This window comes from Mustelus asterias, chromosome 12 (assembly GCF_964213995.1).
Source record: "Mustelus asterias chromosome 12, sMusAst1.hap1.1, whole genome shotgun sequence".
Lineage (NCBI taxonomy): Eukaryota > Metazoa > Chordata > Chondrichthyes > Carcharhiniformes > Triakidae > Mustelus > Mustelus asterias.
This window is the reverse complement of record NC_135812.1, coordinates 74,992,544-75,516,716: the sequence shown is the minus strand read 5'-3', so window position 1 is coordinate 75,516,716 and position 524,173 is coordinate 74,992,544. Positions and strand designations below refer to the sequence as shown.

Sequence of the window (524,173 nt, the reverse complement as noted above, 5' to 3'; positions counted from 1 at the left end):
TGCCAATTAAATCCCGTTGACATGTTGGAAACACCTATGCACAGCAAGATCCCATAGCAGCAGTGTGATAATAACCTGGCAGTTTTTAGTGATGTTAGCTGGGGCCTCTTTGCTCGGGATATTTTACATCCATCTACAAGAGCAGCAGGGGACTTGCCTTAACGTCTCACCCGAAAGATGACAGCTCTGACAGTGTGGCACTGCCTCAGTGCTGCACCAAAGTGTCAGGCTACATTATTGGGCAACTCTATGAAGTGGAGCATCAGCCCCACAATCTGCGAATCAAGTGAGAATTCTACAACTGATATTGCTGACAATGGAGGTTGTTTTCCTTTGGGGATTGGGAACCCAATATCAGGACAATATCGGGTCCCAATTCTGCAACAAGTTACATTAACTGCCTGACAAAAGATTTTTCAGTGCCAAGCCATGCACGACCAGAGGGCACGCTCACTGTTCAGTTAAGGATGATGGACGGGCTCCTGGGACAGGAGAGTCAATAGCATGTCCTTCAGCAATGACACCTAAACAGCCCCACCATCTGAGGTTTGGGCTGCCATTGTATATAGAAGATAGAGAGGACACTTCCATCTTGAGGCACATCCTGAACAATTAAAAATATGGAAATAGAAAGAGGTCACAGAAGCCGGACTGTCTTCATGGAGAGGGAACGTGTAGACCGGGTCGTCTCGTGACTATGTGATGTCTAGTGTCACGTGGCAGAGGTGCACCAGATTTCCCCAGGACCTTGGACAGAGCACAAGTGTTAACTTACAGATTTAGTCAAATAAATTTATTGTCACTACAGTCCTTGTTGCAGTCTGCACATGATGTTAAAGTTACATTGCTGTAATATCAGAGTTGAATACAATTGCAGAAAGGAACTCTGGCTGATGCCCTCTCCAGAGCTTTCCTACTCACTATGAACCAGGCTGAATGCAATGTGGATGTGGACATAATGGAAACAGATGTGTTGTCCTTTCGTTGCTACCAGGAGCCTAAGCAGGCTTTATGAGCGGACATCACGTGCATACGACTGCATGAAATAATGAAAGGTTGACCAGAATCCTCCAGGGAGCTTCCTCATGAACTCCCCATATTATTTACCTTCAGAGAAGAACTAACCATACAAATTGACCTAATCTTGAGTGGCCAATGATTTGTTATTCTGAGCTCCAGCATTAACACACCCAACGGCTGCAACAAAGGTCACCCTGGGTTTGGAGCAATTAAAGCCTGGGCCAAGAATCACTGTACTGGCTCTCTATGTATGCTGATATAGACAGAGAAGTCTCAAGATACCTTGTAATGCACTAAGCCCGTACCAAGCAAAGGAACTGCTACATCTGCATGAGGTCCCGGATCTCCCTTGGGCATTCACAGTGGCTGATATTTTTCAGTGGAATGACAAACAGCACTTGGTCCTCACTGACTCATATTCCGGGTGGTTTGAACTTGACTACCTTCCGAACGCAGCCAGCAGTTTGATGATCATCAAGCTCAAGGAACACTTTGCTACATGTGGCATCCTGCAGAGACTCATGATGGACAATACTCGACAGCTTGTCTCTGCAAAGTTTCAAAATGTTGTACACACCTGGGACTTTGAGCACATCACAAGCAACAGCTCCCCCCTACCACCCCCCCCCCCCCCCCCCCCCCATCATTCACAGTCAAATGGGCCAGCAGAAAAAGTGGTACACTCAGCCAAACACCTCTTGGAAAAATGTGCATGGGACCACAATGATTACTATGCTGTGTTGATTAGCCTGCGGAATCTTCCATGACAGAGTTTGCCAGGTGTACTAGGATCATGATTCGCACTACCAAGACTCTGTTGCAGCCCAAACTTGAATCTAATGTACAAAGCGCGCTGTTGTAACACAGGCTGAGTAACAAGGCGCATTACAATCGATGTGCTCACAGCCTTAGCCCCCAAGCACCAGGCCAAATGATCCAGTTCCAGACCACGTTTGGCCATGACCAATTGGTGGTCAACAGCTATGCTCTGCAACCCAACAGTTATATGGTAGCTTCCAACGACAATCAGTACATACACAATCACCATCAGCTCCTGACAGTTTCAGAGCCATCGCTGACAGCTGACACTGCGACTCAGACATCTTGCTTTGACCACAGGCCTCCACACCCACTTTCATGTAGACTCTGATGCCGTGGGTCCCACATCTGTACAACACACACACAGATGACGTGTCTCATGAGTCCAGCAAAATGGACACGTGCCATAGAACAGTCTCCCCTCCACCTATTGAAGTTATCACAGGCTCTGGGTGTCTGAGCAGACCCAACGCATGATATTGGATTTCACCACCATTTGGGCTGCTTGGACTGGCAAATGTTTTATTTTGTCTTCCCTGTTGTTCCCTCCCATCACATGCTGAACGGGGGTGAAGTGTGCACAATGGGCTATGCACCAAGTTGCAAGCTTCCAACTGTGTTTCATTGTTTACACAAACCATTGTACACTGTTAAATAGCTAACTGCTTTTGTACACACGTGTCTGTACATTGTTGTCATTATGTACAATGTCACACCTCATATCACTGGGGGCCCAAACTAACAGGGCGGGGGGTCGGGGGAATGTAGACTGGGTCATCACGCGACGATGTGATGGCGTGGTTAACTGGTGGGAGTGTGCCAGACTTCCCAGGATCTCGGGTTGAGCACAATTGTTTTCTCACAGCTGCAGAGTTGTGAAATAAACTTACTGTTACTGCAGTCCTTGCTGCAGTCAGTGTTACAACGAACCACGGAAAATTACAGCACCCTTTTACAAGCCCCTTTCCTTCAGTCCTGCAGCCACAGCTGTAAACATTGTGGTATGGAAGCAGTGTGAGTTGAGGGGGGCGGTGGGGGGAGGGGGGGGGGGGGTGAGGATTAAAAAGCCCACTGGAGCAGAGGCCTACTGGTCTGCAGTGGGACAGCTGCCCACCTCACTGGCTGCGATTCAGCCACTGCAGCGGCCCGCATGCTGATTCAATAATTCCAGCTGGCACGGGAGTGAAATCTTAATAGGCTGTTTAATTACTTTTATTGGCTACCGGGCACAGGCTAACCTTCCACCAGTGACCCAATCTTTTCAAAAGTGTCTTGGGGTTGGAATAGTGTCAGCAAACTGGCAAGCCAGGCAGCAGTGGGAAAATCCAGACCCACCCATTTCTGGTCTCACCCCCGGCGGACTTCAAAACTCCAGCTACATACGCTATCTTTCTGTGGTGTAAGAATGGGAGCAGCAAGACTGCGGAATCAGTCAAGGATTTAACTTCTGAAGAACGTGGAAAGATTCAACATGAAAACAGCAGCACAGACTGATAACTGAGGAATATCCATGCAGTTCAGTGAAGATTGTCTGATTGTTTGGCTCATCTTTGCATTAGGATCAGCAAGGTCAGTGAATGCTGCGGGTGCTGCCATCTGTTGTGCTGGTTTCCACCTTCCTGGAGGTGATGAAGACACTTGCAATATAAGCATTAACAACTTTTATTCTACAGTATATAAGTTATATGTGCTCTTGCGTGATTACAAAAGGAATAATAATGCCTTTGTTCTAAAGTACTAACCAAATTCACCCTAAAATCAAAACAACCTTAATTTTCATTCAATTTGAGCACTGTGGTGAAGTTGTGAAATTCTGTTAACTTTAATTCTGTCCATCAATGTTTTAAGTTTAAAGTTTATTTATTAGCGTCATAAGTAGGCTTACGTTAACACTGCAATGAAGTTACTGTGAAAATCCCCTAGCCGCTACACTCTGGCACCTGTTCGGGTACACTGAGGGAGAATTTAGCAAGACCAATGCACCTAATCAGCACGTCTTTCGGACTGGGGGAGGAAACCAGAGCACCCAGAGGAAACCCACGCAGACATAGGGAGAACATGCAGATTCCACACAGTGACCCAAGCCGAGAATCAAACCTGGTGCTGATGTATGTGTGACTAAAAACAATCCAATCTGACATCAGCCTCTTCATTCACGACAAATAAACTTGCAGGGCTACGGGAATGGGACCAACCAGATTGTTCTGCAGAGGACCGACATGGACTTGATGGGCCGTATGGCCTCCTTCTGTACTGGAATAACTTGTGACTTAATGCCACATATATTTTACAGTGCTGTGGCTGACAGCTTTGGGGTAGTGTGATAAACTAAACTGTGTTACAGCCTCAGTAAAATATTCATCAAAAGGGGCCATTGGATAGGACTTGTCCCCAGGGCAGTGGCATCCCAGCAACAATATAAACTCTGGTACAAGTCAGCCATGATTTGTAGCTGGTGGACTACATGGTTTTGTATGTCCATCCAGGGCATAAGAAACACAAGGACCTGAGGAACAGGAGCAGGAATAGACCACGTGCCCATCGAACCTGCTTCACCACCCATTACCGTCTTGGCTGATCTTTGGCCATTTTCCTGCCCACACCTGTATCCCTTAATTCCCAGAGAGACCAAAAATCTATCCCATCCTTAAGTGTATGTGGGGCAGTTTACAAGCCAGTGAGGAGGACTTTGCAGGGTCAACCGTGCTGGGTGGTCCATTCAGTTTCATACCTTTTGTTAGGCTTCATAGCAGCTGATGCAGCTTGATTTGCTGTGCCACAACCACTGGAAGGGTCTGGAGTCACATGTAAACAAGGCCATGCAAGGATGGCAGATTTTCTACCTGAAAGGGAGGACATTAGTGAACCAGGTGGGTTTTTATAGTCATCATTACAATGGTGGCTTTCAATTCTAGGTTTCTTAATTTAAATTTCACCAGCTGCCCTGGTGGGATTTGAACCCATGTCTCCAGCACATTAGCCTGGGTCAGTAGTCCAGTGACATTACCACTACGCCACCGCCTTCCCTGGCCTCAACTCCACTTTCCTGCCTGTTTCTCATAAGCCTATAATTCAGGAATCTATTTATCTTAGCTTCGAATATACATACTCTCTTCCACTTCTTCCATTGGGAAAAAGATGCAAAAGTCTGAGGTCACGTACCAATTGATTCAAGAACAGCTTCTTCCCTGCTGCCATCAGACTTTTGAATGGACTTACCTTATATCAAGTTGATCTTTCTCTACACCCTGGCTATGACTGGAACACTACATTCTGCACTCTCTCGTTTCCTTCTCTATGAACGGTATACTTTGTCTGTATAGCGAGCAAGAAACAATACCTTTCACTGTATGTTAATAAATGTGACAATAATAAATCAAATCAAATCAAAAATATTCAGTGACTCAGCCTGTGTGGTGCAGAATCCCAAAGATTCAAAGATTAAACTGACACACAAAAGCAAATTTGCACAAATTTGAAATAGCTGAGCATATTTTACACTGGCATTAATGTGGAGCAGTCTGCTACCTGCATATATAATGCAATTTAGCTTCAAATCTGATCTGAGAATGATTATAAGGTTTAGCCATTAGCACTACATCATCCTTCAGTCACATCGTTGTTGTTTACAGGAATGTGTCACCTCATCTTCGATTGAGGGATTAGTGAATCCACAATGCTTCTCTTGGTCTGGTTACTTGGTTATAGATTTAAAAAAGTCTTGTATATCTATCGCACCTTTCACCACCTCAGGCTGACCCAAAGCTCTTTATATCTAATGGAAAACTTTTTGAATGCTGGCATTGTTCTAAAGTAGGAAATGCCTATTTACCAATTTTCACACAGCAAGGAACTACAAAATGATCAGATAATTTGTTTTAGTGATGACAAATGAAAATAATGAATAATGAAATCATGAATAATTTCCACTTCCAAAGTCAGACAACCCTGCCCTGGTTGATACATTGGGTTGAATGTTTAGACGTTGATGGGTGCAGGAACAGAATGATATGTTGCTAGCTGGCAGGCTGATTTCCCAGCTCCATTCCACCCCAGTCATTTTGCTCCAGGTGGGATAGGGTTGGAAGAATTACCCACATATAAATGGCGGGAAATCAATTGACATAATTTATGGCCGATTGAAGGTCTATTGTTGGAGGCCCGCTGAGTGGGGGCTTGGGTAAGAACAGTTACCGTACTTCATTGTGTGAAGCACAATTACCGTACTTCACTGTGTAAAGCACAGTCACCGTACTTCATTGTGTAAAGCACAGTTACCGTACTTCATTGTGTAAAGCACAGTTACCATACTTCACTGTGTAAAGCACAGTTACCGTACTTCATTGTGTAAAGCACAATTACCGTACTTCATTGTGTAAAGCCCAGTTACCGTACTTCACTGTGTAAAGCACAGTTACTGTACTTCATTGTGTAAAGCACAATTACCGTACTTCATTGTGTAAAGCACAGTTACCGTACTTCATTGTGTAAAGCGCAGTTACCGTACTTCACTGTGTAAAGCATAGTTACCGTACTTCATTGTGTAAAGCAGTTACCGTACTTCACTGTGTAAAGCACAGTTACCATACTTCACTGTGTAAAGCACAGTTACCATACTTCACTGTGTAAAGCACAGTTTTACCATACTTCATTGTGTAAAGCACATTGTAAAGGCACAGTTGCCGTACTTCACAGTGTAAAGCAGTTTTTTTATTTCAAAAATATACTTTATTCATAAAAAAAACCTCTCAAATAAAACATTGCAAAATGACAGATCCAAAAGTTACAAACAGTGCAAAAAAAGAATCATTTTTACAGTACAATACAGTGCTTATTTACAAAACATTACAATCATTACATTTCATTACTTAAAACTATGTACATACATCAGAGTTTACTATGTGCTGTTATTTTTCAGATTGGCACACAGTTACGCAGGCCGAGAGTATTCTGCAGTTGCCGAGCCCTCGGTCTGCCTCGGTTGAGACGCTTTACACGGTGGTCTTTCCCCATTGTGCCCAAGCTTGAGCGCGTCCCTCAGCACGTAGTCCTGGACCTTGGAATGTGCCAGTCTGCAACACTCGGTCGAGGACAATTCTTTCAGCTGGAAGATCAGCAGATTTCGGGTGGACCAAAGCGCGTCCTTCACCGAGTTGATGACCCTCCAGCAGCAGTTGATATTTGTCTCGGTGTGCGTCCCCGGAAACAGCCCGTAGAGCACAGAGTCCTGCGTCACCGAGCTGCCCGGGATGAACCGCGACAAATACCACTGCATCTTACTCCAGACCTTCTTTGCAAAGGCACATTCCACAAGGAGGTGTGCGACCATCTCATCACCCCCGCAGCCGCTTCAAGGGCAGCGTGCAGTGAGGTTGAGACCTCGGGCGTGCATAAAGGATCTGACGGGGAGTGCCCTTCTCACCACCAGCCAAGCCAGGTCTTGGTGCTTGTTTGTGAGTTCTGGTGATGAGGCATTCTGCCAGATGACACTGACAGTCTGCTCAGGGAACCATCCAACAGGATCCACCATCTCCTTTTCTCTCAGAGCCTCAAGGACATTACGTGCTGACCACTGCTTGATCGCCATGTGGTCAAAGGTGTGTTTCCGGAAAAATTTCTCCACGAAAGACAGGTGCTGCGGTGCGGTCCAACTCCTTGGAGCGTTCCGCGGCAATGTGGCCAGACCCATCCTCCGCAACACTTGGGACAGGTAGAACCTCAAAAAATAGTGGCATTTGTTGTTAGTGTACCGAGGATCTACACACAGCTTGATGCAGCCGCACACAAAGGTGGCCATCAGGATGAGGGCGGCGTTGGGAACGTTTTTCCCTCCGTTCTCTGGAGATTTGTGCATCGCCTCCCTCCGGACATGATCCATCTTTGATCTCCAGATAAATTTGAAGATGGCCTGGGTCACTGCTGTTGTAAGAAGTCTCACAACACCAGGTTAAAGTCCAACAGGTTTATTTGGTAGCAAATACCATAAGCTTTCGGAGCGCTGCTCCTTCGTCAGATGGAGTGGCAATGTGCTCTCAAACAGTGCACAGAGACACAAAAAATCAAGTTACAGAATACTGATTAGAATGCGAATCCCTACAACCAGCCAGAGAGGGAGCGTTGCTCCCACAATCCCAATTTTTGTCTGGCTTTGGCGATGCGCTCCTCCCAGTTTTTGGTGCATGCCCCTGCCGCTCCAAACCATATCCCCAGCACCTTGAGGTAGTCGGCCCTGACGGTGAAGGGGACAAAGGATGTGTCAGGCCAGTTCCCAAAGAACATGGCCTCACTCTTACCCTGGTTGACTTTGGCCCCCGAGGCCAGCTCGAACTGCTCACAGACTTGGAGGAGCCTGCGAACAGACGAGGGGTCCGAGCAGAAAACAGTCACGTTATCCATGTACAGGGAGGCTTTGACTTGCGTCCCTCCGCTGCCTGGGATTGTAACCCCTTTGATGCCTGTGTCGCTTCTGAGGGCCTTGGCAAAGGGTTCAATGCAACACACAAAAAGGACGGAGGAGAGAGGGCAGCCCTGCCTGACTCCAGACCTGATTTGAAACATATCTGATTCCCACCCCTTGATTGAAACTGCGCTACTGATGTCTGTGTAGAGCAGTTAGATCCAATTGCGGATTCCCTCCCCAAAGCCCATTTTGGAAAGCACATCCATCATGTAGCTGTGCGATATTCTGTCAAACGCCTTCTCCTGGTCTAGACTGATGATGTGGAGATGCCGGCGTTGGACTGGGGTAAACACAGTAAGAAGTTTAACAACACCAGGTTAAAGTCCAACAGGTTTATTTGGTAGCAAAAGCCACACAAGCTTTCGAGGCTCTAAGCCCCTTCTTCAGGTGAGTGGGAATTCTGTTCACAATTCTGTTTGTGAACAGAATTCCCACTCACCTGAAGAAGGGGCTTAGAGCCTCGAAAGCTTGTGTGGCTTTTGCTACCAAATAAACCTATTGGACTTTAACCTGGTGTTGTTAAACTTCTTACTAGACTGATGAGGCAGGTGTCCACCCGCCTGTCCTGCACGTAGGCGATCGTATCCCTGAGTAGCGCGAGGCTATCAGAGATCTTCCTGCCGGGTACAGCACAGGTTTGATCAGGATGGATCACCGACCCCAGAGCAGACTTGACCCGGTTGGCAATGACCTTGGCCAGAATTTTATAGTCCACGTTCAATAGTGAAATGGGTCGCCAATTTCTCATTTCTTCCCTTTCCCCCTTCTGCTTGTAGATGAGGGTAATGATGCCTTTCCTCATGGATTCTGACATGCTGCCTTCCAGAAGCATACTCTCGTACACTTCCAGGAGGTCCGGGCCCGTCAAGTCCCACAACGCCGAGTAAAACTCAGCCGGTAAGCCCTCGCTTCCGGGAGTTTTACCCTTCTCAAGGGATGCGACGGCCTTTGTCAGCTCATCCAGAGCTACCGGTCTGTCCAGGCTCTCCCGCTCGGCGTTGTCTAAGACTGAGTGATAGACGACAGGAAAGACTGGGAGGCCGTGCTGTCTGTTGGCTTCAGGTCATACAGTCCGGCATAGAAGGATTTGCAGATCCTCAGAATGTCAGACTGCGATGACCTTACAGAGCCACCTTCTTCCTTCAGGCTGCTGATCACAGAGGTTTCTCTGTGCACCTTCTGGAAGAAGAAATGCGAGCACGTTTCGTCCTGCTCCACGGAACGGATCCTGGACCAGAAGATAACCTTGGAGGCCTCCAAGGCAAAGAGCTTCCCTCCGGACATGATCCAACTTTGATCTCCAGATAAATTTGAAGATGGCCTGGGTCACTGCTGCTAATGTGGAGATGCCGGCGTTGGACTGGGGTGAACACAGTAAGAGTTTTAACAACACCAGGTTAAAGTCCAACAGGTTTATTTGGTAGCAAATACCATAAGTATTGTGGTATTGGTATTGGAGACAATACACATCTCTTTAACCTGTGTTTAATGCTCCCTCCACCCACATTGTCTGTATCTTTAAGACCTGGCTGGCTGTAGGGATTCGCATTCTAATCAGTATTTTGTAACTTGATTTTGTGTCTCTGTGCGCTGCTTGAGAACACATTTCCACTCCATCTGACGAAGGAGCAGCGCTCCGAAAGCTTATGGTATTTGCTACCAAATAAACCTGTTGGACTTTAACCTGGTGTTGTTAAAACTCTTACTGTGTTCACTGCTGCTGCACAGGATTTGGGGATTGGCACTTCACTGTGTAAAGCACAGTTACCGTACTTCATTGTATAAAGCACAATGGGGATTTTTATTGGACTGCCAGTTGCTCCAGTCCAGTTTGATGATTCCTATCACACTTGTTGTGCCAATGGGAAATTGGGAATATCATTGTCAGATATTAGCAAAAATGAGTTCATGATGAGGGAGTGTTCACAAATTTGCCATTTTTGGCTATCAGTAAATTATTGCTGTATACTATAGAAAAGAATGAGAATGATGGCCCTTGTAATCACATGGCAGTGGTTAGCATCATCTGACTCAGTGATGGGTCCCCATCGAGTGTAAGCATCCATGAATTCAGGAGGTTCCCCTTGTCACTCAGTACCCATCCATGAGGGTGTTCAAAGAACAAAGAAAAGTACAGCACAGGAACAGGCCCTTTGGCCCTCCAAGCCTATGCCAATTATGATGCCCTAACTACACAAAAAGAACCTTCTGCTCTTACTCGGTCCGTATCCCTCTATTCCCTCCCTATTCATGTACCCATCCAGATGCCTCTTAAATGTCGCTAATGTGCCTGCTTCCACCACCACCTCTGGCAGCGCGTTCCAAACACCCACCACTCTGCATGAAAAACTTCCTCCGCGCATCTCCCTAAACATTCCCCTTCTCACCTTGAACCTGTGCCCCCTTGTGACAGACACGGCCACCCTAGGAAAAATCCTCTGACTATCCACCTTGTCTCTGCCTCGCGTAATTTTGTGGACCTCTATCAGGTCTCCCCTCAGTCTCTGTCTTTCCAGTGAAAACAATCCTAGTTTATTCAACCTCTCCTCATAGCCAACACCCACGAGGCCAGACAACATCCTGCTGAACTTTCTTTGCACTCTCTCCAAAGCTTGCGCATCCATCTGGTATTGTGGTGACCAGGACTGCATGCAATATTCCAAATGTAGCCTAAGCAAGGTTTTATATAGCTTATTTGGCCTGAAGATTTGGGATGCCTGTTTGGCATTGCAACTTTTTTCAATGGGCTGCAACCTCCAGCCAAAACTCATCTGCAGAAGTCTCACCTCCTTTGAACAGATGAGACACTTATGTTCTGTCAAATCCATGAAAAATTTAAAATCCACTTCAGAATTACTCTCAATTTGCTGCTTAACAGCCTGGTTTGCCGCCCACTGCTGTCCTGCCTGTTCCCGATCTTGCTGCTCGACTACCCAGGGGAAACTTGCCTTTCGGCAGGAAGAGGTTGGAGTTCGACTCCAATAAGTTCCCCTGCCATTTTACCACCTCTAAGCCCATCGCCATGGAGCTGGTAAAACTCTGCCCACCACGCTTAATCAATATAAATGGAGAATTTGTTTCAAGTTACTGAGCTATTTTTAATCAAAAAGAAAGCGTCTGCTCAACATAAGAAATGTAGTATTGGCATATTTGTTGCTTTACGTAATTATAACTCGCTGTTCTCTGTATATAAATGAAGCAGGCAGCATGGGAATTATACCCATACAGGGAGCCAACAGAAAATTTGAATGTGTGTTCTTTTCTGTTTGCTTAGTAGGTTGCTAAGCTACTGGGATTGTTATACTACCTTCATTAAAACACTAACTTGGGCAAAAGTATCTCATTTCAGATATGCAAAGGATTCGAATTTTCTTTGCACAATTGAAAAGACAATGGGCGGGATTTTACAGCCTAGCTCGTGCGAGACCGGAAATTCTCACCTGAGGTCAACGAAGATTTCTGTTGTCGGACCCTCGCCCGCTCCGATTAAGTGGCAAGCGAGGTGATAGACTTCCGGCGAATAACTTGCATTCATATAGCATCTTTAGAGTAGTAAAACACCCCAAGGTGCTTCACAGGACAGGTAATCAACACAATTTCCCACTGAATCACGTAAAGAAATTTCAGGAAACGTTACAAACATTTCGAAAGAGGTTGGTTTTGAGAAACATCTTTGATGAGGTACAGGGGCAGAATGGTAAGAGGCAGGGAGGAGGGGGCAACTCCAGAGCAGAGACCTGATGGGAACTGAGGACAATGATGCAGTGATTAAAATCAGGGGCTTAAAAGAGGTTAGACTTGGAGCAACACCGAGACCCTCAGACGGTTGTATGGCTGAAGGAGGTCAAAAATGGGGGTGAGGCCAGAGAGAAATGTAAGAAAACCAGGGAGAATTTTCAAATCGAGGTTTTGCTGGACCAGGTATGAATGGAGAACAGCAAGTGTGCAAGGGCGATGGGAGAATGGGACTTAATGCAAATTAGGAAACATTTTGATTTGGCTGGGCTCAACTTGGCAGAGTGCAAGGTAGGAGGCAACTAATTGAGCTTTGAAATGATCCAGAGAAAGCAAAAGCATGGGTGAGAGTTTCAGTAGCAGATGAGCTGAGGTGGTGCAATGATGAACAATGATACACCAGTGAAATTAGGCCGTCTTGGTGGTGGAATGGATATTAGCTTGAAGCATCTTTCAGTCAGGATACCAAGGTGATGAATAGATTAGTTCTGCCTCAGATACTGACTGGAAGATAAATAAATATTAATAGTCCATGAAAATGAATAATTTTGACACAGAATATAGAACCATTGGAAAGGATAAAGGAAATACTACCGCCAAAATCTCACTGGCGTTTACGCTGGTGGGATCTTATGGTCCCACTGACAGTTTCTTGACAGCGTGGGATGTGTTCAATGGGAAACCCTGTTGACTACAGCGGGACTGTAAGATCCCGCCTCCAGCAAGCGCCACTGAGAAGGAGGAGGAAAATCCCGCCCATGATCTCAATGCAAAAATGTAGATAGTAATTTAGGTTGATTATCATTCAACATGCCATGCCTCTCATACCACAGGGTTTCTAAGACTTGCTGGTCTGCCCTTGCTTCCTTCATTTTCTTTTCATGCCTCATGAAAGCTGACGGTCTAATTGTTTTCGAATTGTGATAAGCCAATAACCTGCCAGTTATTGCAGCCCACACTGACGATAGAGTTACCTGGCCGCAAGCTGGTTGCACTGCACATATCTGTCTCCTTAAGTAGTGTTTGAAAGCTTCCCACCGGGACACCTTACAGATTCTTTGTCCCCCCTTCCCATCTTGCAAGTTTATCCCTTTGGCACTAATATTGGAGCCCTCATTATGCCCCGTTGAAGATGATCCCTGTCCCCTGCACCGTAGCGGCAACCCCCCCCACTCCGCCTCCGTATGATTTTGCAAAGGAACACAGGGAGAAGAAGGTTCTCAAGCCCTTTCTGTCACCCAATCAGATGATGGGCACACATACCGTGACTTCAATTACCTGCCTTTGATCCAGACTCTTTGAGACTCTGACCCAGCAGCAGTCTATCTACCTCGGTGCTGAAAATTTGAATTGACCTACACCCTTTTGGGGAGAGAGTTCCAGATTGTCATTATACTTTTTGAGACCACGGTTCCAGATTTGGCACAGCAGTTAGCACTGCTGCCTCACGGTGTCAGGGACCCGGGTTCGATTCCTGGCTTGGGTCACTGTATGTGTGGAGTCTATGTGCTCTCCCTGTGTCTGCGTGGGTTTCCTCTGGGTGCTCCGGTTTCCTCCCACAGTCCAAACGACGTGCTAGTTCAGTGCACTGGCCATGCTAAATTTTCCCTCAGTGTACCCGAACTGGCGCTGGAATGTGGTGACTAGGGGATTTTAACAGTAACTTTGTTGCAGTGTTAATGTAAGCCAGTTTGTGACTAATAATTAAACTTTACTTTTTAATGGCCTTGCTCTGACCTGAAGATTGCAATTTCTCATTCTGGATTCTTCTACCAAAGGAAATATAAGCCCAGGTCTCCCGAGCAATGTAATAAGCGTCAGAATGTCACTTCGCCACAATAATTCCCCAACTTGTCGCTGCTGTGCATTTCTAGTGACACCTTCCGAGTCCGACTTTCGCACGGTGGCACAGTGGTTAGCACTGTTGCCTCACATTACCAGGGATCCGGGTTCAATTCCCAGCTTGGGTCACTGTCTGTGTGGAGTCTGCACATTTTCCCCCGGTCTGTGTAAGTTTCCTCCGGGTGCTCCGGTTTCCTCCCACATTCCAAAAGACATGCTGGTTAGGTGCATTGGCCATGCTAAATTCCCCCTCAGTGAACCCGAACACGCGGCGGAGTGTGGCGACTAGGGGATTTTCACAATAACTTCATTGCAGTGTTAATGTAAGCCTTACTTGTGATACTAATAACCAAACTATAAAACTTTAAACAAAATCAACCTGAGGGAATTCCATCAGAGAGGAGTAAGATCGGAGGAAGATGGGACACATCCCATTTTTAAGGCACTAGCTGCCATGTAGTAAGTTCAAGTCTATGAATGGATAGTGAATGGATAAGTGGGTGAGTGACTGAATGTCTGGCTGGGTAGACGGTTGAAGTGAGCAAGATAGGTAAGTTGGGTAACATGGGTGATGTGGCTGATGTGGGTTAGGAGGGTGAGGTGGGTAGGAGGGTGAGGTAGGATAGGTGGGTGAGGTGGCAGGCACGTCGCTGGTAGTCAGTTCTGGTCCAGGGGAGGTAGTTGGGTGGTCAGGGGTAGTTAGGTCACATTAGGAGGGTAATCAGGTTGAAGGGAATAATTTGGGGGGTCATTTCTTTAGTTATCCAGATGTTACACTAGCTTTTTTCCTGAAATTTCCTGGGTTACTATCCAGGTTAGTACTGTGGAACTGTCCAAAGTCTCTGACTCTAGCTAAGAATCAGAGATATTTGCAGAGGGGCCTATGGAGCAGGGGAATTATTTATCGGAAGTTGAAACCTCCCAGGCAATTCCAATGTAGGTTCTCACATCAAGACATCTGCAGAGTCCCAATGCACAACTTCAATCATACACCCAGTCTCAGACCATCTGGAGACCGGAAAGATTTAGTCCAATATATAGCCTATTGAATACGTTTAATATTTAATTACATCGCTGTTCAACCCTTTAAACATAAGCAAATGCAAGAGAGTTACTGCAAGTTTTCTCATAATTTAATCCCTTAAGCCTTGATAAATCTGTGTTGTTTCCAGTTCAAGACCAATGCAACATTCCTCATGTGTGGTGCCCAAAATTGAACGTGGTTCTTCAGGTGGGGTCTGACCAAGATCCAGAAAATTGAAGCAAACTTCCTCCGGACCACCTTCCTAGTTCTTGCTATCGTTACCAAAGTTCTATAGAAGAGGATTAAAGTTTGACAACTACAAGTCTGAAAGTCGTAGAATTCACTGAAAATGAAAGAGGGTGGGTGGGAAGGAAGGGATGGGAAGAAGGGGGGGGGGGGGGTCTTCATTATCACTCAATTTCTTGAAGAGAATTCAGGACACGACATTTGGGTCGACGTCACATTTCCAGAGAATACATCGTTACTTGATTGAGATAAAGAGCAGCATTCCATTGATTAAGATTATTTCCTGTAACTATATGCTACTTTTTAGTGAGTATAGTGTTCCCGTGGACCCAAATCACTTTGCTCCTTTTATTTCCTTGTCTCCTGTGTTAAGAAAATATTCCAATTTGTTTTTACATAGAAACATACATAGAAGATAGGAACAGGAGGAGGCCATTTGGCCCTTCGAGTCTGCTCTGCCATTCATCACGATCGTGGTTGATCGTCCAATTCAATAGCCTAATCCTGCTTTCTCCCCATAACGTTTGATCCTATTTGCCCCAAGTAGATTGAAAACGCCATTTGTACCAAAGGGTCCTGATTCAGACATGGAGCCTTTATCAACGTCGATAAATGCTGCCAGCTTTAATTCCTTCTGCTGAATGAAGTCAGACTCGAACACAATGTGGTGTTGGGCAAAATTCTGACAAGGATGCTTGTTCTGCAGAATTGAACTCTGTGGCACCTGTTACAAAACCAGAAAATCTGCAAAGTTCATACCAATTTCTACTCAAATAAACTAAATAAGCTGGTTGATACAAACGTTATTAGTTTATCAGAAATTCACATCAAAATATTGGTGTTGAATTTAATGCACACTTGATTTGATTCGATTGGATTTATTATTGTCACATGTACTGGGATACAGTGAAAAGTATTGCTTCTAGCACGCTATACAGACGAAACATATCGTTCATAGAGTACATAGGGGAGAAGGAAAGAACAGAGTGCAGAATGTCGTGTTACAGTCACAGCTAGCGTGTAGAGAAACATCAGTTTAATATAAGGTAGGTCTATTCATGGCAGCTGGGACGAAGCTGTCCTTGAGTCAGTTGGTACATGACCTCAGACTTTTGTATCCTTTTCCCGACAGAAGAAGGCAGAAGAGAGTATGTCCAGGGTGTGTGGGGTCCTTGATTACGCTGGCTGCTTTTCTGAGGCAGCGGCAAGTGTACACAGAGTCAATGAATGGGAGGCTTGGGAATATTATGAGTTGCTTCATACCAATTACATTTCCAATTCAGTTTGGTTAATACTGTAAATAGAAGTTGTCAGATAAATATGATAAAAAAATCAGGAATATCATTCACTTAAAATAGGCACATAAAATAATGAAGTTTAATTTTTAATTTCTATTCAATTAGTATCAATATTTTAAGGTAGAAACAACTTTTATGAAATATAAAATTATATTTTATGCAAAATGACTATTAATCGATTATGTTAAAAAGCAAAAGTATTTACATTTGGTAACAGTAATTAAAAATGAAATTGTCTATGACAAGCTATTTCTGTCCTAACCTGTTTTACCTGCAGATGGCAAACATGTACCACATTCTAATGGTGGCTGTTTCATATTAAAATGATTACTGTAGAAGTGTAACAAATTATTTTTAAACTCTGGCAATGGTCTTAAACGGTGCATACAGTTATTAGTCTGGTGCGTGACTGGACTTCCTAATACTGGCCCTCACCTTGTGCTCTCTGTGACCATTCAGGCTTCGTAAGTTGGGGACAGAAAGCAGACATCTAAACACACACAACATGCATCACAGCTAAATGAGTTCTATTGCCAACATGTGCTGAAAATACGACTTGTATTTCACAAAATTGTAAAATTGTAATGTGTTTGCAAATCACATGCACAGTCTACAAGTATAAACTGCTGACATTATTGTTGTTGCTATGAATGAACTAAGTGACCTCCCCTAGTGTGGGACCACATGATGACAACTGAATTCCTGGATTCACTGCGGCCACATTTCATTTGGGCAATAATATACAATGAGTGGTGGCGAAATGGCCAGCAGGATTTATCTCGCTCCATCTATTTATTCCAATCGAATGCTAATTCGCTTTGGATATGTTATACCATCACAAAAAAGCTAAAATCTACCTCCATTTAGTTCAGAAAAGCTCCGCACATGAGCAACATTTTACTAAAATTCTGTGTGGAAGGTTTCAAAATCAAAGGTGTTGGAAAAGATGTCAAAGGCATTAAAACTGCAAGAGAAGTGAATGTAAACATTAAGCAAATGCTACTGAAAATAATTTGGCTTGAACAGTGAAATTAAATTTTAGCATACGATCCTGTGTGCTATTTCGGGGTTTATATGTAAGGTTTGAAATATGTACTTGGACTCTGCAAAACACTTGGCTACTTTTCACATGCCAGAAACATAGCTTAATGTTAGTGGGATCAGTTGGAATTGCATGTAGCGATAAAGAGAAGATTCCACCACATTCATTTTATTACCATTTCTGGTATTTAATGAAAATGCAAAAGTTGATTTCAAAATCTGGGCAAACTGCTTAATTTAATCTCTTGATCTATCCAATCACGGCGGTTGCTTTGGCTTCTTTCCTATTCAAGTTGCACCTCACTTGGATCAAATGAGTTCAATAATGTTCGAGACACTGGCTAGAATTCTCCGACCTCGCCCACGGCTGAGATTCTCCAGTCCTGCTGCTGTGAATAGAGATTTGGCCGAGTGCCAAATTCTCCATCCTAGCTAGCAGCGGTAGCTGGGCATATAAAATGGGAGAATTCCAGCCAATATTGTTTGCCAGGGAATGAATGAATGGGGTGGCACGGTGGCACAGTGGTTAGCACTGCTGCCTCACAGCGCCAGGGACCCGGGTTCGATTCCTGGCTTGGATCACTGTCTGTGTGGAGTTTGCACATTCTCCCCGTGTCTGTGTGGGTTTCCTCCCATAGTCCAAAGATGTGAGGGTTAGGTGGATTGGCCATGCTAACTTGCCTCTTAGTGTCAGGGGGACTAGCTAGGGTAAATTCATGGGGTTATGGAGATAGGGCCTGGGTGGGATTGTGGTCGGTGCAGACTCGATGGGCCGAATGGCCTCCTTCTGCACTATAGGATTCTATGATTCTATGAACTCGAAGTATAGAAATGCCACTTTAGTCAAGACTGATACCAGGATCAGATACCGAAGTTTCCACCTCCTTGTATCAAAGGGAACATTCCATGCGAGCAACGTCCATTGAAATTTCATGATCGCACTCCTCTCAATTTTTCACCCATTTGCCTCAACAGTGGCCTCCAGTGTGGACACGTAAAATACCCTGTGAGGTGTCGTGAGGTTTGTAGGAAATGAACCATCCACAATCAAGCAAGAAGTAGAGTTTTTGGCTGGTTTTCCATGCATTGGAGTTCTTGAGTTGCAATCTCAATGAATCCCAATGAATCGAACACTATCTCTTGGATGCGTTGCATGATATAAATCTTCCGGCAGCTTGGGGTGAACTCAACACCTTCAACCAAAGAAAATAATTTAGAGCTAAACAGATCTCGGCCCCGGGGGGAGGCAGCGGCATAGTGGTATTGTCGCTGGACTAGTGATCCAGAGACCCCAGGGTAAAGCTCTGGGGACCTGGGTTTGAATCACACCATGGTAGATGGTGGAATTTCAATTCAATAAAGTTCTGGAATTAAAACTTGAATGGTAACCATGTCATAAAAACCTATCTGGTTCACTAATGTCCTTTAGGAAAGGAAATCTGCCACCCTTACAAGGTCTGGCCTACCTGTGACCCCTGACCCACAGCGATGTAGTTGACTCTTAAATGCCTCTGAAACAGTCTAGCTCAAGAACAATTAGTGGTGGACAACAAATGCTGGTCTTGCCAGCAGTGACTATGTCACATGAAACATTAAAGGGAAACTTCCCACTTGCAAAGTTCCTGATCTAACTTACATCACCAAGGAATTGAACTGGTTTGGTGATTTTCTGCAAACAGGTACAACAGGTTTGTCCTTGCCTGAGAACCTTCCACAGCGCAAGCTTAAACTAAAAAGGGGAGGAGAAGCTCCTTAAAATTACTGAATATGTCTGTAAGTGGATTATTTAATGGTTACCCTGGGGTGGATTTTGTATGTTTAACAAATTCAAAAATTCAAGTTATGTAAATTGCAATGCAGACAGCAAATCAATGGCTGCTAAAATGTCTCAAGAGCCAGAAATAATATTGCCAGACTGATGGGATAAAAGTTTACTTTCGCTGACATTTAAGGTTCCATGCCTATAATATTTGAATTTGGAGAAGTAAAGCATTCTATTTCTGTCACTATCACATTAAAATGGCTGGCATATGAATTCACTTAGGACAGAGGGAGGTGCTTTTCTGAACATGGGGTTAGAGTACATTTTTGAGAGTGAGTATAGGAGATTTATTCAGTATCTAAGTTAAAAGTTAAAGATAATTTATTAGTCACAAGTAAGGCTTACATTAACACTGTGTGGTGAACCATCGTTGGTTCCCATTGGATAGTACTGAGCCAGGGTCTGGCCAGTACTACAAGGATGTACATATGTTACTGTTGGGTTAGGGATGGGTTGTTCTACTTGTTGCTGTTGGGGTTAGGGTGGGGTTGTTACACCTTTGTATTGTAGTATTGTGGTACATCCCAGTCGGGCTCCACCTCCTGGGAGAGGTATAAAGGTCCCTGCTCTGGCTGGGACCCCTCAGTCTGGGATCGTGTATACAATTGGTAGCTGCCTTGTTACAGCAAATAAAAGCCTTTATTTCCTGAGCATCAAGCCTCGTGTATGATAACGCGCATCAATTTTATTTGCTGTAAATAAACTCTCGTCGAAGAAGAAAAAAAAAGAGAGTATGGAGCAGATACTGAAGCCTGAACGCCTTACACTAGATCCACGTGCGGTGGGCGCCTCTAACACCTTCGACCACTGGCTGAAGTGTTTCGAGGACTACCTGGCAGCCTCCGCAGCGGTCACCACAGATGATGACAGACTCCGGGTCCTCCATGCGAGGGTAAGCGACACTGTCTACCTCGCGATCCGTGCGGCCACCGATTACACAAAGGCCCTCGAGCTTCTGAAGAAGCGTTATATCAAACCGCCCAACGAAATACACGCTCGTTATCTCTTAGCCACTCGACGACAGCAGTCTGGCGAAACGATGGAGGAATACGCGAACGAGCTTCTACAGCTAGCCAGGGGCTGTAACTGCAAAGCTGTGTCGGCTGAGCAGAGTATGAACGACCTCACCCGAGATGCGTTTGTGGCGGGAGTCGGATCGTCGTACATTCGACTCAAACTACTGGAGAAAGGTAACCTTGACCTTACCCAGGCAATAGAACTAGCGGAGATGCTGGAGACGGCCTCCAAAAGCCTAGTATTGTATCCTGAAGACCACGTGGAGACAACGTGGCAGGAGCAGTCGCCAATCCCTCCTCGTCCCTCAGGTTCGAAATGCTGCGTAATGGCGTGCTCACACTCGGGCCAGACGACGGCAGCAGCTCCGGGCGGCCCGCGGTGTTACTTCTGTGGGGGAGCGAAGCATACTCGGCAACGGTGTCCCGCTAAAGCTGTGTTGGGCTCCGCCTGCGGTAAGAAGGGGCACTATTCGAAAGTGTGCCGATCTAAATCTAGGAACAGCAGTGCGGCCTGCGATTCCTCAGAGCCCGGATCTTCGTCGTCGAAATCGTCGAGGGTTTCGTCCACGTGCGAGGCCAGGACGACGCCATTACGGTCGACGGAATCGGAGATATGTGACCACCAGGGGTCGCTGAGTTTGGCGCCATCACCCACGTGCGACCTATGGGAGTGGCCATGTTGGTCGGCACCGACCGCGAACGACCAGCAGGGGTCATCCTCGTCAATTTCAGCTGCCTGCAGTGGCGCTCATGAACCAATGGTGGCATCGATCATCCTGGACCAGGCCAAGCCTCATAGACTTGACAAATCTATGATGGACATTCAGGTAAATGACCACTTGATTTATTGTCTGTTTGACAGCGGGAGCACTGAGAGCTTTATCCACCCAGACGCTGTGAAGCGGTGTGGACTCTGGATTCAACCTGTCAAACAGACAATTTCTATGGCATCAAGGTCCTGGTCTGTCACCGTGCTAGGGAGTTGCGTGGTGACTTTAACGGTGCAAGGCACAGTTTACGAGCGTTTCAAGCTCCTAGTGTTGCCGCACCTTCTCGGACTTAACTTCATGTTCCACTTGAGGAGTGTAACCCTACAGTACGGTGGGCCACTCCCTTCACTTTCAGTGGGAGAACAGCAGCCTCCAAATTGCCCAACGCCTGTAGCCTCTTGATGCTGAAGATCACCACACCCTCCCTGTTCCAGAATCTTGTGCCAGGCTGCAAGCCCATTGCGACTAAGAGTAGGCGTTACAGCGCTGAGGATCGGATCTTCATTCGATCTGAGGTTCAGCGGCTCCTCAAAGAAAGGATCGTACAACCCAGCGCTAGTCCGTGGAGAGCGCAGGTCGTGGTGGTCAAGAGCGGGAACAAACCCCGGATGGTCATTGACTATAGTCAGACCATTAATCGATACACGCAGCTGGATGCGTATCCCCTCCCGCGCATATCTGACATGGTCAATCAGATTGCGCAGTACCGGGTGTTCTCCACCATAGACCTCAAGTCTGCCTACCACCAACTCCCCATTCGCCCAGAGGACCGACAATACACGGCTTTTGAGGTGGATGGTCGCTTGTATCACTTTCTCAGGGTTCCCTTTGGTGTCACCAATGGGGTCTCGGTCTTCCAGCGTGCTATGGACCGAATGGTGGACCAGAATGGGCTGCGGGCTACCTTCCCGTACCCGGATAATGTCACCATCTGCAGCCATGACCAGCAGGACCAAGACACGAATCTCCTGAATTTCCTACGCACTGCATCTCGCCTGAACCTGACCTACAACAGGGAGAAGTGTGTGTTTCGTACGCGCCGTTTAGCCATCCTAGGATACATGGTGGAAAACGGGGTCATTGGCCCTGATCCAGACCGTATGCGCCCCCTTTCTGAACTTCCCCTGCCCACTAGTGCAAAAGCACTGAGAAGATGCTTAGGCTTCTTCTCTTATTATGCGCAGTGGGTTCCCAACTACGCGGACAAAGCCCGTCCACTCATTAAGTCCACTACTTTTCCCCTAACGCCTGAGGCCCGATTGGCCTTTGATAAATTGAAAGCCGACATCGCGAAAGCCACGATGCACGCGGTAGACGAGTCCATCCCCTTTCAGGTGGAGAGCGATGCATCTGATTTCGCCCTGGCTGCCACACTTAACCAGGTGGGCAGGCCCGTCGCATTTTTTTCCCGCACCCTCCAAGGCCCCGAAATTCGGCATTCAGCGGTGGAAAAGGAGGCCCAGGCCATTGTGGAGGCCGTCAGGCACTGGCGCCATTACTTGGCGGGAAAACGGTTCACCCTGATCACGGGCCAGCGGTCCGTGGCGTTCATGTTTAATAACACGCAGAGGGGCAAGATCAAGAATGACAAGATCTTGCGGTGGAGAATTGAACTCTCCACCTATAACTATGACATCATGTATCGTCCAGGGAAACTCAATGAGCCCTCGGATGCCCTCTCGCGTGGAACATGCGCCAATATACAGGAGGACCGTTTGCAGGCTCTCCATAATGACCTATGCCATCCTGGGGTCACTCGGCTCTACCACTTTATAAAAGCCCGCAATCTGCCCTACTCAGTGGAGGACGTCAGGTCCATAACAAGAAGCTGTCGGGTATGCGTGGAATGCAAACCGCACTTTTACCGACCTGACAGGGCACATTTAGTCAAGGCCACTCATCCCTTCGAGAGACTGAGTGTCGATTTTAAGGGCCCCCTTCCCTCAACAGATCGGAATGTGTACTTCCTCAACATCATTGATGAGTACTCTAGATTCCCTTTTGTTGTTCCCTGCTCTAATACATCCGCTGCCACGGTTATGAAGGCATTCCGTGATCTTTTTACCCTGTTCGGGTACCCCGGCTACATTCACAGCGACAGGGGCTCGTCGTTCATGAGCGATGACTTGAGGCAATACCTGCTCTCATACGGGATTGCCTCTCGTAGAACCACGAGCTACAACCCTAGGGGTAACGGACAGGTGGAACGTGAGAATGCTACAGTCTGGAAGGCTGTCTTACTGGCGTTGAAGTCAAAAAGCCTTCCAGTCTCCCGTTGGCAAGAGGTGCTCCCTGATGCGCTCCATTCTATTCGCTCACTCCTGTGTACGGCAACCAACGCTACTCCCCATGAGAGGATGTTTTCATTCCCTCGGAAGTCTTCCTCGGGGACCTCATTACCGTCTTGGTTGACGTACTCAGGACCTGTCCTCCTGCAGCGACATGTAAGGGCCCGCAAGTCCGACCTGTTGGTCGAACAGGTCCATTTCCTCCACGCCAACCCTCAGTATGCCTATGTGGCATACCCTGACGGGCGAGAGGACACGGTCTCGATCCGAGACCTGGCGCCAGCAGGGGACGTAGCAACCCTTATCGCTCCCATACCCCCTGTTACAAACCCCATAACTTTTGTTTCCCCCCCGGATACGGCGCGGGCAGCATCGGGACCATTGCTTAACCCTTTTACTCCCGTGTACAGCTTGCCTGAGTCCAGAGGATGGTCGCCACTTCAGGGCGTGTCGGGACTCCATGGATTACCGTCACCTCAGGGTCAACCGGCCCGTGAGTCTGTGGAGGAACAGCTGGACATCGCCTTGGGGAGAACGCCACCGCGAGTGCCTACTCCGGTGTCATCGCCGGTATTGAGGAGGTCACAACGACGGTGCGGTCCCCCTGACCGTCTGAACTTATAGACTGATGACAAATTATTCTGTTTTTGTACCCCGCCGGCCTTTGTTTTCAAAGGAGGGGTGAATGTGGTGAACCATCGTTGGTTCCCACTAGATAGTACTGAGCCAGGGTCTGGCCAGTACTACAAGTATGTACATATGTTGCTGTTGGGTTAGGGATGGGTTGTTCTACTTGTTGCTGTTGGGGTTAGGGTGGGGTTGTTACACCTTTGTATTGTAGTATTGTGGTACATCCCAGTCGGGCTCCGCCTCCTGGGAGAGGTATAAAGGTCCCTGCTCTGGCTGGGACCCCTCAGTCTGGGATCGTGTATACAATTGGTAGCTGCCTTGTTACAGCAAATAAAAGCCTTTATTTCCTGAGCATCAAGCCTCGTGTATGATAACGCGCATCACACTGCAATGAACTTACTGTAAAAAATCCCCTAGTCGCCACACTTCGGCACCTGTTCGGGTATACTGAGGGAGAATTTAGCATGGCCAATGCACCTAACCAGCACGTCTTTCGGACTGTGAGAGGAAATCGGAGCACCCAGAGGAAACCCACACAGACACAGGGAGAACGTTCAGACTCTGCACAGACAGTAATCCAAAGCGAGAATTGAACCTGGGTCCCAGGTGCTGTGAGGCAGAAATGCTAACCACTGCCCTTATTATACTTCAACTCGCTCTTTGCTTTCCAATTGCACTGTTTGATGTCGGTAGGACATCTTCGACCATTGGCCAGTTCCTGTCTTTGTCAAGTGGGCAGCTCTTAGCAAGGCTGCAAGCATCAAATCAAAGGTGACTGTCAAGTGGCTGACAGCTTCTGTGCTATAAGCGATTGGGCCAAGGTACTCAGTCACAAATGGGTTATTTGTGACCACATAGTCTCAGCTCGTTCTGTGTGACTACCACTCGATTACCTTCAACTGCAGATAATGTGGGCAAAAATTTCCACGTTTCAATAGCTGAAGTCATGTGTAACTGAACCTTTTTTTATTCATTCATGGGATGTGGGCATTGCTGATTAAGCCAGCATTTATTGCCCATCGCTAATTGAGAAGTTGGTGCTGAATTGACTTCTTGAACCACTGCAGTCCATGTAAAGTAGGTGAACCCACAGTGCTGTTAGGGAGGAAGTTCCCGGATTTTGATCCAGTGACAGTGAAGGGATGGTGATATATTTCCAAGTCAGGATGGTGAGTGAATTGGAGGGAATCTTCCAGTTGGTGGTGTTCCCAGGTATCTGCTGCCCTTCTCCTTCTAGATTGTAGTGGGTTTGGAAGGTGCTGTCAAAGGAGCCTTGGGGAGTTGAATCTTGTAGATGGTACACTGCTGCCACTGTGCATCAGTGGTGGAGAGAGTGCATGTTTGTGGAAAGGGTAGCAATCAAACAGGCTGCTTTGTCCGGGTGTTGAGTGTTGTTGGAGCTGCACTCACCCAGGCAAGTGAAGAGTATTCCCTTATATTCCTGAATTGTGCCTTGTAGATGGTGGACAGGCTTTGGGAATCAGTTGGTGAGTTACTCACCATAGAATTCCTAGCTTCTGACCTGTCTTGTTGCCAGAGTATTTGTATGACCAGTCCAGTTTACGTTCTGGTCAATGGTAATCCCCTGGATTTGACTACTTGTACCTCATTTACTAAAGCCCCCAGTTAAAGTGAGAACAAAGGGAAAAAGGTCAACATAGCAGCAAAGGAAAGAGGCCAGGAAAAAGAACCAACTAGTTCGTCTGCAACTTCCTGACAGCGACAGCAAAGATGGTGAATCATTGCATGAATATCCCTGCGTGAGTTCATACAAAATGGAACGTTTACACATTCATTAAGAGATTGGATTTTCAACATTCTTATTAATGTTAGTGAGGAAGGAAAAATGACTCGGCAGGAGATGGGTGAGGACATTTTGGTCAGTTATCAATAACACCCAAGATAGATTCTACAATCCTAAAGTTGTTTTAGTTGAAAGTTTTAAATGGTAATGGAGGCAAAATAATTAATTTATTTGCATGTCCGTGGCCGTATAAATGTTAACGAATTAGAACGGTTCGTGTGAATAAAATCTTTTCAGCGAAACAATGAGAATGTTTCACATCAATTGGCACTGGGAAATTTTGCATTCGCTGGTCTCAAGTTGCAGAACATGTGTTGAAGCTATAGTTTATCAGTTTGAGCAGTCCCAGTGAGAATCAACCCAACTGTTTGCTCACTCAGCCTGCTTCCCTCTGGCGAGAGAGAGAATGCAGTGCACTGAGCTCTCTTGGTATACATGGGGAAAACAAAATGGGGCTGGAGTGAGGCGACTTCTTGCAAGTTGTCCCCAGCAGCACACCCTCTAATTCTATCTTTTATTCTCATTCTATGCTTTTAAAACTTTACTCTAACTCCTTTAAACTTCCTAATAATGTTATATTAAGCTGACCTTTCTCTACACTGTAGCTGTGACTATGACACTATAATCTGCACCTTCTCCTTTCCTTCTCCCCGATGTACTATGTCATGGTTTGTCTGTATAGCGCGCAAGAAACACTACTTTTCACTGTATCCCAATACATATGACAAGAGTAAATGAAATGAAATGAAATCAAATCAAATCAGTGATCTCTCTAATGCAAAAGCAGACAGTGAACTGAGAAATGTTGCAACTATCACCCACTCCAGTCCAGAAGGAACAAAATGCTTAAAAGTTTCAGACTACTGTCACCTTCACAGCCATTCGCAACATTATCCTTATCCTGCTCTGACACTGCAATCTGTAGCTGGGGAGCAGGTGAGGACCACCCAGTGAAGCAGACATCTAATACACTGATTCAGGCCTTACAGAGGTGGCCCCATCCACTGTCCGGAATTTATTTATTTAATTTATTTATTAGTGTCACAAGTAGGCTTATATTCACACTGCAATTAAATTACTGTGAAAACCCCCTTGTTGCCACACTCCGGTGCCTGTTTGGGTACACTGAGGAAGAATTTAGCACGGCCAAAGCACCTAACCAGCACGTCTTTCGGACTGTGGAAGGAAACCGGAGCACCCGGAGGAAGCCCATGCTGACACGGGGAGAACGTGCAGACTCCACACAGACAGTGACCCAAGCCGGGAATCGAACCCGGGTCCCTGGCGCTGTGAGGCAGCAGTGCTAACCACTGTGCCATGAGAATGACGAGGGCAACCCTGTTTCAGCCGGTTAGGGAGGCCCCATCTGGATTTAATGATTCTCAGGCAATCTAAGGGAGGATGTCCCATTTCCAAGAGCTTCTAGTCAATCGGTAGGAGGAATGGCAGCTCTCCAGTCCCAGCTGCACCAATGGGAGTGGGTGGTCATTGATGGAACTGCAGCAGGCCCAGACCAACTACCATGGAAGATGCCCCAGAATTAAATAAAGTGAGTTTGTGGTGCTTTCCAGGGCCAGAAAGGCAGGCCTTGGTGAGGAGGGGCTGACATGAGGATGGGGCGGGGGAGGAAGTCTCTTAGTGGGTCAGCCCTTGATGTGCCCAATGAGGAGGGCCTCCCTCAGGAGCCCAGAGGGAGTCTGCCAGGGGGTTACCTGGCACCTGATGGTCACCCCATGTGGTGAAGTGCCCACACCTGCTGCTAAAGTACTTAATTGGCCACTTAACAGCCTCAATTGGTCTCTGGGCAGATAGGCAGTCTGCCAACTTCCCTCCCATTGGTAAAGTGCCAGGGGTGGTGAAAGGGTGACAGGCACACCCCTCCCCCCTCCCCCCCCCCCCCCCTCGCCATCCCGCCTGATTTTATAACCCGTCCACCATCCAGCCAGTTCCCTGGGACCAAGTCAAATCTCGGCCGCTGTTCCTGACTGTTGTTTAGGTGAGAACTGCTCCCTCATCACTCTGAGTGGATTTGGCCATTGCCTGAAAGTCCTTCGCCACAACCTCCTCCTTCCTTCAGCAGCTTGTCCTGCTCTGTGCTGCCTCTTCTCATTCTCCCCATCATGCTGTGGTCCAAGGGTGATGCAAACTACTGCACCCTTCTCTGGGTGCAGGCGATCTGTGCAAAATCCTTGAAGTGAAGACAAAGTACAGCAGCACATACGGCACCATTCCCTGAAGACTTCAGAAACTTTAAACAACCCTGGGAACAGTTCCATAATAACAGAAACAGCCAATGGAAATCAATCAATAACTTAGAATCATACGGTGCCGAAGAGGCCCTTCGGCCATTGAGTCTGCACTGACACATGCGAAACACCTGACCTCCCACCTAATGCCATTTACCAGCACTTGGCCTCGCCTGATGACGGAGCAGAGCTCCGAAAGCTCGTGATCCCAAATAAACCTGTTGGACTTTAACCTGGTGTTGTGAGACTTCTTACTGAAGGTAGTTGATGATTCCTTTTAATGAGAGCCGGTGGGGATTCTTTCTGCTGCTGAATGCATCTTTAAGAGAGGGGATTATCTGGGGCCTATACTGTACATTCCCAATGGAGATTTCTTGCCCACATCTTAATGTCCTCAACAAAATGGCGTCCGTGTGGGAAGCACCAGAAATATGAACGCACCACAGACGCTATTTTAAAGACACAATCGCACCAGTAATGCCGCAAAATAAGGTGCTGTGCACCAGAATTCTGTGGCCACAGTGATCTTAATCCATGCACATATGAAGCTGCAGAAGAGGTTATAATGTTTCTAGAAATGCGCAAGATAAAGCTTTGAATAGCAACTTGGTTGATTCTGAGCTTATGATACCACAATTCATTGATAATAGTCATCGTGGCAAAGAAACACTGGTGAGGCCTCAAACAATGAAGCAAACTGACAAGGTGGGATGAATTTAGTTTTCCAGACACAGGTCCCGATTCCCGGTTGGAAAGCCGGCGGGAGGCCCACAGCACCTGGGTGGGAGAAATCTGACCCGATTAAGTCAAACACTGCAGTGTCCGGCATAGGGCCTTCCACAGGATTTAGGACCCGGGCAGCAGAAATCCCACACCCTCAACAACTGCCGGCAGCTGCCCAATGCCTGCCTGTCAGCGCTGCTGCTAACGGACCCACCAGAGACCCAGCATCACTGAGGGACCCAGTCCACAGGTGAGTTATGGCAGGATGGGGATCGCAGGGAGGGGGGGTCAAATGCAAGGGCCGGGCGTGGGGGAAGGGGAGGTAACTCTGGGCAGGGACCTTTAATCGGCCACTGTGTTCCTCTCCAGCAGGCCGCAGGCCAACCTGACAGGGTTTGCTGGGTGACCTTCAGGAGGCCTGGGAAACCTATGAGAATTCAGGAGAACTCCTGAGGCAGCATTTAACGCTGGTGGACTGGGGAAAAGTGACCTGTAAGTAGCACACTAAAGAAGCTAATTGGCTAGAGGGTGGGCCCATTCCTGCTGCTGACAATGGGGGGGCCAGTTCTTCCACCGTCGGGAATGGAGAGCATCGCAGCTTCCACCACGGCTATGTGGGCCCACCCAGGGCCCCATTAAGTCCCACCCAATGTTCCAAAATTACATTAATAGATGTCAGCAAAGTGTATATTTTAATAAAAACAATTGTTAAGCTTCAGCCGCAGATTTAATATAGAGCCAAACTAGATTTTTTGTCCAAAATATGTCAAAGCCTACAGAAACAAAGCCTGCAGAAACAATCGCTGCATTAGATACCCCAATCCAAAACAATGTTGAGTTGCTCAATTGGTTGGAGATTGTATTTATATTATAGAGAGTGCGTGAGTGCTTCCCTTTAAGGGGCGAGCTCTCTGTGGGTCATGTGACCCAGTCATCTAATTGGGCCAGCGCACGTGGTTCCAAGGATGGAGTGTGAGGGTTTCCCTGGTGGTTAGGAGTCTGGAGTTGTGGAGCATGGTAGCCTTTTCATCACTCTCTGTGTATAGTTACTTACCTTAATAAACCGTTTATTCATTAATCTACCTGGTGGTCACCCGTCTTTGTAAGATACGACATTTGGTGATGAGGATCAATTCTTCATTCTGCCACAGAAATCAGGAGAGCAGGCTTCGTGTGGAAGCCTTTTTGAAGCAAAGTCGTTCAGTCAGTGAGTGCCAAAATGTCCCTTTTTGGTAAACTGGAACCTTCGACCCTAACACAGAACAGCGTGGACCGTATGCCAACCACCTATGTTATTTCTTTAAGACTAATTAAACTGGGCGGGCGGGAATAAAAGCAGCAGGTTTTCCTACTAACAGCCTGCGGGGCTCTAACTTGTAACTTGATAAGGAGTCTGACTTCCCCAGATGCCCTCGACTCCAAAACCTTTGAGGAGCTTGTGCAATTAGTTAAGGAACATTATCATCTGAAGTCCTCAGTGATAATACAATGATACAAATTAAATTCAACAGCAAGAGCCCCAGGGGTGCCAATGGTGGCATTTGTAGCAGACCTAAGACAAACAGTTGAGCAGTGCAAGTTTGGGCCTGCACTCAACGACATGTTGAGAGATAGGCTACTCTGCGTTGTTAACAACACGGCCATTGCAGTGTTAATATAAGCCTATTTGTGACATCAAAAAATAAACTTTAAAATCCAAATTCTCATCTCCAGCACTGCTAGATACGACCGCACCATCAGAGTAAATGCGGGCGATGTGAGCCAAAACAATTGTTGGAACATTAGTACAACTTACACCAGGTAAGAGGCAATTAAAATTGACCATCATGGCTGTCTTTTCCACAATTATCCTTCAGACTAACACTGCACCAACATTTTGTTTCAAAATGTCAAACTAGTCAAGTTACACATTTCATTCTGCACTTGCACTCCTGACAATGATATGCCCTACAGGAATGTTACAAATGAATGGTATGAAAACGAGGCCTGAACCTCAACGCAGCTCAACCCGCAGCCTGACAAAAGAATAAAACTGGGCACATGCCACCTCTCCATCCATTTTCTGCTACATTGATCCCAAGTTGTTCGAATCTGCTGTCGGAAGTTTTTTTATTCTACCTCAGTGTAACTTATTTTTGTGTCAGAGAGGCAAAATATCACGTATACTCTTCCATATTTAATTTAATCACTTTTTACATGTTTAATTCAATTAACACAGGTTGGGCTTGCTGGGCTTTGTTCCTATTCCATTGGTTTATCCAATGCACGGTGGCACAGTGGCGAGCACTGCTGCCTCACAGCGCCAGGGATCCAGGTTCAATTCCTGGCTTGGGTCACGGTCTGCAGAGTCTGCAAGTTTTCCCTGTGTCAGCGTGGGTTTCCTCTGGGTGCTCCGGTTTCCTCCCACAGTACGAAAGACATGCTGGTTAGGTGCATTGGCCATGCTAAATTCTCCCTCAGTGTACCCGAACAGGCAACTAAGGGGATTTTCACAGTAGCTTCATTGCAGTAAGCCTACTTGTGACACTAATAAATAAACTAATTTCATTCGGTGAAAGTAAAATGCACTCAGCACATAGCTTACTTTTTTCAGGGCTCCCAGACTTGGAGATGGGTTGTCTTCTGCTTTATTAGGACAGTGCAGAGGCATAAAATGGGACATTTCATCATACTGCTGAATCTCTCCAACCACAATCCAAATACAGAATTCTGATGCCCAAATCTTGCATGCTCTGTTCTATTTAAATGAGGTAAGAGTTTTAACAACACCAGGTTAAAGTCCAACAGGTTTATTTGGTAGCAAATCCGAAAGCTAATGGCATTTGCTACCAAATAAACCTGTTGGACTTTAACCTGCTGTTGTTAAAACTCTTGCTGTGTTTACGCCAGTCCAATGCCGGCATCTCCACATCATGATTATTTAAATGATACACAGTAAGAGTTTTAACAACACCAGGTTAAAGTCCAACAGGTTTATTTGGTAGCAAATGCCATTAGCTTTTGGAGCGCTGCTCCTTTGTCAGATGGAGTGGATATCTGCTTGGTTTGTGAGCAGATTTCCACTCCACCTGACGAAGGAGCAGGGCTCCGAAAGCTAATGGCATTTGCTACCAAATAAACCTGTTGGACTTTAACCTGGTGTTGTTAAAACTCTTACTGTGTTTACCCCAGTCCAACGCCGGCATCTCCACATCTATTTAAATGATGACAGAGAAGATGGCACAGGAAACTGGCTGATATTCCTACCTTAAACCCAAAGCACCAGCAACACCAACCCTTGGCAGGAGAAGAGTGTGATAGGGCAATGGTGGATGGCCCATTAATTGCATAGTGGGAGGAATAGAGTCTAGCAGTGAGGGTTTGTCAAGCTCTTTTGCTCCCATACCTGTTCCAATAAAGCCTAAGACTCATGGAGATCCTTCCTTGTAAAATTTTGGGACACATTAATGGATCCTCCTGCTCTCCCTGCATTGCTGCCGAGATGTTTCCTTGTGATGTGGCAGGTTCCTTGTGTGGTGTCCTTCATTCCAGTTGCTTTCCTAATCCGAAGGCACAAGGCAGAAGCAGTAAATGATCTGAACTGGTTTTCTTTTTTACTACCTGGACGTGCTACAAGTTTTACCTAGGTATTTGGGCAGAGTTTAAACACCCTGGGGCATGGGAACCCCGGGGCTCTTTTGAGAGCAGTTTTGAAACATGTCTAGTCTGGAATATCTTGATTTTAAAGCAAGTAAAGGTGATAACAAATGGAAACATCTCTCCCCCAACACTTCGCTGAAAATGCTGGCAAAGCTAAATTGATTTAGTTGCACTTTTTATTTCAGAGTATAAATATCCTTTTGCATTATGGTGCCTTTGTTAAAGTGTTGAGCAACATTGTGGATGGAAAAGAAATGACTACAACAATGATTTTAACAACAATAATGTCAATATTGGCTTTAAAGAGCAATTCTGACTGAGAGTTAAGCATGCTGGGTTTTTAGGTCAATTTATAATTAAAAACAGATGCAGGTCGTAAAGTTGCTGCAAGCTGTGATCTGGTCTGTGGACTGTGACCTGACACTTCCTGTGTTGGTCACACATGGGAGAACGTTTGGATAACGCGAGACTCTATTGTGCCAAGATTTCCTGCCATGCCCATATATGGGTTAAGGCAATGTGACCTACATGACATTTGAACTAAGCGTTATGGAGTTGTTTGTGAGTAACTCCATTGGCCTGGTCAAGCAATATGTTCACTTTCTGGTTATACCAATGGCTGGGCATCACAGAACTTTCTGGAAGGGTAGGACAGTATGGGAATAAGGACACATGTTCCAGCCCTTTGTTTCCAGTGATAACTCGGAGACCCACCATCGCAAGAGTGCCCTGAAGAACATCTTCAGAGAAAGACCATGATGGAAGGTTCTACATCAGGAAGGGACCTGGCCATTTCATTCCAAATGGGGTAGTATCTGTTTTCAGTGGAAGAATTAGACATAATGTTCAGTTAAACGGCTAATGTTCAGTGATGAGTTAATGTTCTGTTAAGAGTTAAAGTTCAGTAAAAGAGTTCAAGTGTTGTCGCTATTGTAAGATTGAGTTTGATACCTAAAGTGTTAAATAAAGGGAAGATTGTTAAAAGAATTCGATTTGACTCCTGTCCTTGGTTTGTGAATAACAACCTGCATGAAGACAACATTTTTTAACCACTGTATAATGAACAATTTTAGGAACTTGATTTAATGGCCTATAAACAGCTCGGGTCGTTTGATCTTAATTGCAGACATTTTTGATAGTGCGCCAACAAATAACATGTTTTTCTTTAATATATTCATCCAGTCAAATGAATAATTCACACTCACTGAAGTATTCTCTGTGATTCGAGATGCTTGGAGTCTTTCATTTGTCTGGGGAGCATGAAAACCTATTTACACGGATCAAGTCATTTATTTCTAGTTGTTAAAGTGTTCAAGTTTGGTAACTTCAAAAACCAGCTACTGGATTGGTTAGCATGCCCCAGCAGTCTGTTAGAAGGCAGTGAACTGATAAACTGTTCTTTTTATTCTGGAATTGAGAAGTAAATTCCAGAGACCCTGCACCTTTGCTAGTTTATATTCCACCAGGTGGTAACCGGTGATCAGGTCATGTCATTCAATGTGACAAAACTTAAATGACTCAACCCTGAAGCTTCAGTTGCTAAAATCAATGCATGACAGAGCAAAACTGAAAATGAGCCCCACATTTGCAAAGGGCAGTGGTGTAATGGGGAGGGACGTCCACTGTTGCTTTTCTAAGCCATTGATCCAATTCCAAAATCTGGGAGACGGGATATTAATCATCTGGATGAGGTAGACCTCATCATGAGGCAGCACGGTGGCACAGTGGTTAGCACTGCTGCCTCACAGCGTCAGGGACCCGGGTTCGATTCCCGGCTTGGGTCACTGTCTGTTCGGAGTATGCATGTTCTCCCCATGTCTGCGTGGGTTTCCTCTGGGTGCTCCGGTTTCCTCCCACAAAGACATGCTGGTTAGGTGCATTGGCCATGCTAAATTCTCCCTCAGTGTACCCGAACAGACTGGAGTGTGGTGACTAGGGGATTTTCACAGTAACTTCATTGCAGTGTTAATGTAAGCCTACTTGTGACACTAATAAATAAATCTGAGCCTTTCATGCCCGTAGAGGTTCAGCAGCGGCACCTGCTCCACTATGCCAGTGCAGGAGCCTGGAGAAAGAGTTCAAAACACCAAGTGGTCAGATATTTAAGTGAATAAAAAAACTTATTTCCCTGCAAGAAAAGGTGAAACAATTGTCAAAAGGTCATTGATCCTTCTTCCATTCTTACCTTTTAGCATCAGCTCTGGCTCACTGCTATTTGTCTGAAATTGTGGGTTTAGGTCCCACTCAAGACTTGACATTTCAGTGGAGCGCTGAGCTCCACTGCATTGTCGGAGGTTCTGTTCTTCATGGAGAATGTTAAACTGAAGCTTGGGAGGGTGAGCTGTGAAGGCCCTGCAGAGATCCATTAGTGTGATTTGGACAAGTTAAGTGAATGGGCAAATGATTGGCAGACACAGTATAATGTGGATAAATGTGAGGTTAACCATTTTGGTAGCAAAAATGGCAAGGCAGATTACAAACTGAATGGCTATAAATTAAAGAGGGGAATGTGCAACGAGACCTGAAGGTAAACACCCAGGTGCAGCAGGCAGTTAAAAATGGTATGCTGGCCTTCACAGCAAGAGGATTCGAGTACAGGAACAGGGATGTCTTGAAGCATTTATACAGGACCTTAGTGAGGCCACACCTGGAATATTGTGTGCTGTTTTGGTTTCCTTATCTGAGGAAGGATGTTCTTGCTCTAGAGGGAGTGCAGAGAAGGTTTACCAGATTGATTCCTGAGATGGCGGGATTGATGTAACACGAGAGATTGAGTTGGAATGTTATAGGTTAGGAATGTAATAGCTGGACTTCAGAAGAATGAATGTGGATCTCATAGGAACCCATAAAATCCTAACAGGAATAGACAGGGTAACTGCATGAAGGATATTCCCGATGGCAGGGGTGTCCAGAGCTGGGGTCACAGTCTGAGCATACAGGGTAGATGGTTTAGGACAGAGATGAGGAGTAATTCAGTCACCTGGAGAGTGGTCAGCCTGTGGAATTTGCTACCACAGAAAGTAGTTGAGGCCAAAACATTGAATGTTTTCAAGAAGCAGTTAGATATAGCACTTGAGGCGAAAGGGATCAAAGAATATGGGGAGAAAGGGGGGATCAGGCTATTGAGTTGGATGATCAGCGATGATCATACTGAAATGGTGCAGCAGGCTCAAAGGGCCAAATGACCTTCTCCTGCTCATATTGTTTATGTTTCTCAGGTTCCTAATTCTGTACTCAATTCTGTGCACTATTTGAATAACGCAGGAAAGTTCTCCCTGGTATTCTGGCTAATATTTATCCTTTAAACAGTAGATCGCCTGATCACAATCTCAGTGCTCTTTGTGGCTGCCGTGTTTCCTGCATTACAACAATGACGACACTTCACTTTGTTGGCTACTCAGAAATTTGGGATGTCCTGAGGTTGAAAAGGCGCGATATAAATGCCAATTCTTCTTTTATCATTTTCAGGTCCTTCCATCCGTCCAAAGGCATGGGGATTGCTGGGTCTAGGGAAGTCAATACTTGCTGGAGAAAGAAATTAGATTATTAGAAGAAATGAATAGATAATGCCAATGGATCAGCAATTCTCCTTTTCTTCAATTAATGTTCCATGGTTACTGTTAGTTATTAATCAGATCACCTTAGAACTTTGACAATTTTAGGGGAGATACTTCTAGATCCACTTTTTAAAAAAATTAACAATCCTTTCTTGGAGTTACAAAGCCAATGTGCAGAGTGGACGGGGCAAACCCCTAATCCATCACCTTGCTTGCTCTGAAAAAACAATTCAAATTCAAATTGAATCCAATTCATGGTCTCCACAAGAGAGACATACAAGATCCAAGCTGACAAGAATGGGCATTACACCTGATCTTACGTCTGATTCTACACTTGATCTTAGCCAAAAGGCTGGGTCTGCGTTTGGGTATAATGAATATCATCATCAAAAGTTAAATAAAAAGTAAAATATATTTATTAGTCACAAGTAAGGCTTACATTAACACTGCATTGAAGTTACTGTGAAATTCCCCTAGTCGCCTCACCCCAGTGCCTGTTCGGGTCAATGCACCTAACCAGCATGTCTTTCAGACTGTGGGAGGAAACCGGAGCACTTGGAGGAAACCCACGCAGATACGGGGAGAACATGCAAACTCCACGCAGACAATGACCCAAGCCAGGAATCGAACCTAGGTCCCTGGCGCAGTGAGGCAGCAGTGCTAACCACTGTGCCACCGTGCCACCCATCAGGTGAGTCCATGAGCATATCTGTAAAGAAAATCCACCCCATTTCCTTTCTTAGGCTTTAAGGTATGCTGAATATACTCATGAGATGTGTTTGGACTTGAACTAGGAAAATAGTACCGAATTCTATTGCCATAAAACTGATTAATATTCATCTGTTTATTATCTTTTAGAACAGCAGATAAAGCAATTTGATTAAAATACATCAAATGTTCATAGAATAATACCACACAGGGTTATTTCCAGGCTTGCATCTTTTCAGTCAAGATTAGCAACTAAATCAGAGCAAAACTGGAATCAATGGGAATCACGGGAAAACTCTCCACTGGCTGGAATCATACCTAGCACAAAAGAAGATGATTGTGGTTGTTGGAAGACAACAATCATCCCAGTTCCAGGACATGTCTGCAGGAGCTCTTCAGGGAAGTGTCCTAGGCCCAACCATCTTCAGCTACTTCATCAATGATCTTCCTTCCATCATAAGTTCTGAAGTGGGGACGTTCGCTGATGATTGCACAATATTCGGTATCATTCGCAACTCCTCATATACTGAAGCAGTCTGTGTCCATAATGCAGCAAGATCAAGACAATATCCAGGCTTGGGCTAACAAGTGGCGAGTAACATTTGTGCCACACAAGTGCCAGGCAATGACCATCTCGAACAACATAGAATCTAATCATCTCCCCATGACGTCCAATGGCATTGCCACCACTGAATCCCTCACTATCAATATCCGAGGAGTTACCATTGACCAGAAATTGAACTGGACGAGCTGTATAAACAAACTGGCTACAAGAGCAGGTCAGAGGTTGGGAACCCTGTGCAGAGTAACTCACCTCCTGCCTCCACAAAGCCTACCCACCATCTACAGGGCACAAGTCAGGAGTGTGATGGAACACTCTCCATCTGTTTGGATGAGTGCAGCTCCAACAACTCTCAAGAGGTTTGGTACCATCCAGGTCAAAGCAGCCCCATTCATCATCTTCAACATTCACTTCCTCTACCACTGATGCACTGTGGCAGCAGCGTTTACCATCTACAAGATGCACTGCAGCAACTCATCAAGTATACTTAGACAGGAGCTTTCAAACCCATGACCTCTACCATCTAGGAATAGAAGGACAGCAGACACAGGAATACCATCACCTGCAAGTTCTCCTCCAATCCATGCACCATCCTGATTTGGAAATATATCACCATTCCTTTACTGTCACTGGGTCAGGATCCTGGAACTCCCTTCCTAACAGCACTGTGGATGTATCTACACCATATGGACCGCAGCAGTTCAAGAAGTCAGCTCACCATCACCTTCTCAAGGGCAATGAGGGATAGGAAAGAAGTGCTGGCCTAGCCAGTGATGCCCACATCCCATGAAAACAAAATTAGCAATTCTAACTGAAGTGTGTTTTTGCAGAAATATTCAATATGTATACCTTGAACACCATTTGGACCTAATCTGGTCCTTGATGGATAAAAATACTGGAGCATTATCACATTTACGGGTTAAATTATCAGGCTCTGTATCCAGGAACAATGCAGTTAACATAATTGTAACCCATTCAGTGGTTGATTTAAACCTGCCCAAATTGATGCTGATGACTTCTAAATGGTGGCCATGAACCTTTAGCCCACTGTAAACTTGCCAGTTTTGGGGCATTCAAAGTGCCTGCATCAATATACAATTCATGGTTCTATTATGTACCAAGCATGATGATTACTATTTCAAGACAGAACTGGTCGGAGTATGTGCCGTGTACTCTCCAACTAATTCCACTGGCATTAGAACTGAACAGGTCTTGGAAAGGTAACTGTTCCACTGGGCCAAGACATTCCATTCTTCTTATACATGCAGTACTTCACCATATCATTAAAAAGATGCAGTTCAAATACTTCGATAGATGAGTTGGAACAAAACTGCTTCAATTGGAAGAAAACATAGAAATAAATATTTCTAACATTCATTTCATTAAGTCAACTAATGAGGAACTTAAACCTCACTGAGATAAATGTTATGGAGTATAAACTAATTACTCCTAGGTGGGGTAGTGGACACAGTACAAACTGGGTTAATCTATTCCAGTGAAGAGTTCGAGCATTGAACAGTCATTACGGTCAGGCAGATATTAACATTGCAGCCTGGGACACAGACATGTATAGTTCAGTAAGTGTGTATGTGTGGTCTGTTTGTTGCAGTTTTTCTTGGATAGCGAGCTATCTAAAAGGTCATTCAAAATGTTTAGCACAAATCAAAGAGACAAGGCATTCATTGGGGGGAATTTTATCATTTTGAGTCTAAGTGCCGAATCTGGGCGTCAAATAGATCCGCGCCTGGAATCCTCTTTCCAGCGCGCCCATACGCGTTTTGCCGGCTCCGGTCCGATTCGCGCTGCGGGCGGGGCTTAGCGCTGGCGGACCGATCGGAGCTCTGAACTGCGCATGCGCAGTTCGAAAAAAATCTGACGGAGCGCGCCCGGGCTCGAAAAAAACCCAGAAAGCGGAGAGAGCGGCTCTCTGATGTTCATCCTCTGGTCGGGGGCAGGGTGGGGGGGGAGGGGGTGTGACCGATAATCCCCTGGGGTGGGGGGGGAGAGGGGGTGTGATGTATCATCCCCTGGGGGGGAGGGGGAGGAGAGAGGGGGTGTGACGTATCATCCCCTGGGGTGAGGGGAGGGGGGGGGGGGAGAGGGGGTGTGACATATCATCCCCTGGGGGGGTGGGGGGGGGGGGGGGTGGTGGGGGGTGGGGGGGGGGGGGGGGTTGGCGTCTCATCCTCTGGTCGGGGGGGTGCCGCTGCCTGTCTGCCGGAGTGGACGTGCGGCCATGCCATCCCACAAAACCTTCAGGATGAAGCGATTCCTCGCTAAGAAGATGAAGCAGAACCGGCCGATACCACAGTGTAAAGGGATACACCATCACTGGTACACTACCAGCCACAGCCATCTCTCCCGTTCTCTTGCCCCTGCAGGGAAGAGTAATCTGTGGCTGGTAGTGTACCAGTGATGGTGCCAGGAGGGATCGGCCGCAGACTGGAAGCCGACACCCCCCGACCAGAGGATGAGACGTCACACCCCCTCTCCTCCCCACCACCCCCCCCCCAGGAGATGAGACGTCACACCCCCTCCCCTCTCACCCCCACCCCTCAGAGGATGAGACGTCACACCCCCTCTCCTCCCCGCCCCCCAGGGGATGAGACGTCACACCCCCTCCCCTCTCACCCCCACCCCCCAGAGGATGAGATGTCACACTCCCTCTCCTCCTCCCCCCCCCAGGGGATGAGATGTCACAACCCCTCTCCTCCTCCCACCACCTCCCGCCCCGACCAGAGGATGACCTGGGCCAGAGAGCCGTTGCAGTCTCTGACCCTGCTCTTCAGAAGCTGCAGCGGCGACTTCAGACTTTTATTCGGCTGGTCGGTAACAGCGCGGACGTGGGTTGGGCCAGAAGACGGTAAAGTGGTATTTGGTGGTAGAGTTGGGCGCGCGGTTCATTAAGTCAATTTAAATGCATGCGATCTGCTCGGATTCAGGTGCAGATCGCGTTAAAGGCCCGACGCCCAACTTTACCGCGATTTGGTAAAATCAGGCCCATTGAGTTGAACAGAGGAGCATAGCGACGTATGAACAGGCATGGGCCATTTAGCCCATCGAGTCTGCTCTACTATTCAAGACAATCATGGCTGATGATCTACTTCAATGCCTTTTTCCCCATATTAAGTTCTCCCTGTATCTGCGTGGGTTTCCTTCGGGTGCTCTGGTTTCCTCCCAGAGTCCAAATATGTGCAGGTTAGGTCGATTAGCCATTCTAAATTGCCCCTTAGTGTCCAAAGATTTATAGGTTAGGTGGATTAGCCATGCTAAATGAGCAGGGTTACAGGGATAGGTCCTGGGCAGAATGCTCTTTCGGAGAGTCAGTCCAGACTCAGTGGGCCAGATGGCCTCTTTCTGCCCTGTGCGATTCTATGGTAAAGTGTAATTGTCCCCCCTCGTACTACACCCCGCAACCAGGGAGAATATCTTATCTGTGCCTACACTGTCTAGTCCTTTCAGTATTTTGTAGGAGTCAATGAGATTGCCTTTCATTCCTTGAAACGCTAGGGAATACAGGACCAGTTTCACCAATCTGTTTTCATAGGACAATCCCGCCATCCCCAAAATAAGTCTGGTGAATCTTCATTGCACTCTCTGTATGCTTTCTGAGGTAAAGGGACCAAAACTGCACACAGTACTCCATGTGGGGTCTAACCAAGCTCCTGTACGATTGAAGCAAGACTTTGCTCCTCTTGTACTCAAATTCTCTCGCGATAGTGACTAACATATCACTGACCTTCCTGATTGCTTGCTGCACCTGCATGTTAGCCTTCAGTAAATGAGGACATCCAGGTCCCTTTGTGCTTCTACCCTTTCTAATCCCTTACCATTTAAGAAATTCTCTCCATATCTGTTCCTCCTACCAAAGTGGATAACCTCACATTTTTCCACATCATATTCCATCATGTTCTTGCCCATTAGTTTTACATGGCTGGAGTGGGCATGTATCCGACCCACTAGGGATCCTGCAGCTGGTGTGGTTTGCTCATCTATGGAAGGAAGGCACAACATCAGTGAATTCAATCTTCATCGTTACTTTACAAGCTAGGTGGCCTGCAGAGACAATGGAGAGATGCTGCATGCTGCATTGGAGCTTCATTAAGCACTTTGGCTGGGACTGCCCACTCTCTGATAAGAGGAGCCATTGAACTCTCCCGTACCCGTGGCACCTGGGATCTATACACCTAGCTTCATCCTCGACCCCCGTCTCACCAGGGCCAGAGGAGTGAGCTGGCTGGTGATATGCCAACTCCAGGGCATAACCCACGTCCTAGTCAGGACCAGCAGACTGCAGATGCCCTCATTGGTTCAGTGGTACCCTGCAGCATTGTAACTTGGCTTCTCCTGATAGGTAACAATAGAAAGGTTCATTAATATTCCATCTTGCTTGAGGACCAGCCTAGATGCCCCCCCTCCCCCCCGCACCCCCACATGGCCATTTAACAGGTCACTTCACTGTGGCACACCTCTCCCTGCAATGCACTGCGGCCTATTGTGCTGACATTCCAGCCTTGGCAGGGCAAGCTACTGTGCCAGTTTGCAGACACATTCAGACCCCTGAGCACACAACGGAACGGACACCCAACTACACCTCCCTGCACAGGTCCATGCTATCTCTACACTCACCCTTGCTGACCACAGAGGATCTCATTGAAGCAAATAGGATTCTTAAGAGGCTTGACAGGGTAAATGCTGAGACGATGTCCCCCCTCATGGGAGGGTCTAGGACCAGAGGTCATAGTCTCAAAATAGGGGTGAGGTTGAGATGAGGAGGAATTACTTCTCTGAGTGTTGTGAGTCTTTGGAACACCTTGGAGAGAGCTGTGGGAGCAGAGTCCTTGTGTATGTTTATAGCTGAAATAGATAGATTTTTGATCAGTAAAGGAATCAAGGGTTATGGGGAAAGGGCTGAAAGTGAACATGAGGAATGTTGGATCAGCCGTGATCCCATTGAAAGGCAGAGCAGGCTCAAGGGGCTGAACAGCCTACACCTATTCCTATTTCTTATGGTCTTATTGAACTACCTCACTTCCAAACAGAATGTAAAATTTTATAACATGATCACTTGTCTCTACAGGTTCTTTTACAACAAGATTATTAATTAACCCTTTTTCATGACAGAATACTAGATCTAAAATAGCTCTCTCAAACATATTGCTCTAGAAAACCATTCCGAACGCACTACAACACCAGCAGCTGCTCCAACACCAGCAGGTCCAACACCAGCAGCAGCTCCAACACCAGCAGCAACTCCAACACCAGCAGCTCTAACACCAGCAGCAGTTTCAACACCAGCAGCTCCAACACCAGCAGCAGCACCAATACCAGCAGTAGTTCCAACACCAGCAGCAGCTCCAACACCAACAGCTCCAACACCAGCAGCAGCTCCAACACCAGCAGCAACACCAGCAACTCCAACACCAGGAGCAGCTCCAATGCCAGCAGAAACTCCAACACCAGCAGCTCCAACACTAGCAGCTCCAACACCAGCAGCAGTTCCAACACTAGCAGCAGCTCTAACACCAGCAACAGCTCCAACACCAGCAGCCCCAACACTAGCAGCAGCTCCAACACCACCAGCAGCTCCAACACCAGCAGCAGCTCCAACACCAGCAGCAACAACATCAGCAGCATCAACATCTGCATCTCCAACACCAGCAGCAGCTCCAATACCAGCAGCAGATCCAATACCAGCAGCTCCAACACCAACAGCTCCAACACCAGCAGTAGCACCAACACCAGCAGCTCCAACACCAGCAGCAGCCCCAACACAAGCAGCAGCTCCAACATCAGCTGCTCCAACACCAGCAGCAGTTCCAACACTAGCAGCTCCAACACCAGCAGCTCCAACACCAGCAGCAGCTCCAACACAAGCAGCAGCTCCAACATCAGCTGCTCCAACACCACCAGCAGCTTCAACACCAGCAGCTCCAACACCAGCAGCAGCTCCAACACCAACAGCAGTTCCAACACCAGCAGCAGCTCCAACACCAACAGCTCCAACACCAGCAGCAGCTCCAACACCAGCAGCAACTCCAACACCAGCAGCTCCAACATCAGGAGCAGCTCCAACGCCAGCAGAAACTCCAACACCAGCAGCTCCAACAACAGCAGCAGCTCCAACAACAGCAGCAGTTCCAACACTAGCAGCAGCTCCAACACCAGCAGCAGCTCCAACACCAGCAGCCCCAACACTAGCAGCAGCTCCAACACCAGCAGCAGCTCCAACACCTGCAGCAACTCCAACACCAACTGCTGCAACACCAGCAGCAGCTCCAACACCACCAGCTCAAACACCAGCAACAGCTCCAACACCAGCAGCAGTTCCAACACTAGCAGCAGCTCCAACACCAGCAGCAGCTCCAACACCAGCAGTTCCAACACCAGAAGCTCCAACACCAGCAGCAGCTCCAACACCAGAAGCTCCAACACCAACAGCTCCAACACCAGCAGCAGCTCCAACACCAACAGCAGCTCCAACACCACCAGCAGCTCCAACAACAGCAACAGCTCCAACACCAGCATCAGTTCCAACACTAGCAGCAGCTCCAACACCAGCAGCAGCTCCAACACCAGCAGTTCCAACACCAGAAGCTCCAACACCAGCAGCAGCTCCAACACCAGAAGCTCCAACACCAACAGCTCCAACACCAGCAGCAGCTCCAACACCAGCAGCAGCTCCAACACCAGCAGCAGCTCCAACACCAGCTGCTCCAACATCAGCAGCAGTTCCAACACCAGCAGTGCCAACACCAGCAGCAGCTCCAACACCAGCAGCTGCTCCAACACCAGCAGCAGCTCCAACACTAGCAGCTCCAACACCAGCAGCAGCTGCAACACCAGCAACTCCAACACCGGCAGTTCCAACACCAGCAGCAGCTCCAACACCAGTAGCTTCAACACCAGCAGCTCCAACACCAGCAGCTCCAACACCAGCTCCAACACCAGCAGCAACTCCAACACCAGCACCTCCAACACCAGCGGCAGCTCCAACACCAGCAGCAGCTTCAATGCTAGCAGCTCCAAAATGAGCAGCAGCTCCAACACCAGCAGCAATGCCAACACCAGCAGTTCCAACACCAGCAGCTCCAACACCAGCAGCAGCTCAAAAACCAGCAGCTCCAACACCAGTAGCAGCTCCAACAGCAGCAGCTCTAACACCGGCAGCAGTTCCAACACCAGCAGCAGATCCAACAGCAGCAGCAGCTCCAACAGCAGCAGCTCCAACACCAGCAGCTCGAACACCAGCAGCTCCAACACCAGCTTCAGCTCCAACACCAGCAGAAGCCGCAACACCAGCAGCAGCTCTAACACCAGCAGCTCCAACACCAGTGGCTCCAACACCACCAGCGGCTCCAACACCAGCTGCTCCAACACCATCAGCCCCAACAACACCAGCAGCAGCTCCAACACCAGCAGCAGCTCCAACACCAGCTGTTCCAACACCAGCAGCAGCTCAAACACCAGCAGCTGTAACACCAGCAGCTCCAACACCAGCAGCAGCTGCAACACCAGCAGCAGCTCTAACACCAGCAGCTCCAACACCAGTGGCTCCAACACCACCAGCTGCTCCAACACCAGCTGCTCCAACATCATCAGCTCCAACAACACCAGCAGCAGCTGCAACACCAGCAGCAGCTCCAACACCAGCAGCTCCAACACCACCAGCAGCTCCAACACCAGCAGCAGATCCAGCACCTGCAGCTACTCCAACACCAACTGCTCCAATGCCAGCAGCAGCTCCAACACCACCAGCTCCTACACCAGCAGCAGCTCCAACACCAGCAGCAGCTCCAACACCAGCAGCAGCTCCAACAGCAGCAGCTCTAACACCGGCAGCAGTTCCAACACCAGCAGCAGATCCAACAGCAACAGCAGCTCCAACAGCAGCAGCTCGAACACCAGCAGCTCCAACACCAGCATCAGCTCCAACACCAGCAGCAGCCGCAACACCAGCAGCAGCTCTAACACCAGCAGCTCCAACACCAGTGGCTCCAACACCACCAGCTGCTCCAACACCAGCTGCTCCAACACCATCAGCCCCAACAACACCAGCAGCAGCTCCAACACCAGCAGCAGCTCCAATACCAGCAGCAGCTCCAACACCAGCAGCTCCAACACCAGTGGCTCCAACACCACCAGCTGCTCCAACACCAGCTGCTCCAACATCATCAGCTCCAACTACACCAGCAGCAGCTCCAACACCAGCAGCAGCTCCAACACCAGCAACAGCAGCTCTAACACCAGCAGCAGCTCCAACACCAGCAGCTCCAACACCAGCAGCAGTTCCAACACCAGCAGGCCCAACACCAGCAGCTCCAAGACCAGCAACTCCAACACGAGCAGGTCCAACACCAGCAGCAGCTCCAACACCAGTAGCAGCTCCAAAACCTGCAGCAACCCCAACATCAGTTGCTCCAACAACACCAGCTGCTTCAACACCAGCAGCAGCTCCAACACCAGCAGCAACTCCAACACCAGCAGCTCAAACACCAGCAGCAGCTCCAACACCAGCAGCAGTTACAACACCAACAGATCCAACACCAGCAGCATCTACAACACTAGCAGCTCCAACACCAGCAGCAGCTCCAACATCAGCAGCAGCTCCAACACCAGCAGCTCCAACACCAACAGCTCCAACTTCAGCAGCACCAACATCAACAGCTCCATCACCAGCAGCTCCAACACCAGCAGCAGCTCCAACACCAGCAGCAGCTCCAATACCAGCAGCTCCAACACCAACAGATCCAACACCAGCAGCTCCAACACCAGCAGCAGCCCCAACACATGCAGCAGATCCAAAACAAGCAGCTCCAACACCAGTGGTAGTTCCAACACCAGCAGCTCCAACACCAGCAGCAGCTCTAACACCAGCAGAAGCTCCAACACAAGCAGCAGCTCCAGCACCAGCTGCTCCAACACCACCAGCAGCTCCAACACCAGCAGCAGCTCCAACATCAGCAGCAGCTCCAACACCAGCAGCCCCAACACCAACAGCTCCAACACCAACAGCTCCAACTTCAGCAGCACCAACATCAACAGCTCCATCACCAGCAGCTCCAACACCAGCAGCAGCTCCAACACCAGCAGCAGCTCCAATACCAGCAGCTCCAACACCAACAGCTCCAACACCAGCAGCTCCAACACCAGCAGCAGCCCCAACACATGCAGCAGCTCCAAAACAAGCAGCTCCAACACCAGTGGTAGTTCCAACACCAGCAGCTCCAACACCAGCAGCAGCTCCAACACCAGCAGCTCCAACACCAGCAGCAGCTCCAACACAAGCAGCAGCTCCAGCACCAGCTGCTCCAACACCACCAGCGGCTCCAACACCAGCAGCAGCTCCAACACCAGCAGCTCCAACACCAGCAGCTCCAACACCAACAGCTCCAACATTAGCAGCATCAACATCCGCATCTCCAACACCAGCAGCAGCTCCAACTCCAGCAGCAGATCCAATACCAGCAGCTCCAACACCAGCAGCAGCTCCAACACCAGCAGTAGATCCAATACCAGCAGCTCCAACACCAACAGCTCCAACACCAGCAGTAGCACCATCACCAGCAGCAGCCCCAACACAAGCAGCAGCTCCAACACAAGCAGCTCCAACACCAGCAGCTCCAACACCAGCAGCATCTCCAACACAAGCAGCAGCTCCAACATCAGCTGCTCCAACACCACCAGCAGCTGCAATACCAGCATCTCTAACACCAGCAGCAGTTTCAACACCGGCAGCTCCAACACCAGCAGCAGCTCCAATACCAGCAGCAGTTCCAACACCAGCAGCTCCAACACCAGCAGCAGCTCCAACACCAGCAGCTCCAACACCAACAGCTCCAACACCAACAGCTCCATCACCAGCAGCTCCAACACCAGCAGCAGCTCCAACACAAGCAGCAGCTCCAACACCAGCTGCTCCAACACCACCAACAGCTCCAACACCAGCAGCAGCTCCAACACCAGCAGCTCCAACACCAGCTGCTCCAACACCAACAGCTCCAACATCAGCAGCATCAACATCTGCATCTCCAACACCAGCAGCTCCAACACCAGCAGCAGCTCCAACACCAGCAGCAGATCCAATACCAGCAGCTCCAACACCAACAGCTCCAACACCAACAGCTCCAACACCAGCAGTAGCACCAACACCAGCAGTTCCAACACCAGCAGCATCCCCAACACAAGCAGCAGCTCCAACACCAGCAGCTGTTCCAACACTAGCAGCTCCAACACCAGCAGCTCCAACACCAGCAGCAGCTCCAACACAAGCAGCAGCTCCAACATCAGCTGCTCCAACACCACCAGCAGCTCCAACACCAGCAGCTCTAACACCAGCAGCAGTTTCAACACTAGCAGCTCCAACACCAGCAGCAGCTCCAACACCAGCAGCAGCTCCAACACCAGCAGCAGCTCCAACACCAACAGCTCCAACACAAGCAGCAGCTCCAACATCAGCTGCTCTAACACCACCAGCAGCTCCAACACCAGCAGCTCTAACACCAGCAGCAGTTTCAACACCAGCAGCTCCAACACCAGCAGCAGCTCCAACACCAGCAGCTCCAACACCAGCAGCTCCAACATCAGTAGCACCAACATCAGCAGCTCCAACACCAGCAACTCCAACACAAGCAGCAGTTCGAACATCAGCTGCTCCAACACCACCAGCAGCAGTTTCAACACCAGCAGCTCCAACACCAGCTGCAGCTCCAACACCAGCAGCAACTCCAACACCAGCAGCAGTTCCAACACCAGCAGCAGCTCCAGCAGCAGCTCCAACACCAGCAGCAACTCCAACACCAGCAGTGCCAGCACCAGAAGCAGCTCCAACACCAGCAGCTGCTCCAACACCAGCAGCTCCAACACCAGCAGCTTGAATACCAGCAGCTGCTCCAATGCCAGGAGCTCCAACCGGAGCAGCACAGCTTTAGCACAGCTACAACACCAGCAGCAGCAGCCAGTTCTCGACAGGCGAACCGGATGAGCACAGAGCTCCAGCTTTCAGGAGGTGAGCCTCCTCACACAGGATTTACAGAGGATTAGCTTCCTGGACATGACCAAGCAGCTGTGAATCAGGCGGCTCAGGCTGTCCTGTTTGGTAATCTCAAGCATTTGCAACCTCTAGAATAAGACTTCCTGCCAAGCGTACCAGGGTGGGCACATACTGCTAGTGGCACCAAAGTCACTCCATCCCTTAATCTTTCTGCCTCTGACTCCTTCCCGGGATCTTGTGGGGGATATTTGCAAAATACCGCAATCTGCTGCTGACGGATAACCAATGACATGATTGTCAGGACTGAGGACTGGCTGCGATTCTCAGCCAGGTAGAATGAGCTGCCTCCCACCTGGGGATCAAGGTGACCCAGATCAGCCCGGTGTCTTTTTTAACAGGAAGGGATTCCACTTCCATCAACGTTCAGCTCATTTGTAATCACTGAAAGATCATCATGAATGTACGTGAACGATCCTTAGGGAGCTGCGATGCTTTCATCCCCCCAGCCCCAGTCATGCCTCCCTGAGATAACACACTTCATAGCAGAGTTAGTGAATGCAGAAGGTGTAGCTCAGTTGGCTGGACAGCTGGTGCATGATGAAAAGGGATGCCAACAGCGTGGGTTCAATTCCTGTACCAACTGAGGTCATTTATGAATTCCCCACTTTTGCAACCTTGCCCCTTGCCTGAGGTGTGGTGATCCTCAGGTTAAATCACCGCCAGTCAGCTCTCCCCCTCAAAGGGGACAGCAGCCTATGGCTACCTGGGACTATGGAGACTTTACCTTATTATCTGTGGTTAGTCGGGCTATGAAAAGATTTGTAAAATAAGTGCATTTATTTAGTGCCTTACATGATATCAGGATGTCATGATATCATGATACCAGGGTCCTGGGTTCGATGCCCAACTTGGGCCACTGTCTGTGTGGAGTTTGCACATTCTCCCTGTGTCTGTGTGGGTTTCCTCCGGGTGCTCTGGTTTCCTCCCACAGTCCAAAGATGTGTGGGTTAGGTTGATTGGCCAGGTTAAAAATTGCCCCTTAGTGTCAGGGGGGCTAGCTAGGGTAAATGCATGGGATTATGGGGATAGGGCCTGGGTGGGATTGTAGTCGGTGCAGACTCGATGGGCCGAATGGTTTCCTTCTGCACTGTAGGATTCTATGGATGTGCCAAAGCACACAGCCAATAAAGGACTTTTGAAGTTACCTTACAATGTAAGGAAACATGGCAGCCAACAGTCAGAGTTCACAAACAGCAATGAAATAATGACCCGATCGATACCTGGCCATTTTGGTGTAAGTGGAGGGATAAATATTGACACTGGGAGATTGCCTCTGCTCTTTTTTAATGTGATGAGATTTTTACATTCATCTAGAGGGCGCAGCAATTTAACATGTCACCCAGAAGTCAGCATTTCCAACAGTGCAGCAATGCCTTGGTACCGCACTGAGGATTAAGTGCACAACTCTCTAGAGTGGGGCTTGATTGTGTGACCTTTTGGCTCTGAGACAAGAGTGCTAGCACTGAGCCAATTAATGTCGACACCAGGCACAAAAGCCAAGATTATCCACACCGCGGTCTAATAATGAATGTGTTTCACAGAAAACATCATATATACAAGGGGTTTGCTTTCAATTATAACACTGAGCTCTGTTCCCCACTCCCACCACCCCCCACGATCGCCTCTCCCCCAAAAGAAAAGGCTTCCAATGGAGAATTGCTGCAGCTGGAACCAGAATAAGGCTTGCCCACAGTCGAAGACAGTCAGGACAAGAATACAAGTACACTTTTTCAGTTTGTGCTTTTTTTTGGCAAAGGTTGTCGAATTTGGTGGTGTGCATGCAAATTGCCCCGCAGAAAATAACGACATTATGATGTGATGAATGCACCATTCACTTGTGGCCAAAAAGGGAGCACATTGTGTAAGCTGGAGCACATATCCAAAGAAACCCAATTATTTGGTCCCCGAATGAACACTCAGTATGATCAGATTTCAGAAATAAGCTCTCTCGATAGAAACTGAAGTGTCGATCTGCTGAAATACAAAAAAAAAGTTGAAAGAAATCCAGGGCACAGCAAAAGGCTGAATTCTCACCAAAATCCTGCACTGAGAGAAATATTGATGACAGCGAACAAACACAATTTGTAGGCAGCACGGTGGCACAGTGGTTAGCACTGCTGCCTCACAGCACCAGGGACCTGGGGTCGATTCCCGGCTTAGGTCACTGTCTGTGCGGAGTCTGCACGTTCTCCTCTTGTCTGCGTGGGTTTCCTCCGGGTGCTCCGGTTTCCTCCCACAGTCCAAAAGATGTGCTCCCTCATTCAATGTTCTGTTTACCCACAGAACACTAACTGATGCTTGATATTGTGTGTGCAATGATGTGGAGTTGCCGGCGTTGGACTGGGGTAGGCACAGTAAGTACTCTCACAACACCAGGTTAAAGTCCAACAGGTTTATTTGGGAGCACGAGCTTTTGGAGCGCTGCTCCTTCATCAGGTGAGCTACCAAATAAACCTGTTGGATTTTAACCTGGTGTTGTGAGACTACCTATTGTGTGTACAAGTGAGGGAAGTTGGAGTCTATGGAGAGACAATAAAATTTTATCTGGCATTTTTGCAATCTATAGACAATCAATGTTGTTGAAATAAATACCACCTGTCCAACATTGGTCAATGTTTCTAAATTTTATGATCAAAATGAAAAGCTCCATGAAAGTTATTAAGATTATTAGAACATAAGAACATACAAACTGGAGCAGGAGGAGGCAATTCACCCCTCCTGATCTTGTTATGACCTCAAGTCCACTTTCCTGCTCATTCTCCATAACCCTTCAACCCATTACTAATTAAAAATCTGTCCATCTCCTCCTTAAATTTACTCAGTGTCCCGGTATCCACCGTACTCTGAAGTAGTGAATTCCACAGATTCATGATCCTTTGAGAGAAATCATTTCTCCTCATCTCTGTCCTAAATCTGCTACCCGTTATCCTAAAACTATGACCTCTTGTTTCAGATTTCCCCACAAGAGGAAACATCCTCTCTGCGTTAACCCTGCCAATTTCCTTTAGTATCTTATATACCTTAATTAGATCTCATGTCATTCTTCTAAACTCTATGGGGCGAATTTTCCCATTCCGCCAGCCACGGGAATCGTAGTGGTCAAGGGGCAGACCATGGAAAGGTCAGTTGACCTCAGGCGAGATTTTCCTGTTTTGGGGCAAGCGTGGAAAATCCCGCCCTATAAAATATAGGCCTAACTGCTCAATCTCTCTTCATAAAACAAACCCCTCACTCTGGATTCAATCTTGTGAACCTCCTCTGAGCTGCCTCCAAGGCAACTACATATCGATAATTTTTTCTATCAAACTTGAGCTGTTTGTAACTACAAATGTATTAGACAGGAACAATGCAGAGCACAGAAGTAGCCAAGAATCCATATACCGACTGGGATATTATTGTCTATCTGAGGAGATACTACAGTCTCCTACCATTCAGTGCAGCATCTTTATCAAATTAAACTCAATGTAGTCTGTCCTGCAGGCTGTACAAACTTCGACATTCCCATAGAATTTCTAACTTGTACTTTGCAAACATTTAAGTAGAACAAGTTTTGTGACAAAGATCTACTTCCTTAAAAATAATAATTGTAGGATAGGCAGTACTTTTCCTCTTTTGTGTAAGGTGAAGGAAAAACATCAAAATAAGCAGAAACAGTTGGAAGAATAATAATCTCAACAATCTCTTCATCTCCTCTGATTATGATGGGGAACCTAAATTTCAGGGACTCGATTACCTCTGCCACTGAAAGTGGGCAGAAGTAATGTTTTCACTTCTGTTAGCCTGTTTGATGGCAAACAATGTATTTCAAAAATGCAGTTCAACAAGATTCAGCACACGGATAGGATATAGCCTAAGGAAGAACTGATCGATTTGTGGCAAAGATGTGGATCTGGATCCGGATCCAGATTGTGATCTTTTCAACCTCCTCTCCTTACCTGCAGGCCACAACAGCGTGCAAATTTTAAAAAATCCATTCTCGCTCCATGGACACCAATATCAACTCATTGCTTTGAACCCTCTTTCAATTTGCCATCAGTTTCACTTAACTCACACACTCATACTATTTACCTAGCTAAATATGAGCAGCAAGGTGGCACACTGCTTACTTGTGACACTAATAAATAAACTTTAACTTTTTAAATCAGCAAAATGTATCTGGTTTCTGCCGGATAGCTCTCAATAAGGATATCACTGAGAACAGAAATCTGTGTCTTCTTTGTTGTCAAGTTGCTGAAAGTGTGAGGTGCTAATGGCTCATTGAGGGATACCAGGGATCTGACTGAACCAGATGAACAACTAGGTATCTCCTCAACCAATCAAGTTGAAGGACTGTGACAATAATGTCATTTTCCAGCATTTTCTGTTTTTGTTTCAGTCTGAGACTTGGCCCCAGTTCTGCACCATCTTATTGGCTCTGAATGTTCCAAGGGCAACTCGGGATGGGCAATAAACACTTCTGTGCTCACAACCCAACAACAATTAGAGATAAAAAATGTCAATTTGATTTTTTAGATCTTTCAAGAAAAAAGTACTCCTGAACTGTTCTGTTCATTTGTATTATTGAATTGTAGGATTTTTGAATGAGTAGGAGTGGAGTGTAATCACACCATCTTTAAAATAATCCCGGTTTAGTAAATTTGCCCCATGTTTAAGGTGTTAGAATTGTGGTCATTTGTAGCACATAGAGGAGCTATGTGTCCCATTGAGTCCCATTTTCTGAATGTCCACCCACATTGTCTGTACCTTTAAGACCTGGCTGGCTGTAGAGATTTGCATTCTAATTAGTATTCTGTAACTTGATTTCTGTGTCTGTGCACTGTTGGAGAACAGATATCCACTCCATCTGACGAAGGAGCTGTGCTCCGAAAGCTTATGGTATTTGCTACCAAATAAACCTGTTGGACTTTAACCTGGTGTTGTGAGACTTCTTACAATAATGTCACAGAGACCAAGCAGGTGTAACTAGGAATCAGTGAATACGGTGTCAAATCATAGAATCCCTACAATGCAGAAAGAGGCCATTCAGCCCATCAAGCCTGCACTGATAATGATCGCACACAGGCCCTATCCCTGTAACCCCAAGTATTTACCCTTCTAATCTCCCTGACATTAAGGGGCAATTGAGCATGCCCAATCAACCTAATCCGCACATCTTTGGACCGTGGGAGAAAGCCAGAGCACCCGGAGGAAACCAATGCAGGCAGGAGGAGAATGTGCAAACCCCACCCAGACAGTCAGAAAGGCACAGAAAGAGACATAGACAGAGATTGGATTAAGAAAGAATAAAAGATAGAAAGGCAAAAAACAAATGTTAATTTTAAATCTGGCATTCTTAAAACCTCTTGACACTAATTAAAACCTGAAGGCATGATACTCCACACTTGTAATAGTTAATTTTCAGCAAGAGAGAAGTTGATTGGCAGTAATTAACACGATCACATCATTAAAAGGGTTCTTAGATTAGAATGAACAATACTTACCTTTCTGTGGTAGTTCAGTTTATACCTCCCAAGCAATCACAACAACTTCACACCATTCACTGTGTTTCAGTGATGTGGCAGGCAATGAGATGCCATTTTCATGAAGTCAGCGGAATACTTGGGTCAGTGACATTTGGATATTTAAGTTTACTTATTAGTCACAAGTAGGCTTACATTAACACCACAATGAAGTCACTGTGAAAATCCCCTAGTCGCCACACTCCGGCACCTGTTAGGGTACACTGAGGGAGAATTTAGCATGGCCAATGCACCTAACCAGCACGTCATTAGGACTGTGGGAGGAAACCGGGGCACCCAGAGGAAACCCATGCAGACACGGGGAGAATGTGCAGACTCCACACAGACAGTGACCCAAGTCAGGAATCAAACCTGGGTCCCTGGCGCTGTGAGGCAGCAGTGCTAACCGCTGTGCCACTGTGCTGCCATTTGATATTTGAGATTATCCCCGCATCTACTCCTTGTTAAAGTTTATTTATTTAAAGTTAATTTATTAGTCACAAGTAAGGCTTACATTAACGCAGCAATGAAGTTACTGTGAAAATCCCCGAGTTGCCACACTCCGGCGCCTGTTCGGGTACACTGAGGGAGAATTTTTATCATGGCCAATTCACCTAACTGCACATCTTTAGACTGTGGGAGGAAACCGGAGCACTCGGAGGAAACCCATGCAGACATGGAGAAAATATGTAAACGCCATACAGACGGTGACCCAAGACGGGAATCGAACCCAAGTCCTTAGCGCTGTGAGGTAGCAGTGCTAACCACTGTGCCACTGACCACTGGCTGGAGCTGCAGCATCCTTTGTCTATAAACAACATTATGCACATCCTTTGACCTTCTAAGTTTGGGTAAACGATTTGCATGGTGTGTTTGGGGTAGATCTTATGTAAATGTGCACTTGGTGCTGGGCTTGGAGCATTGAAGAGAGCACATTGACGAATCTGGTTCAAAGGTCAGCAGGCTCCACTCGATCTTTATTAAGTGCTAGTTTGTTAAATCCATCCTGCAGCCCTTATACTGAAATAAAATCAGTAAAATATAGTAACTTATACGCAGGTATCATTTACACCTAGGAGTTTATGGTAGTATTTAAGTTTGAACATTAATCTCCAGACTCCATCATATTAAATGAATTGCTTATCCCTGCAAACCTTTGGAAGAGTCAAGTGATTCTGCTTCCAAGCCATAAAGGGCTCCTTCTAACTCGTAAAATTTATCCACTTTTATTGTCCAATTGCAGTCACATTCTGAAGGAGACATGCCTAATTCAAGACTGATCGTGCAGTAGACTGGCTGTTCCACTTGTTGATGCTTTGCATTCCAACAGAACTCCTTGGGAGCAACATCAGTCAGCAAGATGGCACTAATCCCAGTTAGACTCCTGCACTCCTGGAATTTAATTTTGTATCTTGGACCAGTATGTCTTTTAAAAATGTATGTGTCACAATTTGTTTTGCTTTCAAGTTCTTTCAGTTTAAGATTTGTTACACTTCCTTACCACACCCTAGAACAGACCATTGCATTGTCTGAAGGAAAGGTAGATGTTATCATTTTAAAACAGATGAAGGTGTGAGGTAATAGAAAAGACTCAGGGGGCAGTGAGAATAGTTTCACATTACTCTAACGGAACCAGCAGACTCAATGGGACACATAGCTCCTCTATGTGCTACAAATGACCACAATTCTAACACCTTAAACATGGGGCAAATTTACTAAACCGGGATTATTTTAAAGATGGTGTGATTACACTCCACTCCTACTCATTCAAAAATCCTACAATTCAATAATACAAATGAACAGAACAGTTCAGGAGTACTTTTTTCTTGAAAGATCTAAAAAATCAAATTGACATTTTTTATCTCTAATTGTTGTTGGGTTGTGAGCACAGAAGTGTTTATTGCCCATCCCGAGTTGCCCTTGGAACATTCAGAGCCAATAAGATGGTGCAGAACTGGGGCCAAGTCTCAGACTGAAACAAAAACAGAAAATGCTGGAAAATGTCAGCGATTCCGACAGCATCTGTGGAGAGAGAATAGAGCCAACATTTTGAGTCCGAATGACCTTCATTGAGCTCTAATGATTTGATTGGATTTGATTTATTATCATCACTGTATAAGTATACAGTGAAAAGTATTGTTTCTTGCGTGCTCTACAAATGTACATAGAGAAAGAAAGGAGAGGGTCCAGAATGTAGTGTTACAGTCATTGCTAGGGTGTCGAGAAAGATCAACTTAATATATGGTTTACAGAGTTTAAAAGAGTTAGAGTTTTAAAAGCATAGAATAAGAGTAAAAGATAGAATTAGAGGGTATGCTGGGCACAGCTTGCAAGAAGTCGCCACCCTCCAGTGCCATCTTATTTCAGTGGACTAGTAATCAGGGTCATCTGGACTTGAAACATTGGGTGGAATTTTACCCACCCGAGTTTCATATGATCCCGCCCGAGGGCCAAAGGAGAATGCTGTCCTCCGAGCCTTGCCCGCCCCCAGAATTAGGGCGGGCGCGCCGGTAAAATTCCAGCCGTTGGCTCTATTCTCTCTCCACAGACGCTGCCAGACTTGCAGAGATTTTCCAGTATTTTCTGTTTTTTGTTTTAGATTCACAGTAACTTCACTGCAGTGTTAATGTGAGCCTACTCGTGACTCTAATAAATAAACTTTAAACCTTAAAGATTCCAGCATCTGCAGTATTTTGCCTTTATCTTCAATTAGACTGAGCCCCCTTTCGAAAGAACATTAGATAGGCAGCTAGATTCATACACCAGTGTCTGGGATTTTTTGTGGTCACTTTAACCACAAGAGGTGAGCGGAATTCAGTATCACAATTCACCTAAAGGTTTGGCATGGTTTAGTGGTGGCATTTGAACACACACCCTCTGGGCTGCTGGGCCATAACAATACAGGCCACTGTGCCCTTCCATCATTGAAATGAAATCATGTCAATTAATAGCAGACTCTGTGCTACGTATTCTGAGTCGCTGCTTCAACTTTTTCCCTGTCACTGGAACAGAATTGCAGCCAAACTGGCATCAGTTCCAGGAGATTTCAAAATGTTAGATCCACTTTTTTAAAGAGTTCACAACTTGTTTTTTTTTTAAAGAAAGGTAAAAGTTCTGCTTGCTCCTTTTAAAATGACTTTTAAAACATCAACACGAGGGTGACTGACTCAAGTGTGGGTCAGTTGGGAGATTCTGTTGCCAGTCTGTGTTGGAGGAGTGACGCTGAGGGATCTACTTTCCCGACTGGGAAAGTGCGGTAAAACGGTCAGGAAATCAGTACTCAGTTCATTTGTTGCAACCACAGTGAACCGGACCGTGCAGTATTACCGTAACATTGAAGATCTGAACTGTCACAGTCTCCAGAGAGAGAGACCAAGTTTTGGTCTGATGTCCTTTCTTTCCCAACGACACTGGATGGGAACAACCACAAATGTTTGGCAAGTCAGCAACTCAAAGACAATTTCACATTTCAGCATTGAAATAACATTTGTCAGATCCAAAAAAACAAGGCATTTGACTCATTCTGCCGCGGCTCCGAAAAGAGACAGTGGAAAACAAAACGTCAAGAGCTGCTGAATTCGTCTGATGTGAGGCTATATTTTGTGTGTTTTAGTCGCAGCTCGGGCTCGACACAATACGGTATGTGCTAGATTCCAGCACACTTCCTCAAACAGAAAAAAAAAGCCTTCACTCCGGAGAGGTGGCTGAAAATGGGCTGGTGGCTGAACAAGTTGAAGCAGCCTGCGGTTCTGATCAGCTGCCAGCGGCCGGGCAAAGCCCAACGAGCTGCCCAGGGAGTCCGGAGTGTGGCAGCCAGTAATATCCCAGGAGTGGAGTCCTGACAAAGAGAGAGTCTCAAACACGCTGCAAAAGTCCACATCTCTGGGTGGGATTTTCAAACCCCTCTCCCCTCTCTCCCCGGGGACAGTGGGCTAGAGAAGCCCCTGGGGAGGGAGACAGGATGTCGGAGGAGGGAGGCTGCGAGTGCCCGGTCTGCTACGAGAGGGTGTCTCGCCAGAACCAGTCGCTGAGGACACTGAGCTGCAACCACATCTTCTGCCACGACTGCCTGGTCAAGACGGTGCTGAATCAGGACAGCGAGCCCAACAAGTTGGTGTGCCCGGTCTGCAGGCATGTTACCTTCCTGAGCAAGAGAGGTGTGCTCTGGAGTGCCCGGGGCAGAGAGGGCAAGCAGACGCTGGAGATCCCGCTGCCTCCCCCTGCCCCGGAGCTGCCCCTTCCTCCCCCTCCTCCTCCCCCTCCTCCTCGCTCCTTCCTCCACCGCCTGCTGGCCAGCTGCCCCCGGACTCTCAGCTCCGCCCGCCAGCCCGCACCGGCCCCCCGCCAGGTATTCGTGATCAGCGGCCGGGGCAGACCCATGAGCGAGGAGGAACTGCGAGCCGCGCCCGGGGAGGACGGGCTGATCCTGGAGCACCGGCGCTGCAGGCTGCGCTGGGTGCTGGTGCTGCTGTGCTTCATCATCATCGGGGCAGTGGTGGCTGCCATCCTGCCCTGGGTCACCTCCTTCAGATAGACAGCGCTTGGGGAATGAAGGCAGTGGACACCCCCTGGGGAGGGTGACAGACAGACAATTCACAAAGAGACACCCAGACACTTCACAAAGAGACGCCCAGACAGCACAGCCTAGATTTGGACCTTTCACCTGCTACACTTCGAGTTCATTCTCCAGGAATGTACGGTTGGCGACTCCCCATAGGGATGGGCCAGTTGCAGAAAATACTAATTGCACTTGTACAGAAATCCTTTTTGCAATTTTTTTTATATTGTAATTATTAAAATTGTGATCGGTTGTCAACTCTTTAAGACCAATTAATGATCTTATTGGCAAGTTGTTTGTTATAAATATTTGGGAAATAATGTAGCCCTGTATTATGAGTTGCATCAGTAGATTTGTCAAATTGTTATTTAACACTGGTAAATTAATCAGAACTGCATTCCTGGCTTCTGCAGTAGTTGTTATGTTCGCACATCACCCAGGATACATCTTTAAAAGGGTATAAACTCTGTTTAGCTGCACAATTACATTTTATTTATTAGTGTGGCAAGTAGGCTTCCATTAACACTGCAATGAAGTTACTGTAAAAATCCCCTAGTCGCCACTCTCTGGCACCTGTTCGGGTACACTGAGGGAGAATTTAGCAGGGCCAATGCATCTAACCAGCACTTCTTTTGGACTGTGGGAGGAAACCGGAACACCCGGAGGAACTCCGCACAGTCATGGGGAGAATATGCAGACTCCGCACAAACGGTGACCCAAGCCGGGAATTGAACCCAGGTCCCTGGCGCTGTGAGGCAGCAGCGCTAACCACTGTGTCACCATGCCGCCCATTGGCATTGTGGGACAGCCAATAGCATTCTCACCTTTGATTTGGAAAGCACTTGAGCTCATTGTCTAGGCACCTACACTGCTACAGGAATGCTACATGTGCCAATGGTTCCCCTTGGTTGGCTTAGAGCCAAGGACCTGTCTGCCTGCTCCCCTTATTCAGATGTGAGTTATTCATGATGATATTCGAAGAGGAGCTGTGGGAGTTCTAATTTTTTTTTTAGCCAATGTTCTTCACTCAATTGACACCACCCAGAAATTCTAGATTAAGAGGTTATTCTTCTGCTGTTTGGGGGAGAGTGTTACTGCTCAGTGGATGCTACTGTTGGCTGCATAAAACACTCAGTGTATTTCAGAGCAATTCATTGTATGTAAGCGTCTCTGAGAAATTTGATAAAGTGCTTTATATACAAATGCAGGTATTGTATATTGTATCAGACACAACGCTAGGAAAACACTAGCAATATATTGAAGTATCCATCAAAAGGAACATTCTGATTCCGAGTATGAGGACGATGATCTCAAGATTTAACAAAAAATGTATTCATGTGGGTGCGTAAAGCCAGCATTTGTTATACATTGCTAATTGTCACTGAGAAGATGGTGGTGAGCTGTCTTCTGGCATTGCTGCAGTCTCTGTACTGAAAGTGCCCCCATAATGTTGCTCAGTAGGGAGTTGCAGATTTTTGACCCAGGGACCATGAAGGAATGATGATACATGACCACGTTGGGATAGTGTGTGACTTGGAGGGGAACTTGGTGTTATGGTGCTCCTATGCACCTGTTCTAATTGGATGATGTTGTTCGCTTGGGAGATGCTATCAAACAATTAGCAATTTGCAGCAATGCACCTTGTAGATAATTCACAATTCAGTCACTATGCACCAGTGCTGTAGGGGCTAGATATTTTAAACAGAAAGTTGGGTACTAATGCTTTGTCCTGGATGTTGCAGAGCTTCTTGAACGTTGTTGCATCTGCGGTCATCTGGGAAGTGGGGTATATTCTATCGTGCCCTTGACTTGTGTCTTGAAGGGCGTGGAGAGGCTTCAGAGAGTCTGGAATGAAACCACTCACCATAAAAAACTCGGACTCTGACCTGCTCCAAAAGGTTTTGTGGCTGGTCCAGTTGCTTTTCAGTGGTGACCCCAGGAGGTTGATGGTCAGGGTTTCAGGAATGGTAGTTCCATTCAATGTCAAAGCAAGGTGATTAGACTCTCTTGTGGGAGATTGTTATTTCCTGGTACTTGTCTGGTGTGACTGTTACTTGTTGCTTATCAATCCAAGGCTGGACATTCTGATCCAGTTTTTGCTGTATATGGACATGGACAGCTTTATTATCTGAGCAGTTGCAAATTGAGCTGAATCGTGTGCAGTCACATGTGTGTAACTTCAATTCTGACCTTATGATAGAAGAAGGTCATTGATGAAACAGCTGAAAATTGTTGGGCCTCGGACACACTTTGAGGAACTCCTGCAGAGTTTTCCTTGGGCTGGGTTGAATGACCTCCAACAACCACAACAGCCTTCCTTTTTGCTAGGCATATCCACCACTACTGATTCCCACTGCTGTCAGTTTTAATTGGATTCTTTGGGGAGCACTCAATCAGATATTGTCTTGATAACAAGGACAGTTACTCTCAACTCAACTCTGGAATTGAGGGCTTTTCTCCATTGCTGATAAAAAGAGACATGCTGTCAAAGCTTTTCATCTTGCACTCATCAGGACAAAATCGCAAGAATACCAAATCTCAAAGGGAGCAACAATTTATATACGACATGCATAAAAGGGTGCTGAATGGTTGGTGAATCTGATTAGTAGAGGTGTTCCCAAGGAGAAAGCGCCAGGGAACAGTTATCTCCAAGCTTTCAATTCAAACCAGGCAAGTCAACTCTGATTGGTTGAGGCATTGTCATGGGAAATGCATCAGTGAACGGTTGTCCCCCAAGCTTCTGTTTAGTTGCATGGCAACTTTTTTCATGTTTGCAAAGGACAGGGTCTTGCATATGAATGTACCAATATACATGTTGGGATTCCTACAGCTCCATATGCTATAAGCTTGGCCCTTTTTGAAACTTATAAATAGGGCCCAAGCCATTTGCCCAGTCTATCTCAAATTACCTTGGAATGATAAGTTGTCTCAAAAATGTAAGCAACTGGTGAAGCTAGCTGTCTCACACTGCTCCTATGTAGTAGCAACATGAGGGTTGCTCTGCCAACAGGATGCTGCCATCAAGCCAAAAAGATGTTCTCCCTATCACACAAATGAATGGTGGGGTATATGAATTTCAGTGCTAGTGTGATGCCAGGTATGGAGGCCATACATCCCAAGGCCTGGTGGTTTTGTATCAAACAGCACATCCCTACAGCCCTTCACAACAGGCAGAATACTGACCATACTGAACTAGTCCATGCTTGCAAACCTCAAAACATAGTGTTCAACATTAGGTGTGATTCCACGATTGGACAAGAATTACTAAATAATCCCGATTGTGCTGAGAATTTCACTGAAAATCAATTGAAGGTTAACAGTCGGGCTCACAATGTGGCTCACTTACACATGTTAGAAGCCACATATATTCATACGCAGGGCCCTGCGCTTTACATAAAAAAAGAATTAATTCAGGCATTGCACCTTTTTCAATTAGACAAAAGCCTGGGGATAACTATTCCCTGGTTCATTCCCCATGGCAATGCTTCAATCAATTAAAGTTGACTTGCCTAGTTTGAATTTAAAAAAAGCATGGCAGTTAACTGTTCCTTGGTGCATTCTCCATGGCAACACCTCGACCTGCAAACAAATCAGCACCTTTTCTATTGCAGTATACACTGTTATCCCATTTGAGATTTGGTATTCTTATGACTCAGACACAGCATGTCTCCTTTTCCAGCAGAATTGAGGTTCTGTGCTGCCAAGTGGCTATATTTGTCCATGTTTGAAACCAAGGATTTAATGAGTTGTGTGGTTCTGGCAGAACCCAAGTTGAGCATTGCTGACCAGGTTAATGTTGAGCAAGTGCCACTTGACAACACTGTTGATAACTTCTTCCATTACTTTGAGGATGATTGAGAGCAGTCTGAAAAGATGGGTGGATTTGGCCTATTTATTGCGGACTTGACATACCTGGACTATTTTCCACCTTGGCGTTCAGTGTCATAAATGTACTGGAAATCCTTAGCTAATGACACGGCTAGTTGTGAAACACAGATCTTTAGCACTGTAGCTAGAATGTTGTCAGGCCAGTAACTTCTACTGGATCCAATAGACTTGAGCATTTCCTGATATTACGTGAAGTGAATCGAATTTGCTGAAGACTGGTGGCTACGTTGGGAATCACAAGAGGAGAACAGGGAGGGTTATCCACTTGACACTTCTACCTGAAGAAAGCATGGTGGCACAGCGGTTAGCACCGCAGCCTCACCGCGCCAGAGACCCGGGTTCAATTCTGGCCTTGGGTCACTGTCTGTGTGGAGTTTGGACATTCTCCCCATGTCTGCATCGGTTTCCTCCGGGTGCTCCGGTTTCCTCCCACAGTCCAAAGATGTGCGGGTTAGGTTGATTGACCATATTAAATTGACCCTAGTGTCAGGGGGATTAGCAGGGTAAATATGTGGGGTTACAGGAATAGGGCCTGGGTGGAATTGTGGTCGGTGCAGACTCGATCTGGCTCCTTCTGCACTGTAGGGATTCTATGTGTGGGTTAGGTGGATTGGCCATGCTAAATTGCCCCTTAGTGTCAGGGGGAATAGCTGGGGTAAATGCATGGTGTTGTAGGGATGGGGCCTGGGTGGGATTGTGTTCAGTGCAGATTCGATGGGCTGAATGGCCTCCTTCTGCACTGTAGGATTCTATGATTCTATGAATGTTGTGAATGGTTTTGCACTCACATGCTGCATTCTGCCATCATTGAGGATGAAGAATTTCATAGTAATTCCCCATGCAATTAGATGCTCAATTGTCCACCACAATGTGTATAAATGGAAGACCTGATACCAAGGGACTGACTAGGAAACTGTTTGTTAGTATGGAAACATTTTGTAATTGTGTGTCTATTGTTCCACTGCTAAGAAGCAAGAATTTCTGGAATTTGCATGGACATTCATGGAATTAGGAGTGATAATTTTTCATCTAGGAGATTAATGTGTCCAATGTGTTTAAATAATAACTGTGAGGTGCTCGCTGAGATTGTGAGCTGGCAAGTGACGGATTACTTCAGAGACTTGGATTTGACTCCAATTTAGAAATTTGGATTGAAGTTTTCTTTCTCTGTTGGGTGTAAGTCAAATGTGGAAAATCTTAACTCCATTCCCAAAGGTTGCTGCCTCCAAGCATAAAAATATGACTATTTCGTTCAACTCACAATGATAATCTGGAAGTTTTACTATTGTGGAAAGTATCACATTGTTGCGGTGGTTTTGATCCCTTATTCATTACAGGGGGCTCTTAAAAAGTGTCTTATTGAGAGAAAGAAAGACTTTCATTGAGAAATAACTCAAAAGGTGGTTTCGCAGAATGCATCCAAACTCCAGGGTATTGGAATAAACGCGCACAACCAATACTGCCAGTGACAGAAGGGTTAGATATACCACATTGAGCCCAACTGTTAGCAAGCTGCACAGTGGCACAGTGGTTAGCATTGTTGCCTCATAGCGCCAGGGACCTGGGTTTGATTCCTGGCTTGGGTCACTGTGTGGAGTTTGCACGTCCTCCCTGTGACTGCGTGGATTTCCTCCGGGTCCTCTGGTTTCCTCCGGGTCCTCTGGTTTCCTCCCACAGTTCAAAGACATGCTGGTTAGATGCATTGGTCATGCTAAATTCTCCCTCAGTGTACCCAAACAGGGGCCAGAGTGTGGCGACTAGGGGGTTTTGCAGTGTGAATGTAAGCCTACTTGTGGCAATAATAAATTTTAAAACTTTTTAAAACTTTAAGCTGATCTCCAGCTCCCTCTGTTCATAACTTCTCTTGACATTGACAGGTGAGGTACCAGAGAAGACATAAGACTTACAAGTGTTCCTTTAAAGTCACAATCTGGGCTTCAGCGCAACTCTGAGTACATAAAATTCACAGATGCTGCTATCTGCTGTTGCCTAGCCTGTCCTATCAATAGATCAGACTCTCCAATAAGGAAACAGTTCTGGATTCCAAATGAGGTTTGAACTATTGTACTCATGACATCTGTTCTACTGTATCCAACCCACCTTAAAATGCACAGCAAGATATAAACTGAATATTACCTGATAGAGATGTTGGAAACAAGTAAGTACTACTTGGTCTAATAAACCCATTTATTTTGATTGATCTCAGACCAACCTCCCCACCATGCCTCTCTATCCTTTCTCTCTCCAGAAACACATTTAACTGCCTCTTGAATTGTACCACTTTAAATGTAAACCCTTAGAAGTCTGAAATAAAGGACAAATTGGGGAGGGGAATTAGAAATGTCTTTATGCTACAACTTCAAAATAATTGCAAAATCATAGAATACTACAGTGCAGGAGAATGCCATACAACCCCTCAAGTCTGCACCGAGCACAATCCCACTCAGGCCCTATCCCTATAACTCCATGCATTTACCCTAGCCAGTCCCCCTGACACTAAGGGGCAATTTAGCATGGCCAATCCATCTAAACTGCACATCGTTGGACAGTGGGAGGAAACTGGAACAACCAGAGGAAACCCACGCAGACACGGGGAGAACGTGCAAACTCCACACAGACAGTGAACCAAACCAGGAATCAAACCCAGGACCCTGGTGCTGTGAGACAGCAGTGCTAACCACTCTGCCGCACTTCACTAAACTATCGTGCAGTAACAGAGTTGGCACTCAGTGGCCGAAATTTTACCGGCACGCCCGCCCGATTCGGGGGGCGGGCAAGGCTTGGGGAACAGCGTTCTCCATTGGCCTCGGGCGGGATCGTACGAACCTTGGGCGGAGGTGCCGGAAAAATACTGCCCAATGGATCTGTGAAATCCAGCTCTGTGAGACACTGCAGAAGACAGTGTCACACCAGTTGCTTTTGTCACTGCAACACTTACAACAGTAGCACAGTGTCAAATCTGTTCATTTTTAAAGAGAGTTAGAACATAGAACAGTACAGCACAGAACAGGCCCTTCGGCCCACGATGTTGTGCCGAGCTTTATCTGAAACCAAGATCAAGCTATCCCACTCCCTATCATCCTGGTGTGCTCCATGTGCCTATCCAATAACCGCTTAAATGTTCCTAGAGTGTCTGACTCCACTATCACTGCAGGCAGTCCATTCCACACCCCAACCACTCTCTGCGTAAAGAACCTACCTCTGATATCCTTCCTGTATCTCCCACCACGAACCCTATAGTTATGCCCCCTTGTAATAGCTCCATCCACCCGAGGAAATAGTCTTTGAACGTTCACTCTATCTATCCCCTTCATCATTTTATAAACCTCTATTAAGTCTCCCCTCAGCCTCCTCCGCTCCAGAGAGAACAGCCCTAGCTCCCTCAACCTTTCCTCATAAGACCTATCCTCCAAACCAGACAGCATCCTGGTAAATCTTCTCCGCACTCTTTCCAGCGCTTCCACATCCTTCTTATAGTGAGGTGACCAGAACTGCACACAATATTCCAAATGTGGTCTCACCAAGGTCCTGTACAGTTGCAGCATAACCCCACGGCTCTTAAACCCCAACCCCCTGTTAATAAAAGCTAACACACTATAGGCCTTCTTCACAGCTCTATCCACTTGAGTGGCAACCTTTAGAGATCTGTGGATATGGACCCCAAGATCTCTCTGTTCCTCCACAGTCTTCAGAACCCTACCTTTGACCCTGTAATCCACATTTAAATTAGTCCTACCAAAATGAATCACCTCACATTTATCAGGGTTAAACTCCATTTGCCATTTTTCAGCACAGCTTTGCATCCTATCTATGTCTCTTTGCAGCCTACAACAGCCCTCCACCTCATCCACTACTCCACCAATCTTGGTGTCATCAGCAAATTTACTGATCCACCCTTCAGCCCCCTCCTCTAAGTCATTAATAAAAATCACAAAGAGCAGAGGACCAAGCACTGATCCCTGCGGCACTCCGCTAGCAACCTGCCTCCAGTCCGAAAATTTTCCATCCACCACCACCCTCTGTCTTCGATCAGACAGCCAGTTACCTATCCAATCGGCCAACTTTCCCTCTATCCCACACCTCCTCACTTTCATCATAAGCCGACCATGAGGGACCTTATCAAACGCCTTCCTAAAATCCATGTATATGACATCAACTGCCCTACCTTCAACACACTTAGTTACCTCCTCAAAAAATTCTATCAAATTTGTGAGGCACGACCTGCCCTTCACGAATCCCTGCTGACTATCCCGGATTAATCCGCATCTTTCTAAATGGTCGTATATCCCATCCCTAAGGACCTTTTCCATCAATTTACCAACCACCGAAGTAAGACTAACCGGTCTATAATTACCAGGGTCATTTCTATTCCCTTTCTTAAACAGAGGACAACATTCGCCATTCTCCAGTCCTCTGGCACCATCCCCGTGGACAGCGAGGACCCAAAGATCAAAGCCAAAGGCTCTGCAATCTCATCCCTTGCCTCCCAAAGAATCCTCGGATATATTTCATCAGGCCCAGGGGACTTATCGACCTTCAGTTTATTCAAAACTGCCAGGACATCCTCCCTCCGAACATCTATTTCCTCCAGCCTATTAGCCTGTAACACCTTCTCTTCCTCAAAAACATGGCCCCTCTCCTTGGTGAACACTGAAGAAAAGTATTCATTCATCACCTCGCCTATCTCTACTGACTCCATACACAAGTTCCCACAACTGTCCTTGGACTGAGCACATTTTAGAAGCTTACCTAATTAATTTAAATGTTTTTAAAAAGGGACACTTTTATCCTTGATCTGCAAACATTAAAAATGTACTGGCTGAGAGGGGAGTTCTGTGTGTCTGTACGAGCAGGAAATCAGAAGTCCAATTGGTTCTAAGAAATCTAAGTCAGGAACTGCCTGGAATGGAAGTTTCAGACTAGTAGCTGTAATGTCAATGAACTATTTAAATGGAATTGAAACAATGCCACCCATGGTTATTGGAGATTGGCTGTAGAATCTTTTAAAAAATCAGTATGAGTTGCACAAACAGGGAATCGTTTCCCACCTTCTGCTGAAAAAAAAAGAATTCTGATCAACATCTAGCAATCCTTTGATTTTTTTCTTTATATTTTCTTTCATAGAAATCATACAGTACAGAAAGAGGCCATTCGGCCCATCAAGTCTGCACCGACCACAATCCCACCCAGGCCTTACCCCCATATCCCTACATATTTTACCCACTAATCCCTCTAACCTACACATCTCAGGACACCAAGGGCAATTTTTAGCATGGCCAATCAACCTAACCCACACATCTTTGGACTGTGGGAGGAAACCGGAGCACCCGGAGAAAACCCACGCAGACACGAGGAGAATGTGCAAACTCCACACAGACAGTGACCCAAGCCAGGAATCGAACCCAGGTCCCTGGAGCTGTGAAGCAGCAGTGCTAACCACTGTGCTACCGTGCCACCCTGGAGTATTTAAACAGCGACTGTTCATAGCAGCATTAGGAAGGGCTGAAAATTAGACTGGGAAGACGCACCCTCATTTAATGTAGAGGCGCGGTAGCCCATCGCCACTGATGGCTTGGGTGAAAAGATATAATTGGCCTCAGTGCCCCAAGGATAAAGAGAGGGATAGCAAAAACAGCCATGATTCTGAAAACTGATGATTATTTAGTGGTTTCAATTGAAATATTTGCACAAGTAGATGCCAAATGAGAGTAGGATTAGGTTGGACTGCGTTGCCATTCATGAAGTAATGATGCTCTCTTTCCAGACTCACAGCTGAAGAATTGCCATTTGATTCAGGTACAAGCAGGTGGACGATGGTGTGATTATACCTGTCCCCTTAAGAAGAAGGAAGGAACTGCAGGGGTCAGGTGGAGGACAACAAGGATCCTTAGAGCCAACAAAGAAATGTCCTTAAGATAACCAGTCTATAATGGAACCAACAGACTAAAGGAGAGTTTTATTGCGAAGAAATGCATACCTTTTGTCCATGCCATAGGACCATTAATTAGAGGCTTGAGATATTTATCAACCTCATCTAAGTTAACAGTTCATACCTACAATGTCATAATTCTAGCTTATGGAAGTGCTGGGATGAATAGCTTCTAGCTATTTGTTGATGGATGGATACATGCTGGATCTAGGTACTGTAGGAAGTTCTGTAGGTGTTGGGGGATTGGACTTGTGATTGACAAGTGATGTTTAACCTAGGCAAGTGCAATTTTATGCAGGTGGGCAAGTAATATGTGTAACATATTTACATTCTTCAGGGAAAAGAAACAAAGCTAGTGTAGAGGGAAATAAAATTTTTACCTTTAAGGGTTCATGACCAATGCCATGCAGCTATAGTTGAAATGCTGAGATCTATTTTCAGAACACTGCATTATAAATCAAAATGCAAAATGAGTTGGCCTCAGTTATAATGGTGTTCAGTTTTAATCTCTTCACATAAGAGCATTAAAAATAGGAGGGGGAGTCTGTTGGTCTCTTTGATTCTGCTTCACCATTCGACAAGATCAGGGCTGTTCTCCTATCTCACCGATACCTTCCCATACCCTCCCCATGTTCCTTAATTCCATGAGTATCCAAAAATCTGTAGCTCTCTCTTGAATACACAGTGCTTGAGCATGCACAGATCCCTGGGGTAGAGAATTCCAAAGCTTTGAGTGAAGAAATTTCTTCTCAATCCGAAATGGCCAACTCCTTATTCTGGGATTGTGACTCCTGGGGGGGCGATTCTCCCATTCCGCTGTGCTAATTTTTTAGCGCAGCGGACTGGGTGAATCCCATGGTGGGCAATGCGTGGGATTCGCGCATGCGTTCCCGTCACGATAGCGACTCCCAGTGCTGGATTTCCCACGGCGTCTGCTCTGCACTGGAAATCTCAGCACTGACAGATCGGCGCATGCGCAGTGGCCCACTCAGCGCACTGGTTTCGGCCTCTCCAGCGGGAATAGGCCCGCCCCTGAGATTTTTAGTATTCACGCTGGTGCCCTCTGCAGTGCACAGAGAGCCCGATTTTACCATTTGGAGTCTAAGGGCCGGATCCGGGCGTAATGCAGATCCGAGCCCGGAATCCTCTTTGCAGCGCGCCCATACGCTTTTTGCCGGCTCCAGTCCGATCCGTGCAGTGGGTGGGGCTTAGCGCTGCCGGAACGATCGGAGCTCTGAACTGCGCATGCGCAGTTCGAAAAAAAATCTGAAGCAGCGCACCCGGGTGCGAAAGGAAAAAACAACAGAGAGCAGAGAGGGGGGGGGGGGGGGGAGGATGGACTTGGGAGAACCTTTCAAACTGAAAATAATGTAGCATCTTCTTTGTGCTGCCTAATTATCTATGGGAAAGATAATTACACTACAGTGTCCTGGTGAGCAGTTAGTGACCTGTATAATACATTTGTGATCTGTAACTGGATTGTTGATGTCCCTGTAGCCATGAGCCAGGTGCTCAAGGAGATTTCTAAATCTGGGAAATCAACCGTAGTGAAAAGAAGCTAGTATTGGCAACTCTTCTCTCACATTCCATGGCAGATGTGCCCCTACTTATGAATGTGATTTGCATGGGCAACGTTGGGTGCAGCTAATCTGCCTCTGGAGCAGCCTTGGACCCTTTCTTTCATCTTGTTTTCATCTGAACATTGTACGGAATTAGAGGAATTCCCTTTGGAAGATAATGTCAAAATTATAATCGCAGGAACTAAAAACCTGACAGTCAAAAATTTGGGAAAATATTTCAAAATATAGATGGGGGGATATATGCACAAGGATCATGCACAAGGACAGGCAGCACCTTCTGAACACCAACATTTCTCAGCCTCACATCTTTTATAAAATTCTGCTTTTCTATGTTTCGTATCAAAGTGGAAAATTTCACATTTTCCCAATTTCTGCCACATTCTTGCCCTTGTCTACATCTCTTTACAATCCCTTTGCATCCTCTTCACAGTTTGCTTCCCCATCTTACTCAGATTCATCGGCAAAATTGTGTACGTTACACTCAGTCCCCTCATTTAACTAATTGACCGTAAATATCGAAGACCTAAACATTGACCCTTCCACTAGTTACAGCCTGCCAACTTGGAAATGACCCATTTATTCCTACTCCCTGCTCTCTCTCCATTCCATAATATACGGATGGAACATTAAACCAAGGGTAGATGTGAAAGATCCCGTGACACCATTTTGAAGAAGAGTAGGAGATTTAAACCTGGTGTCCGAGCCAATATGTATCCCTGAGTTAATTTCACAAGAAACAGATTATCTAACTATTAATGCTGCTGGTGGGAGTGGTGAGTGAAATTTAGTGACCATTTTTCCTACATTGCAACAGTGACCACACTTTAAAAAGTAGTTAATTGGGTGTACAGTGCTTTGAGTCAACCAATGGTCAGGAAAAATATAAATTGCTATATAAATGCAAGTCTTTTTCTTTCATATCACCCCCAATCCCATGGACACTAATTTTGTGCAATAACTTCTTGTGTGGCATCTTATTGAATGCTTGAAAATCCAAATACACAACATCCATTGGCTCCTTTTTATCATCCTTACTAATCATATAGTCATAAAACTCTACCCGAATGTCAAATACAACCACTCTTTCAGAATTCTATGTTGACCTTGTCCAATCATATTCTGTTTTTTTTTAAAGTGCCCTGCTACCACTCCCTTAGCTATAGGGATTTGGTAACAGTGTTCCCATCCCTGCTGGGTAATATTGAAGTGTCAGGAAAGGTTCAAAGCTGGGCCATACATTGCCTAGATAGGCTCCACCAATCACATCTCTATAATTTAGAGAAGTACACAACAGGCGGCACATTGGCACAGCGGTTAGCACTGCTGCCTCACAGCGCCAGGGTCCCAGGTTCGATTCCGGCCTCGGGTGACTGTGTGGAGTTTGCATGTTCTCCCCGTGTCTGTGTGGGTTTCCTCCAAGTGCTCCAGTTTCCTCCCACACTCCAAAGATGTTAGGTTGGGTGGATTAGCCATGCTAAATTGCCCCTTAATACCAGGGGAATTAGCAGGGTAAATACGTGGGGTTACAGGGATACAGCCTGAGTGGGATTGTTGGCGATGCAGCCTCGATGGGCCAAATGGCCTCCTTCTGCACTGTAGGGATTCTATGAAGTATGATTATTGAGATGTGTAAGATGATAAGGGGAGTGTGTTAGTGTAGGCCAATTCCTCCAATGAGGAGGATCAGGGAATCATCCTTACAAGTTATGCAAGGCTAAAACCAGGCTGGATGTACAGAAGTTCTTTTCCCCAATGATAGTGAACCTGTGGAGCAAACTTGCAGTATTCAGCTGACCACTGATATGAGAATTGGACTTGTTTCTTGCTGGGCTGGGACCTCATAATGGAAATCAGTGGTCTTCTGGACTAGTTTTGAAGGATGAAAGAATGGATGGAATTCTCCGGCTGTTTACGCCCCGCTGCCAGCGAGGATGGACAAGTTGATGCTCATCCAATTCTCCGTTCACTGCAGTGGGACCAGAGAACCCTGCTGGCATGAATGGCTGGAGAACCCCCCCAATGATTTATAAAGCACTTCTCACGAACATTGAACACCTCACAGTACAGCCAGATAAGAATTGTACGTTTGAAGTGCAGTCAGTTTGGAATGTAGAAAAGATGGCAGCCAATTTGTACACAGCAAGCTCCCACAAACTGCATAGTGTTAACAACCAGATCATTTGTTTTTGTCATGTTGGCTGAGGGATTGATACTGGCCATGATACCAAGGATAGCTTCCCTTCTCTTCTTCAGAATAGTGTCATGTGATCTTTAACATCCACCTGAGCATACAGGGAGGGCCTCAGTTTAATGCCACCTCTGAAAGACAGCGACTCTGACAATGCAGCACTCGTGCAGTGCGGTACTGGAGTGTCTGCCTTGATTTCTGTACTCAAGCCCTGGAGTGTGACTTGAATTTGATTTCACTTTGTAGGGAGACAGGGGGCTAGTCATCCAGATGTACAGACTAATGCTCTGGGGACATGGGTTCAAATCCCACCATGGTAGCTGTTGGAATTTGAATTCAATGAGTCAATCTGGAATATAAAGCTAGTCTCAGTAATGGTGACCATGACAGCTATCATCAATTGTTGTAAACCCTATCTGGTTCACTAATGCCCTTTTGGGAAGGAAATCCTGACCTGGCCTGACCTATGTATAACTCCAGATCCACAACAAGGATGGTGAATCCGTGGAATTCGCTACCCAAAGTGCGGTGGATGCTGGGACAGTGAGTAAAATTAAGGAGGAGATAGACAGATTTTTGATTGGGTAATGGGTTAAAGGGTTATGGGGAGAAGGCAGGAAAATGGGAATGAGGAGCATATCAGCCATGATCGAATGGCGGAGCGGACTCGATGGGCCGAATGGCCTAATTCTGCTCCTATATCTTATGAACTTATGAACAATGTTCTTGGCTCTTAACTGTCCTCTGGATTGGCCTAGCAAGCCACTCATTTCAATTGCCAATTAGAGAGGGGTAATAATTGCCGGCTTTACTAGTGACACCTGCATCCCTTGATGAATGATATAAACAGAAAGGAGTTGAGAAGATTTTGGGCGGAATTCTCCAGCCATTCAGGTCGGCGGGATTTTCTGGTCCTGCTGCAGTGAACGGAGATTTGGCTGAAGCGGCAGCGAGGCGTGCACGGCTGGTAAGATTGCGCCCTTTTTATCACTATCACCCTGGGCTTTTTAGATCTGGTTTCCTGTCCTTTGCAGGAGGTCTCATGGCTCCAGGTGGGGTGAAGAATTTGTGTGTTGTGTTGCGACAGGGACCACATCAGTATGAGCAGGCTGAATGCCCATCCTAACAACTTAGGGAACTTAATATAAGTTTTAAACTTCCTAAAATTCTATTTGTGAAAAGACAAGAAGCTCAAGATGAAAATAAGTAAACTAACAAAATAGCTCCTGTGAAGAAGAGTCGTCCAGACTCAAGGCATTAACAGATGCTGCCAGATGTGCTGGGCTTTTCCAGCATTTTCTGCTTTTATTTGGAGAAAGGAAATCTCTGATGAAAGGTCACAGACCTGAAGCATTAAACTCTCCACAGATGCTGCCAGACTGGCTGAGTGTTTCCAGCATTTTCTTTTTCGATTTCAGATTTCCAGCATCCACAGTATTTTGCTTTTAAAACAGCAGGTGGACCAGACAATGGAAATCGAAATTCTAAAATGTGTGGGTATCTAAATAAACTCCCAAACAGAGGTAACCCAGTTGAAAGAGCAAAAACGCTCAAAGGCAAAGATCTAGGCCTCTAGGTCTAGGCCTCCACTGCTGCTATACTTTGCCAGCCTGGAAAACAGACAGGTACATTCGCAGAGCACAATTGATTTGATTTATTATTGTCATGTGTACTGGATACAGTGAAAAGGATTGTTTCTTGCGCGCTATACAGTCAAAACATACCGTTCATAGAGTGCATAGGGGAGAAGGAAAGGAGAGGGTGCAGAATATAGTGTTGCAGTTACAGATAGGGTGAAGAGAAAGATCAGCTTAATATGTGATAGGACCATTCAAATCTGATGGCAGCAGGGAAGAAACTGTTCCTGATTCGGTTAGTATGTGACCTCAGACTTTTGTATCTTTTTCCTGACGGAAGAAGGTGGAACTGGGTATGTCCAGGATATGTGGGGTCCTTAATTATGCTGGCTGATTTCCCGAGGCAGCGGGAAGTGTATACAGAGTCAGTGGATGGGAGGCTGATTTGCGTGATGGATTGGGCTACATTCAGAACCCTTTGTAATTTCTTGCGGTCTTGGTCAGAGCAGGAGACATACCAAGCTGTGCTACATCTGGAAAGGATGCTTCCTATGGTGCATCTGTAAAGATTGGTGAGAGTCGTGGTGGACATGCCAAATTTCCTTAGCCTTCTGAGAAAGGAGAGGCGTTTGTGGTCTTTCTTAAATATAGCATTGCTGTAGAGGACCAGGACATTCTGTTGGTGATCTGGACACCTAGAAACTTGAAGCTCTCAACCATTTCCACCTCATCACACTTGATGTATGTATCTCCAATATTACAGTCCTATTGACTTTAGTGACTCTAATGAAACTATTGCTTGACCCAGGGAATTTCCAGAAATCTCAACTGCCAGAAAAAGGATTGTTCAATCCCAATGCAGAGTAGGTGCAAGAAATGGACAATAAGATGTCTATATGTATGGCATTGGACATTCCCAAAAATAGAATCCCTACAGTGCAGAAGGAGGCCATTTGGGTCATCAAGTCTGCACTGACCACAATCCCACCCAGGTCCTATCCACATAAGCCCATGCATTTTACTCTAGCTTTACTTTAGCTTTTATTAACAGGGGGTTGGAGTTTAAGAGCCGTGGGGTTATGCTGCAACTGTACAGGACCTTGGTGAGACCACATTTGGAATATCGTGTGCAGTTCTGGTCACCTCACTATAAGAAGGATGTGGAAGCGCTGGAAAGAGTGCAGAGGAGATTTACCAGGATGCTGCCTGGTTTGGAGGGTAGGTCTTATGAGGAAAGGTTGAGGGGGCGAGGGCTGTTCTCTCTGGAGTGGAGGAGGCTGAGGGGAGACTTAATAGAGGTTTATAAAATGATGAAGGGGATAGATAGAGTGAACGTTCAAAGACTATTTCCTCGGGTGGATGGAGCTATTAGAAGGGGGCATAACTATAGGGTTCATGGTGGGAGATATCGAAAGGATATCAGAGGTAGGTTCTTTACGCAGAGAGTGGTTGGGGTGTGGAATGGACTGCCTGCAGTGATAGTGGAGTCAGACACTTTAGGAACATTTAAGCGGTTATTGGATAGGCACATGGAGCACACCAGGATGATAGGGAGTGGGATAGCTTGATCTTGGTTTCAGATAAAGCTCGGCACAACATCGTGGGCCGAAGGGCCTGTTCTGTGCTGTACTGTTCTATGTTCTATGTTCTAATCCCCCTGACGCTAAGGGGCAATTTTGCATGGCCAATCCACCTAACCTGCACATATTTTAACTGTGGGAGGAAACCCACGCAGACTCAGGGAGAACGTGCAAACTCCGCAAAGACAGTGACCCAAGCCAGGAATCGAACCCAGGTCCCTGATGCTGTGAGGCAGCAGTGCTAAACACTGTGCCACCTTGCTGCTGAAACAAATCAACAGGATATGAAGCATAAAGGCTTTGGATTCATGGAACAAATGTTGTGCTGCTTATCAGATTATACCAGTGTTGACAAACACCCTGACAGGTAGCATGACAAGGTTTCAGAAATGATCACAGTTGAAAACTGAGTAGGTGTCTTCAGGGTGGAGATAGTAAATGTCTGAATGAGAGTTTGTAATTGTTTAAACATTTGTCAAGCTGCATCATTCACAGGAGTGGAAAGGAGTTAGTCATTGTTTATAGAGTTCAGGTAGAATTAGGAGCAATCACTGAGAGCTAAAATTAGTAAAATATTACGCCCACAGGAATTGTAAAAATGCCTTAAATGTCAGAGAGACAGATTGAGTATCTAATAAAATAGGAATGTGGTAGAGCGGCTAAATGACAACCAGAGGGAGAGAGAAGGGCAGTTCCACCATCCAGCTGAATTTAATGAATTGGAGGATTAATGTTTAACATTTAACTGTTTAAAATAACCTTTGTAACTAAATACTTCAACCATTTTGTTTTGACCTTTGGAAAGATATTAAACTGAGTAGACTCAATGGATTCTCATTAAAGCAATAAGCTTTGGCCTCTTGTCCTCTTTGACCCTAAAAGCAGGGTTCAAAGCAATTAAATTATGACAATGTGAAGAAGTCAGAAGTGTGAGATTATGGGTGGTGTTAAAGGATCAATGTAATCTTGCAGCGTTATTAATTCAATGGCTAATAATCAGCTAGTACTATAATCTGTGATATTTATCCAGTTATTCATTTATTAGTGTCACAAGTAGGCTTACATTAACACTGCAATGAAGTTACTGTGAAAATCCCCTAGTCGCCACACTCCGTTTGGGTACATTGAGGGAAAGTTTAGCATGACCAATACAACTAACCAGCATATTTTTCGGACTGTAGGAGGAAACCAGAGCATCTGGAGGAAACCCACGCAGACATGGGGAGAACGTGCAGACTCCGCACAAATAGTGACCTGAGTCGGGAATCGAACCCGGGTCCCTGGTGCTGTGAGGGAGCAGTGCTAACCACTGTGCCACTGTGCTGCCCTAGAAGGGACAATCTTTTGATCAGCTGGTGAGCAGGTGCACAACTGCCACAGAGGCCACCAGGAAGCAAAGGGAAGCCCCACATTAATGTCTCACTGGGCTGCAATTTTGCATTCTGGTGAATTTTAGATACGGAAGGTCTTATGCATGTTTTGGGGTGCTGAAAAAAATGTTAGGATCTTCATGGAATATGATCCTAAAATTATCCAGGCACTAATTTTAATGCACATAGAGTCAGTCATGGGACCCACTCCCAAATTCCTGCTATTGTTACGATCCCAGCTGATGTCATTTCCGAGCAGTCAGGTCCCAGAGTGGAATGTCAGCTCGATAGATCGTAACTTTTATTTGTTGTTTAGAGATGTGGATGAACAGAGTCACAGGACTGCCGATTAACTTTTAACAAAAGGATAAAATGTTTATTAAACAAGAAAAAAATAATTATAATGCACTACGCCTTGACCCCAGCTACACCTTCACAGTTATATACGGATTTGTAAGGATAACACAAGTTACAGAATCTATATAATACTCAGTAAGTGCACAGTCCATATTAACCAAAGTGCACAAGTTGCGGAATCTATATTATACTCTGACGTTCTCAGTAAGTGCACAGTCCATGCAAACCAAGGTGCAAAATGTGGTCAGACACACACATTCTGAAACCAAGTGACTGATGCCACCCAAAACAATCTCTGTGGATTTCACACCAAATCCCCCCAGAAGCTTGTCACCCTGCAAACCAACTGGTCTCAATGGAACTCTGGCTTAGAATCATAGGATCCCTGTAATGCAGAAGGAGACCATTTGGCCCATTGAGCCTGCACCGACAACAATCCCACCCAGACCCTATTCCCGTAACCCCATGCATTTACCCTCCTAGTCCCCCTGACACTAAGGGGCAGTTTAGTATGCCCAATCCAGCTAACCTACACATCTTTGGACTGTGGGAGGAAATTGGAGCACCCGGAGGAAACTCACACAGACATGGGGAGAATGTGCAAACTCCACACAGACAGTCACCCGAGGTAAGAATTGAACCCGGGTCCTTGGTGCTGTGAGGCAGCAGTGCTAACCACTGTGCCACTGTGCCACTTGTGTTTCCTCACAAGGGTTTCTAATCACAATTCTCGAAGAACACACTTGGAAATCTTCTCCCACATGAGGCTTTCTTTCAGGTGCCTGGAGCAAGGATCCACATCTAGGATTTCAACTTCTCCTTTCAGCATTCTTCTATTCTGGGTTGCCATGTACATTCAAGCTTCCATGCAATCTCTCAGGTACCCAGACATGCCAACAGAATACCACTACTTTACAGGCTGTATTAAGGTGTCGCCAACCTAGGGTTACTTCAGATGTCTGTTTTCTTGCTAGCTGACTTTACCAGGTCTGCACCTTGCAGCACTGCCTTTAACCTAAAGCCTCTCTCTGCCCCTTTCTTTAACATCAATAAACAGTATCTTGTTCAGAGTTCGGTTCTTTTCCCATTGACTTCAGTCTTCCAAGGACTCTCCTTTCTTCATCTCCTGGTTGCTGGAATGATCTGTTCTTTAGCTTCTAGAACTTGCTTTCTGCTCCTTAATCTATTGTCTTGTCTGCGCCGGCAGCTTCTGTAAAAAGCATCTTGCTTCTGGGTGACCTGGTTCCAGACTGAAAGCAATTGCTTCTGTTTTTCAGTGTGAACATCTGATTGCTAAGCAACAGCATTTATCCCTGTAATTGCTTTTACACCTTAAACCCTTAACTACAACACAGGCAAAGTTTAAAGTGAAACTAAAATCTATAAGCACGCAGGCACCTTTGTTTAACATGAAGCTAACTGACGTTTTAACCCTTTCTTAGCACACCAATGCAGATATAAATTAAGCCTAAACTTATACCTTATTCCTAATACCCATGAATACAAATATGAATTATTTAAACTATTTCTATTTTCCTAGCAATATGCATTCTCCACGCATAAAGTTCTGTGCTGAGAAATTTTGAAGATATAAATGTATCTTGTTATATTTCAGCATCATGATCATATGCAAAACTATTTAAGTGAAACTTGGACAATTCTGTAGCTTTTACATTCATTTGTTATTGATTCCTTTTGTGACCATTTGCAATGGGAGCAAAGGAACCTTCTTAATTGAAGAAACTATTAAATTACCTCTGGCATTGTATCTTTTTATATTTCTACAAGGTTCACAGTACTTTTGAATACTTCTAAGTTTTCTGAACATTTTATTATATATTTTCAGACTTATTTATTAGCTAACTTACAATAGATACTATATATACCCACAAATATAGTATTTCATGGTTGCACTGGTACATGGTGACAGAGGGCATTTCAATGACTGAGAAAAGAAAATGATTTTGACTGTCACTGGACCATTTGGACATCAAGAACACTGAAAGCTTTACATTGTACATGCAGCATTGAAAGTGGTTAGCAAAGTTAGAGGTTTGGCCCATACTGAAATATCAGCTAATGTGTTGTCTGTGCATGTAACTGATGCATCTTGTAATTCATTTTCCAATAGAGTCATAGAGTCATTGAGATTTACAACATGGAAACAGGCCCTTTAGCCCAACTTGTCCATGCCACCCCTTTTTTTTAACCACTAAGCTCGTCCCAACTGCCCGCTTTTGGCCCATATCTCTCTATACTCACCTTACCCATGTAACTGTCTAAATGCTTTTTAAAAGACAAAATTGTACCGCTTCTACTACTACCTCTGGCAGCTTGTTCCAGACACTCAACACTCTCAGTGTGAAAAAATTGCCCCTCTCGACCCTTTTGTATCTCTCCCCTCTCACCTTAAACCTATGCCCTCTAGTTTTAGACTCCCCTACCTTTGGGAAAAGATGTTGACCATCCAGCTGATCTATGCCCCTCATCATTTTATAGACCTCCATAAGATCACCCAAAAGCCTCCTGTGCTTCAGGGGAAAAAAAATCCCAATTTATCCAGCCTCTCCTTATAACTTAAACCATCACGTCCCGGTAGCATCCTAGTAAATCCTTTCTGCAGTCTTTCTAGTTTAATAATATCCTTTCTATAATAATAATAGTAATAATCTATACCAATGATGGCCGTGGCTTAACTATACAAAATTACCACAATGATGCCTTTCCCAAAGGGCAGGTGGGTCATCGATGGAAACCATGGACCCATGAAACTGATACCAAATATTTGTTCATGACCATATTTGTCTTATAATGGTTTGATATATGAAGCCCTTGTAAGTTGTGAATATCTTTTTAAATAAACCTTTCACCCTATCTATGTATCCACTGATATATGGAATTGAATGAAAAGCTGTGAGCTAGACGGGAGGTTGTATGAGGGCCCGGCATTTAAAGTAAATGTGAATTTCATTGTAGTGTTAAACGAGGTACCAGATATTTGAGTTGGATAGTCTTACATTGATATGGCCTTTAAAGTGTATAAACCAGATCTGTACTCAAGCTTTTCAGGTATTTTAGTGAACCTCACTGACACTAGCTCCCAAATAAAAACAGAAAATGCTGGAAAAACCCAGCAGGTCTGGCAGCATCTGTGGAGAGAGAAACAGAGACTGGAATTCTCAAGCTGTTCATGCCAGCAGGATGCTCTGGTCCCACCAGCAGGGCACCCCTACCCTGGGGGCTTCCCGGTAGTGCGGGGTGGCTTCAGTGGGAAATCCCATTGACGTCAGCGAGATCAGAGAATCCTGCTGCCAGCGAACAGCACGCCACCGACAAACACGCGGCTGGGTGGCCGGAGAATCCCGCCCAATACCCTTCTATAAGGGTCATTTGGACTCAGAATGTTAACTCTGTTTCTCTCTCCACAGATGCTGCCAGACCTACTGAGCTTATCCAGCATTTTCTGTTTTTATTTCAGATTTCCAGCATCCGCAGTATTTTGGATTTTTTTAATGACAATCCTCCGAGTCATGGTGCCTTGCTGTTGTTTGGGGATGTTGTCCCAATGGGGAAAATCTCTTTGTACCAAATGGTACAAAGCCAAAAGGCAAAATACCCACTGCCTTCAAACTCAGCTTCCCATGGTAGGCGAGTGCAAAGTAATCCAGGAATATTTATTCCCAGTTACTCCTGTAACTAACCTTTTATTCCCCATGGGGCAACAGATGTGCCTGGCATTAGAAAAATTGCTACTTTATTTATTTTAGCAAGCTCATTAGCATATCTTACCATATCATTATCATATTTTAGGGTGGCACGGTGGCACAGTGGTTAGGACTGCTGCCTCACAGTGCCAGGGACCCGGCTTGAGTCACTGTCCAGGTGGAGCTTGCACATTCTCCCCGCGTTTGCGTCGGTTTCCTCCGGGTGCTCGGGTTTCCTCCCATAGTCCAAAGAAGTGCAGGTTGCATGGATTGGCCATGCTAGATTGGCCCTTAGTGTCAGGGGGACTAGGAGGGTAAATACATGGGGTTATGGGGATAGGGCCTGGGTGGGCAGTGTGGTCTGTGCAGACTCAATGGGCCGAATGGCCTCCTTCTGCACTGTAAGGATTCTATGTTTCATCTGTTACATTATCTAACTTGGCAAAATTTCACATTTTGAAGTTTCTGGTAACCATTAATCAATAATTTAACAAGACTTGAAAAAGAAACAGGAAGTGTCTACCAAGATTGATTTCTATGAGGTCAGCTAAGATAAAGTCTTTTTAGTGAAGCACTGATGTGATGCTGACATTTCAAAGGAGCTTTGGGTTGAAAGCAAAGATCTTTCCAAATCTATATTTAATGATTTTTAATTTCTTTTAGCTGATATATGGTGCAATATCTGACAAGCTTTAATTTTCAACATTTTAACGTTACAGGTCAGAAATATAAATTGACAGCTTACTGATTTTATTACCAAGTCTTTCTTTAGATTTTATACTTGGATTTTTTGAATTTTCAGAATTTTTAGTTAAATGCCTAGAATCAGAATTGGTTATTTCAACAAGCTGGATATCCAAGATTCTTTTCTCATTAGGAGTTCGTTGTAATGAAATTCTGAAATCTTTCCTAAATTTAAACCTTCTCCATGTGCAATGGGTTGCTGTTTTCCATTTCTACTATTTCCAGGGCCACTTCCTTAAGTATCCTGGGATGAAGATGATCAGGCCCTGTAGGTTTATCCAATTTCAATCCCACTAATTTCCCCCAAACCATTTCTCTACTAATACCGACACTGGAATTCTACCGCCATGCCCACCACAGGAATTGAAGCAGGTGAAGGGCGGACAATGGGAAGGTCCATTGACCTCTGGCGGGATTTTCCGGTCTTGGGTCGAGCGAGGCAGTAAATTCCCACCTTGTGTTGAAGCAAAGTACAAATTTAGTTCCTTAGCCATTTCTTTGTTCCCCATTATGAATTCCCCCGTTTCTGACTTTTGTCAATCTTTTTCTCTTTATACACCTATAGAAACTTTTACAGTCAGTTTTTATGTTCCCTGCCTTCTTACTTTCATACTCTATTTTCCCCTTCTTAATCAATCCCTTTGTCCGCCTTTGCTGAATTTTAAACTGTTCCCAATCCTCAAGTCTATTTCTATTTTGCCGGAGTGTGGCAACTAGGGGATTTTCACAGTAACTTCATTGCAGTGTTAATGTAAGGCTACTTGTGACATAATAAATAAACTTTACAATGAAATAAAGGAGCAGGTTCTAGGAGAGGGTTGACGTTGTTGTTTCACTGCTGACTGTGGAGTCTGGGCTAGTCTGTTTTGGTGACATTATTTGGGGAACAAAAGTTGGCCTGGACTGCAGGAGGACTTCCCTACTCTTCAGATCATTGCCTCGCTAACGTCTTTGTTAACTGTTGAGGGCAGACAGTTCTTTGATTTTAACAAACCACCAAAAGGTGACACCTGTAGTGATCCAATTACTTCGCTAATTATCATTTGATTCCGTTTTTTGGGTTGGTACTTGAACTCACAACCATCTACTAACCAGGTCAGACTACTACTTCAGAACTAATGGGGCGGTCATGAGCCAACTCGATCATTGAGTGTATTTAAGACAGAGATAGATACGTTCTTGATCGGTAAAGGGATCAAAGGTTACAGGGAAAAGGTGGGAGAATGGGGTAGAGAAACTCATCAGCCATGATTGAATGGTGGAGCAGACTCGATGGACCGAATGGCCTAATTCTGCTCCTATATCTTATGCTGTCAGTATTCAGCTGAGCGATGACATCGCTGGGATAATCCAATGAGAGTCAAAATGAGCGATATTTTAACACATTTGAAACTCAACTAAGAGACGAGGTGGAGATGCCGGCATTGGACTGGGGTAAGCACAGTAAGAAGTCTCACAACACCAGGTTAAAATCCATCAGGTTTATTTGGAATCACGAGCTTTCGGAACACTGCTCCTTCAGGTGAGTCAAATAAGAGAGTGAGATTAATTTTAATCTCTATCCTGTGATTTACTGAAAGATATTCACTGCAGGAAGGGAGTTCAGTTCCCCATTATTCTTAAATACTCTGCCAATACTCACAGGAGAGAGGTCCCAGAGAATCGCTGATGCTTTTGGTCTCCGGCAAAGGGGGAAACAAGATGCATAAAATTAAAAATAATCTATGCCCAAAACGTAACATTTTAGGTGTGATAGTGTGAACACAATGCATCCTGAAGTTTCCCTTTAATGAACACAACTTGGCGAGTATGGAGTGGCGAGTCCTATTTGCTACAGACACAGTTGCCGGGTAACCAACACAAACATTGTTAACCATGGCGTCCAAAACCAAGCGGCGGATACGAAGTTTCCGGGTTGAAATTGACGATATGACCTACGAGGCTGGGCTCTCGCTGCTAATGCTACTGCAAGCCAAGCGCAGAGAAAAGAGAAAGGTTTGTCCATCCGTCTTTCACCGTCACGCACAAATCAATACATTTTGCTGCACTTGTGATATCATCGATCTGCTTCCAATCACAATATTTTCCTTTTCACGAATTGCAAAATGATCATGCCTTTCGATTACTGCAACTCGGCCGGGAATACAACATTGAAATTAACTCGTTAATTTAAAGCGGCCACACTGAAGTTACTCAGCACCCCACATCCTGAATTGCACTGACAGAGTGCCCCATCTCTCCTCAGCAACTGAGGGGAGTTTGCTGCCTAAAATATACACACGTTAGCTTGTTCATCTTGGAGTGACTTTTGCAACAGCTGAAAAGAAACCCCACTATTATTTACTATGGTATCTACAAAACGCAAACTCTCCAATTGCACTAAACATTTAAAAAACCCCAGCAACATGCACCATCCAAATCTTGTGACAATTTAACCCTTGCGAGTGCGAAGAGGAAATTCCAAGTTGGAACTGCACTGAAGGAGGGACCAGTCTTACATCATGTCTAGACGAAAGCTAAACAGTTTAGACTGTGAGACTGTGCCATAAATAGCCACCCTCACTGATAGGCGATCTTTCTCATCCCCTCTAGTTTTCCAGAATTAAGTGGGAATTTCCTGGATTTCTCAAACAGCACTGCCCTCCTCCCTCCTGCAAATATTTGATCTGATTTGATTTATTATTGTCACATACAGTGAAAAGTATTGGTTCTTGCGCGCTATACAGACAAAGCATACCGTACATATAGGAGGAAAGGAGAAAGTGAAGGATGTAGTGTTACAGTCATAGCTAGGGTTTAGAGAAGGATGAATATTCCCATCGCTGAATCAAACTGCATGCACACAGGCGTTTTCCTATCTTTTCTTTTTAAACGGGGAACAATTTATTGATCTCAGAAATCTTATCTCGTGGTTTACCGTCATTCCAGACAAAAAGCAACACTTCCCTAAACTCTGGAAAGATTAAATTATGAAGCGTGTATGGTTTGAGCATTCATCTGATACTTCCCTGATTACAGGGATCAGTTGACTGTGGCGGGTTGTCCTGGGAGGACGGAGGGATGGAGGGAGGGAAGTATTTTGGATAGAATGAAGGCAATGCCCGGGGTTTGGAATGATTTTCCAAGCCCGGTGATTGGAGTCGATGTGAACACTTCAGAGTGACACACGACCCCTCTCGCCAGGGATGGGGGGAATTCTGATACAGCCAAAGGGTTATTCAACTGGGGGGCGGGGGGGAAGAAACAAAAGTTAATCCGTTTCCTAAGCAACTGTCTCCTTCTGCCAAAACTATCAACAGAAAATTCAGAATGCCAGAACACAGAGAGAAAAAAGATCTGTTGACAAGGGAATGAATGAAAGGAGGCAGAAAAAGGAGGCAGAACCCCGGCTTATGCTACCTGGACTACCGACTCTCTGTGTAAACCAAAACAGTTTTTGTCTTAGCCGGGTTGTGTGCATCAGGGACTGTGTTAACCAGCCACGGGCTTGTGTGTGTGGGGAGGGGACCCGAGGTGCAGAATAGGGGCGGATTTGTGTGTGGGAGTGTTAACCCAGAGAGGGACAAATCGAATGAAAATGTCCTCAGCGGGGGAAAGTGTTGGAAAAATCAAAGGCTCAAAGGGTTTGCTGGGGAACGGTAGAAGCAGCATGTTTCAGCATCTCCTGGAGAAGAGAATAGGTCCAAACGCTAAAGAGGAAATGGTTAGTTTACTTACAACCGCTGGACGAGGCGTCGTTGTTTCTTTTTAACGGTGATTGTAACTAGTTTGTCAATTTCTGCCGCCCTATAGAAATGCCTCCTGCACAGACTGATCTTCCTGGCTAGAGTAACCCCCGAGCTGGCTGACAAAAGGGATCTGGGAGGTAAGAGTCACTTTAATTTAAAAAAAGAGGGAAGGGAAGCGGAAGGAGTGTTTGTGAGTGAGAGCCGTGACTGAGAAAAAGAGATAAGTGCAAGAGTACAATGTGACCTGGAATGCATCTCTGAGGATCTCAGCAGCAATAAAACAACCACAGAGAATAAAGGACGCACCCCTTCCAAATACCTCTTCAAATAGTTCAGAAAGGCCTTCCACAATGAGTGTTTCCCCAGCGCCAACATGCTGCATTTTCTCTGGTTTTAGAATATTTTCACATAATACACAGCAGTACAATCAGCAAGAATAGGCAATGATTATAAGGCTGGATATAAATTAATCATCCCTAGTGTTACAGTTTACAACTGCGTAAGTAGGTGATTAATGCCTGTCTCCCCCCCATGCCAGAACAGGATCATGAATGGGCTGCTTCCAACAGCCATTCCGGCCCAAATCTGAGGAATTTCCATCCTGAACACCATCATCCACAGCAATTGTGGAGGATGGTGCAGAAGGCACTGCTGGTGGGGCATGATGAAGCTTAATAAAATACCAAGGTCTATGGTAAGATTTACAATGCCAACGGTGGCACAGTGGTTAGCACTGCTGTCTCAAATACCAGGGTCCTGGGTTCAATTCCGGCCTTGGGTGGAGTTTGCACATTCTCCCTGTGTCTGCGTGGGTTTCCTCCGGGTGCTCTGGTTTCCTCCCACAGTCCAAAGATGTGCGGGTTAGGTTGATTGGACACGTTAAATTGACCCTAGTGTCAGGGGGGTTAGCAGGGTAAAATACATGGGATTACGGGAATAGGGCCTGGGTGGAATTGTGGTTGGTGCAGACTCGATGGGCAGAATGACCTCCTTCTGCACTGTAGGGATTCTAAGATTATATGACACTATGCACACCATAACTACCAAGTTGTGCACAGTAAGAAGTCTAACCAGGTTAATGTCCAATAGGTTTATTTGGAATCATGAGCTTTTGGAGTGCGGCTGAGTCGCCTGATGAAGGAGCAACGCTCTGAAAGCTCGTGATTCCAAATAAACCTGTTGGACTTTAACCTGGTGTTGTGAGACTTCTTATTGTGCCCACCCCAGTCCAATGCCAGCATCTCCACATCATAACCGGGTTGTGACCAGTCTACCCGACCTAGATCTAACCATATTTCAAATGGGAATTGAAACATTTTTTCCACTCTGTAGCATTGACTAGAGTTCTCACTGTGTGTATTGCAGTCAATGGCAGAGCAATGGCACTTGCAATCAGAATGCCAGACGACCGACCATAAAGACCTAGTTATCTCTCAGGTGTGGATTTCCCGATGTCAATTTAAATTTGGTCCCAACTCAAGGGGATGTCCAGGCCTCCAGCAATGGCATGGTGGCACATTGCTGACTCACAGCGTCAGGGACCCAGGTTCAATTCCAGCCTTGGGTGATTGACTGCCTTCTGTGTGGAATTTGCACGGGTTTTGTCCGGGTGCCCTGGTTTCCTCCCACACTCCAAAGATGTGCGGGTTAAGCTGATTGGCCATGCTAAATTGCCCCTTAGAGTCAGGGGGATTAGTAGAGTATATACTTGGGGTTAGAGGGATATGGCCTGGGTGGAATTGTTGTTGCTGCAGGCTCAATGGGCTGAATAGCCTCCTTCTGCACTGTAGGGATTCTATGAACTGCAATATCCTCAAGCAGGGTAAGTAGCTTGAGGTATTCTTTTTAAAAATTCTTTCATGGGATGAGTGTTGCTGGCTGGGCCAGCATTTATTGCCCATCCCTAACTGTCCTTGAGCTGAGTGGCTTGCTAGGCCACTTTAGAGGACAGTTAAGAGACATAAAATCATAGAATACCTACTGTGCAGAAAAGGCCATTCAGTACATGCAGTACTCCACTGGTGGCTTAACCAGCATTATATACAGATGTCCTCACTGTTTTGAAAGACCAATTCGGCTGAATCTTGCAGCAGTTGTGTCTTCAAACAGCTGCAGGAACTGCTGGAAGGAGGCTATGAAGAGATTTGGTAGAGGCATTCATGAGGGGGCTGGGCAGAGCAGATGGGGAAAACTGTGCCCCCACACTAACAGGTCGAGAATGGGAGGGCACAGATTTAAAGTGATTTGCAAAAGAAGCAAACGTGATGTGAGAAAAGAATCTTTTCAAACAATGAATGGTTCGGATCTGGAATGCACTGCCTGGAAGTGTAGTGGAGGCACATTCAATCAAGGCATTCAAAAGGGTATTAGATGATTATTTGAATAGAAACAATGTGCAGGCGTATGGGGAAAAGGCAGGGGACTAGCACTGAGTCATGATCCTCGTTTGGAGAGCTGGTGCAGACATGATGGGCCAAATGGCCTCCTTCTGCGCCGTAACAATTCTGTGATTCTGTGAAGGGCTAGATATTGCCGACATCTTTGTTTTATTTAAAACGATGCACAGTTTTCATTTCTGAAAAGACATAGATTTTGTTTGTCATTAGTGCTACCTTTATAAGCAGGAAATTAAGCGTTTAGCTATACTGGGCGCGATCTTACCACCCGTTCATGCCACGCTCCCGCTGCAGCAAAGATGGAGAATTTGCTGACAAGCAAAATCTCCATTCACTCAGCGGGATGGAAAAATCGTGAAACTCAGGCCATAGCCTGCCTGTTCAGGGAGTTATATACAAGCTGTAGAACTGTTTGAGTGCAGTACTGAGGGAGCGCTGCATAGTTGGTGGTGCCCACTTTTGGATGAGATGTCTTTTAGATGGATCTTTTGTCACATTCAGACGATTAACATCACTGCCCTGTATAACATTAGTGTTTTTGAGATCTTGTATACAATTTGACGGCTGCATTTTCTACCTTACAAGTTCAAAAGCACTTTGGGACATCCTGAGGTCTTGAAAGAATCATAGGATCGCTACAGTGCAGAAGGTGGCCATTCAGCCCATCAAATCTGCACCGACAACAATCCCACTCAGGTCCTATCCCCGAAACCCCACATATTTACTCTGCTAATCCCTCTAACATACACATCCTGGGACACTAAGGGGCAATTTAGCATGGCCAGTTAACCTGACCTGCACATCTTTGGACTATATAAATGCAAGTCTTTTCTTTCTTTACTTAGAAGCATGGCAAATTCCCTTGGTCATCTCACCAACATTCCTCTATCATTCATCACCAATAAGAACATTTGTTCGTTACTCAATTGATAAGACCATAAAATGTGGGAGCAGAAGTAGGTCGTTCAGCTCATCGAGTCTGCTCTGCCATTCAATGAGATCACGACTGATCTGATATGATAATCCTCAACTCCTCTCTCCGCCTTATCCCTATAACCCTTGATTCCCTTACTGATTAAAAAGGTCTATCTTGAACATACTTAATGATCCAGCCTCTATAGCCTTCTATGGTAAAGAATTCTACAGATTCACTACCCTCTGAGAGAAGAATTTCCTCCTCATCTCTGTCTTAAATGGGTGACTTCTTATTTTAAGATTATGCCTTCTGGTCCTAAACCAAGGGGAAACAACATCTCAGCATCTACTCTGTCAACCGTCCTGAGAATCCTATATATCTCAATAAGGTCTCCTCTCATTCTTCTAAACTCCAATGAGAACAGACCCAATCTACTCAACCTCTCCTCATAAGATTTTCATGGGAATTTACTGTGCATAAATTGGTTGCTGCAACTTGGCTCCAGAACAGCAGTAATAACACCTCAAAAAGTCATTGATTGGAACACAATTTGGACCTAAGGATGTGATTAAGTACTGTGTAAATGTGAGTTCTCTCTTTATCATCACAGCATCAATGGCAATTAGCTTTATATGAAAGATCCAAACCGAAGCTGCTTTAGTACTTCTAAGATACTGCAGTAACACAGTAGGATATGAGTTCTTCTTTCTTCCTGCTGCATTCTGAATTGTTTCATCTGGCAATGAATTCAGCACAAAACTTAATTCAAAAATGTTATTGTTATTGCTTGGACCTTGGTTCACGTTCGGCTTCGACTGATGGGATGAATGTGACCCCACTCTCACTTAACATTAAGAAATTTCAATAGATCAAGTTTGAAAAGACCCAATAAGTAGAATGTGAATGCAGAATAATAAAGTTAAACTAAAAGACAATTAAAGTGATTGGTGTGCAAAATGGAAATGTCACACAATGGGATAAAGACTTGAATTATGTAATTCTGAATTTATTCCTATCTAAGGTAGGAATATTTATTGCTGACCGCAACTGTAATAAAAATGTTTTATCTGTAAACAACAACCTTACACATCCTAAACAAATTTATCATTTTATTTTTGAAACTGTTGAATTTTTGCCCCTACAATGGCAGAGGTTTTTTTTAGTCAACCTTCGTTTCATTTACTTTGGGAAAATATTTTTTGAAAGTTTCACCACCTGTAGCCTTGCCTCTCCCAGGGTGGGAAATTAAAAAGGAAGCATACATTGCTGTAATGACTCAGTGTGCTATCCCTTCTAGAGACAGAGGGAGGAATGCCCACTTGCTCATCTCTGGTATGGAGACTCGTCCCAAGTTTCAACATTATCTGCTGCAATTGCCACCAAGCGAAGATCAAAACAAAAAGGAATTTGGATTGCCAACATTTGTTTGGTGAATGACCACAGTTATATTCTACTTTCCAACTTGGGATGTCAAGACGAAAGGAGACTGTATCAAATAGGGAATGTGGGAGTAGGGAAATTACAAAGTGCAACTACTGTAGGCATCATGCCATTGAACAAGTCCATCCTCCACAAAACATTGCTTGAAATACAAATAGAAAATGTTGAAATTAACACATTAGGTAACATTCTGTGGAAAGCGAAAGAGTTAATGTTTCTGGTCTGTGACCTTTCGTAAGAACTGTCCAAATAAAAACAGAAAATGCTGTGTCCTTTTTCCACTTTGTGGGGTTAAAGTAAGAAAAGTAATAATGTATTCCTGACAATGGGGAAGTGTGGTGAACCATCGTTGGTTACCACTGTGGGGTTATGCCAATGTTACTGTTGGGTTAGGGGGTTGCCACTGTGGGGGTTGTTATAGTGTTGTTGGGTTAGGGTGTTTACACTGTGGGATTAATATACCTGTGGTGGATGTTGTTATGGCACATCCCGGTCGGGCCCCGCCTCCTGGGGAGAGGTATAAGACCCTCTGCTCAGGCGGGACCCCTCCAGTCTGGATTGGTGTACTCGTGTTAGATAGTTCCATTGTTTGTCAATAAAAGCCTTCAATCGCTGAAGCCTTGTACCTCGTGCTTGATTGTCGCGCATCAATTTTATTGACAAACACAAAACTCTCGACAGTAAAGAGAGTATGGAGCAAATGCTGAAACCAGAGCGTCTGACGCTGGACCCACGTGCGGTCGGTGCCTCTAACACCTTCGACCACTGGTTGAAGTGTTTCGAGGACTACCTGGCGGCCTCTGCAGCAGTTACTACGGACGACGACAAACTCCAGGTCCTCCACGCGAGGGTAAGCGACATGGTCTATCTTGCGATTCGTGCGGCCACCACTTACCCGAGGGCCATCGAGCTCTTGAAGAAACGATACACCAGACCACCCAACGAGATTCACGCTCGTTACCTCCTCGCTACACGACGTCGGCAGTCGGGCGAAACCATGGAGGACTACGCCAATGAGCTCTTGCAGCTTGCCAGGGGCTGCGACTGCAAAGCTGTGTCGGCCGAGCAGTATATGTACGACCTCGCCCGAGATGCGTTCGTAGCAGGGGTAGGGTCCTCGTACATCCGGCTTAAGCTATTGGAGAAAGGGAACCTCAACTTGACCCAAGCGATGGAGATGGCTGAGATGCTGGAGGCAGCGTCGAAAAGCTTGGCTCTGTACCCCGAAGACCACGTGGAGACAACGTGGCAGGAGCAAGCACAAATCCCTCCTCGCCCCACGGGCTCGCGCTCCCATATCAACCCGACGACGGCGGCAGCTCCAGGCGGCCAGCGATGCTATTTTTGCGGAGGAGCCAAGCATCCACGGCAAGTGTCCAGCAAAAACGGCGATCTGCAGTCAGTGCGGTAAAAAGGGGCACTATGCTAAAGCCTGCAGGTCGAAGCCCAAGAACGGCAGTGCAGCCTGTGACCCTCCAGAGCAGAGACAATCTCCTTCAGCGTCGCAGTACCCGCGAGGCCCGACCACGTGCGAATCCAGAATGGCGCCATCGTGGCTGACGGAGGAGGAGGATGACCACCAGGAGTCGCTACGCTTGGCGCCCTCACCCACGTGCGATTCATGGGGGCGGCCATCATGGTCGACGACGACCAGGAGCGACCAGCAGGGGTCCTCAGTATCAACCTCGGCTGCATGCAGTGACGCCCTGGGGCCAACGGTGGCGTCGATCTCTCTGGACCAGACAAAGCATCACAGGCTTGACTGTTCGATGATGAACATCAAGGTAAATGGTCGTACTGTGTATTGTCTGTTTGACAGTGGGAGCACCGAGAGTTTTATTCACCCTGACACTGCAAAAAGGTGTGGACTCCGGGTTCTACCTGCCAAACAGACAATTTCTATGGCATCACGGTCCCGGTCTGTACCGATCCAAGGACGTTGTATGGTAACCCTAGAGGTGCAGGGCACAATTTACGAGCGATACAGGCTCCTTGTGTTGCCGCACCTTTGCGCGCCAATTCTCCTCGGACTAAACTTTATGGTCCACATGAAGAGTGTGATCCTACAGTACGGTGGGCCACTCCCTTCGCTGGCAGTAGGGAATCAGCCGCAGCCTCCAAATTGCCCAAAGCGCCCCGCATGCAATCTTTCCACACTAAAGATCACCACACCTTCTTTATTTAAGAATCTGGTACCAGGCTGCAAGCCCATCGCTACTAAAAGTAGGCGTTACAGCTCTGAAGACCGGATCTTTATCAGATCTGAGGTTCAGCGGCTCCTCAAAGAAGGGATCATACAGCCCAGTGCTAGTCCGTGGAGAGCGCAGGTCGTGGTGGTTAAAAGCGGGAACAAACCCCGGATGGTCATCGACTACAGTCAGACCATTAACCGTTATACGCAGCTGGATGCGTATCCTCTCCCGCGGATATCTGATATGGTCAATCAGATTGCGCAGTACCGGGTGTTCTCCACCATAGACCTTAAATCTGCCTACCACCAACTCCCCATCCGCCCAGAGGACCGACAATACACGGCTTTTGAGGCGGATGGTCGTCTATATCAGTTTCTTAGGGTTCCATTTGGTGTCACCAATGGGGTCTCGGTCTTCCAGCGTGCTATGGACCGAATGGTGGACCAGAACAGGTTGCGGGCTACCTTCCCGTACTTGGATAACGTCACCATCTGCGGCCATGACCAGCAGGACCATGACACGAATCTCCAGAACTTTCTGCGCACTGCATCTCGCCTGAATCTGACCTATAACAGGGAGAAGTGTGTATTCCGTACGCGCAGGTTAGCTATCCTTGGATACGTGGTGGAAAACGGGGTCATCGGCCCTGATCCAGACCGTATGCGCCCCCTTACTGAACTTCCCTTGCCCGCTAGTACAAAAGCACTGAGGAGATGCCTCGGCTTCTTTTCTTATTATGCGCAGTGGGTCCCAAACTACGCGGACAAAGTCCGTCCGCTCATCAAGTCCACGACCTTCCCACTCACGCCGGAGGCCCAATTGGCCTTTAAGGCCTTGAAAAGCGACATTGCGAAAGCCACGATGCACGCGGTGGATGAATCCATCCCTTTTCAGGTGGAAAGTGATGCATCGGATTTCGCCCTGGCCGCCACACTAAACCAGGCAGGCAGGCCCGTCGCGTTTTTTTCCCGCACCCTTCAAGGTCCCGAAATTCGGCATTCAGCGGTGGAGAAGGAGGCTCAGGCCATTGTGGAGGCCGTCAGACACTGGCGCCATTACCTGGCGGGGAAGCGGTTCACCCTGATCACGGATCAACGATCCGTGGCGTTTATGTTCAGTAATACGCAGAGGGGCAAGATCAAGAATGATAAGATCTTGCGGTGGAGAATTGAACTCTCCACCTATAATTACGATATTATGTATCGTCCAGGGAAGCTCAATGAGCCCTCGGATGCCCTCTCGCGCGGAACATGCGCTATCATGCAGGAGGACCGCTTGAAGGCCCTCCACAATGACCTGTGCCATCCTGGAGTCACTCGGCTCTACCACTTCATAAAAGCCCGCAACCTGCCCTACTCGGTGGAGGATGTCAGGTCAGTAACGAGAAGCTGTCGGATTTGCGCGGAATGCAAACCGCACTTTTATCGACCGGACCGGGCACAATTGGTCAAGGCCACTCGCCCCTTCGAGAGGCTGAGTGTGGATTTTAAGGGCCCCCTTCCCTCAACGGACCGGAATGTCTATTTTCTCAATATCATAGATGAATACTCCCGGTTCCCGTTTGTTGTCCCCTGTGCGGACACGTCGACTGCCACAGTGATTAAGGCATTCAGTGATCTTTTTACCCTGTTCGGGTACCCCTGCTACATACATAGCGACAGGGGCTCGTCGTTCATGAGTAACGACTTGAGGCAATTCCTGCTCTCATACGGGATTGCCTCTAGTAGAACCACGAGCTACAACCCTAGGGGTGACGGACAGGTGGAGAGGGAGAATGCTACAGTCTGGAAGGCTGTCCTATTGGCGCTGAAGTCCAGGGGCCTTCCAGTCTCCCGTTGGCAGGAGGTCCTTCCAAATGCGCTTCATTCCATTCACTCCCTCCTGTGTACGGCAACCAATGCTACTCCCCACGAGAGGATGTTCTCATTCCCTCGGAAGTCGTCCTCGGGGATCTCCTTACCAGCCTGGTTGACGTACCCAGGACCCGTCCTTCTGCGGCGACATGTGAGGGCCCGCAAGTCCGACCCCTTGGTCGAACCGGTCCAACTCCTCCACGCCAACCCTCAGTATGCCTATGTGGCATATCCTGACGGGCGAGAGGACACAGTCTCGATTCGAGACCTGGCGCCCGCAGGGGACGTAGCAACTCCTGTCGCTCCTATACCCCCTGTCACGAATCCCCTATCACTTCTTTCTTCCCCAGACGTAGCGCGGTCAGCACCGGGACCAGTGCATAACAGTTATACTCCCATGTACAGCTTGCCTGAGACTCGGAGATCGGCGCCACCCCAGAAGGTTCCAGGATCCCCTGCACCACCGCCTCACCAGGGTCAACCGGCCCGGGAGTCCTCGAGGGGACAGCCGGACGCTGTTTTGGAGAGAACGCCACCGCAAGCACCTGCTCTGGTGTCGCAACCGGCGTTGAGGAGATCACAGCGACGGTGCGGTCCTCCAGACCGTCTGGACTTGTGAATTTTGTATATATGTGACCTGTTTTCGCACCCCGCCGGCCTTTGTTTTTAAAGGAGGGGTGAATGTGGTGAACCATCGTTGGTTACCACTGTGGGGTTATTCCAATGTTACTGTTGGGTTAGGGGGTTGCCACTGTGGGGGTTGTTATAATGTTGTTGGGTTAGGGTGTTTACACTGTGGGATTAATATACCTGTGGTGGATGTTGTTATGGCACATCCCGGTCGGGCCCCGCCTCCTGGGGAGAGGTATAAGACCCTCTGCTCAGGCGGGACCCCTCCAGTCTGGATTGGTGTACTCGTGTTAGATAGTTCCATTGTTTGTCAATAAAAGCCTTCAATCGCTGAAGCCTTGTACCTCGTGCTTGATTGTCGGGCATCAGGAAGCGATCTCGATTCCTCTCCTTACTGCGAGGCCCTGCCCCCGACCACTTGGGGGGCTTCACTGGGGTCCGTTCCCACCGTCGAGGCCATCACCTCTGGTCTCTGTTGCTGGGGACCATATGTGATCCTCGCCGATGAGGAGCTCGACCGGTGAAGGGGTAAGTACAAGTGAGCCCGGACGATACTTAAATTAGGGCATAAATATTGAAATGGGCTTTGGGCTCCTTCTGGGCGCGAAGCCAGTTTCGCCGGCAAAAGAGGGCCGGTAACATCGCAAGAGGTGAAAAACTGGGCAAAACCTGAGTTTTCACCTCTTGTCCAATCTTACCAGCTCGCCACGCTGATTGACCAGTGGGACAAGCCGGTAAGATCGCCACCAGATCACTTTCTGTCCTCTGTGAGGAAACAAATGGTTACAGTTTGGTTATGAGCTATCGTCATTTGTAAGCTGATAACCCCAGTTGCCAATTTTGCTGCTTTTTCTCCTTATAAACAAATAAGAAATCTTACATAAGCTTCAGAATTCTAATTTGAGCACTTTCGTAGTTAATTTCTGCACTCTCTTTGCTTCCTAATGTATTTTTATAACGTTTTCTTACTGTGTTACGTCATACTTCCTAACGCATTTTGCAGTTTGGTCTTATACTTTCCACTCCCCCCTCTTGTTACCTCATTCATTTCTGTTCCCTGGTCTGTGGATGCCATTGTCTTCTGGCCAGGCTTAAACTCATTGGAAAGATAATGAGGAGATACTAGAAAAGATTACATCAACTTCTTCTTGATTTCCTTCATAAAACTCTCATTTGTTTGCTGATACATTTTGCAATCACCTACAGGAAGGTATGTGTGACACTGTGACAGAGGAGCAAAGCTAACACCAGCTATTTTCCTTCTGAGCAGCCAAGGGTTTGCCAAACACTTTACTTTCCCATGAAGGCAGGACCCCTATAAACAAACACTTGACGCCACCTTGGCCCACATAAACACTGTGCAAGCAGGTCACCTACACCTTGGCACAGCACCAGGATTAGCTGTTCAATGGCACAATTACATTGAAATGCTCAGAAAGGTTGTGCATAACTGAAGCTGAAAGGTTCAGTTGGAAAACCTGAAGAAGTTTGATTTCTCATTGTCTGCCTGAAATGGGGTTTTACAAAGGAGACCACAGTTTAAAACGGGCTGGGATGCTTCCCAAAAAATTCTAAATTCCCAACATGCAGGGAAATGGGAGTAAATACCACCAGTTTTTCCGTGTGATTTCCAAAAAGAACCACTGACACTCTGTGCATCACAGAGTGCCTCAGCAGGATTCACTCTGAAAATCGGGGAGGGGGGGTTGGGGGCTTTTCGCGCCTGAGAGCCAGCAGCATAGTGCTGAGCGGGCCACTGCGCATGCGCCGATTTGTCATAGCGGAGATCGGCTCATGCGCAGTGCCACCCCATTGCCGGCCTCCAGATCGCTGGCCAGCCCGATCGCTGGCCAGCTCTGTAAGCCCCCCATTGCTGGCTTACCGAACCCCCGAGCCCCTGATTACTGGCCTCTCGGATCTCCCGAGGCCAGTCCATATGTCCCCCCACACACTGGCCAGCCCCGATCTCCCTGACTCCCTCCACCCAGGACAGTCCCAAATACCCCGCGATCCCGATGACCATCCCCGATCACCTTCACTCCCTCCCTTCCTCGCCGATCCTTTTGCAGACTGGCAGAGAGTGCCCAGCGCAGTGATCACACCCTCCAATAAGCCCTGCCCCCTTGGAAGTGCCAAAGTGCCCCTTGGGCAGTGCCAGTTTGCCCCTTGGGCAGTGCTAGGGTGTCAGGCTGGCACTGGAAGCATTAAAGGGATGATAAGGCACTCATTTATGATATCAGCATGTAGGCAGTGTTTGTACCACGCTCTTGTCTGGCACCTTTTCAAAATAATTTTGACTGTTTCCATCACATAATTCAATTTGCAACAACAACCTGCATTTTTATAGCACCTCTAAAATCCCAAGGCACTTCACAGGAACACAAGCAGACAAAAAGTGCACTGAACCGAAGAAAGATAGCTTGGTCCAAGAGAGAGTTTTTAAGAACTGTTTTAAAGTTGGAGAGAAGAGGCGATTGTTTGGGAGGGAATTGCTGAGGGTCTAGTCAGTTGAAACCAGGGTCGCCAGCAGTGGCCCAAAGAAAACTGGGAATGCACGACCACCAGAGTTTGAGGTACTCAGAATTCCCAAGGGATTGTAGGGTAGGTGGAGATTAGGGGATAGGGCAATGATATGGAAGGATTTGTAAACAAGGGTGGGAATTTGAAAATCGAGTGAGTTCTGCCTTTTCCTCCCTCTCTCTACCTCTTGGGCTTCAAGTTAAAACAAATCTGTCCTAATATTCTCATATGTGGCTTGGTGTCAAATTTTGCTTAAGGATCACTCCTGTGAAACGCTTTGGCATAATTCAGTGTGCCAAAGGTGCCACATAAAGGCAAGTTGTTGAGCAGGTGATATTGGAAAGGTCTATTCAATCATTTTTCAAATTAACTCAATTTTCTTGTCGCCCTTGAACCTTTAATTTGGCAATAGATTACTTTTGGCGTTGGGAAATTGTCAGTTTTATAAAATACCACTGGCCTCTGAGGTTTGTAGAATGATTTTTTTTCAATTAAAACACATAGAATCATGGAAAAGTTATTGCACAGAAAGAGGCCATTTGGCCCATCTTACCCATGCCATCCCGAGAACACCCAGACGTCCTTTCTAATCCCACCTTCCTGCAGCCGGCCCATAGCAATGTAGTTTACAATGCTTGAAATGCATAGAGGCTGAACCAATGCTGGAGGAAATAAATTCATGAAATAAATACTTATGTCAGATTAGTTAGATATTGGTAGCTATTACAATTCTTGATTACTTGATAATTGAGTTTATAAGGCTGTTGCACCATAAATCAATATCTATAATTTTGTTTCTGTAAGATTAAATTTACAAATGGAAATGAAAATCCCTTGACATTGATCGGGAAAGGAGTAACTTCAGGTTGCATTGTGTTATACTGCAGGATACTATGAAGGCTTTTTGCAGAAACTCCAGCGCACTCATCAAGAAGGGATCACAGGGCTCCTGCTGCTGTATCCGAACTATGTTATTCATGTACTAGAGGTAAGAGCAACAACTACTGGAAATGGCCAAATAGTGGGGGAGGGGGGAATATTTTACATTGAATTCTTGAGCGTAAGCTTTTGATGAGTTGGTATAGGCTCATGTGTCATTAACGCAGAGAAAGGTTTGGGGTGGACACAACAAAATAACTTAAATATGAGAACACAGTGCTCTCACCACACACTTTTATTCATTGATACTGTTATATGTTCAAAAGGGCACGAATGCTTTAAGTGTTGATCCCATGACTTGATGGTGATGTCATTAGGGTGTTGCCACAGGCTGTTGTTTTACTTTCAGTTCTGGATAGGCTAGAGCTCTTAAATTAAACGTTGTTGTTGTTGGTGCAAACCATGTTCTTTTCTTTGTGTTAAGACCCACAACCCCTAAAATAGTTAGGATGTGCAGATACCAAATATGTCAATTTGCACAACTGAGCTACAAGAAAGGAGCACAGATTGTTCTACATTAGTTGTGTATCTTCTTGGCTGCAGTGAAGATGTCCTGTCTCCTGCACGTCTGACTTTTATTGAATTAACTCAACCTGTCTTTTATCTACTTGTATGATAGCATAAACTAGCGTAGGAACAACAAAACCCCTTTTGACCTGAACTGGATGTCCATGTCCTTTGAGGGTGTATTTCTTTAATCTATGCAAAGGTGGATCATGTTCACCTTAGACAGGGTGACATTTGGTTTGAACCGTAAATGTGGTTTCTCCAGTCTAAGGTACCTGAACAATCGGGTGGCACTACGGTTAGCACTGCGGCTTCACAGCGCCAGGGACCGGGGTTCAATTCCGGCCTCGGTTAATTGTCTGTGTGGAGTTTGCACATTCTCCCCGTGACTGCATGGGTTTCCTCTGGGTGCTCCGGTTTCTTCCCACAGTCCAAAGCAAAATGTGCGGGTTAGGTGGATTGACCATGCTAAATTGCCCCTTGGTGTCAGGGTGATTAGTAGGCTAAATACTTGGGGTTACGGGGATAGGGGCTGGGTGGGATTGTTGTTGGAGCAGACTCAATGGGCCAAGTGGCCTTTTTCTGCACTGTAGGGATGCTATGATTCTATGATATGATAGATTCACTTAATTCAACGTAGAGTTGTGTAACAATAGGAAAATGGTTCTCTCTCAATCCAATGGGCCATCTTACTAAACCGAAGTTGAACATTCTTTCATGCACCCAACAAGCCAAAAATAAGTTAAAATGTCAGTGAATTCTGTACTTCCTCCTGCATCAGAGAACACCCTGGTTCCAGAAGCAGCTTTTCCATTACTAACACCAGCTAACCTTTTGTACTGAGTGAGATTTTATCAATACGCTGTCAATCCATTTCAATTATTTCCATTGTAATTGGTTATGTTTGGTTGCAAAATCGTCAGCCAAAGCAGTACAAAGCAATCTGTGGGGGTGATGAATAATTTCACAAGCTGACATTTTGAAATGTGTCACCACGGAAATTAATCAGAAGCCGATGAGTGCTCTTAAGTAGGACTTGCTTCAACTCAACTCACCTTTGACTGGAAAGCAATCAACAAAAAGGCTGGTCTTCAAGATGTCTGGTATTTATTAGGGAATCTCTCAACAATATAGCTGAATGTGTTTAATACATCACACAGTTGTTATTTCAACACTGCTGAAATGGAATGGACTGCTTCCACTCAGTGAAAATTGTACTCCTTGCGAGCCTTGGCCTATCCTAACAACGGATGTTCTGTTTGGCCAAGCCATGTCAGTTTCACTTTCTATTTCAAGAATGGGGGATGCTGGAAAAACTCAGCAGGTCTGGCAGCGTCTGGAAGGAGGGAAAGCAGAGTTAACATTTTGAGTTCTTTTGGCTCTTCGTCAGGACTGAGAGGGAGAATGTGTTAGATATTGAAGTGTAGCTGTGAGAGATTGCAACAAAATGTAGCAAACCTAAGAACAAAAGCCTGGTGTGTGCAGGGGAAAGTAAAAAAAAAGTTTATTTATTAGTCACAAGTAAGGTTTACATTAACATTGCAGTGAAGTTACTGTGAAATTCCCCTAGTCACCACACTTCAGCGCCTGTTCGGGTCAATACACCTAACCAACACATCTTTCGGACTGTGGGAGGAAACCGGAGTATCCGGAGGAAACCCATGCAGACACGGGGAGAATATGCAAACTCCACACAGTGATCCCAGCTGGGAATCAAACCCGGGTCCCTGGCGCTGTGAGGCAGCAGTGCTAACCACTGTGCCACCGTGTCGCCCCAGGAGGGAGGGGTGGGGAGGGAGTTGTTGCATTGAGGCAATACATGCCTGAGATATTTTTTTAAAGATATTTAAGATGTAGGAGAAAGGTCACAATCTAAAGCTGCCAAACTCAACGCTGAGTCCTGAAGGCTGCAATCTGCCCAACTAGGAGATGAGGCGCTGCTCCACCAGCTTACGCCAGCTCCAGATTTTAAAAAAATTGGTGTAACAGCATCTAATTGCACATTGAGCATGTAAAAATGTTAAAGGTGCAATGGAAGTGAAGTTGTTGTTGAAGTGGTATCATGGAAGGAAGGTGAACTGAAATATAGAAAGCAGCCAGTAAGAATAAATGGTTACTTATCTGATTGGCAAGATGGTGTTCGCCAGGGATCTGACTGGGACTCCTCTTATTCTCCATGTACATAAATGATTTGGATTCAGACATAGAGGGACTGATAGCAAAATTTACTGGTGGCACCAAATTCTAGGCTAGGTGATTGTGAGGAAGATAGGAGATTACGGGAAAAGCGGTCAGGGGAATAATGAGATGGAGGGAAATTGAAGATTAATTTTTTTAAATGTATTTGACAAAGTAGTACGGGAATATACCAGGAGCAATAACATTCTGAGTGTCTGTGTGGAGTTTGCACATTCTCCTCGTGTCTGCGTGGGTTTCCTCCGGGTGCTCCGGTTTCCTCCCACAGTCCAAAGATGTGCGGGTTAGGTTGATTGGCCAGGTTAAAAAATTGCCCCTTAGAGTCCTGGGATGTGTAGGTTAGAGGGATTAGCGGGTAAAATATGTGGGGGTAGGGCCTCGGTGGGATTGTGGTCGGTGCAGACTCGATGGGCCGAATGGCCTCCTTCTGCACTGTAGGGTTTCTATGATTCTATGATTCTATGATTCTATGAGTGGTGTGCAGGATATAGAGGTGCATGTGGTGGAGGTACGCAAGATATTTAAAAACTGGGTTACAAAAATGCAGAAAAAGGACAAATGGAATTTTGGGTTTTGTATGTAGGACATTGAACGTACAGGCAAAGGAGTGATGAGAAATCTCCATGAGATGTTGGTTAGGCCTCAGTTAGAGTACTGCGTGCAGTCTTCTACAATCCTACAGGGGACATGGTGGCACAGTGGTTAGCACTGCTGCCTCACAGCGCCTGGGACCCAGATTCAATTCCTGGTTTGGGTGACCGTGTCGAGTTTGCACATTGCGTGGGTTTCCTCCGAGTGCTTCGATTTCCTCCCATAGTCCGAAAGACGTGCTGGTTAGGTGCATTGGTCATGCTAAATTCTCCCTCAGTGCACCCGAACAGGTGCCAGACTGTGGCAACTGGGGATTTTCACAGTAACTTCATTGCAGTGTTAATGTCAGCCTACACTAATAAATACACTTCTAAACCCACAGGTAAAATGGTGTTGGAAACAAGGAAATGATGTAACATAGACTTGCTAGAATGATGCCAGGAGTGAAACAATATCACTAGAAAATACAGGGTACAGTTTCTGCTCTGGGTGCAATCCATGATCAGGTATAAACTACACCCACATCTGTGTTGATTTTCAGAAGTAGTTTCCCCCCCCGTCTCAAATTTGCACTCAAACTTAATTGTATATCACCAAACATCAAATCTGCCATGAACAATGGAATTAGGAAGCGTTTCAGAAAGTATTTATTAAAAAAGACTATTCACTTTAAAACATATTCCTTGATATATTTAAAACTGGTAATGTGATGTGGTTTGATTAATCCAGCTGTGAAGAGTTTATCACAAAAAATAAACTTCAATCAGTAAGTTTGGTCCACCAGCTGTGAGTAAGCCTGATTAAAAATAGCCAAAAATTACTTTGAAAAAAAGATACAGAAGCGTTCCCTAGTTACGTGTGTATGTTTAAAATGTTCTCGCACTGCTCTTCACCTTTGCAAAAAAAAGGTTTAATTTTAAGATCCGCCTCAATGGGCCCACGATTTGCAGATACTTGCAATCAGTTCTAATTCGATCTGGGGATCTGACCAATTCTGAGGATGGGGGCGAACTTCCAGCACAATGTTTTTTTTCAGCTAGCACAAAAGATGGCGGAAATTCGGTGCATGTTGAGTGCAATTTACTCTTTATGCTGTGGCCTTTTGTGGAGGCTTGATCAATTTTGAATAAATTGTGCTGGAAATAACAGCACCACGCAGCAGAAATTGTATCCCGAGAGATTGCTCTCTATTTCTGCTGTTGCCCATTGTGCCAATTTGTGAAAGCTCTAAAGTCCATCGGGGAGGTGATGGCCTAGTGGTATTATCGCTAGACTATTCATCCAGAAACTCAGCTAATGTTCTGGGGGCCTGGGTTCGAATCTCGCCACGGCAGATGGTGGAATTTGAATTCAATTTAAAAAGAAAATCTGGAACTAAGGATCTACTGATGACCATGAAACCATTGTTGATTGTCGTAAAATCCCATCTGGTTCACTAATGTCCTTTAGGGAAGGAAATCTGTCGTCCTTACCTGGTCTGACTTACATGTGACTTCAGACCCATTGCAATGTGGTTGACTCTTAACTGCCCTCTAAACAAGGGCAATAAATGTTGGCCAGTCCATATCCCACAAATGAATAAAAAAAATGCAAGGAAGAAATGCAAGAACTGAGTTACATGAAGAAAACCATTGCTTTTCTATGGATGGCCAAGGAGGCAAGGGAAGGGATTAATGGGCAAAGTGGCGCATGAAAAGTAAATAATCTTCCATCATAAATTCAAGGCCTGTACCATTCAGACTGGTGTGGAGATGCCGGCGTTGGACTGGGGTAAACACAGTAAGAAGTTTAACAACACCAGGTTAAAGTCCAACAGGTTTATTTGGTAGCAAAAGCCACACAAGCTTTCGGAGCTCTAAGCCCCTTCTTCAGGTGAGTGGGAATTCTGTTCACAAACAGAGCTTATAAAGACACAGACTCAATTTACATGAATAATGGTTGGAATGCGAATACTTACAACTAATCAAGTCTTTAAGAAACAAAACAATGTGAATGGAGAGAGCATCAAGACAGGCTAAAAAGATGTGTATTGTCTCCAGACAAGACAGCCAGTGAAACTCTGCAGGTCCACGCAACTGTGGGAGTTACAAATAGTGTGACATGAACCCAATATCCCGGTTGAGGCCGTCCTCGTGTGTGCGGAACTTGGCTATCAGTTTCTGCTCAGCGACTCTGCGCTGTCGTGTGTCGCGAAGGCCGCCTTGGAGAACGCTTACCCGAATATCAGAGGCCGAATGCCCGTGACCGCTGAAGTGCTCCCCATTCAGACTGGCACAGGGCACATCAGTGATAGTTCCATACCCCTGTAATTATTTTTATTACTGCGGATCAGAGAGAAAGCAAGCTTCATTTGAATTTATTCAGTAGCTGTTAGTCTGGAAGAGAGGTGGCCTATTCATTTTGGATGAACTGGACTGTTTGCCAATGACAACCTGTTGAACCAGGTACTGTCACCCTGGGAAAGTTGACCATGGCAATTTGATTCTACCATGGCAGATTAGGTCATTTCTTGGAGTAAATTGATTTACAAAAGAACTATTCCATACCTTCCATCCATATAACATGTGGCGCGGTGGCACAGTGGATGGCACCACTGCCTCACAGTGCCTGGGACTTGGGTTCGATTCCTGGCTTGGGTCACTGTCTGTGCAGAGTCTGCACGTTCTCCCCGTGTCTGCATGGGTTTCCTCCGGGTGCTCCGGTTTCCTCTCACAGTCTGAAAGACGTGCTGGTTAGGCGGATTAGCCATACTAACTTCTCCCTCAGTGTACCCGAACAGACGCCAGAGTGCAGTGACTAGGGGATTTTCACAGTAACTTCATTGCAGTGTTAATGTAAGCCTACTTGTGACACTAATAAATAAACTTTTAAAAAGGTATGTTTTTCTGGAAAGAAAGTCAGCACCTGGAATGCAAAATCCATTTCATTTCCCACTTTCCTTTTCCCCCGCAGTCTTCCAGTGACGTGCTGTTTTCAGTGATCCAGGATCTAAGAGACATGCAACAGCAGCAAGAAAGGTAAACCTATGGAAAGAATCTAGATGTGTGAGGTCTGAGTCATATCCTTTCCTGCTTTCTCTGCTTCCTGAGTGAATTGTTTTCTCTCTGACAACTTGATTCACTCTTTCACCACCTCCGCCCCTCCCCTGGGATCTTCCTGTGCAACATTCAGCCCGTTACCCACTTCCAGACCATTATCTAAAACCTCAAACATTTTTTTCCCTTTGAATCAGTGATTTATGTGCACTTCACACAATCTGATATACTGGCCAGAATTTTACCAGCACCGATTCCGGGGGCTGATGAGGCTCGGAGAACGGCATTCTCCGTTGGCCTCAGGTGGGATCGTACGAACCTCGGACGGACGTGCCGGTAAAATTCCACCCGAGTTCGCTACTCATGGTGCCATCTCTGTTCAACTGGAAAACCAAATGCAGATGAGATGACTTCTTTGCTGAAGTAACGATCTCCACAACTACTTGTCAAGGCCCCACTTCAAATGAATCCCAGTTTCTCTTCAGCAGGGTGTGTTGGTAAAGGGGGATGGGGTGTCATTGTTACCCAAGGGGTCGGTACTTGGACTTTTTCACGCAGTGAGTGGTAAGATTTGGAATGTGCTGCCTGCGAGTACGGTGGAGACAAGTTCAATCGAGACATTCAAGAGGGAATTCAATTTTTATCTGAAATCGAAGAATGTCCAGGGGTTTTAGGAATTTCTTTTATGGGACGTGAGCGTCATTGGCAGGGCCAGCATTTATTGCCCATCTGTCCATTTCAGAGGGCAGTTGAGAGTCAACCACATTGCCGTGGACCTGGAGTTACATGTAGGCCAGACCAGGTAAGGATGGCAGATTAATGAACCAGATGGGATTTTACAACAATCGGCAATGGTTTCATCGTCAACATTGAATTCTGGATTTTTATTTAATTCAAATTTCACCATCTGCCATGCTGGATTTGAATCCGGGTCCCCAGAGTATTACCCTGGGTCTCGTGACAATGCTACTGCACCACTGCCTCCCCTTACACATTACCGGAGTAAGGCAGGGAGTGGCTGAAGGTGAACTGTTCCTTCAGAAAACCTACACAGAAACAACAGGCTGGATGGCCACCTCCTGTGTTCCTGTGATTTTATTTTCTTAGCTTCCGGGGGCCTTCTCTGCTTCGATAGCTTAGCATGCTTCCATTGCCACTTATTATGTCTCCCATTTCCTAACTTACACAGTTCAGTGTTTCAAAAATTGCTTTAATTTTTTTTTGCTGCCCTCTTTGGTCTCATGCTGATTAATATAATTTCTGCCATTTAACAATCTCCTGTGTTATCCGATTGGAATACTTAAACCTTGCTCCCAGATATTTTCCCCTCATGTGATCAACCAAACTACAGAGCGTTGACTCGGAATTCACTTAAACAAAACCTTTCTCTTTATTTGATATATAAGGTACCAATACTTCACCCACATTAATTGCAACACTTATTTTAACTCATTTAACTTTAATCCTTTTAACGCTAGGTTAACTTTAACTCTAACTTTAAATTTTGACTGCAAACAAATACTACCCACTTGAGCAAACTGGCCAGGTTTACTCTTCGGTATGAATTTTCCTTGTGGTTTCTTTGTTCTTCTCTGAAGATGTCTTCCAGGGACACATTGCGAATGTGATTGTCGAGTTTCTGCTGAGGGCAAAGGCTCAAAGCACATCTTTTACGCTAAACTTTGCACATTCTTCCAGAAAGTTCACTGGCACTCAGCCAATGATACCACCAGAATCTGATCACAATGTTCGATTATAGCAAATGGAGTTACTTGTAAACAACTCCCAGATGTTTATAATAAAAGCAAAATACCGTGGATGCTGGAATCTGAAACAAAAACGGAAAATGCTGGAAAATCTCAGCAGGTCTGACAGCATCTGTGGGGAGAGAATAGAGCCAACATTTTGAGTCTAGATGACACTTCATCAAATGTTTATACCAACTTGCACGGAAGTCACGTAGTCTCACCATATATGGAATAAGATGGGAATAAATGGTGCTGGGTTGTTTGGCACTCGTCCAAACAACCATCTTATTTGGTCAACACAGGAAGTGTCAGGTCACATCGTATAGGACAAGTCATGACTTGCTGCAGCTTTCTCTGATCTGCACCTATGTTTAACATAATATGGCTAAAATTCCCAGTATGCTTAATTCTCATTGTCGCTGTTACCATCACTGTTGCCATTGACCATCCGACCACAGTCCCTCCTCTTGATCCTGGAGCATGAAGCAAATTGGATCACAAATCATGACCAAGTTCCTTCTCACAGGTAAGTATTACAATTTCAGTTAAGATGACTTTTAACGTATTATTGCATCCTTACAATTAACTAAATTCTCGCCTACGTAACAGCAATTCCATATTCAACTAACGCATTATCTCCCTTTTCCATATAACAAACTAAATTGTAAATAATATCAAATAAGTTAAACAATATTATTAACTCTGCAACATGTGACATAAGAAGAATCCATGGGTGAATTTGCACATTTGTATCCCAGTCTCATAAATCGTCCCACCAATTAGTTACTTTGATAGTTTTAATGCCCCTTATAATCTCTTCAGTTCTTTGAACCACTTTAAAAAAGTTGATGGGTTTAGCTAACTTTGTTTTATTTGTCTCAGATTCTCTGGCAAAAGTTCAATAGTGGTGTCATATTGTTCAAAGTAATTACCCAAAATCTCTTTAATGTCATCTGTAATGTTAAAAGAAACTTTGTATCTCTTGTGTACATCAATTAATTCTATATAGCCTATTCTAGCAAGTATCTGAGGTTTAAAGCAAAAGGTTTTTTTGTGTTTGTCCATGGCATGTGGACGTCCCTGTTGGGCCAGCATTTGTTGCCCATCCCTGAGGGCATTTAAGAGTCAACCTCATTGCTGTGGATCTGGAGCCACATGTAGGCCAGAACATGTAAGGGCGGCAGATTTCCTTCCCTAAAGGATATCAGTGAACCAGATGGGTTTTTCATAAAAATCAACAATGGTTTCATGGTCATCATTAGACTTTTAATTCTATTTTTCTTTTAATTGAATTCACATTTCACCATCTGCCAAGGTGGAATTTGAATCATGGTCCCCAGAACATTACCCTGGGTCTCTGGATTACTAGTCCATTGACAATACCACTATGACACCACCTTTCCTGGTATTGGTAATATATATTAACATACCATTCCTTCAGTGAGGTAGTAACACAATATTCTCCCTCACTCTTATAAGCTAGCTTTGTAATAACCATATCAAGACTTTTAGCTTCTTTGTACAATTTAAATTCACATCTTTTTAAAACCACACAAAGTCTGTTCATTAGAATATATTGGCTAAGAACAAATAATTATTTCAACTGCTTATTCAGATTAGTACCTACTAATCCACCCCTCTTCTCAACCACATAAGATAAGATATCATTATATCCTAACCTCATGTACTTTTCAATATCTCCTATAATCTCTACTTCAGAAATCTTTAACTCAACCTCATCCATTGGAATTATTGGATCCCCAATATCATTCCAAAGGCTTTTCATGCAGTTGCTCCACAATTGTTCTCAAACCAAACTCTACTCAACTGTTGAAGTTGACAACTCGATATAGTCGGATGTCTCTCTCCATGCATCAAATATTCTAATTGTACAATGCTAATCCAAGATGGAACCTTTCCCTGGTTTGCTCGTTCAAGGTTCTCCCAAAGCTCTTCTATCTTCCAATGACCATAAATACTACATAGAGCCCTGTTCTATCTACCATCATCTGTTATTTTCCCTTTTAATAATTTGATTTATAGTCTTAGCATATCCTTCCAATATTGTAACCACTAGTTATCGGCTTGATTTTCAACTAACTCCCCTTTAGTGTTCAATTGGTCATTAGCATTTATGTTAGTTAAAACCTGTTTGGCTTTTTGTGTTAAAATTCTAAGTTTATTATCCAAATTGGCTGGATCAAGTATATTAACAGTGGACATACCCACACCATAGGCTGTCGCGCCATCTTAGAATCCTACAGTGCAGAAGGAGGCAATTCAGCTCATTGAGTCTGCACCGACCACAATCTCACCCAGGCCCAATCCCCATAACCCCATGCATTTACCCTAGCTAGTCCTCCTGACTCTAAGGGACAATTTAGCATGGCCAATCAACTGAACCCGCACATCTTTGGACTGTGGGAGGAAACCAGAGCACCCGGAGGAAACCCACGCAGACACGGGGAGAATGTGCAAACTCCACACAGACAGTGACCCATGCCAGGAATCGAATCCGGGTCCCTGATGTTGTGAGGCAGCAGTGCTAGCCGCTAAGCCACCATGCTGCCTCTCATTGAGCAAGTCCATTTTTTGTCAACTATTCAAGAGTAAACTGACTTCCCTTTCACTATTCCCTGTCTCTTGCTCCAACAACTTTGGAATCAAATGAAAATACAGATCCCTAATTTGAGAAAGGAACCATTTTGGTAGTTGCACCCCAGTTACATCCAACACCACAGGTATTAACTTGTGATGGATGTATAGAATTAATCGTATAGAATTTTACTAGTTCCCTTCAAAACTAACCAATTTTGTGGTCCTGAGGTTACCTTCGGACAAATATCCTCTACAGGTGTAGTCCTGTTGTACGAGCTACATTAGGTTTATGAGTGGTAGGTTCAAGTTTCCTCGATGATCTTTTTGAGGAAAATCCCTTGCAAATATCCCTGTCTTCACTATCATAAGGAATATCCTGAATTCTCTTTAAAACCACCCCTCTCATCTTGAGGTATATAGGTTGCACATAGAATTGTGAAATGTAAACAAAATGGAGCCAACAAGACAAAATAATTTTGATTTGGGTCAGGTTGGACTTGAATCAGGTCACAATAAAACCCATTGTACCAGCTAACAAAAGAACCCCCCCACAAATTGATATTCACACCCGAACATTATTAATGCATTAAATCCAACCCATAAATGTCCATTTTCACAATATCCTGCACTTTGTGGAGTAAACCACTGATCTCCCATCTGATCTTCAGTATGTTCACCTTGGAACACTGCTTCCCACGATAATGCATTGATCACCAAACCAAGAAGAATGATTTCCATGAAGAACTTCATCTTCAATTGCACTATAACAGAATCAAGATAGGACCTGCTATTAAGTACGGTTTACATTCTGTTCCTCATTTGAACTATCCAGAAACGGATGATATACTACCTTTACCAATATATGGAGATATAAATAATTAGGATGACAACACCCCTGATGATATGAGATTTACATAAAGACTAACCTAGAAGCTAAACCTTAGAAGACTAATTAGTGAGCCACATATCATAAGAACATAAGAACATAAGAAATAGGAGCAGGAGTAGGCCATCTAGCCCCTCGAGCCTGCCCCGCCATTCAATAAGATCATGGCTGATCTGACGTGGATCAGTACCACTTACCCGCCTGATCCCCATAACCCTTAATTCCCTTACCGATCAGGAATCCATCCATCTGCGCTTTAAACATATTCAGCGAGGTAGCCTCCACCACCTCAGTGGGCAGAGAATTCCAGAGATTCACCACCCTCTGGGAGAAGAAGTTCCTCCTCAACTCTGTCTTAAACCGACCCCCCTTTATTTTGAGGCTGTGTCCTCTAGTTTTAACTTCCTTACTAAGTGGAAAGAATCTCTCCGCCTCCACCCTATCCAGCCCCCGCATTATCTTATAAGTCTCCATAAGATCCCCCCTCATCCTTCTAAACTCCAACGAGTACAAACCCAATCTCCTCAGCCTCTCCTCATAATCCAAACCCCTCATCTCAGGTATCAACCTGGTGAACCTTCTCTGCACTCCCTCCAATGCCAATATATCCTTCCTCATATAAGGGGACCAATACTGCACACAGTATTCCAGCTGCGGCCTCACCAATGCCCTGTACAGGTGCATCAAGACATCCCTGCTTTTATATTCTATCCCCTTCGCAATATAGGCCAACATCCCATTTGCCTTCTTGATCACCTGTTGTACCTGCAGACTGGGCTTTTGCGTCTCATGCACAAGGACCCCCAGGTCCCTTTGCACGGTAGCATGTTTTAATTTGTTTCCATTGAGATAGTAATCCCATTTGTTATTATTTCCTCCAAAGTGTATAACCTCGCATTTCTCAACGTTATACTCCATTTGCCATATCCTCGCCCACTCACTCAGCCTGTCCAAATCTCTCTGCAGATCTTCTCCGTCCTCCACATGATTCACTTTTCCACTTATCAACAGCGAGAGTAAATACACCTTTGTCAAAATTCGCAGAGATCCGCACACGGGAGATGAACCAAACTTTCAAGTTAGATCAAACAATAAAAATATTGGGAAGACATCAACAAGTTACCCCCAACAATAAAAGTATAGATAAGACGTTGAAACCAATACTTCACATATGTAAGACGATGATGGCTATCAACCCAAAACCAGTAAAAATGAAAATCAGTTCTTGGGCATCAGAAACAATTAATCCTGAACACTCTGGTGAACAGGAATTGTCTCATCATTTAACCTTGCTCAACAACTTACTCAACAACTTACTCAATCACTTTCTCACCCGTATCATTCTCAACCAGATTGTCCTCGTTCCCAATTTCTATAATCTGACTGTCGATTGCCTCATCACTCGTTCCCTTCATTCTCTTCGAGGATTCTGACTCATTTTGCTCACCTTGTACCCAACCTCGCTTCACTGATCCCTGTGATTGGTTTGATGAAGTCACTGACCAGCTATCTGACGGACTGTGATAGACAATATGGAACCTTTAGTTGACCTCAAATAGGGTCATGACCTCCTGCAGTACTTGAGCTGTAAAATGAGTGCCTTTATCTGATTTGATATTATGTGGGAGTCCCCAACTAGTAAACACTTGTTGTCCCAGGATATTAGCTGTCACTTTAGCTGTATTACTTTGGGTGGGGAATGCTTCAACCCATTTACTGAAAGTGTCAATTATTACTGGGATATATCTATATCCTCCCTGACATGGTGGTAAAGGACCAACGTAATCTATCTGCAAATTAGCCCATGGTCCTTCAACTGGTCTTGTATGCCTCAATTCCCCTTTACTTGTTCTTTGGGAACATTTGTTGCCAAAATTTGACACTCATGAGGGTCACCATTGTAATTTAGATAATCACTTAAGAAAGTGGGCAATTTAGTCCATTTAACTGCAATGATTCGACCCTGAAGCGTTAAAGCCCAAAATGCTATGCGAATTTGACTAATTGTACCATCTTTAATTCGCCCATTTAATAACGACTGAATGGGAGTGTGTTCTGTCAGTATGGTCAAAGGATTAAGCCCAATTATATTGGAAAAATGCTGCACTCTCCAGAAAATTACGAGAAGATGTCTTTCACACATTGTAAACCCTTTCTCTACTGGGGTCAAGAGCCTGGAGGCATAAGTCACCGGTCTGAGTCTCCCATGGTGTCCCTGCAGAAGCATCACTGCAATAGCTGTGCCTTTTGCAGCAACCTCCAGTGCAAAGGGGAGTTCTTGCAGTGCTGGAGCCATGGCTAGAACCTGTTTTAATTCTGAAATAGCCTGTGTGTGTGTGTTGCTCAGTCCACTGTCATGGAGCATTCTTCTTCAAAAACTCTGATAATGGGGAGGCTTTAGTAGCAAAACCATCAATATGATTTCTACAATACCCCACTGATCACAAAAAAAGTTCTAAGCGAATTCATATCTTTTGGAAGGAGCAACTCCACAATTGATTCAATGTGCTTCTGTTCAATTTCACACTTTTCCTGTGGGTTACCATAGTTCCCAAATACACCACCTGGGACTTCATAATTTGCATCTTCTTGGGATTTATATTAAGTACTAACAAAATGAGGAGGGTTAATAATTTGTCCAGTAATTGAAGTTGTTCCTCTCTAGTGTCAGTTTGGAGAAGATTGTTGACATATTGGGTTAAACAGCCAGGTCATGAAAAGTTCTCCAACCCTTAGCCAATCTTCGATGGAAGATTGATGGAGAGTTCTCACTGGAACGACGGAGGTTGAGGGGCGACCTGATGGAAGTCTACAAGATTATGAGGGGCATGGACAGAGTGGATAGTCAGAAGCTTTTTCCCAGGGTGGAAGAGTCAATTACGAGGGGGCATAGGTTTAAGATGCGAGGGGTAAGATTTAAAGGAGATGTACGAGGCAAGTTTTTTACACCGAGGGTGGTGGGTGCCTGGAATTCACTGCTGGGGGAGGTAGTGGAAGCAGATACGATAGTGAGTTTTAAGGGGCGTCTGGACAAATACATGAATAGGATGGGAATAGGGGATATTGACCCTGGAAGGGTAGGAGGTTTTAGTTCAGTCGGGCAGCATGGTTGGTGCAGGCTTGGAGGGCCGAAGGGCCTGGTTCTGTGCTGTAAGTTTCTTTGTTCTTTGTTAGTTGTGGAACCCTTGGGGTAAACAAGTCCATGTATACTTAAACATAAAGGCAAACTTATACTGACATTACTGATTTAAAGGAATAGACCAGAACCCATTACTAGTATCTAGGACAGTAAAATATCTTGCTTATGGATCCTGTTTCATCATTATCTGAGGACATCATCATTATCTGGTGCTGTTAATGGAGTCATTTTATTTAATTCTCTGAAATTGTCAGTCTCCAAAGAGCTGTCTGGTTTCCTAACTTGGAAAATTGGTGAATTGTTGGTGGAAGCTACAAGTCGTAAAGCTCCCTGTTGCAAGCAGACTTGTAATTGCTTTTGCAATGCAATCTCTCCTTCCGGGAAACCGTGCTGCTGTTGAGGTTTTTGGTCAGAGAACCTTCTACATTTACTTTTCCTCTCATTCTCCCACAGTCATGCTTACACATTGCAAATGCAGCTGCATGCCGAGCAATCATCTTCTGTATTGTTAAATTATCAGACATATCGGCAGGTTTAAGTCAAAATTCCCCAACTGTACAGACTCTGTCTGCATAAGTCACCATGTCCAAAACACTAGATACGGACTCTGGGAATTTCCTTGACGATTCTCCTCCTCGACCAGCGTGACTTTGGTAAATATCCGGGATAAATGTATTAACAAGATACCAGCATGCATTAGTATGCATATTTCTCACTCACTCTCTTTCTCTCTCTCTTGCATGCACACACACACATTTCCATCAGAGAAAATATAATGTTGTGGATGAATTCTGTGACAAATCTCCTACTTATCTGCCATAACCGAGTTGATGCTATTTTTTCCTGGAATTTTTACCAAAGTTATCGGGCAGCATTTTATGTTGACCTGTCAGGAGGTTTTCAGTTTTCGGGGGGGTGGGGGGCCTGAAATATTCTCGGATGGCCTTCTTGCCGCCCTCTGACTCACCCCTAACTCTCCAAGTTTTAATGGCGGGATATGCAACGCCTAGATCGGCCTGCATGCCCTCTCCCCAGTTGAGGACCTTATGTGGTCACATTTCCAGGCGGGTGGGAGAAATCTAGCAGCAGGGGACAGTCAAAAAGATGTTAACTGTATATAATGTACACAGAGATTTCTGTGAGATTGTCATTAACTTGTCATCTTTAGCTGGTTTCCATGGGTTTCTGTGAATTTTACACATTTCCTCAGTTCTGAATTTTAAACAATAGTTGGGGCAGGGGCGGTATGATAAGAACATGCTCGAATGTAATTTCAGAAATGACTTAAACTTCCTCCTGCTGATAAATTCAGAACAGCACAAGAAGGACACGCATAGGCCAAACTTTTCTGGCCTGTGGGATCTTCTGGTCCCAGCAACAACGCGCCCTCCCCCCACCATGGGTACCGTGGCAACAGAGGGTGGGAACAATGGGAAAGCCCATTGACAGTGACAGGAGCGCCAGCCAATGGGTGGAGGTATGGGAGGGATAATCCCACCTTGGTGTGAAAATGCATATAGTGAAGATACTTAAGGTTTAATGGTGGTATTTCTATCAGTTATAGAAACATAGAAACATGAAGCAGGAGTAGGTCGTTCGGCCCTTTGAGCCTGCTCCGCCATTTATCTTGACCATGGCTGATGATTGAATGTAATATCCTGATTCCTCCCTTCCTCCCATATCCCTTATCTCTTTAGCCCCTAGAGCTATATCTAATTTCTTCTTGAAATTAGACAAAATTTTGGTCTCAACTACATTCTGTGGTAGTGAATTCCACACATTCTCCACCCTCTGGTTGAAGAAATTTTTCCTCGCCTCAGTTCTAAAAGGTTTACTCATTATCCTCAAACTATGACCCCCAGTTCTGGATTCCCCCACCATTGGGAACATTCTTTCTGAATCTACCCTGTCTAACCCTGTCAGAATTTTATAAGTTTCTATGAGATCCCCTCTCACTCTTCTGAACTCCAGTGAATATAATCCTAACCGACTTAGTCTCATATGACAGACCTGCCATCCCAGGAATCAGCCTGGTAAACCTTCGCTGTACTCCCTCTATAGCAAGGACATCCTTCCTCAGATAAGGACACCAAAACTGCACACGTGCTGCACATAGAAACATAGAAAATAGGAGCAGGAGGAGGCCATTCGGCCCTTTGAGCCTGCTCCACCATTCATCACAATCATGGCTAATCGTCCAACTCAATAGCCTAATCCTGCTTTTTCCCCATAACCTTTGATCCCTTTCGCCCCAAGTGCTATATCTAGCTGTGTCTTGAATACATTCAATATATTGAATGTTACACAGAAATGGAAAAGTCTATTAAGAGGACTTTGCACAGAAGCTTCAATGGAAATTGCTGACTAATTATACAAAAGTCAATCTAAAGTCAAATCTGATGGCACACACACATTCAGAAGAACATTTTTAAGGAGGTGAGAATATTGAGGTGGCAGTTGGGAATGTTTCTGATTACCATCTCTTTAATGAGGTCATTGCCCATTGTAACTGCTGAGTAACTGGTGTGACTCTTTTAGAATGACAGGAAAACATCTCTGTGTTGTTTGTCCAAGAGTTTTTGGTGAAGTTATGGCTGGAGAGTGGAAGCGGAAGAGTGACAATCTCTGTTCAAATTCAGGGCCTTGGATTTTTAAAATGCTTGTCTGCTTCAAAACTGTTGAATTTTTGTTAAAATTCCAGATTTCCTGTTGAACTTTGTTTCAGAGCTTTACTCCTGGAGCCCAAAATCCTGGTGTTGTCACACAACATTCCCAGCAGACTGTTCCAGCACTGGGAATATATCCTGCTCAACATTACTGCTAAACGACTGGATGATACTTTAAAAGGGGAACCAATGGAGAAGATCATCAGCGAATGCGTCACTGTGCTACTTAAGCTGGGAATGCATATTCAAAAAGTTTCCAAGGTAGCCAGAGATTCTCTTAACCAAGTTTGCTTTTTAAAAATTAAGATGTTGCTTAGTTCCACAGCTATTTAATGTTTAAAGGTTTATTTATTAATGTCAGAAGTAGGCTTACACTGCAATGGAGTTACTGTGAAAATCCCCTAGTTGCCACACTCTGGTGCCAGAGTGTTCAGGTACATTGAGGGAGAATTTAGCATGGCCAATGCACCTAACCAGCTTGTCTTTCGGACTGTGGGAGGAAACCGGAGCACCCAGAGGAAACCCATGCAGACACAGGGAGAACGTGCAGACTCCACACAGAGAGTGACCCAAGCCGGGAATCGAACCCATGTCCCTGATACTGAGAGGCAGTAGTGCTAACCACTGTGCCACCATGCCCACATCCCTGCTGCCCCCTTCAGTGATGGCTCTGAAACTACGCACGAAGATACTAATTACGGATAATTAACAAACATGTTTTAGCTGAAATGACTTTTATTTTAAATGGGTTAATGCTTCATTTAAAGATAATAGAAAAGAATTGCAAACAAACACACTCAGCTTTTGTTTCCGAGTAAATCATGGTGCAAGTTGTTTTTCTACCTTTGTAAAACACTTAGAAGTTTTTGTAAGTTAAAGATGCTACATGGATGCAACTTATTGTTGTATGATATCTTTGATTAGTGGCTCACTCGCTCAGTAATTTACTGCTCAACTCTCTCCCCCCACCCCCCTTATTTTAGCAAAAAGCTTTTACTAATCATACTGACCATTGAACTGGTACAAAACAGCTTGGTTAGATTGCTGATGTGGATGTAGCAGCTAGACTTTGATTTGATTTGATTTATTACTGTCACATGTATCAAAATGCAGTGAGAAGTATTGTTTCTTGCATGCTATACAGACAAAACATACCGTTCATAGAGAAGGAAAGGAGAGAGTGCAGAAGGGCGGCACGGTAGCACAGTGGTTAGCACTGCTGCTTCACAGCTCCAGGGTCCCGAGTTCGATTCCCGGCTCGGGTCACTGTCTGTGTGGAGTTTGCACATTCTCCTCGTGTCTGCGTGGGTTTCCTCCGGGTACTCCGGTTTCCTCCCACAGTCCAAAGATGTGCGGGTTAGGTTGATTGGCCAGGTTAAAAATTGCCCCTTAGAGTCCTGGGATGTGTAGATTAGTGGGTAAATATGTGGGGGTAGGGCCTGGGTGGGATTGTGGTCGGTGCAGACTCGATGGGCCGAATGGCCTCCTTCTGCACTGTAGGGTTTCTATGATTTCTATGAGAATGTAGTTTTACAGTCATAGCTAGGATGTAGAGAAAGATCAACTTAATGCAAGGTAGGTGCATTCAAAAGCCTGACAACAGCAGGGAAGAACATAATAATAATCCCAAAACATCATGCTCTATATTATAGAACAGTATAATCACATTTCAACCTCTAGCTATGAAATATCGATGAAATTTAAAAAGTGATTTCTTTTCAGTGGTACTTGAACACAAACTGAAACAATCTTATTAAAGTTAAGTTAATATAGAATGAGAAACTGTAGAAAGGAGTTCTGAGATAAACTTTTAAAAAATTATTAATTTCGTTGACATTGGGTGGAATTTTCTGTTCCCCCTCCCCCCTTGGTGTGTTTGTTTGTGACAGCGGAGCATCCCGCCATTGGCCGGCAGCTAGATCTTCCAGCCCCGCCAATGCCAACACCTTTTCCCATAGCTGTCGCCCTCCGCCGCTGGGGAACCCGCAGTGGTGAGTTACCATCGGTGGGGCTGGAAGATCCCACTGGGGGGAGAGCCAGAAAACATTGGCCTTTGTTGATAAATACTGACTGTAAAAAATTCTATAGGTACATAAAGAGAAAAAGATTGACGAAAACAAGTGTAGGCCCCTTGCAGTCAGAAACGGGAGAATTCATAATGGGGAATAAAGAAATGGCCGAGGGATTAATTTTGTAATTTGCTTCAGTCTTCACAAAGGAAGACATGAGTAATATACCAGAAATGCTGAGAGAAACATGTTTTAGTGAGGAGCTGAAGGAAATCAGCATTAGTAGAGAAATGGTTTTGGGGAAATTGATGGGATTGAAGGTGGATAGATCTCCAGATCCTGATAATCTTTATCCCAGAGTACTTAAGGAAGCAGAAATAGTAGATCCATTGGTGGTCATTTTCCAAAATTCTTAATTCTCTGGACTGGTTCCCACAGATTGGAGGGCAGCTAATGTAGGCCCACTATTCAAAAAGGGAGGTAGAGAGAAAACAGGGAACTAGAGACCAGTGAGCCTAACGTTGGTACTGGGGAAGTTGCTAGAGTCGATTATCAAGGATTTCATAACTCAGCACTTGGAAGGCAGTGGTATAATCAGACAAAATCAGCATGGATTTACAAAAGGGAAACCATGCTTGATAAATCTATTGAAATTTTTTGAGGATGTAACTAGTAGAGTTGACTGAGGAGAACCACTGGATGTTGTTTATTTAGACTTTCAGAAGGCTTTTGACAAGGTCTCACATAACAGATTATTATGTAAAGTTAAAGCACATGGGATTGCAGGTGATGTCTTGAGATGGATAGAGAGCCGGTTAGCAGATAGGAAGCAAAGAGGTGGCATAAATGGGTCTTCTTCTGATTGGCAGTCAGTGAATAGTGGGGTTCTGCAGGGATCTGTGCTAGAACCCCAACTGTTCACATTATATATTAATGATTTAGAAGAGGGAACTGAATGAATTATCTCCAAATTTGCAGATGATACAAAGTTGGGTGGGAGGGCGAACTGTGAGGAGGATGCAGAGATTTGGAGAGGCTGTGTGTGTGTGAGTGTGGGCATATGCATGGCAGATGCAGTATAATATGGATAAATATGAGGTTATCCATTTCGGTAGCAATAATAGGAAGACAGATTATTACTTGAGTGGGTATAAATTGAGAGAGGTGGATACTCAGGAGACTTTGGTGTCCTCGTGCATCAGTCTCTGAAAGTAAGTGTGCAGCTACAGCAGGCAGTAAAGAAGGCAAATGATATGTTGGCCTTCATAGTGAGAGGATTTCAGTATAGGGATAGGGATGTTGTGCTGCAATTGTATAGGGCGTTGGTGAGGTCATACCTGGAGTATTGTGTGCAGTTTTGCTGTCCTTATCTGAGGAAGGATGTTCTTACTATAGAGTGAATGCAGCAAAAGTTTACCAGGCTGATTTCTGGGATGGCAGGTCTGTCATATGAGGAGAGACTAAATTGGTTAGAATTATATTCACTGGAGTTTAGAAGGGTGAGAGGGGATCTCATAGAAACTTATAAAATTCTAACACGGTTAGACAGGGTAGATTCAGAAAGAATGTTCCCAATGGTGGGGGAGTCTAGAACTAGGGGTCATAGTTTGATGAGAAGGGGTGAACCTTTTAGAACTGAGGTGAGGAGAAATTACTTCACCCACAGGATGCCGGATGTGTGGAATCCACTATCACAGAATGTAGTTGAGGCCAAAATATTGCCTGATTTCAAGAAGAAATTAGATATAGCTCTTGAGGCTAAAGGGATAATGGGATATGGGGGGAAGAAGGGATCGGGATATTAAATTCGATGATCAGCCATGATCAAAATGAATGGTGGAGCAGACTCGAAGGGCTGAATGGCCTACTCCTGCTTCTAGTTTCTATATTTCTATGTTAATGTATATGTAAAAAGCATGCAAACATGATGTAATATTAAATGTAAAGACTGTATCATTAAATAAGAATTTGGGTATACACAAGTTTGTTGCAATTTAATCACTAGTTGAACATGTTAGATCTAAACAAGTCTGCAGTCAAACCAAATCCAAGTGGCATTCAGCTGGGGCAGAATTTTCAGTTCCGGAGACTTAAATCCGGTGTCGGAAATGGAAGTTGGAGTGACTTCTGCTGGGGAGCAGGGAGGCTGAACACGTGAGATTTTGTGTTATTCAGTTCATTAATTGTGTAGCTGTGAGGAGCATGTCGAAACTCGGGGTGAGGCAGGCAGGAGGTGACCTGCCCCATCATCAGGAAGTGGTCTGCCCCGCTGTCAGGAATCACCACCAGAAAAAACGCATTGGGAAGCTGGAAACTCCTGTCCTATTCGATTACTCCATTGCTAGTCCTTACTTGCTCTGAACAATGTGGCCTAGTTTTCTTCTTGTTTCCATTCTCTGTCTCTTTCCATAGGAATTACCGCACAGACCAGCTGATTCCGTGCTAGGCAATGTGCCGGAACTGATTGTTCCCGAGGATCTGATTCGACGGCTCCTGAGATCCAATGAACTTTTAACTCCTGCCCAATTCCTGTGCATTTACAATGCTTCAGTAAGCGTAATTATGGATTCAGGTAGGTTAGGGTAATTCTCTAATGAATGTAAAGAACACAGAGAAGCACACAGGATAATGAAACATGTAGAAATTTGAATGGTGAAGAAAAATGATCTGTGCAAAATCTGCTTTTGGTTAAGCCTTGAAATGCTATTTAATCATTTCACAAGAATCATTGCTGCATTAATCCTTCTGTGAACTGGGTTTGGTTGGATATTTTATATATTGGCTCCAGTGGTTGGTTCTATTTTTAAACATTCATTTTTGGGATGAGGGCCTGAACTTTCTGTCCATTCACGTCAACCGGATCTTCTGGTCCTGCCGCAGGATCCACACCTGTGAGGGGTACATTCAACAGGAAAGTATGTTGACAGTGGCGGGGCCAGAAGATGCCACTGCTGGCCAATGGCGGGCCACCTCTGTTGCTGCTAAATACGCAGCGGGTTGAGTGGTAAATTCCGGCCAGGGTATTGCTAGCAAGACCAACATTTATTGTCTATATCTGATTGCCTTTGAGAAGGTGGTGATGAGCTACCTTCTTTAACCACTGCAGTCCCTATCTTGAAGATACTTCCATATTGCTGTTAGGTGGCGAGTTTCAGAATTTCAACCCAGCAACAATGAAGGAGCAGTAATATATGTCCAAGTTAGAATGGCATGTGACTTGGTGGAGAACTTGCTAGTGACTGTGTTTCCTGATGCACTATCAATCAAGCAAAGACTAGTTTGTATGCTAGAACAAATAGGCTTTTATTAGCAAAAGACTTGGAGCACACCCATGCCGATGAACTGGTCCAGAGACTGAGGCAGGGGGTGGGGAGCAGTCACCTTTATACCTGGACCAGGGGGGAGGAGTCCCAGGCCGGGCCGGCAGGGGCATGTCCAGGCATGTCACACACACACAGGCAATAAGCTAACAGTGGTTTACCACATTTCCATTCCCTATTCTGCCCCTCGTTCTTCTAGGTAGATAGAGGTTGCTTGCTTGAAGTGCTATTGGAGAAGTCTTGATGTGCTGCAGTAGTACAACCTGTAGCTACACTGCAGTACAGTGCACTGATAGTGGAGGAAGTGGAGGATTAAGGTGACAGATGGGTTGCTGATGGGTTGTCCTGGATGGTGTCAAGTTTCTTGAGTGTTGTTGGAGATGCACAGATCCAGGCAATGGAAGATGTTTTATTATGCTCCAGACTTGCACCCTTTAGGTGGTGGAGAGGCTTTGGCGAGTGAGAAGGTGAGCCAACTGCCACATAATGCCCAGTTTCTGTGGTCACCTTCACTAAGTTTTAGGTAAATAGTCAATTGGTAACTGGATCTGCTGCAGAGTAAAGTCATCTGACAGGAGGTAGCCAGCAATGTGTAGGATCGAGGCTCTGAACTAGAACTCTCTGACTCACTGGGGTGCGTTAGGGCAAAAAGATGATGCCTGTGACCCAGAGAACCAGGAAACATTGCAATGGGTAATCACATGAATGTAGGGAACCACAATTTGTATATAAGATTAATCATGCTCATGTTTACTTAAGTACAGGTGGGGGTGAGGAGTGATAAAGAGTTTGTGCAGAGGAGTGAATGGGCAGTTTTATCCTGTGACTGCCTCTTGTTACCTTGTCTCCTCTTTAAGCTTTCCTTGTTTTAAACATAAACAGACACAAATATGTAAATATAAAAAAATTGAACGTGTTCACTTTTTTGGGGTTACTCTCCTAGAATTCCACATCAAAGGAATTCGTAGCAAATGAGAAAATCCCACTTCTGCTTACAAAGCCAGGAAGCTGCCTGACTAAAAAGAGTAATTAGTACTGGGGATAAGAGGGAATGGAATAAGATTCCTCTTCAAAAGAAAGAAATGTGCAGACTTGTCTTTGTCAGAGTGAATGCGATATTTGAAAATGATCTTTGTCAGAGTGAATGCGATATTTGAAAATGATCTTCTCCCGATTTAAAATTAGATGAAATGTGATAATAGTTTAAAAAAGGAAATGAATCCTTTCGTCTCCAAACTGTCTTAACACTTGTAGCTGTGGGAATGTCCTACTGCTCATTCTTGAGAAATCACACACAGGATGCATCAAGGTTTGAATTTTAACTATTTAACTTGAAGTACAAAATGAAAACCATGGCATGATGAAACCATTGGGTTCATTCCATTGATTACCACATTCTCAGGAAGGTACACAGCTTTGAACAATTGGAATTACAATGTTTTTACCCTATTCCTTTAGAGCACAGAGGTGGAGATGCTTCACTATAGAACACATTCTTGAATTCCTCTGACCTCCTTCTCTTCACAGGAATCCTTTTCAACCTTAATTTAACCTAATTTTGGAACCACTGATGTGAAGCATCACGAAATTCTAGGTTAGAATTTTTCCGTGGCCCCAATTTGGCAGGAATGCAAAAATTATTTTCAATTTGGCGTGAATTTCCAGGCAGGATCTTCCTCTGCTGCCCGCAGTGGATCAGGAACCTGCTGGTGGCCGGTGTGAATCTGATTTACATCCCGCTAATGGGATGCAGATGAAGGCCTGACCATAATCCTCTCCTCTTGCCCAATTCTCCATGGCGTCAGTGAGAAAACATGCTTGTCCAGAACACATCTGGAACAATGTGCCATGCAGATGTAGGGACTCAGCTGAACAATGCCTGGAGATGCCTCCAGAGTTCAGGATGGGGGCTGCTGGCAAGCCTGGACCCCAGAATACCACAGCATTAAGTGCCTTGCCACAGAATACAGTGCAAAAGATTCAGTTGCATTATTAATGCAGCATTTACAAATGGATCTCACAATGTGGTATCATCGAGGAGGTTTATCTACCAACTTTAGAATGTTCCTGGACGTCCAACTTCTTTCTCAGGACGTCCATATTCCAGCTTCGGAGTCCTCCCGGAGTTCCATCTTCATTTTCAGGAGGTCCATCTTCTTTTTTGAATAGTAGATCAGTGATGATGAGCCCATTTTTAACATGGCGCCTGGATACAATGATAGACTATGTGCTATTATGCCTGCCTTGCCACAGAATGCAGTGCAAAAGATTCAGTTGCATTATTAATGCAGTCAAGGCCAGAAGATACGGCATGGTTTCCCACCAGCCTCCGCAGTGGGAAACAGTCCACATTCCTACCCTTGCCACTGGGCTCAATCCCAGATGGGAGAATTCCACCCCTAGTCCTCTCTCTAATTTGATGTTCAAACCATCGCTTATTAACTGATGGTTGTGAATCATTGGGAAGTTCAAATTCTCGTAATCTCGCAAAGATCATAATTTTAAGATTTCTGTTAGGTTCCTGATTGCAGTTTGATGGATCTTAATTTTCTTTTTTTTAAATTCATTTGTGGGGCATGGGCATCGCTGGCTGGCCAGCATTTTTTGCCCATCCCTAGTTGCCCAAGGGCAGTTGAGAGTCAGCCACATTGCTGTGGCTCTGGAGTCACATGTAGGCCAGACCAGGGTAAGGACAGCAGAGTTCCTTCACTAAAGGACGTTAGTGAACCAGATGGGTTTTTCCGACAATCGACAATGATTCCATGGTCATCAGTAGATTCTTAATTCCAAGTATTTTTTATGGAATTCAAATTCCACCATCTGCCATGGTGGGATTCGAACCCGGGTCCCAGAACATTAGCTGAGTTTCGGGATTAATAGTCTAGCAATAATACCACTAGGCCATCACCTCCCCATTTCTGAGTGGATTCTAAGGTTTAAATTGTCGTTCCCACACTCCAACCCACTAAAAGTAAACTTCCCTGTAATTTCTGCCTGATTACATAATGTAGGAAACACTATCTGCTCCTTAGAAAATCAGGGAAACCTCAATGATGGAGGTCTGGCATTGTTCCGGTGAACATGGATACTGTTTATTTGAATGAATTTTGTCCTTAAAAGCTTGCTTCTAAATTGATATATACAAATGGTCTTAGTATAAACAGACCATAGATAAAACACCCAATATGTTTGGATGGTTGAATCATGCTTAAGAATTGTGAACTAGTAAAACACTTTTGAAACTATTGATTAATTTACTTTGGGCTTGTGCAGTCCATTTTCACATTTGACATTGAATGTTACTGTCCTTCCTAGATTATTGAATCAATTGACATTTTCGAATTTGCCTCCATTTACTGTGATGTTGCGTATCGGAACATCCTTTTCTTTGTCATTACCATGATGGACGTTTTCTTGTAGTTGAGTGTAAACCCATATCTACCGCTTTCTTCTATGACTGTGTCAATCAATTTTGTTTAAACTTAGATGAGTCAAAACCTAGTAAAATTATTTATCAGCAAAACTGAAGTTACCTTCTTCAGTTCCTGTTGGCACTGCAATAATGTCCTTCACCCAGCAGCCCCAGACTGATTCCAAAGTTGCTCAGTTCTGATTCAGCCTCTTCTCCAATACCCATTCCAGTTTGCTTTCTTTCGCCTGTAAAAAATAAAAGTTCACTTGTGTCCATCTTTCCCCTTTTGATGCCAATCACTTAATATATGTTTAACCCTTGAGGCTGAATATGTTTAATATTGTCTGTGGCAGTCTTCTCATTTCCAACATCCATAAACTACAGATTGACTGGAATGTCAAGGTTCACGCCTTTTTTTATTCATTTGTGGGTCATGGATGTCGCATCAGCATTTATTGCCCACCCCTAGTTGCCCGAGGGCAGTTGAGAGTCAACCGCGTTGCTGTGACTCTGGAGTTACATATAGGCCAGACCAGGTAAGGATAGCAGATTTCCTTCCCTAAAGGACGTTAGTGAACCAGATGGGTTTTTCCAACAATTGACAATGGCTTCATGGTCACCAGTAAATTCTTAATTCCAGATATTTTTTATTGAATTCAAATCCCACCACCTGCTGTGGCGGGATTTAAACCCGGGTCCCCAGAACATTAGCTGGCTTTCTGGATTAAAAGTCCAGCAATAATACTACTAGGCCATCGCCTCTCCATAATACCATTATGCCCAGCTTTACCAAGCTCTACTGCACCCTGTGTTCTGGAGAATTCACTTTTATCTTCAAATTCATGGCTTCCTCACCTTCTAGTCTTCCCCATCGGCTTTGTCCTTCCTGAGCCTTGCAATCTCCTCTGGCCACATATTCCTTCACACATTCTCCAATCCTCTTACATCTCATTTTTTCTCCTTCATTGATGATTGATCCTTGAGCCACTAAGCCTCTAAGCTCCAGAACTCCCTCCCTGTTTTCTTTAGCCTCCGAAGAGCTATTATCTTCAACTTTGTCCACCGTTCCCCTCTCTTTTACCTTTCCTCCTCTTATTAAGTTTCTAATTGTTACCCGTCGCCAATCAAATGTACGTGTTGACAAACTCCTACAGAAATGCAAACTGTTGAGAATCGGCCTGCAGAGAGGAGGCCATTCAATTTTCATTCATTCAAAAAACTGTAGCCAGCTTCAGCGCTCAGCCTGCACGTTGATTGGTAGCCAGTCTAAAGTACGTACTGTTGCACTGTTGTGTTTTTGTTTTATTACATGCTTGCTTTTTTATATTGGTTAAAGGGCATATTTTTGGAAGCACCAACATAACAACTGTTTAGAGTGTTCTCTGACAGAAGGTATGGTATTGTCAGACATCACAAGTACACACATAGCCCATTTGCACGGTTTAAAATTAAGAGTGCTTCCATTAACTTACTTCATTGAAACGACTGTGCCTTAACCTGCATGAAACATGTTATATATTAACTGCATGCCAGTCTTCACCTTTGAGTAATATCTTGAATGCAGCATTAAGTAGCTAATGTAGCTGGTCATTTAGTTGTGCTGATACAGTATCGATGTTTACTCATACTCACTGCGTCCTCCGCATCCCATTAAGAGTACATCCCATTAAGAGTATAATAATGTATGCTTGAAAGATTTGATTTGATTTATTATTGTCACATGTATTAACATACAGTGAAAAGTATTGTTTCTTGTGTGCTATACAGACAAAGCATACCATTCATTGATAAGGAAAGGAGAGAGTGCAGAATGTAGTGTTACAGTCATAGCTAGGGTGTAGAGAAAGATCAACTTAATGCAAGGTAGGTCCATTCAAAAGTCTGATGACAGCAGAGAAGAAGCTGTTCTTGAGATGGTTGGTACGTGACCTCAGACTTTTGTATCTTTTTCCTGACGGAAGGAGATGGAAGGGAGAATGTCCAGAGTGCATGGGGTCCTTGATTATGCTGGCTGCTTTTCCGAGGCAGCGGGAAGTGTAGACAGGGTCAGTGGATGGGAGGCTGATTTGCCTTTTGTGGTTTCTTGTGGTCTTGGGCAGAGCAGGAGCCATACCAAGCTGTGATACAACCATAGAACATAGAACATAGAACATTACAGCGCAGTACAGGCCCTTCAGCCCTCGATGTTGCGCCGACCAGTGGTACCAATCTAAAGCCCCTCTAATCTACACTATTCCAATATCATCCATATGTTTATCCAATAACCATTTGAATGCTCTTAATGTTGACGAGATAGAACATAGAACATTACAGCGCAGAAAGGATGCTTTCTATGGTGTATCTGTAAAAGCTGGTGAGAGACGTAGCTGACATGCCAAACCAACAAATGTTTTGATTCCATATACATCTGCTAGAAGTTCAAACAATTCATGAAGGTGTTTTTTTTTGCCTATTGAAATAACTTAGTCTTATTAAGGAGAATAATAAGGTTTAACAAAAATACCAAGCCGCACTAGAGTTCAACTATTTATTTATTGGGAGGATTGTGTCCAATTTAAACTAAGTACGAGTTACGTATGTAACTAGATTTATACAGCACTAGATTTTCACGGTCACGCTCCCAGCTCAAGTGACTTTCAAGGCTGCAGATTGAGCTTTGCTGCTCTATTAAATGTTCCATTAGTTCTTGGGGAAAGATCCCGAGACAATGGAATACCCCGCAGGTTGGCAAGGAAAGGAAATGGGCAAAAAGCCCCAACACTTGCAGCTGCTGTGTCTCCATCTGCAGCGAGACACCAGCATTGACTGCAGCCAAGGTATAATCAACAGCCCTGGACTGTCCCGGCAGGAAGGGGGCAGAGTGAGTGGAAGGCGGCAATGAAACAGGGATAATAGTGATTTGCTTTAAAAGGTTTAATAGAAGATTCGGGGCTGCCTACTTGCCAGGCAGCTGCCACAAGCCGGAGGCCCTCATTTAGAGCATTACAATTCAAGAACTCCAATGTTTAGCTATAATAATGTGGGGACTCATTGAACGTGAGTGATTACAGGCTAGAAGAGAGTGTTGCTTTATTCACTGCCTCAGGGTGTCTTTTCAAAATTTGCTTTTTCAAATGGCTTCTTTCTTACAGAGCTGAAATATTATTGTGGGGCACAGCTGACAACATTTACGGATCGTGATTACGTATTCCATTCATTTCAGCTGCACCGTATTGAGGATTTGTTCCTCTCTGTTAAAAAGGGGCAATTTTTGTGTCAATTTTCTGTAGCAGGCAATCAAAACACTGCCTTGCATTCAACTAATTTTTATCTAATGGTGTGGCAACATGTGAAAAAAATCAACTTGATGACTTTTACATTTTAAAACTGGATTAGAACTCGACAATGTATAAATAATAGCAAAGCCAGCAAAGGGTTCTAAAATCTGTTGTCCCTGCTGTTTCGATAATTGGAAATCACTGGGAGGCTATTCAAATACATCAAATTATTATCATAAAAAGTTTTGATCACAAACATTAATTGAAAAGGATAGAAATTATACTAGAAGATTTTATTTTAAGAACTGCAAACTATTCATGTTACAAAATGCAGCAGCAATGAAGTATGTTATTGATTTTAAAATGCATTAAATATACAACAAGGGCGGCATGGTGGAACAATGGTTGACACTATTGCCTCACAGCGCTAGCAAACTGGGTTCGATTCCCAGCTTGGGTCACTGTCTGTGTGGAGTTTGCACGTTCTCCCCGTGTCTGCGTGGGTTTCCTTTGGGTGCTCCGATTTTCTCCCACAGTCCAAAGACATGCAGGTTTGGTGGATTGGCCATGCTAAATTACCCCTCAGCATCCCAAGATGTGTAGGTTATGGGGATTAGCGGGGTAAATATGTCGGGTTGCGGGGATAGGGCCTGGGTAAGATGAAGGCTCGATGGGGGCAAATGGCCTTCTTCTGCACTGTAGGGATTCTATGATTCTGTGAACTTGCTGCATTCGAGTTGTTTCTGCAGCTAAAGACAAACCATCTGTTTCCAACCTCCTTTCAATGCAAACTTACAAGTCACAATCAACAATAGCACAGGCTATTCACCTCCAGATTTTTCTTTCCTGCTAGGATGTGGCATGCAGCCACATGGCACTGATTTTGTCTCTATCTCTCCCCTTACTAAGTCCTGGAACTTCAGCAGTAGAGAACCATATTTAGAAATGGGGATTGGGGTGGGTGAGTGTTAGTTGCCACGACTTTAAATTTATCCATTCTTCCATTCTTGGCTCCGAGACTGTTGGCTCCTGGCCAGACACTAATCAATGTGGTTACATTTCTAGGAGCGAGTGGGAGGTGTTCTTTATGGGAAAGGAGAGCTGGAAGAACCAAATCCTCTCTCGAGAGAGGCACATCAATAAGCTATAGACAACAAAGTCTGCAGCCCAATCCATCTAATTCCCCAACTGAAGGCAATCTTTTAAACTGTTTTCCTCTTCAGTTTTTTGTTATCCGGTGCTCATATCAAATTCATTCAACATCCAGTAGGATGAGGCAGCTTAGAGATGGTTTCACAATGTTCGCTATGTGATATGTGTATGTGGTCAGTTGTGGATGTTTTCTAATATAAATGTGCTCTTTTACAGAACTTGTATGGCCTAAGCCGGAACATTTATTGCCCGAGAGTAGAAAAGGTGCTTGTTAAACATGGGCTTGGTTTGGTCCACGTATACATGCTGAGAACTCATCAGTGAAGAAGATTGTATAGTTTGCTTCAGAATTGAAAGTGCCGTGATTGCCAAGAATTATTAATGGAAAAACTGGAATGTGTAAAGTGAACACACACGTACTTCCACAGAAAAATAAATGAATGGTGCTATCATGCATATTGGACTGCTTTTTACTGTTATGACAATATATTTTTATGGTTTAAAAGTTTATTTATTAGTGTCACAAGTAGGCTTACATTAACATTGCAATGAAGTTACTGTGAAAATCCTCTAGTTGTCACATTCCGGCGCCTGTTCGGGTACACTGAGGGAAAATTTAGCATGGCCATTTCACCTAACCAGTATATCTTTTGGACTGTGGAAGGAAACTGGAGCACCTGGAGGAAACCCAAGCAGACATGGGGAGAACATGCAGACTCAGTGAAGCCCAAGTGTAGCAGTTGAGGCTATCTCATTGAATGTTTTTAAGGCAAGGATAGATACATTTTTGAACAGTAAAGGAATTAAGGGTTATGGTGAGCGGACGGGTAAGTGGAGCTGAGTCCAAAATAAAAGATCAGCCATGATCTTATTGAATGGCGGAGCAGACTCGAGCGGCCAGATGGCCTACTCCTGCTCCTACTTCTTATGTTCTTATTACTCCGCACAGACAATGACCCAAGCCGGGAATCGAACCCGGGCCCCTGGGGCTGTGGGGCAGCAGTGCTAACCACTGTGCGTCTTATGTGCAAGAAATCACCAATTCTTCAAGAGGTCAAAGAGAAATTTTGGGGAAATAAGTCCACATGTCAACAAAATAAATTTTAGTAAGTGTATACATTGGATTGTCCAACCAGTTCAGTGTTTGCAGTGAGTAACGTGATGAATACATTTATGTCCAGCTTCAAATCCAACGCAGGCTAATAGGATGAATTCTGGTTGTGGCAGTCCACAATGATTCAGATAATGTTTCCTCTAAGCTGCACATGCACTCAGTAACCTGGAAGTTACCATGCAGACAACTTACAACCTTCCCATTTACGATAATGTACGTGTGAGCCCAAGGGAAAAAAAATAAAGATAACATGCATTCAAATGAACAGGCTACACACAGAGTAAAAGATTTCGATGGGACATTGATCTCAACGCATGTCCTAATAAACATGAGTTTCCAATGTGAAACTGGCCCACAAGGTTGACTGACGTGGAATTAGAATTCGAGGGCACAACATGACGATGAAGTTGAAAACTGGGCACGATCTTACCACCCGGTCATGCCACGCTCCCACTGCAGCAAAACTGGAGATTTTGGCGCCAAGCCAAACCTCAATTCCCTGGAGTGGGATGGGGAAAATCCCACTGGCGTGAATGGTCAGAAAATTCCGGCAATAAGTCACATGTTATATTAAAACTTTTCTCTCTACCAAAGATTCCGAGATGAATTTCCCAACTTAACCCCTGGGCAAACAATGGTGACCAGTTGTGGGTCAGGAATGTGAATGGTGAAGGAACAGGGGTTTGCAGAGCCTGTTTAACTGAACCAGGGCTTAATATCCCACCTTGGTGTTCCCCATTTGATCAGGGAGGCTGGGTGGAGTGCTGTGCTGGATCTATTAAGAACATTAGAACATAAGAACTAGGAGCAGGAGTAGGCCATCTCGCCCCTCGAGCCTACTCCACCATTCAATAGGATCACAGCTGAGTTTTTCGTAGATTCAACTCCACTTATCCACCAAGGAAGGATTGAAGGAAGGATTTCTAATTAATAAGACTATAACACATTGGGTTATTGAACTCATCAGCATTTGGACTGCTGAGGCTGAAGCAACCACAGGAATGGAGAGGAGACCTGGGAAGACTCTCTGAATGCTCGTGATTTCAGACTGTTCAGGTCTCTCTCTCTCTTACCTGGAGGTTCTGCTGGGGTAATCTGCAGGGCTGCAGTGAGGTGAGTTCTCCCAAGAGAAAGGACCACCTCTTCAATCCAGTAGATGTGGATGGAAATGGCTGAGGAAGTGAGCAGCAGAGGTGTGTTCCCTCCAAGCTGGAGACAGTGCACCGAGAGTTTCCCGGACCTCAGGGGGATGACAGGTGAGCAGTGGAACCCTTACAGCTGCTAGGCCCCACACTCTGATTTTCCCAGCATTCTGCTGGAACACCACTCCTCAGGTAAACACATGGTTCGGCTCCACTCATTCCTCCCTTCCCAGGCACCTTACATCCCCATCTGAACAGCCAACACTCCCTTTCATTCTCAGCCCATTACCCTTTTGTATGCTGCCTCTCAGACACCTTTCACAAATGTCCTCTCCTCTCCATGTTCACTCATACCTCTTTGCTTTCTCTCCTTGCAGGAGAGTGCACACAACCTAGTGAGATGTGGAGACCTGGGGAGCGAGGGTTGTGGGAGGGGGGAGAGTGGCCCTCCAGTGACAGGCACCTTGTAGGCTGCTAATTTCCTGTTCCACTGGGTCCTGTTCCAGATGTCAGCAATGAGCTGCCATGAGAGGCTGAGCCACCTGAGGCACTGCTTTTGGGACATGTCGAGAGAGATGATCCTCTGCCAGATGTGGATTTTGCCTCCTTCCAGGTTGGTATTGGTGTCCAAACACTTTAGGTGCAATCTTACTGGCCATTCACACCACGGTCCTGCTGCAGTGAAGCTGGAGAATTTGGCGCCCAGCCAAATCTCTGTTCACTGCCGTGGAATGAGAAAATCCCGCTGATGTGAACGACCAAAACATTCCAGCCTTTGCCTTTTGGAGAGGTATCTGGTCGAGGAGAAGGCCACTGGTGCTGTTGATGGGTGTTGTGCCTTCTGGTGATGTTGGTGGTGGTGTTTTTCCTCACCTGGGGTATAAGGTGGAGCTGCCTAAGTTGCTCCCATGCTGTGTTGAATGCTGGCAACATGGAAATGCAGCTGAAGGTGAGTGAAGTGCTAGACAGGGGAAGTGACTTCCAAGAGGTTGACAATCACTTACTGAGCAGTGAAAGCATTTGCTGAGAGAAGGAGTCCTGTGACCAGTGCTATGCCCCTGACCTGGCCATGGCTGCAGCTCTTCAGTTTCACTAATCAGATACTTCCCTATCTGTCAGTTTCACTGAAGAAGCACTGGCTGCTGTGCACTGCCTCAGTGACCCTGGCAAATAGCTGACAGGTTGGGAAACAGGTCTGCTCCCTGTTAAATCCAGAACCGAGAGTTCAAACTTAATGAGTCACTTGATATTTTTAATTAAGCATTTGCCAGCTGCACAGGGATTTTCCATTCATTTTCAATCCTGCCTGGGTGACACTTGGAAGAGGGCAGGATGATGTTGGCATGCTTTTAGGCAATTCACCTCTCTACCAGTGCCCAAATCTGCCTGCCCTTGCCTGGGAAAATTTCCACCTACTCATTTTTTCTCTCCGTACATGATGCAAAAAGATCCAGGGGTACATGTTCATAGCTCCATTAAAGTGGAGTCACAGGTGGACAGAGTGGTGAAGAAGGCATTCGGCATGCTTGGTTTCATTGGTCAGAGCATTGAATACAGGAGTTGGGATGTCTTGTTGAAGTCGTACAAGACATTGGTAAGGCCACACTTGGAATACTGTGTGCAATTCTGGTCACCCTATTATAGAAAGGATATTATTAAACTAGAAAGAGTGCAGAAAAGATTTACTAGGATGCTACCGGGACTTGATGGATTGAGTTTTAAGGAGAGGCTGAATAGACTGGGACTTTTTTCTCTGGAGTGTAGGAGGCTGAGGGGTGATCTTATAGAGGTCTATAAAATAATGAGGGGCACAGAGCCGCTAGATAGTCAATATCTTTTCCCAAGGGTAGGGGAGTCTAAAACTAGAGGGCGTAGGTTTAAGGTGAGAGGGGAGAGATACAAAAGTGTCCAGAGGCGCAATTTTTTCACACAGAGGGTGGTGAGTGTCTGGAACAAGTTGCCAGAGGTAGTAATAGAGGCGGGTACAATTCTGTCTTTTAAAAAGCATTTAGATAGTTACATGGGTACGATGGGTATAGAGGGATATGGGCCAAATGCGGGCAATTGGGATTAGCTTAGGGGTTCAAAAAAAAGGGCGGCATGGACAAGTTGGGCCGAAGGGCCTGTTTCCATGCTGTAAACCTCTATGACTCTATGACATGATGCTGCCACTGAGTATTGCCAGCATTTTCTATTTCTATTTTAGATTTGCTAACATCGACAGGGTTTTGCTTCAGTTTAACACTGCTTCAAAAGAGCAGGTGACCCTAGCTCAGTAACATACTGGTTGTGTGTGGTCAGCATTAATGTCATAGAATAGAATCGAATCGAATCATAGAATCTCTACAGTGCAGAAAAAGGCTATTTGGCTCATTGAGTTTGCACCAACAACAATCCCACCCAGGACCCATTCTTGTAACCCCACATAATCCCCCTGACACTAAGGGGCAATCCCACCCAGATCTGTTCCCATAACCCCGAGTATTTACCCCACTAATCCCCCTAACCTACACATCTTGGGACACTAAGGGACAATTTAGCATGGCCAATCCACCTAACCTGCACATCTTTGGACTGTGGGAGGAAACAGGAGCACCCAAAGGAAACCCACGCAGACACGGGGAGGATGTGTAACTTTTAGGCAGGATACTGACTTACAGTCATTCAGTCATAATCCCACGGATGGTGGCTTCGCATCAATGGCTTCTCAGCCAAGCACATAGACCAAATGTCTGAACCTGCGGCTCCTCTCGTACTGAGCAGGATTACTATTGCAACAACACTTTGTAATCATCAGTAGGGTAAAACTAACGTGTCTCATGACGGTCGACACAGACAGTAACAAGAGGCTGGAATTAAACCCGGGTCCCTGGCACTATGAGGCAGCAATGCTAACCACTGTGCCACCGTGCCGCCAAGATGTGGGACAGGAATCTGTTCAAAGTCATGCGTGATTTTGTTAGAGTAAATAAGGAGAAACTGTTTCCAGTGTGAGGAGGGACAGTGACCAGAGGGTTACTGGTTTAAGGTAACTGAGAAATGAATCTGAGATCCAACATGAGGAACTTTTATTTTAAGAGCGTGCGATCTGGATTTTTGTTGCAGAGTCAGGTTTGCTAAGCCGGAGAGTTCCTGGCTTGGCAAACCCAACCTTTAAAAATGTCCTCCTGCAGGTTGGATTTTCGGTCAGGGATGGAGGATGGTCAAATCATTGGAGACGGGCGACTCTGGAAATGGGGAGGGTTCAGATGCGGCCCTTTGTGGGTCAGGCACCTCGGCTACATATAAAAAGTGACCCTTCGGATATCAGTCCTAGTGGCTGGGACACGTCAGGGGCCTTGGAGGAGAGTTGTGCATCGATCAGGTGAGTGTCAAAGCTCTAAATGTTGGCCACGATCTGAGAGCAGATTGTCCATCATGGGCTTTCCCTATGGGAGAATTGTTATTGCCATCGCCAAATGGAAGTGCGCTGAGCTAAACCACTGAGTGTTCAGACACCGCCATGGAGATAACATTGTCGTGTCATCACTGCCTGTTACAGAGAGTGGGCACTAATTTAGTGAGCGGGTTCGGTAGGTGAACGAACAACATTGCCACACTCATTACCCCATCCACTTGCCCCATTGCTGAGCGCAAAATTCTCCATCCTCCCTCGCAGTGACAGCAGAGCATGAACGGCTGGAAGATTCCCCCCTTTGTTATTTCATCTCCTCTGCTCCCCACCCTATCACAGAGCTTCCCTTTTGTCCTTCCTGTCCCCGCCCCACTTTGGCCGGCTTATAAAAACTCTATAAAAACTATAAAAACGGTGGCCCAGTGGTTAGCACCTGCTGCCTCACAGCGCCAGGGACCCAGGTTCGATTCTGGCTTGGGTCACTGTCTGTGTGGAGTTTGCATGTTCTCTCCGTGTCTGTGTGGGTTTCCTCCGGTTTCCTACCACAGTCTGAAAGACATGCTGGTTAGATGCATTGACTTGAACAGACGGTGGAGTGTGGCGACTAGGGGAATTTCACAGTAACTTCATTGCAGTGTTAATGTAAACCTTACTTGCGGCTAATAAATAAACTTTACTTTTACTTTTTTTTCTATCTTCCTTCTGTTGTGAGGAAAGGTCACCTCCACCAAAACAAGTAGCTCTGTTTCCCCAGATGCTGCCTGACCTGCTAAGCATTTCCAGCATTTTCTGTTTCAGATTTCAAGCATTTTGTTCCAGTATTACAACTGAAAGTTTTGTGATCCCATTAAAATAAGAGGAAATACAACCATTTACAGAAGTAATTAAAAGTGTACAAACATGTTGAAAAGCTGATTGTTTCCAGCCTTCTAAACTAATTGACTGTATCATTATATTAACACGCAACTGTTGACAGAATTTCACATTCCATTTACAGAACAAACACCACCATCTGTTGGCTAGTTTGATGATAGCAAGTCAAACCTCTCATTCCCAATGTCTTGCTGGCATATTGTGCCGAATGAGCAAATCAGAATTTTCCTTCCTTTTGTAAAGAATCTGAGCCTAAATATGACCCAATGGGCTGGATCTTGCGGAAGGCTTTTTTTACCCCTCCTAATGGCCGCCTCCGCATAAAATGCCCTGTGGCCCCTCGATGTTGCAGGCCTAGTCAGGGGTCTATACGGCCCCGGAGTGTCAGCCATCCCATCGCCAGAGATGAGTGTTGATGAGGCTGGTTTGGGACTCAGCATGGAGGTGCCCTCGCTAGCCTGCACTGCAATGCAGAAATGAACAAGGTACAATATCCACCAATCCAATTCCCAACGGGAGTTTGTCAGAGAACCGTCCCAATGTGCCTGTCGTCATGGGGTTGGGGTAATTCGGCCCATCAGCTGATATCACAAACAGTGGAAGTATCTCAGCATTCTGTCCAAGTCTACAAAGCTGGCTACCATTTCATTTCTAGAAAAATGAATAGTGAATAAATTACCATTTTTTGTAACAAATACATAGGAAATAGGAGCAAGAGGAGGCCATTTGGCCCTTCGAGCCTGCTCCACTATTCATTATGATCATGGCTGATCATCCAACTCAATAGCCCAATCTCACCCTCCACCCCCCAAAATTAGGCCATTCGGCACATCAAGTCTGCTCCGCCATTCGATCATGGCTGATATGCTCTTCATCCCCATTTTCCTGCCTTCCCCCCATAACCTTTCAACCCATTATCCAATTAAGAATCTGTCTAACTCCTCCTTAAGTTTACTCACTGCCCCAGCATCCACTGCATTTTGGGGTAGTGCATTCCACAGATTTACAACCCTTTGGGAGAAGTAGTTTCTCCTCAACTCTGTTTTAAATTTGCTACCCCTTATCCTAAGACCTAGAATGCCCCCTCCACATCTACTTTATCCATACCTTCTACTATCTTGAATACCTCAATTTGATCTCCCCTCATTTGTCTAAATTCCAGAGAGTATAGGCCTAAAAGTGCTATATCTAACTGCTTCTTGAAAACATCTAAGATTTTGGCTGTAACAACTTTCTGTGGTGGTGAGTTCCACAAGCTGAGCACTCTCTGGACGAAGAAATTTCTCCTCATCTCTGTCCTAAACAGTCTACTCTGTATCCTCAGACTGTGGCCCCTGGTTCTGGACACACCTCTCATTGGGAGCATCCTTCTTGCAAATACCCTACCTAGTCATAGAATCCCTACAGTGCAGAAGAAGGCCATTCGGCCCATCGAGTCTACACCAATCACAATCCCACCCAGGCCCTATTACCGTAACCCTACATATTTACCCTGATAATGCCCCTGACACTAAGGGACAATTTAGCATGGCCAATCAACCTAACCCACACATCTTTGGACTGTGGGAGGAAACCGGAGCACCCGGAGGAAACCCACGGAGACACGCGGAGAACGTGCAGACTCCACACAGACTGTGACCCGAGGCCAGAATTGAACCCGGATCCCTGGCGCTGTGAGGCAGCAGTGCTAACCACTGTGCCACCGTACAGCCCTATCCTGGCCCTGTCAGAATTTTATAGGTTTCACTGAGATGTAATGGTACAACATTCTGCACATATGACATGTAAATGTTCCACAGGCATTGCCCAGTTCAAGATAACTGATCCCATAGTATAAAATGTAAAGGTGCAATCCTTGTTAGCAGATAATTACTTTATCAGTGTGTTCAGCTGCACAGCCCGAGATGAAATTGTTATGACCCCTGCTGATGTTGCATTGATGTGGAGATGCCGGCGTTGGAATGGGGTGAACACAGTAAGAGTTTTAACAACACCAGGTTAAAGTCCAACAGGTTTATTTGGTAGCAAACACCATTAGCTTTCGGAGCGCTGCTCCTTCGTCAGATGGAGTGGAAATGTCAATTTCCACAATTTCCACTCCATCTGACGAAGGAGCAACGCTCCGAAAGCTAATGGTGTTTGCGACCAAATAAACCTGTTGGACTTTAACCTGGCGTTGTTAAAACTCTTACGATGTTGCATTGCACAGGTTTCCCAAAACCCAGAAGGATAACTAGGAACACCGGTTTGGAGTGGTATATGTGCTTTTTTGGTATAATGTGATGAACGATGTATAACCCAGTGAGGAGCAGTCCAGTCCTTATGTAAACAATTAATAAAGAATATTTATTAACTTAAAAGGAAAATAAAAACACACATGACAAGAAGAACTATAATACAATATAACACTTAAGTAAACTGATGACTATACAGACACAAATTATCCCTTGGTCCCGAACTACCTAGTTACCTGAAACTCTGAGACGTCCCTTTTCCCAAACAACCTCCAATATTAAGTAACACAGTGAGCTAAATCCAGCAAATAATTACCACATACAGGTTAAGGTAGCCACGTCTGGGAAACAGTCTTCCGGTTCAGTGAAGGCGGAAATTCAGGAGCCTCTATCTGCAATTGCTGTAGTTCTGATGTTAGCTGTGTTGTTCTCCCTCCTAGTTAGTGCTCAGCAGTTATTCCATTTCTTTCCCTTTGATGTTATCCACCCTGTTGAGTTGGCTTTTGGCAGATCTGTCAATTTCTTTATCTCTTCACTTTGGAGTTAGCCCTTCTATAGCCCCATTGTTTTCCCTAGACACATAACCCTAGGGCTGTACGGTGTTTTTCCATGGATAGGCTATTTTGCATGATCTTTTAACGCTTGTTTGATTTTGTTTTTAAGTTTCCCCAATTCTTAACAAAATTGACATTGATATATTATACCTTATGGAAGTAAGTAGAACAGCCAACAGGATTGGGCATTCAAGTGGTGCCAAGGTTAAAGGGAAGGGAAGATGGACAGTTGCTACCATCAGGCTTTGGTTCTAGGTAGGATGCAGAGTCACTTACTGGCCTGGAGCTGGAAGGATATTTGTAACATCACTATATGTTGTGGGCATCAAATTGAATTTCAGCATGTGGCAGACAGTATGGATTCTACAAGAAGTACCCTTTCCTGTGCCATTTGCTGACGTTATGCTATTTTGTGTTAAACCAATTAAACTGAATTAAACAAACCGAGGGACAAATCAAAAAGCAGCCACTTAAAGGGATGCTGCATCAATCAAAAACAAATTGCAAAGGAAACTTTAAACATCAAACCCAAAATGTGATGAAAGGGGTCAGTAAAACACCCCAGTCCCTACGGTGCCCACCAGACACAGAAAGCCTCAATGGTGCCGGCAGACACACTGCCCACATTATATATCACATGGAATAAAGTTTTGTAAAGTTTATTTACTAATGTCACAAGTAGGCTCAAATTAACACTGCAATGAAGTTACTGTGAAAATCCCATAGTTGCACCTGTTCGGGTGCACTGAGAGAGAATTTAGCATTGCCAATGCACCTAACCAGCCCGTCTTTCAGACTGTGGGACTAAACAAGAGCACCCAGAGGAAGCTCAGGCACAGACGGGAAGAACGTGCAGACTCCACAGTTACCCAAGCCGGGAATCAAACCCAGGTCCCTGGCTTTATCAGACAGCAGTGCTAACCATCATGCCACCATACTGACTTGGGTTCGATATAGAATGGATGGATGAATCAATACTGTGAAACACTGTGACAATTTACCACTCTGGCTGAAGAAGGAGCACCGATGTGTGTGTCCGTTCAAATCTAAATTAACTGGCTGAACTATTTCAATTTGCAAATTTCAGCAGCATGCCTTCATTAATCCACAATGGTTGATGCTATATTTTTAATTACACATCTTTATAACTTGTAGATTATTCATACATTGAACAGCTTCATAAAAGAACTGTACATTTTCAACACAAATGGTAAAGCGGAATTGCAGAATCACCCCGACAAACTGAAAATGTCATCATTCACTCCTCTTAAAATTGTAATGGTCATTTGTGACTCAAAACCCTTTGACAGAGTGCTGGGTGGACAGACTGATCCATGAGCCTCTCTAACTCCATTCATATCACGCTCAGTTTTTGGATGTTGGGGCTTCAGCCAGGGTTCTTGTTCTTCAATTAAAAGAAATCAGTGATGCGAATCTGCATGGCTCTCTCAGCCTTAGTGTGGTAAGTGACAGGTCCATGTTGTTACAACGTAACCAATGACAACATGCTGTGGTGGTCAGCTAACCACCTGACTCGATAGAAATAGGAAGCAGAAGGGGATTGGGGCGAAACACTTGTGGTCCAGGGCATGGCATGGTACCGAAGAATCTTTATTAAACCTATACTTTGGATTGACTTTGTGAAGTTGGTTTTTTTGTTTATTGTTGCTTGCTACTAGAGTCTCCTTACTGCTGGACAAACAATGTAATACATGAGTTTTGGGTCCAGTGGTTCTAAGGTAAATTTAGTTCCCTGGGAAATGCCTGACTTCCAGTCAGTAATTGTTGACAGGACAACGGTTGAAATCGAGAGGTCAGTATGTGAGAAATTGGGCACAAAATGCTGAATTACCGAGAAAAGCCCAATAACCAGACTTTGACCCAAAATAAAAAGTAAAATCAATCTAGAGTCAGAAGTGAAATTTTTAATGTATCAAAAAAGGCTTTGAACTGCTCCTGTTTTCTCAAAGTGTTGGAAGTACCAGGTTTGGAGAGTTGCTGATGAGTGTTAAGCAAAGGGTGCACAGCAATGATTCCACTGTGAATCTCAATGTGGAGTTTTATTTCCTCTACTCATTCGACTGATGGAAAATCTAGATCTAGACTCACAGGTAATTAGAGGTGAGCAATAGCTGAAGATGCGGCCACATTCTGTGGAGGAATTAAAAAATAATCCAGCCACAACAATTGATCCTCACCAGAGAATAAGACAACTGTGTGTTTTGGGCACGTCAACAAAAACTGAGGAGTTACCTCAGGGCCAGTAAGTCAGCAGTTTTATTTATTGTTCACTTTCTAAAGAACAAGGACTAAAGCTACCTTAGATCTCAGGAATATCAATCATTTCATTAAGGAGAATATATTAGTCACCATACAATGAAAGAAATTGGCCCAGAGACCCTCAGCCATCAGCTTGAAAAAATCACTGTTGTGTGTCCTATTGCAAGGCATTCAGCATTTTCCTATGATTTGGGCTGGAATTCTCTGACCATTCTAGATTCCCGGCTTGGGTCACTGTCTGTGTGGAGTCTGCACGTTCTCCCCGTGTCTGCATGGGTTTCCTCCGGGTGCTCCGGTTTCCTCCCACAGTCCAAAGATGTAAGGGTTAGGTGGATTGGTTATGCTAAATTGGCCCTTAGTGTCTTGGGATGCGTAGATTAGAGGGAATAGCGGGGTAAATATGCGGGGTTACGGGGATAGGGCCTGGGTGGGATTGTTGTCAGTGCAGAATCGATGGGCTGAATGGCCTCCTTCTGCACTGTAGGTGATCCTATGATCCTTGCTCCGCCATCGCTGCCAGCGAGAACAGGTAATTTGGCACTCAGCCAAATCTCCGTTCACTGCAGCGGGACCGGAGAATCCCAGCTGCGGGCGAAGTCGGAGAATCCAGTCCTTGAAGTTTCTGTGAGGGCAGAGCTGAAATCTAGTTCCATCGTAATGCACACAGCAACACAACAGCTATCTCTGCTTCCACCTTGTGGTAGAAGGGTTGTCCTGGATAATGACACCCATCAATTTTCAGACTGATGAAAGGGTTTGCCCTTTACAGTATTAATCTCTGGAATAGCCCTGGGTCCTACAAGGGATCATCGCCTTAGAAAAATAAAACTGTATCCATTGTCACCCATAACACATAGCCACACATTTACATAATGACGGGAATGTTTCATATTTTGTCAAAATGTGTACATTTTATTTTTTTGCTGATATGAAACTGTAACATTTTTTTCTATGACACACCAAGTCTGCTCTACATTTTGTAATATTTCATTTATTTTCAGTTCAGTTTTTCTCCAGGTTTTAGACAAGAGACCACAGATGAGGGAGTCAGCACTAGTTTATTTCTCAGACATAGCCACTAAACCCTCTAATTTCAAGGAGTGTTTATCTTAAAGCACTATAATTATAATATATTTTCAAGTGAAACATAATGCATGAAACAAGTGTTTATATAACAGATATATTATGTTCTCCCATAACTCTACACTCTATGATCATTTAAAATAGGTCACTGCACGGGGCAATGTTTTCGGTCCTGTACATTACGAAGACAATAGCCACATAACTAGTCGCCAGTCTCGCCCTTTTCCCTTAAATACACAGTATATTTTAATACAACATTTACAGAGACATTAATTAAATTCTATTCATACAAGGTATTCTGGCATGATAACAAGTAAGATTTTACAGCCACAACAATCCATTGTAATAGTCACCATCCACAAACAGACTTTTTTGTTTTAAAAAAAGTACAATACTGACAACTTTCGTCCCTTTTTTTCTGGCTAAACTTTCAGAAGGATTGGCAATTGCCAGACTCTTGTGTGCATGTATCATACGAATTGAAACGATATCACTGTGTTTAGCACATTTCTCCTCTGAACTGTATAAACAGACAAGTACAAGGATGTGTACAATGGAACGCAAAATTATATTTTCTATGATCACTTATATTACATTGGAAATATAGTCTGGGTTTTCATTTTGTGAACAGCTACTTTAGAATTGGATTTAGTTTGCGATTCTGTAAAACTCTAGGGGGTCAAAATCTTTGACTGGTTGTTGCCACGGGTACACATTAGAACGGTTACACCAACAGTGCTTGTCGACTTAATCCTGAGTTCACCTTCTCCATCTGTCGGACAATGAAGATTTTCTTTTGATAATTTCCATACTGTACGTTAATCTACATTTTTCTTTTTGGCCCACCTTTCTGCTTACTCTAAGGATGAGCTCATTCCAGTGTCTAACAGAAAGGGCGCTCCTTCTGTCAACGGGAAGGTTTGCAAATACAAGACTCTGACCTCCTAGTTGTGGAAATCCATTCTCACTGAAGAATCAGAAGTTTCGCCAGATACAGAAACTCAAATCACTGTCCCAGAAAGACCATCTCCTTGTAAAGAAGATACATAAACGCTGATTTTCATGTGGGTGTGAAAATATCATTGTACGATATGCCATTATTATATATTATGAAAATATATAAATCAAATTAAGTAGTAGGTTGAAAGGCCAAGTTCTTTATTGAAAAAATCATTTTGGCAAGGCTAAATAAAAAGTTAAAAAAAATTGATTCACAAACAACAGAACAGTGTTTTAAAGGGCTGACCAACCACACTCAAACCAAAGCAACATTTTTCTCTTATAGAATTCCATTCCCGTCATCAAGGGAAGCAGCTTTCTTTGCGGCTATGTGGAGAGATGCCCACTTATCTACCATCCTGTAGATGTAATATATGTACAGCTTGAGCCACACAAATGGGAGTGTTCATTCGTCATAGGACAGTACTTTCTGACTCCCCATCAGAATCTGCTCTTATTCTACAGTCTGCCCCAGAGTTTGTGCAAATTTGGTCTGAAGATTCAGTGTAGAGTGCGTCATGAAGCTCCACTGACTGTACAAAAGAGGGATCTGGATTGTCAATATCTGCAAGCAGTGAAAGGAAATGATTCATTAGCAATGATACAATTTCACCATTATAGCACACACAAATATATATACTTTAAAAAAATGTCATTCCATCAAACATCCTTGTTAGTGCCATTAGCTTGTGACAAATAATAGGGATGCCACAATATGGTTATCTGACGACTGATTCTTGGTTCTTTTCGCATTTTGTCCCTGGCTTTAGATCCTGCCAATTCTGTCCCTTTGCTGCTACGTAGCTGAGAAAGTTTAATGTAGATAAATATTATTTTGCTCTTCTCTGTATGTCAGCTTACGGTGCAATGTCTCAGCTATATACAGTCCTATTGTGTGCACAGCATCTCAACCATTAAGGAAGGTGGGCTTAAGTTGGATTGTGACCTAGGCAATGTTTTCAAGTAGGAACCAGGTCCCATTAGATCCTGCTACGCCCCTGCAGATTGACCATCGCTGGATTTTCATGTCCCCATTGAAATCTGTTAACTGTACCTTTAACAAACTTAGTGAAATGTAGAAACTCTCGCTATATTTTTCACCAGCATTCTTTAAATAGTTTTCTAAAATCCTAGAAATATAAAATCTTACTACACAGGAGAGTATTTGGCCCGTCACGCCTTGTGTTGACACTTTGAAAGTTATCCAATTAGCCTAGCTGACCTTTTCCTCATATCCTTGCAAAATATTATCATGTTCTAGTACTTATCCAATTACCCGTTGAATGTGACAATTTAATCTGCTTCCACCGCCTTTTCAGGTAGCGGAATCCAGGTCAGAATAACTGATTGATATTAGTTAACTAATAAATATAAATTTCTGCAACTCACCTCCAGCTCTTTTGCTAATTCCTTTAAATCTGTGTCCTCTGCTGACTAACCTTTAGGCCGGTGGGAACAGTTTTCCCTTATTATTCTAATAAAACCCTTCATGATTTTGAACATCTCTCTTGAATTTCCCCTTACTGTTCTCAACTCGAAGGTGAACAGCCTGGGCTTCTCCAGTCTAGTAAGAAGTCTCACAACACCAGGTTAAAGTCCAACAGGTTTATTTGGTAGCACAAGCTTTTGGAGTATCGCTCCTTCTTCAGGTGAGTGAAGAGTTGTGTTCACAAACAGGGCATACATAGACACAGACTCAATTTACAAGATAATGGTTGGAATGTGAGTCTTTAGAGGTAATCAAGTTTTTACAAGTACAGACAGTGTGAATGGAGAGAGGGTTAAGCACAGGTTAAAGAGATGTGAATTGTCTCCAGCCAGGACAGTTAGTGAGATTTTGCAAGCCAGGCAAGTCTTGGGGGTTACAGATAGTGTGACATGAACTCAAGATCCCGGTTGAGGCCGTCCTCATGTATGCGGAACTTGGCTATCAGTCTCTGCTCAGCGATTCTGCGTGGTCGTGTGTCCTGGCTGGAGACAATTCACACCTCTTTAACCTGTGCTTAACCCTCTCTCCACTCACATTGTCTGTACCTGTAAAGACTCGATTATCTGTAAAGACTCACATTCTAACCATTATCTTGTAAATTGAGTCTGTGTCTATGTATGCCCTGTTTGTGAACACAACTCTTCACTCACCTGAAGAAGGAGCGACACTCTGAAAGCTTGTGCTACCAAATAAACCTGCTGGACTTTAACCTGGTGTTGTGAGACTTCTTACTGTGCCCACCCCAGTCCAATGCCGGCATCTCCACATCATGGCTTCTCCAGCCCCTCAAGGTAATTGAAGTTCTCTCATCCCTGGTTCCCATTCTAGATATTCTCCTCTGCACCTTCGCCAAAGAGTTGAAAGTGTCATGCCCAGAATATGACACAGTACTCCAGCTTAGGGCTAACGGGCAATTTACAAAGGGTTAGTCCAAATTCCTTGGCTTTGCATTCTGTTGCCCTATTTAGAAATCCATGGACCTGAAGCCTTCATTAACCAGCTGAAATAAACACAGGAAAGCTGGAAATTGCCCAGCAGGTCAATCAGTCGCTGAAAGAAATTAACAGGTTAATATTCAGGATTGGTCTTTTCTCAGAACTAAGGAATTCTGATGGAGTGCCACGCCTGAAACATTAACCTTTCTCTTTCAAGTACTGATCAACTTTTTTTTATCCGTTCGTGGGACATGGGCATCACTGGCTGGCCAGCATTTATTGCCCATCCCTAGTTGCCCTTGAGAAGGTGGTGGTGAGCTGCCTTCTTGTTGTGCACCTCTGGCATCTTGTTCCAGCCTTTGCTTGTTTTCTGGTCAATTCTGTTTAACACAATATACTGTTGCTTGGTGGGGATGGCACATTAGTAAGGGGTGGCACGTTGGCACAGTGGTTAGCACTGTTACCTCACAGTGCCAGGGACCCGGGTTCAATTCCAGCTCTGGGTGACTGTCTGTGTGGGGTTTGCGCATGCTCCCCGTGTCTGTGTGGGTTTCCCCCGGGTGCTCCAGTTTCCTCCCACAGTCCAAAGATGTGCAGGTTAGGTGGATTGCCCATGCTAAACTGACCCTTAGTGTCCAAAGATGTGCAGGTTAGGTGGATTGCCCATGCTAAACTGACCCTTAGTGTCCAAAGATGTGCAGGTTAGGTGGATTGCCCATGCCAAATTGACCCTGAGTGTCCAAAGACATGTAGATTATGTGGATTAACCATGGGTAAATGCATGGAGTTATGGGGATAGGGCAGGGTTGTGGGCCTGGGCGAGTTGCTCTATTGAAGAGTCGGTGCAGGCTCAATAGGCTGAATGGCCTCCTTCTGCACTGCAGGGATTCTATGGTTCTACCTAAGCCACAGTCCACATTTCACCATGTGACTCTAGTCTTTGAACTTCCTTCCTGCCTTGAGATCTCCTTTCAGATCTGTAACTGGAGAAAATGGCTAGGCAACTTGATTTGCTGTGTATCACTAGATTTATTTTACTTATTTCAATTCTTGCACTCAAACACACACAACAAAACACAAATGCTCCTATCAGCAACAAAATAAAAGCTAAATTGGTAACATAATTGGATTTAAAAGTGTAATCTGCATTTTACATGTTAATATGTAACCTCCTTGCTGAATGACTCCTGTAGTCATTGGCACCATCTTAAGTTTGTGAACTCTTCATTATCTCTGTATCTTTAGTGTACAATGATACTGCACAGCAAAGAACAGTGAAATGAAGAAGAAACTACAAACAACAGCTACAGAATATAATGTCACGGTGCCTCGTAAAATGATCAGCTGTGCTGTACGGAATACATAACTTAGTTGTTAACAGATGTTTTATATTAAAAATTGATTAAATGTTAGTTATTTCAACATAGATTGTGTTTGCACCAAACTTGGTGTTCATTTTTAAAGTGTGTCTGTGTAAGTGCATCTGGTGATGCCATTGCAATTGTTGAGAGATCCTATTAAGTCTCAATGTAAGCACAGTCTCCAATGTCAATGAAGGCTGAAGTTTAAACTTCTGAGCACGGGGAGCTTGTTTTTTGCCACCCACTTACTTTCCGAGTTGGTGAGCGTACAAACAGTAAACTCTGGCCAGAGTATGCAATTCTAGCCCTAAACAGAGCCAAAATTGTTTGGTCAGGCATGTCCTTTTTATAACCCTGCTTTGTGTTAAGATAATTAACCACTTTCATTTCTTCTTTTGTGTTTTGGTTCAAATATGTAGGGTTTAAATTTCTCTGCAGGGAGGATGCGAGCTTTGGTAAACTTGAAATCCTGTTCAGAATATGGAGAATACACAATGTCACGGTGGCTTGCTGGATAGTGTGGGATATTATCCTCACACTGGAATATCATGACATCCCTTAAAAATAATAATAATGAAATGGAAGAGGGCAAATATTTCATACAAATAAAGCAAGTTACACTGAATTGCTGAAGCCATGGGATCAAAAAGATTCATTCAAGTACATTACATGGTTATAAAGGGCAGACAATAAGGACATTTAAAAAAAAGAGCAAGAGTCACGAATTAAACATTTGTGAATTCGGTGCCAACATCAAGCCATGCAACTTTGCTTCAGTCTCATGCAAAGGCCAGTTCAGATGAGTTAGTGGTGATATACAAATAGCAACTGAAGGAGTTCCAGAGTTAGCTGAAGTGCCAGAGGGGAGGTTGTTGCTCCAGCTTACCCTAAATTCCCCCTCACACTTAGCCAATACAGACTCATTCTGGTCAAACAGCTGCAAGTATGAAACATAGGCACCCAAAAGGGAAAAAAAAAAGAACATCATAGAAAAATTGTTCAGAGTTTTGAAAACGATAATCAGAGAAATTCCACTTGAAAAGAATATTTATATCAATCACACAAAGTTGAAATGTAACACACGCAAGAAATTAACTGTCCATTTAGGTAAGAAACATATAAACTACAGTCAAATTAAAATGGAATAATGAAATGCAATAACTGAAAAAAATAAAACATAGTATACATGTAAAAGCTTGTGTGAAATGCTATCAACTAAAAAAGATTCATATTTTCCAATTTATCCTTCAATTTTAAAGATCATATGCAAATGTTTCTGATCTACTTGCTGCCCCCCCCCCCCCCCCCCCCCCCCCCCCACTTCCAGACTGACAGTGCTGCCTCTCGTTGGGTTACGATCTAATGCATGTTGGGGCCCACTGGTGCCGTTCCCAAGTGGGAACTCTAATGTAAGAAAAGACAATTAACGCTGACAGGCTGCTCAGTCAGGGAGTTCCGCTTGCATCGTGCCAGCAACGATTTAGGGGGAGAGGTTTGTTCTACCTATTCAATACTATTTTCGTAATGCACTTGACACAGTGATGACACTACCGCAATCGATTAGAGATCACCTTAAAAAAAGATGGCGCCGGAGCAGGTGACTTCTTGTGAGCTGTCCCCAGCATACCCTCTAATTTCATTTTTTATAATGTTCTGCACTTCTAAAACTGAATTCTAAGTCTTTTAAATTGCCCCTTTTGCACCCTACCTGTAACTACACACTATATTCTGCACCCTATCCCTTTCCCCTATGTATTTTATCAACAGTATGTTTTGCCTGTATAGCACGCGAGGAACAATGTTTTTCACTGTATCCCAGTGCATGTGACAATAATAAATCAAGTCAAACAGAACAATACTCTCTGCCTCCCTCACATTTCCCTAATTCCATTGGCATTTTACTCTTGCATGTCAAATGGCAACACTCTTAAAAGACTCTAAACTGGATGCCAATGCAAGTCATAATAACATAGCTTACTGTCCATGTGAAAGCTGAGATCAAGTTCAAATTTGCCTAATGTTAGATTGAATTTACGCTCTTCAATCGCACGTTCATGGGTTAACTGCGTTCGGGATCCATCTTTTCTATCCCATTCATCATTTTATGCATCTTTGCTATCTATCAAGTCACATGATTCATTAGTTAGCCACTGCTGAAGTTAAATCAGACTGGTCGTGAACGTAGACCCAGTAAAGAATCAGAGACACGAGCCAATCATTTTTGCCTGTCTGTGGGTTATTAAAATTATAACTTATTTTGCAGCCACAGTTGTGAACAGCATGGATATACTGGAAATGCCACTGCTGTTCGACTTGCTTGGAAGGAGTAAAGGGAACAATGCAAGTGTCTCTAGAGGCTTTAAAAATGGATAACTGATAAACGCTCAACTGGACTCAACTTTTCTATTTAACAACATGATAGGGGCAGAAAACTGAAGCCATGATTAAAAATGGCTTCAGCTTCTTAAATTTAGTAAAAATCAAGGCACCTAAAACAAAAGCACAGCCGCTTGGAACAGGTCACTGTTTATTGATGTGAAAAGTTCCATCGATCGACTGGTATAATCTGATTTTCCAGGTAACAATTCTCCATGAACCTTTTCCTCTTTGATAATTCCATTTGGACTGATCAGTCTAAGATTAGGCAAATTGCTGCAACGCAGAAATGGGAAACATAATCTGGGAATGACCGACAAGGACAATCTCAATTGTGCTCCCGAAGACAGAGAACATGTGTTTGGCAGCGACTGAGGAGACAGGCTAATTTCAGAGAACAAGCTAGGGCCACATTGACCAATTAGAGGGCCAGTTAGCACTGGCCAATCAGGGAGCAGCACTGGCCAATTAGACAATTGCACTGGCCAATTAGAGAACAGTGCTGGCCAATTAGGAGGCACAGTGGTGAGCACTGCTGCCTCACAGTGTCAGGGACCCGGGTTCAATTCCCGGTTTGGGTCACTGTCTGTGCAGAGTCTGTACATTCTCTTTGTGTCTGCGTGGGTATCCTCCGGACGCTCCGGTGAATCTGTGGAATTCCCTGCCCAGTGAAGCAGTTGAGGCTACCTCATTGAATGTTTTTAAGGCAAGGATAGATAAATTTTTGAACAGTAAAGGAATTAAGGGTTGTGGTGAGCGGCCGGTAAGTGGAGCTGAGTCCACGAAAAGATCAGCCATGATCTTATTGAATGGCTGGTAGAGCAGGCTCGAGGGGCCAGATGGCCTACTCCTGCTCCTAGTTCTTATGTTCCCTCCCACAATCCAAAGATGTGCGGGTTAGGTGGATTGGCCATGTTAAATTGCCCCTTAGTGTCAGGGGGACTAGCTAGAGTAAATGTATGGGGTTATGGGGATAGGACCTAGGTGGGATTGTGGTCGGTGCAGACTCGATGGGCTGAATGGCCTCCTTCTGCACCATAGGATTCTATGTTTCTATGATACTATGAATTAGAGAACTGCACTGGCGACACGGTGGCACAGTGGTTAGCACAGTGCCAGGGGCACGGGTTCAATTCCGGCCTCGGGTGACTGTCTGTGCAGAGTTTGCACGTTCTCCTTTTGTGGGTTTCCTCCCACACTCCAAAGATGTGCAGGTTAGGTTGATTGGCCATGGTAAATTGCCCCTTAGTGTCAGGGGGATTTGGAGGGTAGATAAGTGGAGTTATAGGGATAGGGCCTAGGTGGGATTGTGGTCGGTGCAGACTCGATGGGCCGAATGGCCTCCTTCTGCACTGTAGGATTCTATGATTCTATAATTAGAGAACAGCACTGGCTAATTAGAGAATTGCATTGGCCAATTAGAGAACTGCACTGGCTAATTAGAGAATTAAACTGGCCAATTAGAGAACTGCACTGGCTACTTAGAGAGCAGCACGGCCCATTAGAGAACTGCACTGGCCAATCAAAACTGGCTAATTAGAGAACCTGATGAAGGGGCAGCGCTCTGAAAGCTAGTGGCTTGTGCTACCAAATAAACCTGTTGGACTTCAACCTGGCGTTGTGAGACTTCTTACTGTGCCTACCCCAGTCCAATGCCGGCATCTCCACATCATAATTAGAGAACAGCACTGGCCAATTAGAGAACTGCACAGGGCAATGAGAGAATTGCACTGGCTAATCAGAGAGCTCTACTGGCTCAAGAGCAGTACTCCCCTTGTTGACGTAGGGACCTAAAGAAGAGAAATAATTATTTTTTAAAATAAAGTCTATCAATAAAGAAGAGAGGGAATAATTCGGGACAAAAGCCCTTGTTGGCAAACTACTAAATTCCATTCATGAAAATGAGGTTGCAAATTGCATCGTATTTAAACCCTGAACAGCCTTGAGGCTAACTGGTACCCTGCTGCGTCTTGTTGCTTTGGTATCACTGTCAAAAATAATTACAAACTGGGTGAGGAAGGGAAATCAATGGGGCGAGGTGAAATAAACTGGAATGGTTTGGAAACATTTGCATATAATCTTGGGCACGGTGCTGAACTTCAACTTTAAAATTGAGATCATTATGACAGTACAAAACATTTCAACAGAAACAAACTACCACAAGATCAGTGAATGAGTGTTCCATTAAAATGATGACTATCAGAAGCTTTATCAATGCTTTCACACATCCATATCATTTTGAGGAGACTGGAATTAAATCAGCGAGCAAACTGATTTGTGAACAAGTTGTATTAATTTACTCAAATTTCACTTTTAGTGGGACGCTTGCCATTTCGTGGCAGGTAAATTAACACCTTCTGTGTGTCCTGCAATCTTCTGACTTGTGAATCGGGCAGTAATCTCTCAAGTGCAGGGTGAAACATTGAGCTAATCACGCCATAGCAATTCTGACAGATGTAAAATTGGTAAAGCTGGTTAAATTATTTGGCTTTTAAGTGACTTGTCAGGAGTTAACGGATCTGCAACAAAACTAGAATTCCTCCTCTTTCCGGCGGGGGAAAAAAAGTTTCATTTATTTACATGTACTGATTCTCATAGAGTCCTGATCCTCCCAATCTCTTTAAAACGTCAAATCAGATTCCAATGTAAAATGTGGGCTGGAATTTTACTGTCCTGCCTACCAAGGGAATTGGAGCGGGTGAGGGGCAGACCATGGGAAGGTCTGTTGACCTTGGGTGGGATTTTACGGTTCCGGGATGAGCGAGGCCGGAAAACCCCGCCCCATGTGCTTTTAATCACTATCTGGCTGTCCACTCCACCAAAATAGAGTTGGCATTTTTTGGGGCATCAAAAGAGAATTGACCTGGTGTAAATATCTTTTGAAACTGTTAATTGTAATATTAATATTCTTCCAACCCAGAAGGAAAGAACTGCTAAAAACTGGGAAATAAGAATACTGGTTCAAAGTGTTCTTTTTCTTATTGGGAAATTGCTTAATTGTCTCCAATTTCTTACAATTGAATTTCAAAGAATGATATCTGGTAACCATGCATCTTATTCTTGCAGTACTGATGATTGAATTTTGGGACAAGTTGGTCTATGACAATCAGTTGGTTGAATGGGGCATCAGATCCATCAGGTGCTTTAACCAAAGGGATGTTCAGCCCCATTATCGGAGTCGTGTTAAGTACTTTATAGTATATTAGTGCTGCATCTCTGACACCTCGTATTCCAACTGATCAGAAATACACACTTCACGGTCATCGGCGAAGGCTGTTATCAGTGGGTAGAAGAAGCATTCTTCCTCAAAAATCAAAGAACAGTGACATGTGAAAGAGATGCTTAGCCTTCCAATTGTATTTTCACCGGTTTCATCATATTTTTCACCAATTGCTTCTCAAAAAGCTGAACCAGCGGTGTTTGAAATGGATTTGTCGCTGGAACGAATCAATAACGGCAATCAGTGACGTATCAGCCAATTAAAGAAAGACACTGCCTTGCGATGCATCTTAAAGGGTCTCGTTTTCCCCAACTTTCTCTCTTCACCGGAAAAGTTTTCTGAAATTGCCAGTATTCATTATGGCACATTTACATTGCTAAGTGAGCCATTGGCAAGATGTAATTATTTCGCATGGCAGTGAATTTAGCGGGCAGTGACTGGCAACATGGTGTCGCCTCAACACTGAGGTTGCCCTTTAATGATGAGCAAGGTCATCTCTGCAAGTGTCCCAGGACGTAATGTTGGTCAGCCGTCCCAGGTGGCAGTGTAATCAGAAACTGGGCTTGCTTTTGGAAATGATCTTGCTTTTGGAAGTGATCTATGGATCCACCCTCCATGGATACCAACAATATGGACTCTGGTTCATTGTTTTTTAAAATCTTTTTCAGCTATTGAGGAAGGTATGGTGACGAGGGAATTGGACTCTGATGAATAACTGAAGATGCATAAGCCTGTGAAAGTGAAAATGTGCCCTACAATGTAAATCAGAGAGCTCCCCAGTCACCTTGGACGTGGGTTGAAATTCCTGACCCATTATTTTTTGAGGTAGCTCTTTAATTCCAGTAGAGCATAAAACAGGTTATGGAAATAAAGTAATTGTGAGAGATTCACTATGTGGACTGTTCAATGAAAAGTGCTGTGTTTCTCGAGGGCAATATCCAACCATTAAACTTTGCTTATTTTAAGATTACGTGGCCAAATATGACCATGGTTCAAATCATGCATTTGAATTCTTGTTTCATCCTTTTATACCACAATATTGTAACAGTGAGAACTGGTAGAAATACACACTCTGAAGTTTGATTTTAATCTTTTTAAAAAAAATTCATTTAAATTCATATTTTCCTTCAAATTGTGCCATGAAATTTGGTCATTGGTCAAAGATATTTTCTATGCTTGGGAGATTAGGCCATCAGATGGAGCTACTTTACAATGGCCGCCAGTATTGATCCAGTCAGCCAGTACAAAGCTCATTAGAGGAACACAAGTTGCACCAGTTTTTTTTTTAACATGGTTGTACAACATTTGATTATCATCAGAGGTTTTGTCTGGCAACCTGTCTGAAAATGGACTCTGATCGATTTGGGTGTTATTAGATAGTATCAGGGAGCAAATTAATCTGGCCATATGTTGAACTACCACGTATTGCAATGTAGTGGTTACATTATGGACCGACATGGGGTGGGGGCACGGTGGCACAGTGGTTAGCACTGCTGCTTCACAATTCCAGGGACCCGGGTTCGATTCCCGGCTTGTGTCACTGTCTGTGTGGAGTCTGCACGTTCTCCCCCTGTCTGCGTGGGTTTCCTCCGGGTGCTCCGGTTTCCTCCCACAGTCTGAAAGACGTGCTGGTTAAGTGTGTTGACCATGCTAAATTCTCCCTCAGTGTACCCGAACAGGCGCCGGAGTGTGGCGACAAGGGAATTGTCACAGTAACTTCACTACAGTGTTAATGTGAGCCTCCTTGTGACACTGATAAATAAACTTAAAACTTTTAATAATCCAGAGAAATTGAGTTCAAAGCCTATTGCAGCAATTTGAGGAACTTATATTCAGGTTTTTTTAAAAATGGAGAAAAAAATATAATCAGTTAAAAATTACTGTAATTGTCATAACGACCCAAAGAATTCTCCAATGTCTTTTAGGGGAAGAATGCTGCTCTCTTTGGCCACTCTGGCAGTCTGCCCTCGGAAGTGGCTGAGCAAGTTATACAGCTGCACCAAACCACAAGGAGTGGTCCAAAAGAGGATCCGTCATTGCCTTCTCAGGGCAACACTTGATAAGTGATAAATGCCAGATTTCCAGTGACGTCTACATTCTGGGAGTGAATTAAAGAAAGATTCTCATTCTGAAATAATGCGAAATTGTATGATTTCGAATCCGCAGAATATTTTAAACAACTTGTAAAACAAGAATTCAAATTCATTTCACTGATCTTATAATTCCAAACTGAATAATTTAATAATACTTAAATCCATTGATTTACAATGCAATGCAACATGTTAGCATTACTCTGTATCGTCCTCTGTAACGATTGGTAAATTAAGGCAAGCTCCTACCTGTAGACATGCTTTCTCCAGCTGAGAGGTTGTCTAAAATTGTATGGTCCAGAGGCTGTGGACTAGACCCAGAAAGGCCTGTTGTAGGAGGCTGTGGAGGTGGGAGGGTGGGTCTTTGTCTAGGCTTGAGTGTGGGTCGAGACTTAGTTAAAGTGCTTGTTTGGGATGGGGGAGATGACAGGGATGGTGCAGCTGGGGGTGTTTGGCTTGATGGCAAGGTGTAGGATTGAGGATAGTTTGCAGCATATGGTGAGGGAGTGCTCGGAGGTGTGGGAGAAAGGCTTGCAGGGGAAGGCTGGCCAGTTGACTGGTCAAACGGGATTTTGGGCGCTATGGGGGCCACCTTCTTTGCAGCTGTAAAGGAAAGAAACGAAATTTTTAGCTTGCGTGTGGATGTTTTTTAAGGCACATTTGGCATGACAAAATATCACTTCAAAAAGAACAGCTGACCAGCAAAATAGAAGCCCGAAGATCAAAACAAAAATATATTTTATCGCAGCAGGGCGCTCTTTAAACTGCTCAGCGGCACACTCCAGAGGATAATCTGAGCATTGCACTGCAGGATAGAAGTTGTGCAGTGTATTGAAGAGGAACACACTGCTGAAGAAGGGCAGAACAGCATACCAGTGAGGAACACATTGTCGGCCCAGGCTGTGCAGTGCATTGAAGAGGGGACGCCGTACCATACACTGGAGAAGAGAGCTTGAGAAATGGCTGATAGCTGCTCTTTAAAACATTAGTAAGTGTTGCAAAACCATTTAACACAAGAGCAAGTTCTGTAGGTGCCAGAAACTGGAAACAAAACACACAAAAAACACTAGAAATACTCAGCAGTATAGGCAGCATCAATGGAGAGAACATAGAATAATAGAAACCCGACAGTGCAGAAGGAGGCCATTCGGCCCATCGAGTCTGCATCAACCACAATCCCACCCAGGCTCTATCCTCATAACCTCACTTATTTACCCTGCTAACCCCCTAACACGCACATCTTTGGAGGAAACCGGAGCACCCGTAGGAAACGCACACAGACACGGGGAGAATGTGCAAACTCCAACAGTCACACGAGGCTGGAATTGAACCCCTGTCCCTGGCGCTTGAGGCAGCAGTGCTAACCACTGTGCCACCGTGCCTCCAACATGGTGCACAATCTTAGTTACCATTCAAGACATGCTCCCGCTGCAGCGAGATCGGAGAATTTAGCGGGCGGTCAAATCTCCCTTCACTGCGGCAGGATGGGAAAATCCCACCGGCGTGAACGTTGGAAGGTTCCGGCCATTGTTTCCGGTCGGAGAACTTTCACCATGTTCAGATGCGAAGTCAGTGTTGTGTAACATTAATTCTCCGCAGATGCTGCCTGACTTGTTGAATGTTGCCAGGATTTTCTGCTTTTGTTTCAACTGTTTAATAAGTGCCCACCAGCCCTTAGAAAAGCTAGCTCAAAATGCCAATCCAGATACACAGCAGAATATTGTGCCCTCCTCCTGGGCAGGTTTGGTGGGGGGGTGGCGGATAGAGACCCTGTCAGCTTTCCGCTTCCACCTCAGTTAAATCTATGGCAGGAAGGCCTATTGATATCCCTCCCGCTCAGTCACAACTGAGGCCCAGCACTGGTTAGGGGGCTAGCCATGCAGGGTACCACCACAACCGAACCCTGGCATGTTTGCTCACTGGCTCCTGGGAATGGAAGCTCCCTCGTTCAAAGGTACTCAGTGCCTGGGAGGGTCCCAGCATCAGGAAGGGGGGTTGGTGATAGCTGTCGGGAGGCATCAAAGCTGCCCTTGCTGCCAAACCCTCCTCCCCAGTGACCCAGCCACCACCACACCACCCCCCCAACCCTGTCATCACTCACCTGTGCCTGAGTCCCTGCTTGATCCCAGGCCTCAGGTGGGTGTCAAACTGGCAGCGGTTACTCCGCCCCAATGACTCTGCTGAGTACAGAAGAATGTTATGGCTTATTTATTGAGAGGGGAATAGATTACTAAAGTAGGAAGATTGTGCAGGGCATTCGTGAGACCACATGTGGAGTATTGTGTACAGCACTGGTCTCCTTATCTGAGGAAAGATGTAAATACGTTAGAGGCAGTTCAGAGAAGGTTTCAGAGACTAACATCGGGAACGGGTGGGTTGACTTATGAGGAAAGGTTATAGAGATTAGGTTTATATCCACTAGAGGTTAGAAGGGAAAAGGTGACTTGTTTGAAACCTTTAAGATTCTGGGGGGTATTGGCAGAATGGATATAGAGAGAATGTTTCCTCTTGTCAGAGAATCCAGAACTAGGGATCATTGTTTAAAAAAAAGAAGTCGCTCATTTAAGATGTAGGTGAAGATAATTATTTTCTGTTTGTTTTTATTCATTCCTGGGCCAGCATTTGTTGCCCATTATTAATTACCCTTGAACTGAGTAGCTTATAGGCCACTTCAGAGGCAAACACATTGCTGTGGATCTGGGGTCACATGTAGGCCAGACCAGGTAAGGATGGCAGATTTCCTTCCCGAAAGGACATTCGTGAACCAGATGGGTTTTTACAACAATCGACAAAGGTTTCATGGTCATCATTAAACTTTTACTTCCAGATTTTTTATCGAATTCAAATTTCACCATCTGCCATGGTGGGATTCGAACCCTGATCCCCAGAGCATTACCTGGGTTCCTACTCCAGTGACAATACCACTATGTTATCACCTCCTCTTGAGGGAGGGTTGAGAGTCTCTAGAACTCTCCTCTTCAAGAGGCAGTGGAAGTAGAATCTTTGAATATTTTTAAGGTAGAACTAGATAGATTCTTGATTAACAAGGGAGGGGGCGAAAGGTTATTGGTGGTAGGGCAGAAATGTGGAATTGAGGTTACAATCAGATCAGCCATGATCTTATTGAATGGTAGAGCAAGCTTGAGGGGCCAAATGGCCTACTCCTGCTCCTGATTCATATGTATGTTCGTACACTGGCCTTCGATTGGCTGGCACACTTAGCCGGGACCTCTGCCCCCAGGGTCCTTGATCCCAGAGGAAGACCCGCCTCTGGCCTAGATGGAGCAGACCTTCACTAAAAGAGGTGATACTGGGTCTGATTGGCCCTCTGTCGTCTCCTTATGATTCCATCCACAGTCTGGCTTTAGACATTCCAGAGGAACTTCTGACATGGTATTTGCTGCCAGACAAATCCAAGAAAAATATCAGGAACAACTGCAAGAACTTTTCCTTGCAGTCATTGACCTTGATTAAAGCAAGTGACTCAATATGGTGAGGCTCAGGCTCCAAAGATTTGAACGTCCAAGGAACTTCACCACAATTCTGCAATTGCTTCATAATGATATGACTACAATTGTCTCGAGTGTCTCGAATTGCTCCAGACTGGGATCAAGGAAGGCTGTGTGATCACCCCCATACCATTTACAAACGACCTGACACTGCCTATTCACCTCAAAGATCACTGCCCTCTGGTGTCAGTGTTAAATGCTGTTTAGATAAAAATCCCTTTAACCTCAGTCATTCCTATGCCAATATTAAATTGTGGACGACTCCAGTGTCATTTCTACTCTGCACCCAATTAATTATTAAACTACTCTTGATCTCTTCAATTCTGTATGCAGAAAACTCTTCCAGCTTTTGAATGTTGTCAAAGCAAAACCCACATTAACCAGACCTGGGCAGCCAAATATGTTGAATATATTGAAGGAGAGCCTCTGGAATATATTTCCCACACCTTGGCACCAATCTTTCTCAAAGTCCACACTGATGAGGGAATGTAACACTGCTTCAGCTATGCCAACTCAGCCTTCTACAAACAATGGCAATGAGTCATAATCATAGAGTCATCGAGGCTTACAGCATGGAAACAGGCCCTTTGGCCCAACTTGTCCATCCCGCCCTTTTTTTTTTAACCACTAAGCTGGTCCCAATTGTCCGCATTTGGCCCATATTCTTCGATACCCATCTTACCCATGTAACTGTCTAAATGTTTTTTAAAAGACAAAATTGTACTCACCTCTACTACTACTTCTGGCAGCTTGTTCCAGACACTCACCACCCTCTGTGTGAAAAAATTGCCCCTCTGGACCCTTTTGTATCTCTCCCCTCTTACCTTAAACCTATGCCCTCTAGTTTTAAACTCCCCTACCTTTGGGAAAAGATGTTGACTATCTGGCTGATCTATGCCCCTCATTATTTTATAGACCTCTATAAGATCACCCCTAAGCCGCCTACGCTCCAGAGAAAAAAGTCCCAGTCTATGCAGGCTCTTCTTATAATTCAATCCATCAAGTCCCAGTAGCATCCTAGTAAATCTTTTCTGCACTCTTTCTAGTTTAATAATATCCTTTCTATAATTGGGTGACCAGATATATTCCAAGTGTGGCCTTACCAATGTCTTGTACAACTGCAACAAGACGTCCCAACTCCTGTATTCAATGTTCTGAGTGTTAGACAACAGGGGTTTCAACAAGTCAACAAACGTCCGAGTGTACAGGGCAGTTGTCATCACTCTTGCACTGCAGTGAGACTTGGATTGTGTATCAGTCACACATAAGAGTGTTAAAGAAATTCTATCAGCAATGTTTCTGTTGGATCCTCTGGATTCAATGGGAGGACTGTCAGACAAATGTTCATGTCCTTCATGAAGGCATCTCCACAGCATTCAGGCAAAACTCCTGCAAAATCTACTTCAATGGACTGGACACCATGTTTGGAAGCCAAAAAGCATCAGGTTCTGTTTTCTCAAATGTCCAACGTTCCGGGGGGAGGACAGAGAAAACTCTTCGCAGACTGGGAAGAGCTTGATACCCATCGCTCAAAATGGCGACAACTTGTCCACAAAGCTGCATCATGCTTTGAGTCACAATGATGAGGTGGAGAGGCAGACAAGCAAAGAAAATGAAGCAAATCCTGCCCTCTGGATCTCCCTGCCTCGCCATGTGCCCAAAGATTGATGGGCCGAGAATTGGCCTGTTCAGTCACATGATAACCCATGGCATAAACTCACCGCTGAGTAGATGTTATCCCCCAATCGAAGGACAGCTGCTGTCACTGACATCGATGGATGGTCAACGTTCTGAAATACTGGGGGGGGTTTACTTGACTTTTATGGAGCTAGAATCATAGAATCCCTATGGTGCAGAAGAGGCCATTCAGCCCATCGAGTCTGCACCGACCATAATCCCATCCAGGCTCTATTCCCGTAACCCCGCATATTTACCCTGCTAATCCCCCTGACACTAGGGTCAATTTAGCATGGCCAATCAACCTAACCCGCACATCTTGGGACTGTGGGAGGAAACCAGAGCACCCGGAGGGAACCCAGCTGTCTCTAGTTTCCTTTGAACTTCAATGCTCCAATCCACATGCAGTAAGTACTGTTCCCGGTAAACGGGGAGTGATATTTGAGACAGGATTTTGCCATTTTTTGGCAAAATGTCATCCTGCCACATCTTGCCCAACCAACAACTTAGACTCTTAAAAGATCAGAATGCCCTGATGTAAATGAGTAAAAGGTGAATCACCCAAACACTCAACACCCCCCCTTACCCCCACCATGCTACTACATCAGCGAGATGTCGTGGGATCTGTCCCTTTCCTTTTTTCTGTCACAGTGTCTAAAAATAGAGCAGCTGGCGATCTACCCTCTGCTTCTCCCACCCGCAATGACGCTTTGCCAAAAAAAAGCAACATTTCGCCCCAAGTATCAGTAGGAACAGTGGAGCCCTCACCTCCTCCCATCCATCCAATTCCCCCCCCCCCCACCAACACTTCTTACACAGCACTCCACCCCCTCCACTGCTGCTACTCCATCCTCCCAGGCCCCCACGCACCACGTCCCCAGGCACCACCCCCCCACCCACCCCATCCAACTCCCCCCCCCAGACACTTCTCACACAGCACTCTGCCCCTCCCCAAACCTCTCACACAACACCCACCCCACCCAATGCAGCACCCCCTGAGCAGTGCCAAGGGGTAGTGCCAGGGTACTGCCCAGTATGACCTTTTTCCCCCTGGGGACTGTACTCACCGGTGCGCCTCTGGTGTGTTCTGCTTGCCAGGTGCACATCGTAGGGACCGGTTGTGATTTATGTCGATGTGAGTGAGTGGACAAATTTTGGGACTCCCGCATGGTTTTCTGCCCCCTCCCCTGCTGTTCCTGCCCCCCACCCCCCCCCCCAAAAAATGGGAGTGGAAAATCCCCTCCCCTTGGAGTTTTGGAGGAAACCAGACTTCTTCATCCACCCTTGCTGAAATCTGTTTACCAATCATTCTGTAGGAGATACATCCTTGTTATTGTATTACGAGGTGAATGTACGTCATGGTTCTGTGTCCCCGTGATGTTATATTGCAAGTGGACACAAAATAAATCTACAGTCAGATTACCAAAGCCCAGCTGGCAATGGCATTAGGGCATAAATGTTTCAAATTTGCCATGTTGTGCTATGAATTTATGAATTGTTGGGGGCGTATTTGGTTTAGATTTGCAACACCAAACAGCATTCCTTACAGGGACTGGACCTGCGAATTGCTAGTGTGGATGCTCTCAACATCAGTTTGCTAACTTAACCCAACAAGACACAATAGTTAGCAAACAGTCGATAAAAGGCAAAGGGCTTACCTTTCCTCAGCGTGTGGGGACTATGTTCACTGGGCAGTTGACTGGCGGCAATGCTTTGCTGGAGACTGCTTGAGGAAGTCACATGGTCAGAAACAGGTCTGCCTTTCTGTCCAATCACAGGTGAAAGTTCTTTGCCTTTCATAGCACTGAAGAGGAAAGATTTGGATTATTTGCATACAGATATTCCTTCAGGTTATGCATGTCAAAATACAGCAGATACACACTCTTACAAAGCCTTATCCATCAAACTTGGTTAACTCACTTACTAATAAAACGCAGATACTAGACATATACATATGCCCCGCACACATTTTTCTATTCATCTCCCACGAGTTACTTTATCTCAATACAAGTCCAAATGATTTCCACACACAACGTTTCAGAGATACTCAGAGCATCGAGGCTTGAATTCTAAATATTTACCTAGTCAGCCTGGTTCCTTTGTCTCTGGTACAGGCACAGCCGACCCATGGGGCAGAGGCTGACATGGAAGGGTTAAAGGGGGTGCCACAAGGGTCGTGCTTGGTTAGGAGTAAAGGGGTTTTGATGTAGACAGGTGAGGCGTTAGTTTCAGGTGCATGCGAGTCAGTGAGGGGGCTTTGCTTGGGGAGGTGCAAGGAGCACGGCTTAGGGTTAGAGTTGACATCAAGCTGCTGGGGGGAAGGAGGCTGAGTGAGCAAGGTTGGGCTGTACCCGGACCACCTTTGAGGGGAGGAGGTTTGGGGTATGCCCTCAGGCCGAGCAGATGGCTGAGCCCTGTGGTACAAATGGTGGGCAGGCTGGTAGCAAGGAGGATAAGGAGAAGGTTTGTCATTCTCTGGGGAAGGGTAAGAGTAACAGGAATCCGACCAATTGGAAGACAACTCGTCTGTGCTGTAAACACATTTAAGGAGCAACATTTGTTTGGGGAGGTACAAACAAAAAGGGAGGGGAGAAAATCAACAGGGAAAAAAAAATACAAGGTTTAGTAACTCAGACACTGCATGAAAACACACAACAGACATTTTCTGTAAAGCGACAGAGCAATGGCAATAAGGTGGGGAGGGGGCGGGGGGGTGACTGCACAACACACAGCGGACACTAAGGGCTGAGCAGTGCCATGCTGAATGTGAAATCTGTTGTAAAGCTTTGCGTTTCTATGCGTCAGAAGCGAAAACACAGAGTGAGCATGCACACACTGCACTCAGCAACATGCCAGTGGCTTCTCAACCAGCTCCTTCCTAATTTTACTGCATGTCTTTTGTTATCCTGCAGGATGCTAACATTTCTGATTTGAAAAAGAAATCAGAGGAACAAATGCTGCAATAGGAGATTTACCGGAACAAATTAATTTCTGAACTTTAAGGTACATCTTGTGACTCAGGCCCTTTAATACAGAACGGCATAGTGGCACAGTGGGGGTTAGCACTGCTGCCTCACAGCGCTAGGGACCCGGGTTCAATTCCGGCCTCGGGTCACTGTCTGTGTGGAGTTTGCACGTTCTCCTCGTGTCTGCGTGGGTTGCCTCCGAGTGCTCCGGTTTCCTCCCACTGTCCAAAGGGTTAGGTTGATTGGCCATGTTAAAGTGACCCTAGTGTCAGGAGATTAGCAGGGTAAATATGTGGGGTTACGGGAACAGGGCCTGGGTGACACTGTGGTCGGTGCAGACTCGATGGGCCGAATGGCCTCCTTCTGCACTAGAGGGATTCTATGATTCTAAGAAGTGGTCCTTTAATACTCTATGAAGTGGTCTATCAGTCACTCTGTTCCATTACTAATGCCTATTATCATCATCTCAGGGCGACTCGGGATAGTTAATAATGAAGGGGTACTCTTGGCTTAGGATGATGTTGCAAAACTGGTGATTTAGTAGCAAGTTACCAATCTCTCTGGATCTAAATGCCAGTTTGGAGAGATTTATAATGATCAACGATGCCCAATTTACACTATCATTCAAAGTCAAAATGTCTGTCCCTGTGGGTTTGCCAGATTCACCCATGCGCAATAATATTTTTTTAAAAATGCAGTATTAGCAGCTTTATGCCTTATCTTTCTATACTTGGATTGGGTTGTCAGCTTCGATTTGCAAACATCAAGTGGCCATTTATGATTTATACGATGTCATAGTTTTAAGCAGATCATGCTCATAATTTGTGAGACTATTTTTAGCATCAGTGGTAACATGAAGGTGATGGTAAAAGTGCACCACAGTCAACTGTTTGAATTTTATAATTACTAATAAACCCTGATTTAACCTTCCCATAGACGCTGCCATTACCAGTGAGGACAATCAATGTTGGTTTATCCTAATTGGCACAGTGTGGTTAGCACTGCTGCCTCACAGCGCCAGGGTTCGATTGCTGGCTTGGGTCACAGAGTCTGCACATTCTCCCCGTGTCTGCGTGGGTTTCCTCCGGGTGCTCCCCCGCACAGTCCGAAAGACATGCTGGTTAGGTGCATTGGCCATGCTAAATTCTCCCTCGGTGTATCCGAACAGGCGCCGGAGTGTGGCGACTCGGGGATTGTCACAGTAACTTCATTGCAGTGTTAATGAAAGTCTACTTGTGACACGAATAAATAAACCTAAACATGCCTGAATCACAATTATGGGATAGGGCATCAGTCACAGTTGTTGAAGGATTTTGTTCTTTGCAAAATGAATGAGACTAAAAAAATGTACATGTGAAGCAGCCAAGTTAAGCGGGCATCACAATATGTGAAGTCCACTCAGTGAGCACTACTCTGCTTAAATATATGGGACAAAGCTGATGGGTCTGCAATGGATTTCCAGCTGATATATCTGATAGTGAATCCACCATCTCCCAATCTGAGAAATGACTGCCTCTGAAATCTAATAGGAAACTGCCGTTCTTCCTTTCCAAAGTTTGACAGCTTGCGAAAGCAGAAATGATTAGTTCTGGAGTTAATTAATGAACAGCAAGACATACTGAAGAGGTATCAATTCCCAAGTTGTACCTAAGTCAAATGGTGTAATTTGAGGAGCACCAAATTCCATGCAGAAAATTAGAAGTTGATTTGATGAGTTATTTTTAAAAAAACCAAAGACAGTAACATTTCAGTACTATTGCAGAAGAACAGAAGCATTTGAAGAATTCCATTTGACTGCTAATGACCACTCTGCTACCTTCAGATTGTATAGTATTTCACAGTTTAGATAGACTAGTCACTGGATGAAATTTCATCAGAAATTGATGATGTTATACGTCAATAATATTTAATAAAAATGAATCCTTCTGAGGGACAACCAGGGACGGGCAATAAATGGTAGCCTAGCCACATCCTGTAAAAGGGTTTTAAAAAACCTAATTAGCTCAGTCCCAGGCTCACAGCGATGGTGGATCAAATCTGGATTATGTACTGGTGATTCAATTAGAGATTTTTGTTTCAGCTCTGACGAAGGGTCACCCAGACTCGAAACGTTGGCTCGATTCTCTCACCACAGATGCTGTCAGACCCATTGAGAATTTCCAGCATTTTCTGTTTTTTGTTTCAGATTCCAGCATCCGCAGCAATTTGCTTAAAATCTTAAAGAGATTTTCTTTTTTGTTGCAATCTTCAGATATGATGTGAATGATCGGTGCTGAGCTTAATTTGTCGGGCGAGTTAAGCCACTTCATAACTTTGGTTTGCAAAATATCTAACTGGAAAAGGATCATTAACATTTCAAAGAAAAAAGATTCTTGTGTTTAAGTGCTCAAATACAATCCTGAATGAAATAAAAACAATTTTGTGCCTTTTACCGTGGTGATTTGAGGTGTAATTTGCAAGTAAATGCGGCAATTAACCAAATCTGTCACTTGCTTTATTTTGAAATACAGCACAGCAACTAGCCCATTGTAAACAAGACTAAAGTAGTGGACACGGGCTTCCGAATGGAGCCATTATACCCCAAGGATTCAATATTTCATACAACTATCGAAATTAGCTGAGTGATTAGTCTGTTTACAAAAATGCCAATATGTTTGCAGATTGACCTCTAGTGATTACTAAATGAAATCACAGAGAAAAAAAGCATAAAGCATTGATTACTGTAATTTTGTGCCTTTGTGTCTTAATTACATAGACGTTAACAATCTCTTCCCCAAGGGTATAATAGAGTAAATAGCGACTGATTATTATCTGGCAGCAGAACTAGAAAGACTGCACCTTTATCCTTCTTACAGATATAACTTCTATAGTACAATGACACTCGGAATGTGAGGAATATAGAGACAGGAGTTGGGCCTTTATCCTTTTCTGCTTTTCACTTGGATCACGTCTGATTTCTATTTCAATTCAATTTTCTAGCCCCTTGTGCCTTATTTCTTGTCTAATTAAAATCTAGCCATTTCCTAGTTTTGAAAGTCTTGATTTGATTTAGACTCAATAGGGTTTAGGGGGGAGAGTTGCAGATTTCCACTGCCCCCTGTGTGGAGAGGTCCTTTCTAACATCAGCCCTGAACAGCCTAGATTTCATTTTAGTGTTATGCCCTCTTGTTCAGGAATTTACAGCCAGAAAAATAAGTTCCCTCTATCTGCCCTCTCAAATTCCTTAAACGTCTAAATTAGATCACCCCTTAATCTGAAGAGAATGCATGTGTAGTCTAAGAACCGTTACAATTTATCCCTTTTAGTGTCAGAATCATTCTAGGCAATCTACACTGCAGCTCTTCCAAGTCTAAGAGTACCCAGAATGGAAAGCGGTATTCCAGATGTAGTCTAACCAAAGCATAAAAGAACTGTGGGATGATTTACAGCTCTTTGCATTCCTGTCAACTTGAACTGAAGACCAATGTTCTATTTGCCTGTTTTATTATTTTTGTACCTGTCCACTAGTTTTTGGCAATTCCCATCAGTCCCTCCATGGTTCCCAATTTCTCATCGTTTAGATAAGACTCAGATCTATCTTTCTTAGCTCCACAGTGGATGAACCCCTACTTCTCTTATGGAATACCATCTGCTAGAGTTTGACCTCTCACTTAATCTAGCAATGCCACTTCGCAACTTCCAGCTCCTGTTTACTTATTGGGGTGAATTTCACCATCCCGCCCATCAATTGGAGCGGGCGAGGGGCGAACCATGGAAAGGTCCGTTGACCTCAGGCGGGATTTTCCGGTTTTGGGGCCAGCATGGCTGGAAAATTCTGCCCATGTGTCATTTAACGTATTGTCTTCCACAAATTCAGATGGATGATTCTTTAATTCCCTATATTACTGCCCTAAAGGGTTTTTTGTGATTGTCAAAGCAGTGCAGTGTTTTCATACTACTGCCCTTAAGAACAGTCACCATTTATGTGATGTTCTAGTTTTGCATACTACCCAAACAAATGCAATAGTGCATTATGCCTTCATAATGCACAACATTAGGTCCAGCAGGCAGGACACCTTTCAGACCAGAATGTATTCACTAGTCTGTCTAGCTATATCGATGCACACCATTGGCTGATCCAGCTTGCTCCATGTGCTAGAAGCTCAGGTCGCAGTCAAACAGAAGTGTGAGGAGTGCGAGGAGAGGAAAGGAAAGTTCCAGAAGCTGGCTGACACAGACACAGCAGCCGCGACACACTCTTACCTTGCTCGTTCAGCCCCAGGTAGTGGGCCGCTAGGAGGAGGAGTGGGGGAGGGAGAAGAGGAAGTTTCTACAGACTGCTCGGGAATTGGCGACTGACACGAAGCAGCAAGTTCGGCGGGCGGAGTAGGGGGCTGAGTGCCAGGCAGGGTAGAGGATGTTTTTCGGACTACGGAGGAGCCTCTGCGGGCCACCCAGGATGTGTCCATTACCCTCACACCCATGCTACAGGAACACAGAGACACCATCAACACTTTTGAAGAAGAAAAGCACACTAGGCTTCAAAATAAAATAGCTTCAGTGGCAGACAGAGAATTCTTTTCAAAGTACATTTAATTACAGTAAAGAAAAGGACAGCTTAACAGTAATTACTTCTACTCTCGAGTTACAATATGACAACCTCGCTTTCCCATGATAAATAATGTTGGATTAACAAATTTTGTGGAGATTATAACCTGTGAATGCTAGGTTCAAAGCCTGGCCTTGCTGTTCGTGACTACTAAACGTGGCCTGCATGTTTTTAAGGAAGTGATAATGATTTTTGCTGAATAACAACCATTGCTGTGCCAGTTTAAAACTAGTGCATTTGTTATACCTTTGTGGACATCTTTTCATGTCCTGTGAATTTAGGGCTGGTATCTGCACATTAACTGGAATTGTAACAACAATAACATTTGTAACACGGGTGAATGCCCTGCACAATGATGACACGTGAATTATACAGCAGATTTTAACCACTGACTTTGAGGTTTTACGAAATATGTTTGCACAGCAAAATAGTAACACCAGAAAATCAAAAGCTTGAGATAAGATGGTTTATCTTTCCTGAAAAGTAATTTATAATGTGATTATATATACGATACACATGCAATTCTAGTAGATCTCTCTGTGCAGAGAAAAACAGAAGAACTCTTTTTTTTCCTAAAGTTAGGAGTAACACGCCATTTTACTGTTGCTAAAATTTAGATGCATGTCCCTGTCAGGTCAGAAGGTTCAATTGCTCTTTGAATTCACGGAAGTGCTGATTGTTTGAGCAGATTCTCAGTTCAATTCCAGATCAAGCTGACGTTCTATTCTTTAAAAAAATATTTTATTTCAAATGTGGATGGTAAAGTCAATTCAAGGCTGGAGACATTCTGACTTCCAGGTATTTTCTATCATTGAGGAGGTTTCAATGTTGTGGATCATTGTCTCTTTATTTCTATTTGGGGCCAATCAAAATATCACTTACTGATTGTTCAGTGAACTGGGTAGCTTGCCAAATCTTTGTATGTTTAAATTACTGCCTTACTTCATCCTTGTTTTAAAGGGGTTATTTTGCATCTATGGTATCTGATGTGTGATGAACAAAATCAAAACGGATGATTGGCACACCCATGTGTATGTTAGAATGTAACTGGTGATGACTTTGTATTGGATGTAATGTGACCAATGGTAACAAGCTGTAAGAGTCAGCTGACCCAGTAAACCATGGAACCAATTGCAGAATGATGTGATGGTCAGCTGACCAGCTGATTCACTATAAATAAGAACCTGTTGGGAATTGTGGGAAACTTGGACTGGCCCAGGGTGAGGCCCCAAGTTTGGAGTAATGAAGTTTCTTTATTAAACCCTTTCTTTCATTTGTAAGTTGGAGTAAGTTGTATGTTTATTGTCTGCATTTGAAGACTTCCTTCTGAAGAAGCAGTGCACACATATCTTACACACATTCATACACGTATATACCCTTACGTAAGTATGCTGATACACATGCCTGCACACACATACATGCGTGCAGGAAACAGCATTTATTTAAATAACACAAATCATTTTTGGCAGCTGCACATATGACAGTGGACTATAGTTTCAGCAATGCTGCTCGTTACATTTTAAATTTGTTGCCTAGTGATCCACATTAAGCTAGAATTTGGATCCAGTGCGATTTCAGCACAAGTGAATGAACAAGTACCTCAACATTATTGAAGGCTGAATTATAAAGTAGCTCTCACTGTATATACCACTACAATAATAGCCTGAGAGCAGCTGGTGACAATTTCTACTTCTTTATCTCAGAGAGCTTATTTACCATTATTAAAAGAAAATTTTACCTTTTAAGCCAATATTTAAGGAGATGTCACTCTCTGGCATCCAGAGTTCAGAATAAGGAGTGAGTAATTATAAGGTAACATCAAACAACTAAAGTTACAATACCCAAAGTTAGCAATTCTAATTCCACATTGCAAAGATATAACTCTTGACTTGTGCCCCTTATATACTTACTCAAATGTTTAGATGGCACTATTAGGGCATTTAACTTCAATTATGGATACCCAACAATGTAATACTCCAACACTGAATATACTAACATTATGGTTGTTTAATTCCCGCATTCTGCTTACCAAGTCTATCAATGTTAAAGCAGATTGTAGACCTGAAAGTAGACCTGAAATATTCTATAAGCCCATTGCTATCCAGTGTTAACGACAACTAGGGACCATTGCTGACCAGAACCAGAACCCTTAGTTAACCAGTGCTAACCACAACCAGAACCCATAGCTACCCAATGCTAACCATAACCAGAACCGATAGTCACCCAGTGCTAACCACAACCAGAGCCAATAGCTAACCAGTGCTAATTATAACCAGAGCCAATAGCTAACCAGTGCTAACCACAACCAGAACCCACTGCTACCCAGTGCTAACCACAGCCAGAACCCATAGTTGACCAGTGCTAACCACAACCAGAGCCCATAGCTACCCAGTGCTAACCACAACCAGAGCCCATAGCTCCAGTGCTAACCACAACCAGAGCCAATAGTTCCCAGTGCTAACCATAACTAGAACCCATAGCTAACCAGTGCTAACCATAACCAGAACCAATAGTTAACCAGTGCTAATTATAACCAGAGCCTATAGCTAACAAGTGCTAACCACAACCAGAACCCATGGCTAACCAGTGCTAACCACAACCAGAACCCATGGCTAACCAGTGCTAACCATAACTAGAACCCATAGTTACCCAGTGCTAACCACAACCAGAACCCATAGCTAACCAGTGCTAACCATAACCAGAACCAATAGTTAACCAGTGCTAACCACAACCAGATCCTATTGCTAACTAGTGCTAATCATAGCCAGAGACTATAGCTAACCAGTGCTAACCATAACCAGAGCCCATGGTAAACCAGCACTAACCATAACCAGAGCCCATAGTTAACCAGTCCTCTATGTGAAAGAGGTGTTACTTGGTGCACTATTTAAAATGGGTCTGTGGTTTCGATATATTGTTCATCGAAAGATTTTGTTCAAATACTGAATGCCACAATGTTATCAATGGAAACAGCTACTTGGATCAGTTAGTGTGCTGGACAGTGAAACATTTATGAGTTCATGATTATGTGATGAAATTCATTTAGCTTTGCTGGACTAAATTTGAACTTTCTGATCTGCGTGCAGAGGGATGCCCGGCAGAATTTCGGGAATTTGGATGTTTCAGGAGTGTGGCTGCCAAGTGGCTCCTGGCATTTCCCAGTTTCCCAACCAATTAGAGGGGGCAGGAGTGATGGACTCATTATTTAATGGGACCCTGTGCTGGTCAGAATGGGAGCACTGTTAATGTGTCAAAAAAGAGGCAGCAAATTGATAGATGGAGTGTCAACATGGAAAGGCAGCAATGACATTTCAGGCATGTCTTGAACATCATGCTGATGGTTGTAAGGGAGATTCTGCTCCCTGTGGAGAGGAGAGAGAAACCTATAGCAGAGAACAAGTGGAGGTGGTTGGAGATTCCTAAGGTGCTCAGCAGCAGGAGTGTAGTATCTTGCTCTTGAATAGTGCTACAAGAGGTTTCATAACCATATTAAGGGAGGAAAGGTCAGTGACAAGTTACTCAAAGTACAGACTCCCTTGTCTCTGCCTTTGCCAACCTTCACCTGCACAATACTCCTCAGACCAACAAACTTCATAAGTGCATCCATTCCTCTCTCGAGTGGTTTCCTCACATCCCCAACTGACCAGCCAGCAATAACACTTACCCTCATCATGATGCAATGTCACACCCATCTATCTCAACTGTCAATCTCTCTACTGCAGTGTTAATATTTTAGACTCCTAAAATGTTGTGTATTTGTATTATTTTGCATTCCAGTATATTTTACCTAAGTTGTGTGTGCCTCAATTATGTGTGCAAAGAATAGCAAGAAATCTGTTACACATTTGCAAGGAGTGCATTATTTTCTGTTTATATTCTAGTCTTTCTGTGTGTTATTGAGTAAATGGGATAAAAATCATTGGACATTAGTTTTGGCCTTGAACATAGTGGGATTGAGATTTCATATCTTTCCACTAGTTTTATGCCCAGCTTCCAACACATTCAGTTGAACCAACCCGAAAGTTCAGGAAATTTTAAACGTAAAGTGACTTACACCCAAAATCATTTAGATCTCACATTTTGGGGGTGGCACAGTGGTTAGCACTGCTGCCTCACAGCGCTAGGGACCTGGGTTCGATTCCTGTCTGTGCACAGTCTGTACATTCTCTCCGTGCCTGTGAGAGTTTCCTCCGGGTGCTCTGGTTTCCTCCCACCGTCCAAATGACGTGCTGGTTAGGTGCATTGGCCGTGCTAAACTCTCCCCCAGCGTACCCAAACAGGCGCCGGAGTGTGGCGACTAGGGGATTTTCACAGTAACTTTATTGCAGTGTTAATGTAAGTCTACTTCTGGCACTAATAAGTAAACGTATATGCTGATTAATTGTGAAAATCTGCTCACTTTAGTGGATCAGGAAGGTTCTCAGTACAGGTACTTGTACTTGTTAAAGGTTTATCGTATCAAAAATATTTAACTTGCCAAGTGCAAACTAGTGTACACCAATGAAACTATTAAATGCTTAAGAATAGGTTTTTCTTTTATAATTTTCAGTGATTTTAAATCATGTCACTCACATGTCACTCACATGTCACTCACAGGCCCATAACCTCCTTGGAGTGGCAGTTAGTGGTGGGATTGTTGCTCCGTATTAACTTACTATTGCTTGAAATCCAAAGGCCCAGTTTTGCCCGACCTTCCTGACTCAGGCTGAGGGAGATTGATGCAGTGAACCAGCTTGGACTCCATCAGCAAGGTGTGAAAGGAGTGCAGTGAAGAAGGATAAGCCCTCTTTTTATGGCACTAGCTGCCATAAAGCAGGTGGGTTTAAGTGGACCATTGAAAGGGAGAAGGTTACGTTTGAAAGGAGAGTGAATGGGGTGTGTGGGTGGAGGTTCAGACATCGGCGGAGGGGTTTGTTGTGTCCGGTCTGGCTGGGTGGGTGATTTGGGGGGGTGGTGTGGGGGTGGTTGGGTCGACTCTGGGCATAGAGGGTGGTGTCAGGTTGAGTTGGGTGGGGGGCTGGGTCGGGGTGTGGTTAGGATGCCTCTGGACATGGCAATGGGCGGGGAAGGTGGAGGTGTCAGGTCAGGTGAGGGGAGGGTGGGTGTTGGGTCTGGACATTGGGGGTTCCAGGTCTGGTTCAGATATGGGTGGGGTGGGGGTGGGGGGGCTCATTTGTGTCGAGGGGCAGGGAGGAAGAAAAATCGAGCCTGGTCAGGTCGGGGGCTTGGGTGGGGGGGGGGGGGGAGGGGGTGGGGGTACATGGTTGGGGTGGGTCCTCTGGGCCTTTGGGGGTGTCCTGTGTGGGGCTCGGCCTGGGTCTTTAAAACAGTTACTCTGGAGTGAGAAGTGGTTTTATCCTCCTAACTCTTTCAGAGTAACCATCAGGGTAAAACTGGCAGAACCATCTGAAATTAGTGATTCAAATAGCTTTGTCGGATGGTTCCCAGCCCAGTGCAATTGTCCAGGGGAAGTTTGCCCTTCTGGACAATGTCGGGTAAACCCTTACTTGCGAATTTCCAAGAGGAATTCCCCAGCTCATCATTGGAGTAGCCACCCCACCCCCACCCCCAAATGTGACACTGGGGAGCCAGGAAGTCATGGCCCATTAAAAATACTTTTTTTGATGATAAGCCCATTTCCAACTATATGATTAAAACTGCAGCAGTTTACCACTCTCAAATACATCAAGGAACATTTTGAAATAGAAAAAAGATAATTAAGTTCTATTAGGCTGCTCAATTACTCTGGTCTATCGAATAATTCGGCTCGAATTTTCACTCCAAGTTCGGGAGTGTAGAGTCGGGACAATTCCTGGTTCCACAAAACCGACTTGGGGAAAAATGTCCTGGAATTTTGATGTGATGAATTCTCTATATCAAATAAAACACTTATTGATAAAACCCAATTTTGCTACATTTAAATTCCATCAACCACTTAATCCCATATGATAACAATCATTAGTATTCATGGTCCCACTTCAAAGACTCGATAAGAACATGGAACTGTCAATTAAACTCTGAACTGACAGGCATCCCGCTGTGATAATAATAGGTTATGAAATTAGCCATGTAGCACCAACTGTACAATGACAGATTTGTGTCAACAGACAGATTGAAATAGCGAGAACTGACTTTTTTTTTACCAACAGTGCAATTTGTTTTGCAAGACATTCAAATGTCTTGGCAGCTTGACAGTTCCTTTGGTCGTTCCAATTCGTTTTTTTCACTTTTTATGTACATTTGTGTCGAAGTTTATCAATCCCAAAGGGCACCTGGCTTCTCCCGAAGGATCCCAGGGTCATATCCAAATGTGTACCTTACCACTCCAAAGAAGGCCGTCAGTTTTAGACTTTCTACTACCAGGTCTAAAGGGCACATGTTGTGTTTTGGACATCTGACCAGCCAAGATCAGATCTGATTGAGGAAACTTCACTTTAACATGTGCAGTTGCCTCTGTGAACCCAGATGTGCACATTGAAACCCACCCCCATACTCTGCCCTGCAAAACTGGCGGAGACCGGGTTCAGCAGTGGGATTTCCAGATCTGGGCCTCTTCTGCCATTTTCGCTAAGAGGGAGAGCCTCTTAATCTGCCCGGAAATTCTGATCTTTATCTCTGTGATTGTGTAAAATAATTTTTGCAAAATCCTGAACTGGAAAACTAACCAGAACAATTTAAAACACCTTGTTAGTGCAATTTCCTCTGACTGTGCCCAGATCAGAAATTCCACCCCCAATGTACGAAATTCATCTTAAATGGGCTTAATTTGGAGAGGGGTGTGGGAAATCAAGATTAAATTCACTGCTGTTCCTTACTAGTGAACAATAAGTCAGGTACTGTATTTTTATTTGAGAAATGGATCTTACAAAGACAGGAATAGAAATGCAGAAATAAACAATGTTCTGGAAAGAGGGCAAAGGTTGAAATGCAGATGGGAAGAATACAAATGAAAAACTGTGAGCTATGAACTGAGATAATTTGTTTCACTTTTGTCATGGAGTGACCAAATTTTAATCTGGATTGTGAATATGCTGCAGTATCAATTTTCATGGTCAGAGCTTCATGCCTTATTTCAATATCAGGTTCAATTTCAATATCACCTCTGCCTCCTCACTACACTGACATATTTACTCCAGCGTGCATCTCACACAGCACACCAAGAATCAGAACTTGTTAAAGGTATGGCACAGATAACATCTGAATAACCGACTGGACAGATTTTCATGGCTGCGAGATAGAGCAGGGGAGTGGGATGAATTGGGTAGCCCTTCCACAGACCTAGTGCAGGCACAACGAGAAAACTGTCCCCAACCTACCCCACCTCCACTGGTGCATTCTAAACAGATTTAACTTACTTCACGACAACCCCAGCTCAGTCAAACAATTCAATCTCCAAGTGACTGCTAATTCCATGAACCTTTTCCACTTGGGCGGCACGGTGGCACAGTGGTTAGCACTGCTGCCTCACAGCACCAGGGACCCAGGTTCGATTCCCAGCTTGGGTCACTGTCTGTGCGGAGTTTGCATGTTGTCCCCGTGTCTGTGTGGGTTTCCTCCGAGTTCCCTCCCACAGTCCAAAGATGTGTGGGTTAGGTGGATTGGCCATGCTAAATTGACCCTAGTGTCAGTGGATTAGCAGGGTAAATATGTGGGGTTATGGGAATAAGCCCTGGGTGGGATTGTGGTCAGTGTAGGCTCGATGGGCCAAATGGCCTCTTTCTGCACCATAGGGATTCTATGATTAACTTTACACACCAAATATCCTCACTGGGAAATGTAAGATCTTGTTTTGGGTGGAGTGTGGGGAGGAAGAGTCTGTATGGGAATTGCATACATGCTGGTTATACCAGCTACAGGATGGGAAAGGAGACTGAAAGTCTACAGAAGTAGTTAAAAACTCTCCATCCCTCTAACATTCAGAATTCCATGTTCATCCATATTGCAAACATACACTTCATCAGTGTCTTCTATCAACATGGGATGAAATCTTAGGTCAAAGTTCCTTCCGACTGCTTAATTCACAGTCCAGTACACACACATTGCCAGCTTTAGAATATTTACCATCTTACTCTTCAATGCTATTTCAATTCTTAAAATACATTCACGCACAAAATCAGGAACTGGCATATCAGAGAGGTAGAAATTTTTAGACGTGAATTATGGTAATTTCTGTTTTCTATTTATAAATGTTGTTAGCCTTCCTATCTCAGTGACTGTCCCTCTCTCATCTTATTATCAACAGCCAGTCACACAGATGCATTGAATACAGTACCTTTGGATTTTCCTAAGGCTGCGATAGCAGAAATAGAACAATACTATTTAGAACATAACATAAAGGATTAAATGAATCAAAGAGCAGTCATTGCAAAGGTAGCAGATTCCTGTTAAGCAAAACAAGTGAATTTGACAAAGAAAATATTGATTTAGCAGGAACTTTTAACAGAAGTTTTCACAGGAAGTGCCTGTCACACTTTAATTGAGTGGTGAGAAGACACATATTTTGACAGGCTACTTGCTGTACTGTAAACTTCCATTACTGGTTCCTGATGACTGGGAAATTAATCGGGAAAAATATACACTGGCATGTTGTGCGGCAGCTCACAACCACAGAGGTGATGTAATGCTGGGGCAGTTAGGTTCACTGACAGGGTGTCCCATGGGCTGATACAGCCTGGGCAAAGAACAGCGTGGCACAACTCTGGAGGCAGGCTGGCTTCTCCACCCTCTTGCTGAGAAGTGGCGAGGCGAGGATCTGGAAAGCAATTTTTAAATGGGACATGGCGAATAGAAAAAGGAGTTGAAATTATGTGTCACCTTTATCAAGTCCTCCGGAGACCTTGCTGAATTACTTTTAGGATTGCTGTCACTGTGAAGATGTAGAGAAGTATATGTGTAGTAAATTTCCACAAGCAGCAAGTAATCTACTTCTGGTGGCAGTTGAAGGAAGGAATGTTGGCCAGGATTCCTGGAACACTTGCTGTTTTTTTCCAATAGTGTTATGAGGCAGGGCCTCAGTTTAGCATCATTACCAGGCTCCCTCAGTACAGCACTGAAGTGTCAGCCTAGACGGTGTACAAAAGTGGGGCTGGAAACCACAACTGGCTCAGCTGGAAGGAACCGAGGCAATGTGGCAGCACTTTAAGTTATAATTATTGGGCACAAAATGTTGTCATTTAAATATTTCATTACCCTCAGTGCTTCCACAATAAATAAAAACATTACGAAATAAAAAAAACACTGCAAATTCAAAAACATTCGAAGTATTTTTTTTAGAAAAATGTTAGATAATTAATTGGAGTAAATGTACTAAAGACACATTGGAAAAAGAAAGTCACTTTCCTTTAGATACATTTAATAAACTTCACAGTACCACCCCCCCTCCCCCCTGTCCTCGCCCCAGAGTCTATGTGGAGATATGCAAATGTATAACAAATTCAGTATCAGGTTAAAATGTTCCACAGCAGAGTGCGGACTGTAAATTAAACACAGACTCTGGCAAACAATTAACTGGAATGAAAAGATTTACAAAACACTAAAAGATTATTTTACGCTGATAATTTTAACGTGCTGTATTTTGGTGGAAAGTCAAAAATTTGCTTACCGCAGTAGCCACGTTGGACAAGATGCAGAACGTGATCTCATGTAATTTGGGCTGTGAACATGGTAAAATGTGGAGTCTGGGCAAAGAGTACTCAACTGACACGAACTTACAGCTAAAAGTATTCAGTTAACAGGAATGTAAAGAAAACAAACAGAACAGCAAGGATGAGAAAGCAACACAACCACATTCCTAAGTGGGCAAAGGGTGAACAGAAAAAAAAACACAGAAAATTAAGGTGAAGCTAGTTTGAAATGCCTGGACAATTGACGTCACAACACAATTGGAAGCCACACGGAAACATCCACATTAGCACACAGCAGCCTTACTGTATGCATGCAGCAAAAGTTATAAAATTCTGAAAACTTATCCGGCAAACACTTACAGCTTAAGAACTTGAGGAAAGAAAATGAGAATATACCAAAAACACATCATTCTCTTTCATCGGTTTGCTTCTCCACTTCCCTCCTCTGCTCTTGTGGGAAATGGTTCCGGAGGGGGACAAGACAACCTCAAGCACTTTGCCCAAGTGGTCTTTACTCTTATGTGAGAGCCTTGGTAGGCTATGCAAAAGAGGTTCACATCGTAACCAAGTCGACAGTAACTGGCCGCACACCCACCCATTTCCAGCAGAGGTCTGTGCAGGGATGGGAACCTTGGCTGATTTCCCCCCTCCCTAACCCCTACCAGGATCACTGGGATCTATTGCAACTCTCCCATTGTTGTCTCAAGCCAGCTCAGCACAGAGCAGGAATTGTACCTGGCGACTTGCTGGCTTGACCAGCTGAGTGACTCCTTTGGATGGCCCATAAAAGCCAACTGGGGAAGCCATTTTTAACCTAGGCCGCAGGCCACCACATTGCTGCTCAAGTCTACTGCTGACAGAACAGTACACGCGCCAATATTTAACATTCATATTCATTGTTGATGAGCTGACCCTAAGTGAACCAAACTGGACAGATGCAGTGTAAAACTGAAATTTTTACTTCTACAAACTGGACAGTTTACATCCTCCCCTTCCCCCTTTTTGTAGACCCATGAAATAATTTATCATGAGCTTGTTCAGTTCCATTCACTGCAAGGTTCACTCACCCCCATACTAAACATTTACCTCATGAATACATTTTTTCCACTGTAATAAGCACTGGCAAATTGTCTTTTAAATGTACCAAAACATAGTGACATTCTGATGGAGTGTTATAGACGCTTTACTCTGTAGGTGCTTCACCGTAAAAAATCATGGGCCAAAGAACCACAATGAGGAATTCACATCTTGCAAAATAACCCAAAGTGCAGGTCTGTTTATTCATTCACGATTATACAGCAGATGAGATTATCCAGGTCGGGATAATTCTGGAAACTGACCAATGGATAATGCCACTGTAGCTCCATTATGAGGTTGAGCCTTTTTCTGCTAAATACTCTGACAATTTGTGAGCAACGAAAGATGGGCCATCGTGCTTCCTGCTCAAGAGAAAGATAAAAACAATTCCTTGCGCACAACTGGGCAGTGCAGTGGCGAGCATTGCTGCCTCACAGTGCCAGGGAAACTGGGTTCAATTCCCAGCTTGGGTCATTGTCTGTGCGGAGTTTTCACCTTCTCCCCAAGTCTGCACGGGTTTCTTCCGGGTGCTCTGGTTCCCTCCCACAGTATGAAAGATGTGCTGCTTCGATGCATTGGCCGTGCTAAATTCTCCCTCAGTGTACCCGAACAGGTGTTGGAGTGTGGTGACTAGGGGGTTTTCACAGTAACTTCATTGCAGTGTTAATGTAAGCCTACCTGTGACACTGATAAATAAACTAAACTGCCATGTGTCCCGTATTGCACAGTCTTGATATCACCTGTGTTTCAAACCCCTCTCATTCAATTACTCACTAAACACACAACTGAACATGCACACACATACATGTATTTAACTGATATAAAATGCTCACATTCAGAATATTGCAGGTGCCTGACACAATTAAACTTGCACTGTTGACCCTGTACCAATGCAGGCACGTTGTGATACTGATACTTTTAGCACAGGCTGACGTGATAATACTACGTTAATATTAGGACCAATCGGGTTACATAATATAAAACATTTCTGCCGAATATTATGCTGATAGAGAAAAGAACATTTTATCCCTAATTATTATAATTATTTTCCGGAAAAGTAGAAGTGACTAATCCTAGAAGATAATTGTATCAATCTCAATTCAGATTATTTATAAAGTGTGTTTGCATACCATCCCCATGTATATCGTTTCACTCCAGTTCTCTCAATCACCATTAACAGTTTTATTTTATATGAAGCAAACATTGCTCTTCAGAAAGTTGTTATGAAAGCAGGGCAATAGCCAGTACCTACCCATCCTTTTTATAAAACTCCAGCATCATGTTGTCAGTAGCAACGCTGAGAGGCCGCCTGCCTTGGTCGTGTTGCTTGCGGTCAGAGTGATCGATATCCGGAGATGGCATCGAGTTGTAATTTGCGTTGTGGTTGATATGCACTGGGCTGCCATAACTTCCAGTCACATTAAATTCGATATCTGTTTTCAAAAGAGATACAGCTCACCGTACATTACCGCAAGAGTCCAATATCCACAAATGTCTTTCACCCCCATTCACTCCAGCTTTGGTCGTCTCCCTTTTTTTAATCAACATCTCAATTTTCTCTATAAACTCTCCTCCCTTGTTCCTAGGATGCTGCTAATATGTTTCCCCTGCAAATATGCGTCGCCTCCACACTGTTCCTCTCCCCTACATCTCATTCTACTGAAGTCAAAGTCCAATTCTGGCCAGGTGCCTTTACAAAAACCCACAGCCCACTCCCAGCGTGCAAATAGTTTTGAGTCATAGAGATATACAGCACGGAAATAGGCCTCTTGGCCCAACTCGTCCATGCCGACCAGGTTTCCTAAACTAAATGAGTCCCATTTGACTACGTTTGGCCCATATCCCTCTAAACCTTTCCCATCCATGTACCTGTCCAGATGTCTTTTAAATGTTATAATTGTACTGCCTCTACCACCTATGTGCCTGAGGTCAGGGGGGGGTAAACACTTAGTCAAAGAAAGAACAAAGAACAAAGAAAAGTACAGCACAGGAACAGGCCCTTCGGCCCAAGTTTGTGCCGACACTGATGCCTCTCTATACTAATATTTTCTTGCCTCTGTGTGGTCCATATCCCTATTTCCTGCCTATTCATGTATCTATCTAGTTGCCTCTCGAATCTCTACAGTACAAAAGGAGGCCATTTGGCCCATCGAGTCTGCACCGACCACAATCCCAGTCAGTGGAAATTCTGCAGTCACTTTGAGCCAGAAATCTGTATCTTGTAAATCTAACCTACAATGAAAAATACTGAACTAACTTCCATTCCATGAGCCACAGACAAGGAATTGGTTGAAAACCGTTTTGGTGGCCAGGGTTACTCAATCTTGCGTTGGTGACCTTTACTAAATTCTTTGACCTGTGTTGTGGCATCTTCACATTTTGCACGACAGACAGAGGTCCTAAAATTATATTTGGTGTGCCTTTTTGTTTTAATCAATCATTTCCAACAATTTTTACTTTCCAATTCCCTGGAATTTTCCACCTAAGTAGGATTGAAATTCTTTTGGCCAAAGTGGATGCGGATCTGGAAATCTGCCAGGGCTAGCCCCTTGGGTTTCATTTCCCTTTCAACAGAAACAATAGGAATACCCGAGGCAGCAATTTCAAATTGATTTAACCAGATTAAAGATTAAGCAATGCTAAATACTCTGTGAAGAAGCCTTTACGTTGCCTTCAGTGTGTTCATCATTAACTTTGAAAATGAAAATGATCGGCATGCTGCATCATTTTTCCTGAATCATCTATTACGATTTCCTTCAGGTGGCGGGCTACCTCAAAGAATAAAGAACAGTACAGCACAGGAACAGGCCCTTCGGCCCTCCAAGCCTGCGCCGATCACGTTTACCTATCGAACCAACCGCTTATATCCCTCTATTCCCCGTTTGTTCACATGCCTATCAAGATAAGTCTTAAATGTGGCTAACGTAACTGCCTCAACCACCTCACTTGGCAGTGCATTCCAGGCCCCCACCACCCTCTGTGTAAAAAAACTTCCCCCGCACATCTCCACTGAACCTTTCCCCCCCTTATCTTGAACTTGTGCCCCCCTTGTAATTGTCATTTCTGCCCTGGGAAAAAGCTTCCAACTGTTCACCCTATCTATACCTCTCATAATTTTACAACCCTCCTTGTAACTGCTTCCCTGTCAAACAGAGCAATGGGCAGTAACAGCGAGGTGCTGTCTTACTCCACAGCAGACAATGGGAGAAGGACATTTGAGGAAGGAATGAGGTTTCACACTATACAATAGCCAATCTAGCAGCTATTTGCATTGCTACCTGCAGGCAGCCTGCATTTCAAAGCCAGCCACTCACATTAAAATGCACAGCTAAACATACCGGGGCACTTTGTAGTCTACACAACAGTCAAAAGCGAGAGCCTGATATATGTATTTAAACACTTCAGGGAGGAATTGTCCCGATTGGGGAATTGAATGTTTGCATTCAGCACGCATTGAACAGAATCATAAAATCATTGAATCATACTTGTGTCATTCCTCAGATAAGGACACCAAAACTGCACACAATACTCTAGATGTGGCCTCACCCATGCCCTATACAATTGCAGCAAAACATTCCTATCCCTATACTCAAATCCTCTTGCTATGAAGGTCAACATACCATTTGCCTTCTTTACTGCCTGCCGTACCTGCGCACTTTTAGTAACTGATGCACAAGGACACCAAGGTCTCACTGAGTATGCACCTCTCTCAATTTATACACATTCGAGTAATAATTTGCCTTCCTATTATTGCTGCCAAAGTGAATAATCTCATATTTATCCACATTATATTGCATCTGCCATGCAGATGCCCACTTACTCAGCCTGTCCAAATCACGTTGAAGCATCTCTGCATCCTCCTCACAGCTCACCTACCCACCCAACTTTGTATCATCTGAAAATTTGGAGACAATACATTCAGTTCTCTCTTCCAAATCATTAATATATAATGTGAACAATTGGGGTCATAGCACATGCACTCCAAGGTCTTACCCCAATTTAGAACTTTATCTCCTGTTCTGTCTTTGTCCTTTTCCTTAATTATGTTAAAACTAACTGAATTATGATCACTTCTACCAAAATGCTCTTCCACTGCCACTCCTTCCACCTGCCCAGCCTCATTTCCTAAAACTAATTCCTGAATCGCACTCTCTTTCATTGCACACAGGTCAAAAAGGGTCTCCTGAATGAACCTTAAGAATTCTGTTCCTTCCATTCCTTTTACACTAAAACTATCCCAGTTAATATTGGGGTGATGAAAATCCTTTCCTATTACTGCTCTATTGCTTTTGTACTTCTTAGAGATATGCCTATATATTTGTTCTACGATTGCCCTCTGACTGTAAGGTGGTCTATAGTACACTCCCAATCATGTCACTGCCCCTTTCTTGTTCCTTAGCTCAATCCAGGTGGCCTCCGTTGATGATTCTACTAATATACCATCCCTCCCCACAGCTGTAATTATTCCTTTGACCAAAAGTGCCATCCCTCTACCCTCCTTTTTAATATCCCTCTCTCTATCTGGTCTGGAAACCCGGTAATCGGGAATGTTGAGTTGCCATTCCTGTCCCTCTTTAAGCCATGTTTCTGAAGCAGCTGCAGTGTCATACCACCATGTTTCAATCTGTGCCCTCAGCCCATCTACTTCATTTGCTGCACTCCTTGCACTGAAGTCTATACCCTCGAGCGCTGTTGCATTCTTTCTTTCATTTTCTAACCCTCGTTTCCTCTGCCTTCCAGAATGATTCACTAACCCCCTGCCTTCAACTTCAATTTCCGACACGGTTAATGTACCCAGAGGTGGCATCAGGGCCTCGTGTGAAACTACACATGGCGCCATCCCCTGAACAAATCGGAAATCATTGCTTACTGTCACCCTCTGTTAATTAATCGTACAGCATTGACCTCTCTTGAACCTAGAATCACTTGAGCTGATAAAACTTCTGATTCATTTCACATGGACAATTGTATCCAGCAGAGGGAAAGCAGGCTTTCAAACATCAGTATCTAACAGCTGGAATTGAGCTTTGCGGCTTGGATATAAGGGGGAGTATGGGGGGGGGGGGGGGGGGGGGGAGTGGGGTGGCAGGAGGGATGGAGATTTGGGGGGGAAGTGGGGGAGAGTGGGGTGATGGAGGCATTGGGGGAATGGGGAAGGAGTGGGGGGGTGAGTTGGGGGCAGTGGAGGGGTGGGGGCAGTGAAGGGGTGGGGGGAGTGAGGGGGTGGGGGGAGTGGGGAATGAGGTGGTGAGGGTTTGGGGGGATGGGTTAGAGGCAACGTGGGTGGGGGCAGTGGGAGCAGGGAAGTGAGGGGGTGGGGGTTTGGGGGGGTGGGTTGGGGCCAGTGGGGGGGGGGTGGGGAGAGTGGGGTGGTGGGGGTTTGGGGGGATGGGTTAGAGGCAATGGGGGGTGGGGGGAGTGAGGGGGTGGGGGTTTGGGGGGTGGGTTGGGGGCAGTGGAGGGAGTGGGGGGTGGGGGAGAGTGTGTGGGGTGGCAGGAGGGAGTGTGGGGGGGGGGTCATTTCAAGCTGCCTGCTAATTCAATTTTAGGACATAACTGGGTGGGGCACATGCTGTGCGTACTCCACAGAGAAGTCGAGAAAATATGTTTCAATTGTTTTTTGAGAAGCCAGGAAGAGTGGGGGGAAGCGGGGGTGGGGGGCATTGCTACTCTGTGCTTAGGATTGTCAACTGTGATTAAATGTATTCCTGGAGATTTCATCTCATCACACCCCCTACCACCGCCCCCCCCCCCCCCTTACTACTCTCTGAGTAAAGAACCTACCTCTAACATCTGTCCTATATCTCTCACCCCTCAATTTAAAGCTATGTCCCCTCGTATTAGCCATCACCATCCGAGGAAAAAGGCTCTCACTATCCACCCTATCTAATCCTCTGATCATCTTGTATGCCTCTATTAAGTCACCTCTTAACCTTCTTCTCTCTAGCGAAAACAACCTCAAGTCCCTCAGCCTTTCCTCATACGATCTTCCCACTATACCAGGCAACATCCTGGTAAATCTCCTCTGCACCCTTTCCAATGCTTCCACATCTTTCCTATAATGCGGCGACCAGGACTGTACGCAATACTCCAAGTGCGGCCGCACCAGAGTTTTGTACAGTTGCAGCATGATCTCATGGCTCCGAAACTCAATCCCTCTACCAATAAAAGCTAACACACCGTACGCCTTCTTAATAACCCTATCAACCTGGGTGCCAACTTTCAGGGATCTATGCACATGGACACCCAGATCCCTCTGTTCATCCACACTATCAAGTATCTTACCATTAGCCCAGTACTCTGTATTCCTGTTACTCCTTCCAAAGTGAATCACCTCACACTTTTCCGCATTAAACTCCATTTGCCACCTCTCAGCCCAGCTCTGCAGCTTATCTCTGTCCCTCTGTAACCTGCCACTTCCCTCCGCACTGTCTACAACTCCACCGACTTTAATGTCATCCGCAAATTTACTAATCCATCCTTCTACGCCCTCATCCAGGTCATTAATAAAAATGGCAAACAGCAGTGGCCCTAAAACAGATCCTTGCGGTACACCACTAGTAACTGAACTCCAGGATGAATATTTCCCATCAACCACCACCCTCTGTTTTCTTACAGCTAGCCAATTCCTGATCCAAACCACTAGATCACCCTCAATCCCATGTGTCCGTATTTTCTGCAAAAGCTTACCATGGGGAACCTTATCAAACGCTTTGTTGAAATCCATATACACCACATCAACCGCTTTACCCTCATCCACCTCTTTGGTCGCCTTCTCAAAGAACTCAATAAGGTTTGTGAGGCACGACCTACCCTTCACAAAACCGTGCTGACTATCCCTAATCAAATTATTCCTTTCTCGGTGATTATAAATCCTATCTCTTATAATCCTTTCCAAAACTTTGCCCACAACAGAAGTAAGGCTCACCGGTCTATAATTACCAGGGTTGTCCCTACTCCCCTTCTTGAACAAGGGGACAACATTTGCTATCCTCCAGTCTTCTGGCACTGTTCCTGTAGACAATGACGGCACAAAGATCAAAGCCAAAGGCTCTGCAATCTCCTCTCTAGCCTCCCAGAGAATCCTAGGATAAATCCCATCTGGCCCAGGGGACTTATCTATTTTTACCCTTTCCAGAATTGCTAACACCTCCTCCTTATGAACCTCAATCCCGTCCAGTCCAACAGCCTGCATCTCAGTACTCCCCTCGACAACACTGTCCCTCTCCTGTGTGAATCCCGACGAAAAATATTCATTTAGTGCCTCTCCTATCTCTTCAGACTCCACGCACAACTTCCCACTACTGTCCTTGACTGGCCCTAATCTTACCCTAGTCATTCTTTTACTCCTGACATACCTATAGAAAGCTTTAGGGTTTTCCTTGATCCTACCTGCCAAAGACTTCTCATGTCCCCTCCTAGCTCTTCTTAACTCTTTCTTTAGGTTCTTCCTGGCTAACTTGTAACTCTCAATTGCCCTAACTGAGCCTTCACGTCTCATCTGAACATAAGTCTCCTTCTTCCTCTTCACAAGAGATTCAACCTCCTTAGTAAACCACCGTTCCCTCACACGACTGCTTCCTCCCTGCCTGACAGGTACATATTTATCAAGGACGTGTAGTAGCTGTTCCTTGAACAAGTTCCACATTACAATTGTGCCCATCCCCTGCAGTTTCCTTCAGGAGATGTACGGTATGCTTTGTATAGCGTGCAAGAAACAATACTTTTCATTGTGTACTACTACATGTGGCAATAATAAATCAAATCAAGAAATTAAACTGGAGATTGATTTTCACTTGCTGGAGACTCCAGGCATACCCTGGAAGATTGGCAATCTAAGTAACCTGGACTGTTGCTATACTGGGTCCTTTCCTGCTGCAGAGAATGGAACTCACACACACACACACACCCCTGCCCCCCTCCCAACTCCCCCCTCCCTCCTATAACCATCGCAGCTTCACTGATCCTGCTTCTGTCTGGATCCAGAGACTGGCCTGCATTGTGGCTGTCTAAAGCTGGGAGTGGTCTCACAGTATTCGTTTTTTGCCCACACCCCATCAGCCCTATTAGCGAGTTCACAAAGCGAATCCGCCCTCCTGCTGTTATTATTGACATGGTCCACTGACGGGCAACATTTCCTCTAAGCTGCATGGGTACATGGCCATTCAGCAGCCCAGGACTTGACAGGCTGTGCTCAATGAGTGGTCCCTTTAAGGTGTGCACACGGGTGATTACACTGCAGTCTTAAAGGGACCACGCAGCATAATAAAAGGCTTCGCACAGCGAAGAGAAATTGGAGGGAACACAGCAGAAAGGAAATCTATCCAGAGAGCTTTCTAATCACAGTCCAATTCAGCAATTACCTCCTGCGAAGAACCAATCGGCATGTTGTATTATGGGTTCAATTATCCCCACAATCTGTATTGAGACTGTTGTCATCATTTCAGTCATAGACCTGGAGAGAGAAAGGAGCTGACCAAGTTAACTGCAACTTAGCAGACAAATTATCCAGAAAATGTTTGCACTTTCCGAAGAACAGATCTCCAATATCTCAGTGGGTAAATGCTCCAATTGGTGTCCTGCAGAGACACATACGAGAGACCACAGCACATTGCAGGTTCAATCAATCTGCAATTTAACTGACCTCGTTTCTAGGTAATCAGAGTAAGTGCCTTGATTTTCTACCACAAGAACCACTAACTGGTTCTAAATTAGAATCATTCCAAGGATCGGCACATTTGATGGATTGAAATTCACATGTTCCTTAATATGAGACTATTATATTTACATTACAATAAATGTCATAAGGTGAAGAACTCTTACCCTTCATTGGCTGTCCAGAGTAGATTGGGCCCCAGGACAATTGCCATGTTGCCAGGTGTCATTTTGTTGGCGTCCTGATATTCTGTTAGCTTGGCTAGAAATTTGATCAAATATCTGGAGATTGACGATACATTGCATTGTGTAAATTACTGCATTTTCTTAAATAAAGGAAATCTCGACAGTTGTTTCAACAAGTTGCAACTGTTTAAACACCTTGAACATAGAAAAAACATCCCTAGGTGTCCCAGAGAGACTGATCAGAAATAAATGATGTTGCCTTGAGACAAAGAAGTAGATATTAGGAGAGATATTATGAGGATATTAGGAGGGATATTATGAGGATATTCAGAGAGACATTATGAGGATATTAAAAGGATATTAGGAAGGATATTATGAGGGATATTAGGAGGGGTATTGGGAGGGATATTATGAGAATATTAGAAGGGATATTATGAGAATATTAGGAGGGATATTAGAAAGGATATTAAGTGAATATTAGGAGGACTGACCAAAAACTTGAGTTGGAAAGGAGAATGGAAATGTGGAGAAGTGAAAATTTACCTTAAGGAATTTCAGAGCATGGACTCCGACTGGCTGAACCCAGGACTGCTAATGGTTGAGCGGAAGATGGAAGGGTCTCAGAAAAGCCAAGAGTTGGAGGATAGGAGAGTTTGTGGGTCAGGAGGAGGCAGCGATGGGTGCTGGGCAGTTTGGACAGGGTGAAAGGAGATTTCCAAGATAGAGAAGGCTGAGACCAGGAAGGAATTTAAATACAAGCATAGCCTATGGGCAACTGAGTTTTAATGAACGGAAGCTTCTGGAGGATGGAGAATGACACCGGGCAGGATAGCAGGGGAATTGTCCAGTGTGAATGTAGCATATGTATCGGGGAGATGGCTTTTGAATATGGGCTGAGGACAGATGATGCAGAGGTGGAAATAGACAAAGTTTCACCAGTTTCTCTGATTGTTACCAGATTTTGTCAAATGACGAATTAATTGAATTCACTTTTATTGCATGTTTACTGTCAGATATTGGCACAGGAGAATTTAACGGATCGAATTTGAGGTGAGAAATTCCAGTGAAAAATGGGCCCAGATTTTCCAGTCTGTGGATGCTCAAGATGGACGTACACCAGAAGATGTGCTGTGGAACCCCACAGAAGTCCCAAAGCAAGAACTCTCTGAGAATTGCAAAGAAGTCTGAGCTTCCAATGGGAACAGAGTCAGGTCAGGACAGGTTGCTTCTGCTTCTCAGGACCATCTAAAAAAGTCTCCAACTCTGGGTTAGTCAGAGACTTCAGACAGTACTGACTTACTGACCTGGATATTTATCCAGGAAATGTTATTAGAAAAATCCTTGTCTAACTCCTGGGTAACTATACAACTGAATCCCAATTACTCACACTGATCCCCCTCCCCCACCATGATCCCCATTCAACCACAACCCCTGACTCTCCCCAATCACCGACTTCACGTGCTCCCAACTCCCCTGACCTGATTACAATCTGTCCTGACCTGACGCAACTACTGCCCTACCCACCTCACCCATCTGTGACCGTACTCACCCACCTACCCACTTCACCCATCTGTGACTCTACTCACTTGCCACTCTACCCCATTGCTCAGTTAGCTCATTCACCCTACCTCCTTACCCAAATACCTCGCCTACCCTACACTCTTACCCACTTGCCTCACCCACCTTGCCCTCCTACCCACTTGCCTCACCCACCCTACACTCTTACCCACTTGCCTCACACACCCCGCCCTCTTACCTTCCTTCCATAGCAGTTTTCAAAGAAGTTTTTGGACATTTAAACTCTTCACTTACCCGAACACAGCAGCCCTAGTGCCATGAAAAGGGGGCGAGACTTCAGAGTGGAATTTCTGCACTGTTCCCGACGAGGTTTACTATACTGAGTCAGTGGTGAAAGATTCACCATCGGAAAATGGTTTGGGAAAAACGGATGAAAGCAGGTGTGTGTTATTTGTGTCCAATCAGGTTTGGCAATAGGGTTGCTGGGCCATGATGTCATCATTCCGCAATAACATGAGGTGTTAAAATAAAAACAGAACTAACTGCTGGTTCAAATCAAGAATTCCTCAGTATTGCCCATGATATTCCTCAATAGTTTCCCAAAAACGATCAATAAAGCCATGTTTTTTGTTAGCTCTGGAACAGGTTTCCAATACACTCATTCAGTAGCACAGTTTCTGGTAATCCACAGAACCCATGTAATTATTCCTTACGCTTTACCAATGCTAATGATAAAATAAGTGGAGGACAGCTGTTTAATTACATACAATTACACTATTGAAGCTGGTATTTAAGTTTACCTGAAGTTGTTATAATTTGCCTGGGGTAGTTTCTCACATGCATTCCATAAAGCTTGTAGCCGTTTGTCCTGTTCCTGAATGCTGGGAATTCCAAACAGAGAGTGATATTTATGCATTTGTACAAAGTATTTTGTTCATTATTCTGGTTTCCAGTTCAAAAATTGGAACATTTCTTAAAGCTATGGCACAAGAATGTGATTCTCAGGAAATAATGAAAATTCGATCCCAAGAACAATAATATTTTGATAGTTCATCACTTTTGCAGCCAGTGCAGGTTCGATGGGCCAAATGGCCTCCTTCTGCACTGTAGGGATTCAATGATCACTTGTCTGTGAATCAGCTATAGTTTACTTACTAACTCAACACTGATTTCCATTGCTTTGGAGCTCATTTATAGCCATATTTAAAGCCTAACTCTCTCTTTGTGTTTTTGCACATCTGTGTTTTCCTTCTATATTTAAACTGTGCCAGCTTGGGGCGGCACGGTGGCACAGTGGTTAGCACTGCTGCCTCACAGCGCCAGGGACCCGGGTTAGATTCCTAGCTTGGGTCACTGTCTGTGCGGAGTCTGCACATTCTCCCCGTGTCTGCATGGGTTTCCTCCGGGTGCTCTGGTTTCCTCCCACAATCTGAAAGATGTGCTGGTTAAGTGCATTGGCCATGATAAATTCTCCCTCAGTGTACCTGAACAGGTGCCGAAGTGTGGTGATGAGGGAAATTTCACAGTAACTTCATTGCAGTGTTAATGTAAGCCTAATTAAACTATTTTTCCTTTAATTAAAGGTTGGGGGTGAGGCGAGGGGGGTGGGGGGGGGTGCGGGGAGGCGTGGTGGTGGTTCAGCACTGGAAACAGTCCCGAGGTAAGGTCCAGCTCCAAGAACCCAGCATTGGCAAGGATAGAAAGGAACCTATTCCCAAGGCCCTCTTAAAGAAGTCATGAGAGGAAAGTCCAGACTGACCAACCTGCCAACTTTTCTTCATGTAGGAAGTGGCTAACTTCTGATAGGGACCTTTCTGTGACAACACGAACGTTACAAGGAAAAGCAGGCATCAACTTGGAGAAGAAAGCATGAAATGGGAAAGGGTCACTCAAACTCATCGTATCTGTGCCTTCCGTGGACCATGTGAAAACGTGCTCTCATGGGCTCACTCTTATGATTTAACCTCACGCAATAAAATCCTGAACACAGTTTTTATCCATCCCACTATTCAATTCTGTTTTACTGCCCTCCATGGTTAAAACTTTCCCTCTTCCGACCTCATAACCCCTGAAACTTTCATGTCCCATTCGGTATTTGATCATTTCAGATTAAACTTTTCTATACCTTCAAACAAATTCCCAACAAGATATTTATTCAGCTTCTTTTTGAATTAATTAAATACATTAGATTGAAAGTTGATTCCACCTAACTGGGCTTCTGAGGCAACAACTTCAGATTTTTGAAAATTCATTCATGGGATGTGGGCATCACTGGCTAGGCCAGCATTTATTGCCTATTCCTGAGGGCATTTAAGAGTCAGCCACATTGCTGTGGGGTTCTGGAATCACATGTAGGTCAGACCAAGTAAGGACCGGCAGATTTCCTTTTCTAAAGGACATTAATGAGCTAGATGAGTTTTTACAGCAATGATCGATGATAAAACCAGATTCTTTTATTGGAATTCAAATTTCACCATCTGTCATGGTGGGATTCGAATCCAGGTGTCCAGAGCAGTACTCCGAGTCTCTGGACTACTGGTCCAGTGAGAATACCACTGTGTTACTGCCTTCCCATATGAACATTGTCAGTACATTACACAACACATCAGGGCAACAGGCACTGTACACTAATGCTTGCTTCACGGAATTACCAGTATCAGATAATTTCCTTTATTGTCTCGTCAGCATAATCCTGGATTAGAGTAAACAGGATGGACTTTAAATCACAAATGGAGACAGCATGAAACTGAAGGAAAGGATTACAAAATACTTACTTTGATGCCTGTATCCACTCATCATACAACTCAAACGTCATCAATGGTTCTGGTAGCTCCCGAAGATACGATTTAAGAGCTCCTTATAAAGGAAGGCAATTTATTCTCATTTAGTTAATGCAGCAACGAAAGGATTACTATCAAATCTTCCATTATATCCTGGATCAAGCATTTTATTTTCTTCAATGAATGAATGAATTAATAACAGAACACTGCTACATCCTTTTAAACCAGGCTTTCAAAGTTAAAGGAAATATCCTGGGCTAGGACACTTGTGCAGAGTCTGATAAAAATTATATTCCTCTCAAAGCTTTTGTAGACAAGTAGAGTTGAGAGAAACCAACATTAAATGATTTTATATATGATTTTAAATTTTGCGCCACTGAATTTCTGTAAGGCCATAACATAACCAGTTGCATGAGATCTCTACTAATTCATAGTGGTCTTGGACAGAGCAGGTGATCAGTTCATCAATATTGCAAAAAAAAACCCCTCATAAATCCACAACTCAAACACAAATAGATATCTATAAAAGGAATGGACATTTCCCAGAGTTAGTACAAGTTTTACAAATATACCTACATTGTGATGAATTTCATACACCATGTAAATGTACCTTAAAACTCTATACACGGGCATGATCCTACCGCCCATTCACGCCACCCTCCCACTGCAGCGAAGACAGAGAATTTGGCACCCAGCCAAATCTCCATTCACTGCAGCGGGATGGGAAAATCCCGCTGGCATGAACGGTCGGAAAATTCCGGCCTATAATGCTGCCAATGAGGTCGGGAAGACTTTTGGAGGGAAGATAATGGGGTGAAGCAGAACTTGTGCCCAAGTCATGAATGCATCTCACTCCCCATCTCAAGGTGGCATTTGCATGTGGTGAGCGCAAATTATGGCACACCTATACCAGCTAGAGGGGCAGAAAGCACCAGCAATGCCAGCCCATTATTTGTAAAGCAAATAAAGGGGCCATTTTCCCTGGATGCAACTCTTCCCTGCTCCTCTTCCCCTTAGTTTTCACCTCATTGATATGACTTCATATGACTCAAGAATGCTTTTGCGCACAGAGTTGCACAGCCGAACATAAGTTAACATTATTAGGTGCTGAATTCTGTCAGGGTTTTTGGCTACGGCTGGCTCCCACTCCCTAAGGCCCTAATCAACACACCGACATTTTTCTGCCTAATGTTCCTAAAGTGAAAATGGCAGGGAATATACTATATGACATTTACCTCTAATTAGCACGGTATCGTAAGATGCTTGTTCACAGAGACACTTTTGCGGGGATTTCTAACGAGAATGAAAAGTGATGGGGATTAAATGTAACTGGGTCCTGCAAAAATCCCACTTTCCTCACTTCCTGACCCTGGCGTGATTGAATTTCATCTTTGACCTACAGGTACTAAGTTAAGCAAAGCGACCACAACCCCACTTGCTTGTTCGGGTTATTCAATTTACGGTTCGATTAACGTGTTTGCAGTTTCCACACCCACATGGGCTGACCATCAGACACCTTGGCTTCCCAGAGCACATAGAATCTGAGCCTGCAGAGGGGACTGGGAGATGACTGTTTTCACAGATTACTGAGTCAGGACAGTCACTGATTGGCAGTTCTCCATTTAGGGCCCTGGTGGTGAATACAAACTGTCTCAGACTTCAGAAAGCCAGGGTTTACACAGTTAATGCAAAAGCAAAACGCTGCAGATTCTGGAAATCTGAAATCGTAACAGAAAATGAGGGTGGCACGGTGGCACAGTGGTTAGCACTGCTGCCTCACAGCGCCAGGGACCCACATTTGATTCCAACCTTGGGTGATTGTCTGTGGAATTTGTACATTCTCCCCATGTCTGCATGGGTTTCCTCTGGGTGCTCCGGTTTCCTCCCACCGTCCAAAGATGTGCAGGTTAGTTAGATTGGCCATGATAAATTGCCTCTTGTTGTCAGGGGAATTAGCAGGGTAAATCTCGGATAGGGGCTGGGTGGGATCCCTTGGATCGGGGCTGGGTGGGATTGTTGTCGGTGCAGGCTAGATGGACTGAATGGCCTCCTTCTGGACTGTAGGAATTCTATGATTCTATGAAAATGCTGGAAATACCCATCAGGTCAGGCAGCATTGATATCTCAGGTATTTGACTCTTCATTGGTGGAATGAATGGGGCATCTACCTGATACTTTAACTCTGTCTCCACACATACTACCTGACCTACTGATTACACAATGAAAACTGTTTTACTGAAACACTGCATGAAGCAAAATAAGAGCAGTTGAGCATGATACTGAGTGGGCTGTTTGGGCGTGTGAGCCTCTAGGCAAATTGGGCTTGGTTCAATTAAAAACCAAATGTTGTTATGTGGTTGTTTTGTGTTGTATATACAAGCCACTGAAAATCAGACTGCCCTTAAACCTTCAAGATTCAAGGATACAGTTCAAAAGGGTTTTAAAATTAACATTTTTTCAAAGACAGCTGCTGGATTAGTAATATTGCATTTACAGGAAAGAAACTGCAGTAAGGATGATGAAGGTCGGTGAGAATAGACTAAAGATCGTATTGAATTTGTCTTTTCAAAAGATTTGTTACAAAGCCTAGGTAAAGTGTACATGTCGATAGCATTAAAGCATTCCTCAGAGATCTCAAACGTGCGGGTTGCAAAAACGCTCATGACATTTGCTCCTGTTTTTAAGCTCTCTTTCTCAGAGAGCCTCTTCAGAAAATAACCTGAAGCACCTGTTGTCTACAGCCATCAGTTCAGCTTTATTCACTGCAACACAATCAAAATAACTGCTGCACCAATCTTCATGTAAGATAGATGACTCATAGAGTCAGAGAGGTTTACAGCATGGAAACAGGCCCTTTCCTATCTTACTCATGTAAGATAGGAAAGGAGCCAGTCTGGCAAGCAGGGAAGCTACATATATCACCAGCAAGTTAATCTAATGCCGTTGTTGCTCTTCCCACACCTAATCCAACCAGGCAGACTTTCATCTGTTCCCATAGCTAGGTTTTTCCTGAAACAGGTCATTCGTCTGTCACCAAAGGCTTATAACCTGAGGGGCGCCACTCCACATCAAGTGCGGCTAACCAGGAGTCTCTCCCGCTCTTACTGCCAGCCACTGGCGTGTGTCAGAAGGATTTTGCGGGTTGACACACTCAATCTATTTGGGCTGGTTATGAACGCTCCTTCCTTGGCCCTCAAGTCCTCAAACGCGGAGCTTTTGGCTCAGGGATCAGAGGCAGGGCCGCTACCCACTGCGCCACAAGACATCCTTCGTAATGTTGCGGACTATTCATAAATAATGGCCACTGGGAAGCTTCGCATATTTTATTAAACAGAAACCATCCAAAATGTTTTGAAGAAATGGAACGGAAGCCTTCCATTGTGCGTGCTATATTTCAAAATCGAGTGCAGTACACTGACAAACCCAAACCTTTGAAAGAACTGCAGCATCAGTTTGCCAAATTGAGTGCAATGAAAAAAATCATTATTGGAGGAATACCAAACTTTAATCAGACTGCTTTGTACAAACTGATTTCATTCCCTCCTTTTTTATATCCTATTACTGCAGTGACAATCCAATGTAACGAGAATCAGTGTAAACGTGTGCAAGACGTAAATTGATCAGATTAGGTAACTCAAATATAATTAAGATTAAGTCAATAAAAATTGTACGAGACCCACGATATACTCAAATGTTACCAATTTCGTAACGGATATAAATCAGTCAATGAGGGGAATTTTACAATGCTACCTTTCAAAGCTACAGCAGTTCATGCTACGTACCTGCCACAGCATGAGGATCGACAGAATATTCTTGTACATCCAGCACACCGCAGTCAAGCGAAGCCTTCAGCTTTTTCAGTTTGGAGGCGGAGGCAGCTACTCTGAACAGGCCCTGGAGAACAAACTCTGATCAATACCATCGCTGAACAGAATATCCAGCTCGCTCAGTAAGAACCACAAAGGGTCACTGCCATGTTTCAGAGCGTTACCTTTGCTAATGGCTCCACCTGAAACGTTGGATTAATTGAGCTGCACTTTGACCAGCAAACGCAACATTTAACCCAAACGCAACATTTAACCCAAACCCTAAGGGCGCGATCTTACCGGCCGCTCACATTGTGCTCCCGCTGCAGCGAGGCCAGAGAATTTGGCGGCCGGCCGCATCTCCGTTCACTGCGGCAGGATGGGAAAATCCCGCCGGCGTGAACGGTGTGGTAAGATTCCGGCCTAAGAGTCGAAGTACAGCTGGGAGCTAGTATTCGGGGACTGAGCAGTCAGCTAGGCGTGTAATAAAGACAGAGAGGTGTTATGTGTTATATTTTAAAGGTTACAGAAAAAAATGTTTTAGGTGTTCAGGAGGAAGATAATTTTTATTATTCAGGGATATGGAAAAATACATCGGGCGGAATCTTCCGTTCCCACTGGCAGCGGGAATGGCGATGGGCAGGGATGCTTAATTTGGTGGGAGGCAAGAAATCTGTTTCCTGACGGCGGGATGAACAGTTGGAATTTTGTTCCCCTGACTTTCAGGGTGGGTTACAGGTGGGGGTCGTGCTTCCTCACGAACAATGATGGGAACCCCACTTGCACGCTTGCTCATTAAAAGGTCACCATGCCAGTATGAAGTTCACCCTCCCGATTAAGTTCCCCGCCAGCGAGAACTCTCCATAGAATTGTCAGCCTCTGACCTGCTCTTGGAGCCACTCTATTTATATGGCGAGTCCAGTTCAGTTTCTGGACAATGGTAACCCTCAGGATGTTGACAGTAGGGGATTCTACGATGGTATTGCCATTGAAGGCCAGGGGGTGATGGTTGGATTCTCTCTTGTTGAAGATGGCCATTGCCTGGCACTTGCGAGGCACGAATGCCACTTGTCAGCCCCAGTCTGAATGTTGTCTAGGTCTTGCTCCATTGGACAGTTATTGCTTCAGTGTTTGAAGAGTTGAAAATGGTGCCAAACATTACGCAATCATCAGCGAACATCCCTCACATCTGACCTTATGATGGAAGGAATGTCATTGATAAAGCAGCTGAAGATGGTTGGGCCCATAACACTCCACTGAGGCATTTCTGCAGTAATGTCCTGGGACTGAGATGACTGACCACTAACAACCACAATGACATCCTTTGTGACAGGTATGTCTGCAACCAGTGGGGAGTTTTCCCTGATTCCCATTGACTCCAGTTTTGCTAGGACGTCTTGATGCCATACTCGGTCAAATGCTGCCTTGGTGTCAAGGGCAGTTACACCCACCTCACCTCTTGAGTTCAGCTCTTTTGTCCATGTTTGGGCTAAAACTGTAATGAGGTCAGCAGCTGAGTGGCCCTGGCAGAATCCAAACTGAGCAGGTTATTGCTCCTTGATAACACTGTCAATAACACTTTCCAACACGGTGTTGATGATTGAGAGCAGATTGGTGGGTGATAATTGGATTTGTCCTGCTTTTTGTGTACAGGACATACCTGGGCAATTTTCCACATTGCCAAGTCGATGTCGAATTTGTAACTGTACTGGAACAGCTTGGCTAGGGGCCGCAGTTAATTCTGGAGCACAAGTCTTCAGTACTATTGCCAGAATGTTGTCAGGGCCCATTAGGGAATGTTGTCAGGGCCCATAGCCTTTGCAGCATCCAGTACCTTGAGCCCTTTCTTGATATCACGTGGAGTGAATCGAACTGGCTGAAGGCCAGCATTTGAGATGCTGGGGACCTCTGCAGGAAACTGAAATGGATCATCCACTTAGCACTTCTGGCTGAAGGCAAAAGACTTGTCTTTCACACTGATGTGCTGGGCTCCCCCATCACTGAGGAAGAGGGTATTTGTGGAGCATTCTCCTCCAGTGAGTTTTTTAATTGCCCACCATCATTCACAGCTGGATGTGGCAGGGCAGCAGAGCTTAGATCTGATCTGTAGGGTCGTTTAGCTCTGTCCAGTACCTGCTGTTTTCACTGTTTGGCTTTCAAGTGGTCCCTTGTTGTACCTTCACCTGGTTGATAATTCATTTTTAGGTATGCCTGGTACTGCTCCTGGCATACCCGCTTGCACTCTTCACTGATACCCCACTCCCTAGCTTGAAGGCAATGGTAGACTGGGAGATATGCTGGGCCATGAGGTTACAGACTGTGGTTGTATACAATTCTGCTGCTGCTGATGGTCCATAGTGTCTCATGAATGCCCCGTGGTAGTGCCAGACAAAACAATGTGAAGACGGGACTTTGTCTCCACAAGGACTGTGTGGTAGTCACAGCTACCAATACTTGATGCATCCATGAAGCATTGGTAGCAATGATTGGTGAGGATGAGGTTGTTGGTTGCCTGACCACCTGCTGCTGATCCAGGCTGGCAGTTATGTCCCTATGACTGGAATTTAAACCCAGATGGGTTTTTATGACAATAGTTTCATGGTCACTATTGCTGAAACTAATTTTTTAAACTCCAGATTCAGTAACTAAATTTAAGTTCCACCAGCTGCCGTGGTGGGATTTGAACTCCTGTCCTCAGAGCATGAGTCTGGGCCTCTGGATGATTAGTCTGTGGAATTGCATGGAGGGAGTTCCTGGTTCCCACCCAACCCGACTTTGTAGCAATTCTGCACTGGGATAGAAAGGGCCTTGGAGGGGAGGCCCACTCGTCCCTCATTAAGACTCTTATTGACCACTAAAGGGCTGTTTCCCACCCAGCCTCAATCATTAGGCTGGCGGCAGATGACACCTCAGTGGGGTAAACCTGGAAATAAAGGGAATGAGATACCGGGCGAGAAGCGGGGGGTGGGGGCTTTGGAGGTACCGCCATCAGAGGCCAGACCTCCCTCTTCATTCCTTCCCACCCCTCCCAGCTTAACCCTCGAGGCCCCGGTTGCTCCCCCAGCGAACCCCCAAGCCTCCCCTACTCTCCCCGACCAGAACCCTGACACCTCCCCCTTTTCTCCAGTTCCCTGAGCTTCGGCTCAGGAAGCATCTTGCAATGCCTCTTCCAGCCACTTCAGCGCTGTTCCTGGAGGGACTGGAGAGCCACTGGCCAATTGAAATGGCCGGCAGATCTCCAAGGTGGGACTGCCTCCCGAGTGAGGGGTGCAAGTCTTGCCAATGCTTGTCAGAGCATAAAATGGTAGCAAGGCTCTTGGAATCAGTGGGAATGTGCCAGCCCCCTCCCCCACCCCCCCGAATTTTCAGATGGAGGGGATCCATCCTAAAAATTCCAGTAATGGAAATCCAGAAGTTGCTATCAGTGATTCTACACTTGTCCAGAGGGGGTGCTGTTGAGGCAGCATCAGATGTAATCAATGGGGAATTTTCCACATAAACTGTTGAACCCTTGAAAAAGTTAACCCTGGCTGAATGGGATATAATTGGGTTTTTTAAACAGTATATTACCTTCATAACTAACATCCTCATCCACACTGAAAAGCTAATTTTACATTTGTGAAATGACAAATGTTTCCATGATAAAAAGTCCACATTTAAAAAAAAGATTAGCTTTATTTTGGTTTCTACCTTAATCAAATCATAATCATTTATTTCAATATGTGAAAATTGAAATTTAACTTTATAGTTAGTGAAGACGGGAATGGGTTAATGAACTCTCCTCCGCTTATGTAAGCGAGATGACTACATAGAATGGTACCTATTTTATCTGTGGAAGCAATGCCTATCCGTGGCTTCCATGGAATTGGGCAGGATCGTGTTATTTGGCATATGTGGTGCCTTATATTCACCTTTACACTGACTTGCGGGACCACCCCGAGATACACCTGCTTAGGGTTAAGCGAGCCATTAGTGAGACAGAACGGTTCTTTATGATAGCCTACCCGCTTTATGGGACGGCAAAGGCAGCACAGGAACTTATACGGATGGCCTCAACCCTAGAGAAAGTTGCAAATGAGACTAAGGATGGGTTCGAGGAGGTGAGCACGGCCGTCTCTGAAATATCAGCAGAGGTCGTAGCTATTCGGACTGTGGCATTACAGAACCGATTGGCACTCGATTACGTGCTAGCCTCCCAAGGAGGAACATGTGCCATAGTCGGCTCCGATTGCTGTACGTATATTCCCGATGCTTCGGAGAATATAACTCGCTTGGCAGATCATATTAAACGCATGGCGAAAACAATACGGGATGAGGGGAACCAATATCACAATTATAACCTTCCGGGATGGCTGGGGCAATGGTTTGGGTCGTGGGGTGCATACCTGATGCGTGGATTGATTGTATTAATTGTAATTATAATTACTTGCTGTGTTTGTGTGACATTATTGAACGCCTGTTGCAAGACAGTAACAGCGCGGATTATGCCGGGTACAAGTGTACAGGCAGAGGGGGCAGACCTCGCGACAAAGGAGCTAGGCCCATTCGCCGATAACATGTGGTTCTGAATTGGTCATGGGGCCATGTGTGGACCACCTGACACCTGACCAAAAGGGGGGAGTGAAGACGGGAATGGGTTAATGGACTCTAATAGTCAAAGTGTCAAAGTGAACTCTGTGATATTTAGAGATTGTGTGAGAAATACTGTAGAATTCATGTTTACGCTAGGGTGTTTTCATGCTCATGTATCCAAGAACAGATAAGAGCAGCAGCTGTTGTATGTTTTTCTCAGCTAATCTGTTCATGAATGTGGCTAACCCGCCATTTTGTATTCTTTAATATTATGTACTGTGGTGTAACAGTAGAAGCCTTCTGTGATCGTATGATACATTCATATATATTCATCATAACCTGTACCGATATACATTATACAAGTACCTACGAACGTATATAAATTGTTGTATGCCAGTTAACTTGTTTGTGCGAGACTGTAACCTTGTACGTTAGTAAGATACCCCACCTATATTCACAGACAACAACAGTCACGGCCTTGGGACAACCGTGAAGAAACCGCCAAGGCAGCAAGGTTCACACGATGGAAGACAAGCCACAGCCTGGGAACCAGTGAGGCCTGGGAAACTGCGGACGTGACAGGGGGGGTATAAATATATGTTTTCAACCTGTATTTGCTGAGGAGACTGAGGCCGTGTTAGGCATCGGACGGTCTCCCACAATTGTGAAAATAAACCACTGTAGTTTGACCAACGAATAGACTCAGAGGTATTTTTACCTACAACAGTTAGTTAAGTAGGAATACTTCAACAAGTTTACTAACATCACTGCCACATCCCCTAGACTTGGTGACAGATTTCAACTGACATTAAGAAAGAAGCCCACTGCATACAGATTGCTAGATATTTGTGGGCAGCTTTTTTTTACAGTTGGTGGCACAGTGGTTAGCACTGCTGCCTCACAGCGCCAGGGACCCAGGTTCAATTCTGGCCTCGGGTCACTGTCTGTGAGGAGTTTGCACATTCTCCCTGTGTCTGCGGTGGGTTTCCTCCGGGTGCTCCGGTTTCCTCCCACAGTCCAAAGATGTGCGGGTTAGGTGGATTGGCCGTGCTAAATTGCCCCTTGGTGATACAATATGTGCAAGTTAAGGGCAAATACATGGGGCTATGGGCTTAGGGCCTGGATAAGATGCTCTGTTGGAGAGTCAGTGCTGACATGATGGGCCGAATGGCTTCCTTCTGCGCTGTTGGGATTCTATGATTAACCACTGACTGCAAAATCCCGTTCCGTATGGCTGTGCTCACAAATTACTGGCATTCACTCCAATCAGACAAGATTAGTTTTCTTGCGACAAGTTTCTTTCATACGATAGGAAGTGTTTAAATACCGTCGCCGCTGAAGTTTTATTTTCAAACCTTAAAATCCTTTGAGATGGGAAACGTGTTATAGAAAATGGGTCGACTGGGAATAAAATATGTTGTTGTTCAAAAAAGCGCTCACCACATGATGGCAGCAACCCGGCAACAGAAATGAAGCGGAGACGCAGACAGAGGTTGAGCTGAAGTGTGAACGAAAGGGAAAGATTACCTCTTCCTGCATGCCGCACTCCAGCAACATCGTCACACAGGCTTCGATAGGAAAGGCAATCTCTCTTCCACTTATCGCCAGGTGCTCCCCCAGTGGTTTGCCAAACGAAGGTTTTTCTATCCAAGCCTCTTTAGCAGGAAATAAAAATGGAAATATTTTCAACCATTATCAAATGTTTCCATGATACATCCTAATGAACGACTGTAAATAGATGGGGCACACTGCTCCGTCAACATCTCCCATCGAGGATTTTAAATTCAATGTTGATTCTATTGGGACTCTGATCTACCACATTTTTGAAAAAAAAGTAAACTTTAGCTCAGCAACATTTATTTTGGTTCATTTCGCTCCTTTTTTTTCTCTTCCCAAGAACGGTCATGCTTATCAAATCAAAAAGCCTGTGGCGTATTACCACAGAAATAAAAAGACAGCTGAATTGATTTAAAATGGATGAATGATTATGTCAAAGTGATTGCATTTCTGTCTTCCTCTTTATTCTTTGAGGAATTTTTTCTTCCCCTTCACCTCTTTCTTAAATGTATTTTTTCCAGGCACAGTGGTTAGCACTGCTGCCTCACAGCGCTAGAGACCCCGCTTCGATTCCCGGCTTGGGTCACTGTCTGTGTGGAGTTTGCATGTTCTCCCCGTATCTGCGTGGGTTTCATCCAGTTTCCTCCCACAGTCCCACAGATGTGCGGGTTAGGTGCATTAGCCATGCTAAATTAACCCTAGTGTCAGGGGGACTAGCTAGGGTAAATGCATGGGGTTATGGGGATAGGGCCTGGGCGGGATTGTGCAGGCTTGATGGGCCGAATAGCCTCCTTCTGCACTGTAGGATTCTATGATTCTATGAAAGGATCTCCCGGTTCAACGGCAGATCAGGGCACCCTGTGAAATGATGCTCGAGCGCTCCGAAGCCGGCTTCACCAGCATGTGTAGGCTCCGCACCCCATCCCCCGCCCCAACAAAGCTCTCCGCTGTCAAAACAATCGACAGAGTGCTGGAGGATTGCAGTGCTGAGCTTGCTGAAAAGACCGGTGCGGAGGACTCCTGTATTCCTGCCATTATGACACTTAGAATCTTTTGGGGAAAATTCCGCTCACTCTTTAAGCTGAGACAGTTGGAGGGGGGGGGGGAAGTTTCCCATCCCGTCCGCCACGGGAATTGTAGCAGGCGGTGGGGGGTGGGGATGGGGGTGGACCATGCGAAGGTCTGTTGTCCTCAGATGGGATTTTCCGGTTTTGAGGCGAGCGTGGCCGGAAAATCCCACCCAGTGAGTAGCACCAGGTTCTTTGACCCGTGCAGCTTTTTATTTTCAATATTCACCAAGCGCGCAACTCAAGCAGCAGTTGCTGAGTATTGGTGGCCTTCGAGTGGAGGGTTGCTCAGGCCAATGACTGCGTTGTGTAGTTGTGTACAGCCTTAACATGCCGAGCCCACCCTGGTGGAGTTTGCTCTGCCTCGATCAAGTGAAATCGGGTCCCATTGGGAAAAGTCTAGAATGGTGAAGCTACATGCAGTAAAGTTAGAATGACACATGGAAAAGTGCAGTCCAGCGTTTGACACGGTAATTACAATCTCTATGTAATGCCACACATCTATTAAAGCGACAATCTACTCGTTTTAAGTTCAGGTCAGGTCATAAATGAACTTTAAGAATCTGCACAAGCACCTTTTAATAAATTCTAATTAAGTTGAAATGACACCTTTGTTGTTCAGTAACCTTGGGAACTGAAATCCTTCAACTCCATGATCGGTATCTGCTAAAATAATATCCAGTCAATTCATAGAATCATTGAATCTCTACAGTGCAGAATGAGGCCATTCGACCCATCGAGCCTGCACCAACAATCCCACCCAGGCCCTATCCCTGTAAACCCACATATTTACCCTGCTAATCGCCCTGACACTAAGGGGCAATTTAGCACGGCCAATCAACCTAACCCACATATCTTTGGATTGTGGGAGGAAACCGGATCAAAACCACGCAGACACAGGGAGAACATGCAAACTCCACACAGATGGTGACCCGAGGCTGGAATTGAACCCAGGTCCCTGGCGCTGTGAGGCAGCAGTGTCACCGTGCCGCCCCGCCACCCCTTAGTTCAACTATCTAATAGAAATTATTATATTAGATATTCTAATTAATTCAACTATTAGTATTTGCTAAAATAACATCCAATCAATTCAAACTACATTAGAGAAATCTTGCTTGGGAAAAAGTAAGAATAATGCTGCAAAAAAGATCATTCTGTTTTGAATGATTTAATGTGCTGGAAAGCCTCGAGTTTATGAACAGTAACTTTCCTTGTAGTAATGTATTCAACATGCCTATTGCAGACTCCGCCACAGTTAGCATTTTCATTTGTTAAAATATAATAACTGCAGGAAATATTACAGTAATTCATTTACAAGTTTGTTATGTGACTAAGTAAACACTACAACTGGGGGGGAGAAAAGTGAGCACAAAGCTATGACAAAAATAGAACTCTCTTTGCCAACTTAATTTCCTCATTTTGGGCTTTCGAGGCTTTCCAGATCTCTCTCCCCAACGAAAATACAGAACGACATTTATATTGATGCTGAGTCAAATGTTTACACAAGGACACAAAGATCCCCTTATCGAAGGAAAGATATACTGGCATTGGAGGCAGTCCAGAGAAGGTTCACTAGGTTGATCCCAGGTATGGAGAGATTCTCTTACGAGATAGGTTGAGTAGGTTGGGCCTGTACGCATTCGGGTTTAGAAGAATGAGAGGTGACCTTATTGAGACATACAGGATTTTCAGGGGGCTTGACAGGATAGATTCTGACAGGTTGTTTGCCCTTGTGGGAGAGTCTAGGACCAGAGGGCATAATCGCAGAGGAAGGGGTCGTGCATTTCAGACAGAGAAGAGGAAGAATTTTTTCTTTCCGAGTGTAGTGAATCTGTGGAATTCTTTACCTCAAAGGGCTGTAGAGTCTGGGTCGTTAAGTATGTTCAAGGCTGAGATAGATTTTTAATCAGTAAGGAAATCAAGGGTTATGGCGAAAAGGCGGGAAACTGGTGTTGCGGATTATCACATCAGAACAATCATGATCTCATTGAATGGGGGAGTGACTCAATGGGCCGAATGGCCTACTTCTGTTCCAACGTCTTATGGGTTAGATAACACTGCAGTACTATGAGCAGTTCTGGGCACCACATTTTAGGGAGGATATATTGACCCTGTGGAAAGTGCAGGCCAGAACGATACCTGCACTCCAAAGATTAAGCTACAGGTTAAACTAAAAGTTAAGGAAAGATGAACCAAACTAAAGTTGCATTCCCTGGAATTTAGAAGGTTAAAGGATGACTTGGTCAAAACTTTCAAACTACAAAGGGGCATAAACGGGGTCAATTGGGAAAAGTAATCATGTACGCTGGGCAATCTCGGACAGTCAAACAATTACAAGCCGGTGTTTCAGCAGTGAAATTAGGAAATATTTCTTTGCACACAGGGTGGGAAAAGGTTGGAGGTCTCTTCAGCAAACAGTAGTTGATGTTCAATCAATTGATAATTCAGAAACTGAGAACGATAGTTTTACATTAGCCAAAGGCATGGCGAGATATGGGGCAGAGGCACATATATGAAGTTAGGTCACAGATCAGCCATGATCTTACTCAATGGTGAAACATGTTCAAGTGGCTAAATAGCCGCTGCAAATTCCTATGTAATGTTGCAAACAGAAAGGGCATTTACCAGCTCGATGGAAACAAACAGTCTGTTAAAGCTCACAGCAAAAAAAATACCAAGGGCAGGATTTTATACTCTCTTATCGGCAGCTTTGTAGGCTGTGGGGGAGGGGGCTGGTAAAATTCCCCAGATGGTCTAAGTGCCATCCTCGGGCCCACTCTGTTCTATCCACAATATTACAGATGGACAAGGAAGCGTCAGCTGGCCAACCCATATTTGTCCAGAGGCCCTTAAGTGGGTAATTAATGACTACCCAAGCATTGTTATATGCCCTATCTCAAATTTCAGGCAGGTGGAGGGGGGGTTTCAGGAGCAGAAAGGAAGACCAGAAATTTACCCCGCCCTGATCTTGAGTGGGAATGCAGGAAGGGTGCTTCCTTCAATGGCCTCCTTTTTACATTGGGTGAATCCCCCCTCCACTCAACAAGGTCTGCTCCACCTGCTCCCCCCTTCCCCTTTCCTCCCCTTCCCCCCACATGGTTGCTTCCTCTCCCATGACCTCTCCTTCGAGGCTCTTACTCATCTCTCCCCACTGCACCATGAGACATGATCCTGGGCTCTGGGACTTGGAATCTGGGGACTGCATGTAATCTCACTCTTGGCCACCATAAGAAGCCGCCTCTCCCGCCAATTAACACTTTGTGGATGGTTAAATGGCTGCAGGGCAGCCAGTATCGGCGGGGATGCTTCCCCACTGACTCAGGGTGGGTTTCCCACCCTGCCACCCAAAACATCCTGCCCCAAGACATCACTCCAGGCTCTCCTCTCAATTCCAGGAATTGCTTTCTCCGTTTCAGCAGTCGATTTTAGCATTTATTGTAGCCCCTTGCTTACATGGTAACAGAACCCATCAATATGAATCTTCAGGAGCTTTCAGTCTTAGCGAAACAACTAATAAGTTCACCCATTTCAATCAGTTATGACCCCCAGTTGTGTATTTTCTCACCTCCTGTTATAACTCCATACTCTCAATAGAACTGAAAGTTTGACCAGAGTCAGAGTTCTGCTTCCACTACTGTCTCAAAGATAATCTACATAAATCTGAGAATTTAAATTCACAGTCCAGAAAAGCAGGAGCACCTTAAAATGTTCTTACCTTGATGTGCTTTAATTTGAGGCAGTATACTCTGTAAAAGCACTAATGACTTCCTGTGATATTCTGCTTGCACTTCTATTAACTGGGGGAAGGGAAAAAAAACATGATTTACAGTCAATAAAAAGACAGAAGGTAATGAAACATCCCCAAGTTTGAGTTCACTGAACTTTGCGATCACTGGGAAACCAAAATCTGAAGTTGAGAGGAATGAATTGGCTCAGAAACGTCAACGAGTTGGAAAGGGTTTACCTGCCCTTCCAGACTGCCTCAACACGAGAGGTGCCCTTTCCGTCCAGCACCCCTCACCACCTCTGTCGGAAATGTCGAGATGTCAGCCCCCTGATTGGGCCAGCGGCTTTGAGAGGCGGGCTGCTGCCGCTTAATTGGACAGCGCTCCCACCAGCAGCCTCTTAATTGGCTGTCACCAGTAAAGTTGCCCCGGTGGACTCACACACGCGAGGCAGTGAATCCTCTTACCAGCGAATAACATTCAGTCCCTGGAGGTCTTACGGCACAGAAGGAGGCCATTTGTCCCACTGAGTCCAGGACGGTTCTCTGTAGAGCGATTCGGACAGTACCATTTCCCAACTCGATTCCTGTAACCCTCCAAGTTTAGTTCTCTCAAAGTCCCATCCAATTTCCTTTTCAAATCACTCAGCATCTCAGCTTCTACCACCCACGTAGGCAGCGAGTTCTAGGCCATTGCCCCTCTCTACATAAACATGCTTTCCCTCACATCCTCCGCCAACTCTTCATATCTGATATCTATGTCCCCTTTACCTTGCACACTCAACTACTGGGAATTGCTTTTCTTTGCCTACCTTATCTAAACCCCCCCAATCTTTTCACCTCTATCAATCCTCCCCTCAATTCCTTTTGCTCCATGGAAAACAACCTCTCATTCCATTATACACAATCCTTTTCTTGGAACACGTTTAACAAGCTCCATTGTAACATGCGGGATTCATAATCCTGAACAAATGCTGCATCTGAATTCTGATCCACATTCCCCAAATCTTCATCGTGTGCCATTTAAACATTGTTGGCTGGATTTATCTTAATGGCATCACCTTAATCCAAAATACTTTACTAACCAAACAGTCAAAAATCCCAAAATGTAATGATAAGGCCATGTGAAATTTGGCAGTGGATTAACAACATTCAATACATAGGTCACAAAAAATGAATTATAGGCAGCCATTTGGGCCTGAATCATGAATTCAATCCATGGGGAATAAATAGGAAGGGGCTTGGTCCAAATAATTTCTATTAATGGAAGCAAATGGGCAGCTTGATTCACTGGAATTCTGTTTACTTGGAATGAAAGAAAGTGCCTTTGATACAATATTATACTGTGCACTGCAAAGTGAAGGAGTTCTGTTATGAAATGTTACGAACGCTGGACTTAGTAAGATGGTTATGTTTTAAACAGTCTCCTTTAATTCAAGGTAAGATAGAGGGCCCGATTTTATCATTTTGATTCTAAGTGCTGAATCTGGGAGTGTTTCAGATCCGACTTTTAGACTCGTTCTCCGGTGCTCCCATATGCATTCCACCTGAAAAAATATCAGCGATTCTGAATCGTGCTGCACAAGCCTGTGGGCGGGGCTTATCCCGTCCGAAACGCTGCAGCTCCGATGGGAACCTTCAACTGCGCATGTGCAGTAAGAAAATAGAAAAACGCTCCCCTGCCACATTGCTGCCGGGCTGGATAATGCCTTCCCCTGGCTCCCTCAGACGTTATGTGGAGATGCCGGCGTTGGACTGGGGGTAAACACAGTAAGAAGTTTAACAACACCAGGTTAAAGTCCAACAAGTTTATTTGGTAGCAAAAGCCACACAAGTTTTCGGAGCCTTAAGCCCATTCTTCAGGTGACTCACCTGAAGAAGGGGCTTAAGGCTCCGAAAGCTTGTGTGGCTTTTGCTACCAAATAAACCTGTTGGACTTTAACCTGGTGTTGTTAAACTTCTTACTCCCTCAGACATTGCCCCACCCCCACAACATAACTGACCCCCTTATCCCCCCACACCCCCCCCGCTATCCAGACCGATCGCGGCCCCCTTCCCCCTTACCAATCGCACGCAGAATGGCAATGGATCCCCCCTTCCCCCCACCGATCGCACGCAGAGTGGCAGCGGACCCCCCTGCCCCCCACCAGAGAGCGATCTGAACCACCTCCCTCCCCTCCAACCCCCACCACCGATCTGAGTCAGAGAGCCGCCAGAAGCTCTGAACTTACCTCTTCAGAAGCTGGAGCACCCGAATCTGACCTTTGCCGACCATGTCTGTTTTGTGTCAAATCTGGACGGGCGAACGCGGTGGTAAAGGGGGACGTGCCGGTAAGTTTGGGTATGCAGCCTATTAAGTCAATTTAAATGCATGCAAATGCATTTAAAATGATGTCATGCCCATTTTGGGCGTGGTTCAGACAGCAGCCACTTTCGACAATTGGTAAAGGGGGAACGGGCACAGAGGAGGGCGCGGATTGCGCTACTCGTCTCTCGCCCGACTTTACCAAGTTTTCGCGCCCGAAAAAGGGCGCAACTTGATGGTAAAATCAGGCCCAGAGTAATTTAGAGAGGGGGAATGTGATTTCCAATGGCAGACAAACCCATGTGACGTTGTACTAAATCTGCCTGGAGGACTGTGACCTGCTCGCTGTGGAAACAGGAACTGAAATCAAAACTTATTGCAATGAAGGTGCAGGCGGGCGGGCTGGTGAGGGGCATAAAGGAGGTGGCAGCCAGTCTTAGTGCCTACAGACTCACAGGAATCTTGCGCCCCTCACCACAGTGCATTTGATGGTGGGAGGGTTGGGGGCATTTAATCAGGTGGGAGGGTGGCAGTTAGAGGAATCGGCCATCTTGGCGCCTCCAGTCCAATTAAGCCCGTGGACAGCCTTCCACCCTGCTGCCAACTGAAGCCCTCAGCCGGGCAACTAATGTCTACTGAAGGGCCTTATCCCACTGCTGCTGGCATTAATCCAGTGGGAGGGATCACCACACCCCCTGTGCGGGATTGTTTGGGGACTCCCTGTCGTAGTTGACGGGGGTGGGGGGCCGGGAGGGGTGCTCGTTCAAAGGCAGTCAGTGTTTGAAGGATCCGTCATTGGGAAGGTGGCACTGCTGAATAAAGAAGACTTTCTTTATTCAAGTCTCAAGGAGCTGGCCTGAGTGGCACAAGGTGCGGTGGGCCTTCATGGAAAGAGGGGATGAGGGGGGTGTTGTTCTCGCTGGCTCTGCAGCCAGCAGTTGAGGCCCTCAGCACCGCCACAAGATTCTGTCCAGTCAGTCAGGCAGAGACATGCTGGGGGAGAAGACCCACGATAGATGCTGCTTTGCCCGGTAGACCAAAAAGGACAGTTTATTGGTTAGTCACGATGCAGAGTGCTGCTCAGGAAGATTCTCAGTTTGAAGAAATGAGACTTGTAAAGAGTTAAAGACTGAGCAGTCACCAGAGGGTGCCTTGCTACTGAAAGCCTGTCCGATTATGCTCAGAAGATTGAGTGAAGAGGATTTGTTTAAAAGGACACTGAAACATTCGCCCTGACGGGGAGAAGAGATCCTGTTAAAGCCGAGAGGAGCTTGGGACTTTAAACACAGATTACATTTCTGCTGATGTAATGTGTAAATGTGGTGCGAGGGTTTCCACTATGTGAGGAACTTAATGGGGAAAGTACCTTTTCTGCAGTTTTAGTGCATTAGTTGCCTACTACGTAATGTTTAGCCAATGTTGATTTTAGTTTGTTTTCTCATGTGAGTGGTTGGCAAATATCGGAATGTGTCCTGGTCCCTTCATGCCGATGCTATGGTTAAGAAAACCCACTCGCACCTCTAATTTCTCAGGACGCTAAGGAAGTTTGGCATGTGCACTACAACTCTCACTAACTTTTACAGATGCACCAGAGAAAGCATTCTTTCTGGTTGTGATTCAACCAGAAAAAAGCTCCTTTCTCTGTCCAAGAATGCAAGTAACTACAAAGGGTCGTGAACGAAGCTCAGTCATCACGCAAACCAGCCTCCCATCCATTGACTCTGTCTACATTTCCCGCTGCCTCGGAAAAGCAGCCAGCATAATCAAGGACCCTACGCATCCCAGACATACTCTCTTCCTCCTTCCTCCGTCAGGAAAAAGATACAAAAGTCTGATGTCACGAACCAACTGACCCCAAGAACAGCTTCTTCCCTGCTGCCAACAGACTTTTGAATGGACCTACCTCATATTAAGTTGATCTTTCTCCTCACCCTAGCTCTGACTGTAACACTACACTCTGCACTCTCTCCTTTCCTTCGCTACGTCATAGAAACCCTACAGTGCAGAAGGAGGCTACTCGGCCCATTGAATCTACACTGACAACAATCCCACCCAGGCCCTATCTCCGTGACCCCACATATTTACCCAGCTAACCTACGCATCCTGGGACACTAAGGGTCAATTTATCTTGGCCAATGCACCTAATCCGCACATCCGACTGTGGGAGGAAACCAGAACACCCGGAGGAAACCCATGCAGACATGGGGAGAACATACAAACTCCACACAGACAGTGACCCGAGCCGGGAATCGAACCCAGGTCCCTGGAGCTGTGAGGCAGCATGGCTAACCACTGTGTCACCGTGCCGCCCCTTTGGGTCCCTATATGGTATACTTTGTCTGTATTGCACATGGACCAATATTTTTCACGGCATACTAATACACGTACCAATAATAAATCAAATCAAATCAAATCAGATCAAAGGGAGTGGTCTATCAGAATTCCATATTAGGTTGGACTGTATGTACACGGCTTTTCCTATGAATTCACAGTAACAGTGGATCAAAATGCAATATATTTTGTAAATAATTATATGCACTCCTCACAAAAGGTACGAAAGATTGATGTCCAAATTACATTTTGGACCAATCAAGTTGCAGGCACCAGCTGAATTTGTGAGAATGGTATTCGGCTAGTGTTTTTTAATCTTGAACGGTCATTATAGAATAAAAGGCAATCGTCTCTTTAAAGAATTTAAAGGAAAAGAGACAGATGAGAGGAGCTTCAAATAGAATTAACCAAAATTTAAATGTATCCATCGACTATTCCAGAAAGTTGGCTGAAAATGGATAGGCAATGCACCCAGCATATTGAATGAATTGTTGACAGGAATTTACCAAGCTGTACTGATCAGAACTCCTGAGAGGTTCTCTCTTCTCATTCATTACATCAAAGTCTGGCTTAAATAAAACCACAAAGCGCTATCTTCCTCAGACTATTAAATTAGCTCTGCGTATTGGGGCGGCACGGTGGCACAGTGGTTAGCACTGCTGCCTCACAGCGCCAGGGACACGGGTTCGATTCCCGGCTTGGGTCACTGTCTGTGTGGAATTTGCACATTCTCCCCGTGTCTGCGTGGGTTTCCTCCGGGTGCTCCGGTTTCCTCTCTCAGTCTGAAAGACATGCTGGTTAGGTGCATTGACCCGAACAGGCGACGGAGTGTGGCGACTAGGGGAATTTCACAGTAACTTCATTGCAGTGTTGATGTAAGCCTTACTTGTGACTAATAAATAAACTATTGTATCTAACAATGACATTGGGCTTCTGCACGTGAGTATAGGGGAGCTATGGCAATGAGAAGCACCTATCATGTCAGGCCACAGGATGAACTCCAAGTTAAGGGTGCAGCCTAAATGCAAACATAAAGATTAAGAGCAGGAGTAGGCTATTTGGGCCCTTGAGCCTGCAACACCATTCAATAAGATCATCGCTGATTTGATTGTGGCCTCAACTCCATATTCTGCCGACCCTGCGGTAACACTTGACATCCCCGTTGGTCAAGAATCTATCTAACTCAACCTTAAAAATGTTCAATGACCCTGCCTCCACCTGCCTCCGAGGAAGAGAGAGCCTCAAATACTCACAACCCTCTGAGAGAAAAAAAAGTCTCATCATTTTTGTCTTAAATGGTATTTTTGAATCGTCTCCCCTAGTTCTAGTCTGCCCCACAGGGGGAAACATCCTTTCAGCATCCACCCTGTCAAGTCCCCTAATCAGATCACTTCTCATTCTTCCCAACTCCAATGGATAAGGCCCAACCTGTCCAAGCTTTCCTCATAAGACAACCAGACATCCCCCCCACCCCATCCCTCCTCCCATGTATCAGCCAATGAACATTCTCTAAACTGCCTCTAATGCATTTATATCTTTTCTTAAATGAGACCAAAATTGTACACAGTTAATATCATAAATCCAAATCCTACACAGTTCACAGGGTGGTTATATTGAGTCTTAGATCCATTTTGCTTTGGCTGGCTGGTATATGGATGGGCAATACCATCCATTTTATTAATTTGCAGTGGTGATCACGCTATGAGATTAATGGTTACAATGAAATCATGGTAAATTTTTGCTGTAAAAAAAATTGCCAGGGATTAACGTAACAGTATGTAAAGGTTGAAACACAAAGAGTAATAATCATGGAAGATGGTCGAGATCAAACCTTTTGTAGTTATGTAGGTGACAAATGCTGCAATTGAAATTTCTCCAGATAGATAAGCAAAGTGGTCGTCCTTGCTTAGATACGACTTGCCATCTGACTTTGTGAATATATCATAGCTTCACTGTAGACGGAATCTATCTAGTTTCTAATACTACACTAATGTGCTTTCATCTGAATACCAAAGACACACAAAGGGCTTTCTCACAAACAGAAGACCATCTGGAACACAGAGACAAAGGTGAGATATTTGGTTTGTTCTTTGACAGGCATCTGATCCCCTGAGGAATGGCAGCATGGAGTGCAGCACCCCTGCACTTCCTCCTGCTGACCCAGGAGTAAATAACTCATCGGACATCGTTAACTTCTCACTGAACCCACTTAACTTCAAGTGAAACTGACATTCTTCACACGAATAAAATGAATGAAAATAACACATTTAAGTTCGTAACAACATTTTCTCAAGTACCCAGTGTTCTGTTAGATGGGGTGATTAGATCCCAAACTGATCAAAGGATTGATAGCGGCATTCCGGTCAATTCACTGGGGAGACTGATTTCAATCCGTTTTAAGTTTGAACATTTTTTCTGATTTTTATTTCAATAATCCTTATATATCTATTGTACTCACTGTCTGAAAATAATTTGCATAGTCTATTTCTTTGGCCACAAAACTGTACATGTCCGCTGCCAGTTGATCCTGCATTTGACAGAGAAATGGAAATATGTTAGTGAATTCCACAACAATTAAGATATTCTAGATTAGATTTGGCTGTTTTTTGGAATGATAGCGAATTATGTTGTGAGTCATTTTTGAGTAAAGTGTGGGTGTGTTATTAATAATATAGTCATCTCTTGTTTAATATGCTCCCATATCCCAACCAAGGCTCTGCACACTAAATAGAGATATCAGAGGTTTTGTTGGTATTGCTATCTTTTATTTTACACAGCGATCAAATGTAGATGATCTGGAGGAATATTCGCAATTGCTTGCTCATTCACTTCCAGAACAGGACATCACTAGGCAACAGGAAGGAGGACAGCTGGCTATCTTATTATGAAAGCAATCAACTTTGGCCCTATTTATTGAATTGGTAAGGGTGGAGCTGGAGTATAACTCTGGTGCGTAACTCTAACTAAAATATGTTGAAAATAAGACACAATTTTGCCGTTGCAGTGTCACGTTTATTCTCTCTTGTCATTTAATGTCACCAAAAGCTGTCCAAAGGTTAGCCAGTCTCAATACATTTCTACCAAAATGTTGTAGTGCTGAGGGATAGTCGGTACTTGTATAATCAGTTTTATCTTGAAATATCTAGATACTGTGAAAGTTAACTAAAGGGAATTTTCAACAAAAGATATAAATCCCAAATACAAGAACGTACTTTATCTATTCATCCTCAGGCTGGTGAGGTGTTGCTCACCTGTGTTCTTGGCCCTTTGATAAGCTTATTCCTGTACTTTTAGCAGATTACAACTTCCACTGCAGACCAACAGGAAGGCTCTTGTAAGTACTAGCATCTTATATCATCAGAGTATAGCAAGCAGATAGAATAGAATCATTTTGTGTCTTGGGGAGGTCTTGTGGCGCGGTGGGTAGCACCCCTGCCTCTGAGTCAGAAGTTCCGGGTTCAAGTCCCACCCAGGGACGTGGTGGACAAGGAAGAAGAGTTCATGATGTGGCCAAGCAAGTTGAGTGCCAACCTGAAAAATCCTTCCAACGCGCCAATGGCTGGCGATAAGAGAGGGGAGACCCCTGGTCAGCCATGCTTGATGTGGAGTGGCACCCCCGGCCACAGACTAGTAACCTGTTCTGGAAATTATTAGCTATGGAAACAGATGAAAATCTGCCTTAATGCACCATTAGGTGAGGGAAGAGAATTGGAATTGTGCCTTGGGATAGAGACATTCAATTCAGAGCATCCCTAGGAAGTATTTGATATGTAAAAGGTTCAGATTTAGTGGGTTCACATAAGCCTTGATGACAGTAAAAGTCTTGTCATTGTGACGTTCCTCGCAATGCAATAAACTCTCAGTAATGTTTGACTTTGAAAGCTAATGAGGCTGTTTCTAAGCTAAAGCTATTCTCGGTACTGCTTTGAGAGGATTACACTTTTATCTATGAATTGTATGTATAGATACAGGATAAACCAGTTAAGCTCAAAATCTAGTTACAATGGGTTCTTGACCAACGGTGGCTAACAAACATAAAACAGTACGGGAGCCAAACTAGACACAACACGGTACACACGAGAACCTTCAACATTTCTAACTTTGCTGTTACCTCTTTGGATCTTGGAGGTGGCTCTTGGGCATCAATGAATGAGTAACAACTTGTATTAAATTGCCATTATCTGCTCATGAGTGAAATAAATCTTTCAATGTTGGGTTTTTAAAATACTTGGCAGCAGACCATCTTGCAAATTTATTTTCTTTACCAACCAACTTTTAATGCCAGTCTCCCTTCAGTGAACAGTTGAAGTCATTTGAGCCTGTCAAGGGATGTTTATTTTCATAGAATTGTATAAATGACAACACAGAAGAGGGTATCCAACTAATTTGATGTTTTTGGACTGCAATTAAATAGAACTCAATTTGCTGAATTGTAATGTTTGTAGTTTTAATAGCAATTGATTGAACTCTATCTCGACATATTATCATTGTGATCAGAGTGAGACAGCATGACGGGAACTGATCCTGTTTATTACTGGCTTACATCTATCTGAGATTTTAAAAATTCTATCCTTCTAACAATTTACATGGATAAGACTGGGCAGTGTTAAGAGTACCCAATATCTTATGATTAAAAACTGCAGCAGAATCACGTTTCTACAACCATCGCAAGGATGTTTCAGATTTTGGCATACTTTGGCATACAAAATAATTACCTTCAGATATTCATAAAGATTTATATCCAGCGAATATATTTAGTGAAATAAAAACTGGGTTAAAAAAAATGACCAAAGTGTTTCTTCTCCAATATCTTCTGTTTATAATCTGAAGCGTGATGACATGATTTCTTGGGCAAACACATTCATGTCATTTACTGAAAGTGTGTTACTGACATTGTTAGAATTAGACAAGGTCTTTAAATGCTTATAATTTTATTGCCTTATATAGAAAATTATATCTCACTTAAACCCCCTGCCCATCGATTGACCCTATTAGAACTCGGACTAGTCTGCAATCACGGTGGCACAGTAGTTAGCACTGTTGCCTTACAGCACCAGGGACCCCGTTTCAATTCCCGGTTTGGGCTACTGTTTGTGTGGAGTTTGCACATTCTCCCCGTGTCTGCGTGGGTTTCCTCTGGGTGCTCCGATTTCCTCCCACAGTCCAAAGATGTGCGGGTTAGGTTGATTGGCCATGCTAAATTGGCCCTTAGTATCAGGGGGACTAGCTAGAGTAAATGGGGATCAGGCCTGGGTGAGATTGTGGTCAGTGCAGACTCGATGGGCTGAATGGCCTCCTTCTGCACTGTAGGATTCTATGATTAAATATGACTTCCTTTGGTCATATGACAAAGGGTCAATATAAAAGGACTTAATGGTAAATAAAACCAGAAAATAAAAACTAAAATTAAACGGGAAAACTGAAATGGTTGATAAAACCATATACTTGTAAAAATGACTGGAGTATGCTCAAATTTAGAATATTTCCAGGAATTATGGTTGTAGCAGTCAGTCATACTTTATGACATCAACGCAAGTCCTTCTGTTGTGTCGGAGACCTGAAATAAACTCCTCTCACTTAATTTGATCCAGATAGTTATTATTCACAGGAAGATTTTAGCTAAATAGTACAATACAGGCCTCTGTTGATGAAAGCAATCTTTTTTGATTGCATTTTATCCTGATTACTATCCATTGATTCTCACTGGAAAGCATACACACACACACACACACACGCATACAAAGTGAGGGTAGCAGTGCACTAGATTGTGGTGGTCTGCAGAGTTGAACTGCCAATCAACGCTTACAATCTAGGCTTATGCAAAGACTGAGGTTCTGAAGCACTGCCCACAGTGGCAGCAACTTGTGAAATGTGAATGGTGTAGAATTTGTATAAAGTGCTAAGGTTTGTTGCACTTAAGCTCAACCCCCTTGCACACGGGGTAAGTACACAAACATATAATACTCCAGTAATGGCCGGTACCCTGCAGATCTCCACTCGATTCGCCGCTTCCTCCATTTCTTCCCTGAGTGCATCAGCCTTGGCACCGGACGACTGCAGATTGCTCGACAGCCCTGATGACTTTGAAGACTGCTGCCACCTGATTAAAGAGAAGACGCCGTGAGCAAAGTGTTTCAAATGGGCAAAGCAAAGGGTAAGGTGGATCTTTTAAAAACATTTTGGGCAGGATTTTCCGCCTGCGCTCACCCCAATACCAGAATATCCCACCCGTGGGTCAACGGATGTTTGCATGGTCCTGTCCCGCTTCCCATGGTGGATGGGAGGGGCAAATTCCACCCAGGATCAAAGTATATAATTTATTAATGAGAAGCCAGAAGAACATAAGAAAATAATGAAAAACAATGTTGGCTATTTGGGTTCACCAGTTTCTTACTGACCTCATGTATAGAATTCTCCCTGATACTTTTCACATGATATCTGTCCAAACACAATAATGTTATTGGCAGCCAGTGTTAATGTAGGACAATATCTGTACTAATGAGCTGCAACTCATCACTTTAGGTGCATTGGTTAATCACCCAGTTTACTGTCGATATGATGTCACTACTGCCTCACAGCACCAGGGACCCGGGTTCGATTCCCGGCTTGGGTCACTGTCTGTGTGGAGTCTGCACGTTCTGCGTGGGGTTCCTTTGGGTGCTCCCACAGTCCAAAGAGGTGAGGGTTAGGTGGATTGGCCATGCTAAATTCTCCCTCAGTGTACCCGAACAGGGGCCGGAGTGTGGCGACTAGGGGATTTTCACAGTAACTTCATTGCAGTGTTAATGTAAGACTATTGGTAACTAATAAATAAACTTTTACTTTAGATATACATATATATGTGTTTGAAATAACACAGCACCATCAGCACTTACAAATATTCTTGAAATATTTTCAAACAGATATACCAATCATGGATGACCCTTACAGAATGCTGTCTTATTACATACTTTTGTCACAAATACTTTCCAGGAATATTTTCTGATCTGTTATCTTTCTTGGTAATCATGCTCCTTCTAAATAAAGTAACTTCCATTTATTCAGTTTCTTCAGGGAATTTCTCACTGGTTGGATGCTGAGTGACAAATGAGAATCGCCCAGTGGCTCAGGGAGTGCCGGGGAGATGGTGGTGTAGTCGTATTGCCACTGGACTAGTAATGCAAAGAGTAATCCATGCTCTGGGGACCTGGGTTCAAATCCCGCCATGGCAGATGGTGAAATTTGAATTCAATAAAAATCTGACCATGAAAATTCAATTGACCATGAAAACATTGTCAATTGTTGTAAAAAGCCATCTGGTTCACTAGTGCCCTTTAGAGAAGGAAATCTATTGTCTTCACCTGGTTTGGACTACGTGTGACTCTAGATCCACAGCAAAGTGGTTGACTCTGAAATGCCCTCAGGGATGGACAATAAATGCTGGCCCAGCCAGCGACACCATGAATTAAAATAAAAGTTTGACTGATACTCCCAACCCCAGTTGGCACACGGAGGTCAGGAGCCTCCTCATTACACTGCTCCTGAGCTGAAGCATCCAATCCCATGACAGGAGCAGAATGTCCTGGAAGTGCTCTCCAGCCATTGGTGTCAAATCTCTAAACTCTGTGTCACCAGAGCGATCGATGTGCAAGCAATTTATGATGCGTTGTTTTACTGAGCAAGAAACAAGCTAATTAATGAACATTGTCATTCTCGAAAGTACCGAGCTCCAGTTTGTACGTATTTCAGTCACATTTTCATGTTTGAAGCTGATTTATTTGATGCAGTCATAGTGAACCCGATGCTGCCAGTGTGGATGAATAAGGAAGCGTGAATGCCGTATGCGTCACCTGAAAACAGCAATCCACACACACTGCAGAATAATATGGTTTTCAAAAGAGTCTTAAGCAACAACAGACATTATCAATTAAATGGTCCAGTAATTCATTGAGTAAATGTTGTCTAAAAGACAACAGCTGAAATGGATTGTAACTAGGACTCCTTTCCACAATAAAGCATTGGAAAACATAGGGTGGAATGTAGCTGAGGTGTCAGGGTCTTGCCTATCGACTGAAGAGCCAGTGAGGGATCCACAATGCCTCTTTTTGGGAAGTCCTGCCAAACCACCAATCAGGCAGTGGCAAGGCTAATGGTGGACCATCCCGTGGAATCAAGAGCCCGGGGTGGAGGTCCCACCACCAAGAGCTGCTGGACAATCAGAGGTTCCGGCTGCTACCGGAAGGACAAGCATTGGAGCCCTGGGATTTTGAGTCTGTGTCTTTATAAACTCTGTTTGTGAACAGAATTCCCACTCACCTGAAGAAGGGGCTTAGAGCTTCGAAAGCTTGTGTGGCTTTTGCTACCAAATAAACCTGTTGGACTTTAACCTGGTGTTGTTAAACCTCTTACTGTGTTTACCCCAGTCCAACGCCGGCATCTCCACATTCTGAAGCAATCCAGGGGACGGGAGAGGGGTGTGAGGAGGGGGGTGTGGGTGGGGGGGGGGGGGAGGGGGGGAGGGTACCCCCCATTCCCAATGTCCAGTCAATGCCTTTGATCAAGGGATGCACCCTACACCCGCAAACACCCCCCCCCTTCTCCCACCACCACCTCCCACCCCTAGTGACAAGCTGGCTGCAACGGGTTTAGCTAGCGTGCATGCCACATGGCGACAGGCCCACCTGCAGCTTGGCTAATACCAATGTCAGCAGGATGGGGCCCTTAAGTGGCCAGTGATTGGCCACTTAATGGCCTCAAGAGCCGGGTCGGGGTGGGTAAGTTATTCATGGATCTTCCCATCCATATCTTAATTCTGGTGGAGATGGGAAGGTGGCAAGGTTCGGGTGAGCCATCATTCCGCCTAATTACACATCCCTCCCACCTCCAAGCTCGCCACCAATGAGCAGAAGATCCCGCTCCATACTGCAAAAGTGAAGCTTGAACTGTTTATAATTTTCATTCAAATGTTAAGGAAATCCTCTTAACCATTTTTTAAACAAAAATTATTTGTAGATCCCCCATGGCTCTGGTTACAGTTAGACTGTGAATTCTAACTTCTAAACACCTGTAATGTGTTTAAGATTTTTATTTCTCTACTGTTCAATACCCCACCTGAAAATGGCAGCAGAAATTGGTCTAATGAACATTAAATCGAAAATATAGAGTTGCATGTAATTCAGCTGCAGCTGGCATTGCTCAGTCCTGCCTTGGTCAAACCCAATTGAAGTGCCAACAGATATTTAAACAGCCTCCATCGTTCTACCTCCTAATTGTTATCTAATAACATCATGGCTGAAAGCACAAAGAATGGACGATGGATGAAAAGGGAAATCAGGTTAAGTCATGATCTACAGCATAATTAAAACAGCCTAGCAACACTCACTACCAAGGGTAAAACAAAAATAATAGCCGGACGGGAAGTTAAAGAACTGAAATAACTCAGGAGTCAGCTGTAAAGGAACGGTGTTTTATTGCACAAAGTAAAATTAAAATGAGAAGTGTGTAGTGAACACATACAGGTCCCAACCAGGACAATACAACAGTGGACCCGCAGAGGGGCCTGCTTTATAAAGAGCTCGGGACATGAGTTCCACCTGATAAGGTAACCACAGCAGCTCGTATTCTACGAGTCCCACTGGGAGGTCAATCCGGGATTCCCCATGTAAGTCCTGGAGGTTATCACAGGAATCATTCGGGCTGCCACTCTCTGCAGTCAGACTTCGAGCCAAAAAAGCAATGACTCCCCAACACAGATGGTTATCACGTGCTCTCGGAATACTGCAACAACAGGCCAGATGCAAAGTCTGATTGGCTGAGGAACATCCTAGCGAATATGCCAGTGTGACCTGGAGAGATTTCAAATACTCCCACTCCACCTGAGTCACTGAAATCTTACACTCTGCCTCCAAGTGTAAGCCATTTGGTGACATTTTGCTGCTGATTTCAATGAATCTTGATGCAAACCTACAGTTTCCACGTGATAGAAAAAGCATCAAGCAGTCTTGCAAAATGCACCATCTTGTGCAGAATTTTTGACCAGTTGTCTCCTTTACTTTATTCAAGTGCATTTAGTTGGCTCACTGCTTCCCTTGACTATCCTTTACAGGGTCTCATAGAATCATAGAATCCCTACAATGCAGAAGGAGGCCATTCGGCCCATCGAGCCTACACCGACAACAATCCCACCCAAGCCCTATCCCCATAACCCCATGCATTAGGGTCCCCCTGACCCTAAGGGGAAATTTAGTATGGCCAATGCACCTAACCCGCACATCTTTGAGAACGTGCAGACTCCACACAGCCAGTGACCCAAGCCGGGAATTAAACCCAGGTCCCTGGCTCTGTGAGGCAGCAGTGCTAACCACTGAACCACCATGCCGCCGCCTGTTGTTGAAGGGTCTACCTCACATTAAGATTCTGCAGCAATTAGTGCTGTAATAATGTCATTGAAGACATTCCTTTAAATTGGCAAAAATTGAAACAAAAAGCTCATATTGGACTCTGAACGTTTACACTGGTTCTCTCTCCACAGATGCTGCCAGACCTGCTGAGTTTATCCATCATTTTCTGTTTTTATATATTTTTTAAAACAGCATCGTGGTCCTTTGAGCTGGAAGTGAAAGAACATTTTAATTGATCAGTTCATTGACAGCAGTGGGGCTGCCGCTGAAACATTTGCTCTTGGTTGCAAGAGTTTTTCATCTTGTGCAGCAAAATGGCAGGAGAATTTGGGCTTCAACACTGAAGGAGAGACTAGATTTATAAAAATGATGGAAGTTACCAGCTGGGGTTAACGTCACAGCCGTGATATGAAATGATCACTGCTATCCCCTGTGGCTGTGCTCGCGCCGAAAGCTGGAACTAATATATCTTTTCACGGATAAACTTCAAATCCACAGTGATTTGCCCACCCTATCCCGAAGCAACTCAATGGTGAGTATCAGGTGGATGGGATGTGGGCATCGCTGGCTGGGTCAGCATTTATTGCCCATCCCTGAGGGCACTTAAGAGTCAACCACATTGCTGTGGATCTGGAGCCACATGTCGGCCAGACCAGGTAAGGACGGCAGATTTCCTTCCTTAAAGGACATTAATGAACCAGATGGGTTTTTCCGACAATCGACAATGGTTTCATGGTCATCAGTAGACATTTAATTCCAGATTTTTATTGAATTCAAATTTCACCATCTACCATGGTGGGATTCGAACCCAGGTCCCCAGAGCATTACCCTGGGTCTCTGGATTACTAGGCCAGTGACAATATCACTACGCCAACACCTCTCCAGAGTAACACTCAGCTAAAGTCACTGGGTGGGAACAGGTGTTTGGAGAGTTTTACCTTTGTAGAATGGGGAGAAGGGGATGAGGGCCTGCCTGAGGATGATATTACAATTCAAAGCTGCAAACCAATGATCTTACTCGGCTAATAATCAGCCAGAGACCTACCCAGAAAACCTGAGTTCGAATCCCACCATGGCAATTAATGAACATGAACTAAGGTTTAAAGAATCCTGAATTTTTTTTTAAAATGGTACCTGTAAAAGGTGACTGTGAAACTTGTGGATGTCACCAAAATAAAAAAACACGGTTTTAGGATAAAAGAAGTTCTGTCCTGACAAAGTTCGGCCTAGATGTGACCCCAGCTCCACACCAATTTGGCTGATTCTTAACTGGCCTCTAAAGTGGTCCAGCGAATGTTCCTCTCCAGAGCAACAAGCACTGGGCGATCAATGCCAGCCTTGCCCGGCGAGGCTGCACACTGAGAATGAAGACATTTGCTCTCCCCAATTAATTTAATAGCCGGAGGGAACCAGAAACAGAAAATATTCCAAGAATGTAAAATACCATGAAATTTTCTGATGTAATATCGCAAAGTTCTGCAAGATAACATCAACTTTAGAACCAACATTACTAAACCCTGATCCGACTGATATTCCCATTGTCCAAACAATAAAGAAATAAAGGATTTTCTGTCGGTTTTTAAGCACCAGTTCAGTAGTACTCTCATCTGAGTCAACATGTTGGAGGTTTAGGTCCCACTCCAAGACTTGTGAGTATCTAGCGCAGTACTGAGGGACTACTGCACCATCAGAAGAGCCATTTTTCATAAAGTCAGAGTTGTACGGCGCAGAAAAGGCCATTTGGCCCAACAAGTCTGCACCAACAATAACTACCACTAAAGTCACGTTAATCCCATTTTCCAGGACCAATCCCATATCCTTGAATGTTATGATACTTCAAGTGCTCGTCCACATATTTTTTAAAGGTTGTAAGGTTTCCAGCCTCCACTACCTTCCCGGGCAGTGCATTCCAGATTCCCACCACCCTCTGAGTGATTTTTTTTCTCAAGTCCCCTCTGAATCTCCTTACCCTTATCCTAAAACTATGCCCCCTTGTGATTGACCCCTCAACTAAGGGGAACAGCTGCTTCCTATTCACCGTGTCCATACCCCTCATAATCTTATACGCCTCAATCATGTCCCCCTCTCAGCCTTCTCTGCTCTAAAGAAAACAATCCAAGTGTATTCGGTCTCTCCTTATAGCTCAAATGCTCCATTCCAGGCAACATCCTCGTGAATCTCGTCTGTACTCCCTCTCGAGCAATCCTTCTTATAGTGAGGTGACCAGAACTGCACATGGTGCTCCAGCTGTGGCCTAACCAACATCATGCACAGTTCCAACTAACCTCCTTGCCCTTATACTCTATGCCATGACTGATAAAAGCAAGTGTCCCGTACCCTTCTTAACTACCCTTTTCACCTGCTCTGCTGCCTTCAGGATCTCTGAATAAGTACCCCAGATCCCTCTGTTCCTCTGAGCTTCCGTGTGTCCTGCCATTCATTAAATACTTCCTTGTCTTGTAATTTCTTCCAAAATGCATCACCTCGCACTTATCAGGATTAAATACCATCTGCCAATGTTCTGCCTATCTGACCAACCCATCTATATCTTCCTGTAACCTACAACCTTCTTCTGCACTATTAACCACCCTACCAATCTTGGTGTCATCTGTAAACTTACTGAACTTTGTGGTACACCACTGGACACCAGCCTCCACTCACTCAGACAGCCTTCTACCACCACCCTTTGTGTCCTATTACTAAACAAGTTTCTGATCCATCTCGCCAAGTTTTCCTGAATTCCATGTGCTTCAACCTCCTCAATCAGTCTCCCATGTGGGACCATGTCAAAGCTTTTGCTAAAACCCATATAAACTACATCAACTGCTTCTCCCTCAAATCCCACTCTAACACAGATTGGCATTTCAGTGAAGTTTTGAGTGAGCACTGTCCTGGGGAGCGACAACTGTCAAATGAAAGGTTAAACTATGGCTGTATCTACCTGTTCAGGTGGATGTTAAAGATGCTGTGGCACCTTTTGAGGAATTGGAACTTTCCCCAAAATTTTAGTCCACGTCTTCACTCAAATACCCACTATTACAAAAAGATTTACTGCACATTTATTTCATTATTTTCTGCAGGATCTTGCTCTGTGCAAAATGGCCGTGCCTGTTGACATAGCAACAATGACTAGCTCAAACGAATGAATTAAATGTGAAATGTTTTCTATTATCCCAAAAGAAATAATCAGGCATTTATATATGTGGTATTTTTAAAAGATAGGCTTGCAGATGACCAATGAGCTTTATTGGCAAGGTGTTTACACTACAGGCTTTGGGATAGACCGCCCGTTTGCCCGCGCAAATGGCCAATGACGTCATCAATACTTCATGTGATTGAACTCTTAAAATGCCCTTGTTCCAACTAGGGACAAACATGATCACATAACAATTCAAATATAAACTCTCTCTTGACGGCTTAAATCACATCTCTATTAAATCTGATCTCCAGTGAAACTAGATGCACTGTCAATTTGAACACCATTCGTCATTCCTTAATCCACAATTAGCTTTGAACAATTTGGTATTATTAAAGTGTTCTATTTTAAAATATCCTTTAGAATAACAGCTTCAGGCCCTTTTCGCGTAATAGTGTTCATCCATTATTATGTTCCATACTTCCTGGTTCAACACATTTTGTTAAATGCCATCTTTGGTTCATCTCATTTCTTTTGTCTAGATTTGAATCTTATTAACCTCCTCTGTATTTGTTTCCTGGCCACATACCTCAGACTGATCAGCAAATATGATATTATATATATTATTGAATAAATATAATAATGTTTATCCAGATCCAAAGCATTGCACTATCTTGGGCCATTTTTGCAACATTAGAAGTGTTACATAAATGGATTTTTCCTCTCCCCTATAAACAAAGCCTTGTCTATTTATCATTACTTTAGTATTTTCATTTGCAAGCCAATGTCCAGCCCAGTTAACACTTCACGTGATGTTCTCTTCTAATTTCTCTTGTGATATTATTTATCATGTATATTTGCATTATTCCACTAATGTCTTTGCAAAATATATATTTTTTGGTTGTGATATGCAACAATTTGTTCAAGTTGCAGAATGAAATTGACTATGAAATCCCCTGGATTGATTTATTATTGTCACATGTATTGGTATACAGTGAAAAGTATTTTTTGTGCACTATACAGACAAAGCATACTGTACATAGAGAAGGAAAGGAGAGAGTGCAGAATGTAGTGTTACAGTCACAGCTAGGGTGTAGAGAAAGATCATCTTAATACGAGGTAGGTCCATTTAAAAGTCTGATGGCAGCAGGGATTGTTGCAAATTGTTACAAAAGCCCTCAGTTCCACAACTCTTTCTGGTTAAGGTTAAGTCTCAATGGTTTCTGATCAAGCCGTGCCCAGGAGTTGTACAAGTGCAACCAGAGAATCATAAGAACCAGGTGAAGGCAATTCAGCCCCTTGAGCCTGCTCTGCCATTTAATACAATCATGGCTGATCTCATCTCGGCCTCAATTCCACTTTCCTGACCATTCACCATAGCCCTTCAAACCCTTATCGATTAAAAATCTGTCCACCTCTTCCTTAAATTAACTCAAAGTCCCGGCATCCACCATGCTCTGAGGTAGTGAATTCTACAGACTCATGACCCTTTGAAAGAAACAATTTCTCCTCATCTCTGTTTTAAATCTGCTACCCTTTATCCTAATCTTTGGTCTAGATTGCTCTACAAAAGGGAGCATCCTCTCCACAACTATTTTGTCAATCACCCTTATCATCTTGTACATTTCAATTAGATCTCTCAATTCTTCTAAACTCCAGGGAGTATAGACCTAAACTGCTGAATCTCTCTTCATAAGATAAATCCCTCATCTTTGGAATCAATCTAGTGAACCTCCTCTGAACCACCTCCACTACAACTACATCGCTCCTCAAGTAAGAGAATTTAAAATGTACACAATATTCTAAGTGCAGTCTCACTAATGCTTTGTACAGTAGCAGCAATACTTCACTACTTTTATCTTCTATTCCTTTAGCAATAAATGTGAAGATTCCATTTGCCTTCCTTATTAACTACTGTACCTGCATGCTAGTTTTCTGCAATTCATGCACAAGGATACCCAGATCCCTCTGCACTGAAACACTACGAAGTTTCTCTCCATTTAGATAATAATTTACCTTTGTATTTTCCCTACCAAAATGGATAACCTCACACTTATCCACATTAAACTCTATGTGCCACATTCTGCACCATTCACTTAACGTATCCATACCCAATTGTAAATTTCTTATTTCATTATCGCAACTTACTATCCCACCTATTGAGCGTCAACATTAACTCCCCAGTCTCATCTTCAAGGGTCCAACATTCACTTTAGCTACTCTCTTCCCTTTCATATACTTGTAGAAGGTTTTGCTGTGCATTTTTATATTTTGTGCTAGTTTTCTTCCATAATTTACATTTGCTCTTTTTATTACTTTTTTAATGACCCTTTGTTGATCTTTAAAAGCTTCCCAATTTCCTGAGTGCCACTGGCCTTTGTAATACAGTATGCCTTAATTTTTATCTTTCTGTTAGCCATGGAAGTCTTTCCCCGCTCTTACCACCTTTCCTCCTCCCTGGAATATATTTTAGTTGGGAGGACTTGAATATCTCCTTAAATATCTGCCACTGTTCAACACCTGTCCTACCTTGTAGTCTTCCTGCCCAGTCCACTGAGACCAAATCTGTCCTCATGCTTATGTAATTTCCTTTGTTTAGATCCAGAATGTTAATATGGGTCTCCAGTTTCTTTATTACAGAACTTACAACAGCAAAAGTTCGATATCCCTTAATTCATAGTGAAATCCATGAAAATCATGGTATTTCTTCCTCATCGTGATTGTAAGCAACTAACATATACTCTGCTACATATATGATTTTCCAGTCCATCAACCTCATATTATTGCTGTATTAGCTTGTAAATAATTATGTCAGTGAATGCCGTAGCATGAATATCACTGGATAGAAGTTTTATTGCTAAGGAGAGGCAGGTTCAAGGGTCAGCAGGGGTCAAAGCCCCAAAACGTGGCCAACATGATCTTGCCCAAGTCAGAGTTTGCAGACAATTGGGAATCTCCCATGGAGCTTGTGGGCAAGTCATTAAAATATCCAAAGAGGAAACTAATCAACAATTTAACATAGGATTCTGGCTATAACTGAGTATGTGACTCCTGAGGTGTATGGTTCCCTCCATAGTCTATTGAGCAAAATAACAATGTGCTGTGCTTCTTCAGTGAAACTGGCAGGCTGGGAAACCTTCCAATACTGGGAGGGGGTGTTGCGTGCGGGGGGGGGGGGGGGGGGGTGAAGGGGTGCTGCTGTTCTGGAGGCAGGCATTGACAAGGCTGTAGGGGCCAGTGGGTGGCTTATGGGTTGAAGAGGCCATGGGAGGGGAATGTGCAGTTTTCCCACTCAGCCTCCTCATAATTGCCCAGCGTCCTCTTCCCCTCGGGCCAGTCCAAGGCCCGACTACACAGACTCGATCCTAAGACTGTGGCTGTTGGACCCGATGTTGGACAACCACACCACTGAATGCCACCACCAAACACCAGCCTGGACCCCCTCCAACCCCAACCACACACATGCCAAAGCTGGATAACTCTGAAAGGAGAGTCCCAGCCAATGCTGCTGCTGATTCCTTGTTGCGTGTGTGTTTGAGTCTGCAAGTACAGCAGTATAATGCACACGCAGACATGCAAAAGATGTGGACACAAGGGAAGTTAAGACAACTGGCATCCAGGGAAACCCTGGCAGAACATGGGATGGAAAACCAAATTCCGGGAAGACCCAAAAAATTCAGAATGGTTGGTCTCCCTGTTGCTGACATCTGCAGCTCCCACCCAGTGGAGTAGGTAGGCATACATTGCCAGTGGCTGTCACAGTTCCGGGAAGTTGAGGGCGTCCCATCACCTCTCCCCCTCCTCTCGTCTTCGACAAATCGCTCCTCATTTCAGATTCCCCAGCAGGACATCCAGATATGAGTCCAAGATCCAGGGACCATTTTCCCTGCTCCCCTCTCCATTCCTATGGTTTCTGAAGCCAGGAATCAAAATACAGATCAATCATTCTAACCTCTGCTGGGCCTCCTTTAACTAGAAATCCTTCCGCAGTTGTGGAGTCGGGGGAAGAAGCGTTGTGTGGTGGCTTTCAGCAGGAACCCTCTTCAAATGCCAGGTCTCTCGATCAGGCACAGGGTGTCTTTGGATCCATAAGCAACCCGGCGTGGATTTACGTGTCGTGCTCCCTGCATGGCGAGGCCTCCACCCACTTGTTCTTTTTGGGGGTATTTGTTCTTTTTGGGGGTTTTAGTTCAGTTGGGCAGCATGGTCGGTGCAGACTTGGAGGGCTGAAGGGCCTGTTCCTGTGCTGTAATTTTCTTTGTTCACTGTTGGATGAATACTAACTAGTGACAGGGTTGGGAAACTGGCCAGAGTCCTTCCTGCCACAGAACGAACAGGGGTGTAGCCCCCACCCGCAACACTCTTGCTCGATTAAATACTCTCCCACCACCAACACTGCCATAGGGGAGGGCATTAAATACCACCCACTAACACACACACATATGGACATGTGTACACGCACACACACGCACACCTGATCTGTTTTGGAGCACATTTTTAATCAACTTTAATTTGAAACATCTACGCTGTGCTAAAATGATTGGTTTAGTTTGGCCCAGAACTTGGGGTCATAGTTTGAGGATAAGGGGTAAACCTTTTAGAACTGAAGTGAGGAGAAATTTTTTCACCCAGAGAGTAGTGAATGTGTGGAATCCACTATCACAGAATGTAGTTGAGGCCAAAACATTGTCTGATTTCAAGAAGAAATTAGACATAGCTCTTGGGGCTAAAGGGATCAAGGGATATGGGGGGGAAGGGGGAATCAGGATATTGAATTTGATGATCAGCCATGATCAAAACGAATGACGGAGCAGGCTCGAAGGGCCAAATGGCCTACTCCTGCTTCTAATTTCTACGTACCTATGTACTTTCTAGTTTGATGATGAGATGCAAATTTTTGACACAATTCCCAAGAAAGGGAGGGAGTAATTCCCCAGGTTGCTATGTGTAACTATATCATTAAGGTGTTTGTGAATGTTTCCTGAGTTAACAAAATGATAAACATTTATTTTAAGAAATGCTGAATAGAGACAGAGGGCTGAATGATACGACCAGCTTCCCCCCCCACCCCCCAGAAACAAAGTCAGCATGCAGTCAGGCTGGCCTGCCCTGCGCTGTGGGTGGGCTTAACAGGGGCCAGGTAGGGTTCCACCATTCACTGGGGAGGAAACCAATCTGTTTGGCCATCAACTCCATCAGTCCTGGCAGTGCCAAGAGCATGTGGGCATTGCCGAGACCCCCCCCACTTACTTCCCACCCTTTGAAGGAGGTAGTTGAAAAATCGTCTGTCTACAACCAAATGCTTATGGTGCATGCAGCGTATAATCAGGGTCAATGGGCTTGGACACAAACCTAATTGACCCGTGATTATCTATTTTATTATGGTGGGTTGGCTGCTGATTTTGGTGGCTGCCAACCCCGCCCCCCCCCCTCCCCCCACTCTGGGGGTGATGAGCGGAAAGGTGGTGGAGTTTTCCAGTCACTCTTGCAGAAGGGAAACCACTACACACTGTGAAAGGAGAATTGAATACTTTTCATTGTCGCTTGACAAGGCAAACCCGACGGGAAGACTGTGAATACGGCTTCACGAGGATTGCAGGCTTCCTCATGGAGCAAGGTGCCATTAGCTAAACGCACATTATTTCCTGGATGCCACACGCCAACTTTGAGATCTACCTCAACAGAAAGGCATTCCACTCTTTCAGTGTCCAGCCAGTGTGTGACCATAGGTAAGAGAGGAGAAAGAAGATTCAGAGCAGAGACCAAAACTCCCCCTTTTTCACGAAGGTGACTATGACTTACTCATCTGAATGTGATACCACAAAACGCAACCCAATTGCCCATTTCACCAGCAGCCCCCTGGCTATCCTCACCGTGGGCGGCACGGTGGCACAGTGGTTAGCACTGTTGCTTCACAGTGCCAAGGACCCGGATTCAATGCTGGGCTTGGGTCACTGTCTGTGTGGAGTTTGCACATTCTCCCTGTGTCTGCGTGGGTTTCCTCCAGGTGCTCCGGTTTCCTCCCACACTCCAAAGATGTGTGGGTTAGGTTGAATGGCCATGATAAATTGACCCTAATGCCAGGGGAATTAGCAGGGTAAATATGTGGAGTTATGGGAGTAAGACCCATGGGAGTAAGACCCATGGGAGTAAGGGCGGCACGGTAGCACAGTGGTTAGCACTGCTGCTTCACAGCTCCAAGGACCTGGGTTCGATTCCTGGCTTGGGTCACTGTCTGTGTGGAGTTTGCACATTCTCCTCGTGTCTGCGTGGGTTTCCTCCGGGTGCTCCGGTTTCCTCCCACAGTCCAAAAAAAAAATGTGCAGATTAGGTTGATTGGCCATGCTAAAAATTGCCCCTTAGTGTCCTGAGATGCGTAGGTTAGAGGGATTAGTGGGTAAATATGTAGGGATATGGGAGTTGGGCCTGGGTGGGATTGTGGTTGGTGCAGACTCGATGGGCCAAATGGCCTCTTTCTGCACTGTCGGGTTTCTAAAAAAAAAAACCTGGGTGGGATTGTGGTCGGTGCAGATTGATGGGTTGAATGGCCTCCTTCTGCACTGTAGTAATTCTATGATCTCTCTTACTGAGACCCCCACACTGTTCACCTGGTCACAATGTTAAACTAAAACCACAAAATAAACATCCAAAATAACTATAAATATTGCATTCAAACGTTAATTAATCAACCTTGCGCACATCCTTAGTGCCCACATCCATGTGCCTTTGCATGTGTTGGAGCTCCTTGTGTGTTACCCCAGAAGGCTGATTTCCACTGGGGGGGATCGCAGATAGTTTTACAGGGTGACCTGGAGCAGTGGCCCGAGAAGCAGAGACTGTAATACCTTGGCATGGCCAGCAGTCCGGGCTGGCTGGGAAATATCAAGGGCAGTGCTGGGAGGAGAAGCACTATCATTCTGAGGGGAAGGACAGTAGGCACGTACCTCACGGTGCCACTTCTCGAAGGTAATGCCTCAGAATTCCTAGTAACCCTTTGGAGGACAGATTGCTGGAATACCGGGACACCGGGAAGCCCCTCTGAAATTTGACACCTGCAGCCATAATGAGAGCTCCCTGAGTGTAACAAGTAGAGTTTGAAGGAGAGCACTGCGGGTGCATGGCAGCAAGCTAAATAGGCAGTACACATGTTCAAGCTTCTACCACAGCACTCAGGTGTTGGCCACCTTCTGATTGTGCTGCAATGGAGGTTCAGACATTGGCACCAGATGCTGCATCGTGGTTGGGTTCACAAGTTGGGTTCACCACCTGCATGTTGGAAAGGATAAACTCCAAGCTTTAAGCAAAGCCCTGTATCAATTTGGTATTAAACTCCCCCATAAACCATGCCATTGTCCACAGGCCTTCTATCAGACCCGCCAATTCACCAAAGGTGTCATTGTGCATAACCATCAGCCTTGTGTATTTCTGAAGCCCACTCCATCCAAGTCTTTCCCAGGGGTCATCCTGGTGAAGCTTCTCTGAGTTGCCTCCAATGAAATAATATCTTTCCTTAAATAAGGGGATCAAAACTGCTCACAGTACTCCACCAAGGTTGCGTTATGCTAAGGGGATGTGGGGAAGGGGTTGTGAGAAGGAGGACTAGCTTTTTAAAAACTTATTAATCACAGGTAAGCTTACATTGACTGCAATGAAGTTACTGTGAAAATCTCCTAGTCGCCACACTCCAGCGCCTGTTCGGGTATACTGAGGGAGAATTTAGCATGGCCAATTCACCTATCTTTGGAGTGTGGGAGGAAACTGGAGCACCTGGAGGAAACCCATGCAGACATGGGGAGAACATGCAAATGCCACACAGACAGTGACCCAAGCTGGGAATCGAACCCGGGTCCCTGGTGCTGTGAGGCAGCAGGGCTAACCACTGTGCCACCGTGTTGCCCCACTATATGGATACTATCACTATCAGAATATAGCAATATGGATATGTAGCTATAGGGATACCATCACTTTTGACAGTTTCAGCCATGGCCAATCAAATCATGGCAATCACCATACCCCTCTACAGGGGTGAGGACATTCTAACAATGCCTGTCCCCTGCCAGTCAGCCCCTGTTGCACCTGGTTCTGCACCCACTCACCCTGAAACTGCGAGGGAGGTATGTCAGTAAGTATGATACAATCGGTTGGGTGATGTTGCTGAATACCTGGCACATGGGCAAGCTGGGAGATGTGTGCGTCCAGTTTGCAGCAGTGATGGACTCAGAATATTACCTTTGTTTCTCTCTCCACAGGTGCTGCTGGACCTTCTGAGCTTTTCCAGCATTTTCTGTTTGTTGTGCTAATTGTGTGAGAGTGAGTTGAATTTGTCAATGTTTAGAATGAGATCTGCTTGCTAAAGATTGTTGGTAGGTTAATACTGGAGGCGTGATACATTGAGCAGTGAGTAAGGTCAGTGATGCAGATGATAGGACATGAAATTTGAAGATATATTGACTGATCTTGACCATTCATCTGAGGTCACTGAACTCTTTGTGGAACTACATCCAGATCCTCAGGGCTTGAGCCCTGGTGTTGGCTACATTGCTACTTGATCCTTCATAAAGCCTGCCTGCAAGGGTTTCCTCATCCCTTCTGATGGATCACAACTATCCTTCAAAAGACCATAAGACCATAAGATATTGGAGCAGAATTATAGGCCGTTTGGCCCATCGAGTCTGTTCCGCCATTCAATCATGGCTGATATGATTCTCATCCTCATTCTTCTGCCTTCTCCCTGCAACCTTCGATCCTCTTACTGATCAAGAACCTATCTGCGTCTGTCTTAATGACACACAATGACGTGGCCTCCAGAGCCTTCTGTGGCAATAAGTTCCACAGATTCACCACCCTCTGACTGAAGAAATTCCTCCTCATCTCAGTTTTAGAGGAGCAACCCTTCACTCTGAGGTTGTGCCCTCAAGTTCTAGTCTCTCCCACTAGTGGAAACATCCTCTCCATGTACACTCCGTCTAGGCCTCTCAGTATTCTGTAAGTTTCAATTAGATCCTCCCCTCATCCTTTCAGACTCCATCGAGCATAGACCCAGACTCCTTCGGTATGGGGCCCAAAACTGCTCAGAATATTCCAATTGGGGACTGACCAGAGCCTTATACAGCATCAGCAGTACATCCCTGCTCTTGTACTCTAGATGTGGAGATGCCGGCGTTGCTCTTGTACTCTAGCCCAGTAGAAATGAATGCTAACATTGAATTTGCCTTCTAAACTGCCAGCTGAACCTGCATGTTAACCTTAAGAGTGTCCTGAACCAGGACTCCCAAGTCCCTTTGTGCTTCAGATTTCCGAAGCCTTTCCTCATTTGGAAAATAGTCAACGCCTCTATTCTTCCTACCAAAGTGCATAATCTCACAGTTTTCTACATTGTATTCCATCTGCCACTTCTTTGCCCATTCACCTAGCCTCTCCAAATCATTCTGCAGCCTCCCCACTTCCTCAACACTACCTATCCCTCTACATATCGTTGTATCATCCGCGAATTTAGCAACCATGCCCTCAGTTCCATCTTCCTGCTAGCTCCTCAACTAAGGAATCCAGTGCAGAGTCCGGAAACCTTGGAGCACACGCTCACCCTCTTTCCTGCCATGACTGATTCTTTCTTCACACTCAGACTCTCTTCCACAAAATGTTCCACCACCTCCTCGAGCCAAAATGCGCTCTCCCTTGAATTAGTGCGGTCTGACTTTAATTAGTGCATGCCAGCTTTAAATGGAGTTAGTTTTGCACGCGCATGATGTTCTGCTGAGGAATACAGCCTCTCATCAGCAACTTCGTGCTGGCTGTAAGCAGAACTCATACACGTTAGCAAGCAGCACAAACTGGAGGCATCTGGCACGGGTTAACCACACAACGCAAATTCCTTCCCAGTTTTGAGATGCCCAATTTAAGCTCCAAGTGATCAGCAGACAGTGTGGAATGAAATCCATGATAGAATAATCATGCATGGACTCTGGACGGGTTGATTGGGAAAATACTTGTTTCTTCCTCTGGTGTCAGCAGCATTTTCAGATCTGAGAACTGTCCTATGGTTTAAAAATCTGGATCCTTCTATTTTCAGTAAATCTCTTTCTCTAATTGGCAATTAATTACCTTTTTTCCTCATTCCAACAATTACAATTTTCCACCCAAATAGCTTCCATCAACTCTCCTGCTGGGAGGCCATGTCTAAATGACAACACAAACAGAAACCTAGGAGTAAGAGTAGGCCATTCAGCCCTTCAAGCCTGCTCCACCATTCAATATGATCATGGTGCCATATTCCCACTTTTTCTCCATATCCCTTGATGACCTTAAAATTTTTAAAATTATCTATCTCTTTCTGGAATACATTCAATCATTTGGACCCCACAGCCTTCTGTGGGAGAGAATTCCACAGGTTCACAGTGAAGAGATTTCTCTTCATCTCAGTCCTAATTGGGCTACCTCGTATCCTGAGACTGTGTCCCCTGGTTCTAGATTCACCAACCAGGGAAAACATTCTCCCTGCATCCAGTCTGTCCAACCCAGTTTCAATCAGATCTCCTCTCATCCTTCTTAACTCCAGTGTATACAGGCCCAGTTGACCCAATCTCTCCTCAAAGGACAGTCCCGCCAATCCCAGTATCTGCCAAGTGAACCTCCGCTGCATTCCCTCTATGGCAAGTAAATCCTTTCTTAGGTAGGGAGACCAAAATTGCACACACTATTCCAGGTATGGTCCCACATCGGCCCTATATAACCACAGTAAGACATCCTCACTTCTGAACTCAAATCGTCTTGTCCATAAGTTTGTTATTAATTGGCAATCTCACTTAAACAGGCCAGAGGATGGTAAGGGTAGGAAGTGGAAAACGTGTCACACTGTGCAGTTCAGGGGCTTTTATGAGATTAGGTCTGAAGTGGGAAATTTCTAACCACTTAAGGTTTTAGACAGAATATATAAGGCACTGACTGGACTACCAATAAAGAGTTAAATGATTCTCGAAACAAAGTTAATAAGCTAATGAGACAAATAGTTTACACATACGTGGATGCAAAAAGGGAATTAAACAAGTAATTATGATTTTAAAACATATATACTAATATTATAATGTATTTTCAGTATTGTATGTATAGTTGCTCATTTCAGCCGAAAGCAGGTTACCGTAAGGGATGATGGTAATGGCAAATAGTTCAGAGCCAAAGGCCTGGGAACCCCATAGTTAGTGAAATTCATATCAGAAAGTTTCTTATGAGGGAATACATCTTGCAACATTAATGAATAGGTTTATTCGTTGCCCAGACTTAGGATAAGGACGTGCCTGGATGCAGGATCACATGTTTATCAATAATCCAGTTTGGCAATAATCCAGCGGGAACATCCACTTTGACCCCTGTAGCAGGCATCTAGGGTAACCAGGCAACAAGGAAGGGACTTTAGCCAAGATGGGAGTTAGCGTCTTGATTAAATGGACGAATGAGATATCGTTATTCCGAATGGTAGAAATGCAATTGGCTGAGGTGAATGTCAGAGATTATTACTGATGTGTGTATACCAAACTAATGTAAGGCAGGAATAATTGATAAGAAAAACTATAATTGATCTGTTTTTGATTGTAAACGTCAGATTCATCAGAGGTTCTGTTGCTCTATCTCAGAGCTACTTAACTCATTTGATGATCTCCTTGCAGCTGCTTATTTTTGTTTTGAATAAACATTACGTCTTTATACAGATATCTGCCTTGTGAGTTTTGTATTATCTACAGCTAAGTCAATACCGGCCATCTCGATTTACCCCACAACAAGGTCTGAGGCACTTTATTTGGACTTCTTTACTTGCCCTGCTTTACTTGCCCTGGGAGTGCTGGGCTGCAGATACCTGGCTGCTTGAAGGAGTTTCATTTTTTTTCATTCATTCATTCATTCGTGGGACATGGGCGTCGCTGGCTGGCCAGCATTTATTGCCTATCCCTAGTTGCCTGAGGGAAGTTGAGAGTCAACCACATTGCTGTGGCTCTGGAGTCACATGTAGGCCAGGCCAGGATAAGGACGGCAGATTTCCTTCCCTAAAGGACATTAATGAACCAGATGGGTTTTACCGACAATCGACAATGGTTTCATGGTCATCAGTAGATTCTTAACTCCAGATTTTTAAAAATTTAATTCAAATTCTATCATCTGCTGGGATTTGAACCCGGGTCCCCAGAACATTACCTGAGTTTCTGGATTAATAGTCCAATGATAATACCGCTAGGCCATCACCTCCACAAACCACAAACATCTCTTACTTTAGGAGTAAAACTTAAAAGAAACTTAAATCGTTTCAGTTTTATCAGCCACAAACTGATGAGGATATCACCAATTTATTTCCCTGTCTTGGAATGTTGAGCTATTGCTTACATTCGAAAGATTTAAATATAACGTGGATTCTAAAGAATTTTCAACCCGGATATGATTTTAACAAGTGTGACCATAAGACCATAAGACATAGGACCAGAATTTGGCCACTCAGCCCATCGAGTCTGCTCCACCATTCACGGGGCGGCACGGTAGCACAGTGGTTAGCACTGCTGCTTCACAGCTCCAGGGTCCCGGGTTCGATTCCCGGCTCGGGTCACTGTCTGTGCGGAGTTTGCACATTCTCCTCGTGTCTGCGTGGGTTTCCTCCGGGTGCTCCGGTTTCCTCCCACAGTCCAAAGATGTGCGGGTTAGGTTGATTGGCCAGGTTAAAAAGAAATTGCCCCTTAGAGTCCTGGGATGTGTAGGTTAGAGGGATTAGTGGGTAAAATATGTGGGGGTAGGGCCTGGGTGGGATTGTGGTCGGTGCAGACTCGATGGGCCGAATGGCCTCCTTCTGCACTGTAGAGTTTCTATGATTTCAATCATGGCTGATATTTCTCTCATCCCCATTCTCCTGCCTTTTCCCCATAACCCCTGATCCCCTTATTAATCAAGAACCTATCTATCTCGGACTTAAAGACACTCAATGACCTGGCCTCCACAGCCTTCTGCGGCAAAGAGTTCCACAGATTCACCACTCTCTGGCTGAAGAAATTCCTCTTCATCTCTATTTTAAAGGATCGACCCTTTAGCCTGAGGTTGTGTTCTCTGCTTCTAGCTTTTCCTACTAGTGGAAAAATCCTCTCCACATCCACTCTATCCAGACCTCGCAGTATTCTGTAAGTTTCAAGAAGATCCCCCCTCAACCTTCTAAATTCCAATGAGTACAGACCCAGAGTCCTCAACCATTCCTCAGACGACAAGCTCTTCATTCCAGGGATCATTCTTGTGAACCTCCTCTGGACCCTTTCCAAGGCCAACACGTTCTTCCATAGATACGTGGCCCAAAACTGCTCACAGTGCTCCAAATGGGGTCTGACCTGAGCCTTATACAGTCTCAGAAGTACATCCCTGCTCTTGTATTCTAGCCCTCTCTATATGAATGCTAACATTGCATTTGCCTTCCTAACTGTCGACTGAACCTGCACGTTAACCTTAAGAGGATCTTGAACAAGGACCCCCAGGTCCCTTTCTGTTTCTGATTTCCAGATTTTTAAAATTTAATTCAAATTCCATCATCTAGTATACTTTTGATCATTAGATTAGTCCTTTTTATGCCACTATCGCCTCCACAAACCACAAACATCTCTTAGCTTTAGGAGTAAAACTTAAATGAAACTTAAATCGTTTCAGTTTTATCAGCCACATACTGGTGAGGATATCACCAATTTATTTCCCTATATTGGAATGCTGAGTTATTGCTTACATTGTAAAGATTTAAATATATTGTGGATTTTAAAGAATTTTCAACCTGGGGAAGTGATTTTAACAAGGTGTAGCACAGGAACTGCTTCCGATCCATTCATGATGTCCTAGAAATTATCAAGCACCAACTCTGAAACCACAGCAGGGGGCAAAGGACAGGATGAATCCAACTCACTTTCCAAAGTGGCCCTCGAGAGAGGCGGAGAGTAATTTGTCTCAAATGGGGAACTGGGCCAAGTCAGAGTTAGGCAACGGAAGTGGCATAAAAAGGACTAATCTAATGATCAAAAGTATACTTGCTGTATGTCTTCTTCTTTGATGCATCAGGCATTAATTGTACAAATAAATGACAACTTCCAACCCTCAAAATAAATACATTCTTATCGTCATACTCTCTTCCACCTTCTTCCGTCGGGAAAAAGATACAAAAGTCAAGAACAGAAATAGCCCGAGGGGAGGTGGTGGCGTAGTGGCATTGTCACTCAATTAGTAAAACTCAGTTGGCTGGACAGCTGGTTAGTGATGTCAAGCAACGCTCAACAGCGCGGGTTCAGTTCCTGTGCCAGCTGAGGTTATTCATGAAGGTCCCACCTCTCAACCTTGCCCCTCGCCTGAGGTGTGGTGATCCTCAGGTTAAATAGGCGGCAGGGTTCAATTCCGGCCTTGGGTCATTGTCTGTGTGGAGTTTGCATGTTCTCCTGTGTCGGCGTGAGTTTCCTCCGGTTGCTCCGATTTCCTCTCACGCTCCAAAGGCGCAGGTTAGATTGATTGGCCATGTTAAATTGCCCCTTAGTGTCAGGGGCACTAGCTAAATTCATGGTGTCAAGGGGATAGGGCCTGGGTGGGATTGTATCGGTGCAGACACAATGGGCCAAATGGCCTCCTTCTGCACTGTATGATTCTATGAATTACCTTCAGTCAGTCTATGGACATCTGGGATTACGACAACTTTATTTTTTGATAATCCAGAGCCCTCCGGTACTGTTCTGGGGACTTGGATTTGAATCCCACCAGAGCAGATGGTGAAATCCGAATTCTATTAAAAATAAATCTGGAATTAAAAGTCTAACAATGGCCATGAAACCGTTGTCGATTGCTGTAAAAAAACATCTGGTTCACTAATGTCCTTTAGGGAAGGAAATATGCTGTCCTTACCTGGTATAGCCCAGACCCACAGCAATGTGGTTGATTCCTAAATGCCCTCTGAAATGGCCTAGCAAGCCACTCAGTTCAATTTGTCAGGGATAGGTAATAAGTGCTGGCCCAGCCAACAATGCCCACATCCCAAGAATGAATATCTTATGGATGAATTTTTTAAAAAGGACAAAATTGGAGCTGTTGGCAAGGCTGAAAGATGAACACTTCCCACCGAGATACCTTCTATTTCTAAAATAGCATACATGTTGGGGTAAATTTTCCAGTATCATCCGCTGTGGGAATCATCACAGGCAGGATGGAAAATTTGGTGGACCATTTAAAGGGTCCATTGACGTTGGGCGGGAATTTCCAGTCTATAAACTGGAGCGACTGGAAAATCCCACACCTTGTTTCTATTTTTAAGAAAGGAAGAAATGGCAACTGTTTGAAGAAAAAACTTGCTGGAAAAATTCTGTTATAGACAATTGAATTGTACAACTGAAGATAATCATATTACTATTGTCATATTACTTCATTGCTACAATTTAGGGCAAATCTACAAACATTTGCTGTTTAATTGGGCGTATTCCATAATGTAGCTGTTTACAAACACAATAGAATAATCTTTTTTATAAAATTTTTCTTACTCTGCAAATTCTTATCACCTCATGAAAATAAAATGGAATCATACTTTCTGTACATCAGTGGTTGGCACTGCTGCTTCACAGTGCCAGGAACCCGGGTTTGATTCCGGCCTTGGGTGACTGTCTGTGTGGAGTTTGCACGTTCTCCCAGTGTCTGCGGGGGGGTTCCTGCGGGTGCTCAGGTTTCCTCCCGCAGTCCAAAGATGTGCAGGATAGGTGGATTGGCCATGGTAACTTTTCCCTTAGTGTCCAAAAATGTGTAGGTTAGGTGGATTAGCCACAGTAAAATGCATTGGTTGTGGGGAGGGGCCTTGGGCCTGTTGTGCTCTTTTGGAGGGTCGGTGCAGACTCAATGGACCGAATGGCCTCTCTCTGCACTGGCCTCTCTCTGCACTGTAGGGATTCTATGGTTCTAGTACAAGGCAAGTTTACAATAGCTATATTAGTTCTAATAACAACCTCTCAAATGGAGTGTGAGGATACACCTACCAGCATTTCGACTGTCATATTCAAGTGAAATGTTTGGATTAACAACTTTACTTGGTAACTTGCCCAAACCATCAACACTTGTTATTATTGGAATTACTCGACCAATCCTGATTTCAGCCCAACAACTCCGCCAGGTTCACTGCACAAAAACTGCATGGCTAGACAGCATAGCCAAGGAAAACTCAACTGTGTGTCGAGTATTTCATCAGAAGTAGGCTTGCACTTTATGTAACATGTAATTTTGCAAGCAAATTGAACTGAGATGATTAAAAGCTGGCTGTGTTCCAGTCTATGTGAAGCAGCGCTTTTAGGGAAATGTAATACACTCTTCAAATATCACAGAGCAACCAAATGACATGGTAATGTGTGTAAGGTAGCAGAACAGCAATCTCATCACTTTGACGTAAACCTTCTGGGCAACAATTTAGTCTTTAAATGACGCTCACACTTTGCAGCACAATGTTAGCTATCCAAATAAAAGTAAATTTGAACATATCTGTAGACTGTGAATTCTCAAACTCTAAAACCCTCAATCCCTAGTGAAAAATTCTGGTTAGATCCGAGTTCCAAGAGCCAAATCATCGCAAGAGATCAACTTCAGCTTCATACAAACTCAAGAAAGAGCCGCTCTTGCTCTATTCTTCATTACTCTCAATTTTCTTTACTCATTGATGAGAAAACATGTTTTAAAAAATTGTCTAAAAATATATATTTACATTCATGCAACTGGGATTCTTCAGGTCCAAAGCACCAATTTGTTGAGGAAAGAACAGCTACATCAGAATGCTTTGGACAAATCGAAGTATCTTTATTATCTTAATATCAGATCATGAAATGCCTCAAAATATAAACAGACTATAGGACACTTTAGTGTCTTTAGCTTGATATCAGCATTCAATGCGACAGTGAATGTATACAAGGAAAACATAGTGATGGCCACCTCTCCATGGACAGTATTACTGTCATCCAAGAGGAAAATTATCCCCAAATACCAAGCAAGGGGGATTTGCACTATGACATATTCAATTAACAAACTTTCTTGATCAGGAATTGGCTGTGTTGTTGGTATCCAGTTAAAATGATAATAAGCAATTAGAGGACCATTCTACAAATCAAACGCTAGCTTTCGTGAATGATGCCCCCTAGCATCTTCCGTCAAGATAAAACACCAGGAAAGTTCGTACATACTTCATTCATAGTAATGTCCTGCTAGCATCATGAAATGACTGAAAATATGAACAGACTATAGGAGTTATGATCTTTAGCTTGATATTAGCATTCAATGCGACAGGGTATGTATGCAAGAAAAGCATGGTGATGGCCACCTCTCTATGGACAGTATTACTGTCATCCAAGAAGAAAATTATCTCCAAATACCAAGCAAGAGGAAAGCATTCATAGCTATCATTCTAAAAGAGGAAAATAGCTTGCTTCAGAAAGCTGTAAGCACTTCTTTCTCAAGACATAACGCTTTGAGTTATGACATCTCAGCCTATGTGTTCCTGTGTTTCCAGTTGTTACTTTTATATATTGGTTTGTCAGAATTTAAAAATATTTAGTTTGTCCCTTCATTTTCACGACACAGGCAGCTCACAGGATTCTTATTCCAGGACTAAGTGCTCATGTTTTATTAAAGAGATTTACTTAAAATGAAAAACATGGGCAAGATTATAGAATCAGGGAGATTTCTTTAATTCTTTCATGGGCAGCGTTGGTTAGGCCAGCATTTTTATTGCCCATCCCTAATTGCCCTTGAACCAGTGGTGGTGGGCTGCTTGCTTGAATTGCTGCACTCCATGTGTTGCAGATACACCCTGCAGGTACACAGGAGGGAGTACCAGGATTTTGACCCAGTGTCAGTGAAGGAATGGCGATATATTTCCAAGTCAGAATGGTGAGTTGCTTGGAAGGGAACTTGCAGGTCATGGTGTTCCCATGCATTTCCTACTCTTGTCCCTCCAGGTGATAGAGGTTGCAGGTTTGAAAGGTGCTATCGAAGGAACCTTGGTGAGTTGCTATGCAGTTTGCAGACATTGTAGCTACTCCAGGCAAGTGGGGACTATTCCATCACACTCCTGACTTGCGCTTGTAGATGATGGACAGGCTTTGGAAATCAGGAGTTGAGTTACTCACTGCAGGATTCACAGCCTCTGACCCGCTCTTATTGCAACTGTGTTTATCTGGCTAGTCCAGTTCAGTTTCTGATCCACGATAATCTCCAGGATGTTGACAGTGGGGGATCCAGTGATGGCAATACCACTGAATGTCAAGAGGAGACAGTCGGATTCTTGTTGGAGATGGTCATTGCCTGGTGTTTGCGTGCTGTGAATGTTACTTGCCTCTTATTAGCCCAATCCTGAAGACTGGCACCTGAGATGCTGGGGCTGCTGGAGAAGGCTGAGATGGATCATCTACTCAGTACTTCTGGCTGAATATTTTAGGAAATGGTTCAGCTTTATCTTTCACACTAAAGTGCTGGGCTCCCCCATAATTGAGGATGGGATATTTGTGGTGCTTCCTCCTCCAGTGAGTTGTTTACTTGTCCACCATCATTCGAGACTGGATGTGGCAGGACTGCAGAGCTTGGATCTAATGCGTAGACTGTGCGATTGCTTAGCTCTGCCTATAGCATGTTTCTTATGCTGTTTGGCATGCAAGCAACCTTGCATGTAGCTTCATCAGATTGACACCTCTTTTTTTTTTGCTGCTCCTGACATGCCCCCCGTTCTCTTCATTGAACCAGAGTTGATCTCCTGGCTTGGTGGCAATGGGAGAGTGGGAGATATGCTGGGCCATGAGGTTACAGATTGTGGTCGAGTACAATTCTGCTGCTGCTAATGGAGCACAGCGCCTGATGGATGTCCAGCCTTGAATTGGTAGATCTGTTCAAAATCTATTGCATTTGGCATGTTTGACCTGATGCTATGAAACTGGGGTCTAAAGTCAATGTTAAGAACTCCCAGGGAAACTCCCTCCTGACAGTATACCACCACTCTCTGCCCTGTTGGTGGAATGGGAGGGCATCCATTCCAGACATTGCCTGTAAGGTATGATTCCGTGAGTGTGACTACATCATGCTGTTGCTTGACTAGTCTGTGAGACAAGTTCCCAGATGTTGGTCAGGAAGTCTTTGCAAGGTTGACAGAGCTGGGTTTGCTGTTGTTGTTTCTGGTGCTTAGGTCAATGCCGGATACATCGTACGTCTGGTTTCCTTCCCTTTGTAGCAGCTTTGATACAATTGAGTGGTTTGCTACGTCACTTCAGAGTCAACCATATTGCTGAGGGTCTGGAGTCATATGTAGGCCAGACTGGGTAAGGATGGCAGATTTCCTTCCCTAAAGGGCACTAGTGAATCAGTTGGTTTTTATGACAATTGACAATGGTCTTATTGTCACTGTCACTGAGGCAAGCTTTTAATTCCAGATTTATTAACTGAATTTAAATTTCACTGGCTGCTGTGCTGTGATTTAAACCTGCGTCCTCAAAGCCTGGGCCTCTGGATTACTAGTCCAGTAACATTATCATTACACCATCACCTTCCCAATTTGGGTGGTCAGACCTACCGCTGCCGCCTCATTGGCTGAATGAGAATTTCCCTTGCCCCCTCCTTGCTGGGATCTCCACTGGCTGCCTCATTCCTCCCCACACCGGCGCCATGTAAATAGCAGAGGTGGAATAGGCCTGGACACCCTGTAATTTCCCTCTATCCCCCCTTTACTGTCATTTCCAGGTCTGATGTTGACTGTGATAACTGACCCTCGGAAGCAGAAACAAAGAGTCCAATGCTTCCTCAATGGAGGAACAGAATCACGCATGGACCTTCTCACTTTCTAATTTGGGCCCAGCGCTTACCTGCTGAAGGCCCATCTGGGTCATTGACTTTACTGGGAAGTGGTGATGTAGTGGTATTGTCGCTGGACTAGTAATTCAGAAACCCAGGGCAAGATCTGGGTTCCAATCCCACCATGGCAGATGGTGAAATTTGAATTCAATAAAAAATCAAAAATGATGAAACCACTGTCATAAAAAAACCCTCTTGTTCACCAGCATCCCTTTGGGAAGGAAATCTGCCATCCTTACTTGGTCTGGCCTACAAGTGACTCCAAACGCTTCAAAAGTGACTCTTAAATGCCCTCTGAGGGCAGTTGGGGATGAGCTATAAATGCTGGCCCAGCTAGTGATGCCCACATAAATGATCTGCTCCTTTAAAGTCCTCTTCTGGAGCTCAGCTCTGAAGAGGAGAATCTGAGGCTGTTATCAAACAGATGTAATGTCACCCAAAACTTGAGAAATTCAGGAAACAACAGGAGCTGGGTTTAATTCAGCACAATAATAAAACAGACAGAAAATCTATTTAAGAAATAAAGTTCCTTTGATACATAGTTTCCATTTTGTTTCTTCGAAATAACACTAATTATATTGCTTCCAGCAAAATAAAAAGGACAAACCTCTCATTCACATTTGGAGCTTCAAATTCCTGTAATATCAGCAATGTCTATTTGCCTTTCCAATGATACACATTTCCTCTACATTCCTACATCTCTCTTATTTTCTGACTCACGTCTTTGGAGTAAACATTTCTAAGTTGTCAATATTTCTTGATGTTTAGTGCACGCCAACAATTTCTGATCGTGTGTCTTCATAAAAGTCTTGGATGTGCCACCACAAGGAGGCGGTGGTACACCTTCCCACCATGCCTCCCACTCCCTCTGGCTTTGGTACCCACAGAACCATGGCCCTGCTCACACAGCTCAGGGCACCAAGTACGATAAGTAACCCACCGCTTTGACAAAAAGGCTGAGGATTTTGCCTGTAATTACAACACTGACTCAACTCTGCCGCGCACATGTTTTTTGTGTACAGCTGCCTGCCCCTGACCTGCTAATGGTTTTGCTGTGTTAATCCAGGTCAACATCGCTCCCTCATTCTCCATTTTAGGCTGTCCAGCTCTGTCTGCTACTGGCTCTCACTTCAATAAAATGCCTGCCAGTCCCCCTTCCCGGCCATTTCTATCAGCTGCCTCTGAGCCTGGCAGCTGCCATTTTCTCCTGCTCTCCCATTTTCTTCTTAATAACCTGGTTTTTTTTACCTCCAAACTTCTTTTAAAATGACCCTGTGCCTTTTCTTCATTTAAAAAAAAAATCTGGAGCTCTCTATTTCATTTTTAATGCCCTAATCCTCCTCTGTTCATTTCCAGCTCCCCTCTCCCTCTCATTATCTACTTTTTCCATTTGCATTTTTTAAACCATGATCTCGCTTTCATTTTTAATGGCTTTGTTCTCCCTGTTTTTCTGACTCTCTTTTTAAAAAGACAGGATCAAATATTGATTTCTGTAATTTTCCTCAGTCCCTCTGATCTTCGACAGCATCAATTGCTTATTTCTTTTCAAAAGCCCAACAGTTTTGGTACATTTGTGTTTGGCCTCTTATCATGAACTTCTGACAAGACATTTCAAATTGGGCACCTTCTAACTCGCACGCAAGTTCTGCTAGACAGGGTCAAAAATGGTCCCACAAATGTGGTGTGTAATACGGGAATCACGTTTGGCACAAAGGTGTTAATATCAAGGGGGTGAATTTTTTTCCACACATTGCACAGATGTGCCTGGAATTCCCGGGATGAGGGCCAGACCACCGGCCGCTACCTGCATGATTCACCCAACTTTCTTCAATTATATCTAAGCTAGGGAGGTTTTCCTTTAACGAGAAGAAGAACAACAAATCGCAGGAATGATGAGAACAGTGGGCGAATGCGTGGGACTAACTTTGAAAGAGCCAGCACACACTCAATGGGCTGAATGGTGGCACAGTGGTGAGGATCATTGCTGTCTCATAGCAGCAGGGGCCTGGGTTCAATTCTGGCCTTGGGTGACTGTATGGAGTTTGCACGTTCTCCCCGGTGTCTGCGTGAGTTTCTTCCGGGTGCTCCGGTTTCCTCCCACACTCCAAAGATGTGCAGATTAGGTGGTTCGGCCATGTTAAATTGCACTTTAGTGTCCAAAGATGTCTAGGTTAAGTGGATTAGCCACGGTAAATGTGTGGGATTAAAGAAAGGATCTGGGTAAGATACTCTGTCAGAGAGTTGGTGCAGACTTGATGGGCTGAATGGCCTCCTTCTGCACCATAGGGATTCTATGATTCTATGAATGGTCTCCTTCTGTCCAACTGTTGAGTCTATGAATTAAGCTTTTGCTAATGGAAAGATTTATGACTGTTCAAAGTTAAAAAGACATGTTGTTGTGATTTATTTTCATAATTTCTGATATGTCCTGCTATCAGATTGAGTATCTAATCAATTCAATGGTACGTATACTTCAAGTGATTCCAAAATTCTAATTCAATGTAGATGCCTCATTCTTGCTCCTTCAGGTTGTAAACCTGACTGCATCGTTTTCGGAAGGGCTTGAGCCCAGCTGAGGAAGCATTGTACAACAAAAACTGAAATAAATCAACATGCACAGATAGTGAAATACAAATGAAAAGTGCTGGAAAAACTCAAGAGGTTTGGCCATGTCTGTGGAGAGAGAAACAGAGTTAATCTTTCGGTTTCAAGACGACCTTTCTTCGGAACTGAAAAGGTATGAGAATGTGATGGATTTTGTGCTTTTGTAAAAGGCGGGGGGGGTGGGGGGGGTAGCAGGTGGAGGAAAAGGAAAGGTCAGGGATAGGTTAGAGAGTGGAGGAGATTAAATTACAAAGATGTCAAGGGACAAATAGCAAAGAGAGTGGGAATGACAGTAGTAAAGAAACAAAGCATTGGTCAAGAGTAAGTGTTAATAGCAGAATGAAAATCAACACCGTCTGTGTGGTGTTTGCACATTCTCCTCGTGACTGTGTGGGGTTTCCCCGGGTGCTCCAGTTTCTTCCCACAGTCTGAAAGATGTGCAGGTTAGGTTGATTGACCATGGTAAATTGCCCCATAGTGTCAAGAGGAATAGCAGGGTAAATATGTGGGGTTAAGGGGATAGGGCCTGGGTGGGATTGTGGTCAGCGTAGACTTGATGGGCTGAATGGCCTCCTTCTGTACTGTAGGGATTCTATGATTCTACGAAAGTGACAAGATACAGACTGACATGAGGGGAGTTATACAAAATGGAGGTGAGAGTTCACAGTCTGAAGTTGTTGAAAGAGTCCAGAAGGTTATACAGTGCCTGATCAGGAGATGAGGTGTTGTTCCTCTAGCTTGCACTGGGCTTCACTGGAACACTACAGCAGGCCAAGGACAGAAACGTGAATAGGAGAGCAAGATGATGGATTGAAATGGCAAGGAAGCGGGAAGGTCGGAGTCATGGTTGGAGACTGAATGGGGTGTTCCACAAAATGGTCACCCAGTCAGCATTTGGGCTCCCTGGTGTATGGGAGATCACAGTGGGAGGAACAAATGCTCCGGACAAAGTTGAAAGAAATGCAAGAAAACCGCTATGTCACCTGGAAGGAGTGTTTGGGGCCTTGAACAGTGAGGATTGATGCACCAACAGGTGAACGCCTGAATTTAATGTTCGAGTTCACACTTAGCTGCTCCTTACGGGTTTCACCGCACAAGGTTATGGGTGTGATGTTCCAGCCATCTGTGTCCCAAGACTGGAAATTCCCACCTGAGATCAACCGACCTTTAAATGGTCTGCCAAATTTTCTGTCCCGCTACGATTCCTGCGGCAGGCGGGACAGGAAAATTCCGCCTTATATCTTTGATTTTCAGTTTCCATAGATAGTAACTTCACTCTGACAAGAATTTCACTAAATCAAAGTTCAATTTAAATAGCATCCCCTGTATCACTGAAAGGTGAATTCCATTATGAAAAGATTTTAAAAAATATTACTTATTCAGCAGTGTCACAAGTAGGCTTACATTAACACTGCAATGAAGTTACTGTGAAAATCCCTGAGTCGCCACACTCCGGCACCTGTTCGGGTACACCGAGGGAGAATTTAGCATGGCCAATGCACCTAACCTGCACGACTTTCGGACTTTGGAAGGAAACCGGTGCACCCGGCAGACACTGGGAGAACGTGCCGACTCCACACAGTTACCCAAGCCGGGAGTCAAACCCAGATCCCTGGCGCTATGAGGCAGCAGTGCTAACCACTGTACCGACTTGGGTACACTGAGGGAGAATTTAGCATAGCCAACGCATCTAACCAGCACGGATGACATGGACTGCGTATGGGAATTGTATACATTCTGCATCATCACTGCAAACATGGTGGCAGAGGAATCATTTTTCAATTGTAAAAAAAAATCAAAGCAGCGCAATACTTGCACCTTATAAATACAACTGATCAAAATCTCTGTTCCATTAGGAGAAAGTCACAAGCGCAGCTCATAAAACGAAAGCCACGTCCCGACACCTCAGTCGGTTCTCCTGAACGAGGTATATGTAAGGCTGAATTTATTGAAACTCAAACTGATACTAAGGCATGCAGAAATTATAAGAATAAATCACACTGACAGCTCTGAACAAATGTTCAAATAATCGTTCCATCAGCAGAAGTATTATTTGTAGAATCTTGGGGTTGTGCAACACACACAATGCCATTCAAAGACTCTTCCAGCAATCTGTCAAATTCCTTTTGAAGGCTATTATTGATTTTGTTTCCACTATCTGATCAGACTGTGTTATAAATACCAACCACTTGTTGTGTAAAACTTTTTTTCCTCCTGTTGCCTTTAGTTCTTCTGGCAATAACCTTAAATCTGCTGCCTTGGTAGCGACTCTTCAGCCTTTGGTAACAATATCCCTTTGTTTTTCCCTATTTAAACCCTTCACTATTTGAAGATTTCAAATCTCCTCTTAACCTTTTCAGTTCTTATGGGGAACAAGTCCACTTTCTCGAGCCTCTCCTTCCACCAATTCCTCTTCGCTGGCACCGTTTCAGTAAATCTCTTCTGTACCCTCTCCAAGGCCTTCACATCTTTCCTGCAGTCCAGTGCTCAGAAATGGACCCAATACTCCAGCAAGGCACAAGCTAAAGTTTTGTAAAGATTTAGCACAACTTGCTGGCTTTTGGACTCCATTCCACTATTTATACAGCTTGGGATCCCATATGAAAGTTGAACTCTGTTTTTTAGCCTGAACAACCACCTTGAAAGATTTGTGCACAGTGTCCCCCCCTCCCCTTCCAAAGTTCTTGCTGTTCTTGCACCCCCTTTAAAATTATGGCATTTAATATGCATAATCTCCTCATTCTTCCATACTGGATTGCATCTGCCATTCCATCAACCTGTCCATGCCCTCTTGAAGTCAATTGTTACCTTCCTTACTATTGACTACACTTGCGAGTTCTGTGTCATCGGCAAATGTTGAATCAGTGCTTTGTACCCTCAAGCCCAAGTCATTAACGTGTGTGTAATGTACATTCCTGTGATATATAAGAGTTAGGCCATCTTATGTTTTTCTGTGAGCTGGTGCCACTCATTGCGGACAATGATGGTGAAAACTGAGGTGATCCATCTCTGCAGAGGAGCAAGAGATTTTCTGTGGCAACTGTATCTTGGAAATGGTGCAACCGATTGAAGACATACATGGTTAGAGAGTTTTGACTGTAAAACTGGCATGAAGCAGTTATATGCAACTTTTCTAGTGGAGAAAAGGTACAAAATTGCTCTTAATCCAGAGGCGTACTGAAACTTCTCAGGACATCCTGGACCCAGACGTTGATCGTGGTCGTCTAGTCAGTTGGGATCTAGTTTCCAGACGACCGCGCATTATCTGCACACCTCGTATACAGAATCGACGACGTGTAGTGTGCGCTTTCGGCGCGCTGTGCATGAGTGGCGTCAGTGCAGGCAAGGTGTGCATTTTCTACACACTAATGCACAGAGCCGGTGCATGCGCTTTCTCCGTGGAAAAGATGAGAGTAATCTTTATAATATAGTGTTACAATAGATACTAAATTATATCCTTACTGCTGTGCATTTCTGGTGAAGGCAGCTGCAAAACAATTGCATAAGGTGCTTCCAGTGGGTCGCAAACTGAATATTACACAACATTAAACCTTTGCTACTTAGGGTTCAGTAGCATGAGCTACGTCACAGGGTTGCCAATCCAAAGGTCTGGATTAATGATTTGGAGGACAAGAGTCTACATCCCATCATGCAGTTGGCAAATTTAAATTCAATGAATTAAATTAGGTTAAAATTCTGGAACCGGCGACCACAAAAGCACCAGATTGTTGTAAAAATCCACCTGCCGTACTGATGCCCTTTAGAGAAGGAAATCTGCCATTCTTATCTGGTCTGGCCTACATGACTTCAGATGTTCAGAAGATTTCTATTACAAAGAACAAAGAACAATACAGCACAGGAACAGGCCCTTCGGCCCTCCAAGCCCGTGCCGCTCCCTGGTCCAAACTAGACCATTCTTTTGTATCCCTCCATTCCCACTCCGTTCATATGGCTATCTAGATAAGTCTTAAACGTTCCCAGTGTGTCCGCCTCCACCACCTTGCCTGGCAGCGCATTCCAGGCCCCCACCACCCTCTGTGTAAAATATGTCCTTCTGATATCTGTGTTAAACTTCCCCCCCTTCACCTTGAACCTATGACCCCTCGTGAACGTCACCACCGACCTGGGGAAAAACTTCCCACCGTTCACCCTATCTATGCCTTTCATAATTTTATACACCTCTATTAAGTCTCCCCTCATCCTCCGTCTTTCCAGGGAGAACAACCCCAGTTTACCCAATCTCTCCTCATAACTAAGCCCCTCCATACCAGGCAACATCCTGGTAAACCTCCTCTGTACTCTCTCCAAAGCCTCCACGTCCTTCTGGTAGTGTGGCGATCAGAACTGGATGCAGTATTCCAAATGCGGCCGAACCAACGTTCTATACATCTGCAACATCAGACCCCAACTTTTATACTCTATGCCCCGTCCTATAAAGGCAAGCATGCCATAAGCCTTCTTCACCACCTTCTCCACCTGTGACGTCACCTTCAAGGATCTGTGGACTTGCACACCCAGGTCCCTCTGCGTATCTACACCCTTTATGGTTCTGCCATTTATCGTATAGCTCCTCCCTACATTATTTCTACCAAAATGCATCACTTCGCATTTAGCAGGATTGAACTCCATCTGCCATTTCTTTGCCCAAATTTCCAGCCTATCTATATCCTTCTGTAGCTTCTGACAATGCTCCTCACTATCTGCAAGTCCTGCCAATTTTGTGTCGTCCGCAAACTTACTGATCACCCCAGTTACACCTTCTTCCAGATCATTTATATAAATCACAAACAGCAGAGGTCCCAATACAGAGCCCTGCGGAACACCACTAGTCACAGGCCTCCAGCCGGAAAAAGACCCTTCCACCACCACCCTCTGTCTTCTGTGACCAAGCCAGTTCTCCACCCATCTAGCCACCTCCCCCTTTATCCCATGAGATCCAACCTTTTTCACCAGAGGGACTTTGTCAAATGCTTTACTAAAGTCCATATAGACGACATCCACGGCCCTTCCCTCATCAACCATTCTGGTCACTTCTTCAAAAAACCCCACCAGGTTAGTGAGGCATGACCTCCCTCTCACAAAACCATGCTGACTCTCGTTAATGAGTTTATTCCTTTCTAAATGCGCATACATCCTATCTCTAAGGATCTTCTCCAACAACTTCCCCACCACGGACGTCAAGCTCACTGGCCTATAATTACCCGGGTTATCCTTCCTACCCTTCTTAAATAACGGAGTTATTTATTTTAGTTTAGTTAGGGCATCATGCTTGGCATGGGCTTGGAGGGCCAAAAGGCTTGGTCCTGTTCTTTGTTCTCTTTGTACGTACAGGACTGCGGTTGGGTCTTAACTGCCCTTTCAAATGGCCTAATAAGCCGTATTGAAGGTGGCAGCTCATCACCACCTCCTCAAAAGACAATTGAAGGGTAGTCAATAAATGTTGGCCTTGCCAGTGATGCCCACATCCATTGAACAAATAAATAAACACTGTTTTTGTCCATTAAAATACAAAAACAAAGAAAACAGCAAATAGATATGCATTAAAAATCTGGAGGATAAACTTTTCTTCAAAAATTGAGTATCAACAAGCCTAATAATTCGTAAAGTTGACTATTTAGGTAGCAAAGGTAGAATAAGGCAGTGTAAAGCCTGTTGAGCATGACGTTTTAATATCCCTGAGTGATCGTAGGAAGACCGTGCTTGTAGGTCGAGTCAGGATAACTGTCGAAACATTCATTCTCGAGTCACCAAAGTCTGAGCACCCCTGACCCAGACAATGATGTAAAATCCCTGCCTGTGCACATCCAGACATTGCAACTGCAACATCTGACAAAAACCTCTGGTTATTATACAAGGAGGATGCCTTTCCTTGGGATTAATTTTCCTACACTCCAGTTTAATTGTTCCATTATTAATATATGCTGTGTATGATATTACTGGTATCCTTATTACCTGAATAGCCCAATTTCTTTTCCTGTTTTCTAAGCTTTCCAAATATAATTGTCCCCTTTTTGTACAAAGTAATTAAAATAGACATCAATGTCTTAATCAGAGAACACATCGGGGACCTATTGAGCATGATACTAAATCAATAAATCAATATAGTGAATCGCTACCAACAGGCATTCTTAACATTGTTATGTATGTTTTTCCATCGAGCCCGTTTGATTAGATATATCACGACCAATGTCATTGGCTAACAATAGAATTCTGTTGTTGTATGTATTAAGATTCACTCCCCAAGGATCTTCAGGCCTCCAGACCAAGTTCTTGTCTCAATCCCCCAACCATCAGCATCAGCCTTCGCTTTACTATCTCCCAGTCTTGGTCTTTGGCAACACAAGGTCTGCCAGTCCTAGGCTTTGTGTGTTGATGCCAGATTTCACTACTGCAGCAGACCCCTGGAGATATCATCATAGAATGATGCTCCAATGATGGTAAAATTGAAAATAACATCACTTTCAAAAAATAATGACTTTATACCATGCGCTGATTGGTGGCAACTGTGATCTCAAAGTAATATTTCAATTGTAATATTTGCAACAACAGCAATAGCGAGCCTTTCCTCCTGTGAGCAGATTGGGTTTGTATTCGTTGGAATTTAGAATATATTTCAATTGTAATATTTGCAACAACAGCGATAGCGGGCCTTTCCTCCTGTTTTTGGGTTTGTATTCGTTGGAATTTAGAAGGCTGAGGGGGGACCTTATAGAGACCTATAAGATAATGAAGGGGCTGGATAGGGTAGAGATGGACAGATTCTTTCCACTTAGAAAGGAAACTAGAACTAGAGGGCACAGCCTCAAAATAAAGGGGGGTCAGTTTAGGACAGAGTTGAGGAGGAACTTCTTCTCTCAGAGGGTGGTGAATCTCTGGAATTCTCTGCCCGCTGAAGTGGTGGAGGCTACCTCATTGAATATGTTTAAATCACGGATAGATGGATTCCTGATCGGTAAGGGAATTAGGGGTTATAGGGATCAGGCGGGTAAGTGGAACTGATCCACTTCAGATCACCCATGATCTTATTGAATGGCGGGGCAGGCTCGAGGGGCTAGATGGCCTACTCCTGCTCCTATTTCTTATGTTCTTATGTTCTTTTGTTTTATATTGAGATTAATCACATTTCATTGTCATGTTCCAGCTCCATGCCTCACTATCATGTCCTGGGCCTAACCAGCTCACTTGTTTCCTATCAGTCCCAGCCTCGCTGCTCGCTCCAAGCCTGCCCAAATGGCTGCCAGTCCAAGAGTCACCCACTTCACTTGTCCCAGCCTCAGGCATCTCAGCTCATTATGTTCACTTGCATCCTCCATACTCACTGCCTGCTCCTCTGTGCAATCATCACCTCCTGGCCTGGGGCACGGTTCCTCCCTCACTGTTCGCTTGCTTCTTTCATATCCGGCCATACCCGTTATATTCCTGCCCTGACCTCGCCACTCTCTCCCTCAACCCCTCTCCAGGAAAGAAATCAGAGCTCGGCGCTGAGGTAAACGCAGCAAAAAGACATTAACACTTTGGTCTCGGCTATTAAATGATCAGGGCCCTGAAACTGTTTCTAGATGACCATAGCGGGTATGGAAATGGTTTCCCCTCCATACAGAAAGGAAGGGAAAATGTGTGAGAAATACACAGAACGAGAAAGTGAAGGACAAAAAAGACATACAAAGGAAGGAGCAAAATAAAAAGAGAGAAACATTTACGAAGCAGGAAGGAAGATTGGGAAAAATTTTTAAGTGTCAGGAGAAATACTGAAAGAGATCATTTGGAGAGAGGGAGAGGCTTGGAAGAGTAGTCGGAGACAATCAGATACACTGGGATGAATGAAAGTCTGATAATAACAGAGAGGAGCCGATTGCTTGTCCGTCCAGCTGTATTACAGAACTCTGATGCTTCACACACTCCCCACCACAATCTCCCGGTAAAAGAGGCAATAAACCAAATAAAAACTCAAGCCAGGGGTAGAAAATCCAGAAAACTCCCCTTCAATCCCTTGAGGCAATTGTAATTACTCCTGATGATCACTCTGGCCCTGATCATCCCATTCAGTCCCCACCTTTTCCAAGAGACGATCTCCAGCCATAAACAGATCCCACTCGTGTCTGAAGGAAATTAGAGAATCAGAAATCCCACTCTCCTCCGAGAAAATAATCCTCTTTTCATATCTAACCTAGTTGCATTAGTTGAGACTGGGAACACTGGTCCTCACTAACCCATAAAGTTTACTCATGAGGGAAAGTATCTAGGAAGCCACCGAGGGAGATGGAAGAGTTCAAGATAAAGAGAGAAAGGGAAAGACAAAAAATTAAAGAATGGAATTGAAAGAAGATTCACTTTTATTTATTCACAGGATTAGATGTCGCTGGCCAGCAAGCATTTATTATCCATTGATTATATAATAGCAAGTTGCCTTCATAGCTTGCTAGGTTATTCCAGAGGGTAGTTAAGAGTCAATTTTATGTATGTTTGGAAACATATATAGGTCAGACTGGGTAAAAATGGCATAATTCATTTATGGGATGTGGGCATTGCTAGCTGGGCCAGCATTTATTATTCGTGCCTGAGAGCATTTAAGAGTCAACCACATTGCTGTGGCTCTGGAGTCACATGCAAGCCAGATCACGTAAGGACGGCAGATTTTCTTCCCTAATTGTCATTAGTGAACCAGATGGGTTTTTCCGACAATTGACAATGGTTTCATGGTCATTATTAGACTTAATTTAATTCCAGATTTTTTTTATTGAATTCAAATGTCACCATCTGCTGTGGTGGGATTCGAACTCAGGTCCCTAGAGCATTACGTTTAAGTTTATTTATTAGTGTCACAAGTAGGCTTACATTAATATTGAAATGAAGTTACTGTGAAAAGCATTGCCCTGGGTTTCTGGATTACCAGTCCAGCGACAATGCCATTACGCCACTGCCTTCCTTTCCTCATGGACATTAGTGAACCAGTTGTGTTTTAACAACAATCCGTTGTCATGATCACCATTCTCGAGAGCAGCTTTATATTCTGGATTTATTTGATGGTTTCAATTCACAAACTGTCATGGTGGGATTTGAACCCACGGACAGAATCCTCCAGGCCTTCCTGCTGGCAGGATCTTTCGCTCTGGCCAAAGTCAATCCCTGCTGCGGGTTCCCCGACACCGGCACAGGAGAGAGCTGCATATCACCATCGACTGCGGCAGGACTGGAAGATCCTGCTAGCGGCCAATGGTGCACCACCTCTGCCACAGTAAAACCTGCCACAGGCAGGCTGGAGAATTCTACCCAATGTCTCTGATTAATAGCCCAGGCTTCTGGCAGCATTACCACCCTGCTACCAATACCCATATCATATTCTTATTATTAAAATCAAGATTGCCATCAAACATTAGGTTGAATTCAGGCAAGCTCCAAGGTTAAATCCTTCAGATAAGACCCATCTTGATGCTTAGGTGAACAATGCCAAAAAACAGGTACGGTAGTTTAGATTCCATAAATAAAGCGGTCAAATTAGACTGGAGAAAAAGGAATAATCACATTTACCGTGTTCTAGATGAATCCATGTCCAATACTAGTTTCGCTAAATGTTTTCTCTGTTTCTGAATATTAGGAATGTCCACCTAAAAAAAAAAAAAATATCATTCTCTTTATCTGTTCATTGGAGATTATCTGGTTGAATAAAAATGGTAATTCACTTTTGCAATCATATTCCTCATTATTCAAATTAAGATTTCCATCACATACAAGGTGGAAGTCAGGAAACTCCAACAGTTAAAGCATTCAGATAAGAAAGCTTTAACTGGACCCTCATGATTTTGAACATCTCAATCAAATCTCCTCTCAAAATTCTCTTTTTCAAGAAGAGCTCATGGTGGTTGGAGGTCAATTATCGCAGTTGCAGGACATCACTGCAGGAGTTCCTCAGGGTAGTGTCCTAGGCCCAACCATCTTCAGCTGCTTTATCAATGACCTTCCTTCCATCATTAGATCCAAAGTGGGGATGTTTGCTGATGACTGCACAATGTTCAATATCATTCGCGATTCCTTAGATACTGAATCAGTCTGTGTCCAAATGCAGCAAGACCTGGGCATTAGCAAGGCTTGGGCTGACAAGTAGCAAGTAACATTCATGCCATGCAAGTGCCAGGCAATGACCATCTCAAACAAGAGAGGATCTAACCATCGCTCCCTGACATTTAATGGCATTATCCATCACTGAATCCCCAACTATCAACATCCTGGGAGTTACCATTGATCAGAAACTGAACCGGAGTAGACATATAAATACTGTGGCAATAAGAGCAGGTCAGAGGCTAGGAATTCTGTGGTGGGTAACTTACCCCCGACTCCCTAAAGCTTATCCACCATCTACAAGGCACAAGTCAGGAATCTGATGGAATACTGTCTCCTTGCTTAGATGAGTACAGCTCCAACAACTCTCAAGAAGCCTGACACCATCCCGGACAAAGCAGCCCACTTGATTGCTACCCGTTCCACAAACATTCAATCCCTCCACCACCAATGCACAGTGGCAGCAGTGTGTACCACCTACAAGGTAGACTGCAGGATTGCACCAAGGTTCCTTAAGCAGCACCTTCCAAAATCAAGACCACTCCCATCTAGAAAGACAAGGGCAGCAGATACCTGAGAACACCACCACCTGGAGGTTCCCCGCCAGGTCACGTCCCATCCTGACTTGGAAATATATGATTGTTCCTTCACGCTCATAAGTCAGATTCCTGGAATTCCCTCCCTAACAGCACTGTAGGTGCACCTACACCTCGGGGACTGCAGCAGTTCAAGAAGGCAGCTCACCACCACCTTCTGAAGGGCAACTAGGGATGGGCAATAAATGCTGGCCTAGCCAATGACTCTCACAACCTGTAAATTAATAAAAAAAAGAACTTTAGTTCCATGCTTTGCTGAACCTACTAGCTAAATGGCCGGAGTATAAGCGTGTTCGGATGAACAGTCCACACTCAGAAAGGGCTGATGGAATAGAATTTGTGTGCGTGCTCACCTGTTCTCTCATTGTAACTTCAGTAGAAACTCAGTGGAAACTTGGTGACCATTTACACCATTGCTACAGGATTTCCTAGAGTTATAACTGGGGATCAGAGAGAAAGGCCTACAGAAATTCTACCCTGAGGGCAGTCACTGACCCGTTCCATACTTCAACATTTATTTGTTTCTATTTTGAGTATATTTGCCATTTTAGTTTCCCTTTTTCTAGAAAGAGCCTCTGGCTATTCAGGACAATCTCAGCACACTTCTTACCTCAGCTAACACGAAGAGTGGCTCTATCACATCCCGTTCTATCTGTAGCTCGAAAAGGATAAGCTCCTGGGCTAGCCTGTCCTCTGTGTCCCCACACATCTTCAGCATCTTCCTGTAGAGAGAGAGGACACAAGCCACGTTAGGCAGAACTCCTACTGCGGAAATAATCATTACAGATACACCGTCAGACAATGCAACATGCTGTTCTCTTTCTCCCTAGGTTTAGCCTTTACTTTAGAAAAAGCACCAGGAATTCCAATTACGTAGTTCTGAAACAACACAAATATTTTTTCCAGCATGTGTAGGTTCCCAATTTTGCACAATGTGAGCCATTGGCCACTGAAAGATCTTCAGTCAGTTCATTTTTAAAAAACCGACACAAACACTGGATGGGATTTTCCGGTCGTGCTTGCCCCAAGGCTGGAAAATCCCACCCGATGTCAACGGATCTTTGCACGCTCCATGTCCTGCCTGCTACGATTCCCGTGGTGGGCGGGACAGGAAAATTGCACCCACTGTCTTTGCAGTCATCATAAAGAACAGTCAGAAGTCTCACAACACCAGGTTAAAGTCCAACAGGTTTATTTAAAATCATGAGCTCATGATATAAACCTGTTGGACTTTAACCTGGTGTTGTGAGACTTCTTACTGTGCACACCCCAGTCCAATGCCGGCATCTCCACATCATCATAAAGAACACTTTATGACGATGCATTATTTCGGCATTAGGCATTACAACGACTAAGCTTACCTCTGGAAGCATCACCCAGATAGATTATCCAAAGGAACTCTACTAAAATTTAGGCAGCATTGACTGTACCCTATTTGCTCGAAGCAGTTCAGGCTGTACATTATTTATTCCCCACAGTATTTAAAGAATTATCAGCATCACAGAAAATAAGAATTTTATCTTTGGAACGATATTTCAAACTGTAACCTGTTGCACCAAAACCTTCCAATTTTACAACTCTTAAACAGACAACTGAACTCAATAGCAAGTGGGTGGAACCCTCGGGTTCTGATACTCATAACAGAGGCTGGAATTTTACCCCTACTCCCGCCCCGGAATCGAGGCAGGCGCGGCTTGCAGAACGACGTTCTCCATTGGCCTTGGGCAGGACTTTACGAGCCTTGGGCAGGCGAGGTGGTAAAATTCCAGCACATTTGTTAGTTCTTTTCCCCCCAATCTGTGGTCCTCTGTGGATCTCGTACTCCAATTGCTGTCTCTCCATTTATAACCATAGCGAATTGGAGTTTCCTCACTTCCAAAATCTGATTAATTCCTCATTCGCTGCCCATAGCACCATGTAACGCCTCTTCAGAAGATAATCTATTGTATCTGAAATGTGTTTCAATATCTCGAGAAGGCGCTCCATTAATGACAAGTTCTTTCATCTATGCTCCAATGTCAGGACGTGTTGCTATCGGGCTGTGGGTTTGCACAGTATTCCCCAGCACAAAGTCTACAATTCTAACAGAAACATTTATTCAGGCTCAAACTCCAGCCTAACTTCAAGAAGAAATTAGATATAGCTCTTGGGGCTAAAGGGATCAAGGGATATGGGGGGAAGAGGGGATCAGGATATTGAATTTGATGATCAGCCGTGATCATAATGAATGGCGGACCAGGTTCAAAGGGCTGAATGGCCTCCTCCTGCTTCTAGTTTCTATGTTTCTATAGTTTCGCCATGCCCAGCAAATTGTGACAAAATCAAAATTATTTTGTATTTTTCCACATATCTCTTTTAGCCATCAGCAGGAAATTCCTCGGCAAACTGGTATACAGGATGGGTCTGGAATTTAATGCGAATTTATAAGCCTTCTCAATGTGCACTTGGTTAAAATGTACAGGGGCCAACAAGACTCTTCAGTATGATGACAATGAGTCCTTACAACAATGCTCAAAGCAATAAAGACCAAGATGATTTTACTCATAGCTTGGCATCATTCTCCACGCACTCTATAAACCTTGCCAGCTTTGTGCAAATATTAACAATGGGGTATTCAGCCTCTCCAAGTTTCAGCTAACTGCTTGGCCAGAACTAACACAATATATTATGCTGGGCGGGTCCGACAGAAAACTGGACTATAAACTGCGCAGTTTGTTTTATTTTATTACTACGCTTAATTTTCAGATGCCTCAACCCAAAACCTAGTTTGAAATTTATTTGGACGTATTTTAATAAGATATTTTAGCAGTTTGACTCTAACCCGGGCCTTATGCTTAATTCACAGTACATCTAAGACTGGTAGCCACACAGTGCGACGCACAATCATCGGATTCATTCTATGCACTGCAAATTGCAATGTAACATTCAGGAGGGAGCTCCGGTTCTGGCTGATAAATTTCAAATGTTTTTCGAATCGAGCGTTCAAAAGCTTGTTAAAGAAATGCACTCTCCCCCAGGTTGCAAACTACCCTATAGGTCGAGTGGATCCCTCGAGCACTTAAAGCCAGATTGCCAAAACGCAGCAGGGCCAAGTTCAAATGGCTTCCACAAGGCAAACTCAGTGTTCTAACCACTTCACAGCTGCTCAATAGTAACAGCCGCCCAAAGACAGTTCTTTGGTTAGGCTTGATTCTTCTATACAGGAAGTCCCTGGATTTATGACCCAAAGTGGTTTCCAGGAATCAATTGTAAGTTGAAAGATTCTGGGCAGGATTTTCTGGCTGCGCTCGCCCCAAAACTGGAAAATCCCACCCGAGGTCAATGGACCTTTGCATGGTCTGCCCTCCTACCCGCTATGATACCCGCGGCGGGTGGGACGGGAAAATTCCCCCCCATAAGTTGGAACCAATTCTCCCATAGGAACAATGTATAAATGGGGGATTGGTTTCCGAACCAAGGCTGGAAATCACTCTTGGGGTGGCCGGCAGTGTTACATGTTCTCAACTCTTGTCCTGTCAAGCTGAGGTGACTATTGATGCCTGCACACTTTAGCACAAATGCCTTGGTTAGTGTGGCAGATATAATGAAGCCATCGGTCACTGTCAGCTGCCTGTTTAACCTCGAATTTCTGCTCGTCTGAGCGCAAATTAAATACAACATAAGTGTATAAAATTGTAACAGTTGTGCCGTCATTTAACAGAACAAAACACTTGTTTCCACTGAATAAACATGGCTCCAGTTATACAGACGGGCGGCACAGGGTGTCAATGCACAAACATGAATGTGCTGGCATGGTGTCGTAAAGTCAAAACCGATGATGCAAAGTCAAAATGGGCTGTCGATTTATAAACGTTGTAAGTGCTGTTCGTCGTAACTCGAAAGTCGTAAAGTCAAGGACTGCCTGTATTGTTCTTTCCAATTTGATCATAAAGGGGTTGTCTGTGGTGAGGGGAATGTCTCTTCGCTGTATCTGAGCAGAATGCAATGTGTGTCCATAGCAAAGCAATGGGATTACAAATATACCACCCAACAAACACAGCACCGCTAACTCGCCAGAATGTTTATTTCTCAAACGATGCAATATAATTAAGTTGGCATTCAGAATCTCGCTGATGGCAGGTCATCTCGCTATTGGTTGGAACTTGTAAAATTAAGGCTAAGATATAGGCATCTAGTCATGAAACACTGAAGGCAAATTTGTATATCGAGTGGAGTGAAACTGAAAGTGCCAAGAAACACTTAATAAATGTGTATGTTCAAATGAATCAGAAGTTTAAGCTGCTACACTCGAAAGCGTAACTTAAATCAGTTACTTAATCCTAGTTTGGATGTTTTCCACGGTTCATAACAATGAGCATGAGAAATATTTAAGAGACTTGTATTCCTCAAGTAATGCTGATATAAATTATTGATTTGGTCAGAGCAAACCTTCTGGGGAGAAAACAATTAAAAAAGAAAGATTTGAGCAGCTTTCCTGAAAGCCAATTTAAGCAGAGCAACCCACTTGTTATACGGAGACGGTACAAATATAGTCGCAGGACGGAAATGGCCCTTTAACCCACGCAGCCAGCTTTTGTCCCAGAACCCAGTCAGACCACCCAGTCATTGCTTTCCTATAACAAATTCACACATGTACACTCACTGTTGAACCAGGTTTTAATCCAGTTAGCATCTGAATGTTTAAACTGAAGTACGAGAGTTGATTAAACAATCTTGATATATTTAATATACCGTACAATTTTGGGTAGGCATCATCGTTGCTACATGTTGAACACTGCTCATTAAATAATTTCAGACACTCAATTACTTCTGAAACAATTTGGTCAGACTACATTTCCAGTGATGAGGAACACAGATTAACATAGGGGTGGCCCATCTCCCTTCATCGGAATATCACAATCATGCATCAGTACCAATGGGATTAAGCAAATGGAACTCTGTGGTTGATTACACAGAAGTTCCAACATTTAAAAAAAAAGTACTTCAAAGCCTTACCCTAGTAAAGAATCTTCACCCAGGATGGTAGAGCCTTCCACTAAACACTGGGCTAATGTTGTTAATGGTAGCTTTTTCTGTGGACAAGACCAAAATGATTTATTCAGATCTTAGATGTGACTGCTATCACGTACCAACTCAGCTGTTTCTCGATGCCAAACCTCACAAGTCAACTACTTCAATGCTACCAATAATCTATCAGAGTTTCAAGAGATGTAACAGTTTCATATAATACCAGTGATTCTATTGGTGGAGACAAGTTCCTTGATTTTCTATCGTACTAAACTTCTAAATGTGTTTGTCACAAACATTCACAATCTTGCTATAAATATTTACAAAAAATGCCCCTATATCTGGTCTTGAACTAAAACTGCTGCCTAAACCATAGAATCCCTACAGTGCAGAAAGAAGCCATTTGGCCCAATGAGACTCAGCGACAACAATCCCACCCAGGCCCTAACCCTGTAACCCCACGTATTTATCTTGCTAATCTCCCTGACATTAAAGGACAATTTAGCATGGCCAATCCACCTAAACTGCATATCTTTGGACTGTGGGAAGAAACTGGAGGCACCCGGAGGAAACCCACGCACAGGGAAGAACGTACAAACTCCACACAGGTTGTCTCCCAAGGCCGGAATTGAACCTGGATCCCTGGCGCTGTGACGCAGCAGTGCTACCGTGGCATCCTGTGAGAATTGATTGCATCCAGGTATCCCAGTAAAACGTTGACTTTAATGGAAAATACTAGAGATGTGAAACAAAAATTGCTTCCTACAGACCAATCATCACTTGGGAAGGACACACTGCATCACTAGCATATTTATTCAGACATAAACGCATTATTCCAACACACTGTGGATAATTTTCACTTTAGATGATAATATAAAACAAACGTTAGTGAATCAGTCACCTGTTCATTACATATCATTTCCAATTTTCCTTCCTGTTGTCTGCCACAGACGGGTAGATCAGCCCAGGTGTATAATGGATTGCCTGTCCGGTATTACCCAAAGTTACCCCCACTAGGTTACAGACGCACACTTTGTAAAAGACTGCTTTAACAAGAATTTCCTTTCATCCGGGGATTGACACTTGCTCTAATGATGCAACAGCATGTGGTGTTATATTTTGGGATGCCGTGGGGGTTGGAATCTTGCCTTTCCCGATGGCAGATTTGAGGGGGGGGGGGGCATTTAATTGGGCGGGGCGGTGGTTGGGGGAGATCCTGTCACCTTCCTGCCTCTGCCCTGATTGAGTCTGTGAGGGGGGGGCATAGGCAAATAATGCCCATGAGGGCCCCATCCTGCTGCTGTTGGTATTGACTGAGTGGCGGGCAGGAACCTCACCATGTCTGGAGCATGAGCAGCAAGTCCCGGTTTGTTTGCCCACTGTCTCCCAGGGTGCTTCCTGATACACAGTTACTCAATGCCTGGTCAAAGCACCTGATGTTGGAATGGGGGGGGGGGGGATGCTGCTGAGAACCACCCCACTCTGGCCCTTGCTGCTGACTCCTCGCTCCCCTCCTCTCCTGTGGACCCCATCCCACGATCCCCTTCCCACCTTCACCCACCTGTGTCTGGATCCCTCAGTGACCTGCGGCCTTAGGTGGGTAGATGGCAGTCACCACTGTCCCAGTGACGCTGCTCACCTCCGATTGGCTGGCAGTCTTCAATGAACAGGATTCCCCCCACCCCACCTTCCTGCTGGGGGAAGGTCTGCTTCTGGCTTTGAGAGTTCCTGAGTGGAAACGAGGTGCAGTGGGCCCTGTCATCTCCACAGGACCTCTCCCTTTCATCTCAGCTCTCCAAACAATTAAAGTAAAGTTTACAAAACGCTATCCATATGAGAGTGGCATGGTGGCACAGTGGTTAGCATTGCTGCCTCACAGCGCCAGGGACCTGGGCTCAAATCCAGCATAGGGTGACTGCCTGTGTGGAGTTTACACGTTTAAAGTAGTTTTAAAGTTTATTTATTAGTCACAAGTAGGCTTATATTAACAGTACAATGATGTTACTGTGAAAATCCCCTAGTGGCCACACTCTGGCACCTGTTCGGGTACACTGAGGGGTAATTTGGCACCTAACCTACACATCCTTGGACTGTGGGAGGAAACCGGAGCACCCGGAGGAAACCCACGCAGACACGGGGAGAATGTGCAAACTCCACACAGACAGTGACCCAAGCTGGGAATCGAACCAGGGTCCCTGGCACTGTGAGGCAGCAATGCTAACCACTGTGCCACCGTGCCGCCCAGTGTCTTGGCAATTGTAGGCGAGGTGGATTGGCTGCGCTAAATTGCCCCTTAGTGTCCCAAGATCTGTAGGTTAGATGAAACCTCAACATTAGATAATACATCAACATGATTCAACAGCTAACATCGCAAATGGTGAGTTAGACTGACTATATCAGTGGACAATAATGAAAGCGAACTTACGGATCGTTTGTCGGCGTCTACACCTTGTTGTCCCTGCAGACATGCTGTGAGTTTTTTGTGAGTGCTGTGGGTGACCTGTTTCACCAGCTCTAGTCGTTTCTCCACCTGTTTGGTGAAACAAAATTATTACATTGCGGCCGCAAAAACTCAAACATAAAATCACTTTCGATGCAGTATTCTTCAAAGCAAAACCAGGGTGTGTTCCGAAAAACTGAATGAGGTTCAATCCTTGGCACAGCTGACGTTAAATCCAAAGTATATTAGCAACAGTTCTGGAATTTCACCGTCCCGCCCGCCATGGCAATCGGAGCAGGCGAGGAGTGGACAATGGGGAGGTCCGTTGACCTCGGGCAGGATTTTACAGTTTCGGGACAGGTGAGGCCGGAAAATCCTGCCCATTTGTTATTTTGTGGGAGGTTTTGCGGTCGACAGTGCTTTATAACAATTGACCCATAGGTAGGTTCGCTAGAATTTAGAGTCAAGGTTTTGCAGCAAGGCAACCACATTCTGTTAAAATCCTGCAGCAAGCCCCACGAGGAACAGTTAACCCTTTCGAACCATCGTGACAATGTGAACCGGAACAACTCGTCACAAACAATGCACCTCCCAGATGTTACTGTTTCTTGAATGCCCAACAGCGACTCAACTGAAGCTGCCACTATCAACCATATTTTTATTGACAAGTATTTACAGAGAAAGTTGGCAATTAAGATTTAAATGTCTCCCCTGACTTTCCATTTGGAGGTAAATGGCAGCTAAATGTCAAGTTTCTCCACATCAAAGTTTCAGTGAGCCAACTTTGTGCCAATATTCGCGATATTGCATCTTCAATTATGGTGAGCAGATCATTCAACAAAATGTGTTCAGAAGCTGCTGGGTGTGGTGCTGGCGTTGCCACGATGATGTTATGCTCAAGTTTCCACACAAATTTAATATAAGCCCGAACATAAAATCTCCTATGAATCAGCAACATATTCAATAGACAATTGGAAAGTGGCATTAAAGAGGAGTGGGATTGCCCTTACCCCTTTCAGCTCTGTAACCTCCTGACTGAACTCATGCTCCATCATACTTTTTTTAGTTGGCTTCCATTGGCTGTTTTCATCTGCTCTTGGTACATAAGGTTCATGACTAATGACCTGTTACAGGTGTGTGCTACTCTGCTGTAATGACTAAACAATTGTGGATACTCTAGTGTAAAGTGGTCATGGGCACCCTTCAGCAGTTGTTAAAATTCCAGAGACTGGCACTGCTTCATTCAATTCCACGTGGGTTACACTGACATCCGAATGGAAGCCATGGGGAAACTCCAAGCTGATGTGCTCAACACACCAGGCAGTAAACAAACTTGGAGATGCATTTTAAATAAGAAAAACATGATACTGTTCTTACCACATTGAGAGATGTAGATCGTTAACTCTAGCCTTTCAAATATTAGGAAAAGGAAGGTGTCAGGAACTGTGGACTCAGGAATTCTACAAAACCAGTTGAATAAGGAGCTGACAAAAGGTTTATTTAGACAGTCACACATCAACTTCATGCGTGTATCCTTGGGGGATGTTACTTCAAGATAAAGAGAATGAAGGACACTTTGACACTCTCTCCTCCCCCACATGTAAAACTTGTCTCCAACATTTCAGCCAATAGCTGTTTTTTAAATAATGTACACAAGAGATGAAACACAGATTGTGTAGACTCAGGAATAAACAGAACTTTAAACAATGTGGAGAAACTGATGTTACCTGCAGCAGATCTTCAGTTAATACTTCTGTCTTTTCGGCTCTACAACAGGAAAAGAAATAATGTCAAGATAGATTCTGGCCCATCGGAACAAACATACAAACAACTTGAACTCAACTTTGGCACGGTTTAAGTCACTATGTAAACGCCATGGTAAAGCAATGTTCAAATTGAATCTATCGACATGAAATACTTGTAATATTTAACCAACCTAATGGTTACATTGGATAATAACTGCATTAGTTACAAAATCAGAATTCTCCGATCAGAACGATGTCCACAACTTAAAGGAGAAAGTTCCACTGTTAAAATCTCCTTGAAATGCTGAGCAGTTGGATTATGTTCAGCATTAACGATAATTTGTTTTTTATTATGCTATTTATATATTTTTAAAAGAAACTGCTGAGTGGTGATGACATTGATACGCTTACACATAGTTAGAGACAGTTTTGACATTGTGAGGGAGCTGAATTAATACATGTACTTAATGCTGAATCATCCTAGGTTGATGTGCCCTATCCCAGATTAAGATTCATCACAGCTTCAATAACTCTCTCAAGCCATCAGAGCTTGCTGTTTTCAAGAAAACATCAACAGAAACGTAGAAGGAAAAGGTCAGTGTTCATCTTAGTTCTTTAGGACATTTTTATTTCAAAGATCCTGATGGTTGGTGTCTATTTTAAGAAAGGTCACAACACATTGATCATTCGGCCCATTGACATTCGGTTGCTGTATTGTACTGACTGTATCACAGGCATAAAACTACATTTAATTCACTCACTACCTTTTACGATCACAATCTGACAAACACGAGACTGTGACATTTCCTAAAAGGGAGCTCTCTGCCCTGGATGAACAGATTCTCCAACATGCTTCAGTGAATAATTTAATGTATACAACAATGATTTAAAAAAATATTTTTCCAATTATGTTCTGTGCACAGTTTCACAACGCGCTACAAAACAGCAAGGTTAGCATCAGTGCTGAGCCCAAAATGCCTACTTTTGCATCATCTGCTAGGGGTTTGCCCTTGAGTTAACTGACCTGTGGCAATGCAGCATTATCGAACACTACCTACTGAGATATTTTGTAATGAGAATGCACATAGCCCCACGCTTGGAAAGAGACATTGATATTTACAGCAATTAAGTAAAATGACAGAGATGGTCCAGGTTAATTATTAGCGTCCCGTGTTCTTGCACTTAGACAACATGAAACATGGATTCTCAAGACTTTCCAAAAAGCGAAGAGGTTCAACACCTCAGTTTTTTCTTCATCATCTTGTAGATGCTTCCGAGATAGTGAATGAATTCAAGGAAGCGGATGAGATACTGGATTTTTGGGACGTCGGCAGACAGAACCTCATCACTCGGCCAGCTGAGACGGGAATACGGCACATTGCTGCTGTTGTCACTCAGCAACTGCATCTTGAAACGAGACATTATCTTCCGGAGCGACTGATGGGTTCAGACTGAAATGTTACTTTTTTTTTAAAAAACTTAAGCTATTTTTTGTTCTTTTCCAGGTACCCGAGACTGTATCCACAGTACGGGAGGAAAGCGGACGTAGCTATTCTGCAGACTGAGCAGATTGCTGAGTCAGCCACTTGCTGCAGTCTCTCTCAGCGTGCGCTGCCTCATTGATTCATAGCTCCATCCCATAATGCCCTGGAATGTGCAGAGCATCTTTTGGGTCAAATGTAATTTGGTTTGTGCCAAGAAAGAAGAAATAAAAGCTGTCTGGGATAGATGTATAAATATATATGTAAATATAAATATAAATATATATATATATATATAGGAACAGCATTAGCCCCTGGCTGATTACCTTTTATGGACATCACCCACAGCCTGTTCATTTGGAACACTGGCATCTCTACTGCGTGTAATAGCAGGCGGATCTCTTTTTACAGTGCAAAATATCTTCAACAACGTGACACAGCAACTTAACTATCGATAGGTTTTAGGAGCTATTCTTCAAGGTGACGACTGTACTCTACCAGCCATAGATACCCAGACAAGAAAACCCACACTGTCCTCCGTTGATCCTTTCCACATTAGGTGGCACAGTGGCACAGCGGTTAGCACTGCTGTCTCACAGTGCCAGAGACCCGGGTTCGATTCCCGGCTTGGGTCACCGTCTGTGTGGAGTTTGCACATTCTCCCCGTGTCTGCGTGGGTTTCCTCCGGCTGCTCCGGTTTCCTCCCAAACTCCAAAGATGTGCGGGTTAGGTGGATTGGCCATGCTAACTTGCCCCTTAGTGTCAGGGGGACTAGCTAAGGTAAATGCATGGGGTTATGGGGATAGGGCCTGGGTGGGATTGTGGTTGGTGCAGACTCGATGGGCCGAATAGCCTCCTTCTGCACTGTAGGGATTCTATGATTTCTATGATTCTACATTACACAGGCAATCCATTACGCAGCGATCTATTACACTAGTGATCTATTACACAGGTGGAACAGTGGTTAGCACTGCTGCCTCACAGCGCCAGGGTCCCAGGTTCAATTCCGGCCTTGGGTCACTGTCTGTGTGGAGTTTGCACATTCTCCCCTTGTCCATGTGGGTTTCCTCTGGGTGCTCCGGTTTCCTCCCACAGTCCAAAGATGTGCGGGTTAGGTTGATTGGCCATGCTAAATTGACCCTAGTGCCAGGGGGATTAGCAGGAGAAATGCGTGGGTTTGCAGGAATAGGGCCAGGGTGGGATTATGGTCAGTACAGACTCGATGGGCCGAATGGTCTCTTCCTGTACTGTAGGGATTCTGTGATATGGGCCTCACCAGCTAGTTATAGTACTTCAGACAATTTCAGCACCAGAATCTATAAACTGCCTCATTCCCATTGAAAAGGGCCAAAATCCTTCCATGTATGCTGATGGCTTTTTAACTGGTCTATCCGATTAACTATTGAAATAACAGCTGTGTTTATTGTAAAATAAAGGCATTTGGAACATGTTAAAAGGATATTATATTTTGGTACAAAGCATTTGAACATGTTTATAGACAGACTCCATTACTCCACTAGGGAGCAAAGTTGAAATCACCACCACCGTCAAAGCCCCAACTCTTGCATTTTCTTCAAATCCTCCCTTTTATGGTCTCACCTCCCCTTACAGCTCTGTAACCTCCTCCTCCTCCAGCCTCACCCCTTACAGCTCTGTAACCTCCTCCTCCAGCCTCACCCATTACAGCTCTGTAACCTCCTCCTCCTCCAGTCTCACCCCTTACAGCTCTGTAACCTCCTCCTCCAGCCTCAAGCCTTACAGCTCTGTAACCTCCTCTCCAGCCTCACCCCTTACAGCTCTGTAACCTCCTCCTCCTCCAGTCTCACCCCTTACAGCTCTGTAACCTCCTCCTCCATCCTCACCCTTACAGCTCTGTAACCTCCTCCTCCTCCATCCTCACCCTTACAGCTCTGTAACCTCCTCCTCCTCCAGCCTCACCCCTTACAGCTCTGTAACCTCCTCCTCCTCCAGCCTCACCCCTTACAGCTCTGTAACCTCCTCCTCCAGCCTCACCCCTTACAGCTCTGTAACCTCCTCCTCCTCCAGCCTCATCCCTCACAGCTCTGTAACCTCCTCCTCCAGCCTCACCCCTTACAGCTCTGTAACCTCCTCCTCCTCCAGCCTCACCCCTTACAGCTCTGTAACCTCCTCCTCCTCCAGCCTCACCCTTACAGCTCTGTAACCTCCTCTCCAGCCTCACCCCTTACAGCTCTGTAACCTCCTCCTCCTCCAGCCTCACCCCTTACAGCTCTGTAACCTCCTCCTCCTCCAGCCTCACCCCTTTCAGCTCTGTAACCTCCTCCTCCTCCAGCCTCACCCCTTACAGCTCTGTAACCTCCTCCTCCTCCAGCCTCACCCCTTACAGCTCTGTAACCTCCTCCTCCAGCCTCACCCCTTACAGCTCTGTAACCTCCTCCTCCAGCCTCATCCCTTACAGTGCCCTACCACCACTGCAAGTGAGGATGGAGTATTTGGCGCTCAGCCAAATCTCCGTTTCCAGTGAATCCTGCTAGCGAGAACGGCCAGCGAATTTCAGCCCTTAATGTTTACACAAACCATGCACTGTTTGAATTGATCTGTATCAGGGGGGAATCTTTATTCTCTGACATTATGATCAGAAATGGTCTTAACTGTTGATTTCAATAGCTTTAGTTTGGGGCTTGAGTTAAGATATGTTGACAAGAAAGTTTGATTTTATTCATGTCTTCCCTGTATCTGGAAACAAATATGCATTTGTTTGTGGTGAAATGTAAACTTCTAGAGTTTATGGCCCATAAAGCAGGGGTTGTTGTAAAAGTGGGGTGACATAAGATGAACTATAGCCATTATGAGGGGCCACCTTCAAAAAAAAGGAAGGAGGAACGGCAGACTGGGGGATAAAAGTTGAGAAATCATAATCCTTGTCAGCACAGGGATACCACAGCTTCTGGAATATGACTCTTCTGGACACAAGACAAAGAAAAGGGACATTGTCTGTTCCAATAACACCAAGAGTCCCTGGGATCCTGAGAGATGGGAAACGTCTTAGTTGTCTTCAATACTTCATATTAAGTAAATGTAAAATCTTGTTGAATAAATTCTACTTGTTTCATACGGGCGGCACGATAGCACAGTGGTTAGCACTGCTGCTTCACAGCTCCAGGGACCTGGGTTCGATTCCCGGCTTAGGTCACTGTCTGTGTGGAGTTTGCATATTCTCCTCGTGTCTGTGTGGGTTTCCTCCGGGTGCTCCGGTTTCCTCCCACAGTCCAAAGATGTGCGGGTTAGGTTGATTGGCCATGCTAAAATTGCCCCTTAGTGTCCTGAGATGCGTAGATTAGAGGGATTAGTGGGTAAAATATGTAGGGATATGGGGATAGGGCCTGGGTGGGATTGTGGTCAGTGCAGACTCGATGGGCCGAATGGCCTCCTTCTGTATTGTAGGGTTTCTATGATTTCTATGATAAATACCAGTTATTTGTACGTCAAGCACAACTGAGGACCCTAGTGTTAGAAATTAAAAATTCAGACCGTAGAGTTTATTTTAATTAGAAGGGTTTTACACCTCAAAACGCTAAACCCTACAGCATTGCCATAAACCATTTCAGGCTCATTCTTTTGAATCCCTTCTCCAAACCATTTCATTTCACTGTCGCCTGCTCCTCATTCACAATACTCTATAAATCGTTTTCCAAGTCTTGTCGTTTCTCCAGCTCTCCCTCCTTTGATTTGCTATTTATTTCCCCCACACCTCTGTGAAGCACATTGGGATGTCATTCCACATTAAAGACACTGCAACAATCCAAACTGTTAGCATTTTAAAGTATCTCAACAATAAATAAACCTATCCGGAAAACAAACACCTGCTTAGATATACAAGAAAGACCAATGTTTTTAGTGTTTTTAGTGTTTGTATTACAATCTTGTCAATTGAGATCGTGTTCCAAGTGGAGGATAATATAGTTTGTGCTCTCAAGCCATTACGCACAAAGGATGGCATCAGAGGTCACCTGAGTAAGGCAAGCCTATGGGAAGATACAACAAGATATGGGAAGAAAATTTGGCATGTCAGCTATGACCCTCAGCAACCTTTACAGATTTAGCATAGAAAGCATCCTTTCTGGTTGTATCACAGCTTGGTGTGGCTTCTACTCTGCCCAAGACCGCAAGAAACTACAAAGGATTGTGAATGTAGCCCAGTCCATCATGCAAACCAGCCTCCCATCCATTGACTCTGTCTATACTTCCCGCTGCCTCAAAAAAGTAGCCAGCATAATCAAGGACCTCACACTACCTGGACATACTCTCTTCTACCTTCTTCCATCGGGAAAAAGATACAAAAGTCTGAGAGGGTGAAGAGGTGTCTTCCAAGATTCGTCCATGGTCTGTCTGGGATGTCTTGATCAGTTCTTTAGTTTATGTCGGGATAACAGAGGTAGTTTTAAGGGATTTATATTTGCCTTGTTAAATATTAAAAATAAAGCATAGTTTTAAATGGGTTTAATTGTATATTTATGTGTAAGGAAGGGTAAATCTATAGTTTGATTCATGTTAGACAAAGGTGTTTGCATCTGGGCATTTTTGGTTTCAGATAAAACTTGGCTTTTATTGTGTTTGGAGATGGTTACAATGTGAAAAGTAAACAAACTGGGAGAAACATATAGTTGTTGCTTGGTAGCCAGGGGCACCTTCAGGATAGGAAGGGTTTTTGAGTTTAATTTTAACTAAATTTATTAGCAGCTGAAGCTAGGTAGTGAGAGGGAAGGCAGCTCTCACAGCTGTGCTATAACAGTTGGTTTTAGAAGGCTCGGGAGTGAACATCTCTCTTAGCTTTGTGAGAAGAAAAACCATACTATGAAGTAATGGTTAAGAAAGCAAGTGTAGGAAACTTAAAGAACAGCTAGTTAAAGAAGCTAAAGAAGTGAAGAGAAGTTTCCAAGAAATTTAAAGTTAAAGGAACAAAGAGGAACTTTGACAGCAGGATAGTGCTTATGAAAGCTCGGCACAACATCGTGGGCCGAAGGGCCTGTTCTGTGCTGTACTGTTCTATGTTCTATGAAAGTCAAAGTCAGATCTCGAAAGAGAAGAGCTGATGAGGTTAGCTACAGACAAGCCACATATCTGAAACAATTGTAAGGTTTGATGTCCTTATTTCCAGTGTTTGAAGAAATAATATTCTGTTGGGAACTGAGTACCTGAATTTGTGCGCAAGTATTTAAGACAAGGGAACCTGCAAGGAGAGGTAGAAAACCTGTACTGGGTTCCTTGTTAAAAGTGGAATGGAGGCTTTGTTTGAAAGGACAGTCAGAAAACTTGGAATGGATTCTGCAAACAGCTGATGGAAAGCATTGTTTGAAAGAAGATTGTAAAGTGTGTCATTTAGGGAGTGGAGTTGGAAACCCTCATATGGGGGGAATTGTGCGGGAAATCCACTGAAGGGTAGTTGAGTGGCACCAGCCATTTGGTTCAGAGTGGGGTGCTTTTTTGATAACTGTATATATTTGTGAAGCAAAGGAGGGAGTAAAGAATATTAAAATTTTAATGTTTAATTAAAGTTTTCTTGTTCTTTCATGTTTTTGAAAAAAAGTTCAAGTTACGATCTTGTGAGCCAGCTTCCCATCCAATAGTAACACCAACTGGGGTTGTAACATTTGCTTAACTTGGATGTTCATTACAAGCGGGCAGCACGGTGGCAGAGTGGTTAGCACTGCTGCCTCACAGCGCCGGGTTCGATTCCCGGCTTGGGTCACTGTCTATGTGGAGTTTGCACATTCGCCCCGTGTCTGCGTGGGTTTCCTTCCACAGTCCAAAGATGTGCAGGTTAGGTGGATTGGCCATGCTAAATTGACCCTAGTGTCAGGGGGACTAGCTAGGGTAAATGCATGGAGTTATGGGGATAGGGCCTGGTTGGGATTGTGGTGGGTGCAGACTCGATGGGCCGAATGGCCTCCTTCTGCACTGTAGGATTCTATGATCAGCACTGCACTGTCTGATATGGTCTTTAATCATATTGCCTCCAAAATTTCACAAGACTGTTTTTTCTGCTCCTCAGTGAGGCCTAAGGTGCAATACAGCTTGCAGCATTCTTTCCCCAACAATAAGAACAGAGTTGCTACTCTTATTTGCTCAAGTTCCTTGTTTGGTTCTATGGAAATTTCATATTCTGCAATTGGGACTAAAAGAAATTCCAATTAATTCTCAAATCTCCCTTCATCTCTGTAGGAGAAGGTACTGGAATATTCAAAGCCACACTGACACACTGTACAAAGTTGCAAACTGAAGTTTTAATTATCACACTCCAGGCACCGCGTCCGCACTCTGGACACCGTGCCCGCGCTCCGGACACCGTGCCCGTGCTCCAGACACTGCGTTCGCGCTCTGGACACCGTGTTCCCAGTGGTGGATAAAATAGCTTCTGTTCTCAGGCTTTGATACACAAAGGATGACATCAGAGGTCCCCTGACTATGGCAAGCCAAAGTGCACCGAGACACTTCACCAAACAGGCAGCACCTCTACTGAAATGCAAAGCAATTTCCCGTCTAAAAGCAAATGCTTCTCATGTTCTTGTGCACTGTAACCCCGGGTTACAGCTGTGTGTTCTCATTCAAGATGGTCAAGCCAACTTGTAGCGCTCGAACCTGTCAAAGCTTAAGATGCCTCGAAGTGATTTTGGCATTTGTCCTTCTGGTGGAAGGGTATGTTTGTTATAATGAGGCCAGGCTCAGCACACTTTGTCAGCCGGAGAACCCCATTTGTATTGGCTTTTTCCATGCTGCTTTTTCCCAATTATTCTTCTCCAGTCTAAGAGTTAGCACTACTAAGGTTCAGTAATAGACTGTAGTTAAGGTGGTCCAATTAAAATGGGCAACATTTAGGGATTTTAAAAATTTCCCACCTACTTACTGTAATTCAAAATAAAATGTATTTATTTTGAACGTTGTGTATCTGCAGCATGTGGGAATCACTTTCTAAGGAAGGGAAAGGAAAGGAAGAGTTGGACAATAGAAATATTATTGCACACCCAACACCTTTGTAATTGCTTTTCTGCTATTAGCAAGAATTAACATGGTTATTTTCCTGTTGCGATCATCATGCTCTGTCTTGTAAGCACAGTATGCATGTCAGCAGGTTGATGCCTGCTGTTCAGCACACAGGCCCAAGGTGTCTGGAAATATTGACTTTAACGGTAATTTGTGTAAATATGTGCGGTTATGCATGTATTGCAATCGACTCTGCTGTTAATCAAGATGTCAGTCTTGGCTCACTGGTGTTACTGTTGCCCCCCAGGTCAGATGGTTGTGGGTTCAAACCCCACTCCAGAGACTTGACTACACATTATCAAAGTTTGGCATGTCACAGCTACAACCAACACAATCTCCAGGTGATCTGGTTATTAATCTCACTGCTGCGTGAGACCTCGCTATGTGCAATAACATCTGTTGCATTTCCAACATTCCAATAGCTACTACATTCCGTAAGTACTTAATTGGCTTTGGGAAGTCCTAGGATTGTGAAAGGCGGGGGGGAAGATAAATTGAAGTTTTTTTTTCCTAAAAACATGGGGCCTGATTCTCTGACCTCGCCCGCAACTAGGATTCTCCAGTCCCGCTGCTGTGAATGGAGATTTGGCTGAGCTCTAAATTCTCCATTCTCACTGGCAGCGATGGCAGGGTGTGAACAGCCAGAGAATTTCGGCCATGATTTTCTGAATGATACAAAACTATTAATTATAAAATTGCCTTGACCCTAAATTACTATTGGTGCTGATTCAGAGACCCTGTGACAATGGCCCACCTCTCGAAGATATCTAGGAGATAGTGACCAGAAGATTAGATCCTAAGATACTACAAGATGAGGAAGGCCATTTGGCCCATTCTGAATCAGCCACCCAGATCAATCCTACATTTCTGCCAATGCAGAATCTAATTGCGTTTTGAATAACTCAATGGTTTCTGTCTACACTGCTCTGTACAGAAGTCTATTCCAGGTGATGATTGCCCCTTGCTTAAAGAATAAACTGCTGGTATCAAGCCTATTGTTATATTTTACTGTTAGTTCAAAGTGCAACGATTTAGTTGAAATAATGCTTGGTGAAACTTTGCCACGTCATTTATTACTGTAAACACGACCACCTCTCAAACCCCTACTTTCCAGAATCAAAAGTCTAAGGCCTGGATTTTTGCTACCAAGTGGATCTACAAAGCTGACAAATCTCCAAAATCGCCACACGCAATGTGGGAAAAAGTAACCCGAATGGCGGAATCTTCAATCCGCCTTGGGGATGGGGAATGGAGGGGGAGGCGGCACCAGTTGTGGGATGGAGTCAGGCCTGCAGGCCCCGGGCACAGATCGGAGGTGGCCACAGGAGCTGTCAGTTGTCTCAGTTGTGTTCTTAATCATTGAGCTCCCTAACCCTCACACTCCCCCAGCCCCACATTCATTCTCCATGCCCATATATGCCAGCTCATGTCTCTTGCCAACTAGAACCAACCCACATCGCACCTCATAGCTCCTATGCCAATTTAGTGCCAACTCTTGCCCCATATCCACTACCATTTGTCAACTCACTCAGCATTTACCATGGCAGACCTCAGGAGTCATGCTGAGATGAAATAAAGTTCTAAATGACAATTGCAGGTTCATGATATATAAAAACACTGCACTTTCATGAAAGCCCATTCAATACATTTAAATCCCCCTCAAATACTTAATCCCTTATTAAAAAAAACATTTGTATTCATAACTTCATATCAAAGATAGCTAATCCTATAATAACCTATTTGTGATGTCAATCCAACTCTGAACTTACAACCCCCCCAAAGTCTGATAGATTGTGGAAAGTAATCAAGAATTAATAATACTGAAATGATAGCACTGAGGGTTATGTTAACAAACAGTCAAATAAGTCGCTAGAACTGATTTATTTAAACTTTTAAAAGGATTGGGGTTTTAAATAACTCAACAGACCTTATCCTCCCTTCAAAATATTTACGTCTACAAAATATTTGCGTCTACTCCAAAATTTTGTAACTTCCACTTTGCCGGATAAGGTTCCTTGCTCTAGTGAATATGTGGTCAGTTTGAATTCAACATTTGAGTTCAAATGGCCCTGCTGAACTCCCGCGTGAATCACATCCCACTCCTGATCCCCATACTGGTGAAAGTAGCTGCTGCCGGATATGGGGGCTGCAGGACTTCCAGATCAGCGGTCCGTCCGCCATTTTGGACATACCATGTGAACGTTTTGGATACGGCCCCATGAAAATCCAGGCCCAAGTCTCTCCAGTCTTTCTTTGTAAGTCAAATCACTGGAATGTGGGATTGATCTGGATCTTGGAGGTCTTGTGCATTTTTCAGTGGCCATAGTACTCTAAATGAACTCTTTCCACAACAGTGTAGACAGTGTGGCCATTACTTCCTTTGATTTATATTCGACTTGAGTTATGTGGATCAATATTCTGTTGGTTTTCTTGGTTCTGGGTGTTTACCTTCCTTTAGCTTTACTGAGGATTGAAGTAACAGAAACCATCAGCGCCATAACTGCTTTTCTCCCAGTTGACGGGATGCTGCGTTACCTAGAGTCAATAGATTTAATTATTGCTGCAACAGAACCTGTACTCCTTAAGGATAACTAGCAACCTGATTCCTCCCTGGGATATTTTTCTCAGCTTTATCCCTAAGGGAGGAGAGTTGATCATTAAACAGTGAATGCCATAGGGCCTTCTTTCCACTTTTCTATGTTTTTATCTTGCACTCAAAGGCAGCTTTAATCATTGTAGCATTAATAATGCAAATCCTCTGGAGCTGGTTTTCTTTAACAGCCACTAAGTCATGAACCGAGGGCACACAGACACTCTGTGCAATAGGATCCGCTGAAAAAAATATGGCTTCTGCTTCAGAGTGGAATAAGGGAGATGTGTATGGCGTTGCTAACTTCCCCCTAAGGACAGCAGGTCGTGTTGTGACAGCAGAATGGAAAGGACTGAAGAGGATGCTGCAAGAGGAAGGTGTGGATGGAGGAGATCTTAAACGGGGTAGATACACATCTGACTCCAGTGTATTGGTATCTTAACAACAGTGTGCAGCACAGAATTCATTAATCTATTCCCTTTCAATCCATGTTAATTTTACAGTTCTCAAGAAAAAAGGATTTTAGTGCAGGAAAATATAAGAACCAAACGTCTGCTGGTTAACTGAAAATGCAAGTTCTCTTGAGAGAAACCTTACAGTAAGGGAAGCCAGAAAGAAATATTATAGAATCCCTACAGCGGGAGGCCATTCGAGCCTGAACTGACAACAATCCCACCCAGGCCCTATTCCCGTAACCCCACGTATTTACCCCGCTAGTCCCCCTGCAATAACCGACAATGAGTATCCATAGCCAACTACAATCGGAAGCTCAGAGATTCCATTTCAAGCAAACCATTCACATTACTGATTACATTAACAGATCCACTTAATCATGGTCCATAACTAATGTACAAAAATTCCCCAGACAATTTAAAGGGGCAATTCAAAGGGGCAATTTAACACGGCCAATCAACATACACATTTTTGGACTGTGGGGGTGGCATGGTGGCACAGTGGTTAGCACTGCTGCCTCACAGCTCCAGGGACCTGGGTTCAATTCCAGCCTCGGGTCACTGTCTGTGTGGAGTTTGCACATTCTCCCTGTATCTGTGTGTGTTTCCTCTGGGTGCTCCGGTTTCCTCCCACAGTCCAAAGATGTGCGGGTTAGGTTGATTGGCCATGCTAAATTGCCCATAGTACCCCGGGGTGTATAGGTTAGAGGGATTAGCGGGGTAAATGTGTGGGGTTGTGGGGATAGGGCCTGGTGTGAGATCATTGTCGGTGCAGACTTGATGGGCCAAATGGCCTCCTTCTGCACTGTAGGGTTTCTATGATGGGAGGTAACTGGAGCACCCAGAGGAAACACATGCAGACACGGGGAGAACGTGCAAACTCCACACAGTCGCCTGAGATTGGAATTGAATCCAGACCCCTGGCGCTGTGAGGCAGCAGTGCTAACCACTGTGCCACCGTGTGAAGTATATACACAATTCACAAAGTTGGCTCTGAAGTGGCACGGTGGCACAGTGATTAGCACTGCTGCCTCACAGCGCCAAGGACCCAGGTTCAATTCTGGATTCGGGTCACCATCTGTGTGGAGTTTGCATGTTCTCTCCATGTCTGCGTGAGCTTCCTCCAGGTGCTCCGGTTTCCTCCCACCCTCCAAACTTGTGCGGGTTGGGTGGATTGGCCATTCCAAATTGCCCCTTAGTGTCAGGGGGGTTAGCAGGGTAAATACAAGGGGTTTCAGGGAGAGGGCCTGGGTGGGATTTTGGTTGGTGCAGACTCTATGGGCCAAATGGCCTCCTTCTGCACTGTAGGGATTCAATGATTCTAAAAGGTACTTTTAGAGGTGAGACCCAAAAGAAGTTTTGGATGGGTTTTATTAAATGGAGCAGAAGCCACAAAATTATTAACAAGGGTGTTGATAGTGGGGGAGTTCCTCTGCTTGACATTAGTGACATTGCAACACGGTGGGAATAGCTCCACTGATAATTGCTTCAAACAAAATTGTAAATGGATACTGCTAGGATGCGGGTAGAGTTTCCTGGGATGAGAAACTCTTCTCACTGTGTTCACTATGAACAGTTGGCAGCCGGAGGGAATCTTTTCCCAAGGAGTTGAGAAAGACAAGTGTCAAAAACAAAAACAAAATTGTCTGGAGAAGGCTAGACACAATGCAGCATTGTCAGAAAATAATGTTTCACTTCTTCATAAAATGAAGCATTTCATTCTTTTTTTCTCTTTTTGGAACACTGAGTCCTCCCAGACAGCAGTAGCTGATTTAATTTTTAACTGAAACCCAATAATGTACTGTGTATAAACTAACTTGAAATCTTGCTGAATTATATTCCAGCTGAAAAAGTTCCAGTAAGTGCAATGATATTTTCTATCCACATCTTATTTATTTTAATTTCAGAGTGTTATTTTTACATAATGTAATAGGTTATTCCCAGCATATGTTTAAAGAAAAGCTGCAAATTCAGTAATTGTTTAAGTGCGATTTTAATGCCTTAAATATTTGTTTGCAACACACTGCTGTAAATCAGAGCAGTGTCAATCTGTCATATCACTGCATGCATTATTTAACATGAGTCATACTACAAATACCGCCACCGATTCCGGAGAGATCTCCAAATCCATGTTTTCAATATTGAGTTATCCGAGTGGGATCAACGTGCGCAAAACTTACTTTCAACTTGTGTTCTTTACAAACACAATTAACTCCATCAACTTACATTCACTTATGTATTTACAGGAGGATTTTTTATATTTAATAAAATACTTGCCTATGTTAAAAAAAATAATCATTGCATTTTAGAATGAACCTACTTTAGTGTTCGCAACTTTACAACATCCGCTGGTTCCCTTTATGTGCTGAAAGCTCAGGAAATAGTTTCTTTAAAAACGTAACGAGTTTTTAAAGTTTATTTATTAGTGTCACAAGTAGGCTTACATTAACACTGCAATGAAGTTATTGTGAAAATTCCCTAGTCGCCACAATCCGGCGCCTGTTCGGGTACACTGAGGGAGAATTTAGCATGGCCAATGCGCCTAACCAGCACATCTTTCGGACTGTGGGAGGAAACCGGAGCACCCGGAGGAAACCCACGCAGACACGGGGAGAATGTGCAAACTCCATACAGACAGTGACCCAAGCCGGGAATCGAACCCGGGTCCCTGGCGCTGTGAGGCAGCAGGTGCTAACCACTGTGCCAAAGTGCCGCCCGCTGGTATTGTAGAAAATCACCTTTGTGATGGACAATTACACTTTGCGTTTTGCTCCAGTAGATGCAAACTGTAAAATGTTAACTGGTCTTACCTGACTGTCTTTAGCACAGCTCAAAAGAACTGATTAGCTGAAATGTTAATTCGCACTGAAATACCGCAATATCCGAGAATGAGTATACACGGCCAACTACAATCAGACGCTCAGAGAGATTCCGTTTCAAGCAAATCGTTCACATTACTGATTATGTTAACAGATCAAGTTAATCATGGCACATAAATAGTGTACGAAGATCACTGTAATTTTCCAAATAAATACTTTGAGTGTCAATTGTACAGGAGTCAAGCGTTTCTCAACAATAAAATTTTAAGTAAAACAGGATTTTCAACAGTAAATATTTGCTGGAGTTGCCCAAAAGTCTACTTATGCCATGTAATATTCATACTGAGTAGTATTCTATCAATGGGCAGCACGGTGACACAGTGGTCAGCACGACTGGCTCACAGTGCCAAGGACCCGGCTTCAATTCTGGCCCTGGCGTTTGTACATTATCCCCATGTCTGCGTGGGTTTCCCCCCGGGTGCTCTGGTTTCCTCCCACACGCTGAAGATGTGTAGGTTAGGTTGATTGGCCATGCTAAATTGACACTAGTGTCAGGGGGATTAGCAGGGTAAATACACGGGGATATGGCCTGGGTGGGATTGTTGTTGGTGGAGGCTTGATGGGCCAAATGGCCTCCTTCTGCACTGCAGGGATTCCACGATTCTATGATGGTTTGCTGCATGTTTCCACCAGAAGGAGCAGTATTCCCGTAATATTATCTCACTACTGCTGTATTTCTCTAATTCACCATGATACCAGCTTCTCATGTGACTTTTGATTTGCCAATGTGTTTCCCACCTCACACCTATTTCAAAACCAATTGTTCATTTGATTTGATTTGATTTATTGTCACATGTATTAACATAGTGAAAAGTATTGTTTCTTGCGCGTGATGCGCGACAATCAAGCATGAGGTACAAGGCTTCAGCTATTGAAGGCTTTTATTAGCAAACAATGGAACTAACTAACACGAGAACACCAATTCAGACTGGAGGGGTCCCGCCTGAGCAGAGGGTCTTATACCTCTCCCCAGGAGGCGGGGCCCGACCGGGATGTGCCATAACAACATCTACCACAGGTAAACACCCTAACCCAACAACATTATAACAACCCCCACAGTGGCAACACCCTAACCCAACAGTAACATTGGAATAACCCCACAGTGGTAACCAACGATGGTTCACCACATTCACCCCTCCTTTAAAAACAAAGGCCGGCGGGGTGCGAAAACAGGTCATATATATACAAAATTCACAAGTCCAGACGGTCTGGAGGACCGCACCGTCGCTGTGATCTCCTCAACACCGGTTGCGACACCGGAGCAGGTGCTTGCGGTGGCGTTCTCTCCAAAACAGCGTCCGGCTGTCCCCTCGAGGACTCCCGGGCCGGTTGACCCTGGTGAGGCGATGGTGCAGGGGATCCTGGAACCTTCTGTGGTGGCGCCGATCTCCGAGTCTCAGACAAGCTGTACATGGGAGTATAACTGCTATGCACTGGTCCCGGTGCTGACCGCGCCACGTCTGGGGAAGAAAGAAGTGAAAGGGGGTTCGTGACGGGGGGTATAGGAGCGACAGGAGTTGCTACGTCCCCTGCGGGCGCCAGGTCTCAAATCGAGACTGTGTCCTCTCGCCCGTCAGGATATGCCACATAGGCATACTGAGGGTTGGCGTGGAGGAGTTGGACCGGTTCGACCAAGGGGTCGGACTTGCGGGCCCTCACATGTCGCCGCAGAAGGACGGGTCCTGGGTACGTCAACCAGGCTGGCAATGAGGTTCCCGAGGACGACTTCCGAGGGAATGAGAACATCCTCTCGTGGGGAGTAGCATTGGTTGCCGTACACAGGAGGGAGCGAATGGAATGAAGCGCATTTGGAAGGACCTCCTGCCAACGGGAGACTGGAAGGCCCCTGGATTTCAGCGCCAGTAGGACAGCCTTCCAGACTGTAGCATTCTCCCTCTCCACCTGTCCGTTACCCCTAGGGTTGTAGCTCGTGGTTCTACTAGAGGCAATCCCGTATGAGAGCAGGAATTGCCTCAAGTCGTTACTCATGAACGACGAGCCCCTGTCGCTATGTATGTAGCAGGGGTACCCGAACAGGGTAAAAAGCTCACTGAATGCCTTAATCACTGTGGCAGTCGACGTGTCCGCACAGGGGACAACAAACGGGAACCGGGAGTATTCATCTATTATATTGAGAAAATAGACATTCCGGTCCGTTGAGGGCGGATGGGGAGCTGATGGTAGGCGGACTTAAGGTCTATGGTGGAGAACACCCGGTACTGCGCAATCTGATTGACCATATCAGATATGCGCGGGAGAGGATACGCATCCAGCTGCGTATAACGGTTAATGGTCTGACTGTAGTCGATGACCATCCGAGGTTTGTTCCCGCTTTTAACCACCACGACCTGCGCTCTCCACGGACTAGCACTGGCCTGTATGATCCCTTCTTTGAGGAGCCGCTGAACCTCAGATCTGATAAAGATCCGGTCTTCAGCGCTGTAACGCCTACTCTTAGTAGCGATGGGCTTGCAGCCTGGTACCAGATTCTTAAATAAAGAAGGTGTGGTGATCGTTAGTGTGGAAAGATTACATGCGGGGCGCTTTGGGCAATTTGGAGGCTGCGGCTGATTCCCTACTGCCAGTGAAGGGAGTGGCCCACCGTACTGTAGGATCACACGCTTCATGTGGACCATAAAGTTTAGTCCGAGGAGAATTGGCGCACAAAGGTGCGGTAACACAAGGAGCCTGTATCGCTCGTAAATTGTGCCCTGCACCTCTAGGGTTACCATACAACGTCCTTGGATCGGTACAGACCGGGACCGTGATGCCATAGAAATTGTCTGTTTCGCAGGTAGAACCCGGAGTCCACACCTTTTTGCAGTGTCAGGGTGAATAAAACTCTCGGTGCTCCCACTGTCAAACAGACAATACACAGTACGACCATTTACCTTGATGTTCATCATGGAACAGTCAAGTCTGTGATGCTTCGTCTGGTCCAGAGAGATCGACACCACCGTTGGCCCCTGGGCGTCACTGCATGCAGCCGAGGTTGATACTGAGGACCCCTGCTGGTCGCTCCTGGTCGTCGTCGACCATGATGGCCGCCCCCATGAATCGCACGTGGGTGAGGGCACCAAGCGTAGCGACTCTTGGTGGTCTTCCTCCTCCTCCGTCAGCCACGATGGCGCCGTCCTGGATTCGCACGTGGTCGGGCCTCGCGGGTACTGCGACGTCGAAGGAGATTGTCTCCGCTCTGGAGGGTCACAGGCTGCACTGCCGTTCTTGGGCTTCGACCTGCAAACTTTAGCATAGTGCCCCTTTTTACCGCACTGACTGCAGATCGCCGTTTTTGCTGGACACTGTTGCCGTGGATGCTTGGCTCCGCCGCAAAAATAGCATCGCTGGCCGCCTGGAGCTGCCGCCGTCGTCGGATCGATATGGGAGCGCGAGCCCGTGGGGCGAGGAGGGATTTGTGCTTGCTCCTGCCACGTTGTCTCCGCGTGGTCTTCGGGGTACAGAGCCAAGCTTTTCGACGCTGCCTCCAGCATCTCAGCCATCTCCATCGCTTGGGTCAAGTTGAGGTTCCCTTTCTCTAATAGCTTAAGCCGGATGTACGAGGACCCTACCCCTGCTACGAACGCATCTCGGGCGAGGTCGTACATATATTGCTCAGCCGACACATCTTTGCAGTCGCAGCCCCTGGCAAGCTGCAAGAGCTCATTGGCGTAGTCCTCCATGGTTTCGCCCGACTGCCGACGTCGTGTAGCGAGGAGGTAACGAGCGTGGATCTCGTTGGGTGGTCTCGTGTATCGTTTCTTCAAGAGCTCGATGGCCCTCGGGTAAGTGGTGGCCGCACGAATCGCAAGATAGACCGTGTCGCTTACCCTCGCGTGGAGGACCTGGAGTTTGTCGTCGTCCGTAGTAACAGCTGCAGAGGCTGCCAGGTAGTCCTCGAAACACTTCAACCAGTGGTCGAAGGTGTTAGAGGCACCGACCGCACGTGGGTCCAACGTCAGACGCTCTGGTTTTAGCATTTGTTCCATACTCCCTTTACTGTCGAGAGTTTTATGTTTGCTAATAAAATTGATGCGCGACAATCAAGCACGAGGTACAAGGCTTCAGCTATTGAAGGCTTTTATTAGCAAACAATGGAACTAACTAACACGAGTACACCAATTCAGACTGGAGGGGTCCCGCCTGAGCAGAGGGTCTTATACCTCTCCCCAGGAGGCGGGGCCCGACCGGGATGTGCCATAACAACATCTACCACAGGTAAACACCCTAACCCAACAACATTATAACAACCCCCACAGTGGCAACACCCTAACCCAACAGTAACATTGGAATAACCCCACAGTGGTAACCAACGATGGTTCACCACAGCGCGCTATACAGACAAAGCATACCATTCACAGAGAAGGAAATAAGAGAGTGCAGAATGTAGTGTTACAGTCATAGCTAGGGTGTAGAGAAAGATCAACTTAATGCAAGGTAAGTCCATTCAAAAGTCTGACAGCAGCAGGGAAGAAGCTGTTCTTGAGTCGATCGATACGTGGCCTCAGACTTTTCCCCGACGGAAGAAGGTGGAAGAGAGAATGTCCGGGGTGCGTGGGGTCCTTAGTTATGCTGGCTGCTTTGCCGAGGCAGCGGGAAGTGTCGACAGTGTCAATAGATGGAAGGCTGGTGTGCATGCAGTCTTGGGCAGAACAGGAGCCATACCAAGCTGTGATAAAATCAGAAAACTGTGCTCTTCCTCCTACTTTCTTATACTGGTATAGAGCAGCCTAATCATACTCATTGATTTTTAACATTGCTGAGCAGAAATTTTAGTCGTAAAACATTTAAAGGCACAGGCATTTTATTTGAAAGTAAGAATACCCAGTTCCCAAGGCATAGAACTCCAATCCTAAAACTACGTGCAACATTCTGTGAATGAGTGCTTCCACACACTGCCATAACAATAATGGACTGGACATGTTAAAATTCTCATACATAAGAACGTTATGGATTAGGAGCTAACACCAAACAACAGGCACCGATTAAAGATCAATTTTGTACCCTGGAAACTGATCAAATTGGCTCAAATGGTTTCTAAAGGGCTAACTAACTGCCTCGGGTATAATCATAGAATCCCTACAGTGCAGAAGGAAGCCATTCAGCCCATCGAGCCTGCACCGACCTTAATCCCACTCCATTCTTGTAACCCCACATATTTTCCCTGACATTAGAGTCAATTTATCATGGCCAATCAACCTAACCTGCACATCTTTGGACTATGGGAGGAAACCGGAGCACCCGGAGGAAACCCACGCAGACACGGGGAGAATGTACAAACTGCACACAGCCAGTGACCCAAGGCCGGAATTGAATCCGGGTCCCTGGCGCTGTGAGGCAGCAGTGTTAACCGCTCTGCCAACGTGCCACCCACAAGAATGGGGGTTACAATCACATTTGTTGCAGTGGAGAGAAGAAAGATCCGAAAGGGATTATCCCTACCTGGGATCCGAGAACTACAGATCTGAACAGATCACAGGAGTTTCATGAAACCACAGATGCTTGAGGAGCCTATCAGTTAAATCCAGTCCAGACTTTTGTGCAATGCATTGCCAAAGTGGAAAGGATAACCTGTTAAGCTGCATTAATTGCAGCCCATGTTATTAGGTCATGTTTTATGCTTAATAAATCTTTCCACTTTGCTATGATTTAATAGTCTTGCTGTCGATTATTTATCACGCTCGATTTCCATACAAGTGTAAAGTGCAAAGGCATAATCATTCTTACCGACGTTAAATATTGCTGAGCAAAAATCTTCATTACAATATATATTAATGTGGAAACATTTAAGATAAAGCACAAACACCCAATTACCATTACAAAAAAATCCCAATCCTAAATCAGTGGTCTGCTAATGACTGTTTCCACACACTGCCTTGCTTGGCAACCAATGAGAAAGTGACAATTGTTCACGAGATGTGAGACACGCTGCTCGGCCAGTATTTATTACCCCTTGGCAATTGCCCTTGAGAAGGTGGCAGTGAGCTGTACTTTTATTATCATAAACCTCATGGCGGAATGGTGACACAGTGGTTAGCACTGTTGCCTCACAGCGCCAGGGATCCGGGTTCGATTCCCGGCTTGGGTCATTGTCTGCGTGGGTTTCCTCCGGGTGCCCCGGTTTCTTCCCACACTCCAAAGATGTGCGGGTTAGGTTGACTGGCCATGCTAAATTGCTCCTTAGTGTCAGGAGGTTGGTAGGATAAATAAGTAGGGCTATGGAGATAGGGCCTGGGTGGATTTGTGGTCAGTGCAGACTCGATGGGCCGAATGGCCTACTTCTGAACTGTAGGGATTCTATGATAACAACTCTATGATAACAACCAGGAACCCAGGTTCGATTCCCGGCTTGGGTAACTGTCAGTGCGGAGTCTGCACATTCTCCTCATTGCTGTGTGGGTTTCCTCCGGGTGCTCCAATGATATTGGAATAGTGTAGATTAGAGGGGCTTTAGATTGGTTCCACTGGTCAGCGCAACATCGAGGGCCGAAGGGCCTGTACTGCACTGTAATGTTCTATGTTCCTCCCATAGTCAGAAAGACGTGCTGGTTAGGTGAAGCGAAATTTTCCCTCAGTGTACCCAAACAAGTGCTGGAGTGTGGTGACTCGCGGATTTTCACAGTAACTTCATTGCAATGTTAATGTAAGCCTACTTCTGATACTAATAAATAAACTTAAACTTGAGATTAAGGATCTATAGGGACTATTGCCTGAAGAGGGGTGTTTGGGCGTGAGTTTAACTAAGAGGAATCTTCTGGGAACTATTTATAGGACTGTCTTTAAATGTAAATGTAATCTTGTGTGTTTAAGTTTTCTTTCTGTTTCATTAATGAATGTTTTAATTTAATATTTAAAATCTCCAAAAATGGTATTGGAGTTATTACTCTGGAATAGTGCTGATACTTTCTTGTGATAAGATACAAATTATAAATCGTTGTGATAGCTTGTTCAAGTTTCCCTTTGGGATTTGGGTAGCCTGGCAATTACTATCTGCCATACCATAACATTTCATTATAAGTTCTGAAGCGTGCTTATATACAAGTACTATTCAGATTGTGAACAACATTTTATCCATGGAGTATAATTAGCTCTCCCCTGAGTATAGGACCTTCAGAGTGTCTGTCATATTATGAGAACCAAAACAGAGAAATACAAAACTCAACTGGACCCAGAGGTAAGATAAGTGCACAACATGAATAAGAATGATCTGCATTCAAAAAACACCTCAAACATAGAAAGGCATCCCAATGTGTTTTGCAAGACTGTAGTCAAAAACGGATCCAAAGACAGCACTAACACATTACCCCATCCTAGGAATGCAAATATGTTCATTAAAAGTTCCACTTCAAGCACACAGCAAACTTCTAAAAACAGGTTTTGTCTATGTAGGGATGATTCATGATCTTTGGTGCTTTCGCTCCCAAGAGCCGAAGGAGTTAGCTATATTCCAGGGTTAGCTGGCTGTCAGTTGTTTGATCAGCAGTATCAGAGGGTGAAATCTTCTCAAGCCCCCACCAACATGTTTGACGGCAGCGAACAGCGGGTGGACAATCTGGTGGGAGGCCCAGAAATCGGTTTCACACTGGCATGAATTTACAGTGGGTGGTTACACTTGGAATAATGTGGCGCAAGGATGTTGGTATTGATCTGAACAATGCTTGAGGCTGTCTGCAGTGTTCAGGATGGGGTCCCCCTCTCCCCGGCACTCCTTGACTCTAGATCACCACTGCAGTTAGTCAGGGCAGCATCTGCAGGCTGACTTTCCAGATTCGGAGGGAGGCCATGTTCCTCAGAATGAATATGGTATTTGCTACCAAATAAACCTGTTGGGCTTTAACCTGGTGTTGTTAAAACTCTTACTGTGTTCACCCCAGTCCAACGCCGGCATCTCCACATCATCCACCTCAGAATGTTCTCAGAGACCCATTTTCATTTCCAGGAGGTCCATCTTCTTTCTTCAATAGTGGGTCAGTGATGTTGAGCCCATTTTCAGTATGGCGCCCGGACACGACGGCAGGCTACCCGCCATCCAGGCCTGCCTGGCCACTGGACACAGCGTGAATCACCCAAAGGCACAAGTTTTGCCCTTGCCACGACACATCATCCGGGATTCTCTGGCCTCGCCCATGGCTGGGATTCTCCAGTCCCGCTGCTGTGAGTGGAGATTTGGCTGAGTTCCAAATTCTCCGTTCTCGCTGGCAGTGGCAGCGGGGTGTGCGAGACTGAAAAATTCCAGCCTTGGTCTCAAAATGGGACAATTCCACCCAGAGTAGCAAAGAGCCACACAGCACAGGAGGAGGTCATTGGGAACATCATGCTCAAGTCTTTGAGATCGTCCAATTCCTATCTTACAGTCTTGAATATTTTTAATTTTCAAGTAAATATTTAATTCTCCTTTGAAAGTTACTATTGAATCAGGTTCAAACACTCTGTCATCGTGGCCGTCACTGAGCTCATGGGGTTTGGTATACCCAGGCTATGTGCACTTATGGTTAATGTAGCACTCCAAACCAATGCAAAATGAGCTAAAGGGGAGAGGATGGCCTAGTGGTATTATCGCTGGACTATTAATCCAGAAACTCAGGGGATCTGGGCTCGAATTCCACCACGGCAGATCTGGAATTAAGAATCTACTGATGACCATTTGTCGATTGTCAGGAAAACCCATCTGGTTCACTAATGCCTTTTAGGGAAGGAAATCTGGGTATGTCCTTACCCGGTCTGACCTCCATGTGACTCCAGAGCCACAGCAATGTGGTTGACTCTCAACTGTCCTCTGAAATGGCCCAGCAAGCCACTCAGTTGTATCAATCGCTCAAGAAGGCAGTTTGGGCAATTAGGGATGGGCAATAAATGCTGACCAGCCAGTGATGCCCACGTCCCATGAATGAATTCAAACAAAACAGCTGAAAATTACCGAGAAGGCCATCCTGCATTCCCAAAAAGCTATCGAGCAAAACTACTGCGAACATCGCAATTCTGAGGAATGTTGGTTAACACCCAGAAGCTGGTTGGTCGCTTGGCTGAAATGAAAGAGGTTGCAACGTAAGATCAGAACGGAAAGGCCAATGAATTGAGTCACAGCACAGAGGGAGCGCAGAAGCAACAGTGAATGATCCGGTGTTACATCCTTAGCATTTGTGAGCTCGCCTACCTTTATTATGTGGTAACATCATTCCTTTTTCTATAAATTAAGGATGTTTTTGTTGTCACATGTGTGTTTCAAAATTGTTTTCTAATCCTAGCATTTTTCTTAAGTGATCACAGCTGTGGATGCTTGGCTCACAGAAATAAACAAACTCACAACGTTCCCTCATTATACTGTTCGCCTTGGCACCCAAACACCAAAGCACAAAGAAATATTTCCCAGGGCAAGGTTCTCTCATGTGCGTAACGCTGGACAACAAGAAACATAACACCAACCCAGCCGTGCAAGACGGCAGCAAATTGTCAACTGGAAACGGTGACAAATGAAATGACGTTTTTAATTTATTCTACAACCATAGTTAGTAATTTTGCTGTCCGCACAATGTGTGAAAATCCCAAGTACAGTCTCACATCTGTCAGTTTAACAGGCAGCAAGAGGTTCTGGAGCTTGTGGAGAAAGCTTATATCAAGATACACGGACTGCAGAATAAGAGGGTGTGCTGTAGCATTCTGGGAAAAGTGCTTCACATTGTCATCTATAGTAATAATGTGGTTTCACTCTTCCCAGCAATTAAACTTAATCAATTATCAACACATTTGGTGGAATTTTCCCACCCCACCCACCACTGGAATCGTAGCGGGCGGGGGCAGTCTGTACAAAGGTCTATTGACCCTTGGGTGGGATTTTCAGTTTTGGGGCGAGCGCAGCTGGAAGACCCCGCCCATTGGGTGGGAAGCCCTTCCCCCGCACCCCGCATGTTTTCCGATGGAGGAGGTGGTTCGCCATTGGCCGCCAGCGAGATCTTCCGGTCCTGCCAATCTCTCAGGCATTTTGCCTGGGGAACCTGTAGTGGGGCTCGCCCTCAGTGGGACGGGAAAATCCTGCTGGCGGGATGGGCTGGAAAATCCCATCCTTTCGTCTAAATGTAATAACGGTTTTGTTGTTATCATAGAATTCCTACAGTGCAGAAGGAAGCCATTTGGCCCATCCAGTCTGCACCGACCACAATCCCACCCAGACCCGATCCCTATAACCCCACATATTTATCCTGCTAGCCCCCCTGACACTAAGAGGCTATTTTCCATGGCCAATCAACCTAACTTGCACATCTTTGGACTGTGGGAGGAAACCCACGCAGACACGGGGAGAATGTGCAGACTCCACACAGACAGTGACCCAAGGCCGGAATTGAACCCGGGTCCCTGGTGCTGTGAGGCAGCAGTGCTAACCACTGTGCCACCGTGCCACCCAAATTTCTTCCCAAATTTCCATGGCTTTTGTAACCAAGACATGAGGCCAGGTTACACGGTGCAGTTACATGAAGCTGAATATGAAATATCATTCATTGTTGATCTCAATCATGTCATCGTTTATATTCAGAGGAATATCAACATTCAAGGCTATGGGTCAAGTGATGTTAAATGGGAGGTCAGGTGTTTCTTTCATGTCCGTGCAGTCTCGATGGGCTGAAGGGCCTCTTCTGCACTGTATGATTCTGATTCATGAGTGATAAGAGTTTCAGGAGCATTCCTGCTCATGTAGGTGTCCAAATAACCTTATGAATGACGGATCTTGGTAACTAATTTACAGGCTGCCATCATTCTTTATACTGTGTGAAATCTGATAAGTTCATGCACAAGGTGCACCCCATTACACACGACAAACAAGAGGATCAACAAATTAATTCTGATCAAGGTTTCATTCAATCAAGCCTTGATTTTTTTTTCAATGAGTTTCGGCCAGGAATCACTAGAAGTATTGTGATGGAAGGTTCATAAATAAAGAAATAAAAATAGATTATGTTGGAAATACTCAGCAAGTCTGGGCACATCTGAGGAGTGAGAAACAAAGTTAATGGGGGGAATTTTCTCATTCCACCCATCATGTGAATCGGAGCAGGCGAGGGGCGGACCATGGAAAGGTCCGTTGACCTTGGGTGGGATTTTCCGTTTTCGGGGCGAATGTGGCTGGAAAATCCCGCCCAATTTTCTTTGGTTCAATGCCTCCCAAAAGCCCACCAAGCAGGGCAAAGTCAGGAGCTACACGGGAACACCACTACCTACAACTCCCTCTCCAAGTTACACACACTGCACTGCCTAAAAAGATATCGTCATTCCTTTAATGTCACTGTATCAAAACCCTGGCATTCACTTCCTAATATCACGGTGCGTGTACCTTCGCTATTCCGACTGCAGAAGTTTAAAAAAAAGCATCATGATCACTTTCCCAAGGACAATTAAGGATGGGCAATAAATGAACGTAATAAAGTGTCACGAATCTGAAATGTCCATGAAGCATGCCCATTTTACCAGCAATCAAACAATAGCCTGGGTTTTCTATCACCTGCCCATGGAATCTGCTTTGTGTCTCCAAACTCAGTTTCTGTCTGAAACAGAGAAATGCTGGAAAATCTGAGCAGGTCTGACAGCATCTGTGGAGAGAGAGTAGAGCCAACGTTTCGAGTCTAGATCACCCTTCCTCAAAGCCCTGACAAAGGGTCATCTAGACTCGAAACGTTGGCTCTATTCTCGCTCCACAGATGCTGTCAGACTTGCTGAGATTTTCCAGCATTTTTCTGTTTTTGTTTCAGATTCCAACATCCGCAGTATTTTCCATTTATCTCAGTTTCTGCCTGCTTTATTTGCACCTCAGGTTACTTCTCCCGGAGCTTGGCAATGTCTAAAAGATACCAAAGTGAAGCTTTAAAACAGTCTGAATGTATTTCTGTAGAAAGAAGTCACAGAAATAAAGTAAGCGTCGCCATGTCTCCAGAACGAGTTGAAGGATGCAGCACCGCAAGCATTTCGTTAAAAAATAAACCCAGTGACCTAGAGAGCAGTGGCATCACCTGGAGCAACATTCAGCTCCATGGAAACCAAAAGTCCCAAGGTAGTTCATTCAGCCAAGATTACAGTGACACCAATTATCTAGTGCCCCAGCCAGAGGATGGGATAAACAGCCAGGGTATGCACACAGTTGTGAACGTATGGATGCGGGAAAGGATTGAGTCTAGTTGTGATTCTGTCTGAGCTTAAACAGCTCACCAACTCTCCCCCTGACTGAGGGGCTGCTCAGCTGACATTGCTGTAGGATTCAGATGGAGCTTCCCAGTAAACCATGGCCGCAGTCTCGGGTTTGTGATCCTGGTCCCCAAATACTCGTCTCTTCTGCTGGCCAGAGGCTGAGCTGGCACATCGGGGACAGTGATAAAGTGCATCAATCCTCCTTTCAGAAACCTCAACGTAAGAACTTCCCCAGGGAGTTACAGCGTTTATTCTCGTTCATGGTGGAATCGCAACAAAGAGAAAAAAGGCTGAGTGCAATTTCTACAAGTTCAGCATGTAAGCAAATCAAGAATGACTCTGGGAAGCTAAACATGACACTCACGTTCGAATCAGCTCCTGCAGCACGTGAGTGACATGCTAATCAAAAACAGGCTGCAGGACTGAGGCGTTAAAATAATTACTGCAGCCAAGAGCACAAGAATATAACTACCCAACCTCAAAATGTCTGGAAATGTCATCATTCTGAAGTAGGCCAGATGTTTCTGTTGTTAGAAGCTGCGCAGGGTGTCTTTTCCTGAAATTTGGTATTTTCTGCTGAGTTAATGGCTGCCTCTGAACTCACATCTGAGAGTGAGGGTTCGGGGGAATTAAAATCTGCCCAATCTTTCAGATCTGTGACTTTTCACCACCAGAACTTTCATCGCGGGCTCTGACGAAAGGTCACAGGCTTGTTGGACAGAATCTTGTTGAGGTGCTGGTGGGGCGAGGGGGAGGGGGTCATCTTGCCTACCAACTGGGGAGCTCATGAGAGACCCGCGCTGCCTCTTCTCAGTAAGGTCCACCAAATCACACCCAAAGGGCGTGGATGCCTCACCTACTGAGGGCAACCAGTCAATCAGCGGCCGGCAGATCTTGTGCTCAACAGCACCGCAGGATGAGACGGTGGCTGCTGCAGGGAAAACACTGACTGGAGTCCCAGCATTGCGGAGCCACCCAGGCTGTCGGGAGGTAATGTGGGGAGTGGGGTTCGCAGGGGTGGGTCTTTGGGAGATGGCATTAAGGGCAGGAGTGTGGCTCTCAATGCCAATCTCCCCTCCCCTTTCCGATGCCTAGTTTTAATCAAGTGCCTTTGATGAAGGGAGCATTCCCCCGCACCCTTGCATAACCCAGAGTTGACAAACTGGCTGCCCACAGTTTTACTTATTTTGCACACTTCATGGTGATAGGTCCACCTGCTACTGGGTAAAGCCAGCAGGGGTTGGTTTAGCTTAGTTGGCTGGACAGCTGGTGATGCAGAATGATCCCAACAGCGAGGGTTCAATTCCCGTACCGGCTGAGGTTATTCATGAAGGCCCTGCCTTCTCAACCTTGCCCCTCGCCTGAGGAGTGGTGATCCTCAAATTAAATCACCTCCAGTCACAGCCTATCGTCATCTGAGACTATGGCAACTTTCCGTTTACCAGCAGCACAGGGATGAGCTTGGAGATTGAAATATCCAGCAAAATCATTAATACATTTTGTTTCATTCGAAGAACAAAGTATGAAGAACATTGTGTGAAGTCAGCTCTGACGAAGGTTCATCCAGGCTCGAAACGTCGGCTCTATTCTCTCTCCACAGATGTTGTCGGACCTGCTGAGATTTTCCAGCATTTTCTGCTTTTGTTTCAGATTCCAGCATCCGCAGTATTTTGTTTTTTTACTTAAGGGCTTCAATAGGCCGTTGGGTGGGAAGGTCAACCATGGGCTTATCCGCCCAGAACTTAATTCTGAGATAGGGAGGAAGGCAGCAGGATTCAGGTACACCATCATCCCGCATAATTACGTTACCATCCCAGCTCCAAGCTCACTGCCAACGAGAGGAGAAGATTCTGCGCATTAAGCCAATTTCTTTCTCCACAGGTTCTGTGAGGCCAGTGAGTATTTCCAGCATTTTCATAGAATCATAGAATCCCTGCAGCTGAGAAGGAGACCATTCGGCCCATTGAGCCTGCACTACAACTTGCCTGGACTTGCAAAGTCTCACTGGCTGTCCTGGCTGGAGACAATACACATCTCTTTAACCTGTGCTAATGCTCTCTCCACTCACATTGTCTGTACCTTTAAGACTTGATTAGCTGTAAAGACTCGCATTCCAATCATTATTCATTATTCTGTAAATTGAGTTTGTGTCTTCTTTATATGCCCTGCTTGCTGTTTATGAGCAGACCTCCCACTCACCTGACGAAGGAGCAGCGCTCCGAAAACTAGTGGCGTTTGCTACCAAATAAACCTGTTGGACTTTAACCTGGTGTTGTTAGACTCCTTACAACAATCCCACCCAGGCCCTGTCCCCGTAATCCCACGAATTTACCCTGCTAGTCCCCCTGACACTAAGGGACAATTTAGCATGGCCAATCCACCTAACCCGCACATCTTTGGACTGTGGGAGGAAACTGGAGCACCCGGAGGAAACCCATGCAGACACGGGGAGAATGTGCAAACTCCACGCAGACAATCACCCGAGGCCAGAATTGAACCTGGGTCCCTGGCACTGTGAGGCAGCAATGCGAACCACTGTGCCACCTTTTTCTGCTTTTCTGGTAAAAAAATTCTGTTCTTATTTAAGATTTCTAGCATCTGCAGTGCTGCGCTTTAGTAAGAATGTGAGAGCAATGTGTTAGTCAGTGTGATGTACAGCACACAACAGAAATTAAACTCAATTATATAAAATAGTGGCCGATGAAGAATGGTGTTGGAGTGCAGCTCTCAGTTAACAATAATTCAGATTAGTGAAGTGTTGTTTGCTTACATAAAGCAATTCTCCTTCAGAGGTTATTCATTGGCTGTGAGACACTTAAGAAATATCTTGAGGAGGTGAAGGCACAAGAATGCCAGGTCTTTCTCCACCTGTCTTTGTCTTCCAATGTCATCTAACCTGCAACTGAACTACAGCTTCAGAATGTAGTCACAGTCCTCTGTTATTGCTCATATAACACAAATATATTTCTTGCATCAAACTCACCGGCACAGCAAAGAAATGTTAATGATAGAAGGTCAATATACAGAGAGAGTGAAGTAAATCTGCCAAAATAAGTGGAATAAAACGTAACGAAGAGATAGAGGAGTGCCATATATGAACATAAATCTTCAGGCAGAGATGCAATGTGTGTGTGTGTGTGTGGGGGGGGGGGGGGGGGAGAGAGAGAGAGAGAGAGAGAGAGAGAGAGAGACAGGAATAGGTTAGAGCAGTGAAGAAGCTGAGGTTTGCTCTGTATGGTGAGGTAAGTGTTCCCTCTGTATCACTTTGAGTGAGAGGTCGGTTGCCTGTTACGTTCCTGATTGAGAGGAAGCTGCCTGAGTCAGCTCACTGACAGAATGGTCGATCTGTACCAGCAGGACAAAGTGCCTGGAATAATGTTTTTAACAGAAACATTAGTGGTCAGCACTGCTGCTTCACAGTGCCAGGGACCCGGGTTCAATTCCCAGCTTGGGTCACTGCGTGGGGTTTGCACATTCTCCCTGTGTCTGTGTGGGTTTCCTCCAGGCGCTCCGGTTTCCTCCCACAGTCCAAAGGTGTGCAGATTCGGTGGATTGGCCGTGGTTATCTGCCCCTTAGTGTCCCAAGATGTGTAGGTTAGAATAATTAGCCATGATAAGTGTGTGGGGTTATGGGGATAGGGTGAGGAGAGGGCCTGGATATGATACTCTGTCAGAGAGACAGCGCAGACTCGATGAGCCAAATATTCTCTTCCGCACTGTGGGAATTTTATGATTCTATACTAAAATTCCTGTCACAATAACAAGAGGAAATTACAATTATTGTACTTATTTGTCCAAAGCCACAACGTCACACAAGGAAAGAAATGGCAGTGTGGAAATTTACTTTGAACAAAAACTGTAAGCATGTGTAAACGAAATACAAATGAGCCCAAAAAACTTGGGATGTTTTACTATGTTAAAGGTGCTTTATAAATGCAAGCTGTTGAAGTTGACACCCAACAACAACAGAATGTGTGCTCCCAGTAAGTAGCAATAGCTTCAATATGTTATTGATTTAAGGTGTTGTGCAACAAAACCATACAATGAATGGTTTCCTTTGAATGAAACAAAATGTATGAATGATTTTGCTGGAAGCGTTAACCAGATGGATGTCTTCTTGCACGCAGCCACCCAACAAAAATGATTCTAATCCTGATACTTCTTCAGTTGGGCTGCAGTTGCAACTGGAAATTCTCAGACCAAGGGAATAAGCGGCACAGTGGTTAGCACTGCTGCCTCCCAGTGCCAGGGGCCCGGGTTCGATTCCCGGCTTGGGTCACTGTCCGTGCGGAGTCTGCACGTTCTCCCCGTGACTGCTTGTTTCCTTCAGGTGCTCTGGTTTCCTCCCACAGTCCGGAAGGCGTGCTGGTTTGATGCATTGGCCATGCCAAATTCTCTCTCAGTGTACCTGAACTGGCGCCGGAGTGTGGTGACTGGGGGATTTTCACAGTAATGTCATTGCAGTGTTAATCTAAGCCTACTTGTAACACTAATAAACTTTAAAAAACCTCTCTCTTGCACCACTGAAGTCAGTGTGGTGCAGGTACAACCACAGTGCTGTTAGTGAGGGATTTGGACTTCTGTCTAGCGACTATTGGTCGGAACATGTGACACCAATAAATAAACCTTCAACTTCAGGTTGAGAAGCACAATTCAAAATATCTATCATCCAAATTCAAAGTTGTGAATGGGGAACTGCTCAGTTGTAACAACAACTTTAATGGCTTACTTCTAGAAAATTGTAACACAGGTGTATTGTAGGTGTGTAATAGGTTATGAAACTGGAGATCTTGTGGCGCAGTGGGTAGTGTCCCTGCCTCTGAGCCAGAAGCTCCAGGTTCGAGTCCCACCCCAGGACTTGATGGCCAAGGAAGATGCGTTCACAATGCGGCCAAACAAGTTGAGTATCAAGCTGTAAATCCTTCCAACATGCCAATGGTGAGAGCGGGAAAGATTCCTGATTAGCCGTGTGATGGAAAGAACATTGGAGCCTCTACCATCACCCTTCTTAGCTCCAGACCACAACATGCATGTAAAAATGCATAAAGACAAAATACTGCGGATGCTGGAATACAAAGAACAAAGAACAAAGAACAGTACAGCACAGGAAACAGGCCCTTCGGCCCTCCAAGCCTGTGCCGCTCCTTGGTCCAACTAGACCAATCGTTTGTATCCCTCCATTCCCAGGCTGCTCATGTGACTATCCAGGTAAGTCTTAAACGATGTCAGCGTGCCTGCCTCCACCACCCTACTTGGCAGCGCATTCCAGGCCCCCACCACCCTCTGTGTAAAAAACGTCCCTCTGATGTCTGAGTTATACTTCGCCCCTCTCAGCTTGAGCCCGTGACCCCTCGTGATCGTCACCTCCGACCTGGGAAAAAGCTTCCCACTGTTCACCCTATCTATACCCTTCATAATCTTGTATACCTCTATCTGAAACAAAATCTGAAACAAAAACAGAAAATGCTGGAAAATCTCAACAGGTCTGACAGCATCTGTGGAGAGAAAATAGAGCCAAAATTTCGAGTGAAGGGTCATCCTGACTTGAAACTGTAACGACTTTAATCAGGCAATTGAGGTGGGTCTGTTAGAATATAAACTCCCTGATTAAGGGCCAAATTGATGGGCCAATCAGGGAGCCTCTTGCTTTGTATTTAACCAGGAGTGTCAGTTCCTCTGGGACTCCTGCTGTACACTGCTAACTGAAAACACTCTGAATGCTGTTGTCAGACTTGTAAATAAAGGGATTTTGGTGAAGGGACATCTGCCTCCGAGGACTTATTACTGAAACGCTGGCTCTATTCTCCCTCCACAGTTGCTGTCAGACCTGCTGGGATTTTCCAGCATTTTCTGTTTATGTAAAAATGCACGTTGCCACAGCAACTCGGCGTTCCTGAGTGAACTCCAGTCGGTTATGAGCTTGTATAGAAAATTTCAAAAATGTCTGGTGCTGGGCTGGAACGCAAATCAATAGCATGGAAGAAAATTATGACATTATGGTCTGTTATCCATCAGCACCATCGATAACATGCCACTCGGACCAAGAACACGATAAGACAACGTGGAAAATAAAACTCTGATTTTCACAGTTGCTGTGTCATCAGCAGTTACCTCACTAGCACCACGTTCCCAAGAGACAGCCTGTGCAAGAGCTGAGGATGTCTGACTGTATTTACATCTTGTGTGGCAGGATTACACTCACAGCCTCTTGTACAGAAGCAAAGTGCTATTCGCAACTCTTTTTTTAATACCAGCTGCTGATGATGAACCTGGATATTTTTTATTCTTAAAAATATTTTCTCTCTGCTCACCTGGCGAAACAGGCCGAGGGTCAAGGCAACCCTCGTGAATGCCAAACTTCCACCTTACGGAATGTTCTCTGAGGTAAGGGATAGCTCGCACAATGCAATTCTCCACATTTAACAATCCTCATTAAACTAAACTTAATGAAAATGTAACTGCTTAAAAGAATTTAATCTTCTGGATCAGTCAAGGTAAGGATTGCGAAGCTAGAACAAAAATGGGCCATACGACGCAGGAGCAGAGGTAAGCCATTCGGCCCATCATGCCTGTTCTGCTATTCATTGAGGTCATGGCTGATCTGCTATGATAATCCTCAACTCTACTTTCCTGCCGTTTCCCCATAACCCTTGATTCCCTCACTCATTGAAAATCTGTCCATCCCAGCCTTGAACATACTTCACAACCCAGCCTCGACAGCCCTCTGTGGTAAAGAATTCCATGGATTCACTACCCTCCGAGAGAGGAAATTCCTCCTCATCTCTGTCTTAAATGGGTGACCACTTACTCGGATTATGCCCTCTAGATCTAGACCCTCCCAATCTCTCAGCATCTACCTTCTCATTCTTCTAAACTCCAAGCCCAACCTACGTAACCCCTCCCCATACAAGAATCCCTCCGTACCCGGGAGCAACCTCGTGAACCTACTCCTGTTTACCTCCAATGCCAGTATATCTTTCTTTCGTGTTCACAGTATTTCAGGTGTGGTCTAACTGCCTTATAGTTAGACCACACCTGAAATACTTTGAACACTAACTGCCTGTATAGTTTTAGCAAGACTTCCCTATTTTTATGCTCCATTCCCTCTGAAATAAAGGCCAACATTCCATTTGCTTTCCCTATTACCTGCTGAACTTGCATGCTTGCTTTTTGAGATTTATGCACGAGGACCCCCAAATCCCTCCGTGCTGCACTTTTCTGCAGACTTTCTCCATTTAGATAATACTCAGCTTCTTTATTCTTCCAACCAAAGTGCAAAAGTTTCAAGTTTTTAAGTGTCCAGATTAAGTTTTTAGGTGTCCAGATCACCAACAATCTGTCCTGGTCCCTCCGTGCCGACACTATAGTTAAGAAAGCCCACCAACACCTCTACTTTCTCAGAAGACTAAGGAAATTTGGCATGTCAGCTACGACTCTCACCAACTTTTACAGATGCACCATAGAAAGCATTCTTTCTGGTTGTATCACAGCTTGGTATGGCTCCTGCTTTGCCCAAGACCGCAAGGAACTACAAAAGGTCGTGAATGTAGCCCAATCCATCACGCAAACCAGCCTCCCATCCATTGACTCTGTCTACACTTCCCGCTGCCTCGGCAAAGCAGCCAGCATAATTAAAGACCTCACGCACCCTGGACATTCTCTCTTCCATTTTCTTCCTTCGGGAAAAAGATACAAAAGTCTGAGGTCACGTACCAACTGACTCAAGAACAGCTTCTTCCCTGCTGCCGTCAGACTTTTGAATGAACCTACCTTGCATTAAGCTGATCTTTCTCTACACCCTAGCTATGACTGTAACACTACATTCTGCACTCTCTTGTTTCTTTCTCTATGAATGGTATGCTTTGTCTGTATAGCGCGCAAGAAACAATACTTTTCACTGTATACTAATACACGTGACAATAATAAATCAAATCAAATCAAAACTTCACATTTTCCTACATTCTATTCCATCTGCTAAGTTTTTGCCCACTCACTTAACCTGTGAAAATTTCTGTATTCCTCCCAAAAATTTGAAAACATATATCATAGAAACGTAGAAACTAGAAGCAGGAGTAGGCCATCCGGCCTTTCGGACCTGCTCCGCCATTCAGTTTGATCATGGCTGATCATCAAATTCAATATCCTGATACCCCCTTCCCCCCATATCCCTTGATCCTTTTAGCTCTAAGAGCTATATCTAATTTCTTCTTGAAATCACACAATGTTTTTGCCTCAACTACATTCTGTGGTAGTGAATTCCACACATTCACCACTCTCTGGGTGAAGAAATTTCTCCTCACCTCAGTCCTAAAAGGTTTACCCCTTATCCTCAAACTATGATCCCAAGTTCTGGACTCTCTGACACTTGTTGCTCAGTTGGTAACATTATTGTTGTGGATCTCAGTTCCACTGCAGAGATTTGAGTATAAAATCTAGGCTGACACTGCAGTGCAGCATTGAGTGCTGCATTGTTGGAGGTGCCATTCTTCGAGTGAGATATTAAACCAAGGCCCTCTTAGTTGGATGTGCAGATGACACTGTGACTGGCGGAAGGTTGAATGTTCCTCATGATAAGATTATGCTGGGAGTTCCTCACTGAGCGAAGGCATTTTTTTCACTTAAAAAAAAATCACCTCACAGTGGCCAGATCCATATCACTCCAATTTCTGGCCCAAACCCAGTCCTTGTTCCAATGCTAAAAGCATCGGCCACGCACAAACATCTTTCCCGATTCACTTCCCGCCAAGAGCTTTTTTGCAAAGTTCTTATACATGCTGAGCCTTGTATCACCATGGAAACAGCAAAGCGAATCAGGCTCCACTGCCAGCTTGTCAGTGGATAGAGGTGGCACAGCGCAGCATCACGTTCCAGACTTGCTGTCTGAAAATAGGCCAGCTCTGAATTTGATGTGGATGCTGATACAGGCGCCTCTTGGCTGAAATTCCTCATCTTGATGCCGGCTAAATCACCAAATTCTCCAATAACCCGTCCCCCACCACTCAGAATGACACAAGTTATGATTTGTTAAAAGTTTTTTTATCATAGAAATCATAGAAACCCTACAGTACAGAAAGAGGCCATTCGGCCCATCGGGTCTGCACCGACCACAATCCCACCCAGGCCCTATCCCCATATCCCTACATATTTTACCCACTAATCCCTCTAACCTACGAATCTCAGGACACTAAGGGGCAATTTTAGCATGGCCAATCAACCTAACCCGCACATCTTTGGACTGTGGGAGGAAACTGGAGCACCCGGAGGAAATCCACGCAGACACGAGGAGAATGTGCAAACTCCACACAGACAGTGACCCAAGCCGGGAATCGAACCCAGGTCCCTGGAGCTGTGAAGCAGCAGTGCTAACCACTGTGCTACCGTGCCGCCCCAGTTTAATTTATTGATTGGTGTCACAAGTAAGCTTACATTAACACTGCAATGAAGTTACCGTGAAAATCCCCTGGTCGTCACATTCTGGTGCCTGTTTGGGTATACTGAGGGAGAATTTAGCATGGCCAATGCATCTAATCAGCACGTCTTTCGGACTGTGGGAGGAAACCGGAGCACCCAGAGGAAACCCACGCAGACACGGGGAGAACGTGCAGACTCTACACCGACAATGACCCAAGCCGGGAATCGAACCTGGGTCCCTGGCGCTGTGAGGCAGCAGTGCTAACCACTGTGCCCAGAGCACAAACTCCTCCCAGGAATCTTCCAGGCCTCATGCCCTCCCACCATTGGATAACCTTTGCTGCACTCTCCCCCCTCCTCCTCATGCTCCCCCACCTCATCTCTGCTCTCCCACTGCCATTCATCCTTTGACCTTCTCCTTCTTGGAGGAAAATCGATGATTAGTTCTTTAAATACATAATTACTTTGGTGTTGCAGTGCACGGTGACTGGGAAAATCCTTATGCTCACACAACTGTAAATACTACAGTGGAGCCGGTGAAGCTCAGAATTTGAGCTTTTGTTCACAACACTCAGCTAACTTATTTGCAGCAATAAAAATGAATGTTTACCTGCCTTAGTAAGCAATCCTCTATATATTGAACAGATACTGGGTGGGACTTTATGGCCTCACTCAGGCGAGACTGGGAATCCCCGCTCGAGGTTAATGGAGACTTTTGTTGTCAGACTCTTGCCCGCGCCCATTCCGTGGCGGGCAAGATGGTAGAGTTCCGGCCACTGACTTCATTTAGGATTGCAGCATCATGCCACAAGGATTGCAATAATGTCACAGTTTCAGATCTGATTTTTCTCTCACTGTGTATCCATAAGCTTTGACTAGATGTTCTTATTCTGCACTTTAACTACTGTTTATGGCAGTTTTCAGTTGTTCAAGTTTACGTGGGGAATGAAAGAAAGAAATAATTTCAGTTATATAGCATCCTTCATCTCAATAGCATCCCAAGCACTTTACAGCCAATGAACTACTTTTGAATATTTGAAATATTGTGAGCTATTTTGGGCCCCGTTTCCAAGGAAGGATGTGCTGGCCTTGGAGACGGTCCAGAGGAGGTTCACGAGAATGATCCCGGGAATGAAAGGCTTGACGTATGAAGAGCGTCTGGGGAGTCTGGGTCTGTACTCGATGGAGTTTAGAAGGGTGAGGGGGGGATCTCATTGAAACTTACAGAATGAAAGGCCTGGATAGACTGGACGTGGAGAAGATGTTTCCATTAGTCGGAGAGACTAGGATCCGAAGACACAGCCTCGGAGTAAAGGGAAGACTCTTCAGAATCGAGATGAAGAGGAATTTCTTCAGCCAGAGGGTGGTCAATGTGTGAAATTCATTGCCACAGAGGCCTGTGGAGGCCAGGTCATTGAGTGCATTTAAGATAGAGATAGATAGGTTCTTGATTGGTAAGGGGATCAAAGGTTATGGGGAAAAGGCAGGAGAATGGGGTTGAGAAACTTATCAACAATGATCGAATAGCAGAGCAGACTCAATGGGCCAAATGGCCTAATTCTGCTCTGATATCTTATGGTCTTATAAAATGCAGCCACTGTTATAGGAACCACAAAGTAAAAGCGTTCAAACAGCAATGTGGTCATGGTCATTTGCTTTTCATAATACTTGTTAAGGGATAAATATTGGTCAGGTAATCAGGGAGAGAAGAGACCTCAGCTTCACTCTCATCTGAAAGACAGCAACTCAGCCTCCTTCAGTACTGCTGTTCCTTCTGACCAATCCAGTGAATGTAAAGAATCCCGTGGGGTATTTTGATGAGGAGCCGGGGCGTTCACCCTGATTTTCTGGCCAATATTAATCCCGTATTTGAAAAACAAATGACCATGAAGACATTGCTGCCTTAATACACGTCCCTGCACACGGAAAGCTCAGGACCAGCTGTGTGACAGATTTGGGGATTTTATGGGTCCTAGGCCAAGCATGTCTGAAAACTAAAGAATAAAAGGGTTTTCCTTGCAGGCTGGCAGTTTTGATTGTAGCTGCTTTGTGAGTCTTTCCTCCCACCCTGCGCGCTGTCAATGTTTCAGCAGTTCCATCCTTTGGCATTGTTAAGGACAGGTGCTGATCATTAGCTCAACTAGAAATGGACACAGCTGGAACAGCTGGGTGTGGGGCCCAGGAGGAAGCTGACACTCTACTCAGCTGTTCCAAGAATAAACTTGCTGAAGGTAAAAGACAGGCTTCAGACTTATTCCTTCATCATATACAATTATTGAAGTTAACACTCGTTGCCTTGGCTCCTCTCAGCCCCGTTTCCACCCCGCTCGCTGACTCACCCCACCCCACCCACCCCCACCCCCACCCCCACCATGTTGCTGCCCAGCTCGCCGCCTCATTCCCACTCCACTCGCTGCCTCGTCCCCGCCCCGCTCATTGCCTCGCTCTGGTCCCGCCTGCTAGTTATCCCACTTGTTGTTCCACTCTCTGACTTGCCCTCCTCCCCTACCGCTCACTGTCCCGTTTGCTGCCTGGCTGCAAATGTCTAAACTATCAATTCGCTGTTTCCACATCCAGAAAGCAGAGATTTCCTTTTAAATGATTTATTCATGTGATGTGAGCTTTGCTGGCTAGGCCGGCATTTATTGCCTTTCCCTAACTGCCTTTGAGAAGGTGGTGGTGAACCGCCTTCTTGAACCGCTGCAGTCTGTGTGAGGTATGAACACCCACAGTGCTGTTAGGGAGGGAATTCCAGCATTTTGACCCAGAGGCAGTAAAGGAACGGCAAAATATTTCCATGTCAGAATGGTGATTGGCTCAGAGGGAAAGTTGCAGACGGAAGGGCAGGCCGGATCAATCAGGGAGAGAATCCTGGGGGACCGGGGAGAGAATCCCGGGGGGATTGGGGAGAGGGTCCCGGGGGGATCGGGGAGAGGGTCCCAGGTGGATCGGGGAGAGGGTCCCGGGGGGATTGCGGAGAGGGTCCCAGGGGAGAGGGTCCCGGGGGGATCAGGGAGAGGGTCCCGGGGGGATCCGGAAGAGGGACCCGGAGGGGATCGGGGAGAGAATCCCGGGGGGGATCGGGGAGAGGGTCCCGGGAGGGATCGGGGAGAGAGTCCCGGGGGGGATCAGGGAGAGGGTCCCGGGGAGGATTGGGGAGAGGGTCCCGGGGGGGATCGGGGAGAGAGTCCCGGGGGGGATCGGGGAGAGAGTCCCGGGGAGGATCGGGGAGAGGGTCCCGGGGAGGATCGGGGAGAGAGTCCCGGGGGGGATCGGGGAGAGGGTCCCGGGGGGGATCGGGGAGAGAGTCCGGGGGGGGATTGGGGAGAGAGTCCCGGGGAGGATCGGGGAGAGGGTCCCGGGGGGATTGGGGAGAGGTTCCCGGGGAGATTGGGGAGAGGGTCTGTGGTGAACCATCGTTGGTTCACCACTGGGGGTTGTTATTATGTTACTGTTGGGCTAGGGTGTTGTTACTGTGGGGGTTGTACAATGTTGTTGGGTTAGGGTGTTTACCTGTTATAAGAGTTATCATGGCACATTCCAGTGGGGTCCCGCCTCCGGTGGCGAGGTATAAGACCCCCTGCTCCGGCAGGACCCCTTCAGTCTGAACTGGTGTATTCGTGTTAGTAGTTCCATTGTTACTCTATTAAAGCCTTCAATATCGAAGCCTTGGTTCCACGTGCTTAATTGTCGCGCATCAATTTAATAGAGTAACAGAAAACTCACAGCTGTACAAAAAAAAACAGAGAGTATGGAACAGATCCTAAAACCGGATCGTCTGACACTGGACCCACGTGCGGTCGGTGCCGCTAACACATTCGACCATTGGTGGAAGTGTTTTGAGGACTACCTGGCAGCCTCGGTAGCTATCACTACAGACAGTGATAAACTCCAGGTCCTCCACGCAAGGGTAAGCGACATGATTTATCTAGCCATTCGTGCAGCTCCCACTTACCCGGGTGCCGTCGAGCTCCTAAAAAAAAGATACACGAAGCCACCCAACGAGATACATGCTCGTTACCTCCTCGCTACACGACGTCGGCAGTCGGGCGAAACCATGGAGGACTATGCCAATGAGCTCCTGCAGCTTGCCAGGGGTTGCGATTGTAAGGACGTATCAGCCGAACAATATATGTACGACCTCGCCCGAGACGCGTTCGTAGCAGGGGTAGGGTCCTCGTACATCAGGCTTAAATTGCTGGAAAAGGGGAAACTCGACTTGACCCAAGCAATGGAGATGGCCGTGATGCTGGAAGCGGCGTCGAAGAGCTTGGCGCTGTACCCCGAGGACCACGTGCAGTCAACGTGGCTGGAGCAAGCTCAGCTCCCTCCTCGCCCCGCTAACCCGCGCTCCCAGATCGATTCGACGACGGCGGCAGCTCCAGGTGGCCAGCGATGCTATTTTTGTGGTGGGGCCAAGCATCCACGGCAACAGTGTCCGGCAAGAACGGCAATCTGCAGCCAGTGCGGTAAAAAAGGCCACTACGGCAAAGTCTGCAGGTCCAAGCCTAAAAACGGCAGTGCAGCTTGTAACCCTCCAGAACGGAGACAATCTCCTTCGGTGTCGCAGTACCCACGAGGTCCGACCACGTGCGATCCCAGGACGGCGCCATCGTGGCTGACAGAGGAGGAGGAAGACCACCAGGAGTCGCTGCGCTTGGCGCCCTCGCCCACGTGCGATTCATGGGGGCGGCCATCATGGTCCACGACGACTAGGAGCGACCAGCAGGGGTCCTCAGCATCCACATCGGCAGCATCGACGCCCAGGGGCCAACGGTGGCGTCGATCTCCCTGGATCAGACCAGGCACTACAGACTTGAAAATTCCATGATGGATATAAAGGTTAGTGGTCGAACTGTGAATTGTCTGTTTGACAGTGGGAGCACCGAAAGTTTCATACACCCTGAAACTGCTAAAAGGTGTGGGCTCCGGGTTCTCCCTGCCAAGCAGACAATTTCCATGGCATCACGGTCCCGGTCTGTACCGATCCAAGGACGATGTATGGTAACTCTTGAGGTACAGGGCACAATTTACGAGCAATACAGGCTCCTTGTGTTACCTCACCTTTGCGCGCCAATTCTCCTCGGACTAAACTTTATGGTCCACATGAAGAGTGTGATCCTACAGTACGGTGGGCCACTCCCTTCACTGGCAGTAGGGAATCAGCCGCAGCCTCCAAATTGCCCAAAGCGCCCCGCATGCAATCTATCCACCCTGAAAATCACTACACCATCCCTTTTTAAAAATCTGGTACCTGGCTGCAAGCCCATCGCTACTAAAAGTAGGCGTTACAGCACTGAGGACCGGATCTTTATTAGATCTGAGGTTCAGCGGCTCCTCAAGGAAGGGATCATACAGGCCAGTGCTAGTCCGTGGAGAGCGCAGGTCGTGGTAGTCAAAAGCGGGAACAAACCTCGGATGGTCATCGACTATAGTCAGACCATTAATCGTTATACGCAGCTGGATGCGTATCCTCTCCCGCGCATTTCTGATATGGTCAATCAGATTGCGCAGTACCGAGTGTTTTCTACCATACACCTTAAGTCCGCCTACCATCAGCTCCCCATCCGCCCAGAGGACCGACAATATACGGCTTTTGAGGCGGATGGTCGTCTATACCAATTCCTCAGGGTTCCATTTGGTGTCACCAATGGGGTCTCGGTCTTCCAGCGTGCTATGGACCGAATGGTGGACCAGAACGGGTTGCGGGCTACCTTCCCGTACCTGGATAACGTCACCGTCTGCGGCCATGACCAGCAGGACCACGACACGAATCTCCAACACTTTCTGCGCACTGCATCTCGCCTGAATCTGACCTATAACAGGGAGAAGTGCGTATTCCGTACGCGTAGGTTAGCCATCCTCGGATACGTGGTGGAAAACGGGGTCATTGGCCCTGATCCAGACCGTATGCGCCCACTTACTGAACTTCCCTTGCCCGCTAGCACGAAAGCACTGAGGAGATGCCTCGGGTTCTTTTCGTATTATGCACAGTGGGTCCCCAACTACGCGGACAAAGCTCGTCCGCTCATTAAGTCCACGACCTTCCCACTTACGCCGGAGGCCCAATTGGCCTTCAAGGCTTTGAAAAGCGACATCTCGAAAGCCACGATGCACGCGGTGGATGAATCCATTCCTTTCCAGGTGGAGAGTGATGCATCTGATTTCGCCCTAGCCGCCACACTAAACCAGGCAGGCAGGCCCGTCGCGTTCTTTTCCCGCACCCTTCAAGGCCCAGAAATTCGGCACTCAGCGGTGGAGAAGGAGGCTCAGGCCATTGTGGAGGCAGTCAGACACTGGCGCCATTACCTGGCAGGGAAGCGGTTCACCCTGATCACGGATCAACGATCCGTGGCGTTTATGTTCAGCAACACGCAGAGGGGCAAGATCAAGAACGATAAGATCTTGCGGTGGAGAATTGAGCTCTCCACCTATAATTACGATATTATGTATCGTCCAGGGAAGCTCAATGAGCCCTCGGATGCCCTCTCGCGCGGAACATGCGCCATCATGCAGGAGGACCGCTTGAAGGCTCTCCACAATGATCTGTGTCATCCTGGAGTCACCAGACTCTACCACTTCGTCAAAGCCCGCAACCTGCCCTACTCGGTGGAGGATGTCAGGTCAGTGACGAGAAGCTGTCGGATTTGCGCAGAATGCAAACCACACTTTTATCGACCAGACCGGGCACAATTGGTCAAGGCCACTCGCCCTTTTGAGAGGCTGAGTGTGGATTTTAAGGGCCCCCTTCCCTCAACGGACCGGAATGTCTATTTCCTCAACATAATAGATGAGTATTCCCGGTTTCCGTTTGTTGTCCCCTGTGCGGACACGTCGACTGCCACCGTCATCAAGGCATTCAGTGAGCTTTTTACCCTGTTCGGGTACCCCTGCTACATTCATAGCGACAGGGGCTCATCGTTCATGAGCAACGACTTAAGGCAATTCCTGCTCTCATTCGGGATTGCCTCTAGTAGAACCACGAGCTACAACCCTAGGGGTAACGGACAGGTGGAAAGGGAGAATGCTACAGTCTGGAAGGCTGTCTTACTGGCACTGAAATCCAGGGGCCTTCCAGTCTCCCGTTGGCAGGAGGTCCTTCCAAATGCGCTCCATTCTATCCACTCCCTCCTGTGTACGGCAACCAATGCTACTCCCCACGAGAGGATGTTCTCATTCCCTCGGAAGTCGTCCTCGGGAACCTCATTGCCAGCCTGGTTGACGTACCCAGGACCCGTCCTTCTGCGGCGACATGTGAGGGCTCGCAAGTCCGACCCCTTGGTCGAACCGGTCCAACTCCTCCACGCCAACCCTCAGTATGCCTATGTGGCATATCCTGACGGGCGAGAGGACACTGTCTCCATTAGAGATCTGGCGCCCGCAGGGGACGTAGCAACTCCTGTCGCTCCTATTCCCCCAGTCACGAATCCACTACTCCTCATTGCTTCCCCAGACGTGGCGCGGTCAGCACCGGGACCAATGCATAACACTTTTACTCCCATGTACAGCTTGCCTGAGACTCGGAGATCGGCGCCACCATCATCACCACCACCACCACCACCACCAAAGGTTCCAGGATCCCCTGCACCATCGCCTCACCAGGGCCGGCCGGCCCGGGAGTCCTTGAGGGGACAGCCAGACGTTGTTTTGGAAAGAACGCCACCACAAGCACCTGCTCCGGTTTCGCAACTGGTGTTGAGGAGATCACAGCGTCGGTGCGGTCCTCCAGACCGTCTGGACTTGTGAATTCTGTGAATTGTCTGTTTATATGACCTGTTTTTCTTGCACCCCGCCACCTTTTGTTCTTAAAGGAGGGGTGAATGTGGTGAACCATCGTTGGTTCACCACTGGGGGTTGTTATTATGTTACTGTTGGGCTAGGGTGTTGTTACTGTGGGGGTTGTACAATGTTGTTGGGTTAGGGTGTTTACCTGTTATAAGAGTTATCATGGCACATTCCAGTGGGGTCCCGCCTCCGGTGGCGAGGTATAAGACCCCCTGCTCCGGCAGGACCCCTTCAGTCTGAACTGGTGTATTCGTGTTAGTAGTTCCATTGTTACTCTATTAAAGCCTTCAATATCGAAGCCTTGGTTCCACGTGCTTAATTGTCGCGCATCAGGGTCCCAGGGGGTAATGGGGAGACGGTCCTGGGGGGATCGGGGAGAGGGTCCCAGGGGAGAGAGTACAGGGGGGATCGGGGAGAGGGCCCCGGGGAGAGGGTCCCGGGGGGATTGGGGAGAGGTTCCCGGGGAGATTGGGGAGAGGGTCCCAGGGGGTAACGGGGAGAGGGTCCTGGGGGGATCGGGGAGAGGGTCCCGGGGGAGAGAGTACAGGGGGGATCGGGGAGAGGGTCCAGGGGGAGAGAGTACAGGGGGGATCGGGGAGAGGGTCCCGGGGGGGATCGGGGAGAGGGTCCCGGGGGGGGATCGGGGAGAGAGTCCCGGGGAGGATCGAGGAGAGGGTCCCAGGGGGGAACGGGGAGAGGGTCCTGAGGGGATCGGAGAGAGAATCCTGGGAATTGTAACTCGAGTTTATCGGTCAATTCCTGTGGGAAAATATGATAGTTATTGTTTCACTTAAACTCACACTTCGAAAGAACACAGCTAGGACATTAAATGAGGAGACACTGCACTGCAGGAAGGTACCAGAATAGATTTTGTCCTCTGGAGTGGGACTTGAACCCAAAACCCTCTGACTGGGAGGTGAAAGTGTCGTCACTGAGTCACAGCCTGCACCCAGTGAAAAGAAAATCAGCATTTTAATTCAAGCAATCTTCATTCCAGAGCACTCCAGTTTATCTGGGATAAACGCCACTTTAAACTGTCTTTCACACGACCAAATCACCCTGAGCTCCAGCAGGGGACCGGTTTCATCCAGAATGCTGCAGAACGGGAAGGAACATTCTGGAACATTCTGGTTCTGTGTGACCTCTGAGCACTTTAGGAAGTGACACAAACAATTGTAAAAAACAAATTCCCGGGTTTAGTGACTGACGAAATAGAAAATGAACATTTCCCCACAAGCTCAACTTTCTAAAATGATGGACTTTAAGTTTGAAAATGCAAGATTTTACAATAATAAAACATCGGTTTGTCAGCTGTCCATCACTTCCTCTGTTATTTGTAGGAAAAGCAGGACTTGGCCCTGTCGGGGCGTGGTTAGCACTGCTGCCTCACAGTGCCAGGAACCACAGTTCAATTCCTGGCTTGGAACACATTCTGTGCGGAGTCAGCATGTTTTCCTCCGGGTGCTCCGGTTTCCTTCCACAGTCCGAAAGATGTGCTGGTTAGGTGTATTGGCCATGCTAAATTCTCCCACAGTGTACCCGAACAGGCGCCGGAGTGTGGCGACTAGGGGATTTTCACAGTAACTTCATTGCAGTGTTAATCTAAGCCTACTTGTGATGCCAATAAATAAACTTAAACTTCTCGGGTGGATGGGGGAAACTGACAGCGAGTGACAGTGCTGCCTCTGTCAGTGTGTACGGTTTAGATGTTTCATCTGCCGAGCAACACTTCTCCAGGACTAATGAAAGTGACTGACCCACAACAAAAATTATTGTTGTGCCAACTTTGCAACATCAGCATTTGAAGGTGAATTAAGCTGCACTGATTTACACAAGCCTTTGTTGACTCACTGACTGATCCCAAATACTCACCAAACCTTGTGTTCTGCACACATTTACACACAGGCAAAGCTACCTGCTAACCCTGTACACTGCTGTGTCCATACTTAACCCACCATATTATTCCCCTTGTGCGATTTGAATGGGGAAAGACAATGTTTTTTTTTGCCTACCTTCACACCCACACTGTTTTATACTCTTTAGGGAATAATGAGGGCAAGTATGGTCCCGAGCTTCTTGGTGATGTCACTGGACTAGTAATCTAGAGTCCCAGGGCAGAATTCTCCCTTCTAGAACTAAGTCCCGTGGCGGGGGCATGGAGTGTTTCCCGTTACAAAGGCTGATGGGAAGCCAGGACATACCTTCTGCCCTCAGTAATTACGCACAAGGGATTTTGCGCTGTGTTCCGTGGTGGGATGGGCATGATGGCGTGTGTCTTGCTGTCATATTGAAAAGGGCCACCGTTGAAGAAAGAAGGTGGACCTCCCTGAAGAAAGAACATGGATCTCTGGGAACCGGCTGATGGTGGCAGATGGACCCCCTCGATGATGCTGAATCTGGAAGATCCACCTTGTCGATGCTCCCCCCACCCACTTTAGTGGTGCGCCAGGGTCCAGTGTTGCTGGCTGCCTCCATCCCAAACTCTGGAGGCAGCGCTAGGCATTGTGTTCTGGACTGGTGTGTTTTTCCACTAGCATCGCAGAGAATTGGCCATGGGGGGGTTGCGGGGGGGGGGGGGGGGGGGGGCGGGGGGGGGGGGATGCGGGCGGGCGGGGGTGGAATTCCAGTCACGCATTTATCTACCTCCCATTAGCGGGATGCAAATCGGATTCACACCAGCCGCCAGCAGATTTCCTGATCCCCCATGGCGGCCACCAGCAGAAGATTTTGCGGGAAATTCACGCTGGCATAAAACCAATTTTTGGGCCTTCCGCCAAATTCCACCTCCCCCTCCCTCACTGCCCACCATTGAACCTGCCAGCAGGAGTGTGGAAGAATTCTGTCCCCAGACTGTTGCTCTGTGGACACAGGTTCAAATCCCACGGCAGCTGGTGGAATTTATATTCAATTATTAAAAGTTCTGGAATGGTGACTGTGAATCTATCATCAAATGTTGTCAAAACCCATCTGGTTCACTAATGTCCTTTAGAGAAGGAAATCTGCCTCCCTTACCCGGTCTGGCCTACATGTGACTCCAGAGCCACTGCAATGTGACTGACTCTGAACTGTCCTCTGAAACGACTGAGCGATCAGTTCAAGAGCAGTTAGGGATGGGCAATAAATGCTGGCCTAGCCAACGATGTCCACATCCCATGAAAGAATAAAATTAATAATGATATTCTCACTACTACTGGCACTTTGTTAAACTGATCAGTCACAAAGGGGGGGGGGAGGCGATTTTCTAGCCTTTCTCACCAGTGGGATCTTCTGATCCTGTCGAAGGTGACCCCTGCCCCCCACCGCGGCAGATTCCCCAGCGGTGCGGCCGGCGAGCAACGCAAATGACCATTGGCTTCAGCGGGACTGGAAAATCTGTTGATGGCCATTGGCGAATCATCTCCACTGCTGAAAAACCCGTCACGGGGGCGGATGGAAAATCTCAGCCTGAGTCTTGCAAACGGGTGTTTTGTTCAAGCTTTAGATATTACGTAAAATGAGATTCAAATTATACTAAAATCATCACCATGTGGGTTCAAAACAAAGATTAATGCTTCCCATTAATATAATATAATAATAACTGCATTAAAATATTAAGTGCATCACACTTTGCTTTGAAATGTACTCAACTCCTCAAACACTTTGAATCACATGAGAGTGACTGAAGCAGATTTTGGAGATGATTGTCTGAAATTTGCCGCTACTGGAGTTAACTTCAGGTGGAGCGAAAAACTGAAACTGCGCTGGTTACTTATTTCAATTAAACAAGTAACATTCGTGCCACACAAGTGCCAGGCAATGACCATCACCAACATCAGAGAATCTAACCATTGCCCCTTGATATTCAATGGTATTACCATCACTAAATCCCCCAGTATCAACACCTTGAGGATTACCATTCAATAGAAAGTTAACTACCATGTAAATACTGTGGCTTCAAGAGCAGGTCAGTGGCTAGGAACCTTGCAGTGAGTAACTCACAGCCTGTCCACCATCTACAAGGCACATGTCACGAGTGTGATGGAATACTCTCCCCATGTCTGAATGGGTGCAGCTCTAACACACTCAAGAAGCTTGAAATCATCCAGGACAAAGCAGGCCATTTGACTGGCACCCCATCCACAAACATCCACTCCCTCCAACCACCAATGCATAATGGCAGCAGTGTGTACTATCTACAAGATGCTCTGCCGGAACTCAGCAAGGATCCTCAGACAACACCGTCCAAACCCACGACCACTATCACCTAGAAGGACAAGTGCAGCAAATACTTGGAAACACCACCACCTGGTGGTTCCTCTCCAGGCCACTCATCATCCTCACTGTCGCTGGGTCTAAATCTTGGAATTCCCGCCCTAACAACACTATTGGTGTAGCTATACCACATGGACTGTAGCGGTTCAAAAAGGCAGCTCACGACCACCTTCGCAAGGGAAATTAGGGATGGGCAATAAATGCTGGCCTAGCCAGTGAAGATGTGGAGATGCCGGCGTTGGACTGGGGTAAACACAGTAAGAAGTCTCACAACACCACGTTAAAGTCCAACAGGTTTATTTGGTAGCAAAAGCCACTAGCTTTCGGAGCACTCGCTGCTCCTTCGTCAGGTGAGTGGGATTTCAGTTCACAAACAGGGCGCACAAACTCAATTTACAAAATAATGATTGGAATGCGAGTCTTTACAGGTAATCAAGTCTCAAAGGTACAGACAATGTGAGTGGAGAGAGCGTTAAGCACAGGTTAAAGAGATGTGCATTGTCTCCAGACAGGACAGTTAGTGAGATTTTGCAAGCCCAGGCAAGTCCTGGGGGTTACAGATAGTGTGACATGAACCCAAGATCCCAGTTGAGGCCGTCCTCATGTGTGAGGAACTTGGCTATCAGTCTCTGCTCAGCGACTCTGAGTTGTCGTGTGTCATGAATGTTGTGTGCATGCTCTCCCCGTGTCTGTGTGGGTTTCCTCCGGGTGCTCCGGTTTCCTCCCACACTCCAAAAATGTGTCCACACAACTCTGCCACAGCAACCTCTGCAAGACGTGCTGGATCATCGACACGGATGCCATCATCTCACCATCCACCAGGTACACGGTACATACTCTTGCAACTCGGCCAACGTTGACTACCTGATACGCTGCAGGAAAGGATGTCCCGAGGCATGGTACATTGGGGAGACCATGCAGACGCTACGACAACGGATGAATGAACACCGCTCGACTATCACCAGGCTAGAGTGTTCTCTTCCTGTTGGGGAACACTTCAGCGGTCACGGGCATTTGGCCTCTGATCTTCGGGTAAGTGTTCTCCAAGGCGACCTTCACGACACACATTGTCTGTACCTTTGAGACTTGATTACCTGTAAAGACTCACATTCCAAACATTATTTTGTAAATTGAGTTTGTGTCTTTATAAGCCCTGTCTGTGAACAGAACTCCAACTCACCTGACGAAGGAGCAGCGAGCGCTCCGAAAGCTAGTGGCTTTTGCTACCAAATAAACCTGTTGGACTTTAACCTAGTGTTGTGAGACTTCTTACTGTGCTATCCAGTGAAGACAGCTACATCCTTTGAATTAATTTTTAAAAATCATATCTTGCGATGGTTTAAGGTAACCACAGATGACAAAATGTGACAAGACTTTGAGAAAAAAATAAAATTAGTCTCGTTGGCCCTTGAACAATTTTATTCAATCTTGTCTTGATAAGGAAACCAAAGGGTATCGGGAGTAGACAAGAAGGTGGAGGCAACAATCAGATCTTATCAAATGGCAAAGCAGACTTGAGGGGCCAAATGGCTTATTTCTCTCTGAATTTGTATGTTTAGAAACATAGAAAAACTACAGCACAATACAGGCCCTTCAGCCCACAAAGTTGTGCCGAACATGTCTCTACCTTAGCAATTACTAGGCTTACCTATAACCCTCTATCTTACTAAGTTCCATGTACTGATCTAAAAGTCTCTTAAAAGACCCTATCGAATCCGCCTCCACCGTTGCTGGCAGCTCATTCCACACACCCACCACCCTCTGAGTGAAAAATTACCCCTAACATCTCCTCTGTACCTACTCCCCAACACTTTAAACCTGTGTCCTCTTGTGGCAACCATTTCAGCCCTGGGAAAAAGTCTCTGACTGTCCACTCGATCAATACCTCTCAACATCTTATACACCTCTATCAGGTCACCCCTCATCCTTCGTCTCTCCAAGGAGAAAAGGCCGAGCTCACTCAACCTATCCTCATAAGGCATGCTCCCCAACCCAGGCAACATCCTTGTAAATCTCCTCTGCACTCTTTCTATGGCTTCCACATCCTTCCTGTAATGAGGCGACCAGAACTGAGCACAGTACAATCTCAGGACATCCCAAAGCATGTTACAGCCAATTAAGTACTTTAATTTGAAGGTTGGTCAGTTTTTCATTGTAGGAAGCAAAGTAGATAATTGGCACACAGCAAGATCATAGAATCCCATAGAATCCCTACAGTGCAGAAGGAGGCCACTTGGCCCTTCGAGTCTGCACTGACCACAATCTCACTTAGGCCATATCCCCATAACCCCACGTATTTATCCTGCTAATTTCCCTGACACTAAGGGTCAATTTATCATGGCCAATCAGCCTAACCCGCACATCTTTGGAGTGTGGGAGGAAACCGGTGCACCTGGAGGAAACCCACGCAGTCACGGGGAGAACATGCAAACTCCACACAGACAGTAACCCGAGGCCGGAATTGAATCCGGGCCCCTGGCGCTGTGAGGCAGCAGTGCTGACCACCGTGCCACCCTCAAAGATCCCACAAAGACCAGTGCGATAATGACCAGATCACCTGATTAATCCATGTTGGTTTGGGGATAAATATTGGTGAGCACTGGAAATATTTCTCGTAAAGAACAGAATGTGGAAAAAGCACAAAGATATGAAGACTAAACTGTAGAAATCCTTCACAATAAAGGGTGTATTAAAGGGGGGGCGTGGTTACCACGCTATGGGACATTGCTTCATCTATAGCTCTAAACAAACAAATCAAAGTAATTCTATTGGTCTGTCCGTCTTTCCATTTTAGTGTCGAAAAATGTCTTCGGCGCAGAAACAGTTGCGACCTTTCTATTTTTATTCCAATCCTTCTGCAGCAAAGGGAAAACCATGTCTGGTTTGTCTGCCAGGAATCCATTATTGTCACAACAATCTGAATGTTTAAAACGTAGCTCAACTTTTCAAGCCCATTTGTTGAATCATTTTACTCTGACCTCATTTATTCAGCAGTTTTCAACTACTGAAGCGTGCACTTTTTTAAATGAACAAATGTTTTGTTGATTGAACGACAGCCAAGTGTTAGTAATAGATAAACAAATGCTTTCAGTACGGAGCTGAGAAGGAGACGGGACTATCTGTGTGGATCACACTACGCATGCTAGGAATTTCTACCAACATTGCCCACAACACACCATTTAACCCAGAACTGAAACAAAGATCAGTTTTATGTTCTGGGCTGCAGCAGTTTATGTGAGATTTTCATGTAAAGCCATTTTATATATGGACACATTCCTCTGTTTCCTGTGGATTTTGGCACACATGAACTGACTGAGATCTGAAGGAACAATTTTCTCATTCCTACAGAACAAAAGGTCTTGGCCCAGGCAATCAATTAGTGAGTTTTAAAAAGCATTCTTTTTTTCCTGTCAGCCTATTTGTTGTTCACCACTTCTTGCGTCGCTTTCCTTTCTAAAATGTTCATCGATATAATAAATGCATCGGTGGCACAGTGGTTAGCACTGCTGCCTCATAGCGCCAGGGTTCAATTCCCGGCTTGGGTCACTGTCTGTGCAGAGTCTGCACATTCGCCCTGTGTCTGCGTGGGTTTCCTCCGGGTGCTCCGATTTCCTCCCACAGTCCAAAAGACATGCTGGTTAGGTGCATTGGCCGGGCTGAATTCTCCCTCGGCCTACTTGTGACACTGATAAATAAATAAACTTTTCCATTCCCGCCCAAAGCCAACAGACATCTTGCTGGTTGGTCAAATTTTCCATCTCGCCACTGGCGGTTCCATGGCGGGCGGGGCTGGAACATTTAGGCCATCGTTCTTTGTTATGCTTCAAGCTTTCTCTCCTGAACCCTTTAAATTATTCGCAGTAAAATGGCAGTTTGAATGTACAGGTCAATACTGCCCATGAACTGAAATGTGCACTGATAAGCGTGGTGAAAATAGAAACATAGAAGCTAGAAGCAGGAGTAGGCCATTCGGCCCCTTCAACCTGCTCTGCCATTCACTTTGATCATGAATGATCGTCAAATTCAATATCCTGACCCCCTTTCCCCCCTATGTCCCTTGATCCCTTTAGCCCCAAGAACAATATCTAATTTCTTCTCGAGATTGTCCACCATGGCACTAATCTTTTTTCCGCCACTGTATTTTTGTTTTGGGAATACTGAGCGTAGCACGTGATGCACAAGTTAGAAAGTAATTTGTGAGGAGGAGGCAATGTGTTCTCTTGGAAATTGACGAATTGAATGAGGCAGACGGAATATAATGTGGAGAAATGTGAAGTTATCCACTTTGGTCGGATATTAGGATATTTTTAAAAAGTGAAAGACTGGAAAAGATTGATACCTTGAGGGACAAATCTTAAATTTAACAGGCTGGTATAGCAAGCAATTAGAAAGCAAATGGTTTCTTAGCCTTTATTCCAAAGGAACTATTGTTTAAAGGTAAAAAAGTGTTATTGCAATTATATAAGGTGCAGGATTTTATGAATGGTGGGGTTTCCCATCCTGCCACCCAAGGAGTTGGCGGGGAATGAATCCTGGCCGATACCGGCTTTACTGCAGTCATTTACCGCTACAAGACCAAACCTCACTCAGAAGGAAGTCCCATCACAGAGAGTTGCTGGCCAATCAGATTGGTTCAAGCAGTGATTACTGCTGGGACTACAGGTAGTTCCCAAAGCAGAGGAACAAGTGGAGGCCGGACTTCAGATACGTCTGGATTATCAACAGGGCCCGACTAGTAAGTCACAGTTAGGTGGGTGAGGGCAATGGGGAACCAGGTTTGAGAGGCCGGGTGGAGGAGGGTTAAAGTGAGGTAAGAGCTTGTGGGGGTTGCCTCCAATGGACACAGGAACCCCAAAGGAGTTTGGCTTGCCTTTTCCCGACACCAGTTCATCCAGTAAAAGCTGCAGGTTACCCCCTTGCCGTGAATAAAATAGCAGCGGGGGAGAGGGGGGTTAATCAGCCTCAAAAGGCCCAGCACTTCCACCATCCCTATAAAATGGGACACATGTCAGGGGAGGGCATTCGCAGCATTTTAAGAGCCTCCCCCCTTCAAACTTGCCAACGGGCAACTAAAAAATGCCACCCAAGGTCTTGGAGCGATGATAGTTGGAGACTTGCCTCGTTGCCCCAGCACTTGAAGTTATTTTAAAATGATTAAAATATTGGACAGCCCTTGAGCTCTCACCCCTCCTCACACTCCCCATGTCCCATGCATACCAATCTATGCCACCCACCCACCTCCCATACTCCCATGAGATCTTATATCCTCCATGCCATCCAATGCACCTTTACCCATCTCCATGGCCCCTCAGAACCCCATGCTAAATCATGCCCCCCACTTATCTTCATGGCCCTTCATGCCAAATTAATGTCAACTCATACCACAAACCCAGCACCCTTTGCCTTGGCCTCTCCATGCCAGTTCACCTAGTGTTCACCATGGGCAAATCTCAGGAGCCAGACTGACATAAATAAAGTTGTCTATTGATGATGCAACTAAAACACTCATTATAAAAAAAAATCAAAGCATTGAAATTCTTTCGACAAATTTCTTATGAAAACAAATATTTCTATTTTATAAGCACTTAGAGCTCTCAATTAAACTGTTCACTTAAGAGACACCCCACTGTGACTTGATAGATTGTAAAATCAGTCATGCAGCACAAATCCCATAATGATACCCTCTGACTTATACAAAGAGAGTGAAATAGCAGGCGCTGATTTTATGTTTAAGCTCCACACAACTTTTTAAATTCAAAACTCAACAGAGTTAAATCTCTTGACATCTTTGATAGTTCCAATGAGTTTATGCATTTTTGAAGCACAATCATGTCTAATTTTAACAATCGCTAAGGGCACTTAACCTACCCCAAAGAGTGTCTTACATATCCCAAAGGGTGCCTCATCTGCCCCATAGGGTATCCTGGCTATCTGAATAAATCCACAAGCTTCACACCTGCACCTATCAGGTCTAATGTGCACACTTTGAGTTTCAGACACCAATTTTACTCAAATCACACACGAGTATAGGCAGCAGGCTCTGTGGGTCACGGTGTGTGATATCAAAACTGCCCCCATTCGCCAACCCCTGCAAAAATGAAAGTTGGGTTCAGAGGTGGGACTTCTGCATTTTCGTGTAGACCGAGGAACCTCTCCATCTGCGCAATAATTCAGGCCAGTATGTTCACTCTGTCAAACCATGCTATTCAGGCTAATACAAATTATTTATGAATGGGAATATTGAACAGAAACATAGGGCGGGATCATGAGCCCACTCTCTCTGTGCGCGGGATCAGCAGCAGGGGACTCAAGATCTGGCGAAACCCAGAAATCGTGAATTTCACCAGTGAGATTGCGATTGCCAATTTTCGCCATCGCTCACATAATGGGCGTGATCGTGATTTTAATATATTAACATATATTTCCATAGAATTATCCACCTCTCCCCCTGCTTTATATTCCCCCCAGCCGTATTTTCAAACCTCATCAATGTGAAGTCACATTGGCACAGTTTACGACAGGTTCACCCAGGCATGAATGCCCCAGGATGCGTAAAGTAGAGAATAGCCCCAGGGGAGAGGGGCATGGCCAGGCAGTGCCCTGGCACTGCTCTCAACACCGGTAGGACTCATTAATTTGTGGGGGAGGGGGGGGAGCAGATGGGAGAGCTGGGGATGCCAGTGATGCTCGGGCGTGGGGAATGGGGAAGGGGGGAATGTCGGATCTGGGGGGGGTAATGCCAGCTCTGATTGCAGGTCCGGGAGGGGTGGGGGAGGAGGGGTGGGAATGCCGGCTCTGATTGCGGGGAGTCCCTGTCACCTCCGTGGTGGGGTGGGGTGGGGGAGGTTCTCTCTTCCTCTGATGCCTTTAAAAATGGTGCCCCGATCTCAGTGGTGCTGAGTTTGCCAGCGTATTGAGGCCCTGCCCCTCAACATGATGGCGTGGAACACGCCCACCTTGCTTTTTTTTGACAAAGTGTCAAAAGATGTGGCGAGAAAACCAGCCTGTTTCCCTGGGGAGAAACACATCGGGTGGGAATTTACAGCCTCGCTTGACCCAAGACTGGAAAATTCCACCTCAGGTCAATGGACCTTCCCATTGTCCGCCCCTCGACCGTTACAATTCCCATGGCGAGCGGGGTGGTGGAATTCTGGCAACCGGTTTTCATTCAGACCCTGGCACTTTGTCATTTTCTGGGTAAGATTCCGCCCACAGAATATGTAGCTACACTGCCATATGTATCTTTGTCAATAAGCAAGCTGTTTCGAAACAATCACATTTCTTTCTTCAACAGTTCCTTTCAATAAATTGTGATCGGAGCCTCTAATGAATTGTTATGTAGCCAAAACCTCTACAGAGTCCCTTTTGTTTGTGTCCGGAAAATACACAATGCAAACCAGGGAATTAGAGTCCTCAAGGCGATACCCCTATCTGTCAACCACATTCTGTTGAAATTCCAAGTTAATATTAATGTTTCAATGCTGGAAGGTCATTTCTGAGGCAGTCAGTGTTAATTGTTGATACAAGCAGCCATGTCACTGTGGGGAACTGCCCAGACCAAATGGATTCTTGAAAATGTTGATATCTCGGAAACATTTTGTACGTATTTCTTCTCCCTGACATGAGTACAAAGGAATCTAGTGGCACAATTGTTTTGGCTTGCAGGACTGGCTGTGTTAGAATGGATAATATTTGGATAGAGATCAGATATTACCAGATATCATCAAAAAAACTATGCAAGAGCATAATATAAATGTCATCATTATTACTAGATTTCATGGATCAATATTATAAATTATGATCAATATTACCAAATCAATATTGTCAGATTTCATCAAAAAATTATTCAAAAGCATAATATTCATATTCTGATACAGTTAAATTAAGTATGGTGTGATTTTTCACTCACGTAGAACAGAGTTATGTTGTGTGCTTTTACTTATCTGAGATGCTGGAAAACGCTGGCCTAGTGGTATTATTGCTCAACTATTAATCCAGAAACTCAGCTAACATTCTGGGGGCCTGGGTTCGAGTCCTGCCACAGCAAATGGTGGAATTTGAATTCAATAAAAAATATCTGGAATTAAGATGACCATGAAACCATTGTCAATTGTCAGAAAAACCCATCTGGTTCATTAATATCCTTTAGGGAAGGAAATCTGCCATCCTTACCTGGTCTGGAATACATGTGACTCCAGAGCCACAGCAATGTGGTTGACTCTCAACTGCCCTTTGAACAAGGGCAACTAGGGATGGGCAATAAATGCTGGCCAGCCTGCGACGCCCATGTCCCATGAATGAACAAAAAAAAGATATGCAATGGTGTTTTTAAAGGCGAAGATGTATGAGCTTTCCTAAATTTCAATGTGTTTTCTTTTCTGGCATTATAGAACATAGAACATAGAAAGCCACAGCACAAACAGGCCCTTCGGCCCACAGGTTGCGCCGATCACATCCCCACCTCTAGGCCTATCTATAGCCCTCAATCCCATTAAATCCCATGTACTCATCCAGAAGTCTCTTAAAAGACCCCAACGAGTTTGCCTGCACCACCACCGACGTCAGCCAATTCCACTCACCCACCACCCTCTGAGTGAAAAACTTACCCCTGACATCTCCTCTGTACCTACCCCCCAGCACCTTAAACCTGTGTCCTCTCGTAGCAACCATTTCAGCCCTTGGAAATAGCCTCTGAGAGTCTACCCTATCCAGACCTCTCAACATCTTGTAAACCTCTATCAGGTCACCTCTCATCCTTCGTCTCTCCAGGGAGAAGAGACCAAGCTCCCTCAACCTATCCTCATAAGGCATGCCCCCCAATCCAGGCAACATCCTTGTAAATCTCCTCTGCACCCTTTCAATGGCTTCAACATCTTTCCTGTAATGAGGTGACCAGAACTGCGCGCAGTACTCCAAGTGGGGTCTAACCAGGGTCCTATAAAGCTGCAGCATTATCTCCCGACTCCTAAACTCAATCCCTCGATTAATGAAGGCCAGTACGCCGTACGCCTTCTTGACCGCATCCTCCACCTGCGAGGCCGATTTAAGAGTCCTATGGACCCGGACCCCAAGGTCCTTCTGATCCTCTACACTGCTAAGAATGGTACCCTTCATATTATATTGCTGCTTCATCCCATTGGATCTGCCAAAATGGATCACCACACACTTATCCGGGTTGAAGTCCATCTGCCACTTCTCCGCCCAGTCTTGCATTCTATCTATGTCTCGCTGCAACTTCTGACATCCCTCCAAACTATCCACAACACCACCTACCTTGGTGTCGTCAGCAAACTTACCAACCCATCCCTCCACTTCCTCATCCAGGTCATTTATGAAAATGACAAACAGCAAGGGTCCCAGAACAGATCCCTGGGGCACTCCACTGGTCACTGACCGCCATGCAGAGAAAGACCCCTCCACAGCCACTCTCTGCCTTCTGCAGGCAAGCCAGTTCTGGATCCACAAGGCAACAGCCCCTTGGATCCCATGCCCTCTCACTTTCTCAAGAAGTCTTGCATGGGGGACCTTATCGAACGCCTTGCTGAAGTCCACATAGACCACATCCACCGCTCTTCCTTCGTCAATGTGTTTGGTCACATTTTCAAAGAACTCAACCAGGCTCGTAAGGCACGACCTGCCCTTGACAAAGCCGTGCTGACTACTTTTGATCATACTAAACTTCTCTAGATGATCATAAATCCTGTCTCTCAGGATCCTCTCCATCAACTTACCAACCACTGAGGTTAGACTCACCGGTCGGTAATTTCCCGGGCTGTCCCTGTTCCCTTTCTTGAATATAGGGACCACATCTGCAATCCTCCAATCCTCCGGAACCTCTCCCGTCTCCATCGACGATGCAAAGATCATCGCCAAAGGCTCCGCAATCTCCTCCCTCGCCTCCCACAGTAACCTGGGGTACATCCCATCCGGTCCCGGCGACTTACCAACCTTGATGCCATTCAATAGTTCCAACACATCCTCTTTCTTTATGTCCACATGCTCGATCCTTTCTGTCCACCGCAAACCAGCAGTACAACCACCCAGATCCCTTTCCACCGTGAATACCGAGGTAAAGTATTCATTAAGCAGCTCCGCCATTTCTAACGGTTCCGCACAAACTTTTCCCCCTTCACCTTTTAAGGGTCCTATGCCTTCACATCTCATCCTTTTACTCTTGACATATTTGTAGAAAGCCTTGGGGTTCTCCTTAATCTTACCCGCCAAGGCCTTCTCATGACCCCTTCTCGCTCTCCTAATTTCCTTCTTAAGCTCCTTCCTACATCCCGTATACTCCTCTAAATCCTTAACACCTCCTAGCTCTCTGAACCTTCTGTACGCCTCTCTTTTCTTATTCACCAGGTTCATCACAACCTTCGTGCACCACGGTTCCCGTACCCTACCAACACCCCCTGTCTCATCGGAACGTTGTCATGCAGAGCTCCAGACAAACATTCCTTGAAAATCCTCCACTTTCCTTCGGTACTTTTCCCCAAGAATGCCTCCTTCCAATTTACCCGTCTAATTTCCTCCCTGATGACACTGTATTTCCCTTTACTCCAGAGAAACACTTTCCTAGCCTGCCTGATCCTATCTCTTTCCAATGCTATCGTGAAGGAGATAGAATTATGATCGCTATCCCCAAGATGCTCACCCACCGAGAGATCCTCCACCTGTCCAGGTTCATTAGCCAGCACCAGATCAAGTACAGCCTCTCCTCTAGTAGGCTTATCCACATACTGTGTCAGGAAACTCTCCTGGACACACCTAACAAACTCCTCTCCATCCAAACCCCTAGCCCTAGGGATATTCCAATCTATGTTTGGGAAATTAAAATCTCCCATCACGACAACTCTGTTATTCCTACATCTCTCCAGGATCTGTTTCCCCATCTGCTCCTCAACATCTCTGTTACTATTGGGCGGCCTATAGAAAACACCCAGCAACGTTACCGACCCCTTCCTGTTCCTAACCTCCACCCACAGAGACTCCGTCGTCAATCCCTCCACGGCGTCCACCTTCTCTACAGCCGTGACACTATCCCTGATCAACAGTGCCACTCCCCCCCCTCTCTTGCCTCCCTCCCTGTCCTTCCTGAAACATCTAAAACCCGGCACCTGAAGCACCCAGTCCTGTCCCTGAGACATCCAAGTCTCCGTAATGGCCACCACATCACAATTCGAAGCAGCAATCCACGCTCTAAGCTCATCCACTTTATTCACTACACTCCTGGCATTAAAATAGACACATCTCAGACCTTCAGCCTGAGCACTTCCCTTCTCCATCACTCGTCTAACCTCCCTCTTACCCTGTTTACATTCCTTATCTATTTGCGAGCTAACCTCCTCACTCTCAGTCCCCTCATTTCGATTCCCTCCCCCCAACCTTTCTAGTTTAAAGTCTCTCCAGTAGCCTTAGCCAACCTTCCCGCCAGGATATTGGTCCCCCTGGGATTCAAGTGCCACCCGTCTTTTTTAAACAGGTCACACCTGCCCCAAAAGAGGTCCCAATGATCCAAGTACCCAAATCCTTGTCCCTTGCTCCAGTCCCTCAGCCACGCATTCATTCTCCACCGATTCCTGTTCTCACTCTCCCGCGGCACAGGCAGCAATCCCGAGATTACTACCTTTGCATTCCTCTTTCTCAGCTGTCTACCTAACTCCCTATATTCTCTTTTCATGACCCCTTCCCTCTTCCTACCTATGTCAGCAGTACCTATATGCATCACGACCTTCGGCTCCTCTCCCTCCCCCTTCAGGATTTCTGGGACTCGACCAGAGACATCCCGGACCCCTGCACCAGGGAGGCAAACCACCATCCGAGAGTCCCGTCTTTGTCCGCAAAAACGCCTATCTGACCCCCTCACCGTAGAGTCCCCAATTAGCACTACCCTCCTTTCCTTACCCTTTTGCACTACTGGGCCAGGCTCAGCTCCAGAGACACTGCCACCGCTGCTTCCCCCAGGTGGGCTGTCCACCCCAGTAGTACTCAGACAGGAGTACTTATTATTAAGGGGCACATCCACCGGGGTGCTCACCATCAACTGAGTTTTCTCCTTCCTCACTGTTACCCAGTTACCCTCCTCCCGTGGTCCCGGTGTGACCACCTGCCGATAGCTCCTGTCAATGACCTCCTCACTATCCCTAACCCGGCGAAGGTCCTCGAGCTGCAATTCCAGTTCCCTAACATGGACCCTTAGGAACCGCAGCTCAACACACCCAGCACAGATATGGTCCTCCGGGAGGCTAGGAGCCTCCAGGACCTCCCACATCCTACATTGGGAACAACATACTGGCCTCACACTCATAATTGCCCCTTTAAACACACAGGGAAAAAAAAAGTGAATGAAAATTTTAAACTTACCTTTCCTCCTCCTGTTTTCTCCAAAGCCCTGCTCTCACTGGGTCTTTTTTTTTAGGTTAGAGGAGGAGGGAGGGTGGGATACTCTACAAGTGTAGAGTATCGAGATTCCTCTCTGTTCCAATTTATTGGGGAAAAAAAAATCTCTCTCTCCCAGACCTCCCTGCGCGACCACTTCCGGGTTTAGATATTTTTAAAGAAAAAACCCGCGAAAAAGTAAGTTAAAAATAACAGCGCTTACCCGCAGCACTCCTCTCGCGAATCTCTCCCTCTCTGCTGCACTTCCAAGACGCAATGAGGAAGGAATAGATTCGGTCAAAGTGCTGTGCAATGCTTATTTAAAATAGTTATTTATTCTCCAGTCACCTATATATTCCATTGTAATTGAAGTAAGTACAAGGCATCAGCAAGAAGGGGCATGGTCAAAACAGAGAAGAGCCATGAAAGAAGCGTTGTGGATGTACCCAAGCATCCAATTCCCTTTGTTGTTGGTGAGCCAAGTTACAATTAATGATGGGGAAGTTCCCTGAAATAATATTTCATGACTGAAGTGGTGCCAAATGAAAGAAAAATATGCAGACGCCAAAAGCTGACAGTCCCCACCTGTTATTATGGCACTAGCTACATAAGCAGGCTTTGACACACACTTCCCTGGCAATGGCCACTCACATTCTCCCTCAGAAATGTCTTAATCTATGGACAGTAAGGTAGTTTATGTGGATCTTTGTATAAAACACTGGTTGGGCCCAGTGTGTGCAGTTTTGGGCAGCCCAGTGTGGAAGGAACCCCAAATTCATCGATGATGCACAGCAATAAATTCACCCAGGATGATGTCAAGAATGGGAAAGTATAGTTATAAGAATTAAGGTCAGTTCTCACCACTTAAACCATCCACATTTAAATATAGCAATGGCTTAAATAACAAATGGTTTATATTGAGCTAATAATGTCACTGTTTGCCAATACATTTTGCCAAATCTAAGTGAAAGAAACATATTTAAAAAGTGTAAAGCTTTACTTGGAAGTAAAGTAATACTTAACACAGTGGTTCCCGAAGGGTGCGGCGTGCCACACTGGTGCGGCGAGAGAGGATGGCAAGTGTGGCGGGAAGACTCAGGGACAATCAAAGAAACATTTAAATATGGATAGATATTTTTCCAAAGTGAGAGCAAGAGCATCAAGTGATGCTGAGGACGATCCAAGTCCATGTTGTGATCCAGAATCGCCATTCGAACAGAGTGCTGAAGAAGAGTCGTTTAATTCTACACCAGTAGCAGGCCCAAGCAAACCTCCAAAAAAGAAAGTTTGTCGACAATATATGGATAGCTATCTGAGTCTCGGTTTCACATGGACTGGAGATGAAAACGTACCTCGGCCTATGTGTTTGATCTGTGGTGTGAAGCTTTCCAATTCCAATATGGTCCCAAGCAAGATGAAAAGACATCTGTTGTCAAAACATGGAAATCTGGCAAACAAGGATGTTCAATATTTTGAAAGCTTTTGGAACAGCAGAAATGCCAACGATCATATTTCTAAAAATGAATGACAGTCTCAGATAAGATGCAGATTGTATCTTACCAAGTGGCTGAATTGATTGCTCAACAGACAAAACCACATACAATAGCTGAAAAAATTGATTCAGCCTGCCTGCAGCTTGATTGTGAAAACTTTGGTTGGTGATGATGCTGAGCGAAATGTTATGGGAATTCCTTTGTCTGATAATACAATTCGCAGAAGAATAGTTGATATGTCAGCTAATATTGAGAAGCGTGTTTCCGAAAGTATGAAGAATTCTAAATTTGCCATTCAAGTTGATGAATCGACCGACATTAGTGGAAAAGCATAGTTGCTTGCCTATATCAGATTCATTCACAATGACGAAATAATCACAGTTTCTATTTTGCAAGGAACTTGAAAAACATACCAGAGGACAAGATATTTTCCAAACCTTGTCTGAGTATTTGGAAAAAGTTGAGATTTCATGGGATTCTTGTATTGGAATTTGTACGGATGGAGCGCCATGTATGATAGGGAATATGAGAGGCTTGGCGGCACTCATCAAACAGAAAAATCCAGATGTAATATCGACTCACTGTTCTTTACACAGAGAGGCATTAATCACCAAGACCCTTGTAGCTGATTTGAAGTTGGTTCTAGATCAGACTGTGCACATTGTGAACTTCATCAAAGCAAAACCACTAAAGGCGCGGTTATTTGCTCAACTCTGCAAAGACATGGAATCAAAACATCAATGCCTAATTCTGCACTCGGAGGTTCGCTGGATGTCCCGCGGAAAAGTTTTAAATCGGGTGTTGGAACTGAAGAACGAATTAAGAGAATTTTTGGAACAAGAAGGGAACCCATTGTACCACCAACTGGATGACAATGACTGATGTGCAAAGCTGGCATATTTGGCCGATATCTTTTCCCGGTTGAATGTGCTCAATGCCAGTAAGCAAGGCTGCGATGACAATATCCTCTCAACTACAGACAAACTAACTGCATTCAAAAAAAAGCTTCAGCTCTGGCTCAGAAGAGCGGTGCAACATAACCTTGAAATGTTCCCACTGGTAAAAAGTTTTAAAACGAGCAATGAATTGTACGGCCTCATATAGGAACATCGTGCAACACTGGTAGAAAAGATTGATTATTACTTCCCATCGTTGTCTACAGAAAAATTCGACTGGGTTAGAGACTCCTTTGCGAATTCCAGCTGTTCAGGTCTGACATTGGATGAAGAGGAGAAAATGGCCTGCATTTCGAGTGATCGCACCTTGAAAATGAAACATGGGAGTATGCCACTGGACTCTTTTTCGATATACAACCAGAAACAGTATCCACGCATCTCTTCAAGAACATTAGCTAGTCTTCTACAGTTCTCCACGACATATTGTTGTAAACAGGGATTTTCAGCTCTGACAACTATCAAAGACCAGAAAAGAGAAAGGCTTCTTTGTGTTGATGAGGAGATGAGAGTTTGTTTGTCTCAAATTAGACCTAATATAAATGAGATTACCCGACAAAAACAAGCTCACACCTCTCATTGAGTTTGTATACTTACTTAAGGTTACATATGTAAGAGGCTCGTCTATAAGTATATTTTGGGAATGAATCATGTTTTTATGTAGCTGCAATGTTTTATACTTTCTGGATGTCCCATGATCATATTATAAAGTAGTTGTGTTCTATGTTATGAATCAAGCATTGCTAGGATTTGTTTTTTTTTTGTTTTTGAATGTATTTCTTATCAATAAAAAATTTGGTGTGGCGCGAGCAAATTTTTATTCTGAAAGTGCAGCCCAGTGAAAAAAGTTTGGGAACATTGACTTAACACATCAATTTCAATAAATAAGTGCGAGAGACAAACTATTTACACTCATGATACTCTGTAACTTATAATACCACCTCCACAGATGTGCGGGTTAGGTTGATTGGCCATGCTAAATTGACCCTAGTATTAGGGCATTAGCAGGGTAAATATGTGGGGCTGCGGGGGTCTGGGTGGGATTGTAGTCGGTGCAGGCTCGATGGGCTGAATGACCCCTCCTTCTGCACTGTAGGGATTCTATGATTCTGTTCTATGTATGTAATTGTTGTGAACAGAACGCAGTCTCAATACATTCAACAACCTAGCCATTCAAGGACCTCTCTCCCATAATGGATTGGTAGCTCAACCAGATAGCTTGTGTAGATTTCATGTCTCACTCAATTTACTCATCTCGGATGTTGCCTGTTTTGTTCTATTCCACTCTTGAAAATAAGTTTGCAATAATGTGTCTCTTTTCCCATCAATGGCCTCACCGAAAACCATTATCGAGTGGCTTATTATTGCCAATACATGATATGTAGAAGATATGCGTGCCAACAGTGCACCTTATGGGATGGTGTTCGAGTCCAAGTAGAATCTAATACAATCAACGTTACTCACAATTTGCTTTCATTGTGCGTAGAGTTTGACCGTGTGATCACTTTACCGCTTTTCGTGCAATTTGAATTCAATATTGGTGGCGGGAAACCACCTTTGTTTGCAGCATTTAGAAGAACGAGTTTTGGTTAAAACTAGATCAATTTGTTCTGTTAAAATGATTTTGTAGTTTTATAAGATTGCCAGTTGGGATGGATACGCAAGAAATTGATGCCAAGATCAGTCAACGGCATAGATTCTAACCACATTCTGCAAAAAAAACCCTGCAAGTCATTTCTAGAGTAACTTACAGCTTTGAGTACAAATATCACAGCAGGCTTTTCTAATGGTCGAGGGTTGTAGACAGAAACAGCAAAATGGATAAAACTGAGATAAAAGTGTTTGGAAGTGCTGCAAGTATATGGCAGGTGCCTCAGTGTTTGTAAAGTGAAAAGACAAGTTTGTGTTTCATCTTTACAAGCTGACATGACTGCCTTGTTTCTCTAACAGCTTCTGCTGTATTTCTGCAGGCAGCTGATCGAAACTCACAGACTCCCTACCGTGCAGAAGGAGGCCATTCGGCCTGTCGAGTCTACCCCAACTTACCCAGGCCTTCTCCCTCGCCCTATTCCCCCATAACCCCATACATTTACCACGGCTAACCCATCTAACCGACACATCTTTGGACACTAAGGGGCAGAAAGGTTCACTTGTAGGCATGTAAAAGACATTGCAGGGCAGCCTGAAATGGCACCAGAGCAGTAATCTAACACTCAGCGTTTAATGTCACAGTGCAGCATAGCATCTGAATCCTGAAATTGGATTATAATCTTACTATCATATCCAGATATCCAGTATTTTGTTTTTAATTTCCAAGGATGAAAGCTGATCCAACTCACAAATCCAAACTAAGCAGATTTTAGAGATTGGCTAAATACCCAGTTGGAAGTCCTTAAAGATAGTCAGCAATTTCCAGTCCATAATACACTGGGGGGAGGGTGACGGGTTCAGGTCCTGACAGAAAGTGCACATTACAGTAACAGAAACCCCCTAATCTATCAGGTATGTCCTTGTACAATGCTTGACACTGAGCTTAGATTGATGCTGCCAAGTATGTGTAACTGCAGTAATGTAAGCATCCATAGATTAATACAACATAAAATGACAAGAGTAGCGACCCCTATAGCTGTATCGAGGTATTGCAAGTAAATGCTCACACAACTTGCTGTGACAGTGCAGGTAACAGGGGCTGCATATCCTGACACACTATTCCCTGTCAAAATTGAGAGATTGACAATTGCCCAATCAATCAGGCCAGAAGTGATTGGGATTGATTTTACGCATTTAATTTGTATTATGTAACTATCCTTCAGTCACAGGGCCCGATTTTACCAAAATTCGGGCGCGAAATCATGGTAAAGTTGGGCGTCGGGCCTAAAACGCGGTCCAGACCCGACCCAAGGCCAATCACACCTTTACCGACGGCCAATCCGGATGCCAATCCGGCGCGCGCCCGAAAGCCCGCGCCCAACTTACCCAAGGATTCCCACTTTACGAGGCTCCGATCCGATCGGCGCCCACGCATTTACCGTGTTGCTGAATTCAAGTCTGATAGGGCTTCAACTCAGCAACTGAACCGCCGAATCGCCCCCGACCACCCTTCGCGGACCGCCCCTGCGAACCACCCTGGCAGCCCACCACCCCCCCCCCCCCCCCTCCCGCCCATCGGACCACCCTGGGACGCAAGCCCCCCCCTGAGGGGGGGGCGGAGACGTCACATCCCCCCCCCCCCCCCCCCACCCCCCCTTCAGGGAAGAGACATCACATCCCGTTGGATGTTGGATTTATGTCACATTATCAGTAACCCCCACAGCTTGCCTCCTGGACTTGGAGAATTTCACTAGCTGTTCTGTCTGGAGACAATACACATCTCTTTAACCTGTGTTTAATGTTCCCTCCACCCACATTGTCTGTACATTTAAGACCTGGCTGGCTGTAGGATTCGCATTCTAATCAGTATTCTGCAACTTGATTCTGTCTGTTTGCAGTGTTTGAGAGCAGCAGTGCTCCGAACGCTTATGGTATTTGCTACCAAATAAACCTGTTGGACTTTAACCTGGTGTTGTGAGACTTCTTACTATGTAAATAACAGGCAGGGTGACTCGCTTCACTGGTATTTTGACAGTAAATTCTGGTTCATTGATTATATCGCTTTCCATGGTTTGATTTCATTTCGCTCTGGAGTTCTCCGAAATAGCAACTCGGTTATTTGCAAACAGTAAAAGCAAACCCAGACCGGCAGCGAAAGAACTGAAAACCTCAGGTTTACTTCAAAGGCTGTGAAGAATTTCAAGTTCTGACAGACAGTGGTTCTAGACAAGTGTTAAGTTGTTTTTAACATCAAGACACAACAGTCTTTTTACAGGAACAGCTCCTGATGTACTCAAAGTGTTGAACAAATTGAGTTCTTGCGAGTAACGAACTGTCAAAATGAGCTCATATTTTTACCAAATAGGGCGCAGGGTTTAAAATAAACTCAACGTTTCTTTGACTGGAGTTGAGCAGATATGTTCTGTCTGTGGGGATCTATTACATACCGGTTCAGTCACAGCAACCTAACAGCTTTCAGTCAATCCCACACGGTAATGTTGCACTGATCGCAATCTATTCATGTTGCATGTTCAAAATGCAACAATTACTTCTGATGATGCTACAAATGAGCAGTTATGGAAAATATCATTCACAGGGCTAGATATTCATCTGCCCCCATTCTTTGTGTGCAGTGTTGGTGGAGGTGGGGGAGAGAGCAGGGGGTTGTCACGTTCCTTGGCAGGCCTGGGCTTGGGGTTCCATTGGAGAGGGAATCACACAAATTTGGTGTTCCCACCTCACTGCTGTGTGGCTTCCTCACTGCTGACTTCCGCTTTGTGCTGCCGGCTGATAACCTGCGGTGCAGCCAGCTCTGCTGCTCTTAAAGGCGGGCTGTCCCCTTTTAAAAAGAGAAGCTGGGCTGAGCAATGCTCCTGGAATTTACAAGGGGAAGAATGGAAAACCAGGGCAGGGCGAGGGTTGCAGGATGAGGACAGTGGTGCTGGATGCATGGTGAAGAGGTGCCCGGGTTCCACAGGGAGGCCGGAGGCCTTCAATGACCAATCTCAGAAGCAAGTGCTTAGTGAGGTCAACTCCTGGTGCTCCTGAGGATCTGGCAGTCATGTCACAAGAAGTCTCACTTGTTGGTCAGCATCAGTGAATGCGTCAGTGGTAGAATATGACGCCAGGGCGAGGCGACTTCTTGCGAGCTGTCCCCAGCATACCCTCTAATTCCAACTTTTACCCTTGTTCTATGCTCTTAAAACTGTCACCGGCCCAGTCAAGCTGCCCAAGGAGAGAGATGAGGTGGAGATGCCTGGGCGTTGGACTGGGGTGGGCACAGTAAGAAGTCTCACAACACCAGGTTAAAGTCCAACAGGTTTATTTGGAATCAGGAGCTTTCAGAGTGCTGAGACTCACCTGATGAAGGAACAGCGCTCCAAAAGCTCATGATTACAAGGAGAGAGAGACAGAGAAAGAGAGAGAGACACACACAGGGAGAGAGCAAACTTTTTAAAACTTTCTAATAATGCTCTTTCTAAATCTTTCACTGCTGCCATCACTCTTGAATGGTTCCATCACATATTAAGTTGTTCTTTCTCTACATCTTTTTCTACATACAAGGGGGCATAACTATAGGGTTCGTGGTGGGAGATATAGGAAGGATATCAGAGGTAGGTTCTTTACGCAGAGAGTGGTTGGGGTGTGGAATGGACTGCCTGCAGTGATAGTGGAGTCAGACACTTTAGGAACATTTAAGCGGTTATTGGATAGGCACATGGAGCACACCAGGATGATAGGGAGTGGGATAGCTTGATCTTGGTTTCAGATAAAGCTCGGCACAACATCGTGGGCCGAAGGGCCTGTTCTGTGCTGTACTGTTCTATGTTCTATCCTAGCTATGACTGTAACACTATACTCTGCACCTTATCCTTTCCTTCTCCCCTATAAACTCCATAAATGGTATGCTTTGTCTATATAGCGCGCAAGAAACAATACTTTTCACCGTTTCCCAATACATGTGACAATAATATATCAAATCAAATCACATGACATCTTCTATCCAACACCTTCCTTTCACAACAATCAATGCACCAAACATCCAACACTCAGCCAAGGCTCAGGCTTCATGCCAAACATCCAGTTCCCCCTCACACACCCACCTACACACCTCCAGCTATGGTATGTACATCCGCCCAACACAGTGTTTAATAACCACTAAGAGTCTGCTCGCTCTCTCTCTCTCTCTCTTACCCGACAAGGACAGTAGAAGGGTGTAGAACAGAAGCAGTGCAAGGTCAGAACATTCACACCCGCCCCCCCCCCCCCCCCCCCCCCCCCCAGTCCCCTGGAGGAGATTGTTCACAGCATCATGTTGCTGGATGCAACCTAGCCGTGACTTCTGGTATCTCGGAGAACATTGAGGATGATGGTACCTTCCTGCCCTCTGCCCCTTCTCAACTCCCTGTTATTTGCCATCATGAGCAAGCTATTGATGGTGAGAACGTGGACCTCTGGCATCCCACCACAGTCCTCTTTCTCACAAACACCCTTCTCCTTCTGATTTCCTGTTTTCCACAAACTTTCACTGGCCCAGTCCAGAGAGAGAAAGAGAGAGAGAGAGAGAAGACAGAGAGAGAGACAGAGACAGGGGCCGAGAGAGACAGAGACAGAGAGAGCGAGACAGAAGGAGAGAGCGAAAAACAGAGTCAGAGACAGAGTCGGAGAGAGAGAGAGACGGAAAGACAAAGAGAGAGGGAGACAGGGAGAGAGAGAGGAATGGAGAGAGAGAGAGGGACAGACAGAAAGACAGAAAAAGAGCAAGAAATAGACAGACAGACAGTTAGGGAAAAAAAGACAGAGAGAGACTAGGAGGGAGAGATTGCCAGCACTGATGAAGAGGCCACACTAATTAATCTGACAATTACAGTCATCAGCTCAGACGCTAAAACTGCACATACCTTGTAGGCAAAGGGAGAGGTGGTTTCAGCATATGCTGAGTCACTGGGCATGAGTGGGCTGCAGCCAAGCTGAGAGGAAAGGATGGTTCTTCTACTAGTTCACCACAGCACCAGGTTGCAAACGAGTTCTGCTACAGAGGACTCAGATGAGGACTTTGACTGGGTGATATACAAACAGAACTGATGGCCATGCACAACTGAGATGCTGAGTCTATTGGCTGGCCTTCCAGACTTCCTCCGGTCACTTTCAAAGAACTCAGAGGAGTCCAGCTCAGAAGCCACGGTGCAGATTTTGCCCTGTCTGCCAGCCTCTGCTCCATCTCCTTGCTATGGTTCTGACCCAGGGGCACTGCCAGCGTCACTCCCATCACTGCTGCAGTCTGTGTGTGGACAGGTCACCTATCCCTCTGCCCTCTCTGTGAGGATGAAGCAACATCTCTGTCACAACATCTCCAAAAACTCTCCAGAGTATTTCCAGAAACTTTGCAAGAGTGGAAATTCTTTAAAATTATCTTACCTGCAATTTGGGTGCATAACCCTTGAAGGGATGCTAGTGCAGGACCCATCCTGTAGCTGAGTGCTAGAAGTCGGCCCATTGCATAAGCCCACCAGAGATGATACTGTATTCTATTCTCTGGCACTTTCATTTCTCTTTCTCCTTCACCTGCAGTACTGGAACTGTAATGTTATGGAGTCTTATAGCCATAGTCACAATGTGGGTAGATCTATTCCGGATACTTGATACTGTGTTATATTGATCAGGATGGCAGAAGGAAGATGAAAAATATCAGGCCTTGACTATTCACCAAAGTTCTCAGAAGCGGAGCGATATGAGCAATGGAAAGCTAAAGTTACCAGCAAAGAGTAAAATTAGGAGTAAATTGTTTACAGAGTGGAACGGGAATGATTTGGAGAATGAAGAGGGACTGGACCTTCTGTTACAGAGTTCAGATAAATTCTGCAAAAAGGATAACTTATTGCAAGTACATGAAGCCTGGTCAGCCTCTGATAGATTTAAGAAAACAGATGATCAGTCCAAGGAGGGGCAGCACAGTGGTTAGCACTGCGGCCTCACAGCGCCAGGGACCCGGGCTCGATTCCCGGCTTGGGTCACTGCCTGTGTGGAGTCTGCACATTCTCCCCGCGTCTGCGTGGGTTTCCTCTGGCTCCTCCAGTTTCCTCCCACAGTCCAAAACACGTGCTGGTTAGGTGCATTGGCCGTGCTAAATCTTCCCTCAGCGTACCCGAACAGGTGCCGGAGTGTGGCGACTCGGGGGTTTTCACAGTAACTGCATTGCAGTTGTCAATGTAAGCCTACTTGTGACACCAATAAATAAACTTTAAACTTGAATACATCATGAATTTTTACAGATGGTATAAGAGACTGAAAAGGTTTGAACTTGCAACCCCAGTATCTGCATTGGCATTTAAGTCACTTGATGGTACACATATTTCTCATGTCGATAGACTTTTAGTATAGACAGGGGTTCAATTCCAAAGGCTCTTTTAGACTCTGTTTAGCTGCTGCCCTAAACAGGTTTTCTGGGAAGATAGTCATTACCAGCTACTTTCCTATTGAATACAGGCAACGCTGTGATAAAGAAAATTCAGGAGGATTCAGTGGTGGCTGAGTTTCAAGATCGACAAAATGTTCGGTGCAGATTTCAGTACAAAGATGGGGTTATTGATAGGCAGCCTGAAGATGGCAATACTTTTAGCCAATTTGAGAGATGAGAAAAACACGGGTCTGGGATGGCTGCTGCAGACGTTTAAACCTGAGAAATGCATGAGGAATGGTTAATTGATGTTACTGGTGTGATTCCAAGTATCATTATGCATTGTGTTACCCAGAGCGAAAGAATCAAATTCCTGAAACGATGCCTGAATTAGAATTCTGAGGCTGAAAATGATGAGAATAACTGCCCGTGAAGGAATTGCATTGGTCACTGAGAGCTTGAATCCAGTGATGAGTATTTTGATGGTTGATTCATTCAACTGTGCAGTGTTAGATAGCAGTTGCACTTCCACATTGTGTGGGGTGGATTGGCTTAACTGCTGCCACATGGAGTATCTTGATGAGGCAGATTGGCGGGGATTCAAGGAGTATGAAAGCTCTACATGCTTTGTGTTTGGAGATGGCAATATACTGACATCTTCCAGAAGTGTAGTCCTCCTTTGCAGGATATCTGGGATCAACCTTTTTATCAGTACAGATGTGATTTCGAGTGGCATAGCACTCCTGTTAAGCAGTTTTTTGAAGAAGAAAGCACAGATGAAGCTAGACATGAAAAATGACGGAGCGATTTGTGTTCGGGAAGACTGTGGACCTACATTTTACTAGGTCAGGCCATTATCATCTGTCATTAGAGAAGCCAGAAATTTCTCAAATAATTCATGAAGTCTAGTTAACTTCTGGGAATAAGAAGCTGGTAAGCAAAGAGAAGATCATTTGGAAGTTGCAAAGACGGTTTGCATATCCGGGGTCACAAAAACTGAAGGGTTCACTGTTAGGTGCTAAAGTTCTTGATTAATAAATACAACCACTTTATTGAGCAAATTATGGCTCATTGCGAAATTTGTGTAAAATATCAGAAGACACCACTGCATCCTGTCGTAAGCTACCACTGGCCAAGGAGTTTAACAATGCACTGGCGATGGACTTAAATATGGGAAAAAGATAAGGGTAATTTTGCTACACTGTATAGATATGGTGAACAGATTCAGCTTATCGTATGGTAACGTATGGTCAGGACAAATGGACCATCGTCGATAAGGTTATGGAGAGATGATGGGAACAAGAGTAGGGACACCAGCGAAGTTCCTGACTGATAATAGTGGGGAATTTTCCAAAGAGGAACTTAGAGACACCTGTGAAAATGTGAACATTATAGTTCTGCACACTGTGGCTGAGAGTCCCTTCAGGAATGGTGTGTGTGCGAGGGGAGGCATGCAGTGATAGGTGACATGTTACATAAAATATTGGCTGCTCAACCAGATTGTAAATTGCAAATGGCGCTGGTATGGACAGTGCATGCAAATAGCTCTTTGCAAAAGGTTGGGGATGGGGGGGGATATAATCCATACCAATTGGTGTACAGCAGGAATCTGAAGTTGCCTACGGTCCTATCAGATGCTCAGCTTGCTCTAGAAAGGACTAGCGTTAGCTCTACTGTTTCTGCTTATCTGAGTGTTTTGCACTCAAGCAGAACGGCTTTCATTAAAGCTGAGGTTTCAGAGGAAATTCAGTGAGCCTTACGACATTGCAAAAGGGCGCCAGAAACACAGTTAGGACAGGAAGACTTTACATATTATTAAAGAGAATGGCGGAAAGAATGGAAAGGCCTGGCAAAGTGTTCGGCAGTGAAGGAAAACCGGCATTGAACAGCATGGGAACCAAACTCAGGGTTCATACTTTGAGGCTAATTGATTCTGACTATACCTTTACAGATTCTGAACAAGATGTAGAAGAGTGAAGAGGCACTGTGCACTTCACACATGCACACTAATGTCCTACAGGGAAGGAAATCTGCCATCCTTATCTAGTCTGGCCTTCTTGTGACTCCAGAGCAATGTGTTTGACTCTCAACTGTCCTCGAGCAACACTAAGGAAGGGCAATAAGTTTTAAAAGTTTATTGATTAGTTTATTGATTAATAAGTGCTGGCCAGCCCACGACACCCATGTCCCATGAATGAACACAAAAATCATAATGGGAAATATGAGGAACTGACTACAGCAAATAAAGAATTAACTGATGATGAACAAAGTAACACTGAAGTGCAGGATAAGGCTATTCATTCAAAAGCACAACCACTCAAAGTAGGAACAAAGGTAACATACGTACCAGAAAAAGTCAACATGTGGAGGGATGCCACCATCTTAGGAAGAGTAGAAAAGGTCACTGGTAAATATAAACATTGGTTAAACGTGCAGAATGTAGGTCAGGAAATCAGAAGTGTGGATTGGCAAAAAGAAGTAAAAAGCCAGAAAGCGCAGTGTAAGTTCTGACAGTGAACCAGAAACGGGTCGCGATACCAGGAAAAGAACCCAGATTTATACACAGGACTCTGACCACGTGTGGGATAGATCATGTAGCAGCGTCGAGGAAGAGAGAAGGGGCCAAATGGAGATCGTAGCTTGACCAGAAAGGGAACGACAGAACAAACAAGGAATGTCATTTGAAATAGAAGCCCGCATGATAGAGAAATTTTAGCAGCTGCCAATAAATTGAAAAATAAACTGAAAAAAGAGGCAAAACGAAAAGCTAGAAAGTTGGAAAGAATGGCATATATACTGACATTCCAGATAGGGCAGAGCCAGCCTTGTCCCACAGGTGGGTAATTCACTGAAAAGGTGCTCTCTGACAATGCATACACAGCTAAAGCTAGACTGGTAGCTCAGAGTTTTAAGGAAAGACTTGGCGATCAAGATCTCAGAGTGGACTTCCCTACTGCAGGGAAAGTAAGCTTGAAGACTTTTTTTTAGCTATTTTGGCAAACTACAAAAACTACAAAAGAAACTACAAAAGGTCGTGAATGTAGCCCAACTCATCACGCAAACCAGCATCCCATCCATTGACTCTGTTTACACTTCCCGCTGCCTCAGCAAAGCAGCCAGCATAATAAAGGACCCCACGCACGCCAAACATTCTCTCTTCCACCTTCTTCTGTCGGGAAAAAGATACAAAAGTCTGAGGACACGTACCAACTGACTCAAGAACAGCTGCTTCCCTGCTGCCGTCAGACTTTTGAATGACCTACCCTGCATTAAGTTGATCTTTCTTGACACCCTGGCTATAACTGTAATGCTACATTCTGCACTCTCTTGTTTCCTTCTCTATGAACGGTATGTTTTGTCTGCATAGTGCGCAAGAAACAATACTTTTCACTGTATACTAATACATGTGACAATAATTAATCAAATCAAATCAACATACTCCTGAGAGTGCAGATCGGTAGATATAAAATTTCAAAGGGAAATGTTTTTGAAACCACCTAGGAAGTCTCCCATGTAGAAGGAAAATTGTGGAAGTTAAACAAGTGTGTTTACAGATTGAATGAAGCATCAAGAGTATGATAATTTTCTGTGAGGTCAGTCCTGTTGAAAGCAGGTTGCTTTCAGTTAAAAGCTGACCTGCGATGTTATATTGGCATCACAAGGAGAGGCCAGCAGGAACCGTCAACATGCATGTCGGATGATTTTCTGTGGGAAGTTTTGGTAAAATGTAAACAATGGGTGATTGAAATCTCAGCATGGCTCCTGAGGTCTGCCAATGATGGGTACTTGGTGAGTTGATAGTGATGGTGTAAGGTCAAAGGGTGGTGGGTAGGGGCATGGGTTGGCACCATGTTGGTAGAGGAGCTATAAGGGGCCATGGGGATGAATGGAGGGAAAGGATTTGGCATGGAGCATTTGAAGAGCCACAGGGAGTGACTGGGAGGTGAAGGAGTGTGAGGGATGAAGGCGATGGGGCCTAATATTAGAAAGAACAAATGGGACTAAATCCAAGAGAACATAGGCGGGCCCAGCAAAGCACTTGGCAGCTTCTGTGTCCACCTCCGAAACATTCCTCAGGGTGGCAGGCCCAACTCTATCTTGCACATGCACCCCCCCTCCCCCCCAGTATAATGTATGTAACAGCATAGTATGCAAGTGTGATAGGAGAGTGTGTGACAGTATAGTTTGTGTGTGTGACAGTTCAGTGTGTGTATGTGACAGTATAGTGTACATGTGACATTATAGTGTGTGTGTGTGTGTGAGATAGGAGTGTGTGTGACAGTATAGTGTGTGTGTGAGACAGTATAGTGTACATGTGATATTATAGTGTGTGTGTAACAGTATAGTGTGTGACAGTATAGTGTACGTGTGACATTATAGTGTGTGTGATAGGAGTGTGTGTGTGACAGTATAGTGTACATGTGATATTATAGTGTGTGTGTAACAGTATAGTGTGTGACAGTATAGTGTGTGACAGTATAGTGTGTGTGTGTGTGATAGGAGTGTCTGTGTGACAGTACAGTGTGTGTGTGACAGTATAGTGTGTGACAGTATAGTGTGTGTGTGTGATAGGAGTGTCTGTGTGACAGTACAGTGTGTGTGTAACAGTATAGTGTGTGACAGTATAGTGTGTGTGTGTGTGATAGGAGTGTCTGTGTGACAGTACAGTGTGTGTGACAGTATAGTGTGCATGTGGCATTATAGTGTGTGTGTGACAGTATAGTGTGTGTGTGTGTGATAGGAGTGTCTGTGTGACAGTACAGTGTGTGTGTGACAGTATAGTGTGCATGTGGCATTATAGTGTGTGTGTGACAGTATAGTGTGTGTGTGTGTGATAGGAGTGTCTGTGTGACAGTACAGTGTGTGTGTGACAGTACAGTGTCTGTGTGACAGTACAGTGTGTGTGTGACAGTATAGTGTGCATGTGGCATTATAGTGTGTGTGTGAGATAGGAGAGTATTTGACAGTAGGTAGAGTGAGTTTGTGTTCAAACCCATCACACTCAATTAATAAATCTGGAATGCAAAACTAGTCTCTGTAATGATGACCATGAAACTACCATTGATTGTTGTGAAAACCTATCTGTTTCACTGATGCCTTTTCAAGGAAGGAAATCTGCTGTCCTTACACAACCTGGCCTACATGTGACACCAGACCCACGTCAATGTGCTTGATTCTTAACTGCCCTCTGAAATGGCCTCGCCAGCCATTCAGTTCAAGGGCAATCAGGAATGGGCTGTCTTGCCAGCATCACCCACATCCCACGAAAGAAAACAATAAAAATTTTGATCATCACAAGATGGAAGTTTGTCACATATAATTTTGGAAGGATCCAGAATCCAACAGAGATATCAAAGTCTAGTTTCCCTTCACAAAGCAAATGCCTTTTATTTTGTTAAGACTCCTGTTTCTGCCCCATGACTATGGAACTATTTCAATTTCCCAATCTGTAATGACTGTAAAATTAAAATGTTTGATGTTCCTTTCTAAATGGAAATGCAACTTAAAAAGAATTTATACAGGGATATAAGAGGGAAATTATATTATAAGATTATCCTCCCTAAAGCTAAAAGGTTTAAGTAAAACAGTAAATTGGGTATTATTTTAACAGTAGAACCAGCACGGTGATTTATACAGGAAATTGCAAGTTTTGTGCCGCATTTCTCAGACATAAGTAATTAATGAGAGTTTAACCAAAAACAGAGAATTTTATTAATAACTGCCATAGATCTCAGTGATGTGGTTTTGATAATAAATTGCATAAACCTTTGTCAACTAATCCTGATATTTAATGAGGGCTAACTGGTTTAATGCAATAATATATACCTCGCAAACAGCAAAGGTCTCAAGTTGACATACAAGCACTATATGGTTGTTCTATATAAACAAACCTTTCGAATAAAAAATTGTAACAGTTCAGGTACAAGTGTAACAATAAAGGGTTAATCGAACAGTCTGAAATTGGCAGCCTTAACGCCCACCAAATTTAAATAGATCAACGGCCAATGAGGCTTCTTCCCAATATGCTGCCAAGCCATAAAATGTTTGGTATGGTCACTTGGGCATCAAAGAGCAGAAAGGAAAGGGGGAGGGGTTGCTATCTTGGGGGGTCCAATGAGGACCCCAAGATAAAACTCATCTTTTTTTCCTATCCTCTCGCTGCCCTAACACCTCCCCAACATCTCCTCACTGACCTGCCAGGCCCTCCCTGTCCAATATCCTGGACTTGTCAGTTTCCAAGGATCCATTGGGCCTTCTTCCTCCTCTTCTTGCAGTCCTGATACCGGTCACTGATGTCCCCTTGCACACAGGTAGGTTTCAGGTTTGAATTCCAGACCGAGATATCTCGGGCAGTTAGGCTCAAGAGTCACCAGACTTGGGTTGGGTTAAATATCCAGGAATCCTCCTCATCCTCATTTCTGGTCACCCAGTACTGTCGTCACAGATAGAATTGGGCAAACTCCCTTATGTCCTGTATCCTGTAGACGCTCACAGCACAGCAGGAAGATGGACACTTGGACAAAGGTTGCTCAGACATTTGAACTGCACATGATCAACAGCCACCATTTTCAGGAGTGGCGGACAGCTGTTAAGGGAAGAAAAACTATGAATGTGCCCTCCCTAAAGGAGGGAACATTCTCTCATGGCTAACACAATACATACAAGTCTCAGACAGTCCTAGCCACATTCAAACAGTAATAAGTCCCTGTGCATTACTAAAATCTGGCTGAGGGAGAGCTTATCTTATACAAACAGAATATACAATCTGACAGTTGCCAAGTAATTTTCACAAATGGGTGAGGGTGGCACAATGGCACAGTGGTTAGCACTGCTGCCTCACAGCGTCAGGAACCTGGATTCAATTCCAGCCTTGGGTGACTGTCTGTGTGGAGTTTGTACATTCTCCCTGGGTCTGCGTGGGTTTCCTCCGGGTGCTCCAGTTTCCTCCTACAGTCTGAAAGACGTGCTGGTTAGGTGTATTGGCCATGCTAAATCCTCCTCAGTGTACCTGAACAGGCATCGGAGTGTGACGATTAGGGGATTTTCACAGAAACTTCATTGCACTGTTAATGTACGCCCACTTGTGACACTAATAAATAAACGTAAGCTACAGTACGAGCAAAATGTCCAGTGGCACAGTGATTAGAACTGCTGCCTCACAGTGCCAGAGACCCAGGTTCAATTCCGGCCTCGGGAGACTGTGTGGAGATGGCACATTCTCCCAGTGTCTGCGTGGGTTTCCTCGGGGTGCTCTGACTTCCTCCCACAGGCCAACAATGCGTAGGTTAGGTGGATTGGCCACGGTAAAAGTGTGGGGTTACGGGGAAAAGGCAGAGCGGAGGAGGGGGACCTGGATAAGATGCTATTTTGGAAAGTTGGTGCAGGCTCGATGGGCCTGAATGGCCTCCTTCTGCACTGTAGGGATTCTATGATTCAATGATTCATTTCCCATAATTTCACCACCTTCATGGGACAGAACTGGCTTCAATACCAGCAGTCTACCTGAGAAACCCTGGGGAAATAGTTTGCATGGGAAATGGAAAGGTTCCTGCTTGTGCAACAGCAAACCATTTTCTAAACTCTGAATTAAGACACTTATAATACGGAGCTTCACCTTATGTGCAACCTATGCTGCATCCCAATCTGAGGCTGCAAATGATGACTAAAGGTACGTAAAGGTGAAAAATAAATTAAAAAGTACAGTTTTGTGGAGTCCTTCATGTTTAGAGGGCAGCCAATGAATCCTTTACAGCCAATGGAATACTGTCGCTGTGTGGTCACTTTAGTGAGATAGTAAACACAGCAACCCATTTGAACACAGCAAGCTCCCACAAACAACAATGTGGTAACGGCCAGATAATCTGTTCTTGTGATGTTCACTGGGGGAATAAACATTGCTCGGGACACAACGGAGACACACACTCCCCTGCTCTTCGACACAAAACAGAGCCATGGGATCTTTCACAGGGGGACTGACAGGGCCTGGAGTTAACACCTGGTTTGAAGGACAGCATCACTGACAGTGCCTCACTTTGCCTTCAGTCCTGCACTGGGCTATCAGCCTAGAACTTTCTGCTCAAGTCAACCCACAGCTTTCTGACTCAGAGAGCCATCAGCTGAGCAATCGTTGACACGATCATCATCATTTGCCAAATAATTATGGAGCTTATACTTTGAAAATAAAATTCCTCCTTTGCAGTCAGCCATTATGTAAATGTCAGAAATGATCCTAGAGTCCGTGTTTTGTTGAGGAATTGCTGTTTCTTCCATAAATCCACAGGTGTTGATTCGTAGCTGAAGCTTGTCATTCATTGAGTGATTATTATACTGGCATTTCTTTTCATGAATTAATTTCTGGCTTTATGGCTATTACAGTTATTTACTATACGTTAAAGGTATTGGTTCCCCTCTGTGTTTTATCAATTCCAGCAATGCATTTTGACAACTCCGAGGTTGTCTTTGTATCTCAGTAAACTGTAATCTTTGAACTCTGCTCTGCATGGGAGAAACCTGGAACGACAATTAGTGCTCCATGCATTACTGTCAATGATATTAATCCTTTCAACCTTCCATCCTGTAAGGCAACAACCTGCTCAGGCACATAAAGCACCAAGTATCGCAGCTTAGTTTGGCTCCTGCTCTGTCCAAGACCACAATAAACTACAAAGCATCGTGAACGAAGCCCAGTCCATCACACAAACCAGCCTTCCATCCATTAACTCTGTCTACACTTCCCGTTGCCTCGGAAAAAAAGCCAGCATAATCAAGGACCCCACGCACCTCAGACATACTCTCTTCCACCTTCTTCCGTCAGGAGAAAGATACAAAAGTCTGAGGTCACGTACCGATCGACTCAAGATCAGCTTCTTCCCTGCTGGCCAACAGACTTTTGAATGGACCTACCTTGCATTAAGTTGATCTTTCTTTACACCCAGCTATGACTGTAACACTACATTCTGCACTCCCTCCTTTCCTTCTCTATGTAGAGTATGCTTTGTCTGTATGGCACGCAAGAGACAATACTTTTCACTGCATACTAATACATGTGACAATAATAAATCAAATAAGATTAGCATTGCTTATTCACTCATGGGATGTAGCAAGGCCTGTACAGCCTGTCACTAAGTGGCTTGCTCAGCCATTTCAGAAGGTCATCAAGAGTTAACAGTTATGTATCATGGGGTATTCCCCTTTAATGCAGTGGGTCAGGTGACCCAGGCCTCACACTCTACCCCTAGGCAGTCTTGTGCTGACTGTATTAGAGAACAGATGTGTTAATAAATAGTTCCAGGTGGTTTACTTACACATACCTCATGGCCTTTTATTAGTCCTTATATCAAACATAATGTTAACCACATAGCTGTGGGTCTGGAGCTATATATCGACCAGACCAGGTAAGGACAATGGAATTTCTTCCCGAAAGGACATTAGTGAACGAGGTGGGTTTTAATGACAACTCACAGTTTTGTGGTCAGCATTTCAGAGGCTAAAGTTTAAAGTTTATTTATTAGTTACAAGTAAGGCTTACATTAACACTGCAATGAAGTTACTGTGAAATTCCCCGAGTCGCCACATTCCGGAGCGTGTTTGGGTCAGTGCACCTAGCCAGCACGTCTTTCAGAATGTGGGAGGAAACCAGAACACCCGGAGGAAAGCCATGCAGACACAGGGAGAACATGCAATCTTCACACAGACAGTGACCCAAGTCAGGTATTGAACCCTGGTCCCTGGAGCGGTGAGGCAGCAGTGCTAACCACTGTGCCACCCCTAGCTTTTTATTCCAGTTTAATTCGCTGAATATAAATTCCTTCAGCTACTGTGGTGACATTTTTATTTCATTCATGGTCTCTGGGCACCGCTGGTAAGGCCAGCATTTATTGCCCATCCCTGATTGCTGTTTTGAAAGTGGTGGTGAGCCATCTTATGGGTGGCACGGTGGCACAATGGATAGCACTGCTGCCTCACAGCGCAAGGGACCCAGGTTCAATTCCTGACTTGGATCACTGTCTGTGCAGAGTCTGCACGTTCTCCCCATGTCCGTGTGGGTTTCCTCCGGGTGCTCCGGTTTCCTCCCACAGTCTGAAAGACATGCTGGTTAGGTATACTGGCCATGCTAAATTCTCCCTCAATGTACCCGAAAAGGAGCCGGAATGTGGCGACTGGGAGATTTTCACAGTAACTTCATTGCAGTGTTAATGTAAGCCGGCTTGTGACACTAATAAATAATCTTTAAAAAAACTTTTTCTTGCACTATTGGAATCTGTGTGGTTCAGGTACAACCACAGCGCTGTTAGTGAGGGATAGCAACTATTGGTCGGAACCTCTGGATTACTGGTCTAGCAACATACCCATTATCCCACTGTTCCCAATATTCCTATTCCCATCAGTTTTTAGCTCGCAACATGTAGTTCATTTCCATCTGAAAGATTACTACTGTACGGTGTAATTCCATAGACCAAACCTTTCTAAAATTCTCCTCAATGTTTTTTCTGAATTTCTCACCTCAATTTTCTACTTCCCTTGCCCTCCCTTCAGAAAACTCTTCACCGAGATCAAATTCCACAGCTTCTATCCTCACACAAATGGGTGACATTCAAGTGGCTCTTTATACTTGGGGAATATTGCAGATGAACGTGATCCCGCTTTCAGATCTCTCTCTTGCTCTCACGCAACTACATACACACAATGTCAGGTCGAGATATAAGTGAGCAACCCGTCAGAGGACATTTCATCTATTTTTTTGTTTCTCCTTTGCCCAGAATGCTGAATTTAACTGTATTCCGCACCCGGCCCCCTGCCTTACCTCCATCTCAACTGAGTTCAGCTGATGCAGCACCGACTGAGCTTGGGACCTTCTTAAACCACGCGGAGCAGTCACTCCACAGTTGAAGTTTCTGTGCATTCAGACAGTGTTTTCTTTCAGGTAATCTAGTCTAACTGAAAGAGGTTTTTTTTCCCGAAATTATGGAAACTCCTAAACACCCTGGATTACCGAGAAAGTAAGTCTCGTAAATCAAACAGCTATCTTAACAAGTATTATAGAACCATAGAAAATTACAGCTCAGAAACAGGCCTTTTGGCCCTTCTTGTCTGTGCCGAACCATTTTATGCCCAGTCCCACTGACCTGCACTTGGACCATATCCCTCCACACCCCTCTCATCCATGAACCCGTCCAAGTTTTTCTTAAATGTTAAAAGTGACCCCACATTTACCACTTTATCCGGCAGCTCATTCCACACTCCCACACTATTATCTCCCCAAGTGTGAGAATTGATTGGCTTGCGATGGGCGAAGAGAAAGTGTGTGAACTGCCAGGTTTAGCTGTCACAATGTATTAATTTTGAATTAACTTTTGTAGCTTCCTCTTTAACTAACATTATTTTTCAGCAGTTTATCCCCAGGTTAACAGCTAGATTCTGGGCTTTGCGCACGGCACGGTGGTGAGCACTGCTGCCTCACAACACCAGGGACCGGAGTTTGATTCCAGGCTTGGCTCACTGTCTGTGAGGAGCCTGCACGTTCTCCCCGTGTCTGCGAGGGTTTCCTCCGGGTGCTCAGGTTTCCTCCCACAGTCCAGAAGATGTGCAGGTTGGATGAATTGGCCATCCTAAATTCTCCCTCAGTGTACCCGAACAGGCACCGGAGTGTGGCAACTAGGGGATTTTCACAGGAACTTCATTACAGTGTTAATGTAAGCCTACTTGTGACACGAATAAATAAAGTTTAAACAGATTTTCACTCACTCAAAACCTAAATATTTGTACAAAGTTAATATCAGGCCTTCTCTCTTTCTGCTCTGAGCTGCTATACGCCCTTAATGTGATACAATCTTTTTCCTTCTAACAATGAACTGAGTCTTGGAAGTTCTGTGTTACATTCTTGATAGCTGCTGAACCTGGCTTTGTTCAAAGCTCTGCTCTGAGAACTGTACGTGCCAGTTACAGACAGCAGTTCAGCCGTCATGAATTTCTCTTTGAGATCCTCTCAAATTAAAGAAAGACTTGCATTTAGATTGTGCTGTTCACAATCACCCCAAAGAGTTTTACAACCAATGAAGTACATGGGAAGTGTAGTCACTGTTGTACTGTCGGAAACACAGCGGCCAATGTGTACACAGCAAAGTCCCACAAAGAACCCCTCAGCTCAAAAAATCAGAGCCAGACATTTCAGTTGTGAACTCCGGAAACACTTCCTTCCATTAGAGCTTTTCGAAGTTTGAAACTTTCTTCCACAAATGACGATTTTGACGATAGACTCCAAGGGCGAAATTTTCCCGTCCCGCCCGCCACGGGAATCGTAGTGCCCGGAGGGCAGACCATGCAAAGGCCCGTTGACCTCAGGCAGGATTTTCCGATCTTGGGGCGAGCGTGGCTGGAAAACCCCACCCCAATTGTTAATTTCAAATTGAGATTGATAGATTTTTGTCAGCCAAATGTATTAAAAGGTTGTGGGAAAGGGAGGGTATATAGAGTCTGGTCGCATGATCCCAATGAATGGTGGAAAAGGTTCGAGGGGAGAAGCAGCGTCCTCCTATTCTTAAGTGCTTGTTCAATGTCGTGGGATCTTTCTCTTTCACCAGCGAGGAAAGATGAGGTTTCGATTTATCTGAAAGGGGGCCAGCGGAGCTCCCTCAGTACCACACTGAAGTGTCATCGAAAATTATGCGCCTGCGTCTCAGGAATGGGAATCAAAACTGCAACAGTCCCGCAACCATTGAGACACAGCTGTCACACACCAGGTCACCTCTCTTATTTTTCAATCTCAATTGTTCCCAGCCAAGATGACGGGGTGGCACTGCTGCCTCACAGCGCCAAGGATCCGGATTCAATTCCCGGCTTGGGTCTGTGCGGAGTTTACACATTCTCCCCGTGTCTGCGTGGGTTTCCTCCGGGTGCTCTGGTTTCCTCCCACAGTGCAAAAATGTTAGGTGGATTGGCCATGCTAAATTCTCCCTCAGTGTACCCGAACAGGTGCTGGAGTGTGGCGACTAGGGGATTTTTACAGTAACTTCATTGCAGTGTTAATGTAAGCCTACCTGTGACTAATAAATAAACTATAAGAAGTATCACTCTCCAATTCGCCTGCCCAAAAGTCTGACATAACACTGTCTGAAGACATGCTGGAGTTTGGAATCTCATCCCTGGAGCAGTCACTTGAACTTCCTGGATTTACTGACCAACCAGTGGTGAGTGAGTGAATCAAGGACTGATCACCCACCTTGCTGTTAACAAACTTTGAAAGGCAAGGAAGAAAAGGAGCCAGAACTAATTTAAACAAGTACCCCTAAAATTAACTTCTCTTAGATTAGGGTGAATGGATATCCACTTTAATTTCTGGAAGCTATGAAATCAGTTCTGGATATTGAGTCTGTCGATATGTATCTCAATTGCAGCTAGCACATTGCTTCTGGCATCGAACCAGTTTGCTGGCTCTCTGGATGTCACATTATTAGGTGTTGAACACCGTCTGTGTGGAATTCGGAGAATGATCAGCAAGTGTTTGGAAAATGCTGATGAATATTTCACGTTGCCATTGCCAACCTATTTTTCATAACACAGATGTTGCAGTATGCTGCAATCTGGCCTCATTAGCATGAGCTGTTTGTTTAAGCTTTTTAAAAAATTTATTACCATGTATATCAAACAGCAAGAACAGAACCTGTTCTTACAGAACTATGATTTCTAACAATCCTTGAATAATTTTTCAGGAAACAGTCGCTTGCAAAGCTGTTTCTATGGCCCTCTCCTTGCATTAAATCAGAGCTTGTGGTACGGAAACATTTGCTGGACTCTACACGGGTAGCAACAAATGATCGATATCCAGTTTTGGCTTTGAAACTGAGCTGTTTGCCTCATGATCGACCACTATCTTTATTGAATATTTTCTGATAAACTGCCAAGATGGTGGCACAGTGGTTGGCACTGCTGCCTCACAGCACCAGGGACCCTGGTTCGATTCCTGGCTTGGGTCACTGTCTGTGCGGAGTTTGCATGTTCTCACCGCGTCTGCGTGGGTTTCCTCCGGGTGCTCCGGTTTCCCCCCACAGTCCGAAAGACGTGCTGGTTAGGTGCATTGGCCAAGCTAAATTCTCCCTGAGTGTGTACCCGAACAGGCGCCGGATTGTGGCGACTAGGGGATTTTCACAGTAACTTCATTGCAGTGTTAGTGTAAGCCTACTTGTGGCTAATAAATAAAAACTTTAACTTTTAAAGAAGTTGGCTGCATAATAACAGGCATTTAAATTGCATGTCTCTACTGTAGTTACTAACCAAGCCAGCATTAAAAAAATGCAAAGAATATATAAGATCTACGGGGTGATTGTAAATAGAATGATTAAAATTCAAACAATCTACACTGATAAAGAAAACAACAGAGTTTTGAATGTTTCTGCTCTTTGTTTTAAACAAGTCCGGTGACCGCTGAACTGTGACCCTAATAATCGAGCTTGTGTCCTGCTTCCACCCTGAAAACAACTGTAGAAAATAGGAAGACATTTTGCCCAAGTACAGAAAATTATTTATGGAAATCATGCTCATTGGTTTGTAAACTGATTTCTTTCTGCAACATCAAGCCTAAAAGAGCATAGTTTGGCAGAACAGCATGTTTCAGTGTTGTGACTCGATGGAAGGTGATGCACAGAGATTTGGTTGTTTCTGACAGTTTGGCATATGGTTTTTGAACAAATACTGATTAGCGAGTGGAGTGTTAAATTGTGATGATCATTCGCAATGACATTTCATTTGACAGGTAAAATGAAGAGCTCGCTTGTTCATTTACGGGATGTGGGCGTCGCTGACTAGGCCAGCATTTATTGCCCATCCCTAATTGCCCTGAGAAGGTGGCGGTGAGCCGCCTACTTGTACTACTGCAGTCCATGTGATGTAGGTGAGCCCATGGTGCAGGTTGGCACAAAACCTTCCCCAATGCAAAATTCTGCTTTTCTTTTGCATCTCCAGCTCACCTCTTACTCCTTTGAGTGTGACCATTTATCACTGCACTATCTCTCACTATTCACATTAAATATAATTCTCCCAGTGCTCACTGGTGACAAAAAAAATACACAAGGTCGCCATCCACACAAGCGACCTTTGTTTCCAAGACCATGTATCGATCCCACAATGGAATCAGATGCCAAAAGGAAATAGTCACAGCCCCAACAGTCAACCTCTTCAAGATCCATCTTTAGATTACTTCCATTTACAAGTTTGCATTATCAGGAATATCACTTCATGCCTGGCTTAATTAGAGCTACCTATAGCAATGATGACAGGATACAGATAGTCTGTGATACCAACATAGCTAAACAGGTAGAAATTGTGGTATTTGACACATTGAGATAAAATTCCTCTGTCCCATATTTCAATCAAGATCTTAATCCTTTATAATAAAACTGAGCATCTTTGCTGAGATACTGGACCGAGGTAATAAATAAAAATGTATTTGCTTCTAATATCACACTACAGAGTTTCAATCATATCATTGCAAAGGAGGGAGGAGTCACAGCAGAAGCTTTATTTTATATAGTTATGCTCCCTACAAATATAGATTAAATATTTCTGAAAAAGAAATGTTTGGCTAAACAACATTTTTGGCAGAGTGATTCTCTGGGAAGAATGTAAGCTACATCTTGCTAGCTTACTTAATATTCAGGTTCAAGTTGTTCTCTTCATGTGTGAGTGTTAGAATATCACTAACAGGTTACACATAATTTGCATGGCAGTTAAAAATGATCATTTATTCAAATTGAGATTCCAGAAAAGAAAAAAATAAGGATCACATTTTCTAAAAATAAACTTAGAACCATAGAAAATTACAGCTCAGAAACAGGCCTTTTGGCCCTTCTTGTCTGTGTCGAACCATTTTTTGCCTAGTCCCACTGACCTGCACTTGGACCATATCCCTCCACATCCCTCTCATCCATGAACCCGTCCAAGTTTTTCTTAAATGTTAAAAGCATTTACCACTTTATCCGGCAGCTCATTCCACACTCCCACCACTCTCTGCGTGAAGAAGCCCCCCCCATGCAAGACTTCTTGAGAAAGTGAGAGGGCATGGGATCCAAGGGGCTGTTGCCTTGTGGATCCAGAACTGGCTTGCCTGCAGAAGGCAGAGAGTGGCTGTGGAGGGGTCTTTCTCTGCATGGAGGTCAGTGACCAGTGGAGTGCCCCAGGGATCTGTTCTGGGACCCTTGCTGTTTGTCATTTTCATAAATGACCTGGATGAGGAAGTGGAGGGATGGGTTGGTAAGTTTGCTGACGACACCAAGGTAGGTGGTGTTGTGGATAGTTTGGAGGGATGTCAGAAGTTGCAGCGAGACATAGATAGAATGCAAGACTGGGCGGAGAAGTGGCAGATGGACTTCAACCCGGATAAGTGTGTGGTGATCCATTTTGGCAGATCCAATGGGATGAAGCAGCAGTATAATATGAAGGGTACCATTCTTAGCAGTGTAGAGGATCAGAAGGACCTTGGGGTCCGGGTCCATAGGACTCTTAAATCGGCCTCGCAGGTGGAGGATGCGGTCAAGAAGGCGTACGGCGTACTGGCCTTCATTAATCGAGGGATTGAGTTTAGGAGTCGGGAGATAATGCTGCAGCTTTATAGGACCCTGGTTAGACCCCACTTGGAGTACTGCGCGCAGTTCTGGTCACCTCATTACAGGAAAGATGTTGAAGCCATTGAAAGGGTGCAGAGGAGATTTACAAGGATGTTGCCTGGATTGGGGGGCATGCCTTATGAGGATAGGTTGAGGGAGCTTGGTCTCTTCTCCCTGGAGAGACGAAGGATGAGAGGTGACCTGATAGAGGTTTACAAGATGTTGAGAGGTCTGGATAGGGTAGACCCTCAGAGGCTATTTCCAAGGGCTGAAATGGTTGCTACGAGAGGACACAGGTTTAAGGTGCTGGGGGGTAGGTACAGAGGAGATGTCAGGGATAAGCTTTTCACTCAGAGGGTGGTGGGTGAGTGGAATCGGCTGACGTCGGTGGTGGTGGAGGCAAACTCGTTGGGGTCTTTTAAGAGACTTCTGGATGAGTACATGGGATTTAATGGGATTGAGGGCTATAGATAGGCCTAGAGGTGGGGATGTGATCGGCGCAACTTGTGGGCCGAAGGGCCTGTTTGTGCTGTGGCTTTCTATGTTCTATGTTCTAATATTCCCTTTAAACTTTTCTTGCAGAGGACAGAGACGCGGTCTTCAGATGTACAGAGCACTTTATTCCACAGCGGTCTATGCTCCACCAATGCAAAGTGGAGAAGCGTTCCACATCTTTCACCTTTGCAAGCGTTGGAACTTACCCAAACAGGTGGAAGCTATTCTCTCTTACGATCAGAGCTTAAAGTCTAATTTGCTGATGTTCACACAGACTACCCTGAGAAAAGGAGTTCTTGTGGCACAGTGTGTAGCGTCCCTGTCTCCTAGTCCAGGTTCAAGTCCCACCTCAGGACTTGATGGCCAAGGGAGCTGCGTTCATAACATGGGCAAACAGCTCGCGTGTCAACTTGAAAGATCCAACATGCCAATGGCTGGCGGTAACCAACCTCTGACACAACCCTCTGAGTTGAGGAGAAACTTCTCCACCCAAAGGATTGTGAATCTGTGGAATACCCTGCCCAGTGAAGCAGTTGAGGCTACCTCACTGAATGTTTTTAAGGCAAGGATAGATACATTTTTGAACAGTAAAGGAATTAAGGGTTATGGTGAGCGGGCGGGTAAGTGGAGCTGAGTCCACGAAAAGATCAGCCATGATCTTACTGAATGGCAGAGCAGGCTCGAGGGGCTAGATGGCCTGTTTCTGCTCCTAGTTCTTATGTTCTAAGTGCGGCAGAGACTCCTGGTCACCCACGCTTGATGCGGAGTGGCGCCTCTCCAGATAGAAGCCTCTGGCTACAGACTAATGACCTGTTCCAAACAGCTTAGTGCGCCACTAGGTGAGAAGAGAATTGGAATTGTTACACATAGAAAGGCTGAGGAGTCAATCCCTATAGCCTATGGGTGCAAAAGCAAAGATTCTAAAGAGGGATGACCATCACGCACCATCTAATCAAGCTACTTGACAAATTTAGCAAAGGACGAAATTTTCCAGACCAGCCCGCCCCGAGACTGGAAATTCCTGATCGAGGTGAAGGGACGTTTTAATGATCTATCAAATTTTCCCTCCCATCCATGATGATTCCCATGGTGGGCAGGACTGGAAAATTTACTGCAAAGATTCAGTGTTATTGGAATCCATTGAGATATAAGAATGCTCCAGTGTTCCAAATAAAAATCTGGGAAATGCAAGAGAGCAATTATTTTGAGGTGAAGGAAAGAAAAAAAATGAAGGTGATAATGGCACATATTTATGTAGCACGTTTAACACCGAAAAGCATTCCTAGGCGTTTTACAAGAAAAAAATTAATAGAAAAAATGAAAACAAGAATGAATATAGATAATCCTATGGGTACAATAGGTCCACTTGCAGTATCAGTTTTCTGTTGAAGTCAGTCATGCTTTGTTTTTGAAGTACTCTACAACCTGAAGTTTTGTTCCTGGGTCAAGAGCGTAGAGTCGAGACATTTCTCCACTTCGCAAACCTAAACGAACAAAATTAGAGGCCAGATTTCATTCTGGGGAAGGGGGGGTAGCCTGGATTATAAATTGGGCCCACCAACCCGGAGTGAGGTTGCACAGATTGACCAAGCAGAAGGCTGGCTTCTGTGCATCGATACACATGGAATTCATTTCCACAGGAAGTAGTTGATGCCAAACCATTGAATGTATTCAAGAGGTGGCTAGATATAACACTTTGGGTGAATGGGATCAAAGGTTATCGGGAGAAAGCAGGATTAGGCTATTAAATTGGATGATCAGCCATGATCGTAATGAATGGTGGAGCAGGCTGATCGTAATGAATGGTGGAGCAGGCTCGAAGGGCCAAATGGCCTCCTCCTGCTCCTATCCTCTATGTTTCCATGATCCTGTGTGAAAGATTGAAAAAAAACCCACATCTCTCCTCATCTTTCATCTCCTGCCACCACCACCCCTCACACTCCCTATGCCCTATTCAAACCACCTTATGCTCCTGTATTCACATACCATAACCCCGATATCCTCCATCTCTCCATGCCAACCTTTCCATTTTTTAATACTTCAGACATTTTTTTCACGGGCAGGTCTTTCAAATGCCTTGACAATCTGACAACTTTCTTTAACAACTGCATTTGACAGATCCTCTTCAGGGTTTTGACAGATCCTCCTGAGAATTCTGCCAGGTCCCTTTGTCAGGTGCTTCTGACAATGTTGACAGTAGGTTTTGACAGGTCAACTGACAGTTCCAATGAGTTGGACAACTAATGAGCTGGACAGCTAGTGAGTTGATGCATTTTCATGCGCATTGACCCATCCCAAAGATGTCCCAGGACCAGATCCCCAGATCCAAAGGGGTACTTTTTTATCTCCAAAAAGGTACCCTGGCTATATAAACAAATCTACCATGTTCAGACCAGCTCTTTCCTGGTGTAATCAGCTCACTTTGGGTTTCACACGCCTGGCCAACCAAATCCCATTTCAGTGGAGGCAGCTGATGATTTGATTGGCCATCTGCTTCCAGTAACCACACATTCACAAACCCTACCCTCAGTCCTGCCCCCACAAAAATAGGAAGTGCCTTGGAGGCTGTCTATTGTGCCGCAAATGCAGGCCCGAGAGTCAAAGGATATTGAAATCAAGTTTTACGTTACTCATTTTTTTCCTTTCCTTTTCCCCTCTGTCAACATTGAAAATTAAACCTTCTAGTAAATATAAAATACTGAAAGAATGGTCTGGTCATATAAGTTGCAGTGATTTAGTCTGAAATAACATGAGGGCTGTACATTTTGAGACACACCCATTGCGATGAACATCTCAGATTCACTGGTGAAAGCTGGCAATTGCTATAACTTCAAACGTGGACTATTCAAAAAGGCAGACTACAAAGTCAGGCAAAACACACTGGCTCATGAGCATCAAAGGTTAAACTCGCTAGTTCTGCAGCCGATGAGCCCACAGCTACCTCGCTATGGGTCAAATATCAAAGAAAGTGCTTGAACTGCCCATTGCGAGGTCAATGAGTGATGAATTCTGCAGAGGGAGGAGGAAATTACTAGGAAGCTGGTTGCCCCATTGATGTTCTACAATCAGAATGAAATATTCAACAGTCACAACTAAGAAGCGACTTAATTCAGAAATTCTTTGAAGATATATTTACAATGGAACGCTGAAAAAGCTCATGTGTCAAAAATCTCTAATCCATCTGTGTCCTTCACAGTTACGATATGCAGTCATTCTCGACAAATTCTTTTCAGGTCCAAACTTAACGCACACCGTGGTACAAATATGCAAAACAGGTATCACGACATTGGTGGAAAATATGCTGACCAGTTGTCTCAAGCCTGTCCCATGACTAGACATGCACGACTGATGGTTGTCTATTACAAGGTTACTCACTCATCACAAAATGCCATCCCATGTACAAATCCCAAAAAGATGGAGCCATCTCCCGGAGTGGGTGGACTACAACGATCTTTCGCCAGCATTGATCTGAAAATGGTGGCTTCTGATTGTCCAATGTCACGTTATGTTGTTCTATTTGTTACGGACAGGAGAGTGATTAATTAAATAGCCCTGATTTCTCCTCTCACGACCTCTCCGTAAACAGAAAGGTGTTTTTAAATGTGTAATTTCCCCCTTTTTTTAAGCGGTGGTTATTTTCCACAACCCATCAGTTTGGAGTGATCCGATCCTTTGTTAAAAGCAAGCTTGAGATAAGGTCAAATAAGAGGGTTGGTTTATTTTACACGTACACGAAATGCAGGAGAGAGTTGTGGAACATCTGCCCCTTTTTGCACTTGTACAATAAAATGGCCAAAAGTCCTGCTTCTGCACTGCAGGGATTCTATGAAATTGCAATGGACAAACACCGCAAAGAGTGTCCAGGCTGCAGATTCCAGCACAATCGTCAGTCCCCAGACACCTTTTTCATTCTTATTTCAGCCCTGACATTTCATCCCGCCTTGGATTGAAGTTGCAGCTAAAAGATAAAGGCCGCCTGGCCGCTGGCCCATCCGCCAGCTGGAAGTGTGGATGGGCAACGTAAAATGGTGTTCAATTGGCCCCCTCAACAGGCTAGCTTTCCTGCTTGATTGGCGGCGGGCAAAATCTCTGACACATGCATGCCCACCAACCAAAATGTTGCTGGAGTGCACAGTGACATGGGGAGGCGCGCCAGACATCTTCTTACGTGACTTCGTGCGTTTCTGAGCTGGGCGCGCACTCAATCCGAGCCACATAACATTGTGGCCCATGTACCTGCGGCTTCATCAGCAGCCCCTCGACAAGAAAGCAGTCCCATCCTCCATGAAAACAAGCCTTGATCTTATAAACTGTGGTTACTCTTTCTTCCCACATACTTGGAATGCTTCCAGGAAAGCATTTGCTGTGATCAAACTTGTATGAGGGCATTAGTTCTTAAATGCCTTCCACCTGTGTTTTAGACAAGGTCTTCACAACGGGGCTATGTTGCTGCTAATTACTGCTTTACTCAAATTGCAGAAACACAGACTTTGCACATTTGCCATCCAATTGGGTCGGGCTAATTCACAAAATGAAGGACGTAGCTTTAAGCGAGTAACAAAATATTCGAGATGCTGTCCATGACTTGCGTCATTGTCACCAAAAAAAGAACAGCCACATTCCAAAAAGGACAGAGATTAATGCTTGATGTACTTCTTAAACATGTTCACAGCACGGTCTTAAATAGAAATGAAGGCCAGAATTTTACCGGCCCGCTCGCCACGGGAATTGGAGCGGGCGAGGGGCGGAGCGTGGGAAGTTCCGTTGACCTCGGGCGGGATTTTTCGGTTTCCAGATGAACCGAAAATCTCACCCCAACTCTTTGCATCCGTGTGAAAAGGACAATTATGCACTGTCTTTCACAAAGACAAATTTAACCAACTGATCTGGGAATGAATTTGGTTCTCTCATGGTTACTCTTTGGGGGATTGGGAAAAATCATCAAAAGCAAAATACTGCGGATGCTGGAAATCTGAAGCAGAGTGACACAAAATGTTGGCCACGATTCTCCCATCCCACTGCGCTAATTTCTTAGCGTAATAGGCAGGGCGATTCTTGCGCTCGTCGATTCGTGTGAGCGTTCCCGCCCTACTTGTGTCTCCCAGTGCCGATTTCCAGCAGCGTCTGCCCCGTGCCGGAAATCAGCAGGGAGGCACAAAAACCATTTACATAGTTATTTTAATATTATTTAAATACGATTAGCGGGCACGGGAGTGAAGTCTCCGGCCCACTCGCATCTCCCACCCCACCAGAGTATTTCACTCCAGAGGGGATTAGAGTAGCTCCCCACTAACGGGGAACTAGTGGCCCGACCCCGCTGGAGTGAAGGAGGGGGCAATCGGTGCCCTTCCAGAGGATCAGGTGGCGGCGGGGGGGGGGGGAATTGCCACCTGGGAAGTGCCAGCCTGTGCTCTGTGGCACTGCCTAAGGGGCAAAGTGCCAATGCCCAGGTGGCACCTTGGCGCTGCCCACCAGGCATGGGGCAGTGCCAAGAGGATGGGCCAATGGGGAACATGGCCTGATTGGGGCAAGATCTGCGGAGGTGATCGATGGGGGGGGGGTCCTGTTGCTACTCTGCATAGGGGTCGTGGGGAAAGGAGGGAGGGCAGCAATCAGGGTGCGCTGACGGACAGGGTCAGCCGGGGTGGTGGCCAGCCTGCTTGGGGGGGGGTGTCGGCACTGCGGGGGGATGGGGGGGGGTGGGAGGGTTGCTGTTGGGAGAGGGGGGTGCTGGAGATCGGGTGGTCTGGGAGGGGGGTGGAGGGGGAGCGGTCAGGACTGGGCCCTGGAATGGTCGGAGGGCCAGTGATCGAACTGGCCAGCAATTGGGAGGCCAGTGCGGGGCCACTGCACATGCGCCAATCTCAGCACTGACAGATCGGCACATGCGCGGTGACCCGCGCAGCTCACTGATTTCAGCCTCTCCAGCCTCCGGTCCCCCTGAAACTTAATGATATTTACATGGTGGTGTCTGCAGTGCACAGAGTGTGGGGGGAGAGTCTTCTCTGAACTCCCACTGAAAAAACCAGCGTGGATTACTCCAGTTTGCACGTGAATTCGACACTTGGAATTCCTTTGGAAGAATTCCACCCATTCTCTCTGTTTCTCTCTCCACGCACGCTGCCAGGCCTGCTGGGTTTTTCCAGCCTTTTCTGTTGTTATCGTAGAAAATCGTCAATATCGATGACCTTTATGTTACTTTGTTCCCAGATACAAGGCAAATGCCACAAGAGCGAAATCGTTATGAATTTAACAGCTTTCATGCTTGAAACTTTAACGTGAAACTAAATCAAAGCTCTTCACCGCAGCCTGAACCATCATCATGATTTATATATGTTGTGTTAAAATTAGACAATGCACACCAAACCCAAAGGACTGTGCTTCAGATTTTGCTGTCAAAATATTATTACATTAATGGTGATCGCTATTCTTTATGTCTGAGTGGTGTATCGACTTCACATAAGTTAAATCCAATATCCAAAAGTTTGTGTCCGCATTGCACAGTTAGCTTCGTGACAGTGGCATTTCACTGTCTCCCTCACCATTGACATGTGATCTTGTAAACTCACTGTATTCACATGGTAAATATGAACTGGACACACTGCAGATATAAAGGGTTAATAATTACAAGCCGAAGTTGACCTTTTTCACTCAGGTCCCAGATGCCCTGTTAGTGAGCAAGAATATCTTGAGCTGAAAGCTCTAGGGGGCAATCTTAACTATGGACAGACATTGTTCGATACCCTGCTACAGCCAAATCTGGCCTAATGTGCCAATCCAAATGTACAGAGAGTAAATTTGTGCAAACTCTGATTATTCAAAGTTGCCAAATTCATTGGACCATGGGGACTGGGATTGGCGCCAGGCCCACACTTGTTCAGGTTGCAGTGGGTATGACGCAAAACTGGTCAACCCACCATATCTGAATGATTTTGATGGTAGTTCCTGCGTCTTCAACTGCTACTATCCCCTTATCAATGCTGCTGGCCAGCTCTGCATACAGCTCCAGCAGCTATGCTACAAGTCACATAGAACAGGCAGACTGCTCTGTCTCAAAGGCAGGCTACCCCGAAAGGGGAGCTGCATAAAAAGATTACTGCAGTGGAAATTCTTGCAAACTGTACATCAGGGCACCAGACTTACAGACGTGGTGCAGCTGGGCAGGAGGAGAGACAATGTGGTCCAGCGGGGGTCTAGCAGACCTCCCAAGGGCGATCCTGAGAAGGGAGTGGGAAGCAGAAGGCCAGGAGGGAGATCTCTCACAGAGTTTGGGCCTGAGAACTCACACAGGTGCTGTTCCCAGTGACCATTTGCTATCCAGCAAAACAACCACCTTTCATGTTGTTCCAGACATCACCCCACCTCTCTCTCCCAGCTGGCCTCCCTGACACTCAGACCTAACACCAAGTCTCTCTGCCTCAGCCTGTCGCACCTACCGATACTGCCAGCCTCACACCCACATCTTACTGCTTCCACATAGCTCCAGCTATCTGGCTTTGGTGGGCACAATCACTAAATATTACTTCTTTTGTTTTGCAGGAGAATGTAGCACACAAGAGATCAGAGCAGAACCACAGGGGGACCAGAACACTTGCATTTCCTAAGGTCTACAGGGGAGCTGGAGCTCGGCATCATGGGGCCAGCCACCATGCAGCTTGTGGCATCCCAACATCATGGAGGACATTGAGGATGATGGCATCTTCCTGCCTTATACACCTTCTCGGTTAGCTCACTTGGCTGGACGGCTGGTTAGTGATATAGAGCAATGCCAACAGCGTGGGTTCAATTCCCGCACTGGCTGAGGTTATTCATGAAAGCCACACCTTCTCAACCTTGCCTGAGGTGTGGTGATCCTCAGGTTAAATCACCACCAGTCAGCTCTCCGCCTCAAAGGGGAGATCAGCCTATGGTCATCTGGAACTATGACAACTTTACCTTTTGCCATTTCTCAACTCCCAGGTCACCGTCAGCCTGCTTGCTGCCATGATGGAGAAGCTGCTGATGATGTGACCATGGACGTCTTGCTTTCCACCCCTTCTCTCACACCAGCCTTCCCTTTCTCAGCCTCTGCTTTCAGAATCCAGGAACTGTCACCTGCCCAGTCACAGGAGCTCCAGGGAGAGGCAGAGAGCAACAGTACACCTCTGTCACTTGTTCTGACACTCACAGCTACCAGCTCAAAGACTGACACCACACATTCTTTAGAGACCGGTATGGGGGTGGGAGCAGCATTGGTGAATCACCAGGCATGAGTGGGCCGCAATTAGGCCTTGCGTAATGGATGGTCTGTTTTTCAGCTCACTGGAGGCTGAGGTGATAGACAAGATCTGCTGCAAAGTGGACTCAGAGGAAGACCTCGACAGTGTGGCATACAGTACAATGTGAATGTGTATACATACTGAGATACTGGGCTGCCCTGCACTGTCAGTGTCAATCCTATCACTGTCAAGGTGCATGGAGGAGTCCGGTTCCAGCTTGGCAGATGACACGGTGCAGATCCTCTCCGCTGTCTCTGCTCCAGCTCCATCTCCTTGTTGAATTTCTGATCGAGAGACACTGCCATAGCTGCCCCCGTTCCTGGTCACATAAGTTAAATCCAATATCCAAACGTTTGTGTCCGCATTGCACAGTTAGCTTCGTGACAGTGGCATTTCACTGTCTCCCTCACCATTGACATATGATCTTGTAAACTCACCGTATTCACATGGTAAATATGAACTGGACACACTGCAGATATAAAGGGTTAATAATTACAAGCTGAAGTTGACCTTTTCATTCAGGTCCCAGATGCCCTGTTAGTGAGCAAGAATATCTTGAGCTGAAAGCTCTAGGGGGCAATCTTAACTATGGACAGACATTGTTCGATACCCTGCTACAGCCAAATCTGGCCTAATGTGCCAATCCAAAGGTACAGAGAGTAAATTTGTGCAAACTCTGATTATTCAAAGATGCCAAATTCATTGGTGGCCATTTTTGGACCATGGGGACTGGGACTTTGTGGACAGGTCACTACCCCTCTGTCCTCTCTGTGAGGATGCAGCAACACTCTGCAAAATACCTTCAAAAACCAGAAATGCTCTGGCAAGTATAAATACCAGAAATATAGAGGTATACATATCAGTAAAGAATTGAAAGACTGGGACTCTTTATTCTTGAAAAGAAAAGGCTGAGGGGTGACCTAATAGTAGGCAGCACAGTGGCACAGTGGTTAGCACTGCTGCTTCATAGCTCCAGGCACCCAGGTTCAGTTCCGGCTTTGGGTGACTGTCTGTGTGGAGTTTGCACGTTTTCCCCGTATCTGTGTGGATATCCTCCGGGTGCTCCGGTTTCCTCCCACACTCCAAAGATGTGTAGGTTAGATGAATTGGCCATGGGAAATACGTGGGTTATGGGGATAGGGTGGAGGAGAGGGCCTGGGTGAGGTAGTCTGTCAGAGAGTCAGTGCAGACTCGATGGGCCAAATGGTTTTTTCTGCACTGTAGTGATTCTATGAATAACGCCTTCAAAATTTATGAAAGGTTTTGATAAGAGTGGATGCAAAGATAGTTTAGAATCATAGAATCTCGTGGGTAAGAGCTTAGGTTAATGTAAGATGGTCACCAAGAAATCCAGTGGGAAATTCAGAAGAAACGTCTTCACCCAGAAATGGTGAGAATGTGGAACTCGCTGCCACAAGGAGTAGTTGAAGCGAATTATTTAGATGCACTTAATGAGAAGCCAGCCAAGGGTTAGAGAGTGAAGGAAATAGAGAGTCAGGATGATAGAGTTAGATGAGGGTATATGAGAACGGACTCAACTGGATAAAACACGAGCATAGACTGGTTAGGCTATTTCTGTACTGTAATCCTGTGTAAACATTCCAGAGTACTTTCAGACATTCCCCAACAGAAAAACATGCAAAAGGTTTGCCTACCTGAAATTAATGCTTCACACTTTTCTCCCGAGTTGATAACTCAGGCATTGCCAGGACCTGCTATGCTTGATTTTAAAATCAACAGCACATCAGCTGGCTTGACTATGTGATGTCAGAATAGCAGCCATTCAATGTGTTCAGGCATACACAGAGGACACAGCAACATGTGACCATATCAATGCAGAGCGCTATATGGACTGGGCAGATAGGGGCATAGACTGCCATGGGGAAACTGGGTGAGCCATCATACTGACAATTCAAGATTGTACCTGATGTCTCCAAAACTGGAGACAGCACATTCCAAAGCCTGACTCACACAGAATCCTCAGTCCTGGTTTGGGCTCTACACAGATATTCGAGGGAGGAGACTATGCATTCAAAATCATAGGGGCGATCTTATCAGCTTGTCACACAAGTCAATTGGCATGGCGAGTCGGTAAGAGATGAAAAATCGGGTTCACCTCTCGTGACCTTACCGGCTCTGATCTGCCTTGCCGACCCCTTAATCAGCCTCACTCCTGGGAAGGTGCAAGGCTGATTTTAATATTTAAATCTTCATTTAAATCGGGAGTGGTGATTGACTAGGGGCCACGAGGGTGCGATGTCCAGGGGAGAGTGACAATCTCCCAATGCACTATGTACTTCTGTACACAGTGTAGTGGGAGATCATGGCGCACGCGCAATAGTGCCCTCTAGTAGTCAGTAGCCGGCTTCCTGGTGTGAATAGACTCTGTCCGCTCCCTCTACTAGTGAGAATCACACTTTACCTCATTTTTCTTTCTAAGTGTCGCAAGATTTGATCTTTCCTCTCACCGAAAAAAACGGGTCTGAAACTTTCCCATTTTCACATTCATAGAAATCATAGAAATTATAGAAACCCTACAGTGCAGGAAGAGGCCATTCGGCCCATCGTGTCTGCACCGACCACAATCCCATCCAGGCCCTACCCCCATATCCCAATATATTTTACCTGCTAATCTCTCTAATATCTCAGGACACTAAGGGGCAATTTTAGCATGGCCAATCAACCTAACCCGCACATCGTTTGGCACTTAGCAATTTTTTGGTAGGATTGCTCCCCCCATGTATAGAAATATTTAACTTGAAGTCTCTTGCAGCAACCTCTAATGATCTTGCAGACGGCTTTCGCTTCTGCTTTGGTATCACAAACTCACATTGGTATTCTGCCACATTTATATGGTGTCCCTGATAATGAAAAAGTGGAAATAATCCAGAGATGAGTCTTGAAGATTTCAAGTGACCCAAGCTGGATTGAATGACTCTATGTGTCTCCTGAACCTATTCTTTGAGAACGTTATCAATGACTGCTCTAATGATATATTCTTATAAAAGGACCACATGGGGCATTCAGTTTTCTCACTGGAACGGAATCACATGAGTAATCAGAATGAGATCACTGCGTGTGGCCTTGTTCGTGTTAAATATAAGGCACAGCACCTGCTCTCATGCTGATCTTAAAATAAAACGTTCTGTCCTGTGAATGTGACTTTTATATATAGCGAGTGCTCGTTGAGGAAATGTGATTGGCATCTTAAACAGCTATAAATTGGGTGGTGATGATGCTGACAGGGTCTAACGTCACACAAAATGTACATACGGAAAAGCAGGGCGGAGTTCAACAGCCCTGTCATGTCACAGAATCCCGACAGTGCAGAAGGAGGCCATTCGGCCCATCGCGTCTGCACCGACAACAATCCCACCCAGGGATTCCTGTAAGCCCACATATTTACCCTGCTAACCTCCTGACACTAGGGTCAATTTAGCACGGCCAATCAACCTAACCCGCACATCTTTGGACTGTGGGAGGAAACTGGAGCACCCGGAGGAAACCCAAGCAGACACGGGGAGAACGTGCAAACTCCACACAGACAGTGACCCGAGGCTGGAATTGAACCCGGGTTCCTGGCGCTGTGAGGCAGCAGTGCTGACCACTGTGCCACAGTGATGAAGGGGGTGGGGGGGGGGGGGGGGGGGGCATGAAAATGTGGTGAACTGTTCAAAAGTCCATTGATTTTGGCAGGACCAGAAAACTCCACCAGCGGGAGGGGCCGTAAAATTCAGTCCATTGAAACTTAGAGCCCTTAGTCGGATCCCATCAACTCTTCAGGAGAATCAGTTAATAAAGAGTACCTTCATAATTTTGTACACAAAACACACAAGAGCGGTTCCCCTGCCAAGGGCAGAAATAATTTTTTCCCTCTTTACTGAACGTGACCCTTACTCTGCTGTGTTGCCCTTAAAGAGACAATTACCACAGCATTCCTCAACAATCTCATTTTTAATCAACGAAAAACCGCTGAGGGCAAACCTTTCAGTCCCACCTACTTGGAGCTAACTGGATGAGATAACTCAGCATTTATCTGGAGTAACTTGGCACTTCAGATAGAAGAAAATTAAGCCTTGAATTGATATGGCTTTCATGACCTCAGACATCCTAATTTTACAGTCACCACTGAGCCGGGGCTGACAGTTGGCATGAATACAATCGCTGACTCTCATCTGTTGGGGCACTTAATCTCTTGCAGATTGATATGGTCATTGAACAGGAACATAACATCATTCAAATAAACATTTTAATACCTCCAATTAAAAGCCTTCTTTAACACTGAAGAATTGTATATGCACAAACTGTGTACGCAATAAACTCACAACACAAACTCCACACCACAATGCAGAATCGCCAAGCAAAAACTGATAGCCAAGTTCTGCACACATGAGGACGGCCTCAACCAGGATCTTGGGTTCATGTCACACTATCTGTAACCCCCACGACTTGCCTGGGCTTGCCACAACTTGCCTGGGCTTGCAAAATCTCACTAACTGTCCTGGCTGGCGACAATTCACACCTCTTTAACCTGTGTCTAACCCTCTCTCCACTCACATTGTCTGTACCTGTAAAGACTTGATTACCTGTAAAAACTCGCATCCCAACCATTATCTTGTAAATTGAGTCTGTGTCTACATATGGCCTGTTTGTGAACACAACTCTTCACTCACCTGAAAAAGGAGCGACACTCCGAAAGCTCGTGCTATCAAATAAACCTGTTGGACTTTAACCCGGTGTTGTGAGACTTCTTACTGTGCTTACCCCAGTCCAACGCCGGCATCTCCACATCATGGCTACCATCTGGAAACATCAGGTAATAATAAGAGGAATATCTGAGCCACAGAACCTTGCAATCTCTTGTGAGAAAGTTAAGAGCGGGGACCTTAATCGTGACACGATAAATATCTTGCAACTTTGCTTTCAGTTTGTTATGTACAAGAATTAATATTAGAACCCTTACTTCAAATGCTGAACAATCCTTGCTGGAAAATAATATTCGTTATAACCCCTTTTTCACATTATAGTTCATATTCATACACAGTGGAGGCAACATTTCACAGCCACTATTGTTTTTCCTGTTCTCTGATATACAGAAAATTATGAGACCTAATTGGAGCAGTTTCTGACATATGATTACATTTGACAAAAACTGCAACAAGCTGCAATATTTTGTTCCCTTGTCTTAATGAGCAGCAAACCTAATAACATCAGTGTCAGATTGAAATCTCCATAGTAAAGAACCACAGTCAGTGTTCATTTTGCTGATGCAATTACACTTACTATTAATATTTTTTTGCAGCGTTTAAGACAAAGAGATACAAACAGTCATTTGGTGGCACAGAACTTGAGTCCTTCTGCAAAAAGAGACATGTTGAAGCTTTTCATCATGCGCTCATCAAGCCTCTTCGTAACAGTACCAAAATACAGGGAAAGCGACAATATATACTCTATAAGAAGAGAATGCTGATTGATTGGCAAGTGGACTCTGACTGGTAGAGGTGTTGCCATGGAGAATGCATCAGTTGATGGTGACTGACGGATAACCGCCAAGCATTGCTTGAAATTTAAACCAGGCAACCTGACTCGAATTGAGGCATTGCCCTGAGGAATGGATCAGCAAATGGCTGTCCCTTATTTCATTTAGCTGAAACAGGCTCAGTGTGTGCACGCTCAGGGTGCTAAGATTTGCTCTGACAACCAATTTAAGATTGTCAGTCGGGCTTGCAGTGTGGTGAATTTACGTGTACTGGGAGCTACATACATTAATGCAGAGGGCCCTGTTCTTTGCAGGCAGAAAGAACATGTAGGATTCCAGAGTTTAAGACCTTCATGGCATTATTTAGGCATGGCTGCTAATGAAGGGCTACAGTAGTGGTGTCTAAGATTCCAGAATCAATCCAGAATTCAAAAAACACACATTTCTTGATGGTGTGGGACTCTGGGAGGTTAAATGATTGGGAGAGGCAAGGCCATGGAGAGATTTAAACATGAGGATGAGAATTTGAAAGTCATGGCATTGATAGATCCAGGGCCAATGTTGGCCAGGGAGTTAAGAGAGGTTATAGGTTGAGTGTGGTTGGGGAAGGGGCTGCAGAGACTTGGATGAGCTTAAGTTTAAGAAGGATACATGGTGAAGTCACTAAAGGTAACAAATGTCGTTAGAATTGCAAGAAAAATGGAGACTTATCTCTCCAGTTCATTGCTTTAGTACAGGTCTTTAAAACAATCGTTAAGACATATACATATGGATATATATCAGGACTCTTGTAGCAATGTCTGACAGCACTGGATCCCATGCTCTAAACAAAGGCAACAAGCTTCTTTCGGGTTTTATAATTGAAAGGACCCCAGGGAGTTTGCTGTAATGAATGAAACATGTTCGATATCCAATTTACCTCATTTCAGCCATCGGAAATGTTGTCAGCATCAGAGCAGCATACTCATGCATGATGTAGCAACCTTCCCAATTCAACAGCAATGGGAACCATAGAGTAATTATGGTTCAGCACACAGGGCGGGATTTTCCAGCCACGCTCACCCCAAGGCCGGAAAATCCTGCCCAAGTTCAATGAGTCTTTGCATGGACCATGTCCCGCCCGCTACGATTCCCGTGGTGGGCGGGACAGGAAAATTCCACCCCCAGAGTCAATAATGCAATAATGAAGCTGGGTGTGACAAAGATATTTTAAAAACTTCTTCCTTCACAGGATGTGTGCACTCCTCGCAAGACCAGCATTTATTGCTAATTCTTGAATTGCCCTCAAGAAGGTAGTGATGCTGCCTTCTTCAAACACTGCTGACCATGTAGTGAAGGAACTCCCACAGTGCTCAGCCATGATGAAACAACAATATTTGTTCAAGTGAGGATGGTGTGTGACTTTGAGGGGAATATGTAGGCGGTGGTGTTCACATGCTGGGGGAATTTGACAATGAATACCTAGGGCGAATAGGTTTACTCTCTCTTGTTGGAGATAGTTATTGATTGGCAAATGCATGACACAAATGTTACTTGTCACTCCCCAGCCTAAGCCTGGATGTTGTCCAGGTCGTTTCGCATGCAGGAAAGGACTGTTTCATGATTTGAGGACTTGCGAATGAACCTGAACATTGTGCTATCATAAATATTCTCACTTCTAACCTTATGCTGGAGGGAAGGTCATTGATGAAGCAGCTGAAGGTGGTTGGGCCTAGGATTCTACTCTGAGAAACTCCTGCAGTAATGTCCTGGGTCTGAAATGATTGGCCTCCAACAATCACAAGCCTCTTCATGTGTGCTAGGTATGACTCCAGCCAGTGAAGAGTTTTCTCCCTGATTCCCACTGGCCCTAATGTTACTGGTGCTCCTTGACGGTGACTCAGTCAAACACTGCCTTGATGTCATCATAGAAAGAAATCATATAAATCATAGAAACCCTACAGTACAGAAAGAGGCCATTCGGCCCATCGAGTCAGCACCGACCACAATCCCACCCAGGCCCTACCCCCATATCCCTACATATTTTACCCACTAATCCCTCTAACCTACGCATCTCAGGACACTAAGGGGCAAATTTAGCATGGCCTAACCCGCACATCTTTGGACTGTGGGAGGAAACCGGAGCATCCGAAGGAAACCCACGCAGACACAAGGAGAATGTGCAAACTCCACACAGACAGTGACCCAAGCCGGGAATCGAACCCAGGTCCCTGGAGCTGTGAAGCAGCAGTGTTAACCACTGTGCTACCGTGCCGCCCATTAAGTGTCAAGTGCAGTCCAAGCTCACCTTCGGAATCAGCTCTTTTGTCCATTTATAGACCAAGGTTGTAATGAGCTCTGAAGCCAAGTGTCCTGGCAAAACCGGAACAGAGCATTGGTGAGCAGGTTCTCGGTGAGTGCCACTTGATTGCACTGTTAATGGTAATGCATCTTTCATCACTTTGCTAATGATTGAATGTAGACTGATTGGGAAGTAATTAGCCTGACTGGATTTGACCTGTTTTTTGTGGACAGACTATATCTGAGCAATTTTCCACACTGTTGGGTAAATGGCATGGATGTAACTTTTATTCACTCATGGAGTGGGAGTGTCACTGGCTTGGTCAGCATTTATTGCCCATCCCTAATTGCCCCCGAAAAGGTGGTATTGCAGCATTTAACCTATGTAATCCATGTGGTATAGGTACACCCACAGTGGTGTTAGGAAGAGAGTTCCAGAATTGTGACCCAGTGGCAGAGAAGGAATGGCGACATAGTTCCAAGTCAGAATAGTGTGTGGAGGGGACCTTGCAGTTACACTGGAACAGTTTGGCTAGGGGAGCTTCAATGCTACAACTGGGATGTTGTCTGGGCCCATAGCTTTTACTGCACCCACATATCACATTCAGTGACCCATATTAGCTGGTGAGAATCTTTTATTGTTTACTGTTTGGCTGGCTTTTATTGCCACCCTCGATTCGGTAGTGGTGAGGAGCCTTCTTGAATACAACTGAGTGGCTTGCTCAGCCATTTCAGAGGCCAGGTTTCAGAGTGAATCACATAGCTGTGAGGCTGGAGTCACGTACAGGCTTGACTGGGTAAGGACATCAGATTTCTTTCCCGAAAGGACATTCATGAATCAGGTGGGTTCTTACGACATTCCAGGAGTTTTATGGACATTATTACTGAAACCAGCTTTTTACTTCAGATTTATTTAATTAACTAAATTTTAATTCCCTTGGCTGTCGTGATGGGTGCTGAACTCACGTTTCCAAAGGGCATGTAAAGCAGACCCAACAGCAGAGCCAAGATCGACTGAATCAGAGGCCTCTGGGTTCCTAATCCATTAACATGCTGCCCATACCACCATGCTGGATATGCGAATGTACCTCCTGTACCACACTGACATCTGCTTCAGCCTTGTCTTTTGTGCTCATGTATGGGTTCTGCTGTCTCTGAGCGTGAGGATGAGCATGTTTTAAAGTTTATTTATTAGTCACAAGTAGGCTTACATTAACACGGCAATGAAGCTACTGTGAAAATCCCCTGGTCGCCCACACTCCGGCACCTGTTCGGGTCAATGCACCTAACCAGCATATCTTGGTGTGTCTGTTTCCCATTAGTTGTTCAGTTTTCCACCACCATTCACAACTGAATGCAGAAGGTCGCTTTATCTGACCTATTGGTTGTGGGATCGATCAGCTCTGAAGTGTAGCATGCTGTGTCCACTGTTCAGCATCATGTAGTCCTGTTTTGTAGCTTCACCAGGTTGGAACCCCATTTTAAGCCGCTCCTAGCATGCTCCCCTACAGTCCTCATTGAACTAGGGTCAACCCGTTGGCTTGTTGGTGATGGTAGAATGAGGGGTATGGCAGACTGTGAGACTCTATAATCCTACTGCCGCTGTTGGTCCACAACAGCTCAAGGATGCTTAGTTTTGAGCTGAAAGATCTACTTTGAATCGATCCATTTAACACAGTGATGGTGCTACACAACATGGTGGACGGTGTCTTGAGTGTGAAGACGGGACTTAGTCTCTGGGCTGTGAAGCAGTCCTTCCTAACAATAATGTCATAGATAGATACATCTGTGATGAGCAGATTAGTGAAGAAGATAGCAGTAGCTTTTTCTCTCTTGTGGCTTTCATTGTCGACTGCCACAAGTGCAATCTAGCAGCTATGTCCTTCAGGATTTGATGTGGATATGCCGGCATTGGACTGGGATAAACACAGTAAGGAGTCTGACAACACCAGGTTAAGGAGCAGCGCTCCGAAAGCTAGTGGCGTTTGCTACCAAATAAACCTGTTGGACTTTAACCTGGTGTTGTGAGACTCCTTACTTCAGGATTTGCCCAGCTCATTCAGTGGTGGTGCTAATAAGCAATTCTTGGTGACCAACATTGAAATGTGCCACCCAGGAGTAGATTTAGTGACCTTACTTTCCTCAGTGCTTCTCCTTGGATGACACGGTGGCAGGGTGATTAGCGCTGCTGCCTCACAGCGCCAGGGACCCAGGCTTGATTCCCGGCTTGGGTCACTGTCTGCACATTCTCCCCATGTCTGCGTGGGTTTCCTCCAGGTGCTCCGGTTTCCCGCCACAGTCCAAAGATGTGCGGGTTGGGTGGATTGGCCATGCTAAATTGCCCCTTAATGTCAGGGGAACTAGCTAGGGTAAATGCATGGGGTTATGGGGATAGGCCCTGGGTGGGATTGTGGTCAGTGCAGACTTGATGGGCCGAATGGCCTCCTACTGCACTGTAGGATTCTATGATTCCAAGTGGTATTCAACATGGAGGAAGGGCACTTGGTAGTAAATCAGCAGCAGGTTTCTTTGCCCATGTTTGACCTGACATCATGAGACTTTATGGGACTCAGAGTCACTGCTGAAGAGTCCCAGGACCGCTGCCTCCAGTCGGTCCTTCCGATTGGATGAGATACAGCCAGGGATGGTGATCGAGGCATCTGGGACATTGACTGATGAGATTTGATGCTGTGGGTATGACTATACTAGGCTGCTGCTTGACTCGTTTGTGCAACAACCCCTCCTAACTTTGGCACAAGTCCCCAAATGATATCTGGACAGGGGGGCTAGGTTGACGGCGAGTCGTCCAACTGGTTTCTCTTACAGTACTTGTTTGTTACTGTTTAATACATTCACAATGGCTGCATTTGTCCGAACTACTGAGAACCATCAAAGACTACATACACAAGTTTAACTGCATAAAGTAAATAGGACACCCAGGATGGCCCAAATATCTTATAATCCATTCAAGAACTGCTTTCAGAATGCTTAGAATCCAAACACAACTTCACAAGTTTCTGCACTGCACCAAAAGCATTTGTTACTTTTCCTGTTGGGACCAACACGACTAATTCCATTAACTCAGCAGAGCATGACTTTGCTGACAGATCTACTTTACACACCCTTTGGTGGCTGATGTAGTTCCTCTCCATTTCTACACACAAGAAGTGAGTCAATTTCCTACAATTGTATCCTTATTTTGCAATGTGGAAACTGTCTACGGAACAAACCTGGCTGCGCTGGGCCACAGTAACCTCAGGTTCCTGCAGAAACAATCGATCAGTGCAAATCTTTTAAAATGTGTCACAGCCAGATTCTGGAGGACCGGGAGGGGCTGGAGAGAGGGGGGCAGGGAGGACACAGATTTCTAAACAGTCTTAAATCGAGTCTTACCCAGAGGGTTTTACAGGGTCCATTTTAAAATACTGAGTAACGTGGGACAGATTTGTCTGTAAAAATAGTGCCCTGTGAGTAACGCACATTGCAAATAACATGCAAATTGGTCAGTCACTTTTAACATGGAAGAGTTACCCCATGAATTATGAATCTTCACAAGTTGCTGGCTGCTTTACAAAACCCTGACATCAGCTTCGCAAAATCAGCATTTATGAAGTTGCTGCATTTGCACATTAATAGCCAATTAAACCCACCACAGAGATAAATCTGGTAATTAACAGTGTAACTTTTAATTACATGGTCATTGTTAATGACTACCATTCAACCTCTCTGGCCTGGAAATGAAGAGTCTCATTTCCCCAGATTGTGAACTCTTTCTATAGATTTAAAAAATGTCAAATATTAGATACTGGGCGGGATTTTATGGCCTCGCCTGGGCAAGACCAGAAATTCTCGCCCGCGGTCAACGGGAATTTCCATTGTTGGACCCTCGCCCGCTCCAATTCCGTGGCGGTGAGGTGGTAAAGTTCCGGCCACTATTATTTTTACTTATTTTTCTGCCTTTTCTCTCTCTCTCCCTTGCCTCTTTCTATATCTGTTATGACTCTAATTCACCCTTCTTCCCAATCCTTTCTTTGTCTATTTCTCAATCCTTCCACATCATTGGTTAAGGAGATATACTGTTTGTCCCATCATTCAGCAACATTTCCAGATATTCTGTTGCCCTCACTGTAGCATTATTAGCGAGCACACCTTTGTCATAGAGATCATAGAATCCTACAGTGCAGAAAGAGGCCATTCGGCCCATCGAGTCTGCATCAACCACAATTCTACCCAGGCCCTATCCCCGTAACTCCACATATTTATCCTGCAAGTCTCTTGACACTAAGGGACAATTTAACATGTCAATCAACCTAACTCGCACATTGTTTGGAGTGTGGGAGGAAATCGGAGCACCCAGAGGAAACCCACGCAAACAAACCCACGGGGACAACGTGCAAACTCCGCACAGACAGTGACCCGAGACTGGAATTGAATTCGGGTCCCTGGCACTGTGAGGCAGCAGTGCTAACCACTGTGCCGCCCGTTCAGTTCACTTCCATTGATAAATAATTTAAATCCAAAATGTTAACTTTGTTTCCCTCCACAGACACTGCCAGACCTGCTGAGTTTATCCAGCGGTTTCTCTGTTTTTAAATCAGGTACTCCTCCGAGTTGTGGGTCTTCAAGGAAATGTCTTAGTTCCATCCAGCATCCCCCTCCACTGCACCAGGGTGACAGTTCCGCTCTCTAGATCAGCCATTACCATGGTCTGTCTGAGCAAGATGCCCAAACAGGATTAAATTATTGAAAGGTATGTTTTCTATCCCAGAAAACAAACCCACATTGCTAAGGATAATGTTGGTGTCGCATTTGCAGTTAGGGCAGTTGTTTAGTACAAAATTATACTGATGTTCAAAATGTAATTAGGCCATTAGCAATGAGATATGCAGTCACTTCTTACTCTGGGAGGATTTATAACATAACCTGCACAAGGTCCCAAAAAACTAAAAACATGTTTCCTCACCAAGCTGCCAGGGACTATTCTGCATCTTTTGTCTTACATTCTACCGAGAATAAAAACTCACTTCAATTACATGCCTGCACCATCAACATGTGAATACGTCAGAATAAAGCTTCTGAGTTCTTGTACGTTTTTAACTGACACTAAACAGACGTTACACACAAATAACTTTTTTGTCATTTTCTTTGAACATTTCTTTTTGCCAGATATAAAAATATTCAAAATGGTGGGGGTGGTGTGGCGGGGGGGGGGGGGGGGGGGTGTTGTGGGGGCGTTTAGCTGACAGTCAAGCATCTTCCAATTCTTTTGGCTTTCCAATTGGCGTAGGAAGACATTCCGTCACAAGGATGGATGTGTTGGTTGAATAATTGCTGCAGCATGGGAGCAAGTCATGTGATGATATTTCCAGGGATATACTGAAACGCAGTTGGCAACCCCAGTTGATAATCAATTACTGAACTACCGCATAGGTGACAGCATTAATAATCAGTAGCTTATATTATCATCTATTATATATTACATCAAGACTGGAATAGGACGAGGCAATTTAGTTGATCTAGAATATTCCGTCATTCAGTGACCTATCATAGAATCATAGAATCCCTACAGTACAGAAAGAGGCCATTCGGCCCATCGAGTCTGCACCGACCACACTCCCACTCAGGCCCTACCCCCATGCAGAGGAGGTTTACCAGGATGTTGCCTGGTATGGAGGGGAGATCCTATGAGGAGAGGCTGAGGGATTTGGGATTGTTTTCGCTGGAAAGGCGGCGGCTAAGAGGGGATCTTATTGAAACATATAAGATGATTAGAGGTTTAGATAGGGTGGATAGTGATAGCCTTTTTCCTCTGATGGAGAAATCCAGCACGAGGGGGCATGGCTTTAAATTGAGGGGGGGTAGTTATAGAACCGATGTCAGGGGTAGGTTCTTTACCCAGAGGGTGGTGAGGGATTGGAATGCCCTGCCAGCATCAGTAGTAAATGCGCCTAGTTTGGGGGCGTTTAAGAGATCCGTAGATAGGTTCATGGACGAAAAGAAATTGGTTTAGGTTGGAGGGTCACAGTTTTTTTTTAACTGGTCGGTGCAACATCGTGGGCCGAAGGGCCTGTTCTGCGCTGTAATGTTCTATGTTCTATGTTCTATGTTCTATATCCCTACATATTTTACCCACGAATCCCTCTAACCTATGCATCTCAGGACACTAAGGGCAATTTTAGCATGGCCAATCAACCTAACCCGCACATCTTTGGACTGTGGGAGGAAACCGGAGCACCCGGAGGAAACCCACGCAGACACGAGGAGAATGTGCAAACTCCACACAGACAGTGACCCAAGCCGGGAATCGAACCCAGGTCCCTGGAGCTGTGAAGCAGCAGTGCTAACCACTGTGCTACCGTGCCGCCCTAGACCTAGACCGTGACTCCCCCACCCTGACTTCCCCCACCCAACAGAAATAGTTTCACCCAGCTTCCTTCTTCCCTTTAATAACTGAAAACTTCAAACAAATCACTCTTTAAATCTTCTAACTTCCAGGGCATGCAGCATTAGTTCGTGCAATCTCTCCTCATGAATAACCCGTGGCGTTCAGGTGTTCTGGTAAACACAGCACTCCGTCTGAAGCTGCACTCCCTCTCGTGAAATCAAGCATTATCAGAACTTATTTTATACCAAAAGCTTTCAAGTGCTTTCGAGTATCAATCAATGCCACAGTTACAGAAAATTAACAACTTTGTGACATTAGTGTACCTTTAAGAAATGTTTGTTTTTAAATCACGTTCTCTGCAGCTATAAGCAGCTTTGTGTTTCATTGCTGCCAGGCTATCTGCTAGAAGTCTTTTTATTGCTACTTGAATGGTTTAAATGGGGTTTTGTTTATTTTTATTATGGGCCTCAGGTACTTTCTGGGATTGTTTTAGTGACTCTGCATTGGCAAGTCATGTGTTTTGGACAGTTTTTTTTACCTAGTGATTTTAAGGTTTCATGCTCTGCTTGGCTGGCTGCAGTTTTATTTTAGAAGGGACATCAAGCTGAAAAGAAGTGTTTCTCTCTCTCTCTCTCTGGTATTGGAAATTCTGATGGTCAGCTGAAAGCAAGGTTCCTGGCCTTCCTGGAGCAGAAAATCTACTGTTGGTGGTTGGCTTGACTCGGGTTTCCTTGGTGTTCTGGAAAGCTGTTTTGACTTCAAACTGTTTTGGGGGCATCCAGAGGGCTGCTAGAAGTTACAAGGTTGAGAAGTCGGGGTTTCGATTCTCCAACCAAGGGACATGAAGCTGTTCTGACTCCAAGCTTGTCTGTGTGCCTCAAGAGAACTGCAGCATTCAACCACAGGGATAAGTTCCAGTATCATGTGAGCATTAGTCTGTGTTAAATCTGTGGAAGGGGTTTTGTTTATGGGATGTCGGTTTGATTGGGACATTTCCTATATTCATTAAGGGTTATACATTATCATGGTTGCTTTGTTTTTGTTTGTAATTCATAAAAGCTAATGCTAATTTTCTTTCCATACATGTTAACTACATTCTTAAATAAACTTTGTTTGATAAAATCTCCCTCGTGGGTCATTTGAATCATACCTGAAGTGAAACATATCATGCCTCTCCTAGCCAAATTCAAAGTGCAAAACTTATGATCCAGGCAAGCTTCGTAAAACACAGTGTTTCTGATCTGGATTATAACAACACAAATTATTTTTAAAATGATTTCCTTTGACCCACCCTACATTCTGAGTAATGTGGAACTCTGGTCATGTGGTTATTGTATGCAGGATATTCCCTCCCAAGCACAGATCACATTGAGAAGCATTTTTGATATATAATCCCATAGACACAACAGCAAAATATCCTGAACATTGTACAAAAGGAAACAGGACTGTTAATATTTGTTGAATATTTGACTTTGATATATATTGCAGGTTTGAATGAGTCTGACGTGTTTATCGTGCCTACTTTAAACTGGAATTCTTCATTCCTCACTTAACAAAAGAAATGAATGAATCGTAGAATCCCTACAGTGCAGAAGGAGACCATTCAGCCCATCGAGCCTGCACTGATAACAGTCTCACCCAGGCCCTACCCCTGTAACCCTATGTGTTTACCCTGTTAATCCCCCTGACACTAAAGCAATTTAGCATTGGCTAATCAACTTAACCCACACATCTTCAGACAGTGGGAAGAAACTGGAGGAAAGTCACACAGGCACAAGGAGAACATGCGAACAGTCACCCAAGGCCGGAATTGAAACTGGGACCCTGGCGCTGTGAAGCAGCAGTGCTAACCACTGTGCCACCATGCTGCCCATAATGTCCATGAATAATTCTTAATTTTCAACGCCAATAATTGATAGTTCATTTGATGGGGAGGGGGAGGAGGTGGTAATGGGACCAAATGTATAGGGCAGTACGATGGCACAGTGGTTAGCACTGCTGTCTCACAGCGCCAGGCACCCGGGTTCAATTCCCGGCTTGGGTCACTGTCTGTGTGGAGTTTGCACGTTCTCCCCGTGTCTGCGTGGGTTTCCTCCGGGTGCTCCGGTTTCCTCCCACATTCTGAAAGACATGCTGGTTTGGTGCATTGACCCGAACAGGTGCCGGAATGTGGTGACTAGGGGAATTTCACAGTAACTTCATTGCAGTGTTAACGTAAGCCTTACTTGTGACTAATAAATAAACTTTAAATGTATTTCATAAAGTTGCTCCAAATTCCAGACAAACATAACCATAGGTAAGTAATTCGACACGGACACAAAGGAACATCGATATCTCTCTCCATTAGTGACAGACAATTGGTCATATATAGTTGGAGGAGCTCTACATCAAACAAGGGGAAAGGCAATGAGCAGACCTCCATGAACCACCACCAGTATGGGAATGAACCTGCACTTTTGCCGTCATTCTGCATCACACTCTAGCCATATTTAGCATTCCTCCAATTACAATTTGTGGGATCTTAAATGGACATTGCTGCCTTTTCCCTAACTAATCCCTCTACTTCAATGAAATTCACCACACGAGTAATGCTTTGTGACATTCCAATGCATGTGGTAAGGGGCCATATAAATACAAGCCTTTTGTTCTTATTTCGCTATTTTACAGTTGCCAGGCTCAAGCTGATTTTGATACAGACCTTGTTACACTTCAGCCCAGTCTGGCACTTATGTACCTGCTGTTCTGGGCTTCAAAAGAGCTATTGTTTCTGTCTGCCATCAATTACGGCAAATAAACCTTACGCCTGTGATAGGCATTAGTCACCAATGGCCATTTCTACAATCACCATGGGAGAAACACCAGTTAGCTGCACTCGTAAAAGGTACAGTCACATTTAGAATACTTGGATCAAACCGCAGCAAAGTAGCTCAAATTACTGATCTGTTTCCACCTAATATAGTTCTTTGTGTATTCAGTTCTGCACTATTACAGTAGTGGATGCTGGGACTATAAATCATCAAGGAATAATCACAATAGTTTCAGTGTTCAACATTAATGCATGATGGGTCTTGAAACAAATCAACAGTTAATGTTGCCGTGTGATGAATCCCATATCGATAAGAGGGATGAATCATGAGTACGGTGGCACGGTGGTTAGCACTGCTGCCTCACAGCTCCAGGGACCCAGGTTCAATTCCCGGCTTGGGTGACTGTCTGTGTGGAGTTTGCGCATTCTCCCCGTGTCTGCGTGGGTTTCCCCCGGGTGCTCCGGTTTCCACCCACAGTCCAAAGATGTGCGGGTTAGGTGGATCGGCCATGCTAAATTGCTCCTTAGTGCCAGGGGGAATAGTGGGATAAATGCATGGGTTATGGGAATAGGACCTGGGTGGGATTGTGGTCGGTGCAGACTTGATGGACCGAATGGCCTCCTTGTTAATTTATGTAATTAGCATATTGTTACAAGATGTAGGGATTCGATGATTTATGACTTCAGTCACTGAGTTGTCATTCTGAGGAGAACCTCAGTTTCGCAGTTCACAGCCAGGGCCTGTGTGCCAGCCTCACAGTTTAAATTCTACACGTGACGCGACCGAACAGGAGAATGTGCAAATCACCCGGCAAGCTATTTAAACTGGAAAAGATCAACTTGACCAGCAGGTTAGACAGTTGCTGAACTATTTTGGCTCAGGTATTTGGTTAGTCACAGATGACTCCAATGGAAATAGCTATCAAGAGATATGTAAAGCAGACTGCATTTGCCAGCCTCCATTTTGTAGTTCAAATTAGCCCCCATTCATTATTGATCGAGTTCCATTCATGCCGGGGCAAGGGTCAAGAGAGGGTTGGTATTTTCCAACTTTAAAACAAAAGTCAACATTTCCCCAATGGCTGGACTGTTCCCACGTCAACTGAATAACAGTGACCTCGAGAGGGCACAAGAAAGGACAAGTGTGCGACGGATGTAATTGGACTCTAGTTTGAAAGCACTGCGAGATGACAGTGAGATATAGGAGGAAAAAAATGCCTTAGCAACCTAGCCCTTCAACACCATTTACTCAAATCAACTGGCTGACTCATCCAAATATTTGGGGAAAAAAAACTGTTGTCGGTTAAGCGGAAAAAAACAATAACATTGTGTGATTGTTTAGCACAAAACATTGATTGGTATCTAGCGTAGAAAACCTGACACCAATGTGTGACTCAATCTGTTTTCCTGCAAAGCTCGCCAGTCTGAACTGATGAACACCCAGTCACAGCACCGCTTCTTTGTCCTGGAGGCAACATTTATTTTCCAATATGATTAGCATCAGTGCTTCTGACCCAGGTCTCAAACAGTGACTATTAACAACTGAACACCATTGCAAGTAAAAGATGTCCATAGCTGGTTTAGTAGTTAGTGGGATTTAAGAGGATTCTTAAAAAGATGCACCAAAGCAAAAATGAAATGAGAGCTACCTTATCACTGGCGTAAACTTCAACTGCAAACTTTGAAATGCACAGCAGGTCAAACAACCTCATCCAAAAGTTTAACCTTCTCAGAAGCTGACTGGCTTGTTGGACATTGCCGACACTTCTGTTTTTAGTTTTTCTTTCATGTTTCAGGTATGAAGTGTTTCCTCTTGTTTCTTTTTCCGTACTTTAGATGAAAAGATTGTTGTTAAATGCACCATTGTTTGCTGGGCACTGGACTATATCACGTAATGATTTACAGATATGTGGTGCACATAGGCACAGGGACTTTCTGTTCCGACTCGAAGCGATAGATGTTGCTTTTATACAGGTTTCTTCAGATAGACCCTTGTAATTGACTTAGTGTCAGTCATTGCAATCCAACCAAATGCAGATAGAGAGAGTGCTTTTCAAAATGCTGGATTTCAGAAGTAATTATCTATTTTTCCCCTCTCAATTTGTTGGCTTTCTTATAGCTTTAGGAACAGAAGCCGTCACCACAGTTTCAATGCCCAGTTCCCTAACCACTCCAGTGCTCTGCTGGAGTGTAACTCCGGGATGTTGCCCTCAAACTGGAGTCAGGGCAAAATGTTACTGTGTGCTCCATGGCTTGGTCAGGGGTTTCTGCAGTCACAGCCAGGAGAGGTTTTAAGCTGCCTCTTGTACTCAGGTAGCCACACCCAGTCTGTATTCTATTCCAAGTGACTCACTCTCCCAGCCACACCAGGCAAGATCTCTGACGAAAGGTCATCTAGACTCCAAACATTGGCTCTATTCTTTCTGATGTGGAGATGCCGGTATTCCGGGCATCTGGCACTGCCGGGCAGCTCTCCGAAAGCTTGTGGCTTGTGCTACCTGTTGGACTTTAACCTGGTGTTGTGAGACTTCTTACTCTATTCTTTCTCCACAGATGTTGTCAGACCTGCTGAGATTTTCCATCATTTTTCTGTATTGGAGGCAAAATCTTCCATTGTCCTTCAATCACAACCGGTCCCAACTCTTCAACCGGGGCATGTGTTCCCACTAAAATTCTGCCTGGTGGCCAACAAGAACAGTCTTATGTCCTGGTGTTCACAACAGTTGTTGTCTCTGTCTTTCCCTCTGGGTCTCTCTCTCTCTTTCTCCGAGGAGGTGGGTGGAGAGGGGGGTTGGAAAGAGACTGAAACCTTGCTGTTGTGATGTTGGATTGTGCTTGTTTGGGAGGGTGATTCCTGCCCAAGCTTTCCTTCAGGTTTTATCATTGTCATGGAGTTGAAGATGTTCGATTCATTTCCAGAGGGGGTTTCGTAGAGCCATGGTGGGTTGGGATGTCTTGAAGGTTGGAGGTCCGAATTCAAAGGAAAAAATCAGCTGAAAGTTTTGGATCAAAAACTATTCTCTGTAGTGGATTTATGCAAAAAGTGGGAGATACAATGAGCTGGATACCCATAAGTAGCTGGTCTCAAGCCTGCCACTGTAAATTCAGTGAAATCCTGGAGATACAGCATGAAACTGTAAACAGTTGTTAATATTTCTTCTGCAGGACTGCTGCTGAACATGCACTTACAGGACAGCAGGAGATTGGGCAAACCCCACAGAAATCGCTGGCAATTATGTCAAAGAGGCCTTCACCAGACATTCATAAATCAAACACAATTACTCTCACCCACTAAGAAAACCACACAAATGTTAGGAATCTGAAATAAACAAAGGATTAGAAATACACTAAGTCAGTCAATATCTGAAAGAGAAAGATAATGAATGTTATCAGGGCGATTCTTCAACTGCTCTGTTTTCACTCCTCTGTTACAATTCCTGTCTTGAGACTGATAACTTTTAAAAAGAGATTTAAGTTGCCAGTGATTGACTGAGGATCATGAGGCAAGATTTCATGTTTTAAGACTTTTACTGTAACAAACTAAAGATCAACATTGACTAAACACTGCTTAATAAGAAACTAATACGTCAAACTACTTAATTTTTATCTTTACAAGGACCACTCCCAGCTTCCAACAGGCTTGCTCATATTTCACTGAGTCATAAAATCCAGTGTCCATTGAAAGTCATTCCCCCTCAATCATCTGAGAATTCCTGAACTGAGATCCAGAGGCTGGGCCCACTCCAGAGACTTCTCCGTTCAGGCTGAATGGTCTCATTCTGCACTGTGGGGATTCTATGGATGTCCACTCCAAAATTCATACTTGCGGAAAACATTTCATTTTCATTGCAGCTTGAACAATTAGGAGCTAATTTCCCCATTTGTTATTTAATTATTTATTGTACCCATTCCCATCCTCAAAACATCAATAAAGTACCTGCCGAGTGTTACACATGGGGAAGGAAAATAGCAAAAAATCCTATTCACAAAGCTTTCCTACAGTATCGTATCAAAACAATACTTCTGGTGAACTGCGTAGACAAAAGCTATCGCTAATCTGTAGTAACCCAATCTGAGTGGGTAGACTTTACTCAGTCCCAATACTTGACACCCGTGATCAGGCCCACAAATTAGTATTACTCTACTATAAGACACTGGTGGTTTGCGGGTTGACAAATTGTTAAATTTTTATTATTAGTAAAACAGAAGTATTCAGCTGCTTTTAACTCCAAAGCATCTGAATAGCACACAAGATGCTGTTGCTTGTAGCTATTCATACCAGGAGATCTGCTATCATGTTATGTCATGTCTGTCTGTCTTACACCATCCTCACACATTCACTGTAGCTTGTCTGTAGCCACTCTGTGACGTCTGTCATCCAATGACACCTAGGTCAACCCCTCTTTCAGCTGCCCTTCACTTCACCCTCCAGCAGAGATTTCTGTAACTCTACGGCTCTGATTAAAAGGCTAAAATCCTTTTCTGGAAGTCACATTTCGATTTCATTTTGCTCTTGCAATTTCAAGCAGTCTTACGGGCGGCAAATGGAATTTTTAGCAGATATCTGAACATCCACATTTCAAAGGTTTCCAATTTCTTCTGCAGATCTTTATTCATTGTTCAGATTTCTGAGGCAAACAGAAACTCGTACTGCATTAGATACCATGGAAATCACACATGACTCGTCTGTCTTTTATCCTCACGTATTGCCAAGGTGAGGGATGCTGTTGTCTATTCTCATCCCTGGAGAACATATTTTAAATGAAGTGATTGAATAGTTAATTTATATTCAAAGTTCATGCTAGTACTTTGTAGATTATTATCCGATGTGAGTGTGTAAAATTTAATTGAGAGTATTCATATTGCATACCTACAGATGGGGCAATTGAAGTGAGTAGAATTAAATTACACAGTGCAGAGCAGATGAGGTCATCTAAATTGCCATAAAGAATTGGCCATACATTTACATTTTATTAAACTTGGATAACTGGCTCTAATTTTTTGGTTCAAGTTGGAATTAATGTGATGATTGGAATAACCTGGCTACGGGCAAACGCATGACTGAGCTCCCAATGAACCCAATGTTAAGAATCAGGAAAATAGCATGTCCAGAGTCAAACAGCAGTAGGCATGTATGTTAGGAGGGTATTGACAAGGATAGAGGGTGAGATGTTTTCACGAGCGGGAGAATCTCGAACAAGGGGACATGGCTACAAGATAAAGGGACGGTCATTTAAAACTGAGGTGCGTAGAAATTTCTTGTCACAGAGGATGGTGAATCTCTGGAATTCTCTGCCCCTAAGGGTAGTGGAGGCTGAATCATTATAAGTATTTAAAGTGGAGGTGGATAAATATTTGATAGATTGAGGAATAGAGGGCTGTGGGGAAATGGCTCAGAAAAGGAGTTGAGGGCGGCATAGATCAGCCATGATCGTATTGAATGGCGGGGCAGGCTTGAAGGGCCTTGTGGCCACTCCTGTTTCTATTTCTTGTGTTACTTTTTTTGTTGTAAATTACTTTTGTCACACTTCCAGAACAGGTAATTAGGCAATTAGTTTTTCACCAATTGTAGCTGTAAAATATTCTGTAGACTTGATTCCGGGACTGTGATCAAGAAAATTAACCAACTGCTTCCCATGGAAAAGAACGGGTTTCTCATCATTGTTTGATTATTGTGTGCTGGATCAAGCCAAACCATCCAGCAAAGTATATTGAATTAAATAAATGTCTCTGAATTCGGGCCAAGTCAAAGCAGAACATCCTTTGGGTTGCCCAATGGAAACTGTGACTTGTCCAAAGAAAGTTAAGATCAGTTCGTTCCAAAATACTTATTTCAATTAGCTGACAGCTGAACAACAAGTGCATCAGTGTCACTCTTACAGGAAAGGAAAAACACACTGGATTATAAATTCAAACGTATTTTTAAAAAAAAATCTAACCTGCTCTACTATGATGTTTTGCAAACAGGTTTGGTTACAGAATGGAATCTTGAAGGTCCAAAATACAGCACAAAAATACTGATTCTGCGCACACCAGATTTTGTTGAAAGGTTTGTTACCAATCCTTCATCTCCATATACATTTTTAAAAATTCTATTTATGTCACTCTAAGCAAAGTGAACTTGGCTTTCCATGCACTCAGCGATCAGTGAACATGCATTGTGATAGACACCATCATTTGCCTTCACTCATCTCTTTCTTTCAGTGTGTGTGTTGGGTAAATATTCCATGAAAGTAATACCTCTCACTTGATGCTCCAAAGCTGGGAGGTAGAGTCTGAGGCCTCCTGCCTGACAGATATGAAGTGTTAGCACCTGAGAATGGTGGAGAATGATGTACCATCCGAGAATGAAAGGCTTGACGTACGAGGAGCGTTTGAGGGCTCTGGGCCTGTACTCAATGAAGTTTGGAAGGATGAGGGGGGAGGATCTCATTGAAACTTACAGAATACTGAAAGGCCCGGATAGAGTGGATGTGGGAAGATGTTTCCATTGGTAGTAAAGACTAGGATCTGAGGGCACAGCCTCAAAGTAAAGGGACGACCCTTTAGAACCGAGATGAGGAGGAACTTCTTCAGCCAGAGGGTGGTGAACCTATGGGATTCATTGCAACAGAAGGCTGTGGAGGCCAAGTCATTGAGTGTATTTAAGTCAGAGACAGATAGGTTCTTGATTGGTAAGGGGATCAAAGGTTATGGGAAAAAGGCGGGAGAATGGGATTGAGAAACATATCAATTGAGATTGAATGGCGGAGCTCACTCGAATGCCTAATTCCGCTGCTATATAATATGGGCTTATGGTTTTTGTTCCGGGTATCAGCGTGGCTGCTATAATCTTCTCCTGGGACAGTCACAAGATGGTTGGAAGCATTAGGCCCGTGTCAGGCATTAGGCCCCATGAAAGTGCAAATAGGGATTGGGCAAAGGACGCTGAATGGAATGTTAGGATGCTGCAGGGCAAGCTCAGCACACACTGCACAGTATCAGCTGGCTTTCCAAAGCTTTGACTGACATTCTGTGAGGCTGGGAGATGCAGGATGTGCCCCTGAGCATCAGCTTTGATCTCTGTCACTTTGGGACCCCCACTCCCGAAATTGGAGCCACTCCACCCTCCACATGCCTGGTGTTTGCCTGGTCACCCAATGTGGATGGATTTCCGTCCACTCCCCAGTGGCCTGAGGTTCAAATGACCGGCTAAGGGCACCAGGCCGACATTATCGAGCGTCAGGGCCAGTGCATGCTGGCTGTTCAGTAATTAAAACCGAACCCTGCATCGGTCAGATCATTCTGTCCAGTGGTGTAAAGTTAGAGGCAGAGAGAGTGTGTCTGCTGTGGTTACAAGTGTTAAATAATTGGTAACTGGATTTGTGTGTGTGTGACCACAGCATTTATCTTGAGGCACAGTCTGTTCATTAATACTTTGTGCTTCACTGAAAGCTCCAGCATGAGTTCAGATTTACTTCAGCAATGGAATGACATCAATGTATCGTCAGATCAGACCAGAATAGAAATGTAATTGATCACAGGCAAGTTTAGCGGTGATTATACTGTGCTTTGTTAACACTTTAATTCAACTCTCTTGCTCAATGTGAGCTTTGTTGCAAGAGTAACATTTCACATGCATCACAACTAACAGGAGCATTGGAATATGGGAAATAGGAGGAGCAGGTCATTTGGTCCTTCAAGCCTGCTCTACCCTTTAACTAGATCATGGCTGATCTTCCACCTCAACGCGATTTTCCAACACTATCCCCCGATATCTCAAATTACAATCCTTAGGATCCCTACAGTGTAGAAGGAAGCCATTCAGCCAACTGAGTCTGCATCAACTCTCCGAAAGAGCGCCTTACACAGGCCCACCTGCCCCTGCCCCATCCACATAACCCCGCACATTTACCATGGCTTATCTCCCGAACCTGCACATCTTGGGGCACCGAGGGGGAATTTACCATGGCCAATCCACCTAACCCGCACATTGTTGACTCTGGGAGGAAACTGGAGCAACCGGAGGAAACCCATGCAGACACGGGGAGAATGTGCAAACTCTGTACAGACAGTGACCCAAGGCCGGGAACGAACCTGGGTCCCTAGTGTTGCGCGGTAGCAGTGCTAATCACTGGGCCACCTAATATCTACAAATCTAACATATGCTTGAACAGACTCAATGACTGAGGCTCCAAAGCCCTCTGGAGTAGAGAATTCCAAAGATTCATCACCCTCTGAGTGAAGAAATTCCGTCTCATCTCAGTTTTAAATGGCCTATGTCCCCTGCTTCTAGATCACCCCCAGCGAGGGAAACATCCCCCCTGCATCTCGTGGTGTCCAAGCCCTGTAAGAATTTTATATGTTTCAATGACATCACTTGTCATTCTTCTAAACTCTAGAGAATACGGGCCCAGTCCACGCAATTTCTACTCAGAGGAAAGTCTCACCATCCCAGCAATCAGTTTGGTGAATCTTTGTTGCACTCTCTTTGTGGCTAGTGTACCCTTGGGTAAAGTTTAAAGTTTATTTATTTGTCACAAGTAGGCTTACATTCACACTGCAATGAAGTTACTATGAAAATCCCCTCATCGCCACATTTCGGCACCTGTTCGGGTACACTGAGGGAGAATTTAGCATGGCCAATTCATCTAACCAGCACATCTTTTGAACTATGGGAGGAAACCAGAGCACCTGGTGGAAACCCACGCAGATACGGGGAGAATGTGCAAACTCCACACAGACAGTGACCCAAGCTGGGAATCAAACCTGGGGTCCCTGGCGCTGTGAGGCAGCAGTGCTAACCACTGTGCCACCCTGGAGACCAAAGGGAGACCAAAATTGTACACAATACTCAAGGTGTGTTCTCAGCACTGCTCCCTGCAATTGCAATATTCCTGTCCTCAAATCCCCTGGTGATAAAGTACAAAACAGCATTCTATTAGCAGTTCAAACCTGTTCTTGGCTCCCCAGTGCCAAACTCTACTTCACATTTGAGAGATTAGGCATTGATCCAGGCCTCAAAAAATGACTGGTAGTTATTAGCAGCAGGATTAGCTATCTACCTCCCCCACCACTGGCCCCTTCCCGTTTCTCCTTTTATTTCTATTAGGAAGTGTCTGGCACTCAACATTTCCTCCATCTGAAGTCAAAAATACATGGAATGGAGATCTCGACAACTAGGCCACATCTTGGAATGGGGCACAGCTTCTTATTAGCCCAGCATTGTGTCCTGAAGTGACATTAGCTGTGACATCTGTATATTGAAGTTCAATAATTGAAGTTGGAATGATTTTGGTTTTGGATTGAAGCAGCGTAGGCTGAACAGTTTCCCATCTATTCTGTAGATTATCTCCACGCCTGTGGGCCATTTGCTGTTGGTGAGGTTGAGAACGACAGCAAGGGAGATGGAGAAGAGAGTTGGCACAATGACACAATGACCCCAGTCTTTGCTGATCAGGGTCACCATTGCTTCCGTTGCATTGGTTTTCATGTCATTGTGAAGTAGGTCGAGGTTGGTGACAGATTTTTGAGGTTAGACAAATTTGATTATTTACTCCTTTGTGGTTACAGAATCGAGGGCATCATGAGGTTGAAAAAAAAAGCCATGTACAGCGGTTGTTGCTGTTTCTTGCACTGTCCTTGAATTTGCCACGCAGTGACCATCATGCCTGTGGCACCTCTCGATGGGCGGAAACCGCGCTGCAACTTTGGAAGGAGCTCTTCGGCCGCTGGGAGGAGGTGATTGAGGGGGATCCTTGCAATGAACTTCTCTGTGGCAGACGGCAGGGAGACGTCTCCGTAGTTACTGCAAACTGACCTGTCTCTCTTATATAGTCACAAACACAGCGCCCCTGAGATTCCTCCTGGCATGTTCTTCTTCCCAGCAAAGGTATATGAGGCTGTGCAGCCATGCCAGGACTGTATCTCCATCATGCATTGGAATTTCAACAGGGTTTCCATGTGCTTGGAAGACCTCCAAGAGGTCTTGCTGTTTTCCAGCTGTTGATTGGCTTTTGCACCTTGGTTCTGGGTCTGGGTGGTGATGGGGCTGATATGGACAGGGTTCTGAAGAATGGAAATGAGAATGTTCAAGTTGAAGATAGAGGGTGCAATTCTCCCAAGGCCCCGCTGGCAGGTTCAATGCGGCGTGAAACAGATTTGCTAATGAGATGCAGATGAAGTCCCAACCGGAATCTTCCACCCACATCTGATTTTCCACGATGTTTGCAGGAGACCATGCCAGTCCAGAGCACATCGGGAACAACGTGGATGCAGAAGTCAGGACTCACCTGAACAATCCCTGGGCTGCCTCCAGGATTCAGAATGGAGGCTGTGAGCAACACTGCAGCCCGGAAACCCACAGCAGTGGGTGGGGGGAGCATTTCTAGATTGATCTTCCCGATTCGGTGTCATTACGGAGGTCCACCTTCCAGCCTCAGCGTTCCTGGAGACCCACCTTTTTTAGGAGGTTCATCATCTTTCTTCAACGTAGGTCAGTGATGTTATTTTTGCTGTTACTGTTCCTGCTTCTAGTGGTGCACAAGACAGATTTTCATATGTTCCCATAGTGAGGTATTTCCTGGAACAGGTCTCTAGTCTGTCACCAGGGGTTTGAGGGGCACCACTCCACATCAAGCATGGCTGACCAGGAGTCTCTCCCACTCTTACTGCCAGCCACTGCCGTGTGTTGGAAGAATTTTGATATCAACCTGTTGGCCATGTCATGAACGCACTTTTCTTGGCCATCAAGTCCTGGGGTGGAAATTGAACCCAGAGTTTCTGGCTCAGAGACAGGGATGCGACGCACAAGGTCTCCTTCAGTGATGTTGGGAACCGTTTAAATGTGGCACCCAGATATGATGGCAGGATGCAAGCCATCATGCATGCTCCATCATGGAATACATTGCTAAACCCTTCGGTGCATAATTAATGAGATCATGGTCGGAGGATATGGCATCGTTTTCCGTTGGCCTTCATGGCTCCCGCCCCTGCCATGGGCCTTAGTCCCAGATGGGCGAATCCCACCCGAAGTCTTGTTTGAGGAGTTCTTCAAGGTGTTCTCTCAGCGAGCACTGACTACCTTCCTGTCTTTGAACAGCTCCCTTCCATGCTCGGCGCTCAGAGGAGTGGGCCATTCACCTGAGCTCCCAAGTCGGTGTCAATTCCTCCTCCGAAGCATAGGAGAAAATGAACCTTTCACTTAACACCCAGAAATCTAAGGTCCTCTTCCAATCAGCTTTCCCAGCAGAATAGCTCCCCCAGTGAAATAAGATTGATGGCAAAATCCTGAAAATGTGAACATGGACATAAATGTATCACCTCCAATGTGCCAGCTCAGCCTTGGCCGAGTAAGGATATTTGAGGATCAGGATTTGAAACTCGAGACCAGGTTCTTGGTTTACTGGGCAGCAGGGACTCCACATTCCCATGTGCTTTGGGCACATGAACAACCTCCAACAGGCACCACAAAGCTTTGGGGGAGTATGGTTAGCGGCGCTTTTGCAATATTCTCTAAATCCAGTGGCAAGAAGGACGGTCGAACAGCAGCGTCCTCTCCCAAGCCAACATGCCCAATATCGAGTCGCTAATCACTCAAAAGTAGCACCGCTTGACAGGACATGACATTTGTGTACCCAACAGCAGACTCTCCACACAATCACTCTACTCAGAATTCAATCACGACAAGAAACTCCCAAGAGGTCAGCGAATATGCTTTAGGAATGTCCTCAAACATCCCTGTTAATTCACGGGAGACCCTGGCTTGTGACTGAGCAAAATGGAGAAGGTTTGTTCGGGAACGGACCAAACACATCAACAGACATTGGCCGGAATTTTACTGCCCCGCCCACCACGGGAATCGGAGTGGGCGAGGAGTTGACCATGGAAAGGTCCGTTGACCTCGGGCGGGGTTTTACGATTCGGGGACGAGTGAGGTCACAAAATCTCCCCCATTGTCAGAGGAGAAGACGAGGTGTCAGAGAGAATGCACAAACCTCCAAACAACTTATCTATCCTACCCTTCAAGCCCCCACCTGCGGCACACAGTCTGCGGATTGAGCACTGGGCTCATCAGCAAAGTTAGAGTTCATCACAGATTATGGAAACAAGTCATGTTCGATCTCGAGTAATGGAAAAAGCAAAAAAAAAACTGCCTAGGAAGAAGGAGGGAGTTGGATAATTTCAATCATATTGTTTTTATATTACCCTTTGCGTATTTTGTTTGACCACTCAGAGATATTTGCGTTTACTGTCCCCTCTTCTTTGGTATTCTTCCTTTGAAAACCAGAAGAATCGGAAGGTAAGAATGAAATGAACCGTTGATGTGTTTTTCACCCAGAGCTATTCTCTGCATGGATCAAAGCATCTCTAACACAATGGATCTGAATAGCATCAATTCCACAACTTAGCGTTTCGACTCTGCGGTTTTAACCAAAGGAGTCATATTTACCATTTCCACTGCGCTGTTGTATATATTTAAAATGATATTCCGATGCACAGCCGAATGCACAGAAGGGCGGCACGGTGGCACAGTGGTTAGCATTGCTGCCTCACAGCACCAGGGACCCGGGTTCGATTCCCGGCTTGGGTCACTGTCTGTGTGGAGTTTGCACGTTCTCCCCGTGTCTGCGTGGGTTTCCTCCAGATGCTGCGGTTTCTTCCCACACTCCAAAGATGTGCGGGTTGATTGGCCATGCTAAATTGCTCTTTAGTGCCAGGGGGACTAGATAGGATAAATGCATGGGGTTATGGGGGATAAGGCCGAGGTGGGATTGTGGTCGGTGCAGACTTGATGGGCTGAATGGCCTCCTTCTGCACTGTAGGATTCTATGAATTGCTAAATTCTCCCTCAGTGTACTAGAACAGGCGCTGGGGTGTGGCGACTGGGGGATTTTCACAGTAACTTCATTGCAGTGCTAATGTAAGCCTACTTGTGACACTAATAAATAAACTTTTACTTCCTGGCAATGTTTTATCAGTAGAGCATCATTCACTACAATGTGGCCTGTGTACTTTGGGCTTTATCACAAACTCAGAATTCAGGGGGCAAACAGGTCAGTATATTGAGAGGACAATTTGTGCACAATAGGATTAATCTCCACTTCCCCCAAAACAAAAATCTTGAAAGGACTAAGGGAGGTTTTGCTTGGGCTGTTCACAGCAGCAGCTGTGGGTCACGACGGTTCTTGTCTGAAGCCATATTGTATATCAAATAATATTACAGCATCTCTGGTATAATACCACAGTCAGCAGAATGACCACATACACACAGATGCTAATGCAGTTTGCAGGAGATTAAACCGTTCATAAATCATCCATTCTCTTTGAGCCCTGTGTTTATTCCCCTTGCAGACTAAATTAACTTTAGCTGCATCACTGCTACATTTGCAGCAGATTGGAGTGATGACATTCCGTGCTTACAATGCTAATACTAGCTCGGGATGTAATGCTGTGTCTTACCAAGGGCAATATAAAGCCCATATGCATCAAAAACAGGGTCATGTAGGAAAGACGCTTACACATTCTCACCTCCCAGCAAGTGCTGCTTACTTGTTCATCCGACACGAGCAGCATGTAGGGTCTATCCTAATAGGATTACACAATAAATGCGCGTATGGCTGCAGTAAAATAATTCACCCTGGACTAAATGAATAGCATTGTTACAGACCACAGTGAGCTTTTATCAGCCACTGGAGGGATTTTCTGCCACTGCTTTCCCACACACATATATAAGAATTGTAATGCGCAAGGAATTGGATTTGACTGCACATATCCCTCTGGAAACACAAAAGCAAATGACTGCGGAAATCTGAAATAAAAAGCAGAAAATGCACAACAGATCAGGCAGCCTCTGCACAGAGAGAAACCCATCTGTTCTGACGAAAAGTCACCTTGACCTGAAACCCTTGCCAGAATTCTCCGGCCTCGCCCGCTGTTGCGATTTTCTGGTCCCGCTGCCCTGAACGGAGACTTGGCTGAGCGCTCAATTCTCCGTTCTCCGTGGCAGCGGCAGTGGGGCATCCGAGCCTGGAGAATTCTGGCCGTTTAACTCTATGGATTTCCACAGGTGCTGCCTGTCCTGCTGTGTATTTCCAGTGTTTTTTTTGTTTCCCTCAATAAGTGTACAGGAATGTTGGATTTCCAGCGGTATTGGTCAAAGCGAATTAGAGCATGCACTAACGACAAGAGGGAGGCAGCGGAGGAGGGAGGGGATAACGGAATATTTGGGTTGAGTGGGTGAGACATGATGGGGGTGGGAGGGTGGAAGGGACAGAAATGTCCATCAGTAAAGAGGGAAACTTGGGAACAGAGGCGAGAATTTAAATTAGGGATGTCGAGAGGGAGAAGGCAAAGAGTCTGGAGGCCTTCTGCACTTTAGTGTTGTCAGGTCAATAGCTCCATTAAGTCACCAAGGGCTGCAACAGTTCAGCTGCTGCCTAATGAATTGGTGACAAGTCTAGAGGGCTGGAGAAACGATCCGCCAGGCAAAGAGGAGAATTAAATATTTTTATAAACTTGAAACATTAAAGAAATACTTACCAAGAGGTTTCTCCACTCAAAGGGTTGTGAATCTTTGATATTCTCTCATCCTCTATCCCAGAGGGTTGTGCTCGATCGTTGAATACATTTAAGGCTGAGATAGACAGATTTTGGGTCTCTCAGGGAATGAAGGGATATGGGGAGCGGATGGGAAAATGAAGCCCAAGATCAGCCGTGATTGCATTGAATGGTGGAACATGCTCACTGGGCCCTATGCTCTACTCCTGCTCCTATCTCTTGCATTCTTATATTATCCTGAGACTGTGTACCCCTGTGTTTTAGTTTCCCCAGCCACCGGAAGCAATGTCTACCCTGTCAAGCCCCTTCAGAATCTTGTATATTTCAATGAGATGACCTCTCATTCTTCCAAACTCCAGAGAATGTAGGTCCAAATTCCTCATCCCCTCTTCATTGGACAACCCCTCATCCCAGGAACTACCAACTTTGTATTTCCACCATTTGAATTTTCCCTCCAGTCTGTCTTACCCCTTTATCCTCCACCACTGGGGTTAAGGAATATACCGATCACTAGAGATGCAGAGGTCATAAAACTACTTAGTTTCATATGTTAGCGTTGTTCTGAAGTTGTCCCCATAGTGGGCTGTGTCAGTTTTTCTGAAATAAAAGCAAATTATTGCAGATGCAGGAATCTGAAACCAAAAAAGAGAAAATGCTGGAAAATCTCAGCAGGTCTGGCAGCATCTGTAAGGAGAGAAAAAAGCTGATGTTTCGAGTCTAGATGACCCTTTGTGAAAGCTTTGACAAAGGGTCATCTGGACTCGAAACGTCAGCTCTTTTCTCTCCTTACAGATGCTGCCCGACCTGCTGAGATTTTCCAGCATTTTCTCTTTTGCTTTCAGTTTTTCTGAAATCCTAGGTCTGCTTCTACTTGTTTTCCAGCTGGGTATATATGTATCCTCCTAATGAACCCCAATAACCTTCACACATTTCCAATTACTGCACACACCAACAGCTAACCAACCTTAATTGGCATTATGTCAACGGATCTCACCATTTATTCCCAGCCCTCCATTAGTGTTATGGTCATGGTAATTAGCTATAATCCACGAGCTTCCAGGCTTCTCTCTCTGCTCGAGAGAGACAGTTGGTTATGTAGCTCGAGGGACACCATTTCATTTCACGTGTGGTGTAAGGCAAGAAGATAAACCTCCATAAACTACCGCAGCTGATATGCGGATTGAACCTGTGCTGTTGGTGTCATTCTACATCATTCACAAACTAGGAGCAGGAGTAGACCATTCAGCCCTTCGCACCTGCTCGACCATTCAATACCATTATGGCTGATCCTCTATCTCAATGCCATATTCCAGCTTTCTCCCCATACCTCTCAATACCATTAAAACCAAAAAAAATCTATTTTATTCTTGAATATATTCAGTGACTTGGCCTCCACAGCTTTCTGTGGTAGAGAATTCAACAGAATCACTGCCATTTGAATGAAGACATGTTTCCTCATCTCAGCCCTAAATTGTCTACCCCATACCCTGAGTCTGCTTCCTCTCATTCAAAATTTCCCAAACAGGGAAAGCATCCTCTAACTGAGCTAATCTGCCCTTACACCATATGTCTGCCGTGGCTCAGTGGGTAGCACTCTTGTCTCTAAACCACAAGTTTCTGAGTTCAAGTCTCACTCTAGGGCCTGAGCACAAAAATAAAGGCAGACACTTCAGTGCAGAACTGAGAGTGTGTTGGAGGTGCCATCTTTTGGGTGAGATGTTTAATGGAGGCCCCAACTACCTGCTCAACTGGGTATAAAATATCCCATGACACTTTAGGGTGGCATAGTGCTTAGCATTGCAGCTTCACAGTGCCAGGGATTCGGGTTTAATTCCAGCCTCAGGTAACTGTCTGTGTGGAGTTTGCACGTTCTCCCTGTGTCTGCGTGGGTTTCCTCTGGGTGCTCCGGTTTGCTCCCACAGTCCAAAGATGTGCAGGTTAGGTGGATTGGCCATGCTAAATTGCCCCTCAGTGTTCCAAGATGTGTAGGTTAGATGGATTAGCCATGGGAAATGTGTGGAGCTAAAAGGGATAGAGTGAGGGAGGGAGTGGGAATAAATGGTGAGGGCCTGGGTAATGTACTCTGTCAGAAAGTTGGTGCAGACTCAATGGACCAAATGGCCTCTTCTGCACTGTAGAGATTCTATGATACTATCAATGTTATACTTCATTAGTATTAAATAAATGTCGGAACATTCCACAAATCTAAATGCACACATCAACAGCTTTGTACATCTCCTACCCTAGTAGCCAGCTGAGAATGGAAATTCACCAAACGGCGCCCTAACACTTGGCAACATGCCAAAAAGGTGCCATGAAGCTGCCATTTTATCAAACTGTGGTTGACATTACGGAGCAAACGTCTCTGATTCACTAATCAAAGCAGTCTTTACAGTAATGGACCTGTCATTAACACATACTGCATGAAATGCAGAGGTTGCCTGAAATCTGCTCTGTAAGGTGGGAAGCAGCTCAGGGAAATGCCAAATTCCCTTTCTGCTGATTTAGCTTTAACTCAGAGGGGCACAATTAGTCACAGCACTCAAAAGGTCACAAACCTGACCAGGGTTTCACTCCTGATCATCATCAATGACTGCTGTTGGATATGCACATGTATGATTATCAGTAAAGGATATCAGGTGGCTCTGTTCCTATGTTCTCCGTGCTAAAAAGAGCCCACTTCCACCTTCAGTCCAGGATCATGCATGAAGAAAGGACATTATTACAAGTTACCTGAGGACTTGTTAAAGCAAGGCCCAGAGAGGGGGAGGGGAGGAAAGGAAAAACTGCCAAAGAGAAAGAAAATTCAGGTGGTACAGCGGTTAGCACTGTTACTTCACAGTTCCAGGAACCCGGGTTCAATTCCAACCTTGGGTCACTGTCTGTGTAGAGTTTAAACATTCTCCCCGTGTCTGCGTGGGTTTGTTCCGGGTGCTCTGGTTTCCTCCCACAGTCCAATGATGTGCAGGTTAGGTGGATTAGCCATGTTAAATTGCCCCTTCAGGTCCCAAGGTGTGTAGGTTAGATGGATTAGCCATGGTAAATGTGTGGGGTTATGGGAATACGGCCTGGGTAAGATACTCTGTCACAGAGTCAGTGGACACTCGATGGGCCGAATGGCCTCTTCTGCACTGTAGGGATTCTATGAGTCTAGGTTGGAGCTCTTTTCTCGAGAAAAGAGAAGGCTTAAAGGTGACTCAATAAGGTATCAAAGATTATGAAAGGGATTGATGGGGTAGACATAGAGAAGCTGGCTCCCCTTGGAAGGAAAACCAAAGTTATGGTAATTAAATATAAGACAGTCACTAATAAACCCATCGGGGAATTCAGGAGAAACTCCTTAACCCAGGGAATTGTGAGAATGTGGAACTTGATACCACAAGAAGTAGCTGAAGCAGGTAGCACAGACATGTTTATGGAGCAACTAGGTATACACATGAGGGAGAAAGGAATAGAAGGTTGTGGCGATAGGGTTAGATGAAAAGGGATAGGAGAAAACCAGCAGGAACTAGCTGGGCTGAATGACCTGCTTCTGAGAATTACAACTTTACAACTCCTATGCAACTCCCAGCCATGATGGACCAGAACCAACTAATTTCCTTCTTGACAATTAATGATGAGGGCAACAGTAAATGGCATCATATTCCATTTTCCAATAAACCTTCTTAAGGAATAAAAATAGAAATACTCAGCAGGTCTGGCAGCACCTGCGGTGAGAGTAACAGAGTTAACAATTCGAGTCAACCCTTCTTCAGTCATTTGTATGCCTAAGGAGGTACTCTACTTTACTTTCTGCAACTAGTCAATCTCTGCGTGAAATTCCCATTTTCCAGAACATTTATATAATCCCACGCTATAGATTCTCTAGATCTGTCACATTTGATTTGACTGAACCGCCATGAAAAGTACTGAAAACACACCGGAAGACATCGACTGTCTTAAATAAACAAAAGGAGTGACATTAGCATCACTTCCAATAATACAGTTGCTAATCCTGATATTGGAACTGTGACCAATGAGCTTATCAACTTTAAGAAATAGAGGTAAATTTACTTTAACAGCTTGTGCTAAACTCTACTGTAAGCCTTGGAATTTCCCAGTTTTCTATCACTCATCCAGTCAGGGTTTTGCTGCTGGACATTGTATTGGAAAAGATGTATTTGCTGATATGAGACAAGAACAGGATCAGGCTCCTTAGTGATTCCCCTTCGGTCGACAAACCTGGAGACACACAAAGAATGGTTACTTTGCGGTGACCAGCATCTGTAAAATTATTTATTTATTTTTATTGTATCACAAGTAGGCTTACATTAACACCGCAATGAAGTTACTGTGAAAATCCCCTAGTCGCCACACTGAGGGAGAATTTAGCATGGCCAATCCACCTAACCAGCACGTCTTTCAGACTGTGGGAGGAAAGCGGAGCACCCGGAGGAAACCCACGCAGACACAGGGAGAATGTGCAGACTCCGCACAGACAGTGACCCAAGCCTCACACCTGGAGCTGTGAGGCAGCAGTGCTAACCACTATGCCACCGTGCCACCAATAACACACCATGAGATAGTGGCTGCAACAGAAGAGAAACTTGGAGGCACCAAATCATTGAATCATCGAGGGATACATGACCGCATTTTTTTGTGTGTGGCTGTGTTACGGGAAAATGATAATAGGGAAGCACTGTGAGATAGCAGCTGTAATCGATCAACTTGAATGGCAAAAAGCAGCAACGGGTGGTACGGTGGCACAGTGGTTAGCACTGCTGCCTCACAGCTCCAGGGACCTGGGTTCGACTGCCAGCTTGGGTCACTGTGTGGAGTTTGCACATTCTCCCCCATTTCTGCATGGATTTCCTCCGGGTGCTCCCGTTTCCTCCCACAGTCCAAAGATGTGTGGGTTAGGTTGATTGGCCATGCTAAATTGTTCCTTAGTGTCCTGGGATGTGTAGGTTAGAGGGATTAGCGGGATAAATGTGTGGGGTTGTGGGAATAGGGCCTGGGGTGGGATTGTTGTCGGTGCAGACTCGATGGGCTGAATGGCCTCCTTCAGCACTGCAGGGATTCTATAAATTGAATTTAAAACAATTCAATGTAAACCAGACAGACAATTAACTGGAATTGCACAACTGTGCTGAATCACGATGGTTCAATCCTCTGCCTTCAACACCTCCCCCCACAGCCCCCCCCCCCCCCCCCCCCCCCCCCCCACCCCTACACCGCCCCCCAACCCCACTCAAAACAGGAGCAGCAAGAAACAAAAGTCTCAAAATGCTGAGGTCATCAATGGTAGACCGGCCGATGACGAGGATGACAATAGCTTTGTGTAATGATTCAGTGCTACACTAATTAAGGAACACTCCAACTCTCTATTCAAGCTCAAATTGCATTTCTGCCGTTGTGAGTCTATGTGGCTGTTTATCCATCCTCTTCTGGGCCCCTATTTACCAGGAAGACAGCTTGTTTCCAGGTCTGGCAGAGTGCAAGCCAGAAACAGCCGCGGTGGAGGTAGTGAGAATGGTGACCTTCTTTCTGATTTATTTCCCTCCTCCCCCTCCCATGGAAGGTCTGTGGCTGTAGTCAGCGCCTTTACAGTGTTAAAGTGGAGATTAGCGACTCAGTGGTCTAAGGATTGCGTGAACAAACCAGCAGATTACAACATTAATATCACAAGAGTAATAACTACCATAACGTTAAAACACACGCACTTTCACAAATCAGGCGGGGGTCCTGGTGTGAAGCCCACAACAACCAAACATTTGAAGTATCTCAAACCAAAGCGGGCAGCACAGCACTTTGTCCATTCCCCTCCACAGAGACATGGAGATATACAACTATCAAACACCTAAACCCATACGCTGAAGCAATCCTTTGAAAACGGTTTATGTTTAAAACTTATTAGTGTCACATGTAGGCTTACATTAACACTGCAATGAAGTTACTGTGAAATTCCCTGAGTGGCCACACTCAGGCGCCTGTTCGGGTACACTGAGGGAGAATTTAGCATGGCCAATGCACCTAACCAGTACATCTTTCGGACTGTGGGAGGAAACCGGAGCACCCGGAGGAAACCCATGCAGACATGGGGAGAACGTGCAGACTCCACACAGACAGTGACCCAAGCTGGGAATTGAACTCGGATCCCTGGTGAGGGAGCAGTGCGAACCACCGTGCCTGCCTCAAAAATTCCAACACTTTTAACAGGAACTCTGCTTTCCAATGAGTTTGAAAGTGGAAACACACACTCATTATTAAAACACCTGCCATCAATTAAAAACTTTCAATGCAATTTGATCCTTACGCTTTTCTTTTGGAATGGCCTTGGCTTGTGAAGCCCACATTGCTTGAGAAGCAATCATATCAAGGTGCAAATTTCAGCTGGAGATAATAAAGTGTGGTGAACCCCTCATCAAATGAAAAATTGCAGTGCTTCCCAAACGTCTGTATAGTGACCCCAGTTAAATACTTGAAAATGAACGCTCGCCCAGATGCCAAAATTTTGCAAAACAACAATAAAGGCAGTGATATTCCATATATAATTATTAAAGTTCACATATTAATACATAACATATATCTCTGAAAATCTGTGCTTTTAAAATCTTTGTAAAATGTTGTTATTTTATGTGGCTTCAGCCAAGCTCTCCACATTCCCCAGTGCCAGTGAAGCCCCTCTCTGTGCACCGTTCCCCCACCTCATCCCCAACACACACACACAGGTCAACAAGTTGGTGGAGGCGGCCAGTTGGGAGATGCAGCAACTCTGACAACACAAGCCCCAAACCCGGGCAGGTGTGGCTGACTCGCCAGCCCCATGCTCCTGTTGCAGCTACCAACTACTATCAATTGAGAATTTCATATTCTCCTAACATGTTTTTAAATAATTCTTGCTACTCTTGTAAAGTTCACTACACCCCGCGGAGTAAACTGATGTTGGGAGGAAAACTGTGCAATTGATTCTGTCCCCATTCAGGTTAGTTCATTGAATAATTAGGAAGGTTACTCCCACACACACCCACCCCGAGCCCCTGCAATCTCCATCACCACCCACGTACTTAACAGTGTCCTCCTCCTCAGGCTCCAGTTAATTTTTTCAGATTTACTGGTTTGTTTAGCTATGAGGATACATATTTCTTGATAAAAATAAAAAAAAGCTAGGTACCAGGCCACTAATGTCAAGATCTGACCCAATAGGATTCAAAAAAGAAAAGTACGAAGTTGGGGGAGGAGAAAATTAATGATTCACACGTCAAAGTTGTTGCTCATAATGTTGGCACCAGGCGAGATTCTCCTCACTGACTTGGAGAGAAAGAGAGACGGAGAGAGAAGCAAGACAAGGGCGGGGCATTTTAATTTCAAAAACTGGATGAAGACCATAAAACGGCTGAAGCTTTGTCTGTCTGTGACTCTGACGAAAAGGATTTTTCTGGCAGTATCAGGGAAATTCGCACCTCGTTATCTCGGAAGCGAACCTAATGACCCTCTGTGAGCCGCAGAGACCAAATTCAATGGGAACTATACAAACTCCATCTACATTTCATGAGCCAGGCCTGGGCCTTGGTGCAAGCCACAATCTTGGAGATAGCAGAGCTTGCGACCTCATCACTCTCCCTGCGATCCCATTTGGGGTTGCAACCCACAGCAATAGTGCCTGAGGAAGTTGTACAAACGACAAACTACATGTTAGATTTTCACTGCAATTTTGAGTGACCAGAATGTGGGGGTTTATATTTTGGGTCTTCATCTGATCACAGAGGTGCAACAGCACTCCACACACTGCTTAGCAAATCAATTTGTGAATACTTGCGTGCAGGTCATCATTGCTGCAGATTTGCTGCACTTTTCCACTTTTTTGAACATTGCTTCCTGCATTGCACTCTACTCAAACAGCTTCGGAAAACACAGGTGAGATTCTCCGACCTCCCGGCCGCGTGTTTCCCGCCGGTGGGAAGTGGCGCGTTGTTTGCTAGCAGCGGGATTCTCCGGTCCCACCGCTGTCAATGGGAGTTCCTTTTGACATCACACCCACGCCGGCAGGAAACCCGCGGGTGGGGGTGCGCTGTCGGTGGGACCGGAAAATCCCGCCAGTGCGAACGGCCAGAGAATTGGGGTTGCAACTGCAGCGGCACGGTAGCACAGTGGTTGGCACTGCTGCTTCACAGCTCCAGGGTCCCGGGTTCGATTCCCGGCTCGGGTCACTGTCTGTGTGGAGTTTGCACATTCTCCTCGTGTCTGCGTGGGTTTCCTCCGGGTGCTCTGGTTTCCTCCCACAGTCCAAAGATGTGCAGGTTAGGTTGATTGGCCAGGTTAAAAAAATTGCCCCTTAGAGTCCTGGGATGCGTAGGTTAGAGGGATTAGCGGGTAAAATATGTGGGGGTAGGGCCTGGGTGGGATTGTGGTCGGTGCAGACTCGATGGGCCGAATGGCCTCCTTCTGCACTGTAGGGTTTCTATGATTTCTATGAATTCCACACCACAACTGGGGAAACCGTTCTGAACTTCAGAATTATCAGTGTTCAGAAGAACACATTAAATTTTACACTGGATTTAGAAACATGCATTGATATGCGTAATAAGTTTCATTCAATATCAAGAGATAATAATAATGACAATCTATATATTTTTTAAAAAGGCATTACAACAGAATAATAGGCTAATAAATGGAAGAGAACATGCAGGCAGTATATTACTGATACTGGTAGACCCAATTGTGAAATGAATGTAACTTTGCCCCACTGAACACCACCCACGGTGCCCCTGGTGGAAGCCATTTCCTGTTGTTGAATCCCAGAGATGGATTTATGGAACTTTATTTCTGTGCTATGATGAGCTAATTAGAGGGCTGGTTGCCGTGTGGTTCAGAATAACACAAACAGTGCAGGTTTGATTTCTGTTCCAGCTGAGATAGAACCGGGAACGGCCTCATTGCCCTGCCCCTGAGTGTGGAAGGCACTGATAAACCACCTCTGACAAAAAAAAAACTGCCAAGAAAATGGCTCAGGATAAAGCATCAGCAGGCAATGAGCCTTTGGACAGAGCACACATGAATGAATGAAAGAATGAATTAGCTGTATGTGCAGTAGACTCTGACTATATATATGTGTTATAAGCTGTCTGCAGTCTGTGCATGAGTGAGCGATGGGAACAGACATGAAGGCCCTGTGTCTAAAAAAATAGGGAGAAAATGTTAAGCGTGGGATTTTCCAGCCCTTCCCGTCGGCAGGGATCTTCTGGTCCTGCCAAAGACAAGCCCCCGCGGTGAGTTCCACGGGGCAGGATGGGCGAGCCATGCAAAACGCCGTCGACATTGGCGGGAATGGAAGATTCCACTGATGGTCAATGGTGAGCTACCTTAGCCACCAGAAAACACACTGTGGTGGCGGGGGGGGGGGGGGGGGGGGGTGCTCGGTAATTCCACCCTATATTACTCTTAAGGAAGAGTGGCAGGATCTCCGACATATCCACCTCTGTTCCCCATTGGATTAGTTTAAAATGTGAAGCAATGGCTTGACCGTGAGGCTCATGCTCCTTCATCAAGGACGCCATTTTGGAACCATGCCAAAACAGCAAGCTTCAATTGTGTTGTGGTCTCACCACGCACACTCCTTGGAGAAAGGTGCCCGGGCACATGTTTACATTTATAACTACTTTGACATGAAGTGATTATAGGAATGGCATAAGTAGTGGAACTGAAGACCACAAGTCTTAGCATCACTAACAGATATACAGGGTGGGATTTTCTGGTCCCACAAGGGAGGCGATTCCTGTCCTGGGTGGGACCGTAAAATCCTGGCCATAATTTCCTCATTACAACTTGCAGTAATGGGCCCTGAATTTTACATTTTGAATTTAAAAGTAAATGCAGTCTTGGCTTTTCATGTGTTATTTCTGCTGGTTTCTGATGACAGAAAGAAATATTGGAAACTGTACAAAAAGCATGGTGCAAAGGGGAACAGTGTATAGTAAAAAACTGCACTGCTTATTACTGAAGTCATAAATCTATTCCTCCATCTAAGCAGGCGCACTTAATTCATACTGCGTAAAGGATCACTGGTTCAGTTACAGCACAGGGTTCAAACTGGCATCCTGATGATGCTTGAGTAAGGTTATTTATTAGTCTCACGAGCAGGCTTACATTAACACTGCAATGAAGTTACTGTGTGAAAATCTCCTCGTTGCCACATTCCAGTTCCTGTTCAGGTACACTGAGGGAGAATTTAGCATGGCCAATGCACCTAACCAGCACTATGGATGGAAATGGGTGGAAACCAGAGCACTGGGAGGAAACCCATGCAGACACGGGGAGAACATGCAGCCTCCGCACAGACAGTGACCCAAACTGAGAATTGAACCCGGGTGCTGTGAGGCAACAGTGCCAACCACTGGGCCGCTGTGTCACCCCGTAAACAGAGGTGTACTCTGGTGCAATTTATGTACGAGTGATTTAAATAAGTTAAATGTTGGCGTGCCTTTTCGTTAATACCTTTAAAGGATAATCTATAGTGATTTTAAGGTTAAAAATTGCCCCAAACCCGTTACAGAGGCAAAACCAAATGAGATATTAGATCATAGAAGTAGGTTCTAATGAGGCTCTGACAGTGAGTGAGGAATGCGGTGAGTTGGAGGGGATTAGGAAGGCAATTCCACAGCACTGGGGCTCAGGCCAACACAAGGATGAAGCACAGTAGGCCAGAGTTAGAGGAACGGAATCTGGGGCTGGGGCAGCTTGGAGGACTGCAGGACTGTTAGGGAAGGAGCAGTTATGATGAGATTTCTCCATGAAGAGGAGAATTCTAAATTGGTACACTAATGGTGGGCGTGGAGGACAGAACATTGCATGAGCGGAATTTGAGGGTGGAGAATGTGAGGCTGCCCAGGAGAGTATCCCAATCATCCAGTCTGGAGCTGACTGGGATGAGGTTTCAGCCAGATGTTAAACTCTTTAGTCCAACATAAACATTCGAAGAAGGAAGCAGGGTGATGGTTTGAGGAGCACATGAACTCCATTTGCTTAGAAATACCTTAAACATAAAGCAAATACTGTGTACAGCACAGGTCCCTTTATTTAAGGAAGGATGCATTGGAAGCAGTTGGATGCATTTAAGGAAGCATTGGAAGCAGTTCAGAAGAGGTTTACCAGACTAATACCTGGAATAGGAAGGCTGTCTTATAAGGGAAGGTTTGGACAGGCTAGGCTTGTCTCCATTGGGGTTTAGAAGAGTAAGAGGCAACTTGATTGAAATATGTAAAACCCTGAGGGGATTTCACAGGGTGGATGTGGAGAGGATGTTTCCTCTTCTGGGAGAATCTAGAACTAGGGGTCATTGTTTACCAATAAGATACCATTTAAAACAATGATTAGGAGAATTTTGTTTCATCTCAGAGGGAATTGGAATTGGAACTCCCTTCCTCAAAAGATAGTGCAAGCAGCGTCTGAATATCTTTATGACGGAGGTCGATAGATTGTTGATCTGGAGGTGGTGAAAGGGTAGCACAGTGGTTAGCACTACTGCCTCACAGCACCAGGGACTCGGGTTCGATTCCCGGCTTGGGTCACTATCCGTGTGGAGTTTGCAATTTCTCGCCGTGTCTGTGTGGGTTTCCTCCGGGTGCTCTGGTTTCCTCCCAGTGTCAGGGAGATTAGCAGGGTAAATACGTGGGGTTACAGGAATAGGGCCTGGGTGGGATTGTGGTCGCTACACTCGATGGGCTGAATGGCCTCCTTCTTTACTGTAGGGATTCTATGGATTCAATGTAAGGGTAGGCGGGAGTGTGGATTATAATCAGACATGATCTTATTGAATAGCACAACAGGCCTACTCCTGTTTCTAATTCATATGTTTATAAAAAGATGTATTTTTCAGAAAGGTCAAATCTAAGCTTAGGATCCTCTTTTGAACGAGTGTGATGTGGCAAGATGAAACAAGCTTCAACTTCACACTCGGCAACATAGATAATAGAGTGAACTCACTCTCTTTACCTGGGTATTTTTATATATCATTAATCAGCTCGGAATGGAAGGAAGGTGTGTTGTTGATTTTCCTTTTCCATCAGAAATTTATATTTGATTAATTTCCATGCAGATCAAATTGAATGAAGTCAGTGCGAGGAAATGTAAACTTTTCTGATGGATGCCTGTGACCAATAGACTATCAAATCTGCTTCATCAAAGGATGTGTGCAGAACAAAGGTCTCTGTACTTGCCCTCCAACAGCATTTCTCAGTACTAAACGGAGACAGGAGTTTAGAAATATTCATATACATGTTCACATGACCTCATTTTCACTAAGACCTGGATTAAATTCTCCAAGTGGTACAGTAGCACAGTGGTTCACACCACTGCCTCACAACGCCAGGGACCCAGGTTCAAATCCAGCCTTGGGGTGACTGTGTGTGTGAAGTTTGCATGCTCCCCCTGTGTCTGCGTGGGTTCCCTCCAGGTGCTCCAGTTTGCTCCCACACTCCAAAGATGTGCAGGTTAGGTAGATTGGCCATGCTAAATTGCCCCTGAGTGTCCAACGATTGTAGATTAGGGAGATTAGCTATGGTAAATGCGTAGAGTTACAGGGTGGGGAGGGATTGGGGGGGGCGGGGGGGGGATGGTTACGGAGAGTTGGGTGCAGACTTGATGGGCTGAATGGCCTCCTTTTGCAATGTAGGCATTCTATAGTTTTACCCTCTCTGCATTCAGCACTCTTTTTCTCTAAATCCTCAAGGGTGATCAAATCAAAACGTGTTTGCTACTCTAATCCATTTTCACCCTACAGTCCACAGCCTTTAACAATCTAAACTTGTTGAAACCTAAACACAAATTCAAATCCAAATTCCTCTCTGAATCTTTCCGACCTTAACAGTGCCGTGTCTTCATATAAGTTTTGTCAGTAATAAAACACATTGCACAGTCCCATAAAGAGGAACGGAGCCTCATCCCATTTGGATTTGCAATCTAGTGGCCAAAGGGCAGTGATTTAACTCACCAAATTTCCCCCCATGCATTCTGTGTAAAGGAACCGCATTTACCTGACAACTTTCCCTGACCTCAGAATGTCCCAAAGCACACCTCAGCCAATTAAGTCCAGTCAAAGTGAAGTCATTGTTGTTAAGCAAGGCTCCAAACTGAAATAAGTGATCAGATCATTGTTTTCTTTTTGCTGACAATGATTGAGAGGTACGTTCCGGCCAGAACACTGGGAGAACCCTCTTGCTCTTCGAATGCTGCCCTGAATTTGCATTCAGTAGAGAGCCCTCCAATTTTAATGCTTCACCTGAAGATAGAACTGCAAGAATCCTGAGTAAACAGTAACATCCATTGTGGAGATTTCACAGGAAATAAAACTCATAAGAAGAAAATCACAGTTTAAGCTGACATTGGTTTATTCAATCGACAATGCTTTACTTTTATCTTAAAAGTTTGGCTTAAAAAATATCTTATTAACTAAGTGTATTAATTTTAGGCTCATGATTATTGAATTGAGTTGGTTTCCAACAGCTCCAACCATCTTCCATTTTGAATGCCTGGAATCCTGGAGACTTGTGTGTGAACACCTAATTGTAGAGGGTTAGAACTGCACCACTTAACAGCAGCACAATCATTTAGTATCTCTCTGCAGATGAAGTTAATTACGCCTAACGCAGTCACACTGTACTGCATGAGCAGTCACTTGTTAAATCAAGCCAGAAGGGACCCCAGTTACCAGGTTGAGTGCTGTGACTATCACTGCCCTCTCAATCAGCAATAAAGCATTACTGCTGGCCAGGTCTGTTGCTGTTATCATCAACCGGCTCAAATGGCAGTCGCTGGGAGCTAATCTATATTAATTTCTCCACAGACTTGCACTAGGGAGACCTAATAGAGGTCTACAAAATTACGAGAGGCATAGACAGGGTGGACAGTCAGAGGCTTTCTCCCAGACTGAAAGTGGCAATTACAAGGAGGACACAGGTTCAAGGTGAGAGGGGGAAAGTTTAAGGGAGATGTGCAGGGAAGTTTTCACACAGAGAGTGGTGGGTGCCTGGAATGCGTTGCCAGAGGAGGTGAATCATAGAATCCTACGGTGCAGAAGGAGGCCATTCGGCCCATCGAGTCTGCAGTGATCACAATCCCACCCAAGCCCCATCCCCATAATTGCATGTAATAACCCTAGCTAGTCCCCCTGACATTAAGGGACAAGTTCGTATGGTCAATCCACGTAACCCGCACATCTTTGGATTGTGGGAGGAAACCGGAGTACCCGGAGGAAACCCACGCAGACACGGGGAGAATGTGCAAACTCCACACAGTCAGTGACCCAAGCCGGGAATTGAACCTGGGTCCCTGTCATTGTGAGGCAGCAGTGCTAACCACTGTGCCACCGTGCCACCCCGGTGGTGGAAGCAGGCACATGAGCAACATTTAAGAAGCATCTGGATGGGTACATCAATAGGGAGGGAATAGAGGGATACAGACAGAGTAAGGGCAGAAAGCTTTTGTTTAGTTTAGTTAGGGCATCATTATCATCACAAGCTTGGAAGGCCAAAAGGCCTGTTCCTGTGCTGTACTTTTCTTTGTTCTATGCTACCTTCCTGCCTAAAATTTATAATTTATTTTCTGGCTAACCTCAATACTGCTTACAGCTTCTGACATTCACACGCTGCCCCTCTGCACAGTGAGACCATGATACAGTTAACAGGGCTCCGTGTAACCTCCAGAATGGGCAATGCGTCTGCTTTCTAACATAGTAAAGGCCTGAAATCCATTGGAGATTTATCAGCAATATATATTAGGGGATGATCTGTTAACACCTTGGTTTTACAGAGTTTTCAAATTTGAAAATGGGTCTAACATCTCAGCTGTTGGAGTTATTTCTCTGTTCGCCTATTCCAGCCTATGGCATTAATCAAACAAATAGAATGTGAGTGAGATCTGCACCTCAATGCCAGTGTAATACATGGTTTAAACCATAAGCTTGTTGATGGTGGTGAGGTGCCAGCCATAATTCAGTTGGCAGCATTCTCATCTCTGAGTCCCACGTCTGGGCTTGAACACATAAATCATAGAATTCCTACATTGCAGAAGCAGGCTGTTCGGCCCATCGAGTCTGACCGACTCTGATAGAGCAACTTACCCAGACCTTATCCCCGTAACCCCATGTATTTACCCTGCTGATCAATCTAACCTTCATATCTTTATTCTGTATCAAGTCTGACAGTCCAGTGCCATACTGAGGGAGTGCTGCACTGACGGACATCCTTCTCTTTCAGGTGAAAGGTTAAACTCAGATCCCATCTTCCTTCTCGGGTAGATTTAAAAGATCCTATGGCACTGTTATGGAGAAGAGCAAGGGAGTTCTCCCCGCTATCCTGGCCAACATAATCTTCCAATAAACCTCACAAAAAGCAATTATCCGGGTCATTATCATCATATTGTTGTTTGCGGGATCTTGCTGTGTGCAAATTGGTTGCTGCATTTCCTACACTGTGGCAGCATGGTGTCACAGTGGTTAGCACTGTTGTTCGATTCCAGCCTCGGGTGACTGATTGTGTGGAGTCTGCATGTTCTCCCCGTGTCTGCGTGGGTTTCCTCCGGGTGCTCCGGTTTCCTCCCACAGTCCAAAAGATGTGCTGGTTAGGTGGATTGGCCGTGCTAAATTCTCCCTCACTGTACCTGAACAGGCGCCGGAGTGTGGCGACTAGGGGATTTTCAAAGTAACTTCATTGCAGTGTTAATGTAAGTCTACTTGTGACACGAATAAATAAACTTTTAAATGGCCTCCCTCTGCACTGTAGGGATTTTATGATTCTACGAATACAACAGTGACTACACGTCAAAGCGACTTCATTGGCTGTAAGAGGCTTTGAGACATCCAATGGTCATTAAAACAGTTATACAAATACACATCTTTCACTTAACTCACATTGTAGAACTACATATACACAGAAAGTACTAACTCGTCTTTATATATCGCCTTTTCATAAATTAGAACATCTCAAAACATTTCGCAGACAATGAGATGCTTTAGAAGCATATTACTGTTGTCATTGGATTGTAACTCACTCCATTTGTAAGGAAACTGAGAGTTCTTCTGGTTCAGTTGCAGAGATAATTCGCAAATGCTTTCGATTGTTAGTATGTAGGACTCCCTCAGACTTGAGAAGTAAAGCTCTGTATCAGCAATGAACAAAGCTGTGAATAATTTGACAAAGGAAGCGCTTGCATTGGGACACATTGTGAAAGCTGCGAAATGTTCCAAGAGATCTAGTTTAACTGAGCCACATTAGGAAGGAGCACCGGCCAGTTTGGTGTCATTTATTCACACTTTAGAAGGTTGTGGAACAAACAGCTGGCACCAAGTCCTGAAAGTCAGCCCGCGGGGGCCAGCTTTGTACTTTTGTAAAAGCTTACAAGATATAAAATACAGCTGCAGTGCTCAAATTACTAAAGCAAACCCCAGACTAAGAACACAAATGGAATATGCAGGAAATACAGTGAATCAAAAAAAAAGGAAGTGTGGAGAAAGAGAGATATGGGGGTGAATTTCACACTTCTTGGCGGGATGGGGAGTCCGAGAAGGAAGAGCATTGGGTCGTCATCTCCTGCCCGCACCTTTTAAAGGCAGTGGATAATGCACCTTACCGCCAATTAATGAGAGCCCAGTGGGAAGCTGGCCAATAGCAAAGAGCAGTGGTAAGCAGTGTGCCAAATTGAGGGTGACAGGCATGATGTCCAGAAGGGGCAGGCTATGAATGGAAGTTGATCTCATCCGTTTAGCAGGACCCAGGCACAGGTTTGGGGTGGCTGCAGCAGAACCGAAGCTCCGAATTCTTACTTACTGTTACTCATCACAGTGCAGAAGGAGGCCGTTCGGCCCATCGAGCCTCCACCAGCAACATTCTCACCCAGGCCCCATTCCCTTAACCCCATGTATTTACCCTGCTAGTCCCCCGACACTAAGAGGCAACTTGGCATGTCCAATTAACCAACTCGCACATCTTTGGACTGTGGGAGGAAACCAGAGCACCCGGAGGAAACCCACGCAGACATGGGGAGAATGTGCAAACTCCACACAGACAGTGACCCGAGCCGGGAATTGAACCCGGGTCCCTGGTGCTGTGAGGCAGCAGTGCTCACCACTGAGCCACTTCTAATTCCCTTGACTTATTGGAGTAGCAGCAGCGGGAGCTCATTTTTAAATGTTGATGACTATTCTGCTTGCAGTGAATTATTCAGGACCGCAGCCAGGGAGGAAGAAAACATTTGAATACACCTGTCTCACTCTCCTTATGAATAAGAGGTGTTTAGGAAAAGGCTCGAATTCCACCCTTTCCATCTCTTTGTCTCGCCACAGGTGACCGAGGAAATGGAGCCACCAGCAGCTGAGGGGCCCTGAGCAAGGCTGGCCCCATGGTTTGATGAGGATTCCCAGTGAACCCTTCTTCAGGCTGTGAGGGAGGCATGAGCGAGAGGTCCTCATGCCTGCAGACAGGGAGAGGAGACTGCCCAGCCAGACCAACACAGCCTGGAGGTCACAGGGAGGTCAGTGGTCATGGGGTCATTGAGAGGAAGTAGTTACAGTGCTATGAGGGGCTGAATGATCTCTATGGGTCTCTCAGGATGAGTTTGCAATAATTTTAGAGATGGAGCTGTGTGGCAGAGTGGGAGAAGCTGATATGTGTCAAGTGTGGGATGGTCGAGAGTCTTAGCCAAGTGTACAACGTGTTGGAGATATTTATTTTTCTATTTTCTTTCATCTGACAAAGCCAGCTTTTGTTACCCACTCTCAATTGCTGTTGAACTAAGTGGCTTGCTCAGCCATTTCACAGGACAGTTAAGAGTCAACCACACATTGCTGTGGGTCTGGAATTATATGAGGTCGAATGTAACCAATGATAACATTGGATCTGTTGTAGTGTGACCAATGGTAGCAAGCTGTAAGGGTCAGCTGACCCAGTAAACTATTTAACTCATGACAAAATGGTGTGGTCGTCAGCTGACCAGCTGACTTAGTGCAAATAAGAATCTGTTGGGAATTGTGGGGAGTTTGGAATGGCCCAGGGTGAGGCCTCAAGTGGTGGGAGTAATGAAGTTTGTTTTATTAAACTTTTTTCTTTGATTCAGAAGTTGGAGTAAGTCTTGTTTATTTTATTGCCTACAACTCCTTCTGGAGGTTCAACAACATGTTGACCAGACTGGGTAAGGATGGCAGATTTCCTTCCCTATAGGACATTTGTGAACCATGGAGGGAACAGAAGGCATGAAGACTATGAGGAGGCATGGAGGAGACGTGGGACATCCCCTGATTCTGGGGATGGTGGGACTGATGTATGAGGAGAGACTGACTCGGTTAGGATTGTTTTCGCTGAAGTTCAGGCGAATGAGGGGGGATCTCATAGAGACTTTAAAATTCTAACAGGAATGGACAGGGTAGATGCAGGGAGGATGTTCCCGATGGTGGGGGAGTCCAGAACCAGGGGTCACAGTCTGAGGATTCGGGGTAGACCATTTAAGACAGAGATGAGGAGACATTTCTTCACCCAAAGAGTGGTGAGCCTGTGGAATTCATTACCACAGGAAGTAGTTGATGCCAAAATATTGAATGTATTCAAGAAGCAGCTAGATATAGCACTTGGGGTGAATGGGCTCAAAGGTTATGGGGAGAAAGCAGGATTAGGCTATTGAGTTGGATGCTCAGCTATGATCGTAATGAATGGCGGAGCAAGCTTGAAGGGCCAAATGGCCTCCTCCTGCTCCTATTTTCTATGTTTCTATGAGGAGAATGGGTGCATGTGAGTGTGTGCAGGGGGCATGGGAGGATACAGTGGGAGGTATGGGATGGGGTGGGTAAATGGGTGGTGAGAGAGTGTGAGGAGTAAGAGCTTCAGGGCCTGACAGTCATGACTACAACTGGGCCAATGTCCCAGTGAATGGAGGATGGCCTTCTAGCCTACTGGCTTCACCATCTGCTCACCTCTGTTGCCGCTTCGGGCTGCACCCGGAGACAGCGGCTCCACTCCACCCTGTCCCTGCCTCCTCAGAAAATATAAATATGGCGGGTGAGTGTCTCATCAATGGAGATGGGTTGGTGGAGTCGGGAACTTTCCCATCTCCTTCCTGAAAATCCGATCCTATAATCCAATTTTGAAGTTTGCAACTATTTCAATTGCAAAGATTAAATAAAAAACACATGTCCCCAATCACAAACTATCAAAGTGAATAAACACAATTAATGCAGGGCTGGATATTGTTCCTATCGAGCTCCAGAGTTGAAAGATCAAGGTTCACTGTGCCAGACATCTTCAAGGTTGTGAAGAGAATAATGGAACTTAGAAAATTTCAACAGCAGAAGATTACTTTGCAGCATGGCCTGAATAGTTTCAATTCTAGGTTAAAATGAAGGCAAAATAAATGGGCAGTTTTGAATCCAGGGAAGCAGTGTTCTGGTTTGCAGGAGCCTCGAGCTCCCTTTTCTCATTCATTTCTGGTTGACAGTTCCAATTTTGAACCAATAGAATGAGATCTGTGTTTTCCACCAGTTGAACTCCAGGTGGAATTCTCTCATTTTGAGACAAAGGGCAGGATTCACCAGACACGCTCGCCCCCAAAACCGGAAAATCCCACCCGAGGTCAACAGGCCATTGTATGGTCCGTCCCCTCATCTGCTACAATTCCCGTGGCGGGCAGGACAGGAAAATCCCCCTCTAAGTGCGGTGGTGGGCGGCTCCAGTGGTACCTGTCCTGCTGAGCAGAACGGAGGGATCCCGTACCAGATTCTACGCTTGGAACCTGTTATGCACAGGCGAGCTCCCCTTTGACTCTCCTGGCGGGCCTGCAGCTAATTTGTCTGCCCACTCTCAGCAGAAGGGGCTGAATATCCCAACACCGTATTTAAACACCATTCCAGCACACTCATATCACCCTTTTCAGCCCATCTGTCTACACCAGACTGTGCAGGTTATCAGCAATCCAGAGGGAAAAGGCCTGGCAGCCTCAAGAAGAATTCTGTTCCTCGATTCAACCACCATTCCCCTGAGCCCATTACCTGTGAGGCGCCCATGCCCCACTTGGACCTTTACCCACCACAACTGGAGTCTTCATCCATCCCTTTCCAGTAAATGATGAAATGATGTGGCATCCCTTTGATCCATTTGCTTACGAGCATTTCATGTAGCCTTGTCAGGGTTCAGCTTCCCTCCCCTTAGTCTTCCATCTGCCTGCCATTGTGCATCTGTTTCATCCACCTCCTTGCCTCTCTGCTTGCCATCGTGAGCCCTTGGCATCCCTCCCCCCCACCACCCCCACACCACATATCCTTGTAAAGCACTCCTTCCACATTGCTCTCCTTGTCTTTGTCAGACCAGCCCCCAGCCTCACCTCGCACTTCACCTCCCCAATGAACTTCGGAGCTTTGTTGCGGTGGCTGTAGGAGTCCCACAGCACAGTGCTGTCCAGATGTTCACTGGTGTGACGTACTAGGGTGAAAGATACCCCTGTACTCCCCAAGCCCAGGCACAGTACGGAACCAAAATGGTGACAGGAGAGTCCATGCATCCAGAAACATGGAGCTGTCCATGAAGACCAGCTTGGCATGGAGATGGAGGCAGGAATTGGTCTGCCCTGGCAGAGTGGTGAACAGCGCATCAGGAGCAGCGCAGCACTATGGCAGAAAGTTGTTACACTCATCTCAAAGTCTCTGGTGAACGGAGGACCACCTCGTGCATGGCACTTGTTAGCAATAGGGTTTGGTGCCAATATAAATTCCCACTGACATGGCAGGACTGAAAGACCAGATGGGATGCTAGTGGGCAGCTGCTTTAATGAGCATTCATGAGCTGCAAATGCTGTTTGAGCCAGCTGCCAGAGCGACCCGCCATTAGGAGAATTGCAACAGGATTTTACACTGGTGGGTTTTGGCTCCCACCACATTCACCGTGTCTGCTCATCCGCCGCTAACCCCAAAGACAGGATGGGAGAATTCTGTCCTCCATATTGTTGGGTCCATGGAGCCGTCCCGAGTGTGTTGTTCACCTGGTTTATACTGCAATTTAAAGCTTATTTATTATTATCACAAATAAGGCTCACATTAACACTGCAATGAAGTTACTGTGAAAATCCCCTAATCGGCACACTCCGGCGCCTGTTCGGGTACACTGAGGGAGAATTTAGTGTGGCCAATGCACCTAACCAGCACGTCTTACGGACTGTGGGAGGAAACTGGAGCACCCGGAAGAAACCCATGTAGACACAGGGAGAACGTGCTGACTCCGCACAGACAGTGACCCAAGCCGGGAATCGAACCCAGGTCTCTGGTGCTGTGAGGCAGCAGTGCCCACTACTCTGCCACTGTGCCTCCCACGAAGTGAATGCAAATGGCATTTGAGCCACTAGCCAATTTGCTGTCTGTTGTGGGAGTAGCATGTGTCTGCTGATGGTAACACACTCTCAATATATACCATCCCGCGGTGAGTTTAAAACGGAAGTTCATCTGGGAACTGTGCATCAGTTATCCACAAACATGACTGCAATCCAAACACTTCCGGTTCTGACACTGCTGCTGCTTAAAAATGTTTTTTTTTCAGAACGTATTAAATACAAAACTTTCTTTTTGTGTATGTGCAGGGGGGAGGGGGCTAATTAAAACTGATTTCTCCCTTGGCCTTGTGATAATACAGCAATCGTGTGTGGAAGATAACACTAAAAACTGAGAAGAGCTGCAATTCATTTCGGGAGGACACAGGCAGGTTAGCAGAATGGCAGCTCGGTGTTGGACAAAATCCACTGTGGAAACGATGAGGTGGGATATCCCGAGGGAAGGAGCAAAGATTGGAAATATCTATAATATCTAGAAAAAATATCTCTGCAAATTTCCAAGCTCAAACCCTGACTTCCTTGTGTTGTATTTCCTTATTATAAATATTCCTAATTCACAAGTGATAACTGAAAAGTTGACACAAGGATCTGTTGACAGGAAATTTGCACCGACATAGTTTCCATTTATAATGGAAATAGCCCAGGAAAGCTGATCATTCTGCAATTATAGCCTCCAACCAGTAGCAGCACTGTAGTTACACAACTTTACATCTCAGCTCCAGTCTGTGGGGTAGGGAAGCATTAGTGCTTCAACAGACACTACTCTGCTTCACAACTTATCATAAATTATACAATTTAGCTACAAATTCTACAAACACAATACTGTTGTACAAAATTAGGGAAGAAAATATCACTTTGAAATGGGAACTTAACTAAGGTGCATGTCTGGTCTAACGCATTCCTTGCATCAAGATGACATCTAGAAAGCTAGCTTGCAAGCAGCACACAAACAGGTCACTTGTCACAACTGGTCCAATACCCGGTATGTGCTCCACATGAGCCTCCTTCCACTCCTCTTCCTCTATTAGCAGAACTCTCTATTCCTTTCTCCCTCACATGTTTCTCCAAAGAACAGTTCAGCACAGGAACTGGCCCCTTCGGCCCACCAAGTCTGTGCCGACACAGATGCCTCTCTAATCTAATATTTTATTGCCTCTATGTGGTCCATATCCATCTATTCCTTGCCTATTCATGTATCTATCCCAATAGCCCCTGAACGTTGTTATAGAATCTGCTTCCACCTCATTCAGCAGCATGTTCCAGGCATTCACCACCCTCTGTGTGAAAAACCTGCCCCTTACGTCTCTTTTTATTTTTTCCCCCCTCTCACTCTCAGCCTATGCCCCCGAGTAACTGACCCTTCGACCCTGGGAAAAAGACTATGACTATCCACTCTATCTAAGCCTGTCATAATCTTTGTTCCCCCCTCATCCTCCGACGCTCCAATGAAAACAATCCAAGTTTGTTCAACCTTTTTCACAGTCCATATCCTCCAAACCAGGCAACATCCTGGTAAATCTCCTCTGCACCCTTTCCAATGCATCAACATCCTTCCGGTAGTGTGGCGACCAGAATTGTACACAATACTCCAAATACTAACCAAAGTCTTATACAGCTGCAACATGATTTTTTAATTCCTATACTCAATGCCTCGACCGATGAAGGCCAGCATACCATACGCCTTCTTGATCACCTTGTCCACCCGAGTTGCCACCTGCAGGGAACTGTGGATCTGCACACCTAGATCCCCCTCTGTATGCTAATATTTCTAAAGGCTCTACCATTTACTATATACTTTCCTTCTGCAGCAGACACCTTCCAAATTGCAATACTTCACATTTGTCCAGGTTAAATTCCATCTGCCATCTTTTGGCCCAGATCCCCAGCTAATTTATATCCTGCTGTATCCTCTGACAATCTTCATTATCTGCTACTCCCCCAGTTTTTGTATCACCTGCAAATTTACGAATCAGACTACCCACATTTTCCTCCAAATCATTTATACATATTACAAACAACAGAGGCCCCAGCACTGATCCTTGTGGAACACCATTTGTCACAGACCTCCAGTTAGAAAAGTACCCTTCCCCTGCTACTCTCTGCTTTCTATGTCCAAGCCAGTTTTGTATCCATCTTACCAGCTCACCTCGGATCCCATATGACTTCACCTTCTGTATCAGCCTGCCATGAGGAACTTTAGTAAAGTCCATGTATACAACATCCACTGCCCTGCCCTGGTTAATTTTTTCTTGTCACTTCCTCAAAGAACTCAATCAAGTTTGTGAGACACAACCTCCCCTTCACAAAACCATGCTGCCTATCACTAATAAGCCTATTCTCTTCCAGATGTGAGTACATCCTGTCACTAAGAATCTTCTCCAATAAGTTCCCCACCACTGATGTAAGGCTCACAGGTCTGTAATTTCCCAGATTGTCTCTTCTGCCCTTCTTAAACAGAGGAACAATATTAGCTACTCTCCAATCCTCTGGTACCTCGCCTGTGGCTAAAGAGGATACAAAGATTTTGGCCAAGGCCTCAGCAATTTCTTCCCTCGCCTCTCTCAATATTCTGGGATTGACCCTATCTGGCCCTGGGGACTTGTCCACCTTAATGTTTTTCAAAACCTCCAATACCTCCTCCCTTTTTATCTCAACATGTCCCAGAATGTCAACATCCTCCTTTCTACACTCTACCTTAAATGCCAAATTTGTTATTTTCCACAATTCTCCACATGTATTTCTAAGAAAATAATTCTCCTTCAGCCTTTAAACCGTTGCATTATCACACTTCAAACAGATACTTATCTCTTTATCTATATACCAATTTAGGCTTACACTTTCCTGCACTACCAGACTTATTAGAATGCTATTGGGGCTTAATAGTTTGAGTTATAAGGAGAGGCTGGATAGACTGGGATTTTTTTCCCCTGGAGCGTAGGAGACTTAGGGGTGATCTTATAAAGGTCTATAAAATAATGAGGGGCATAGATCAACTAGATAGTCAATATCAAAGGTAGGGGAGTCTAAAACTTGAGGGCACAGGTTTAAGGTGAGGGGGAGAGATACAAAAGGGTCCAGAGGGGCAATTCTTTTACACAGACGGTGGTGAGTCTTTGGAACAAGCTGCCAGAGGTAGTAGTAGAGGCAGCTCCAATTTTGTCTTTTAAAAAGCATTTAGACAGTTACATGGGTAAAATGGGTATAGAGGCCAAACGCAGGCAATTGGGACTAGCTTAGTAGTTAAAAAAGGGCGGCATGGACAGGTTGGGCTGAAGGAGCTGTTTCCATGCTGTAAACCTCTATGACTCTACCATTCAAGACCATAAGTTGTAGGAGCAGATGTAGGCCTTTCGAAATCCATGACCTCTGCTTGGGCCACACAAATCTGCTTCATGGTTACTGTGATGGGCTCCCACCTACCCTTCCCCCAATCTTCCCGCCAGTGGATGGGACCACCGCCAGAGTTCTGTTCGTGTGTGTTTGGGTTCAGGTGACCCAAATATCCGTTAAACATTGATATTATCAAAGAGCTCACAAGAAAGTCCACATTATGTTAAAATTAGAAAGATGGTCAATGAAATTACAATGAGTTCCCAGTTGATTTGGACATTAGGGGAGGCAGTGGCATAATGGTATTATCACTGGACTAGCAATCCAGATACATAGGATAATGCGTCGGGGACCCGGGGGTTCCCACCACGGCAGATGGTGAAATTTGAATTCAATAAAAAATATCTGGAATTAAAGTCTAACCACCATGAAACCATTCTCGATTGTTGCAAAAACACATCTGGTTCACTAATGTCCTTTAGGGAAGGAAATCTGCCGTCCTTACCTGGTCTGGCCTACATGTGATTCCAGACCCACAGCAATGTGGTTGACTCTCAAATGCCCTCTGAAATGGAGGGCAGTTTTGGATGGGCAATAAATGCTGGCCCAGCCAACCACCCCACATCCTGTAAAAATGAATTTAAAATTATTAAAACTTCATCATGCACCAGGCGCTGGAGTTATACTGGAACTCATGCGTACCATAATGTGGTGTCATGCTGTCTCCTGGACCTGATGCCACACTAATTAGTTTGATCAGTGATTGATCGATTCGCATTTACTAGTACATGCAATGTGCAAATTCTCCCACAAGAAAAACCCTGTGTGGCAAAAGTGTGGAATATTTCTAGATTTCTTAGAGTGGAATTCTGGGAAATGGGCCAGATCAGATTATGAAAGAGACAAAAATTCAGAACGACAAAATTGAAACTTTAAGTAGGTCGCAGCTGTCCCATTTGCTTAGGAGTTTAAACTAGGTGAACAATACTAGATCCCTAAAATAAATATTATTGTACAGAGCCGCAACCAAAATCCTTCAGGAACTGTCAATGTGAGTCCAATTACGTGATGCCCTCCAGCGTTTTTCATATCATTTTGTAGGTCACACAGCAAACATCAATCTGAAGCACAGACAACCCGCTTTATAAGGTTCTCTCAACTAACAGACATGTGCGTTCATAACATTTAATCCATAGGAGCAGGAGTAGGCCATTCAGCCCATCGAGCCTGCTCCGCCATTCAATACAATCATGGCTGATCATCTACCTCAATGCCTTTATCCCCACACTATCCCCTTATCCCTTTGTGTCAATGGCATTTCGAAATCTGTCCTACTCTACATTAAACATACTTAATAACTGAGCTTCCACAGCCCTCTGGGGGAGAGAATTCCAAAGATTCACAACCCTCTGAGTAAAATTATTCTCTTCATCTCAGTCCTAAGTGGCTTCCCTCTTATTTTTAAATTATGCCCCCTGGTTCTAGACTCCCCAGCCAGGGGAAACATGTTACTTCCAGCTACCCTGTCTAACCCTTTAAGTATTTATAGGTTTCCTATAAATTAGTGATTATGGAATCACCTCTCATTCTTCAAAACTCCAGAGAAAACAGGCCCAGTTTCATCAACCTCTCTTCGTAAGACAGTCCCGCCATCTCTGGAACAAGTCTGGTGAAACTTTGTTGCACTCCCTGCATGGCAATAATAACCTTTCCGAGGTATGGGGACCAAAACTACACACACTACTCCAGGTGCGGCCTAACCAAGCTCCCATACAATTGAAGCAAGACCTGACTAATCCAGTAGTCAAGTCATCTTGCGATAAAGGCTAACATTCCATGAGCCCTCCTAATAGCATGCTGCATCTACATGTTAGCCTTCAGGGACTTATTGACGAGGTGTTCAGGTCTTTATATCTACAATATAACAGGCCAACCTGTAGAAAAATCTCATTTCGTTTCATTTGCAAGATAATTTTTTATGACTCTCAGTGAGGTTGTCATACTGGGAAAGAGATGTACCCAGACCTGTGTCTGGAATGCTGTAACCTGCAAGCTATGGACCGGATGCTGGAAAATGGGATTAGAATAAACGGCTAATTTCTTCTCTCTCGCCGTGCAGACACGATGGGCTGAATGGCCTCTTTCTGTATTTTAAAGATGGAGCAAGGTACTTTTTTAAAAAATGCTTTAAAAATACTACTGGTTTGAGCCCAATCCTATAAGAACCGGCATTCTAGTTATACTGCTGGAAACTGATACCAGAATCTCAGGCCCCCTCCAGCCCTGGGTGTGGCCTGGTGTGAGGGTGTAAAAGTGGGTGGGAGGGCAGGGCAGGGTGTGCCATACCCCTCATTTACCCACCTCGGCTGGTATTTCACCACTGGGAGAGTGAGTGTCAGCAGGCTCTTGGGCCAATTGAAGCCTCTAAATGACCTCTTCCCGCAGTCACTGATATTTTATCTCTATCACTGGCTCTGTCCCCAGGCCAGGTAGAGTCCAGCTGTGGCCACTGCTTCCAGCGGCACTGTTGGGTCTGAAAAGCCACCGGCTCTCTGAACGGCCGGCAGTTCTTGGCGGTGGGACATCCTCTCTGTTTGGGGTGGAATCCATGACCTCTGGCAACTAACTGCCTGAGTCACACAAAACTGCCTGTGGCTTCCCGAACTGAGCCGAGCTCCCCCCACCCCCACACCACCCCCCACGATCCCAGCCAGTGGGCGGGACCACCACTTCCGGCCAGAGACCAAGAGAGAAAATGCTGGAAAGTCTCAGCAGGTCTGGCAGCATCTGTAAGGAGAGAAAAGAGCTGAGGTTTCGAGTCCAAATGACCCTTTGTCAAAGCTTTGACAAAGCTCTTTTCTCTCCTTACAGATGCTGCCAGACCTGCTGAGATTGTCCAGCATTTTCTCTTTTGGTTTCAGATTCCAGCATCCGCAGTAATTTGCTCTTACCTCCAGCCAGAGCTCTGTCCATGCGTGTTCGGATACATGTGAGCCAAATGTCCATTAAATGTTATCATCCAAGACTTCACAAGACAGTCCACATTGTGTTCACATTAGAAAGATGGTCAATGAAATTACAATGAGTTCCCAGTTGAGTTGGACATTAGTAAAACTCCATTATGCACCAAGAACTGGAGTTATACTGGAACTCGCGTGTACCATAATGTAGTGTAATACTGTCTCCTGGACCTGGTCTTATACTGCTTGCTGAAATTCAGTTTGGGAATATTTCACAGTGTATAACACACCAATGTACAGGAATAGCTGATTGTATTGAAACAAAATACAATCAATGTACTATAACTGGTCCATCTGTTTCACTCTAATTAAAGAAATAAAAAGGAATGTGAAACCTAACACTCGAGACCTTGTATAAAAACAGAAAATGCTGGAAATACTCAGCAGTCAGGCAGCGACTGTGGAGGGAGAAGGAGTTAATGGGTAGAATTGAATGGAGGCTACAATGAGTCTCACCTGCTAGACGTAGAGCTGGCAAGAGCTCAGCATTGCCTACTTTGGAAAGACCTGCCAAATTAACGGGCACTTAACTGGACAGGACTCCGTGATCAAAGACCCCCCCATGGCGAAAAATTCCACCCGTGAAAACTGCCAGCCAATCAAAGACCAGCAATGGTACATTGTTAGGGCAGCACCACTTGCGAGGCGGTGGCTGCTGGTGGTATTGCATCCACCCAAGGCCTAGGATCACTGAAGGAGCCATGCCTTGGGTGAGTGATTGGGAGGCGGGGGGGGAAGGGGGATCAGCAGCAAGGGCAGGGGTGGCACTCAGTGGGGCTCTCCCCTGCCCCCTTCTGAGGCTTAGTTCCTCGATCAGGCACTAAGTGTCAGTTAATGAGAGAATCTCCTGGAAGCAAGGAACAGGATTTTCTTTTCAGGCTTCCTATGTGATGAGTCTCCCATCCATGGATGGGTGAATGCCAGCGTGCAGCAGGATGAGGCCCTTAAATGGGCAATAATTGCCCACTAAAGGGCTTCTGTTGGCAGTAGGGTGGGAAGACCATTCATGGGCAGCAGGAAGATGATGGTGGAGTTCCTTCTCTACAACCTCCCACCAGATTAATGCCCACTGCCACCAAATTCCCCTTGGGGGAGGGCATTAAATTCTGCCAATGTTTCAGGTTGGTCACTGTTCTATGGTCACTGTCCTGAAATGTTAGTTTCGTTTTTCTCTCTCTACAGATAATCTCTAACCTGCCATGCATTTCCAGAATTTACTGAGCAAAAATCATGGCCCAGATCTTCCGGTCTCTGAAGTGTCAGAGTTCAGATGTGCCTCCCAGGATGCACTTGATGACTTGGCAGAAGTCCTAATGCACTGACTCTGTGGAGGTTGGCTGGGAAGTTTGAAATTCCGATGGGTGATTCCACTGTTCCTCAGGACCCTCTGCAAAAGTCTCCGATTCGGAGTTAAAGTCAGAGACTTCGGATGGTTCTGACATATTGACCTCAAATAGTTACCCAGGAAATGTTAAGGCAGAAAATTCCTCGTCTAACATCTGGGCAACTACCACAACCAACCTCCCCACACACCTAACTCTCCCCTAATCCCCTGACTGATCACCAACCTGACGAGCCCTCACAACCTGACATCCCCCCCACCCAACCTGACCTGATTAGCCACGAGCACCCCACTACCTAACCTGACCCACTGTGTCCCTCCCTGATCTCTTGGCTCTGCCCTAGCCCAAATCCTGAATAGCCCCCAACCTGGCGACACCCACTGACCCGACGCGACTGCCCCTGATCCATCTACTCACTCACTCACCTCACCTGCTTGCCACCCTATCCCTCATCCACCTACCACCTCACCCTTCTGCTACCCCACTTGCCACTCTACCCACTTACCCTACCCATCTCACCCACCTACTCAGGCAGCACGATGGCACAGTGGTTAGCACTGCTGCCTCGAAGCACTAGGGATCCTGGTTCGATTCCAGGCTTGGGTCACTGTCTGTGCAGAGTCTGCACGTTCTCCCCGTGTCTGCGTGGGTTTCCTCCGGGTGCTCTGATTTCCTCCCACAGTCCGAAAGACGTGTTGGTTAGGTGCATTGGCCATGCTAAATTCCCCCTCAGTGTACCCGAACAGGCGCTGGAGTGCGGCGACTAGGGGATTTTCACAGTAAATAGATTGCAGTGTTAATGTAAGCCTACTTGTGACACTAATAAATAAAACTTAAAAAACTTAAACTTTAAAATTTAAAAACTACTTTCCCTAACCACCCCACTCATTCATCCACTCACCGATTTAATAATAATAATAATAATTTACACAGGATATTTAATCTGTGAAATTTCACATTATGCTATAGTCAGGGTTCTAGAAGTAGGTCCAGAATTTATTGAATTTTATCACTGCAGATACAACAATTAGGATGTGTCGTATCCAGAAAATAGTTAAATTTGTACATCAATGCAAATGCGCTGTAACTTACTGCTATTTATCTGTTTCAAAGTTTACATTCCAGTTCAGAGTCTGATAGCAGTTATCTTACCACTTTCTGTAATTTATGAAATCACATGTCAGCATTTGATTATCCTAACAACTGCAATAACAAGGTGCTAGGCAACTGGGATTCACTGCCTGAGTTGGTGGTTGAGGCTGAAATACTCAACTCATTTAAAAAGTACCCAGACCTGTGTCTGGAATGCTGTAACCTGCAAGCTATGGACCGGATGCGGGAAAATGGGATTAGAATAAACGGCTAATTTCTACTCTCTCGTCGTGCAGACACGATGGGCTGAATGGCCTCTTTCTGGACTGTAACTTTTGTGTGTTTCGAAGAACCTCTGTTTGCCTCTGGGCTTACTACAATGATCCAAGTAAGGGGTTTATAAAGGTACATTCCGTTTTATAGGTTCAGTTCGTAACAGGACTGGTCCGTGTCACTAAACATGTGGAAAGTATCTGAGAATAAGGTCCTGAAATAATGACGCCTGTGATGTCCCCAAATGTGGGATACTCAACTACAAGATATGTGATATTGGGGGGACTGTGTTTGCGCTCTCCCCAAATCAACAGGTAGAATTTAACCATCCACATGTGTCTTCTTCTGCAGAATTAATAGTGCATCATCTGTTAAGATCAAGAACAATATATAGTGGAGGAATAATACAGCAGCATGTCTTTTGCCTTCAGCAAGTTTATTCTTAATGGAGCACAGTGGAAATACAAACTCCATATGGTTCCCACACAACGTTCCAGCTTTTGGAGCATGAATCAATGATCAACACCTGTCTTTAACAATTACCAAAGTATATAATTGCAGATACATTGATATCATCTTTCCCAAATGTACCTTTCTTTGCTCAACTACATACTTAAAGTTTTAAGTTTATTTATTATTGTCACAAATAGGCTTACATTAACACGGCAATGAAGTTACTGTGAAAATACCCTAGTCGTCACAATCCAGCGCCTGTTCCGGTACACTGAGGAAGAATTTAGCATGGCCAATGCACCTAACCAGCACGTCTTTCGGACTGTGGGAAGGAAACCGGAGCACCCGGAGGAAACCCATGCAGACAAGGGGAGAACGTGCAGACTCTGTACAGACAGTGACCAAAATCGGGAATAGAACCCGGCTCCCTGGCGCTGTGAGGCAGCAGTGCCATCTTTACAAACATCGACCGTAACTGGAGGACTATCGACTCGGTGAAAGATGCTCTTTGCTCTGCCCGGCACAGGCTGGTTTTCCATTTGTTCATGACCCAGTGTTGCAGACTGGCACATTCCAAGGTCCAGAACAACGTGCTGAGGGATGCACCAAAGCTCTGAGCAGCCACCGCAAAGGGAAATGCCACAGTCCATGGCCCTCCTGCCATCGTGCATTGAGGGGCTGGAAACTGTGAAAAACCCCGAGGACTCCAAGCTTAACATGAAATGATTTTTGCAAATTTAACCTGTCTTTCCAAGTGCGGTGAGATACCTCAGAGTATCTCATCCAGTATGGAAAGAAGCCGCTCTGCTTTGCACTTTATCTAATGTTACATTTGAACTGTTATGTAATGCAGCTTTACAAATTTTATGAATAAGGAAAATTTTGTGAAAATAAAACTTGAGGATGAAGTCCAAAGTAAGTGAGCAATTCTGGCTTGATGAAATTTTAATGAGTCAGGGTCGATGCAATAGCATAAAGCATTTGTATTGTTGTAAATCAGTGAAATGGTCATAAACTCCGCCATAGGATTGACAGTTCTATTAACCGAACAAAGCAGAGTGAATTATTCATCCAATATGTTGATGCATTAACACAACCCTTATAAAGGTTCTGCTTGAATGTTCACATTGTATCATTGAAAGATGAACTGCCTTCAGTGTGGCTTCAACTTCATGTCCATGAATTTAAAAACATCAAATGGATCATTTAAATAACAGAAGTTCGTCTTACAACAGCAAACAGTGGGCGGGATTTAGGGGAATTAACATTTTGAGTTGTGCAATTATAAATGATTTCTATAATTAATCTTCTGACGTTATCTATAATATTACAGTCTGAATTGGTTTTCACTGACTGCCGTACAGTATCCACTGTATATAGCACAATGCAAATCATCAATATTTGTCCCTTTCCTTTTCTTAAATTGTGGAACCTGCTTCGTTTTCATAATCGTGATTTTCATACCGAATCTTACCAAGTATGGCAATAAATTTAACAATCCAACACGTGGCTTGTAAAAATAACATGTTACCATGGTGAGGATATGAACCTACCAATAGCCATCATTTGCTTGAAGTCTTTATGAGCATTTTCTTTTAACTTCAACTTCTTGCACCTCAGTGCTCAGAAACGGGGCGAAAACTGGATCAGGACATGGTGAGTTTAGAAAAGAAATCTCTTCAAAAATAATGGAGGAATTAAGTTTTGTTAAGTCAGGGCTTTTATTTTCTCCAGATTCTTAGCAGCTCAAAGCCGATATGTGGAACCTTACACTTTCACTTCACAGCGACAGAAGAATAAATGTAACTCTGGAATTATATCCCAACTTAAATCCTGTTGGAAAAAAATGGAGACGTACATAAGCGCAAGATACTGGACAACACTACCTCATACCACACACAAAAACAGAACATGCTGGAGGAACTCAGCAGGTCCGACAGTATCTGTGGAGAGAGAATAGAGCCAACATTTCGAGTCGGGGAAGGGTCATCCAGACTCGAAACACTGGCTCTATTCTTGCTCCATAGATGCTGTCAGACCTGCTGAGTTTCTCCAGCATTTTCTGATTTCATTTCAGATTCCAGCATCCACAGTATTTTACCTTTAATTATCTCGTACCATTTAGTCTTCACACTACCTGGAGCAAATCTTCTGTGTCAAGCTTAATTGGGATATTTTGGCCAATTTATAAATGAAGAAGATCTTACTTAAATGCACTCTCAATACATTTAAAATCCTTCCATATACATGTACACAAAACCCTCCTCCACTGAATAGGCTGGGTTTGCAACCAGGTACTATTAAAAACTAACTACAAAGTTTGAGTCAGGTAACTACAGTATAAGTCCCACATTATCCTTCAGGATGTCTTCAAAAAAAAGTACTAACAAGCAAAGAGGGCACTTGGAAGAGCATATATTTTTGCCACATGGTTACAATCAAATACCACATATTGCTGCATTTTTCTGTGAATCTAGCACTAACATGTATAATATACAGTAAGGTACCTTTAATAGCCAAAAATTCAGTCCTTTCCTTTACTAATGTAATGTTCTTCTGTTAAGTCATCCACCGAGCTACTTCACATTTAATACTTCTCCCAAACATAGGGATGAATAATCGAGCAGCAGCAACTGTTCAGATTTGCCAGGAGTGCAATCTGCCTAGTTACTACTCAGCTGAACTCATTAATCTACAATCCAGAGGAACTCATTGCAACCCAATACAGTTCTGTAGCAGCGGCAAGCCCCCCTTGCGATGATGACATGCATAACCATTCATTAATGTTTTATAAACTACTTTGTAGTTTGCTTTTTTAAGCCAATAGCATCAAAAGGATTTCCATTGTTTCCTTTGTTACTGTCGCTTCTATTGATGCCCTTGTGTACAGGAACAAGATGAAAACTTGCCTCTGGTGCCAATGCCTTGCTTATTCTGAAAAAGCATTGGGAAGCGGTCATCAAACTGGTTTAAATTGACTGCTTGTTTTGAGTTGAGTCAAAAGCGCAATTCAAATCAAATATATTTTCCCGTATGGCGCCGGAGTGAGGCGACTTCTTGCGAGCGGTCCCCGGTATACCCTCTAATTTCATCTTTCATGACCGTTGTGCACTTCAAAAACTGATTTCAGCAACACCTCTACTTTCTCAGAAGGCTGAGGAAATTTAGCATGTCCACAACGACTCTTACCAATTTTTACAGATGCACCACAGAAAGCATCCTTTCCGGATGTATCATAGCTTGGTATGGCTCCTGCTCTGACCAAGACCGCAACAAACTACAAAGGGTTGTGAACGTAGCCCAGTCCATCACGCAAACCAGCCTCCCATCCATTGACTCTGTCTACACTTCCCGCTGCCTCAGGAAAGCAGCCAGCATGATCACGGACCCCACGCACCCCGGACATACTCTCTTCCACCTTCTTCCACCAGGAAAAAGATACAAAAGTTTGAAAACATGCAGCAACCGACTCAAGAACAGCTTCTTCCCTGCTACTATCAGACTTTTGAATGTTAAGCTGATCTTTCTCTTCACCCTATCTATAATAGCAGTACTATATTCTGTACCCTATCCTTTTCTCCTATGTACTTTATGAATGGCATGTTTTGTCCGTACAGCACGCAACAGACAATATTTTTCACTGTATCCCAATACATGTGACAATAATAAATCAAATCAAAGCAAAGGAAATCAAATGCCTTAAAAGAATAGTGCCAGGACTGGACATTTTCTTATTTCTATGGTTCTTCATATCCAACAGTTTTCTGAAAGTTTGGGCTACATATTCAATATATTCATTCTGTTTTAAATGGAATTCTTATAAATTTGAGTTTTGATGCCTATTAGTCCAAAGCTTCGCGAACATCAACTGTGTAGTAAGATTGATAAGTTGCCATATTCTGACAGTCCAAGAACAAATTTTCTTCACACCCTTCCCAGCTGTGTTAATAACTTACGGATTTAAATCCAGACCATTCTCACTTTGTTGGATTCACACTGAATTCAGGGACAGGGCAGATAGCAGACCAGAGCATTCTGAAAGATCACAAGATAAAGGAGCAGAATTAGGCCATTCGGCCCATCAAGTCTGCAGTCCAGTGATGTCCATGTCCCACAAATGAATATATTTTTTAAAAATCATGAGGCCTCATAGCTTCTAGCCTGTTCAAAAAGTAGTCTTACAACACCAGGTTAAAGTCCAACAGGTTTATTTGGTAGCACGAGCTTTCGGAGCGCTGCCCCTTCATCAGATGATCACCTGTTGGACTTTAACCTAGTGTTGTGAGACTACTTACTGTGCCTACCCCAGTCCAACGCCAGCAACTCCACATCCTGTTCAAAATGCACAGAGCTCTAATGAGGTGGTAATTTCAAACTGGGATTGATGATTCCACCTTCTTCAGTAAAGGCTATTTGAGACCTTCACGCAGTGCCACCTCCTTCACATTATCTCACTATTTACCAGCTGAGACTTCCTCTACTCGAGTGAATACTTATTAGAGTTTATTAAACAGGAATTACAAACTGTAGAAAGATCCTGAGCAACATTATGGGGTCGGAAACTCTAGATCTGAGTCAGACAACTCAGGAAGTCAAAGCCCAGTGTAAAATATCTCTAATTTACCAGCACATAGAGATATTTTACACTGAGCTTTGACTTCCTGAGTTGTCTGACTCAGATCCAGAGTTTCCGACCCCATAATGTTGCTCAGGATCTTTCTACAGTTTGTACAGTCTTGTGAATATTAGGCACTGTGACAAGCTCTCAAACTATTAACGGCCGTACAGAAAATCTCCAAAGAAGAATGAAAACGTGAACTTACATTCTGTCAGCCAGATCAATGTGATAAGGTCTGGGCCTAGTGCAAAAGAAGTTACTGACCATATCAATCTACCCTGGATCTCTGGGAACACTCACAAAACTTGTTTCAATTGGTTAAAAAAAAAGTCAAGCTGGTTTAAAAACTTTTGTGAGAATCAACTGGATTAAAAGTATTTGAGGAAAGGAACAAGTACCAAGAGGACTGGTGCCACTCATGCTCTAGGGGTGCAATGCCAATGCACTTTGGCCTCAGAATCAGTGGGCAGAACTTTCCCAATAAGCCCAAGGATCCTGTTGGGAAAACTGGGATTCCAAGTCTGGACTTGTCGGGAGGGAGGCCAGCTGCTGAGCAATCTTCTCAGAGGCGGCCTTCTGATTGGCTGCTTCTAAGCTTGCTGTCTCTCATTGGATGCTACTGGGCCAATCACAGAGTCGCAGCAGCTCAATCAGGAGAAGTGGGCACCTGCGGAGTTAGAAAGAAAGACTTAGATTTATGTGACACTTTTCATAACCACGAGATATATGTCAGAGCAATTTCCAGGCAAGTGTAGTCGGTGTTGTATTATAGAACGGCAACTCAGAGAATTGAAGGCACCTCAACATGGCAGCACCCTTGGAGGCTTAATCAAGAAGAAATTTCAGAGAGACTTCACTATTTTATTCCATCTGACTGATATCAAAAGGAACATCCTTTCCAAGTTTCTAGCATGTGCATCTGTGACTCGACAAGATGGTTTGTTGGTTTACAGAGAAGCTTGATGACTGACAGCATGTTACTGGCTGAAGCTATGTTGGCAGCACCTGTTTTGCTGCTTGCTGAGATGGCATGGTCATTAGTTTGATCATTTAACCTGCTTTGGAAATTTAACTGTAACCAGCCAGGTGGCAGGAAATGTGACAACTGCAACAGCTGAAAGTAGCCTTAGGGAGTGCTCATTGGCCAGGAGGAGGAGGAGTGCCCCCACTTCCTCAGACTCCACTACCAGCATCCCCCCCCATCCCCCCCAACCACCCTCAGACTCCACTACCATCATAACCCACTCCTCCCCCAACCTGGGCCTGGAATCAAACACACCTCCCCCTCCGCCCCCACCCCCTCCTCCCACCCCAGGCCTACAAGGCGCTGCGGCCACTTCTCCAGCACCCCCAGCCAACTAGATGTCAAGTTTGTCACTCAGACTCCGACCGGAGAGTGTAGTCAGGAATGTAAGACACACGTTATGGAATTTTAACTCCCTAGAATGTGGGGACAACAAGACTCCTGCACTTCTCACCCACTACCTTACTTAAAGAAGGGTGAAAGAGCTGTCTTATGATATACCTGAATTGGAAGCAGTTCAGGGAAGGTTCACTGCTGATTCCTGGGATGAAGGGAGAAATGGTTGAGCAGGTTGTGCCTTTACTCATTGGAGTTTGGAAGAACGAGATGATCATATTGAAACATATAACTTCCTGAGGAGTTTATTTTTTTTTACTCATTAGTGGGACATAGGTGTCACTGGCTGGCCAGCATTTATTGCCCATCCCCAGTTGCCCTTGTTCAGATGGCAGTTGAGAGTCAACCACATTGCTGTGGATCTGGAGTCACATGTAGGCCAGATCGGGTAAGGATGGCAGATTTCTTGCCCTAAAGGACATTAGTGAACCAGATGGGTTTTTCCGACAATCGACAATGGTTTCATGGTCATCAGTAGATTCTTAATTCCAGATATTTTTATTGAATTCAAATTCCACCATTTGCGTGGTGGGATTTGAACCTGGGCCCCCAGAATATATTATCTGAGTTTCTGGATTAATAGTCTAGCAATAATACCACTAGGCCATCGCCTCCCCTGAATCCCCTCCCCTGGTTTAGCAGGGTAGATTCTGGGAGGATGCCTCCCTTATGGGGGTACATAGAACTAGGGGGCATAGTTTAAAAATAAGAGGCCTCCCATTTAAGATGAAAATGGGGAGGATTTTCCCCTCTCAGGTCATTAGTCTTTACAGAGAGCTCTGAGATTGGGTCATTCAAGGCTGAGTGAGACAAGTTTTCGATTGACACGGGAGTCAATAGTTGGGGGGGGAGGGAGGGTACAGGCAGAAAAGTGGCGTTATGGCCACAAATTAGCCATGATCTTACTGAATGGGCCGAATGGCTGACTTTTGCTTCTTTTCCTTATATGTCCTTATTACAATCTATCACCCCCCCACCACCCTGCTCCTGGCAAATCAATAAAATAAAATGCCCGCTGCTGTTAGAAATTACATGAAATGTCCCAATGATCCCAGAGAACCAAAAGCTGCTCTCCCTTTTGACTGGTGGTGATTTAAACTGAGGGACACCACATCTCGGGCGTGGGGTTGAGGTTGAGAAGGGCCTTCATGAACAACCTCTGCCAGTAGGGGAATTGAAAGTTTAAGGTTAAAGCTTTTTATTAGTGTCACAAGTAGGCTTACATTAACACTGCAATGAAGTTACTGTGAAAACCCCCTGGTCATCACACTCCGGCACCTGTTCGGGCACACTGAGGACGAATTTAGCATGGCCAATGCACCTAACCAGCGCGTCTTTCGGACTGTGGGAGGAAACCGGAGCACCCGGAGGAAACCCACGCAGACACGGGGAGAACATGCAAACTCCGCACAGACAATGACCCAAGCCGGGAATGGAACCCGGGTCCCTGGCGCTGTGAGGCAGCAGTGCTAACCACTGTGCCACCATGCCGCTCCACATTGTCCAGCCAACTGAGCTAAACTAACCTCACAGAGTTGACAATCTTCAGCTTCAGAGTCTCAAGTGCATCAAATCTTGTGATGAAAACTCTCAGCTAACCGCTGCTCCCTGCCCAGATTTATTCCACTAAATATGCATGGTGCATGGTATCAGTAAACAAAATGGTTGTTTCAAGATTCAGCGCAAACATCAGGATTTCTTTAAGCAGGAGATCCTGGGTAATCACACCCTCAGCTATTTACCTTCAGACTCAAGGCTATTGACAGCAGATTGATGTCATTATTGCAGATTGTCATGAGAAACATGACTGACTTCACCTGTGCAAACACTACTCCTTAAAAACAGGAGCAATGATGGTTTCTTTGACTAGAGATTTCAGTTTTTTTTAATATCAGTTTCCATTTTAGCTACTGATCTTTCCACACAACAACATCAAAGGAGTTAACGTCATGGTGCCTGCCCAATCTGAAAGAATCACCTACAATGGGCTGAATGTTGGAGGGTGCGGACATCGGGCTTTCCCAATCTCTCAATCAATTCTAAACCCGTTTTGTTTACGTGGGAAACAGAAACCTCTCTATGGATTTTGTAAACAAGCATTTGTCATTGTTTGCATCATCATGTTCTTAAAGTTGGATAGATGAATAATTCTGTCCTTCCTGTGATACGAGGCAGCATGGTGGCACAGTGGTTAGCACTGCTGCTTCACAGCGCCAGGGACCCGGGTTCGATTCCCGGCTTGGGTCACTGTCTGCGTGGAATCTGCACTTTCTCCCCGTGTCTGCGTGGGTTTCCTCCGGGTGCTCCGGTTTCCTCCCACAGTCGAAAAGGCGTGCTGGTTAGGTGCACTGGCCATGCTAAAATTGGCCATGCTGAACCATAAGAACATGAGGACTAGGAGCAGGAGTAGGCCATTTGGCCCTTCGAGCCTGTTCCACCATTCAGTAAGATAATGACTGATCTACTTGGTGCCCTTAACTCACCTTCCCTGTCTGTCCCCCTATAATCCTCGACTCCCTTATCAATGAAGAACCTGACCAACTCAGTCTTAAGGTATTCAATGACCCAGCCTCCACTGTTCCCTGGATCAGAGAATTCCAGAGACAATGATCCTCTGAGAAGAAATACCTCCATCTTCAATGGGAGACTCCTTATTTTGAAATTGTTCTAGTTCCAGATTACCCCATGAGAGGGAACATCATCATCTACCTTATCAAGTCCCTTCAGAATCTTATATGTTTCAATAAGATCACCTCTTATTCTTCTACTCTCCAATGAATATAGGCCAAGTCTAATCAACCTTTCCTCATAAGACAACTCCTTCAGCCCAGGGATCTGCTTAGTGAACCCTCTCTGACCTGCCTCCAAATTAAATTTCCCTGTGGTTAATAATGAGAGCCGGGGTTTCACAATACGCGGACTGCACAGTTAACTTGATTATTCCACTATCCTGAATCTGTCCAAGTAAATATTTCAGGAAGCTTGATGTGTGGGCTGAATCCAGCTTCAACATACTTTCAATTTCACGGACCAACATTAACTCCCCCATGCGTGTGGTAATAATAATGTTCTTTTTGTGCAAACAAAATCTCATGCTCTTTAAATCAAAAGCCTGAGATTTGCATTAATATGATTAGCAATTATGCCTCTTAGAGTTTCAAAATTTCAGGTTCGAATCCCGCCACGGCAGATGGTGGAATTTGAATTGAATAAAAAATATCTGGAATTAAGAATCTACTGATGACCATGAAACCATTGTCGATTGTCGGAAAAACCCATCTGGTTCACTTAGGTCCTTTAAGAAAGGAAGTCTGCCGCCTGACCTGGTCTGGCCAACATGTCCCTCGGTCCATCTGATTTAGATGACTTGGTTATTTAACAATAGGAGTACTGGCAGCAATGCGCTCTCCGCTGACTCTTTTGGTGGGAGTGGTGGGAAACCCTGCAATCCAAAAATTCCTGGCCCCGGGTTTGAGGAGGGCAAGAAAATGTACAAGGTATCAAGTTCCTCTGCTTTTCCACCCGACTGTCAATGGAGCTGCCACATTTGCCTGAATGCCTGGGGCTGGGTAGGGAGTGTTCACCTCACCCACTTTTCACTGTTGGGAGCTCCGACTGTTTCTTATTTTCATAAATGACAGACACAGAAACTCAATGCAAAGTGCTGAAATTTGCTGATGATACCAAACCAAGAGGAACAATGGAACCAAGCAAAACAGCTTGGAAATGGCAGTGAGTGGGTAAAATAATGATGTGGGGAGATTAATGGAAGGTGAAATATAAATGCAGACTGGTGCAAAGTATTGCATATATAACGGGTAATAAGCAATAGGCATTCTACATAATCTCCATCAATGATAATAAAGTAGCTCAGGATGAAATTCAAGAACGGTAGGGGAGAGATACAAAAGTGTCCAGAGGGGCAATTTTTTCACGCAGAGGGTGGTGAGTGTCTGGAACAAGCTGCCAGAGGTAGTAGTAGAGGCGAGTACAATTTTGTCTTTTAAAAAGCGTTTAGACAATTACATGAGTAAGATGGGAATAGAGGGATATGGGCCAAACGCGGGCAATTGGAACTAGCTTAGAGGTTTAAAAAAAAGGGCAGCATGGACAAGTTGGGCCGAAGGGCCTGTTTCCATGCTGTAAACCTCTATGACTCTATAACACCTACAAGTTAAAACAGTCTGGACACTAAACATGGCCAACCAATGCAGAACAGCAAGTCAACAAAGCCAACAGAACATCGAATGATAAAGTTAGAACAGATGAATAAAAGTCATAAGTCAAGTCACTATCAAACTGTGCAGTCCTCTGGTCAAATTATTCCTCCAGTGCTTGGTCAAGTTCTGGTTATAAGTTTATTTATTAGTGTCACAAGTAGGCTTACATTAACACTGCAATGAAGTTACTGTGAAAATCCTCCAGTTGCCACACTCTGGCGCCTGTTCGGGTACACTGAGGGAGAATTTAGCATAGCCAATGCACCTAACCAGCAAGACTTTCGGACCATGGGAGGAAACCGGAGCACCCGGAGGAAACCCACGCAGACACGGGGAGAGCATGCAGACTCCGCAAAGACAGTGACCCAAGCCAGCAATCGAACCTGGTCCCTGGTGCTGTGAGACAGCAGTGCTAACCACTGACCACTGCCGCCCATGGTGCATTGAGGTTACTAAGACAAGAGAGAGCCAGTCAAGCAGTGAAAGGAATGCAGAAAGAGCATGGTTTGACTTATGAGTAAAGGTGAAATAAACCCCAGGTTTCCAGCCTATAACGGGGACACATAAACACAGCAAAGTGGTGAAATTTACTGATGATACCAAACCGAAGGGAGCAATGGAACCGAGTGAAACAGCTCAGAAATGACAGAGTTGGGTAGAAAATATAGAAAATATTTGAAATAGATGAATCTAGAATAATATTTTAAATTATGAGAGTAGGACAGAGGAATATTGTGAGCAGTAAGAGACATTTCGTACTGATATTAAGAGCTTCTTCATGAAGTGAATAATGAACACTTGAACTGTACTCCCTGGTAGTTACTACTGGTATATGAGCTGAACGATCATCCCCTTCTGTAATTATCTTGGAATAAAAGAATGAGAACTCTGAAGAGAACAGTTACACCATCTCAAAACGAATCCGTTTCCAATTTAAACTACTGACTCTTTGAATCATTATAAATAGTCCTTAACCATCAAAGGTTTCAGTCATTTTAAAATCCACCTCCTCTCCCTGTCAATATACTGGAGGAAAGTTCCACAGATGTTTGCCATCCTCCATTATCCCCACGCTAAAGGCCATTTTTTTAGACACGATTTATTTTCAACAGAGATTTCCTTCCTTCTTCAGCAGGCTCACCCACAGTCCATGTCATAGGTTGAAGCTTGGCCAGCCTTATGATTGGCTCAAGCTGTACGATGCTGATATTAGTCAAAGTAAGTCTTACAATGCAGCAAAGAGGCAACAGTGGGTGGAATTCTCCAGCCCCTCCCCACTCTCTCCAATCCCGGGTTTTCCCAAGGCGGAGGCAGTTCGCCATCAGGACCACAGTCGACAACGATTTACATTCCTCGTCCCCACCGCCATTAAAAATAACAATTCCATTTCTACAAAGTCTCATCAAATATGAAATCCATACATTTGGGTCCACGATGAATGCAGTTTTTATATGCTCTGCTCAGCATGATGTTGCTGTATACATTTCCGTGGCACACATTTTCTGAAATCTACTATGGAACCCATAATGGGAGTCGACTTAGGGAAGGGCTGGAGAATTCTGCCCATAATGTTTTTTGATTTGATTTATTATTGTCACATGTACTGTGAAAAGCATTGTTTCTTGCGCATGATATAAACAAAGCATACCGTTCATAGAGAAGGAAAGGAGAGGATGCAAAATGTAGTGTTCCAGTCATAGCTAGGGTGTAGAGAAATATCAACTAAATGCGAGGGAGGTCCATTCAAAATTCTGATGGCAGCAGGGAAGAATCTGTTCTTGAATTGGTTGGTACGTGATCTCAGACTTTTGTATCTTTTACCCGACGGAAGAAGGTGGAAGAGAGTATGTCCGGGGTACGTGGAGTTCTTGAATATGCTGGCTGCTTTTTCGAGGCAGCGGAAAGTGTAGCCAGAGTCAATGGAGGGGAGGCTGGTTTACGTGATGAACTGGGATTTGTTCACGACCCTTTGTAGTTTCTTGCAGTCTTGGACAGAGCAGGAGCCATACCAAGCTATGATACAACCAGAAAGAATGCTTTCTATGGTGCATCTATAAAAGTTGGTGAGAGTTGTAGCGGACATGCCAAATTTCCTTAGCCTCCTGAGAAAGTAGAGGTGTTGGTGGGCTTTTTTTAACTATAGCGTCGGCATGGAGGGACCAAAACAGATTGTTGGTGATCTGGACACCTAAAAACCTGAAGCTCTCGACCATTTCCAATTCGTCCCCGTTGATGTGGACAGGGGCATGTCCTCCACTACACTTCCTGATGTTGAGGACTATCTCCTTCATTTTGTTGACATTGAGGGAGAGAGATTATTGTCATCACACCAGTTCACCAGATTCTCTATCTCTTTCTGTACTCCGTCTCGTCACTGAGATCCGACCCACTACGTTGGTGTCATCAGTGTTGCTGGACATTAATCTTACCAACATGGTACTGCAAAAATATATTAAGTACATTTCTTTGAAAACCGAGTCACTTTATTTCACCTTTCCATGATGTAATTGAATATGATTCAATCCATCATCTCCATTACCCTCAGTACAATTACTGCCCCTACTCTAGTATGGATTTGGTTTTGCTTCATTTTCCACTATCACATTATCTCATTACTACCCAAGCACAAATCTCAATCAAGATAAGCTTTAAAATTCAAACTCAAATTTCACACTGTGTTAGTGGCCCTACATTTAAAAGGGAATTCTCTGAACTCTATACTGATCACATTAAATACTGGGATATAGAACCTTGATTACTTCACCATCGCTTTAAATTTCAATTAGCTCCTGTGTCTGCTGGGCAGAAACCTGCGTCTCCTCGGGATGCAGTGTAACACGATAAGACAATGAGCTGTTTGTATGCTTGACTGTCTGAACCTATTATAACATCAAGGTGTCCTTAATGCATCTCCTGTATCTTCCAGTGATAAATAGTAGTTATCAGAGATTAGGCAGTCCCCATCAGCTTGTATCTATTGTAGTGTGACTGGATTAAACTCTTAATTTGCAAAAATATACTTTATTCATAAAATAAAATATCAAAAAGAACAAAGCTTTTCAGAATTATCATTGCAGAACATGCAATGCTATTCAATCAAAATGATATTCAATTTTTCTACATAAGATGACTCTGCAGTGCCTCAATACAGTTGTGAGACATCTAATATTTACTATATGCACTCAATGTTAGGCATATAGTCTGAGGGGCTCTGTACAGTTTCCAGCCCCTTGGTGCACTATGGCCAAAAGGAGGCCTTTCCGCATTGTGTCTTTGCAGTGTTTACCCCATGATTTAGTTCCTCAGCACGTAGTCTTGGTCCTTGGAATTTTTTTTATTCATGGGACATGGGCATCACTGGCTGTCCAGCATTTATTGCCCTTGAACTGAGTGGCTTGCTAGGTCAATTCAGAGGACAGTTTAGTGTCATTGCAGTGACTCTGGACTCATGTGTAGGCCAGACCAGGTAAGGACAGCAGATTTTCTTTTCCTAAAGGACAGTAGTGAACCAGATGGGTTTTTCCCGACAATTGACAACAGTTTCACGGCCATCAGTATAGATTCTTCATTCCAGATATTTTTTATTGAATTCAAACTCCATCATCTGCTGTTAGCACTGCTGCCTCACAGCACCAGGGACCCAGGTTCGATTCCCGGCTTGGGTCACTCTTTGTGTGGAGTTTGCACATTCTCCCCATACTGCGTGGGTTTCCTCCGGGTGCTCCGGTTTCCTCCCACAGCCCAAAGATTTGCGGGTTAGGTGGATTGGCCATGCTAAATTGGCCCTTAGTGTCAGGGGGATTAGCTAGGGTAAATGCATGGGGTTATGGGGATAGGGCCTGGGTGGGATTGTGGTTGGTGCAGACCCGATGGGCCGAATGGCCTCCTTCTACACTGTAGGATTCTATGTTTCAAACCTGGGTCCCCAGAAGATTAGTTAAGTTTCTGGATTAATAGTCTAGCGATAATGCCAACGGGCCATCACGTCCCCAATGTGTCAGTCTACAACACTTGGTGATTGACAACTCTTTAAACTGGAAGACCAACTGGATTAAACTAACAATGACAATAATGGGTGCAATCCTTCAGTCCCCTGCGAAGGGGTTTCCCGCAGTGGAGGCAGGTTGCCATCGACGGCGAGATGCCGATGGCGATTTACATTCCTCGCTAATGCCGCTGTTGGGGAATCTGTGGCAGGGGACGACTTTGGAAAGGGCTGGGGAATTTCGCCCAATGTGACTGAAGCCTTTCCAAATGGAGAACAATCTGAACAAAAGACCAGGGTAAAGGTCACACACCTCACAGCCACGTGCCTTAATCTCAAAACAGTCAACATGGTCCATACATATTATTAATACGATGGAGCCTCCCACTTTCCTTGATGCCTAAGGCTTTCTAAATGTAGTCTCTATTTATTTAAAAACAGACAAATAAAATAGCAGAGACCCACATGACATTTGCAGTCAAATTAGTGTCATTATTGCAACAGTACTTCTTTAAATAGAGGATGTCTACTTCGTTCATCCTTAAGTCTTTATCAGAACCAAGGCCTCTCACTCTGGAGACTGCATGTAAAGCTGTCTATGTGTAAAAACAGGCTTCGGAATATAAATACAAAATTTGTCAGGAGTTTGACCTTGTGACTTGTTTATAGTCACAGTATATAAAAATCTAATTAGAAATTGTTTCCTTGCGAATTGAAAAGGCAGGTTTACATTTGATTGACTCAATATTGTTCAAGGAATAAACACTCGATTTCCTTGAGTTTCAGCATCTACCATCCAGGAAAACAACTTCCCGACTCCCAATCTTGTTCGTCACAACGTCCTTGTTTAGGATTCAAGTTTCATGGCAACTGCTCCTTCCTTCAGTCTGAGTCTATGCAGCAACATGCCCATTAGCCTATGCAGAAGCTCTGGAGGCTATAGACTGTTATCATCGTCTTCGCCTATAGAATCGATGCTGATGTATTCTTTAAATTCATCTGGCAGCTTTTCGAAACTTCCCTCAAATCTGGTGAAATTTCTTTTTGAGCACCAAATATAGCTTTTGAATAAGTTGCATCGAATAATTTTCTGTGCTGTTTTGCCACATTTAACCAATTCCACCATCTCTTCCAGCTTTCTCATGCCAGATATCCTTCCCAAGCCACTCTTGACATCCCCTCCCTCCCATCAATCTCATTCCCTCCCTCACAGAAACAACCTCTCCAATCAGGTTTCTCCCTCTTCCCTTCTGCTGAGTTTGTTCAGCAAAATCTCCCACCAACCATTGGCAGTCACATGTGATCAATCCACTACATGCCCTGTGCACCTTTCCCTGCACCAGGCACTGTGTCCACCAAATAACTGCCCAGAAAAATGCATTTCTTCAACATGGAAAATAGGAGCAGGAATAGGCCATTCAGCCCTTCAAACCTGCTCCGCCATTCAACATGATCACAGCTGATCCTCTATCTCAACACCATGCTCTCCTCACACCCCTCAACACCTTTAGATTTAGAAATATTTCTGTTTCTTTCTTAAATATATCCAGTGTCTGGGTTTCCACAGCCTTCTGCGATAGAGAATTTCACAAGTTCGCCACCTTGAGTGAAAACAATTCCCCTCATCTCAGTCCTAAATGGCCTATCCTGTATCCTGTGACTGTAACCACCTCCCACGCCACCCCCCCCCCCCCCACCTCCCACCCCCCCACACCCCCACCACCACCCATCCCTCCCTCCCGGTCAGAAGAAACAACATCCCTGCACTCAGTCTGTCCAGCCCTGTCAGAATTTTAAACGATTCACTGAGACCCCCTCCCATTCTTTGATGTTTCAATGAATAAAGGTCTAACTGACCAATTAAAATATTCCAAACAGCAAAAAACTGGTTATTACTTTTATGCATGAGAGTAACTTTGGAGAGTATTTTCCATAAATAAATAATGTATTCACTAACGAAAATCCTTTACTTACTTTCTTCCTCATCTGCTAATTATTTCATATTTTTAAAATGCCCACAGACTTCCTGATGCACAACCATGGTGGCACAGCGGTTAGCATTGCTGCCTCACAGCGCCAGGGACCCGGGTTCGATTCCCGGCTTGGGTCACTATCTGTGCGGAGTCTGCACCTTCTCCTTGTGTCTGCGTGGGTTTCCTCTGGGTGCTCCGGTTTCCTCCCACAGTCCGAAAGATGTGCAGGTTAGGTTGATTGCCCATGCTAAATTGCCGCTTAGTGTCTAAAGATGTGTAGGTTAGGTGGATTAGCCATGGCAAATGCATGGGGCTGTGGGGACAGGTTGGGGGGGGGGGGGGGGGGGGGAGATGGTCTTGGGTAAGATAATCTTTCAGACAGTCAGTGAAGGCTCGGTGGGTTGAACGGCCTCCTTCTGCACTGCAGGGATTCTAAGGAACTTCTTAAATCAGTGCTTAGAAATGTAATAAATGAATTAAGAGCATGTGAAGTAGGAGCAGGAATAGACCGTATGCCCTGGCAAGCCTGCTCTTCATTCAATATGATCATGGCTGACCTTGGGCTTCAACATCCCCTCCACTGCCCGCTCCTGATACCCACTGTTTCCTTGATAGACCAAAAACCTGTCTGTCCCAGCCGTACATGTATTCAACAATTGAGCATCCAGTCCTCTGGAGTTTCAATTACATTTGAATGAGTGCAAGAGTGATCCTGACCAACAAAATAATCTTTAAGACAACTGGATATTTTTCTCTAACAACGCTTAGACAATAGCAGTACTCATTTCCTTCTCAGCTACCCTCCTCTAGTAAATAAAACTACATAACTTCCCTAACTGTCCGCAGCTATTTTAGATTTGAGATTTGAGTATTAATGGGAAATAAGCAGCCAGCATAATCAAGGACCTCACGCACCCCGGACATTCTCTCTTCCACCTTCTTCCTTTGGGAAAAAAATACAAAAGTCTGAGGTCACGTACCAACCGACTCAAGAACAGTTTCTTCCCTGCTGCCATCAGACATTTGAATGGACTAATCTAACATTAAGCTGATCTTTCTCTACACCCTAGCTATGACTGTAACACTACATTCTGCACTTTCTCCTTTCCTTCTCTATGAACAGTATGCTTTGTCTGTATAGCGTGCAAGAAACAATATTTTTCACTGTATACTAATATATATGACAATAATAAATCAAATCAAATCGCGTCAATTTGGGGTTTAACTTATTCAAACAAGCACAGCTCATGTTAGATGTCTATATATAACTGAGCACAGCCTGTAAACATACAGCCTCTAACATCCAACTGATTTGTGAACTGACTTCGCAAGCAGTTCAAGGAAAACAATCAATCATGTGTCAAAAAAAATCAGGATGATTGTGTGACCCTCATGTATATCAGTAAAAAAAACACAATCTACAACATTTTCTTAAGCAGTAACCTACTGTTGTAACCTACAACTAATTGCATACTTTTCCCAATCATGAAATGTTGCTGGATTTACAACATACTCTGAAGTGAGTTATTTTATATGATCCACGGGAAATTAACGATTCCAGTGGATGATGTAGATAATTGCTGGCAGAGTTGGGACACAAGCAATGATAAGTAGGAAGGTCCTCCAAGTGAGTTCCATGACCTGGTGAACAGTGATATCAGGATTTATTTTGTACATTGATAAAACAGAAGACCACCTACTCCAGCATAATAACTTGCTGCATCAAACGCCAGCCATTGATATATGGCTTCTAAACGAAAACCTTCCGTATGTTTGCTTTGTGAGAACATTTACTAACCTGCTTTCTTCTGTTAATAGTTAATATCTCACCTCTGTGCTTGCACTCATCAGGGCATTCACAAGAATACGATGCAAGGGAAATCAAAACATTGATCGTGTATGAGAAGAGTGCAGAACGGTTGGCAAGTGGATTCAGATTGGTGGAGACATTGCCATGGAGAATACACCAGTTAATAGTGACTGACAGTTAACTGCCAAACATTGTTTGAAATTTAAACCAGGCAGTTTGATTCAGACTGGTTAAGGCATTGCCCCGAGGAATGAACCAGTGAATTACTGTCTCCTATTTTCTTTCGCTGAAACAGGTGCAATGTGCGCAAGTTATTTTTGTCTGCAAAGAACAGGGCTCTTTGTATTAATATATGTACCTTCCAGTACGTGCAAATGTGCCACACTGCAGGTCTGACTGAATCTTAAATTGGTTGTCAGCATAATTCTTAGCACACTGAAGATTATTTAGCAAATGTTGTCTAATCGCAGAATCACAATGTTGGACACCGTGGTTTGAGTTTTGCAAACAGGGGCTGGTTGGAAGGTACTTTAAAGAAGAGGGCAGCTCAAGATGAATAATCATTCAATTTCCCCACAGGGAGAAGTGCAAGGCCTCCACTTAATGATTGCCTCCAGCAATGTGGTTCAGATCTACAATTCACTATCTGAGGAAATCATAGCCCAATCCTAGATCACTGCATGACTCAGCTAGTGAGAGTTCAGTAACGCTGTAACGCCATAGTGACAATCCCATCTTGAATAACAGTGTGCAGGGATTACTGATGGCTAGTGATGGGCGGCACGGTGGCACAGTGGTTAGCACTGCTGCCTCACAGCTCCAAGGACCTGGATTCGATTCCCAGCTTGGGTCACTGACTGTGCGGAGTTTGCACGTTCTCCCCGTGTTGGCGTGGGTTTCCTCCAGGTGCTCCGGTTTCCTCCCACAGTCCAAAGATGTGCGGGTTAGGTGAATTGGCCAAGTTAAATTCCCCCTTAGTGTCCCAGGATGCGTAGGTTAGAGGGATTAGTGGGGTAAATATGTGGGATTATGGGGATAGGGTCTGAGTGGGATTGTTGTTGGTGCAGACTTGATGGGCCAAATGGCCTCTTTCTGCACTGCAGGGATTCTATGTTTCTATTTTAATTATGAAAATGTCTTGGTATTCACAGGCAGAACATGGAAAATAGGATGCATAAGTGCCACATGTTTTTGTTTGAAGAGGAACAAATATAAAATATCAACACATTAGAGCTAATAGTACTGGAAAACCAATAAGTCTTCATGGTCCGACGCCGGAATGCTTACCCTGTATCTTCTCTCTGTTTATAGCTGCAATATTATACAGGAAATGCCAATAAGGTTCTTTTACAAGAAGAAAAAAATTTGTTCTAAAAAACAAGCTTACTTCCTGTAATTCTTACCCAATAAGGCAGAGTGCATATCACGCCGGTTAAAATAAATGCACTTCAGTTTGCTAGATTTTTCTGAATGCCAGAATGCCAGAGTAGCATTAAATATCATCCACAACTTTCAATTTGTTAGCATCAAAAAATATAAATCCATTCAAGATCATCCAGCCCAAACAAAATTAATGTCTCACTTACCCTAGACCGAGATCTATTATATTGCCAAAAATGCACTTATATAAAACTCTGCATCTGCGCACAATGTTTGGCACTCTCATTTCCTGTGTTATGATTTGCTTTTACAACAACAATACTTGGTGTTATAAAGTTAAAGTTTATTTATTAGTGTCACGAGTCAGCTTTCATTAACACTGCAATGAAGTTACTGTGAAAATCCCCTAGTCGCCACACTCCGGCGCCTGTTCGGGTACACTGAGTGAGAATTTAGCATGGCCAATGCACCTAACCGGCACGTCTTTCAGACTGTGGGAGGAAACCCACGCAGATACGGGGAGAATGTGCAGACTCTGCGCAGACAGTGACCCAAGGCTGGGAATTGAACCCTGGACCCTGGCGCTGTGAGGCAGCAGTGCTAACCACTGTGCCACCCTTGATGTAATTAGCCCTCTTGAGGCAATTCACAGGAGGATTTTAAAGCAAAAAGTTGACAATAAGCCACATAAGTGGGTCGGATCTCAAACAATGACGAGACGGAGTAGAGGAAAGTGACAGAGAATCTGGTGAACTGGGGCGGCGACAATAATCTCTCCCTCAATGTCAACAAAACGAAGCAGATAGTCATCGACTTCAGGAAGTGTAGTGGAGAACATGCCCCTGTCTACATCAATGAGGACGAAGTAGAAATGGTCGAGAGCTTCAAGGTTTTAGGTGTCCAGATCACCAACAACCTGTCCTGGAGCCCCCATTACGACACTATAGTTAAGAAAGCCCACCAACGCCTCTATTTTCTCAGAGGACTAAGGAAATTTGGCATGTCCACTACGACTCTCACCAACCTTGACAGATGCACCATAGAAAGCATTCTTTCTGGTTGTATCACAACTTGGTATGGCTCCTGCTCCGTCCGAGACGGCAAGAAACTATAAAGTGTCGTGAAGGAAGCCCAGTCCATCATTCAAACCAGCCTCCCTCCGTTGACACTGTCTACACTTCCCACTGTCTCGGAAAAGCAGCCAGCATAAATACGGGACCCCACGCACCCCAGACATGCTCTCTGTCTGAGAACAAGTACCAACCAACTCCAAACCAGCTTCTTCCCTGCTGCCATCAGACTTTTGAATGGATCTACCTCACATTAAGTTGATTTTTCTATACACCCTAGCTATGACTGTAACACTACATTCTGCACACTCCTTCTCTATGTGCGGTATGCTTTGTCTGCATATCGTGCTAGAGGTTTCACAACACCAGGTTAAAGTCCAACAGGTTTATTTGGTAGCACAAGCCACAAGCTTTCGGAGTGCTGCTCCTTCATCAGGTGAGTGGAAGTTCTGTTCACAAACAGGGCATATAAAGACACAAACTCAATTTACAAAATAATGGTTGGAATGCGAGTCTTTACAGGTAATCAAGTCTTAAAGGTACAGACAATGTGAGTGGAGAGAGGGTTAAGCACAGGTTAAAGAGATGTGTATTGTCTCCAGCCAGAACAGTTAGTGAGATTTTGCAAGCCCAGGCAAGTCGTGGGGGTTACAGATAGTGTGACATGAACCCAGGATCCTGGTTGAGGCCATCCTCATGTGTGCGGAACTTGGCTATCAGTTCTGCTCAGCGATTCTGCGTTGTCGTGTGTCGTGAAGGCCTGATCAATGAACACCGCTCGACAATCACCAGGCAGGAGTGTTCTCTTCCTGTTGGGGAACACTTCAGCAGTCACGGGCATTCAGCCTCTGATCTTCGGGTAAGCATTCTCCAGGGCGGTCTTCACGACACACGACAACGCAGAATCGCTGAGCAGAAACTGATAGCCAAATTCCGCACACATGAGGACGGCCTCAACCGGGATCTTGGGTTCATGGCACATAATTGTAACCCCCACGACTTGCCTGGGCTTGCAAAATCTCACTAACTGTCTTGGCTGGAGACAATACATATCTCTTTAACCTGTGCTTAACCCTCTCTCCATTCACATTGTCTGTACCTTTAAGACTTGATTACCTGTAAAGACTCGCATTCCAACCATTATTTTGTAAATTGAGTTTGTGTCTTTATATGCCCTGTTTGTGAACAGAACTGCCACTCACCTGACGAAGGAGCAGCGCTCTGAAAGCTTGTGGCTTGTGCTACCAAATAAACCTGTTGGACTTTAGCCTGGTGTTGTGAGACCTCTTACTGTGCCTACCCCAGTCCAACAGCGGCATCTCCACATCATGCAAGAAACAATACTTTTCACTGTATACCAATGCATGTGACAATAATGAACCAAATCAAATCAAAACATAACGAGATATCAGGGCAGATGGCAAAAGAGCTTGGTCACTGGAGTCTAAGGAGAAAAGGGAGCACAGAGGTGGAGAGATTTATAGAGGCAATTCCAGGTCTAAGGGATCCTGGCAGCCGACAGAACGGACACCAATGGAAGAGTGATTAAAATCGGTGAAGCTGACCAGAGGAGTGCGGGTGTCCCAGAGCACTCTGCCACTTTATTATTCTGCCTCTCTCCGGTTTCCTGCTCCCTCTTCCTACCACAATCCCATTCGTCACTCGATTGCATTTGGAAATGTGCCACTCTCTCTCCACAGACTGTTCAGTCTCAGCTTGGCCCCTGTGTAGGGACCTGTGTCAGGCCCTACCATTAAACCTGGGGACATGGGAGGGGGGGCTGGCTCCCATATTTGATGCCACTGTACCCACCTTCTCCAACTCAAAGTGAAAAAGAATAAAAATGACAGCAATAAAGATAAAGGAAAAGGAAAGCAAACATTGAGCAAAGCGGAAAAGTAGAAGCCAAACAGGAGGAAAACAGGAGAGAAACAGGAGAAACACAGAGAGAAACAGTGTTGTGTTTCAGAACTTGTTGAACCGAAACGTTTTGAATGAGCAAAATGTTACACTTGTGTTGTGTTTGAATACACGAAGTATTCACACAAGTACAAAAAGGCACTGAAATGATATATGGTTTAATTACTCCAGAATCAGCTTGGTATTGTTTCCCCATAGACTGAAACAATTTGTTAACCCATCTAACGACTGGTAAACATCCCACACTCAATATGGTTGGGAAGCCTCAAATAAATCAGTTTAACGATTCACAAATAGCTTTACCTCACTAATGGTCTCTTGGTCTGACTGCAGTAAAGAGTGAAGCACACATGGAAATGTCATGAACAACCAGTTCAGGTTACAATTGAAAACTGTTGTTATGTTAAGCCCCAGGGCTATGCTATCACATATTAGGTATTGGTATATGGTACTATACTCAGATTACTTATAGGAGTGACTAGACTGTTTGTACCCAGGTGATTATCTAAATCAACTTTATAACAACTGGCAATGAGTTGACAAAGGTTAGAGCAAAACCGTTTGCACTGATTTAATATAAGCAATGCTGTGGATATCTGCTAGATTTAACCGTTAAATCATCTGGGATGCCACATCGCTTCAAACAGAAACCGAGAAATAGGACAGTTTTATATGTCATGGCATCCCTCTCTACTATAAAACAATTTGAGGCACAGTGGTTAGCGCTGCTGCCTCACAGCGCCAGGGACACGGGTTCAATTCCGGCCTCGGGTCACTGTCTGTGTGGAGTTTGCACATTCTCCCCGTGTCTGCGTGGGTTTCCTTTGGGTGCTCTGGTTTCCTCCCACAGTCCAAAGATATGCGGGTTAGGTTGATTGGCCATGCTATATTGACGCTAGTTTCAGGGGGATTAGCAGGGTAAATTTGAGGGGTTATGGGAATAGGGCCTGGGTGGGATTGTGGTCAGTGCAGACTCGATGGGCTGAATGGCCTCCTTCTGCACTGTAGGAATTCTATGATTCTCCTATTTTTTCTGCCTTCTTCCCTTACTGGGAACTCGTTTTTAACTTCTCTCTGTCCTCTCTGTCTCTCTCATTTCTGTAAGAAGTCTCACAACACCAGGCTAAAGTCCAACAGGTTTATTTGGTAGCACAAGCTTTCGGAGTGTCACTCCTTCTTCAGGTGAGTGAGGAGTTGTGCTCACAAACTGGGCATATATAGACACAAACTCAATTTACAAGATAATGGGTGGAATGTGAGTCTTTGCAGGTAATCAAGTCTTAAAATTACAATGTGAATTGAGAGAGGATTAAACACAGGTTAAAGACATGTGTATTGTCTCCAGCCAGGACAGTTAGTGAGATTTTGCAAGCCCAGGCAAGTCATGGGGGTTACAGATAGTGTGACATGAACCCAAGATCCCGGTTGAGGCCATCCTCATGTGTGCGGAACTTGGCTATCAGTTTCTGCTCAGCGATTCTGCGCTGTCATGTGTCGTGAAGGCCGCCTTGGAGAACACTTACCTGAAAATCAGAGGCTGAATGCCCGTGACTGCTGAAGTGTTCCCCGACAGGAAGAGAACACTCCTGCCTGGTGATTGTCGAGCGGTGTTCATTCATCCGTTGTCGTAGCGTCTGCATGGTTTCCCCAATGTACCATGCCTCAGGACAACCTTTCCTGCAGCGTATCAGGTAGACAACGTTGGCCGAGTCGCAAGAGTATGTACCGTGTACCTGGTGGATGGTGTTCTCACGTGAGATGATGGCATCCGTGTCGATGATCCGGCACGTCTTGCAGAGGTTGCTGTGGCAGGATTGTGTGGTGTCGTGGTCACTGTTCTCCTGAAGGCTGGGTGGTTTGCTGCGGTCAATGGTCTGTTTGAGGTTGTGCGGTTGTTTGAAGGCAAGAAGTGGGGGTGTGAGGATGGCCTTGGCAAGATGGTCGTCTTCATCGATGACACGTTGAAGGCTCCGTTGGAGATGTCGTAGCTTCTCCGCTCCGGGGAAGTACTGGACGACGGGACACGGCGGACAGAGTACCCTTCGTCGTCCAGTACTTCCGCGGAGCGGAGAAGCTACGACATCTTCTCCGGAGCCTTCAACATGTCATCGATGAAGATGAACATCTCACCAAGGTCATCCCCACACCCCCACTTCTTGCCTTCAAACAACTGCACAACCTCAAACAGACTACCCAGCCTTCAGGAGAACGGTGAACACGACACCACACAACCCTGCTACAGCAACTTCTGCAAAACGTGCCGTATCATTGACATGGATGCCATCATCTCACGTGAGAACACCATCCACCAGGTACAGGGTACATACTCTTTCGACTCGGCCAACGTTGTCTACCTGATACGCTGCAGGAAAGGATGTCCTGAGGCATGGTACATTGGGGAAACCATGCAGACGCTACGACAACGAATGAATGGACAACGCTCAACAATCACCAGGCCGGAGTTGTTCCCTTTCTGTCAGGGAGCACTTCAACAGTCACGGGCATTCAGCCTCTGATCTTCGGGTAAGCATTCTCCAATGCGGCCTTCACGACACACGACAACGCAGAATCGCTGAGCAGAAACTGATAGCCAAGTTCCGCACACATGAGGACGGCCTCAACCGGGATCTTGGGTTCATGTCACGCTATCTGCAACCCCCACGCCTTGCGTGAGCTTGCAAAATCTCAGTAACTGTCCTGGCTGGAGACAATACACACCTCCTTAACCTGTGCTTAACCCTCTCTCCACACACATTGTCTGTACCTTTAAGACTTGATTACCTGTAAAGACCCGCATTCCAACCATTATCTTGTAAAATGAATTTGTGTCTATATATGCCCTGTTTGTGAACACAGTTCTTCACTCACCTGAAGAAGGAGTGACACTCCGAAAGCTTATGCTACCAAATAAACCTGTTGGACTTTAACCTGGTGTTGTGAGACTTCTTACTGTGCCCACCCCAGTCCAACGCCGGCATCTCCACATCATGTCTCTCATTTCTCCCAGGATCTTTGCGTGTTTTTGAGTTTTTGCTTATTGAGTGGGCGCATGGGGCCTTTTGTCTTCAACTCCAAGTCCCATTGGTCACACACATGGGCCTGACCAACATCAAAAAATCGAAACCGCGCATGTGTGGCTCTTTCCCAGCTGGCACATGTGCAGGAGACCCAAGATTCGTCAGATCTTGGAGATACCAAACACAGAGCTTAAGACAAAGGTTAGTCTTGGTTTAATTACATGAATTTTGAATCATTTTGAATTTTTTTGTGCACACTTGGGGGATCACTTCACGGCACACTGGTTGGGAACCACTGGAATATGAAACAGCTGTGGTATATTTACAGTTCAGCATATGTTTGCCATCGTAATTATATGTTCCTTGACATGCACAATAAGGAGAAGAGGCATATTGTGCACTGCAATTATTATTTAATAATGTAGCTTGACTGATATAAGCAGGTATATTATCATCTACTTTGGACAATGCAACTCATACTGAGTTCCTACTGGACTTTGTCTTAACTGCTAAACACCTAATACATAGAAAACATGAATCTAAAGAGCTTGCCAGTTTTTGGTACTGCATTAACTGTTACAAACACATACAGGGAATAATCCTTTTGTTAATAAAAAGCTGGATAACCCAATATTCTTCTGCAAGTATGGAATGAATGTTCTTTTCTAACCAACTGTTTCCACATTAATGTTCGAAATGAGCTGGCTTTCCTTAATGTTTATTGTTGTGCAACAGATTCACCAGATAAGCAAAACTGTAACCTGACCTCTTTTCTCCTGATATTAGGGAAAAATTAATCATCATCTATCTCCAAGTTCCCCTCCAAGCCACATACCATCCTGACTTGGAAATGTATTCCACAGAGCGGCACTTTGGCACAGTGGTTAGCACTGCTGCCTCACAACGCCAGAGACCCGGGTTCAATTCCAGCCTCGGGTCACTGTCTGTGTGGAGTTTGCAGGTTCTTTCCATGTCTGCATGGGTTTCCTCCGGTGCTCTGGCTTCCTCCCACACTCCAAAGATGTGCTGCTTAGGTCAATTGGCCATGCTAAATGTGTGGTGTTATGGGGATAGGGCGGGCAGAGTCGGTGCAGACTTATGAGCTGAATGGCCTCCTTCCACACTGTAGGATTCTGTGATTCCTTCACTGTCACTGAGTCAAAATCCTGGAACCCTTCCTAACAACACTGTGGGTTCAAGAATGTGACTCACCACCTTCTCAATGGCAATTAGGGATGGGCGATAAATGCCAACCTAGTGTGGCAATATAATCAGGGCCTAGTTTTAAGGCTGATTAAATTGGATATCCTAAATTAAAGAATTGGGCATATTAAAATCAAACACACTCAAACCTCGGGCAGGCCAGACTGGACGAAAGTCAAATATACAAAGACACATGTCTGGGCCTGGCCCATCAATCACCCATCAAGCATCATTGCACTCTACTGAGACCCAGCAGGAGATCATTGCACCCATTGAAATGCACTGGCCTATTGTCAGATGCCCAGATCAGGCCAGACTTTCTGTCACCTAGAGTTCCTGCAGTTAACTTATCTGGCAACAGGTTACATGTAAATAACACCATGGTGATGGACACCGGGGGGGGGCGGGCTCCAGTATCCTGTCAGGCAGACATCAAGAAACCCACTGGGTACTGGGACCCCCTCCCGGGACTTCATTGGCCGGAAATCAGAGAAATTTCTGGAAAGGCAGGCAGGGGGATAAAGGTACGCGCCTCAGACACACCAGGAGCAAAGACTCAACGAGGGAGGCGACCTTGACCATCTGGAAGACTGACCAGAGAAGGAAGGAAGGAAGAAGCTGCCATCGAGACTCACCTTCGTGACGACGGACCAGAGGGACTCAGAGAATCGGGCCTGCAGTTCAACCAAACCATCTTTGTGGATAGTGTACTTGAATCTGGGGTATCCTCTTGTTTTATGTTGGTAATTTAAGGGTTAATATTGGCATTATTAATAAACTTATTGAACCTTTACTTGTGTTTGTCCTTTGTCCATCTTGCCAATAAGGGCACCGGGGTAAACCTTTAAGTAAACTGGTCGAAAGTATCTGAGAATTACAGGTACAACACTAGCCAGTGATGCTCATATCCCATGAATGAATAAAAAAAAACATGCAATACCAATCTCGATTCAGATACCAGCTTTCTGTGCTGTTTACTTTTGGCATTGGTTGGTCCTCTTTTATTCCCACCACTGAGACATTTGCGCTCCTCTAATTCTGGTCTCTTTCATCCTCTATTTGAATCCTCAATTTGAATTGCTTCACCATTGGCAGCTGTGCCTTCAGCTGACTGGGTCTCAAGCTCTCGAATTCCTTTCATACACCTCTCTGCCTCACTACCTCAGTTTCCTCCTTTAAGACAAGTAATTCTTAAAACCTACCCCCTTGACCAAGCTTTTGGTCATCCGACTAATATCTCCTTATGTGCCTTGGTGTCATACTTTGGTTTACAATATTCTTGTGAAGCGCCTTGGGGCATTTCAGAGGGTGGTGGATCTGTGAAATTCATTGCCACAGAGGGCTGTGGAGGCCAGGTCATTGAGTGTCTTTAAGACAAGAGATAAATAGGTTCTTGATCAGTAAGGGGATCAAGGGTTATGGGGAGAAGGCAAGAGAATGGGGATGAGAATCAGCCATGATTGAATGGCGGAGCAGACTCGATGGGCCGAATGGCCTAATTCTGCTCCTATATCTTATGGTCTTATTTCATTACATTAATTGTGCTATATAAATATACGTTGGCCAGAATTCTCCAACCTCATCCGCGGCTGGGATTCTCCGGTCTCGCTGCAGTGAATGGAGATTTGACTGAGCACCAAATTCTCCATTTTCGCTGGCAGCGGTGGGGAGGCATCTGACATTGGAGAATTTGGGCTTTTGTTGTTGTCCAAGTTACTTTGTCCCTTCTCTTTATCAGATGTCCCTGCCTATGGGTGAGGTAACCTGCTCCCAGATGGTGCTCCACATGGGCTAGTCACTGGGAGAAGCATCAGAATGGCCACGTTTCACTCTCCGAATCTCATTCCCCCAGTAAGACCAGAATCACAGAGTGTTGGTACCAACACAGCAGCTCTCCACAACACTGCAATTAATTACCCTCATTTTGCCCAGAAAAACCTTTCACAGATAATTAGAGATTAATGTTTTATCGGTTGATCCTGACAGAGTAGAAACAATAATATGGTATGTGCTCAGCGGAATGTTTAGTTATATAATCTCCTTCTCATGAAAGGAAATAAGGTTTCAAAGTCAAAATTAGGTCGATTTATTCCTAAATCCTTAAAGTTAGATATTTAAATCAGTATAAATAAAGCTAACCAAATACAATCTTTCATCCTGAAGACCTATCAGGTCTTCTGCAACTAAATCCGTGAAAGCTTATGAGAATTGGTAAACCTTTCTTTTCATTCATGCAACTCACCACTGATCGTGTTCCAGTTGTTGGTTTATTCAGTGGGAAAGTTTCTTCTTTAACAGAAAATGGGCTCCCACCAGTTTACTGACATAATCACTACTGTCGGAATACACTGAAGTCAAATAATTCCTTACAGGGTCAAGTAATTCATCCATATTTCCTCAGAGGTTCCTGGTGCCTTCATAGAAGCAAAGAAATACCATCTTTAATTCTGAGAGATGGGGGTGGCACGATGGCACAGTGATTAGCACTGCTCCCTCATAGTGCCAGGGACCCGGGTTCAATTCCAGCCTTGTGTGACTGTTTGCGCGTTCTCCCCTTGTCTGCTTGGGTTTCTTCCTGGTGCTATGCTTTCCTCTCACAGTCCAAAGATGTGTGGGTTAGGTGGATTGGCCATGCTAAATTGCCCCTTAGTGTCCAACGATGTGCACGTTAGGTGGATTGGCCATGCTAAATTGCCCCTTAGTGTCCAAAGATGTGCAGGTTAGGTAGATTGGTCATGCTAAATTGCCCCTTAGTATCCAAAGATGTGCACGTTAGGTAGATTGGTCATGCTAAATTGTCCCTTAGTGTCCAAAGATGTGCAGGTTAGGTAGATTGGTCATGCTAAATTGCCCCTTAGTGTCCAAAGATGTGCACGTTAGGTGGATTGGCCATGCTAAATTGCCCCCTAGTGTCCAACAGTGTGCAGGTTGGTGGTGCCAAATTGCCCCTTCGTGTCCCATGATGTGAAGGTTAGGGGGATTAACGGGGTAAATATGTGGGGATACGGGAATAAAGCCTGGGTAAGATGCTCTGTCAGAGAGTTGATGCAGACTCGATGGGCCAAATGGCCTCCTTCTGCACTATAGGGATTCAATGATGAAGTGGGATACTGAATTTCTCCCATAATTAGCAAACATCTCTGAACCAATTCAGAAACTGCTGAACCAAATGGCCTAGAAGTAGAATAATGCTCACTCCTCAGCCGCAAATTTGAAACAAAAGTGTATCACGTTTCTAAAGGTAACTAAAGGCCTGTGAGGATATTACCTAGAAACAGAAATGAGTGAAGGTGCGACTTATCACAGATGAATCACAGAAGGCCTCGATTACACCTTCACGGGTCTCATTTACAAAGTCACCTTAACCTGTAAATACAATTGAACTAAATTAAACATGTTGCACATCTTCCTCACCAGTAATTAGCTGCAGGTTACTCTTGGTAAGCTCCCAATGATTTCTTCAGGGGATAGGCCATAACTAACAAAAAAAACTTTAATAAATCCACAAAAATTGCAATATATAAAAAAAGTCCTGAAAGATAAATTTATAGCTAATGAAATTGCCCAAACACTTCAACTAGCAAAATACTGCGGATGAAAGCAAAATCCTGCAGATGCCGGAATATGAAACAAAAACAAAAAATATTGGAAAATCTCAGCAGGTCTGACAGCATCTGTGGAGAGAAAATAGAGCCAATGTTTCGAATCAGGCGCCAGAGCAGAAACGTTGGCCCTATTCTCTCCCCACAGGGCGGGTCAGTGGCACAGTGGTTAGCACTGCTGCCTCACAGCGCCAGGAGGCCGGGTTCAATTCTGCCCTTGGGTCACTGTCTGTGTGGAGTTTGCACATTCTCCCCATGTCTGCGTGGGTTTCCTCAGGTGCTCCGGCTTCCTCCCACAGTCCGAAAGATGTGCAAGTTAGGCTGTTTGGCTGTGCTAAATTGTCCCTTGGTGTTCAAGGATGTGTAGGTTAGGGGGATTAGTGGGGTAAAATACATGGGGTCATGGCGATGGGGCCTGGTTGGAATTATTGTCAGTGCAGTCTCAATGGGCCGAATGGCCTCCTTCTGCACTGTAGGGATTCTATGAAATTCCACGCTGTCATCAAAGACCTTTCACGTGACTCACTCCCAAATATCCACTGTTAACTTCCTGCACAGGGCTGGCTGTCATCTGGCATTTAAGCAAGCATGGAAGACAAGATAGATCATAAAGAGGGTAACTACGGCTGAATGAAGAGATTTTTTTTTAGACCACAGGTAGACAGCTAAGGCTTTGACAAGACTGCTGCTAGCCAGGGGCAGTAGAGCATTGGCAATGCCTGGATGCAAAGAATGCATGAGAACAGGTTACAGTCCAGTCTGATTAGTATCAGTTTCTATTCCAGATGCATACTCCATTTTACTGCTGTGAAAATATTACAGACTGAGCTGGGGGATTTAAAGACAGCAGCAATTGAGAAGTTCCCGTTTTGTGATGCAGAAGAGATTGTCATTGCCTGTGACATACACATCATTGTTTTGCAGCGTTGTATTGTGAAATGAAGTGAACTGTTTTAAACAGCCCATAAATAATTATGCTTTTCCATTGTGCAAACATAAATAAACAGTTCTAATACGTCAGTAAATTTAAAACTGTTGACCATTTCAAATCAGACTGTGGGTGGCTATTGAGGATGTGTGTTAGGGAGGGGCCATCTTAAGTCTAGTTTGTTTCAATTTGCACATAGTGAGTGGCTGGTGGCGTGGTGGGTGGAGGGCGGCAGCACCATGGATGGAATTTTGCCGTCCCATCCGCCATGGGAATCATAGGAGGCGGGACAGGACTATGCAAAGGTCCGTTGACCTTGGGCGGGATGTTAAAAGTCTAATGATGACCATGAAAACGTTGCTGATTGTCATTTAAAAAAACCCCATCTGGTTCGCTAATGTCCTTTAGGGAAGGAAATCTGCTGTCCTTAACCTGGTTTGGCCTACTTGCGACTCCAGACCCACAGCAACGTGGTTGATTCTTAAATGCCCTCAGGGATGGGCAATAAATGCTGGTCCAGCCAGCGACGCCCACATCCCATGAACGAATAAAGAATAATCCACTCCGGTCTACATACACTGTTAACAATACCAACGTCTCAACACATCCACTGAATTCCTCTTTATATCTTTAATACAAATATAGAAAATGACAGACATGATGGCTGCAACTCTGTGACTAACTCTTTTTGCCTCCCCTAACACAATAATGCAATTCCCGAAGAGAGGTATTCAAGAAAGAGTAAAGCCCCGGTCCATTAAGAAAGAAAAGGAAGACATGCATTTATATTGTGCTTTTCATGACCCGAGACACCTCAGGGTGGTTTATAGCCAATGAACTACTTTTGAAATGTAGTCACCGTTGTAATACAGGAAATGTGGCAGCCAATTTGCGCATGGCAAGGTCTCACAAACAGCAGTACAACAATGATTAGATCATGTGCTTTCGTGACGTTGATTGAGGAATAAATATTGGCCAGGACACTGAGGCGAACTCCTGCTTTTCTCTGAAATGGGATAGATGAGGTCTTGGTTTAACGTTTTATCCAATAGAGGACACCTCCAATAATGCAGCACTCCCTCAATCCTGCACCTGAGTGTCAGCCTTGATTTTGGCACTCAGGGGAGGCGATGGCCTAATGGTATTATCGCTAGCCTATTAATCCAGAAACTCAGCTAATGTCCTGGGGATCCGAGTTCGAATCCCATCATGGCAGATGGCGGAATTTGAATTCAATTTTTAAAAATCTGGAATTAAGAATCTACTGATGGCCGTGAAAGCATTGTCAATTGTCAGAAAAACCCATTTGGTTCATTAATGTCCTTTGGGGGAGGAAATCTGCCATGCTTACCCAGTCTGACCTACATGTGGCTCCAGAGCCATTGCAATGTGGTTGATTCTCAACTGCCCTCTGAACAAGGGCAACTAGGGATGGGCAATAAATGCTGGCTAGCCAGCGATGCCCAGGTCCCACAAATGAATAAAAAAAAAGGTCCCGGGGTGCGACTTGAACCAGAACCTGGAGACTCAGAGGCGAGATCACTGTCAACTGAACCATGGCATTAGGCAATAAGGAAAAAAATACTGTGGAAACTTCTTTCAAATGCCATCAATCTCCATGGCTGGATAGTAACCTGGCCACCTAAAAGGGTGCAAGGCCTTTACGCTATCACATGAACCAACTTCCTTCAAAATTGTACAAGGCCAGTGGAATGTTAAACTAAATATAATTTCACCATCAGTGAGTCAGAGTGGCATCATTCTTCAGAAATGATGTTCTTCTGAATTGTACAAAGGTTAACAAATTTTCTCAAGACATTATGTCATGTCATTGACTGACATCTAGAATGGCATGCAGTTCCACCCAAGAATGGCTTATTCCAGATTCACTCTTGACCCAGCCCAAACAACGCACGTTACGGAAATTAGCTAACCGGTTAATCCAGCTCAGAATCAACAGCAAATTCGTGTGTGAAGTACACCCCACCCAGAATATTTGGAACATGACAAGGTAGTTAATTTCCCATTCCATGGAGCAAGGAATGTCTTTTGGACCATGCCATGCAGTCAAAGACTCCACCAATGAGAGTAGGACAACTAATTTCCCATTAAAATCTTTGCGCTTTGGCTAATCTAGACTGGAAAGATGATAGAACCTTTGCTTCTTCATCCTGAAATTGCTACGTGACGGGTTATTTTAGAGAGCTTCTTTGCAAGAATTAGCGCACATGTCCTCTGTCCCTCTCCTCAACCTCAATGTACCATTTAGACGCAGGTTTGCCAAGTGAAAAGGCACGTCACCCATCCCCTAGAATCAAGGGTTGCGACCCCAACCTTCAGCCGAGCCCTTGTACAAAATGGACAACATAAAAAACAGACACACAGTCTGGAGAATGGAAACGCAAACCCCAAAAAGGATTATCGCAGCTCCAGCAGGATAAATAATTACTTTCAATCAACACTGCTGTTTTAAGTGTAGAAAGACCATTTCAGACTAATTTAAATTTACACTTATGATTCAGTGCTCACCTTGAGTGCTTCCCATTCTCTGATCACAATTTAGATTGAGGCCATTAATTCTTGGTACAATTTAGTAAAATAGCGTAATAAATATCGAACAATGAAAAATTAAGAGTCTCCAAATTAGGTATTACACTTGCTGCACAACATTGCTTCAGGTAAAGGATTAAATACGGGTGCAATACAAATAATGAAGGAAATACTGTTCACCTTTCAAAACCCCTTCCCAAATGATCGGAAGGTGGACAATTGCAACACAAGTAATGGGGAGCAAAATCAAAAATAAGTTTAAGGTGTTTAAGCTTTTTGCAATGTATTATGGGAATTCAACATATCTGAAAAATGAATTGATAACTTAATGAAGCCACGTAAATGACAACATTTACAATCTGGTGACTGACAGAAGAGTATAGATTACCCATCCCTAAATGCCCTTGAGAGGGTGGTTTTGAGCTGTTTTCTTGAACCGTTGCAGTCCATGTGATGCAAAATTTTCACGGTGCTGTAGGGAGAGAGCTCCAGGATTTTGACCATGAGGGAATGGTGATATATTTCCAAGTTAGGGTGGTGAGTGACTTGGAGGGGAACTTGTAGATGGTGGTATTCCCAGTTATCTGCTACCCTTGTCCTTCTAGATGGTAGCGGTCACAGGTTTGGAAGGTGCTGTCGAAGGAGGCTTGGTGAGTTACTGCTGAGCATCAGTAGATCGTAATTGCTGTCAGTGTGCACCTGTTGTGGAAGGCGTGAATGCTGAAGGTGGTGGATGGGATGCCAATCAAGTAGGATTCTTTGTCCTGGATGGTGTAGAGCTTCTTGTATGCTGTTGGAGCTGCACTCATCCAGGCATATGGAGAGTATCCCATCACACTCCTGGCTTATGCCTTGCAGAAGGTGGAGAAGCTTTGAAGAGGCAGGAGCTGAGTTGCTCTCCGCAGAACTCCTAGCCTCGCACCTGTTTTTGTGGCTGCAGTATTTATATGGCTGGTCCAGTTCAGTTTCTGCTCAATGGTAACCACCAGGATGTTGATAGTGGGGGATTCAGTGATGGTAATGTCATTTAACATAGAACCATAGAATCCCTACATTGCAGAAGGAGACCATTCAAATAATTATTGTTGTTTTCTTAGTGATAATTATCCTCACATCTACATTTGAAATTTCAGAAACTTCCTTTTCATTTTACGGATGCTGGCTGACCTGTTGGATATAAACAGAGTTTTCTGTTTTGAGTTTTGTTTATTTCCTTTATATTCTGAAGAATGAAGACATGATGTGTGTAGTTGGGGAACAGATTGATGCATTGATTGGATAATGCAGTCTGAGTAAATTGTGATCCACTGGTAGCACCTGCAGTTTGGTAATAAAACCCCTGCTAGGAACTGAACCTCATAACTAGCAACTGATAAGACTAAGTAAAATGAACAAAGCAATCAACAGCTTGAGGGATTAACATAATTGATTCATGTAGCCACATCAGTTATGAGTTGGTTTGATGTTCAGAAACTATTTCTAAGCCACTTGATGGCATTTTGATAAACAAACACAGTGATAGTTCTTTCAAACACAATACACAATACCTCAATTTAACTCTTTCAAATATTACTTTTGATAGAAACATTTTTAAACTCTATGTGACCTCAATAAGGCCCATGAGGTTGGCCTCTTGGAGTATGAGCTCCCTGATTGACGTAATGATTGCCTGCCCAATCAGGGAGTCTCACCTGTATAAATGTATATAATGGATAGTGTCAGGGTTACTGACTCTCTGGATTCTGACTTTGTACCAGAAGCATGCTGAAGAGGGGAGGGGAGAAGAGAAGAGAATCATAGATTCCTACAGTGCAGAAGGAGGCCATTCGGCCCATCGAGCCTGCACCAACCACAATCCCATCCAGGCCCTATCCCCATAACCCCATGCATTTACCCTAGCTAGTTCCCCTGACACTAAGGGACAATTTAGCATAGCCAATCCACCTAACCCGCACATCTTTGGAGTGTGGGAGGAAACCGGAGCACGTGGAGGAAACCCACGCAGACAGGCGGAGAATGTGCAAACTCCACACAGACAGTGTCCCCAAGCCGGGAATCGAACCTAGGTCCCTGGCGCTGTGAAGCAGCAGGTGCTAACCACTGTGTCACCTCATCTAGTGAAAGGATGCCTCTATGTTAGTATAATAAGAGACATTCCGAAAACTACAGCATTCTTCCTGTGCCAAATGTGGTTCAGATCCTCAAAACGTCCGCTTTGTCATTTAAAACTTTGGCCAGGATTTTCTGGCCCTGCTGTGGCGGGATCCTCCATGGGGGATGTGGCAGAGCCGCCAAGCATCCATTGATTTTTGGGAGAAATGGATGATCCCAGTGGCGGGCGAGGCCAGAAGATCCTAACCCTTGTTGCTAAGGCTGTGGACAACTGCTATTATTTTTAATCATTGCAGTGCACAAGGCCCACCGAGAATTGATCTCTCCAATTACTCTTCACTCACTGGCACTGTGCCCAACACCAATATGGCAGCTGGGGCCATTCATTGCAGAGTGCCAAGCTGAAGATAGGAAGGACAGAGGAGATCTGAAGAGATATTAAGAAGGGCAAAGAAAGAGCATAAGAATTAACAGCTAACATGAAAGGAAACCCTAAAGGCTTTCCTAAACTGATAAATATTAAGAAGGTACTCAAAGGAAAGATGGAGCCTACAAGGAACTAAAAAGCAAAGGGTATAACCATAAGACATAGGAGCAGAATTAGGCCACTCGGCCCATCGAGTCTGCTCTGCCATTCAATCATGGCTGATATTTTTCTCAGCCCCACTCTCCTGTCTTTTCCCCATAACCCCTGATCCCCTTATTAATCAAGAACCTTAATAAAGGATCGTCCCTTCAGCCTGAGGTTGTGCCCTCTGGTTCTAGTTTTTTCTACTAGTGGAAATATCCTCTCCATGTCCACTCTATCCAGGCCTCGCAGTATCTTGTAAGTTTCAATAAGATCCCCCCCTCATCCTTCTAAACTCCAAGGAGTACAGACCCAGAGTCCTCAACCGTTCCTCATACGACAAGCTCTTCATTCCAGGGATCATTCTTGTGAACCTCCTCTCGACCCTTTTCAAGGCCAGCACATCCTTCCTTAGATATGGGGCCCAAAACTGCTCATAATACTCCAAATGGGGTCTGACCAGAGCCTTATACAGCCTCAGAAGTACATCCCTGCTCTTGTATTCTAACCCTCTCGACATGAACGCTAACATTGCATTTGCCTTCCTAGCTGCTGACTGAATCTGCACGTTAACCTTAAGAGAATCTTGAACAATGACACCCAAGTCCCTTTGTGTTTCTGATTTCCTAAGCATTTTCCCATTTAGAAAATAGTCTATGCCTCCATTCCTCCTTCCAAAGTGCATAACCTCACACTTTCCCACATTGTACTCCATCTGCCACTTCTTTGCCCACTCTCCTAACCTGTCCAAGTCCTTCTGCAGCCCCCCTGCTTCCTCAATACTACCTGTCCCTCTACATATCTTTGTATCATCTGCAAACTTAGTAACAGTGCCTTCAGTTCCTTCCTCCAAATCGTTAATGCATATTGTGAAAAGTTGTGGTCCCAGCACTGACCCCTGAGGCACACCACTAGTCACCGGCTGCCATCCTGAGAAAGACCCCTTTATCCCCACTCTCTGCCTTCTGCCAGTCATGATGTGGAGATGCCGGCGTTGGACTGGGGTAAACACAGTAAGAAGTTTAACAACACCAGGTTAAAGTCCAACAGGTTTATTTGGTAGCAAAAGCCATACAAGCTTTCGGAGCTCCAAGCCCTTTCTTCAGGTGAGTGGGAATTCTGTTCACAAACAGGGCATATAAAGACACAGACTCAATTTACATGAATAATGGTTGGAATGCGAATACTTACAGCTAATCAAGTCTTTAAGATACAAAGAATGTGAGTGGAGAGAGCATCAAGACAGGCTAAAAAGATGTGTATTGTCTCCAGACAAGACAGCCAGTGAAACTTTGCAGATCCAGGCAAGCTGTGGGGGTTACAAATAGTGTGACATGAACCCAATATCCCGGTTGAGGCCGTCCTCGTTCCGCACACACGAGGACGGCCTCACACTATTTGTAACCCCCACAGCTTGCCTGGACCTGCAAAGTTTCACTGGCTGTCTTGTCTGGAGACAATACACATCTTTTTAGCCTGTCTTGATGCTCTCTCCACTCATGTTCTTTGTATCTTAAAGACTTGATTAGCTGTAAGTATTCGCATTCCAACCATTATTCATGTAAATTGAGTCTGTGTCTTTATATGCCCTGTTTGTGAACAGAATTCCCACTCACCTGAAGAAGGGGCTTGGAGCTCCGAAAGCTTGTGTGGCTTTTGCTACCAAATAAACCTGTTGGACTTTAACCTGGTGTTGTTAAACTTCTTACTGTGTTCTGCCAGTCAGCCATGGCTGAGGGCATTGCGTCTGTCTTCAACTGAAAAGAGCAAAGGATGCTGTCAGTGCAGCAGTAAAGGAAGAATCATCACAATATTGCTTAGGATAAAAATAGATAAAGAGGAGGTACTTAAAAGGTTGGCACATGCTCCAAGTAGGAATGTCCCTCGGGCAGAATGGGATGCATCCGAATACTGAGGGAAATAAAGCCTGTAATGATGAAAGCTGTCACCACTTGGTTGGTTGGTGGTGGTGACCAAGGTTTGTAAATACTGTACCCCCTTACAAAAAGGCAAGTGGGATAATGCTAGCAGCTACAGGCCAGACGGCTTTAACCCAGGGCTAAATTAACTGGCTTTGGGAAAATGTGGGCTAATAAATGCAAGTCAGCAGGGACTCATTGAAGACAATTTGTGCTTACCTGACTTGATTAAGCTCTTTGAGGAAGTAACAGAAAGGGTTGGTGTGGTCGCTGTTGTACATATGGACTTTCAAAAGGTATTTGTAAAGCACCACACTATAGCAAAATTGAAGGCTATGGAAGGAGCAACGGCAATGTGGATATGAAATTGGCAAAGGAACAGAAAGAAAGAATAACAATGATTTCTCAAGGAGGAGAGAATTTGAAAGTTACCCAGCAAGTAAGCATCAGGATCCCTGTTTTTTGATATACATTGATAAACTGGACTTGGTATACAGGGCATAATATCAAAGTTTGCAATTGACATAAAACTTGGACATGTAGTAAACAATGAGGTGGTTAGTAAGATGTAGACAGTCTGGCGGAAAGACATGGATAGACACATGACAGAATGTAACAAACAGAAACATGAAGTGGCACATTTTTGAGAGGCAATGTAAATTAATTTAAAGGAATGCAGTGGAACCTGGTGGTGTGTACACACATCTTTGGAGGTGGCAAGACAAGTTGAGGAGGCTGGTTTTAAAGAAAGACATTGTGAAGATGTACTCCCGGAGGCATCTTAATTTGAACAAACAAACTTTATTTACAAGGTTGCTTCATCAGCTGCATGCTTCGAGCTAGTCCTTCGTACACTCTTTCTAACCAGGAAAACTCCTCCCCTGAGAGAGATTCCTCACGCTGAGTGTTGATTGGTTGTTCAGGCCACATGATCCTTATTCAGTAAGGCTGCACTTAAAGTGACAATTGCCACAGACAATTGCCATGGTTCAATAAAAATTTTACAAAATCAAGGAGGTTGTGAAAATGTTGGTTAGGCCTCCAAACTGATGAATTGTATTCCATTCAAGGCTTTGGAATGATGTCAAGGCCTTAGAGAGGATGCAGCAGAGATTTACTAGAATTATCCTACTGATGAAGAACTTTAGCTTTGTGCGGAAACTGGATAAGCTGCGTTTGCTTTCCTTAGAGTAGAAAAGGTTGAAAAGAGATTTGATAGTATTCAAAATCATGAATGGCTTGGATAGAGTAGATAGGAGAAATGCCAGTGTCAGGTGGGTCTTTAATCAGGGGTCACAGATTTAAGGTGATGGACCAGAGGTAACATGAGATTTTATTTTTCACATCCATTTACCTGACAATGTGGAAATTTGTCCACAAAAGACAGGACAAATCCCACTCTGTCCAATTCCTGCCCCAGTCTACTCACAACCATCAGAAAAGTTATGGAAGGAATCATCGTCTGTGTTATCAAGTGGCACTTACTCACCAATAACCTGCTCACTGAAGCTCATTTTGGGTTCTGCCAAGATCAGTCAGCTCCAAACCTCACAACAGCTTTAGTCCAAATATGTATAAAGGAGCTGTATTTGACAGCTGAGATTAGAGTGGCTATCCTTGACATTAAGGCAGAACTTGACCAAGTGTGGCATCAATAAAGCTGAGTTCAATGGGAGTTAAGAGGAAAACTGTCCACAGGCTGGAATTATACCAAGCACAGAGGAAGGTTGTTGTAGTTGTTGTAGGATATTACTGCTGGAGTTCCTCAGGATAGTGTCCTGAGCGCAACCACCTTCAACTACTTTATCAATGACCTTCCCTGCATGGTCAGAAGTGGCAATGTTTGCTGATGATTGGAGTGTTTAGTTCCATTTGCAACCCTTTGGACAATGGAAAAGTCCGTGCCTATACGCAGCAATACCTAGTCAAGACTTGAGTGATCAACTGGAAATAACATTTGTGCCACATAAATGCCAGGCAATGACCAATAACATCTCCACCCTCTGACATTCAATAGCATTGTCTTTGCCAAACCTCCACCATCAATGTTCTGGGGGATACCCTTGACTAAAACCATGCCACATATATGCAAGAGCATGCCAAAGGCTGGGTATTCTGTGGTGAGTGACTCACTTCCTGACTCTCTAAAGCCTTGCCACCATTTACAAGACACAGGGCTGCAATGTGAGACTCCGCTTGCCTGAATGAGTATAGATCCATCAACTCTCAAGAAGCCTGATTCCATCCAGTATGAAAGAGTCTACTTGATGGGCACCTCACATTCTCCACCATTGATGCACCCTGGCTAAAGTGTTTACCATCCACAAGATGCACTGCAGTGACTCATCAAGGCTTCATTGTCAGCATCTCCCAAACCCGCAAACTTTACCATTATCTCTAAGGTCCTCGTCAAGTCAAGCCATTCTGATTCAGCATCACTGGATCAAAATCCAGGAACTCCCTATCTCACCACATTGTGTGCATAACCTCACCAGACAAACTGTAATGGTTCAAGAAGACAGCTCACTATCACCTTCTCAAGGACAATTAGGGATGAGCAATAATTACTGATCTTGCCAACGATGCCAACGTCCCATGAATGAATTTTAAAACATGCACATTGAGTTGTAGCAATCCAGAATACGTTGCCTGCAAAGTTGGAGGAGGCAGCCTCAATTGCAACTTTTAAAAAAAGTTGGATAATACTTTAAAGGAATGAGATTGCAGGGTTTGGGGGAAAAGGGGGAGGTAGTGGGTCTGGTTGGTTAGCTCTACCAGACAGTGAGCACACGCATAATGGGCTGAATGCTCTCCTTCAGTGCTGTATCATTCTGTGCTCCTAATTACATAGAATGAACAGCACACAACCAGGCCATTTGGCCCACTCGGTCTATGCAGATGTTTATACAAGCCTCCATATAAACCTCCTCCCACCCTCTTATATCTAACCCCATCAGCGCAACTGGAAATACGACTCCCTCCATGTTGGTAAAGGCAAAAAAAGAGTCCCGGGTCCTTACTAAAACATTCGTTAGGCCCTTTGGAAAAGCAAATATGTAGCCAAATACCTGTTTGAGATCCCTTTTGTAAAGTCAGGCTGGCCTGGATGCAATCCTCTCTCTTACCTGATCACTGACCCTCCCTCTATTTATCACTTTCACTGGTCTCCTGATCCCCATCCCTACCAGCCACTTCCAGGCCTACCCACAGGATATGTAGACCACATTATGTGTCTGCAGCACATTAGAATCATTGAATCCCTACAGCGCAGAAGGAGGCCATTCGGCACATCGAGCCTGTACCGACAACAATCCCACCCAGGCCCCATCCCCTAACCCCGCGTATTTACCCTGCCAGTCCCCCTGACACTAAAGGGCAATTTAGCATGGCCAATCAACCTAACCTGTGGGAGGAAACTGTGGGAGGAAATCAGAGCACCTGGAGGAAACCCATGCAAACACAGGGAGAACGTGCAAGCTCCACACAAACAGTGAACGGAGGCCGGAATTGAATCCGTGTCCCTGGTGCCGTGAGGCAGCAGTGCTAACCACTGTGCTTCCATGGTGCCTATTGGACATACGTAGGTGAAGCCTGAGGCCCAAAACTGAGTGGGCCTTGGGTACAGGGATGATTCTTTGTGGCCGGTTTGCACTGACAGGTCAGCACAAAATAATTGCCTGGCCAGTGTTTTTCAATTACATTTGACAGTAGACATCATTCTGTGCCTCATTGTTTTTTAATGAACATGCAAGCCCCATCAGCCATACTGGGTGTTGGATGCAGTGCCATCAAAGTTCTAATTCAAAATAACATGACCTTTCAAATCAATTCTCCTTAGGCCATGTGCACTGAAGTGATTAGAGATAATAAACAACAGCTGTCCACAGTCTAGTGTCTTCCAGTGAAAACTTCACTTTTAAATGTTTTTTTTCTATCCTTTTAGAATATTGCTTCAGTGCCAGGCCAAAAGTGCAAACAAGTAAACTAGTCCTAATCCCAAATCTCTACCTGCTAATGCCTCTTAACCAAGTATTTAGGAAACGTTCCAAAATGCCTATAATGACTCTCCTTCCTTTCCTCCTCTTCCTCTTTTCCCTGAAGAACACAGGAAAAACCAGAGAAGAGGAGAAATAATTTGCCCCCGTTAAATTTCACCTGACCCTCTACTATATTGGCCTCTTAGAAGGAACTTTAGTCTCAGTAAGGCTGTTGCCTCTATTGCCTTCCTTGATAAATAATTCCAAATGTGTCACTTTGAATAAAGCAACTTAGAACCAATAGCATGAACATTTTTGCTTCACAAACTTCCATTTACATCATAGAATCATAGAAACCCTATAGTGCAGAAGGAGGCCATTTGGCCCATTGTGTCTGCACCAACTCTGGCAGAGCATCTTACTCAGGTCTTCCCCGCCGCCCTATCCCCATAACCCCATGCTTTGACCCGCTCGTCCCCCTAACCTGTGTGGACTGAGGAAGGAACCCGGAGCACCCAGAGGAAACTCATGCAGACACGGGAGAATATGTAGACTCCATGCAGCCAGTCACCAAAGCTGGAATTGAACCTGGCTTCCTGGCGCTGTGAGACAGCAGTGCTAACCACTGTACCACCGTGCCATCATCTGGTGCTAATGTCTTTGCAGTGAAGCATTCCATCTAAAATATGTGTGTACTTAGGTCAAATTTTCCACCCTCAACCACTGTCTTTCCAGCAAGCACAAGGACCTGTTCAGCCTGTGCTTTCTAGGGCAAAACCAATATCAGAAAACCCACTGCCCAAGGAAGTGTTGGCAAAAATTCAGACCAAACACCCACTGTCATCTTAATTACTCAACATTTAGACAATTTACTGTTAGTGTTTTATGCTTTAAACTGTTCAAGAAGCTACATACTAAAGTAATCTGAAAGAGGCTATAAGCTTTCTTGAAGAAAACTAAATACACATTGAATCAGCCAATTATTTAATGTTGAATTGGTGATAAAAATGAAGCATTTGACCAATGCAAAGTTCTGGACATAATGTTATACCCTGTAATTCTATGGATTATCTAGATTATGTTTTATAATGAAGTAACATATCGTTACTGTAAGAAACAGTTGCTTGGTAGTACAGGACTTGAATATTGTGGTAAAGAGAGGTGTGTTGTATCTTGCACACCTCAGGACAAATCAAGAATGCCAAATTTCAAACAAATCTCAACAATCTAAACTGCAAGAGAAAAGGGTGCTGATTGGTGGGCAAAATTAACTCTGATTGGCTTTCGTGTTACCATGGAAAAAGCGATGGGATGCTTTAGGCTCCCCAAACTCCTTGGTAATTCAAAGAAGGCGTAAGGCTTGAACATATTCCTGGGGTGGCACGGTGGCACAGTGGTTAGCACTGCTGCCTCACAGCGCCAGGGACCTGGGTTCGATTCCTGGCTTGGGTCACTATCTGAGCACAGTCTGCACATTCTCCCCGTCTCTGCGTGGGTTTCCTCTGGGTACTCCAGTTTTCTCTCACTGTCTGAAAGATGTGCTGGTTAGGTGCATTGGCTATGCTAAATTCTCCCTCAGTGTGCCCGAACAGGCACCTGAGTGTGGTGACTAGGGGATTTTCACAGTAACTTCATTACAGTGTTAATGTAAGCCTACTTGTGACTAATAATAAACATTTTTCTACACATTTTTGTGCAGAGAATAGGCCCTGGTCTTTTGCTTCTAACAAGTGTAAAAGCAAAGTGTAGTCAACTTGCCAACCAGTTCCCCTTTCCTCTGTGGTATAAATTGTTGTGATTGTTTGAAATTTAGCATTCTTGCATTTGTCCTGATAAATGCAAGATGAAAATCTTCAATATCATGTTTCTCTTTTCATCAATAGTCAAGTATTGTACAAACTGGGTGGCACGATGCCACAGTGGTTCGTACTGCTGCCTCACAGCACCAGGGACCAGGTTCGATTCCAGCCTTGGGTGACCGTCTGTGTGGAGTTTGCATGTTCTCCCCGTGTCGGCATGGATTCGCTCCGGGAGCTCTGGTTTCTTCCCACAGTCCAAAGATGCGCAGGTTAGGTGGATTGACCGTTAGTGACCAAAGATGTGTAAGTCAGTTGGATTGGTCATGCTAAGTTGCCCCTTGGTGTCCAAAGATGTGTAGATTAGGTGGATTAGCCATGGTAAATATGAGGGGTTGCGTGGATTGGGTGGAGGGGAAGGAGAATTAGTACAGACTCGATGGGCCGGATGGCCTCTTTCCGCACTGTAGGAATGCTTGGTTCTATGGAGATGTTTAATAATGAATCACCAAATGGCAGGGTTAACATGCATGTCACAAAACAAAAGAATGCAACCTCCACATGGAGGGAACAATATCATCAGGCAATCCTTGTATAGTGGATTGTGGCCAGTTTGAAGCATGGCCCCAGGAAGCTAGAGAAGAAAGATGGGGGGGGGGGGGGTGGAATTAGGCACTCATGACTAGGCCCCCCTTTTATTTTGGATTAAATAGGTTAAATGGAATGACCATTTTACAGTGTCTGAATTCTTTCCAGATCTACGTGTTCACAAACAATACAACAGCCAATGTTTATTGTTCTGTCTTGCACATGAAAACTGATCACTTATGTGAGGTATCACAGGGCAACAAGACCTGAGGGCTGTGGGCACCTCCATCAGCAATTCCTTCAGGATCAAGAAAAGCATGAAAAAGGCAACATTTACAAAGGTGAAAATAATTAATACATTAAGGTCACCATTGACCAAACTTGAGGAAATTTTGTAGTAAGTTATAGTTTCATTGTCCTACACCAAGGCCAGCTTGAAAGAAACAGCACATTTACAGACTGATCTTCTTATGTCACTGGAACAACTTAAAGAGTCGGTGAACTGCATTGGAACAGCATTTTTGTGAATTTAACAGAAGCCAACAATGGTAAATTTAAACCAATTTCAGCTCTTGTAAGATATACAACAACAACTGTTAATTTCAATAATAAGAACAAAACTTTCAAATCTATGACAAATGAAAAATAGGATGTGTGGTAATTTGCATCTTAAATTAATTTCTATTCACATCCAACAAGTCCTGGTTAGGTTGTTTGGCCATGCTAAATTGTCCCTTAGTGACTCAGGATGTGTGGGTTGGACGGATTAGCGGGCTAAATGTGTGGGGTTGTGGGGATAGGGCCTGGGGTGGATTTGTTGTCGGTGCGGACTCGATGGGCCAAATGGCCTTCTTCTGTACTGTAGGGTTTCTATGATTCTATAGTTGCTGTATGACCGTTCGGAAGACATTCCCATTGAAGTTGCAGGTATGATCTGACCTTTCAGAGCCTGTACAAGCAGAACTATTTTTTCAACTTCAAAGATTGAGAACACACAATTATAGATTACAAGATCACACTAGCATGAATTTTGGGTGGTTCTATATTATTGAGGAGCTACAGTGCTTTCTCAAAAAAAAAGCCTTACTTAGTTTCTCATTTACAAGGACCATATACCTAATCCAACAAATCAGCCATACAACATACCACATATCTTTGATTTGATTTGATTTATTATTGTCACATGTATTAACGATGTGGAGATGCCGGCGTTGGACTGGGGTGAACACAGTAAGAAGTCTCACAACACCAGGTTAAAGTCCAACAGGTTTATTTGGTAGCAAATATCATAAGCTTTCGGAGCGCTGCTCCTTCGACAGATGGAATGGAAATGTGCTCTCAAACAGTGCACAGAGACACAAAATCAAGTTACAGAATACTGATTAGTCTTCTGAGAAAGTAGAGGCGTTGGGCTAACACTATAGTGTCGGCATGGGGGAACCAGGACAGGTTGTTGGTGATCTGGACACCTAAAAACTTGAAGCTCTCGACCCTTTCTACTTCATCCCCGTTGATGTAGACAGGGGCATGTTCTTTACGCTTCCTGAAGTCGATAAAATCTCCTTTGTTTTGTTGACATTGAGGGAGAGATTATTGTTGCCAGATTCTCTATCTCATTCCTGTACTCTATCTCGTCATTGTTTGAGATCTGACCCACTACGGTGGTGTCATCAGCAAACTTGAAAATCGAATTGGAGGGGAATTTGGCCACACAGTCATAGGTGTATAAGGAGTATAGTAGGGGGCTGAGAATATAGCCTTCTGGGGCACCGGTGTTGAGGATGATCGTGGAGGAGTCAAAATGTAAATCCCAGTGTAAATATCTGAAAGCAAATACCTTCATCACTGTTACAGCTTCAAGAAGGTTAACCACAGAACTACAGAAGTTCCCAGGTTTTCTTTTTCCAAGTTCACAATCTGCTCAGGAGGATGTGGGATTTACACTTTGACCTGGTACCAGTTCCACATGGCAATATGTGACCATATGGCGTAGAGGGTTGATATTCATTAGGAAAGATATGTGCACATTTCTGTGCCACCCTTCCTTCAATACTAGTTCTTGTGATCAGTCGACTATTAGATTAACTGAAAGTCTACATTTACAGCACAGACCAATTTTTGATAGTGGAGGTGGATAAATATGTGATAAATCGAAGAAAAGTGGGCTGTGGGGAAATGGCACAGAAAGGAAGTTGAGGCAGGCATAGATCAGCCATGATCTTATTGAATGGCAGGGCAGGCTTGAAGGGCCTGGTGTCTTACTCCTGCTTCTATTTCTTGTGTTCTCATGTTTTTATAACAAACTATTTGTGATATAGCATAACATAATTACTTTGTATTTTTCAAGAGATTTGGGATGCAATTTTCAGATTGTCTGCCTGGATTAAGCTTACATTACATCCTGACCAATGTAATTCTCCACTGATAATGGGGATAAAGGTGGGTGGGGTATAAAGCATTGCACCTGAGCATGTGAGTTTCCCCACAGGTGAGTAGGTTAAAATTGTCCCCAATATTTTCAATGCATTGCCTTAAATATGCATGTGGGGGTGCTCTGTCTAAGGGTCGGTGCTCTGCTAATTTCTCCTCACTTCATGTTCTTGCACTTTCCTCTTCAGATGCTGACAGGAATCTCACCTTTTCAATTGCAAGTTGTCTAACATCATCATATTCTCTTTCTCCCTCACATCCAGTTAATCCTCTTTCAATCACCTCCTTCAGTAAGTTCTCACACTTAGAACATGGCCAATCCAACCTTGTTGCCTTTTTCTTGACAATATTGGCTAACAATCTTTCCTCCTCCACCACCTGACAGCATCTTCACTGCGTGCTCTCCAACTGACCTGCTCCATCCTTCTCCAGAACCACATCTTGCAACTTTCTAGTTTTGGGATGTCCACTTTTCTCAAGGTCCACATTTCAACCTCGTTCAACAAGACACCAAATCATAGTTTTGATTTTTTTTTCTGACAATCTCTCTTCATTCCTATGCTGACCAGTATGTTTGACGAATGCAATCTTTGCCTTTGCTAATCTAGCTCGGATTTCTTTATGGCAGTAACTATCTTCTGACAGGATACTTCCCAGGTACTTAAATAGTGATACCTCTTCCAGCCACTGACATCTTAACTGTTGCTTTCCCACTATTATTTCTTCCAATAGTCATAACTTTCGTTTGTTTTTACACTAATTTTCATTCTGTAAGCTTTCACCACTTCAGTCCTTCTATCCATTAGTTTCTCAGGGTCTGCTGCTGTGCTAGTCATTGGGGCCTGACCATCTGCAAATTTCACTCCCTTTACCAATTGTTCTCCTACTCTGACACCTTTCTCATCTGGTGCTTCTTTATCGTGGCTTCCACATAGATATTATGGAGCAATGGTGTTGGTAGACAGGCTTGTCTCATCCGACACCTAATTTACACCAGGCTCGGTTTCACTAAATGCTGTTGTGATGGACATTTTGGGAAGGGCAATGGTCCCATTGGAGAAGAAAGCAAATAACATGAAATGTGTAGAGCATTGCACTATATTGTTGATTGCACATGTAGCCATGGTGATGTTAAAGATTCTAGACTGGAAGCCAAGCTAGACATTACATTGCAATGATTACTGCAGCAATGGTGTTTCTATTCGGAGGAATTATTAAAAATCTTTCGGAACAATTTGAACTTGACCCTAAAAAGCTAAGCGTATTTGATGATGTCAGAAAAACACTAAAGTTTGAAACATGTTTGAAAGTTTGATCTTTTTCTTGTTTTGCAAAAGGAGAGGATACCACAGACTACCTCATTAATATAATCACTTCTTCAAAGTAACACACTTTGATGCAGGAAAGCTGGTATCGCATTTTAAGAATGGGCATTTTGTCATATATCTAGTTAATGTGTATCGTGATTGTGGGACGGAGGAGATTGAGGTGGGGTGGAAGTTCAAGTCAAAGTATTTGTATTTTAAAACCTGTCCATAAAATAACCGCATCGATCTTGGAAATTCCTTGGGAGTTCTACCAATCTCCTGGGGTGTAACGTCATTGCAGCCCAGTGGAACTGTCAAGAGAAATGCTGGAAACCCAATGATGTCAGGTCAGCACACTTCTGGGAATTTCCACACTGACTACGAGGCAAATTACATGTGGGGGAGGGGAGAGGAGGTGTTGGGGGGAAGGGATGTTCAGAGACTCTGTAAGATGGAGCACAGAAGAAGAGATAACTGCTGATACCAACAAAGATTAGGCCTGTGAGGCTTAACAATGATGTGGAGATGCCGGCGTTGGACTGGGGTGAACACGGTAAGAAGTCTCACAACACCAGGTTAAAGTCCAACAGGTTTATTTGGTAGCAAATACCATAAGCTTTCGGAGCACTGCTCCTTCGTCAGATGGAGTGGAAATGTGCTCTCAAACAGTGCAAACAGACAAAATCAAGTTGCAGAATACTAATTAGAATGCGAATCCTACAGCCAGCCAGGTCTTAAAGGTATAGACAATGTGGGTGGAGGGAACATTAAACACAGGTTAAAGAAATGTGTATTGTCTCCAGACAGAACAGCTAGTGAGATTCTACAAGCCCAGGAGGCAAGCTGTGGGGGTTACTGATAATGTGACATAAATCCAACCGGTATTTGCTACCAAATAAACCTGTTGGACTTTAACCTGGTGTTGTGAGACTTCTTACCAGGCTTAACAATGTCATATGTGCATCACTGCAACATGGTCCAGGCCTGGCGTGTGGTCTGGAACCCCCGAGGAGGAAATCTAAAAAAATCTTTGGTTGGTCTACTTGTTCGGATTCTGGTTTAACAGTGGCAGGGTCAGTGAGAGGGAATGTTAATGTCCTTAGGGTCAGGGGCAGGTAGGTACCAGAGTTGCTCCCATAATGGCATTTTCATGATCATTGGGATGACTAACCATGGCCACAATCTTTTATTTATGTTTGAATAATTCTTCTCATAGAAATCATAGAAACCCTACAGCACAGAAAGAGCCATTTGGTCCATCGCGTCTGCACCGACCACAATCCCACCCAGGCCCTACCCCCATATATTTACCCACTAATCCCTCTAACCTACGCATCTCAGGTCACTAAGGGCAATTTTAGCATGGCCAATCAACCTAACCCGCACATCTTTGGGCTGTGGGAGGAAACCGGAGCACCCGGAGGAAACCCACGCAGACACGAGGAGAATGTGCAAACTCCACACAGACAGTGACCCAAACCGGGAATCGAACCAGGTCTTTGGAGCTGTGAAGCAGCAGTGCTAACCACTGTGCTACCGTGCCATAGGAGTTAGTGATAGCACTTTCAGTTTATAGTCAGAAGATTGTGGTTTCAAGCTCTTCCATTATAGTACTGAATTCAAAGTCCCTTTGAATCATAGAATCATAGAATCCCTACAGTACAGAAGGAGGCCATTCGACCTATGAGGTCTGTACCGACCACAATCCCCCCCAGGCCCTATTCCCGTAGTCCTCATTCACCCTGCTTAATCCCCCTGACACCAGGGTCAATTTAGTGTGACCAATCCACCTAACCTGCACCTCTTTGGACTCTGGGAGAAACCCACATAGACACGGGGAGAATGTGCAATCTCCACACAGACAGTGACCCAAGGTGGAATTGAACCTGGGTCCCTGGCGCTGTGAGGCAGCAGTGCTAACCATTGCGCCATCGTGCCGCCAAGATGTTAAACCAAGGCTCTGTCTTGCCTACTCTGGTGGCTTATGCAATTCATGTTTTATGAAGTGCTTTTGGAGGCCCCAAAAGGACATAAAACAAGACAGCAAACATTTATTCAAAGGGCAAGGTGTTATCCAGTTGGCCTGGCCAATACTTGTCCTTAACCAAAAGCACCGGAAGCAGATTAAAAGGTCATTATCTCATTGCTGTTTGTGGGACACTGCTGCATTGACAATAGCTGCTATGCATACCCACATAACAACAGTAACTGCTCCATGCAATTCATTCTATCAGAAATCCCTGATAAAAAGGAGTAGGCAAGTCCTCCCCTGCTTAATATCATCAGGAGTAACCACAGGAAACATTGTTATACGGTAACATTACAGCATTGTTACCAATCTAACTTTCTGTATCAGCTATCTCTTTTCTCTATCGTTATTTTAGGAGCAAATGAGAAGCTGGTGTGAAACACCCATTCAACAAATCAAATTTATTTTTGACCTCTACCCCAGTTGTTCAGCAAATGTGTTCAGTGAGCAGCTGAGCCATATCACTCAGGAAAGTCTGGGCATTTAGGCAGGCTTCCCAATCTGTCCTACGTCAATCTGGGGAAGTGATCGGGACACCGCAACACTGAAAGTCTGCTGCTACTACATTTGGCTGGACCCTTCCTGGATTAGGGGCAGGAATCCCAGCCAGGGTTCCCAATCCCAATTGCGGGCCAGTAACCTCTGCAGTAGTTGTACATGATGACACTCAGAATAGGAAACAACTGGGAAAAAAGCTGACAATGGGAAACTTTTTAAATTACTGCAGATTCCAATTTTCAACCTTCTTAAATATATATATTTATATACATATATATGTCACCGAGACAAAAGTATTCAAAGCATACCCAGGAACACGACAAATATTGACTGCGAAACTGCGAAACAGCAGTAGAATTGCTTTTCAAATGCAGTTCCCACTGCTTTTCGCAGACAAGTTTGTGAGGCTGTGACTTGCCTGCTATACATGAAGACTGTTTTAAGAACTAGGAGCAGGAGTAGGCCATCTGTCCCTTCGAGCCTGTTCTGCCATTCAGTAAGATCATGGCTGATCTTTTCGTGGACTCAGCTCCACTTACCCGCCCGCTCACCATAACCCTTAATTCTCTTACTGTTCAAAAAGCTATCTATTTTTGCCTTAAAAACATTCAATGAGGTAGCCTCAACTGCTTCACTGGGCAGGGAATTCCACAGATTCACAACCCTTTGGGTGAAGAAGTTCCTCCTCAACTCAGTCCTAAATCTGCTCCCCTTTATTTTGAGGCTATGCCCCCTAGTTCTGGTTTCACCCACCAGTGGAAACAACTTCCCTGCTTCTATCTCGTCTATTCCCTTCATAATTTTATATGTTTCCATAATATCCTCCCCCCCCCCCCCCATTCTTCTGAATTCCAATGAGGATAGTCCCAGTCTATTCAGTCTCTCCTCATAAGCCAACCCTCTCAACTCCGGAATCAACCTAGTGAATCTCCCCTGCACCCCCGCCAGTGTGCCAGTATATCCTTTCTCAAGTAAAGAGACCAAAACTTGACACAAACTGCTCCAGCTATGGCCTCACCAGCACCTTATACAGCTGCAACATAACCTCCCTATTTTTAAACTCCATCCCTCTAGTAATAAAGGACAAAATTCCATTTGCCTTCTTAATTACCTGCTGCACCTGCAAACCAACTTTGTGTGATTCATGCACAAGGACACCCAGGTCCCTCTGCACAGCAGCATGCTGCAATGTTTTGCTATTTAAATAATAGTCCATTTTGCTGTTATTCCTACCAAAATGGATGACCTCACATTTACCAACATTGTACTCCATCTGCCAGACCCTTGCCCACTCACTTAGACTATCTATATCCCTTTGCAGACTTTCACACTTTGCAGACTCTATACACTTTGCTCTACCATTCATCTTAGTGTCATCTGCAAACTTTGACATGCTACACGTGGTCCCCAACTCCAAATCATCTATGTAAATCGTAAACAATTGTGGCCCCAACACTGATTCCTGAGGCACACCACTAGTCACTGATCACCAAACAGAAAAACACTCATTTACCCCCACTCTTTTCTTTCTGTACATTAACCAATCCTCTATCCATGCTAAAACATTACCCGTAACACTGTGCACCTTTATCTTTTGCAGCAGCCTTTTGTGCAGCACCTTGTCGAATGCCTTCTGGAAATCCAAATACACCACATCCACTGGTTCCCCATTGTCCACCGTGCTTGAAATGTCCTCAAAGAAATTAGTCAAACGTGACCTGTGTTACAACACGGAGGTCGATTCCCCCTTTGAGACGTAATGCTGAATCCCCCAAAGAGGAATACCTCGCCTTGTAATCTGTTAAAATTGTGTGGAAAGGTGTGAACTGTTCTCCAGTAACGTTTAGTGGTTAGCTAACAGAAATACCTGACACTCACTTTAAAATGAACACTTAACAATTTATTTATTTAACAAACAGGGAACTTTAACTAAACAAGTAACATACCGAATACAATAAGATTCTAATGGAATGCTGTTCAAATAAATGCAATGTCCATTCATTAACAAAAAAAAGCAGAATTTAGTAACTCTCAAAAATATACAACCAGGTTTTGTGTCTTTTGGAATCTTCTGGAGTTCCTCGGTTGATTTGTCTGTCTGTAAGTTCTTTCTGATTTGGTACCTTTCACTGGTTAGATGGTGCGTTCTCTTAAGAGATATCTGAAGCTGACAGGGTAGAGAGCTGCTCTCTCCCTCTCCAGACTTGAGAGGTGGCAGTTTTATCTCCCGTTTTTCCCCCTTGCACTCTCCTTTATACCTGTGATGACCTATCAATTTTCCGACAATAGGATTGGTCTAATTTTGTCAACACCATCAAATTCAAATGTTATGGGTTCCTGGTAGCTGAATGTCTCCTTTAAATTGATAGGCTGAATTCAAAAACATTCAAATGTCTGAAGTCTGTTACCAAGGTAACCCTGTTGCCAGCTTTTAAAGGGACCACGCAATGTATTTTCCCCTCTAACATTTTACAATTTGTTTACATCTTTATCAACACCAAATTCCAACTTCACAAACTCAACTTCGCAACACCTGCCTTTCATGAACCCATGCTGTATCTTCCCAATGGGACAACTCATATCTAGATGTCTTGCTATTTCTTCCTTGACGATAGATTCAAGTATTTTCCTCACTACAGAAGTTAAGCTCACCGGCCTATAGTTATAATCTCAAGGTATTAATCAACAGTTAAAATGAAGAAGCATGGATTCAAAACAACCTTTTATAGAACACACTTATGGTTGGGCAGCAGAAAGTGACCAGCAGTGACCTAAAGTGTGGATTCAGGTATAGTTGTTGTCTTACAGTGGCACAGTGGTTAGCACTGCTGCCTCACAGCACCAGGGACCCGGGTTCGATTCCCGGCTTGGGTCACTGTCTGTGCAGAGTCTGCACGTTCTCCCTGTATCTGCTTGGGTTTCCTCTGGGTGCTCCAGTTTTCTCCCACTGTCCGAAAGACGTACTGGTTAGGTGCATTGGCTATGCTAAATTCTCCTTCAGTGTACCCGAACAGGTGCCGGAGTGTGGCGACTAGGGGATTTTCACAGTAACTTCATTGCAGTGTTAATGTAAGTCTGCTTGTGATACTAATAAATAAATTTTAAAACTTCCATCAATCTGCTCGCTCCTGCGATGTTGGCATAACTATGGAATATTTTTCTGTGATCCTAAATCTGCATTTCAAATGGTAACGAAATGGAAACCTGTACAAAGTGAAGTGTGAGAAATTGTTTGTAAACACAACTGTTTCTGCCTGAAATAAATGGAGCTCTTAAGACACTGTAACTGGCAATTTGGAAATAGTTTTAATCTTTCATTACCATAACTCTCTGGATAGGAAAGAAAATTACAATAAAAATGGTAACATTACTAAAAATGAAATTACTATCTTTATATGATCTTCCACAATTGGCAACACAGATAGCAATTACCTTTATCAACACTTCTTTCCCTTATTGTAACACAAGAAATTCTGGCCAACACATGTTATAGTACAGAAGGTAGAAGGAGTAACAATCCATTTTATAATAATAATTGGAATGGAATGAACATAAGTAAAAACCCTGAAAATGTATTGTCTTTTCAGGGCAGGCGTCTCAAATTAGAGTGGATCCCAGGTAGGCTGTAACCAGAACATGAGAGTTCCCACTGGCCCAATAGGGGTATAGTCTCCAACTACAAGACACAAAATCATTGGCGTAACAGAAGGCAGGGAGTGCCAACACCACCAGGGCTCGTCACTTCCCAGGACTTATGAGTGGGATGCAATATAAGGTTGGTATACATGATGGGACCAGATGTACTTTGCTCACAACCTGAGACACCCTAAGTGACAAGGAAAGGATTCTAGTCCCATAAAGAACAAACTGCTTTTAAAAGGTTAGTTCAATGTATCAGTGATCTTTTGTTTCTGGGGACCCCCATGTTCAGACCTGGAACTGATCAGGTACAATAGAACATAGAACAGTTACAGCACAAACAGGCCCTTCGGCCCACAAGTTGCGCCGTTAACTTCCATGAACTTATCCAAAAGTCTCTTAAAAGACCCAATCGAATCCGTCTCCACCACCACTACCGGCAGCCGATTCCACGCACCCACCACCCTCTAAGTGAAAAACTTACCCCTAACATCTCTGTACCTACTCCCCAACACCCTAAACCTGTGACCTCTTGTGGCAACCATTTCAGCCCTGGGTAAAAGCCTCTGAGAATCCACTCTATCAATACCTCTCAACATCTTATATACCTCTATCAGGTCACCTCTCATCCTTCGCTTCTCCAAGGAGAAAAGACCTAGCTCTCTCAACCTATCCTCATAAGGCATGCCACCTAATCCAGGCAACATCCTTGTAAATCTCCTCTGCACCCTTCCTATGGCTTCCACATCCTTTCTGTAATGAGGCGACCAGAACTGGGCACAGTACTCCAGGTGGGGTCTGACCAGGGTCCTATACAGCTGCAGCATTATCTCCCGATTCCTAAACTCAATTCCACTATTGATGAAGGCCAGTATTCCATACGCCTTCTTAACCACAGCCTCTACCTGCGACGCTACTTTGAGCGTCCTATGAACCCGGACCCCAAGATCCTTCTGATCTTCCACACTGCCAAGCGTCTTACCCTTAATATTATATTCTTTCATCCTATTCGACCTGCCAAAATGAACCACCACACACTTATCTGGGTTGAAGTCCATCTGCCACTTCTCCGCCCAGTCTTGCACCTTATCTATGTCTCGTTGGCCCTCTACACTATCCACAACACAACCAACCTTTGTGTCATCAGCAAACTTGCCAACCCATCCTTCCACTTCCTCATCCAGGTCATTTATAAAAATCACAAAGGGTCCCAGAACAGATCCCTGGGGCACTCCACCGGTGACCGACCTCCATGCTGAAAAAGACCCATCTACAACCACTCTTTGCCTTCTGTGGGCAAGCCAGTTCTGAATCCACAAGGCAATGTCCCCTTGTATCCCATGCCCCTTCACTTTCTCAATGCGCCTTGCATGGGGCACCTTAGCAAACGCCCTGCTGAAATCCATATAAACTACATCAAACGCTCTTCCCTCGTCTATGTGTCTAGTTACAGCTTCAAAAAGTTAAATTAGGCTCGTAAGGCATGATCTGCCTTGGACAAAGCCGTGCTGGCTGTTTCTGATCATACTATTCCTCTCCAGATGTTCATAAATCCTGCCTCTCAGGATCTTCTCCATCAACTTACCGACCACTGAGGTTAGACTCACTGGTCTATAATTTCCCGGGTTTTGTGGCAGGTAGGTCGTGCCTTACTAACCTTATTGAGTTTTTTGAGAAAGTGACCAAGGAGGTGGATGGGGGCAAGGCAGTGGACGTGGTATATATGGATTTTAGTAAGGCGTTTGATAAGGTTCACCATGGTAGGCTTCTGCAGAAAATGCAGATGTATGGGATTGGGGGTGATCTAGGAAATTGGATCAGGAATTGGCTAGCGGATAGGAAACAGAGGGTGGTGGTTGATAGTAAATATTCATCATGGAGTGCGGTTACAAGTGGTGTACCTCAGGGATCTGTTTTGGGGCCACTGCTGTTTGTAATATTTATTAATGATCTGGATGAGGGTATAGTTGGGTGGATTAGCAAATTTGCTGATGACACCAAAGTCGGTGGTGTGGTAGACAGTGAGGAAGGGTGTCGTAGTTTGCAGGAAGACTTAGACAGGTTGCAAAGTTGGGCCGAGAGGTGGCGGATGGAGTTTAATGCGGAGAAGTGTGAGGTAATTCACTTTGGTAGGAATAACAGATGTGTTGAGTATAGGGCTAACGGGAGGACTTTGAATAGTGTGGAGGAGCAGAGGGATCTAGGTGTATGTGTGCATAGATCCCTGAAAGTTGGGAATCAAGTAGATAAGGTTGTTAAGAAGGCATATGGTGTCTTGGCGTTTATTGGTAGGGGGATTGAATTTAGGAGTCGTAGCGTTATGTTGCAACTGTACACAACTCTGGTGCGGCCGCACTTGGAGTACTGTGTGCAGTTCTGGTCCCCACATTACAGGAAGGATGTGGAGGCTTTGGAGAGGGTGCAGAGGAGGTTTACCAGGATGTTGCCTGGTATGGAGGGGAGATCCTATGAGGAGAGGCTGAGGGATTTGGGATTGTTTTCGCTGGAAAGGCGGCGGCTAAGAGGGGATCTTATTGAAACATATAAGATGATTAGAGGTTTAGATAGGGTGGATAGTGATAGCCTTTTTCCTCTGATGGAGAAATCCAGCACGAGGGGGCATGGCTTTAAATTGAGGGGGGGTAGTTATAGAACCGATGTCAGGGGTAGGTTCTTTACCCAGAGGGTGGTGAGGGATTGGAATGCCCTGCCAGCATCAGTAGTAAATGCGCCTAGTTTGGGGGCGTTTAAGAGATCCGTAGATAGGTTCATGGACGAAAAGAAATTGGTTTAGGTTGGAGGGTCACAGTTTTTTTTTTTAACTGGTCGGTGCAACATCGTGGGCCGAAGGGCCTGTTCTGCGCTGTAATGTTCTATGTTCTATGTTCTATGTTCTATCTCTTCTCCCTTTCTTGAATAAGGGAACCACATCCGCAATCCTCCAATCCTCCGGAACCTCTCCCGTCTCCATTGATGACGCAAAGATCATCGCCAGAGGCTCAGCAATCTCTTCCCTCGCCTCCCACAGTAACCTGGGGCACATCCCATCTGGTCCCAGCGATTTATCTAACTTGATGCTTTTCAAAAGCTCCAACACATCCTCTTTCCTAATGTCCACATGCTCAATCTTCTCAGTCCACTGCAAGTCTGCACTGCAACTACCAAGATCCTTTTCCACTGTGAATACTTAAGTAAAGTATTCATTGAGTACCTCTGCTATTTCTACCGGTTCTATACAGATTTTCCCACCGTCACATTTGATAGGTCCTACTCCTTCACATCTTATCTTCTTGCACTTAACATACTTGTAGAATGCCTTGGGGTTTTCCTTTATCTTGTCTGCCAAGGCCTTCTCATGACCCCTTCTTGCTCTTCTAATTTCCCTCTTAAGTTCCTTCCTACTAGTCGTATACTCTTCTAGATTTCAACATTACCTAGCTCCCTGAACCTTTTGTAGGCTTTTCTTTTCTTCCTGACTAAATTCGTTACAGCTTTCGTGCACCATGGTTCCTGTAACCTACCATAACTCCCCTGTCTCATTGGAACGTTGCTGTGCAGAGCTCCAGACAAATTTTCCTTGAAAATTTGCCACATTACTTCTGTACATTTCCCTGAGAAAACCTCCTTCCAATTTATGCCTCTAATTTCCTGCCTAATAGCCTCATAATTGCCCTTACTCCAAATAAACACTTTCCTAGCTTGACTGATCCTATCTCTCTCCAATGCTAATGTAAAGGAGATAGAGTTATGATCACTATCCCCAAAATGCTCTCCCACTAAGAGATCTGACACCTGCCCAGGTTCATTCCCTAATACCAAATCAAGTACAGCCTCTCCTCTTGTAGGCTTATCCACATACTGTGTCAGGAAGCCCTCCTGAACATACCTAACAAACTCCTCCCCATCTAAACCTCTTACCCTAGGGATATTCCAATCGATATTTGGGAAATTAAAATCTCCCATCACGACCACTCTGCTATTATCACATCTCTCCAGGATCTGCCTCCCAATCTGCTCCTCCACATCCCTGCTACTATTGGGCGGCCTATAGAAAACACCCAGTAAAGTTATTGACCCCTTCCTGTTGCGAACCTCCACCCACAGAGATTCCGTAGACAATCCCTCTGTGGCGTCCATCTTTTCTACAGCCGTGACACTATCCCTGATCAACAGTGCCACTCCCCCACCTCTTTTGCCTCCTTCCCTGTCCCTCCTGAAACATCTGAAACTACTGCTTCTTTGACATCTGGCTGCTTAGGATGATCTCCTCGTGGCACAGGTCATGTCAAACAGAACTTCCTGATTCTACAAACAAGAACAGGGTCTTGGGCATTTACATTGCATGGCGTCCCCAAAACCCCCCCAGCCCAAGCTTCTACAGACTCTCAGGACTAATATTCCACACAAGCAGCATGGATATAGGTATACCACATATGTGCAAGGAAGCCATTGATTCTGCCACACTTCCATCTCTGAATTCATATTGATTCACATGAAAATATTAAATGCAACTTTTGTTTGAAATAAACATGGCATTCAAACTCTCTGATCAAGTTCATTCAATAATCAATTGTTCATCCGAGCAGGAGACTTGCTTGTTACTGTATTTTTCTAATCCTAACACAAGTCCCAGTTACAACGAACCTATGGAACAGAAACAGCCTATTCAGCCTTATTGGTCTGTACTGGGGTTTATACTCCACGTGAGCTCCTGCGACCTGAATGCCTGCTTCACATCCTTCCCCATCTTTCTCATGTATACATCAGATTTACCCTTAAAAGTGTCAATGCTAGTGCGCAAATCTGAAGATCATTTAACTAAAGACAGACAGAATTTTCTGATACTAAAAGTGCTTTAAAGGTTAAAAGACCACTTGACTACTCGTTAATAAAAGATTATTGATTCAGAGGACGCTCATTTTGGAGTGTACAAATTAGAAATGATTTATCCCTGTGTCTGAACAAACTTAAAAGGTCAGTAAGATATTGGCCATGATGTTGCAGACAGCGAAACGGTCAGCATTCATTGTCATTCTAGTTGTGAAATTGACAGCAACTTCTGGCGTCCACTCATGAACAGCTAAATGTGGAAATCCACAAGTTGCTGTCAGTGATTTCTTTTTCCTCCACAAAGCGCGCTGTTGTCGTCCTTGCAGATGGCAATCTTTAGAAATCATTTGAACTAAGATGCACTTCCTCTTTTGCCCCGTAATATCATTGTTCTGCAGTGGTTATGCTTCGTAGAATGACGTTTAACTTGGCTTTTAGCAGTGCACTAAATCATAAATGGTTGGTAGAGGCGAGTTGCCTCACACCCTTTAAAAGGTACCTGGATGAGCACTCGGCACGTCATAACATTTAAGTGTACGGCCCAAGTGCTGGCAAATGGGACTAGGTAGGATGTCGGCACAGACTTAATGGGCTGAAGGGCCTCCTCCGCATTGTATGATTGTATGATTCTATAAATACTGCTGAATAACATATGTGATCCTGAAAAACTAATTTTATAGTTGTGGAATAATAAATTTCTATATTATGATAAAAAATCCATACATTCTCCACATGATAAAAAGTAATATTTTTGAGAAGTTTGTATATGGTATTTCAGATTCTATTTTATTGTCATATGTATGCCCCAATCTTTATTTCACTCTCTGTGGAATTTGTACAAAGTGAAAGGTAATTCGTGCATTTTACTTCCCAGTTTGCTATCTGTGAGAATTCCTCAATGTGATTCGCCTACTTGATGACATCACAGTTGCTCCACACAGGAATTCCCCTTGCCAGATTTGAATTAATATCCAGAATGAGGAAAAACACCCCACAGCCAGAGGTTGCAAAACCTTTGCAGGCAGCTTTGAGGTTAGTTGTGAACACAGTCACTTTGAAGCCAGGTGCACATTCCAAGCCATCAGTTAGCATTTATAGAATCATAGAATCCTACAGTGCAGAAGGAGGCCATTTGGCCCATCAAGTCTGCACCACCCACAATTCCACCCTGGACCTATCCCCATAAACCCATGCATTTAACCTAGCTAGTTCCCCTGACACCAAGGGACAATTTAGCATGGCCAATCCACCTGACCCACACCTCTTTGGACTGTGGGAGGAAACTGGAGCACCCGGAGGAAAGCCATGCAGACACGGGGAGAACGTGCAAACTCCACACAGACAGTGATTCAAGCTGGGAATCGAACCCAGGTCCCTGGTGCTGTGAGACAGCAGTGCGAACCACTGTGCTACTGTGCCACCCACATTCACATTTAATATCGATGGCACAGTGGTTAGCAGTGCTGCCTCACAGCTCCAAGGACCAACGGTCCGATTCCCGGCTTGGGTCACCGTCTGTGCCGAGTCTGCACGTTCTCCCCATGTCTGCATGGCCTTCCTCCGGGTGCTCCGCTTCCCTCCCACACTCCGAAAGATGTGCTGGTTAGATGCATTAGCCATGCTAAATTCTCCCTCCGAACAGGCGCCGGAGTGTGGCAACCAGGGGATTTTCACAGTAGCTTCATTGCAGTGTTAATGTCAGCCTACTTATGACAATAATAAATAAACTTTAAATCCTTGGGGACACTTTCATGAGACTAAGCTATTGTTGAATGCCATTGGGTGGTGGGACACTCATTCAGTCCCAGAACATGCCTCATTTCCAACGTCTGATGTCAAGTGGAGGCGTGCACCAATTCCCAAAAGGAATGTTTTGTGTTATCCTATCCTCATGTTCGGAATTCCTTCGATAACCCTGAGGGGGGCGGGGAGAGAGCCAGGATGGCCTATACAAGGTGACAGAAGTAAAGCAGGACAATCTTTACTGCACATAAAATATTCCCGATTTATTACAAATTGCAAGCGAATTGTATTTTAGGCAACAATTATAATTGCCAGACCAACATCTAACTGTATTTCAATACAGAGTTATCTATCTGCATCCTGGTGACCAGGAATTAACGGGATCCTATTTTGCATTTTTACTGGATGCCAAATATTTCCATCCATTGGAACTGCAGTGCCCTCTTTCCCTTGCACATCTGTCTTTAACAGGTTATTTTCCCCCCTCTCTCCTCTTCACAAGCAGCAGTGAGGGAGGCCATCGATGGATCAGATTTGTATCTGGAGTTTGACATTGGCACCTCTGAGCGATATTGCTGTACCCAGCGCCCCAGCCGCTCCTTTCCTCGGTTTGCGAAGCGCTTGGGGTGTGTGTGTGTGTGTGTGTGAAGGGGGGTATTTATTAGCCAAAGCAGGAACACACAGACACGTTTACCCTTCTGCAAATGGACGGGATCATGTCCCAAATCAGATCACGCGTGCATTACAGAAAAATGCAGCAAAAATCTCAAAAAAAAACCTCTCAATTTATTATTTTTTGCAAGAACATTTCTTCAGCGCAGACAAATGTAAACATGTTTTATTTTTTATTGCCACCTTGTGGAATTTAAGACTGAAGCCACAATTGTGTTTTTTTAATGCAGAATTGTTAAGTGGATTTCATCAATTCCAGTAGGTATCTATATTCTAAAAGGAAAGCTCAGCGAATGGGTGGTATAGCCCTGTCTTGTTTTTTTTTTACACACTGCTTGCAATGCGCAAGGTGTATTCAGATATTTACATCAACCACGCCTCCCACTTCAGCAAAAAGGGGGAAGAGAGAGAGAAACCAAGTCTCAAATACCGCAATCCTGTAACGAGACACGTCAGATTCCCTTTCTAAACCCTGCGCGACCTCAAATGTTTTAAGATCTCATTCATTTCCAGCTGGAATGGGCAAGAGAGGGGGGATCAGCAATGGACAGACGCAAGATTGGGGATGGAAGATTTTTCCCCCCAGCTCCCCCCTACTCCACTCCCTCCCCCTCAAATTGTGGCTGGTGACAATTTGACAAACACAGAAATGTAAGAAGCCTCACCCCCCCACTCCAGACCCAGCCTTGCTGTCACTTTCCATTTCAGCCAAGCCTCTTATGCTGTGAGTCAGGCTCTTGAGGGTTTAATATATATGAGAGAGAGAGGGAGGCTGAAACCAGGCAGGCAGCAATAACACAGGAACAGACAGAGAGACACAAACAACAGCAAACACTGCATTCCTCGGCTAAAACTCTGCAGTCCCCCTCACCATCAGGGGCACACACTGCCAGGCTGACTGGCATGGCTCATGTCACTGATTCCTGCTCACATTAAACATGGGGTTAGAGGCATTGCAATCCTGCTCCTACCTGCCCACCGTCTGGTTGGCGAGCTGTCGCATCCGATTGAACTGTTTCTTCATCATTGACTGGGGGACGAGCTGCCGCAAGAAAAGAGCATTTCATTCATACAAGCCCCATTGCAAGCTGGTGGGCAGCTCAATCAGTCACAAAAATAACAATAATTAATCATAAAATTCTTCTGCTGGGTCTGACTAGGTGCTGATTGCCATTGGATTTTCTCTCGCTCTCGGTGTCTCCGGAGCTGCTATAGCAGCAGCAGCAGCAGCGCTCAGAGCTCCCTCCTCCCGCCCCCCCCTCCAGTGGGAAGCGCTTGGACCACATTCTCTCCTCCCGAGGCTGTGCAGCCTGCCCGGCGCCCACTGCGCACGCGCCCCCGCCCCGGCTGCACGCTGGGATTTGTAGTCCCAGCGCCGCCCCGCGCCGCCCCGAGCGACCAGGTCCGGGACTACACTTCCCTGCAGCCCCCGCGCGCGCCGTACTTACCCATCTATCAACCGCGCACTGCCGTACTTACCCGCAGGGAAACCGCAGCGGCAACCGGCCGTGCAACGTTTGGGGCGGGTGGTTCAGAAGCAAAGATGCTGCAAGATGCTGGAATCTGAAGCAAAAGCAGAAAATGCTGTAAAATCTCAACAGGTCTAACAGCAAGTGTTCAGAGAGAATAGAGCTCTGATAAGGGTCAAAGCTGACTAAGGGTCATTTGGACTCGAAACGTTGGCTCTATTTTCTCTCATGATGTGGAGATGCCGGCGTTGGACTGGGGTAAACGTAGTAAGAAGTCTAACAACACCAGGTTAAAGTCGGTGGCTTTTGCTACCAAATGAACCTGTTGGACTTTAACCTGGTGTTGTCAGACTTCTTACTCTATTCTCTCTCCACAGATGCTGTCAGACCGGCTGAGATTTTCCAGCATTTACTGTTTTTTGAGCGGGAATGCCGTCCTCCAGGGTTGCCAACCCTTCCAGGATTTGACCAGGAATTAAAGTTTATTTATTAGTCACAAGTAGACTGACACTGCAATGAAGTTACTGTGAAAATCCCCTATTGAATTTAAGATTGATCTCCGGGACACGATCTTGTACAATCCCGTACAGAAAAATCATAGGGGACATTTTGAAAAAAAGGATTGTTTTCCTAGAATCCCTATAGGCCATTCGGCCCATCGAGCCTGCACTAACAACAACAATCCTACCCATGTCCTATCCCTGTAACATCACATATTTACCCTGCTAAACCCCATGACACTAAGGGGCAATTTAGCATGGCCAATCCACCTAACCCTGCATATCTTTGGAGTGTGGAAGGAAACCCACGCAGACACGGGGAGAACGTGCAGACTCCACACAGACAGTCACCCAGAATTGAACCTGGGTCCCTGGCACTATGAGGCAGCAGTGCTAACCACTGTGCCATCGTGCCACCCAAATAGAGATGACTCTTTTTTCTCTTTACCAGATGTAAAAATATTGAAAATGTTGTAGCGGGGGATGGGGGGGGAGGGGGGTGGTAGGGGGGAAGCTTGGCTAACAGTCAAGCATCATCTGATCGGGTAACAAACTTTTCTGTTTTCCAAATTGGTGTGTGAAGGCTAGATGGATTTGGCTGACTAATGGCTGGAGCGTGTGGGCAAGTCATGTGATGACACCTCCAGTGATACAGTTAGCAACCCCACTGTCCACACAGCCAGCCTGGTTACACAGGCTCCCATGTGAGATATGAAATTGTCACATGCTGTATGACATCCTGTATATTTTCAGTCTGCAACATTCAGGGTTAATTGTCTCCTGGTGAAAAAAAATAGAAAATGCTGGAAATACTCCACAGGTCAGACAGTTAAAAGTTTGAGGTGTATTAGGTTTCACAGAGACAGGGAAATAGGGCAGGGGAGGTGGGAATTAAAACTCTGTGACTGGGCGGAAAGCAGGAGAGATTACACAACAAGAGGAATAATAGTGCAAGGCAAATGGAGTGGTGGTGGGAGAGGAGTAGAAACAAATGTTTTCAATGGTATCTAATTTGTTTCCTTTATTCAGAAATGAAGACCGAACATGCTGTTCAAATGAGGCAGAATGATGAAATGGTCTGACACATGGAAGATGTGTAATTTAATATGGATAAGTGATGCACATTGGGAGAAACAGCATTGGCAGCATAATTCAACTGGTAGCGAATCAAAATACTGCAGCTGCTGGAAATCTGAAATAAAAATCTCGGTGTTTTATTTTGAGGGAGTTGCAAGAGAACAAGATTCACAGACCTTTGAAGGTGGCAAGGTGGGTTGATGAGGCGGTTAAGAAAGTGCAGGGCCTTCTTGGTTTGCAAATAGGGACATTGAACACAAAAAACAAGAAAGTCACACTAATCTTTTATAAATATCAGGTTAGACCTCAGCTGGGATAGCTTACGCATTTTCGTTGTGGAGTTTGCATATTCTCCCCGTATCTGCGTGGGTTTCCTCTGGGTGCTCTGTTTTCCTCCCTCAGTCCAAAGATGTGCGGGTTAGGTGGATTGGCCATGCTAAATTGCCCTTTAGGGTCAGGGAGATTAGCAGGGTAAATAGGCGGGATTATGGGGATAGGGCCTGGGTGGGATTGTGGTCAGTGCAGGCTCGATAGGCCGATAATAGCATTGGGCTAAATTGGGCAGCACAGTGGTTAGCATTGCAGCCTCACAGCGCCAGGGACCCGGGTTCAATTCCGGCCTTGGGTCACTAACTGTGTGGAGTTTGCACATGCTCCCCGTGTCTGCATAGGTTTCCTCCAGGTGCTCTGGTTTCCTCCCACAGTCCAAAGATGTGCGGGTTTGGTGGATTGGCCATGCTAAATTGACCCTAGTGTCAGGGGATTAGCAGGGTAAATATGTGGCGTGGGGCATTACGAGAATAGGGTCTGGGTGGGATTGTGGTTGGTGCAAGCTCAATGGGCCGAATGGCCTCCTTCTGCACTGTAGGGATGCTATGCTTCTATTCTGGAGACTGCACTTTATTCAGGGTATCAAGGCCTTGGGGAGAGCACAGAGGAGTTTTACCAAGATGATATCAAGAATGAGGGATTTCAGCTGTCTGAAAAGATTGGAGAGGGTGGGATTTTACTCCTGAGGCTAGAAGGGTTTAAAATGAAAGCTAAGAGAGACATTGAATAAGATCATGACCTGATCTCAACTCCATTTTAATACATTTACCAATATCCCTTGATGTCCTTAGTATCCAAAATTCTGCTGATCTCTGTCCTGAATTCCTGAATGTATTCAAGGAATGAACATCCACAGCTCTTTGGGGAACAGAATTCCCAAAATTCGCAACCCCCTGAGTGAAAAAATGTCTGTTCAACTCAGTCTAAAGGGGCCAACCACACGTGAGCAGTTCTGCTAAAGCGATCAGGGTGAAATTGTTTCTGCAAATCTCAGCTTGGATTTGGTAATCAAAGGTCATAGATTTTAAATATTTCGCAAAACAACTAAAGGGAAATGAGGAGAAATCCTACTTAAGACTTAAAAACAATGAAACTGTTGACCTATTAGCTGGTACATGTTACTGATTTTATAACCGGTCACTGAGTCAGATTTTCCTTCATAAATGATACTGAAAATAATTTGAGTTCCTGAAGTGTTTGTTTCCTTCCAGACCACAAACAACAATGATTCCTGAGCCAAAGACATGGCAAACAAAAACGTTTCAGCAAAATCCCAGAGGTTTAAGCAACAAAATCGTACTTCGCCAAGAAAATATAAATACCCATGAAGGAACCACTGGTGCATATTTGTTTAATCCTTTTGGAGTTCAAACTTAAACTAGCTTTAGATAGCATTGGGCTCAATTTTACTGTCAGAATAGCAGTGAGGAAATAGAGTACAAAGCCAACATGTTTCCGTAAAGATAAAAGGTGGGACTAATAAGTCCAGAGAACCTTGGGTGTCAAGGGGTATACAAATTTGGATAAGGGAAAATAGGGAGGCTTATGGAAGATACAGGAGGCTTATAACAGGGGAAGTCTTGGAGGAGTATAGAACGTCATTCTTTTTCTCTTTACATACCGATAGAAACTTTTACGGTCAGTTTTTATGTTGCTCACCATCTTACTTTCAAACTCTATTTTCCCCTTCTTAATCAATCCCTTGGTCCTCCTTTGTTGAATTTTAAACTGCTCCCAATCCTTAGGTCTATTGCTTTTTCTTGCCAATTTGTGAGCATCTTCTTTGAATCTAATGCTATCTCTAATTTCCCTTGTAAACCATGGTTTGTCCACAATTCCCTTACCACTGTTGCGTCAAACAGGAATAAACAACTTCTGGAGACATTTGTTCCTTAAATGTCTGACATTGCCTGCCACTGTCCTTTCTTTCAGTGATGTTTCCCAGTCTATTATAGCCAATTAATGTCTCATACCATCATAGTTACCTTTATTGAGATTCAGGACCCTGGTCTCAGAATCAACTGCATCACTATCCACCTTGGTAAAGAATTCTATCACATTATGGTCATTCATCCCCAAGAGTTCTTTCACAACTAGATTTCCAACTAATTTTCTCAATTAAATTAAATATAGCTCTTGGGGCTAAAGGGATCAAGAGATATTGCGGGGGGTGGGGGGGGGGGCGGGGGGGGAGAGGTGGGATCAGGATATTGAATTTGATGATCAGCCATGATCAAAATGAAGGGTGGAGCTAGCTCAAAGGGCCGAATGGCCTACTCCTGCTTCTATTTTCTATGTTTCTATGACTATAGAAAGTGCAGGAGGCACTTAAAAATAAATTAGGAGAGCGAAGAGGAGTGATGAACAAACATTGGTGGACAAAATAAAGGAAAATCCTAAAATGTTTTATAACTTCATTAAGGGCAAGATGGTAACCAGGGAAAGAATAAGGCCCATTAGGGATCATGTGGCAATCTTTGTGTGGAGCCGGAATATGTAGGTGAGGTTTTGAATTAATTTTTTGCATCTGTGTTCACTATGGATGCACAGTAAGTAGTCTCACAACACCAGGTTAAAGTCCAACAGAGTTTATTTGGTAGCACTGTGGTTGCAGGTTTAGAAATCAGGGAGGAGGCTTGTGATATAATTGAACAAATTAGCATTGGAAGGAGAAGATATTAGTGGTTTTAGCAGGCTTGGAGGTGGATAAATCCCCAGACCCAGACAAGATGTATTCCAGGCTGCTGCAAGAGGCAAGGGAGGAGATTGCAGGGGCTCTGATGCTAATTTTCAAATCTTCTCTGGCCACAGGGGAGGTGCTGGAGGACTGAAGGATAGCTAATGCGGTACCATTATTCAAGAAGGGAAGTAGGAAAATACCAGGTAATTACAGGCCAGTGAGTCTAATATCAGTGGTCAGAAAATTATTGGAAAAATTCTGACAGAATTAATCTCCAGTTGGAGCAAGGATTAATCAAGATTAGTCAGCATGGCTTTGTAAGGGGGAGGTCATGTCCAACAAATTTGACTGAAATTTCCGAGGAGGTGACGAGGCATGTAAATGAGGGCAGTGCAGTTGATGTGGTCTACATGGGCTTCAGTAAGGCTTTTGACAAGGTCCTGCATGGAAGACTGATCAAGAAGGTAACAGCCCATGGGATCCAGGGCAAATTGGCAAATTGGATCCAAAATTGGCTTAGTTGCAGGAAGCAGAGGCTGATTGTCGAAGGTCATTTTTGGGACTGGAAGCCTGTGTCCAGTGGTGTACCGCAGGGATCGGTGCTGGGTCCCTTGCTATTTGTAGTGTACATTAATGACTTAGACATGAAGATAGGAGGTATGATCAGTAAGTTCGCAGATGACACGGAAATTGGTGGTTTACTAAATAACGAGGAGGAAAGCCTTAGATTACAGGATGATATAGATGCCTTTTGTGGGGACTAACAAGGCAAGGGAATACACAATGTACAGTAGGATGCTAGGAAGTACAGAAGGCGAGAAGGAACTTGGGGTGCATGTCCATACTTGCCTGAAGGCAGCAGGACAGGTAGATAAGGTGGCTATGGGCTACTTGCCTTTATTAGCTGAGGCATCAAATAGAAGGGCAGGGAAGTTATGATGGAGCTGTATAAAATGCGTGTTAGGCCACAGCTAGAGTACTGTGTGCAGTTCTGGTCACCACGCTATAGGAAGGATGTGATTGCACGAGAGAAAGCGCAGAAGAGATTCACCAGGATGTTGCCTGGGCTGGATTGTTTGAGCTATGAAGAGATGCCGGTTAGGCTGGTGTTGTTCTCCTTAGAGCAGAGAAGGCTGAGGGGGGAACCTGGTTGAGATATAGAAAATTATAGATAGGGTAGACAGGAAGAAACTTTTCCCCTTAGTAGAAGGGTCAATAGCCACGGGGCATAAATTTAAGGAAAGGGGCAGAGATTTAGAAAGGATTTGAGGAAACATTTTTCACCCAGAGGGTGGTGAGAATCTGGAAGTCACTGCCTGAAAGGGTAGTAGAAGTGAGAACCGTCACAACATTTAAGAAGCATTTAAATCAGTACTTGAAATGCCATAGCATACAAGGCTATGGACTAAGTGCCTCTAACAAACCTAAGCCCACTTACTTGTGTTCCAGGCCAGCATCTGTATTGCTGCTCTGGGTTGGTTGCAGTCCCAAAAATGGCCACAATTCCCAGGGTAACAGCTGGGACTTCAGAACTGTTGACCACCCGGGTGGCATGGTGGCACAGTGGTTAGCACTGTGACCTCACAGTGCCAGGGACCCCGGTTCAATTCCTGCCTTGGGTGACTGTCTGTGTGGAGTTTACACCTTCTCCCCATGTCTGCGTGGGTTTCCTTCGGGTGCTAGCCACCATGTCGCCCTAAATAACTGCTGGTTTCCCTGTTCGGTCAGGTCCCAGATGTCCTGTTCCCTCACTATACCAGTACGAGCTCACACTTAAGAACATAAGAACATAAGAAATAGGAGCAGGAGTAGGCCATCTAGCCCCTTGAGCCTGCCCCGTCATTCAATAAGATCATGGCTGATTTGAAGTGGATCAGTTCCACTTACCCGCCTGATCCCTATAACCCCTAATTCCCTTACCGATCAGGAATCCATCTATCCGTGATTTAAACATATTCAGCGAGGTAACCTCCACCACTTCAGTGGGCAGAGAATTCCAGAGATTCACCACCCTCTGAGAGAAGAAGTTCCTCCTCAATTCTGTCCTAAACTGACCCCCCTTTATTTTGAGGCTGTGCCCAGTAGTTCTAGTTTCCTTTCTAAGTGGAAAGAATCTCTCCATCTCTACCCTATCCAGCCCCTTCATTATCTTTTAGGTCTCCATAAGATCCCCCCTCAGTCTTCTAAATTCCAACGAATACAAACCCAATCTGCTCAGTCTCTCCTCATAGTCAACACCCCTCATCTCTGGTGTCAACCTGGTGAACCTTCTCTGCACTCCCTCCAAGGCCAATATGTCCTTCCGCAACACTTTCAGCATCTTCATGGAAAGAAGAGCTTTGTATTAATAAGGTGTTTATATCACCATGTACAAAATCTAGACTGGCTGAACTTCCTGTTGGTCAAACCCAGTGAGATACCTGGAGTTACCCATTTGACACCTGCAGTTTTTAGTCATATACCGATGTGGCCTGAACCTCAGAATTGCAACAGTTTCTTTCCCACCAGACTACACATGTGACTGCTTCACTCCACTGCTTCATTCAAAAATGCCATCTTCTTCCCCTGCCATTGTTTGGGTTAAACCAGACCGTTTGCAACCTTGGTGTCTTAATCAACCCCGAACCTCTGACCCCATATACTCTCCATCACAAAGACTAACTTCTGTAATGTTGTTCACCTTCACCCCCAGTTTTGAGTGCTCAAACGCTGAAACTTTCACCTATTCCTTAGTCATCTCCCAACTCAATTATTTGAATCTTCTCCTGGATGGCTTCCCATCTCTCCATTCACTTCAGCTCACCCAATACTCTGCCTATCCTATCCTGAACCAAGTCCCACTTTACCAACCATTCCTATCGCAGCCAACCTGCACCTGGCTTCCAATCCCCCAACACCTCAAATGTCAAACTCTCATGTTAAATTTAATTTGTGGCCTCATCACTCTGACCTCTACATCCCCCTACAGCATTACCTGCACCCCCACAAAATTATGATAGATGCCATGATTGAAAAGCGGAGCAGACTTGATGGGCTGAATGGCCTAATTCTACTCCTATATCTTATGGTCTTATGCTCTGACCTTTGCTGCAATCTTCTATAAGCCCCACCTTTAGCAGTGGAAGCAGCCATGTCCCTTAAGCCCTCCATCTCTCCAACTATAAATCCATTTCTTTGAGTGAATCTTTGGTCACCTTCCTAATGTCTCCTTCCCTGTGCCCTTTCCATCTGAGTACACATCAGTGAATCACGTTGGAGTGTATATTGATGTTTAAGGCATTGATACCAATGCAAGCTCTTGTCCGATAGTGCAGAGTCTCAGGAGAGATTTTGAATTGTAGTAAATCTTCACCTTGTTTGAAAGCTGCTGGACCTAACAGAGTAATTTTGAAATGAACCAACTGAAGCCAAGCTATCAATTTAAATTCAACAACAGGCACGAGAGGGCTTGAACTGAATGAGAATACTGTTGGAGCAAGTCAGTATGCGATGGGCGATTGCTTTATAAAGCTGGAAGCACATATAGCCGAGGAAATATTTTTTAACTGACAGGAGTCTCATATAAAATGAATTAAACATGGCACACTAGTTGGTCAGTGGCTAAACTGATATTTCAAAATGAGTCTTCATTTTACTGAAGAAAGATTGATATATGCTGTACTTGTGATATGAAAGGCGTTTCGTAATTTAAAAAATTCTACAATGGTCTGTCTTTCAGCTGTTTTAAGCAGATTAATTGTTCTTTCTTTTAAAAGATTTCTGACTGAACAACATAGAACCCTACAGAACCATAGAATCCCTACCATGCAGAAGGAGGCTATTCAGCCCATCGAGTCTGCACCGACCATAATCCCACCCAGGCCCTATCTCCATAACCCCATGCATTTACCCTAGCTAGTCCCCCTGACACTAAGGGGCATGACCAGTCCACCTAACCCACACATCTTTGGACTGCGGGAGGAAACCGGAGCACCCAGAGGAAACCCACGCAGACCCGGGGAGAATGTGCAAACTCCACACAGACAGTGACCCAAGCTGGGAATCGAACCAGGGTCCCTGGCGCTGTGAGGCAGCAGTGCTAACCACTGTGCCACCCTGTGCTTCACTCCACTGCTTCAATTAAATGAAGAGTTAAAATTGCCTGCATTACCAGCAGAGTAACCTTTATGTCCTGGGATTATGCATCAAGATGGGAAGCGCTATCCAATTATATGTTCTATTTCTACAAACATACAACACAGGTACCTTCACAAGTGAAGGATACCACATTTTATAAGAGGCAATTATGAGAGCAATCAGTTCAATATAACAGTTCTTATATTAGTCAATACTCCTTTGTGATAATAATGTTCTCACTTTGTAAAGAAAGGGGAGAACAACATTTTCTTGGCAAAAATGGATTGCTGGATGTGAAAAAACTGGCTTGCTAAGATTTTCAAGTTTAATACCTCCTTTAAACTAGTTAGCTATATTTAGAAGATTTTCTCCCCAGGACTATGATACCAATTTCAATTGGAGGTAAAGCTTCATGACTGACAATAGCCCTTCAGTAAACTGGTGAAGTGATCTTTGCAAAAAGTTCAAGGATCAAAGCTAGCCCAAGAGGGTCAATGTTTTAATAAGCTGAAGTATGTATATCTTTCTGCGTCACAGGGCAATAGCTCTCAATAGACTTCTGATTAGGTATTTTAAATATTTCTGTATAACAGATGGGTAACAGATTAAAAGAAAACATTTTTTTCTATTGGGAATCAAATTTACATGCCCTGACGGGAAAATGGCTTCTAATCTTAATACTTGTAGTCATAGAATCCCTACAGTGCAGAAGGAGGCCATTTTGGCCCATTGTGTCTGCACCAACCTCAATCCCTCCCAGGCCCAATCTCCACTTATTTATCCTGCTAACCCCCTAACACTAAGGGGCAACTTAGCGTGGCCAATCAACATCTTTGGAGTGTGGGAGGAAACCGAACATTATTATCACAAAGGAGTATTGGAGGAAAACCACGCAGGTACGGGGAGAATGTGCAATCTCCACACTGACCAGAGGCTGGGATTGAACCCAGGTCCCTGGCGCTGTGAGGCAGCAGTGCTAACCACTGTGCCACCCTCACTTGAGATTGTGACTTCTATGCTCTTTGAGTTCTGCCATTCAATTCAGTGTAACTTACTATACTGCTGAATAATCTCATTTTAAATTGCACAGTATCAGTGTGTCATCGCACTTGGTGAAGAAAATAATTGTGCACTTCAGCCTAATTTCTTACTGTTCAACAGGAAAGTATAGGTTAGTATGTTAAGTTCAGAGGTCGAGCAAGAGGAAGATTAATAGAATAGATGAATAGAAATCTCTTAACTCTTGTTATTGATTTGCTTCTGTTGGCTGTGTAACTGCATATAACTTCACAGATATAAATATCTAAAGCATGGACATACAAAGTAGGAGCAGAAATAGGCCATTTGGCCCCTTGAACCAGCTCTGCCATTCATTGAGATCATGGCCGATCTGTTTTGTGCTTCTTACTCCACATTCCCATCTAATCCCTTTGATTTCTTTGCCGAACAAGAATCTCTTTACCTCCACCTTAGGTATGTTCATTGACCCCGCCTCCACCATCTTCCGAGGCAGCGGATGGAATTTTCCTGGACCATGCAAAGAATGTTTACCTTGGGTGGGATTTTCGAGCTTTGGGGCGAGCGCGGCTGGAAAATCCCGCCCAGAGAGTTCCAGAAGAATTCTATCGAATGGTCAGGTTTTGAATGGTCAGGTCCCAGCAGGTTTTGAATGGACCCATCTTGTATTAAGGTGATCTTTCTCTGCACCCTAGCTATGACTGTAACACTACATTCTGCGCCCTCCTCTTTCCTTCTCCCCATATGTACTCTATGAACGGTATGCATTGTTTGCATAGCGTGCAAGAAACAATACTTTTCACTGCATACCAATACATGTGACAATAATAAATCAAATCAAATCAGTTTATAGACTGGAATTTTTTACAAGCAATCAGAGACAATCTTTATCATATCCAAAGCCAAATCACCACTAGTAGACCATGTTGCTAGTATCGTTAATTTTGTAATGCTTGCTTAAGCAGATTCAGACAAATTTGCATCTAGATAGTGTTCAGTTACAATCCCAGATGATGCGAATTGCAATGTGGTGTAGTTAAGGTAGTGGATAACCAGGGAAATTGAGGGACTGGTCAAAAAGAAAAGAGAGGTGTATGTTAGGTCCAGGCAGCTAAAAAGGGAGGGAGCTCTGGAGGAGTACAAAGAAAGTAGGAAAGAACTCAAACGGGGAATTAGAAGAGCAAAAAGGGGTCACGAAATGTTCTTGGCAGACAGGATTAAGGAGAATCCCAAGGCATTTTATTCATACGTTAGGAACAAAAGGGTTGTCAGGGAAAAAATCGGACCTTTCAGGGACAAAAGTGGGGAATTATGCTTGGAGCCCAAAGAAGTAGGGGAGATCCTAAATGAATACTTTGCGTCGGTATTCACAAAGGAGAGGGATGTGTTGACTGGGAGTGTCTCCGAGGGGAGTGTTGAACCGTTGGAGAAAATCTCCATTACAAAGGAGGAAGTGTTAGGTTTGTTAGAGAATATAAAGACTGACAAATCCCCAGGGCCTGATGGAATCTATCCAAGGCTGCTCAGGGAGACGAGAGATGAAATCGCTGGGCCTCTGACGCAAATCTTTGTCTTGTCACTGGACGCAGGTGAGGTTCCAGAGGATTGGAGGATAGCTAATGTGGTCTCGTTATTTAAGAAGGGTAGGAAGGATAACCTGGGTAATTATAGGCCGGTGAGCTTGACGTCCGTGGTGGGGAAGTTGTTGGAGAAGATTCTTAGAGATAGGATGTATGCGCATTTAGAAAGGAATAAACTCATTAACGATAGTCAGCATGGTTTTGTGAGAGGGAGGTCATGCCTCACTAACCTGGTGGAGTTTTTTGAAGAAGTGACCAGAATGGTTGACGAGGGAAGGGCCGTGGATGTCGTCTATATGGACTTTAGTAAAGCGTTTGACAAAGTCCCTCATGGTAGGCTGGTGAAAAAGGTTGGATCTCATGGGATAAAGGGGAGGTGGCTAGATGGGTGGAGAACTGGCTTGGTCACAGAAGACAGAGGGTGGTAGTGGAAGGGTCTTTTTCCGGCTGGAGGCCTGTGACTAGTGGTGTTCCGCAGGGCTCTGTATTGGGACCTCTGCTGTTTGTGATTTATATAAATGATCTGGAAGAAGGTGTAACTGGGGTGATCAGTAAGTTTGCGGACGACACAAAATTGGCAGGACTTGCAGATAGTGAGGAGCATTGTCAGAAGCTACAGAAGGATATAGATAGGCTGGAAATTTGGGCAAAGAAATGGCAGATGGAGTTCAATCCTGATAAATGCGAAGTGATGCATTTTGGTAGAAATAATGTAGGGAGGAGCTATACGATAAATGGCAGAACCATAAAGGGTGTAGATACGCAGAGGGACCTGGGCGTGCAAGTCCACAGATCCTTGAAGGTGACGTCACAGGTGGAGAGGGTGGTGAAGAAGGCATATGGCATGCTTGCCTTTATAGGACGGGGCATAGAGTATAAAAGTTGGGGTCTGATGTTGCAGATGTATAGAACGTTGGTTCGGCCGCATCTGGAATACTGCGTCCAGTTCTGGTCGCCACACTACCAGAAGGACGTGGAGGCTTTGGAGAGAGTACAGAGGAGGTTTACCAGGATGTTGCCTGGTATGGAGGGGCTTAGTTATGAGGAGAGATTGGGTAAACTGGGGTTGATCTCCCTGGAAAGACGGAGGATGAGGGGAGACTTAATAGAGGTGTATAAAATTATGAAAGGCATAGATAGGGTGAATGGTGGGAAGCTTTTCCCCAGGTCGGTGGTGACGTTCACGAGGGGTCATAGGTTCAAGGTGAAGGGGGGGAGGTTTAACACAGATATCAGAAGGACATATTTTACACAGAGGGAGGTGGGGGCCTGGAATGCGCTGCCAGGCAAGGTGGTAGAGGCGGACACACTGGGAACGTTTAAGACTTATCTAGACAGCCATATGAACAGAGTGGGAATGGAGGGATACAAAAGAATGGTCTAGTTTGGACCAGGGAGCGGCGCGGGCTTGGAGGGCCGAAGGGCCTGTTCCTGTGCTGTATTGTTCTTTGTTCTTTGTTCTGGTTTGAGTTGATCTCATTTATGGTACCACACACTGTGATTTGCTTCTGATTTAAATATCAGATTTATGGGCAGATAGAAATGCAAATTAAGTGCTGTATCTATCCTTCTGATAATTCTTCACGTGTTTAGACAGCAAGAGTAGAGGATAAGTCAGGTGCAATCACAAATCACATTTTGCACTGCAAAATGTAAGGAAGTAAGAAAAATTGGAATAATTTTTTAATTGTAGTAAAAGGTGTGTTTTTTCTACAATGGTTAATATGTTGGGAGGATCTGAATCCTCAGTTTAGTTAAGATTAGAATTTAAAGGCTGACCATGTCACCAGTCACCTAATGCTTAATTTAAGGATAGGAAGCTCTATTCCACCGATAGTTTGCCAAACAGTTAAAATCACCACTCTGAATATTATTATTTTTTACTTTGCCTTAAAGTTACAAAGTCAATGCTCAGAATGAAGTGGCCAAACCCAAATCCATTCCTTTCTTGCTCCAAAAACCAAATTCAAATTCCAAAGACTCAAGCAAGACCCAAGCTGACAAGATAAGGCATTGCACCCCATCTTGGGCTTGATCTGACACTTGATCTTAGCCAAAACGACTCTGAACATTGATCTGACTACAGATGACTGCTTGAGGTAAAGTGGAGACTGGAGGTTTTTGGCCTTATGGCATCTTATCCAAAGTGTTTTCTCAATGAGATGACCATAATTTTATTTGTGCAAGAGTAAAAGAACATTTGAATGGAAGCTTCTATTTAACTCTCCCTTTGTGGAATATGAACCTGATCTAGTAGCAGCTCAGAAATTACTTCAGTGTGTCACAAGCAGAAATGCCTATTGATATTCATAGATGAAATATCAGCATATTCCCAAATCAGCCATGTTAACACAAGAATTAACCGATTTGGATCTGGGTGTCCTAGTGCATGGATCACGAAAGGTCAGTGTGCAGGCGCAGCAAGCAATTAGCAAAGCTAAAAGAATATTATCTTTTATTGCGAGGGGAATTGAATAGAAGAGGAGGGAGAATATATTTCCATTACACAGGACATTGGTGAGATCACATCTGAAGTACTGTGCACAGTATTGGTCTCCTTATTTAAGGAAAAATGTAAATGCATTGGAAACAGAGAGGTTTTACTAGATTATTACATCAAATGGCGAATTATCTTATGAGAAAAGATTGGACATGCTAGGCTTGTATCTGCTGGAGTTTCAAAGTGTAAGCGATGACTTGATTAAAACATATATGATCCAGAGGGGTCTTGACGGGGCAGATGTGGAGAGGGGTGTTTTCTCTTGTGGTAGAATCTAGAACTAGGGGTCATTATTTAAAGCCCATTTAAGATTGAGATGAGGTAAAGATCTCTCATTCGCTGGGAGATCTGGGTCTTCACTTCAACTGATCGTTTTATCTTTGAATGGAACCCTACTTGGATTGCAATGTGGATAGCGTACAAGTTAAATCATTGCTTTTTATCCTTTCTTATGTAATAAATAGGGGAAAGGGATGGTTATGAGCATTCATCTTTAACCTAAATCAGCCATTTATGCTGTTGACTAATTATCAGAAAATATGCAGCCCAGGGCATCATTTGGAATGCTTTGCTTCCAAATATAACCATTCAGAATTCAATTTACGAAAGTGTATCCTACTGTGCTCTTAGTAAAATATGCCAGTTGTGTCCCTCATGCCAGCTGTGCTATTTGTAGTGTTGCTGGGATACGATTGCAGCAATGAAGGCTTGCCTGAGTGACAACTATAACAACAGTAAATCTGCCAGCTGCTAACTATCTAATCGTGTACTTTATTAACAACACCAAACAATCAAGCTGTGACAGCAAAGAAGAGGAAACAATGCAAAGAAAAGGAAGTCATACGTTACAACTTGTGGACAGCAAAGGACCTCTACACCTATGCAATTTATCACAAAACGACTAGATACGTGAAACGACTCGAGTAAACATGCCCCACCACAGAATCTTCAACGCAGCATCTCTTTGTAACAGGTGACCTGATAATTAAAGCAAAGCATGAGATTGGTTGATACATCCATGGGGACCCACCTTCAGTTCAAAGTTCATACACAAACAGGCAGACTCAAGTATCCCCCTACCTGAGAGGAAGTATTCTCCATTTCACAACAGGAAAAGCAGCCTGCTTGAGACCAGCCATGATGGGCCACCCAACAAAATGGCAGTGCAGTGGGGTCAAGGAGAAACGACTGGCATTCTCCTTTTTTATTAGGCATTTGTAGGACATGGGCGTCACTTGCTGGCCAGCTTTTGTTGCCCATCCCTAGTTGCCCTTGAACTGAGTGGCTTGCTAGACCATTTCAGAGGGCATTTGAGAATCAACCACATGTAGTCCAAATCAGGTAAGGATGGCGGACTTCCTTCCCTAAAGGACATTAGTGAACCAAATGGGTTTTTCCGACAATCGACAATGGTTATCTGTAAATTCTTAATTCCACATATTTTTTATTGAATTCAAATTCCACCATCTGCCATGGTGGGATTCGAACCCGGGTCCCCAGAGCATTAGCTGAGTTTCTGGATTAATAGCCTAGCTATAATACCACTAGGCCATTGGTTTCCCTAGACAGGGATGAGCACTAAATATTCCTTCTGTGGAAAAAAACACCATCAACATTTCCATATTTACAACAATCTTTAAGTCAAAACTGTAGCAAACCCATTTGATCGAATATATTTTCATAGAATTCCTACAGTGCAGAAGGAGGACATTTGGCCCATCGAGCCTGCACCGACAACAATCTCCCAGACCCTATCCCCATAACCCCACCCATTTACCCTAGCTAGTCCCTCTGACAATAAGGGGCAATTTAGCATGGCCAATTCACCGAACCAGCACATCTTTGGACTGTGGGAGGAAACCGGAGCACTCGGAGGAAACTCACGCAGATACGGGGAGGACGTGTAAACTCCACACAGGTAGTGACCCAAGGCCGGAATGGAACCCGGGTCCCTGGCGCTGTGAGGCAGCAGCGCTAAACACTGTGCCACCGTGCCATTTTGAATATGTGCTTAGCCATGTATCTTACTTATGCTACTTTCACTGCTAGCTCAGGGTGAATGAAAAAGGATTTTGCAAGAAGTTTCTCTTTATGCTATGTAATTGAGAAATTCAATATTCTGTTAGGACCATGATGACTTTATGACGCAGCAGATGAAAAATGTTTGGGGCCACGTTATTCAGATGTCTGACAGCAAGAAGACTGGCCTGCAGCGCGGTTAATGATTGACCAACTCACCAACGGAAATTTCAGGGATAGGGCGATTGGGACTTTACCCATAGAGCTCCAGATAATCCTGCAATCTGATGCCTTAACAGGTTAGGGAAGGCACCAGCTGAAGCAGGCACCTTCGGAATACTAGATATAAATAGCAAACTTGGAAATCTATATCTTGGAGATGAAAAACAAGAGAGGAGAAGCAAAGGCAAGGAGGCCAAGACAAGCAAAGAAAAAGGCAAAAGGAAAAGTTAAGATTGAAAAACTGGGATCAATCCGTTTGAGCCATTTTTTGATGCCAGCTTCACTTCTATTATTTAAAGTAAATAGGACTTGAAAATAGGGAATTGAAAACTAGAGGGCATAGGTTTAAAGTGAGAGGGGAAAGATTTAAAAGGGATCTGAGGGGCAACTTCTTCATGCAGAGGGTGGTGAGTAAATGGAATGAGCTGCCAGAGAAAGTGGTTGAAGCAGGTTCAATAGCAACGTTTAAAAAGCATTTGGATACGTACATGGATGGGAAAGGGTTGGAGGGATATGGGCCAAACACGAGCAATTGGAACCAGCTGGGAGGGCACCATGGTTGTCATGGACCGGTTGGGCCGAAGGGTCTGTTTCCATGCTGCATTGCTCTTTGGCTCTATGTTTGCTTGGACTTGCAATTTGAAAAAAAAACATTCTTAGTATCATGTGTGGAAAGTATTTGGTAATTTTTGATATTGAGCTTCTTCCAGTATAAGGATAATAAACGTCTCTTGGAAGAATTCAATTCTGAGCACGGGCGAGAGTCATTTCTTGAGCAGTCATGAACAGTGTACCTTCAAAGTTCAAAAAACATGCAAATGTTTGGCAATTGAAGCATTTCAGGGCTACTGTTAGGAATATTTATTCCCTTTGAGTAAAAAACACATGGGAATATAGGTCCAATCATGCCAAGAAGAGAAGTTGAAGATGATATTAAGCATAAAGGAAATGGCCGCTTATTATCAAATATAATTAGTAAACCTGAGGTTGACCACAAAAGGGAAAGATGTGATTTTTTTCATGGGGGGGGGGGGGGGGGGGGGGTGGTCGGCCTGCTGATGGGGGTGGGGGGGTGGGGGGGGCGGTCAGGGCTGCCAGTTTGGTAGTGGGGAGGGAGGGAAATTGGGACTGCTGGTGGGGGGTGGGGGAGGGAAGATCGGGACTGCTGGGGGGTGGGGGGGGGGGGTGAGGTTGGCCCAGACACATTCAGGGGGCCTGCGATCGGGCCATGGGGGTTATCAGAGGGCCGATGATGTATGGTCACGGGGCTGGCCAACGATTGGGAGGCCAGCATTGTGGGACTACTGAGCGTGCTTTGATTTCTGCTCTGACAGATCGGCGCATGTGCAGTGGATTACTCAGCATTACGCTGCTGGTCTCTCCAGCGGGGGTAGGCCCCGCCCCCTGAATTATCACATGATTTACGCTTGTGACCTCAGTGCTCAGTCATGGAATATATTCAAGGCAGAGGCGAATAAATTTTGGCAGACTGAGTGAATGAAGAGATGCGGGGATAGTGTGGAAAGTTGGAATTAAGGTGCCATGATCTTTTTGAATGATGGGCCAGGCTCGAAGAGCTGAATGGTCTATTCCTGCTCAAATTTCTTTGGTTTCTATGTAATCTTATACAGAGTACACCTTCAATATAATCAATCCCGAAGTTAACAGAACATATAGTAAACACATCTGCATCCATCAATTGTTCAGTTTTGAAGTTTGGTTTGAAGTTCTGACGTGTTGGTTAGGTGCATTGGCCATGTTAAATTCTCCCGCAGTGTGCCTGAACAGGCGACTCGGGGATTTTCACAGCAACTTCATTGTGGTGTTAATGTAAGCCTATTTGTGACACTAATAAATAAACTTTAAGTTTGCTAAACTTGACACAAAGGCACTGCTTTCACCTCAGTGATGATAGTTGCAGGGAATCGAGCAACGAGATCGCAGAAATTCTGAGCAAGTAAGTGGGGTGTGTGTTTGTGTTAAAAGCTTCGTGTTGGAAATTCATTTTCAAACCCAAAGCAAAACAGGCTCTTCCTGAAAACCAGCGATGGTCAAACCAGTGGGGCAAGATTTGTGTGTGTCCAGTCAACAGTGTTTCTCATTCCACTGACAGTTGTGGGGGAAGCTCAGATAGCAGGTCAGGATCGCAATTCCTACACAGCAGAAGAGTATTCACTATGGAGGGGAGAGAATGTGGTGCTGCAGAATTTGTCAACCTCCAGGAATTTAAGGTGCAAATTCGTGGAGGCACGGCAGCAGGTTAATGGTGTTTTCTCTGCCACCTTTTGACAGCAATGATTACTTGCAAATGTATTCCTTAACAATGCAAAACTCACCATGGCTTCATCGTCACTCACCAATGCTTCAGAAGTAAGGCCTCAGGCAAGCGCTGACAGAGGATTTGGCAGATGTCAGAATTTAGTTTCCGCAGGATGAGATTCTCCAGGACAATTAATTCGGCTTGTGGGGTAGGAGACCATCTAAATTTATCAGCAGAGTCATGTGGAGGGACAGAGAGATGCATTGAGGCCCAGTGTACAGCAGAACAGTGCTGCAGAATGTATAATGGGCCTATAAAGCCGCCAGGGTAAAATAATGTGATCTTTCCATTTCTATTTGGGCACCACACAACATCTTTCATTGACCTCCATCACTTCTTAAAAACAAAGTGACAAGCTTTCATTCAAAATGCACCCTGGTTCTTTGGCTTTCTAATGCTTTAACCAGAAATCAGTGTCTGCAGCTCCATGTCACAAGCACGGTGGCACAGTGGTTAGCACTGATGACTCACAACGCCAGGGACCTGCGTTCGATTCCCGGCTTGGGTCACAGTCTGTGCGGAGATTGCATGTTTTCCCCGTCTCTGTGTGGGTTTCCTCCGGGTGCTCCGGTTTCCTCCCACAGTCTGAAAGACTTGCTGGTGAGGTGCATTGACCCGATCAGGCACCGGACTGTGGCAACTAGGGGATTTTCACAGTAAATGCATTGCAGCGTTAATGTAAGCCTACTTGCGACACTAATAAATAAACTTTAAGCCCTCTTGCATGTTGCCCCATACATGACAAACCTCCCACAAAGCACTTGACCTTCCAGGTATACGAGTTGCCACTTGGAAAATTCATTTTTGATGCTTACTGTCTCCAATTGTAGCCATACTCCTCTGGTAGAATCTACATTGCTGAGGAGAGAGAGGCCACTGGTTTGGTGGAGAGAAAAGGTGGGAAGTTGTTAAGGTGGGAGGACCCTGGCCATAAGGATTGACATGACTAGGCTTTTGAGCTCTGTGGGAGGTGGCTTTGACAGTCATTGTTGATGAGGTTGGTTGGCATGTTTACCTGACAGATGAGTTGTTGCTAAGCAATACCTGTTCCTGCAACAACACTTCAAAACGACCAAGAATTCCAGGCCATCTGCATCAATTCATCCTCGCTGAGAGCTGCACACTCCGAGGCTCAATCATCTTTAGCTGCTTCATCAATGGCCTTCCTTCCAGCATTAGATCAGAAGTGGGGATGTTTGCTCATGACTGCACAATGTTCAGTATCATTCGCAACTCCTCATATTCTGAAACGGCCATGTCCAAATGCAGCAAGACCTGGACAATATACAGGCTTGGACTGGCAAGTGGCAAGTAACATTCATGCCACACAAGTGCCAGGCAACCACCATCTCCAACAAGAGAGGATCTAACCATTGAACTTTGACATTCAATGGTATTACCATCACAATTAACATCCTGGGGGTTACCATTGACCAGAAACTTAACTGGACCAGCCATATAAATACTGTGGCCAGCAGAGCAGGTTGGTCAGAGGCTAGGAATCCTGTGGCGAGTAGCTCACCTCCTGACTCCCCAAAGCCTGGCCATTATCCACAAGAATAAGTCAGGACTGTGAAGGAACACTCTCCACTTGCCTGGATGGGCACAGCTCCAACAACACTCAAGAAGCTCAACACCATCCAGGACAAAGCAGCCTGTTTGATTGACACCCTATACACAATTATTCACTCCCTTCACCACTGACGCATAGTGGCAGCAGTGTGTACCATCTACAAGATAAACTGCAGTAACTCATCAAGTTCCTTAGACAACAACTTCCAAACCCACAATCTCTACCATCCAGAAGGAACACCACCAGCACAAGTTTCCCTCCAAGTCACTCACCACCCTGATTTGGAAACATATTGCTGGGTCAAAATCCAGGAACTCCCTGCCTAACAGCACTGTGGGTGTACCTACACCTCATGGACTGCAGTGGTTCAAGAAGACAACTCACTACCATCTTCTCAAGGTCAATTAGGGAAGGACAATAAATGCTAGCCAGCGATGCCCGCATCCCGTAAATAACAAAATGAACCGTTCATATTGACAATACTTCCTGTTCTTCAACTAGTAGAGTTCTATGGCGTGTTGGTTCTTTAAAGTTCTAAAGCAGGAATGGCCACACAGCGCAAGGGGCATGGAAGAGAATGATGATAATGAGAAGAAAGTGGAACAAAGTCCTAGCTGCGAAATTCTCCGATCTTGCTGCAGTGGGAGCGTGGCATGAACAGGCGGTAAGATCGCGCCCAGGAATGCTGACAGCACCTGTGGAGGTAGAAACAGAGTTAATGTGGGTGGTTCCCCGGCCTCACTGCACCGGTTCTGGAGAACAGTGTGTGGGCCTAAACATCCTTTTCACACCTAGTGCCATTGGTCTCCACAAGTGGGGACCTGATGTGATGGTTATGCCGGAGGGGCGCTCGGAGGCCATTGAAACCCCCAAGGGGTTGGGGGCATGGCCAGCTGTGCTCATGGGACAGGTGCCACCTTGCAGGGCCCACCAGGCACTGTGGCAGTGGCCACAAGAACCCCGGTGATGTCAGTTGGTTGCACCGGTGGTGCCAGTTGGGCACCGCCAGTGTGCCAGGGTAGTGTAAAGAGGGTGGGCCTGAATGGGGGCTATGGCAGAGGCAATGCAGGAAGGGTCACGCAGGGGTGGATCATATCATTGGTCCTAATGGGGGGCATGCCAGGTTTTGGGCAGAGGGACCCATCAGGAGACTCTGATGCCAGCGACCTGTGTCGGGGAGGGGTTAGGGGAACATGTCACTGATGAAGGGGTGGTGTCCTGATGTCCATGGGGGGAGGGAGGGGGTCTTCCAGTGCACTGTGAGACCAGGACACTCTTGTGAAGTGCCCGAGTGCTCTGAAGCCAGGCTTACCAATATGTTTAGGCCCCATCCCTCAGTAGTGGTGTGGAATCCCAAACTCTCCAAAAAAGTGACAGAGTATGGGAGGGTTGTGATGCGGAGCGCGCCTGAGAGACCAGCACGGATCACTCCGTTATTCCTCCTGTTACGACACTTTGAAATTTTTTGGGAGAATTCCACCCAATGTTTCAAGCTCAATATAGCTCTTCATTGGAAATTTAAAAAAATGTAGTGTTCTCATGTTGTTTTGGGCTGACAAAGTGCATGTTATTGTTTATCGATGCAACATCCATTTTGGACACATGTAGGGGTGAAGCTGGGCTTGCAGCACAGGCTTTTTGCGAACAATGAGAACTCTTAAACTAAGAAAGTATGTCCAAAATGTACACACACATTTCCAATGGAAAGAGTGTCAGCTGTCATCTTCCTGAGGGGAACAGTGCATGTGTATGTTGTGACTGTGAACAGAATGCAGAGCAGACAGATCAGGATGTAAATCAGTATGTCACACTGATGCCCAAAGATGTGCGGGTCAGGTGGGTTGGCCATGCTAAGTTGCCACTTAGTGTCAGGGGGTTTGGTGGGGTGAATGCATGGGGTTACGGAGTTAGGGCTTGGGTGGGATTGGTGTCGGTGCAGGCTCGGTGGGCCGAATAGCCTCCTTCTGCGTGGTAGGGATTCTATGATTCTATGTGAAGCCAATTGCCATTTTAGAGGTCTGTGCTCCAGCCAACATCCCAGGGACTTCCTCTTGACATCGCGCGTGACTGGGAGAATAAATAAAGGTCATGCAAAGCAGGGCAAATTGCTCGAAGAGGGAGGAGGACACCATATGCACTGAGGGTGTTTAAAGAGCGATTCTTTCAGCTGAACCTCAGTAACAAGCAGTGCCTCAAACATCTGTACTTCCCTCCACCATTATGCATTCATGATATTGGGCCCCCTGCAGACGTTTGCGGCTAATGGAGCAGCAGTGTGGATTCACACTGAAAACATAGGAATGAGTGAGCAGCACCAGACTGGCAACCTGTCCACACTGCAGTGAATGGGTTAGGTCCTGCATCACAATCCCTGCACCCATTTTTGGTGGTTATATATTTTAAACCCTGCAATATTTCATGGAATTGTGTAGTAACACTACAAAATAGATAAATAACATTGTGGAGGTTAGACCGAAACTTGGGGCGGGATTCTTTGGCTTCCCAGCCGCGTGTTTCCCGCCAGCGGGAGGTGGCGTGTTGTTTGCTAATGGCGGGATTCTCTGGTCCCGCTGCTGTCAATGGGAATTCCCATTGATGTCACCCCACGCTGGCGACAAACCCGCGGCAGGGGTCCGGCGGGACTGGAGAAGCTCACCGGCATGAACATCCGGAGAATTCCAGCCCTGAACGTTTCATTTTTGTTTTGCAATTGTTATGGTTTGCCATTGTTCAGATCCATGTTGGAAGAATGATCTTTCAGATAACTAAAACGAGGTTTTACCCAACTCACTTTGACTGCACATAAACTATAGGATTACACATGATCAAAAATAAGTGATTGTAAAATTGACTGACTTGAACTTGTGGAAAAGGAACCATAACCAACAGATCAGTTCAAAGCTCTGCAGTCCTGCCATATCCAGTCATGAATGGTGGTAGACAATGAACAACTAACTGCAGGAGGATTGCATTCACATCCTTAATATTGGTGGAACCCAGAACTTCAGTGCAAAGACATTTGCAACAATTTTTAGTCAGAAGTGCTGAGTGGATGGTTCATCTCGGCCTCCTCCAGAGGTCCCCATCATCCCACATGTCAGCCTTCAGCCAATTTGATTCACTCCACGTGTGATATCAAGAAATCACAGAATCCCTACAACACAGAAGGAGGCCATTCGGCCCATTGAGTCTGCACCGACCACAATCCCACCCAGGCCCTATTCCTGTAACCTCTCATATTTACCTTGCCAATCCCCCTGACACGCATATCCAACCAACCTAACCTGCACATCTTTGGACGGTGGGAGGAAACTGGAGCACCTGGAGGAAACCCACGCAGACTCAGGGAGAACATGCAAACTCTACACAGACAGTGACCTGAGGCCAGAATTGAACCCACCCAGGTCTCTAACAGTATGAGGCAGCAGTGCTAACCACTGTGCCATCATGCCGCCCAATGGCACAGTGCACTGGATTTGGCAAAGACCTAACAACATCCCAACTCTAGTACAAAGACTTGTGCCCCAGAACTAGCCACACCTCTATCCAAGCGGTTCGAGTACAGCTACAACAGCCGCATCTACCCAACAATGTGGAAAATTGCCAAGGTATGTTCCATCCACAAAAAAAGTAGGATGAATCCAGACAGGCCAAATACTTTCCCATCAGTCCACTCTCCATCAGCAAATTGATGTAAACATTGACAGAGCTATCAGCAGCACTGACTCAGCATTAACCTGCACAGTGATGCTCAGCTTGAATTCCGCCAGGGTCACTTGGCTCCTGACCTCATGCAACCTTGATCCAAAAATGAACAAACGAGTTGAATTCTAGAAGTGAAGTAAGAATGGTTGCCCTTAAAAACATTTGATCAAGTGTGGCGTCAAGGGCCCCAGCAAAATTGAAGTCAATGGAGGAAACCACTGGTTGGAGTCAAACCTAGCACAAAGGAAGATGGTTGTGGTTATTGGAAACCAACCTGGACAGTGCTCTAGGAGTTCCTCAGGAAATTACACCAGGGCAGACCATATTCATCAGCTTCATCAATGGCCTTCCTTTCACCCCGCCATCATTGATCATAAATTCAGAGGTGATCATTGCACAATCTTCAGTTCCATTTGCAATTCCTCAGAGAATGAAGCAACATTCCTATTTGCAGCAAGGCCTGTACAATTTTGAGGCTTGATCTGATAAGTGGCAAGTGACATTGGCACCATGAGTGTCAGGCAATGACTCTCTCCAACAAGAGAGAATCTAACCATCATTCTTAGACATTCATTATTTTGCCAATGTTACAAAGCAGCCCTTTAAATTGGCACCACTTTAAATATCCACTTCCTCCACCACTGGTGCATAGGTGTAGCAGTGCGTACCATCTGCAAGATGCACAGCAGCAACTTGCTCAGACCCCTTCGACAACACTTTCCAAATCTGTGACCTCTACCACCCAGAAGGACAAGGGCAGCAGATACCTGGGAACATCAACACCTGCAAGTTCTCCTCCAAGTCACTCACCATCCTGACTTGGAAATTCTTTCACCGCCACTGGTCAAAATCCTGAATTGCCTCCCTAACAGCACTGTGGGTGTACCTACAGCACATTGACCACAGAGCCTCAGCAGTAGGTGGCTCACCACCACTTTGTCAAGGGCAATTAGGAATGTGATAACCCCAATGAGTTCTATGGGGAATCTCTAATTGATCTCCCTGTGGGGCTTATGGAATACGAGTTCCCTTGGTAACAGGCAATGGCCTGCCCAAGTGGAACTCATCCCTTTATAAGGTAGACGCAGGGAAGGGTCTGCCAAACTGTGTCCTGATTGGGACTTGTGTATGTACACCATGGAGTAGTGGCTTTATTTTATGTTTAACTATAAATACCATTCCTTTCCATTCAGTCTTCCTCAGTTATTAAAGGCAATAAATGCTGCCAGCGACGCCCATCAAACAAGTATTAACAAAACGGACTAAGAAGGCAATGACATTATTCCATGTGTATTATTGCCTGTGTAATAATGGCCGGGATTGACCCAAAAAAATTCTATGTTCCCAGAGTGCGGGAAAATGTGAATAAATCCCGCCCTTTTTGTTAGCAAACTTACCAGAGCGAATCTCCGGCCCTCTGAGCACTGCAGAGTGCCTCAGCGGGATTCACTCTGGTAAGTAGGGGCAGGGCCTATTCCCCCCTCAGAGGCCAGCAGCATAGCATGGCTGAGTGGGCCACTGTGCATGCGCCAATCTGTCAGAGCAGAGATCGGCGCATGCGCAATGGCCCCCATTGCCGGCCTTCCTGATCACTGGCCAGCCCCGCAACCCACTATCGCTGGCCTTCCAACCCCCCACCCCCTGATTGCTGGCCTCCCGGACCTCCCTGGGCCAGCCCCTATGTACCCTCAACCCCCCAGCCAGCCCCGATCTCCCTGGCGCTGACCCCTCTGACAGTCCCGACGCCCTCCCCTCCCCCAATCCTGATGATCAGCCCACATGTTCCCCTCCCACCCTGGACTAGCTCCGATCTCCCAGACACTGCCCCCCCCCTCCCCCGCCCAACAGTCCCGATGACCAAACCATATGTTCCCCCCCCCCCACTGCCCCCGGCCAGCCCAGATCTCCCTGACCACCCCCTCCGACAGTCCCGACCAACACCCCCTCTCCCCATGGCCAGCGCCGATCACCACTTCCCTCTACTGGAGCAGCGCAGCGGGCTGGGAGAATTGCCCTCAATGTAGCTGAGTCATTAACAGAAGCTTTAATATAAAAGGTTTCATGAAACTCTGAAAAATCCAAGACATCCTTTAAATATGCCTGAGTCTTGTACAGTTATAACAGGTGATCATTCTTCCTGCAATATTTAATTGTTCTGGAACATTTCGTACTTTTTTACTGCACTACAACAATTATATTGTTGTCATTTGTATTTGAATTTTGTACTCAGAAATAAATATTTAAACCTTGTCAACTTCTTGATCGAATATCTCCCCCGGCAGAGAAATGTTTCGAGAATGTCTTTGTGTTGCATGCTAGATAATATTGAAGGATTGTCTTGTATGGAAGTTGACCTGTCTGTAACTTAGAGTAGAATCCTCGAATCCCGACAGTGCAGAAGGAGGCCATTCGGCCCATCGGGCCTGCATCGACTCTCCAACACAGCATCCCACCCAGGCCCATTTCCCATAGCCCCACTGATCCCCCTAACCTACACATTTTTGGACACTAAGGGGCAAATTAGCATGGCCAATCCACCTAACCTGCACATCTTTGGAGCGTGGGAGGAAACTGGAGCACCCGGAAGAAACTCACGCAGACACGGGGCGAACATACAAACTCCACACAGATCCGAAGGCCGGAATCGAATCTGGGTCCCTGGCGCTGTGAGGTAGCAGTGCTAACCACTGTGCTACCGTGCTGCCCATGAGGCAATTTAATTCTAATTGTTGGTGATACTTATCTGGTTATGTTACTTATCGTTTTCTTCATTAACAAAAGAGAACTGATGTTCCTCTTGGTGCAAAGACTTTGAGCACACCCTGGAACAGAACAAATCCAGTACAACTCAACACCTGTAACAGTACAAGAACAGATTAAAAACATTATTCCTTGCACACTGTAATCTCTCACCGATGTTGATTAATTGCTTTCAACACTGTTTATGATTTCATAGTTGTGATTGTGTAACATACTCATCCCACCATCTGTCCTTTGTGTTAGGCCAATGAGGTTAAATGCAATCCATGAAAAGTATCTGACAATTCCCTCTCACTGGCAGCTGCTCGGAGACACAGCGAATCGCAGTCTGGCAGAACTCAGGGTGACACCATCGGACCAATGAATCGCAATTCAGGTGTAGGGTCAGGATGATTTTGAGGAGGAACAAGTTATTTTTACACGTCATCATTTACCTGATCCAGGGTAATTTACACTCAGAAAGTAGAACATTTCATCGCATTTGAAGCCTTTTCCTCGACTTCAGAACACAAACAAAATTAATTGGCTCGCAAAATAATGTCGATCCATTTTAAACTTGCCAATTTTCTCCCTTTCCTTACTCTTTCCTTTAAGTAGCTGAGGGTCCACAGTTCCACAACTACTGGTGGTACTTTTCCCAATGCCCACTCTTACTGTAAGCTTGGTTATTGAGTTCTGGCATGTTCCTCAACAATAGTGGCATCACAACTGTGTTCAATGCCATCCTCACAGGCCATCCTCGACAATTTGCGCTGGAGACGAATCAAAAAGGGGAACCCTGGTCGCTTCACCACCGGCACAGTGGTTAGCACTGCTGTCTCACAGCAGCAGGGACCCGGGTTTGATTCCCGGCTTGGGTCACTGTCTGTATGGAGTCTGCACGTTTTCCCTGTGTTTGCATGGGTTTCCTCCAAGTTCCTCCCACAGTCTGAAAGACGTGCTGGTTAGGTGCATTAGCCATGCTAAATTCTCCCTTCGTGTACCTGAACAGGCGCCGGAGTATGGCGACTCGGGGATTTTCACAGTAACTTCATCGCAGTGTTAACATAAGCCTACTTATGACAATAATAAATAAACTTTAAACTTAAACTCCAGCCCCCATTCTCCTCCCACAGATATTTGTTACTCTCTATGATGGCAGAAAAACCTTTTCAAGATTGCAATTTTGAAAAGGGACTGATGGTGGCATAGTGGGAGCATCACTGGACTAGTAATCCAGAGGCCCAGGCTAATGTTCTGGGGACACGGGTTCAAATCCCACATGGCAGCTGGTGGAATTTAAATTCAATCAATTAATAAAATCAGGAATTGCAAGCTAGTCTCAGTAATGGTGAGCCTGGAGGTATTGTTACCATAAAATTCCATTTGGTTCACTAATGTCCTTTAGGGAAGGAAATCTGCCATCCTTACCCGGCCTGGTCTACATGTGACACCAGATCCACATCAATGTGGTTGACTCTTAACTGTCCCTCTGAAATTGCTGGGTAAGTCACTCTGTTCAAGGGCAATGAAGGTTGAGCAATAAATGCTAGCCCAGCCAGCGATACCCACATCCATTAATAAATAAGCAAAAATCCATTCTTGCCTTTTGTTGACATAACCTATCATAGATAAGAGCTATGCTATTAACCTGAGCTGAAGAAGAAAGCAGAATGCAAAAGAAAATCTTGAAATTAAATTAGTGGCATTCTAAGAAAGCCCACGCGAAAATTCAATGAATTGCAATATGCTTGCTCTAAGTCTAACAATTATATTATCAAACCCATCAATTTGATGCTGAAATAACACTGGACAAGTTGCAGTTTAAGTCTCAAGAAATTCAAACCAAGCACTTAGAGAAAGGAAGAGGGCAGGAATGTTGCATTAATGGCACAAAGCCAACCTGTTGTACATCATGGGCAATTATTGGTTAAATCAATCAAAACTGGAAATTTGAAGATACAGCTTCAGCAGCTGAGAAACAATGATTTTACATTGCTATGAGCTTTTTCCTAGTTGGTTCACAGCTGCTTGCAAGGATTTTTTTGTCTGTGCCCAACCGATCCTCCCAATAAGTCAACCTGCTACTCCAAGTAAAGTTTTCATACAATTTATAAAGATGCATTAGCTTAGCAGTAGCATTAAAGATTGAACAAACTCCACTCATTTACATGTTCATTTGGAGGGGGGGTTGGGGGGGGGGGTGGAGGGTGGAGGGGGCAGCACGGCGGCACAGTGGTTAGCACTGCTGCCTCAGTGCAAGGGACCCAGGTTCAATTCCCAGCTTGGGTCACTGTCTGTGTGGAGTTTGCACTTTCTTCCTGTGTCTGCGTGGGTTTCCTTCGGGTGCTCCGTTTTCCTCCCACAGTCTGAAGATGTGCAGGTTAGGCAGGTTGGCCATGCTAAATTGCCCCTTAGTGTACTAAGATGTCTGGGTTAGATGGATTGGCCATGGTAAATGTGTAGGGTTACAGGGATAGGGTGTGGGGTGGGCTTGGGTGGGATGCTCTGTCGGATGGTCAGTATAGATTCGATGGGCCGAGTGGCCTCTTCTGTGCTGTAGGGATTCCCTGATTCTACTGAGTTACTAGCTTTAATGGCCTAGTTTTGGAACAATTTACCGAATTCAATTTTTTCTTGTTTCTAGTTCTCTACAACAATAAGGATTAATGAAGTTTAATGACTTTAAATAAACAAAAATCAAGAAGAACCATCTTTCTATCTCTGTCACTTTCAATAGCTTACTGTTCATTAGGGGTGGCACAGTGGCATAGTTGTCCACACTGCTGCCTCACAGAGCCAGGGACCTGGTTTCAATTCTGGCCTTGGATGACTGTGTGGCGTTTCATTTGCATGTTCTCCCCCTGTTTGCGTGGGTTTCCTCCGGTGATCTGGTTTCCTCCCACAGTCCAAAGCTGTGCGGGTTAGGTGTATTTGCCATGCTAAATTGCCCCTTAGTGTCTCAAGATTTCTAGGTTAGATGGATTAGCCATGCTAAATGTGTGGGACGGGATTTTATGGCCTCGCCCGACTGGAGACCGAAAAATCCCACTCGGGGTCAATGGACTTCCCATTGTCCATCCCTCGCCCGCTCCCATTCCCGTGGTGGGCAGGGTGGTAGAATTCCAGCAATGGGGTTCTGGGGATAAGATGGGGGAAAGGGATCTGCATAGAGTTGGTGCAGACTCAATTAGTCAAATGGCCTCCTTCTGCACTGTCGGGAATCTATGATTTATATAAAGGAACATTCAGATTTCCTTTCTGGCCATTGTAACTGTGTAACAACATTAGAAATAGGAGCAGACATAGGCCATTTTCTCCTTTGAGTTCGCTCCACCACTTAGTATGATTATGATTAATCTTGTACCTCAATTCTGCCTTCCCTCAATCTCCTTTATAACAAATACCAAACCCTGTCTTGAATATACTTCATTGAAACAGACCAAGATATTTAGGGACGATAATTAAATTATGTTTTATGTTTGACACAATCCGTGTTCATTCAAAATGGTGCAGCTTTTCAGTAAGGTCACTTTGCTTAATCTTCACTGTTAGAGGCACATGGACAGATCCATTGGAATCTGGGCTGCACATCATGTATTCCATATCACTGGGATTCAAAAACATGAAGGGCACGATTTAAATCTTCAAAGATCATTTCTTCTTTTTCCCTCAGCATTTCATCCAAACGTCTAGTGATGGACAAGCCTTGTTGTACTCAGATCACCAGAGCTAACCCTCCTCTCCTTATTCTTTCCCTGTTCTCCTCTTCCCCATTTGAGGTTATAACAAAACTTGGATGAAAAATCAACTTTGGCACTGACTTTTCTGACACATTATTTTATCATTTAAAACTTGCTAAAAGTTATTGATATTTCGAGTGCTGAATAATGGAGAGGTAACATTGGACAATAGCAAACATTTCTCATCATGGAATAACCAATGTTTATACATGGGTTCTTCCAAGTGCAGCAGAGCGACTTGTAGGCCCACGGGACATGGCCCCACTGGCACGTTCCATGATAGGTGGGAATAGGGTAGAATTTGGTGAGAGTGCAAAAATCAGTTTCAAGCTGGCGTAACTTCCCGCACTATCTTTTGCTGGGTGCCCGGCATGACATATTAGGAAACCCACTAGTGCTCGCCAAGGCAGATCGGAAAACCTGCTGAAGGCTGGCGTGAAACTGATTTTCTTCCAGCTAATCGGGTGCAGATGAAGGCCACGCCAGATTCTCCATAATATCAGCGGGAAAACATGCCAGTCCAAAACACATCTGGAACAATGTGGCGTGCAGATGTTGGGACTCCCCTGAAAAATGTCTGAGGACCACCATAGCAGTGGGTATGGGAAGAATCTACAGGGAATCTTCCACATTCAGTGTCATCGAAGAGGTCCACCTACCAAGCTCAGAATGTTTCCAGAGATCCAACTTCTTTCACAGGAGGTCCTTGTGTCCAGCTTCAGAGTGTTCCCGGAGATCTATCTTCATTTTCATGAGGAACACCTTCTTTCTTTAATCGTGGGTCAGTGATGTTGGGCACCTTTTCATTACGGCACCAGATAGGATGGTGAACTCTGTGCCATCAGACCTGTCCTACCACAGAATATTGTGCAAAACACCTAACTGCATTATTCATGAGGTCAGGGCTGGAAGATATGGTGTGGTTTTCCATTGCCCTCCTCAACAGGTAACATTGCACATTCCCGCATCCGCCATGGGACTGAGGCCCAGATGGGAGAATTTCGCCCATAGTCAAGTGTAATTTTTCAGTCAGGAATAACCTTGGGGGGTTTCTCTGGCCTCCCCAAGGCGTGTTTCTCATGGCAGGAGGTGGTGTTGCCATTTGCCGGCAGTAGGACCTTCTGGTCCAGCCACTGTCAATGGAATTTCCCATTGACTGCCCCCTACACCGTTGGGAAAACCGCAGTGGGGTGCACCATCAGTTTATTATCAATTTATGTTTATTCGCGTCACCAGTAGGCTTACATTAACACTACTATGAAGTTACTGTGAAAATCCCCTAGTCGCCACACTCCGCTGCTTGTTGGGTACACTGAGGGAGAATTTAGCATGGCCAACGCCCCTAACCAGCACGTCTTTCAGACTGTGGGAGGAAACCGGAGCACCCGGCGGAAACCCACGCGGACACGGCAAGAACGTACAAACTCCACACAGACAGTGATCCAAACCGGGAATAAGACCCGGGCACCTGGCGCTGTGAGACAGCAATGTTAACCACTGTGATGCCGTGCTGCCCCAACAACAGATCCCGCTGGCTTGAACCAACCCTTACCTTAGTTTGAATTTGAAGTAAAAATGTCACTGCTCGTGGCAGTTTAAGACATCAGGGTTTTAAAAAAAATTGTTAATAAACGTTGAACCACAGCAATGGTGCGAAGTAACCAAATGTAATTTATGGATCATCTCTAATTGTCACTGGTTCGATGAATCCTTTGCCTTTGTTTTCAGATATGAACCCGCCTTTCCAGAAGTTAACAATGATGGAAACCTAGGCTTTGAGCAATTAATGGCAAATCAATTTATGAGGTAGAGTAGGTTATAATGATGAGTAAAGCACAATGCCTTCTTTTATGGTAGGGAAGAACTGTTATATCATAGAATCCCTACAGTACAGAAGGAAGCTATTCAGCCATTGAATCTGTACTGACCCCAATCCCACCCAGGCCCTATGCTCGTAACTCCATACATTTACCCTGCTAATCCCCCTGACACTAAGGGGCAATTTAGCATGGCCAATCCACCTAACCCGCACATCTTTGGAGTGCAGGAAGAAACCAGAGCACCCGGAGGAAACCCACGTAGACATGGAGAAAAAGTGCAAATTCCACTCAGACAATGGCCTGAGGCTGGAATTGAACCTGGGTCCCTGGCATTGTGAGTTGGCAGTGCTAACCACTGTGCCACCATGCCGCCCTAAGTATTGGATACTGTCAAGCGAAAATCTAAGCTTAGGTTATAGTTGCGTTTATTTAACAACCTTACAGTTGACTACTGAACAACCCAAAATCCCCCACATCCCACTAATCTTCTACAACTTACTCTGTTCCTTCCTAGCCCGATCATGAATTCCATAATCCGCCATTACTTCTCTTCAGGTGATTTTCTTGAGCGAGCTACTATTATGATCCCAGTGTATATTCTAAAAGTCACTATCTGTTACCTCCACGACTTGCCTAGGCTTGCAAAATCTCACTAACTGTCCTGTCTGGAGACAATACACATCTCTTTAACCTGTGCTTAACCCTCTCTCCACTCACATTGTCTGTACCTTTAAGATTTGATTACCTGTAAAGACTCGCATTCCAACTATTATTTTGTAAATTGAGTTTGTGTCTTTATATGCCCTGTTTGTGAACAGAACTCCCACTTACCTGATGAAGGCGCAGCACTCCGAAAGCTAGTGGTTTGTGCTACCAAATAAACCCGTTGGACTTTAACCTGGTGTTATGAGACTTCTTACTGTGTTTACACCAGTCCACCACCGGCATCTCCACATCATATTCTAAAAGAAGCAGTTCGGCTGTGTGCACATCAGCTGGATGAATCTTTTGTATTCCTAACCTTTACCTAGATTTGTGGATTTTGGTTCTTCTTTTGATAATTTAATCTTCCCTTATTTTTTCCCATGTCAGGCACAATTGCTTGAAATGGTTTCAGAACGGCAACTGAATGAACAAAGTTGTTAAATTAAAGAAGACTCCCTGCTATATAAATGCAAGTTGTTGTTGTTGCCTCCAAGCGGGGCGCAATTCAATAATACCGGTCATCACATGAACCTCTAATAGTGAGAGAGACTGAAAAAAACCACATTCCAAATCTGGCAATGAAACAAAAAAATAAATAGATTAATACAGGAGCAAAATAGCATAAATTCTGGAAGTCTGAAATAAAAACAGCAAATAGTGATTTGATTTGATTTGATTTATTATTGTCATATGTATTGGGATACAGTGAAAAGTATTGTTTCGTCTGTGCTATACAGACAAAGCATACTATACACAGGGAAGGAAAGGAGAGAGTGCAGAATGTAGTGTTACAGTCATAGCTAGGGTGTAGAGAAAGATCAACTTAATTTGAGGTAGGTCCATTCAAATGTTTGACAGCAGCAGGAAAGAAGCTGCTCTTGAGTCGGTTGGTATGTGATCTCAGACTTTTTTATTGTTCTCCCGACGGAAGAAGGTGGAAGAGAGAATGTCCGGGTTATGTGGCTTTCTTGATTATGCTGGCCGCTTTTCCGAGGCAGTGAGAAGTGTATGGAGTTAATGGATGGAAGACTGGTTTGTGTGATGGACTGGGCTATGTTCACAACCCTTTGTAGTTTCTTGCGGTATTGGTCAGAGCAGGAGTCATACCAAGCTGTGATACATCTGGAAAGGATGCTTTCTTTGGTGGATCTGTAAAAATTGATGAGAGTCATAGCGGACTCGCTGAATTTCCTTAGCCTTCTGAGAAAGTAGAGGCATTGGTGGGCTTTCTTAACTATAGCAACAGCATGGAGAGACCAGGACAGATCTGATCACCTCGGAACTTGAAGCTCCCAACCATTTCCACTTCATCCCCGTTGATGGAGACAGGGACATGTTCTCCACTACGCTTTCTGAAGTCGATGACTATCTCTTTCATTTTACTGACATTGAGGGAGAGATTATTGTCTATTGTCTCCACTATTACTGGATTTACTCAGCAGTCTGGCAGCATCTATGAAGAGAGAAACAGAGGATGGAATATAGTGCTAGTGATGTGGATCCCATCCACTGATTGGAGGACTGGTGGAACACCCACATCACCTTTCTCTGGGAGGTCCAATGCTATTTAATGGTCTTACATTCTAATTAGGAACACTAACATTTGAAGAGAAATCTGAATGCCTTGTTTTAACCAATGGAACTACACCACAAGATCTCACTTTTTTTTTACATAAAGCAAACTGTATGTAAAAAGTCAGATAAAACAACCACAGTTAACTATATGGTCCATTACTAAATAAGCTATGGGGTGAAGTTTACTTCCTTCCCCAAGAGTTCTCTTATAAGACACATCAATCTTAACGTTATTTATTTCTGTAGGGATCATCCACAGGTAAGTTACGTTCCTCTAGAGAATTTTCCTCAGCTCCAACTGTTCTCAGAGGTTAGACTTTCCATCACTTCTTGGTCACTTGGCTGAGATCAAGTGTTAGATCGAGCCCAAGATGGGGTTCAATACCTTATCTTGTCAGCTTGGATCTTGTTTGTCTCCCTTGCGGGAACCATGAATTGGATTCCATTTGAAGTTGAATCTGGTTTTTGGAGCAAGCAAGGAGATGGAGTTGTGTTTGCCCATTCCACTCTTTATAGCTTCAAAAAAGTTAGGCCAGAATGTTACGGCCATTCGTGCCAGTGGGAATTTCCCATCCCACTGCAGTGAATGGGGATTTGGCTGGGCACCAAGTTCTCTGATCTTGCTACAGCGCGAGCATGGTGTGAATGGCTGATAAGATCGTGCCCTTAGACTTTCAACCGAGGGGAGTGGAATTGTACAGAACCCTCTCGGGCCATATGACTCATTGAATGTGTACAGTGAATATTACATGTATCACAATTGTACTGAAGCACCTCAGAGTGCAACTTGTTCCATGTAGTCAACTTAAATATCTTTGCACCATTCATAATGACCGTTTTTAAATGTCTGTAATGTTCCTTTGACTATAATGAAGCATATGATGAATGGAGGAAACTTGAATATTATTACACTTTAAAATTTGAAATATTTCTTCCAGATAGTTTATGAAAAAAGTTTACTTTTGCAAAAAAAAAGCTGCATTTTCATTTCCCATCTCCTGGCTGTGGATGCCTTGGTCCCTTGTTCCCCATTCCATCCAAGCTAATTTGTTTCTTGTTTTCTTTGCCGCAAGACTTTGTGGAGGAACACTGTCGATTATTCCACTAGTTTCAATCTCGGCAATCTTCCAGCTTCTCTCCAATGAACGATAAACTGGATATGAAAATTGCCAAGCGTTCCTGCTGCTGTGTGTGCGGCCTCAGGACCTCCTTTCCACCCAATGTCCAAGTTCCAGAACCTGCCATAAAAATTCAGCTCATTAACCCCATTTTTCTCGCCGCAGATGTTTCCAAACTCTTTATCATAAACGAATTGTTAAAAAGACGGACAGAAAATTCTGCTAATAAAATAGTTGACAGAGAAATTTGACTCATATTATTCTGAGTTTGGTAATTACTCAGGTTCTTAAATTTACAAAGTATCGCACTAGGTTATAGAATCATAGAGTCCCTATAGTGCAGAGGGAGGCAATTCAGCCCATTGAGCTTCCAAAGACAACAATTCCACCCAGGCCCTATCCCTGTAACCACACGCATTTACCCTGCTAATCCCCCTGACACGAAGGCTGGAGTTCTCCCATCCCACCTACCACTGGAATTTTAGCGGGTGGGTTGTGGAGAATGTGAAACCCTATTGACAGTCAGGTGGGAATTTCCGGCTGTTAGACCAGCATGGATGGAGAATTCCACCCAAAGGGGCAATTTAGCATGGTCAATCAACCTAACCCACACACCTTGGGACTGTCGAAGGAAACCGGAGCACCCAGAGGAAACCCACGCAGACACGGGGAGAATGTCGGAGATGTTTCTCGACACAAAATAATATTGTCCATTTTGTTACATGTGAAGTGTTTCTCCCCAAAAAGCTAAACACACATCAATACTTAAATTACAAATTTCTAGTTGGGGCCCATGCCTGACAACACTTCGCTGTTAGGTCGAGAAAGACAGCATCTCTTCAAAGAGGTGCTCAGAAATTTCAGCATTTATAGCTGATCGGTCTCAGAGAGTTCGGTGAAAGTACAAAATGGGCTATAATTTGCTGTAGAGGTGAATCTAACAATGTCTGTCATCGGTTAGTATTTGCCCTTGCCCATTTAATCTCAATGCACATTTATGTTGCAAGTTGCTGGAAGTGTGCAGTGAAAAACCAACATTGAGGGAAACACTGAGACCTGAAAGAACATGACAAACATTTTTTTCTTATTCATTTTTATGGGATGTGGGCGTCGCTGGCTGGGCCAGCATTTATTGCCCATCCTTAACTGCCCTCCATTTCAGAGGGCATTTAAGAGTCAACCATATTGCTGTGGCTCTGGAGCCACATGTAGGCCAGACCAGGTAAGGACAGCAGATTTCTTTCCCTAAAGGACATTAGTGAACCAGATAGGTTTTTGCAACAATCGACAATGGTTTCATGGCCACCCAGATTTTTGTTAATTGAATTCAAATTTCACCATTTGCCATGGCAGGATTTGAACCTGGGTCCCCTGGATGAAAGTCCAGGGACGATAGTCCACTACCTCCCCTTCACTAGTCAGCTTGAAGGATTGAGAAGAAAAAGTAAATTAAAGTGGCTGAATTTAATGTCAAATTAGGGACAGAAGGAGAAGTAAAGGGCAGATTCCGAGAAAAAAGAGACAAAGGAAAGGTAAACAGAAATAAATTTTACATTTTTAAAATATCCAACAGCAACTGAAGTAGTCTTCGTGCCTGTAATGATTACACTAAGGGTTCATCGGTTGCAATGAATAATTAGTGCATTATTAAAAGAATCTCTGACAGCTAATCTAGGATTAATTAACTTTGCAAGGCTCTCAAATAGCTGTGAAATAGGTTCCTTTCATCACTTC

The 524,173-nt window shown here is 44.9% G+C and overlaps 4 protein-coding genes across 6 annotated transcripts; 3 read left to right on the top strand and 1 right to left on the bottom strand.

The window, feature by feature from the left end:
- Window positions 1–44,280: 44,280 nt before the first annotated feature.
- Window positions 44,281–52,891, top strand: LOC144502038 (uncharacterized). The gene is made up of 4 exons (XM_078226050.1): window positions 44,281–44,444; window positions 45,060–45,599; window positions 46,014–47,488; window positions 52,875–52,891. Exons 1-4 carry the CDS (start codon window positions 44,281–44,283, stop codon window positions 52,889–52,891), a joined length of 2,196 nt encoding a protein of 731 aa, XP_078082176.1.
- Window positions 52,892–56,936: 4,045 nt separating this feature from the next.
- On the top strand, window positions 56,937–58,401 carry LOC144501584 (RING finger protein 222-like). The gene has a single exon (XM_078225447.1). It carries the CDS (start codon window positions 57,763–57,765, stop codon window positions 58,333–58,335), a length of 573 nt encoding a protein of 190 aa, XP_078081573.1. The 5' UTR covers window positions 56,937–57,762; the 3' UTR covers window positions 58,336–58,401.
- Window positions 58,402–83,151: 24,750 nt separating this feature from the next.
- Window positions 83,152–128,823, top strand: tex47 (testis expressed 47). The gene is made up of 7 exons (XM_078226049.1): window positions 83,152–83,271; window positions 85,069–85,141; window positions 97,839–97,939; window positions 104,137–104,201; window positions 115,316–115,517; window positions 119,678–119,837; window positions 128,623–128,823. Exons 1-7 carry the CDS (start codon window positions 83,152–83,154, stop codon window positions 128,679–128,681), a joined length of 780 nt encoding a protein of 259 aa, XP_078082175.1. The 3' UTR covers window positions 128,682–128,823.
- Window positions 128,824–140,892: 12,069 nt separating this feature from the next.
- On the bottom strand, window positions 140,893–486,867 carry LOC144501580 (rho GTPase-activating protein 44-like). 3 transcript variants are annotated; one of them, XM_078225440.1, is made up of 22 exons: window positions 486,603–486,867; window positions 265,282–265,321; window positions 263,540–263,644; window positions 261,103–261,179; window positions 256,718–256,829; window positions 254,984–255,060; window positions 215,474–215,591; window positions 211,950–212,018; window positions 204,847–204,928; window positions 200,035–200,162; window positions 193,912–194,023; window positions 190,124–190,205; window positions 188,150–188,230; window positions 185,814–185,927; window positions 185,354–185,445; window positions 178,243–178,423; window positions 165,945–166,166; window positions 160,818–161,267; window positions 160,395–160,540; window positions 153,800–154,153; window positions 146,751–146,801; window positions 140,893–142,644 (listed from the first exon to the last, which is right to left on the bottom strand). In XM_078225440.1, the coding sequence occupies exons 1-21, from the start codon at window positions 486,656–486,658 to the stop codon at window positions 146,794–146,796; spliced, it is 2,706 nt and encodes a 901-aa protein (XP_078081566.1). In that variant the 5' UTR covers window positions 486,659–486,867; the 3' UTR covers window positions 140,893–142,644; window positions 146,751–146,793. The 3 variants fall into 3 exon arrangements, with proteins under 3 accessions (XP_078081566.1, XP_078081565.1, XP_078081567.1); XM_078225439.1 differs by lacking the exon at window positions 146,751–146,801 and having other exon boundaries at window positions 140,899–142,644; XM_078225441.1 differs by lacking the exons at window positions 146,751–146,801; window positions 160,818–161,267; window positions 165,945–166,166 and having other exon boundaries at window positions 140,899–142,644.
- Window positions 486,868–524,173: the final 37,306 nt, after the last annotated feature.

Coding starts and splice junctions, on each gene's coding strand:
- LOC144502038 (XM_078226050.1), top strand. CDS start 44,281: ATGAGCAGCAGCTCCAACACCAGCAGCAATGCCAACACCAGCAGTTCC. Junction 44,445..45,059: donor TCCAACACCAGCAGCAGATC/CAACAGCAGCAG, acceptor CAACACCAGCAG/CAGCTCCAACAGCAGCAGCT. Junction 45,600..46,013: donor AGCAACTCCAACACGAGCAG/GTCCAACACCAG, acceptor CAACACCAGCAG/CTCCAACACCAGCAGCAGCC.
- LOC144501584 (XM_078225447.1), top strand. CDS start 57,763: ATGTCGGAGGAGGGAGGCTGCGAGTGCCCGGTCTGCTACGAGAGGGTG.
- tex47 (XM_078226049.1), top strand. CDS start 83,152: ATGGCGTCCAAAACCAAGCGGCGGATACGAAGTTTCCGGGTTGAAATT. Junction 85,142..97,838: donor TGACAAAAGGGATCTGGGAG/GTAAGAGTCACT, acceptor GTTATACTGCAG/GATACTATGAAGGCTTTTTG. Junction 97,940..104,136: donor ATGTTATTCATGTACTAGAG/GTAAGAGCAACA, acceptor TTTCCCCCGCAG/TCTTCCAGTGACGTGCTGTT.
- LOC144501580 (XM_078225439.1), bottom strand. CDS start 486,658: ATGATGAAGAAACAGTTCAATCGGATGCGACAGCTCGCCAACCAGACG. Junction 185,928..188,149: donor GCAAATTATAACAACTTCAG/GTAAACTTAAAT, acceptor GTCAATCTCCAG/ATATTTGATCAAATTTCTAG. Junction 166,167..178,242: donor GAGTTTTATAAAAAGGATGG/GTAGGTACTGGC, acceptor GTGTTCCTGTAG/CATGGGTGTGAGGGTAATGG.